Source organism: Dermochelys coriacea, chromosome 4 (assembly GCF_009764565.3).
Source record: "Dermochelys coriacea isolate rDerCor1 chromosome 4, rDerCor1.pri.v4, whole genome shotgun sequence".
NCBI classification, from domain to species: Eukaryota; Metazoa; Chordata; order Testudines; family Dermochelyidae; genus Dermochelys; species Dermochelys coriacea.
The window spans coordinates 65229699-65806414 of NC_050071.1; the positions used below are offsets into that span (position 1 = coordinate 65229699).

Consider the following 576716-nt stretch of genomic DNA (forward strand, 5'->3'; position numbering starts at 1 on the left):
ATCTCGTCGCCCGGAGTGGCCGCACGCACGCACGGCTCCCTCCTGGTGCGTGTGGCCTGTGGGAGGGAGGTGGTGTCCAGGTGTGACGGGTCAGGGCTCGGCGGAGAGCCGTGCCCAAGAGCGAGGGGGCTGAGCTGGGTGGGCCCAGCACGGGAGCTGGGGGTAGTCAGGTGCAGGGGGGCTGGACAGCTGTACGGTGAGCCGGGCCCCGAGACCCCCTAACAATAGCAGGCGGCGCCCGGCAGGGAGGTGTGGGCCGAGCGCTGAGCCCAGCCGGGCCGGGGGGCGGGAGCTGGGCGCGGCCCCTCCCCGAGCGCTGCTGCTGCTGCTGCTGCCGCCGCTGGCCGCTCCCCGCCGGTGTGGCTCGCTCCTCACCATGGTTGCAGCAGCACAAAGCCGCCAGCGCAGGAGGCCGCTCCCCCCCTGAGAGCCCGGCCCCGCCCGCGCCGAGCCGAGCCGAGCCGAGCCGAGCCAGCCACCTCCCCGCGCCCAGCCGGGAGCGCAGCCCCGCAGCCCCCGGCAGCCCGGATGGGAGGCGCCGGCGGGGATGCAGCAGCCGCGGAGCGGGACGGCGGAGCCCAGTAGAGCAGGAGTCGGGAGCCGCCGCCAGGCGCCAGGACAGTGGGAGCCCCCGGGCCGCTCTCCCCGCTGCCGGCCGGGCTTGGCCGGGCGGCGGCGCTGCTGAGTCCCGGCGTTTCACCCCCAGCGGCCGCGAGCCGGGCCGGAGCAGTGAGAGGCCGCGCCCGCCGCGCAGCGACAGGAGCCGGGACCCCGCCGGGACCGAGCCCGGCTTCTCACCGCCGCGCGCCTTAAGGGGCCGGGGCTGGCGCAGCTTCCGAGCCCGCTCCGCACCCAGCAGGAGCCGCGGCCGGAGCCCAGGCAGGAGGCGGCGGGGCCGGGGCCGGGGCGCTGCAGTCCGGGGCAGAGAAGGGGCGAGATGGCGTCGTACGTGGATAACAGCTTCCGCCAGGCGGTGATGAAGAACCCGGCGGAGAGGAGCCCCCAGGTACCCCCGGGCTGCTCCCACCCCCTTGTTCCTCCCTCCCAGCGGCCCGGAGAGGAGCCCCCGGTACCCCCCGTCCGCCCCTGCTCGCGCTCTCTCTCTCTTTCTCCCGCATACTGACCCGGAGGGGAGCCCCCAGGTATTTACTCACCGCTGCCCCGGAGAAGAGCCCCCCTCCATCCTTTGTTTATTCTCTCCCCTTTCAAGAGGAGCCGAATCTCCGGTACTACCCCCATTCCCCCCCCATAGGCGCCCCAAGGTACAACAGGTACGACCTGATCTGTGCCCCCTGGGTACTGCACACAGGGCAACAGGTACCTATTTCCCTATACGGGCTTCCAGGTACCAGGGTGCGGTTTTCCTTACTCACCCTCCGCTCACCCCGACCAGAGCCCCCAGATAACGAATCCTCCGTTCGCCAGCATTTCCCATAGCTACTTCTTGTTTGTGTCTCACCCACCGCACACACCTCTCGTCTGTTTCTAGTACTCCTTTCTCTGCACATACACACACTAGCTAATCTGTTTTCAGACATCTCTAATCCCCTTTCCCACTCACAGGATGGAGGAACAGCGCTAGTTTTAGGATTTCTCTCCTCCCCCCCCCCCCCCCCGCCGCCAGTAGGGTTGTTACTTTTTGGGGGCTCACATCCACTTAATCTGTCCTTCCATTCCCACCACCTCTATCTTTGCCTAAAATTGGGCAGAGAACCCATCTGTGTGGTCAGACAGCAGCAGAGGAGAAGGGAGAGGGCACCTCTTTGGCTGTGAGTTTCATAAATCCTGAAAGCTGACTCTGTGGGAAACTCTCAGATTTAGTAACTGCTGCTATGTTTTCCTCTTTTCCGTTTGAAAAGTGTTTGTTTTAAAAGAAAACATTATTGTGTTAACAGAAATTTTGAATACCATAGTGTGCATAGGAGTGCATGATACAACATATTTACTGTTATACAAACTTTACTCAGCCAAAATATTGATGTATAGGATTGCTAGCTCATGGAAAGAGAAGAAAATGTTCTGAATACATTTTTTTTTCATATTGCGCAACTGAGCGGCCTTTTATATTGTTGGCCATTGATTAACTGAGGTTATATATCTGTTCCCAATACAACATAAGCACAGTAGTTGAATGCTGGGAATTGAATTAACTTTGTACATCTATAGCTCATTACAGCATTACTGGCCCATACATGTATAAGAGAGGTGAGTGTGGTATTTTTGGCAAATCTCTGCCTCCCAAAAATAGGGTGAAATTCTTGCACAGTAGTATGGGAGAAAGATGTTTGAAATACTTGAATCAGGCTTTACACGCGGGTGTGTGTGTGTGTGTGTTTGGGATAAACAAAAATTGATGCAGTCATTTGCTCCTGCAGGATTGAAAGCACACAGAGCTTTATAAACATTAGAGATAGAAGGGGAAGAAAATGTGCAAAAATGTTTTGACTGTTAGTTGGATTTTTTTCAATCACGTTAAGGTGAGTGAGTTCTTCCTGCTTTGGAGTGGTGACTGGATGCTTTTGCTGCCAACCATCTAAATACAAATAAGCTTTATTCTGATCCCTATGTCAAGCTGTAGTTCAGTAGCTAATGATTCAAGGAGTTACTTTGCTCATTAGTTGCAGTGCCATCTGTCCTGTTTTCTAAAGATTTGTCCTGTTTCTCTAAGAACTCAGTGTATACTGATCTTAGTGAGGGGCTTTATTTTTAATTACCATGGTTACTTATGATTTTGCCACATTTTGTGCATATGTATGTATATCACGGTTAGAAAAGATGGTCCTGATTTTATGAAAAACATAATTTTCTCTATTTCATTCTAGAGCAAATAACTTTTATTATGGTGAAACTAAAGTTATGTTCCTGTGTCCTTGCTTGACCTTTCCAAATGTCTGTTACAATACTTGTCTTAAATGTTGGCACCAGTATGAAAGCCTCTAGGTATCAGAGTAGCACAGTTACTGAAAAGTTAGATTTGGAGACAGAGTGCTGTTTCAGAAGGATACTATTTGTTAACGTAGCAAGATCCCTTGTTCTGGGAGAAGCTTAAATTCCAGTAATGGGAGTCAGACAGAGATGTCAGAGATCTTGGGAGAAGATTATAAAAAGACTGTCAGTTGGTCAGCCCCAGGGATATTGGCAGTTGCTCAGAAATCAGTCAGGTAGTGGGCCTTCAAACCAGCCTGTGAGAGACAAAACTTCCACTGTGACAGTTGTATATCTGTGCCAAATAAAGTGAACTGTTAAACTTTCCTGTGTCCCTGCCAATCTGTTTTATAAAAAAAAAAAAAAAAAAAAAAAGAGAGAGGGAGAGAGAAAGAAATGACGCAGTGAAGACACTAGCATGAATGCAGGGGGTAGAGCCAGTGTGAAGAACACTGTGTAGAAAGCTAAATCCAGAACACCAGGATTATGTTAGCACTGCAAAACTTCACGTGTCAGTACACCAAAAGCCTACTGTAGCAGTCTACACAGAAAGAAACCCTAAATCCATTAGGCTCTGACTGGCCAAAATAGTCAACAAATAAAACCAGATCTATGGGAAACATGCTGTGTTGGCAGTGCTGGAAGTCTTTGAGGCTGGTGATCAAATGTGCTGCTCATTGCTTCTGGGGAGAAGGCTCAAAAGAGGAAAATTCCTTTATACTTTTTAGAATGTTTAATGTATTTTTTTTTTTTGAGATTTAGATGTTTAAACTCATTTTCTTTAACAGTAGTTGTGAGTCAGACTTGTATTTTGAAAATATACACCTTCATTTTCATCTGTGTTTTTTCTGAATTGAGTGTATTGAGGTTTTTTAATTTTTTTTTTTTCCTTTCTGAGAAGGATTTACTTCAGTTTAATCTTAGGGCAGACTATGTGGCAGTGAGTAAGCTTCTTTCTTGAATTCTGTACTTTGCAGTTAACAAGCAAAACTTTAAAAAGCAGTATTTTTACCAAGCCATAAAGGCCTTGGTCTTCCACTTTTTGTCTTCCCTAAATAACCCAGATTTTTCCAGAAACATAGTCATTTCATCTTGTTTTGAGGAATCTTCAGATATCCTTAAGTGGTATGTTTCTGACTGTTATGGAAAAAGGGTTGGGAGGAGAATGTATACTCTTTTATATTGACAGAAATGTGCATGTAAGGGAATGTGCATAGTCAAGGAAGCATCTATTGGTCATGTTTCTTTGTTCCCTTCACTGTGTATTGAATATACTTATGTTTTAACAAGCACTTTCTCTATATGTGACCAGCTTTTCCTCCTTATTCTCTGACATCTGTAATTCTGCATTTGACATTAGCGTTTTGCCCTCAATTATGATGACGTAAATTTACTGTAATGACTTCATTGTGAGTTGAAATGAGAACAGAAGACTGACTGCAGGATAGCAAGCCCTTGTTCAAACACACATCTTTGAGAACTATTAAATGTGATTAAATTATGAAGGGGAGAGAGTCAGTGAAATCTTAGAACTTTTTCCCAGTGCAGAAGTCCTTTTCTAATTTGGACAGATTTTAAAAGGTCCTCTCAGAGCATTGCATCAGAGGTTATTGCAGAAAAATCTTTGACTTAATATTGTGCAGGAGTGTCCTTGTTTACACAGTGGGTGTTCAAAGCCTATCTAAACTATTCTAGTCAATTGAGTGTTGTATCTTAGTTCACAAAGAATTTTAGGGCATGGCTACGCTTGCAGATGTAGAGCACTTTGAGTTAAACCTGCCTTCAGAGAGCGCAGTAGGGAAAGCGCTGCAGTCTGTCCACACTGACAGCTGCAAGCGCACTGGCGTGGCCACATTTGCAGCACTTGCAGCAGCATTGGGAGCAATGCATTATGGGCAGCTATCGCACAGAGAACCTCTTCCTATTATGGTGCTGTGGCTTGTGGGAAGGGGGAGGAGGAGCGGGGCATTCTGGGTCCTTTCCCAATGCCCTGTGATGCATTGGTTAGCATCCCAGCAATCCATGTGCTTCTGTCCACATTTGGCGCCATTTTTCAATGCTTTTTATACTGCGCAATCTGTCTTCCCTTTCAGTCTGCGGGAATGGAGCCTGAACTGCTGAGGAGTATGCTGACGAGTCTTGCCAGCACGTCACATTTGGTAGTTGAGTTATTCCTTATGATACAAAGTGACAGTGAGGGCTCAGACAATATCGACTTGAGTAATGCATATGACACAAGTTTGCTTGTGGCATTCATGGACATGCTCACCACCATGGAACGCCGCTTCTGGGCTCGGGAAACAAGCACTGAATGATGGGATCACATCGTCATGCAAGTCTGGGATGACGAGCAGTGGCTGCAGAACGTTCGGATGAGAGAAGCCACTTTTATGGGATTGGGGAGGAGCTTGCCCCCACCCTGTGGCGCAAGGACACGAGATTGAGAGCTGCCCTGATGGTGGAGAAGTGAGTGGCTATTGCAATCTGGAAGCTGGAAACTCCAGACAGCTACCGATTGGTCGCTAACCGGTTTGGAGTGGGAAAGTTGTCCGTTGGAATCGTGTTGATGCAAGTTTGCAGGGCCATTAATCACATCCTGCTCAGAAGAACCGTGACTCTGGATAACATGCATGATATTGTGGATGGCTTTTCACAAATGGGTTTCTCTAACTGCGGAGGGATGATAGATGGCACACACATTTCAATTCTGGCACCAGCCCACCTAGCCACAGAGTACGTTAATCGGAAGGGGTATTTCTCTGTGGCTCTCCAGGCACTTGTGGATCACTGTGGGCATTTCTTTGACATTAATGCAGGCTGGCTCAGAAAGGTGCATGATGCACGCATCTTTCGGACCACTGGCCTGTTCAGGAAGCTGCAAGACAGGACTCTTTTCCCAGACCAGAAGATCACCATAGGGGAAGTCGAAATGGCCATTGTGATCCTTGGAGACCCTGCTTATCCTTTAATGCCGGGGCACAGTTCAACAACAAGCTGAGCCGGTGCAGAATGACTGTGGAGTGTGCTTTTGGCTGTTTAAAGAGCTGCTGGCGCTCTCTGTATGGGAAGCTGGACCTGGCTGATGACAGCATCCTAGCGGTTATATCCACATGCTGTATCCTCCATAACATTTGTGAAGGGAAGGGTGAATGATTCACTTAGCCATGGAACTCGGCGGTTCAACACCTGGAGGCTGAATTTGAACAGCCAGAGAGCAGGGCTATTAGAGGGGCCTAGCATGCGGCTGCAAGGATTAGGGATGCCTCGAGGGAGCAATTTGAGGCTGAAAGCCACAAGTAATGTCTGGTGCCCTGCACAGGAGTGAAGTGCAGTGGTTCCAATGTTAGTAGGAATCTGTGTTTGCTACGCTGACTTGCAGTGCCTGTTTCTTTCCTGGGCTAAGGTATCTTTTACTTTATGCAATAATAAAGAGTGTTTTCAAAGCCACAAAATCCATCTATTGCAAAGAAAATCCATTTATTGAAAAGAAACACAACTGCTTTGAAAACAGAAAGGGCAAGGGTGGGGAAAGGTACAATCGCAGATTTGCGTATGTCCTGGCATCATACTCAGCCTTCTTGTCTGGAGTGCTGTGCAATGAGTGCTGCACTTCAGGATAGCTATACTCCATGGTGATGGGGGTTGAGTGCAGTGGGTAAGGGTCGTAGTTTTCAGGGCTGGGTGGTGAAGCTACAGGTGTTGGAGGCAGCTGGTAGCGGCAAGAACCTGGATGTTGGGGAAAGTGGGTTGAGGTGACATGAGGGCACAAGGGAAAGAGTTTTGGGACAAGGGCTGTGGGGACAGTAGTGCTCTGCCTGCATGGCTTCGAGCATCTGGATAGAGTTCGCTTGGTGCTCCATTATGCTTGTATGCCGATCTGTGCTTTACTGCCGGAGCACCACACTTTTGTGCCGGCGCTCCTCGTTCTGCTGGCGGATCCTCCTTTCACTGTCCTGCCACTCCTGCGCTTTTTGATTTTTCATTACTTGAATGCTGCATTACTTCATGCAACATGTCTTCCTTGCTTTTACGTGGCCTCTTTCTGATTCTTTGGAGTCTTTTGGCCGGTGATAACATAGATGTCTGAGATCTCAAGGTTGCATCTGTAAAGGCAAAATACAACACTTAACAGAGGCAGTATTGTTCACACCAGAGAGAGCAATGATTCTCCCGTACTTAAGGGCAAGCACACACATAATTTCCCATCCCCAAGCGAGTGCACATAATCCACGGGAGCCCCAAAATGGTGAGTAAGCACAGGGTCAAGCGTGACTGATGGATTTTTTCATGGCTGTACTGTCCTCTGGGTTTCTGTGCCTTGGGGAGAGTCCTAGGCAAGGCAAGGCAAGGCAAGCCTAGCCTAGCCTAGGCAAGCCTAGCCTAGCCTAGCCTAGGCAAGACAAGGCAAGGCAAGCCTAGGCAAGGCAAGGCAAGCCTAGCCTAGGCAAGCCTAGGCAAGGCAAGGCTAGCCTAGGCAAGGCTAGCCTAGCCTAGGCAAGGCAAGGCTAGCCTAGGCAAGGCTAGCCTAGGCTAGGCAAGGCTAGCCTAGCCTAGGCAAGGCTAGCCTAGGCAAGGCTAGCCTAGGCAAGGCTAGCCTAGCCTAGCCTAGCCTAGGCAGGCTAGCCTAGCCTAGCCTAGGCCAAGGCTAGCCTAGCCTAGGCAAGGCAAGGCTAGCCTAGCCTAGGCAAGGCAAGGCTAGCCTAGCCTAGGCAAGGCTAGCCTAGCCTAGGCAAGGCAAGGCTAGCTAGCCTAGGCAAGCAAGGCTAGCCTAGGGCAAGGCAAGGCTAGCCTAGCCTAGGCAAGGCAAGGGCTAGCCTAGGCAAGGCAAGGCTAGCCTAGCCTAGGCAAGGCAAGGCTAGCCTAGCCTAGGCAAGGCAAGGCTAGCCTAGCCTAGGCAAGGCAAGGCTAGCCTAGCCTAGGCAAGGCAAGGCTAGCCTAGCCTAGGCAAGGCAAGGCTAGCCTAGCCTAGGCAAGGCAAGGCTAGCCTAGCCTAGGCAGGCAAGGCTAGCCTAGCCTAGGCAAGGCAAGGCTAGCCTAGCCAAGGCAAGGCAAGGCAAGGCTAGCATAGGCAAGGCAAGGCAAGGCTAGCCTAGCAAGGCAAGGCAAGGCTAGCCTAGGCAAGGCAAGGCAACGGCTAGCCTAGGCAAGGCAAGGCAAGGCTAGCCTAGCCAAGGCAAGGCTAGCCTAGCCAAGGCAAGGCTAGCCTAGCCAAGCAAGGCTAGCCTAGCCAAGGCAAGGCTAGCCTAGCCAAGGCAAGGCTAGCCTAGCCAAGGCAAGGCTAGCCTAGCCAAGGCAAGGCTAGCCTAGCCAAGGCAAGGCTAGCCTAGCCAAGGCAAGGCTAGCCTAGCCAAGGCAAGGCTAGCCTAGCCAAGGCAAGGCTAGCCTAGCCAAGGCAAGGCTAGCCTAGCCTAGCCAAGGCAAGGCTAGCCTAGCCTAGCCTAGCCAAGGCAAGGCTAGCCTAGCCTAGCCAAGGCAAGGCTAGCCTAGCCAAGGCAAGGCAAGGCAAGGCTAGCCTAGCCAAGGCAAGGCAAGGCAAGGCTAGCTAGCCTAGCCAAGGCTAGCCTAGGCAAGGCAAGGCTAGCCTAGGCAAGGCAAGGCTAGCCTAGGCAAGGCAAGGCTAGCCTAGGCAAGGCAAGGCTAGCCTAGGCAAGGCAAGGCAAGGCTAGGCAGGCAAGGCAAGGCTAGCCTAGCCTAGGCAAGGCAAGGCAAGGCAAGGCAAGGCTAGCCTAGCCTAGGCAAGGCAAGGCAAGGCAAGGCTAGCCTAGCCTAGGCAAGGCAAGGCAAGGCTAGCCTAGCCTAGCCTAGGCAAGGCAAGGCAAGGCTAGCCTAGCCTAGGCAAGGCAAGGCAAGGCTAGCCTAGCCTAGGCAAGGCAAGGCAAGGCAAGGCTAGCCTAGCTAGGCAAGGCAAGGCAAGGCTAGCCTAGCCTAGGCAAGGCAAGGCAAGGCAAGGCTAGCCTAGGCAAGGCAAGGCAAGGCTAGCCTAGCCTAGGCAAGGCAAGGCAAGGCAAGGCAAGGCAAGGCTAGCCTAGGCAAGGCAAGGCAAGGCTAGCCTAGCCAAGGCAAGGCTAGCCTAGCAAGGCAAGGCAAGGCAAGGCAAGGCTAGCCTAGCCAAGGCAAGGCAAGGCTAGCCTAGCCAAGGCAAGGCAAGGCTAGCCTAGCCAAGGCAAGGCAAGGCTAGCCTAGCCAAGGCAAGGCAAGGCTAGCCTAGCCAAGGCAAGGCAAGGCTAGCCTAGCCAAGGCAAGGCAAGGCAAGGCTAGCCAAGCAAGGCAAGGCAAGGCAAGGCTAGCCTAGGCAAGGCAAGGCAAGGCTAGCCTAGGCAAGGCAAGGCTAGCCTAGGCAAGGCTAGCTAGGCAAGGCAAGGCTAGCCTAGGCAAGGCAAGGCAAGGCAAGGCTAGACCTAGGCAAGGCAAGGCAAGGCAAGGCTAGCCTAGCCAAGGCAAGGCAAGCTAGCCTAGCCAAGGCAAGGCAAGGCTAGCCTAGCCAAGGCAAGGCAAGGCTAGCCTAGCCAAGGCAAGGCAAGGCTAGCCTAGCCAAGGCAAGGCAAGGCTAGCCTAGCCAAGGCAAGGCAAGGCTAGCCTAGCCAAGGCAAGGCAAGGCTAGCCTAGCCAAGGCAAGGCAAGGCTAGCCTAGCCTAGCCAAGCAAGGCTAGCCTAGCCAAGGCAAGGCTAGCCTAGCCAAGGCAAGGCAAGGCTAGCCTAGCCAAGGCAAGGCAAGGCAAGGCAAGGCAAGGCTAGCCTAGCCAAGGCTAGCCTAGCCAAGGCAAGGCAAGGCAAGGCTAGCCTAGCCAAGGCAAGGCAAGGCTAGCCTAGCCAAGGCAAGGCAAGGCAAGCAAGGCAGGCTAGCCTAGCCTAGCCTAGCCAAGGCAAGGCTAGCCAAGGCTAGGCTAGCCTAGGCAAGGCAAGCCTAGCCTAGGCAAGCCTAGCCAAGGCTAGGCAAGGCTAGCCTAGGCAAGGCTAGCCTAGGCAAGGCTAGCCTAGGCAAGGCAAGGCTAGCTAGCCTAGGCAGGCTAGCCTAGCCTAGGCAAGGCTAGCCTAGCCTAGGCAAGGCTAGCCTAGCCTAGGCAAGGCTAGCCTAGCCTAGGCTAGGCTAGCCCTAGGCAAGGCTAGCCTAGGCAAGGCTAGCCTAGGCAAGGCAAGGCTAGCCTAGCCTAGCCTAGGCAAGGCAAGGCTAGCCTAGGCAAGGCTAGCCTAGCCTAGGCAAGGCAAGGCAAGGCAAGGCTAGCCTAGGCAAGGCAAGGCAAGGCAAGGCTAGCCTAGGCAAGGCAAGGCAAGGCAAGGCTAGCCTAGGCAAGGCAAGGCAAGGCAAGGCTAGCCTACGCAAGGCAAGGCTAGCCTAGCTAGCCTAGCCTAGCCTAGGCAAGGCAAGGCTAAGCCTAGCCTAGGCAAGGCAAGGCTAGCCTAGCCTAGGCTAGGCAAGGCAAGGCTAGCCTAGCCTAGCCTAGGCAAGGCTAGCCTAGCCTAGGCAAGGCAAGGCAAGCCTAGCCTAGCCTAGCCTAGGCAAGGCAAGGCTAGCCTAGCTAGGCAAGGCAAGGCTAGCCTAGCCTAGCCTAGCCTAGGCAAGGCAAGGCAAGGCTAGCCTAGCCTAGGCAAGGCAAGGCTAGCCTAGCCTAGGCAAGGCAAGGCTAGCCTAGCCTAGGCAAGGCAAGGCAAGGCTAGCCTAGCCTAGGCAAGGCAAGCCTAGCCTAGCCTAGGCAAGGCAAGCCTAGCCTAGCCTAGGCAAGGCAAGCTAGCCTAGGCAAGCAAGGCTAGCCTAGCCAAGGCAAGGCTAGCCTAGCCTAGGCAGGCAAGGCTAACCTAGGCAAGGCAAGGCTAGCCTAGCCTAGCTAGGCAAGGCAAGGGCTAGCCTAGCCTAGGCAAGGCAAGGCAAGGCTAGCCTAGGCAAGGCAAGGCAAGGCTAGCCTAGGCAAGGCAAGGCAAGGCTAGCCTAGCCTAGCCTAGGGCAAGGCAAGGCAAGGCAAGGCAAGGCTAGCCTAGGCAAGGCAAGGCTAGCCTAGCCTAGCCTAGGCAAGGCAAGGCAAGGCTAGCCTAGCCTAGCCTAGGCAAGGCAAGGCAAGGCTAGCCTAGCCTAGCCTAGGCAAGGCAAGGCAAGGCAAGGCAAGGCTAGCCTAGCCTAGGCCAAGGCAAGGCTAGCCTAGGCAAGGCAAGGCTAGCCTAGGCAAGGCAAGGCTAGCCTAGGCAAGGCAAGGCAAGGCTAGCCTAGCCTAGGCAAGGCTAGCCTAGCCTAGGCAAGGCTAGCCTAGCCTAGGCAAGGCTAGCCTAGCCTAGGCAAGCCTAGCCTAGCCTAGGCAAGGCAAGCCTAGGCAAGGCAAGGCTAGCCTAGCCTAGCCTAGCCTAGCCTAGCCTAGCAAGGCAAGGCAAGCCTAGCCTAGGCAAGGCTAGCCTAGCCTAGCCTAGCCTAGGCAAGGCTAGCCTAGCCTAGGCAAGGCTAGCCTAGCCTAGCCTAGCCTAGCCTAGGCAAGCAAGCCTAGCCTAGGCAAGGCAAGGCAAGCCTAGCCTAGCCTAGCCTAGCCTAGGCAAGGCAAGGCTAGCCTAGCCTAGGCAAGGCAAGGCAAGGCAAGCCTAGCCTAGCCTAGCCTAGGCAAGGCTAGCCTAGCCTAGCCTAGGCAAGGCAAGGCAAGGCTAGCCTAGGCTAGCCTAGGCAAGGCTAGCCTAGCCTAGCCTAGGCAAGGCAAGGCAAGGCTAGCCTAGGCTAGCCTAGGCAAGGCTAGCCTAGCCTAGCCTAGCCTAGGCAAGGCTAGCCTAGCCTAGGCAAGGCTAGCCTAGCCTAGGCAAGGCTAGCCTAGGCAAGGCAAGGCAAGGCTAGCCTAGGCAAGGCAAGGCAAGGCTAGCCTAGCCTAGCCTAGGCAAGGCTAGCCTAGCCTAGCCTAGCCTAGCCTAGCCTAGCCTAGGCAAGGCAAGGCAAGGCAAGGCAAGGCTAGCCTAGGCAAGGCAAGGCAAGGCAAGGCAAGGCTAGCCTAGCCTAGCCTAGGCAAGGCTAGCCTAGGCAAGGCAAGGCTAGCCTAGGCAAGGCAAGGCAAGGCAGGCTAGCCTAGCCTAGCCTAGGCAAGGCTAGCCTAGGCAAGGCAAGGCAAGGCAAGGCAAGGCAAGCCAAGGCAAGGCTAGCCTAGCCTAGCCTAGGCAAGGCAAGGCTAGCCTAGCCTAGCCTAGCCTAGCCTAGCCTAGGCAAGGCAAGGCAAGGCAAGGCTAGCCTAGCCTAGCCTAGGCAAGGCAAGGCAGGCAAGGCTAGCCTAGCCTAGGCAGGCAAGGCAAGGCTAGCCTAGGCAAGGCTAGCCTAGGCTAGGCAAGGCAAGGCAAGGCAAGGCAAGGCTAGCCTAGCCTAGGCAAGGCAAGGCTAGCCTAGCCTAGGCAAGGCAAGGCTAGCCTAGCCTAGGCAAGGCTAGCCTAGCCTAGGCAAGGCAGCTAGCTAGCCTAGGCAAGGCAAGGCTAGCCTAGCCTAGGCAAGGCAGGCTAGCCTAGCTAGCCTAGGCAAGGCTAGCCTAGCCTAGGCAAGGCAAGGCAAGGCTAGCTAGCCTAGCCTAGGCCTAGGCAAGGCAAGGCAAGGCTAGCCTAGCCTAGGCAAGGCAAGGCTAGCCTAGGCAAGGCAAGGCAAGCCTAGCCTAGCCTAGCCTAGCCTAGGCAAGGCTAGCCTAGCCTAGCAAGGCAAGGCAAGGCAAGGCTAGCCTAGGCAAGGCAAGGCAAGGCAAGGCAAGGCTAGCCTAGGCAAGGCAAGGCTAGCCTAGGCAAGGCAAGGCTAGCCTAGGCAAGGCAAGGCTAGCCTAGGCAAGGCAAAGCAAGCCTAGCCTAGCCTAGGCAAGGCAAAGCAAGCCTAGCCTAGCCTAGGCAAGGCAAGGCAAAGCAAGCCTAGCCTAGGCAAGGCAAGGCAAGGCAGGCAAAGCAAGCCTAGCCTAGGCAAGGCAAGGCAAAGCAAGCCTAGCCTAGGCAAGGCAAGGCAAGGCAAGGCTAGCCTAGCCTAGCCTAGGCAAGGCAAAGCAAGCCTAGCCTAGCCTAGGCAAGGCAAGGCAAAGCAAGCCTAGCCTAGGCAAGGCAAGGCAAGGCAAAGCAAGCCTAGCCTAGGCAAGGCAAGGCAAGGCAAAGCAAGCCTAGCCTAGGCAAGGCAAGGCAAGGCAAGGCAAAGCAAGCCTAGCCTAGGCAAGGCAAGGCAAAGCAATCCTAGGCAAGCCTAGCCTAGGCAAGGCAAGCCTAGCCTAGCCTAGGCAAGGCAAGCCTAGCCAAGGCAAGGCAAGGCAAGGCAAGGCTAGCCTAGGCAAGGCAAGCTAGCCTAGCCTAGCCTAGCCTAGCCTAGGCAAGGCAAGGTTGCAGTAGGGGGCTCCTATACTGAACACTGTCCCCACATTTTCCACAGGAGTTCGTCCTGGAAGATATCTTGCTGCTGAGGGTGACCTGGGAAGCAAGGGGAGGGTCTTCTACTGCAATGTGGCTTCCACCCTGGCCCGTATGCAGCTTGCCTGTGTGCTGCAATGGTCCCCCTGCCCCTCACGGCACAGTGGCATGGACAAGTTAGCCTTACTCGGACAAGGACCACAGTGGCTCCCCCGAGAAACCTGCGCAAGCGCATTGCCCAAGTTCTGGATGAGACCTTTGAAGAGATCGCTGAGGCCGATTATCGCGATTTGAGGGAGCACATCAACACCCTATTCCGTATCTAGGCATGCATGCAGCCCTAACCCTCCTCACCCCAAGAGCCCGCACCGAATAACTTTCTTCCCAAAATAAAAGCTGCTTACTGGGAACCTCCTCTGGTGTTTTGTCCTTCCCCAAGCACCGGCTGCTGCGACTGGCTACCTTCCTCCTGGCTTGAGAACAGCTCCTGGCTGCATGCATCTAGGGATTCCGGGGAATCTTCCTGCGCTCAGCACCCTCGCTCCTGCTTTGCTGGTCCTCCTCCTCCTCTTCCTTCTGCCTTGTTGAACTGGGCTCTGAAGTGTCCATGGTGGTACTCAGAGCGGAGGTGGGGTCGCCCCCAAGTATCGCTTCCAGCTCTTTGGAGAAACCGCAGGTCGCAGGGGCAGCACTGGAGCGGCTGTTTGCCTCATGGGCTTTGTGGTAGGCATTCCGCAGCTCCTTCATTTTAACCCTGCATTGTAGTGCGTCCCGTCATGGCCCCTTTCCGTTATGTCCCTTGATATCTGCCCGAAGGTATCGTAATTCCTATGGCTGGAGCGCAGTTGGGACTGGACAGCTTCCTCCCCGCAACACTGATGAGGTCCAGCACCTTGCCATTGCTCAATACTGGGGATGGCCTGGCATGTCGAGGCATGGTCACCTGGAAAGATTTGCTGAGAGCGCTCCACCCCTGGCTGAGCAAATAGGAAGGGGATTTTCAAAATTCCCAGAGAATTTAAAGGGCGGGTCTGATGGTTGGTCACTTGAGGGCAGGGCAGTAGAGTTCAAAGTGATGACTAGGGTGGCTAGAACAGGCATTAGGGGGAACGCTTCTGGAGGCCGATCAGAGCGCACTAACAGACCAGGGCATCCACATTGGCGCTGCAGCACTCCAGCGTGGGCGCACAAAACATTATTCCACTTGCCGAGGTGGAGTACCAGCCGTGTTCCAGCCGCGGAGTCAGAGCGCTCTACGTGCTTTACCAGTGTGGACGGGTAGTGAGCTAGTGCGCCCGGGGCTCCTTTAATGCACTCTAACTCGCAAGTGTAGCCAAGCCTTCAGAAAGTAATAAAACCCCAAATGCATATGGCCAGTTGTTTTACATGTGCATTATTCATTGTGTCTGTTGTATAACAGAACTCTTCTCTTATGTAATTGCTTTATTAAGCTATTCATGTTGTTTTCTTTGAAGGCTTAAATAGAAAGTTTGGTCACCAAATAAGTTAGTTAAACCTGAAAATGTTAATGAATTACAAACGGATCTTTCCCCCAAGCTTTATAGTAACAAAGTAATTTTTTTAACAAAACCCTTTTTTTTTATTTGTGGCTTCAAGCCTTTTGAAAACAATTTCTTAATGGTTTAATAGTTAATAAAAATATTATGCTGTCTGCAGCTTACTGTGAAGAATAAAAGTCCTCTTTAAAAAGAACTTAAAATCTAAACTACTTGCTTTTTACATTACCATTTCTATATGATGCGTGAACTGATGAGTAGAGTGGTCAGATGTATGTAAATTGTTAATTTTTGCATCATTTTACTTAAATCACCTACAGTAAGATTAGAGCTGTGGGAAGAACTTGATACAAATATTTCCTAGACCCATTGACAAGTTGCTAAAGCACTCTTCTGGAATTCGTCAGTCTGGTACATTCAACAAATTCAATACTAGAATAATTAATAGCAGAGGAGTGGCATTAGCAATATGTTTTATGTTGGAAGGATAGGGCTATCTAGTTACCCATAGCTCAATACCAGTGACATCTGTTAATGTCAGAGTACCTCAAGACAGGATGCCTCTGTTTGGGAGATAATTCCATTGCCAAGTATTTGAGAGAAACAATGGTTTAACTATAGGAGGTACCTATGTTTGTTCCAATTAAATTTTCAGCTTGTTCTCCAGTAGCATTGTTTATGGAATACAGCATTCTTTTATCTGGTAACCGATGAAGGAGTTTAATTGTGTGAGAACTCATTAATAGAGGACAGACGTGAACATTCACTTCTTGATCTAGCATTATGTTGCTGAATCATTCCAAATGAGTGTAAAGCTGTTTGTGGTACTACAAGGTCATAGAAAACAAGTGCTTTCAAATGGTACTGTATATGGTGCTTGGTTAAAAGGACCATGGTCAGATATATTTTTAAAATGCAGGTCTCCTGTCCATCTTACAAATGCATTTGAAGATTAAAACTAATTTTAAAAAAAAAAAATTATTTTGCTGTCTACTTTTTGCATTTGTCTTAGCTTGGACAACAACAATACGCAAGTACAACTATTGTTTAGTTAATTTCCAGTTAATTTTGCTTTCAGGTTCTTCTGCACTAGCAACATGCTGTGAGGTTTGGGTTGCAAATACCTCAGGAGAATGACAGGTTTCAGAGTAGTAGCCATGTTAGTCTGTATCTGCAAAAAGAACAGGAGGACTGGTGGCACCTGAGAGACTAACAAATTTATTAGAGCATAAGCTTTTGTGGGCTACAGCTCACTTCATCGGATGCACAGAATGGAACATACAGTAAGAAGATATATATGTATGTGTGTCTATATATATATATATATATATATATATATATATATATATATATATATATATATATATATATATATATATAAAAATAAAAAAGTTGGAAGTTGCCATACAAACTGAGAGGCTAATTAGTTAAGATGAACTATTATCAGCAGGAGAAAAAAAATCTTTTGTAGTGATGATCAAGATGGCCCATTTAGATAGTTGACAAGGTGTGAGCATACTTAATTTAGGGAAATAGATTCAATGTGTAATGACCCAGGCACTCCCAGTCTCTATTCAAACCCAAGTTAATGGTATCTAGTTTGCATATTAATTCAAGCTCAGCAGTTCCTCCTTGGAGTCTGTTTTTGAAGCTTTTCTGTTGTAAAATTGCCACCCTTAATCTTTTACTGAGTGGCCAGAGAGGTTGAAGTGTTCTCCTACCGGTTTTTGAATGTTATGATTCCTGATATCAGATTTGTGTCCATTTATTCTTTTGTGTAGAGACTGTCCGGGATTTGGCCAATGTATGTGGCAGAGGGGCATTGCTGGCACATGACGGCATATATCACATTGGTAGATGTGCAGGTGAACGAGGCGCTGATGGCGTGGCTAATGTGATTGGGTCCTATGATAGTGTCACTTGAATAAATAAACTGTCCACGTATAAATAAATTTGTTAGTATCTAAGGTGCTACAAGTACTCCTGTTCTTTTTTTTTCTCAGGAGAATGTTTACGTTAAAAGATATAATGTATTTTTAACAATCTTTTAATGCACTTGGACAGTTAGAAATGAAGAGAGCCAGCACAATGAGCAGCAATGTAACAGTTGCAATTTGGGTACCCCAATCTAAGACATTAAGTGTAGCACTTCTCTTTCAGAATAAAAATGCACAGTAATTTGTAAAAAGGAACAAAATAAAGGTTAACTATAATTTACATAAATATTTATAACATGAGTATGTTTAGTCCTCGAGTAATGAAACAATGATCCCATTGTTATTCAGTCTGGCCTGATGCACTTGCAAACTTCAATCTTGTCCAGTGGCAGAATGAGAAATGTAGTGGTTTCACTTACATGATATATACTTCAAAATCTCTGAACTGGATACAATAAAAGTAAAGCAAAAAAAAAAAAGCTTGTTTATAAAGATTTCTGGGCTTATACTTCATGCCACTCTGAAACTAGTAAAAAGTTAATATGGATCAAATAAAATATTCTTTCAATAAATGGCTTTTGTCAACTTTTAGAATAGTGGCAGTTGTAACTATAAAATTTGTGCGATTATTACCTCTTTTTGATATTTGGGCTTGGTTGGCAAGGCTTGAAAAACTTGTCATGCCCTTGCTTGCTGAAGGACTAAACCTCCTAGCCAAAGGTGGTGATTTTTATTATATTTTAGTGGAGCCCAGAGGAACAGGAAATGGCCCTGTTGTGCTAATTGGTATTCAAATTCATGGGAAGATGCAGTCCTTGTCCTGAAGTGCTTAGAATTAAATTACTTATACCTAGTAAGTGGGTGTAATAAATACGAGGAAGGGGAGGATAAGGAGAACAGTGATAAGGTTACATAGGTTAGCTATTTGCATAACTTGATGATTCCAAGACATTTCTTATAGGCAGAGCTGGTAGCAATGCCTGTAGTTAAGATTGTCTTCCACTTTCCATTAAAAGCAACAGAAAACAGGGGCTTACATGTTAACTGCTTAGAAAATTGTGTTGGGGAAAAATAGGTAGCTCTTGTCAATGTAATGTTCCCCCCCCAAGTTTTTTTTGAAAAGTCCTAGCATCTCATGGGTGTATGACAGATATTTGAAGTTTGGCAAGAGGGTGTTCCTGGGATAGGAGAAGTGGTTAGTGCTGCTTGTGATCCCTGAAAATCACTAGTTGCAAATGTTCAGAGCAAGTTAAAAGTTGGCTGCTAAATCACTGAACACCCCACCTGCTCTGAGCATGTGTCAGCCCCCAGTTCCTCCTTACAAGATGACCACAGTGTTCATGCTCCCAGGCACAGAACAAGACCTCTGGAAGAGTAGTGGGGGGTGGGGGCAAGGCAGGGGTTAAAGTAAATAGAATCTGAAGCAATGTCTGCACTCTACTACTTACGTTGGCAAAATTTAAGTCGTTCAGGGGTGTGAACCCCCCCCCCCCCACCAGCATAAGTGGTAGTTTGTATAGCAATATGTCGGCTTAAATGTGTTAAAGTTGCAAATACAACCACTCAAAAGTTAGGAAATCCTGCCCACTTGTGTATACAAGATGATGATCTTTAAGTACATGAAGGCATATTATGATTCATGCCTCATCGAGTGTATAGATAGGTAGTGCCCAGTAAATGAGGCAATGGTTTAGTATGTGTTTTTTATACCTAACATTCAATGTCTGACCCCATGTGTTACTTAGGGCACACTGTTCAAACCCTGCACTGAATATAGAATTTTTATTTGTGGGTTTTTGTGTTGTGATGGTAGCATCAGAGTGCCTATAAACACTAACAAATTTATTTTCACAAAATCTCAGTGAGGCAGTGACATATTGATTGTCACTATTTTACAGATAAACAACAGAGACAAATATTAAGGCCAAAACTTGCAAAAGTGTCCACTAATTTTATGTGCCTTAATGATTGGGTGCTGATCATCTGCAGCTCCATTTGATTTCGGAAGCAGTTGCCAGTGTTCAGCTCTTCAGAAAATTGGGCAGCAGGTATCTCAAATTGGGTTCCCAGAAAATGAGAATACAGTTAGTGGCCTCTTCAACATTTTTTAGCCAATATCATACAGAAGTCTGTGGCAGACCAATGATAAGTCAGTTTTCTTGAGATCCCAGTCCAGAGCCCTACCACAAAACAATCCCTTTTCCTGCAGTCCTCTGCCTCATGCTCTATGCACCCTTAAACTTTTCCATTAAATGGGAAATGGGTCCTGTTGAAAAAAGTTGCATGTGATCTTGAAATCAAAGATTGTCATACGTACACATGAGGGCAGAACCAAGGTTATATAACCTACCTTAGTCCTGGTATTTGCCAACCTCAGAATGTTTGATTTTGTAGCTTTAACAATGTCATTTTTAAGTGGTTTTTTCCCCCCCTATGGAATTTTGAGTTTTTAAAAAATAAATCTGAGAAACAGACATTCCACCCAGTGCAACCTCACATATTGGTTGTTAGTAGAGTTTGAATATGAGGCCTCATATACACATCACAAATTGCAGTTTGAGCTAAAGGAGAAACTCTATTAGCTAAGACAGTAGTAAGCTGTTGTCCTCTATTTGTCCCAGTCAATGGAGGACATTGTAGTGCACGCTTTAAGTATCCTACTAGAAACTGTTTGCTAGATAGCAGTAGAATGCTAGGAATCAGGATTATAGGGTTGTATTGAGGCAGTAGAGAACGATGTGTGGTCTAGTGATTAAAGCAAGGGACTAAGAGTAAAATCTTAGGTGCCTGTTGCTTAGTGATGCTTTGCGTTTTTATATAGTGTTTATTCATCTGTAAGACTCAAAGCACTTTGTGAACATGGGTACTCTGGAGCAGTTAGTTTTTCATACACAATAGTCATGCACATAGATTTAGCATACTCCTTCTGAGGCAGTATGTAACTGAATGGATGAGTCTTGGGTTTTATTTTCTGCCCTACCCAGCATGATCTTGTGAAAAATTTTCAGATTTAGTTAATTTACCTGTAAAATTGGGGGGGAATACCCAAGGATGTAGGAAAATATGGGTGAGGCCTTGCCCAAGATGTGTTGTGGTGTATCTACATTATTATTCGTTGTAACACTAGTCAGTGAAAGAGAAGGTTAGAACTCATGGTCCTCCTATCTCCTAGCTTGGTATATGAAAATTCCCTTAGGATACTCTGAAGGAATGTTGCCACAATCATTCCAGCTTAAACTGTAACTGCATTTGTTGTGGATGGAGCCTGTGTGGTCTGGGAGTATGCTCTGCATAGCTGGAATATTCAAAATTAAGAATTGGTGTGTAAATTCTATGGCATACATAAAATGGTTATTTTCGTCTGGTTTATAACTTGGCCAAATTTGAACATAATTTTATCGGAAACATCTCATCCCAGGGCTATCTGCCTGCCAGACTTCAGCTTCCTACTTTAAACCTCTCAGGAGACCAAAAGTGTTGTTTAAAAAAAAATAATTGTCAAAACTACCTATTTTTCACTACCATTGCTCTTGGAAATGGCTAAAGCACTCTTGCTCAAAGCATATTTCCTCTCCCTGCCCCCCCCCCCATCAACCTGAGACAGAGACCAAGCATGCAAAACTTTTTTTTTTTCTGAATGGTTAGTTTGTCAAAACTAGAAGTAAGTGAAAACCAAGTTTTCATGGAAAATGTTAGAACAACTTTAATTATAAATGTCTACTCTGCCTATAATGACTCTCGCTGGCCCTTTATTTCACTTGGTCATTTCCTGTAAGAATCATAGGAGGAAGTTTGTCTTAAAATCACTCCTCTACATCAAATACTTCATTAGACTAGTTCAAGGAGAGTGTTCAATGCATAATAGTCAGCATGGAAGAACAAATTATTGGGAACCTTTTTCAATATGAAAATTGGGGACTCTTTGTCTCTGTGATGTAAATAAAATTCTGAACCTACACCTTTAGAAATATGATAAAAAATCTACTATACAAATTCAGGTCAATAGTTGCATCTAAGAAGTTGGGTGTGTGTATTCTTGCCATTATAATGGAATTCTGGTTATGCCCTTTACTATGGATGGGTGATGGGTGCCTCGTTCGCATAATGTCTTGGCCTGATTCAGCTGTTCCTGCCCAGGCAAAATTCCAGTTGACTTTACAGGAAACTTCCTCACAAAAGAAGTGAAGGATCAGATGACTAGGTGGTAATGCAATTGTGGGGGTTTTTTTAAGAGTGAGGTTAAAATATATATTTTTACCATCTCTTCACAGAAAATATAAACAGTGGTCAATATAGTCCGAAGGTGCTGTACCCAAACATACCTTGAGCAGAGTGAAAGTGACTTGATGCATGTGACTTGATGCATGGCAATTTCACTGCTGCCCCAAGCTTTCTGAACAGCAGTAGTAATGATGAACAGTCTGTCTTTAATTTCACTTTTTCATTGGACAAATCATTAGAGAGGAGTGCACTCAAAGCAAGTTCATTTTTGTATTTTCAGGAGGATAAACTTATGTTTTTCTCAAGAATCATCTAGTCCATCAGTGTTTGAACCAACTGTCATCATGGTTGGAAAGCAAGGAAACTTGGTTTGCAATATATTTTTCAGTGAGAAGGCACCCATGTGCACTAATGATGGGCATCTAATAAGTACTTGTAGCAATTCTGTATGATTTTAATATAGTATAATCTATACTTAGAAGATCTATAATAGACCTGTATTGACACTGATTAAAATATGTAATGTGTAGGATATGGCATACTAGAGTCGCGTATATCTCATAGCCAAGTTCCTTGTTCATTTTAGTGTTTACAGGTATTTTTAAAAATAGAAAAGTAGTAGTAGTAAGTTGGAGGCATTCTGGAGTGCATCTTGAGGGAGACCGACTTGGAGTGTAATTTGATTTTTACTGGCATGCAAACAGAATTAACATGCAAATAACCACACGTTGATTAAGGGAAATCAGATCAGTATCCTTTAAGTCTAGAAAATACATCATATACCATGTTGTGTCTAACTTTGAAGTCTATTACAAGACACTGCTGCTAAAATCTTGCTTAAAGAATACTGTCTCTTAAGGCCAGAATTCCCTCTTCCAAACAATAACCTTACTAAAATGAGGATTAACAATACCTTGACAATGTAAGAGTAACAAACACCGGCTTGAATTGCTGGGTAGGTTTTGGCTACCTTTGTGAAAGGGGTTTCAGTTCAGAATATAGTGAAGAAATACTGGACGAAAGAAACACTTCAGAATAATCAGGACTGAATGTTAATTGCTCTGAAAGGCAGATATTAGTCTTTAAAAGTAAGCAGGTACAGAAAAATATATGACAGTCTTTGCATTTCATGTTGCCTGTACGCAAGGCACAATGTACTTCATAGCAAGTAAGGGATGTAGATCTTGCAGCAATGTACATTGTATGAGTGTGTAGGAAAAATCTCAATTCTGTGATATCTTCAGGTAAACTTAATATATAGGATTGAATTATTGACATGAATAATACAATTAGTTCAGTAGCACCTCTTTTGATAGTCAGTTTATTTTACACCAGCCACACATTCAGTATGTTGCAGGTTATCATCTTTAGGTTTCAGAGTTAACCTAAACAAATGACACGGCTCAGATTTGTCATGGCTGTTGCAGGTTGCTTGCACATTCTGAAAACATCACTGCATCAGTTTACGTTCTCTTCCTCTTTTCAGGGTTGTCTGCACAATCACTGGGGTAGAAACATGTTAAAAAAAATGAAAATTGAGACTCTGGAGCACTGTTTTGGAGCAAGAAATGATTTCAGTGGCAAATTCCACAGATGTGTAATACACAGGACCGTGCCTATGTGAAATAAATTGACCTTTGTTTAATTCCTAGTTGGCAGGTATATGTATTACACAAACCACAAACTGTCATCGTTTGCCATCTGTTCGGAGACAGCAAAGACTGAGTGGGTATGGCGATATGTGGTCCCCCCGTCGTGGCTGGAATACTGTGAAGAAACTGACACTATTGCTGCCCAACTATGGGAAAACACAAACCTCTAGTCTCCAGGGCTGTTGATCCAGCACCTTCACAAAGAAATTAATTTTTTTAAAAACAGCTTATTGGTTATGCCAATAAGAACATAAGCAAACAAGTTGAAGTTATTACATGAAGGAATTATGTAGAAGCCAGAAACACGAGTTTTCTATGGAGACTTGCTAGGGATATTGGTCAGGTTGTCTGATGTGCTCTGACTAAATCCCTGTTTACTGTTTGAGATGCTAAGCAGTTTACTGAATATACTTCCTGCTAAGGAGGAAATGAACAGTCATTAAACAGTACGAATGAACAAACTAGCCTAAACTTACTCTAAATTAGGAAGAGAGTAAACCTGTTCTACAAAGACCTCAGAGTGAGAGACATTTGACATTGTATTTGAGCTGTTGTATACATGCTTCTGGATAACCTGTTACTTACGGGAGCTCTGTTTTTAATAAACACAGTACAGATGTCAGCAAATTCAGTGTGTGTGAAATGTGCTGGGCTGACTGTCCTGAAGATGGAAATATTTTATTTTATAGACAACATCGGGATGTGTGAAATTCCTAAGGGATGCTTAAGTCTTCAGCCAGTCACCTGCAGGGTCAGAAAGAGATGAACCAAAAAAAATCTTTTTGAGTCTCGTTCTTCTGAAGCATCAGATATGATCACAGCTGGATATGGGACACTGGATGGGGTGAGCCAGTGGTCTGACATGGCACCAAGTATTCTCTCTCAGGTACTTGGCTGACTAGTTCTTGCTTACATGCTCAGAGTCTAACTGATGATCATATGTGGGACTGGGGTCAGATTGGCAGTAACCTTATTTTTTTTTGCCTTCCTCTGTGGTGTGTGGGTGAGGGTCACTTGCCTGGATTTCTGGGTATATCTTTATTTCCCTTCCATTGCAAGGATCTCAGGTATATCTAGTCTCCTTTGTGATGTAATGCTTTGCTCTAATTTCAGTTATTTGGTTTAGTGTGTGGGTGGTAAGTGGTGTTGATGGCCTGTGACACACAGGAGATCAGATTAGATGGTTGAGTTTCCTCTTTTGGCCTTAAACACTGAATTGGAATTGGCACCGGTTTCTTCACGCTGCCCTACAAACCTGATTTGGAGGGATTGCTTTCTGGAATGAGAGGATAGCTAAGTTTACATCCTCATTTCTTGGCTTCTCTGCAGAAATTTCCTGTAGTGGGCCTGTTAGTACAGGTGCTTTGTTTTTGTATGTGTGGGCATTTAAGAATTAGGCTGAGAAAATAGTCATTGGACGTAGGCCACTGCATAGCCATTATGTGGCAATAAATTTTAGTTACTACTGTGTTGGCTGGGTTTGACCTAACTAATTATGGAGACTGTTCTGTTCCCTGCACTTTTATTTAGGTAGGTCACTTGATCACTGCTGTCTTCTTTTTGTTTTTTGGAATGGGTAACTATGGAGTAGTCAGTATCCTAGGGTATGTCTACTCTGCAGTTAGACACCTGTGGCTGGCCCGTGCTAGCTGACCTGGGCTAAGGGGTGCAGGCTAAGGGGCTGTTTGACTGTGGTGTAGACATTCAGGCTCAGGCGAGATCCTGGCCCTAGGACCCTATGAGGTGAGACGCTCCCAGGACTCTGATACCAGCCTGAGCTGAAGCATCTACACTGCAGTTAAATAGTCCCTTAGCATGAGCCCCATGAGCTGGCATGGGCCAGCCAGGGGGGTTTTAATTGCAGCGTAGACATACCCTTACTTCCTCCAACTCCTCAAAATACCATTGAATTAGGATTGTGTAACTATTTTAAAGAAAGTTTCAGAGTGGTAGCCATGTTAGTCTGTACCAGGAAAAAAAAATGAGGAGTCCTTGTGGGAGTCACTTTAATTGAATTGTCTCGTTAGCACTGACCCCCCGCTTGGTAAGGCAGCTCCCATTTTTTTCATGTACTGTGTGTATATATACCTGCTACTAGGGTGACCAGATGTCCCGATTTTGTAGGGACAGTCTGATTTTTGGGTCTTTTTCTTATATAGGCTACTATTACCCCTGAAATCTGTCCTGATTTTTCACATTTGCTGTCTGGTCACCCTAGCTGCTACTGTATTTTCCACTCCATGCATCTTATGAAGTGGGTATTAGCCCACGAAAACTTATGCCCAAATAAATTTGTTAGTCTCTATGTGCCACAAGGATTCCTCATTGTTTTTATTTTAAAGAAGGTTACACAAAATCAGAATATGCAGTATCTCTGTTCTGTACTCAAGAAAAATCACCAGACCACTAAGTATTTTTGGGAACGATAACAAAATTGTTCTGAGATGGTATAATGGTTCCAAGGAGTCTTCATTTGGTGAGCTAAGGGAATTTTGTGTGGATTGAATTCCCGCTATTTAACAGTTCCCCCTCAAAAGTACTGAGAGAACTATGCATGCCAAACATACCACCTGAATCTGTAAATTGAATATGTAACAGAACTTTTTCTCATTGTTGTTTCCTCACTCTTGTATTGTATTTTCCTCACTCACTGTTCTATTAGTGTGGCCTCTTAGAGCTCCTCCTTCTCCTTTTAAATAACTTCCCCATTATGATTTTCTGACTTTAATATTTTTTTATCCTGTTTAATTTATACCTTTTTGGTTTCTGAGTGCAGCAGATGAAAACGGATAAATTGGTGATTTGGAAGAGGGTCTAGAAAGAAAAGTAGGAAAGTCTTCTTGGCTGACTGTTTTATTTTTGTACATAATACATATATATAAAAATGTTTTATGTCTGTGCTGAAAATAAATCTTTTATTTTTTCACAAATTCTTTCATAGTACATTCTTCATAAAGTGTTTACAATTTTTTCTTTAAACAACAAAAAAAAGTCCACAATATGCTGTGAATTTTTTGTGTATTTTAACTTCTCTTTTATGGCATTAAAGTAGTATGGAAAATAAACTAGCATCAGTATTCTGTTAAGGGAATTTAACAATTTTGCATGAGAACCTACTATAATGTGACTTGTGTATAGATTTTTATTGGTATATTGTTGTATTTTAACAAATGTTCTTCAATATTATGTCACATGAAGAGATGTGATTATAGTGCAGATGTATTTTTCTGTATTTAAAATTAAGACTAAAGTCTGGTAGAAACAAAACATAATGAGAGATGCTTTGACTCTCAATCTCAGTGTGCTATAATAATTACAATAACAATTACAGATATATATTTTGCTTTCTGCAAAATATGATGTGGTGTATCTTTGTTAGTAAGTGAGTTGAAAAATCTACGAGGAGTGTCTGCTCTTAAGAGATTTGGCAGTGCAGGTTAGGCACAATGTGTACTCAGGCATACATGCTCACACTGTAAAGAGTAATAGTTACTATTACTAAATCCTGAACTGAGATTAGTTTGTTTAAAATAGATATACTCCAATGATGTCCCTAAGGTAAAGAACTGTTTTTATGTTAAGTACCATTTCTGTTAAAACTGCAAAGTGATGTATGTTTTCATTTAAGGTGTTATATAATTTAATAAAATAATCTGTGTTTTGGGATAGATTCTTATCTTAAAAAAAATCTTAACAGCAGCTTCATGATGTTTACATTAGAACATTAGTTTATTTTTAGGTCTGGTACCTCAGTATTTGTCAGCCAAGTATTGGCTAGTCAACTTTTAAAGTTCTTCAGTTGTTATAATGCAGTCCAGAGTTGACTTGCCTGAATTGTGCATAATAATTAAGCCTGATGCATCAAGGAGAGTTTTAGGGTGTTGGGAAATGCACAGACGGAACTGTTCAGCCTTTGTAAAATGTACAAATAGGTAGAAATACAGATTAATGCAGTGTTTATTTAATTGTTTAACTCAAATAGTTACAGTACATCGAATTGAATTAATATGGTAAAATGTGTATGCGTGACTTATAGGAGGCTGCTGTAAGTTTCCTATGCATGTGATGGGACACAGAGGGATCGGGATATTGTTAGTCACGAGTACTGAAACATATTTCTAAACTAACTTGCTCCTGAACAGTTCAGCCTATATTGAGAAAATAGTGACCATTTTGTGCAAGTGTGTTTTGGCTGCAAAACTCATACTTTTTTTTTTTTCCTTGTGCATCTCTGCAATATAACTCAAATGGAATAAAGATAATATTGCAAGTTTTTCCTTACACAGCCTCCAAGATTTATAGTAGACTGATTTCTGGTCCTCACATATCATCTCTTTGTTTGTGAGCAGTTGTTTTCCTTCCCTAACCCCTTCTAGTTATAAATGTCTTGGATGTAGGACTTACCTGACAACTGGGATCAGGAAATTGCCTCCTCCAAAAATGGTACTTATGTTTGTCACAAAGGCCTGTCCATCTAGAAATCTTCTCATGTGGAAGTCCAAACCTTCAACTGCACAATAGCTGACCTGGGAAGTGAAAATGGTGTACAAAAGACATGGCTGGTTTTTCCTCTAGTTTTGCAATCCTAACTTGGATGTTGACATGGAGACAATAAGACAGCTGTCTGGTTAAATGCAGAGGCCACAATTTTATTTTAACTTGAACTGTAATTTAACTGATTGAAGAGTGTGCTCTCTTGAACCTCCACATGTTCCCCTCAGACAACCTACCCCTACCTCCCAGGGCTATTCCAGTCCAGTTTTCAGCTGGCGGCAGTGGCTTCAATGTATTTTAGTCTGGATGCCACAACCCTGCCTTTCTCCCATCTCCGTCCGTATAAGAAATAGGAGAATGAGTGCAACAATTTAGTTCTAGACTCAGAGGTGAAAGTAAGCCGGTACACCCCGGTACGGTGTACCGGTAAGAGCCAGTGCGCCGTACCTGGACCAGGTTTCTGAGAGGGCAATTTGAAGCCCTGGGGTAGCGGCGGTGGGGCTGCGACGGGGATTTAAAGAGCCCCAGAGCTCCAACTGCTGCTGCTCCCCCCCCCCCCGGGGCCCTTCAAATCGCTGCCTGAGCCCTGGGGTAGCAGCAGCAGGGATTTAAAGGGCCCCGGGGCAGTAGCGGCAGCTGGAGCTCCAGGGGCCTTTAAATCCTCGCCAGAGCCCCGCCGCCGCTACCCCAGGGCTCGGGCAGCAGGGCTCAGGCCGGGATTTAAAGGGCCCCGGTGATCCAGCCGCTGCTACTGCCCCGGGGCCCTTTAAATCCCGGCTTGAGCCCTGCTGCCGAAGCCTTGGGGTAGAGGCTGTGGGGCTCCGGTGTGCATTTAAAGGGCTGAGGCGCTAGCAGCAGCTGGAGCCCCGGGACTCTTTAAATCCCCGATGGAGCCCAGCCACCGCTACCCCAGGGCTTGGGCAGCAGGGCTCAGGCGGGGATTCAAAGGACTCGGGGCTCCGGCAGCTGCTACCACAGCCCTTTAAAGCTGTGCCAGAGCCCCGGGGTAGCGGTGGCAACCGGGAGCCCCCAGGGCTCCTCAGTGATTTAAAGGGCCCGGGGCTCCACTGCAGTAGCGGCAGCTGGAGCCCTGGGCCCTTTAAATCACCCCAGGCCTCGGGACTCCCAGCCTCCTCTGCAGCTGGTAGCTTGGGGGTGATTTAAAGGGCCCCGGGCTCCCAGCTGCCACTACCGCAGCTGGAACCCTGGCCCTTTAAATCAAGATTTAAAGGGCCCAGGGATTTAAGGCCCTTCCTCTTCCAGTTGAGGGCACGTCTCCTGTTCAGGACTCCAGCGTACTGGTAAGTCCTCTAACTTACTTTCACCCCGTGTAGACTTGAAACCAGACCTGGATGCCAAAATTAAAAAGGTGAAAATACCCATAGAGCTCATTGCGAATACTACCTGCAGGGAAAAATCCCTTTCAGGTCCTCAAAAGACAATTGGTTGAGCCCCTGGCATTTTGGAGATATAGAATGTCTCTATCTGAAGGCAACCAGCTTGTGTGAGTGATTATGGCTGCCTTTGGCCCAATGAAAACCCCAGTGAGCAGGGAGAATTGCGTGTTCTTTTTTTAATTAAATTATTGATTTGTACCCCCAAAGAACAAGCAAACCAATCCCACCATTGTCATCTAAGATTGTGCAGTCTCATTATGTTGTATAGCTACAGCTATTATTTTTGTGATACCGCCCGCTATGTGCTTGGAGCTTTCCAAACACTTAAGGAAGGCCCATGCTTTGAAGAGCTCATAACATGGAATATAATGGTCATTCCCATATAAATACCACAAGCCTCTTTCTATTTTCTAAACTAATTTAAACTTTTAAAGATTACATTCCACAATAAACCCTTAAAGAGAACCTGGTCTTTCTGATGTACTTGGGCCCAAAGGTAACGTGAATGAAAGCTAACTACTTTAAAATTGTATCATTGACCTGTGATTTTTAAGAAGTTGGTGAGTACTTCATTTAACCCTCTGGAGTACACAAATGAGATTGGATATCTTATTTTTTCACCTATTGCAATTCATTATTGATAAATTGTTTCATCCTGCTGTAGGTTTTGAACTATTTTTGTTTAAAAATAGAACTATCAACAAAATTCAAAATAAATGTCTTTATTTTAAATTTGAAATAATTTGCTGCCATATATATTGTTTAGAACTGACCTTTGTTTGTATTTTCTACTGTGGAAAGTTGCCTAAGTATGATAAAATCCGAATGAGTGCAATCTGTATATTTAGCTGTTTTCAGGAAAATTACTTGCTAGTTTAATTTATTTTCTAATATATATTTAAATTTTCAGAGTTGTGTAAGAAATGCTCATTGATCCTCATTGGAACATATAATTGAAAATTTTCTTAGCTATTAAGTTTGCAAGCATAGTCCTTTTTTTTTTTTTTTAACTTTAGTCAAAGTGGTAGTATAATATTCATTAGAGTTAGAAATGATGGCTGTTTTGTTCATAGTTGTTTCCTGAAGACTACATTTTCTAATGTTTCTCTCTGCAACCCTGACAGTGGGTATAAACTTTCTAGCAGGAGAAGGAACAGGAAAGAGGTAATCTCTTTTGACATCATTCTCCTTATGATAGGAGGCTGGCTGGCTGATCCTGTTCATTTTTTTTCCTGTATCAACAGCAGAAGGAGAGTAGACTCCTTGTTTTTTAACATTTTCTTTGGCAACTTGCCCTTCCCCTCCCCTGTTTAATATTTTCCGCTGTCAAGGTTAGATTACTGTTGAAGAAACCTTAAGTAAAGTTTTTTCTTTTTTTCTGTTTCTGTAGCTCTCAGTGTAAAGGCTGATCTCTTGTTTGTTGTGTATTTTGCCTTCTCTAGTTGGCAGGGATTGCACTGAGTAGCCCTTTGGTTTCAGAGTATTCTGATTTATTGTGTGGGAGACTGGAACCTCTGCTTAGTATAAACAGAGGCTTCCCTCACAGGGCTGGGACTAGGGGTTGCAGTCCCAGGGCGGCGAATACTTTGTGGGTGGTTGGTGCTCCCTGGGTAGGGTAAAGAAGGCAGTGGTGGCGGAGAAGGAGAAGGATTCTGACCTATGATTTGTGCCCTCCATGAATTTGGACCCTGGCTTTGTTGCTGGAAAAGACAGTGGGTTTCCATAGTAAAAAGTGTGGGAACCATTGCCATAGTTTAAGATTCTACTTTCTAGTGGCCCATCAGCACATCAGTCCTTCTGTAAGAGTAAAATAGGCTCTTGGAGGGTGCTGTTTTTATCTTTGTCAGGGGAGTAGTGGAAGTCTTGATTTCAGGGTGCAAAGTTTGAGGTCTAAGGGGGAAGGTGCTTGAGCCCTCTCACTTTGAGTAGGATACCATCTTTAATAAAGATGTTTTTGGAAGTCATTGAAATAAAATAGATGTTAACAAAAACAAATATAAAAAATGTTACAGCTGGACTAAAAATTTCCTCCTCCTCTCTTGATGCCACACTTCCACTAGTTCTCCAGTTATGACTGTGCTTGTTTGTGTTAGAAAATCTATCGGCTTATAGGTACAGATGAGCTAGTGCTGAACATGTTTCCCGTGCAATTTTAGGCACCGTTCAACACTGGTCAATACTGCTTCAGTAACTATGGCATTTTAAACTGAAGCAGTGTTTTGACTAAACATGGGTTGTTCTTATTTAAGCTTTCAGTTTACCTGTCCGCATTACTTGTTCAGCCAACCAGTAGCTCACAACAACACATAGTAATGATTTCATTTTGTAGCATAGACAATCTGTCACCCTGTGCAGAAAAGACCTGAATTGTCTTTTTTTAAAAAAAAAAAAAAGGTCTTTTCCTAACTGCTAGTTCTGTAAACTCCACCTGAGGTATGAAAGTCAAGCTATTTTCTTTCTGCATTACCTGAGGTCTGAAAGTCAAGCTATTTTCTTTCTGCATTATTCACCACCACTGGTAAGATAAATTCTGCTACCTTAATCCCTCCCTCCCCCCCATGCATATGCATTATGATACAGTCTTTAATTATATGATCATACTAGTTTATTTCATGGGACTCCTGCCTTATTCTTTGCATAGGATGGACTAAGCTTTGGGGATGAACAAGAGTTGTGTAGTGAGGGAGGCTGTTGTCTGTATGACCTTTGCTTCATTTGTCACAGAAATTGGAAGGTGTGTAGTGAATGAGATGCAATTACAAGAGGAGAAAGGATTTTTCTCATGGTAAAGACAGTTGAATGTCACGGAAGAACTGGATTCTATCCTTGCCTCTGCCACAGAGTTCCTATGTGATGCTGGCAAATCAAAATGTTCACAATTGGCCACATTAGTGTATTCCATGTTTTCTGGACACATCATGCCAGATTTGCAGAGGTGGTGAGCGCACTCAGTTGCAATTAAAGTTAATTAAAGCAGTACTTTGAACATATAAATGCTATACAAATAAATAGTCTGAAAAATCAGACCCTATATGTTTCTAAATTGAACACGTGCTTCTATTTCACGGCTGTAAAATGGAGATAATGCCACCTAATCTCACAGGAGTGTTAGGAAGATAATTAACTATGACCTGGTCCCACACATTGAATGTGGAAGAAAAAAAGAAATATTGAATAACTGCTGATTCAATGAATGAAGAAGGCTTCCTGTGGAAAAAATAGTACATGACCATGTAATTGAAAACTATCATGCATATGCACGAGGGAGCAAAATAAGGTTGCACAGGCAACCTTAAGTCTGGCATTTTCTAACTTTTGAGAGCTTGCCTGTGCAACCTTAATGTATTTTTTATGTAATTAAATATATTGTGAAATTTAAATGGTGATACTACCACTAAAATTGCAAGCAATTTTTTGAAGACTTAATGGCTGTGGAAAACGTTGCTCTGTAGGTGGGCCAGCAAGATCTGGGAACAACCTTGCTAGTGGGAAACACAACATCGACTTTCTCCTGACATCCAGAAAATTGGAGAGACAGGGCTATCCTTCTGGATGCTTCCTCTGTGAACCCCTTTTAAGGGCTTTCCTCTTTGGTAATGACATATGGCTAATACATTAGGTTTTCTAGGTAAGGCTAGTAGATTTTTGATAAACTTTTCAAGCCTTATCTGGCAAATCAATATTTATGTTTGTGGGTGTGTAGTTTTAGAGCAGACAATGTTAGGATAAAGAAAAGGAGTACTTGTGGCACCTTAGAGACTAACAAATTTATTTGAGCATAAGCTTTCGTGAGCTACAGCTTACTTCATCGGGTGCAGCTTATGCTCAAATAAATTTGTTAGTCTCTAAGGTGCCACAAGTACTCCGTTTCTTTTTGCGAATACAGACTAACACGGCTGCTACTCTGGAACCTGTCATAGTGTTAGGGTACTTCTTCATTGAGACTGTGTTCTAAGGAATGAACAGAAGTTATGTTGCGGGGGGAGAGAGTCGGGGGAGGAGGAGAAGAGAAGGTAATGCTATGAGTGAAAAGGGAAAATTATACTGTTATTATACTGATAGATTATACTATTCAGTTTTAAAGAACCACTTTATTTTAGAGAAAGCATTTGATTGTAATCACTCACATTGAAAGTTGCAGCATTTTCTGTTAGCTTTAGTGAATGTAAATAATGTAAGGTAAAAGGAAAACTTAGCTAAGCGTATATAACTATTTATTTATTTTGGTATGAAAATGTAGTTGTCTTATTTCAGATATTACTGCATCCAGTGATGGACCATAAAAATACCAACAAAAGAATGTTCACTGATGAATCATCAGTGTTGAGGAATTTGAATGAGCAGGCATTCAGTTGTGATGGCAGTATTGACATAAGGTATCTGCATTGAAGTTGGCTTGAATTTTATAGGGTTTGGGGAAAAAATGTCAATAGCCTGGATATTTTACATTTGCAAGACTTAAGATGCTGCAGTAATGAGTTGTAAAAAAGTTTTGGTAATGGACAGCCTGTTGTTAATAAACAGCCATGTACATACAGTAGCATTTCAAATAGATGCAGACCCCATTCATTCATGAAATGTAATGTTCTCAAAGCAAGAGAATGAAATGAATGTGTTTTATCGGAATTGTTTAACTTGCTTTTTCAGGTTACTTAACCTTATTTTTACTTTAGCTAGCTAAGAAAATTCATATATCACTTTCTTTAACTATAAGGTAGGACTCTTTAAAAAAGAAAACAAACAATTCCCCCACCAAAAGAAGAAAAAACTGTAGTAGACATGTGGTAACTAGAGGATTAAATCTGTTAGCCACCAGTAAATACAAAAGATGGGGGAACAGAGAAGGTTCCAATGAGAGATAAGGACAGTAACCCAAGTGAGAAGTCTATAGTCTTCTCATCACCTGGCTGGTGGGAAAAGGAAAGGTGCTGGGGATACCTAGCAGGGTGTAAAGCTGCAAAGAAGTGTCCAGGGACTATTTTTCCTATCAGCCTGTGGTTAGTAGTTGTTTTATACATAGATTCATATACATGCATAGATTTTATACATAGATATTAAGGTCAGAAGGGACCATTATGATCATCTAGTCTGACCTCCTGCACAACGCAGGCCACAGAATCTCACCGACCCACTCCTGCGAAAAACCTCTCACCTATGTCTAAGCTATTGAAGTCCTCAAATTGTGGTTTAAAGACTTCAAGGAGCAGAGAATCCTCCAGCAAGTGACCTGTGTCCCATGCTACAGAAGAAAGCTCTGTCTACCTGTTGGAAGAAAGAAGGATTTACTGGTTTCTTCACAGCAGCCAGGAGGTTCTGGAGTAGAGAGAACAGGCTGATTCATGATTCCACCCCTTCTGCAGCAATATTGTTTTAGGAGCTCGACTTTTTGAATGACTTCATAACCTCATGCATTGTGTGGAAGACATGATTCTTCAGTTTTACTGCTGCCCAGAAAGTTATCAATTGTAACGTTGAAAGCCGTCAGGCTCTTGTTAGTTTCACTCTGCTGTTATTTGTTGGGTACAATAGCAGGGGCAAAGAAGCTATTTGTCTGAACTCAAAACAACGCTTCACCACTTTACACCGTTCACTTTGTTTCCCTCCTGAAAACTTTTTTTTCTGTGATGGCCATAGGAAGGGAGTTAATAACTAACTCCTCCTCTAAGGCAGCTCCATCCCTAGGATATCTCAGTGTGTCCTGGCTTTTCTGTCTAGGGCAGGGTTTTTCAATCCATGGATCGGGACCCACAATAGGGTCTTCAGAATGTTTCATAGGGTTGCATGGCAGCTCCTGTGGCTTCAGTCCCATGGAGCTGGCTGGGCTTGCCTCTAGGGTCCCAATGCCACTCAGGTTTAACACCGCCATCATGATGACAGGAGTCTGGGTAGGCCAAATTTGAGCGAGTGACGCTACAACCCTATGAGCCAGGTACCACTCCACTCTCACAAATTTGGTCCAGTCATGGGAGCAGGGACAAACTTGAGCAGCACTGGAACTACAGAGGTTGCGACACCCGGAGCAGAGAGCTGAGCTAAGTCCAGCCAGCCATACGGTGCAGGAGCCGCCACTGTGAAGTGAGTGCCAGGCAGCATCTGACCGGAAATCATCCCAGGGCCTCTAGTCCCAGACTATTACTGGGTCACGACAAGCCATCAATATTTACAAATGAATCTTGAGTCCAGTGATAGCAAGGGTGGGAGCACTAGTATAGGAAGGGCTGCAGCTGGCTGTCTGCAATTTAAGCACCCTCTCATCTAGCCTTAGTTGGAGGATGCCTATGGGATGTAATGGTTATAACAAGGGTTCTCAAACTTTTTTTTACTGGTGACCCCTTTCTCGTAGCAAGCCTCTGAGTGCGACCCCCCCCCATACATTAAAAACACTTCTTAAAATATATTTAACACCGTTATAAATGCTGGAAGCAAAGCGGAGTTTGGGGTGGAGGCTGACAGCTCGCGATCCCCCTGTAATAACCTTGTGACCCCTTGAGGGGTCCCAACTCCTGGGTTAAAATGACAGAAGCAGCAAATGCATTGTGTATATTAACCATGGTGAGAAGTCTAGCCTTCCTACCATCCGGCTGGCGGGAAAAGGGAAGGTGATGTGTGGTATCTGCCAGGATGAGGTCACTGGACACTTTTGATTATAGTCATTCCTCTTGAATGTAGTAGCATTTTGTGATCTTTTTAGTGAATGTAAATAGTTGTAAAATTAAACTCTTAATTAACCTGCGTATAAAGGTTTATTTCGTTATGAAGTTCTGGTTGGCTTATTTGAGTTATTATGACATTCAGTGATGGGCTACATTGAAAAACATCCACAAAACATTGTTTCTTGATGAATTGTAAATGCTGAGGAAGTAATACTACCAATGTAGCTGAAGTGTTGGCAGCAGTAAAGGGAATCATTTGGCAAAAAAATCTAGCTGTAGAGAAGATTTTTAGATTGCAGGCTTCTCAGTGCAGGTGCACTTTATTTTTGTGTCTCTTCCAATGCTGAATACAGGGAACACAAGAAGTCCCAAATTCTTGTTGTAAAGATAGAAAAAAATTAATAAAGGCAAGAAACCTAACTTTACAACAAAATGGCTATTTAGTCCTCCACAGTCACCAGGTGTAAGTTAGTGCAGACAATTGAGTAGAAATTTCAAGTATAATTTTTTGTTAACGTGACAAAAATATTTTGGAAGACAAGGTATTGGTGCTACAGATGCATTTTTAAACTTGCGATAGCTAGTAATCCTTTTTTTTTTTTTTTTTGGTCTTCTGTTATTGCTATTATGTCAACATAATCTTTTATTAAAGAGCAAATTCAGTTTGCAAAACATCTGCCAGTTAACAGCAATATTATATTATCTATCTTCACAAAGAACAAAGCATAGTTTGTTCAGAACTAAGGAAGCATCCGTGTAAAACATGTGGTGTTTCTAGTCCATTAAAATGTTGTTCATATTTTCATCTCAGATGACTCTTCTTTGTAATTGAGGTCTGTATTGTCAAATGGTTCTACTTTAAATTATTTGTAGAGGACTTAACTACACTGTGCTCTTGTCTGTGTTGTTCACTTACTCCCTGTACTTAAAATATAAGGCATCCTCTATTTTCTTGTCACATGCATTGTAAGTAGTTTTCAGCTTCTAGTTATAAAATTTAACCCTTGCATATAAACTGACATTTTTTTCTTACTCAGATATAGCCTGTTTTATTTTGTGGGCATAACTATCCATAAATATACTTATTCCACTGTGAAAATCAGGATATTTTGAAAATAACATTTAATATGTTACTTCCAGCATACTGTTTTAGTTTGTCTACATTTAGAAATATTCTTATAGTTGGAACTTGAGGAAAACGGAAAAACAAGAATTTTAAAAATATTGAAGTGTAAGATCACAAATAGGTAGTAAAACAGAAGGGTATATAATGTAACTTTTAACTAAAACACTGTTCAAATGTATTAGAAACTGGTAGTATAATCATCCACAGTTTAGATGAATAGAGCACCTTTTGTTTATAAGAATGTAGCCTATCAGGAGTGTGAAATTCTATAATTGTATGGTGTTCCACTGTATTTGTAATAACTAGGGCATATTTTCCTAATTGGTAGCTCATATTTGAAGTTAATAGCATGGGGAAGGGAAAGAGGTTGCTTTTTCTGCCCCCCCCCCTTTTTTTTTTTTAAAGAGGACAGTTTAGTTACATATTTAGTGATTCAGTTGGGAAGCAAAATACCACACTTTTCAAAAGTCCAACATTTACCCAGATTTCTAAATTGTACTTACTACATCTAAAATTAGACTCCATTATCTAAATTTCTGCAGGAGCAGAGCCTTGTTTAGCTGTTTAATCTTGGATTATGAACCAAGTTTTCTGATAAACATATTTAGGAATTGCATACGCAATGGTTAATAGAATTATGGGCTAGCTTGAGCAAAATCAGGTAGCAATCTTTATTTTTGCTTTAATAGAAAGCATCTATGTATATTCATGAATTAATGCAGTCGATTGAGGCATTGTCTACACTACAGAGTTTTGTCGACAAAAGTTATGTTGACACTAATAAAAATCAGTACTGCATCCATCACTCCCTCTGTCGGCAAAGTGCGTCCGCAGTTGGGGCACTCTCATCGATAGTGTGAGCAATGCACTGTGTGTACCTATCCCGCAATCCAGCTCGACACCTTCTTTTGCTAGGTCTTGTGGGAAAGCAGAGCGGATTATGGTGCATCTTGGGACAGGGCTCAATGTACCATTATGCATTGCTTTCTGTCCCAGGATTCCATGGGCTTCCAACTTTTTCGTGGCATTTTTCAATGGCCCTTGTTTTCTATGCACCTTGGCATCTTTGAGAAGAGATGTATCTGCCCCCCCCCCCCCCCCGTTCTCCTATGCTCTGATAACTGTGATTAAGACATCAAAGATGGCAGTGCAGTTAATCATGAAGTTCCTAACTGAAGAAGACTCCCAGTTGCTATGATATGGATAGGAGCAACTTTAGATTTCTTTTGGCATTCACAGAACAGCCACAGATGATGGATGGTCGCTTTTGGGCTCGGGAAACAAGCACTAAATGGTGGGATTGTATCATCATGCAGGTCTGGGATGACGAGTAGTGGATACAGAACTTTTGGAGGCAGGCAGCCACCTTTCTGGAACTGTGTGTGGCGCTCACCCCAGCACTACGGCACAAGGACACCAGAATGAAAGCTGCTCTATCAGTAGAAAAGTGTGTGGCAATCGCTGGGTGGCAGCTGGTGATTCCAGGCTGCTACTGGTCGGTCGCGAATCAATTTGGAGTCGGGAAGTTGACCGTTGAGGCTGTGTTAATGCAAGGTGCAGGGCAATTAATTGCATCCTGCTATGAAGGACCGTGACTCTGGGAAATGTGTGTGAAATAGTGGACGGCTTTCCAGAAATGGGTTTCCCTAACTGTGGAGGGGCGATAGATGGCACTCGTATTCCAATTTTGACCAGACCACCTTGCAGTGGAGAACATCATTAGGAAGGGGTACTTCTCCATGGTGTTGCAGGTGCTTGTGGATCACCGTGAATGTTTCACTGACATCAACATGGGGTGATCCAGGAAGGTGCATGATGCATGCATCTTCGGGAACACCAGCCTAAACAGAAAGCTACAAGTGGGGACTTAATTTCCAGACCAGAAGATTACAGTAAGGGATGTTGAAATGCCCATAGTGATCCTGGGAGACCTGGCATGCCCCTTACAGCCATGGCTCATGAAAACTTGCACGGGGAACTTGGACAGCAGTAACGAGTGATTCAACATCAGGCTGAGTAGGTGCTGGATGACAGTGGAATGTGCCTGTGGCAGATTAAAGGCGTGCTGGTGATGTCTTAATGAGGATAATATTCCCATGGTCATAGCCGCGTGTTGTACATTGCATAATCTTTGTGAAGCTATGGGTGTAAGGTTTGCTTGGGGTGGAGTGTTGAGGTAGACTGCTTGGCTGCTGATTTTGAGCAGCCAGATACCAGGAATATCAGAGGAGGGCAATTTGAATCAGGGAGGCTTTGAGGCAAAACTTTGAAAATGCGAATCAGTAATGTATATCTCTGTGATTGGTGCTGCAATGTTGCATTACATACAGTTTTCCTAGGAAGTGAAATGTTGGGCTTTATATTCCAGTAAGCAAATGATTAAACTGCCTGTGTATGTATTGGTAGTGCCTGCTATCTCAATTTGTAGGAAACAAAGATGAGTTACCGTTCAAAAACTTTGCTTTTATGGCACAAGAAGCGCGCACATACACACACACACGGTTGGTAGGAAAGGAGGTACAGGGAAGGGCAGTCATTCAGAGCTGTGTGTAGGTCTAGCTATAATTTTGAAAGTTGTCCAAAGGGGTGGAATGAAGAGGAAATGGAGAATTCCTGGAAAGTAGAAAGGACTGTGCAGGTGGAGTGGAGGGGGCACAGCATTATTAAGGACTTAAGCATCTGCGTTTGCTTCTCCATTACTTTAATCATCCATTCAGTAGCATCCTTAATAAACTCGAATTTTCTTTTCTGCCCTGCCTTTCCGCTTCCCTCCGCTCCTTGTATTCCCTTTTCTCTGCATTGGAGAAATGCAGTATCTCCCGGAACATGTCGTCTTTGCTCCATCTTGAGCACTTTCTTATCTGGCAGAGACTGCGCAGCCAGTGTGTGTGGGGTGTTCCTCAAGGTCACATCTGCCGAAGCACAAGGAACAATGCAAAGAAGCATGATTTAAGTTCACGCATAGTATTGAAACATTTCAGTAAAATATACCTTTGGTAACATAACAATCGCTTTCTCACTGACCTTTGGCAAGCACATATCTTGGCGAACACCCAAAGCATGGTGAATGTGGTGTGGATGGGGAGGTGCTCTACATGGGGAAAAGAGCACTCAGCAAGGTTTGCAGTGCAGCTGACTACGGGGAAAATTCTAAAATTCTCCCACACTTTTCCACAGATGGGGGTCATTGTAGCAGATATCACACTGCTGAGGGTAAGCAGGGAAATGAGGTACATCTACTCCACGCTTGTGGCTTCCGCTTTGGTCCCTATGCTGTTCACCTGTGCCGCTTTGGTCCCTGCACAAGTGATTGCCGAACGGTGTGGGAAAATTTCCTACGATGGAGGAAAGAACAAAGGAGCTCTGCCAAGGAACCTTTGGCAGAGGATTGCCAAGAATCTCCATATCAAACTTTCCTAGAGATATCTCTGGAGGATTCCCTTGAGATCTTGGCATGCGTCAACAGTCTGTTCCACTGTACTGATGAGCTGCACAGGGGAATGTCCGGCATACAGAAACACAGCTAACCATTACATTTCTATACCCTGAATCCACCTCTGCACTATACAAACCACAGCCACTTATCAGGCGTCTCCTCTCCTGCTTCTTGCTTGCCAGAGAGTAACTGCTCAGACTAGCTAAACACCTCCAGAATGCTGAATAGTTCCTGGCTGCCTGCCCCACCGGGTGACCCCGCCGGGCGTGCTACATTGTCATCTAACTCCACCTCTTCATCAATACTTGAACCTCTGGGCTAGGTCTTCTTTCCACTACCTCCAGGCCCACTGAAGTATCGGCGAGGCTCTTGGCAGTGGAAGTGGAGTCGCCACTGAGGATAGCATCCAGCTCCTTATAGAACCAGCAGGTCTTAGGTGCAGCCCTGGAACGATGGTTTGCCTCCCTTGCCTTATGATATGCCTGCCTCAGCTCCTTTATCTTTGCCGTACACTGCAGTGTGTCCTGATCATAACCCTTTTTGCACAAGCCTCGAGAAATCTGCTAGTGGGTATCAAAATTCCTATGGCTCAAGTGCACCTGGGACTGCACAGCCTCCCCATATACTGAGCAGATCCAGCACCTCCGCAGTGGTCCAAGCGGGAGAGCATTTGCTGCGATAAGCCACCACGGTCTCCTGGGAAGATGCAATGAGACCTCTCCACGTGGAGCCAACGAGAAATGGAATTTCAAAAATTCCCGGGACTTCTAAGGGGGAGGGGCTTATGGTTGTTTACCTGGCTACAGGGCAGTGGAGTTCAAACTGCTGACCAGAGCGGTCAGGATGGGCATTGTGGGACACTCCTTTCGGCCAGTTAAAGTGATAAAATAAAGTGTGGTGTCTACACTGGCACTTTGTCGACAAAAAGTCTTAAGTCTCTGATCGGGGTTTTATTTTGTCCCCAAAACAGGGCACTTTTGCTGCCAAAAGTCACATTGCAGTGTTTAGGTGTTCACTGTTTTGTCGACAAAAGCTGCCTTGTGCTGAGAAACAGTCTTCAGATCAGTCAAGTTAGAAGAGCAGAGTAGTGGACCTGTTAAACAGAGTGTTTGTTTGTTTTTTTGAGTCTGTGAGACTTTCAGAGTTGACCCTTTAGGGATGTCTTTCGTAAATCCAATTCCTGTAGGCATCAGCTGGAGCAGTGTGTGCATATTGGAAGGGAGAATAAACCTGTTAGTGTTTTGTGCATTAAAACTAGATGGCTGTCCTGTGATTACTAGTAGGCAGACATTTGAAAGACAGTGCCTGTTTGTACGTAGGTTGCAGCCATCTCTTAAGGCTTGTCTGTTTCCCTTACCAGCCTGACATGCAAACTTATCTTTTCAGAAACTTAAGAATTCAGAATGAATTTTCAGTAAAGGTTTTCTTGAGTATTTCGCAACTTGTTTCATAGCCTTTCAAAGCAACTATTGTATTTTAAATTTTGTTCTAAATTAAAATGTACGGTTTGACTTTTTCTTGCCCTTCTCAAGAAAAGTGAAAAATTAACTCCGTTATAAACCTTCTCAGCTTTTGAAATTGCATGAAGAGGCGACAATTATTTTTCTCACGTGGAAGAGTGTAATTTTCTGTTTATATGGAGGGGTCAGATTAGTTACTTTAGAGTATTTCAGGAGGTGCACAGAAGAAACTTGGTGACCAATTTACATTATACAAAGCTTTAAACAGAAGATGATTTATTGTAGTTTCATTAACAGTTGAAAGTTGTTTTCTTTCTGAATTAGTTGTGAGGAGTGGTATATGAGTTAATGGAATTCAGTGAGCAAAGTTAGCAGCAACAGAAAAGGGAGCAGAGCTATAATGAGCAAAATTTTAATTGTTCTGGATTGCCTTCACAATGGCAACCTTTTATTTTAGGAAGAGAGTCTGATGTGGCCACTTTGGCTATATCGTCACTGGGAAAAATGTGTGTTACATCACGATCGCTATCTCAATGTAAAAGCCAAGGGGAGACAAGGTGCAGGTAGCTTTGACCTTGTAGTTAGTTAAAGTTAATTAGTCCCTTATCCTATCCTCCCACTTGGGGTTTACCTTGATTAGTTAAATCAATATAAAATCTGCAGTGTCTCATCGCCACTGGAATTTTACATGGAGAGAGCTGTTTCCTTGTAAAAAACAATATTTGCTGTGAAGACACAGCGTTTGTCTTAATTCCACGCAGTACTCTTTGAACTCTTTTCAGTTACGGATCTTTTTCTATGCCAAGACTGCCACCTGTGTTTAGCAGGGGAGGTGACTTTTGCCATAAAATTCTGTAATGTGGACAGCTCTGTAAACTAAAGGAATTTTTGCCATTATAAGATGTCTCCACTAAGGAGTTTGCTGGTATAGCTATTCCAGCATGCTGTCTCTAGTGTTAAATGAGGCTTTAGTTTCTTTGACAATATGTGTGCATGTATTTGTTTACATAGCTCTCCTGAGAGAATTCAGAAGCAGTCTTTCATTTTCATGGTATTCAGTGAAGCATTTATAGTCTCCTTGGTATTTCACAAAACTTATTTCAGAGTAGCAGCCGTGTTAGTCTGTATTCGCAAAAAAGAAAACGAGTACTTGTGGCACCTTAGAGACTAACCATTTTATTTGAGCATAAGCTTTCGTGAGCTACAGCTCACTTCATCGGATGCATCCAATGAAGTGAGCTGTAGCTCACGAAAGCTTATGCTCAAATAAATTTGTTAGTCTCTAAGGTGCCACAAGTACTCGTTTTCTTTTTCACAAAACTTAAGTACTTCATCAGCACTGAATTCACAGACTTGATTTCACTGTTTTGTAATGCCGTGACAATAAGGTTTTTACTTTGAGATGTTAAATGACTATTTATGTCTGTGTTTTCCCTTTCAGTTTAGCTGTTTTTCCTCTTCCCCTGTGGACGTCTTTCCATTATTTCCCTCTACAAACTTTGTATGACGGAGCACTATCATAATTGCCATGCCTCTCTCGCTAGACACAGGTTTGAGTAGATTATTGTGGTTCAGTGTTAGACAGCTTCTGAATGAAACTTCCATTCTCACTGGCAGGTGTGGGGAAGAACAGTTTTCTTTCAAGGTGACAGATATGACTTTAGTAACCACCATTGCTTGCTGACTCTCCAGTATGAGTTTTCTAAATGCTAAAGGCCATGCTTTGCTCCAATGATACTACTCTTTCTTAATTCAAGTGGGTACCACTGTGTTTATGGAATGAACTTTCATGTGACTAGGGCATGCAATTCTATAAAGCCTCTCAGATAAATACATAGAGAATTATCTAGTTTCTGTAAGTTTATTTTAGCTATATTACATCTTGGAATCCCAGTTAGAGAAAAACAGGCCTCCCCATGCCATAACATCTTTGGTTGTAAGTAAATGGGTTTAAAAAAATTAAGTGCTTAATATACATCTAAGGGCTACAAAACTTCTCTAATGTGGACTGAGGTCAGAATCTAGGAAGTGAAATCTCTTAGCTAATTTAGAGAGTGAAAACCATTTCTGTTAGTGGAAGCTTGGACTAGAGTAGAGTACTACCATCTGTTGGGGAAAAACTAGGTAAGGAAAAGCACCAACACAGTTACATAATTCCGTATTGTTTTGCTGGAGTGATGGCCACCAGGGTAGCTTCGTGGCAAAGAAGTTTACATTATAATCTAATCAAAGTATGCAAAAAGGGATATCACAAACACTTCATCATTCTGATCTCTGTTTTCCACATTGCCTTTTTTTTTTTTTCCTTTTCAAAATGGATGACTCAGACAGCGACTGTATCCAGCCATTCTGGTTTTAAGCCTGGTCTACATTGAAAAGTTATATTGGCATAACTGTGTCAGTCAGGGTGTGAAAATCAACACCCCGACCCAAATAGTTATGCCAAGACAGCAGCATATACGCCAGGGTGTGCTCCTATTTACATAACTTCCCTGAATGAAGTTATCTATGTTCCTGCACCAATAGAAAAATCCATAGTGTCGTGTAGGGTGTATTTAATGCTATTGGGCTGTGCTGACATAGCTATGCCAGTATAGTCTCCATAGTGTAGACATACCCCGAGGCTAGGACTTTTGAATGTCAGATCAGTGAATTAGTGAAAATTACAGTCTTCTCAGTTCTAAAGAAGGCATGACTGCATTGTTGAGTAGGATAGATGCAGATTATGCCAATCTTATTTAAAATAGAGTTTAATTATAAGAGATAATGACCATCCTGCTGCAAAATAGGAAAATAAGTAAAGTATTTTAAAATAAAAACACATGCATTTGTGTGTGTTGGACTTAATACCTTGCTATAACATTTTATATATCAGTGCCTATAGGTATCAAAATAAACCACGCGAATCAATCTTTCCCCAAGAAAGGATATCTATCCCACATTTCTGCTTCTTGTTTTGACCCAGTTCATGTAGAAGTTAGGGAATAACAGCACTAATTTCTAACTGGTTTCAGAGTAGCAGCCGTGTTAGTCTGTATTCGCAAAAAGAAAAGGAGTACTTGTGGCACCTTAGAGACTAACAAATTTATTAGAGCATAAGCTTTCGTGAGCTACAGCTCACTTCATCGGATGCATTTGGTGGAAAAAACAGAGGAGAGATTTATATACACACACACAGAGAACATGAAACAATGGTTTTATCATACACACTGTAAGGAGAGTGATCACTTAAGATAAGCCATCACCAGCAGCAGGGGGGGGAAAGGAGGAAAACCTTTCTTGGTGACAAGCAAGGTAGGCTAATTCCAGCAGTTTACAAAAATATCAGGAGGAACAGTGGGGGGTGGGGTGGGAGGGAGAAATACCATGGGGAAATAGTTTTACTTTGTGTAATGACTCATCCATTCCCAGTCTCTATTCAAGCCTAAGTTAATTGTATCCAGTTTGCAAATTAATTCCAATTCAGCAGTCTCTCGTTGGAGTCTGTTTTTGAAGCTTTTTTGTTGAAGGATAGCCACCCTCAGGTCTGTAATCGAGTGACCAGAGAGATTGAAGTGTTCTCCAACTGGTTTTTGAATGTTATAATTCTTGACGTCTGATTTGTGTCCCTTTATTCTTTTGCGTAGAGACTGTCCAGTTTGGCCAATGTACATGGCAGAGGGGCATTGCTGGCACATGATGGCACATATCACATTGGTAGATGCGCAGGTGAACGAGCCTCTGATTGTGTGGCTGATGTGATTAGGCCCTATGATGGTATCCCCTGAATAGATATGTGGACAGAGTTGGCAACGGGCTTTGTTGCAAGGATAGGTTCCTGGGTTAGTGGTTCTGTTGTGTGGTGTGTGGTTGCTGGTGAGTATTTGCTTCAGATTGGGGGGCTGTCTATAAGCACTGACTGGTCTGTTTCCCAAGATCTGTGAGAGTGATGGGTCGTCCTTCAGGATAGGTTGTAGATCCTTGATGATGCGTTGGAGAGGTTTTAGTTGGGGGCTGAAGGTGATGGCTAGTTGACTAACTTTATTTTTCTCTCCCAGTTGCACCAAAAGTCCCTTAAGCTTGATCTTGATTAGAATTTGACTTGAATTCTTCATATGCTAACCAGGCATCCTCATCAGAAGATAAATAAATTACTTTGCTGATAAGGTCAAGGAGCTTATGCCACCCCTTTTAGTATGAATGTTGGTTGATGGAACACCTGATGAGCAAAGCCTATGTAAGTTATGACAACTTTCCTAAGTTAGGGTAGCATCAGAAGGCTACTGTATGGACTGCAGGGCTATCCAGAATCTCCACCGCATGGGGTGCCCCCTGCTCCCAGATATGCCTCTGTGGCACGGCTTTTGCGAGGGGTTCTCGGAATGAGTAAGAAGGCACCATTATGGCTGTTGTCTGTAGTGTCTCTGCCAGAGGAATCCTCCTCCAGCCAGAACTGGGACTTTTAGGATCCCTTTATGCCTTTTTGGCCCTTTACCTAGCATAAAGATGCTGGAGCAAAGATGAGGCTGTTGCCACAGATCTCCAGGTCCTGTATGGCAGGGGTTCTCAACCTTTTTCTTTCTGAGGACTCCAACAGGTTATAAAAACTTCACGTCCCACTTGTGCCACAACAAATGTTTTTCTACATATAAAAGCCAGAGCCAGCGTTAAGGGCAATTGCCTGTGGCCCCATGCCACGGGCCCCCCCACAAAACTAAGTTCAGCTTCAGCCGAGTGGTGGGGCTCAGGGCCCTGGAATTCTGCTCCATGTGGTGAGGTTTCGGCTTTCTGCCCTGGGCCCCAGCAAGTTTAGTGCTGGCCCTACTTGGCGGCCCCCCTGAAACCTGCTCGTGGCCCCCTAGGAGGCCCCGGACCCCTGGCTGAGAACCACTGCTGTATGGTTAAGTGCACTGTTGACGCTCAACAAATAAGCTAAATGAATATGTTTGCACATACACAAAAGAACTTACTTAATCATCCCAAAATGAATGAAATTGATTTACCAGAGAGAGGGCTTGGAGGAGTAGACACTAGGGGTATATCTACACTACAGTAAAGACATGTGGCACAGCGGTGGCTGGGAGGCTAAATTTTTGGGCTTGTGAAGCTAAATTTTTGCTGTGTAGATATTCAGACACAGGCAGGAGGGAGGGAGGTTTCAGAGCCTGGGCTCCAGCCTAAGCCTGAATGTGTATGCTGTGATTTTTTTACCCTTCCAGCCAGAGCCCCGCAAACCTGAGTCAGTTGACCTGGGCTCTCAGACTTGAGGCCACAGGTTTTTTTATTGCAGTGTAGACATGCTGTTAAGCTACTGCAGTGGACTGCTTTTTAAATGTCACTATGAGATTGCCCACATGCTCAGTGAAAAAAGAAAAGGAGTACTTGTGGCACCTTAGAGACTAACAAATTTATTAGAGCATAAGCTTTCGTGAGCTACAGCTCTAATAAATTTTAGTCTCTAAGGTGCCACAAGTACTCCTTTTCTTTTTGCGAATACAGACTAACACGGCTGCTACTCTGAAACCTGTCGTCATGCTCAGTGAAGAATCTTGTGTTTTGTTATCTGGTTGGTTTGTTTGGTTTCCTGGGCATCTGCTGCATTACTGCCAATTTAATAGCCACAAATGCTTGTCACCTCTGCCAACTTAGTTGTCGTTATTGTTAATGTGTATAGCTTTCGGCCCAAACTGCCAAGTCTCACAATTTTAATCTGTTTTCACTTTAATTAAAAAGTTTCTTGTCCTCATTGTTGCAGAGAGAAGCTTGAAAATGTGATTCAAGTTCATCCTAAAAAATTAAACCAAAAAGGAAATAAAAAGGAACAAATGCTCCAATTATGAGATTTAAAAAAACCTCATGATTTTGGGGGCCTAACTCGTGTCTTTTGAGGGTTGGCTATACTAAAAGTGTTATTGTTAGATGCATATAATGCCAATGTTTTCATAGATTCACAGATACTAAGGTCAGAAGGGAGCATTCTGATCATCTAATCCGACCTCCTGCACAGCGCAGGCCACAGAATCTCACCCACCCACTCCTATGAAAAACCCCACCTATGTCTGAGCTATTGAAGTCCTTAAATCATGGTTTAAAGACTTCAAGGAACAGAGAAGCCTCCCTCAAGTCAACCATGCCCCATGCTACAGAGGAAGGCGAAAAACCTCCAGGGCCTCTCCAGTCTGCCCTGGAGGAAAATTCCTTCTCGATCCCAAATATGGCGATCAGCTAAACCCTGAGCATATGGGCAAGATTCACCAGCCAGATACTACAGAAAATTCTTTCCTGGGTAACTCAGATCCCATCCATCTAATATCCCATCTCAGGGGATTAGTCCTATTTACCCTGAATATTTAAAGGTGAATTACTTACCAAAATCCCATTATCCCATCAGACCATCTCCTCCATAAACTTATCAAGTAGAATCTTAAAACCAGATAGATCTTTTGCCCCCACTGCTTCCCTTGGAAGGCTATTAACTGATGGTTAAAAACCTTCGTCTGATTTCAAATCTAAACTTCCTGGTGGCCAGTTTATACCCATTTGTTCTTGTGTCCACATTGGTGCTGAGCTGAAATAATTCCTCTCCCTCTCCTGTATTTATCCCTCTGATATATTTATAGAGAGCAATCATATCTCCCCTCAACCTTCTTTTAGTTAGGCTAAACAAGCCAAGTTCCTTAAGTCTCCTTTCATAAGACAAGTTTTCCATTCCTCGGATCATCCTAGTAGCCCTTCTCTGTACCTGCTCCAGCTTGAATTCATCCTTTTTAAACATGGGAGACCAGAACTGCACACAGTATTCTAGGTGAGGTCTCACCAGTGCCTTGTATAACGGTACTAAAACCTCCTTATCCCTACTGGAAATGCCTCTCCTGATGCATCCCAAAGCCGCATTAGCTTTTTTTCACAGCCATATCACATTGGCAGCTCATAGTCATCCTATGATCAACCAATACTCCAAGGTCCTTCTCCTCTTCCGTTAGTTCTAATTGATGCGTCCCCAACTTTTAACTAAAATTCTTGTTGTTAATCCCTAAATGCATAACCTTACACTTCTCACTATTAAATTTCATCCTATTACTATTACTCCAGTTTACAAGGTCATCCAGATCCTCCTGTATAATATCCCGATCCTTCTCCGAATTGACAATACCTCCCAGCTTTGTATCATCTGCAAACTTTATTAGCACACTCCCACTTTTTGTGCCAAGGTCAGTAATAAAAAGATTAAATAAGATTGGTCCCAAAACCGATCCCTGAGGAACTCCACTGGTAACCTCCCTCCAACCTGACAGTTCGCCTTTCAGTAGGACCCGTTGCAGTCTCCCCTTTAACCAGTTCCTTATCCACCTTTTGATGTTCATATTGATCCCCATCTTCTCCAATTTAACTAATAATTCCCCATGTGGCACGGTATTAAATGCCTTACTGAAATCTAGGTAAATTAGATCCACTGCATTTCCTTTATCTAAAATATCTGTTACTTTTTCAAAAAAGGAGATTAGGTTGGTTTGGCACGATCTACCTTTTGTAAAACCATGTTGTATTTTGTCCCATTTACCATTGACTTCAATGTCCTTAACTAATTTCTCCTTCAACATTTTTTCCAGGACCTTGCATACTACAGATGTCAAACTAACAGGCCTGTAGTTACCCGGATCACTTTTTTTTTCCTTTCTTAAAAATAGGAACTATATTAGCAATTCTCCAATCATTCGGTACTACTCCTGAGTTTACAGATTCATTAAAAATTCTTGCTAATGGCCTTGCAATTTCGAGTGCCAATTCCTTTAATATTCTTGGATGAAGATTATCTGGGCCCCCCGATTTAGTCCCATTAAGCTGTTTCAGTTTCGCTTCTACCTCAGATATGGTAGTATCGACCTCCATATCCTCATTCCCATTTGTCATGCTACCATTATCCCCAAGATCCTCTTTAGCCTTATTAAAGACTGAGGCAAAGTATTTGTTTAGATATTGGGCCATGCCTAGATTATCTTTAACCTCCACTCCATCCTCAGTGTTAAGCGGCCCCACTTCTTCTTTCTTAGTTTTCTTCTTATTTATATGGCTATAGAACCTTTTACTATTGGTTTTAATTCCCTTTGCAAGGTCCAACTCTACTCGACTTTTAGCCTCTCTCACTTTATCCCTACCTGTTCTGAACTCAATTAGGTAGCTTTCCTTGCTGATCCCTCCCATCTTCCACTCCCTGTATGCTTTCTGCTTCTTCTTAATCACCTCTCTAAGATGCTTGCTCATCCAGCTTGGTCTACAACTCCTTCCTATGAATTTTTTCCCCTTTCTTGGGATACAGGCTTCCGATAGCTTCTGCAGCTTTGATTTAAAGTAATCCCAGGCCTCCTCTACCTTTAGATCCATAAATTCTTCAGTCCAATCCACTTCCCTAACTAATTTCATTAATTTTTGAAAGTCAGCCCTTTTGAAATCAAAAACCCTAGTTGCAGATTTATTTTTGTTAATCCTTCCGTTCAGTTTGAACTGAATTAGCTCATGATCACTTGAGCCAAGATTGTCCCCTACAACCATTTCTTCTATGAGGTCCTCGCTACTCGCCAAAATTAAATCTAAAATGGCGTCCCCTCTAGTCGGTTCAGCAACTACTTGATGAAGGAATCCATCAGCTATCGCATCTAGGAAAATCTGAGCCCTATTATTATTACTAGCACTGGTCCTCCAGTCTATATCTGGGAAGTTAGTCTCCCATGATCACGCAGTTTCCATTAGTATTTACTTTATTAAAGACATTAAAAAGGGCTCTATCCATATCCAAATTAGATCCCAGAGGTCTATAGCACATCCCAAGCACTATCGTAGGAGAGGCTTTACTAGCTTTCTTTCCCAATGTAATTTTTGCCCAGACGGACTCTGTCTTATCCATTGCATCGCTTCTTATTTCTTTACATTCTACCTCATCGTTGATATACAATGCTACTCCACCCCCTTTACCTTTGTTTCTGTCTTTCCTAAAGAGCACATACCCTTCAATACCTGTAATCCAGTCATGACTACTATTCCACCATGTTTCTGTTATCCCTATCATATCTGGTTTCACTTCCTGCACCAGTAGCTCTAGTTCCTCCATTTTGTTACCTAGGCTCCTTGCATTGGTGTACAAACATCTTAATTTTTGCTCTTTGGCCTCGCTCCCATTTTGTACCCTATTAGGCACAGTCATTCTACAGCCAGTATAACCTATTAGACTAGTATCCACACCGCCCTCGCTCCTTCTATACATTCTCCTACCCATGGCTGTATCCTTTCTTACTTTGTCTTCTTCCCTCTCAATGCTAAAATCTGGCGTGGAGATTTCCTGGACGTCTCCCAACCATCTCCCCCAAATTCCTAGTTTAAAGCTCTCTTTATCAGTTGTGCCAACCTCGATCCTAGAAGTCTATTTCCTTCCCTACTCAGATGAAGTCCATCCCGAGAGAACTGTCCTCTGTCCGTGAATGCCTCCCAGTGGCCATACATCCCAAAGCCCTCCTTATAGCACCACTGCCTAAGCCATCTGTTGACAGTCATAATCTTGTCACACCTTTGTTGCCCTTCTCTAGGAACAGGAAGGATCCCGCTAAAGATCACCTGAGCCTCAATTTCCTTAAGCATCTTCCCCAGCCTAGCATAGTCTCCCTTCATACTTTCCAACGAGAATCTAGTCGTATCATTTGTTCCCACATGAAGGATAATTAGGGGATTCTTTCCCGCTCCCTTTAGGATCCTTTTCAACCTCAGGTCTACATCCCGTATCTTAGCACCCGGAAGACAGCACACCCTTCTATTCTCTGGATCAGCTCTAGTTACAGGCCTGTCTATTCTTCTTAATAAAGAGTCCCCTATCACATAGACCTGCCTTTCCCTGGTGATGGTGCTATTCTCCAGTCTCTCCCCTGTTCCCTCTGGCTGCAAGTTCTTTCCATTCCTATTTTCCCTTATAATCCTCTTCAACCCATCCTGTATCCTCCTGGGGCTCATATTTGGTGTAGTCTCCCTTGACTCTTCCCCTTTTCCTATAGGACTAGCCTCTCTTCTCTTCTTCCTTACCCTTCCACCTTCAACAAGTACCTGCTGAGCCCCTTCTTCATTTTCTAACTCTGCAAACCTATTCCTAAGCTCTATTTCTCCTTCACTAGCCCGTCTTTTCCTCTGCCTGGTTCTTTTAGTCACATGCTTCCACTGACCTCACCCAGTCTCCCCTCAGAATTCCCCAGCCCTGCTTCCATCTGTGAGTCTGAGCTTTTCCCTTCAGATACCTCATATCTTTGCTCCATCATCTACTCAAACCCCTTTCTAAACTCAACGAGACTTTCCACCTGCATCTCCAAACCTCGGATCTTTTCCTCCATCAGCTCTATCAGACAGCATTTCATGCAGAAAAAACTCTACCAGGTCCCCCCTTCAAGATCATGTACATACCACAGCTTCCACATCCAGTCATCCTCAATGTGTCTTCCACTACAGGAGTCACTCCCACAGCTGTCTCCGTATCTGTCATCGCCTTCCCACCTAAATCCTGTTAATCTGGGAAACACAAGCCACAACAAAAAGACCACCCCCCCCCGCAAAAGCAAACCCCAAACAAGCACCACAATACAAACTCCCACTGAAACTCTCCTGTTTAGAGCTCAGTTTGCTAGCTCCTGTGCCGCTGCAGCTGTCTGTGCCACTGCTTGACTGGCTGGCTACCTTTATAGGATCTCTAGTCAGAAGCCCCACCCCTAAGCAGGGCCCAGCTGTTCTCCCAGCACAAAGCCCCACCCTCTAATCAGGGCTCAGCTGCTCTCCCAGCACAAAGCCCCTACACACACACATACTAAAAATACAAAACCAAGTACAACTACCTTCTCCTCCAACAGAACTCCCACTCAGACTCCCCTGTTTAGAGCTCTGTTTGCTAGCTCCTGTGCCGCTGCACATGTTGTTTTTGGTGAAGAGGTAAGGGGTTTCCCTTTCTAATAGAAGAGATGGTGCTTTGGATAATATTCAGCTTACCAGTCCTTGGCTGGCATCCATCTGTTACCCATCACCATGGCATATGAGTGCCTTGCTCCAATTAAATTGGCAAAACATTTGCTCTTGAAGAGTCAGTTAAGCAATCATTTGTATTTCAGTTGGAGCGTGTGCCTGGCTATGAATGATGTGAAGATTTACTGTCAGGCACCTGTAGCCTATAGTTAAAGGTTTGATGCTGCAGAGAACTGGATAAAGTTTAGAAAACTCAAAAGTAGCTTCCATGGCCTTATTTTATACAAGCAAAAATGTGTAGACTGTAGGAATGGAGTCACTAAAATGATAAAGTAAGCAACCTTACTTGAGTTCAAATGTACAAATCTAGTGTCTTTTCTGTAGTATTGCTTTTGTAATTTGGTGTTCACTAATTAAGTATGTAACATGCTGAACAGTACTGATAGCTTTACTTTTAAATATAGAGGTCACGAAAGCTTATGCTCTAATAAATTTGTTAGTCTCTAAGGTGCCACAAGTACTCCTAGATTTTGTGTGATTTTAAACAATGCATCCTCTGATTATGTAAAATTACCCAGTGGCTATCTCCTAAAATAAATGCTGCTTGTTGTTTTCTGTGGGACCGGAGGTGAGGGTTGTTGAACAGGAAGAGAGATGACATAGAAAGGAAGTCCATGATCTCGATAGGGAAATGAGGACCTGTGTCCCATTCTCAAAGGAGGAGGAAAAAAATTAACATGTTCTCTGATATTTATATTCAGTTAATGTAAGAATGTATGTTCTTAATACAACCAAATTTGGTGCACTAATATTGGAAGCAAGTTGTTTTGAGGTACTTTTTGCTGAAAACAAATGGGAGTTGTAGGTGCTGAGCATCTTTCAGGATCGAGCTTCAATTGTGTTCATGCTAAATATAGTTCATTGCTGTAGTGCAAATGTATTGGAAGCTGAGACTGACTTTAGGATACATTTACTGTGCTCCACTTTGCGTTTCAGTGAAGATGTATATTTATTTTCAATGAACTCTGCAACCCTTTAAGATTTTGTAAATTCCTCCTATTATATAACAAATTAAAGCTTTTAGGTATGGCTGTCGATTAATCACAGTTAACTCATGCAATTAAGTAAAAAAAAAAATGAATCGCAATTAATCGCAGTTATAATCTCACTGTTAAACAGTAGAATACCAATTGAAATTTATTAAATATTTTGGATGTTTTTCTACTTTTTCATATATATTGTATTCTGTGTTGTAATTGAAATCAAAGTGTGTATTTTTCATGAAAAATATTTCCATTGTAAAAATGATAAACAAAAGAAATAGTATTTTTCAGTTCACCTCATGCAAGTACTGTAGTGTAATCTTTGTCATGAAAGTACAATTTAGAAACAGTTTTTTTTACATAACTGCACTCAAAACCAAAACAATGTAAAACCTCAGAGCCTACGAGTCCACTGAGTCCTACTTCTTGTTCAGCCAATCGCTAAGACAAACAAGTTTCTTTACATTTAGCCAGCTCTAGCCAGCTTTTTATCCACCTTATCGTCTCTTCATCCAATCAATTTTTTTTAATTTGCTGGCAAGAATATTCTGGGAAATCGTATAAAAAGCTTTGCTAAAGTTAAGATATAGTACGTCCAATGCTTTCCCCATATCCACAGAGCCAGTTATCTCATCATAGAAGGCAGTCAGGTTGGTCAACATGATTTGCCTTTGATGAATCCATTTTGACTGCCCCTGATCACCTTTCTCTCCTCCGAGTGCTTCAAAATGGATTCCTTGAGGACCTGCACAATGATTTTTCCAGGGACTGAGGTGAGTCTGACCGGTCTGTAACTCTCCAGATTCTCCTTCTTCCCTTCTTAAAAGACGGGCACTATACATGCGTTGGTCCGCGCTGCTTTGGATTGTTATCCAGTAGAATCCATCATCAGCATCGATACATGTCCCTTGGAATGGTGGTTGAAGCATGAAGGGACATATGAATCTTTAGCACGTCTGGCACATAAACATCTTGTGATGCCGGCTACAACCGTGCCATGACAACATCTTTTTCTCACTTTCAGGTGACATTGTAAACAAGAAGTGGGCAGCATTATTGCCTGCAAATGTAAACAAACTTGCTTGACTGAGCGATTGGCTGAACAAGAAATTGGACTGAGGGGACTTGCAGGCTCTAAAATTTTACATTGTTTTATTTTTGAATGCAGTTTTTTTTCTACATAATTGTAAATTTGTAAGTTCAACTTCTATGATAAAGAGACTTCAGTACAGTTCTTGTATTAGGTGAATTGAAAAATAGTATTTTTGTGTTTTACAGTGCAAATACTTGTAATCAAAAATAAATATTAAATGAGCACTGTACACTTTGTATTCTGTTGTAATTGAAATCAATATATTTGAAAATGTAGAAAATATCCAAAATATTTAAATAAATGGTTTATTTATTTATGGTCTATTATTGTTTAACAGTGTAATTAATCACAGTGAATTTTTTTAATGGCTTGACAGTCCTACTTTTAGGTGCATCAGTTCTGTGATGTTTTTTTCCTAAGGGCCTGATATTAAAAATAAGGTTCACGGAGAAAAGTGTGCATGTATCATGTAATAGTTGTGTGTTGGGTAATTACAGATTTCACAAAGATCAGAAGATGGATTACTACACTAAAGAATTTAGCAATCCAAATAATGGACTTGACAAACAAGTTATTTTGTGATATACGTCCAGGAAGAGTCGAGGAGGACATGGATATTGGATGACTGCATGGCTAGTCACTTCAAGGATACATGTATCCTGATGATATGAAAGTGCTTTTTGTTTTTGAAGTTGAAGTGCAAGTCTACTCACTTTTGTATGTGAATATCTGGAAGTGATTTTTAGTCATTCCAATGAGTGCAGGGTAGAAACATGAAATGTAGACTTAGAACAGTACTCGAAGCATACGGAGCAGGATGAAAGAAGGCACAAACACAAGTAAGAGAGAGAAATAGTTACTGAAGTTGATGTGTGGTGCAGAGTAGTGGAGAGTCTTGTATGGACCATGAGAATGAAGGTTATGGTACCAGTTGCCTATAAAGCTGAAACAGGTAACTTCGGCTGCATACACAGCCACAAAACGAGGTATATCTATTTCCCCCTTATACGAAAAGGATTGTCAATGTTTCTGGTAGTAACCCCACTAATGCTGCAACTGTTTCAAGCAAACTTTTAGTCTTTCCACTGTTGGACAGCATTTAGAGGGACTCTTAATAAATTAAAAGAAAGAAACATATAACTTGCATACAAGGAAGCAAAAGCATTTCATATTGGTAAAAGCATCTACGGGGGTACTATAGAGGTTGGTGCAAGGGCTGGCTTAATATACTGTAATATAATATACTGCAATATAGGGGGACTTTGTCAGTACCACTGAGGACAGAATTAATGCAAAGAAACTGAAAGGTAAAAACATGGTCAAAACAGAAGTGAATTTAGACAAGTAATCCAAAACATGGATATTCAGTATGAGAGAGAGAGCCATGGTTGGCGTGCTGGATGCCTGTAGCCAGTAGTCTGCTCAGCAGACTGAAGGTAGAAGTGAAGAGGCACCAAGCAACCGCCACGTCATCTGGCAGATTAGCTAGAGCTGAGAATCTGTTGCTGATATCAATACAAAAGCTGTTGGCTAAACCTGGCACATGGAATGCACCAATGTGATAAGCACACTCGTAATCAGCTGAAGCGAAAATTTAACACCCTGGCACTCCGCGATTGCAAAGCATATTATAACCAAGTGGGTGAGATGTAGCTCACGAAAGCTTATGCTCAAATAAATTTGTTAGTCTCTAAGGTGCCACAAGTACTCCTTTTCTTTTTGCGAATACAGACTAACACGGCTGCTACTCTGAAACCTATAACCAAGTGGCGGATGATGTCAAATTTGGCTTAGCCAGGGGTGACTTGAAGCCAGCATTCTGCGCCATTCATAGCCTCAGCAGTCAAGAGGTAGTCACTACAAATGGCATCCTGAATGACAGCCAAGGCCATCCGTGTAAATTGGATGATCATATTCTCTCATGCTGCATGGAACATTATCAGAGTGTCTTGAACCATCCTCCAGCTGATGCTTGTTCAGGGCTGGATGATCGGGCAGTCACTGTGGTTCCGGATCCAGACATTTGTACTAGTGCACCAACATTGGATGAAGTGAAGTGTGCCATCTCTAAACTGAAAAATGAACACACAGGCAGTGCTGATGGCACCCCCTCAGAACTGCTAAAATGTGCTATTGATCCTGCAGCAGAATCACTTCTGGCCATCTTTTATCTGGTGTGAACTGGAACCCTGCCAACCACCTGGAAGGACCGTATTGTGATCTCAACTCTATAAAGGCAAGGGACTGCGCAGTGAATGTAAGAGCTATAGGCCGATCACCTTGCTCTCTGTTCCAGGGAAGGTGTTCACGCATATTTTGCTGGCATGTCTGAAGCCTTTGCTACATCGGAAGCGTCGTCCCCAACAGTCAGGCTTTACGAGGAACATGTCCACATTAGGTGCCATCTTGGCTCGTTTGTTGTTGGAGATATATTGAGTTCAAAAAGCCCTTGCATGTAGTGTGTGTGTTGATCTTAAAGCTGCATTTCATCCAATAGACTGTGTCATGTTATGGAAGGCCTTAAAGGGTGTAGGTGTCTGTACCACTCTGCTGGACTTGAGTAGAGAGCTGCATAATGGAACCACTGCCTGTGTTCGTCTGGGGAACCGGATGTCAGCGCCTTTTAAAACCGTATCTGGTGTTAGGCAGGGTTGTGTTCTGGCCCCTACACTCTTTTGTCGGGCAATGGATTTCATAATGCAGCATTCTGTCAGGTCCACAGGCATTGAGATCAGTGATCTCTTGCTTACAGATCTTGACTATGCTTGATGTTGTTTAGTACAGAACCCCCCACAGGTTTCGAGAGGCACTCCAGCATATGGAGGAGTCAGCTAAGATTTGTATCTGTGTTTCATGGTCAAAGACAAAACTGCAAAATCTAGGACCAGGTTCACCTGCAACTCCAATCTCTTTGAACAACAAGACCGCCAAATCAGTTTCCAGCTTTTGCTATCTGGGTTCTATTCTTCTCAGCTCCTCCAATTCTCACACGGAGGTTCTCCATTGAATTGGCATTGCAGCATCAGTCATGGGTTGTTTACAATGGATATAGAATCAACATCATCTTAGTATGATAACCAAGCTCAGGATTTATACAAACTGTATCCTTCCCATACTGTTGTATGGCTGCAAAACATGGACGCTATGCCGCTCAGACTGGACAGAGCTGAAGGCTTTTCACACAAAATGTCAATGTCGTATATTGGGCATAAAGTGGAATGACTTCATCTGTAATGCAGATGTTCATGGTCGTTCGGGTCTACAGACTACTGGGACCATTGTCCGCAGGCGGCGCCTTTCACTTTTTGGACATGGATGCCACAAGGTGTTCTAGTGAACGCTGTTCTTTGGGTGGCTTGTAACATCCAGGATGAAATTTCACCAACTGAGGGGTGGAGGCAGCCCAGAGACAGATCCCCTATTCCATGGGTTCATCAAGTCTATTCCGATGTTGGACTCTCAGGCAGTCAAGACTTTGCGGTTGTGCAAGAACGGACCAAATGGTGAATGATTCCTATGGCTGGCTGACTGGTGAAGTCTTGACAAAGAATAAGAAAAGAAACTTGAATTTAAGTAATGCTACAAAAACTTAGTGGACCGCAAACTTGAATTTCCATGCACAAAAGTGGCCAAAATAGTAGTGTGCTTTTGGGCTTGGTGTGCAAACTAGAGAGAAATATTTCCCCACTAAATTTCACTGGTAAAACTACGGCTAGTACACTGGATATGATTGTTTTCAGAGTAGCAGCCGTGTTAGTCTGTATTCGCAAAAAGAAAAGGAGTACTTGTGGCACCTTAGAGACTAACAATTTTATTAGAGCATAAGCTTTTGTGCGTAAGCTGTAGCTCACGAAAGCTTATGCTCTAATAAATTTGTTAGTCTCTAAGATGCCACAAGTACTCCTTTTCTTTTTGGATATGATTGTGGCATTCTGTCAGAATGGTGCAAACTAGGGATGTAAAATATTTCAATTATTAACGGGTTAACCGGTAAGTATTAGTCAAACTGTTAACCCCCAGACCTGGACCATCCAGAGTGGCCCCAGCCCCTCTCCCTTTAATTGGTTAACCATTTAACTGATATCATTTTAATCATTTAAACGGTTAACTTTTTAAACAATAGTGCCGAAAAACTGAAGTGAATTGCATGTAGAAAAACAAAAACTATTTGTCCCTGAAACCTATTGAGTCATTTTAGTGGCCATTGGAATAGAGTGCTGCTTCAAAGGATTTCATTTTTCTTGCTATGCTGTAACACTCTAATGAAAGATGGCTTTCTGGAATCTGTCAATAGCTCTCATCCCTCTGATTCACCTTGCTATTCTTATTTTATTTTTCTCTCACCGTGCCCACCATATATCTGTGCACTTAACTTCCTGCTTCTTTTCTCCTATTGAATCCCCATGTGGCCCAGCAACTCCTCCCAGCTGTCAGCACTCAGTTGACTTGCCTCACATGCTGCCCCTAAAACTGTTCCTATAAATCCTAAACTTGAGGGATTAATTTGTGGGAAGATCAAATAATAAATACATATAGCTTGGAAAAACATTTGATGGGAGAAGGTGGTTACAACAGTCTGTAAGTTTTTGAAGGCTATTAATATCAATGGGAAAGAGGAATTAGGGGATGGCACAAAGGAGTCAGGAAGGAAATAGTATCAGGAATGGAATGGAAATGAAAAGAAAATTTTAATTTTGAATATTGGGGGAACATTTTCCTAATAATGCAATCTTACACTTAGAAATGGTTTTCCGAGGGAAGTGGTAGAAACCACATTGCATGAGTCATATAATGCTTGACTGTGCAAATAAGTTGATATACAGAAGGGGAAAATCCTACATGTATACTGGAAGGAGGATGGTTCAAATGCCATAGAAGTTCTTCTGTCTCTCAATTTCTGTGATTACTGTCTTGGTGCTTATTGTCAGATTTGGTCTCTCCCATGGTTAATTGCAATGGGAGATTAACAGGGGTCGCAACATGAATGTCTGTCACATCCCCAAAGTCGTCTTCATGCCCTGCAGCAGTGTGGAATAGAAATGCATAACACATATGCAGTCATCACGTGTGTGCATTTCACATGAAATACTAAGCAAAAACTCCAGAAATTTTGGAATTCTACAATCCTTGAACACTATGAAAACATGCAGTGTACCTAGGGGGTCATATTAGACCGAATGCTGACATTCAAAGAGCACATCAAGAAGCTGAAAAGAAAAGTGAACTCCAGAAATTATATACTCCAGGTACTGGAGGAGTTGACTCCAAAACACTCTGAGCAGCCAGTCTCACTCTGTGTTACTCAGTTGTGGAGTACTCTGCCCCACATGGTTACACTTGAGCCATCCATGCAGAACTGGTATTGAACTCAATCTTGAAGGATCATCACAAGGATTTTGAAAGAGACTTGCATTATATCGCAATACTGCGTCATGGGGATTGCGCCACAAAGTGAGGCAGTAGGATCATGGAGTTGAACTGGAGAACTGATTTGAACTGATATTTTTACTTGAACTGGAACTGAATCCTAATTTTGTCATACCTACTGAACCTGAACAATAACTGAACTTAAATAAATAAGGTTGCTGGTTAAAATGAAGGTTCAGCATTTTTTACAATGCGATATTTTTAAAAAAATCTTATTTTCATTATTGAACAAGATAAAATAAAAAATAGGCATGTGATTGATACCAGAAAGGCCTGCCCCAGTACAATGAGACGACAATGAGAATAGAAGGAGGCCAACCCACAGGAGTAGGGAGGGAAAGGGGAAGCTTAGGGCACCACATTAGACAACAGGAGCTCTCAAAGATAGACAAACCATCTGAGACCTGGGGAGAAAAGAGATGGGATGCTCCCTAGTCTCAGAATTAAATAACTCTTCAAACCCAAGGGAAAAAGTAATGGCTCCCCAATTCTTCTCATCCTCAGGCCTCCTTTGACCCTCTCCTACCCCTGGGGCAACTCCTCCCACCACTTGTCGCAAACATAAATTTATCCTTTCACCACAGAGGTCCAAAATGACAAAACAAATATAAGATATTATTTCAGTTAGCTCAAACAAATTGTTTATTTGTCAGCACAAAAACACTAGGAAAGCTCATGGAGAGTTAAAAGTTAATAAATAAATAAATTTAAATTAAAAAAAACAACCAAAATAGTTTGTTTTAAATTTCAACTTTTTTTTAAAAATTTACTTCACTACAACTGAAACTTGATTTGAACGAGTGCAAACTGATAACTTTTTCTCGTGGCTTGAACTGGAACTGAACCCAAACCTGAACTGAATCAAAATAAATTCTGGTTGACTCCCTGGGCGGGATACCTTTAGTAAAAAAGGAGAGATGAAAAACAGGTGTGCATGATCCAAGATACCCACTATCTGGATGATCCACTACCTAGGAGCTTAAAGGCCAGAAAAATCTTTGCCCTTGAAAATCCCTTACCTCAAAATTCCACTGTGGAAGGCTAGAGAGTAACTAAATGCTGATCTTGGAGAACCTGGTTCTCCAAGAACAATTCCCTCCAGGCACTGACCTTGAATGAAAACACCTGTGTACTCTAAATCAAGCGAGAGCTAGGGAATCAAAAAAGTGGTGACAATGTGACCAAGCTGAGGAATGGCCCCATTGAGCAGAAAATTCATCCTAAATGCTAAATTTGACAGTTTTATGCTCTAAATAATTGGGAACAGCAGCATAGAAGATCCTGCTGAAGTCCAAAGGGCTGGTGACTTTGACAGATTGATGAAAATTTGCCTCAGTATTTTGGTCCTGAGACCTTTGTCCTTGCTTTTTTTCCCCTGAAACTGTCGCCTTCCATGCTTTAGTTTTCCCATGTCCGATCTCTGACCTACAGTGGATTTTAAAAATTAATACTGGCCACTCCAGGCTTGTATTAAACTCCCAAGGTTACAGCTTTTCCCTGATCTTGGGTGGGTAGATGCTGCCACCACCCGAGTGCAAAAACCCCTTTGAGAATCAGGAAGGCACTCTTGGGAATTTCTTCCTGTGGGGTTCCCTCAAGCCCTTTCACTCCCCCTCTGGGGAAGAGTTGAGAAAGAAAACAAAGGAAATTAGCTGTTGCCACCAACTAATTAAACAACATATGCACAAACCTCTTAGTAACACACAAATCCTGTTCTTAAAAAAGGTAAATTTTATTGAAAAAAAAAAAGAAAGAAAATACATCTGGAACTGAGGCTTTTTGCTATGTTTTTTAAAAAAACAAGTACAAGGATTAAGCATCAAGATAGCTTCTTGAGGTCCAGCTTAAAAGTTACAAGCAAAACAAAAGCACCTTGGGTTAGCACTGAGGAGTCCACAAGCCATAAAGAAATAAGAGAGAAACCTAATCATGTCTTCCTAGACATTTCCTTATCTATTTACGTATCTGGGGTTTCAAATTAGTAGTTTCTAGGTATGATCTGATGATTTTCATACCTGGCTCAAGCTTTTACAGCATAGCTTCAGCCCTGTCCCTGCTCTCCGGGAGAACACAGATAGGGGAAGTTTTTTCCCAATTTTAAAAAGTTCTAGGCTTCCCATTGGCTCTTTTGGTCAGGTGCCTACTCCCTTCCTTTTACCTATGGACGTTTTAACCCTTTACAGGTAAAGCAAGTAGAGAACAGCTACTAACAGGGATTTTATAGCTAAGTGGCTGGCTCGGTGTCCATGAAAGGGAGTTCCCTCCTTCATTTATCACAAGAGCCATGAGATTTGGGGAAATAGTGTAATTGCTCTACTAATTCTTAATGATGGGTTTATTCTATTTGTTCTATTGTTGTAGTGGGGGCACAACTAGTGCTTAATGGCAATATTTTTGAAGGCAGGCTCACTATAGACATGAGTTAGAAAAAAGGATATATTGTTAGGTGTCAGTGGGAAAGGAGGACAAAGTTGTAGTTGAGAACAGGGCACACTTCTCCCAGCCTGCCTGGCAAACTACAAGAAATCTTGCCTCTGTTGTTAGAAATGGTCATAGCAGCTCTAGCTCTCCTGCTTACTATATTGATTTTCTTTTTGTAACATGCTTGCTAGCTTCCATTACCTTTCTGCTCTCCTATCTGTTTTCTCCTTTTGTGTGCATGATTTTTAATCGGAGCAGTACTACTGACAGCAAGTTATACAAATTCTATTGCATCTTCCAGAAAAGAGTCCACTACACGTATATGTAAACCACTGGAATAGAGGAAGAGACAGAAGCACTGGATAGAATACTCCAGTTGAGGCTTAATCAGTGTGGAGTAGAGCAGAAGAATTACTTCTTGTGTCTTGCTTATAACACTCCTGCTAATACCTCCCAGAATGATGGTGGGTGTTGTGTTGTTGTGGGGTTTTTTTTGTCATCAGTGTTACACTGTTGACTCATATTTAGTTTGTGATCCACTATGACCCCTGAAATCCCATTCTGCAGTACTCCCTCCTAGGCAGTCATTTCCCATTTGGTATGTGTGCAACTCATTGTTCCTTCTTAAATGGAATACTTTGTATTTGTCCTTATTGAATTTCATCCTGTTTTCTTCAGACTGTTTCTCCAGTTTTTCCAGATCATTTTGAATTTTAATCCTGTCCTCCAAAGCACTTGCAATCCCTCCCAGCTTGGTATCTTCTGCAAACTTTAAGTGTACTCTCTATGCCATCATCTAAATCGTTGATGAAGATATTGAACAGAACTGGACCCAGAACTGATCCCTGCAGGACCTCACTCATTACACCCTTCCGGCATGACTGTGATCCACTGATAACTACTCTCTGGGAATGGTTTTCCAACCAGTTATGCGCGCACCTTATAGTAGCTCCATCTAGGTTATATTCCCCTTTTGTTTATGAGAAGGTCATGCGAGACCATATCAGAAGCCTTACCAAAGTCAAGATTTACCATATCTGCTGCTTCCGCAAGGCTTGTTACCCTGTCAAAGGAAGGTATTAGGTTGGTTTGACATGATTTGTTCTTGACAAATCCATGCTGACTATTACTTATCACCGTACTATCTCTAGGTGTTTTCAAATTGATTGCTTAATTATTTATTCCATCCTCTTTCCGGGTACTGAAGTTAAGCTGACCGGTCTGTAATTCCTTGTGTTGTCCTTATTTCCCTTTTAGGCTCCAGGTGAACCCCTCATTTCGGATCCATATTTGCTGTCGATCACTATTGGTCCTTAGTGTCAAAGGGCAATGTGTGAGATCACATCGATGGAAGATTTATACTGTAATATATGAGGATAGGTTACTTTTAGACTAGCTTCTGGCTTTTTTCCCTTAAAGTAAACACTCTATTCCATATTTTGCAATATAGTGTTCTGCCTTAGTTTGTCAAAAGGCATCCAATCCCAAACCCCAAAAATGGCACAAATTAGGTGCATGCAGTGAACAGAACTTCAAATAACTGACTTACATTGTGAGTACTTTGTGACAGGGACCATCTTGTTGCTACGTCCGTACAGTGCTTGTGTACAAACCGCAGTCCTGTTCCAGGACTGGGACTTGTAGGCGCCACTTCAATACAAATAATAATAATAGCATTGCCTCTATTCAGATCACTCCACCCACAATGTACAAGGAAGAAATCATTTAAGGCTTTTCTAAGTAAGGTGAGTAAGATGTTTTATTGAAGATGTATGTAAGTCCTTTGGGAACATAGTTCCCCAGGGGATCAAAGATTGTTTCCCAAAGCTGCAATTCCTGGACTGTGAGGGCAGCTGTTGGAGTGGAAGATGTATGTAAACAGTAATCTAATCTTTGATCCCCATATTCACCATGTGTTATAAACGAGATCAGCAAGCATCCAAAGAGATGCTTTGGCTCGGTATTCCATAAGATTCAGAAATAATTCTCTATCTGGCCTTGTCTTTGCCTCCCTTGTATCTTCACTGTTTCATATTTCCCCATTAATTGAGATTACTGGAGAGCTATATTAAAGAATGGAAAATTTACGCTCTTGCTCATTTATTTTCTTCTGGAAATCTTTCCACTAAGCCATCCTACCCAATGGAAACATTAATTGATACAAATGTTTTCTCATTTAATTCTAGAGCTTTAACAAATGGTGTGCATATGTAGTTAATGACTCACTATGTCAGTGTTAAGATGACATTAAGTACAACTTAACAGTTTTGGAAGGAATCTTCCGGTGGTTCACTAGGTGGATGGGGATGAGCATCTCCTCTCTCCCCCTTAAAGCTCTGGAGTTACTGTGATTTTTGTTGAGAAGAAAGGAAAAAAAAAAAAAAAAAACCTACCAGAGCAGATTAACAGGGAGAGAACTAGAATAGAGGAAGCTAGCAGTTCTCTTATCAGTATATACATTCTTGCAGACTTTTGAACAACTGTATTGCCAAACAGAGGGGAATAGAAAGTTGAAAACAAACAGGAAGATACTACTTGGAGGGGGCAGGAGCTATTGAGTTCAGAATTCATTCTGTATAATATTAGATGACTCAATACTCATTTGAACCTTATTATTTGGGTAACAAATAGATGGTTTAAAAATATCATTTCATGGGGTACGATAGTTCCCTTCTAAAGATGTTTTGTATGCCTGCTCTCTTGTATATAAGTATAGTGCTTCCAATTTTTTTCCTTCAAAAGTAACAGCTTGTAGTTCAACAGGTAGAAAATTTGCCAGTGTCTTTACTACTTTGTGCACTTTGTAATTGATGCCTCGGAATAATCAATAACAGCTAGAGTTGGATGAATATTGCAAAAAAATAAAAATTCTGCAGTTATTAATTCTAATTTAAGAAGAATTAGTTTTCTTTGTTCATGCCCCTATTTTATTGGCTTTTCGTGGGAAGTTGAGCAATATATTTTTTTATTTGTATTTTTAAATACTCTGTGGAAGTGAATCTTACAGTCACATGCTCAAATATGTACTCTAAATGATGTTTTATATGCGACTGGATGTTACCTGAAGCAGCAGAGACAAGCAATTAAACCAGACAAGAATGTGACCACATTTCACAACTAGATCGTGCATGCTTGTGCAATTACTTTGTGTGAATGTGAGAAGACAAAAATTAGTCTGCATCTAACCAAGGCTGGTTTGGCCCAGAAGAATAAATAAACATTTTTAAAAAATTTCTACATACCTTATACTGCCTCCCTAAACATCTGTCTCTTTCTGAGAGATTCAAATCTTTTTTGCTTTCTTTAAACTCTTACTGTGATAAACTACAATTGTTCAGTCAGGGGACAGAACTATACCAAGTGAGCTTTATGATCAGTCACAACTGACTGACTGCATTTCAAATATAGGTAAGGCCCTACTTGAATTGTGGGATGATTGTGAAATAATTGCAGCTGAGTTGCAGACAAACACATGGGAAATCGCGGAAAAGTGATTGCAGTAATTTGGAAAAGCCAGAGGAGACCTATTTGTTTAAGAAATATTTGCAGGAACAACATAAACACTCAAGTATTATGGTATGCCTACCAATTTTTTTGATAACCAGACATTTTGCTGCAGCTGTGTTACACACAATTGGAGCACCCTGCTCACCCCTGAGACTGACAGCCCCAGCTGTGAGCCCAGCCTGGGGCTCAGTTTCACAGCAGGGAGCTTACCAGCAGTGAAATTGACATTCTTGTCAGTTTCATGGCTGCTGCTATTTCACATTTTGTCTCAGGCTCTGGCTGTCAGACTTGGGGCTGGGGCAGGGTCATGGGGGCTCCAACTGTGAGCCCTACGCATCTGTCAGTGTCAGGGCTGGAGGAGCTGTCAGCCCCTTCCACATCTGCGGGGCTGGAGGAATTGTTCCCTTCCCTTCCCTGGCGGGGCTCTTTTGCTATAATGAACAAATGGCTTGGATCCCAACAGGTTCGTTTTAGTGAAGGTATACTGTAACTAAAATCAGAATTGTGATGGAAGTCTAATAGAGAGATCTGCAATTTCCTCAATATCTCAAGTGAAGTAGGGCCTTAAAGATAGGATATCAGATACTGTGTGGTGAACTCTTGGCTTTCACTCGGAAGAGTAATTGAGCCACCATTCCCACCAAAAATCAAAATACATTAGAATAAAAAATTTGGTAGTAGGGAATTGTTCAGAGCTTGGTCAAGTAAATTATTCATTACAAATGATTCACTCAGGGTATGTCTTCACTGCAGGATTAACTTTGGTGATTGGTGCATGGGTCTGAGCACTTGAGTTAGATGAGCCCAGGTGTGAGCCATAAATGAGTTACTGTTCTCATTGGTGCTGCATTCACTTGTGTGTGTCGCTAGGACTTCGGAGGGCATAACTTGTGGTACTTTGCATTGCTATAAGCTGAATTGCTCTGTTTCTTTCTCAGTGAATTTTGAGAGAACTTGTCTGTCCTCCAGTCCCTTCCCACAATTCCTCTTCTCCCCACTCTGGTGTGGGGAAAAGAGGAATTTTGGGAAGGGATTGGAGGACTACCAGTACTCAAATAATTTAACTTGTGTCCTCACTGTAAAGTGGACTGGTTTCCAGCTAGAGCAGGGGTAGTCAGCTATTTTTTTTGTCAAGGTCCAAATTTCTTGCTCAAGGTATAGTAAAGGTCCAGACTCCAGAGAAAATAATAGTAAAAAATAACAATAATGATGATACTAAATACGTAAATAAAAAGACTTCTGGGTCTGTTCAAAAGCATCTGGCAGTCCAGGTTTGGCCCACGGTCTTCCTATTGACTACCCCTGTGCTAGTATGAAAGCAGAATCTGGACAATAACCAGTACCTCCAGCTGGGCCAACTAGCCTGTTTTGAAAATACCACTAAACTCAGCTCAGAGGCTTTTTGTGTATGGATGAGAGGGGGTGACATTTGGGTAAGAGCCTGCACTAACTCTGCAGTGAAGACATACCCTCAGTTACTGTTTAGTGAAAGTGCTAGAAAATGATGACTGCATCTTCTTGATTTGGTTGGTGTTAGTCCTGCTATGTTGTCCACTTCACACTGTGAACTGCAGTGCCTAGAGAGATCTAGGGAGGGGTTGCTTACAGAAGGATGCCTGTTACCCTGATTGAAGGTAGAGAAGATTTGTGTGGTAGATTCGTAGAACATTCTTACTTTAAAGAACAAGTTATCTGAAGAAAAGTCTTACAATTCACACTGTGAAACTCTAGTACTTGCTTTTGCTGATGGCAGTGTAAACAATGTTTATGTGTACATGTTGTGCTAACACCTCTAAGCCCTGGAGACCCCATTATTCTAGGCACTGAACACAACTAAATGGCAGTCCTGTCCAAAAAGTTTCAATCTAATTACTTTTACCTTAAATAAAAGGACAGTGACAAGTATATCAAGTAACTGAATAATCTCTGTTGAAAGTCATCTACTTAAATATTAACTAGTATTATTCGTATTCAACATTCTTTCAAAAGAATGAAATCAAACGTGGCAGTACTGTGTGTACAATGGGCATAGGAAAACTGAAATTTACTATTTCCTTCCCCCGCCCCTCAAATGCCAGTGCTTCCTGTTAAAGCCAATTAATACCATTTCAATTTTGGTGTGTTTTAACTGCAGGCAGTTTCAAATTTTGAATCTTGATGGTACAGTTCTTAAATGCACTGTAAAATTAGGGGAAACAAAATATTTAGTTGGGTGTTGTCTGCATAGTAACAGTGGATTAAATCCACATCTCCCCAAATGCACAATAAAAACCTCTCAAAGTATCAAAGATAGACTGAGACATATGTGAGTCAAAATAGATGATCAAATTATTCCAGTGTATTTTTAGAGACCTTGCCAGTGTTGCTGATGAGGGATAATTCTTTTGAGCATGAGTGGAACCACTTCATGTTTCTAACCTTTTTTTCCCCTGAGTTTTTCAGCAGGGTGCTGTATCAGAATCTCCTGATAGATCCCGTACTGCCAATGGGTTTCTCCTTTCATTTAGTCTTATGCCAATAAAATAGTTCTACAGTGTTTTTTTAAAAAAAAAAAAAAAAGTGCAAAATCACAAGCGTCTTCCTACTTCAGAAATTTGTTAGGGGAATGATATTTGCAATGCGCTGCCATTTAAAACTCCTTGCTGTAGTGAACTTGGCCATGAATCGTTTTCCTTTTTCCAGGGGAAAGTGATATTGAGAGGTTCTGCACATGAACACAGCTTGTGTTTTCCTCTCTCTTTGTAGCTGTATGACTTTATAAAAGTATAATTCTTAAAATGTAATTTAGCTTTTCTACAGTCAGGTCACTTTTTCAGCTTTGATTTACTGTTCCAGAAAAAGGAAGCTGCTGGGGGGAGTTGAGGGGTGAGGGAGGATAACTAAACCTGGGTGTAGGTATAAAATCTGTATCTGGGTGGCCAAACCGCAGCTCGTGAGCAACATGTGGCTTTTTTTACAGTTAAAGTGCGGCTCACAGAGCTCCCCATACCCCCCTCCCCATTCTCTACCTATCAGACTCGAGGGGGTGGAGGGCACTTGGGGATTCTGCCCTTATGGCAGGTGGTGGGGCTATGTACTTCTGCCCAACAGGGAGAGGGAGTTAGGGGTTTCAGCCCCAAGCCCCACCACAGAGCGCGTGGCTCTCGGACTTTGAAAGATTATTGTATGCGGCTCGGAGGGTCAGTATGTTTGGCCACCCCTGAAATGCCAGCAGAAGTCTACAGTGAATTTTCAGCTTAAAAATTGTAAACAGTGATGGAGGAGAGTCGTTGGAACAAAATATAAAAATCAGATGAATGTCATGCAGAAAGTAAGTTGGTTAATTTTTTAGCAGTTTAAAAAACATGGAGAATTCTGCTTTCCTGTTGGTCATTGTGGGTAGATAGACATTGAAGACATTGAACCTCACCGCAAAGATATTATGAAGCAATCACATTCCAACTCGCATTATGGCTCGTGACCAATTAGAATGCCAGGGGTCTTGTTGCTATCAGATCAAATTATAATATAGCTATCTTTAGCATTTCTCCAGGCAACTGAAACTAGATAAAGTTTGAGCTGAAGTCTGATGAACAAAGTTATATTTTAAAACTTTGTTGTGTAGTTTTCCTGTATTCCCCCTCCCCCAATATCCTTCAGAAAACATCAGTAGTGTTACAGACCTCATTAGTGAGCTTGAGTGATTGGCATAGACTCAGAACTGAATTCAGTCTGAACCTCTGACTCCTACCATTGCTCCCTTACCCCCTCCCCCAAGTACTCCCCTGTTGCCATGGAAACTCAGTCTCTAACCTTATTCTTCCTTTTTGTACCAGAATGCCTTCAGCAGCAAGCAAGTGCATGGCATGGTTAGTTTGTTTCAGGCTGCAAAACAAGATCATAGCAGAAATGGAGCCATTTCTAAATGCTTCGGACTAAGCTATAATAAGCATTATTATACTGTTGGGGGAAAAATAACACTCCCTTCTGCTGCCTGAATTATGGCCCATAATATTTTGTTGCATATTATTTTCTAGTACACTTTCTTTCTCTGTCTCCTCTTCTAGTCCACAGACCATTCTTAGCCTTAAAGGTACCAGATTGTGGCAGTTTGCCCTCATTCCTCTTCGCTCAAAACTTTGTTCCCACTTTTCCATTCCAAGTGTTCTCTCTGGGTTTCTCCTGTTTTGGTGTACATTACTATGCTGTGCTTGAGTGGTAATGGTGCATGATAGTATAATAGTGCTTTCTCTAGTGAAACCTAGTAGAATAGAGAAGTGAAGAATTTCCATGGAGTAAGGATCCTGCTGCTGCTGCCACTAAATGGTGGTGTGTGGCATGGAAATGGCAATGCTGACTTTCTTTGATGTGTCTCAAGTGAGAAGATATGGCTAGAGAGAGAGTTGCAAAAGAAAAAAAAACAACCTAAATTGGATATGTGAATATTTGAACATGAGAATAGAGAACGTTTTTATTTTTAGATAATAATAAATTGGTGGATGTTCATCTTCTGAAAAACATGGCTTTACAAGTAAATTTACAAAAAACCCTGCATTTTGTTTTATAGTTGTTGTTTATAATGGGGTGTTGAAGTTCTCTGTTGTTTTTATTTGACAAAGGTATCATTAGCAAGAAAGCAATTTCAAACAAGTGATGTACCTACAACCTAGAACATTGGTTATAATGAAATCTTCATTGCCAAGCCTTTTATAGCTTGTTTAGATGTGCTTTGAATCTGATGTACTTACTGTATTTTCTTGAATAGTTTATTACTGGACAGCTTGGTGGCTGGAGGGTGGTGCTTTGTATTGTCACAGGGGAGATGAGTTTCTCTTTTCTTTGTGGGCTACTAGTGGATAGATTGGTTGTATTGACAGAGGTCAGCGCTTGGGAAGGAAATCCCTTGAATTTCAGCCCAGAAGAATTTCATCACTTGAATTTCAGCTCACATAACCTAAAGGGTAACTATAAAAGAAGGAGAAAGTGGAGAATCCTTGTACCTGAAAGTGATGGTGATGGTACCTTCAAAATAATATTAATAATAATAATAATGAATAATAAAACTTCCAAAAATATATGAACATGCCTTAGAATCATAGGGTAAGAAGGGACCACCAGGGTCATCTGGTCTAACCCCTGCCAATATGCACTTTTTGTTGTCTAACGATCCAAGATAGATGAATATCCCGCCTCCTTTGGAAAACCTCCAGTGAAGAAGCTTTTACAATCTCTCTAGGCAGTCTGTTGCATTGTCCTACTGTTCTTACAGGCAGGAAGCTTTTCCTGAGATTTAATCCAAATCTGCTATCCTGTAGTTTGAACCCATTGCTTCTTGTCCTGCCTTCTGTGGCAGAACAACTTTTCTCCATATTTTTTACGGCAACCTTTCAAGTATCTAAAGACTATTCTCATCCCCCCCATCCACCATTGCCTTTTTTCCAAACTAAACATACCTGGTTCCGTCAACCTTTGCTCATATGGCTTGTATTCCATCCCTTTGATCATCTTTGTCACTTGTGTCCAGATCCTTTACAGATCTCTTCATCCTTTCTGTATGTTGATAACCAAAATTGGACACAGTACTGCAGCTGAGCCTCAGCCAGTGCCACATAGAGCAGCACTGTCACCTCCTGTGACTCGCATTCTATGTCTCTGTTAATGCAACCTAAAATGGCGTTTGCTTTTTTTTTTTTGGCAACAGCATCACATTGCTGACTCGTGTTGAGGTTGTGATCTACCACAACTCCCAGATTCTTCTCAGGAGTGCTGCTGCCAAGCCAGATTCCCCCCATTCTTTATTTGTGCATTTGATTTTTCTTCCCTAAGCATAGCACCTTACATTTGTCTTTGTTGAATTTCACTTTTTTGTCTATAGCCCAGTTCGCCAGTTCATCAAGATCCCACTGAATTTTAGCTCTATCCTCCAAAGTGTTGGCAACCCCCTCTAGCTTTGTGTCATCTGCAAACTTGATCAGTATGCTCTCTGTATCTACAATTCAGGTTCTTAATAAAAATGTTAAACAACACAGACCCAGAACAGATTTCTATGGAACCCCACTTGAGATCTCTCTCCAATTTGATGACATTCTATTAATAGTTACTCTCTCTTCGTGGTTGTTTAACCAATTATGTATTCACTTAATGGTGGTTCTGTCAAACCCGTATTTCTCCCACTTACTTATCAGAATGTCATGTTGGGACTGTGTCAAAAGCCTTGCTGAATTCCAGGTATATTATGCCTACCACGTTCCCCCTAACGACCCAATCGGTTACCCTGTCAAGGAAGGAGCTGAGACTGGTTTGGCATGATGTGTTCTTCGTAAATCCATGCTGGCTGCTAGTCGTTGTCATAAACTCCATATTTTAATGTTTTTGTCTGCTTTTATTTTCCAAGAGGTTTTCATCTTTTTGTAAGTATCTGACAGATTATAAAGATGGATTTCTTTCAAGGTTTAATGGGCGGGGAGGGGGAGAAGCTGATAACAATTGTTGTGAATGTCCTGAAGGTAGAAAACAAACCCCACCACTCTAAATTTGTTTTTGGTATTTAGATTAGTGACATCAACTTGAGGCTCTTGAGCCCCAAGAGGCTCCTCATATCTGAGCACGTGTGGCTTAAGTATAACGTCATGTGGCAACCTGCCAGCAATGAAGTAGTTCACTTGGACTTATAGAGGGAAGATATAAATTAACATATACTAAGACTGATCAGTTCAATCAGTTTGCATTAACAGTCAACTAAAGTAAGAGAGAAATTGTTTCTCAGCTTTTTTAAAAAAAAAGTTTCCATAGTGCAGGATAATTGTCACATGTCATGTAGACAAGTTGAGGATGCCAATATCACACATCAAATTTTGTACTGAAACAGAAGAGGAATGGGGATAGAGCATATTTGTCATTTAAATTTAGACTCTATTGGAGCATTAATGATATTAACACATGGCACTTCCAGGAAAACTAATGGCCCTCAGCCAGTCACTCCTCGCTGATCTGTGATTCCAAGGAAAGCCCTTCATTATACTAGATATTGTTTAAAGTTTCTAATATTGTAGCTGAAAGTTCTTGAAAGTAATTGAGCTTTTATAATGTGTAGGCTGAAACCCTAAGTTTTTACTTGTTTAACATAATATAATCTAGAACAATGTTGCCTATGATGAGGAGTACATTGTTCATCTGCTTTAGGATATAAAACATTTGTATTCTGGGGTATTTAATGGCTTTCATATGATGCAAGTTTGGTGTAATTTTTCTTCTGGTCAATGAAAAATCCACATATGTAGATTTCCATTGGCTTTTGCATTCAGCGCCATAGCAATTTATAAAAGGAATGCCTCTTTAGATTGCCAACAGTTAATTATCACCCGTCTTGTAAGGCATACTCTTAACGTTTAGTTCAAGAAAAAATCTTGGTCACTGACATACCTTTTCTAGAGAGGAAGAGAGAGTTTTTAATTAACAGTTCTTTTTATGCAGGTCTAAAAACATGTAGGCTGCACCTGGATTTATTCTAAAACGCTTGAATTTTATTTGCACCACTTGAAAGAATGATCAATGTGTCAAAATAAAACTTGGAAGAAAATTTTATTTAGAATTTAAAAAATTGTGTGTGCTTTCGAGATTAGATGGTAGAAGAGGGGAAAAAAATTAGGATATTGACAACAATTATAGAAATAGACCCCTTGAATCCTAACTAAGTTTTGTGAAGATGTTTTGACTGCTTGCTGTGTCATGTCAGAATTTGGAAGCATTAACCATTTTACTGCTGGTCTGTTCAGGTGATATGTGATGTTCTTGGAGCACGGGAGAAAATACATCTGGCTCATCTTATCTGATGATTTTGGTCAGTGCCGGTGTTACTCCATTGGGGGCCCTAAGCAGGAATATTGTTGAGGGCCTTCCCACACACACAACATATACTAATAATTAGTAGAGGGGACCACTTGAGCTGCTTGGGGCCCTAAGCAATCGCTTATTCTGCTTATGCGTACCACTGGCTCCGATTTTGGTAAAACAGACATTTAGATTAGCGGTGTAGAGTATGCTGGAGGTGGTTAGCAACAGAAGAGTTGACTTTCAACGTACCAAGCAGATTGACCATGAAACTTAAGAAAAATGTTTTGGATAATATGAAAATCCTAGTGAACTGCAATATATAGTGCATTTCAGTTCTCTAAAATACATATTTTTGCACATTCTCTTTAGAACCATACCTCAAGTGTGTATTTCAAGAGTACCACACCTGTTTTGTTAGCAGTGCTGACTTATGTGCAAAGACTCTGCTAGTTTTATTATTTAAAACTTATTAAGCACTACAAAAATGTTTCGCAATATAAAAGTAAATATTATACTTTCTATAGAGTGTGTACGTACTTATGTTCTCTAAACTTCTCGTGGTGGCTGGCCTGCTACACTGTGATCTTTTTTCATTAGGAAGAGTAAAAAAAATCCTCCAATAGTTTTTATTCTTTATTTTTTTGACAAGTGGAGAAAAAAAGGTGAAGTGTTTCTTTTCTTTAGAAAAGAAGATCTGGTGGGTGATCTAAGGAGCACTGTTAGTACGTACCTACATTCTTGTAGAGAAGAAAAAAATAGTGGTCCAGTGTTTCTAGAGGGGGGGAAAAAGTTGCAGAGTGGCCACTGGTGATCCAGGTGATCTGTTTCTAAGTAGGCTAGCCTTGTTGGCACTTGATGTTGTTTGTGCAACATAAAACAAAATAATTTGTAAAAGTTAATCCGCCTAACCATAAAATGTACTTTCTTGACCTTCCCAACATGATATTGAAGAGAACAATACGTGACTTGCATGTCAAGAAAATTTTTTTTACCTCAGAGGTGGTGAGGAGAACGATGCAAGGTTTATGTTAAAAGAGAGGAGGGCATAATGAAATGTTCTGTAATAAATCCGGGACTTCATAGTACTAAACCTGAAACTAAATTTTCAGTTACTTGGGCAGGAAGAACGGGGTGGCATGAATTGAAAGGGATTCTTTATCCTTTCCATGTAGGGGTAAGGCACTTGCTCTTAATCTAAAAGAAAAAAGATTCCTGTTCTGTGACGTATACTTCATAGAATGTTTCATCATCTGCAATCCATATTGTAGAAGAGCTGAAGAGGAAGAGTGATGTCCCACAGGTGAACAAAAACCATTCAGAAGACACCTGTTTCTGTATGTTGTAACTAGATGTGAAATTCTTTGAATAGGAATGGTTTGAGTAGGAGCTGTGTTAGTCTGTATTCGCAAAAAGAAAAGGAGTACTTGTGGCACCTTAGAGACTAACAAATTTATTTGAGCATAAGCTTTCGTGAGCATCCGATGAAGTAAGCTGTAGCTCACGAAAGGTTATGCTCAAATAAATTTGTTAGTCTCTAAGGTGCCACAAGTACTCCTTTTCTTTTTGAATAGGAATGTTGTTTCAAGAGAAGCAATAGATGTTACAATCAGAATTACAACCTCAGCTCTAACTATTGGAGGAAATATATTTAGTTCTGGTTTATTTAAAGACTGAAAAATTAGTATAGTGGTATTTTTTTTTTTTTTAGAAAATAATTAATTTATACAAACAACTTAGATGGAATTTGCAAACATTTGTGATGCATCCCCCTTTGTGTGACTATACCAGAAGGAGGACAGGAGGCAATGGTTTTGGTTTAATTAGGACGCAGCTTAAACTATCTGGGAGTACTGAGCAAATTAGTGTACAGTACAAGTAAATCCATGATAATTTCAGTATTACCTGGGGGCTTCTGTCAGATCCTGGTCCCTAGCCAAACCCAGTGCTGGAACCTTACCTCCCCCCCTTGAATGAGGGTTAAGGTAAGCTATAAGGGGGCGGGGTTGGCTCCCTGCTGTGCCAGTCATGGGATCCCCAACCCCTCACCCCCATTTCTGATTCTTTAACAAACATTTCCTTTACATCTTTACCAATCCATTTATCTGAACACTGTATCCCTTTCCTGTGGAGTACCTGCACTGGACATCTGCCACACACTTACATAATGAGTTGTGACATCATAGCCTAACTCCTGTTCTATGCTTGCCTCAACTACACCCCCTAAAATCGCCATGAAGAAGTCAAAAACACCCCACTTTGCTTTGGCCAATCTAGCAGTGAAGGAAAAATTAATTCCCAGCCACCCGAGAAAGGAGCGGCTAGTGTAATGCTCACAGCAGATCCTGACCAAATCTGGTATTTCTCTATTTATGTGGATGGGAATGGGTGCTGCTCTGCTTGGTCTGGATGAGAGAGGGCTTTTCCTGCCTGGATTACATCTATATATTTTCCCCTTCCTTCTGGTCAGGCCACCTGGGGGGATGAGTCAGTATCCCCATGCTGACCCGCTCTGCAGGAGGCAGCAGTGTCCATGCTTCTCTGTCTCTTAGAGAGGTAATCCCTTTATCTCGGCAAGCCGGATAACAGCCCCCATACTTAAGGTGCGGTCATTTCTACCACGGATACAAATGAAGCATAGCAATAATGTTTGTGCATACTCTTGTGTATTGTTGAGTCATCCATATCCAGAACAAAATACAAATTTTGATTCTGTGACTAAACCCGACTACTGCATATTGTGCCTTGTTCAGGTGGAAAAAACCTACAAATAGCCATGAAACTTGAGATTCAGTATGAAGACTTTGCCTTCTAATTTTTGCGGATGGGGTTTGATGCCTCTGGAACAGACATGGGGGAATCGTAGGACTAGAAGGGACCTTGAAAGGTCATCTAGTCCAGTCCCCTGCACTCATGGTAGGACTCAGTATTACCTACACTCTCCTAATTTGCTGGCAGTAAGAGATATGTTAATCAGAGCTTGGGGTTGCTGTATGGAGACCGAGCCACCATCTTAATTCCTGATGCTCTGTTCCCCATGGCAGAATGGCTGCCATAGTCCATGCTCCCCCAAATCCCCTTGGGGAGATATCATTGTATAGTGGGGGAAGTGAGTCCCCCTGCTGTCTTCCCTGTCTTGGGTGCTATATTTGATGTTGTCCAAATCCTCATGTTTACATTTGTAGGTGTAGATTGGTGGCGCTGGCTGGTATGCAACAATTTTAAAACTGTTTTTGATACTAGATAGAGACTTTTGTAGAAGTCCCTATCAACAAAATGAGATGGAAAAAGTTGCCCAACACAGTTTTAAAATCTTTTTAGTAAAATTGCTAAGTTATGTCCTGCCTGATTCTATCAACTGTTAGGCAGAAGTTTTAAGAATAGCATCTAAAAATTGTCCTGTAATATGTGTATCTGTAATAGATATGCCTTTAGTTGCAGCAGGATAAATGATGACTCCTATTTCTTAACTTCCTTTACTTCAACATTGTGAGTTGAGATTATGCATCTGCTTAGTTTAGTTGTCATTTCTGTGAATAGGTGGGTGTTTATTTGTAAACCCTTGTTGCCTTTCTCTATGAAAATGACTGTCAAAGGGGAAGACCCCATTTTGCTATCAGCATTCTGTCTTGTTTCTATAAATAACTTAAGTGTTGTAGGGTTTTCTGCTTTCATCCTATGCAGGAGATCTCCGCTGTTCAGTATTAGTGGAGTAACTCAATACTGCTCGGTTTTATGAGATATGTATGAAAAAGGGCATCAATAGGTCTTCCTGGACTTTAGATTTGATTTACACTATGAAGCTGTTGTGTTCCAAGATCAGTTATTTTTTATGGATGGGGTCAAATTTGTATTTCATTTGGAACTTTTCATGCCTTCATTTTTAAACTGTTCTTAAGAGCCTGATTCCCTTTGAAAATGCGCAAAATGTATCTTTTTTTTTTTTTTTTTTTTTTTTGTGAAGATGAAAATCTGGGAAGTAGAGGAGAATTTTCTTGACTGCTAATGTGCAAAATATAATGTCTCAAATTACAAAGCAAGGTGAAGCAATTAGCGTGAAGGGAATAGGACCTTCATGTTTACCACTTGTATTCTTAGAAGGCAACTAAACATTATCCACACATTTATTCCTCTTAGTATCTCTATTCTCTCGCATGCAAATGTTAACTAAAAGTGGGGAGGAGACATTTGCACTACTGATGAAAGTAATGAAAAATCATGTTCACTTTTACCAGTGAGTTTAGCATTATTTTTTGGCATTGTGATAAATTATTTAATACTGCATCTGCAGAAACAGTAGGACTGCAAACCTCTGGTTAAGAATCAGATTGATATAACCAGCATTTGAGAGGTCAAAATACATTTGACAGCTGAAAATACAAAATTGATATGTTCTAGTATAATTAACATATGAAAATGAAAATATGAACAAAAAGTCCAGAAAGAAGTCTACATATTCTGTTCAATCAAGTGATGAAGAATACTACCAGAATTACCGTAATTGCCGCTAATGTAGCTTTTCAGATTTCTAATTTCTAATTTCAAATGACTATAAATTGTAATTATTCTGTTTTTTCTCATTGTTTTGAAAACATGTAATTTCTTTAACCTTTTTTTGTTGATCAGATAAAATTTTCTGGAAAGTAGCGAAAACACTGTTGCCTGCTGTTCTGAAGAGTAGGTGATAGAATTTTGTTGTTGTTTTTTTAATCAGGACCCTAGCCTGAACAAACTGATCAATCACTTTTAAAAATATTGAAGGCAGACATTAAGATCTGGCAGTTTTTCTCCTAGCATAGAGAGCAGCTCTTTCCAAAAGAAAACTGTAAAGAAAGTAACTGAGAAGTTGCAAAACTATCAGTAGTTTCTATTGTGTTTTGTAATGTCAGATTCTAATAGTAAGCGGATTTTTTTTCAAGAGACAAAATACAGATGTGTACAGGAGATAGGTAACTTGCATAATATGACAAGTATGGCCTATAATGGCCTATGTAATAAAATACTGGACTGTTACATGAAACGGTATAGCAGTAAAACAGATATTTGGCTCTGTATTACACTAGAGCATTTATCTGAGCTTTAGCTCTAAAATTAACCACTGTACACAAAGATTGATTTTAAACATGGCTGGAAATCATTTAAATGAATTGAATACTTGGTGGAAGCTCCGTCTGTCTATACATATTAGTATTGTATGTGTTCACGTCATTGAAATAGACTAGACCTTGTTTTTAAAGTTTTTCTCTGAAAAGATGACATGAAAACATGAATCACTCCATGTGCAGTATGTGTGTACATTTGTCTTGTTTGTGGCCTACTCTAAGCCAAACCATACATGCATTAACCAGCATTTTACCAGCTGCATATTGGAATTACTTTTACGTTTACATTCTTATTACATTTCTTTGTGTGTTTATAAACTTACTTATATGTGAAACATAGTGAGTTCCAAAGTGGTATGGCTACAGTTAAAAAAGGAATTATTCAGGCTGGCTTGATGAGCTAATTGATATGATTTGATGCTATCTGGAATGAATTGATGGTACAGGGAACTAGGTATGGAATGTGAGCTTGGTCCCTCATTCAGATAGTTGGCAGAGGGTGGGAGTGTTGTGGAAGCAACATACTTGTTCTTTAAAAGTACATACTCTTCCTGGCCCTCTTCTGTGAAAAATGTGAAAAGTAGCCAGTCAAAGAATATTGCAAAACACTCAATAAATATTGAGTTTAGTCTCAGCATTGAAGAAATTCAGAATGATGCAATGGCTGATTTAGGAAGTCCTCATAAGAATTAGGAATAGAACTCAAACCTCCCTTTTATTAACCACAAAAGCCTCTTTCATCCCCAGTGGGGCAGATTTGAATCATCATAACTTCCATAATTTAAAAAAGATCGGTTTTTCACAATCTTCTGTGTTGTTCCTGGAGAAATATGTAATCAGAAATGCTACTTCATTTCCACCTGGTAACTTTTAATAGCAAATTGAAGATTATTTTATAAAATGTATATCATTTTATTTCATAGTTCTATTCCATGCTCTGCTTAGAGCCTCTGAGGTAGGGTGGCCAGGTGTCTTTTTTTTTTTTTTTTTTTTTTTTTTTACACTGGAAAGTCCAGTCAAAAAGGGGAACTTACAGTGTCTGGTCAGATCTACTTACAGGACACCCAGATTCCGGTTACTGCAGGTGGGGAGATGCCGAGTCATCAGCCCCTACTCAGCCAGGGCCACCTCCTACCTGCATTGGGTGGCTGCAGCTCCCAGCCCTGGCTGGTCAAATCCCTCTGACCAGGGCAGGGACAGGGGGAGAGGGGAAGAGCAGTGAGCGACCATGAGGGTGGGGTAGAGGGAGGAGGGAGAATGGGGTATGGGGCCTCGGAGGAAGAGGGGGGGCAGGGGAGGTTCTGGCACTTCTGCTGGAGTGTCCTGTTTTTATATATTATAAAGTTGGCAACCCTAATCTGAGGATGTCTCTTTTGTGGAAAAACCTTTAAATTGTGCACATAGCCACACTACCCTATGTGATTGTAAATTTATTAGTGTTGCCTGTGTGTTCCCTTTCCTTTGATTGCCATTGTTTGTTGAACTAGTTTGTTGCCTTTAAATTGGATTGTGAGCTTTTTGGAACAGATAAATTTTCTTCAGAATTCATACAGCACCTAGCATAGATGGGGCAAACCTTGATTGGAGCCTCTGGGTGACACACAGCAAAGCTAAAATCGAAATAGTTCTCTGTAAAAAGACTGTGTGTTCCATTGTTGTAAACTGAGGATGCCTTTTGCTGGAAAACGTAATTATTTCTAGTGCAGCTTCACAGATGATAGTGCTAGTATAAACTGGGCATAGGCATGTATAAGACCTTTTCAAATCTACAGTATTGAAATGTCTGTGTCTGTTAGTGTTGCCACCAGTGGACTTTTACTTTTTACAGTGCAGAAACTTGTTTATAGGTTTTCAGCTGCAACAGTTTGGTCTTGAAAATATAAAACAAAGCAGTTTGTACTAGCAAAGGGTTAAAATGTTACTTTTTGGCTTTAAATAACTGAGATTTTCTATTTCATATTCTTTCACAATGGGGTGAGCACCCCAGGCTTCTAATTTTGAGGACTTCAAAGGTCAACTCAATAAAATATCAGGTCTCTCCTGATTTGCGTGGTATGGGGTGTGAGTTCAGTAGCCCTCAAGATGCTCCCTAATTTTGTCTCAATGTACATTGTTCAATAATATTAGACCTTATACTGTATTACTTTACTTTATCCTTCCGTTTCCTTATTAAAAGCTTTGGTCAAGTGTAAAACATAAATATAGTTTCTATATGTTGTACTTATTCATAATTGATATGGAGCCCACTTATGAAAGGTCCTGATTCATATTAAAAAGTGGGATTGTTTGGAATTGATGCATCTGGTGTCTTTAAAATGCTTTTGTACACGTTGAACCAGTGTGACTAATGTAATTTAGGCCATGTCTACACTACTCACCGGATCGGCGGGTAGTGATCGATCTATCGGGGATTGATTTATCGCGTCTAGTGTAGACATAAGTCGATCCCCGATTGCTCTGCCATCGACTCTGGAACTCCACCATGGCAAGAGGCGGAAGCGGAGTCGATGGGGGAGCAGCGGCCGTCGATCCCGTACTGCGAGGATGTGAAGTAAGTGATTCTAAGTCGATCTAAGATACGTTGACTTCAGCTACGCTATTCTTGTAGCTGAAGTTGCGTATCTTAGATCGATTTTTTCCCCCCTCCCCAGTGTAGGCTAGGACTTAGGTTTGTGTACACAATCTTCTGAAAGATGTTGCATTTTTGTTGTTGTAGGGTCAAGTCAGTCTTATGTAGTAAGCTTTGCTGGATGCTGGGAAATTTCCATAAAATTATTGCATCCATATTTTCTACTTTAGTCCTATTACCTTTTTAAAAAAAAAAAAAGCACTCAATTTTTATTTTTTAAAAATGCACCTTGACCTTTTACATGAGAAGATTGGAAGATGGACTGTAGAAACAATAGCAATCACATCTTATAAAACAACATCCTATTTATAGGTGGAAACAGCTGCATCCTTTGCCTCAACATGCAAGAAATCCTGTTGTTCTCAAATCATCAGGTTAGTGTTACTGTGGGAAAATGTAGGATTATTAGAGGTATTATTAAACAATTTTTTTAACACACAAAAGGGAAGGGGAGGGTGGCGAACTTTTTGATTGTGCTCTTAAAATTGAGTGTCAAAAATATTGTGTAACTTTTAGGCTATCTGTGCTACTGAACTTGATTATGATAAAATATGGTATTAGGTTTATTAGTGAATTATGTTCTTCACAATTGCTTTTGTGTGTTGCGTCACTCTTGGGGCTGCTTGAGCATATCATCTTCTGAAGAAATGCTCCATGTCATGGATGTCCAATCTTTTTATTCCTCAGAATAAATATATTACAAATAAATAAATACATAAATAAGGAGAGCTGTGATCAATACTTTGGGGGCAAATTCATTGCCCTGTTGTGCTCCCTTTGCACCAATCAGGTAGCACAAGAGAATGGAAACCACCTATAAATCCATTATCTGGAATTCCGGTGGTATAGGGGCGTCCCTAGCAGGCATACAGCCAGCATAGCCTTAACAATAGCTCAGCCTGTTTCCTGTGCCTTCCCACTACATCTGCTGGTGCAGGGAACATGTTTGGGTTGATGGAGGTGGAGTGGCTTGAGTTGTGTGGTGCTCCAGTTATCTCAACATGCATATGATCTGTTGGGCGCTATAGCTAGCTGGCCCAAGGTAGAACAGGGTCAGAGAATTAGTGAGCTGTAATTTGTTGGTGGTCCTTGGGTTGCCGTTATTTTTCCTCTATTTGTCTGCCCTGGGTGATGCTGTGGGAGAGTGAGGCTCTTTTGCAGGGAGAGCTATTTGAGCTTCCATACTATTCTGTCTGGGGCTCTGACAGCCCATTATTAAACCCTTATATCTCTTCTCAGTGATGACTGGGCTGATTCAGTAACTTCAGTTTAAAAATCAGTGCATGGCTTAGGCTACAGAGTTTTAATTCATAATTAAACACATTTTTTCTTGCTACATTTTATCTTGGGAACCACAAGTTGGATATCCCTCTTCACATTCATGCTGTACACATTGAGAAGAGTAAGAATTTACTACATTTAAAATACCGGGGAAGAGGAACTTTAAAAGAGTAAACACCTTCTTGAAAACAAACACCCCAAATGCTGCAAATTTTAAATTGAAGATGTGCTCGAGAAGTTGGAATTTATAAGTTTCACATGATACAAAGTGCTGTAAAAAAGATACTGAGTAAAAAGCAATATCTTAATATCAATACACAATTTTAACTCTGCCCTCATAGATGTGCCAGCCTTCCAGCACTCCCTTTCTCAAATTCCACCCATTAACCTGCATCACACAGACCTGACTTCCTTCCCTCTTCACACCAGTCCAATTGAGTCATTAAAGATGTATTAATATGTATTGTTTATTTGGATGCCTCAAATTTTAGGCCTGATTTTGCAGGAGTGGTGGATATGATAGGTGATCAAAACTTCAGAAACTTTGGCCTTGGATGTCTACTTTTCATAGATTAAAGCCAGAAGGGACCATTCAGATGATCTGATCTGACTGCCTACATAACACAGGCCACAGAACCTCACCTAGTAATTTCATTTGAGCATATCTTTTAAAAAAATATCTGATTTAAAGACTTAAAGTGATGGAGAATCCACCACATTCCTTAGCAAGTTATTTTAGTGACTATTTGCGCTCAGTTTTTAAAAAAAACAACCACCAAAAAACAAACCTTCATATCTAGTCTGAATTTGTTCAGCTCCAGCTTCCAGTCTTTGCATCTTGTTATGTTTTATACTACATTAGAAACCTTCAGAAATCTTTCTCCAAGCAGAGTGGATAAAAATCAATGATATTTTTTATTCAAATAGGTATTTTTTATTTTGATGTTTAAATTTTTTCTTTCAGTAAGTTGAAATGAAATCTGAATTTAATACAAAATACGTTAAGGCCAAAATTTAGGTCTTAATGTGAAACATGTTTTTGATAAGAGTATATGTATCTAATACATTTGAAGATTATTTAATAAAAATAAAATATATATGCTGTTTTCTGTGTTTAATTAAATTCCGGTTACCACCCTAATGCAGCTTGACACAAATCACGAGCAAAAAATTAACTATCTAGTAAATAAGCAATATATCAGTCACCATTTTCTAACCTACTTAAAATGTACAATTAATAAGAATCTGAAAATATTAAGCTATATAATTGCTTAAATGAATGTGTATAGTTATAGTGTACCCTTCTAGGTAGCAAAAAGATGACCAAATCTAGTGTAAAGACTCTTTTTTTAGTTGTAAATTAACATGCTTTAATGGTTATAGCAACCAGTGAGAATGCACCGTTCTTTAGAAAATAACTGAAGTACAAATGGAAAACTTGATCAAAATCCATGATTTAAATATAGGTTATGTGGTGATTTCAGTTACTGATTTACATCAATCCACCCTGTCTCCAAGTAAATACTTGTAAATGGTGACTAAATCACTTCTTAACTTTCTCTTGGATAACCTAAATAGACAGAGCTTCTTTAATTTCTCACTACAAAGCATGTTTTCTAGTTCTCAAATCATTGTTTTTCCTTTCTGGAAAATGGGCATAAAACATTCTTTAATAGTATATTTGAAATGTGGCAGAAATAAATTTTGCTCAAAACTCTGGGATTTCTTCTCTACAGTTGATTTCAATCATAATTTTGTTTTCATTTAGATTTTTTTTGTTGCCATTTTTATGGTATTTGAAAATTGTCTTGGGATAGAGGTTGCTTCTGCTGCTCTGAGATTGTGGACACTGTTATGAGTAATGCCCAGGTTTAAACTGGCATTCATTGTATAACATTTATTCTTGTCTTGGATCTGATCACAAACTGAACAGTTTTAAACTTTTACTAAACAGTGTGCTGTTGTCATTTCGCCTACAGAATGTGTCTACCTACAGTGCTTTTATCCTTTCATTCAAATAGGTATGCTGTATATTTTTTGAGCTGCTTTTTAAATTATAAACGGCTAGAGTGAAGCAAAAGATATTTTACTATTACTAGAAGCCCTCCTTATCTTAGATTTTTGCATCATCCTGTTCTCTTCCCCTCATTTATCGTGTTTGATGTTTATCTTGCTAGAAATCTAGTTTCAGTTCAATAATCTTGGTGTTAAACTGGTTTGTTTCACAGATTCTTTAGTAAATAGAGATTACCCTCTGAGTCTTGTGATTGTATTAAACTTGCTCTGTTCTTTGGCCTTATTGTAGGATTGGCTAATAATTAGGACATCTTTGTGCTTGTTCTTGAAAAGATTACTGTTTTTTCTCAGAATTCAGAGGGCAGAGAAGGAAACAGTGGAGCCAACCAGATGTCCTGTGAATGAGTGGGGGCTAGCCCTTTGGCAGCATTTATTTCACCTATGTAAATTGGTGTAAAAAGCTCTATAAACAAACTATTGACTATTGCAGAAGACTGCTGGCCTGCAGTATAGAGCCTTCTAAGATTGGAATAGTTGTGCTCTTGAACCGTAATAGTTGGCGTATATATAAAATGCAAGCAACTTATTTTTTATTTTCAAAATAAGGGTGTATTTTGTCTGTGTTGTATCTGTTATCTGGCTTTTTGAAGGTACATCCAGTGGAGGACTATTATGAGCTATTGCTTTCTTATGTTTACTGTCTCTTGTCAGATGCAAAATATTTATGGTTACATTATATTTGTGATCACTTCAAAAATATCACAAGAAAGTTTATTTAACTTGCTCTTCTTGGCCTTTCTTAAACACAACACTCTGGGTATGTCTACACTGCCCACATTACACCACTGTGACGTGGGCAGTGTAGACACGCTTTATCACCGGGCGAGAGCTCTCCCAGCAATTTTAAAAAAAAATACTACCCGAACGAGCATGGTAGCTTTATCCTGGCGATAAAGTGCTGTCTGTACTGGCGCTTTTCAGCCCTAAAGCTTTTGTCACTCGGGGATATTTTTTCACACCCCTGAATGACAAAAGTTTTAGCTCTGAAAGTGACAATGTAGACATAGTCTCTGTCTGAGGCCTGGTTTAAACTAGAAAGTTTTACTGATATCACTGAGCTGGGTAGAAATGTGAAAAAAATCACACCTTTAACTGACATAGCTGTGTTTGGCAAAATCCGTAGTGTAGATGGTGATACTGACTAAAATGGGCCTTTTGGTAGTATAGATTATTCCATTCTGGGAATGGGGAAGGCTATACTGCCAAAAGGACTTTTTAGCCATTATAAGCTGTCTCTACTAGGGGAATTGGCAGGTATAGCTATGATATATCTGTACTGCAAACCTTTCAAGTATAGACAAGGTCTGAGTCAAAGCTTAGTCTTCTAAATTATCATATGGGTTCAGATGGCAATGTAACACTCTTTAGTAAGTAAATAAACTAAAATTTAAGTAATCAGAAGAGGGCTACAGAGTGAAACAACTTAAAAATGATGTACAAAAGGATACATGTGAAAGTTTTTCTTACTGAAGTATGCTGTCTTGATTCTTTTTTCGTTGACCGCAAGAACAACTTATTTGCTAGCCTTTAATGTAAAGCGCTTTGCTCACCACATTGACTTTTTTTGACATTTTTGTATTTTTAAAAAAATTACCTTTTCAAAAGAATCATGTGCACACTTAAAAAGCAAAGCACGCTCTAGGAATTGGTACAGATAATGTGAACAGCCCAAGTATAAGAGCTTTCCAGGTCTGTTAAGCTTTCCTTTGTTGGATTGAATGGAGACCAGAAACAACTTATTCATGAGCACTCAATGTGACAGTGTCCATCTGGAGGCTGTACAAATGAATGGAATGCCTTTTAACAGTAAAGGCAGCAACAGTATTTCATTTTACCTGAGAATGGAATCACAACCAGCAATTTTTTTCTCAGACAACCAAATATTGACATTTTTATTGCCTATTGCCAAATTATCAGAATATTTTTCCCTTTGATCACAAGAGCCATGAGAGTGAAATCTGAGATATTCCTTTTATAGGAAAGGATTTCTATCAAAGATTCAACAAATGTGTCCTTTCAAATATAATCTGAGGGCACACAGTGCACATCTAGGAAATTCTCCATTAAAACTAGGCAAGACATTCCTCAGATTTATAAAATAAAAAAATCCATCCTTTAAAAAAATTTGCTACCTTTCAACTGGAGCTAATGTAAATCATATAACTAATTTAAGCAGGAAACTTTAGAGAATACTTTAGTTTGGAAGACACAACCTGAATGTTAGGAGTTAATATTCCACTGAAAAAATGCAACTAAATTTGGGAAGTATGAAAATGTAGAGCTTAGTCATTTTTGTTCAAAGTCATCTGTTTCGGTATAAAGTATTAATTTTTTTTAAAGTTTCGTAACGAATAGGAAGGGATAGATCCCTCCATCAGTTTACGTGAAATGCAGTTCTGAAGATGTACCCCACTTGTTACTTCATTTGTTACTGCCCTTTTCTAATTCCTCCTCTGTCTTCCTGTTGCTATCTGTATCAAGTTTAGAATTCTTTTCCTGAATTGTTTTTTTTAAGGCCCCCATTTCTGTTCTGCGTATGTCTTTGCTCTTGTTTCATCCTCTTTTTCCCTAACATAACCTATGTTCCTCTCAAGTTGCTAATGAAATAGTAATCCTTGTTCATCCTCCTACCACTTGTTTTCAAGCCTGCTTTTCTATTCCTTAGTTCTGAAGTCCCTTTTTCTATTGGTGGAATGAACCTTAATTGAAGTCTCTCCTTAACACATTTTTTTTCCTGTGGCCTTTCAGAGTTAAACCCATCCAAAAAGACAGTTTTAACTCAGAGCATGGCAGAATTTTTTAACAGTTAACACCATCAATTTGTCAGAGTGCATTTTGTTACTGAAAAAAGGTCTTTGTCTGAATTTGCATTTGTGATCCTTTGGGCAGGGACCATGCCTCCTCCTTTTTGAACAGCGCCATGCACAGGCATGTTGAGGCAACTACGTAGCAAGATACATTCCAGACCTTGAAATCTTAAAACCAAAAGGCCATATAGTATAGTTTGTAATTATCAAATATTTATTTTCCAGCTGTTTCACTGAAGTATAATTGGGGCTGTTATGTACTTCAGTGGCTAATACATTTGAATTGCACACAATGTAAATGTTCAGCATAAACTTGTAAATAGTTAACTGCTTATAGATCAAAACAGCGTGTTAAACAACTGTTGGTCTAGAGTCCAAGTTAATCGTTTCAATGAGCATTCCTGCATTTAATCTATAGTTAAGAGCTCTGTCATGAGCCATTCCAAAAATATCTTGGCTTTGTTTTGAGGAAGAAACCTTAAAGTTTCCAATTCATCTGAAATGCAATATTTGATTCAGAAGAGCTGCCAAAATGAAAATCCAGGGTAAACTTTTGTACATGAACAATAAACTCTCAGTATTGCATGTCAATGACTGTTCTTTTTCTAATGTTTTTAATGAATTTAGGCTATCTCTAAGCTGTGATCCCATTGGAAGTCAATGAGAGGTGAGGGACTAAGGCCTTATCTACATGAGAAAGGTGTATTGGTGTGATTTAAAATCAATGTAATTAAACCAATGAAAAAACCTGAGTAGATACTCTTATTTTGGTTCAAGCCAGGCTTTTTTTAGTTTAGCTCAAATCAGTGAGAAATCCATTTATGTTAATCAGATAAATTACTCTTAAACTGAAGTATGCTTCCATGCTGCAGTTTATGCTGGTTTAAATAAATTGATTATAGGAAACAATTTAAGTTTAAACAGATGCAACTTTCTCATGTAGATAACGCCTAGTTCCCATGTGCATCCTTGAAAATCTCCACTCTATTGTTCATGAAACATGTTATTTTGATGACCCTGAAGATTGAAGCAATGCATATTAGTCACATTGCTTAATGCACTACCGGAAGGCACTTGGTTACTCTGGTAATAAGTGCGGTTTAAGAACCTCTAAGGAATAGGTACAGTGTTCTGTGGGCTGCTCCAAAGCAGCAGAGAACCACATCCTGAGGGAATTCTGCTCCAAAAAAAAAAATATTATGACCACAATATTTTAAAATTCTGCAAAATTCTGCAGATTTTATTTGTCAATAAATAAATGTGGCTCCAGCATTGCAGTGGGGAGCACAGGCCATTGGCTGCATGGAGGTGGGACATCACCCTGAAGCTCCCACTTTCCCTGTGAGAGGAACTCAGCAGTGAGGCTGCACCCGACCATAACACAGTGCAAGGGCTGGGCCTGACACAGAAAAAACTTGGGGCCCTGCCCCTCTGTGCCAGGTGCACCAGGTGTGGTTGGGCAGCTCAGCCCAGCAGGATCCAAGTGTGGAGTGACTTAGTGTGGGGGATCCAGGTGTGAGGTGAGAGGTTTCTGTGTGGGGCAATCTGGGTGCGGTGGGCTAAGTGGGAGATCTGGATGCACAGGGGCTTGTTGGGTGGTTCCAGGTGCAGAGGTAATGGAACCCTGCAGGGAATCGAGATGAAGGTGGTTAGGGCTCAGCGGGGAGAGGGAGTGGGCGGGGGGCAGGGCTGTCCCTACCCATATGCAAATTCCCTGGTGCCCTATGTAGCTGCGTGCTGCTCCAGCCCCTGCCCCGCCTCTTCCCCGTGGTCCCAGCCCCGCCCCCACTCCACCACCGCCCTGCCTCTTCCCAGCCCTGTTCTGCCCCAGCCCTGCCCCCATTCCACCCCTTCCCCAAAGCCTCCACCCTGTCCCTTCCCATCTCTGCTCCACCCCAACTTCCCTGAGGACTGCAGCAAGGCTGGCCCTGCACTCACTGGCGGCAGGAAATACAGCAAGCCGGCCCTAGGTTTTCATGTACTATGTGTATATATACCTGCTACTGTATTTTCCACTCCATGCATCTGATGTAGCGGGTTCTAGCCCACGAAAGCTTATGCCCAAATAAATTTGTTAGTCTATAAGGTGCCACCAGGACTCCTCGTTGTTTTTGCTGATACAGACTAACATGGCTACCACTCTGGAACCTATCCACTACATAGTTGAACATTTAAGACATAAAGTAAAGACAACTTTCTGTCCTGTATATAGGCACTTCTTGCTACTGCAGTGTTGATTCTCTTGGCAAGGCTGATGCAGTGCCTAAAGAGGCTGTTGGAATTATTAATATTTGATGATAGGAATATTGATATAGGAAACCACCAAACACTAATTTAACCAGAAATTCCTTTATTAAATCCAAAGGTCAAATGGTGTTCAATTGACCATTGTCAATTGAAAGTTGCTCTAAAAACATGCCTAAATAATAAACAATTTACTACATCCAAACAGTAACAAAACATTTATAACCAATTGTCAAGATACTTACAAATGGGCTAACCCCAGGGGTGCTTAGACCCTTATTGGTGAGCTCCAAGTGGTCAGGCAGGTATTGGCAATGAACCCTTTAACAAACAGGTGATATCATTGCCAATTAATAACTTCAGCTAAGAACCAATTTGCACCAGTTCATCCTTATTTCCCATCTTAATCCAAATAAAATGTACAGTCTCCTTTCTTCCCAAGGCCTTGCCTTTCTTATCTTCCCCAGAGATTTTTATAGTGGGGGTGCTGATGGAGAGAAACCATGCATTTGGTATTTGGTATTACTACTACTTCAAGCTGTGGGTGCGGCAGCATTTCTAGCACCCCTAGTTCCAGCAACACTGTTCTCCTGCAATCCTTGCTTACCAGCAGAACAGTGGGAAAGAAGGTTCGGGCTTGTTTCTTTTAAGACGGTTTTTCTTTGTTTTATTACTGCAGCTCTTTATTTTATTAGTTACTTTTGGAACCATACATTCTTCCCACACTACAAGTAATAGTTCTTATTCTCACAGTCTTCTTTTACTTGCTGATTGGGGTCTTCTTTCTACTAGCCACAAACTATAAAGCAAATATAGCATTTTCTTAACCAAAATTAAGCTAACGCTAATTCTCTGTTTATATTTATGCAATTTATGGCTACATGAATTTTGTATTGCATGTTCTCTTTGACAACTTCTAGGTCTAATTTTTACCCCTTACCTTTTTTCTCATGGTTTTTCTCAGTTAGATAGGGGCAAGCAAACAAACACAATTGTGTTCTTGGTTGAGAATGGATTCCGCATGAGAGGAGTTGGCAAACTACATACCTGTTGACAGAACAGCATATCTGATAGGTCAGGAATTGCTTTCATGTGACTTGTGCCCACAGTAAGATGAGTGTTCTTTGGAAAGAAATACCTCAAAATATTATGTTGCTATAATAAATTTAAATATAAGAAAATCTCATGTCAAATGGCTCCTTGATGTTTAAAAATGAAAAGTATAACTGGCTGATAGCATATATGTAAGCTATGAAAAGGTGCATGTTCAAATGTGAACAAGTTTCATAGCCTGAAATAACATCTATTTAAATGTGCTTTGTGCCATGTTAATTAAAGTAATGACTGGGAACAAAAAAATGACAGCACAATTGTAGTGGACCAACCATACTACTTCCGTGTTTTGCAATATTTGGATTTTGGGGGATTTCTTTGTTACACGTAATGGAAAGAGAGCTAAATTGAGTTCCTGTTAATTTTACAGAACAAAAAACTAACATCTCTTTTACTACTTACATTCGTGTACTGACCTGCATGTCAGGAGCTGGAAGGGTGAAACTTTTGACTGTTTTTGTAGTCTAGCAGTATAAAATCATAATGTATTATAGGTCATATTTTTAAAGATATCTAGGTATCTTAGTGATGTTATGAGTGCCTAGTGGGATTTTCAGATGTCAATGGGAATTAGGTGGCGAGGTGCTTTTGAAAATTCCACTAGGTGCCTCATTAAAATCTGGCCTTCCATCTTTGGTAGTAATAAAACCACCACAATGGTGTTTTTGTGGCAACTGTGGTGGGTGACTGATATTTACCGTAGATGTTAATTTCTTTTGTTTCCGAGAGTTGTCATGGCAGCAAATCAGCCTGCTTGCTATTTTAGCAGCAAGTGCTCACACACCATTAAACTCATCAGTGCAGTGACCTCAGCTGCTTCTTCTTAACATAATTTATAGAAATGTTTCTCTTCCTTTTGGGCATCTTGTGCAGAACTTCAACTTATAAAGAAAAAAATATTTCTTGCACTGCCTGGTCACTAACACACTTGAAGTATGAAAACACCTGAAGTAATAAGTGCATGCTACTCCTAGGGACGATTGATTTTTCTAGACACTGATTAAAGTGTTTCCCTTAATCCACAGAAGAAAAATGTAGAAACGACAGGTAGTTAAGTTGCCTGTTGGAGTTTCAGCACTCAGGACAGTACTGAAAAAGAGGCAGTGACCCACAGCAGTTCTAGGAATTGTAGAAAGGATCCTGTTGAATCCGTTTTCAGAATGTTTTATCTTTAAAGTTGTAGAGTGGATGCTTTCATATCCTAGAGGAGAAGTTAGATAATGCTTAAACTATTAATTTACTTAAGTTGACTATGTAGCAACATTGCATTTGAATTCAGTGCACTGGTAAAATTAATAGTGAATTTAGCTCTGCTAATGTGCATAATGCAGTTTTACTCAAATACTTTCAGATGTCTCTTGTTGGGGAAAGATGACTTTGTAGCCAAATGTTCCTTAGTTAGAATGGAGGTATGGTAGCATGAAATATACCTTTAAAATATTATAATTTCAGCTCAGACTACATAACTATGTATTACATAAATTTATATTTATTTACATACTTACATTTGTAGAAAGCTCAGATCTCTGCCATCATAAATAATTTTTGTTTAAAAAACAAATGGTGGTTCGTAGTTCTAGAACATCTGATTTTAAATAAATGTTGGTTATTATCACTGATTTGACCTCCAGTCAGTATATTTGAGTTTTATTCCCTTGAATAATGGGCAGACAGCTGGCTTTATAAATGATATAGGGACATTAAACAGATATTAAACTAAAAGGGAGCAAATATTTGGCCTGCTGAGCTTGACAGTTTTGTTTTTCCCACATAGTCAGAACCTAGAAGTCAGTGCAACCCTAAAATAATATACCAGCATGAATATGCAGTGGATGGAAAAATAGGTAAAACATTTTTACTACAAGATTCCAGGGAATGGTTATTAACATATTTAAAGGAAGAAAGGCATACAATATTTTAAATTTGTGAGTAACTCATGAGAGCTCTTCATAATTATGGACTACGTGCAGTCAGGAGGAGACATCTTTTGTGGTAAACCATTTTGTCTATAGGTGGACACAATATCTAAGAACGGATCTCTAACTCCTGAATTTGTGCCTTTTTGTTAAGTCATTTGTCTGACTTTTGAGTGTCTCCAGATCAGACAAGAAATACACAACTGCACCCTATAATTTTCTTTGTTCACTAGTTTTTTGCTGAATGTAAGAGGTGGCAGGCTTTAATTTCCCATCTAGCCGTTTCACATTTATCCCTCATCTTACGGGATCATTATAATCATGAATGTCTTAATTTCGTCTTTATTCTGTTAAAAGCTTTAGCAGCAGCATGATATGGTGAATAAATTGTGTTGATTTGAATGTTTAAAATCTGCTTGTGTAGGTGGATCATTAAACCTTCCAGTAGCACACTCATATATTTGAGCAGGTTGTGCTGGTGAGATTGAAAAATGGTTTTGAGAAACTAGTAATGTCTGCAAAAAGAAAAGGAGTACCTGTGGCACCTTAGAGACTAACAAATTTATTTGAGCATAAGCTTTTGTGAGCTACAGCTCACTTCATCAGATGCATTCAGTGGAAAATACGATGAAGTGAGCTGTAGCTCACAAAAGCTTATGCTCAAATAAATTTGTTAGTCTCTAAGGTGCCCAAAGTACTCCTTTTCTTTTTGCGGATACAGACTAACACGACTGCTACTCTGAAACCTGTAGTAATGTCTGCTAATTTTTAGTGCTTGTACGTTACCCAGTGAGACTTAACACAAAACAGAAGTAATGGTTTTTCCTCTGGTTTGCATTAGAAAAACGTTGAGTAAATGTAATAAAATAAACATACAGTGGTATCTACTTTATTTTTGTCAAAAAAGCTAACTGTGAACAGAGTTTAATTATAGCACAAGAAGGTTTATTTGATGAAAGATTGCCTTTCTTCCTGTCCATCCCCAAGCCTCCTATAACTGCATCCAAGGATGTCTCTCTCTGATGCTAAAGGCACTGGTATTTGTGCAAAGTTAGGGTCTCTGGAAGGCCCCATTTTCATTTTCTGCTGGGAACAGCTGCAGCAAAACAAAGAACCAAGGATTGTTTGATACAACATCTCTAACAGGGTAATTGCAACTTTCCTATTTCCCTTCTAGTTTGCTTAACTGAAGCAGAGGCGGCGAATAATCATCTTGGAATGCAGCACTGTAACCTATCTGCTGGGTCATAAATTCTGATTTCCAAGTGGATTAGCACTGTGAAGCCTGCTTATAGTGGAGTCAAATTTCATCGTAAACTATATGAAACTTCATTCAAAGGTCCAATCTATAGGTTTGTCTTGATCGGGGTAAAATGAACATGTTGGTTAACACATTCTAAAACTCTCTGTTCATTGAGTGATGGTCCCTATTGCATTCCACAGAGGGGTTTATGCATGTGCACCACGCATCTGCTGCTGGAAAATTTGAAGGTAGTAATGTCTGTTGGTCTGTGTGTGCATCCTGACTCACCTCAGGGTTTCGTCCAAGGTGATAGAGGGGCGGACCAACCCTGTCTCCAGTTCCTTCTCACCACTGCATGGTCTGGGTCAGAACTATTAGTTTCCTCTTGAATGTGACACATCTTTAAAAGAGTATAATTTTTATAGTATTTTTGCTGTTTTTACTGCTTTAGGTAGTTTTTAGTCATTTTGGTAGAATTTAGAGTAGAACTAGGACTTTGGGGGCTTTATTTCCCATCCCACTCCTCCCTCCCCCCATCCCCTACCGGTACTGGACTATGTTGAAAACCCCTGACTTTAAAATCTGCACTTCCTGCCTGCGCTCCTTCCCCAGGGAAGTACAAAACGCAATTAAAGACCTCCCTTTTGATGAATCCTATCTTTTAAATCCAAAAACTGACTATTCCCACCACACCCTCAAGGATTCAAGAGCTACACTTTGTTCCTTGGGTATTTACACATCTGTTCCAAAGTGTAAATTCTACTGCCTGCCACCCACACAACGTTATAGGACTTCCTAGTTTTTCCATCAGAGGCCTTAACAACCACCATGCAAGCATCAACATTCCCAAAGATCTTGCCCTCTGGGTCTGCCTTCACAGCCTTCCTCCTTTCATATGCAACCTGCACAGAAAAGATGTTTCTGAGAAAACAGAGAGCCATCAACCACGTTGCCTACTGCCATACAGCTGCCCCACTCCCTTTGGAGGTCGTCTAGCACTTTTTCTACCAGCTTGGGTGCAATAACAATGAACAAATGGGTGCTAAACATCATCCACCATGGCTATACAATCAAGTTCATCACGCTACCTGATCCGCAACCACTCCCCGCTTTCCCATATCCCTCCTCAGGGAGCACTCTCACAACAGCATCATCACCCCAGAGGTAAACTTCTTACTACAAACAGGAGTGATAGAGTGGGTCCCTCTGAAATACCAAGGGCTGGGGTTCTACTCAGCTTACTTTCTGATACTGAAAAAGAAGGGTGGGTGAAGGCCAGTTCTGGATCTCTCTTCTCAGTCAATTCACTTGGAAGTACAATTTTTGTATGGTCAAACTAGGAGTGATCACTCTCAGGGAAATGCCCTCATGCTCCCCTGATCAGATCAACTATGCTTTCCTGCCTCTTCCACTCCTACAACGAGTACTCCACAAGATCAGATGTGACAGAGTGACAGTCATCCTGATCACCCCTTCTGTCCCAGACAGCTCTGGTTTCTCAAAGTCCTGTGTATGTCCACCCATCCCCCAATTGCCATTTCCGCCTTCTCCAATCTGCTGATGCAACACAACAGCAAGATAAGACACCCCAATCCACAAGTCTTTCACCTCAGAGCATGGTATTTGGATGGGCATCTTCTGTAGAACAGGAGTGTTTGCAGAAGTGCAAATATCCTTTCCAGCAGCAGGAGGAAATCCACTAGGGGTTGTTACCAGTCCACGTGGAAATGCTTTGCGTCCTGGGTACAACAAAAAGGGATGTTCCCCAGAAGTGGTGGGGATTCCCCTTATCCTGGACTACCTCCTGTCCTTGAAGGCATCAGGTCTTGCTCTCAATTCCTTCAAGGTCCACGTAGTGGCAATTAGTATGGTTTCCCGCCCCCTTTCCCCCTCTCCCCCCGTCCTGCCATGGGAGAACATTCTGTCTTTACTCATCTGTTGACTGCTAGGTTTTGGAAAGGCCTCACCAGTACCTTCACACCCATGCAACCCATCGCTCCACAGTAGGACTTCAACCTAGTTCTATCCGTACTTAAAAACCACCATTTGAATGTCTGGCATCATGTGTTATGTCCCTCTTTTCCATGAAAGTCGCTTTCCTTGTTGCTATTGCTTCAGCAAAGAAGGTAGGTGAGCTTGGGGCCATGAGAGCCTTTGTTAATCAACCCATTCACTTCCCCAAGCCGCACACCTGAGAAGAGGACCAGCTCCACTCCATCGATGTCCATCGAGCCTTGGCCTTCTATCTGCAGAGAATGAGACCGATCAGGAAATCCTCCAAGCTGTTTGTGGCAATAGCTGAAAGAGTTAAGCATCAGGCAATATCCACAGACAGAATCTCCATGTGGATTTTGGGGTACCATTACGCTATATCAGTTATCTGGCCTGCCTGTAGCCTCTGATGAGAGAGCTCATTCCATGAGAATCCAAGCTTCAACCATGGCCTCCCTGCAGAATGTCCAGGACACATGTAGAGTGGCCATATGAGTTCAGAACACACCTTTGATATGCATTGTCTTGGCACAAGATTAGGTGGTGGTTGCCTCCTTTGGTGCTGCTGTCCTCTGCTCCGCCCTCCCTTCTTCATCCTTGCACCCATCTCCGAATTAGGTACTACTTGCTTATCACCCTCAGTGGAATACAGTAAGGACCATCACTCAAAGAAAAGGAGGTTACTTGTAATTGGAGGTTCTTTGAGATGTGTGAGCCCTATCTGTATTCCACTTCCCATCCTCCTTCCCCTTTGTGGTGGAGAAGGAACTGGAGATGCATTCGGTTTGTCCCGTCCTTTATCGCTTCACATGAAACCATGAGGTGAGTCAGGATGCATGTGCGTACCAATGGCCACTACTACTTCTAAATTCTCCAGGTCTGGACACATGGTGCTTAGGCATAACTCCCTCAGAGAAAAACAGCTGGGGACCAGACATGTCAGTTATATGCAAGTAACCTCCACTTATAGACAGGCAAGTTGTTCTTAAGCACTTCTAACTGGCGTTGGGGTATGTCTATGCGGCAAAGGACTCCTCTGTGGCAGTGAGACTTAGAGGAAGGGACCAGGCTCCAAGACTCTTTCGCTCACCAGGTTTCAGAGCCTGGGCTCCAACCTGAGCCCCAGTACCGGCGCTGCTCTTTTTAGCTCTTTTTTGAGTCAGTTAACCAAGGCTCTGAGACTTATTACTGCAGGTCTTGGTTTTTTTGCGTTGTAAAAATATATCCTAATTGTGTTGGCTTAAAATATGTTTAAAAAAATGAAAACCCCCATTTTACCCTACTCAGACAAAACCCTGTGAAACGTTATCAGTTCTGAACATGGTTGTCATCAAATAGTTGTCTTTACTAGAAGATTACATTGAGTTAGAACATGGCTCCTCAAAGTTGCATTACCTAATTCAGTGGTTCTCAAACTTTTTATATTGGTGACCCCTTTAACACAGCAAGCCTCTGAGTGTGACCACCCCATTAGAAATTAAAAGCATATGTTTATAAATAAATGTGGGTGCCCCCTTCAAACGCTCCCTGCTCCTTCTTTGCCCCAACCCCTGTGCCTCCCCCCGCCCCATCCCCATGTGGGGAAACGGACCTGCATGCACGGAGGCGCTGGTATTGCTTCTCGCCCACGTGGCCTGTGTAAGGATAGAGTGCAATATCAGGGCTCCCTGCATCCAGATCCCTTTCCCCACCTGGGCTGTGTAAGGAGAGGGCAGAGAGAGGCAGCTCCTGATCAGACGTGCCAAACCCACAAAGAAAGCGCAGAAATTGGGCTTGTTTTTGGCTTAATTGGCTTGTGAGTTGCTTGTTGTCTAGTGTTTGGCTTGTAGCTTGTTGCTTTTTTGTGATCAGCTCCCAGCAAGCAGGGGCAAGGTGGGGAGAGAGTCAGGGTGCACAGTGGGCCCATCACAGTCCCAGACTGCACACTGTGAGGATCAGGTCAATAGTATTGGGGTTCTTAGGATTGGCTTATTTTGGCCTTGTTTTGAAATGGGATTAGCTTGATTTTTGACTTATTGTGAAAGTCGGGGTGCTTATTTACTGCGTGAAAGTTAGCAACTGTGCTCCTGATGCTTGCCTCACAGCTCAACCCGAGTGGGGGAAGTGACCTGGATGCAGGGAGCTCTGGTGTTCCTCGCCTCCTCCCTCACAGCCCTCTAGGGGAGCGAGCAGTATCTGTGTCATCACTTGCTCCCACTCACCATGCTCCTACACTGGGAGGTAGGCCTAATCCCCTGAGATGGGATATTAGATGGATGGGATCTGAGTTACTATAGAAAATTCTTTCCTGGGTATCTGGCTGGTGAATCTTGCCCATATGCTCAGGGTTTAGCTGATTGCCATATTTGGGGTCGGGAAGGAATTTTCCTCCAGGGCAGATTGGAGAGGCCCTGGAGGTTTTTCGCCTTCCTCTGTAGCATGGGGCATGGTTGACTTGAGGGAGGCTTCTCTGCTCCTTGAAGTCTTTGAACCATGATTTAAGGACTTCAATAGCTCAGACATGGGTGAGGTTTTTCGTAGGAGTGGGTGGGTGAGATTCTGTGGCCTGCGCTGTGCAGGAGGTCGGACTAGATGATCAGAATGGTCCCTTCTGACCTTAGTATCTATGAATCTATGAAGCAGAGAGGCTTGCAGCCCCAGGCCTTTGGCCGGGGTCAGAGCTCATAGCTCGTGACCCCTATGTAAGCATGTCATAAACCCCTGAGGGGTTGTGACTTCCAGTTTGATGTTGCATGATGTTGACCAGGGCCTTGCAGTCAATGAAGACAGGAACAACTCATATTCAACGTAGTATCATGTGGTTCCGTAGTATGTACGTTTTATGGCATTGGGCCCCAGCATTGTAAACGTCAAACTTACACGAGAAGTGTTGGATGAATGCTGCTACACAGAAGAGATACAACAAGGTTTACATCCTATGACTGAGTTAAATTCAGTATGAACAATTAACAGTTCCAGTTTACAAGTGGAATTTTGTTTCTCTACTAGTAGATTGTAATTATTGTATATATTTTATTTCAAGTTTGATTATAACTTTTATTTTGAAACATTTGTTACAAATAAGTGTTAAAAAATCTCTGGGGGGGGAATGTATACTCAATATCTTTTATATTTGATTTAAGAAACTGCATTTGCAAAATACTAGCTGTGCAGAATATTTGGCACATTTTCATACATGTGACCATTTTGGCCTCTGTTTTGTTTATACTTGACTTGTACTAAAATATTTGAGTGCTTTATTGCATAGCTTAGCTAAAACGTTTTTACTTGTATTTGTATGCTTCCTAATTTAGATTTTATCGTAGATGACTGTTCACAATTTTAGCAATTTGATTATTTTGTACCTACTGCAAATATATTTGGTTTTATTACTTTTACATGTTTTCATAGCTCTTTGTATTTACATAGTTAGTTGCAGGCTAAGAATAAGAAAAACTCTTGCTCTGAAGAGTTTATGATTTTACATGACTATTTCTAAGTGGTTCATTTTAAAGCATTAAATTTTTAAAAAAAGTTTTGGTGTATTTGATAAGTATTTTTTCTCTTAAATTTTAAGAGCCAAATTTCCAAGATGACTTACAACTTCTGCAATGCATTGAAGCCATTTGGATTGCAGTCAGTGTGAATTAATGCAGAATTTGGCTGTAAAGAAATCAATAAAATATTCTGAATTTGTGTAGTGTCGGGCCTTAAACGAAAGCTTGAATTCCTCAGGTATTGACTGTATTAACATGTTAATAGAATGTGACAAGTTAAGACATGGTTGGCTCAGACATGGCTAATATTCTGTTGCTGACAATGGCAGCTAATAGCCTGTTGGCAGGGGTGAAATACTAACAGATGGTTGTGTCCCTATAAACAGACTGAAGCACTGTTTTGTTGTGCAAATGAGTGCCCCTCCCCCACTTTATTTCCCTGTAACTGGGTTAGTCAGTCCTCCTTCCTCTGTGCTATCTGCAGAAGGATATTCTAGAGTACATTGCACTCGTATTGCTAAAAGAAAAGGAGTACTTGTGGCACCTTAGAGACTAACAAATTTATTTGAGCATAAGCTTTCGTGAGCAGCTACAGCTCACTTCATCGGATGCATCCAATGAAGCGAGCTGTAGCTCACGAAAGCTTATGCTCAAATAAATTTGTTAGTCTCTAAGGTGCCACAAGTACTCCTTTTCTTTTTGAGAATACAGACTAACACAGCTGCTACTCTGAAACTCGTATTGCTGTTACTACTCTGGATATGTATATCAGACATAAAACACTTTCTGGCTTATCCTTGGTGTCAGCCTAGGGTAGACTATAAATGATTGTTGGTTGGAACAAATATTTAGGGAGTGTTCATATTAGTCTTTATAAAGGTATTAGCCGACTTTATGGGCAATTGATTAATTCAAGGTAAAAAAAAAAATCTAGTGTAGACACACCATGCTGTTTAAAGGACATGGTGTGATAAATTGCCTGTTTACGTCATCCAATCCCTATGTTTAAATGTACTGTAAAATTTAAATATGTAAAAGTTCGATGGCTTTAGCACATATCTGAATTTAAAAGAGAAAATAGATAGGGAAACAACTGCATTAACTTCTTTATCCCAACAATTTAGTCTCTGACTGTGAAGAAAATTGCGTAGGAGAATGAGGCTATATATTTATACCATATCATTGATATACTAGAACATATTTAATCTTAATTTCTAAATCCTTAATGAAGTGGGCAAGATCTGTAGAAATTGGCAGTATTACATGGTCAGATCCTGCCCATTTGGAAGTAATATTCAGTAGTTGGCTTTGGGACTCAAAGATAATCTTTTTGAAGAATGAATTGTTTGCTTCTCTGGGATAAATATTTGATGGCAGCAACTTTAAATTATTCATTACATTAGAAAAAATGACAGACCATTTAAGAGGTTTCTGTGGAGGTGTAAAGCAATATGAAGGGGTCAGCTGAAAATTAAATTTGACATGAGCTCAAGAATTCAAAACAAACTCATAAAACTGCAGGCTCAAAAAAAAATCAGTTGGATAATACTGGGGAAGATGAATATGCTGCTAACAAGCGCTCCCAAAAAAGGACTTTTATAAAAACACACAATTATTTGTCTTGAAAGTTTAAAGGTAGTCAAGAACAATGATAACATATCCTGATGAAATATTCTGTAGTGATCTGTACACTTCAGAAACTCCAAGCTCTTGAGGTAATTGAAAAATATGTGAAAGTATAGGCTTGCCAGACACACAAGATTGGTAAAGGTACTTTAGATGAAGAAATGAGGGAGATTCTAGAGGCAATAGCAAACATGAAGAATGACAGAACTCCAGGGATGCCTGATGCCTTTCCAACTGAACCGTGAAAGATATTTAAGGAGTTCTTAGCAGGCTGTTTCTCTGATACCTCTAATGCTCTTCTATGGGGCAGGAATTGGCTCAGTTTATGAAAACTACTGTTGTATTTATCCCTGAGGCTAGGGAAGAAATATTGCCTCTTGTGGACCTTACAGGTGTATGTTATTGGTGAGTCCTAATCTACTGTTCCTAGCAAAAATATTAGCCACCTGTTTGCAGTCTATTCTGCCATTCTATCTACGTCTGGATCAAACTATGTTCAATAAAGACAGGAAAAGATTAAAAGTCCAGACGGTCCTAAAATAATTCATATCACCTTCTCAAAAGAGCATCCATTTTTCTCGTTACCTTTGATGTAGAAAAGTCTTTTACTAGGATTGAGTGGAATTTTTTGTTTTTTGTCCAGTCCATCTGCCTCTTAGTTCCTCAAATGGATTCTGCCCTAGCAGAAATAGGTTTGAGTAGCAGCCGTGTTAGTCTGTATTCGCAAAAAGAAAAGGAGTACTTGTGGCACCTTAGTCTCTAAGGTGCCACAAGTACTCCTTTTCTTCTAGCAGAAATAGTCACACTTGAAGTGAGAATTGGGGGGAGGGGGGAAGTTATTGTTATGGAAACATCCAATGTCTCAAATATATGTGGCATATGACAAATACGTTGTTACTATGCAATACTCAGAACATTTGGTCACAGAATCGATCACACTTGATCTTTTTAATATTAAAATGTTTGAGACTTACCTGGGTTCATAAATATGATTGAAGACAGAACTGCCATTCAGTTTAAGACAAATCACAGAAACATGCCCTGGGAAGTGTAAAGAAGTTTCATTCTGTAATGTGATGCCTTTCCAGATGAGTTTTGCAAGATATTTGCAGTGTTGTTTCAGCCATGTTGGTCCTAGGATATTAGAGAGGTAGGTGGGTGAGGGAAGTTACTATTTCAGGTGGCAAAGCTTTTCTCTTTCACCAACAGAAGTTGGTTCAATAAAAGATGTTACCTCACCCACCCTGCCTCTCTCATTTTTCAAGATATGTAAGGTTTTAGTAGGCCCTGCTCTAAATTTTGATGTCAATGATGTAATCTCCTGCCAAACAGAAACATTTGATGACTGTATCACTATACAATGTTTCTCTAAATAACATTTGTAATAGTTAATGTTTCTGGTACTTACTGGTAATTTTTAAACTTGTTCAGACTTCTTAGAGTTAATAAAAGAGTACTACATCTGATTCATGCTTTAATCTGCTGTCTATATTTACTAGTATACAAAATCTAAAATGTGCTGATCTGTCAAGTATGTGGGAACTTCATTGTATCTTTTTCTACTGCCTCCCTCACAGTCTTCCTCCCACACAAATATTTAAACAACCAGCTGCAAATTTTTTGCAAATTAGTGTCCCAGTTAATTAAAATGTTATGTTTGGAGAGACTTATAACCAGGATTTGGAGGAAAAGGAAACTACAATACAACAATAAAATGCATTTATAAAACATCTTTTAACACAGGTTGTTGGTCCATGTGAGCTGTAAAGAATCCACATGCTGCAGACAATTGACTAAATTGTGCATATGTATATACTTGAGTGACCTAGAACCCTGGGAATTCAGCTCCAAAAACAGACCATAACTCTTAACTGCCAGCAGTTGGTCCTCCGTGTGTCTGTGGGCTATAGTGTCACTCCTACATAAAGTCCAATACATTCAACCAGTTTAGAGTAACACTTCAGGATGGCCACCTGTGGAGTGGAGTACAACAGTAGGGGAGAGGCACCTCTTTTCTCCAAGAACCCCCAACATGAACAAAAAGCTACTGTGGAAGCTTTTAATGACTTGTCTGAAAAACCCAGTACTTTATTGAACTCCATAGATCTCAACCTTGACAGAAAGAGTTAGGAGAATCTAGGATTGAACCATAACATGTAAAAAACCAAAACATACTTGACAGACTCTTAGTCCTACTCTTTCCCCCCCCCCCCCCTTATATTTTGTTATGGCTCACTATTTAAGAACTGTTAATAGTGTCTGAGTACCAGCTGTGTGTGTGTGTACGTACACCATAGTTGTCATCCTAAGGCGACATTTGCAGCATACTGAGAAGGTGTTATGTGCATGACTAGGCCAGTTTAGGTGTAAAAGTTCTGTTTGCTGGAAAATTGAGAGTAGGCACTCTTCTACTTCCAGTATGCGTGTGTAGGGATGAGTGGGTTCTAGTAATCATAGTTGATTCACTCTAGGCTATTTTTTCACCTGTTTTAACTTGAGTTGATTGCATATTAAATCGAGTGAGTTAACCTACACCTTTGCAAATGCTAATCTAGATACTGCATAGACATTTGTTCCAAGACACACAAGCTATCTTCAGCAGAAGAAAGAAGTGTATTTTAAACCCATATTAAGCTACCACATGTTAAAATCAGAGTGAAAACAAAGCTGTTGAAGTTTTAACCTAAACTTCAACAGCCTTGTTTTCACTAGGATTTTAACGTGTCATCTAAATATAGGTTAAAATATTTTTTTTTCCTAGTGAAGACTAAGTAAGGATTAGCACTTACAAAGCTATTAGTTAACTCAAAGTAATGGGCAATCAGTTAACTAGGTTGAAAAATAGAAACTAATACCCCTAGTTTAGAAATAATGCATTTAGCTCAACATAAGGTGGTTTGGAGTTAGTGGTTCTTTACCTCCTCCAGATATTGATGGAAAAGAAAATAAGCTTGTACTCCATTTTTGTGCCTTAAATTGAAATAAAAAGAATAACTATCATTTGGGAAGCTTCATTCTTGCTCCTTTATGAATAGTTGACATTACCCTTGCAAAGAAAGGAGTATGTTTTTGTCTTAGCAATAGAGCATTGAATTTCTTAGAAGGAAGCATTTTGATTTACTATAGCAAGGACAAAACATTCAGCTAGGACAGCAGTTTCACATCCTGCTGCAGGCAGGAATGGAAACCAGTATTGCTTTGCAATTTTTGCACGTACAGTACAGAGGGTAGCTTTTTCTTTGGTGTGAGCTGTTGAGGTGGGGGGAGCACAGTTCAGCCCAATAATAGTATATTTACAGCATATCTTTGCCCAGTTCTCTAAGATGGCAACTCCTGCCCCTTACGCACTCTCTTCTGTCAGGACTCTTTAACACAGTTTAGTTAAACTGGTGCATGTTTGTCTGTGGACACTTCTATATTGATTTAAGCCCAAGTTTTTTTTGTTTAATGTGCAGCACTAAGCTGGTAGAAGCCAGATATAGGGCTTGTTCACACTGCAGATCCTTTGCCACTATAGCAGTGCCTGCAGACCCCCCTAGAGTAGACACAACATAAGCTGACAGAATTCTGATGCTGACACAGCTGTGTCACCTCCCTAAATGACATTAGCTAAGGTGACACTGTAAGCATTCTTACAACTACAATACCCACCTGCTGAAGTGAAGAAACAGATTGACAGAGCCAGAAGAGTATCCAGAAGTCACCTACTGTAGGACAGGCCCAACAAAGAAAATAACAGAACGCCACTAGCCATCACTTTCAGCCCCCAACTAAAACCTCTCCAACGCATCATCAAGGATCTACAACCTATCCTGAAGGATGACCCATCACTCTCACAGATCTTGTGAGACCGGCCAGTCCTTGCTTATAGACAGCCCCCCAACCTGAAGCAAATACTCACCAGCAACCACACAACAGAGCCACTAACCCAGGAACCTGTCCTTGCAACAAAGCCCATTACCAACTCTGTCCACATATCTATTCAGGGGACACCATCATAGGGCCTAATCACATCAGCCACACTATCAGAGGCTTGTTCACCTGCACATCTACCAATGTGATCTATGCCATCATGTGCCAGCAATGCCCCTCTGTCATGTACATTGGTCAAACTGGACAGTCTCTACGTAAAAGAATAAATGGACACAAATCAGATGTCAAGAATAATAACATTCAGAAACCAGTTGGAGAACACTTCAATCTCTTTGGTCACTCGATTACAGACCTAAAAGTTGCAATTCTTCAACAAAAAAAACTTCAAAAACAGACTTCAATGAGAGACTGCTGAATTGGAATTAATTTGCAAACTGGATACAATTAACTTAGTCTTGAATAAAGACTGGGAGTGGATGGGTCATTCCACAAAGTAAAATTATTTCCCCATGTTTATTTCCCCCTTTCCTGCCTCCCGCTGTTCCTCAGACGTTCTTGTCAACTGCTGGAAATGGCCAAGCTTGATTATCACTAGAAAAGGTTTTTCCCCCTGCTATCCTGCTGGTAATAGCTCATCTTACCTGATCACTCTCATCACAAGGTGTATGGTAACACCCATTGTTTCATGTTCTCTGTCCACTGTATTTTTCACTACATGAATCTGATGAAGTGAGCTGTAGCTCACGAAAGCTTATGCTCAAAAAACGTGTTAGTCTTTAAGGTGCCACAAATACTCCTTTTCTTTTTGCGGATACAGTCTAACACGGCTTCTACTCTGTGTAGTAAGTGACAGTTCTGGCAGAATATTTAAATAGCTATGTAAACTGTGATTTTATTCCCACTGGGAACAGAAGCAAAGCTTACTCTCCTTGCTAGTTATATACACGTAGTTCTAATTGGAAAAATGAGGGAGAACCGTCTAAAGGGTGGGGGAGGTGTATTTATCTCTGAACTTCTTGAAGGATATAGATGGCTCAGTCTGCCACCTTGTGGTAATTTGAGTTGTGTTTACATTATGGAAACTAAGAGAGCAAACCGACTGTTAACTGCACACTTTTTTTGTATAGGCTGTGGATTGATTTGTAGAACAATTTTCAGAAATATGACTTGTTCATTGGGAACAGCTGTCTAAAGCACAATGTAGCTGAGTTCAGTAGCTGTTTAACATCAGTAAGATAAGGATTTTGCCCAACTGTTCTGGTCAAATGTTCATAAATGTATGATGTATTTGCACAATATATTTTTGAAGGACAAAATAAAGCAGTTTTACTGAGAATTATAGTCCTTAATATTTTGGCAGTTATGTTTGGAATATCAAAATTAATAGGTTTTTATCACCATTGTTTTACCGTTGTTTTATAAAATGACTTCTGTAACTTCAGTATAATTCAAAGTTTGTGGAGCTCCTGTGCCTTTGTGAATACATAATGTTAAAAAGGCTGCTATACAAATATTTGAAAAGGAATTTTTAAACAAATATCTCATGGATAAAAAGATGAGTTAATGGACACTTACATGTAAGTATTTGAAGTGTGTACTTCCCTCTATCCTTTGGACCACAGAAATTGGAGCTCTAGCTTTTTCTGAGCTAAGTGGAAAACTTTCTGAGATAGCAGCTGGCTCTCTCAATGCTCTAAGCCTGTTGCCTCCTGGTGAAACAAGAAAACTGACTGAATTTCTACGACAAGTTGGGTGAGCTAATATCTTTTTCTTGGACCAGCTTCTGTTGGTGAAAGGGACAAACTTTTGAGCTTCACAGAGTTGTTCTTCAGGTCTGGGAACCAGAGTGTCTGAGTTACACACAAGTTGGACAGAGTGTTTGTTAAATGTAAAGTTGTTGCAGGTGAGGATGAAATGGATAAGTTGGTGATATGGTTAGGGTCGATTTCTGAGTGTTGTACGTTATCTTGTAGATTTTTTGAGGCAGGCAGTGATGCAGTAATGGTGAGAAATGTTGGTGTGTAGGGAGATGACCTCCATGGTGGCAAGCATGATGTTTTGGGGGAGGCTGTTGCAGAGTTTCTGGATGAAGCTGGTAGAGTTTTGGAGGAAACTGGCCTTTTGTGTGGTGAGTGGTTTGAGGATGGTTTCTGAGCTCTGGTATTCCTTCAGTAAGAGTGCTGTGTCAGTCATGATGGGTCTGCCTGGGCTTCCTTGTTTGGGTATCTTGGGAAGCATGTAGAAGTTGTGGGGGATGAGGTTGTAGTGTTTTTCTGAGAAGAGTTTGGAGAAGGATGTGATGGTATCCTTAAATTCCTGGGTGAACTGTGGTGTGGGGTTGTCTGAGTTCTTTATAGTAAGTGCAAAAATGAGGAGTCTGGTGGCACCTTGAAGACTAACAGATTTATTTGGGCATAAGCTTTCATGGATTAAAAACCCCACTTCTTCAGATGCATGGAGTCAGGGTGTTGTCTGCTGGCCTTCATGACACAGTCATCACACTTAAGGAATGCAATGGCACTCTTTGTCTGCTGATTTGATTGCTATCTGGTGATTGCATTTCTGGGACTGTATAGTTATCCTCTTGTTGGTGAGAGATTGTGGTGGATATAATGTTCAGTGACGATTTTACAGTTAACTTTTTCCTGAATTTTTAAAGTTATAACTGTGGTTTTTCTCCTGTTAGCACTGCAATGTTCCAAACCCCACACAAGTGTACACAGTATATATTGTAAAAGTGGCAAAGAGTCCTGTGGCACCTTATAGACGAACAGATGAGTATGAGCTTTCATGGGTGAATACCCACTTCGTCGGAACGTCTTTTCGTCTATAAGGTGCCACAGGACTCTTTGCCGCTTTTACAGATCCAGACTAACATGGCTACCCCTCTGAAGCTTGACAGTATATATTGGTAACAGATATAAATGAATTCAGGCTCATGTCTGGCTCTGCTGCATCATTCCATAAATTGTAGCATTCTATGGGTTTAACAGAGCTTGACAAGTTAAGGGAGAATATTGTGAAAAACTTTTGCTTTTTTACTTTTTCTTTGTGAATGCCAGGAGGAGCTCTTTCCTATTAGCAGCTTTGTTCTATTGAAGAACACTGCTTGTAAAATAGGTTACACCAGGGTTGCAAGGAATTGGTCATGCAATGGTGCTAAATCAAACATCAGCTGAAATTCGTGTTCAATAGTTCATTTTGTTTTCATAGGATTCTGCTGCTTGGATGTACTGGCTATTTCATTCCTGCTTGTTTTTCACATGCCAAAATATAGACAATTTTCAGACCCCTGATTGTGGGCTGTCTCCATATTTTTCTCGCCTTTTTGCCCTAGGCAGCAGCCATCATAATGCCATGTAAATATGGCTTCTGCACCATCAAGTACAAATTTGTGAAGCAGAAATCCACCCACCAAGCCCACAAATAAATGAGAAATTAGAAGGATCGAGCACTAAATCCATCCCTTTACTTGTAAAATGATCAAATTTACTGTTGAGATTGCAGAGACAAATATTTGGAACTTCCCCTTCGTGCTATATATTCCTCAAGTTTAGGTTTGCACTTAAGCGTCAGTGTTTTTCAGTTTATTCTTTCAATAAGCTATCAGCCTGCATTTTTTTCTTCAGCTTTGCAATGCTGACCTTTATAGCGTCTTTGAACCCTTGTTGTTTTTGTGTAAATCTGTTTAATCTCTTACTATGCACAAAGTACCTTCAGAATGTGGTAGGCTTTGGTGCTCTAAATATAAATTTACTCTTTAAAATCTCTGTCTCACTCCAGTTGTCTTTTCCTTTTTTGGAAAGGAACTACCATCCAGTAAGTATTAACAATTCTGATTTTGATTTGGTGAATACCTAAGTAAAATTCTGCTTTTTAAAAAGTCATCCACCTTTTAAAAAAAAATCTTAATTTTAATCTATTGTGATGGCTTTAATATGGGTCTTGACCTTTAGTTAAAATATGATTCTTTGAATATCTCTGAATTAAGAATTCAATCTTAATTTATTATGACACATCTTGTCAGCACATCATTTTAATGTTAGTTTCTGCTAGGAGCTTGTTGGGGTTGGGAGAGAAGATGAAGTTGGTGGGCAAACATCCATTCTCATGGACCTCTCAGAAGCATTTGACCATGAGGTACTGCTGATCCCAATTGAGAGAGGTGGCAGTGGTCCAGATGAATGTGCCAAACTGCTGAGTCCCACCCAAAAGGCAGTAAATGGAAACTGGACCTGTAGCACTAGATTCTTCACTTGTGGAGTTTCACAAGGTTAAGTAGCTCTTTAATCCTATTCAGCATCTGCATGCAGCCACTAGGTGAGCTGATAAGATGACATGGTCTCAAGCGCCAGCAGGATATAGATGAGAGATAGCTCTACTTATCTTTCAGCATATACGATCATACTGCTACCACAAAGATGGTCCATAGCTTAGATGAGATCCAGCTCATAGATGGAGAGCAGCTGGTGGAAGCTCAACCCAAGCAAGGCAGAGATTATGCTGGGGGCAGAAGAAAGCCCTCTGGTTGACCTGAGAATCTATCCCATCCTGATGGATAATGACCTGGCCTCAGTTGTACACTTTCATCAACTCCCATCTGGATTATAGCAATGCAGTACACCTAGCCATGAAGCTATCAGTCTGTAGAAAACTCCAGCTGCTACAGAATGCTGCAGCACATCTCCTCAGCAACATGGGCTATTGTTAGCACATCAATCCTATTCTGTCTCTGCAGTGGCTTTCTGTAGAATATTTAAGGTCCCAGCGTTTTATCTTAAAATTGGTCAGTGACCTGGGCACAGCATATCTAAAAGATGACCTAAAACTCTGGGATGAAGACTCTGGTAAACAGCTCTTCTCCTTAGGCACAATGGAACTGGTTACCATAAGGGCAAAAGCTAGTCTTTTGCAGGAGGAGTCTTTCCCAGGGCAGTCTAAGACAGGAACAAGCTCCCACAGGAACTAAAGACCATCAGAAACCTTGCATCTTTTACTTCAGGTGCAAGGCATATTTCTTCAACCTTGCATTCTCAAAAATATATAGCAGGATGTACATCAATTTAAAAAAAAAAAAAAAGAAACCCAAAACCAAACCAAACCAACAAGAACAAAAATGTCCCCATGCCCCCCCACATTAAATATTGATAGCTTATCACCTGTTTAATATAGTCTTTTGCAATGGGCTAGCTGGGTATGTGGTTTTGATGTTGACTGATTCTCAACTGTCTACTTTAGAGAAGAAATCTTACTTTTGCATTTCCTTTCTATAATTGAAGTCATGTCTGCCGCAGCCTCAGGTAGCAAGCTTCTGTTATGGTTTTCTTAAGAAGAGTAGACAGGTAATTGTCCCTTATGACTAAGTTCCATTTAAAAAGTGGACAGTTACAACAATATCAAACCCTCCACCATAGTTAAATAGTGCCAGCTGTGGCATGGAATGAGCCTGAATGAAGTGTCCTTGGGTGTACTGTTTTTTAGAGGATGACAATTAGGATATGATCCAAATTCTGTAACTTCAGGCTGGTATTCCTGTAATTAAATCTTGGCACGTTTAGTAGCTTTTTATCTTCTTAAACATTACTATTTTAGTGAACTGGATATCTGAGGGCTATGGTAATTCATTTGGTTGATCCTCTCATTGCCCTGGCTTTCAAGCTTTCTCATGTAATTAGGATTGTAACTATGCTTTCTCATATAGTAGTGTTTATTTTTAGAAACACTGAGAAGTGGGTTGGGATGGAAAGAAGAATATCGGGCATAAGGTTAACTTTTTTTTTAAGTGTTGATTTTTTCCCCTCAGTGAAAACACTCAGGATATGTCTACATTACAGCTTATGTCGGCAGAAATTATGTTGCTTGGGGTGTGAATAAATCACCCCCATGAGGGACATAAGTTACAGTGACATAAGTGGCGGTGTGAGCAGCTTCCCCTGTTGACATAGCTTCTGCTGTTCATGGAGGTGGTTTTATTATGCTGACAGGAGAGCTCTCTCCTATCGGCATAGAGTGTCTTCACCAGATATCTGGAGCTGCGCTGCAGTTTTGTACGTGCAGACATACCCTCTGTTGTAGATACTGAGTTTTCCTTGTAGATACTGAGTTTTCCTGAGCTTGTTTTCACAAAAGAAATGAAGTCCTAAAATATCTTAATAGAAGGAAGCAGAGGAATTGTGATGTTAATTGAATTGTTAAATAAAACAGCCAACTAAAATCACAGGCCAGACTTCTGTCTTTATAGTCAAATCAAACACAAGAAGAACCACAGCAAAAACCTAAGGATTTTCTTTTTGTTTATACTTTTAGTGATGCTGAAAGCATACTTGTGTATAACATTCCATTAGAAGTCTCTAGTATGAAAATGCAGAACACTAACAAAACTCTTATGCTCTGCCTAATGTAAACATTGACTATTTGGAACATGTATTTGTAATATTTCTAGCAAACTCAGTAGAAGACTGTTGGGAGTTCTGTGAAGATGGTAACAACTTTAATACCTTACGCCAATACAAGAAGCGTAATAAATGTTTTCTATCTGTTTGCAGGATTTGGAGATAGTGTATTCCTATTTACATGGAATGGAAGCCTTGTCTAATCTGAGGGAACACCAACTCAGGTATGGTATTTTAACACTAATATTATGCTACTTATGTGCTACTTGTCTATTAGTTGTGAATTAGAAAATATGTTTTTACCCAGATATCATAGTGATAAATATCTTAATACTTGTAATAATACTTGATTTCTTTTATCTTATAAACTTGGCAGTAACAAATAGTAAATTAAAAATCTGCATTATCAGCACAATCAGCTGTAAATGTAGATTTTTTAAAACCAGAGTAATAAACTTTTGTAGAAGATTGGTTGCTAGATTTTTTTCACCACTCATGTATTTTAGTTAAAAAAAAAATAAATTCAGTTTATATGAAATATTTCAGTGAATAATTTTAGATTAAATACTACCAGAAATTTTAACTTGTATTAGAGGCAGAGCTGGAAGTGCCAACTATAGCTAAGTTTGTCTAATGCTTTTCATTTTAAGACCCTATTCTCAGTTGGCTGTAACTTTACCAAACTTTAAACTGTTTAGGATGAAATTTTCCATGCTGAGTATCTGCCTCGGGTTGAATTTTTATGGACTGCTTCAGCCAAAATGGTTGAACTGCTTCTGAGAATAAAGTTGAGGAAAAAAATAAACTTTTTCCTAATGTTACACTCCTACAGCTATTTTAGGAACCTGAAGCACCTCCAGGTTTTTGAGAAGGGACTTGAAATTGCATGAGGGTTGCCCTGTTTTCAGAGAGGTACAATTTGCTATCCCCATGAAAATCTACCCAAATTTGGCTAACTTAAGTCTCTGAAAATAGTTATTTGTGTATGATGAGGACTGATTTGTTAGAAAATGTCAGCAAAGTTCTGTGAACACTGTCTCCTCTGAGTATGCTCCAACTGAATAGAGCTCTGTGCTAACCACACTGCGTGAGCTCCAACCTGTGTCTAGACAGAGTTTTTCATGCAGTTGGTTCTGGCTGCGGAGGACCTCTTCACTTCTGGGGCAATTCTATACCCAAAAAAAAATTTTTTTTCAGTGCAAAATATTTTAAAATTCTGCAAATTTTAGTTGTCAAAATAACACTCCATAATCAGGCCAGTTTCAATTATTTTGTTAATTTATTTCAAAATACCTGTCAGCAAGTATGTCTGTAACAATACAGACAAACACAAAAATACCCCTAGGAGTAGAGAGTTAAGAAACCCCTATGACAACCCAGTTCCTGTCCTGCAGCATGTAAGTCGCTGTCAGCTATATTTGTGTGTGCTGTAGCCAGCCAGCCACACCTTGGCTCTTACCACAAAGTGACTCCAACACACTCCCAGTCCCAGATTTTCCCCAGAAACGTATGTCCTATACAGCTCTTCCCTCTCCTGGTCAATACAAATATGTTGTCTGTTATTCCTTAAAGGCAATAATATGCACATACCTTGTTACCCCAAATGGAGTTATCCCCACACTTGAACTTGAACACACTGGTTAGATAAAATAATAAAAAAGAGATATTAAGTGAGTACAGGTTTCAGAGTAGCAGCTGTGTTAGTCTGTATTCGCAAAAAAGAAAAGGAGTACTTGTGGCACCTTAAAGACTAACAAGTACAGGTGATCAGACATGAAAGTCAGAAATGTTTACAAGAAAAATAAAGATTACTAGTATCTACTTAAGCAACGAAAACTTTCTCATCACAAGCTCTAGCAGCTGGCCAAACTCTCAGGTCAGGACCCCTCCCCTAGAGTCCAACAGCTGCTTCCTTTGTCTCTTCAGGTGCAGTGAATAAGATGGGCAGGAGGGGGCGGAGAGAGGAGTGTATTATGGTGTCTGCCCCTTCTTTTTATAGTCCTGTCCCACTTTGAGAAGCATTTCCAGCTGGGAGCAAGGTGACAAGCAATCTGTGTGGAAGGAAACTAGTTCTTTGCCAAAATGTAGAATTTTGCCCTTGACCCCTTTCCTGCCAAAGAATGGCCACTTAGCAGGCAATGCTCCATTGGCCTAATTGACACCTGGCTGAGGCGTCAGCTTGCCCTTTGTCTCTGAAGAACTGGTTTGGCCACTCCCCAGGTTTATCTGAGAAACATACAGTAGAACCTCAGGGTTCCGAACACACATGCCGCATTTGGAACTGGAAGTATGCAATCAGGCTGCAGCAGAGACGGAAAAAAAAAAAAAGAAGCAAATACTGTATAGTACTGTTAAATGTAAACTACTAAAAAAAAAAAAAGGGAAAGCAGTGTTTTCCTTCGTCAAAGTGAAGTTTGAAAGCTGTATTAACTCTTTTGAAAGAACAACCATAACATCTTGATCAGAGTTAAGCATCTCAGAGTTACAACCTGCATTCCTGAGGTGTTTGTAACTCTGAGGTTCTACTGTATTTTTAGTTACGATTTCAGCTTGTTTATAACTTCACATATAACGCTGCTGCATGCATTTTGCCATGATATCATTGATCAGCAAATTGAGTTTTCAAATGATACTTTACAAGGCATATTTCGTACAAACATCATAATAATGTATAGGGTGTGAACACAGGTATATTCTATCATATTCAGAAGTTAGAAAATGCTACAGCTGTATTTTCCCTTGCAACATTAATTTGGCCCCCTGCTCTGTATGTATAACGATAGTCTTTAATTACATGATCACAAACTGTTTTTCTATAGGACCCCTGCCTCATTCAGTTCCCACAAGGGACTGTGTGCTGGGAATGAATCAGTTGTGTAATCAGCGAGGTTATTGTCTATAGGACTCCTGCCTCATTTGTTTCTGAAGTTGTGAAGTGTGTGGTGAATGATTCAGGAGCATGCATGGGGGAAAAGGATGAGATGATCTCGTGGCTAAGGCAGTTGAATACTGCCTTGGAGAATGATTTTATCCCTACTTGTGCCACAAAGCTCCTGTGTGAGCAAGTCACTTAAAACAAACTTTTTGTAGGTGGTCACTAAGGGCATGGCTACACTGGAAACTTCAAAGCGCTGCTGCTGGAGCGCTCCCATGGCAACGCTTTGAAGTGCGAGTGTGGTTGCGCGTGAGCGCTGGGAGAGAGCTCTCCCAGCGCTTCTGGTAATCCACCTCCATGAGGGGATTAGCCTGTCCACACTAGCACTTTAAAGCACTCAGACTTGCTGCACTCAGAGGGGGTTATTTTTCACGCCCCTGAGCCAGCAAGTTAGAGCACTATAAAATGTAAGTGTAGACAAGCCCTAAGGGTATGTCTACACTGCCTCTTGGAAGACTCTTCAAGTCTGTGTGCTAAAAATAGCTGTTTGGATGTTGCAGCACCAGATTCTAAACTTAATTAAAACTGAATTACTGGCGACATGATTTTTTTATAATTGATGTGTACAGTTTGACATGAGTAGTGTTACTACTGCTATTCTGTAAAAATCACATTGTTTGAGTAGTGTTAGCAAAGCTAGGAGTCCTTGGCCACTATAGGAGCAGTTATAATACCACTTTCCATCATATTTTAATACCTGTTCATTTGCAAGTGCAATACATCGTCTTTAGTTTTAATTGAAAAAAGTGTCAAGAGAATTGAACACTTCTGAAAATAAATGTTTAATAAAAATAATTTACGTTAACATAAGTTATAAGTGAAAACAAGGCTGGATTTCCAGTTAGGCACATAACTAGAGGTGCTGGCGTTGTAGGGGTGCATAAAAGTTAAAAAGTATTTAAATTATTTTTTATATTTCTTGTTTAATTTTTTATGAAAAACTATGAAGGTCAGCTATAGGCGGAAGGGGGAAGAGGGGCGCTGAAGAAGCTGTGCCTATGGGCATGTAAAGTGTAAATCCTGCCCTGTGTGAAGAGGTGTTCGAGGATACAGCGGTACCATACTGTGAACGGTTAAGCTAGTGGCAATCTAGACATCGGTTAAATGCTTCTAAATTTTTTTAAACATTTCCTGATGTGTCCATAGAATAAAATGCCAACTAGGAAAAAATATTCAAGAATTTCTTTAAATCAGGTCAGTTACATGCATGTAACCTCAAATCTTCCCACTTTTTTACTAATTGTATAAAAGAGGCCACATTTTATTTATTTTTTCATAAAATAATTTATAAAATAGTGTATATCTCCTATTGCTTTCTCCCACTCTTGCTGAGGGTGCTTTTTGCCCACATTTTAAACATTTGGACTAGTTGCTACAGAAAAAGTGTTATGCATATAAATGTCTTTCACTATTACAGTAACTCCTCTCTTAACGTCGTAGTTATGTTCCTGAAAAATGCTACTTTAAGCGAAACGATGTTAAGCAAATCGAATTTCCCGATAAGAATTAATGTAAATGTGGTGGGGGTGGGGGGAATTTTTTCCGCCAGACAAACAAATACACACAGAGTATAAGTTTTAAACAAACAATTTAATACTGTACACAGCAATGATTATTGTGAAGCTTGGTTAAAATGGTGGAGTCAGAGGGTGGAGTCAGAGGGATATTTCCTAGGGAATACCTTACTGCTAAATGATGAACTAGCACTCAGCTGAGCCCTCAAGGGTTAACATATTTTTGTTAATGTAGCCTCATACTCTACAAGGAAGAATGAATGGAGGAAGGAGACACAGCATGGCAGAGAGAGACAGAGACACACCGTGTTTGTGTGTGAGAGCGAGAGACAGACATACACACCTTGCCTCTTTAAATACACTGACCCCATTCTAAGTACACTGCCTTTTAAAGTAGATCAGCAAGTTGAGACAGCAGCTGCTGTCAGCAAGTTCCCTCCGTCCTGAGCCCTGTTATGTGTCCCCTCCTGCTCTGTGGAGATAAAGTACAGGAGCGGGGGGCAGGGGACACCCTGACATTAGCACTCCTTTCCCCTCCACCTCTGCTCAGCAAGCATGAGGCTCGGGGAGCAGCTCCAAGGCAGGGCAGGAGGAGCACATGGCAGTGGCGGGAGGAACAGCTGAACTGCCTGGCAATTGATAGCCTGCTGAGCTCTGCCACACACGGAACTTAGGGGAGTGGGGAGCTGATAGGGGGCTGGCGGCCCACCTGGTTCCACGCCCCCACCAGCTAGCTCGAACTGGCTGGTCCTCTTGCAAGCAGTGGACAAAACAGGCAGCTGCCAAACAATGGTACAAGGGAGCATTGTGCAACTTTAAATGAGCATGTTCTCTAATTGATCAGCAACAAAACAACGTTAACCGGGACAACTTTAAGTGAGGAGTTACTGTACCTGATCCTGAGTAAAATTAGTGCACAATCTTAATTAGTCCTATACCATCATAATCACTGCAGTAGGTGATGCTGTTCTGGTTCTGATAGTCTTATGAATTTTAGAGAGAAGTAGGGTGGCCAACTTTCTCATTTATGAAAACGAGACACTGAGCACTGGTACCTGCTCCACCTCTTCCCCCGAGGCCCCATCCCTTGTTCCACTTCTTTCCCTTGAGGCCCTGCTCCCACTCCTCTTCTCTCCCCAACCTTTCCCTGGCTGTTCTCTCTATTACCCTCCCTCTGCCAGCTGAGGAAGGCTCTAGGGATGCGGGAGGGGGCGACTGGGGCAGGATGTTGGAGAGAGAGCCGGTCTCCAGGAGTGGGGTGACTGGGGGAGGGAGAGCTTTTATGTTTCAGTATTAATGCAGCCGTGGCACTATCAAGTAAATTTGCTTTATGTGATTGGTTTATTTGACATTCAATTTCCTTAAATTAATATTTCAACTTTGTAAAAACATTAGATTTTTAATAGAGAATAAATAATTACTATGTTACAGTGCATAAAGTAACATAGAGGGGCAAGCCAAATTACTTTTGTTACCTTATTTTAATGCATTGAATTAACTTTGACACAAATCAGATCTATGGTCTGGATGCTAATCTTCAGTCTATAGACTGTTACTTTATCCTTCACGTGTCATTTTATGCAGTTTTATCCACGTATTGATTTTTTTTTATCCAAGAGCAGTCGGAATATGTTTTGCAACTTGTATGTAGGTACAGAATTCACTTCATTTTGTTGGAAGATGAGCTTTGATCACTCTCAAACTGTTGCAGTATTAATTATTATGAAATTGTATGCAACATTTTTAGCACACTTATTCATGTTTGAGAATACTAGGCTTAAATTGACCTTATAACTTGTAAACAAAGATCATCGTGGCCTGATACATTGATGCATGGCTTTGGCTTGTAAATTGGAATTAAGTCAAGAGATTCTTTCTAAGGAATGTGTGGAACTTGTCCTGTTAACTTTACTAACTCAGAGAATTCCTAGTAGAGAGCTTCTGTTTACAATACCATACATAGAAAAGGCTGACATCATCCAGATTCAGGTTTATAGCGTTTTCCAGGATAGTAACACTTTTTGTGCCTGTTAGTTTGTAAACCACAGTTAGAGATGAATTGTTTTTGTGGTTTTTTTTTTTTTAAACAGCAAGCTTTTCTTCTAAAATAGCTTTGTTCACTACTGAAAAATACTATCTTAAAGTTTTGGGTTTTTTGAGGTTGGTTTTGGTTCTGAACTTGGTTGGCTAAATTATGTTGTGATGTAGGAGATAGATGTAACATTCAAATATCAGTACACCCACAGTAGTGGTCAGAAACTTCATATATAGGAAGGAAGTAATCAACTGCCTATTATGAAAGAGCTTTAATTATATTAATTATAACAAAACACATACATTTTGTTACTGGAAACACTGTGCCAGCTTTTGCAAGATGATTGTGTTTCTTGTTTATCTATAGAAAATTCAGCCATAGTGCTACTAAGGAAGGGTGAATTTGTCTGACTAAAGGAGGAATGGATTTCAACCTTTGCTCCACACTCAAGTCAAAGCTGAATTTACGTGCCAAGTAAAATTGCACTGTCACTGAGAATCCAGACTCTCCTATAATTCCTTAATCCCAGCCTGCGCATCACACAGAACTCTGCTAGCAGAGCAGAGGCTAGAGAGGAACTTATCAGTTTCCTTTATTAATATTTCATGGTTTTTTTAAACCTTAGCTCCAGAAGTAGTGATTTTCCTATTCTGTACCTTCTCTTCGCTTCTCTGTTCTGCAGATTGATTTATGACAAGTAAGACCAAGAGGCTCAATAACTGAAGTTTGAGATCCTAGAACTAAGGGCAGGCATCTGGCTTTTTTAAGGTTGCAGGATCTTCTCATGGAAAGCCATGTGATACAGTGGACAATATTTCAGCAGTAGGATGTATTAATAAGTAGTGAGGCCCAATAAGCTTCTTATTGCACAAGGAAGCAAAAGTGCCCTTCCAGTGAGTAGAAACTTTTTCTTGATGTAGGACATGCAGATCAGAGAGGTTCTCAACATCAAAGTGGACTGTTTGATACAAGAGTGGATAGTCTACTGTTAGGGGAAGGAATGGTCACAGCCCCCTCTGTTCATAAAAAAATTCAGGGAAAAATTTCACCTCTGTTCAGGGAAAAATTCAGGCCCTATCCCTATCCTATTCCCCTCACTAGCCAAGGTTGTTAAAAATCTATGGTGAGAGAGTGGGTATAGGGGTAATTTTAGTAGAACCAAATTGGCTAATGAGGCCCTGGAGCTAGGAGGGAATAGCAATGGCGGTGGGGAAACCTTGTCGCATTTTACAGAAAAATCTAACTGATCCAGGGGCCCAAACCAGTTTCTCCCTCCACTCCTTGAGAAGCCATGCTGTCAGACTTTTCCCCACTTGCCTGGGGTGCTGGGTGGATTGATTTAAATCATGATTTAAATTACCAAGTGGGAAACCTCAATTTAAATAATCAATTTTAATCAACTTTATTTGTACTTCATTTATTTTCTAAAGAAAGGTGCATTCTCATTGGTTGATATAACCATTAAAACATTTTAAGTAAATGGAGCCTGTACACTAGATTTGATACATCTTTTTACTACTACAAGGGTATACTATAATTGTATACATTTAATTAAGAAATTATGTAACATAGTATTTTCAAATTCTTATTAATGGTGAATTTTGAGTGTTAGAAAATGATGAATGATATATTGCTTGTTAGATAATTCACTTTTTGCTCATGAGTTTGTGTCAAGCTTCGTTAGCATGGCAACTGGAATTTAACTGAACACACACAACAACATACGCAATTTATTTTTATCAAGCACAACAACCTCAGTGTTTAGGATACATAAACTTCTCTTGTCAAAACATGTTTCACATTTTTCATCTAAATTAACCAGCCGGTTTAACTGTAGTCAGTGAATTAAATTGATTATTTCAGGTTAGCCTAGAAAAAATTTCAAATATGCCTAAATGCAAGTGTCTGCAGATTAAATTCCTAGTCTCATCTCTGTCTCTTGAAAATGAGACAGTCTCCTGAACTGTTGTCATATTTATAAATTTTGACCTCAAAAGTTGGTTGTTTTCCCCTTGATCCTGTCTTTACATAGAAAAACAAACTTTAACTCAGCTTTTGATAGAGGCTCCTCAATTCAGCATATTTATTTAAATACTCTAAGAGATTATAATAAATTTAGGCCTTAACATATTTTGAATTAAATTCATATTTCCTTTAAAATGTCTGTTTTTAAAGAGAAAAAGCTTATAACTTAAATTAAAATCCGGTTTTTAAAATTTTGTTTTGTTTTGTTTTTTAAATAAACTTTTAGCCATCCTGGTGGAATGAAGGTTATAGTGCTAGGAAACTTTATCTTGATGTATCATCAGAAGCTAGTGGGTTATCTTCACATAGCAAGATACCTCATTGCAACAGAAATGATCACATCCTTAGGGACTGAGAATTTCTGCCTGGAATTCAAATATAGTTCCTGCTGGTTTAATAAAATATTCACGTTAGCTTCTTAAGCAAATCTCCTTATACTTGTCCATCAAGTAGCCTTTCTATTTGCAGTTTGTTCTGTAAGTATAGCATATTTACAGGGGGAGAAATGGTGTAAGCCACTGAGCCACAATGCTGTGTATTTCATGAAGATAAAGTGGTTCTAAGAATCATCACTGATTTCATCACGAAGAGGAAGGTTACCGTTCTCAGGACTTAGGAAATTCCCTTACAATTGTTTTGTCTGAAATAAGTGCACCTGAAGGAAAAGTGGCATATATTGGATGTGAAAGGGGCAATTGAGGATTTTCCTGAAGTCTGGAGAGAGGATTTTCCTGCAGGAAAATCTCTTCACCTTTTGTAACTTACTGCCCTTTTGGAATTGGAAATGAGCAAAGGATTTTAATGCTAAAGCTTCAAAATTTCAGCCACAGGCAGAAGTGTCAACATGAGGTACTTTTTTGAGGTACATTTGGCTTGACCTGAAAAAGCAGGTACTGGAAATCTCACAAAAGACGTCTGATCAGTATTGCATATTGCTTTATTTTTCTTAAAATGTGCCTTGTATTCTGAACTATCTTACTCTGAAATGTGAAATAATACTTAACTCCTCTACAGTGCTTTTCATCAGCAGAACTCAAAGTATGTTATAAAGGAGCTCAATATCATTATCCCCATTTTACAGAGACTAAGCATTTCATGGGAGAGGTTACATCCCACTAATAGTCACATTAGGTAGACTGAATGAGGAATTATTTGTGCCACCGTAGAGACGAACACATTTATTTGGGCATAAGTTTTCATGGGCTAAAACCCACTTCATCGGATGCATACAGTGGAAAATACAGTGGGAAGATGTATATAGATCATGAAAAAATGGGTGTTGCCATACACACTATAAGGAAAGTGATCAGTTAAGGTGAGCTAGGTAAACTGGAAACTTCAGTACTATAAACTCACCAGTTGAAATACGTCCGTAAACAACTTAAACATATATTATTTTTCATTAAGGGCTGAGAATAAATGTGAAAATATTCATTAAATATTTTAATCAAACTTTTTCCAGACATTGAGGCCTTCTTTGAATGATAAACTATAAAGGTGGTAAAGGGGGAAAAAATGTCCTATTTTTTCTCTTGCAGACTGATGTGTGAGACTGTGAGATATGAAAGGCATGAAGCAAACGAAGTTCTGTACTAGTAAGTGTTTCCTCTTTTCTACTATGTGCAGTTCAGTGAACCAAATGTTTCCGAAAGTGCTAAAGGGTGTGTTTATTCCAACTTGCTGATTAAAAGTGTGTTCTGTAAACACAAATGAGCCATCTTAACTTCATCACGTAGCATAGAAATGTGCAGGTTCAAACTGGTGTCAGTGATAGAGAAGGGCAGAGAATTAGTGGATGTGGAATGTCATCTCCTCAGATTAAGCTGTCATCTGGATTTATATCAATCAAGATAAAGCAGTAGTGACCAGCTTTTCCTGCCATAGGTGGCAGATCAACAAATCTAGCATGGGTGATAATTAGCAGGGATGTGAATTGATATCATTTCAGATACAGTGGAGATCTCTTAACAACACACATCCTTAAGTGTTCCATTAATTCACCCACCTCCCCGCAATGGGCTAATTCTTTTTTCAGATTTTTAATGTAAAGCAGGTAACCTGCAATGTAGTATAGTGTTCATCAGTAGATGAGTTGAAAAGTGTATGAATAATGCAGCCTTGCAAATTCCTCTAATCCACTGGCCCAGAGCCTGTAATTTTGGTTTTGCACAGGCAAATAATTTTTTTGTATTTTCATTATTGATCATGACAAAGAATGGTGAACATACTTATGTGCTAAATTTTCAAGATTGCCAGGTAGGTATAATGTCTGAAACGGGAAAAACTAAACAATTTTATCTAAAGAAAGGTATATGGAAAATAAAGATCAGTGGAAACGAACATACTCTAATATCAGTATCTAGCTGGCGTAATCTTAAATGATTGATTGTACCATAACTATTTTATCAGGGAAACTTATGGTGGCAGTTTTTTTTACATTCTGGTTTGACTGCATTCCTTTTTTGTGTGTACTTATGTTTAATAATGATCATCTAGACTCTAAATCTTAGGAATAGGAGTTTTACCTGATCATTAGTTTAAACAAAGAATAGGTATCATAGACACCCCATCTTTGTTTTTTTGTGAACAAAATAAATGCTATTCACAAATTTATCCTTAAATAAGGATTCAGGGTATATATTCTGAGAAAATGTAACATGTAAGTGGAAAATCCTGAAGTCTGGGTTAAATTGAAGTGCCTTTCCCATTCCTTTGCATTGATTCCCTTTGTCAGACCTTTCATGTGACTTTATCTTCACTTTGATCTTCTGCCTGTCCTTTCTACTTACTTTCTGATCCTTTTTTTGCACTCCATTCAGTTAGTTTAATTGGCAATTTCTTCCTATACACACAAGTGCAAAATGTTTTTGGTTTTAGCATGATCAATCTGTGCACGCTTGGACTCTATGAAAACCTATACAGTACTGAGATTTTTTTTTTAAAATTGTTGGAATTTTGTCAAGTCAGACACACAAATTTGTCTGTCTAGGTTGTAGTTTAGCATTTTGATATGTTCATAGAATATCCGGGTTGGAAAGAACCTCGGGAGGTCATCTAGTCCAACCCACTGCTCAAAGCAGGACCAATCCCCAGTTTTTGCCCCAGATCCCTAAATGGTCCCCTCAAGGATTGAACTCACAATTCTTGGTTTAGCAGGCCAGAGCTCAAATCACTGAGTTATTCCTCCCCCCTGTTGTGAGATCAAAGATGGATCCATAAGGAAATCCAGGAAATTCTCCTTGACTACATATGTTCACTACATCCCTACTTGAGATACTTGAGAGTAGCTCTGAAATTCTGGTGTTTTCCGTACATTTGTACGTTTAGTTAATTTCTGTCTTCTTTTAGTATGGTAAACCTCATGGGGGGGGGACTTGTTCTTCATTTGTGTCCTTTTTAAGCTTAGCGTACGTATGTCAAGACACGTGTGTATTATTATTGAGGGTTGTAAAATTAAAATGTAAAAGAGATGCATTCACTAGCCCTTGTATCTGTATGTTTCAAGGGTTAGGTAATGGGATAGACACACTCTTATTTCTAGGTCAGTAGTGACCAAAAAAGTTATTTTTGACCTGCATGAAATGAGTTGGGCATCAATCCTGTTTTCTAGTGGACATTGCAAAACTTCACAACTGGTAGCCCTTGTTTTGTAGTCTCAAAGGCCAAGGATTTAAGTAGGAATGGAGATTGAACTCCTATCTGTTCAATACAGTGCTACGATGATTTCAGTGCTGTCAATATGACAGTTTGTCACAAGTTCTAAAATACACTTTAAAAAAAAGTCTCTATGGAAGTAGCTACAACTATGACGGAGCTATAAATGATTGATTGACCTCTTTTTTTTTTTTTTCATGTATACATGAATGACCTCCCCCAGGCACAACTTAATGTATCGATATTGGGAAGCTAAATCTTTATTTCTCTTCATTTGAAGATGAAAACCAATATACTTGCTGTCAGGTGGAACAAACTACCCACAGAAGCAACATATATTCACTGTAAATATGTGTTCACATGTTTCTAAGTAAAGGACTGAACCCTTGTTTTCTCACGTAGGGGGGAGAGAGCACTACATGGGCAGGGGGTTGAGGGGAGAGGCACCAATTTTCTCATCTAAAGTTATGAGGTACACATTTAAAAATATAACCTACAAAATCATCCGTGTTCATCAAAAACCATGCTATCCATTTTTATCTTTGTCCTAAAACAAATAAGCTGTAAGAATTCATAATACCTATATACATCTTTAATTTTTTTAAATGGCTAAAAGGAAAAAACAGAGCATGTTGTTAAAATTGACTTAGCTCATCTGCATTTACTTAACTATCAGCGAGTGTATGTGCCTGCAACAAATTCTCAAACCCTAGAGCTATCTTTTTGTTTAATATGGGAACTAGGTTATTAAAAGTGGCAGTTCAGCTCCAGTTATTCTTCATTTTCCAGACCTCTCTACTATTTTCATTTGATGTGAAGTTAATGATAGAAGGACTAAAATAGCCTTTGAAGCAAAAATTCAGGTTTGAGATTTTTCCATGCACCTACACCTGATTTTCTTACCTATTTGACAAGACACTCCTACCCCAAAGTCTGATTTAATTTTTTTTTTTTTTTTTTTTTTTTTTTTTTTTTTTGCTGCTTACTACATTCTGTCAAAGTACTTGTTAAAAAGATTCTCGTTTTTCACCTCTACATCATATTGACACTTGGCACTGCCATAGATGAGATTTGGTCAGCACTTTTATTTATAAACCTAATTTTTAATAGTTGTATAAGTTGCCATTTAATTTGTCAGGCTTAACCTTGGCAGCCAAAATACAATTTCTTTTTTATGATCAGGTTAGATTAAATCAGCTCAGCCATATTTGGCAAATGAAGGATCTTTGTGACTATAAAAACTTTTGGCAAATGAGGGATCTTTCAGACTTTTTAAACTTCTCTGAATTAAAAAAAATACAAATACAAAAAACCCCAACTTTAAGTAATTTTTTTCAGTGAACATGGTTGATAAGTGGTATATGGCTATGCAGTTCAACATTTATATATATGATTTTGGTTATGAGGAAGGGAGTGAGCCATGTACCATCGGTGTACCAAAATTTATTTTGGGGATCTATTCCTACAATTTTAATTTTGATTAGATTGGAAAGCTGAGTCTTTAAAATATAAAGTTTTAATAATAAGGTTCTGTTTTACTAGGAAGCAGTTTTTATTCTTATAAGAAAACTATATGGAGCCAATGTGTGTGTATTCAAATAAGTAAAATAACTTGCATGCTTCTCTTATCCCCTTTGAATACATTACGGAATAAGTTATGTTGACAGAAAACTTTTGAATTTTGATGGCATCTAAGGAGATTAAAATCAACGAAGTTCACATGAAATATTGTGCTGGGGAGGTGACAATGACTTCGGTACTTTGGGCCAAATTGATCTCTAGTGTTTGACTTCAGTGGAGTTAAACTATAGATGAATTTATTGCATTAAGTTTTTATGATTCATAAAAAAAAAAGCAGGTTGCTCTGATACTTTGTGACCTTTGAAAAGAGGATCCTCCTAGCCACTGCATGATTTAGTTCCTCCTTCCTTCTCCAACTTCTTTTCTGGGAATGTGTATCCAATACAAAATTTCCAAGACTGATCTGTTTGATAAATACTTCTTCTTAAATTCTTGCCAATGAGAAAATATTTCAGAGTTTGATAGTTAGTTATGGATTAGTGGTTTCAATAGGGTTGCCTCCTAAAACTGAAATGCCTTAGATAAGTGTTCTCCACCTTTTAAATGTTTTGAACTAATTTTAAATAAGAATAATCTTCTTCCATCAACACTTCCTTAATAGAATTAATAGAATAATTTGGAATTTTTCCTATTTTTTTCTAATACAATACTCCATTAGTTCTGCTACCAAGTGTATTTTTAATGTGAAAAACCCTTAATCTGTCTTCAGTGATGGACATCTTTTGACTAAAAAATTAAATACATACACTACTACACAAATGATGACTTGAGAAGACTTCTAAATGATAAGTGGAGTCGAATCAGTTGTTTTGCTAAACTGAAGATCCACTGAATGCATCCAGTGAAGTGAGCTGTAGCTCACGAAAGCTTATGCTCAAATAAATTTGTTAGCCTCTAAGGTGCCTCCTTTTCTTTTTGAAGATCCACAGTTTCAGGTACTCAAAAGAGAACTTACAATTTGTTGGCTGAATTTCTGATTAAGGTACACTGTATCTCTTATTGAAATGTTTAGGTGCAAAACTATACCTCAGTCTCCCATCTTTCATTTTCCCCTCTCATACACCTTCTTAAAAAATATAGTATAATTTGTAGTAAGAAATAACTATGGAATTGCTAATATTACAGTATGGTTGGTAGCTGTTGGTAAATTGTATTTCTGTGGTGAATGTAGTTTTAATTTTTAATAAGTTGAAAGCAATATAATATATATGGGGACAAAACGATTTTTACCTCTGCTCCGATTGGGCAGCTCTGTGTTCTAAGATTAGTTCCAAATGCTCTCGTTCTGTAGCTGTGATATCACAGAATGACATCATCTGGGGGGGGCTGCAACTCAGTGAAACCTGCTACTAGATCTTTACAGGACAGTGAAAGGTTTGTTTTTATTTATTTATTTATTTATTTAAGTAGGGCCAGGTCCCTAGCCCTTTTGCATTATGTGGCATAGTGTCTTTGCAGCCGCCAAAATCTTCCCTTTTCCTTCTGCATTCAGTCTCTGGGTCCACCGAAATGAAATTGTGGATGCCCTGCATATGTGTAGACCCTAATTAGCTGGAGAGAGGGATGGCAGAGAAGAAGGTATGAAGTAATTTAAAAGGCCCATGGAGTGCTACTAGCTGACAGCCTCAAAATGTAGCTGTTGACAAACAGTAAGAGAAGTGATCATTGGATGTTTCATATCTGCATGCGGACCCCAGCAACCCCTGGAGAAGAACGGTGTTTAGGAGAAGGAAGCATGCTTAAAGACCTATTCACAGATCTTGCTCCCTAACTGCTGTCTTCTCCAATTCTCATAAGCAAAATGTAATTGAAATAAAGATTTTACATAGAATCAAAATTAATATCATTTAATATATTTTGGAACTTGTGTATTAAAACATTTTGAAAAGTAGCTGAGGACAAGTAGCAGCTGTTGTTAAAAACAAAACCCTAGCTATTTCATTGTAGCTGTAGGTCTGTGTAATATCCATGAGTGCTGTGCAATGAGAGGTGAGGCACAGGGTTTAGAGGGTTCTTGGGAATGAGTGTGGGAAACTTATTTGTATGTGCTCCCCAGAGTGATTCTTTGGATCCTACAGTAAAGCAGCCAGTAGCTCTTCCATAGCCCCTCCTTGCCAGCCTGTGTCTTCAGGATTGGTCAATAGCATGGAGGCAGCATATGCAAGAGAGGGGGGCTAATGAAGGCAGGCATGCATGTGTGCATAGTCTGACATAGCTATAGAGTGGGAGGTGGGTGCATGCCAGACATAATGTGGCCCTTAGTGTTTGTGGTGACTCTTAGCCTGGACAGCGTACTCTAAATAGACATAACTCTTTTTAAATTTACTTTTAAATTTAATGCTTTTGTTAATTAACATTTAATGGTCCAGACTTATACTGTGCACCATTTACATACTGGTGAAAGGTCTGGGATGTTGAGAGAAGTCAAAATTTTCATGCTTGATATATTAGGTTCCCAGTATAATTATTTCCTCTTGTTTTCTTTGACACTTTGCTCTACTCTTACTTTAAACTTATTTTTTCCAAACATTGTGTGTTTCTTCATGGAGGCTTTGGAAATATTTCAGAATTTACTGTTCTTAATGCTCAGTGAAGATCCTTGATTTCAGAGTTAGTAACAGATTTCCTCTTAACCCCTGTATTTCCAAGGGCACAGAAGACACTTTGCAACTGTTTGATTAAAAACCCTCTAAATAAACATCATACTCAGGATTAAGTCTGTTCTGAAACTTTTGTCTGGATCAGCATACTGATTTTTAGATAGACCTCTTCGGGCAATATATAGTACTTCCATAGGTTCCTGTGAAAGTCATCCAACAGGATATTTAATAATGCAAAGAGTCATTGTTGAATGGCTGGTCTATTGCTTTTTCGCTCTCCTGAAGGTGTATTATACCTTCTGATAGCCAGACAGTTGGCAAAGTGGTACTGGGATCCTGCCAGCTCTGCACTGCAGTAAATCAGGATTTCTTGTTTATATATTTTATTGGGAGGGCATTTGCCATGGGGAGCTTCTTAGCCAACATCTGCCATTAGGACAAATACATTCAAGGGCTTGATAGTTGATTCTGCATAGATAATGTTATTGAATAAAGACTTAATAGTATAAACTATTCATTGTAGTACAGTGAGTTCTAGAATTTTTACATTATTGTTTTTGACATGCTTTGTGAGCCTTTTGTCAAATTGAAATTAAGGCTTTTAGAAGAATTATAGGTTGCACCCTCTTTTTTTACGATAAATGTTTGAGTAAAAACAGTCATATTTTTATTGTTGCAGCAGTGCTTGGGAGTAAGAGGTAGTTTAGAGAAATAATGCCAGGGCATAGGATTTACTAAATAGTAGACTGTGTCCACAAAATCTGTATGTAGGATTATGTAATCATATACCACTTCCATCACAGTTTTGCCACTAATTAGAATGGAATTTTGTTAAGAAAAGAGTCTACTGCTTTTTCTTCCTGAATTTCTATCCATAATCTCAAGTGCTATATAATTGCTGAAAATTTTAATATCAATCTTATGCAGTGTTAGGTTATTTATGCAGGGAAACGTGGCTGATCATTGTCTATAGACAGGTATGAAAAAGCTTGCTCACAGACTTATGGAAACTGTTTTTTACAAACACCCATCTCTGTAGAGGCTTACTTTTTATACTACAAAATTTCTTTTATGCTGTTCTTACAGTAACTGGTGCTATTTTTAGTGATTAGAAAAAGATAGAAGAATACTGTTGAGATCTTTCAGAGAAAGATGCATTGGTTGTGTGTGCAGAAATCTACAAATTATTTCCTGAAGTGTTGGCCTAGTGTTTTGTATGTCCTATGTTTACATTTTTAGATACCAAGAGCCAAATTTTGCCAACTTTCATCTCATTTCATCAGCGAGTCACAACTGTGGACATCAGTTTAAACAAAAATGCCACTTAAAAATTACAAGTTTAATGATAACTAGGAACACGATTTTTTTGTTGCCCTTCTGATATTTGTGATCTTTCTATTTTGTTAAATTTGGGATGAGGTTGACGGATAAGGAGAAATATACAATAGCAATATAATTATTTGGTTAATATACATCAAGTTAAAATGTTCAGGTATTTGGCGGTGGGGGAGGGCAGGTAGGGTTGTAGCTGACACATAGACCATCAGTTGTACCTTCAGTACATACTCTCATATTTCTTTGTTTGGGAGTATCTTATTCTTTAAACACTGCTTACATATAGCATCAGGAGCTCAAGCGTGGTGATGTGGCAGATGGCCAATTATTATTTATCAGTTAGTTGACAGACCAGTTAAAAATGTGAACAGCTAACCTTCTGATTGCAGATAATGTGCCAGTGATCAAACAACTCAGGTAAGGTGGTAGCTGACTACTTGGGAAAATATTGAAAAAGTGGAAGTTTTTTTTTTTGCAATGCAACATCACCAGTCACTTCAAGGGAAATGTCTAATACTATAGTAGTTGCTTACATAAACAAAGAGGGCCCGAAAACAGCTGTCTACACACAGATGTTGACTATGAGATGGGCAAGGAAAAAGCTGTTATCTTCAGAACTGCGTATGTGTGAGGAAAACTCAAACACACGAGAGATGAATCTGAAGAAACTAACACCCTCGGAGTATGGGTTTATAGAATAAGCTCTCTTTTAATTCCATCATGTAATGTCTAATACTTGACACTGGAAAGGTGTTTCTCATTTCCAAGATGTCCGCTTTTCTCCTATGGCTTGGATTAATTCTCTCCCATCTTTTCTGCTTATTCAAAATAGATGTTGGAACACAAGTAGTCTTTTCTCATTTTCCATACATCTCTCAAGAAGGAGGAGTCTGGGTATACATATCCCAGTCCATATAATTGAGGGGCAACTTCAGTTGCTGCCTTGAACCTGTGCTCAGGTGTTCTGAGACCTGGTTTATGCACGACATATTTATTGGTATCACTATTTTGGGTGTGTGTGTGTGGGGGGGGGCTTAAATCAACAAACCTCCCAATGAAAAGCACTGGGATAACAGCAGTCGCAGACTAGTGGAGTTGTACTGCTTTAACTATAACTCTATGGTTAAGAGGTACAATTTTGGTGTGTGGGCAAACATTTAGATTCTTGGAACCATAGTGATTTCCTGAGGGTTCCACTTTTCTTGCCAGAATCAAGGAAGATATGTTTCTCTAGGCTCTTGCCGCTCTTGTAATCTTTGCAAGTCGGAAATGGGTTAGGAAATACAAGACCACCTCTTAAAGTTTGGACTGATTCTCTCAGTGTCTTCTGGAAGTTATGGGTATGCTATTTAGTTGGTGGTCCTTATGGAGCCTGGGTTACAAAACTTGAAGGGAAAGTAAATCTCTTTAAACCTCCTCCATCCCCTTCAGGGTAGAGATTCTCAAGTTTATAATCCAGGGCGTGAATACATTAAAGCCCTCTTCTGATTTGATTTCCATCAGACTAATTCCCTGATCCTGCAGGCATTCATACATGTGCTTAACTTTACACACACATTATCCTAGTTAAACCAACGGGAAAACTCTCATGCATAAAGTTAAGCATGTGCTTAAGTGTTTGCAAAATTGGGTCAGAAATATCTTATCTCCAGTTCTATTACAGTACTGACCTAACCAATAATCCATTGTTGCAAAGGTTGTATTTATACTGGTGCCATTTGTGGCAGGAGTGGAGAATCAGATATTTAAGTGGGCCATTTAAATCTATGACACTATTTTAACAGAGAAAAAGAAATTTTAGGCCATGTTCAGGGAAGTCTTGCTAGAGATGACACAAGTAATTTGTTGGGTCCTGCAAGGGACTGAGCAGTACCTTAATTTCAAGTCACTTCCCAGGAATTGAGGGTATTTAGGAGTTTGTACGGTCCAGAACCTTGAAGGTCAAGGTTTGGTTATAATTTTGAATCACTCTGGCTCAGAAACTATAGCATTTAGCATCCTGGCTATCACCCAGGTGAGGCAACTATTTCTACTGAAGGAATGAATATCCAAATAATAAATCCAAATAATTTTACAGATGGTGCTAAAACTGTTTTATGTGAGCCATTGTCTGCAGTCCCTGGCCTTAATGTGAGCATGCCCAAGGAAAACATGCATGAGTGCTGTGTGTGTTGATTGGGTTTATAATAAGTTAAAATGTTGTATGGGTTCTCTTTCAGAAACCTGGAATTATGATGTACTCTGCTAAATAGAAAATGACCTCAAACCTTAACAGTTATGTTGAACATAGTCAATTGAAAAATGTTTAAAGTAGTTTCAGGTACCATATCTGTTCCAGAGATTGTGGGGATAAGGTGGAAGTTGTAGCTATTGCATCACTTGGGCAAGCAACTCATGATGTAAAGAAAATACGTATTTTTCAATTAAACACAGGACAATATAATAATAAAATCAGATACTCTCACAGCAGAATTTTTAACTTCCTTCAGCTTGATCAATTTGGCTGTCTGAATACTACAGGCTCAATGGGAGAGTCTACAACCTCCTTGAATCACAACAATGTGATAAGTGGAGCTTATGAACTCAGCCAGTACAGCCATATGTTGGCAGAGCTTTATAAACTCTACCAGACCTTTGAACTTTATGAATATCTCTGTATCTGGGAGCGCATACATATATTAGAAAATGTATTGTGAAGAAGTCCTGAAAAAAGCATCTGACCTTATCAGCAGTTAGAATTGTGCTTTTGATGTCATCAGGGACTGTTCAATAAAAAGAAACTTAGTTTTCAAACAGTTATTTGTGTGACAACATCACAAAGTCATGTCTCAAAGTTACACGTTTCAGAAATAACTTGTCTGATTTATCTCAAGTTTTGCAGGTGCAAAAAAAAAACAAAACCCAACAACTTCCCTCTAGCTACTGACCTCATATTCAAGTAAGAAGGACTTCTTTGAGAAAGTTAGAGAGGGAACCATAGTCGTGCATCTAATGGAACCCTGACTCTGGAGTTCCTATTATAAGTCCATAATTCCTGTAAATCAAGGACTTGCATACACTGAGGCAAGGTGAATCTAAATTTTTCAGCAAGTCCCCTGGTGTCTGCAGTGTTGTGTTACAATAGAATCGGAATTCCACAATAGCTTAATTTAAAATAAAATCTCACTTTATTGAATATAAAGCATGAATTAAATCAGCATAATAGCAGTTTTGTGTTTTTATGTTATACTCAATTTTACATTGTTTCAACACTGCATTCAGAATGCTGCAGATTTTTATCAATATGTAGTCTGCTTTGTAGAAGTTGTAACGGGAACCTGGTGCTTTTGGCAGCTTGCACCTTTTGCATTTGAGTATATAGGAGGCATTTTGCAATCATGGGATAAGCACATTAGCTGGATATTTCTGAGTTTGGGGGCTGTTTGCTTCCCAGGTCCATACCCATTCTTCTCCAACTGTTAGGGCTGCTCTATGCGCCAAAGTTTTGTTGGCAAAACTTGCCATATTTTGGCACATCCTTGCCTGCATCCACATTTGATTTTGACATTTATCAGTAAAACTCTGACTTCAAGTTGGTCTAATTAAACCTCCTCACAGAATGACAGACCCCCTTTATTGACACTGTTCCACCAGCAGAATGCCTCTGTGGACTTTTGATTACCCGTATTGATAAAAACTGTCCACTGTGGTAGCTGTTAGAAGTTCCACAAATACAGAAGAATCTGGAACCTTCTTATTAAAACAGACATGCAGTTGCCATTTCCATCTGGTGATGTATCAAACAATTCCACCACTTGGAATTCATGTAACATGGAGCAAGTGAGAAGTGTGTGTTTAGAAAAACAAAGACCAGCATATGTCAAACACTTGTTCCTTTCTGTAATATTAGTCTCATCTTTTGTCTTCAAGCAATGTCACAATCTGAAGGACTATATCTACTTGTTCCCATATATTAATTTAGGTCAATGGATTTTTTAACGTCAGATTGACTGAAAGGTTAACTTATTACTGTACTCCATATAATTTATGTCAAGAAGCTCCCTGTAGTGGATACTTTTGGAAAGGCCACCAGTGTTCCTTCTGCCTCAGCTAACTCCAGATTAATGGGTGCTCACAGAGACCCAGGCAAAAAGGGCCTGTGAATGTTCTGCCTTGTAATTTGCTCTGATCAACTGGCCAAAGTGGTTTTTTGGCAGAAACTGTAATGACTCCCCTAACTGTGGACTACTGGGCAAGCACTACACTTAACACCCCATATACTCAACCTGTGGCTGTGGAATTTTCCACTGAAGCTACCCATGCTCCAGAATTTTACATCTGCTTCTAAGCTCTTGTTTTTTTAAAAAATTAGCCATTGTGGTTGCAGAGAGAACCTACCAAATATGAACAGTGTAAACTGGTGGAGTACTATCTGCCTGAGTCTGCATGCATCATGGAACAATAGCTCTTAGAGATCTGAACTTTCCTATTCATCTCAGTGAGGTGCTAATTTAGTGATGCAGGTATCAGTGACACTGTTAACTATTTCAGTGCTGATAATTTAACCATTAGCTAATGTGTTTATTCTACAAACTCAAACTGCCTATTGGGTCACCAGAAGCTCGACATGTCTTACCCAACTGCCAAAATTTCCAGCTTCCTGCTAATAACTTCCAAAATGCAAATAAGCTTTTACAATATAAAATTCTATATTATGTTGAAAATTAAAAAGGAAGTAGTGGCGTAAAATAAACTGGTTTAGTATCACATTAAATAAGGATATACTATAGTGATTATATTCATTTTCATATTCATTAACCTAATTTTTAAAATTTATGTGAAGCTGCTGCAGAATCTCCAGTCTTATGCACAAAAGTGCTGCAGAATGCAAGGTGTTTTGCCGCAGAAGTAGGATCAAGCTTACTACAAAATACATGGGGCCTTGATTGTGCATCTGCATTAGAGGATAATAGTATTTGCAGAATGATTTCTTTTAGTAATTGCAGATTCTCATGGTCGTCCTTATCTAGATGACATAGTCTAATCAATCGTTTAATGCAAAGAACAATTACTGGGACATATTGTCTGTTTCAGGATTTGCTCATTGTTCTGTGCCTTACTACTGTACTTCAGCTGTGTAATTCAGAAATACCTCAGCTGAAGTCAGTGTAAAACTAGTGTGAATGAGATTGTCCACAAGAAAGAGTGCCTGGTTTAGTGTGTGGTTTTTTAAAAAAATAAAAATAAATATTTTGTTTTCACCTGGACCTTGGACTTGTGTAATCTAAGTAACATCTGATGAGAATTGGTTTGGGGAACTAGAGGATTCTTCACTGGTTTTGTGGTCTGAATAAGCTGCTTTTTTTCAGCGATAGGTGAATTACTGAAAAGCTTCATTTCCAAACAGCATCGTTAAAAGCTTTTCCTCACTTTGGGCCTGATGCTGCAAGGTGCTGAGCACCTCCTGTCAGATCAGTTGTGGGTGCTCAGTATATTGCAGGAGTCGGCTATTAATGCACACATCTCTGTGTCAGAGAGCTTAATTTACAAATGCATCGTCTTGTTGTGCCCATTTTAGTGCTGCTTCCAAACCTGTGTTTGCACAATACTGTACTTCTATCTAGAAGATAATACTGTAGTATTAGAGTTTCTGCAATAATGATCTGTTACTTCAAAGACTGTATCTAACCACAAACAATAGTTTTTAATATTCTCAAAAGCTTATTGTTCCCTAAATGCCTGGAAAACTTTCCTTGTAATATTATTGAATATACTTGTTGTGTAACTTATAATAGTGCAGCAATACCTTTTAAGGAAGAGATGCATGTTCTCCACATGCTATAGGACTGGTTTTGATACTCTTCTCCCATGCACTCCTTTTTGCCAAAAAGAAGCCAGTCTACAAGAGATTTTAGAAATAAGATTTTATGCCAGGTTAGAACTTTTTTTCCTGGAGATTAGAAGGTATCTTTGGGACAGGTGGTAGGCAAAATTTTGTTGTTAATCTGTTGTCTGGTCATAGCTCAAAAATGGCTTGGTCGAGATACTCCAGCTCTGTTTTAAACTGTTTGTCTTGCTTTGGCTATTTTCATAGATTTACAGGGTGCAATTATCTATTTTCATAGATTCATAGGGTGCATTTAAGTCTACTGTAGCCAGATGTGAGCTTCTTGCATCATGCATAACTGCCATGCGTGCCATAGGAAATTCAGAGGAGCTGTTGCACCATGCATAATTCCCAAGTTGTTTTTTTTAATTATTATTCTAGGAAGCCCACAATTTGTGGATGTGGATTTCCTAAGGCATGTGTGGAGGGCAGGGTAGGAGGGCGAGTATGGAGTGGGGAGGAAGGGGGACTGTGATTGCAGAGTTTCTAGAGAGCAGAACATCCAAACTCTGGAACATGACTCCAGAAGTGGGTAATGAGAAGGCTGCCCACTTGTTTGCACCTCACACGTTGAGAAATGATTCATGTTAAAATGTAGCAGGGAGCGAGAGTAAAGGAGGGATGGAGATGCACTGCTCCTTTCCCTGCCCTTCCTCCCTTCTGCTGCTTTCTGGCTGTCCAGACCCCATCACTTCTCCTCAAGTGCAGCTTCTCACCTACACAGTGCTATGCTCCAAGGGAAGCACAATTTCAAAAGGCTGTGGAGCTGGTTCTATAGCCTCTTGAACCAGGAACACAGTACTGTGCTGGAGGGGGTTTGGGGTGAAGGGGAGACACCCCACTGGCAATCCTATCCCACCTAACAGCCAAGAACTTCCCTCCATAACTCTTACCAGCAGCTTCCTTACCCAGCATCCCTACCCGCCATTTCTGCCATAATGTCTCACCCACATCCAAAATCAGCAATTGTAATTAAAGAAAAATCAGTTTAGATTCTGTTAAACCTCATAGAGGCAATGTTGGAAGGCAGGAAGGAGTGATGGGTGTAGGGGAAATGGGTGGGGAGGAGAGGAAGCAGAGAGAAAATCAGATGTCCAATTGTTGATTATATGTCAAAATTTGCCATGTCTCAAGGTGATTGTTCCTGAAACTTTGACCTATTTATGCATCAGTTCCTTTATGGCTTTCTTTTGCTTGATAATTCAATATTCTTAATTGATGCCACAAACCATCACAAAGAAGATAATCTTGAGCAGTACCAAAAATATAGCTGTGAAATAGAATCAAGTTCAGTGTATTCCAGCTTTAGATAAGTATAGGGTGCAGATTGCACAAGTCACTAATAACAGGTTCTTTACTCATTGGCTAGGTAACATTTATTATAGGAAGTGAGGTTGGTGGTCACAGAAAGGAGTGTCATGGAAGACTTGCCTTAAAATTCAAATATATATATATTTGTATATGTGTGTGTATGTGTGTATCAAAATACCCCTTGGATTGTGCATACTTGCAGCCTTAGGCTGGTACAAGATGAAAAACAGTCCAACCTTGTGCATACTGGTAACAGTAAAGATAGTTTTTCTTCTACGTGGAGATCACCATAAGAGAGCTTGTTAGTACTCTACAGTGAAGACCTACACAGAGACTTTTTAATTTGTGTTGCTTCTGGGCAGTTCAGGGCCCAAGATATTGGAAATATCCCTAACCTGATTTACGATCAAATAATTAAGTTTGACTTTCAGCTTTTCCTTTTCAGAAACTGTCATTTCAATGTGCAACGTGAACTCTTCCTTCCACTGCTTAAATTTTTGAGAAGTTCTTAATCTTAAAACAGTAATTCCAAGGCCTATTTTCATATTTTGCTGTGTCTGCCTTCACAGATTAATTTGTGTATTTGCAAACTTCCTCTACTGCACAATGCCAGCTTTTCTCAGTTCATGCTCATGTTTCTTTCCCTCAGTTCATGCTCATGCTTCTATATCCTCTACAGTCTGTCTCTAACTCAGCTTTTCAGTCAGATTAAAGCTTTCTTTATTTTTCCTAATTTGTTTTCCGTTTTATTTAAACTTCTGTTGTCACCATTTCTCAGTGCCTATTCGTATCAGTAAAAAAAGAAAATAGAGATCCTTGACAACATGCCTGGGGAAGAAAACAACAGTTTGTTCTTGGTATGCAAGGAAGAGTAAGCATGACATGTTGCCATTGACATATATCTTATTTTCTGTTATGTCCTGTGATGATGCTCTAATTTACCTCCATTGGAATTTGTCTTCCACGATAAGTTCTTGTAGCATGTAGTTTCCCATATCACAATAGTGTTGCCCATTTGGTGAGAATAAGAACTATTTTTGGCCACATGGCCATCTCAATCAATTGTTCTGTACTTGGTTATTGAAGGAAATGAGACTGTGATCTATTTGTTTATCATCCAGGTATCTGATGTCTCCTCATGGCAAACAGTTTCATTATTAAGTCTGCAAGAGTGACTTATTTCTATCATGGCTATATGTTCAGGGAAGAACTGAAAGAGAATTAACTTCCTAAGTATGATTGTTAATACTCTACCATGTATATGCTTTTCTAGTAATTTCTAGCCATTTTTCTGATTGTTGCTTTTTTTGTCTCACATCATCCTCTCTCTCTAAAAATTACTACATGCATTTCTACAGCGCTCACCACTGTGGTATCTTGGTGCTCTTTTGAGGACATTGTCATGTATGTACTTTCAGCTTTGCTTTTTAAAATGAGAAATGTGCAGCTAGTTTAAATAGCTTACTTAGCTTAAATATTGTATTTTAATAACTATGCTGTCACCTTTTGTTAAAAGATACGTGGGCTAGGCTTGCTTGAAGTTTGAACAAGCTAATTGTTGCTAAAAACTTGAAGCTTGTCATTTAAAGAATTAAGTAGGAAGTGCTATAGAATGATTAATTCTACATCCTTAAGAGTGTACCTCAGTAATTTTGATTTTTGATGAAAATGTTATGTACTTTTATTGACTGGATTCAAGCATCTGGGCAACAAGCTGTAGGAGTGGTGAAAACTGAAGAAGCAAAGAATGAATGGTCACAGCCTAGCCTACACCAATTAAGATGGCACAAACTACTTGCTGTTCTAATGTGGTTATTCCCTGTAAATCTTGAGAAACTAGTTTAATCCCCCATCTAGGTGTCACCTACAGACATGTTTCTTGCAGGTTTTGAGGGCAATGAAGGGGTGGTTGTGTTGTACAGGCGGGAAGGCCAGCTGAGATATAAGCTGGGTCAGGATCACTGAGAGAAGCAAGTTGCAATTTGTTCCTCCTTTCCTGCTAGTAACTAATCACTATCACTTGTCCTGATCTCGCGCAAAAAAAAAAAGCTGCTTTTCCCTGCTGCACCCTCTCTTATGCTAGGAAGAAGCATGGAACAGCAGTACAAAGTAGCACCAGATACACAGGCAGCCCAGAATAGTTTGGTGTGGGCAGGCTGACAAATGAGTGGAGGTGCTCTTGGAATGTGAGCCCTCTGTCTGCCCTATGGTTGGCAAGACAGAGCCATGAAGTGAGTAAATATTTTTTTTTGGACAAGGGGATGGGAAGGAGGGACCATCCAGAAATGGGGAAGGAGCTCATGTTGAAGGCTAGGGGCTCTGTCCTCCATCAAAGGGTAAGAGATTCTGCAGAATACAAAGCAATATTACTAAGCTTGACTTTGTTTTTGATCTTTTATAATCAGGTGCAGTTTTATTTTATTGGGCTGCTGTGGGCTACTGCTACCAAATATTGTAATTTTAAAAATACTATTAAGTAATTCAAGGTGTTCTGGTGATGTATGTGTTTTTAGGGGGAAATTAGAATTGTTTAAGGAATTTTGATGCAAATGATTAAACAGTAGCTTTCCTTCATAGTTTGTTATGCATTTTTGGCTCATGGTTTTGTGATGCTCTTCCTAACATATTTTTGCAATTTCTACCTACTATCTAAATTATGTTTCTCATCATTTTCTCTTCTTTATTCCAGCCCTGATGATATTGGCACCTGTTGGTATATCCTGCTGTCTGGTTCAGTATTCATCAAAGAGTCTATGTTTCTTCCAAGGAGCAGGTATGTCTATTTAAATATCTGTATATTTTAAAGGAACACCATGAAATGGAATTCTAGTCAGTATTTTAAAAAGTACTCAGGTTATACCTTTAGTATTTCTTGTCATTTTTTGCAGTTTTACAATCCTATCTTCTCATCTTTCTAAATATCTCTCTTCTGTTTTGAGTGAAAGACCCACACAGGGAGATATTGACTATACATGAAAGTACTGTTAGATGCACAAAAATAAACAAGTTGGAAAACAGAAAAAAATATGTTTTGTAGTGGTGTACTCAAAGGACACAACTGGAATTGGGAGACCTATTGTTCTAGGCATATGTCGAACAGATACAAAGATGCAGTCCTTGCCTTGAAGAGCTTACAGTCTAACAAGAAAAGTGGCATAGAAAGGATGTGTAACATTGTTTTAGATTGAATTTACACTTATTAAACATTTTTTGTCTATTTAAGTAACAGACTTAGAAACATTTTGAATCAATGATACGTAGCTGAAATCTGTATTTATTATTTCTGGTAGCATCATAGTCAACTATGCACTGTGCCAAACAGAAGGAAAGTCACAGTCCCTATCACTAAGAGTTTATGGCCTGAGAGTCAAAAATAGGAGAATAGGTACAACAAAAATGTAGTGGTTAAGGTTTTGATTAACATGTTTTGAGGATATGATGTTTTTAGTAATGCAATTTGTTTTGCATTACAAATATAAACTCTCTCCGTTGCCCTTCTATTTTACTCATATTACTTGATTAATTTCTTATAGTTGTCATAGATTTGGTTTGTCAGGAGAGGTTTGAATGTTATGCGGCTTTCACCAAGCTCTCGGAGGGTATTCAAATCCTAAGGTATGGTGTGGAAGAAAATATACAGATGGATTGCAAAAGTTGGCATCCCTGGGGGCGGGCAGCAAAGTTCTATAAGTAGCAAGAGGTGGTGTAACAGATCCTGAAGGGCAAGGTTAAACTTACACTTGATGTGGTTAGGATAAGAAGAACAGTCAAAATAACAGGCAAGATGATGATAGGTAGAGGATGTTTTGTTGGTGTCGGAGTGCACAGAAAGGAGAAAAAGTAATCCAGATGGTAGATGAGAGCTTCAGCAAGCGTCTTAGATAATAAGGAAAAAAAGAGAAAGTCAGGACTTTCATAACTTATGTATGAAGAAACAGCAAGATTTGGAAATGGGCTGACTCTGACAAGGGAGAGGGAGGAGTCAAAGATGATACCCAGGTTATGTGCCTGATAGAGAGTAGTAGTGAACAGTGATAGAGAATGGAGGAAAAATTAATTCACTTTCAGTTAACAGTGAGAAACTAACAAGGAGATATGAGATTGGCTAGATGGCCATTAGTTAGGAGAAGAAGATTTAAGAGTCATCAGTGTAGAGATCATAATTAAAGCAACATGAAAGATTAGAGCATCCAGAGAAAGAGAAGAGGAGTGGGCTAGGATAGAGCCCTGTAATTACCCACAATAAGTGTAGCAGAAATGGTAAGGACCTTCTGGAAGAGACTGAAGAAACAGCCAGAGATAGAACGAAGAGAGAGTGGTGTCGTGAAACCCAAAGCAGGACAAGTTATCAAGCAGGAGGGAGTGATTTTAAGTGTTCTTTATTTTCTCTGTGTTGGGGATGAGTTCCCTCCTTAACAAACAGTGTGTGTTCTTGCTATTGCTCTCTGACTGCAATTACAGAATGGTAGGGTTCTGCAAGTTCCCATCAGGACACAAATCTCAAAGGGAATTGGGCTCAAAATTAGGCAAAAAGTGTGTCTGTCTAGTTATTGACCTTGCATCCAGAGAAGTGGATAACAGCTCCTTCCAGAACCTATCAGATAAACAAATAATTTGGGAGTAATTTAGTGTATCCTAAAGTTATTACTATTCCTCTTCTCCACCCTCCCCCCCCCCGAAAGAACAATTTACTTAAAATTAATAGCAGCTCTTAAATGCAAAGACTCTTTGCTGAATGCTGGAAATGTAGACTGACAATCTGGGTTAACTTGCTGTATTTCAATTTGATACTGCAGCACATGCTGGCACAGTATTGAAATCAGGACCTTGCAAATTTCCTAAATTGTTGCCAGGTGAGCTAAGGTCAGACTTTCATCCTCTAACTTGGTTTTATGGGTTTAGCAGATTCTTCAAGTTACTTAAACATATTTTTGTGGTTTTAGATTCCTTCCCCCTTTTGTTTCCCCTTCCTAAAGACTCCTTAATCTTAAATGTTCAGAGATTAGTTTCTGGTGTGGTGGGTCACCATTGAAACCTGTTACGCTACATTTTCGTCAACCAAATCTTTGTTTCAGGTGATGGTTTGGCAGTGTTTGGTTACATACAATGGTTTCCCTGCTCCTCCTCTTCCTTTTCCTCACTTTAAATAGCTTTGGGAAAGGTTTTAACTGCAGTAGACTTCATGTTATCAGCACCCAAACCAACTGTACTTTGAGCCACTCTTAACTAAATTAATTGCATTCATTTCAAATCCAGGTGGATTTGATATAAATTAAATTGATTTAAATCACTAGTCAGGAAGACTCGATTTAATCATGGGTTTCTATATAAAAGTGCATTCTTGTTGGTTGTTATAACTTTAATATATATTCTTCACAACTCAGAGGTAGATGTAGGTTTCATTTTTAGAAGGTACACACTATACATTTTTAAAGTGATTTATTTTGAAAACTTTTCAGATTAGCTTTACAGCTATATCAGAAAATGAATGATTGTTTGGTTATTTCATTTACCAAAGTAATTAAAGCAGATATTTATGTAGTCCTCAGGAGGTGAACTATCTCTAATTCAACAGGTTAATCATTAATATTTGGAGGATATTCTTGCCATGCTGGATTAGGAGGAAAACATCACCAGACAGACATGTAAATTGTTTTATTTAACTAACACTACAACGTTATGTATTCTGTATTTTTTTCCTCAAAAGCAAACATATAATATTTTAACAAAACAAGCATATGAATTTACGCATCATCAAGGATCTACAACCTATCCTGAAGGACGACCCATCACTCTCACAGATCTTGGGAGACAGACCAGTCCTTGCTTACAGACAGCCCCCTAATCTGAAGCAAATACTCACCAGCAACCACACACCACACAACAGAACCACCAACCCAGGAACCTATCCTTGCAACAAAGCCCGTTGCCAACTGTGTCCACATATCTATTCAGGGGACACCATCATAGGGCCTAATCACATCAGCCACACTATCAGAGGCTCATTCACCTGCGCATCTACCAATGTGATATATGCCATCATGTGCCAGCAATGCCACTCTGCCATGTTCATTGGTCAAACTGGACAGTCTCTACGTAAAAGAATGAATGGACACAAATCAGACGTCAAGAATTATAACATTCAAAAACCAGTTGGAGAACACTTCAATCTCTCTGGTCACTCGATTACAGACCTAAGAATGGCTATCCTTCAAGAAAAAAGCTTCAAAAACAGACTCCAACGAGAGACTGCTGAATTGGAATTAATTTGCAAACTGGATACAATTAACTTAGGCTTGAATAGAGACTGGGAATGGATGAGTCATTACACAAAGTAAAACTCTTTCCCCATATTATTTCTCCACCCCACCGCGCCCCCCACTGTTCCTCAGATATTCTTGTTAACTGCTGGAAATAGCCTACCTTGCTTGTCACCATGAAAGGTTTTCCTCCTTTCCCCCCCCCCCCTGCTGCTGGTGATGGCTTATCTTAAGTGATCACTCTCCTTACAGTGTGTATGATAAACCCATTGTTTCATGTTCTCTGCATGTGTATATCAATTTCCCCTCTGTTTTTTCCACCAAATGCATCCGATGAAGTGAGCTGTAGCTCACGAAAGCTTATGCTCTAATAAATTTGTTAGTCTCTAAGGTGCCACAAGTACTCCTTTTCTTTTTGTGAATTTAGTTAAACATTTAAGTTTTTTTAAATCAGGTTTGTTTTCAGTAAAATTGTTTTTAACTAAACTAGTTAAATGAAATATTTAAAAAAAACCAATAAAAATTAAATCCACTATGTCAGCCAAGGTCAACATGAGAAACTTAAAATATTGGCTTCTGTTGCTAACTCAGTCGTCTTCACCTTCATTTTCCTGTTTGTTCATAATCTGGAAAAGAAAAACAAGCTTTCCTGCTTTTTCAGGTCCCGAACAATTTCTCAATTTGGAATGAATTAGTCCAAAGGAAAAAAATATTCTTTCTATACTGGCAGAAGAAACTACTGCTGTTAAAAGTGAGATTATCATTTTAACAGTCTCTGAATCCAGGTGCTTAAGTGCCTTCCACTAGTTCACTGGTGTGACTTTCTTTAAAACATCATCAGCAAACATATATTTTTTGAATGGTTCACCCTTAGCTCTAAAGTTTATTATAGTTGGCATTATGGAGGGATGATTGCTGGATGTCCAGGCCATAGTCACCAACTCTTCTTCAGTGGTTTAAGGTTTGACCCTGGTACCGAGTATTGAGAATATTTGCAAGAAAATGAGCTGGAGATAGTGCTTGTCCCATTAGTTTTTTTTTTAATGCTTGTAATTTAACTCTGTCGTTGCATATTTCTCTTTTTAAGATCTCACTCAGTGCCTTCCAAATTTCAACAGCGTCAGCAATAAAACAGTATTTCCCTGCATTTTGTTCAAGGCTACAGAAATAGGCTTCAGGGCACTCAGCATGTTTTCAACATTTCTCTTAAGCCCAATGTTGAGAACTTTGGCTGTGGCACTGCCATCTATTTTTTCATGATTTTGTTCACAAACTGTCATCAGATTAGGCCAGTTCTTGATATAATGTTCAAAGCAGTACACTACTAAGTTCCATCGCACATCTTGTGGGAGAGTTAGCTTGGTTCCTCCCACTTTTTTCAGAGCAGCTCCTGCAAAGTGGTTGTTAGGGAAATATTTTGCAATTTCAACAACATTAGCCGTTATTTCTGGAACACTGAAGTCTTTGACTAGGAGGTGCATCAAATGAGCACTGCAACCATATGTTGTTAGCTTGGGACTCTCTTCACTCTCTTCTAAATTTCTTCTCATCTTGGATACATTTGCAGCATTGTCTGTGACCAAGCTGTGTACTAGACATTTGAATTTTTTTTTCACCATTTGTTATAGCTTTTACTGCTACCGCTTGTAAGTATTCTGCTGTGTGTGCATTTCCTGATGTACCAATTGTTTCTGTAAGGAAGACATTCCCTTATTCTGTTGTCAGACAAGCACATACAACAGGATCATTGTGGACATTCGTCCACCCATCAAGACTCAGGTTAACAATTTCACCCTCTAGACCTTTTGCACACTGCTCAATTTCTCTTTCATACACTTTATCCAGCAATTTGTCTGCGACATCTGCTCCATTGAATGGACTATATCCTGGTCTTAACAACTGAACCATGTTAATGAAGGGTGGGTTCTTAATCCTACAGAAAGGAGAGTTTGTTGCTTAAACAAACTAGGCAAATTTTTCATCAGTTATCTCTTTTTGTAATCGGCTGGTTCTTATCACAAACTTATCTATGGTTGTTTCTGGATGATGGAGATTTTATTTTTCTTTTTGCTACAGGTGATATACAGGTGATATATTCGAGAATAAGGCAGACAGGCAGTCCTTAAGAAAGAAGTATGAAATAAAAAAGTTTACTAACCTGAAGATCCTGCATGTTCCTTTCAATGCAGCTTCCTCCTGAGAAAGAACACTTCTCATAATCTTGTTCTATTTGGGCAACCAGGCTTTGCATTTCTTTGTTGCACTGTTTGCATTTTGCATGCATGCCTGTCTTACCCATAGGTAGAGGAGCTTCATTAAAATATTCACAAACTGGATCTCTTTTACGGCCTGCTGCCATTATAGGTTTTCCCTTCTAGTGAGAGAATGGTATGGTAGATCTCACATCAATGAAGGCTACACTAAGAAAGACCTTAAGACATCTGGAATATGCTGCTCAACCAGTTTCACTTTTGTTTCTACTGCCTGTCCCTCCCGTCTCTCATTCATGTCCAGACGACTTCTCCTTGTCCAGATCTCTTCTGCCCCCAACAATCTTCTATTCATTGAACTTTTTGAGACTTTGCACTTTTAGAGAGAGGTAAGGGATTGACTCTGTGTACACAAATTTGCAGAGGGACAGTAGGGTTGAGGTCTGTTATTTCTCACATCTATATTTTTATTTTAAAACATTTTTGCTGTTAAGCACGTTATCTGTGGAGACACAAATTCACAGTTTGAGAACTGAAAAACTAAGCATCTCTGATGGTATCTTCTAGACCAGGGGCGGGCAAACTTTTTGGCCTGAAGGCCACATCAGGTTTCCGAAATTGTATGGAGGGCCTCCCCAAACAGCCAGGCATGGCCGAGCCCCTGCCCCCTATACAGCCCCTCCGCTTCTCGCCCCCTGACGGCCCCCCTGGGATCCCAGCACCATCTACCCCTCCCTGTCCCCTGACCGCCCCCGGAGCCTCTTCCCCTGACTGTCCCCTGCTGCCCCATCCAACCTCTCCTCTCATTCCTGACTGCCCTTCCAGGACTCCTGCCCAATCCAACCACCTTTTCTCCCTGACTACCCCCGGAACCCCTGCCCCCCGCCGCCCCATCCAACCCCTGCCTCCTGACTGCCCCCCCCCCGCGGGCCCCTGTCCCCATTCAACCCCCCTGTTTCCAGCTCTCTGACCGCCCAAACCTTTATCTGCATCCCTGCCATCTGACCACCACCCCGAACTCCCCTGCCCTCTATCCTACCCCTCCCCCCCGCCCCCTTACCGCACTGCCTGGAGCACCGGTGGCTGGCGGTGCTACAGTCACGCCATCCAGAGCACCAGGATAGGCAGCCGTGCTGCCCAGCTGGAGCCAGCCACACTACCATGCAGCACAGAGCACTGGATCAGGCCACAGCTCTGCAGCTGCACTGCTCCACCCCGCAAGAGCTCACAGCCCCGCTGCCCAGAGCATTGTAGTGGAGGGGAAACAGCAGGGGAGGAGCCGGGGGCTAGCCTCCCTTGCCAGGAGCTCAGGGGCAGGGCAGGAGGGTCCCACGGCTAGATGTGGCCCACGGGCCGTAGTTTGCCCACCTCTGTTCTAGCCTGAGCATTGAGTCTCATTGGGTAGATAGAAAGATTAACCTATACAGAAGCCCCTGTAACCCCATAAGATTGGGTCCCTAATCCATGAACTATTGGAACTCATTTACAAAACTTTTCTTAAACATTACATGAATACATTGTCTCATACTATAGAATTAGAATTTATAATCCCTAATCCATGATGAGATATCTTTGAGCTATAATGTACCTTAATTGAAACTGTCTTTAGATAGGTTTTTCCTCAAAAAGCATTTCATCAAAAAAATCTGATTTAAATTAAAAATAATTCGATTATTGATTTTTTTAAAAGAATCATTGATTTGTATTCATCCTGTTTCAAATACAGTATGATTAATGCTTCTACTTTTGAGCTTAAACACATACTTGCTGTTAAATGCCTGACAAGAGAACATTGCAGGGTAGTTGGTAATACAGATAGATGTAAGCCAAAGAATCCTGAAAGGATTTTTTTTCTTTCAACTCCCTGCATCTCATAGCATTTAAATCAGTTTTGCAACGAGAGGCCTTAGGCTTATATTCTAGTAATGCTCAAATGGGGAGGGAGAAGGGCCACTTGAAAACAGAATCATCTGGGCTTTTTCAACATGCCACGTTGCAAAAATGCCCTGTAACTTTGAAACAATCACCTTACACGTGATCAAATGAATTGCTGATTTAAGTAGCAGCTAATATGTAGGATAACTACCAACCTTTGCCAAAGTTATTAGACACTAGTTACTGGGAGACTTGTGAAGTCTGAATTGTAATTGGCCACTTGTCCAAGACATCTAGCCTCCAGACCTTGTGCTGTAGGTTATGACCTTTTTAGGCTGTAAAAAGAAATCCTTCATAAAGCAACATCGGACTATATACAATTTTAACTTGAGTGACTAATTTAGGAAACTATTTTTTAAACTGTGATAACTTTGCTGAAGTAGTTGTTGTGTTATATAGTTGTCTTAATTGTATCTTGGATTGCAACTCAAAAACACATAGTAGTTGTATAACAAGCCATCAGCAAGTGCCCTTATTTCATTAAACAAATGGAAGAATTCTTCACAAGACCAATACGTTTGGTACACCAAAATGATCCTAAATTAGTTCTGGAAGTTTGATTTACAACCAGTACATGATCTTCATGTCACTGCATGTTGTTTTCCAGCGTAATTTGAGTGGATTAAAGATATCCGTGTTAATTTATAAACATTAAAACTCCGATATCTATTGTCAAATAAGTAAAATCCTCAATGTTCTTTTTAATAATTTTGTGCTAATTGTAACAATGAGGTTTATTAGTCTGAATATTTAGTGCATGTCAGGATTATTTTCTAGATTTATTAGCCATAAGGATTTTCATTACTTTCACACCCTTTTGCTGCAGTCCATTATATACTTTGTTTTCGACAGATTACTTAAACATTGTAGAAGTGCTGCTTGAAAGTTCAAACTTAACCCCCCCCCCCCAAAAATTAACTTGTATTCTGGAGGGACTTAGATGGTAATTTAAGGGTTGTTCTTCTAGTGATGTCCTTATGGGCACTTCCCTGTAGGTGTGGCAGCACCCCCTGTGCCTGGGATCAGAGATGTTCATCAGCAATGCCCATCAGACTGCACATGCGCATTCCTCCCCTGGCCCCACGCTGCGTGTGGGACATATCTATAGAGCGGTACTGTCCAACCGCTCCCAGTTCCTTCTCTACTGCCTTTGGTCTGGGATGGAATCTGCAGCAAAGCCTACTTCTCCTACTCCCTCATTAGATAGTGCCTTATCTGTTAATATAGTGTAGTTAGTATTTTCTTCTTCTCCTTTCCTCTTCTATTCAACAAAAAAAATTTTTTTTTGTCTTTACATTTACAGTTCTTTCATAGCTTGGGTTTCTATTTTCCCTTCTTCCCGAACGGGAAGTCTTTTTCCTTCCACCCTTATGCCAGATCCCCTGGGTTTAAAAGGAGCGTTTCTTGTGGGGCTACTGTCCTGCTAACAAACAGCAACACGCAGCGGTTATGCTGTCTGGGAGAGGTACGTGTCCCACAAAAGTGTTTCCACTGCTTTGGCTTGACACCCAGGGCCAGAAAGGACTGGGACATTAGATTGAAACTCCTCCTTATAGAGAAGTTGCTTCAGCGGGCATTGGACCCATGCTTGGACTCCTCCCCAGAGAAGCCCTCGTTCTCTGCCAGGTTGTAGGCTGACCCCCACTCTCTGTGTCCCCTGTAGAGGAAGCATCCCTTGCTTATTCAAATGACAAGAAATGGGCTTCACTCTGAGGCACAGCCCACCAGAATGTTGTCCCTGGCGAAGTCAGTTACCTCAGCCTCATCTGATGGTGCACATAGCTCCAGCGTTCATTGGAGTACCTCCAGTAACAGCTCAAAGAAATGGTCTAAAGTTTCTAACTGAGAAGACCTACAGCCCTTGGCACCATTTCCCAGTTCTGGGGGCCAAGCTGGGCCGCCCTTAGGAGCTATGGCACTGATGCCATTTCTATCACCAAGTTTAAGACCTCAGTACGAGCCAAGCCAGCAACACCAGTGACACCTTTGGCACCATCTACTGACGTCTCAGGGACCTCCACAAGACTTCAGATACCCAACGGACCTGTTGGTCTCTGACACGCCGGAGTCTCCTCTTCTGCGACCTCACCTCCCCCGGCTTCCACCTTCCTCTGCAGACTCATGCCATTCCTCCCTCTCTCCACCAAGAACAGCACCTCCCTTCCCTTGTGGTGGTGATGATGAGGAAGACGAGGCCTATATTATTCCCTCGACTATGTGGCAGTTTGCATCTGTCCATCCTCACTATATGAAATCTCCTGCTGGTCCTCAACTCTGCCAGAGACCACCGTGGATGCATCCACATGTGCCACGGCCACCAGACTAACTGTACTGGGACCCTTAGGCCATGTACAGGGCACAGTTTGGGAAACCTACCAGATAGTATGGGTGGAGACCTACACCTCTCCGTTCTCTATCGAGCCATTTTGACTGCTGTGGTCAAGATGTGGAACCACAATGCACACCTCATGGGTTTTTTGCTAAGGATGTACAAACCACAGTAAGAGGACTTGCCATTTGAGGGCTAGAAACTATTCTCAGAGCACATGGATAGTTCCCTGCACTCCCTTAAAGTTTCCTGAGCTACACTGCGTTTGCCTGACATAATCATGCCGGCACCAAAGACACACTCAAACTACCCCTGCGATCCTGTATACAACTTACGCTTCTCAATGGCATTACGATACCCAGCAAGAGGACAAGTCCTCGTCCTAAGGTATACAGTTCACTCCTCCAGGATCTAACTGTCATGCACCACTACCAAAGCAACAATTTTGAAGATGTGATCAAGGCCCCGAGAAGCGTCACTTCCTTCCAAGCATGTCCACCATCTTTGAGGTTCCATCAGTTTGGTGACTGACTGGCTCCATTCCTATCATCTTGGAGTCTCATCACCTTGGACACGTGGGTTCTAGAGATAAGCATGGAAGTATACTCCATCCCCTTCCAATATATCCCACCCTGCCTGTCACGATTCCATTCTACAGGGGGAAATAAAACATTTTCTGCAATTGGGAGCCATAGAACAGGGCCCTTCCCACCATAAGGATTCTACTCCCACTATTTTCTGATTCAGAAGAAGTCCAGCAGCTTGTGTCCCATCTCGGACCTACACAATCTAGACAAATTAATCAAACTGCAGTGCTTCAAGATGGTTACCTTCTCCACTATTATTCCAGCAATGGAACAGGGGGACTGGTTCTCTGCCCTTGACCTCCAAGACTCATACTTTCATACTTCCATTCATCCTGCACACAGATGATTCCTCTAGTTCATCTTGGGCACCAACCACTACCAGTACAAAGTACTGCCTTTCGGACTATCCACGGCACCTCAGGTGTTCTCCAAGGTTCTCACAGTAGTTGTTGCCTCAGGAAACAAGGAGTCATAATTTTTTCCATACTTGGATGACTGTCTCCTCAAGGCCTCATTCAAACATGACGCGCTCAGAGCCGTACACAGAACAATAGACTTGTTCACGAAGCTGGGCCTCCTTCTGATCCTAAAAAAGTCCACTTTAACACCAGTACAACAGCTGGAATTCATCGGCGTGCAGTTAGATGTCATACAAGCCAGAGCCTTCCTACCACTTCACAGATTTTTGGTTATAATGGGTCTGGTGTCCACCACACAGGTCTGCCCCCAGATCTCAGCCCGAACGTGTCTACAGCTTCTAGGCCACATGGCAGCAGCCACATTCATGGTCAGGCACACAGGACTCCATATGTGATGCCTTTAGCATGGCTCTGTACAGTATATCTTCCTCACAAACACAGCCTCCACAAGTTTTCATCAATGCTGATGTGAGTCAAGGACTCGCTACTATAATGGACACAGCCCAACAATGTCTGTGTTGGAGTTCCTTTTCTACAACCAGCACCAACTATGATACTAACTACAGATTTCTCCCTAATCAGTTGGGGAGTGCATCTACATGAACACACAGTGCAGGGCAGATGGTCGTCCACTGCATCCTTCTTACACATCAACCTCCTAGAGCTACGAGCATTATACAATGCCTGCCAACATTTCCTACATCTTCTCAAACATCATACCATAAGAGTGATGATGGACAATCTCGCCTGCATGTATTGCATCAACAGGCAGGGCGAAGCGAGGTCCCACTCTTTATACTCTGAGGTGATCAAACTGTGTGGAACTGGTGTATCCAGGACAATGTCTCCGTTGCAACCGGCTACCTCCCGGGACACCAGAACACTTCCGCGGATGCATTGAGCAGGACATTCTTACATGATCATGACAGGGAGTTGGATATGCGAGCTCTTCAACTCGTATTCAACTGTTGGGGATGCCGCACCATAGATCTCTTTGCCACTCCACGCAACGCCCATTGCCCTCAATTCTGTTCGAGAGCGGGACTGGAATGCAGGTCGCTGGGAGACGCATTCCTCATAATATGGGGTGCACCTCTCCTGTATGACTTCTCTCCCTTTCCCCTCCTGAGTACTTCGTAAAATACATGAGGACTGAGCTCATGTCATACTAATAGATCCCACATGGCCTTGACTGGTCTTGTATACTTACCTCCTCCACATGATGATATGCTGACCGATCTCTCTGCACATAACACCATGGTTCCTCTCACAGGACAAAGTGACACATTCTTCATTCCTATCTCGGATGTGCCACCTCAGAGCCTGGCTTCTCCATGGTTCCAGGTTCAAAAATAACCTGTTCGGAGGCAGTCAAACAGATACTTTTAAACACCACCGGGCGCACTTTAGGTTCACAAATGGATTAGCTTTCGATGCTGGTGCACTTCCCACCAAGTTGATGAAACATGTGCTCCATTACCACTTATCCTTGACTACATACTACACCTTAAATAGTTCGGACTCACCACCAGCTCTATTAGGGTGCATTTGGTGGCAGTCACTACTTTTCACTCCTCCGTAGACAGCCATTCGATCTTCACACGCCCGCTCACAAAACATTGCTTGACAGATATCCAAAATCTTTATCCCTTAATCGAAGACCTGACCCCTGCTTGGGATCCCAGCCTCGTCCTACGTTCTCTAACTAGGCCCCCGTTTGAACTAATGGCAACCTGCTCTTGTGTACACCTATCCATGAAAATGTCTTTCCTTGTCGCCATCACCTCTGCTCGATGGGTTGGCAAAATTGTGTCCCTTATGGCCTATCCACCATACACGTTGTTTTATAAAGACAAAGTCACTTACTCCCACACCCAAGATTTTTTTACCTAATATCCCCATGTCTTTTCATCTCAATCAACCAATACACCTTTTGTGCTTCTTCACAAAGCCTCACATTAACCAACAGGAAGCAGCTCTCCACACCCTATATGTGAGGCGAGCATTAGGCTTTTACTTGGACAGGACTCTATACTCTTCCAGAAATCACCACGATTACTCCTCTCCACCATGAAAGATCCAGAGGCACTGCCATATTGAAACAACATCTCTCTAAGTGAATCTCGGAGTATATAGATTTATCTTACAAACTCCATGATAGACAGCCTCAATCAGAACACATTCCACACATGGGTGGTAGGTATAAGGCTTGGGGAGGCTAATCCTCCCCAGACGGGGCAAGAAATGCCAGATGCAGTGCTCCTCCCTTTGGAGACCCACTGCTGCCTTTGGAGTGCTGCTGCTGAAAGCTTCTGAGAAGTGGGAGAGCTGCCAGCACCTGGACCATGGACCTACCTGCAGTCCGCCATGAGGCCCCGCTCTGCCTCTTCCCCCCCAATAATAGTTGATGGAGTGCAAAAATATTAAAAACAAAATAAAACTATCAACATTGTCTGTATTTGGCTGGTAAGAAATGCACACCAAATAGATGATCAACAATTGCAGAAGGTGAATTTTCTAATATTTGACCCTTTCAAATTGCTTCTGGTTGCACAGGGCTAATATTTTGGGCCGAATGAATCAGACACAAATTGGAAAGTCCAATGAAGCAACTACCAAACTAAACAAATATTTTAATAAGCTGACTTCGCTGTTAAATAGTTTGGATACACCAAATCTGTAGAAGTTTGGGCCACAAAAGCCTTGAATGTATTCTAATTAAAAAAATCACTCCTTATCTATCCTATCTATAATTTTCAAATAAAAACATTTGAAGCAATGGATGGATCTCTTATCTTTGCTAGAGATACCTAGATTCTTACCTAGAATCGTCGTGTCGGCAGTTGTTCTGAAGATGTTTTTGAAGGGAATCTAAAATTAGAATGCTAATAGCACAACTTTGGCAGAGGAAATATCACTGTTTAAGGTGAGCAAAATTATTCTGTATAACCTCTATCAGTTTCAGAAATATTGTATAACTCTGTCCAGGACACTCACTTCTATTATTTTCAGGCACTTCATAGATTATGTGGATAACTCTTTAATCACAGCAAGTCAATTTTGTCATTGTTGCTTTTGTAAAATACAAAACATTGGTGCTATATTTGAATAAAAATGTATCATGAAATATTAAGACACTTAAATATATTCAATTTAGAGAAATGACAAAGTGGGATAGCTTTTCCTTACATTTTCTTTTTTAAGTACGAGGTTTAACAATTTAAAAGTTAAAGTAAAACTTGTTACACTTCAGGCAACTTTTCATACCTAGGCATGCAGTAGTTTGTACTGGATATTGTTCCTAGATGTAGATGTTACCTCCATTAGGATAAACTGATATTACAGGAAGGGAGAGTAGCTAGCTAATGAAATGAGTTACCGAAGACGTTGGTTAAAGTATAGGTTAGATTTAAATATAAGGATTTTAAATTTTAGTTTGGGACTGTAAAAATTAAAGTTTACTTGCAGCAACCAGCGTTGAGAGATTACTTGCTCAGTACTGAAGGGAGGACTTCAACTGTATTACTTATCATATATATTGTACTTTCCTGGGAACCCTGATAAGATCAGAATCAGAGTGAAACTGACATGCTACTAGTCAGCATTTGCCTGAAAGGAACAACAAAGTGAACTCCGTGTGTTTATAAAAAAAAAAAAAAAAAGCATCTGGACATGCCTTTGGGAAGGGAGAGAAACAGAAGGGAAGGTATACAGAAGAAAAATGTAGGTAGAAGGGAAATCCATACACATGGAGGGAAGATGTTGACTAAATGAGGAAATGGGAGAGCTGTGCCATATAGATAGTCCAACTATAGTGTCTAACAAGGTCATAGTAAGTTGTACCTTCACACCACTGCAGAAGAGTGTTTTCTATGTCAACCTATTATTGACTTCTGTCTGGAGATGCAACATCAGCTAGCAACCAAAAGCCACTTCTGACCCTAACGTTGTGGGAGATTAATCCTCATGTTGTGCTTTTGGGGTGGCTAGGGAAAGACCATAGGGATTCTGAAAACAAAGCCCCACCAATCTCTCCATTCTCGTTTAAAAATAAAATGAAGTGGAATATCAAGCAGTAAATTAGAAACTGCCTCTTATGCTTGGAATAAGACTACCTCTATTTTGCCCCTTGAAATTTTGCTCCATTTCACTTTTTTTATGAAACTCTTTTCTTCCCAGGAAGCTCTTAAAAATAATCCAATAAAGAGAAGTTTAAAAAGGTGCATTGTCACTGTTTAAAGATTTACCTTTATTTAGTCATCTGGTGTATTGGCTAAACTTCATTGTCTGTAAAACTGACTAATCTCCTTGGGGCAGAGATTACTCATGCTGTATAGACACAGACATTCTGATGGTACTGGGTAACTGAAATACAGATGAGAAGGAGGTGGCAATGAGGGAAAATGGCAGCAAGAAGGGCCTTAGGAACATAAACACACACAATCCAAATGGTGGTAGTTGAAAAAGTGCCAAAACAAGGTGAATAGGAGAGAGAAGGAAACTACAGTAACCCATTAAACACAACTCTCACTCAGAGTAGACCATTATGGCTATAGCTTCTTGAAAAGGGGAAGCATGGTAATTTAGGGGTCCCTCCTGTATTATGAGGGGTAAACACTGTCCCCGACGATGATATCTAAGAGAGAGTCCCATAAGTGGTCTTCATTGCATCTGCAAGTGGCAGAAGTCAGTCCTTCTGTTGAAAAGAAGCTTTTCAGACCAACAAATATGATGTAATTTTGGAGCTTATGTTTCCCTACAGTTGATAGGAACTGAGAGCCAAGATTAAGCACCTCTCACTACAAAATGCTGCAGTAATTAGGGGGCAGAGCAGGACAGCCACCATTGCTCAACCCCTCTGATTTTACCTTCAGAAAGGAATTTAGTTTACACTTGATACAACTGTTGATCTCTCAGACTTCTTACTACTCCTGTGTTAATTGAATATCGAACATTTATTTCAATGTGCAGTTGGATTTATTTGAGTGCATGTGTATCCAAATATAGAATAGAAATCTAGAGAACTACAGACTCTGGGTGAAATGCAGAGTCAGGGGCTATTTGAGATTTGTAATTTTAATATGTATGATTTTTAATCTAAATGAATTAGAATTGTCCCTAATGTGGTCAGTATGTGCACTTTCGCCTTCTCTTTGGAATGTCCTAATGCTGTTTTACTAGCAAAATCTTGGCTAGTCATTCTTAATCTTACTCAGTTTCTAGGTTTTGAAAAAGATTTGATCAATTTTTATTTCTATATTCTGAATTGTGACTTGTAGGCTGAGGAAAGGATTTTAAAAATAAGTGAATATTCAACTTTGAATTAAACATTTTCATGTGGCTGAGAACTTTCAAATGCATATCACAATGGGGGGGGATAAGAAGGATTTAATGTATATTAATTAGTTTAACTGTGTGTTCAGAGAAGGTCTTGCTTCTTCTCAGATAATACTTTTCCTACTACTATTTGTCCTTCAGTAAGTTCATAATGCTTATTTTTTGACATCACATTATTTCCATGGTAACACTGATGTCATGAAATAAGCACATGACTTCTCTGCAAGATCAGGCAGAAGCTGGGTTGTTTGAATCAATGACTTTATCAAAATAGAAATATCTCCATAATACTGGTCAAATTTTTTTTCTATAAATGTCTTCCATGTTTGCGATAGTGTAAAATTTCGCCCTTTTTATAAAGCTTAAATTATTTATTGCACCTTAAGAGCTTTCTTTCTCAACCTTATTCTGATGAGTGTCGCTGACTTCTAGTATGCTGTACTCTCAGCTGCAGTCTTTAGTTACTTGATCAAGTTGGGAATTTTGTTGTTGTTGCTATAACTACTACTTTCCAGATGTTTGTACAGATGATTAATGCATTTTTTAAAAATTCACTGAAGATTGCCATAAAATAAGTCTCTTAGTAGAATACTTGAAACAGCCATAAAAAGAACCCTGTTGTGCGACTGCAGCTTGAATAGTTTCCAAGGTCACCTGCTGGTTTTGAAGTCTGTAGACAAATGACCATCATCTGCAGTAGATTTGCAAAAACAAATACATAGGCTTTTATAGCACTTCATCTGTAGATTTCAGAGTTTTACAATGTTTCAGATTAACTACTATAGTAATTGCAAAACCAAAAGGACATTCAATGATGAATGAAAATGAAAGGCAGCTTGTATAAAATTGACACACACGAAAATAGTTTTTTTGTTTTTGTTTGTTTTTAAACACAATGTAGAATTAACCTGGGGAACTTATTTCCACACTATATTAAAGTCAAAAGCTTAGTAGGATTCAAAAACATTGTTTGGATAAAAATAGGCATTTTCGTTAGATAGGACTTTTTAAAAGAAAAGTAAATTCATATGTTTTAGGGCATCAGTCATTTTTTTGAGTATGTCTACACAGCAAAGCAGTGCAAGCCCACTCGAGCTATTTTGAATCCAGCTAGTGCGAGTAACAATAGCAGTGAAGACAGCACGGGCTAATGAGCAGAATACTTACCCAGGGTCCATCCTGAGCTTGTACCGTATATGCTGAAGCCCCTTCTATGCTCTTTTCACGGCTGTTGTTACTCATGCTAGCTGGATTCAAACTAGCATGGGTCGATATACGATAAAGGACATGGATTATGAAGAATCCCTAATCTGTTTATTTCAAATTGTCCACTTGGTTTTTCTAGGACCTTCCCTTGAAAAGTGCTGGCCACTATCAGAGATAATCTACCAGACTTGGTGTCCGCTGGTCTGATCTGATCTGGCAATTCAATCATGTTTTAAAGGTTATTGGAATGTGTAAATGTATGCAGTGGTGTCTTTCTGGGTCTGTAGGGCCTGAAATAATAGCTGAGTGGTGTGAACTGCCCTTTTCATCTTATGGGATGTTAACTGAACTTTGAAGATGAAAACTTAAATTTTAACACTATTCAACACACTGTTGATCATTTTATCCTGTAATCCTAAATTGCTTTACATGCCTCTTCAGAGGATCAAGGCCCCAAATGTCTCAGACCCAGTTGCTGAAATTCTCCTCCCCTTCCATCAACAATTTCTACAATGCAGGTATGTTGTCGGTCCTAACACCTGTGGCATATCAAATGCTGAAAATATGGTTGATTTTAAAATTTCAAAATTTATGTAAAAATACATAAGTGGTTATTGTACCGCTCTTACTATCAGTTTTCACATTTAATTCGTTAGAAATCCCAATTTTTAATTCAATGAAGTTATCACTGAATGAAATTGCATCTTCTACACTAAAGATTCCAGGGTAGGGTGACCAGGTGTCCAGTTTTCAACCATAACGCCCGTTCGAAAAGGGATCCTGGCTGCTCCGGTCAGCACCATTGACTGTCTGGCAGCACTGCACAGCAGGGCTGGCAGGCTCCCTGGTAGCCTCCGCATTATGCAGCTCCTGGGAAGCAGCCTGCATGTCCCACCCTCTAGCTTCTATGTGTAGGGGCAGTCAGGGGGCTCCACTCGCTGCCCGCACCCCAACCACTGCCCCGCAGCTGCCATTGACCGGGAACTGTGGCCAATGGGAGCTGTTGGGGTGGCGCCTGCGGACAGGACAGTGGTGTGCCTGTGCACAGAGTTGCTTGGCTGTGCCTCCATGTGGGAGCTGGAGTGGGGACATGCAGGCTGCTTCTGGGAGCTGCCTGAGGTAAGCGCTGCCCGGAGCCTGCATCCCTGATGTCGTCCCAACCCCAGCTCTGATCCCCCTCCTGCCCTCAGTCCCAGCCCAGAGCACCCTCCTACACTTCAAACCCCTCATCCCCAGCCCCACCCTAGAGCCCCCTCCAACTCCCCGACCCAGACCTGATCCTCCTCCTACCCTCCGGAGCTCCCTTCTACACTCCAAATCCCTCATCCCCAGCCCCACATCAGAGCCTGTACCTCCTCCCACACCCCAAGCCTCTGCCTCAACCCCAGAGCCTCCTCCCATATTCCGAACCCCTCAGCTTCACCCCCCAGGCCTCTCCTGCACCCCAAACCCGTCATCCTTGGCCCCACTCCAGAGCCTGCACCCCCAGCTGGAGCTCTCAGCCTCTCTCATATCCAAACCCACTACCTCAGCCTGGAGTCCCCTCCTGCATTCCAAACCTCTCATTTCTGGCCCCACCCCGGAGCCCGCACCCCCAGCCAGAGCCCTCACCACCTCCCAGCCCCCTGAGCCAGCCCGGTGAAAATGAGCGAGTGAGTGAGGGTGGGGAGAGCAAGTGATGGGGTAGGGGAAAATGAAGTGAACAGGGGGATGGTCCTTGGAGAAGGGGCAGGGCATGGGCAGGGCCTCAGAGATGGGGCAGGGGACGGGGCATGGGTGTTCGTTTTTGTGCAAGTAGAAAGTTGGCAACTCTATTCCAGGGAGTTAACCATAGAACTGATGTCCACTTTGGTGCTGACTGCATAGGGCTTGTTTCTCCCTTATTTTAGTAGTCCTGCATTGCTCATTGCGTGATTAACTGCTTTTCTTGAAGATATGTAGAGTTAAAACAGGTATTACTTTGGGGAAGTTCTATGGACTGTGTTACGCAGGATATCTACCTAAAAGATCATAATGATCCCTTATGGCTAAGGCCGTACCAAATTCATGGTCATGGGATTTTTAAAATCTTAAATTTCATGATTTCAGCTGTTAAAATCTGAAATTTCACTGTGGTGTAGATGTAGGGGTTCTGACCAAAGGAGTTGAGGGGGGTTGCAAGGCTATTGTAGGAGGCATTGTGGTACGGCTGTGCTTACTTCTGTGCTGCTGCTGGCGGCAGTGCTGCCTTCAGAGCTGGGCAGTTGGAGAGTGGCGGCTGCTGGCTGGGAGCCCATCTCTGAAGGCAGAGCTGCTGCCTGCAAAACTGAGCCCTCAGTCAGCAGTCGTCACTCTCTGGCCACCCAGCTCTGAAGGCAGCAGTGCAGAAGTAAGGATGGCATGGCATGGTATTGCTTCCCTTACTTCTGTGCTGCTGCCTGCAGAGCTGGGCCCTCACTCAGCAGCCGCCACTCTCTGGCCACCCAGCTCTGAAGGCAGCACAGAAGTAAGAGTGGCAATACCGTGACCCCCTAAAATAACCTTGTGACCATCCCTGCAACTCCCTTTTGCTTCAGGGCGCCCAATGTGAGAAATGCTGGTCTCTTCCCTCCCCTCCCCCCACAATGAAATCTATATAGTATAGGGTAAAAGCCCACAGGAGACCAGATTTCACGGTCCGTGACGCCTTTTTCATGGCCGTAAATTTGGTAGGACCCTATTTATGGCCTTATAATTTCTGAATGTATACTTTTGCTATATTTTTTTTCCAGGATTCAGCTCTATTGGCTATATGCAAGCCCAATGCCAGCTTCCTTAGCTGCTCCATTACAAGTCTAATGCTCTCCCTGCTAGATTTATAAGTGTGATTATTTTTTACAAGGGGCATAAGCTAACAATACCAAATCCATTTATCTACGCTCTTCATTGAGGGCTATCTCCCTGCTCAACTGCAGTTTTCTTCTTCCAGATTCACCTCAACCAGCTAATACATTAAAACACAATTTCTGCCTACAGTAGGGGTTTTAATTGTTAATTAAAATTTGTTAGTTAACAAGTTTTAAAAACACATCTTTTATTCTAATTTAGATCTATGCAAAGTGAAAAGTGTTCTTCTCTCAGGCCTTGTATTCACTGCTAAAAAAAGAAGTGTAACTAATGCGCATGAGCTGCCCCAAGGTAAAAACACATTGAAGACCAGGCACTTTAGATTTACTGTGAGGTAAACGCATCTGCATCTGGGGTTGACCTTGGTGGGTTTACTTCACGGTAAAACTAAAGGGCCTGGTCTTTGTTTTTTCACTCTGGATAGTGCTTGTGCATTAGGCTATGTCTACGCTGCACTTTCTTCAGTAAAACTTTTGTTGCTCAGGTGTGTGGAAAAAACCACACCCTTGACTGACAAAAGTTTTACCGACAAAAAGCACTGGTGCGGACAGCGCTTTGTCAGTGGGAGATGCTCTCCCGCCAAAAAAGCTAGCGCCCCTCATTGTGGGTGGTTTTATTTTGTTGTCGGAAGAGAGCTCTCCTGCCGATAGAGTGGCTACGCTGTGCCGCTGTAAAATGCGCAGTGTAGACGTAGCCTTAGTTACCCCCTGGTTAAAAACGCATCTTTTTTTAGCAGTGAAGAGAAGGATAGGTCTAACCTAGAGTAAAAAGATGTGTTGTGTGTGTCATTCCTCAGTTAAAAAAAGTACTGAGGATTCAAAAATCCTTCAAAAAGTACCTTTTTTTTTTTTTTTTTTTTTTTTTTTTTTTTTTTTTTTTTTTTTTTAAGCAGTGAAGATATGGCATCGGTCAAATAAAACAGCGGGGAAAGGGAAAGCTGCACTGAATCCATTCCACCCATGAATAGAACCTGAATGGCAGGTTAGCAACAGAGACCCTGGTTTCTCCATGAGGTCACTTAAATTGCTGGTCTAGAAAGGTTATTCTGGAAGTTAGCATGGCAGAAATCAGAATGCTTTGTTGTGGAATTTATGTCTATCTTGCTCTAGTGGTCTCTGGTTATAGCCTGGCATAAGTAAATTTGTTGTTGATCGTATGCCAGGATTTGACCTTGGGATTCCTAAGAGATCAGACACACCAAATCCCCATATTTACTACTTCATTATCAAAGAATAATAAATAAATTAATATACATTTATAAAAAGCAGTTGTCTGGGAGTGGTTGAGGTCATGAAGTTGGTATGTGGAATCACTGCCTATATGACACATGCAGCGCATATTTACAGGCAGAAGGGGTGGTTGGGTCATCCAAGCAGGAAATAAACCATCAAAAAGAATGTTGTTCCTCTGTGCATTCAGGTTTAGAAAGAAAAAAAAAACCCACAGGGAAAATGGGAAGAGAATGGGTTTGTGTAGATAGCAGTAGCAGCAGCATGGCTGCTTCTTGAAAACTAAAGACCACCAGTTCAGGTTAGACCACTTTAATTTCTAAAAGTCATAAACAAGGGATATCTGTATAATATTCTACTGAGAGAGACTCAGAAGTTACTGTCTGCTACAGCAGTGTAATGAGCAGTAAGGAGCCATATAACATTCAGGAAAAAAGGTTTGTAGATAATTATCTAGCTCTTTTGGATATGAAATGATGAGCGTGAAATGCTCAATATATACTTTAATCTTTTTTTGGCTTATTTTTTATTATGAATATGTGAATGGCCTGAGGAAGCTAAACAAGAAAGATACTAACTTACTCTTGGACTTGCTCTTAGAATACTTCAAAATGCAGAATAATAATAAAAAAAAAATGTAACTGGGCGGGAATGAGGGGGAGAATCTGGTTATCTTAATCCCCAGTATTGTATTTTGATACACACAACTCTTGGAAGTATGTATGGTAGATTTCATGTTTTGATCAGCAAGTGTTAAATATACTTAGTTTCACAGCACTAATTTTCAAGTTCACACTTCTTGTGAAAATCCAGTGTTAGGGCTTCAGAGAATGGTAGTTAAGCTTTTTACATCAAATTACTGGATTCTGGTTAATAGTTAATTGGAATAATTACAAATATCTGTTTATATTACATTTTTAGTTTGATATTTTAGAACAATTTTTAATAAACATCTACAACAAAAGTATACATGGAATGACTATAAATAAAATCAGTTAAAAAGACGTATATTTTCCTTCTCTACATCTTTTTAAAGTTAGTCTTTTCACTCTAAATAATAGGTATAATGAGGTGCGTTTACAATGTTTTTTAAGCCCTACTTACAAATATTCTCGAGAATGCTGTTTATGCACCTGTTGATACTGTGTTGCTGGTTTTTCTTTTTATGAACCATTGGAATGAAAGATAAAAAATTAAAAACAGATATGTTTAGGGGAAAAACCCTGTAAGCGTTTGGTGATATGTTCATCTTTTTATAGTTATCAGTAAAGTAAAAGTGGGCTTTTTGGAACAATTTAAGTAGTTAACCCTATTTTTTATAATGTGTATCTATTGGAATAATGTTAGTAGAATGTTTTTAGTATTTCTAGGTAGTGGAGCTTTTCTCAAGTTTGTGTTGCTTGTGATGAATATGTTTACATTCCAGTGCTGAGAAATAATGCTCCTTTGGGGAGTTAGTCTGATGTGAAAAATAGAATGTGGAGGCCCCTGGCAAGGGAACAGTATTGAATACAGGAGAGACTTCTGTGATCAGCCACTATCTTCTTTCCTGACAACCCTAAAAAGTGTATGTACCAACATATCTCAGAATTTGACTAAATGGACAGAGACCTCATTTGGAGAAACCTACTTTGTCCTGCCACATTCATGAAGCTTATAAATAGCATGGGCAGACAGGACAACTCGCCTTCATTGCTACAAGGTTTTGACTGTCTGGACATCTGAGTTTTCTAAAAAAATTTAGTTAGATGTGTCTGATAATTACAGGTCTTCTGGTTAACTAGGAAAGATGTGTGAAATTCTTTTTGTGGGATAACAGTCTTGAGGAGACAGAAATACAAAATTTTGTAGAAAACTATAATTTTGTCCTCCATTTCCAGTGTTTTGTTGGAAGATTTTAATAGCTAATATTTCATGTACTTGCATTAATATTTGTTATAATAAGAAATTTATCATGGAGGTTTGACCGAAGTTCCATAATATTTCCTAAAGACTTATTTAGAAAAAGTTTATGCGTACAGAAAGTTTGCTTTCAGTTTAAACATATAACTTGGGAAATAGCATGGCCAAAACTTGTTTAGAGAGCAATTAATATTGAGTCATTTTAATTTGTTTTTTATCCACTTTACACATCACAATATTTAACTGGTATTTGATTGTAAAGTAGGTGCCTGTAGCTAATACAGGTGAATCTTGCCCATATGCCCAGGGTTTAGCTGATCGCCATATTTGGGGTCGGGAAGGCATTTTCCTTCAGGGCAGATTGGAAGAGGCCCTGGAGGTTTTTTGCCTTCTTCTGTAGCATGGGGCACGGGTCACTTGAGGGAGGCTTCTCTGCTCCTTGAAGTCTTTAAACCACGATTTGAGGACTTCAATAGCTCAGACATAGGTGAGGTTTTTCGTAGGAGTGGGTGGGTGAGATTCTGTGGCCTGCATTGTGCAGGAGGTCGGACTAGATGATCAGAATGGTCCCTTCTGACCTTAGTATCTATGAATCTCTCTATGAATAATACAGGGTTTTGCTGATATGGACCTTTTTGGTTTCTAAAACTGTAACAAAATTTAAATAACTGGGGTCAAATTCTCACACCCATTGTAGTCTCTTCATGCTGGGTAAAAGAGCTTGAGCAGTATAAAGGGGCTGTCAGGAGGAGTTTTCCCAGCATAGGGCAGTGGTCCCCAAACTTTTTCTATCATGCTCCCCCTTACCCTTAATGGAATCTGACCCCCTCCTCCTGGGAGCCATGGTTGGGAGCCACAGCCAGGAACAGGGCCTATGGGTGGGAGTGGGGCTGGGGCTGAGGCAGAGCAGAGCTGAGTGGTGCTCCCTCCTCACCCCCCCGGGGGCTGGTCTGGACTCCACAACGCCCCCTAGGGAGGCGTGCCGCACAGTTTGGGGACCACTGACCTAGAGGAAGACAGCTGTAAGGCTTCCCCTCCACCCCCAAGCATCTACAAGCCCCTCTGTTGGCAGTATCACTGTGTTCATCAGCGGCATGTAGCATGCAGTGCACTAGATATTATAGGTGGGTCTGCCCTATGGTTGCTGTAATTTAGGCCCCCACAGTAGTTACAATGAGGATTTCCTCAGTCTCTGGGGCAGCCCAGGGTTGGAGAATGTAAAGGTGGCTTAATACTGTCTTAGATTTGCCTTTCCTTAGGCCATGAGCCTGTTCTATATTGAGCATATTTGAAAATAAGTTATTTTAGGAACGAAAAGTTTTTATACGTCGTGGGTAGGAAGAGATGCTTTTTAGCTTTTAATCACTTCAGTCCATGTTACATGTTGTCACATGTGCGTGAATGATATAGTATAACCAAATGCAAAGTAGTAGTATGCAAAAGTCTCTACAGCAGGAATTGAAAGAACTGTGTGTTTCAATCTGAAACAAAAGAATGCTGTTCGGGTATCTGGCTCCCTAGCAACAGCAGAGGATGAAACTCCATCTACTAGCAGCCTTATCATTCCATGTTGGGAGGTGGGAGGGAATAAATTAATGTTGCATCTCTAGTCTGTAAGAGCTAATATCTAATTTTCCCCTTAATTTTCTCCAGCTAACCAGCAAACCAAAGGACTGCAGAAGACAGGTATCTAGAGATAGATCCTCTGGTAAAGGGTTTAACCTGCTGGATACCTGTATTCTATCAAAATTAGACCTTCCTGGTGATTAGGGTCTCTTGTGGAGGGTTTTTTCCTAGTGTTTTTCATAAGGCTTCATTAGGTATTATAATCAGCTCAATGGAGCGCCGATTATGAGAGTTGCCTCTATTGTTTGATGATGTATATAAATAACTGTATCTTTTAGGCTGAATTTTTAAAATCTTATTCACTAATGTTCAATTAAGACAAGCTCGTTTAGGTCTTCTCCAATTTCTTTGATTTGTGATTACTTTTCCAAGGTGCAATATATCTGTCTTCCACCATTCCCTCCTCTGTGTGTTACTCCTTATTGGAGACTGCTGAATCAGGGGATGGGAGTCAGGAGATTTGAGTTCTGTTCTTGTCAATGTCACAGCAAATCAGTGGTTATAGTCAAGACACTTAATCTTCTTTTTGCCATCATTTCCTCATCTCTTGCATACAGTACTTCATGGAGATGATGTGAAGCATGTTTCGGGCCTAAGAAGTACTTTGAGGTCTTTGGATGAAAGATTGATTGCTCAGAGCTCCAGTATGAAACTGGAGAAAGCCTGTTGAGAGTCTTTGGGTTAAGTTAGGAGGCAAGAGCAACAAGGGTGATGTCGTGGTGGGTGTTTGCTATAGACCACCAGACCAGGAGGATGAGGTAGACGAGGCTTTCTTCAGACAACTAACAGAAGTTTCCAGATCACAGACCGTGGTTCTCATGGAGTACTTCAATCACCCCGACATCTGCTGGGAGAGCAATACAGCAGTGCACAGACAATCCAGGAAGATTTTGGAGAGTGTTGGGAACTTCCTGGTGCAAGTGCTGGAGGAACCAACTAGGGGCCATGCACCTCTTGACCTGCTGCTCACACAGGGAAGAATTGGTAGGGGAAGTAGAAGTGGGTGGCAACCTGGGCAGCAGTGACCATGAGATGGTCAAGTTCAGGATCCTCACAAAAGGAAGAAAGGAGAGCAGCAGAATACGGACCCTGTACTTCAGAAAAGCAGACTTTGACTTCCTCTGGGAACTGATGGGCAGGATCTCCTTGGAGGCTAATATGAGGGGGAAAGGAGTCGAGGAGAGCTGGCTGTATTTTAAAGAAGCCTTATTGTGGGCGCCATCCCAATGTGCAGAAAGAAGCCAAGGTGGTTGCCTGCCGTATTGGCTATCAACAGAGAAATCTTTGGTGAGCTTAATCACAAAAAGGAAGCTTACAAGAAGTGGAAATTTGGACAGATGACTAGAGAGGAGTATGAAAATATTGCTTGAGCAGGCAGGGGTGTAATCAGGAAGGCCAAATCACAACTGGAGTTGCAGCTAGTGAGGGATGTCAAGGGTAACAAGAAGGGTTTCTACGGGTATGTTACCAGAAGGTGGTGGTCAGGGAAAGTGTGGGACTCTTACTGAATGGGGGAGACAATGTAGTGACAGACGAAGTGGAAAAAGCTGAGGTACTCAATGCTTTTTTTTGCCTTGGTCTTCACAGACAAGGTCAGCCCCAAGACTGCTGCACAGGGCAGCACAGTATGGGGAGGAGGTGAGCAGCCCTCAGTGGTGAAAGAATAGGATAAGGACTATTTAGAAAAGCTGGACATGCACAAGTCTATGGGGCCGGCTGCAATACATCTGAGGGTGCTGAGGGAGTTGGCTGATGTGATTGCAAAGCCATTGGCATTGTCTTTGAAAACTTGTGGTGATTGTGGAAAGTCCCAGACGATTGGAAAAAGGCAAATATAGTGCCCATCTTTAAAAAAGGGAAGGAGGAGAATCTGGAGAACTACACACCGGTCAGCCTCACCTCAGTCCCTGGAAAAATCATGGAGCAGGTCCTCCAGGAATCCATTTTGAAGCACTTGGAGGAGAGGAAGGTGATCAGGAACTTTCAACATGGATTCACCAAGGGCAAGTCATGCATGACTAATCTAATTGCCTTCTATGATGAGATAACTGGCTCTGTGGGTATGAGGAAAGCAGTGCATGTGATGTACCTTGAGTTTTAGCAAAGCTTTTGATACTGTCTCCCACAGTATTCTTGCCAGCAAATTAAAGTATGGATTGGATGAGTGGACTGTAAGATGGATAGAAAGCTAGCTAGATCATCAGGCTCAATGGATATGGGTAAGTTGGCTTGATGTCTAGTTGGGGGTCGGTCCTGGGGCCAGTTTTCTTTAATGTTTTCATTAATGATCTGGATGGTGGGATGGATTGCACCCTCAGCAAGTTTGCAGATTACACTAAAATGGGGGGGGGAGAGGTATATATGCTGGAGGATAGGGTTAGGGTCCAGAGTGACCTAAAGAAATTGGAGGATTGGGCCAAAAGAAATCTGATGAGGTTCAACAGAAATAAGTGCAGATTCCTGCATTTAGGATGGAAGAATCTCAGGTACTGCTTGACATGCTGGGGACCAACTTGCTAAGTGGCAGTTCTCCTGAAAATGACATGGGGATTACAGTGGATGAGAAGCTGGATATGAGTCAACAGTGTGTCCTTGTTACCAAGAAGGCTAACGGCATATTGGTCTGCATTGCCAGCAGATTGAGGGAAGTGATTATTCACCTCTATTCGGCACTGGTGAGGTCACATCTGTAGTACTGTGTCTAGTTTTGGACCCCACACTACAGAAAGAATGTGGACAAATTGGAGAGAGTCCAGCAGAGGGCAACAAAAATGATTAGGGGGCTGGAGCACATGACTTATGAGGAGAGGCTGAGGGAATTGGGCTTATTCAGTCTTCAGAAGAGAAGCGTGAAGGGGGATTTGATAGCAGCCTTCAACTATCTGAAGGGGGGCGGTTCCAAAGAGGCTGGAGCTAGGCTATTCTCAGTGGTTGCAGATGACAGAACAAGGAGCGATGGTCTCAAATTGCAGTGGTGGAGGTCTAGGTTGGACATTAAGAAAAACTATTTCACTAGGAGGATGATGAAGCACTGGAATGCATTACCTAGGGAGGTGGTGGAATCTCCATCCTTAAAGGTTTTAAAGGCCCATCTTATCAAAGCCCTGGCTGGAATGATTTAGTTGTTTTGGTCCTGCTTTGGGCAGGGGGTTGGACTAGATGCCTTCCTGACAACTTTTCCAGCCCTAATCTTCTATGATTCTATGTAGGGCTGTCAAGCGATTACAAAAATTAATCGTGCTGTTAAACAATAGTAGAATACCAATTATTTAAATATTTTTGGAAGTTATCTACATTTTGAAATATATTGATTTCAGTTACAACACAATACAAAGTGTACAGTGCTCCCTTTATATTTATTTTTATTATGAATATTTGCACTGTAAAAAACAAAAGAAATAGTATTTTTCAATTCACTACAAGTACTATAGTGCAATCTCTTTATCATGAATGTTGAATTTACAAATGTAGAATTATGTACAAAAAATAACTGCATTCAAGAATAAAACAGTGTAAAACTTTAGAGCCTACAAGTCCACTCAGTCCTACTTCAGCCAATTGCTCAGACAAACAAGTCTGGTTACAATTTGTAGGAGATAATACTGCCCATTTCTTATTTACAATGTCACCTGAAAGTGAGAACAGGTGTAGCTGGGGTCGCAAGATATTTATATGCCAGATGTGCTAATGATTCATATGTCCGTTCCTCTTCAGCCACCATTCCATAGGACATGCGTCCATGCTGATTATGGGTTCTGCTCGATAACGATCAAAAGCAGAGCAGACCAAGGCATGTTCATTTTCATCATCTGAGTCAGATGCCATCAGCAGAAGTTGATTTTCTTTTTTGATGGTTTGGGTTCTGTAGTTTCAACATTGGAGTGTTGCTCTTTTGAGACTTCTGAAAGCATGCTCCACACCTCATCCCTCTCAGATTTTGGAAGACACTTCAGATTCTTAAACCTTGGGTCGAGTGCTGTAGCTATTTTTAGAAATCTCAAATTGGTATCTTCTTGCATTTTGTCAAATCTGCAGTGAAAGTATTTTTAAAATGAACATGTGCTGGGTCATCATCCGAGACTGCTATAACATAAAATATATGACAGATGTGGGTAAAACAGAACAGGAGACATACAGTCCTTCCCCAAGGAGTTCAGTCACAAATCTAATTAACTCATTATTTTTTTAACAAGCATCATCAGCATGGAAGCAGTCCTCTGGAATGGTGGCTGAAGCATGAAGGGGCATACGAATATTTAGCATATATGGTATGTAAATATGTTGCAATGATGGCTACAAAGGTGCCATGCGAATGCCTGTTCTCACTTCCAGGTGACATTGTAAAATAAGAAGCAGGCAGCATTATTTCCCATAAACAAACTTGTTTGTCTTAGCAATTGGCTGAACTACAAGTAGGACTGAGTGGACTTGTAGCCTCTAAAGTTTTACATTGTTTTGGTTTTGAGTGCAGCTACGAAAAAAAATCTACATTTCTAAATTACACTTTCATGATAGAAATTGCACTATAGTACTTATATGAGGTGAATTGAAAAATATTTATCATTTTTACAGTACAAATATTTGTAATAAAAATAATATAAAGTGAGCTCTATACTCTTTGTATTCTGTGTTGTAATAGAAATCAATATATTGGAAAATATAGAAAAACATCCAAAATATTTAATAAATTTCAATTGGTATTCAATTGTTTAACAGTACGATTAAGTGCGATTAATTTTTTTTAATCACGCTTAATTTTTTGAGTTAATCACGTGAGTTAACTGCGATTAATGGACAGCCCTAATACTATTATATTTACATGCATGCGGTATATCCCCTGTTGAAAGTGATTAATTCAGTATGTTTTAACTGTATACATATTAATGATAATTCCTAAGTGCAACAGTGAAACTTTGGCAAATATACGGGTGGTCAGTTCCTAACATCCTATCCTGTTAGAAACTGGACTTTTTTTCACAAGTGATGATTCAGTGCATGCTTTCTGCCTTAACGTATTGACTGTTTTCTCGTTTGTGCTGTGAGTTAAAGCCCTTTCAGGTAATTCAGACATGTAGTAAGTAAGCAGGAGTAAGTTTTGGAATGTGTTATCTTGTTGTATTTGGTTTCCTAAAACTTTGAAAATTAGGTAAGAGGGTGATGTCAGGCCAAATTTAGTGGTTGAGAGCTAAAAGCTCCTGTCCATAAGAGATAGCAAAAAATCTTCAGAAGAAGAGGGGCGAGAGTGGAGTGGAAAGGCAAGTATTTGTTTCACTTTCTGGAGTATTCAAAAATATTACTTCTAGGTTATATTTAAAAACCAAGTGACAGGAACAGATTTCTAACCTAGAGTAAAAACTGTACTGTTAGAAATCAGTCTTTTTGGGGTATGATAGGGAAACAGAGATCTTATTTTGATTTATTTTTCCAGTTAGGATACAAAGTTACATTCTTGCCACCACAATGTCTGTCTTGTTTACAAATAAATTGATTAGGTCATCTTTTTTCCCCTGATATTTTTTTATGTAGCTATTTTGGTTATTGGTGTGGGTGATGACAAAAAATGAAGTAGTTTAGATTCTAAAGCCATTTTTCAAAACATTAATGAAGTCATGATTTAATTTTCCCTTCTACCTTTAAAGGTAGCTGCAATTTGAATAAAATTCAAGAATGTGTTGATGAGTAAGGCAGGACACATTCTTTTAGTATTAGGTAATAGAAGAATGCTCATCTTTGCCTCTGGAAAAGTGTGCATCTTATTGAGCAGATTTTAGGGTTTATTACTGAATCTTTAAAAAGGCTTCGTATTTTGTAAAAGCATTGTCTATTGTAAAAGTCTCATGTACCATTAAATATGTACATTGTTATGGTGAAGGAGCACAGCTGGTATTGCTTTTCAATATTTGACTGCCTTCTTTGCAAGCTATTGAAATGCTGTTGTGCAGGAATCACCATTTGGGCAGCAAGTGAATTTTTTCATTCTTTACTAATCACCCTGCAGGGTAGGAGGGTAGTAATAGATTCACTAGAAATACCATTAAGAATGACATTAAGTTCCTAGTTGGCCTTATTATGAAATTGAGAAAAATTAAGAAAGCGTTATTTGGCATACATTTTTTTTAAATAAAACCGTAAATGATGCATAGCAGAATCATTGTGTAATAGATAAATAGGTGCAGTCTCAAAGGCTGGAGTTACATTAGTAACTCTGTTTTTAAGGTTGGGACAGTAAGCTTGATTTTTGACATCCTTCTCCCAAAATGTCTTTAATCCCCATTTTCCCACTCAAATTTATGATTCTCTTCTGACAAGAAGAATGTTTTTTGAAAATTTTGAGGTTTGTTGGATAAAACTGTTTTGATGAGAGAAGTACAAATTTTTTTTCAAGCTTTCTAACCCCATCCATTCAGCTATAAGAAGAATTTTTAATGTAGCACATTATATTTAACTATAAAGGAGATATAGGTGTTAGAAAGCCTCTTTGATATCGGTTTCAGAGTAGCAGCCGTGTTGGTCTGTATTCGCAAAAAGAAAAGGAGTACTTGTGGCACCTTAGCGTCTAACAAATTTATTTGAGCATAAGCTTTCGTGAGCTGTAACTTTTGTGCATTGTGACTTGGTTATTTGCATATATATCAATTTAACTGTTTAACACCTACAATTATTGCTACTGCTATAGCTATCAGAGCACCTAGGAGCCCTCATTGTATTAGGTGCTGTATAAACAATTCTCCCTAAATTCTACAAATCAAAAATGTATTGACATTGGCATTCTTTTTATCAGTTAATCAAAGGGGGAAAATCTGCACAACAATTTTGCTCTCGACATGTGTATTTTTTATGTCTTTTTAAGTGTCTGGGGAGTCTTTAAATACTTTCTTGATTTGTATTACAGTTTTGATTTTGTTCTGATTAGGTGTTTTTCTTCCTCAGTTTTGGCAAGCGTTCTGCAGGAAGCTTCAGGCGTGGCTGTGAATGCATTGTTTTAGAGCCATCTGAAATGATTGTGGTAAGATTGTGGTGCCAATTTCTTTCAAACAATATTTTTTCAAATTAAATTACACTTTCAAGTTGTCATTAAACATAGACAAAATTCAGTACCGTTTGAAATTACTTTGAATTGTCTACACTATAGTCAGTTTAAGGTAGTACTAAATTTAGTGTGTGATTTTTTTTTTTAATTTAATGCCCTAGTTTGCAATCATTATACATAGCACAAAAGTTGGAAATGCCATTTAATTAAATGAATGAAATAAACCTTTCAATAAAGATAAACTGCAAGTTAAAAAATGCCTGTAAGGATAAGACAATCATATTTAAAATAGAGATGGCAACTATGATTACCCACGGGTATTTATGATATAGTAATTAAGCATCTTTGCTTAAAATTGATAAACTGAGTTTATTTTAAAAGTTATTAACAGTTGATTAAATTCTGTTTTATTCGAGACACGTAAGGCTTGAGAATGCAGTTTAGGGATTTTTTTACTATTACAATTAAAAAAAATTTCAGCATTACTAGTATAAAGGCATATTTGTCATTTAGAACACCTGCTGTGGTCCAGTGCAGAAAAGCTTTATTCCCCAGAGGGTTCTCAAATTCAGCACTTTCATCAGTGTCATTGGGCATGTCATCCAAACAGATAAACCTCCATGACAGGAGAGATTAAATACTTTTGCTCTCTTTCTGAAGGATGTGGTATTCAGACCATAACACAGGCATAATCACCATATAGCCAAACACCAAATTATACAAACACCATATTATCCAAATTCAGGGCAAATCGTATTCAATTGCTGAAAATTAATGCCATCTATATTTACCGGAGATGTTTTAGAAATCAGGATTAGTGAATTAGGCAGTATTGTAGAAGACACAAGTTATTCATGCCTGCAGTATATCATTGAATCATAGAACTGGAAAGGACCTCAAGAGGTCTTCTAGTCCAGTTCCCTGCACTCAAGGCAGGACTAAATATTAGAGCATCGTTGACAGATTATTTTCTAACGTGCTCTTAAAAAGCTCCAAGGATGGAGATCCAAATGTCCTGACTTCTAGAAGCATTAAAGAATAACTTTCATACAGTAAGTGTAACTTTCTAACTTATTTAAAATTTATATCCATTAATCTTCAGGTTTTTAAAAATTCTTTGCCACTTTCACTCTAAATGAATACAACGTTGGTTGTGTAATAGCAGTTTACCTTGTCATCTGTCTCCTCCTCTGTCCCTGTCCTGCTAATAAAAGTCTGATGCATTCTGTTTAATGATTTCATAGCATTGAGGGAAGTAGAAACGAGAAATGCCCATTCCTCTGCCCACCCTCCAATTCAAATCCCATAATTCTGCTGTGGGGAAAGTGGCAGTCAGCTCTTTTCAAGGTGTGAATCCACCCACTTTGTCTCCCTGTTCCCATTGTACCTTGTGCATGATGCAGGCTCTGGGAGCAGCTTGCTTTCCCCAATTCCTGCTGCTATGATATCCATCCTTAGGTTTGGGTGGTACCAATGGATGTCCTTGGTACACAGCTCTTCGATGGGTGGGAGAAAAGTGAGGGACACAAAATGTGGGTGGGGGGAGGGTGGAGAGGACAGAGAAAATACGGGGCCTACCAGGGTGATAGGGAAGAGACCAGAAAAAAAAAAAGTTGCAGCTGGGCCAAGGCATGATGAGAGGGACCTGTGGTGGGTGCTGGATAAGGGCACTTAGCTGGCAATCCATCCAAAGTAGGTCATGAATACGAAGAGCTTTGGAACCTCTTAGTTAAACCTTTGACGTATACTTTGCCCCCACCTTTCAGAGGACTGACTGCACTTTGAGTGGAAAGAACTCAAGATTCAGAGGACAACATGTGGAGCAGCTACCAAGTCATCACCACACATTTGTTGCATACCATAAGTGTCTATGGGTATGTCTACACTGCAGTACACCTTTGGCTGGCCCATGCCAGCTGAGTCGGGCTTGGGCAAAGCTGTTTAATTACGGTGTAGACTTTTTGGGCTTGGGCTGGAGTCTGAGCTCTAGGATCCTGTGAGGTGGGAGGGTCCCAGAGCTTGGGCTACAGCCCAAACCTTAACATCCACACTGCAATTAACAGCCCCTTAGCCTGAGCCCCGTGAGCCTGAGTAACTGGCATGGGCCACCCACAGGTGTCTAATTGTGGTGTAGACATACCCTTAATAGTCATGTTTAGTCATACTTCATACAACTGATTAGGGAAGGATTAGTTCTTATAAAAACTTCTTGTCATGTCAGCAGAATGTAATGGTGTTTCATTTGTATAGATGGTGAAAAGAAACATGAGAAGGGAAAAATCACCTGCATGGTGGTAGTTTGTCGTCGTCATCTTTTCTTTAACCCACCTATCACTACTTACGTCCTGTTTCTTTTGGGGAACAGTCTTTTTGGCCTTGGGATACACACTGAGGAATGTGAATGGATTTAATCTGCACCTAAGGACAATACTGGACAGTTTTCGCCATTTTCTGCTTCCTTGTATCTAGCATGAAATGATGGCTTTTTAGTAGTAAGATAGACACAGGGGAGAGAGATACAGAAAGGCAAATTACTACAACTTTCTTATTTTGCATGAAAGTCAGAATTCTGAATTGTAAAAACATTTTCATAGCAATACATTATTGTGTAGTAACAGGCCTGCGACTTTGCTGCAGCCTCCAGAACAGAGAGAGGATATTGATATTGCTGAGTGGGAAATTCCTTATTCAGACACTCATCTACTAGAAATGTCTGGGGTTTTTTCCTTCGCTATTATTACAAAGTAAATTGCTTTTTATGTAAATTTAATCTTTTTCAGATTTCTCTGATGTGAAAATTCCTCTTTAAAAGTCTCAAAATATTTAAAATATGTAATTAAAACAGTGTTGCCCATTGAAGAGAGGCAGGATGGGATTGGAAGGTCCCAAGAGTGACCCGTTGAAATCTGTAGGAAAGCTATAAGTTCCTTCCCATGGGAGAGCTTCATTTGCCAGTGTATTGCATAGACAAAAACATCACTATGTGTAAGAATAAAAATTGAGGAAAAGGATGTTAACTTTTTTTTTAAATAGAGTAAGGCACTTATAAAATATGTGAAAGTGTCTGCTCAATAACTCTTTTCATAGTGATACTTGTTCTTTCTCATCCCTGCGGACATTTGATTTCTTGGTACTGAGTTCATGCTTTTCACTGTTAAAAATGCAGGAAATTCATAACCAACCACATTTTCTGAAATGGAGTTCAAAGTGCCCTTTCATAAACTAAATCTTAAACTAGCGTGGACTTGTTCAGTAGCAGTGGCACTTATAGTTAAGAATTGTCTAAAATAAAAGCTTCCACGTGGCTAAGAGCAGAAGAAAAGATAGGCTTCTGTTTTATTGCAGAATATGCGGTAACTTTCATTTGTAGGGAAATGACCCTTCATTGCATTTATTTTATTATAGGTGGACTATATGGATGAAAATGAAGAATATTTCCAGCGTCAAGCTTCCCATAGACAATCCAGAAGGAGATTTAGGAAAATCAATCAAAAAGGAGAAAGACAAACCATTATTGATACCGTGGATCCTTATCCTGTGGGGAAGCCACCTTTACCTAGAGGTTATCATACGGTAAGTTACCTACATTTGTTTTAAATACAAGACAAGGGAAAAACATTTTTACAAAAATAATCACCTGAAAGGTCAAATGCACTGGTTGCCTAAGCAGGTGGAATTCTGTGTGGGAGTTTCTCCTTAGGGCATCAGTGAATTTGGCCCAAAGTGTGTGCACACGTGTGCCCATGTAATTTGCTTCATAACTCAGATTGAGAGTTGAGAATACTTAAGTTGTTGCACATTTATTGTTAAACAGTGCTGGCAAGAGGACAGCACATATCTTTCCTTGCTATTCCAGTTATCTTTGGCAACTTTTGAAACAAATCAGTTACCTAATTTTTAATACATGTGATTCCAATTTCCTGTCAATAATTGAAAATGTAATATAAATATTTGGTGTACAGTGTTCCTGTGGCTAATCAGTAAAGCATTCATTTATATGTATAGCAGTTGTTTTCTCAAAAAACCTATATTGCATTGTGGTAGAAATAATCCATGATTTTGGCTTGTCATTTCTCTGTGCAAGACCCAGATCCTGAAATATTAAACTAACTTTTATTGCTGACTAATACGAGACCAGAAGTTTTGGTCTGAATCATAATATTTTTTCCCCAGAGTGAAATACTGCAGTCTGTCCTTTATCATCAGACAAAGCCTCATCAGAGTTTTCTTCAAAATAATTTTTGTGTAATTTTACAGATTGAAAGTTATAGGCTTCCTTCATAAAAGATGAAAGATCATAAGTATTAATATTTTAAATGTGTTCTACAAAATAATCTGTTAGATTATTTTATTTTTCTGTTGAGCAAGAGCCTACTAGGATAAGAGTAATTAGATTTGCTGTTAACTTCAACAGCATACAAAATACTCTGAAAAGTAAGTGGCCTTCAAATCCTGTACTCAGCTGTTTTTTTATGGCCCTGAACCTGCAAAAATATACTAGTACACACATAGATAACTTTATTAATGTGTTTGGTCATATTGAGTGTAAAGTGTTTGCAGAATCAGGGCTTTATCGTTTTAAAAATGTTGTCTCTGATTTGAAGTAGTGTTCCCCTCCCCCTCATTTTCTCCTTACCCATCCATATTCCTTTACTTGTTGTCAATTTCCTGTTGTAATCCATTGCATGACTGTAAATGTGTAGCTGTTTGATTACATCCACAGTTGGAGGTTTTTCCTCCCAAGTTAAATAAATATATCTTACATCAACACTTTATGTATTTTGTTTATACAACAGTCTCCTTTTAATGGTTTAATGTTCTGTGCAATTTTGCTTTTCTCCAAATTTATTATGAATTTCTTAGTTGAGTCATTTCATTTTGTTTATTCGTGTCTTAAGATAAGAGATTATACTGGTTTGTGTCAAACCACCTTTATGTGGCATGCATGTTTGGGTCAGTCATGCTTCAAGTGAAGGAAGGAATTGTTGATGGATTTTATTTAGATGTAATTTATACATCTAATCTGCTGTTTGAAAAATGGTAACTAGACTTGACAATGTCATTTGCTATAGGAGGGCCACACCTGTTGTATAAATTACTTTTTAAGAATACATAATGGGTTGGTGTAGATTTAAATCCAGTACGAAGAGCAAAAGCTCATCGTTAATCATTCTGTTTAAGTTCATAATGATTGTACAAGTCTATTGGGAAATACATTATGAGAATACCAGGTAGACTTGTCAGTAAAACCTGAAATAATTACTGACAATTACAAATTTTTTTTAAATCAACGTATAACTTAAATTATTATTTAATTACTTGAGATCCCTTTTTTAGGGAAAATATTAAACCCAGCAATTTCAAATTGGAATTATGGAAATTGAAGACTTCTTATTTTTATAGTGCTTGGTAATCTTCATTGTTTACATTTCTATCACATTGATATTATTTATATTCTATATACTTAAAAATATGCATTTTCCAGTCACTCACATCTGTGTAGGTTGTCTCTTCCTCACTGTCCTGCCTTGTGGCCATCCAAAAGGTTTTTTGTTTGTTTTAAAATCAAAATTGTTTGAAAATCTAAATGAGTCTTTAAAATGGTACTGAAATGTATTCTCTGAAACTGATAGGAATGCAAAGTGCATTATTATAGTACATCTCCTGAGGGGTTCTGACCATTCAAAATTCCCATTAGTCAGCATCTCTCAGGATCAGGCCTTCAGTTTTCTAAAATTTAGAAGTTGGTATGAATAAACACATTTAAAAAAAAAAAAAGTTTGAAAAACCACATATGAAATGAATGGTCAAGTATATTGGATTAGTCTTTAGTTGCATGATCTAATTGTGGGTATGTTTTGATTTGCGTGTCAAATACATTAAGATCAATAATAAAAAATTAAATAAAATAAAATAACTTCATCCAGAAAATAGATTGCATAGCTTTAGAGTAAACTAGGTTCTTGAATTTTATTTTATACAAGCTCCTTACTTACCATATCACTGAAATGTTTGCTGAAAAAGTATCAATATTTTACTTCACATTGGCCCAATTGATTGTGTACTTAGAAAGCCTGTGTTCAAAATAGTCAAAAAAAAGACATGCTAAAAAGCATCTCTGAAGAAAGTTGGCTATAGTGAAAATGTAGATGAAATTATATAAAGATAGTTCTAAAATGGAAAATGCATGACAATGCTTTGCAAATATTGTAAAGAAAGCTAAGTGCATTATGTTTAATTGTTGCATGGATGACAGAACATTTACACATACAGCCAATTTATCAGGGAACAGGACTCGCCTTAAAATAATTTTAACATTATCTCATGGTGGTATGTTACTATAGCATGTCTGATTATGTTCATCTTTTCCTTTCCTCCTATATGGCATTCATTTCATTTTGGCTCACAGGAATACACTAAACCTCAGGTATTGTAATTTATATGTGTGGTCCACTAACAATTTTACTTGCAAGTTTGCAGTGTGACTAATTGTATCATAATACCAATGCAGTGTTATGGCAAAATTTGTGTCCTATCAGTGTTTTCTTTATTGATGTTTTATATATTTCTTCTATAGTGAGAGTGCTTAAAATAAATGTGGGACATGGTGACAGTCTCCTTAATGTGATTACAGTAGAACCTCAGAGTTACAGACACCTCGGGAATGAAGGTTGTCCGTAACTGACATATTCTGTAACTGAACAAAATGCAGCTCTGGCTCCAGCAGTTCACACTTTGGGCCAGGTTCCATAGGCAGCTTCGTTGCAGGCAGCTTCTTTCCTGGTTGGGGCAAGCTTGTCCCCCGACTACAGTGAGGTGGGAGGGGTGTGGTGGTGGTGAAAACAGTGCATCTCTTTTCCGGCGGGGAGAGGGAGTAGTGAAAACAGCAACCCCGCTCTCGGCCGGGGGATGGGGATGGTGAAAACCGCACCCATGGCTTACAGGAAAGCAGCGCAGACCCCAATGCTGCTCTTGCTCCTGCTATCTTGAGCTGGCAGTGGGGGCTCACAGCTTTGCTTGTGAATTTGTCTCTTCAACTCCTAGCTGTAAGTTAGTGGGGGTGGGGACAGGCAGCCTAGATGTCCCTACGTTTAAGATGCAATACAGGCATAGTACAGTATTTGCTTTTTTTTTTTTTTTTTTTTTTTTTGTCCACTGCTGCCTGATTGGTTACTTCCAGTTTTAAATGGTATCTGGTTGACCAGTCAGTCTGTAACTCTGGTGTTCGTATCTTTGAGGATCTATTGTAATTTACCTTCTTCCTTTCCTTCATGACATCGCAAGATTGAGGCGATATAACTGGAAGATGATGTTCAAAGCACAGAAATAAGGAAAATACATAGTATATTTAACAGAATGTATTTATGTATTTTCTCAGTATAGACTACTTTTTAGACTTTTGTATTGGTTCCAGAAATAAAGTCCATATGTAGGTGTTCTGCACTTGCACTTTGTAAGGTCAGGAAAATAAGTTGGAGAAATGAAAAAGTGGGCAGTGAAAATTTTGTTAGCTGAAAATGTTTAGGTTTTGCTTTTGCCTTTTTGTTGCTGTTTGATTCATCCTGAGACAGTGAGATTAGACTTGATTACAACTCTGGATTCCTTCATCAAGTAGTTGCTGAACCGACTAGAGGGGATGCCATTTTAGATTTAATTTTGGTGAGCAGTGAGGACCTCATAGAAGAAATGGCGTAGGGGATAATCTTGGCTCAAGTGATCATGAGCTAATTCAGTTCAAACTGAACAGAAGGATTAACAAAAATAAATCTGCAACTAGTGTTTTTGATTTCAAAAGGGCTGACTTTCAAAAATTAAGGAAATTAGTTAGGGAAGTGGATTGGACTGAAGAACTTATGGATCTAAAGGTAGAGGAGGCCTGGGATTACTTTAAATCAAAGCTGCAGAAGATATCGGAAGCATGTATCCCAAGAAAGGGGAAAAAATTCATAGGAAGGAGTTGTAGACCAAGCTGGATGAGCAAGCATCTTAGAGAGGTGATTAAGAAGAAGTAGAAAGCATACAGGGAATGGAAGATGGGAGGGATCAGCAAGGAAAGCTACCTAATTGAGTTCAGAACAGGTAGGGATAAAGTGAGAGAGGCTAAAAGTCGAGTAGAGTTGGACCTTGCAAAGGGAATTAAAACCAATAGTAAAAGGTTCTATAGCCATATAAATAAGAAGAAAACTAAGAGAGAAGAAGTGGGGCCGCTAAACACTGAGGATGGAGTGGAGGTTAAAGATAATCTAGGCATGGCCCAATATCTAAACAAATACTTTGCCTCAGTCTTTAATAAGGCTAAAGAGGATCTTGGGGATAATGGTAGCATGACAAATGGGAATGAGGATATGGAGGTAGATATTACCATATCTGAAGTAGAAGCGAAACTGAAACAGCTTAATGGGACTAAATCGGGGGGCCCAGATAATCTTCATCCAAGAACATTAAAGGATTTGGCACCTGAAATTGCAAGCCCATTAGCAAGAATTTTTAATGAATCTGTAAACTCAGGAGTAGTACCGAATGATTGGAGAATTGCTAATATAGTTCCTATTTTTAAGAAAGGGAAAAAAAGTGATCCAGGTAACTACAGGCCAGTTAGTTTGACATCTGTAGTATGCAAGGTCCTGGAAAAAATGTTGAAGGAGAAATTAGTTAAGGACATTGAAGTCAATGGTAAATGGGACAAAATACAACATGGTTTTACAAAAGGTAGATCGTGCCAAACCAACCTAATCTCCTTTTTTGAAAAAGTAACAGATTTTTTAGATAAAGGAAATGCAGTGGATCTAATTTACCTAGATTTCAGTAAGGCATTTGATGCCGAGCCACATGGGGAATTATTAGTTAAATTGGAGAAGATGGGGATCAATATGAACATCAAAAGGTGGATAAGGAATTGGTTAAAGGGGAGACTGCAACGGGTCCTACTGAAAGGCGAACTGTCAGGCTGGAGGGAGGTTACCAATGGAGTTCCTCAGGGATCGGTTTTGGGACCAATCTTATTTAATCTCTTTATTACTGACCTTGGCACAAAAAGTGGGAGTGTGCTAATAAAGTTTGCAGATGATACAAAGCTGGGAGGTATTGCCAATTCGGAGCAGGATCGGGATATTATACAGGAGGATCTGGATGACCTTGTAAACTGGAGTAATAGTAATAGGATGAAATTAATAGTGAGAAGTGTCAGGTTATGCATTTAGGGATTAATAACAAGAATTTTAGTTATAAGTTGGGGACGCATCAATTAGAAGTAACGGAAGAGGAGAAGGACCTTGGAGTATTGGTTGATCATAGGATGTCTATGAGCTGCCAATGTGATATGGCTGTGAAAAAAGCTAATGTGGTTTTGGGATGCATCAGGAGAGGCATTTCCAGTAGGGATAAGGAGGTTTTAGTACCATTATACAAGGCACTGGCGAGACCTCACCTAGAATACTGTATGCAGTTCTGGTCTCCCATGTTTAAAAAGGATGAATTCAAACTGGAGCAGGTACAGAGAAGGGCTACTAGGATGATCCGAGGAATGGAAAACTTGTCTTATGAAAGGAGACTTAAGGAGCTTGGCTTGTTTAGCCTAACTAAAAGAAGGTTGAGGGGAGATATGATTGCTCTCTATAAATATATCAGAGGGATAAATACAGGAGAGGGAGAGGAATTATTTCAGCTCAGCACCAATGTGGATACAAGAACAAATGGGTATAAACTGGCCACCAGGAAGTTTAGACTTGAAATTAGATGAAGGTTTCTAACCATCAGAGGAGTGAAGTTTTGGAATAGCCTTCCAAGGGAAGCAGTCTGGGCAAAAGATCTATCTGGTTTTAAGATTCTACTCGATAAGTTTATGGAGGAGATGGTATGATGGGATAATGGGATTTTGGTAAGTAATTGATCTTTAAATATTCAGGGTAAATAGGCCAAATCCCCGAGATGGGATATTTGATGGATGGGATCTGAGTTACCCAGGGAAGAATTTTCTGTAGTATCTGGCTGGTGAATCTTGCCCATATGCTCAGGGTTTAGCTGATCGCCATATTTGAGATCGGGAAGGAATTTTCCTCCAGGGCAGATTGGAGAGGCCCTGGAGTTTTTTCGCCTTCCTCTGTAGCATGGGGCACGGGTCACTTGAGGGAGGCTTCTCTGCTCCTTGAAGTCTTTAAACCACGATTTGAGGACTTCAATAGCTCAGACATAGGTGAGGTTTTTCGTAGGAGTGGGTGGGTGAGATTCTGTGGCCTGCGCTGTGCAGGAGGTTGGACTAGATGATCAGAATGGTCCCTTCTGACCGTAGTATCTATGAATCTATAACACTCTTCAGTTGCTCTTGATTGAAATGAGAAAGGAGCTTGAATGGGCTTACCAGAACATGTTGAAGAATCGCTGTGGGGGAAGTCATGTCTGAGTGAATAAGCAAAGTTCTAGATTGGCGCCAGTCTCACTGGTACAAAAATTAAAAGATCGTAGGATTTTTGTCTCAGATCAGCTCTTAAATACCAACATACTTTGAAGACCTAGATGCCATGCTTTATGATTTTAAATTTTATTTTTAATTACATTGATGCAAATGAAAAAAACACTTATGCATGTACTATATGTGATGCTTTATAGGAATTTATTTGGTATATTTTGTGCTACAGAGTTAGTAATGTAAAACATAAAAAATTCCTTTAGTACTTAGAGCTTGGTTGACAAATTAAAAAGAATAAGTTTCTTTAAGATCCTCACTTTGAGCAAAATATTCTTTTTATTTTGTTTTATCCTGCTGATCTTATAGCAGGAAATTTGATTACTGTTTTTTAGCTAACACTACTAATGATCTATTGTACTGGCACTCAATTCATTTGTGTGTTTGAAGGTTTCTTGTTCTTTTGAAATTATCAAAAGGGCTTCAATGCTGTTTCTTACAAAGCTGTGAGTTGTGAAATAGCCTGTTGTGCTGAAATACCATCTTTTTGTAATGATAAAGATATATTTCTATCTTTCTAGGAGCCCAGTCCTCATCTCTTTGAAATCAATGGTAAAACTCCCTCTGACTTAGGTGGGGTAAAAATTGAGCCCTAAATGCACAGTAATAGTAGGGAAATTCATTCCAGTGTTAACTACGGTAGTTCAAATTCTTACTAGAATGTAAGGGGGCATACTTCATCAATATGTTGGTTTAATAATCTTAAACATGAATATGAATGATCATATGAAATAAGTCAGGATTCTGATCTTGAGTATAGCCCTTAAAAATTGATGTAGTTTTCTAGACAGTTTTTTTTTAAGAGGATGGGAAAAGAACAGTGTAGGAGAAGGATTCTAGGAATAGCTTCAGATAGATTAATATTAACTCTTGCTTACTTAACTAACCAGTGGAATGCTTAAGGTTGATCTTAAAATGTGGATTTTGGTGTCTTTGTATGCATTCTAGTCAGAGCTGGTTGCCTAAAGTTAGGGATGCTCAACAAAGCATTTTCCCTTTATAAGCCTTTATTTTTGGTAGCTTATAACTTTGCCAAACTTTAACCATTTGGGCTGAAATTTTTCATGCTTTGTATCTGCTTGAGATTTTTTAAAAACTTCCGCCAAAACAGCCATTTCCATTAATAAGATTAGGGAAAAATAGATTTAAAATAGGTTTACCAAAGCTAAATTTCTTTCTGATAATTTTTTTAGGTGTTCTACTTCCCCTGTGCCAGAATTGGGGCGGCTTTGTAATAATTTATGAAAACTCTGTTGGTGTTTGCTTAATGTCTGAATATGTTGGTTTTGATTAATGGGGTCTGTAAGAAAACACAAGCAGGCAGGAAAAAGAATGTCTCAAGATAAGCCACTTGTTCACAAACACTTGAGGATTCTTAGGAGACAATGCCTGGACAGGAAAGGGCCTGTGAATATGCAAGAGGAAAGAGAATTGTAGCAGCATTTAAAAAGAGACTCTCTGAGAGGGGGGATTGTTTGGGAGAATGGAGATGACAAAGGTAACTGCTGAGATGTCTGAAAATGTTGGGTGTTCCTAGGTTACCATCATGGAATAGTAAGCCTTTAGGTAAGGTAGATATGCATATAGACTGCTTTTGCTCTAAAATCTTTTTTTTCTACATTTTTTGTTCCCACTGCTAAAATAAACTGGTTTTAGAAGATTGTTCTGTAAAGTATGGTTTCAGTGTCTTGAAATGAAGAACCTCAAGTGACAAACCCCAAGTGCAAGTTAAACACAGCTGGTTCACAGAGCGCTGTAGTCTAGGGTTTGATCTAAGAGTGGGAGAATTCCAGAATTATATCCCGGAATAGGTAAAGGCATGAGGCCTGACACCTGAAGGGGTTGCACTCAGAGAGCAGAAAGGGACAGAGGTGCAGCTGGGCCAGTAACCATGACAGTCTCATGCAGGGGTTAGCAACCTGTCAGAAGTGATGTGCTGAGTCTTTATTTATTAACTCTAATTTAAGCTTTTGCATGCCAGTAATACATTTAAACATTTTTAGAAGGTCTCTTTGTATAAATCTATAATATATAACTAAACTATTGTTGTATGTAAAGTAAATAAGGTTTCTAAAACGTTCGAGAAGCTTCATTTAAAATTAAATGAAAATGCAGAGCCCCCCGGACTGGTGTCTAGGACCCGGGCAGTGTGAGTGCCACTGAAAATCAGCTCATGTGCTGCCTTTGGCACGAATGCCATAGGTTGCCTACCCATGGTATAGTGCATCTATGATTTGGAGCACAAACATAAGCAGGGGGATAGTGCTTGGGTCAGTCAGATATCTTTTGCTGTCCCCATGAAAATCTGTTCAGACTGGAACAAGTTATAAGACTGAAAATTGCCATTTGAACGTGATCAATAAAGCTTTTAGTAGCTAGCTGCTGACAATATTTGGAAGAATTCCTAGTGCACTGAGCATGCTCCTCAACCCACCGAGCTTGAGCTCCAGATGCGATGGCTGCAGTTGCCAATTCATTGGCCTATGAGAAGGAGTGGTGGGCAGGGAGTCATAAATTCTAGTCGTTGCTCTTTCACTTAAAGGTATTTAATATTTCTATAAACTTCACAGTCCTTATTAGTGAGCCAGCCCTCCTACCTCTTAGGCAGCAGACAAATATCATTCTCTCCCTCGGTTTTTCAAATGAGAGTTCACACAAGGTCACTTTAGCAGAGCTGGAAACACAACAGAGTTTCTAACATGGCAGATCCAAGTCTCATCCTCAGCAACACTTTCAGAATAAATAAATCAAATCTGTGTACTTTGCTGTACTCTATAACCAGAACCACTCCCCTCCAAAGCCAGAAATAGAGCCCAGGAATCCTGACATTCAACTGCTAGTTTAGCAAATGGTTTTGTAAACTGTTGGCTCTCAACCTTTCCAAACTACTGTACCCCTTTCAGGAGTCTTTGTCTTGCGTAGCCTCAAGTTTCACCTCACTTAAAAACTACTTGCTTACAAAATCAGACACAAAAACACAAAAGTGTCACAGCACACTAATACTGAAAAAATGCTTTCTGTGTTATTTTTACCATATAATTATAAAATAAATCTACTGGAATATAAATATTGTAGTTACATTTTAGTGTATACTATATATAGTAATATAAACAAGTCATTTGTCTGTATGAAAGTTTAGTTTATTCCGACTTTGCTAGTGCTTTTGTTATAGCCTCTTGTAAAACTAGGCAAATATCTAGATGAGTTGATGTACCCTGGAAAACCTCGGTGTACCCCTGGTTAAGAACTACGGGTGTAAACCACTGTCAAAACGTATGTTGCATCTAGCTCTGTTTGTTGTTCCACATAGAAGATAACAGCCTAGAGGTTAGCTTTGGGTCTAAAGGTCCTGGGTTTCAAGCATTTGTTAATGACCCCTATGGTGTCCGTAGGAGTCTGTATGATGGAATTTGGGTTTTTTTTCTTTTTCTAAAGCCTAGAAAATCAAATACAGAAAACTACATTTAAAAATGTTAAGGGTTGCAAATTCAAGCATCCAGTGATTAGGAACACCAGGTTTAAGGTTGCCCGGGCAACCTTAAATTATCTGCCTTGTGTGTATACATTATGATAGCCTTTAATTACATGATCATATACTATTTGTTCTGCAGGATTCCTGCTTCATTCAGCACACAGGATAGACTATGAATGATGCTCAGGACCAAGGATGTTCTCTTGTATTTAATAAACTGGAATAGAACCCAGGAGAGCTGTGTTCTATTCCAGACTCTCATAGGCTTCCTATAGGATATTAGGCAAGACATTTTAATATTAAAAGAATAAAAGTTACATGACTGGCTGATCCAACTACACTGTGAATATCTCAAGATTTAAAAAAAAATTGAACAGTCCAAATGCTTGTGATATTTGCTAATGTTTACTTAGCTCTCGAGCTTTTGGAGTAGCACATACATGTAAAGTTTAAACAGGAGGAAAAGATTTGATATATAATTGTATAGAAAAAAATGTTTAAAATGGACGTGTGAATATCAATGGATTAGATAGATATAGGGAATGAGGGTTATAGATGTATTGCTGCCAGTCTTAGGATGGATGGAGTTCCTGTGACATTCATGAGCACCCTCTAACACATTGAGTTTCGGAAGAGTTAAGGGAAGTGATGCCTGGTTAGATCAGTCCTGATTCCTGTCTTGAGGAGTCAAGGGCCTTTTCCTGCATTTTAGCTAGGACTATATGGGATGAGGGAAAGGTCCTGTTCAGATCCCAGGGAAATGCCACCATGACCACACACAAAAAGAATAAAGGATCAGAATAAAAGAATAGAGGGATTAGAAAAGGGATATTATAAAGGAACACTAAGCCCAATTACAAAGAAAGCAAACTTAAAGAAATTAAAAATGCATTCACTTCTAATAGGCAAGAATGCAAAGCATATTCCTCAACAATGCAGACTTTATGGCACTATAATATGCCTCACTAATGCAATTATCTTGCTTGTAAACTCAAATGTTCTGTCTGCTAATTTCAGTTCTCCTTATTCTGTACAGTAAATTGATGCCAATATAGTCATATATTTAAAGCTGACTTTCCAATTTGATTTTTAATGTAATACTTCAGCCATTATAGTTTGTATCAAAGTGAATCTAAGAACATGATTTGTCAGCCCACATGCACTTTATATCAATCACAAGAAATGAGTTTAGTATGAAAAAATCACTGTCGGTCTCTTCAAGACCCCAACAGCTTCAATTTCATATTGCTCACAATCTTAACAAACTTCTAATGCATTTTATTTATTTATTTGTTTTAATATAGATTCTTTTACTAAAAATCCTTATACCAGGTGGGAGTGTTCATTCCAGAATGCTGATTTCATATGTGGTTCTTCCATTCTCACTGAGTTTATTTGCAGAAGATGAGTAAATAAGTTGTCAGGGCTGTTCAGAGCCTCCTAGCATGCAAGCAGGACCAGGAAAATCACTGGGGAATTTAAAGTGATAGCTTACAATTTTAACACAGTTTTCAGTGGGTGTAATGCCCACACTTTTGTACATGAATACATATTTGTGTAAATGTCTATATAACATCTGAAACATAAAAATTTAAATTTATTTAAAGGTTAAGTCTATTGGCAAAGGAGTGAGGGTTGGTCCATAATGCGGTAGAACCTAGCAGGAAGAATATTTATGCCTAGTAATTTTTTTTAAAAAGAATCAATATTTAATTTTAAAACATTCTTCTGTTTTTTTCCTAGCTTTTTAAATGACATTTCATGGTGATGTCACCCCAAATTTGCAGAGATTGTCAAGATAAAATATATTCAACTTACTCTAACATAAATAATCAAATGCTAAATGTGTACAGATAATATTAAAGTACTCATTTCTGAAGTATATGTATGTACTGTATAAGTGAGTGTGTATCTTTAAGAGTGAGACATAAACTCACAAAAACGAGGAAATTCTGGATTGCGCTGCCATTCGCCCAGAAAGCAAAGGATTTCTGAGGCTAGTACAGCGGCTTTAACCTGCTTTGTCTAGAAATTGCAATACGATGGTCCTCTGTGGAGATGCCAAGGAACAATAGGTGAATACACACACACACACACACACTCTCTCTCTCTCTCTCTCTCTCTCTCTCTCTCTCCCCCTCCCTCCTGTTCCATGTGTGCTGCAGTTTCCAGGAAATCATGGCCTGCTAGCCTCAGAATTGGTTAACAGGATGTACTTCTGTCTTTTTACTATATTAAGGTATTTCTGTTTATTCCATAGAATATACTGGTGATGAATTAAACAGGTAGTGTAAATCAGAAGTGTTTGTGTTAGAACAGAGATTTGTTCTTTCTTCCTGTTAATGGTATGCAATTGCAAATTAATGCAAAGCAGTTCAGAATTGTATGCAGTGTGCTGTTTATCCAAGTTTCAGCTTCTGTGTGAGGATGTCTATTTTTATATATTGCATCATCTCTGCTGCAGAACTTGTGTATCCATTGGGATTTGCCGTTCTTTCATTCCCCTTGGAAAGAGAGCTTGTACTGCTGTCATAATTGGATGCATCTTTTGGTGGCATTTGGAAATTCAAAGTAGAGTGCTGTGTGTCATGTCATACAGTGTTTCAGGCAATTTAGGTGTCAGTAATAATACTGCCAGTTTGGGTTCTGTTTTCAATTTGTGAATATTGACAATGTTCTGTTTGTAAACATGTAAAAACTTTCTCAAGAAAAATGTATATTTACCACAATAAGGATGAGTTTTTATCATCCTCTTATGAGGTGGATTTTTTTTTTTTACTGTTGCAATATATAATTTTGTTTAGCTGACATAGGGATATTGATGTAGCATTAAATGCTAGTTTTATCTTTAAAACTAAAATGCATGCTCACCTTTTCAACAGAAAAATCAAGTTCTCATGCATAACTCTGGTTTCCTAAGCTGATCGTTCCCAATGAAAAAATAGCTAGAATTTTTGCTATTTATCTTTTGGTGCAAGGAATATTAAAATGTTTTAATTGCAATGTTTTCTTTTCTTGTTTTTAAACAGTTAGTATAGAATGTCTATCTTCAGGTTAAGGTTATACAGTATCAAACAATTAATACCTACATATCTGTTGGTATGTGGAGGTGGTCTATGTGTGGATAGATGTGGGGTTTTTTATATTGCTTGCACAGCTCTTTAAAATATGCAGACTTTGTTAGGATGTCAACACCATTTAGATAAATAGAAAGGTAATAAATGTTCTGGTCCTTTAATACTTGCTCTCTCTTTAAAAACTTTTAACAAGGGTGCCAATCCTAAGGTGGCTTTTGAGTTATTTTGAATCTTCTTAAATTACCATTTTACAGAAAATTTTTACTTAAAATGGTAAAGTTCAAAGCTCTTATAAAATATTTGTTTTAATTAAGCATTTAAACTGAGCATCACTAACAAAATATACAATTAAAAATGCACAAGCCATCACATTTCAGAAGAGTGTATTAGAGAACCTATTCCTCCTTCACCTACTACCAAGACTTAGGGCATATCCACATTGTGGGAGGGCATTGCTGGAGCTATGTTGCTGTTGTGCCATGACACAGGGGTTTTCCATTGCTGTAGTTAATCCAACTCCCCAAGCAACAGTAGCTAAGGGTATGTCTTCACTACCTGCCGGATCGGTAGGCAGCAATCGATCCAGCAGGGATCTATTTATCGCGTCTAGTCTAGGCGCGATAAATTGACCCCCCCCCCAAGCGCTCTCCCGTCAACTCCTGTACTCCAGCACCACAAGAGGCTCAGGTGGAGTCAACAGGGGAGTGGCAGCAGTCGACTCACTGCGGTGAAGACACCACGGTAAGTCGATATAAGTATGTCGACTTCAGCTACGTTATTCATGTAGCTGAAGTTGCATAATTGAGATCGATTCTCTCCCCCCCCCCCCCACGTAGACCAGGGCTAAGTTAATGGAAAATTATTTTGTCAACCTACTCATTTCCACACCCCTGACTGACATAGCTATGTCTGTCATAGCTAAGGGCTTGTGTTCGCTACCGGGGTAAGTCGACATAATAATGTAGCTGGAGTCGACATAGCTTACGTCAACTTACCCCCGGTGTCTTCGCTGCATTGATGGGAGATGCTCTCTGGTCAACTTCCCTTACTCTTCTCAGAGATCTGGAGTACTGAGGTCGACAAGAGAGCAATCTGCTGTCGATTTAGCGGCTCTTCACTAGACTTGCTAAATCAATCCCTGCTGCATCAATTGCAACAACAACAATCTCCCCATAGTGAAGACCCAGCCCTAAGTTTTAAGTGTAGATCTTGGCTCAAGCTCAGCGTATGATACTTGTCTTCCCAAGTTTCAAAGTTTTGACAGTGGTTGAGAACAGTGGCACTTTGCAGTTCTTGCAACTGTCAAATACAAATCTAACTCTGTTTTGCCTACTTAGTATTAGCCCTTAATGGCAATACCTAAAGGCACAACAATGATTGGGGTCCTGTTTTGTTAGGTGCTGTGCAAACACATAGTGAGATGGTCCCTGAAGAAATCACAGTCTGAACAGGTAAGACACACGCAAGGTAGAAGGTGAAACAGAAGCACAGAGAGGTGATGTGACTAGCCCAAAGTCAGGTAATAGATTAGTGGCTCAGCCACGATCAAAACTTAGAATTCCAGCTCCCAATCTAATGCCCTGTCCAATTCAGTGCACGGTCACAAGGATATTCCATGTATTTGCCCTGTATTTAAATGTATGTAAATATGTAAATTATGTAAATATGCCCTGTATTTCATGTGCTCCCTTGTATTTTTCAGGCTTCCTTGTTGTTGTTCTGAAGGAATTATTTTAAAAGTTTATAAAAAATTAAACATGGAAATTCTTACAATCAACTGCTTTGGTGTTTGGTCGTGCAGCGCATGTCTGACTTGAAGTAATATAAAAGAAGTTGCCTAAGGTTTAGTCAGGATGGATCCTTAAAGTTGTTGATAGCAGGATACTTTATCATTTGTGATGTACTACTGCACGGTGAGAGTCATTACAGAACATGAATAGGAATCGGATTAATTTTAGTGGGATATAGTTGCGTCTCTTTTATTTAGAAGCTGTATTTGATTAGAAATGGTATTTAAGGGTGAATCACAGGTGTACAAAAACACTTGTTTGTAAGATTCCAGAAGAGGAAATACAACTGCTTAAACATGTAATTAACATTGTATTTTAACCAAATTTTAAAATCCTTAGGATGTCTGCAACTCAGAGAGCTGCTTCCTCTGGTTGAGTGACGTCGCATCTACTTCTAAACATGGATACACATTCCTTTATAAACCTTTGTTTCCAAACAGTCTTAACTTGGTAAAATTTTGGGCAGAAATTCATGTCCACAAGTGCATATTTAGTGTAAATGGTGAACAAAAATCAGTTGAACCATCTGAGTTATTTATCCATGAAAAAAGATGTAAAGTAAAATTTTTGAGTGCCTAAGTCTGTTTTGTAAATAAGATTTAGGTATTTTCAAAAATTTTACTTAATGTCCCCTTTAGGAGGAAAAAAAATCTTCAATCCACATATAGCTTTTAATGAAGAAATTGCCCTAATATAAAGAAATTGTTACAAACAGAAATGCTGAGATTGAAAACAAAAATGAAAATGTAGTACTGCAATATGCATGGTCAGCACATATTCAATTGCTTAAAACTTTATTTGTAAATTAGACTTCTACAAATATATTGCAGGCACTTGTTATCAATGTGGATCAAGTGTATGACATGTATGAAGTTTGTAAACTTCACCCATATGTACTAGAGCACTAATAACTTCTAACTTTTAAAAAGTGTATATGTATATATAAAAAGTCTATATGTATCTTGTACTACCACAAAATTAAAAATAATTCTCATGAATTAGTTGAAACTTATTTTAATCCATATCTCTGAAGAGGGTTAAGATGACCACATAAAATGAATAAAATATGGATTTTAGTTGTCAGGTGTAACTAATTGTAGTAGTATATTTGAGTAACTTAGGTTCATAGATTTTTGTTTTGTTCATCTAGAAATTGTCTTTTTTCTGTCTAAACTTTCAGATAGATTCAGTACAATTTTAGTTCTGCTTGGCACAAAACAAGCACAACCAATTGTGCTGCCTATATCAATGAACATAGTTGAGATGTGAAAACTAGAGTATACTGGCTAAAAATAATTTGATAAAATGCCAATTTATATTTTTAATTTTTATTATATCTCACTAGTTTTTTCACCTCCCCCAAGTTACCTAGTGAGTCTTGAAAGATCTGGAAATATCCATGACAGTAGAGGAAAGATACTTTAAAGTTAGCATACCTGACAATAAATAACAGAAAACAAAATGGTGTAGAATTAAAACTAGACCATCACAATTTCTATGTTTGGTAGGACTAAGATTTTACTTGATTTTTTTTTCCTGGATAGATTATAGGTTTTGCAAAGTGTTTTAGTATTCTTTTAAATAAGTTAAAATGGTTAATGTAACGTAACTATATTTTGTTACTGATGTTCGAACTCATTGACCTTATTACTGGAGGGGGCAATCCAGTGAAGGGTTGTCACCATTAGCCCTGCAACCCTGGGTACCTTTATAATGTTTTGCTGCTGAAGCTCCCTGCCTGGTATGCTCATAACCAGCCTGTGAGCATCTAGGTCACACCGTGAAGTGTCTGTGTGCTGGACAGCTCTGCTTCAGCAGCTCTCACCCTAGCAGCCTGTCTATAGCCCCATTCTTGCTTCCATCAGACTTGGCTATGACCGGCAAGGTGATTCCAATGCACACTCAATCCTGAATTTTACCAAAACCGTGTACTTTGCAATGTCCAGCCCTCTCTTGGACAGTTCAGGAAAATAATAAGGTTAATTTGTTCCTCTAAAGACACAGAAGTGCATTACAACTTGGTATTAACTTAAGTGGGGTAACTACTCCCTTCCATTTAAATACAGCTCTGAGTTAGTTGGGGTATGTAATAAGAGTTTCAGATACATCTCTTCTTATCCAAAATCCAACTAGGCATACTCAAATGTTAGAAGCAATGTCCCATTTACTAAATTACTAAAATTTGGGGTAAGAGAAGGAAGGAACACCAGAGAGAACAACTCTCTTCTTTTTCCATCTAATTCTGAAAGAAAGTTTTGGTAGCCCACCAGGTCATTTCCTCTCTGTCTTGGTGGTCTCAAATGGAAAGGTTCAAGTCTGAACTTTCTCAAAACCATCAGGCTCACAGTAATAAAGGAAGCCACCTTGTCTGGGTGATGAGCCTAGGGTGCCCAGTGATTAACACACATACCCTGGTCTAAGGGAGCAGTGAAGAGCATAAATTGGCTAGAGTTCAGGGCAATCCACCTGGTCCTCAAAATATCCTACCACTGTATCCTCGTGACAACAGTCAACAGAACAGCTGTGATGTACAGGAACAAGCAAGGAGGTACACAACCATCCACTCTCAACAAGACAATTCTTATGCATGGGGTAGAGAAGAAGCTTAAATTCATTTGGGCACTTTCACATCTCTGGAGAACTCAGTTCCATAGCAGGTAGGTAGAACACCAGATGAGGACCCAGTGGAGTGGGTGTTTATCCCATCCTCTTTCAAGCTAACAACATGGAGATTTAGGTCTCCATTACTGAGCCTTCTCACTTATCCTTCTGCCCAAAGAGGAATGCCACATTTTTTTTCAAGACGCAAGAATTTATAACGTTCTCTATTAATCTTGGCATCAGAGGGTCATGTATGCTTTCCCTCCCCCACCCCACTCACCCCATACTGTTTTTCGCAGTTAGAAAGCAGGAGAAGGCACAGTAATTCTAGTGTTTTTATTCTGTCACTGAGATCCTTGTTTTTTAATCTGATTAATACATTCTTGTAGCTACTTTCCACTTACCAAGCTGAGAGAACTTGCTAAATAATGGGGTGACCTCATAGCCATCCAGACTCAATGAGACTCCAATTATCTGTTTGGATATGGAAAGGAGACAGTTAAAGCAACAAAGCTCTTCCTGCACAGTAATTACTGACATCCAGAAAATAGCCATCCACTTTAGAATGAACTAGTCAAGGACAGATTTCGTAATAGGTGCCCAGAGCCTGCTCCTCTAAAGTTAACAATTATACTAGAATTTCCTTAAGATGGACTAACCCTAGGGCTTAAGGACTATTGCTATTAAAAAAAAAAAAGTGCTAGTATAGAGAAGCAATCTACTTGTATGGTGGAAGAAAAAATATTGCGAAGAAAGTTTCTTTTTCAGAGAGGTTATTGTAAGGTAATGACTGAAGAGAAAATTATTTTTAAAACTCTAATTGTATCTTTATGGCCAGATACATGCATCTAAAATTATTATTAATTTTTTTAGTGTTTATCAGTAATCATAAAAACAGATCTATATTTCCTTTTAAACCAATAATGTTGTTAATACGCATTAAACTCCATCTAGATTTATGTAGATGGTAAAAATTTACTTTTATGGAAACCGAATGTAAAATTTAAAATCAGAATAGTTGAAATTTTTAAATGGATGGCATTGAGTATATATCAAATATTAATGGCATATGTTTTAGATAATCTTTTAGAATAAAATTTTAGACAGTGGAACCATGATATACGAGTTACAGGAGTGCCAAACAGTGAATGGAAAAAATGTCACTAGTGCAAAAACACATTTTGAATAAAGCATAATTTAAAAATAAAATACAAGTGTTTTTGCATGCTGAGTCTTTGTGGCAAGGTTTTATCTAAAGTAGGTTTTTCCAGCGAAATTATAAATCCTGAAAATGGGACACACACACACACACACACACTCATTACAAGAGTGCCACAAGAAGTTCCACAGTTGCTTCATATTTCTGTTCCAAAGCAATTGTCAACTGTCAGAAATGAAGACTTGATGATGGTTTTAGAATACTTTTTGTACATTTTGCACCGTGCTGATGTTTTGAGGAATATGACATACAAAGATAAGAATTTTCTAAAAACTGAGAGCTGAGTACACAAGGTGACAAATTGGTCTGTAATCAAAGGGAAGATTGACAGACCACAATGCATCAAGCCCAGCTGAGGCACCAGTCTGACTGTACTCTGGCCTTGTCTTTTATATTAATGATCCGGATTATAGATTCATCTGCAATAATAGCTCAACAGAAGGGCATTTGTTCAAATGTTCTTTAACATTAGTAAATGGGTTATCAAAATAGCAGACATTACAATGCAGAAACTGTAGCTTTGGTGTTGCCAGGATATTAATTGGTTGCAATGAGCTTCATTAATTTAACAATGCCGCTGCCTGTCTGTTTTAAAAGGTGAACTGGTGATATTTATCATGTTTAATCCTTTATGTTTTGGCTGAAGTAATAGAGTTTTTCTTGTTAAAATGTTATGTGGTGAATTTGATAAGTAATTTGTTTAAGAGCGGTTTAGACAAAAACCTGTCAGGAATAATAGATAATTAGTCCTGCCTTGAGTGCAGGGGACTGGACTAGATGACCTCGAGAGGTTCTTTCCAGTTCTATGATTCTATTTATTCTTCTTCGAGTGATTGCTCATGTCGATTCCAAGTAGGTGTGTGTGCGCCGCGTGCACAGTTGCCGGAAGGTTTCTCCCCTAGCAGTATCCGTCAGGTCGGCACCTCTCATGGCACCTTCATGGCGGTGTATTTAGGTTCCTGTCGACCCACTGCCTCTTCAGTTCCTTCTTATTGCCAGTGACTGTTGTTGGAACAGCCCTCTCTTGCTAACAGCAAATGATCCCCTAGTGGATTTTTCCCCTGCTCTGACTCAGCTGGCATTGTTGTCTCCGGCCTCACGGGGAGGTCCGTCGAGTCCGGTTCTAGTGGACTCCCTGGTGTGGGAGTGTTGGGAGGAGGACATAAACCTTCCATCTGTACCGGACGCCTTTGAGGCGGCTAGGGACCTCATAGCAATGACTGTGCAGTCCCCTGCACCTGCACTGGCACCAGCACTGCAAAGAGGCACCATGCCCTCTAGGGGCAAGCTGACGATGATGACACTGCTCGCCCTCGCTTTGGCACCACCCCCCAGCACTGTCTCACTACACACCGCTTTGGTTGCCAAGGTTGGAGTCCTTGTCGGACTCGGAGGTGGAGTCGTACGCTCTAGGTGAAGCTCACTGCTCCTGGCACCGCCCGAAGCAGGAGGAAGGGCAGCCACTACCCATGATGTCCTGGCCTCTGCAGTGGCAGGCACCGGCTCAGTGGCCCTTCTGAACCCCATGGGCATACCACCATGCCCAAGGGCCAGGGTCCAGATCCTTGTTGGGAGTTTCAGAGGCACAGGTCCCTCCATCATCATCAGCAGCAGCTCGGGATTCTCTGCTAGGGCAGGAGATGGGTACGCTGGTCGGCAGGGAGTCTGCTGCGGGACCCAGGGCCGGTACCAAGATGGGCACAGGCCCAGGACCGCTCAGCATAAGGGGATCCCTGCGAACCAGTGGCAGGAAGACCTGGGGCCCCTGGGGGCATCTTCCACATCTTCCCTGGATAAAGCAGTGGTAGGCACTTCCATGGACAGTAGGGCACACCAAGAGTTGCTCAGGAGGGTGGCTCAAAACTTAAGCATGCAGGTGGAGGAAGTCTCAGAGGAGACCGACCCTGTGGTTGACACTCTGGTCCCTGAAGGTCCTTTGAGGGTGGCTTTGCCCCTCATGAAGACTATCCATAACACCCATAAGGTGTTGTGGCAAACATTCTTCTCCCTTCTCCCCATGGCTAAAGAGGTAGCGAGTAAATATTTTGTGCCCTCTAAGGGGTACGAGCACCTGCTTACTCATCCTCAGCCGGGTACTCTGGTAGTGGAGGCGGCCAACTAGAAAGAAAGGGAGGGACAACTGGGTCCGATTCCTACATGCAAAAAGGCAAAGAAGCTAAATTTTTTCAGTAGGAAGGTATATTTTACCAGGGGACTCTGGTTTAATATTGCCAACCAGTAGGCAGTCCTTAGCAGCTATAGCTATAATTGCTGGAACATGCTGTCCAAGTTTCAGGAACTTCTGGCGGATTCCTGCTTGGAGTTTGTGGCTGTCCTGGAGGAGGGCAGAGTCATTGTGAGGACCTCCTTATGTGCCTCCCTGGACTCTGTGAACTCAGCAATCCGGATGATGGCAACTGTGATAGCTCCAGAGATGGAGCTAAAGGCTTTAAGTGGGACTCCCACTCAAAGTCCAACACACTATCCAGGACTTGGCTTTTGACTGTTCAGGACTTTTCTCGGAGCAAACAGACACTAGGCTCCACAGCCTGACAGACTTGCAGGCAACCCTGAAGTCCCCTGGGGCTTCATATGCCAGCCCCCCCAAAGAGAGCCTTTTAAGCCACAACCCACCCCACGCTTCTACTAAGCTCCTCCTAGACAGGACTATAGCAGGAAGCAGTGCTGGAGTAATAGGTGGAGGCCCTCTGTCCTTCTCTAATCGGGACCAAGGCACAGCAGAGCAGCCCTCAGCCTCCAAACCAAACTTTTGAAGGTGCACTTGGGGCGATGCACTAGTTCAGTTCCCAGATCCTTCCCCTCCCTTTGTGAATCATCTATCCCATTTCTACCATGCCTGGGCTCAAATACCTTAGACCAATGGGTCTTGAGCATGGTAGAATTGGGATTTCTTTCCAATTCTATTTCCTCCTGCCTTCCCACCCACCCTTCTTTTCCTTCTTCAGGGACCCTTCTCATGAACAACTTCTAGTGCAGGAGGTGCAAATGCTCCAATAACTCAGGGCAGTAGAGGAGGTCCCTCTGGAGTTCTACTCCCAGTATTTCCTAATCTCAAAGGCCAAGGGTGGGCTCAGGCCTATTTTATACCAGCGAAACCTAAACAGATTCACAAAGAAGTTGAAGTTCTGCATGGTCTCCCTGGCTTCCATTATTCCTTCCCTGGATCTGGGGGACTGGTACGCCACCCTCGACTTGACAGACACATATTTTCATGTGTCCATAATCCCGTCCCACGGATGGTTCCTAGGTTTCGTGGTCGTCAACACCCATGGTCAGTTTACTGTCCTCCCCTTAGGCTTCTCGGCAGCCCCTCGGGTGTTCGCTAAGTGCATGGCGGTTGAGGCAGCCTTCCTGCGGAAGCAGCAAAGGCAAGTATTTCCATACCTAATCAAGGGCCGCTCCCAGGCCCACGTGGAGGTCCACATGAGCCTGGCTTGGACAATGTTCCACCGGCTCGGCCTTATTTTGAACTTGACAGTGTCCACCATAACTCCCACTCAAAGGATAGAGTTCCCCAGAGCTCTCCTAGATGCACATCAGGCCAGGGAATTCCTCCTGGAATTTTTCTTCTTCGCCATGGGTGCCATCATAGAGGAACCCAAAAGGTTACCTACCTTTCATAACTGAGGTTCTTTGAGATGCATTGATCATGTCAATTCCAAGACCCACCTGCCTCCCTTCTGTTGGAGTATCTGGTAGGAAGGAACAGAAGAGGCGGCGGATAGGCAGGGACGTATATACACCATCATGAAGGCGCGACTCCAGGGGGCTCCACAGTGCACACACACCAACTGGGTTTGGACATGAGCAATACATCTTAAAGAACAACAGTTACAAAAGGTAGGTAACTCTTTTTTCAGTGAAGTTTTCTGAGTGTCTAGAGAAAAGTGGGTAAATTTGAAGTAGTCCCACAGGTGTTTGTGAATTCTAAATCCACTGCAGCATGTTAGAGGAAAAGGCCCTGTGTGTAGAGCCCTGCAAGGATACAAAATGTGTATCCACAGCCTCTCTGTGATCTGCAAATATGGTCCACAGATATAAAGCGAATAGCTGCTGATTTGCAGGGCTCCTAGATATAAAATTTTGATCCTCATCCATCCACAATCTGCAAACATGGTCCATGAATATGAATATCTGCAGATATAAAGTGGATTGCCGCAGATTTGCAGGGCTCTACTTGTGTGGTGTATGAGGCATTGAAACTTATTCCTTATTGCAGCATTCAGAGCAAATTTCTTTTTTCCCCCCTGCTCTTTTGACTCCTATCAGCCATATCCTAGGAGACAAATTATTGGGGAAGGCTAGGAGGGAGAGAGAAAAATGATATAGAAATAGTTTGATATTCCTGTGGGCACCAGGAAATTTGTGTCCAACAACACTGAGTTTTTTAAAAAATTAGTTTTTTAGACTTGTCCTTTGCCTTTCACTATATTAAAGAGGAAACATTTCCATGCATTCATTTAAGATGATGCACTACTATTGCTGCTGGTGTTCTGTAATTTTCAGAATGGGTGAAAAGGATAAAAAACAGGTATCTTGTTAAAGGGTTATTCTATTCTAGATTCAGAAAATTTAGTGTGTTGCTAATGTCTGCTCCTAACTAACAAGTCTCCTTTTCTTTCCACCCATACCCTCATTACATATTGTCCCTGACTTCATTTGCCATTCTTTCCACTCATCTCTTTCAAATTTCTCTGCAGAACACAATTTCTAGGAGGACTGTAAAACTCTAGTCCTCCTCACGGAAAACTTGTGCTGGATGACTAAAAGACTCATAACTACCTTATGACAAACTAAAATGCTAAGAACTAAACTTGGCTTGAATATTGCTTTTCGCTCCCTTTCATCTTTAGCCATCATTTGAATATTGTTATTAAAGCAAAGTTGCATTTTACTTAACTGTTCATAATTATATAAGATAGGATACTTTCCAGGGTATGTGAACTTTTTAGAGATCCTTAAATGAATTCCAATTATATTTGAAATAGGATTTAAAACGTATAAAATGTTCGTCGGATTTCTGCCTTAATCATTTTATATAAAGTGTAACAGGATTTTAATTACTTCGTTAAAAACAATTGTAGATAAAATTACTCCATATGAAGATGCTTTGATATTCAGGAGATGGGGTTTGGGGAGGGAGGGAAAGAAACAAGAGGCTTGATATCTTACGTTTTATACATGTTAAGCAACAGAGTAACTACCAAAGATAGTTAAATACCCTGCACATGAAACAGTAAACAACTGTTTTATTAGTTTAAGTTAGAGCGAGGGTGGTGGCACAGGTTTTGTCAAATTTAAGAGACAGTCTTATCGGGTTTGCGATTCATAAAAGTGTTAGCTACTGAAACTGCTCCAGTAACTAAGGGTCAGTTTGGCTAGGTGGTTATGTTTCCCATCCTTTTATAAAGTCAGCGCTTTATTTTCTCATGTGAGAGTGGAGATTTGCTGTTGGTGACAGGATAATTTTCAGTAATTAAGATGAAGGGGGGGTGGTATGGTTGTCTGAGAATTCCCTGCCTTTCTCCCACCCTTCTAACTTTTTTGTTCCGTTCATATTTTCCTGTTTGTCTCAAGGGTTTTACCACAGATGGCTAGGCTGGACTCCTTTTGAGGACCATCAGTTTTGCTGCTAAGTCAGATAATAAAGTACCATGTACATGTACAGTTTAATATATAACAAGCTGCAGTGATTGGTGCACTGTTTCCCCACCTAGGCATGAAATGTTTTGCCTTGGCAGAACTCCTGTCACCTACTAGCCAGGAGTTGAAACACCAAACTCATGTTAGTGCTTGGCACTAACCACAAGGACACCAAGCCAAACTAAAAGTGTTTAATTACTTTGATGAGAAGTAATATTTTTGCCTTACTTCATAATCTTGTTTTACTTTTTATAAGTTTCATAAATTGGCTAATTTACAGTATCAGTGGGCAGAACTTCATTTACAACTGCCCAGGCTCGGTATTTGCAAGAATGAAATTTAAATTTAACATTTTAAAATTCTTAGTCAATTATTGAAGAATGTTAGGGTCATTTACAAACTACTATAAATACCCACACTTTTTCCCTTTGCAGAAATTTGTTTATAAAATAGAGTTGTATCAAGAAGAACTTATATAATTCAGCTTTAAGAGAATTGCTTTTAGCATGTATTAGAAAATCAAGGAGATGTGTACTATATTAAATGGGCCCATAAAGGTAAATATATTCCCTTTAAAAATGGCCTGATATTAAATAAATTTTCCCTAAAATAATGTTATAAAAATAGACTGTGGCTCTTAGTTGCCTCAGAATCCTTCTTTATTAAACTTAATTTTCACCAAGTGTCTAGCCTAATTTTCTAGCAATCAGCGTCAGTACAGAAAACTATCACTATGTAGCAAGTTAGACGAATTAACATAGGGTGAAGTTATTTTGGTGGAGACAGCTGTAGAATACATGTTAATATTTTTCAGGATTCATCTTTCATGTGTGTTTATGCGTGTTTAATAGCTTTTAGCTTCATAGACTGCATATATATATATTTTTTTACAAGAGCAGCAGCAAAAAAGTTCTTTGTTTAGTTCATCAATGGTGGTCTCTGATTTAAGGAATCTGTTGTAAATGTGTAGCATAGATCAAATTCTAGCAACATGACAGCTTAATGGCCGAGTAGCAGGTTCTATTTGTTGGCAATGGCTCGGTCTCCACTGTCATCAGTTTGTGACCCTCCAAAAATTTGTATTGTACACAGATAACATTTATTTTATTGCTTGAGTATTTTCCCTGTTTCATTATAGCTTCTCTGTAGCACGATGCTGCAGATATAAAACTGGAAGTAATGTGTTTTCTATGGGAGTGTCTGGGTAAACTGCTCCATTTTAAAATGTAATTTTCATGCACCATGTATATGATTGAAACTGTCAAAGTTAGTCTTTTTATATCTCCTGGATTGTTCACTCCATTGTTTTAATGGAAATTACTCAATCTCCGTATATAATCTGTTTTCAAAAAAATGGTTGTTGGTATTTGTGAAAATTCAGAATCTTATCTATACCAGTCCAAAGATATTTGGAGTTGAAGTAGTGTTTAAACGGTTCAAAATCCATGAAAGCTTGTCAAGTGTGCTGTTTATAAATACTCAACAGAGATGTTTTACAGCTTTGCAGCAATTTTATGTTTGGGTGAGTGAAGGAGAAGGTGTTGTCTAACACATTTCTTTATCTTCACCTGGGTGAAAAATCATATTTAGTCTAGAGCTTGTGTTGAAGTAAGTCTTGCTCCTTATTCCCACCCTGTCTTCAGTTGTACTCTTTTGGAGCGAGCACTCAGTGGATTCCTTCCCTCTGGGACTTGCTTGACCTACAGAAGCTGATATAATACAGGCAAGAGCTTGTTACTTTATCTGACTTGTCCATCTCTACCTTAATGAGTGAAATGGTTTAAGTATTTGAGGGGGTGAGCCTCAAGGAATGTGTCTTCCATTTGAGTCGAAATTTCCGTGTATAGAGGGAGGGAGAGAGAGAGAGAGAGAAATCGACTTACATCACTAGAACTGCATTGAGAGTGCCTGTCTGTGCAGGTTAAGAGACAGACTACAGTGTCTTTGCTTTCTGGAGGAAGCAGCAATGCCGTTTGTATCCTAAGAGGAATTTTTTATTTAGAAAAGGAAGCATTCTTTCTACCCAGGAAATGGCTTTCCTTGTGCGTTGCTATGCCAACTGCCTGCAGCCATGGTCTTCCAAAGTAAGCACAATAACGTAATTATATTGGCATATTACATTCAGACTCATGATTCTGTAGGTTTTTGTGTGTGTAACTGTTGTATTTCTGTTACTGACTCTCGGTAGTAGACATGCTTGCCTTGAGTGTGAGGGTCAGACATTATGAAATTAAATGTCCATCAATGTCATGCTGCTAAGATTAATTGTGCAAACTTGGTTAGTTGAGTGGAACAGAGATCACTGGTCACCACTCTGTCAGCATCATTAGCAGCCAGGGAGGAGGTCCCTATGCACATGCTCTGTCCTGATTTTTTGGGGGTATGCTGCATGGGGGGGGTGTGATTGTAAATGAAACCGGTTTATTAACAATGCTTGACTGAATGCTGGAGGCTGGTTCTAACAACCTGACTAATATAATACTGTATTAAGCCTTTTTGAGGGAGTCTCTGTGCAGTCAGCCATTTTAGCTTTTTTTTTTTTCCTCCTTTTTCTTTTCCTCCCATTCTTCAGTCTCAGGGAATGATCTTGTTCGCTTGGAAGAATGCTGGATGTTTAGGGCTTCATCAGACTCCTTACATCCTGACATGCTTAGACTTTGTGTTACAAAAATGGAGACAAACGCTGTTGTTTGGATTGCTTTTCTGTATTACAAGTGTGAGAGGTTTTTTGAGCTTAGTGGTAGTGACACTTTAAGCTCCAGCTTGGTTCTTCCCCCTCTCCTTTTTGTAATTTAATGCTATAGAGGGTGACTTTCCATCCATGAAAAATTGGTACATGATGTGTAAATTCAGTTCAGCATATGTTTCTTCATTATGAAACCACTAGCGATCCCAGCTAACCATGGAGTTATGGGCCAGCAGGAGAAACATTCAGTAAGTATTGCAAATTCTGTTTGTTCTATCAATAACCTGTCACAGTTAACTGCTTTTAAATTGGAGCTGCTTCTTTTATTGCTGATCTGCTTTAATGATGGCATTTTTAATGGTGATATTCGGGGGGGGGAAGTTGCACCTGTGACAATATTAAAATTTTTATGAAATGGTTGTATTTCATACTGTTTAGAAAAGACATAAATCATTTGATTCTTTTAAATTGTTTAATTTTAAATGAAAAAATGTTAAGACAGCTATCTTAGTTGCAGCTTATAAGCATTCTGTTTCAACTTTTCACTTGTGTATTTCATAACTTTTCAAAAGCATACATCAGGTGTATACTGAGTGACCTGTATTTTAGGAGATTGTGAGGGTAAGCTTGATCGGTAATATGTGGTGCTAAAATGTGATTGCTTTCTAGCATCGGAGGATGCCTTAGTAACTAGTTTGGTAATATGTCTAATATGGTCATCCCACTAATTGCTTAAAAATGTAAAACCATTGGTGAAAATTCAGAATAATTTAGAGTGAACAAAAGCCATAAGTACTGATGCTTTATAATTGATCTCATGAGTCAGCTACACTTTTGCCATGCTGTAATCCCATAGGCAACCACTCTTTGTTGTTTGTGAGAACAGCAAATCTTATGAGTCTGAGTCTCAGGTGTCAAAAAATGTGAGTTGGTAGACTGTTCTTATAAAAGAAAAATCTTGGAAACTTTAATTCATTTTCTAACAGTTAATGCTGTTACTTAATAAACACAGCTTTATCAGTTTATGCAGTACAATTTTCAGTCTCTTCAGTAATTTAGAAAGGTTTTTACAGATAGTGTGAACATGTATAGACATGCATGTGTATGTAATGTAGTAGAATATACAATACAGAGAAGTGGTGTACTGTGTATGAGACCCATTTAGAGATGAAAAGTACGGGAAGGATGTGATGGGAGGAACTTTATATGGAAATACTTTATTCATACATTCAATGTAGGTAAGATGCAGTGACTTTTAATTTCTGCTTTTCTAAGCATTTCATCTAGAAATACCTCACAAAAAGTTGAATAGACTTCCATAAAGTATGTAGTAGACATAGCGTGGAAACTATTGAAAACTATATTGGTTCATGCTGTTAAGCGTGAGTGTAATTAATTTAATGGTCTTGTTTCATTCTCCTTATAAAGGAGTTCACATTACCAAACCCTTGGCTGTTCGTGGTGCGCTAAAGAGTTCGATACTAATGAAAAGATTGAAATATCATGGAGACTAAGCTACTTCTCCCTCTTAAATAAGTTCTACCAAGCCTGATTGAGGATGTTTGTAAGATTACAAATTGAATTGAAAATGATAAAGTTGTGTTTGGTGCTGGTGTTCGCTCAGTTTTCATCTTCATTAGTCTCCTTGTTCCTCCCACTTCTCCCTCTAAGAATGTTCTTTCAAGGCTCTAGATATGCTGTAGAAATAGAGTAAGAGTCTAAAGAAAATGCAGTCATTACTTGTGGGTGGCTGTGCCTCTCTTATACTCTAGTATTGTTATTTCAAATTAATGTAATCACATGGATTAAGAATTTCACTGTAAGGAATATATTCTCTAGATAATTTTTAAAATTGAAAATAGGAGTGAGAAATTAAACCCTCAAATGATACCTTGATGAATCAGATTCTAACAAGATCACCATATGCATGTAAAATTAGACGAATCATATTTCGTGACATAATCCTAGTACAAGGTTATACATATTTTGTATTAACAAAAGCATTAGTTAAAATGAAAGCCTTGATGTAAGCTGAAGTCTTTGTCACATGTTCATAACATGAACATTTCTTCTTTGGGTTGAAACTTTCCACGATTGTTCTCAGCTCAGAGGTGATTTCATTGGAAAACAGGAGGGAAAATCTCAAATCTGGCTAGTGAGTTATTGGTCGGGGAAGAACTTCAAAGTTTCAAGATGCACATTTTTTTCTTGGTATTATAAAAACAAATGCACATAATTTTTATTGGTAGGCGACAGGATCTGAGAGTAAAATAAATATGAAAATGTTCTGATTTGAAAAATCACTGCTGAGCAGGCCCTGTTAGCATATGCCAAAAATTTGTCATATTAAAGAAGCCCTATCCCCTTTGTGACATCCTAGGGTACTCTTTCCCAGCTTGACCTGCCCAAACAATTTTCAAATGGCAGAGTGCAAGTCTCATTGATTCACAGGATTTAGCTCTATGTGTAAAAATTTAAATTAGGGTATGTCTGTACTGCATTTTAAAAGCTGAGGCAGCAAGTCTCTGAGTCCAGATCTACAGACTCAGGCTCATGCTATGGTGCTAAAAGTAACAGTGTAGACATTTGGACTTTGGCTCCAACTTGCTGCTGCTGGTTTTAAAACAGTGTAGATATATACCCTTAGTTCCTACCATTATAGTTACTACTTTTCCAGATGTATTGTTGCTCTGTTAGCCCACTGCTGCAAAAAAAGTCTTAATACCGAAATTAATAGAAAACACAAAGCTTCAAATTTACCACTTCTGCCACAGTGAGTTATTAGAGAGGGTGATGTAATATTTTCTATTGGACCAACTTCTGTTGGTGAGAGAGACAAGCTTTTGAGCTATACAGAGCTGCTCTTCAAGTCTGGATGTCTACACAGCAATTAGACACCTGCAGCATGCCAGCTGACTCTGGCTAAGGGGCCTTTTAATTGCAGTGTAGACTTCTGGGTTCAGGCTGGAGCCCTGGCTCTAGGACCTGTGAGGTGGGGCTGCAGCCTGAGCCCGGTAGTCGTATACTGCAGTGAAATAGCCCCACAGTCTAAGCCCCAGGAGCTCGAGTCAGCTGTCACGGGCCAGCTGCAGTTTTTCTTTGCAGTGTAGATATATGCCAAGTGTTACAGTTAAATGCAAGGTGGAACAGATTGTTCAGCATACATAGTTAGCACAGGTTTCAGAGTAGCAGCCGTGTTAGTCTGTATTCGCAAAAAGAAAAGGAGTACTTGTGGCACCTTAGAGACTAACAAATTTATTTGAGCATAAGCTTTCGTGAGCTACAGCTCACTTCATCGGATGCATTAGTTAGCACATACTCTAAGGGACCATTCCAGGTAGGGTGGCCCAGTAGCACCTCTGCAATCATAGGACAAAAAAAGGGAGGTAGCGGGTGACAGAATGTGGCAAGAAGTCATAAATTCAGTGTGTCTATTCAGTCCATGATTTTTAGTGTCTATCAGAGATATGAATTCCATCTTGCCGGCTCACCTTTTGAAAGTGTTGTGCACGTTTTACATTTCTGAAGAGGAGCTCTATTTGGCTCAAAACCTTGTTCTCTCTCTTTTACCAACAGAAGTTGGGTCTCTTTAATATCCTGGGACTGACACTGCTACAACTACACTGCATACATCAGTGAGTTATGAAAATTAATCCCTAGGACTAATCAAAATTAGGTGTGTACTACAAAGTCTGGTTCAGGTCACTTAAATTCTAGAATCCATGAGCCTTTTATGTGTCTTGTTTTCTTTTTAAAAGTCAAGGAAATGTAAACCAATATTAATAATAATGCAATAATAATAATAATGCAGTGTTAAGTTTATGTATTTAAACAAAAAGTCAAGGGATGCAGATGTTAAGGTTCTCATATAATGCTAATTTATCCATACTGCCTCCATTTGTATTTTGGAAATTAGTTACACATCTGCTGTTAAACATAGTTTATGTAAATATATTCAGCATGTACAATGTGAGTGATTTAAATGTCACTTTGAGAACCTTATCTTTTCCCTGTCTTGTTTTTTGTTTACTATGGAATGTTAACACTTTATTAACTAAGTTCAAAAAGCCCATTCCTATCTTCCTCTGAAAACTAGGGTATGAAATAACCATTATATTTATACATTATTGTTCATGCATGATGACTAATTCGTGAATTGCAGGATATACTGGAATTATGTGTGCACAATAATGGCTAAAAGTTATTGCTTTGAAATACAATGTAGTAATGGAGGGCATGTTTCACTGGCAGATTAGCTAAATTGTTTTCTCCTTGTGTGATTGTGTAGCCATTGCAGTCATATGAGGTGCATGGTATAAACTGGTGGGGCTACTGGCAGAGCGTTGTGAGGTCCTCAACTCTGCATCTGACTCACCTCATTCTTTTGGTCTACCAGAGTGTGGATCTGATAATCCTAATATGGAGTATTACAGGTTATTTTTACAGGAATGAGAGTGAGCTGTTGAGTCAGGGGACGAGAAGAGTCGTTTAGTCGGCGTTGTGTCAACTGATGATTTTTATTTCCTATTCTAATTTTGTACATACTTTTCAGATTATTGATTAGTACATATATTAATCAGCTTTAAACACAAAACTGTACAGACTAAATGAAAACCTTTCTTTTTTAATGCTAGAGGAGAAATGGCTGATCATACATTCACTTTTCTGGAAACAAGATGTATTTAATACATGAGTGATGTAGTATGAGATGGAGGGGAGAGGACAAGAATTGCAGTATAATCATGTGGTCACATAGATTAGCTATTACCTGAACATTAAAAAAGTTCAGTAAAGTCCACTGTTGTTTTCTGCTGCACAGTGTAGCTATCGCTGTTGGTTGATATTTGCTCATCTCAATGAAATATGCATTGGGGTTTCCTGTGGATATTTTTGTGAATTTGACATCCCTTATTTACCACCAAAAACTGAACAATGCATCCAGATTGGATGGTCCCATCCACTTATTCTTATCCATCTCTTATATTCACTTTGAAATAGTCTCTCTCTTAAGGCCAATGAAATTAGTTTTGGATTTAGCTAGTGGGTGGTTTCTTCCTCTACATTCCTGGGAGGCAGCAGGGGGTTATTGAAAGCCCACTTTAGATTGTCTCCCTGCACTCAGTTCTGGTGTCTAGCTCTACCCTGGCCTGATGCAGCAATTAACAGGGAAGGTTTGGCTTTGCTGCTATAGCCCTGGACTGGAGCATGCTCATGTGCTCTGTCATGATGGCACACGTGCAGTCTGGTCAACATTAGGAGCTGTGGGAGTCTGAAGTATACTCGATGAGGATGGAATCTTGGAATTTTAGTTGCGAAAATCCACGTCTCTACTGAATGTATGCAAACTGCAATTTTTTTTGAAAAGCTTATACTTGTGATTTTACAAAGGTTTATAACTTGGCTAAATGTGGGTGGGTTTTTACAAGGACAACAATAGGCACATCTCTGACATAAAGGCCATCCCTTGCCAAGTTTCAGATTCCTGATTGAGAGCATTGGAGGTGTAAGAGCTTTCTAAGTACAAAGTCACCAGAATTTTTTAGTATGGCAAAACAATGTATTTTTCCCTAGCCTCTTTCTTGGAAATGGCTGAACTTTTTTGACTGAATTTCCAAAAAATTCAGTCTGAGGCAGATGTCACATTTCAGGCAAAATGGTTAAAAGTTTGGCAAAGATGTAAGCAACTAAAAATAGTCTTATAATGGGAAGCGCTGGGCTACCTTAATAATAAGCGGTGCTACAAGCCACTCTTATAATATCATAGATGGCCAATCCAGTGGTGGTAAGTGCTCCTAAGCAGTCAGGTTTATAAGAATGCACAGTGGATTGGATATTTTCACATCTTTCCCACACAGTGACTATTGTACATATATATTTCAGTATTCAGAATGTAGAAATGAGCCTACATGGGAAGTCCACCTAGTCTAGTATACTGTCTTGGAGGCTGACTCTGGGTGGTTAATCAGTTATAGAAACATTGGGCCTAATTTTACAGCACAACCTCAGAGTTACAAACATCAGAGTTACAAATTGACTGGCCAACCACACACCTCATTTGGAACTGGAAGTACACCATCGGGCAGCCACAGAGATGGGGAGAGCCAATAGAGTACAGTACTGTATTAAATGTAAACTACTAAAAAAAAATTTTTTTTGACAAGATAAGGGAAGTTTCTGGGCTTGTTTCATATAAATTAAGATGATTAAAAGCAGAATTTTTCTTCTGCATAGTCAAGTTTCAAAGCTGTATTAAGTCAATGTTCAGTTGTAAACTTTTGAAAGAACAGCCATAGCGTTTTATTCAGAGTCATGATCAATCACCATTCCTGAGGTGTTTGTAACTCTGAGGTTCTGTTCTTGCAAATACAGGTGAAGTTGATCTGAGCTGCAGGTGCTCATCCCCTCTGAAAATCATATCCCTCAGTATGTAATTGCCTCTCTTAATTTGCTTCTGTTGCACAGGTTAATAAGGACAAAAACAGATCACAAGCCCAAGTGCAAAAAATAAATGAAATGTTTTGTGCTTTAAAAAAAAAAAAAAGGTACAGGATAAATAAGTACCAGCAAATAAAACTGGTAGTTAAAGACTACGTACCTGAAGCAGCAGAATGTCTGTTAGAGATGAGAGCAGCCACTTGTCAGTTGAAATCTTGTGTTTCACTTTCTAATTATTCATTTTCCCTCATGTCAAAAGGTTTGTACTCTTAGTATACTGTATATCATGTTGCATCATTGTTACATCTGAAAAATCATAACTCTGGTCTTACTGGGCATGTGAATTGGTTGCAGAATCAGTGACGTGATTAACTATAGTATATCAAAATGTAGTATAGCTCATACTTTGACAAATTATCCATTGAGGAGCCATATTTATGAGTTTTATAAACTTGGATTGGTTAAATATCTATATTATATTAATCTCATCTCTGTCATTCCTGGATTATATATTGGAAATTTTTAAATCCAAATTTGTTAATGTTAGTCAAAGAGAAGTGATTATCAGGAAAGAAATCAGTATGTGTTCCACAATAAATATTTTCTTAACTAGCACTTTATAAGGCAATAAATTGTAACACGAGCTCCTTAGTATAAGGAATGTTTATTGTCAGCTTTTAATTTTACTGAAGGTGCTGGAACCTAGTGTCTCATAATAAGCACTTAATAGGCTGGTTATATCAAACTCGTATAACTAAGTTTCTCAGGGTATCAGAATTCTTTAATAAAGCCTATGAGGATTTTAAGTTTTTGATTCCCCAGGTAGTGCTGTAGAAAATAAGGTATAGGTAAAATGCTTACTCTGTAAAACATAATAAATGAAGCCTTTCTGTGAATTTCTCAGTAATCTGTTTTTCAATTTGGAGATGTTGCAGTTAGTGGGAGTAATGTTACACAATTTTTCTGGATTTTGTGTAGCTTAGAAGCTTATAATGCATTTAAGTGTGTTGAAACACAGATTGTTGCCAGAATTCAATATCTACAAGTATTTGATGACAAGTCTAAGATACTTTGTGTTGAATAGAGTCAATGCTAAGTGTTTTAGAAGAGAAAATTGGGAAACATGAATATTTCAGGATTTAGCCATGATGAAAATATCTTGCACCTGACACATTTCACTTTGTAGAATTAATGAAAGAATATTGGTCACTAGTGTGATAATACATTTTGTATTACAAAGATCTACACAGATGATCTCCAGCATATGAACCTGGTAATGCATCGTCTTGATCCTATCTTGAAACTAAAGCATCTTTTTGTAAACCGTCAATGTTTTCTTTCTTGCAACAAAAGTATTAAGTGATCCACAGCACCAGACTGTATTAGAACTCAGTGACCAGTTGTAACCTTTATTGTGCTGCTCATTGTGTCCAACAGTATATAATTGTGTAGATTTGGGCTGCACTGCTTTGGTTGCGGAGAAAACATTTGAGAGGACAAATGTCAGGGTTTTTTTTTTTAACTGAGTTTAGACCACTGACATTATTCAGTGCCTTCATTAAGGAGGGCTGGCTTCTCTTGAGGAAGCTGTTGGGTGTCTGGCTCAAGAAACCAATGCTTGATATTAACAATACAAGTACTATCTGCCGGTATCCTATGTTTGTGTTTGGTTAAAATCACACAGGAAATTATTCCGAAGTACCAAGTTGATCTCCTTGACTCTTGGTTTCAGAGTAGCAGCCGTGTTAGTCTGTATTTGCAAAAAGCAAAGGAGTACTTGTGGCACCTTAGAGACTAACCAATTTATTAGAGCATAAGCGTTCGTGAGCTACAGCTCACTTCATCCGATGAAGTGAGCTGTAGCTCACGAAAGCTTATGCTCTAATAAATTGGTTAGTCTCTAAGGTGCCACAAGTACTCCTTTTCTCCTTGACTCTTGTCAGTCTAATTACAGAAACTGCACTGTTGGCACTTGTAGACTATCCTTCTGGTAACAGATAATAAACAGACATACTCAGTCAAAGGTTTGGATATAAACTCTGCCATTTCTTGCACTCAATCTATATCCTCAATTTCATGTCTGAAGTCTCGCCCAGCTTGCTCTATTCCAAGCTCCAGTCTCTGTTGGGCACTACATAAGCCACTTGGACACACAACTGAGTTGAATTTACTAGTTTAAGGTCAACGCTAATATTGTGACCCTACAGCAGGGAAGAACAGTTGAAAGCGTGTTTCAATTCTGAAAAGTTGAGGATATATAAATTACATCATGCTGTTTTGCAGGTATGGTCCTTTTGTGTATGCAGTCATGTCTGCTTGCTTTAGAGTTAAAAATAGTTTATTGCTTTTTGCTTCTTTGAGCCCTGCAGAGCCAAGTGTGCGAGCTGGAATCTTTCTACCCCATGAATAGAATTGCTTACTAAATTCCAATCTGTCACATTTCTGCAAACCTGTTGAATGCTCTGGGAGTTACACACAGGTGTCAATGTAGCCAAATTTGACATGCAGAACATTTATTACAGGAGATGACACTTGGGAAGGAGAACACAGTTGGGGAGACTGATCCTACATTCAGAATGTAGGGGCTGGCAGTTAGAAAAAAAATGTATTTGTAAACTGAGCACATTTGATTAGTAAATTAATTATTGAAATACAATAAACATGAAAACCCACAGTGCTGTGTTTAGTGTGTTAGAGTGGAATTTGGTCTTTAAATTTCAGTTCCCAGATTTTCAAAGGCTGGCCTCCCCTGCACTGGGAACCCTCCTCAGACTCTTTTCCTCCTCACCCACCTGTATCAACTGTGCTCTTGAGTCCTTCATCTTTTTCTCAAGTAAACAGCCAAAAGTATTTCAACACCCATAAGGTGTGCTGCTCTGTTTCTGGTTATCCTCTGACCAGAGTGGGGCTAAAATTTCTACAGATAACTGGATGGAACTTTTTTTCAAAAAATTACCAGTTGGCAAATTTTAAGTTTTTTCATTCCAGACTGTTCAGTCAACACCGTTTTTTGCCACAGCTCTTATTATGGTGTGTCCCAAACATGGGTGTCTGTCCCTGCCTGTTGCACAGTCCATCTGAGCTCATTTGCTAAAGGAAGTGGGGCTGGACAAAAGAAATTTAAGTAGGGGGTTTTTTTGGTCTGCCTTTAAGTGTGGTTTTTTTTTTTTGGTCCTATTTTTATACCTTCTGAGAAATAAAGTTCAGGTTTCTGGTCAGAGAGGAATAGAAAAATAACTATATTTTGATTCTTCTTATGATGCTGTATAGTTTCTTTTAAAACTACTGTCATGGAATCTTGTAAGTCTTACATTTGAAATCTTCTTAAATGACAGTTAAGCGTGGTTATCCTCATTTTTATTTTTTACTCTCACTTTAAAAAAGAGAAATTGGGGCCCAGTAATAGCCCAATATATATCCGTTTAAAAAATTGGGAATGTTTTTAGGAACCTTTGTGGGTAATCCTGCCTACATAGGAGTAAGTCCAGATCACAGGCTCTTTCATGGTAGCAATAGGGGAAGAGACCCCAACTATTAAAAACTGAAGCTGTTCAGCACAGTGGGGACAGGGTAAGGGAGCAGCACTAGAAACCCTTTATGGACAGCAGGAATTGTGGTTTGTAAGAGGCAGTACTCTACCCCCTAAGACCTTCAGTTTTCCTCCTGACGTTCCGTGACAAGTTCACTTTGCTTTACCAAGAGGTGCACACAGAATCATAGCAGCAAGACTCTTCAGGAGATTGCTTGTCCACATGTAGGTCCTGATGACTGATTCTAGGGGCTTTTGTGCTTTTCTGTTTCACCCAGAGCTGCCAAAGAACTTGTTGATTAGTAGCTGGGCTGTTTTCTCCTACTTTCCTATTGCTTGCTACCACCATGAGCATGGAGATATGAAGCTCCCTCTTGCATATTTTGTTCCTGTGAATTGGGAATCTTTGAGGTCAAAGCCTTTCTCCCCCTCCCCACGCCTCACCCCCAAAGGATCAGGGGCCCAAGAAGTATTTCATGATAGCAGCATCAAGCCTCCCTCACTGAGCTGGGTGTGTAGATTGCTGTATGGATTTTTTTTGTAGACCTTTCACTTAAGGAAGGAAAATGGGGACTGACTCAGAATGTTGAAAATATTCTGGATACCATACCTCCGAAGAGTCATGTTACCTTAGACATAAAAATGCAATGTTGACACCGCAGTGCAAGCCCAGGGTTTGAACTCAGGCTCAACACACTAATTGTGTTATCCCAGGACCTCACAGAAGTGGAGAGTCTGAGCCTAAGTGAAGCTGGGACCCAGGGTTCAAGCCCTATTGCTTTGCAGTGTAGATACAGCATCACTGGAATTGTGCTCTGGGAGTCCGCGGAAAGGATTCTACAATCCCATGACTTCCTTTGTCCTCTGGATAGTCAAGTTTGGTGGACGGTCAAGTTTTCCCACACTGCATCATGAACAAAGGGCTAAAACAGCCTCATTTCGGGAGGGCACTAGGAAGTCTGGGATACGGATGGTTGGACTTAGGCTAGCTAGTGTAGATGCTGGAGCCCCAGGTTGGGACCCAGAGTTCAACAATTCCGAATCTGGGGTTACAAATTAGTGTAGATGCTCAAGCCTTCAGTAAACAAACCTGCTAACTTGAGTTTTACTAACCCTGGGCATACATTGCCATGTAGACATACCTTAATGATCTCTACCTTTTATAGATCTGATCCAAGATCCAGTGTATTCAATGTAAAGACAAGATTCTCAATTACTTCATTGGTCTTGGAAAGAATACTGAGAGACACCATCACCTCAAATTTGGTTCAAACTTTAGGTTTTGTTTTTTAAAAAGTTACAAAATATAACTGTAGAAATTTATAGGGTTTGCTTTTGGTGTTTTTAATATTCCCCAATAGTGTTTGCAGTCCAACTTTTATAACAGTGAAAACTTGAAAGTGAAACTAGTGTCACTGATTTTCTTTGTCTTCAATGAAATTAAGATACAAATCAACAGCAGAAAATTAATAAAAAAAAAACAAACAAAAATCCAAACCCATCTTAAATAATGAGAGGTGTATTGGAATTTTAAAACTTTCAATTCCAATACAGTAGAATCTGAGTTACAAACACCAGAATTACAAAGTGAGCAGTCAACCACACACTTCATTTGGAACTGGAAGTATGCAATCAGGCAGCAGTAGAGATAAAATAAAAAAGCAAATACAGTACAGTGCTTTGTTAAGCATAAACTACAAAAAAAAAGGGGGGGGAATTTGACAAGGAAAGGAAATTGTTTCTGTGCTTGTTTCTTTAAATTAGGATGGTTAAAAGCAGCATTTTTTTCTGCATAGTAAAGTTTCAAAGCTGTATTAAGTCAATGTTCAGTTGAAAACTTTTGAAAAATCACCATAACATTTTGTTCAGAGTTATGAACAACCTCCATTCCCAAGGTGTTCATAACTCTGAGGTTCTGCTGTAACCCGAAGTGTTAATAACATAGACAAGGGATACATTTGTGTTTCAATATTTAAGTTATGACTGGAGAGAGACAATTGCTTGACCAGCCTCCAGATTTAGACAGAGAAATAAAATGGAAGCGGAATCAACGCTTCCCTTGTTCTCATCCAGTTTAAAACCTTTAATAAGTACTGGTTTCAGAGTAGCAGCTGTGTTAGTCTGTATCCGTAAAAAGAAAAGGAGTACTTGTGACACCTTAGAGACTAACAAATTTATTAGAGCATGCTCTAATAAATTTGTTAGTCTCTAAGGTGTCACAAGTACTCCTTTTCTTAATAAATACTATACAGTGGACTTTCTGAAGAGAAGCTCTGATGAGTTCTGAAGTGGTAGTAATTGCTTAAGTACAGAGATGGTCACTGATTTTTCTTTTTTAAAGCAATCATAACACAATTGCTTGATTTATTAGCTTTTAAAGTTAACTTTTTACTGAGTTTCAGAGCTACTGATTTCTCTAAAGTGAGGTAGCTGGAACTTAATCAAAAAAGGACTCTTCTGGTGGTAGGTTGGGAGAAAATCACAGGTTGGTGGAGATCATATCTCATTATTATTGCCTCATTTTCCAACACCAGTGCCTCCTTTTTGACACTAGTGTTGCCCCTCTGCTGAGCAGAAGCACAATTACAGGACCTCACAGATTGGCTCCCAATGGAGGGGAAATCAGTGACATGGGTATATTCTAAGTGAAACGTGCTTTATTTTCACATGGTACATGAGTGTTGGAAGAGAGACATTTGCAAATGGCATGTGTACAATCCCTTCTTCCAGAAATCTCAGCCCACACACCAATGACAGGTTTCCAGGAAGCAACTTTGCACCAAGAGCTGGTCCTAGCAGAAAGCCAGTTTTCTTGCTGCTTGCAACAACTTCCTCTACATAGGACACTTGCATTAGCAAACTAAAATACATGTATTTTTCAAGGACTGAATATTCATTCACATGCTAAGAAAAAGAACTTGGAAGACTATTTATAACAGTGCCATCTGATGAGTCCTCCCATTATATCATTATTTGTGTTACAGAAATATCTAAGAATCCCAATCAAGGATCCAGTTGTGCTAGGTATTATGTGGACAAGAAACAGAGATGACAGTCCCTGCCCCAGAGAGCTCATCTGTATTTCAGATAGGACTCAACAGGTAGATGAAAGAGCAAAAGGAGTTGGGATGGGGGGGGGAGGGTGGAAGAAGTAAAAATAAAACTGAGTTTAGCAGAAAAAATCAGAAGTTACTGCCCGTAAGTTGATGGCAATCAGAGTTTATAACTTAGGTTCTGGCTAGACCAAGTGCTGTGTTCAAAGTAGTAGTTCCCAAACTTTTTCATGCTGCAACACCTTTCAGGCTCACCTCTGTTAATGGAACCCTCAGGTGTCTGAGAGGTCTGTCAACATTTTAAGTGGCTAAAGAAGGTTGGGTCTTGCCCCCAGGTGGAGAGGCCTGGGAGGGTCAGATGCAACCCCAGGGCATAGGACGCCATGCAGGAGTTGCAGAGTGAGCCTGCCCTGCACTGACCCCACAGTGGTGGCTCCTGTCCCCCGGGGCTGGCTCTGCTCTGGGTATTGCAGCCTGGCACCAGCATATGGATTCATGTCACAGTACTGCTCACATTTGTCCTGGCCTCCTTGATGGGGGAGGCAGGGCCAAATTTAAGTGAATGGTGTTGCAATCCCACGTACCAGGAACCAGGTTACAACGAGGTAGAGTGGGGAGCCAAGCCATGCCAGCCCTGTGGGATGGGAACCACAAGAGTCTTGCCACCCTCTTGTTACCTTCTGGGTCATGACCCACAGTTTTGGAAATGCTGGTTTAGAGAATTGGATATTAGCAGGGTTAAGAAGGTGTTTCACCATCTACGCCTGGCTAGAAAGAGGTTCAGCCTTATCTTTTGGATGTGGATCATACATGTGGTTAAATCTTGCATTGATTTGAAAACTGGAGCTGTTGCATGAGTTGACTGTCCACTTGGTAATCAGAGGTTTCAGAGTAGCAGCCGTGTTAGTCTGTATTCGCAAAAAGAAAAGGAGTACTTGTGGCACCTTAGAGACTAACAAATTTATTAGAGCATAAGCTTTCGTGAGCTACAGCTCACTTCATCGGATGCATTTGGTGGAAAAACTGATTTTTCCACCAAATGCATCCGATGAAGTGAGCTGTAGCTCACGAAAGCTTATGCTCTAATAAATTTGTTAGTCTCTAAGGTGCCACAAGTACTCCTTTTCTTTTTGGTAATCAGAGTGTCTTGTAAAGAACACAAGACATCTGTGCTGAAGGATTTACTCTGGTTACCTGTGAGATTCCAGGTAGATTTTAAGATGTTTGTTTGGACCTATAATGCCCTAAAAGACCAGTCACAAATCTACTTGAAGGTCTTCCTTTCTATCCCCATGATGTACTCCTACTGGTGCGGTCAGCAGTGACACTGATGCTAGTCTGCTCTGTGTTTCACCTCATGGGGATGCTGGCAAGATTTTCTCCAAAGGGCCATAGGCCTCTGGAATGCCTTCCTGTCTCTGGTCTCAAATAGCTGGGTTTGTTTATTGATTTTCAGGGCACACTACAAGCACTATTTGTTTTGCCTGGTATTTTGTGGAAACTTGAGGGAGAGTGAAGTACTGGCCTATGTGTTGGGTGTGTTCGTTTAGAGCTCCTGGTTGGTAGAAGGGGTGATTGAAATTTGTTTTTGATTTTGTGATTTATTTAATTTTAATAATTGGCAGGGCACTTGAGTCTAAGTGCGGGTGCTTCTTAATTTTCTAAATTGGAAGAAAATAAACTATAGACTAAGAATAAAGAATTGAAAACTTAACCTATACCACTCAGTACAAAGCAGTTTTAAAAATCCTGTTTGATACCTGCTGCTGTGCCATTTGGGGAAGAGCTTTCTAGCCTTGGAAAATTCTCCTTGCTATCTCACCTGAAGAGCATATACATGTTTTAAAGATTGGGTTAATTCTCATTCATTTTTTCTATAATCATGGTAAGGATTGGGAAGTAGATTTTGTCTAGACTGGTAGATGTTCACTGCAGTCTTGTAAGGCTGGCTTAGGGAATAGGACAGCTATTGTAGGTAGTAGTGATGCCTGTTACCATGCATATTTTTAAAGAATTTGTTGCAAAATGAAGGTTAGATGGTTTCGTGAATTTTCTTTTGCTGCTGTACTTGGACAAAAACCCAAAACAAGCGAATAATCATCTTGTCCTACAATAAAACTTCCGTTCTATTGCTCATAGTTACAGTACTATTACTCTTTTTAAATAGTTGCAACATTTTGTAAGCTTTTTAATTTTGTGAAGTTAAACCTAAAAAATTAGCCCGGGTGAATGCGTAAACAAGATAATATTTATTCTGATTATATATTCTTGATGTATAAAGGAAGCTGCTTTATGTTTTAAAAATGTGTTTGAACTGTTTCCTGGTTGGTATATTTAGATCATTTAACTGAACAGCAATCTGACATTTTTACAGGGCATGCTAGTTTCTTATATGAATACAAATAATTGTTTTCAGCTTTTGCATGCTATTTTTATATACATGTGTTTTTTCCTGTTGACTTTATAATGAAAAGTATCGTTCTTTCTAAGGCCAGGTTATTTAATCATGTTTAAAAGGTAGGGGAGGGGAGGATAGGTTATCTGCCCATTTCCCCTTTTAGCCCTTAAAATGTAACATAATTTATATAAACACAAGAATGTTGTGTCCATCAGCTTTATTTTGAAATGCCAGTATTATGCATTTAGGGATTCAGTACTCACTCCTACCCTCCCCTGTTAAGTTGCACTTGGTGATTCAGTATGGTGATTGTGCAGCAGCTGCATTTTTGCTTTATTTTAGATTGTGCTATTTTTGAAGCATTTTTTAAAAAGATTTTCATGGGTGTTTTGTTATCTACTTTTGTGTGTGACCGTGTAAATCTTGTAGTTTAATTCTGTAGAATCAGACTCATAGAATATCAGGACTGGAAGGGACCCACTAGAGGTCATCTCGTCCAACCCCTGCTCAAAGCAGGACCAATCCCCAACTAAATCATCCCAGCCAGGGCTTTGTCAAGCCTGACCTTAAAAACCTCTAAGGATGGAGATTCCACCACCTCCCTAGGTAACCCATTCCAGTGCTTCACCACCCTCCTAGTGAAAAAGTTTTTCCTAATATCCAACCTAAACCACCCCCCGTACACTTTCACTTGGTCAGACTGAATATTCTAACAATTCTAACACAAATTTATGCATTAGCAAGGATTATGTAGGGGTGGTATAAGAACGTAGATTAAACTGGTGGACCAAAATGAATACGTGGTTTAATGCAGACTTGGTATGTGCCTTCTCTTCAGCTAGAGACTGTCTTTAGAGAACCAAATAGTGATTTAACATGGAGGCACAGTGTAGTAAATTTCACCAAAGCATAAGTACATGGAATATAAATTGGGATGGTGCAGGCATTAATAAAGGAAATGGGAAATTCGGATTCCTAAAATCAGTGGATTGTTTTTCTTTCCTATTGAGTAAAATATTCCAAATTGCTTAATGATGCCCTGCTATCATAAAGCTAAGATTATGACATTGGAACTGATTCTTTGATGATGCCATTCATTCTGATTGCAGACTTATTGGAATTTAAACAGACTTAAAAAACATTGCTGTTGTGGAACTGTCCTTAACTGGTTATCTCATGTCTCCATTTAAATTTGAAACTAATATATTTTAGGGGTTTTTTTTAGGGGGGAATTAAAGTCTCAGTATTCAAATTAAAACCTCAAACTTTCTTTACTGCACAGGAAACTTCCTAATTTTTTTAATCATTCCTCTTAGAAATATAAACAAAATATGTATTTTGTATATAAAGAGATCATTTATCTTAGTAGTAAAACCTAAAATGAACATTTTGTTGGCTATTGTTTCTTACTCTTTGGGCCTCACTGGGTATGTCCGCACAGCATTTTGGAGTGAGCTTCCCAGCCTGGGTCAAAAGACTTGGGCTAGTGGGTTCGTCTAGCACTGTAAAAATAGCTGTGTAGACACAGTGCTTTGAAGTTGTGGCTCAGCCTGATGCTCCGGCTCCAAAGCCTAGGGAGCGGATGGCTTCAGAGCTCGAGTTCTAGCCCATGCCGCAACTTCAAAACACTGGCTGTGCCACTATTTTTAAAGTGCTAGCGTCAGCCCTGCTTGAGTCTTTTGACCTGGACTGGGATTCTGAGATGCTGTATAGTCATACCCTGTAGGTTTCTACACAGTCATTGGTACAGAAACATGTTGCATCATGAGATCTTTCTTATATGAATGACTTAACTTTGAGGGAAGACCACCTCTTTCCTGCTCACATGAATGTTTGTTGACTTCAAAATATATTTTGCCATTTTATGGTCAAAGGAAAGAGAGGATTTTGAGATCATCTTACTCTAATACAGCACTTTCACATGCGCTTTTAAAAGTTTTACTCATTGTGAACACTGCTTCATTGGACAGCCACATTTTGGCTTTTTGTCTTTACATTAGCATATGAAATTAAAGCTAATAGTAAAATAAATCAAAGTGAATTGAAAATATACAAGTGCATTCTGAAATATATATTAGTCCAATTAGTTTATGAAAGCATAAACCGTTGCAATTCAGAATGGAGGTGTCTCCCAACTCGTCCCACTATAGTGACTGGAAATTTGACAAGAATAAATTTGTCACTGTTCAAATAGTGACAGTTCCGGTGAAGAAGCCAAAAAAGACTGTGAGGGGAAGATCTACTACCTGCCATAAGGGAAAGGAGCGGGCTGGAGGCAAACCATGACCAGTGCCGGGCAGCTCAATGCCCCCATTGGGGCCCTACCTCAGGTCGAGCGGTGCAGCCCATCCCATACTTCGCCTGCGACCCTGGATAGTGGTGCGGACCCGGGCCAGCTTCAGGTGCCGTCAACACCTGAAGCCCTTCAAGCGACTCAGGAGATCTTAATCCTCCCAGTGCCACCCACACTGGTTCCAGCGGTACCCCTGGCTTAGAGAGAACCCGCGCTGGGACCTATATGTGCGTCCCCACCTCAGCGGCACCATTCCCCATTGAGAGGGACATCCCACCATCGCTTGCCTGCCCGAAGCCATCATGCCTCAGGGTTTAGAGAGGCAGGCTCAGCTGAGCCCTCTTTGGTCCCCACACCTGGGGCACCAATTGAAGGACTTGAGGCATACCTCGCCTGTGGATTGGCACAGATCCTCTGGGGCACGCACCACGTGGAAAGAACTCTGGGACTGGCCCCAACAGTCTCCAAGGGCCCAGTACCAATCCCGGGATCTATCTGACACCAGAGACAGCTGAGTGTGGGGCCATCATCGCCCATCTCCAAGAAGGAGATTGCCCTACTCCGGACGATCCTCCCAGCAACCAGCCTGTAGTAGCTCCTGGTCCCACTCAACGTCCCGGTATCGGTTGAGTAGTGTGAGGTGTGGATTGCCAGGTATCCGACGCAGATCCGCCGTATGCCGTCGGTGCCCGAGAGCCCAACCAAAGCAATCTCGCTTGGACAGGTCAGCTTTGGGATGTAGCGATAGGCCTTGGTCAGACAAGAGCCCCACCACTCAGCCTGATCCTGGTCGCCTGCCTTCCTTGTGGTGGTGATGTTGGCGAGACGGGTCTCGGAAATTAAAGCCTTGACCTCAGAACTGCTGTACACGGTCTTCTACAAAGATACAGTTCAGTTGCGGCCCCACCCAGCCTTCCTGCCAAAGGTGGTCTCCACCTTCAATATGAACCAGGACATCTTCCTTCCGGTATACTGTCCCAAACTGCACAAGACCAGTGAGGAGAGACGTTTTCACACCCTGGATGTCCGGACAGCCTGGACTTGTTACTTATATCATACCAAGCCTTTCTGTAAATCGACTCAACTCTTCATCACTACAGTGGATAGGATGAAGGGTCATTTGGTGCCCTCGCAGAGGGTTTCCAATTGGATCACCTCGTGCATAAGGATCTTCTATGATCTGGCGGGGGTTCACTCCACTAGAGCATAGGGATCTTCAGCAGCCTTCCTTGTGCACATCTCTATCTTGGACATCTGTAGAGCTGCAATGTGGTCCTCTGTCCACAAATTTACCGCTCATTATGCCATCGCTTAGCAGGCCAGGGACAACGCTGGGTTTGGCAGAGCTGTGTTGCAATCTACACATCCCGTGAACTCCTGCCCACATCCAGGGCTACTGGAGTCACCTAAAATGGAATGGACATGAGCAAGCACTTGAAGAAAAGACAGTTACTTTTCCGTAACTGGTGTTCTTTGAGATGTGTTGCTCTTGTGTCCATTCCACAACCCACCCTCCTTCCCCATTGTCAGAGTTTCCAGCAAGAAGGAACTGAGGGTGTGGGGAGCCGGTGCCACTCCAAAGGGAGCCAGAGCCTGTCCCCTAAGGATACTGCTAAGGGAAAAACTTCCAACACCAACCGGTGCATGTGGCAAGCACGCACACCTAACATAGAATGGACATGAGCAACACATCTCGAAGAACACCAGTTACGGAAAAGGTAACTATCTTTTCAAGGCCCCTAGTGCAGTTCATTCCACCTGATATTATTTGCATGATTACACTCTGCCTTCCTAGTATAAATACCCTATTGAATGAGATAATGAGTCTCCTTCTGCACCTAATGTGAAGTGTTAGGCCTTGAACAAATTAAGTGCTTGTGCACTTAATGAAGCTGGCACCGATTACAGTGTATTTTTCCAGGAGCATACAACACCAGTAGTCTGTGATCTATATTGGCTATCTACTGATTTCTGGGTAGAATTTTACATGTTGTTTTTTCCTATAAGGCCTTAAATGCTTTGAGGTCTGCCTATTTGAGACAATGCTTTTGTCCTCAGTAGTGAGCAAAGACACCTGGTTTGGTGCCTACTTGGAGTAACGGAATTGCCAACATGACGTTCTTCAGGAGAAAGGAATAGGCCCTTCATTACATGTAAAAAATAAATAAATCAGTGACTGGTATCAGAGCTACCTTTTGCTGTTTGAGACTCATCAAGAAATGATCTTAGTAGCTGAAACGTTTAGAGGATTGATTGTAAAGTATAGGAAAATATAGACTCATTTCAGCAAACTAATGACATGCACAGCATAGCTGTTGCTATGGTCTTACTGTAATACCTTTTGCAGGAAAATTCTCTTCCCCGAGTTTAGCCTAGATGTGTATTTCAAACAAACCCCAAACAAAAAAACTAAAGACAATCTTGTACACTGTACTAGCCTGCTCACGTATACAACTGTTCAGAAACAGTGGGATGAGTGCAGAGGAAAAAATTCTCAAAAGATGGGTAGTGTTAGTAGTGATGTTTTTAATGAAATACTGTCTAAAATACCACTTGAATAAAGAGATAAAACTTACTGTTTCCTTATCTGCTGACGGTATGTTGTCTGTCCAAAAACTTTAGTTATTTTCCGAAAAAAGAGGAAAACTGGTGTCCTCATTCCTTGTGTCTGCATTTATTATGAGAGACTGACATGTAAATATATAGCCAGATATATTTTCATTGCCTGGGCTTAATTATGAACATAAAACTTTCCCAGGGAATTTGGTAAACTAGGTTAATGTATTAATGATCACATATGTCCCAGTGATTAATAAAGTGTCATAAACTGAGATACGCTTTTAAAGGTAAGAGGAAAATTACATATTTATGATAAATTATAAGTGATAAAATAATAAGGCTGAACAGTTGAAAAGTCATATGTAGGAAAACCTTAAAAAATTACAAATTTTATGTCTATAGTTTTCCCATTGAACTGAATTTAAGGTTCCAATGCCCCCCTCCCACCCAACATATAACCCACGCAGCTTTGTTTATAAAGAAAAAATTGTTTATATTCGGAAGCAAAGTTCCTTTTTTCTGAAACTAGATGATTTTATCTGATATACAAGTTAAACAAAATGATTGTGCTAAGTTGTGTTAAGAGGGATTTACACACCGAACCATCACATGTTAAAAATGACTGCACATCTGCCATTCTACTTGAATTTCAGACAATTCAAAAAGGGCAATATAAGGTTCATAATGTATAATAACTACACAAACTTAACTTTTTAACTGACTAAATTTCAATATGCAAGTTAATTTCATATTTAAAATGTGAAACTCCTTCTGTAGAACAGTCATTAGTTGTATAGACACTGAGCCTTTCTGCCATATCTATGGCAGATGCACCCTTAACTTGAGGTTAAAGGCTGAGTATGATGATTCAGTGTCTTGTAGTCTATGCTAATCCGTGTAGCCACTCAGGTGATACTCAGCCAGGATCTGGTTAATCATGCTGCATAAATTGCAGCAGATTTTGTCACAAGAACTCTAAATTTCTTCTGTAAGTGGGTAGGGAGGGGTTTGGTGTATTAGTGCTACTGAAGCTAAACACAATCTGTTGTTCGCCTGCCAACCCAAAGGATAGATGCCTTTCACTCAATTATAATACATTTGAGTTGTATTAGTTTGTTCTAGAAAGGTTGTTCAGGGAAGAGGGCAAATGAGTGGAGACTATCTTAGTAGTACAATAGCAGAATTTTCTATTGTGTAGTTCTTATTTTAGCAGCATTATTTGCATTACTGTAATATTATTTATATGATTTCAAAGTAAACCCCCATTTTATGGTGTGTAGAATTTGATTAACATTTTGATCCATGCCAAAAGTGAAAATATACAGTTTTAGCCTGTTGATGCTTTGAGATACATTTATGTGCAGGTACATGAGAAAATCATGTGTGTTAAGCATATTTTATCTTGAGTGCAAAACTAAGTGGTATATTTAAAACATCTTGTTCCAAAATGGCTGAACAGAGCGTGTGCTCACAAGAAGGGACCGGCATTCTTGTGTTCTTTCCTTTTCCTCGCTTTTCCACCGTTATCATTGTAACAGTAGTGTTGTAGTCTTTTTTTAAGGACCGCTGAGAACAGCTACATGGGATTCCCTCTGGGGTTTATCATCTCTGCTCTTTAACTGATCAGAGCAGTTGCTATGCCAGGAACTTCCTCTCCCTCATGAGATTTAGCAAGCTGATTCTACAGCACTCTGAATCCCTGCTCACAAGTGAGAAACTGGGCATTGAATCTGGATCTCCCATATGACCATTCAGTGCACTGTTGTGAGGCTACTAATTAGTCTGGCTTTGTTTTTCACAATAAATGTTCAGGACAGTTATTTAAAACATAAATTAATTTGATAGCTTTTTTTAAAAAAAAGGAATAGGGCATACTTATTTCATTGCATTTTAGATTTTTTTACACCTGATTTGCAGCCATGTATTCTCCAGTGAGATATTTCTACCTTCTCTACAGAGTAGTATTGACAATAACTTCCAATGGGGACTATGTATTCCTCCATCACAATAGGAAGAAAGTTACCAGCCAAGAGTAGAAATGAGTAGGAAACTCATAAGTAAAATAAATACCCATGCTCTGTACTTTCTTCAAGAAGCTGCAGGAGTGAATGTCAACTCCTCGAAACGGTCTTTCTTTTCAGACTAAACCCAGTGGCTTGTTATGAATATCTGTTCCTCTACCTTTACAGCTCTCACCTGTGGAGTTTCACAAGGCTCAGTTTTTTCCCCATATTATCCAACATTTGTATGAAGTTGTTGGAAAGGTTAGTGAGACAACCTGGGCTGCACACAGCACAGTCCTTTTGTAGCCTCAGCTCTGAATGTTTGCCACAATGGGGTGCCTGTATGGCACCAACTGGCACTGTTTTGTAAGACTCTAAAGCTCATTGAGAAATGCTGGAGAGAATTGGGATGAGGGGAGGATCTGGTCCCCCACCTAAATTGAGGGTGTCCTGCAATTGATACATTATTGTTAAATGCCACCTAAAATCAAAATGGTTGGAAAACAGAAAACCGTCTGGGATTTTTAATGTGAGGATGAGAGTTGTTGCCGCTTTGAAACTTTAAATTCTCATGTACGAATACTAAATTGTTCATTGTGGTCATATCAGAGAAGAACCCAATCAATCTATCAGGTAATTTTAAATGTGAGTTAAAATGTGATATTTACTTAAAATGATTCTTAAAAACCATTTTTACAAAGATTTCTTTAACCTCCTTGCAATCTGCATTAAGAAAATTTCCAGAGGTTTAATCCAACCCTTTCACCTTTAATTTAAGCATTTTCTGATGCAACACTTTTTACAATATTCTTCTGCATTATACCTTAATTGTGAAAAAATATACAAACTTCTCTTCACTCGTTCCACCTTATGTACTATTCCAAATACAAAATTGTGCATATGAACACCATTGGAAAAACAGAAATGAAAAATATAAGAACAAGAAATTATCTATTGTTTTATTATATTTGATACAGTAATAAAAAGGCACCTATCCAACTGCCTGGTTGCGTTTGCTGCCAATACATATAGTTAAAACTTCTATTTTTGCTTTCCCTTGCCATATAAATGTAGGTGGAGACAAAGTGGCTTACATGTGCACTCATGGGAGACTAATTCATTTATTTATGGTGTAGTAGTAAATAACATTGTATGAAAGAATCATGACTCCACTCTGATATTTACAAGTCCTAGAAAATGCTGTGAAGGTTGGCCCAATTCTTCTGTTGGAGCATGAGTGTAATTTTCACTTAAGTGACTGGGAGTTGCATCCATGTATTGAGGACAATTGTGATCCTGTAACTTCGGGGGACGGAAACAAAACTAACAGCTGCATAAAAACCGACATTAAATGGTTTTGTCTTTTAATTGTAGCCATTCACTACAAGTACAATAGAAAGCTGTTTTTAGTTTTAAAAGATCTGTGTTCTGTTATCACTTTAACCTTAATTTGAGGTAATTGCACTCTTTCAACTTGTTTCCTCCCCCCCCCCTCCATCTCAGGTTTGATGCATTATTTGTGTCATCTCTTCACATTCAGTTTAATTGCTTGTGTGAGAAAACATCGGGAGGGTTTAACCCATTTATAAGGTGCTCTCCATCCATTGATTGATGTTTTGTGTATACTGAAAGGAACGTTTATGCTTGCTCTTCAAAAGAAGAAATTGTTGCGCTTCATGAACCGGCAAATGCTAATCGCTGTTTTGAAAGCAATGTCAGTAATGTTGGCAAGGGAAAAAACAAGTTAAAAAAGGGCAATGGTGGACTGAAAAATTGTATACAAAAAAAGAGCAGTTTACCTGTGATGATTAAGCACAGGGAAAATAGAAAAGGATTCACTTCCGATGAAGTGAGCTGTAGCTCACGAAAGCTTATGCTCTAATAAATTTGTTAGTCTCTGAGGTGCCACAAGTACTCCTTTTCTTTTTGCGAATACAGACTAACACGGCTGCTACTCCTGAAACCTGTCATTATGCAAGGGAAAAAAGAGGTAATCAAAGAGCTTTTTGTCTTAAATTTAGATTTCTACAATGAATGAACAATACTCAGTTCCAGTGATGCACTTCATAAATTGTGTCCCTTGAGGAAAGTTACCCCTTAGAGCTCATAAGAACTCTTTTCTTCTCTCCCTGAGAATTACTTTACCTTTTCGATTACTTTACCATTCCCCCCTCCACCCCACAAACACCAAAACCAGGTCAGTCCTTCAGGCTGAGGAAAATTGTACTTGGTGCATTAACTTCATGTAAAGGTTACTGCAGAGCACAGTATGTAGCAGTCCTCAGCCCTGGACAACCTGGGATGGAAAAAACTCAAGCTTTCCTCATCCTGTTTGCATATCTTCTAGATCAGTTGGCCATAAGCCATTGGTTTAATTTCAACATCTGTATTCCTTTTTTAGAGTATGCTTATAATATAGATGTTTATCAGTGCAGGAGAGAGATGAAAAACTTGCTTAAAAATAATCATGCGGTGTGTTGATCTTAATTTTGAGTGTTCCATTTTTGGATGATAGCAAATTCTATGCACAATATAGCTGTGTAATGAGTAAAGACTCACTAGGGAGTAGCATCCTTGTTGGACACCTTGTATAACTTAAATATTTATTTTAAATTTAACACTGCATTGCACATGTCAGTCTGCATCATGTCTGTAGACAAAAATCAATAGAAATTAGTTTATTATTCTGTAATTACTTATGTTGATTGCTGCCTTTAAAATCACTGAACCATAGAACTAATGTTTCCCTTGATGTCTCCCTTGGTTAGTGAAAGAATTATATTGAAGTAGTCAATGAGATGAATACCCATCATCTTTATTACAGTCACTTATTTCAGCAGTCTGGGTATTGTTCATTTCACTTCTGCTGGTTAAAGTAACAAACCAAATATTTATAAACGTTTTCTTATAGGTGACAAGCAAATGTATTAGCATTGTGGAAGAATCAAAGAATGAAATGTTTTATGTTACTGTCTCCATACAATGCCTAGGTGACCCTCATTTTGATTGGAGTCACAGTGCTATCTCAATACAAATAATAAACATAATACATATGCTGCAGCTTCTCCTTATCCTCTGTTTCTCCTTTAGTAGCAATGAGAGAGGAATATGGAATAACCATTAATACCCTCCCTATTTGACCAATTACATCTTGTAGAAAAAAATTTGTTCTTCAGTGAGACAGAAGACTGAGATGGCTTTGTTGCATTTCAGTTACTTTAGGGTTGGTCGTCCACAAAAAACATGTAGCCAGAGCCTAAATATCTTTCTGATATAATCTTAATTTGTGAAGTGGATACCTAGGATGGACCAAAGGAATAATTTATAAACAGTATCTGTGGTGGTACTTTATATTCTTTTTGCAGCATTTTAAATAGGTTTTGGATGCATTCACTATTAACTAAATATTCTTCATACAACTTCAAGGTGCAGTACTGAATAAACTTTAATCTACAAATATATTTGGGGCTGAAGAATCAATACTGAAGAGGATGGTACCTCCTTTGCTTAATACATTGGAATATCAAAACTGAAATAGTAGTCCATAAAAAGATGATAGTTTGGTTTATCTTCTCATGAAACCATGATGCACATGTCCTATTAAACTATGCCATAGGGCTATTCAGCAGTGATGAATAAGAGAATATTTTGTATTTGCTTTCATACTTTCTCAAGACCAGTAATGTACTTAAATTGCTTTGAAAGTTTTTAACTGTTTGTCTCAGTGAAGTGCTGATGAGCCTTAAACCAAAAACCATGTTTATGAACTATTGCCATTTGTGAATCTAAAAGTGAATGATGTGTAGGATCTCTCTAGTTTTTACTTTTCTGATCATCTGAAAAATGTATTTTAGATTTTTTTTATCTCTAGTATTCACTGTTTTCACTTACTACAGTAATTATCAATTAAAAAATGCAAATGACTGCAATTCATATGAAGTAATTTTATATTATTTTGTATTATTGTAGTTCCTAGGAATGGGATATTGAACTACAACTTGCACCCTGTCCTGTGTGTGTTAACTAAATACAAATTTTGACATGAAAAAAATCCATGTGAATTTTATATAAATATAGCACTGAAACTTTCAGTTTTAATGTAAAAAAGTGGCTATCTTTTGTTTATTGTACTTCACACAAAGTGTTTATATATAGTACAGTTACAACAAAGGGTAATCCACTTGTTTTACATTAAACCAGAACACTTTCAGTGCTTTATCAATAAATAAATAAATCTTTAGAAGCATCAACTCACTCTGATATCCTTGTAGGATAGGTTGATTATAAGTAGAAAGGAGTTGTTTGCTGAGTGTAGGGGAAGGAAGGTTACATAAATATACTGCCTTGTGTTATTTCTCTAAGTAAAAGAGCTCATTCTTTCTGAAAAGTGAGATACATTCCTTTAGAATACATTATAGGAGAGGGGAAATTTTCAGTTGACTAGCAACCAGTTATATATAATTTCAAAAGTTTAAGGGCAACTAGGATTTTTTTCCGGAGCTTGTTGAGAAGGGCTTGTCCTCATTAAGTCCTGAGTGAGGGCTCAATGGTGAAGCAAACTGCATCATTGATGCTGTTGGAAATCCTAGGAAAAATTTTTAATTTGAGCACAATACTCTAATACCACAGTGATGGAGTGTGTGTGTGTGTGTGTGTTTGTGTAAAATATATATATATTTCCACACATAAATTCATAGAATATGCCAGGGTGGCGAAATTTACTGACTCTCCAAGCCACATAGGACAATCTTCAGAAGTTGAAGAACCGGGGTGCGCCTGCTGGGACTCAGGGCTTCGGCCCCACTATAGGGTTAGGGGTTCCAGCCCTGCAGGGAAGGGGGTCTTGGTGCTTCAGCCCTGTGGAAGGCGCCTGCTCGGAGGGCTTCAGCCCTCGGAGCTTCAGCCCTGCTCCTGCTGAAGCCTCAAGCTCTGGCAGGTGCGCCCCACGGAGCTGAAGCTCTGAGACCCTCCTCCCCACTGAGCAGAAGCCAGAAGGTCCCCTCAGACTTTTGCCAGGGTTTGCTGGCCCCACTTGATCACATGGTGCAACCAGATCCCCTCTCTACACAGCAACTGGTGGAGCCAACAAGCTGGGAGCTGCAGCCATGGGGGTAGGCAGTGGCAAACAACGGGGAACTTTTGGGAGTCGCTGCTGTATCTCCAAAGGAGCTAAAACAGCAGCCCCTCCCTGCAGCTTCCACCTCTTTGTCACGGCCTCTCCATGCAGAGCTAACACCTGGAACCTGCCTGGAAGGGCTGCTGAGGGTGAGCTGGGGGCATGCCTGGGTGGGAGGGAGGGGAGAGATGGTGCATGACTCAAGCTGTTGGGAGGGACAAACCTTTAAATTGTGCTCTCCCCCGCAGTAGGCATCAGTCATCACTGGCAGAAGCCCCTAGCCCCTCTCCCTGCCGCAGGGCAGAAGTCCCGAGCTCCCCACCACCACAGTTTGGTAGGTGGAGAATGGAGGAGGAATGGGGGCAGCCGCATGTTAACTGCAAAAGAGCTGCATGTGGTTCGAGAGCTGCAGTTTGGCCACCCCTGGAATATGCTGTCATGATCATAAAAGTTAAAGATAAAAAAAATCCTTTCTTGTCATATTTCTCCCTCCATCCCCATTCATGCAGCATTGTTTTGTACATTTCTAATATTTTGTCCAGTTTAGTGTAGGATATCTGTTACAACACCAAATACTCAAAACCCTGAATCGAGTCCCAAACAATCATTATATTGACTTAAAAAAATCATGAGACTTTTTAAAAAAAAAATTTTTTTTCTTTGTTGGATTTTGAGCCTTTTTTCCTCCTCCTGTCTTCCTTTTAAACAAAAGCTGAGATTTTCACAAAATCAATTGACTCCAGGAACTGGAACTTGAAGAAAAGCAACAAATACCATGAGACTGTTATCTCAAGGAATGGGAGTTATTGTCATTTCTCTAAGGAGGGTATTCCACTTTGTAATTGGACATTTTTCTTGATACTCATTAAGCTAATAACATGTCTTTAGCACTCCCCCACCTCTTAGTTGTATATTAGTCAATATATATGGATTTAACTTTTTTTTTCTTATAAGTTAATTCCTCAAGTTATATTTTGTTCTTCATTGAACTTTTTTCCTGTTTGTCCCTGTTGTTTTATTTATTTGGTAATCTAGTTCTTAGAACTGAATGCAACATTATATGTGAGTTTTTACCAAAGACGTTTAGAGGACAATTTATGTAGTAGAAAATTACATTACCCTTTTCTGTTACCATACGCACTGCAAATGCATATTTGCTGTCTTCTTTCTTGTTCCACTGACTGTAAACCTTCAGATTTATCTGATATCCTACATTGTGTTTGTAATATTTTTGGAAGCATAGTATTAAAAAATATGAAGAAATATTCAGCAAGAGCCCAATCCTGAGCTCCTTACTTGGCCAAAGGAGATACTGAAGTTAATGAATAAGAAACGGAGGGTGAAGCCTCCTCTGTATGATCTAGAATACAGGATATATCGAGTCCTATCTTTTGTTGCATAGACAAGGCGTGTTCTAGAGGATGAGAAAGATCATGCTCTTCTTAAACTAGGAGGAACATCGATAGAGAGAAGTAACAGTAGGTTTTGCGCTCACATAAGAAGTAACTCACTTTGAGAGTGGTGGTGGTAAAATATTGCTTTAAGGGTAGGAAGATTATTGATGTTGTGATTATATGTTTAAAGGTATAATGCTTTTTATTTCATGTCTGAAATAGTTTTTGTCCCAAGGACAATAATTTCACATAATTGTTGGTAAAGAAAATGGAAAAAATACTATTTCATTTTACAGTTTTAACAAGGAATTGTGTTGATTCTCTTAAGGAGTTCTCCGAAATGGGATGCATGCTCCATTTGCTGGGTGGTTGTTTTATTCGAAAGAACAGTGTCTGTGCATGTGAAATGATATTTTGACTTTTATGTTAATCCCTAGTAGAAAATTAATAGACTTATTTTCACGGCTCATTTTTCCTTTAGTCAATAGGAATCTATTTTTCTCAAGTATTTTATAGGCTGTAGACGTTCCCCTGCACTTTGCCATAATCTTAATTTTTTAAAAATTAAAAGGTAACCAGTGTGGTTCTCTGACAGGTAGATTTGTTGTGAAAATGGATAACTTGTCAACAACTCTGTAAAAATTAATAACTGAATTTGTAATAAAGGTATGTCAGAGTTAGTTAGATATGTGTAAGAGTGGATACTATAATGATTTTCCTAAGTTACTTCTTGTGCAATTCTGTCAGCCATATATTCTTTCACATCCACTAATAATTCTGAACATTCAAGGGGAAAAAAGATGTGAGAAGCCTCTTCCCCAAAGTAGCAGTAGTACATAAGAAATTGCCTTTGCTTGTGTTTTCTTAGATTACATCACAGAAAATATTTTTTCCCAGATACAGTAACATGCTTGTTGTGTAAACATGGGACAAATTATGAATATTTTGATAGATGGCTGAGTTTAAAAAAACAATGTTGTTTTCACTGAAACTGACTCACCAACCTTGGCCCTGGGACTACACTGTAACTTTATATTCAAAAGCACATAGAATGCATGTAAAAATTGCAGTCCTCTTCATTTAAGTTATTTTAGATCTTGGAAAGTACACATTTAGTCTAAAGAAAATAAGAAATAAGGAATAAGAAAGGTCCTAATGTATAAGCATGTTGTGTTGAACTGCAAAAAAAGCACTAAGTGAATTTTACTATAATCAGTGCACTATTTTTCTACATAGACTAATTTTGTAGAATTGATATTTTAATAATAAATATAATTTTATTTGAATGCTCTTGAAAAGTTAGAATGAAGAGGTACGATATTCATTAGTTCAGATTGACTTTTTATTTGGAAATATTCTAATCCCTTAATACTACCTTACTTTAATGGTGTGGAGAACTTTCTTATATGCTCCTTTAGAACTGACTGCATGCTGGAGTATAGGCATAAATAGTAGCCTACATTAGTAAAGTATTAGGAATTCAGGAGGTCTGTTTTTATTTACACCATATTTTATCAGTTAGACTATCTGCCTATCTTTTTTGAGTCTCTTAAAAACTAAATACTTGCTGTTCGCGTAAAATATTTTGAGATTTAACCACTGTATCTTCCAGAATTGAATATTATTTAATAACAATTTTTGGTCAGAGTTTTTGGAATTAGTCCTTAGAGGGTTGCATTCATTAGGGTTATGACTTGTGGAGAATTGTACTAATGCTGATGAAAGGAATTCTGTAGCTAGTAGCAAAGCTATCTAAAAGGCATTATGAAAAAAGAAGGTGATTGGCTTACTCAGGTTCATACGGTGCTGGTTTGCATTATCTACTGGATTTTGGATATATTAGCAATTGTTGCATAAGCTGTTATTACTTTAAAAAAACTGTAAACTCTCGCAAAGGTGTATTACTTAAGATTTTCGAGAGCTTGGATTGGACTTGTGAGTGCTCTGTGTTTTCCTTCATGTCAAAGAAATCTAGACACATGGCTATAAGGTGTGAGGGATACAGCATCACCTCCTCCTCTAAGGGTGTTGTGAATGACATTTTCAAATGTATTTTACCTTAAATTAGGGCTATCAAGCCATTTTAAAAATTGCAATCACACAATTAAAAATTGATCAGAATTAATTGCATGATTAAAAAAATTAATCGCAATTAATCACACTGATGAACACTAATAGAATGCCATTTATTTATATATTTTGGATGTTTTCTACATTTTCAAATATGTTGATTTCAATTGCTACACAATACTAAGTGTACAGTGCTCACTTTATATTTATTTTTGATTACAAATATTTGCACTGTAAAAAAACAAAAGAAATAGTATTTTTCAGTTCATCAATACAAATACTGTAGTGCAGTTTCTGACCTTCTTCCCCTCCTTACTCCCTGCTACAGAAAGTGGAGTTGCCCTTCTTTGGGTAAGCCCAGACAAATTCTGCCCCCACCCTTAGTTGTGGTGCAGTCATTATCATGAAAGTTGAACTTACAAAAGTAGAATTATGTACAAAAAATAACTGCACTCAAAAATAAAACACTGTAAAACTTTATGGAGCATACAAGCCCACTCAATCCTACTTTGTGTTCAGCCAATCACCCAGACAAACAAGTTTGCTTACATTTACAGGAGATAATGCTTCCTGTTTCTTGTTTACATCACCTGAAAGTGAGAACAGGCATTCGCATGGCACTTTTGTAGCCGGTGTTGCAAGATATTGATGTGCTATATCAGCTAAAAATTCATATGTACCTTCATGTTTCAATCACCATTCCAAAGGATATTACTGATATTGGGTTCTACCCGATAATGATCCAAAGCAGAGCAGACCGACACATGTTCATTTTCATCATCTGAGTCAGATGCCGCCAGCAGAATGTTTTTTTTTTTTTTTTGGTGGTCCGGGTTTTGCAATTTCTGTATTGGTGTGTTGTTCTTTTAAGACTTTGGAAAGCATGCTCCACACCTCGTCCCTCTCAGGTGTTGGAAGACATTTCAGATTTTTAAACCTTGGGTCGAGTGCTGTAGCTATCTTTAGAAATCTGACACTTTCTATTGCATTTTGTCAAATCTGCAGTGAAAAGGTTCTTAAAATGAACACGTCCTGGGTCATCATCTGAGACTGCTGTAACATAAAATATATGGCAGTATGCAGGTAAAACAGAGCAGGAGACATAATTATTTCCCATAGAGTTGACTCACAAATATAATTAACGCATTATTTTTTTAACAAATGTCATCAGCATGGAAGCATGTCCTCTGGAATGGTGGCTGAAGCATGAAGGGGCATACAAATGTTTAGCATATCTGGCATGTAAATACCTTTCCATATTGGCTACAAAAGTGCTATGCGAATGCCTGCTCTCACTTTGAGGTGACATGGCAAATAATAATTTACCAGCATTATGTCTGGTAAATGTAAATAAGCTTGTTTGTCTTCGCGATTGGCTGAACAACAAGTAGGACCAAGTGGACTTGTAGGCGCTAAAGTTTTACATTGTTTTGTTTTTGAGTGCAGGTAAGTAAAAAAAAAAATCCTACTTTTGTAAGTTGTACTTTGACAATAGAGAGATTGCACTACGGTACTTGTATGAGGAATTGAAAAATGCGATTTTTTTATTATTTTACAGTGCAATTATTTGTAATAAAAATTATGTAAAGTGAGCACTGTACACTTTGTATTCTGTGTTATAATTGAAATCAATATATTTGAAAATGTAGAAAAACATTCAAAAATACATTATCAATTTTAATTGGTATTCTGTTTAACAGTGCGATTAAAACTGATTCATCGCGATTAATTTTTTTAGTTAATTGTATGAATTAATTGTGATTAATTAACAGCCTTACTTTTAATAGAACATAAGAATAGCCATACTGGGTCAGACCAAAGGTCCATCCAGCCCAGTATCCTGTCTGCTGACAGTGGCAAGTGCCCCAGAGGGAGTAAACCTAACAGGTAATGATCAAGTGATCTCTCTCCTGCCATCCGTCTCCACCCTCTGACAAACAGAGGCTAGGGATACCATTCCTTACCCATCCTGGCTAATAGCCATTAATGGACTTAACCTCCATGAATTTATCCAGTTCTCTTTTAAACTCTGTTATAGTCCTAGCCTTCACAACCTCCTCAGACAAGGAGTTCCACAGGTTGACTGTGTGCTGTATGAAGAAGAACTTCCTTTTATTTGTTTTAAACCTGCTACTCATTAATTTCATTTGGTGGCCCTTAGTTCTTACATTATGGGAACAAGTAAATAACTTTTCCTTATTCGCTTTCTCCACACCACTCATGATTGTATATACCTCTATCATATCCCCCCTTAGTCTCCTCTTTTCCAAGTTAAAAAGTCGTAGCCTCTTAATCTCTCCTTATATGGGACCCGTTCCAAACCCCTAATCATTTTAGTTGCCCTTCTCTGAACCTTTTCTAATGCCACTATATCTTTTTTTTGAGATGAGACCACCACATCTGTACGCAGTATTCAAGATGTGGGCATACCATGGATTTATATAAGGGCAATAAGATATTTTCCGTCTTATTCTCAATCCCTTTTTAAATGATTCCTAACATCCTGTTGGCTTTTTTGACTGCCGCTGCACACTGCATGGACCTCTTCATAGAACTATCCATGATGACTCCAAGATATCTTTCCTGATTAGTTGTAGCTAAATTAGCCCCTATCATATTGAATGTAGAGTTGGGGTTATTTTTCCAATGTGCATTACTTTACATTTATCCACATTAAATTTCATTTGTCATTTTGTTGCCCAATCACTTCGTTTTGTGAGATGTTTTTGAAGTTCTTCACAGTCTGCTTTGGTCTTAACTATCTTGAGCAGTTTAGTATCATCTGCAAACTTTGCCACCTCGCTGTTTATCCCTTTCTCCAGATCATTTATGAATAAGTTGAATAGTATTGGTCCTAGGACTGACCCTTGGGGGGGTCACCACTAGTTACCCCTCTCCATTCTGAAAATTTACCATTTATTCCTACCCTTTGTTCCCTGTCTTTTAACCAGTTCCTAATCCATGAAAGGATCTTTCCTCTTATCCCATGACAACTTACACCAACATTCCACACAAAGATGGACTACAAGCCGTCAGGAACAGTATCCCCGATACTGTCACGGCTAACCTGGTGGCAGAACTTTGTGACTTTGTCCTGACCCATAACTATTTCACATTTGGTGACAATGTATACCTTCAAATCAGCGGCACTGCGATGGGTACCCGCATGGCCCCACAGTATGCCAACATTTTTATGGCTGACTTAGAACAACGCTTCCTCAGCTCTCGTCCCCTAATGCCCCTACTCTACTTGCGCTACATTGATGACATCTTCATCATCTGGATCCATGGAAAAGAAGCTCTTGAGGAATTCCACCATGATTTCAACAATTTCCATCCCACCATCAACCTCAGCCTGGACCAGTCCACACAAGAGATCCACTTCCTGGACACTACAGTGCTAATAAGCGATGGTCACATAACCACCACCCTATATCGGAAACCTACTGACCACTATTCCTACCTACATGCCTCTAGCTTTCATCCAGATCATACCACTCGATCCATTGTCTACAGCCAAGCGCTACGATATAACCGCATTTGCTCCAACCCCTCAGACAGAGACAAACACCTACAAGATCTCTATCATGCATTCCTACAACTACAATACCCACCTGCTGAAGTGAAGAAACAGATTGACAGAGCCAGAAGAGTACCCAGAAGTCACCTACTACAGGACAGGCCCAACAAAGAAAACAACAGAACGCCACTAGCCATCACCTTCAGCCCCCAACTAAAACCTCTCCAACGCATCATCAAGGATCTACAACCTATCCTGAAGGACGAGCCATCGCTCTCTCAGATCTTGGGAGACAGACCAGTCCTTGCTTACAGACAGCCCCCCAATCTGAAGCAAATACTCACCAGCAACCACACACCACACAACAGAACCACTAACCCAGGAACCTATCCTTGCAACAAAGCCCGTTGCCAACTCTGTCCACATATCTATTCAGGGGATACCATCATAGGGCCTAATCACATCAGCCACACTATCAGAGGCTCGTTCACCTGCGCATCTACCAATGTGATATATGCCATCATGTGCCAGCAATGCCCCTCTGCCATGTACATTGGCCAAACTGGACAGTCTCTACGTAAAAGAATGAATGGACACAAATCAGACGTCAAGAATTATAACATTCAAAAACCAGTTGGAGAACACTTCTATCTCTCTGGTCACTCGATCACAGACCTAAGAGTGGCTATACTTCAACAAAAAAGCTTCAAAAACAGACTCCAACGAGAGACTGCTGTATTGGAATTAATTTGCAAACTGGATACAATTAACTTAGGCTTGAATAGAGACTGGGAATGGATGAGTCATTACACAAAGTAAAACTATTTCCCCATGGTATTTCTCCCTCCCACCCCACCCCCCACTGTTCCTCTGATATTCTTGTTAACTGCTGGAATTAGCCTACCTGCTTGTCACCATGAAAAGTTTTCCTCCTTCCCCCCCCCTGCTGCTGGTGATGGCTTATCTTAAGTGATCACTCTCCTTACAGTGTGTATGATAAACCCATTGTTTCATGTTCTCTGTGTGTGTGTATATAAATCTCTCCTCTGTTTTTTCCACCAAATGCATCCGATGAAGTGAGCTGTAGCTCACGAAAGCTTATGCTCAAATAAATTTGTTAGTCTCTAAGGTGCCACAAGTACTCCTTTTCTTTTTGCGAATACAGACTAACACGGCTGCTACTCTGAAACCTTAATTTACATGAGAGCCTTTAGTGAGGGACCTTGTTGAAGGCTTTCTGGAAATCTAAGCACACCATGTCCACTGGATCTCTCTTGTCCACATGTTTGTTGACCCCTTCAGAGAACTCTAATAGATTAGTAAGATTACTTTACAGAAACAGTGTTGACTTTTGCCCAACAATTTATGTTCTTCTATGTGTCTGACAATTTTATTCTTTACTATTGTTTCAACTAATTTGCCCAGTACTGACGTTAGACTTACTGGTCTGTAATTGCCGGTAACAATAGAAAGTTTTAAATGCCTCAAATGAAACACTTCATTTCAGATCAAACAGATGTTCAAACAAGTTTTGGTTTTGTTTTGGATTCATCTGAAACTTTTTCCTGAATATTCATTTCAGCCAGCAAACTGAAAAATCAGTTACTTACACAGCTCCAATCAGGATACTGTGTGAGACTTTGAGTTTGTGTAGATTGTGATTAGTTAGCTAGAGAGTCCCAAAGAATTGTGAGCAATACAAAGCAAATTTGAATACGGATCATTTTTGGTTTTTTAATTTTTTTGGCAGAAATGAGTAAATATTATTTAAAAGAATTATTGTAAATTGAGTTGCCTTCTGAAGAGTTAATATGCCAAATTTGGAGATTTAAATCAAACACTGACTTGTGAAACAGAAGTTTAGTCCTGTGTTTAAGGGAAAATCTCAGTGCAGCTTCAATTTTAGAGTTCATATCAATGCCCCCATAATAACATTGGTGCTAATTTGAAATATGTAATAGAGCAGTGTTTTTCAATTCGTGGGTCACGACTCAGTACTGGTTCATCTTGCTCTGGTCAGCACCGCCGACCGGGACGTTAAAAGTCCTGTTAATGGTGCTGCCTGGCTAAGGCAGGTTAGTGTCTACCTTTTCCAACACTGCGCTGTGCCCCGGAAGCAGCCAGAAGCAATCCAGCTTCCAGGCAGGGGGGCCACGGGGCTCCACGCGTGCTGCCCCCATCCTGAGCACCAACTCTGGCCAATAGGAACTGGGGGTGGGGGGGCTGCCTGTGGGTAAGAGTTGCACGGAGCCACTTGTGAGCCTTGGCTAGCAGCAGGTCTGGCTCCTAGGCAGCTTCCAGGGTGCGGTACGGTCTGCGGTGCACCCCAGGTATACCGCTGACCAGGAGCTGCCAGAGGTAAGTCTCCGCCTGTGCCCCAATCTGCTGCCCCAGCCCTGAGCCCCCCCCCAAACCTGGAACCCCTTTCTATACCCCAAACCCCCCAGCCCAGAGCCCTGACCCCCTCCTGCAGCCCAACCCTGTGCCCCAGCCCTGAGCCCTTCCTGCACCCCAAACTCCACATCCCCAGCCCAGAGCCCTGACCCGCTCCCACACCCCTGCCCCAGCCCAGAGCCCCCTGCCCCAGCCTGAACCCCCCATTCCTGGCACCACCTTGCAGCCCTCACCCTTGCACCCTAACCCTCTGCCCCAGCCCTGAGCCCCTTCGACACCCCAAACTTCTCATTCCCAGATCCGTTGGGTCAACAATTTTCTTCAACTGGGTCCCCAGGAAAAAAGCTTGAAAACCATTGTAACAGAGTTTGCTGGACACACAAAATGTTTTAAATATCCAATATCATTGTAATATTTACTGGCTGTATATATTTACAAAGAGTAAAGGAGTACTGGTGGCACCTTAGAGACTAACAAATTTATTAGAGCATAAGCTTTCGTGAGCTACAGCTCACTTCATCGGATGCATTTGCATCCGATGAAGTGAGCTGTAGCTCACGAAAGCTTATGCTCTAATAAATTTGTTAGTCTCTAAGGTGCCACCAGTACTCCTTTTCTTTTTGCGAATACAGACTAACACGGCTGCTACTCTGAAACCTTTACAAAGAGTGTAATATTTAAATTGCCTGCCTGCAATATGTAGTATGGTGTAAATGGGGAATAGACTTTTATGCTTTTGGGTAGTAGTGGGATATTAGATCTTCAGTAATATGACTGATCAACCATTCAAATATTTCTTCAGATTGTACTGTTATTAGGTTGGCTGTTGTCCTTTGTGAAGGTCTTTAGTCAACTATCAGTTTTGATACACAATTTACATTGATTTCTATGGGAGCTACACGTGGAACCACATAAAAATATGAACCATAAACTTAGGGAATGGAGGGTAGCTAGGGTTGAGTAAGGGCTTGTTTGGTGTATAACCAGTTTAAGTTGCTAGGGTTTTAATCAGTTCGGTAGTGGTGTTGAAGTGATTACAGCAGTGCATATTCCTTTATTGGAATGTGACCAAATAGATTTTGCAGTCACTTAAATTGTTCACTTACATTGGTTGCTGAATAATTTTTGTAGCTCTGCAAATTATTAGTTTTGCTTTATTTCCTATGTGTTTCTGAGTTTATGGCTTAAAGAGTGACTGATAGTTGACTCAATTAGGTTTTACTTGTGCTAAATCATTGATTTCAGTGACACAGAACTATAGAAAATCCATATTCAAAGTGCTTTACTACTGAAAAGTGTACAGTAACTCCTCACTTAAAGTCATCCCGGTTAAAGTTTTTTCGTTGTTACATCACTCTTCTATTAGACAACATGCTAGTTTAAAGTTGCACAATGTTCCAACGCCCTTCACCACTACCACCCCCACCTCCTGCCCACCGCAGTCAGCTGTTTTGCAGCATGTAGGGAGACTCGGAGGGATGGGGGAGGAATGAGGACATGGCATGCTGGGGGTAGAGGGCAGAACTGAGTGGGAAGAGGTGGGGTGGGGCTGGGAAGAGGCGGGGTGGATTCTTGGGGGAAGAAGTCGAGTGGGGGCGGGGCCTGGGGCAGAGCTGGGGATCGAGCACCCTGTGGATTACAGGCTCTCTCCCCTGCTGTCTAGGACAGCTTTACTCACCCGGTAGCACAGAGAGAGCTGTTGATCCGATGCCAGACTTCCTGCGCCTGGAGACACCCCCTGCACTAGCACCAAGCTGTCCTGGGACCCCATTGCTCATGGCTCTTTCCTCTGATCGGCTCCCAGGCGCTGCAGTGACCAAGGGTAGCCTGCCCCAGCTGAGCGGCTGCCTCCAAGCTGCTCTCTTCTCTTGTGAGATCGCTGCTGCTGCTCCGTCCACCTGCTCCTCTCATGTGATTAGCTGCCACTCTGATAGGAAGGTCTGCCAGAAGCCTATGCCTTTCTCCAGATCTGCAGAGGTCTAGAGGCCTAGTGCCTCTGCGTTGTGTGTTCCGAGAGAGCATACCATGCAACCTGGCAGATTGGTTCCCTTAGGAGACGACTAGTCTCCTCAGTGTGGGGGCGTTCAGTGACTTATCTGGAGCAAAAAAGAGTGAGCTGTAGCTCACGAAAGCTTATGCTCAAATAAATGTGTTAGTCTCTAAGGTTCCACAAGTACTCCTTTTCTTTTTGCGAATACAGACTAACACGGCTGCTACTCTGAAACCTGTTATCTGGAGCAGACGTGTGATCTGCTGCTCAGAGGCCAGCAGAGACATCCCCCTCGGGTGCTGGGGAAGGATGCAGCATAGTGTCCCTTCCTATGTGCTGCTGCTTGCCTGCTCTGCCTGGCTCCTGTATCGAGCCCAAACCCGCAGAGCTTGCATGGGGAGGACTCTGCTGGCCTGCGGGAGGGGGGTGTTGGCCCACACCCTCACCCTGGGGCCAGATGATATTCACTTACCCTAGTTACAGCTGTGAATCAAACAGTATATAATGTCTTTTGTTTGGCAAAACATTTTCCTCTGGAACCTAACCCCACCCCCCTGTTTACGTTAATTCTTATGGGGAAATTGGATTTGCTTAACATTGTTTCGCTTAAAGTCGCATTTTTCAGGAATGTAACTACAACATTAAGTGAGGAATTACTGTATAACATTGGTCATTCCTAATCCCATCCTTCAAGAAACCCTTACTGTTTAAACTGACAAAAGGCGTTCTCACGGAATTTAGTTATATCTAAACATAGCATTGGAATTGAAATGCATTTTGTTCATCGGTGTTTGTCTTTAGATACGGTCTTTGTCTCTCTTGTTAAATTTGAAGAAATTTTTTTTCTTTTTTTTTACTCCTGTGATACTTTGTTTAACTGTTAGCAAATTTAACAACAATAAATCTTAAAGTTGCAAGTTGCATCTTCAAACCCCAAGGGCCTTCTTAATACGGTTTCTACAGCTTTTGGTCCCGGCAGGGAGTAAAATGTGGCATGAACAATTTAAATGTGTTTTGGAGTGCATACCTGATCCATATTGTAATGCTGCTTTTTCTACCCCATCTGTAGCTTCCTGCAGATTTCACAAAACTGCATCTTACTGACAGTCTCCACCCACAGGTGACCCACGTTACCTCTAGTCACTCAGGATGTAGCATCACTAGTGATTCTGGAAGCAGCAGCCTTTCTGATATCTACCAGGTAAGACAGTATTTCATAATACCATCTCCTCAAACAGTTTTCTTAAGATAAATATTTTAATTCCAAAATGTCAACCTAGAAGTGATTACATGAACTGTAATGTAGGTATTTGATGCATCTAATGTTGAATGTACATTTCATTGCTTTTTATCAATATTCATCTAGTGAAACAAAAGAAAAACCAAATTATTTATAAGAAAGTATGTTTTCTTTTGAAAATGGAGCAATTTGAGATTTTGATCCATATACTAGTCTAACATTTAAAGGTAACTCATGGTTGATAACCTAATGAATCTGATGCACATTCTTCTATTTATTTGAAGGTAATACATAGGTCTAGTCTTCAGTACAAAGGCTGTGCCAGTATAGCTATACCAGCAAAGTTCTTTAGTGGAAATGCAGCATATATTGGCAAAATGAGTCCTTTTGCTGGTATAACTGTCCCTGTATTGGGTGGTGAGGTGGTGGACATAGTTTAGGAGTGGTGTTTTTGTTTTCCCCCTACATGCCTATCCCACATAACTGTGCTGATAAAACTTTGTAGCATAGACTTGGCTTTAATGTTTACTTGTAACTATCAGAGCCACTTGGCAGCATCTAGAGAAATGACCATAATACAAGCCAACGTGTTCTGTATGAACTTTGATTGACTCTATTTGTAATTTATAGTTTTGGAGATAAATGTTTTCATCCAATGTTAGATTGGAAGTTTTGAAATTTTAGAATTTAAGGTTTATGACCTAGTATGTGAGAGACTGCCTCTCTCCTGATGCCAGACTGCCACAGTTGAGATTAGTTGGTTTTCTTGAGCTGGAACACACTTACTGTAAAGAGGGATTTGCCAACAGTGTGCACTTTGAGGGTCTTTGACTTTGCTCTCAGTCTTCCTAGTCTATCAGAACTTGATTTTAAGACTTTGCATAGCTCATCTGTTCTTCTAGGTATTTGGGGAGGTGGCAGGCTAAGAGTTGGAGGGATTTTTAAAATTGTTGTTATGCCTCTTGTGGAGTGCTTTTTGTCATAAGTTCGCTGGGATATATTTGTATATCTTTGGAGTGATTTGAGTAGTCAACGATTTATTGTGAAAATTATCTAAAGGCTTTCAAAGCATTTGAATGCTTATTTTATATATCTAAATAACAAAAATATTTGAAATAAAAACAAAAATAAGTCATATTCCTAAATTCTGTCTTTCACACATGGTGCAACTCATAATGAAATCAAGGAATTGCAGGCAAGTATTGGAAGGAAGAATTTGTACCCATAAATAGGAAAATGTACAGTTTTAAATGTGTAGGTAGAGAAGCATAAATGAATTTGAAACAAATGAATTAACTTTAATTGGAATTATCTGTTAAAAGCATTTTGGAGTGCTGCTCACACTTTAATTTTTCATAAACCACTTTCTGCCTACTGTAGGAGCAATCAAGTTACTTACAAAATGATCAGAAGTTTACATAGGTAAGAAAGTAGTTGTGGGCAGATTAGAAAAAGTTAATAATTAGATTATTAGTTATTATTAGTTATTAGATTAAGGGAGAAAACCTATATATGCAGAAGTATAGATTTTTAGTTACCTTGGTATTTGATATTGTGTTCTCCAGGATGCATGTTGTTGTTGTTGACTGCCCTTAATAGGCAATTTTGAACTTGAACAATTGTTACATATAATTACTTTCGATTTTTAGCAATAGTCTGATTTGGTGGATAAACCTGGAATCTTCTTTGTAATTGAAGACTGGCTAAAGTCTTGGTCTCAGCTCAGTTTAGACAGTAATCACAGTATCATAAGGACTTATTTTAACAAAATTACTAAAGTAACTATACAGTTAGGAATGCGTGACAAGTACAGTGAATTTACCTTCAAAAATCAGAATTTTTGCCTCTCTAAGAGAATGGTGCCTCTGGGTCAGGATTTGGCGTTATACTGAGTGGAACTGAGGAATTAATTAATAGTCTCACTGTTTGTGTGCTTTTATTCTAAAGATTCCAAAGTGCCTTACAAATTCTATTCACATAACAGCAATGAAATGCATCTGTCTCTGGAAGCTAGTTGCTGGTTGAATTCAGGTATACAACAAGGACGTAGGTACTGCACTGAATAATGGCAGCGAAATTTTGACAGAGCGTTAAGCAAACCCGTATCAATGGCTCGCTAGAGGTCATGAAGAGGAGACAAGACCTTTGGATTTTTAAGGTTTATCCAAAAGATCTTTCCCACATTCAGCTTCATGGAATTCAAAATCCCATGTTCATAGAAGCTACAAAGGAATAGTTACAGTAAAAGCTCTGTTATCCGTCATGTTGGGGGAATAGGAGGTGCTGGTTAATCGAATATTCTGGTTAACTGAGAGTTAGTTATACTTTACCAATTCAATACCAATTTTCAAAGAATTAGAATACAATAAAATGAATAAAGTATCAAATGGTACACAGGTACTCACCAATCCAGTAATAGTACTGCACTGCAGAGTGATTGGTTTCTTGAAGCACTTAGGTGTATACAGGTAAAGTTTTCTATTTAGTAGGTTATCTTATGACACTGCATATCAGTATAGGCAGCACATGGCGTACACCCAGATCACTAAAAATACACTTAACACTAAAACTATACTGAACATAATTTAATCTTTCTTTGATGATTCAGAAGGCACTTCAGGATCTTGCAGTGCCTCAGGGTCATCTTATCAACATCAATTATCATTGATGTATAAGGTGTAGGAGATTGGGCTGAATCTGTAATGACCCTATTACACACCCTGGAAGCTGCTTTTTTGAATAAATCCCTGATTTCAGCTTGCTTACTTGTCTTCTGCCCCTTTTGCATAAAAGTAGAGTGCAGAATATGCAATTGCATAACGTGCTGGGCAGTATACTAGTCCTGGTTACTAGATTGAAGATTTGTATTGGGAGATATCAGAAATGCCAGTTAATCGAGCTTTCTGCTTAATTGAGTGCCAGATAACAGAGCATTTACTGTATTTTATTTTCCAGTGCGTGGAACTTATCTGCTGAAGGTAAGTTTGCAGTAATGGAATTACCTTTATGTAGCATATGGCTGTGATTTCAAATGAACCTTAGGGAGTTAGGGATGGCCTTTTGGCAACTAATTTCTTTAGGCTCCTTTTGAAAATCTGAGCCAGGACTCTTTAAATGCTCTGTTGTAAATGAGGCTGATTATTTTTATTTAGTTCTAGAACATGAAAAAACTCCATCTAAAAGTCCTTCACATACAAACTTAATATTATTCTGAATCCCGCACATGCCACTCTGTGTAAATGAAGTTGTTAAAAGGCATCACTTAAGAGGCTAGTTTAGTTATGCTAAGGGTGGTCCATATCCTGCACTTAAATAAGTTGTAATTTATGAAAGTGGTCACTGACATTAAAGCCATTTTGATTTTGTGGACACTTGTTACAAATAATGTATCTCTTCCTATCAAATTCATGTGTGTCAAATACTTTTCACCGGGAAAGAAAAATTAAAGCTCATGCAGTAGGAAATGAAATTTACCGTGGTGCAGAGGGGCCAGTGTAAGGCTTAAGCCCCATTGAAGTTGGCTTTTAAGTGAAGTGCCAGGCCTTCTGTGCAGGGGCGAATTTCAGTCTGTGAATAGCCAAAAATATCATTCATTTCTGGGATTCTGAGTTTTGAAATGATGATGTAGGAAATTGCTATAGTTAGTGCTGGGTCAGCACTTCTCTTGTAATTACCCTTTTTCAGCAATTTTTAACTCTTTGCTGATGGTTTTTATGTTCCAAATGATTTTATACCTATAAATCCATATGATTTTTTTCAAATACATTTTCTTAAATTAATGTTTAATCTGCTAGTTCCAGGTATATTATTCGTTATATTTTAAGAAATATATTGTCTCAATTGTTTAACCTGAAAGCTGCAATTATTCATGTGTGCCTGTTTTTAAGAGGGACTTAAAATTATGCATTTTTAAAAAGTGTCCAAATTTGTTCAGTCTACTGTGTAATAAGATAACTTTTCAAAACTGTTATTTTAATAACCCATAATCACTATATAATAAAGAATTCAGATAACTTGAAAATATAAAATTGAATATTACTCCATGATTTTTTATTTTTGTGCGAATACTCTTCAAGCTGTGCTTTTTCCAAATAAAAATCTATGTATGCACTCAGATACAGTGATGGGCATTCTTATGCATAGATCTTCAAGATAGATATTCTACACCAGTGTTTTTCAATCTTTTTCAAGTGCCATAACATTTTCAGATGGAAGGGCGGACCCCCTTTGGAAATCGTAGACATAGTCTGCGGATCTCCAAGGGTCCGTGGACCACAGGTTGAAAACCACCGTTCTACAACATTTACATACTTCATTTATTTTTTACAGGGTAGAAAAAGGGTATGCTTTATGACTATTCACAGGTGAGGGTAAATCATTAATCTCTGATCTCTGGTTTAGTCTATAAAGGAAATGAGCGTGGCATCTTGTTGTAGTGGATACATAGTCAGGTTAGAAGACTACTATTTTTTTTGCAGCTGCAATTCATTTGAATAAAGTCAAAGACTCAATAATCCATGAAAAATCCTGGTTAGAACTGAGACACTAGTACAATTAGTCTCTCATAAGTACGGACTATTACCTTCATTTTTATCCTCTCCCTCATTTTTATTTAAAAACAAAATATTGTAAAGTAAAACTTATATTTACATTAACTTTGTTACCGTATCTTGTTTTTGATCATATACTGGGCATTAGATTATCAGCATTGTTTGCTCTGGTTTGATCTGATATCATGGTGTTTTTTTTAAAATGGACATCTATACGTTTTCTAGAATAGATAATGCTGGAAAGAACTGCTTAGCAAGATTGTTGGCTTAAAGAGGTCTTCTGTTTCAAATGGGTAATACAAATCAATAAAATGTTTCCCTTTTGTTTAATTGTGAAGTATATTATTAACTAACCCTTCACGGCAAATCTGAGTGTATGGTGTCACACATTTTCTCAGTTAACTGTTGCTCTGTATTTGCTTTTTAGCAAATACAGAGGTGGTGGTGGTGAAACCTCAAGAGCTGCTCTTTGTAATGAAAATAGATTCATAGATCTTCTTAAATTTGAATAAATCATGAAGCTGATCATCAGATGCTTTCAGCAATGATCTTAGAATATTCCTGTTTCAATATTAATGTCATAACTAAATTTATATGTCAAGTGCTGCACATGAAAGATAAATTCATTTAGGACAAGTATTACTTGCCAGGATGATGTATATAATCTTTTCTCCTGCATCTTCTGAGATAGAGATCATTGAGGTGCTTTGAATAAGACTTCTTAATGTTGTTTTATACCTTAATTAAGGAAGCAGGTTTATAAAGTGCCATACTATTTAATGTTGCTTTTTGGGGAGGGAGGGGAGACTGGATGTTAAGAGATTGTTCTTGGTGCACACATGAGCCTATACATACTGTAATACCCACTTCTGTTGTGTGCTGACTTTGGAAAACGACCTTTCACTACTGCTTTTCACATGCAGTAACTGCTTCCTTTATGGACACCTGTGGTTTATACTGCCAGCTGACAAAACAAGTTTGGCAATCAAGAAACTTGAGCCTATGAGGATACTGTTGTTTTCTCCCCTCCCCCTGTTTTGAAAAGGTGGAAGCTGTTTTTAGATTGAACTTTGCACACCTTGATAATCTGTACCTTATTCCCTGATGACCAGAAACTTCTGCACTTAAACTCTGTACCATTTTTTTTATTTTAACATCATCTTAATAAAATTATTAATTCTTTCTCTTGGCAGCATTTCTTTCCCTTATCCTGCAATCAGATTGCACAGCTTCCTGTTAGCCTGACATGCCCTCTTGCGTCTGCTCCAAATTGTCTGGAACAGCAAAGGAAATTGCTAACATCCTTTTTGTGACCCTCCCAGGATACACGTATCCCTTAGTAGTTTTCAAGACGTGAGCTTGTTTCTCACTATTATGACTATTAGAGGAAAAAAACAAATGCACTCCACCCCCAAAAAATGCTCTTCAAAAAAAGGACCAAAAGTCTTAACCCATCTCTTTGCAAACCCTACTTCTGTAGTATACAAGTACAAAACACACACACTCACTTTGAGACCTTAATAAAACAGATCAGCCTTTGGCAGTCAAAGTTGTAGTGTGACATGCATCTGGTGTTAGTGAATAGTATGTTATGCTATCTCAAAAAAGCAAATTGTCAGGTAGCTGGAGTAAGACTAGTCTTCCTGGAGCATGTTCTTTTAGATTCTGAAGTAGAATACAGCTGAAAATAAATTCACTCCTATAACAGATATTAGTTGCTTAAATGATTACATAATTGTGTCAGTATGACTTACTGAGTGGACTGAAAATTTAGATTTCTGTCAGCTTCATGGTTGCATCGTCATTCACATTATCCTCAGCTATTCATGGAGAAAAAATTATTTGATAGCCATAATTCACATACTAGAAAGAGAAGGTGGGCGAGGTAATATCTTTTATTCAAGTTTACACAGAGAGCTTCTCTGAAGAAGCTCCGTGTAAGCTCAAAAACTTCTCTGTCTCACCAACAGAAGTTGGTCCAATAAAAGATATTACCTCCCCCACCCTGTCCCTGTAATATCCTGGGACCAGCACAGTTACAACTGCATAATCCACGTATGACATGTATTGTGTAGATGTGGAGTGAACTTCATAGTAATGCATTAGATATTGTAGTTTTCCAGCCAGGGGGTCCAGAAAAGAAACTCTTGGTGGTGGTCAAAAAGCACACCCTGAAAGGTCATCCCTTCAAGATCTTTTTGATTTTCATCTAACTATTGCCAGTCTCCTGGGATGGGGGCACATCTGAAGCAGGACTGTCTTGGGACAAGGGTCTTCCTTTGAACCAGGTATGTACAAAGCTATCTTGGAGCTGCAGGCAATCCTGCTAACCCTTCTGTTCCTTGAGAAGTTCTTAAAAGGCCACCTCACTTTTATGAGAGCAGAAAACCCAGTGATGGTTGTCTGTCTCAACAAACAAGACTAAACAGAGGTCAAAGTCCTGTAGCTGGAATCAGCTCTTCTTTTCCAAGGGTCCAAGAAGAATATCTCATCTGTGAAAGCTTTCTGTTCCCCAGGCTGACTGTTGAGCAAATCCATTCTTTATCCAGGGGAATAGTTGTTCAGTAGGGGGAAGTCTTTCATCATTTCAGTCTTGTTTCCTGCATCGACTTTCCCCTTTTGGACCTGCTTGCATCACAGTCCAATCACGTTCTCCAGAGCTATTGCAGGAGGTGCCCCAACCTAAATGCTTGGGTTTAGGATGGCTTCTCAGTTCCCTGGACAGGAGAGTTTACGTATATGTCGTCCTTGCTTCCCACTTATCTGATAAGTCCTCCAGATTTCCTCTGTTTCTAAAATTTGTCATGAATTATTGTATCAGAGCCAACACTTTTCTTTTTTTATTTAAGGTTCATTTGGCAGAGCTTCCTGAGATATGGAACTGTTTTGTGGTGGATGGGAAAGGACTTTTCACTTTTGGAAAAGTCTTCTACTCGTCTCTGGAAAGACGTATCTTTAAAATGGCTTGGTCTAGAAACCTCAGATTATGGAGAAGCACTGTTCGCTTCACAGTTTAGGTTGTAACCAGATTTCTGTTTTGGAACAAATTGTAGCCTGCTTTTAATGTATTTAGAAAGCTAATTTATTTTTCAAATTTCCCAGGTCTTTAGTCAGAGAGGACAACATGCTTAGAGAATGCATTTGCTTCTGTGAAGTTTGATCATGAACATCTTGGAAGTCTAACGTATATATATGATATCTTCATGGGGCCTTCTGGATTTTCTAGGCCCTGACGGAAACCAGTAAATTTTAGAAAGAAACTGCTGGGTATGTCTATACAGCAAAGAAAAACCTGCGGCTGGCCTGTGCCAACTGATGTGGGCTCGGGTGCGGGGCTGTTTCATTGCTGTGTAGACTTCTGGGCTCAGGCTGGAGCCCAGGCTCTGGGATCCTGCAGTATGGAAGGGTCCCAGTCTACACAGCAGTGAAACAGCCCTGCAGCCTGAGCCCTGAGAGCCCAAGTCGGCTGGCATAGGCCAGCTGTGGGTTTTTCTTTGCTGTATAGACATACTCATAGGGACCAGTCCAACTATTTCCCCTACAACACATGGGAAAACATGCTACTACCACTTCACATCTTCATGTCCGCACACAGGTACTCCCCTCACCTCATAACACATTCATGCAGACATAAATCTGGAAACAGACCAATTGAAATATTTGAATATGCCTGAAAGAGGATCCTGCAAACTTGTAATGTCAAACTGAATCCATTAAATTTGAAGGACTTTACACTGTCTGCAATGTATTTTGAAGAAATTCTGGAGTGGCTCTAGTAAGGAAGACAGTAAATTAATATGTATTGGCATGAGCAAACTTGTTAGGTGTGTTCTGAGGGGGAAATTAAAATTCCTTTCACTTTGAGTGCTTATTGTTTATGTGAAATTGTTTTAATTAGTCATATTTTTGACTTTTTACCATTTTTTGGAGAAATTATTTACACTTAATCAGTTGCTTTTAGCATTTTTCATTATTTTAAAAAAAATCTGATAAAGATATATACATTCTAGTATAAAATAGCACATTTTATTACTTCTACAAAATATAATTGGTTAAATTCCCTTTGTTCTTAGCTAGACCACAGTTGTCACTATGTCTGTGTCATCAAATCAGGATCATTATTATACCGTCACGCACACAGTAGAAGACAATCCCTGATATAAATAGCTTAGAATCATAGAAATGTAGAGCTGGAAGGGACCCTGAAAGTTCATCAATTCCAGCCCCGTGTTGTGGCAGGACCAAGTAAATCTAGACCATCCCTGAGAAGTGTTTATCCAGCCTGTTCTTATAAACCTCCAATGGTGGGGATTACATCAGCACCCTTGGAAGCCTATTCCAGAGTGTAACTCCCCTAGTTAGAAAGTTTTTCCTAATCTCTAACCTGAATCTTCTTTGCTACAGATTAAACCCATTACTGCTTGTCCTCCCTTCACTGGACATAGATAACAATTGATCATCATCCTCTTTATACCAGCCTTTACCATGTCTGAAGACTATTATCAGTTTCCCCCTTAGTCTAATTTTGTTTGTTTTCTAATTTACAGTGGGTTAGAAGATGGACATTTTAGCAGCGATGTTGCAGGGGAAGCTTATTTTACATAAAGAATATTGAACAGTAATCTGACCTTGCTTATAAGTGCAGCCTCTTTTATAGGATTCACATATAGTGTGCCATAGCTGAAAATAAACACTCCAGAGATTTCAGAATTGAGTTAAATAAATAAATTATAGATTTTTTTTATTTAGATCTTACTGTACTATGCTGCTGGGCCTGATTCTATCCATTGACTCAGGTGGAGCTACTTCTGTTGTACACAGGTGAGAGATCGGGTTAGTAATATCAGTTTATAAGGGCATTCAGCAGTTTCCATTACAGAAAACAGGTGACAATACTTACCCTACATATTACACATTTACTTTTTAAAACAAAGATAAGAGCTGCACTGATTTTAAAAATCAGTGTCAAGTTTCTCATTTATGGTGCTCGCAGCTAATAAATTAAGGCCTGCTGCTCTGTTCCTTATCTGTTTTCAGCTGTAGAAGAGATTAATTAACTTTGTAAACCTGCTTTCACAGATATATTTTATGTTGCATCTGGTTGCAGATTTTTTGATATCTAGAAGCACGCACTAATGAGGTATGTTGTGAAGTTGCATTTAAATTCAGTTGTGTGAAAAATTCTTTAGGCAATTCTTTAGTTTTAATTGGTATACCTCCGCAAAAGCAAGCATTTGGATGTGGCCAACCTGGTAATGTCTTGGACTGCTTGAGATGAGTAAATATTTACTTTTCTGTCAAACAGCTATTTTCAGATAAAAAGATGTCTGAAACTTTCTTTGAAGCTCCCTATTTGGAGCAGTTAATTTTAGGTACTTTTGTAGAGACTTAAAAAATAAAAATAAATGGTTGATCTTGAGTTTTTTCTTTTTGGTCACCAGAGTAGGATTCTTGCATTAGAGGTGGGCTGCGGGAAATTACTATTTCTCAAAGTGTTCAATGGTCAGCAAAAATATTTCTATCTCCGACCGGTAGAGTGATTTTTTTTTTTAAAGATCTGATTGCTCTTGTTTTTGATTCCCTTAGTGGGATATGAATTTGAGTGGAATCTCATGAACTGCTAATGTTAGAGATTAACGATCTGTATCTTATAAAGATGTATTATCAGATGGTATGAATGAGTGTTTTCTACGTCTAATTGATTTAATGAGAGCTAAAATGTCAGAATTGGTGTGTGTGTTTCTTCTTAGAGTGCTGGTCCCTATGTGTATTCCGCTATGGGGATATGCATGTGATCCATGCTCCTGAGATGGGGGAATTCTTGCAAGCAGTGTCTGTTGGTCCGTGCGAGTGCCCCTGCTCTCCTCATGCTCCACACCGAAGGTATAAGAGGCAGGGTGAACTAGCTTCATCTCCAGGTCCTTCTGACCGCTACATGTCCTGAGTTGGAATTCTCCAGTATCCAGAGCTGATCCTTTCTCTTGTAAATATTCAGTTTCGTATTCTTAGGGTTTTTTTGTTAGTGTTTTGATAGCTTCCCAGTTAGTCAGTGTTAGAATCCGTATTGTGGGAACCCTGCCTGTCTCCCAGCATGGTATTTAAATTACACTTAGGATACTGGCTTCCAAAACTGTCTCCTTCTCCTTTTCAGTCAGTGACGACCACCAACAGTGCCTCTATTACAGAGGTCCCCAAACTGTGGGGTGCGCCCTCTTAGGGGGGCGCAGAGGAACATTTTCAGAGTGGGGAGTGGCTGGGGCCTGGGCCAGCCCCCCACGGGGCAGGAAGGGAGTGCCTCCCAGCTCCGTTCCTGGCCCCAGATTTGGCTGCTGGCCCCAACGGCTGACCTGGGCCCCAAGTGGCCGATCTCAGTATCTGCTGTGGCCCCAGTCTTGGTCCCTGACCCCTGTCTGTGTCCCCCCCCACCTTCTGAAGCCACAGACCCACTCCCAGACCCAGCTCGGGGTGGTGGGTGTGGACACGGCTCAAGCGGGGGCACAAGGTAAAAAGTTTGGGGACCACTGCTCTGTTGCCTCAGAGAAGCTCCTATCTCAGCTAAAGTGCAAAATCTGCTGTTGTTTTCAGCAGGTGAAAGAATGTGGCAGGTGAAAGAATTTTGGCTTCAGAAGCACCTTAGTGAGCACACAGTTAGCTGTCAGTCAGACCCAGACTGGGGAGGCTGCCCCCATACCTCAGCCAGAAGAATTAAATCATGTGCCCCTAGTACTGTGTTTGACTCCAGAGTAGAAAGCTAGTAGAAGGAAAAGCTTTCATATGGGCCTTCTCATGAGAGTAAGGGGCATTCTCACAAACGAAAAAGCAGATTCTTTCCGAGACCACCTAAGATGAGAAATCTGTCCCCAATCTTGTCCAAGCTGCGTGAGCCTTCGTGCCCAAGAGAGGAGGACTTAGGAGGTGGTCCTAATCCTCACGGGCATGATCAGAAGGCACTTAGAAGCAAGGTTCCTTTGGCACTAGTGTGTGCATCACTTTCAACACCAATTGTAATGCTAACTAAAATTAAGCACTGGTTCCTGAAAAACTGGAAACTGCTTATGCTATCAAAAAACACCAGGTTGGAGACTCGTTCACTGATGGTACTGTCATGGCTCCATAAGGAACCAACATCTAAATCTACCTGACAGTATGGAGTGATAAGACACAATGTCCGAAAGGGCCAGTTACACCACTCCAGAGGATATCTTCATTCTCCTCTTGTTATTTGGAACAATACTCACCACGGAGATACTGATACCAGGGGAAATCAAGGAAATCTCTGGAAGAATTCTGTCTTCCTTTCTGGCCACTAGTCACAGTTTCCACTCATCAGGACCAACAGCACTGCTAATGTAACTTGATCCAACCTTTTAATTGTCAGGAGAATTGGACTTATCGGTGGAACCAGCTTCACCTCTACCTGGAGAGATTAGCCCAGACAGGAGACCATGGGTCTCCAGGAACCAGCCTCTGCCACACCAACAGGGACCGCCTCTTCAGGATTGATGGTACCCAATGCTTTGTGGACCACCAGAACCTACTTTTGACCTATCATACTGGCCTTATTGGGTCCCTTGCAACACTTAGGCATGCTGTCTGGAATCTGTGTGATCCAGCAAGGAGTCCTACCGTTGCTCTCCTCCAAAGCGTCAACCTAGGACTGCCTCTTGAGCTCATGGAAGAAGAGGAAAATGAGCTGAATCCTCCAGTACCAACCAGGGCATCATCCTCTTCATTTGATGAGGCAGTTGCTCCAGCCTCATCATCTCCCCTAGATGATTGTAGACAATTTCAGGAGCTGTTATGGAGAGTGGTAGAATAGTTCCAAATCTTCTTAGAAGAGGTCCTGGATATCCTACAGCCAAAGGGATCCAGTCAGGTTGTACGCTCGGTAAATGAAACCATATTACAACTGTCAATGGCAGTATGGCTCACACTGGCTACATATGCCCCTACTCTCAAGAGGGAAGAAAAGCAGTACTTTGTCCTGGTAAAGAGAGCAGAAGTCTTGTTCAGCTCAGCTGAGGTAGCTCCCCCATCTTCCCATTCTTTGATGACTGGCTTTTGACTGGCAGGTCTTGCCTGGAAGTCTTAGCATCAGTCTTGTTGCTGCTGCTCCACCATCTAACATCCCTAGGATCCTGGATAAACATAGAGACGTCTAACTTGACTGCTACTCAGACCGTAGAATTTATACGAACAACCTTAGATTTGATCAGGATGAAGGCCTATCTCCACAAGGACAGATTTCACACCACAGGCGCTCTGATAGATCTAGTTACACACAGCCCTCAAATCTCAGTCTGCCTCTCTTGGGGCATATGGTGTGATGTACTTGTATGACGCTATTCACCATTCGTTGCCTGCAGGCTTGGATCCAAACAGTATATACGCAGAGCAAGCACAGCATGAACACCATAGGAACAATCCCCTCACGGACAGGGGCTTACTGACGTGGTGGAGGGGCCTGGACTTCTGTATGCGGGAGTTCCATTTCTTTTCCCAGTGTTCGACAAGAAGATTAGATTCACTCTGATAGGCTGGGGAGCCCACGTAGATGATCATAAAGTGCAAGGTACTCTAACACCTCACAAAGTCAGAAAGCACATAGCTCTTCTGGAACTGAGAGCAGTTTGAGAAACCTTCAAAGTTTTCCTACCACTCATACACTCCCAGCATGTCCTGATAATATTGGACAACATAACAATCATTTTCTATATAATCAAGCAGGGAGGGGTGAGATCCCACCACTGTGTATAGAAGTGGTCTATTTATGGAACTGGTGTATCCAGAACCACATCACTCTGTCTGCAGTCTAACTTCTGGGTGCCCAAAACTCGCTGGCAGACAGCCTCAGCAGGCATTTTGCCACAAGTGGGAATTACACAGTTCAGTAGTGGATAGCATCTTCAGTCAGCGGGGAATCCCCGCTTGGGACCTGTTGCCTGCTAAGCAAACAGGTAGTGCAGCATATACTACTCAAGAGGAGTTCAATGACAATATTCCAGAGGGGATGTTCTCCTTGAACTATGTCTTTCCTCCCATCCTACAACTATCTCTGGTTCTATGGAGGATTGGACAGGAGAAAGTATGAGTTATCTTCATCACCTCCAAATGGCCTAGATTGTTCTGCTTTCCCAAGTCCCTGACAAATGTCAACCCATCTGACCATCAGTATTCATTCCTCCTGAATCTCTGACCAAGGAGAATGACAAGGCCAGGATCCCAACCCAGAGTCTCTTCATCTCATGGCTTGGTATTTGGATGGGCATCACACTGAAAATGTTTATGCTGTGCAAGCCATTCTTAATAGCAGAAAGGACTCCACCAGGAAATGTTAGTTAGCCAAATGGATATATTTCTTTGTCTGGGTCCAGCAAAACTTGGTCACCAAAAACAGTGAATAAGTCTGCTATTTTGGATTATCTCCTTGCACTCAAGGTAACAGGCCTTTCCCAAAGCCTGCTGTGGATTCACATCTGGCCAATCAGTGTTTGTCACCTGCTAACAGATGGTTACTTGATCTTCACTCATCCAGTAACAGCCAGGTTTTTGAGGGGTCTGATCAAAACCTTGCTGCTGGGGGCGGGGGACAACCCTCATGGAGATCTTAACTCGGTACTTTCAGCATTCAGTAGGCCACCTTTTGAACCATTAGGTATGTGTTTTCTGTCTCACTTGTCAGTGAAGGTCATGTTCATCATTGACATAACCTTGCCCAGAAGGGTAGGTGAACATGAGGACCTAATGGCCAATCCACCATACACAATATTCCACAAGGACAAAGTCTTGCTACACCTAAACCCGAAATTCACTCCTAAAATAGTTAGGAATTTCACAAAAATCAGTTAATTCACATACCTGTGTTTTTCCTGAAACCCCATGCCACTAAGCAACTAGAGATTTCATTCCCTCAACATGAGATAAGCATTGGCATTTTACCTGCAGAGAACGAAACAGATCAGGAAATCTCCTAGACTATTGGTTGCCAAAGCAGAATGAGTATGAGGATAAGCTATATCCTCTCAAAAAACCTCTAATTCTTACTCTATTAGTTGGCACAATTTCCTCCTCTTCTTGTGGTAAGGGCTCACTCTAGAAGGGTACATGCAGTCTCATTTAGCATCACTTCAAGAGTTGTCCCTGCTTGATATTTACAGGGCAGCTCTGTGGACTTTGAGCCACACGTTCATGAGACATTATGCCTTGGCCCAAGACTACTTGGCTGACACATCCTTTGGGCAGCAGTTCTAAAGCAGCTCTATAAACTTCATTATCATGCCCTCCTCCCCTGAGTGCTTGTTGTGAGTCACTCCCAGTGGACTATACATAGGAACCAGTACTCGTGGAAGAAAGGGAAGTTACTGGCCTTATTGTAACTGGAGTTCTTCCAGATGTATGGTCCCTGTCTGCATTCAACTGCCCGACCTTCTTCCTTCTGCTTTGGATCATGACAAGATTTGTTGTAGAGAAGGAACTGGAGAGGCTTTTAGTCAGCCCTGCCCCGATACCCTCGATGTGGAGCACAAGGATAACGAGTGCGCAGGTGTGGTCCAGCAGAAACAGCTTGTAATAACTTCTCCGTCTCAAGTGCTTAGAGTTCCTGTGTACCCCCACAGGGACAAAACATCTTGAAGAACTCCAGTTATAATAAGGTGAGTGAGTTTCCTTCAAAGGGGGTATTCATGGTGGTAATCCCAGTTACTTTCCTTGTAGGCCTCATACCTCTTGACCACCTGGGTTTGAAATGAATCCATTATGCCTCTTTGGAAAGCTAAAAATCCAGTTTTTCAATGTCTTCCTATATTATAATAGCTTTCAATTCCTTAATGATTGCTGCGATTTATTCCATGTACTGATGACACTTTTTTTTTCTTTTTTCTTAAAAGACCATTCCTGTTATCTAACTTTTTCACTTCTGCTAAATTGTAATATTCAGTAAGCATCTGCTTTTCGGAGAACAGAATCAAGCCTGTTGTCTAACCTAAGAAGACAAATATCAGTAGAATTAATAAGAGAAGAAATATAATTTTAAATAATCATTTTACAGCTCCTTTGTGGTTTATAAAAATGATGGCCTCACATTCCTGCTTGTTTTTATGTTAGAAATACCAGATCCTTATTTCCCTCTATTTGAGGGGTGGAATCATGACATAGCTGAAATCTGAGTTGCAAATCTTCCTGCTGCTAATTGAGCACAGTGTTACTGAGTCTTAAAAATTGAATTTGATCATCCTATCCCTCCCCAATAGGCTGTCAGCCTCAAACAGTGTTATAGTCACAATCCTCCAAAGGATGACAGAGTTCTCCAGGAAAAAGGGGATCTCATGGCCTGAGAGATTTATGTCCATCACAATAGTTTTAGCTAAGAAAAAAGCAGGAAAAACTGCAATTTTTTAAAAAAATGCATTCTTAAGACAGCAAAAGCATTAAATAATAAAAGACACAGTCCTCTATTATTCACTGTTTCCTTGGCTGGAGCACCATGTGATCCCTCAAAAATCAGTTGCTTTTTTATTATTACAGTGATATTAGGGGTTTTAAATAATCAATTTGTAACAAAATATTTCCTAAAAGAAAAGGAGTACTTGTGGCACCTTAGAGACTAACAAATTTATTAGAGCATAAGCTTTCGTGAGCTACAGCTCACTTCATCGGATGCATTTGGTGGAAAAAACAGAGGAGAGATTTATATACACACACACAGAGAACATGAAACAATGGGTTTATCATACACATTGTAAGGAGAGTGATCACTTAAGATAAGCCATCACCCCATTGTTTCATGTTCTCTGTGTGTGTGTATATAAATCTCTCCTCTGTTTTTTCCACCAAATGCATCCGATGAAGTGAGCTGTAGCTCACGAAAGCTTATGCTCTAATAAATTTGTTAGTCTCTAAGGTGCCACAAGTACTCCTTTTCTTTTTGCGAATACAGACTAACACGGCTGCTACTCTGAAACCTGAAAATATTTCCTGTTTCTCTGTTTTAGTATAATGGGGTTAACTGAAATTTAGCATCCATGTCAACCATGATGCTTTCTGAAAAACTTAACCTTGTCCTGACCAGTAGGAATGACAATTGCTAGCAATATCAATATTTGCAAGTCAGACCAATTAATTAGTTTGTGGCTCAGTAACCTGAACTGATACTTTCAGAATCAGAGGTTCTTACAGAGTTGTGTAACAAGCTGTTGAGCCACCTGGCTGCCATTTTAAAATGTACCGTTGGTTTAATCTCGGCAATCTCACTAAACCAAGACTGATGTTTATCAGAAGTGGGGGAAATAAAGTAAAAATGATTTTATTTTACTTTATATTTTATCAAAGAAGATACTGCTTGTATTAAATAGTAAAAAAAAAAAAAAAACAAAAAACAAAAAAACACAGACATAAAGGTGAGAAAGATGATGCTATAGAATACGAATATAAGCTTATGTCTTTGGCAGGCAAGTGCTGTCTTCCCTTTTGCTGTTTTTGGAGAAAGGCTTCAGTTCTTTTCAACTTAAAGCCCATTGTTCGCACAAAGGATGGTTTTTGAGAATCACAAAATCTACTATAAAGTCTACTATATCCAGATTCTTTTTTTTTTAATGCATTTGGCTGTGTTGTTGACCTCCAGAATCTCTGAAATTGATACTCCTTTGGGGCAGAAAGTGCTGATTTGGGAAGCAGTGGCTTAGAATATTCTCATTAGCAGCTTATGTTTCTTAAAAAAAAAAAATCACAGTAAGAGAGGTTTAGCAGCTGCTGTGGCATTAAATCAGGTTCTGAGAAAAAAGCAGCTCATCTGAAATGACAGGCAAATATGTTTATGGGATTTATTAAATGTTGGGTCTTAAAATTGAATAATTAAAATGTATTTTTACATTTAGGGGCCATTTAGGGATCTATAAGGTGGATAGAAAGCTGGCTAGATTGTTGGACTCAACGGGTAGTGATCAATGGCTCCATGTCTAGTTGGCAGCCGGTATCAAGTGGAGTGCCCCAAGGGTCAGTCCTCGGGCCGGTTTTGTTCAATATCTTCATTAATGATCTGGAGGATGGTATGGATTGCACCCTCAGCAAGTTTGCAGATGACACTAAACTGGGAGGAGAGGTAGATATGCTGGAGGATAGGGATAGGATACAGAGAGACCTAGACAAACTAGAGGATTGGGCCAAAAGAAATCTGATGAGGTTCAACAAGGACAAGTGCAGAGTCCTGCACTTAGGATGGAAGAATTCCATGCACCGCTACAGACTAGGGACCAAATGGTTAGGCAGCAGTTCTGCAGAAAAGGACCTAGGGGTTACAGTGGACGAGAAGCTGGATATGAGTCAACAGTGTGCCCTTGTTGCCAAGAAGGCCAATGGCATTTTGGGATGTATAAGTAGGGGCATTGCCAGCAGATCGAGGGACGTGATCATTCCCCTCTATTCGACATTGGTGAGGTCTCATCTGGAGTACTGTGTCCAGTTTTGGGCCCCACACTACAAGAAGGATGTGGAAAAATTGGAAAACGTCTAGTGGAAGGCAACAAAAATGATTAGGGGACTGGAACACATGACTTATGAGGAGAGGCTGAGGGAACTGGGATTGTTTAGTCTGAGGAAGAGAAGAATGAGGGGGGATTTGATAGCTGCTTTCAACTACCTAAAAGGGGATTCCAAAGAGGATGGATCTAGACTGTTCTCAGTGGTAGCAGATGACAGAACAAGGAGTAATGGTCTCAAGTTGCAGTGGGGGAGGTTTAGGTTGGATATTAGGAAATACTTTTTCACTAGGAGGGTGGTGAAACACTGGAATGCGTTACCCAGGGAGGTGGTGGAATCTCCTTCCTTAAAAGTTTTTAAGGTCAGGCTTGAGAAAGCCCTGGCTGGGATGATTTAGTTGGGGTTGGTCCTGCTTTGAGCAGGGGGTTGGACTAGATGACCTCCTGAGGTCCCTTCCAACCCTGATATTCTATGATTCTATGATTTATCTCTGGGTACTATACTAATGACCTTGAGCTGTGTGTTGGCTGGATTTTTGTTCATTTTCATAGGCGCTAAAGCAGATTAAGTTTGATAGATATTCTGGGCATTCCCTCTGTGGTGCTCCAGCACTGACTTCACATGTTTTCCGCATCTGTAAATTTTTATGCCTTTATACTTATAAATAAATAAAAATCTTAGCTTCACCACTTCATAGCTGAGCTTTTTTTATGCAGTTTCTATGTAGACAGACAGTAGCTATTTTAGTCTTTAGTGGTATTTTGATAGTACTGGTTGATACCAATATTCTCTGTGAACTAATGACAGTATTACATATACCACATTGATAGGTTCCTGCAAACACTAATTTTTGGAGATCTCTAATATTAAAGTTTTATTTAACAACTTAATTTTTTAGTCATTTTGTAAAGAAATGGCCTAGTGAATTTAAATTACCCTCTTCTTCTCCTTAGACCTGCTGCCTAAAAAGGCACTTAACATGCTTATATAAATGTCTACTTTATTCAGACCAATCTTAAATCTTGCCAAAGACATTCTGTTTCAAAAAATTACTGGCTTCTTTTTTTTTTTAGAAATATAGTTAAGGAAAAAATCAGAACAAAAAGTGGTATGTCAAATTGATTTGTTGATCTTCCACAAAGCAGAGTAAAATTCACTTCATTTAATATTTCAAGTAGAAAAGAATGACTTTTGAGGACACATCTAAATGTTTTAATTTGAATTATCTGTGTGTGTATTTAGGCCACAGAAAGTGAAGCTGGTGATATGGATCTGAGTGGGTTACCAGAGACTGCAGTGGATTCTGAGGATGATGATGATGAAGAAGATATTGAGAGGGCGTCAGACCCTCTGATGAGCAGGGATATTGTTAGAGACTGCCTGGAGAAAGACCCAATAGACAGGACAGATGATGACATTGGTAAGTTGGCATGAAAACTAGCAGGAGGAAGTGGGAAATTGAGCCTCAGGACACTTTAATAGTATTTAACATTTTCTAACTTGTTTCTTGGTCCCAAACTTAGTAGAGTGAATCTGTGTAGCAAATATCTAATTTCATGTGAAATAATTGTTTAAAATACCAAATGATTGATTTTCCAAGTTACATTTGGATAACTGGAATAAATAAGTATGTTAACAATAATAGATAAGCTGAAAACAAAATAAATGAAGCAACTCAATTTAATTTTAAACTAGAGACTCCACTGATATGATGCAGATTTTAGGTTGCAAATTAATGTCACAAAAATATACTATTAACCTAAAAGAGAAGAAAATATTCAGTTGTAGCACAAGTTTATGAAAATAGCAAGATATGATTTAAGATATTCTTCTTCCACAGTACAAATGGACTTCTTGAATTTGTTGTTAGATTTTTTTTTAAGCTATTGGTTCCCAAGTATAGGGTTGCCAACCTTCCAATGTCTGAAAACTGGAGACACATACCCGACTCTGCCTCTTCCCCCAAGGCCCCACCCCTGCTTTCTCCTCTCTCCCCATTCCCCCATTGCTCACTGCTCTCCTCCTTCTCCGCCCCCACCGAAATGGGCTCCTTCTGCTCCTGGGCAAGGATAGGAGCTGCAGCCTGAGACGGAACCTACCTGCCCATGAGATGCAGATAGGAGGTGGCCCTGGCTGAGCAGGGGCTGGCATGGCTTGATGACCCAGTGCCTCTCGCAATCCCCCATGGTAACCGGACTGTTGGTGTCCGATCAGTATTTCTGACCAGACACTGTATAGGTCCCTTTTCAACCAGACAGTCGGGTCTAAAACCGGACACCTGGCAGCCCTACGAGTTTAGTATATTACAGATGCTTGTTTAAGAAAAAAGTGGGTGGTACTAGGAAAAAAGGGGAAATAAATGTGCTATTGATGTATATTAATGCTTGGAGTCTGCTCGAGCTGAGAGACTGCCGATTATAATTTGACACCAGAGACTTGTGTGTCATGTAAGAATCTCTGTGACTGAAAAGGCTTTCACAGAGTTCTAGAGAATTTTGAAATTAACAAAAATTGTCACAATAATGGAAATACTAATTGCATATCAAGTCAATGAAAATTAATTCCTGTTGATCACAGTTAGGGCCCTACCAATTTCACAGCCATGAAAAACGCATCATGGACCGTGAAATTAAGCCCTTCCTTGTGAAATCCGATGTCCCCTTGTTCCTAGGAGTGCCCCAGCAAAGGGGGCTGCTAGCTCTGGCTGGGCTGGGGAGGAACAGGACTTGTGCATCCCCTGCACAGCCACTGGGGGAAGGAGAGGAAGACTAGACTCATCTCCGGGTACCTCTCCCTGCTGCAGGATGCTCTGGGATTGGGCAATAGCCCCAGAAGTTCCTGCAGCTGGAGGAGACTTGTAGAGTTTGGTCCAATCTTCCCTGTGCTGCTGGGAGTGCCCATGTGTTATCACAAGTATTTCAGACCAGATTCTTTACCCTTAGTTATACCTGTGCAAGACCATTTCCTTCAAATGTTGTCTCTTTATTGGGGTTGCTCAGGTGTGGCTAAAACTAGACTTTTATGCTACATTTGTGAATCCTCAGCAGAGTTGTTAGCTGAGATCAGACAGATTCCAACTCTCTTTCATGTCTGTGTTGATTCTGCAGTACTAACAGGAGTAAAAAAGAGTACAGGCTTACTTTTGTTACTAAAGGGATCAGATAGAACTTGATTACACATGAAGTATAAGACATTGAAAGAGTCACTTCAGATTACTGTAACCATGGTTTTAACTGATCCTTCTGAAAAGGGTTGTGTTTATATATTGTGTGATATTGTACAGCATATCATTGTAAAACCTAAACCCAAAAGGGCTGGCTAAGGTTAGGAATATGAATTTGCCTGCTTTTATGAAATTGTCTCTCATCTTATTACCTTAATACAGGGGTGGGCAAACTACAGCCCAGAGGCTGCATCTGGCCCCCCAGGTGTTTTAATTCAGCTCTCAAGCTCCCGCCAAGGAGTGGGGTCTGGGGCTTGCCTCCCTCTGCGTGGCTTCTGGAAGCAGCGGCATGTCCCCCCTTGGGCTCCTATGCATAGGGGCAGCCAGGGGTCTCCGTGCGCCACCCCTGCCCCAAGCGCCACCCCTGCAGCTCCCATTGGCCGCCCAGGCAGTGCACAGAGATGCCTGGCCACCCCTCCGCGCTGGAGCTGGAGGGGAGACATGCTGTTGCTTCTGGGAGCTGCTTGAGGTAAGCATTGCCCGGAACCTGCACCCTGACCCCGTCCCGCACCCCAACCTCCTGCCCCAGCCCTGATCTCGCTCCCTCCCTCCTAACTCCTCGGTCCCAACCTGAAGCACGCTACTACATCCCCAACCCCTTATCCCCATCCCCAGCCCCACCCCAGAGCCCTCAATCGCTCCCCCTCCCCGCACCCTAACCTCCAATTTTGTGAGCATTCATGGCCCGCCATACAATTTCCATACCCAGATGTGGCCCTTGGGCCAGAAAGTTTACCCACCCCGCCTTAATATGTCTTTAAATGTCCTTATTTGTATGGGTTTATATTAGTTATATATTATACTTTTTTGTTGTTTGGATCCAAATGTCCTGTAGACAGCTTAAGGGTAGGATACTGCCACAAAAATACTTTGTAAAACTTAATTTCTTCTGATTAAAAGGACCTGTCATGGTTTTAATAGAACTATTACAATGACTCTGTGGAGTCATTGTGATTTCATTGGATGTATTCAAGGCACATGGTTACATTACAATATTTTCATTATACTGGCTTTTACTTTATAGATCTTTCATTGATATTATAATAAGCTAGTCTGTCTCCAGAAAACCCAAGTAATTATAACAGCTCTCTATACATTATTTATCAGTATACAGACAGCATTGTACAGTAGTTTAACTTAGAGTACCCTAAAGCATTTTTCTGAAGAGCTGCCTTTACTTAGCTTTGTTGTTTTGACATGTATGACTCAGTGGGCTTTTTTTCTCTTTTAGAACAACTATTGGAATTCATGCATCAGTTGCCTGCTTTTGCCAACATGACAATGTCAGTGAGGAGAGAACTTTGTGCTGTGATGGTATTTGCAGTTGTGGAGAGGGCAGGAACCATAGTACTAAATGATGGGGAAGAGGTCAGTAGAATTTGCTTTGAATCGTCTTTTGTGCAGACGTCAAAAAATGTTGAAACTTTTTTTTTTGAAGTTTGGAGATTCATTTCTAGTTGCTGGAAAGTAGCACCAGGAAGTAAATTGTCTGTATGCTTGTTTTGTGTTGTGTTGATTGTGGTTTTATTCAGTTCAGTTTGCAAATGGTTTTTCAATTTAAACACCCAGATCAATTTACAAGATACATGCAATAGAACTTAGGAAAATATTCTCAATAAAGGCTATACAAGCACATGTATTGTTAATGATCAGAGCTGATTTCAAATGCTTTTTATTTTTGATCTTTCAGTATGATTTTAAATTCTACCAATTGTATAGGTTTTATAATTCCAAGATTTAATTAAAGGCTAAATATTAGATTCCTTAAGGAGATGAAAGGAATTATAATTTTTCAGGTAAACTAGTTCATCCTCCTCCTCTCTTGTTTTCATAAATAGTTGCTAAAAATAAACTTTTAAAAAATTTATAAGCAATTCTGGGAATAGTGTTTGTACAGTATTATGCTAAAATGCTAAGTGAGTAGGTGATTGTTCTTTTCACCTATCCTGCACTGTTCAATTTCTAGCTGGACTCCTGGTCAGTTATATTGAATGGTTCTGTGGAAGTGACATATCCTGATGGAAGAACAGAGATACTGTGTATGGGAAACAGTTTTGGTGTTTCCCCTACTATGGACAAGGAATACATGAAAGGAGTGATGAGAACCAAAGTGGATGACTGTCAGGTAGAGTATTTTACTCCATATATATTTGCAAAACACAATTATAAATTATATAATATAATATAAATATGTATACTGTCCTTACAAGTGTACCTGCATTTTAAAAAAATGTTTGTGGCAGAGTTCATGTTAAATTTACCTGGTAGGGTGCAGACACAGGCCTTGGAATTGTTCGATAGAGAATTTTAACAGGGATATTTTCTCTCCAATAAATTTTATTCAAAAATCAGTTTTCTTCTTTTCTTTCATTTTAAATGCAGGAATGGCTTTGTGCTTAGTTGGGGTAAGGTCTTTAAGCACTTTTCTAATAGGTTCATTGACAAAGGTGAAGTAGAATATTCTGTTTAGTACTGTGTGCTGGAAATTTGACATTAATTACAAAATGACCTGAAAAAAACTAAATTCATGTTGAACCATATTGGGGCAAAATATAAAGATAACACATGAGTTTATCAAAGCCATCAATCAGAAGTCTCAAATACACAATGTCAGAGGACCCATCAAAAAAAAGCAGCATAATTTATCACTGCCCTCATGTTTGGTTAATATGATTGCAAATGAAATGTCAGTTCAGTTTTTGGTAATTGTTCATAAAAAAATGAATCCAGTTCAAATTGGAGCTTGACATCCCCAGGTAATAAAATGAAATGCACAGCTACTGCATGAATGGATTTATGTGGCCAAAAGCCCAAGAGAAAAATACCTGGGTCGAAAAGGATTTATGGTTCCGTTTTGACCGTTTGTCAAATTATTTTACTTGTAGTGAATTTCTGGAGAAATGCCAATTGTCCAGTGGACACAGTCTGATATTTTGACTAGTGTAATGTAAAGTGTATTGTAAATATCTAAATTATCCAAGTGCATTACTAGTGGTGTTAATGTATTTATATAGCATTTTTGCTGCTGGCTTAAATATAAATTGAGATTCTTTTGATTTCTTTTATAAGTGGCAGTTTCCCTTAAAATGCTGCATATTAGATAGATAGATGTCTTATGTTGAAGGGGAATGGTCCATGTTGGAATGTAAATGTTTTCATCTAAAATTAATTGTCTTCTGTGTATCTATGCTACTCATAAATTAAAATGGTAGAGTTCTATTAATGGCTGGCTTAATATATTTGTGATTACTCAAAAAGCAAAAGTGAAAGTTTTTAAATGGCCCTGAAGAAGAGGAGGAGGAAGAGGTTTCCTTGAGGAAAAATTTGCAAGTGGGATTTACTTTCATTGGTGGAGAAAATGCAACTATATGAATAGTCTATGGAGATATTAAATCATCTTGAATTAATTAATCTTGCACTCTCCTAAGGCAAAAATTATTGTGGAATTTTTCACACTTACTTATTCAGCTGTTTACTATAGCAGAGCTCATGGAAAGACAATTTTGGCCATCCATGGGCTGAGAAGTTACTTTATCTTCAGTAATCATAGAATACTTGTGTTTTAAGTCCAGACAGTTTTTCTGAGGTCTCAGAACTCTGTACCTTTTAATATCTATGCTTGATGATTCTTTCCAGTTTGTCTGCATAGCCCAACAAGATTACTGCCGCATCCTCAATCAAGTGGAAAAAAACATGCAGAAGGTAGAAGAGGAGGGGGAGATTGTTATGGTGAAGGAGCACAGGGAGCTTGATCGCACTGGAACAAGAAAGGGTCACATTGTCATCAAGGTAAAAAAAACAAAAAACAAAAAACCAGATGCTTTGCAGTCTTGTATGAGATCTTCCTTGATGAGCAAAGTCCAGAATTAGTTTAGTCATATATTTGAAATATAAGCTTTCCAAAGATTCTGAAATAAGAGCTAAAAAACTATTCAAAATTAAACACACAAAATTGCTGCGGTTTGAGGGTTTTTTGATTTGTTTTAATTTAGTAAAGCTTATCAATCTCTTTATTACAATGGTCAGGCTATTTTTTTATTGTTTAACACATTGGTGACTAAACAGGTTTAATGATACTGTTATGTTTAGTGTACCATCAAGATGTTAGCTGAAAATAAAAAAACATTCATGCTAGTTAATAATTAAACTTTTATTTGTTATAGGGAACATCAGAAAGGTTAACAATGCATTTGGTAGAAGAGCACTCAGTGGTGGATCCAACGTTTATTGAGGATTTCCTTTTGACCTACAGGACCTTCCTTTCCAGCCCAATGGAAGTGGGCAAGAAATTGTTGGAGTGGTTCAATGACCCTAGCCTCAGGGATAAGGTTGAAAAAATGACTACTTAAAACTTACGATTGTGAACTCGCATGTATTAAAATATAAAATATTAAGATCTAAATAAAAATTACAAAAATATTTTTATCTTTAAACCAGCATAACTAGATTTGGTTGAACAATCAGCTAATAGTATATGGGAAATGTTGCTTGTAGAAAATGTATGTTAAATCAGGCAAATAGTTTATTAAAAAAAGTGTAAGGCACTACCTTTAAACACTAAAGGGGGAGCAGGGGATAATGGATACATTATCACTCATGTATCCATGCTTGTCAACTCTGTATATTAAATAATTGGTTGTAGAAGTATAAATCATCCTTTTAAAAAGTCATCAGCATTTCAAGAAAAAAGAAAAGGAGGACTTGTGGCACCTTAGAGACTAACTAATTTATTTGAGCATAAGCTTTCATGAGCTACAGCTCGCTTCATCGGATGCATTCAGTGGAAAATACAGTGGGGAGATTTATATACACAGAGAACATGAAACAATGGGTGTTACCATACACACTGTAACGAGAGTGATCAGGTAAGGTGAGCTATTACCAGCAGGAGAGCGGGGGGAAAAACCTTTTGTAATGATGATCAAGGTGGGCCATTTCCAGCAGTTGACAAGAACGTCTGAGGAACAGCTGTGTGGGGGAGGGGGAGGGATAAACATGGGGAAATAGTTTTACTTTGTGTAATGACCCATCCACTCCCAGTCTTTATTCAAGCCTAAGTTACTTGTGTCCAGGTTTGCAAATTAATTCCAATTCAGCAGCGTCTCATTGGAGTCTGTTTTTGAAGATTTTTTATTGAAGAATTGCCACTTTTAGTTCTGTAATCAAGTGACCAAAGAGATTGAAGTGTTCTCCAACTGGTTTTTGAATGTTATAATTCTTGACGTCTGATTTGTGTCCATTTATTCTTTTACGTAGAGACTGTACAGTTTGGCCAATGTACATGGCAGAGAGGCATTGCTGCAGCATTTCAGTAGACTGTAGTCATAGAATCATAGAAGATTAGGGTTGGAAGAGACCTCAGGAAGTCATCTAGTCCAACCCCCTGCTCAAAGCAGGACCAACCCCAACTAACTCATCCTAGCCAGGACTTTGTCATTCTGGGCCTTAAAAACCTCTAAGGATGGAGATTCCCCCACCTTCCTAGGTAACCCATTCCAGTGGTTCACCACCCTCCTAGTGAAATAGTGTTTCCTAATATCCAACCTAGACCATCCCCACTGCAACTTGATACCATTGTTCCTTTTTCTGTCATCTGCCACAACTGAGAACAGACAAGCTCCATCCTCTTTGGAACCCACCTTCAGGTAGTTGAAGGCTGCTATGAAATCCCCCCCTCACTCTTCTCTTCTGCAGACTAACTAAGCCCAGTTCCTCAGCCTCTCCTCGTAAGTCATGTGCTCCAGCCCCCTAATCATTTTTGTTGCCCTCCGCTGGATGCTTTCCAATTTTTCCACATCCTTCTTGTAGTGGGGGGCCCAAAACTGGACACAATATTCCAGATGTGGCCTCACCAGTGCTAGATAGAGGGGATTAATCACTTCCCTCGATCTGCTGTCAATGCTCCTACTAATGGAGCCCAATATGCCATTAGCCTTCTTGCAACAAGGGCACACTGCTGGAGTCGTATCCAGCTTCTCATCCACTGTAATCTCCAGGTCCTTTTCTGTAGAACTGCTGCTTAACCAGTCGGTCCCCAGCCTATAGCGGTGCATGGGATTCTTCTATCCTAAGTGCAGGACTCTGCACTTGTCCTTGTTGAGCCTCCTCAGATTTCTTTTGGACCAATCCTCCAATTTGTCTAGGTCACTCTGGGCCCTATCCCTACCCTCCAGCATATCTACCTCTCCCCCCAGCTTAGTGTTATCCGTGAACTTGCTGAGGGTGCAAGCTATCCCATTGTCCAGACCATTAAGAAAGATGCTGAACAAAACCAGCCCCAGGACCGACCCCTAAGGCAGTCCAATATAGTTCTGTGGTAACTTAAGACCTAAATTTATGGCAGAAAATATTTCCTTGTTTTCTGTGCACAATAATGGTTTAATGCAATTTGGCAAACACTTTCTCCTAACAGTTTTCTTAAATATAAATAAAAGCAGAAAGACACCAGGCTTGATTCTTCCTTCACTTCACATGGTGAAAATTGGGGTAGCTCCATTGAAATCAAGAGTATAAAATTGGAGTAAGAGAAGAATCAGGTCCACCATATCCAATTATGTATGGGGCAGATAACACTGCCTACAGTTAAATTTGGCTAGCACTTCACTTTATAAAATCCTGTTTTCAGTTGCTTATAATTTTGCCAAACTTTAATTGTTTGGGTGAAAATTGCATATGCCAGATATTTACCTCAGGCTGGTTTTTTTTTTAGGGGAAGTTGCAGGGGTAAGTCGGGGAAGAAGAATTTCAACTAAAACAGTTCAGTTGTTACTGTAAATGAGGTTAGAGAAAATACATTGTTTGCCCATGTTAAAAAATAAGGATGATCCTTTCCTTAAGAATGTCTAGTGCCCCCCACACTTCAGATCAGGGACTTGAAAATTTGCCATGAAATTTGTTTGGCCTTCATGTGAGGGATGTGTAGGGTGACCAGATATCCGGTTTTTAAAAGGACAGTCCCGTTTTTGGGGACTTTTTCTTATATAGGTACTTATTATCACCCACCCCCTGTCCCATTTTTTCACAGTTGCTATCTGGTAACCCTAGGGATGTGGCTTTTGCTGTCCCATGAAAATCCACCCCAGATTTTTAGTATGGATTTGCTTGAGCTCCAATGACACATTCCCAGAAGATTCCCTCTGTACTGAGTGAGCTCTAGACCAGGGCTGAGCAGGTGTTGGCACCAGAATTGAAAACAATGAATCTGTGTCCTCTGGGTGCTCAGTAATCACCACCTACTGAAGCCCAGACAGTGTGGAGGAGGAAGGTCCTCTATACAAATGCAGAGGAGGCAAGAGCCAGACTTGGAGAGAGAGGAGCAATGGCAAATAAATTAGAATAGTGACACCTGGGAGTTAGGGCAGACTGAGCCTGGACACATGAAGAGAGGAGATGGAAAATGGAACTGGGAATTGGGCTAAGGAGACTGGGACTGGGAGCCAGTTGGGTCAGAGAGGTACAAGGGGGCTGAATTAAGATTGCACAAAACGATCTTTGCTAACTTTTGGGTGCTTGACTTTGAAACCTTAACATTCTTTGACTCTAACGGTTAGAACTAGATAAATCCATGGAGCATAGGTCCATCAATGGCTATTAGCCAGGGTGGACAAGGATGGTGTCTCTTGCCTCTGTTTGCCAGAAGCTGGGAATGGGCGAAGGGATGGATCACTTGATGATTTCCTGTTCTGTTCATTCCCATTGGCCACCATAGGAAGATGGGATACTGGGCTAGACAGACCTTTGGTCTGACACAGTATGGCCATTCTTGTGTTATGTTCTTCAAACACAGAGATTTTTTAATGTGTAATATATGTATATACCCCTTCTGTCCATCAGTAGACACCTCTTTTGAGTGCAATGTCTATTTTGTTAGTAACTTACGACATCTACTGTGATGTCTAATAACCTTTACATAAAAAAATCAACTTTGATACTGGAAACTTGTCCATTCTTGTCTAATAATAGTTTAGCACACTACTGTTTAATATTATGAAAGCAATATACAATTTCTCCCCATCTAACCTCATTCAACACAGATCAAAAAATCCTTTAAATAACCATTTAAAATGTAAAATACATTTAATGAAATAAGTAGAGTATAACTCTTCTCCCCTCCCAAAATAAATTAAAGAAAATATAAATTAAAACATGAAGTTTATGATGACCTGGAGATGCCATATTAATCTCTTCAAATGCGAGATTCGACAATGGCTGACATTGCAGTAAGAGTAGCTCAAATTTTGAACAGGGAGGTGGGGAAGATTTTAAAAAAAAATTAATTCTAAGCCTTAGAATAGAACTAGGAATTTTGTGTAAAGGGCCCATTCAGCAGTGATTCTAGGATAGGAAAGTAATTCCATGAAATCATGGAGCATCACAGGCGCTGATTATACTTCATTGTCAGAAAGGAAAACGGTGAAATCTTCAGCTCAACAGATTCTGTCATCCTCCTCTCTCCGACCCTGCCACACCGAATAAAAAATAAAACCACTAAAATTTAGTTTAGTGTTCTAAAAGATTTTTGTAAAGTAGTTTCTTGTATGCTTTTGTACAATAGTTTTCAAATAAAAAAAATAAACCTTAGATTCTGTGGCTACTTGTATTTACAACATAGAAATGCCAAGTTTTGTTCAGTTAAAACAATGAATTATATATATCCATAAAATTTCAAAAAGATTTAACCCACATATAAGTGTGACTTGTTTTAAAAAATAAATCTGAAAAGCATGGCTGTGGATTGCTAAAGCTACTATACTGTCCTTATCCCACATCATTTGCTTAGGAACTGCAGCACACGTGCAATTATCTCATTGTTAGGAACCCCTAAAATAGTTAGAAAACCTAAAATAGTTAATTAGTCTCAGTGTTATCAATTTGAACAATTATGCTAAATTTGCTTGCTTTTGTAGATAAGTAGGAATCTACTTGAGGACTCTGAGAATCCTTAACATAGTAGACAACCGTACAGCTCCAAATCATGTCAAGGTCTATTTATGGATGCTTTAATCTCAGATCATTGACAAAAAAGTGGCTTTGGTATTGTGTAAGTGCATGCAGGTGGCAGTTATATTGTATTCATATGATTAAAATCTGCACAAGTTTTTATTAATGAAAAGCAGCTATTGGTAATGCTTAGTGTTGTTTTTTCCTCAGCAACTCACTTTGCCAACATAGCAGAAGTAATACAGTCATCATTTTGGGTTACTATTTTGCATTTTAAGAACATAAAATATGTTGATTGAACGAAATCTGGTTTTAAATCAATGGGGGGAAAATGCTGATGACTGAAACTTATAGGTAGCTGTATTGTGCTTCAAATGCTGACAGATGTTTAGCTATAGTGATGCTGCCATAAGGGAGTCTTTGCTGTAACATAGTCTTATATTGTAGTTTTAAAATATGGGAAGGAACAAAAGGATCTTTCCTAAACTGCTGATCAAAATGGATGTCAGAAGGATAATGTAAGAAAGCAACCCAACCCGTGTTGTAAAGCTGACAAGAATAAATTCATTCACTAGTAGAGCTATTTTATCTCTTCTGCCTTTTGTAAAGACCTATTTTACACACACTTAGAGAGGCACATGCCTTATGAAGTTAATGGCTTTTTTGTCTAAAGGCTAGAGAATAAAATACTGAAGGATTTAAAATAGAGTAGTGTAAATCCTGCCTCCTTATGGAAGTTGCCATTTTCTTAAAATGCAAGAAATTTATAGTGCATTGATAAACAACTACCACAACAACACATGCATAGAAGGGCTTTAGCACCAATTCTTGTTTGATTACATGTCAGGAATTGTAGTGAACTATGTAAATGCAGACTTAATTTTCTACTCTCTGACAAGTTTGATGTAACCAATGCTATCATTTTGAACAACTGTGAACTTTCCAAGCACAGTTTTAGATCTTTGCTCATTTTATGTCTTCTTGGTGACCTGCTGGTAAAATGTTGTTATATGTCAGTGGAGTTGGCCTTCAGCAAAATTTTCAGTTTTCACAACTAAAGTACATGGAAACTGGAAAATAACCTGTTTAAATCGTTAGAAATAGAACTGTTCTCTGAGTGTGTACCAGGATAAAGTTTTATATTATTTATTGACCTACAGGTTACACGGGTAGTATTGTTGTGGGTGAACAATCACTTCAATGATTTTGAAGGAGATCCTGCTATGACTCGATTTCTAGAGGAATTTGAGAACAATTTGGAAAGAGAGGTAAGAATAATGGGGTTTTGTAAGACGAAAAAATTGGGAGGGAGGAGTATTCAGGCTATTGGGTATAATGTATGTCATTATTATGCTACTTTTTTTCCCCTTGCAGAAAATGGGTGGACATCTGAGGCTATTAAATATTGCATGTGCTGCTAAAGCTAAACGAAGATTGATAACATTAACAAAGCCATCTCGAGAAGCCCCTTTGCCTTTTATCTTGCTGGGAGGGTCAGAAAAGGGATTTGGAATCTTTGTTGACAGTGTGGATTTAGGTAGCAAAGCCACAGAAGCAGGCTTGAAACGTGGTGACCAGGTACATAATTTTAAAGTGTATCGAGTGTATACTTGAAATTTCAATGTCTTTAGTTGAGCTATTTTATTCCCTTTTTTCCCTATGAGTGCTGTCATATGTCATATAGATCTACAGTGTAACTTGTTGCATACATCTTTGTACATTGAGACAGAGATTCTCACGTTTGTGTCTCATTAAATAAAAATAGTAAATTGTCATCTTTACATTTTTTAGATACTTGAGGTGAATGGTCAAAACTTTGAAAACATTCAGCTGTCAAAAGCCATGGAAATTCTTAGAAATAATACTCATTTATCTGTCACTGTGAAAACCAACTTATTTGGTAGGTTTGAGTGCACCTTTTACTTTTTGTCTTACTCTAGTAATTCTATATTCAATCTTTCAGATTAAGCCTTTAGTTTTGTTTGCGTGTTATGTTCGCATAATGTGGGAAAATAATTTATAATGCAGAAAGAAAAATTAATAATTAAAGCATTTGAGTTAGGGATGGGAAGACCACGAAAAGAATTTTAGGTTCCCAAAGCATTTTATAACACTTTATTTTTTAAAATTATCTTTCGTGGAAATTGCTGAGAGAAAATGCAACTAATTTTTTAATTAATTTACATTACATTTAATACATTTACATTTGTAAAAAATGCAAATTATCTCATATGAAGAGGTTATACTCTCATTTTCTGAGATTTTAAGGCCAATAGGAACCACTGTATAACCACTGTAACCCTCTAGTCTGACTTGCTAACACGTGTATATACACAAACATTCCTCTGAATACAGACTTCTCTTGGAATTTAGATGATTTGTCTTTGCCTTCTCTTTTTGTATTTTGCCTGGCTCACATTCTTTCAGTCCTCACCCAAAGTAAATGCCGTGAAGCCATATGAACCTCCCTGTGGAAAAAATTAACTGTAACTTACTCATTTCCCCCACTTGCAAATCCCAGTTGCAAACATCTAACGTCTAGTGGTACACAGACATCCTCTCTCACTTCCATCAGAAATTAATAATTTAGAGTCTGATCCTTAAGACTGAGTGCGTTGATTTCAATAGGACTATCCTTGGGACTCAGCACTATGCCCAGAAGTAAGCCCTTGTAAGATCAGGCTCCTTTACTTGTATGCCTCTATTTTATTATGACAGAGGATGGATATTCTTTTCAGATTTTTTAAAATGAGCATGTAAATATTTTTACATTAAAATTAAGGTTGTTTTTTAAATCACTGATAGAATTTGCTGAGCAGTCTTTTCTATAATGTTTAACAGTAGATTGGCATGGTGCTTTATACTTTCTTCGTACTCAGAGTTTTCACTGTTTATCCTTTTTCTTCCTATGCAGTTTTTAAAGAACTTCTAACAAGATTGTCAGAGGAGAAAAGAAATGGTGCTCCCCATCTACCTAAAATAGGTGATATTAAAAAGGCCAGTCGTTATTCCATCCCAGACCTTGCTGTTGATGTGGAGCAGGTGATAGGACTAGAAAAAGTAAATAAGAAAAGTAAAGCCAATACTGTTGGAGGGAGAAACAAACTAAAGAAGATACTTGACAAAACTCGAATCAGTATCCTGCCTCAGAAACCATACAAGTGAGCATTTCTTAATCTCCTCTCAAATGTTTTGTTTTAAAACTGTTGAATTGTTGGAACTTTTGATATAGAAGGATACAGATCTGTTAAAACAAAAATGTTAAATTTTCAAAATGTACATGGTTCTTTTCTCTATGAACTATGACTTGTTAACTAAGATATTTGGGTTGGTTACTCTTCCTTTTGGAAATGTGCCTGCCCACTTTGTGTATGTTTCCATCACCTTAGGTATCAGAGTGCTAGTAAACTATATGAGCATACAAGCTTTTCTGACTGTTTTCCATTCCCTCCTAAATACAGTTGTGGTGTGTGCTTGATATTTCTTCTGTGTGTCTTTCTTCTATGTACTCCTTTTCTTCTATCTCCCAGCCACATTCAGTTACTCCTGGAGTTACTCTGAGGAAAAGCAGTTGCAAAAATGTGGCCAACATCTTGCTTATAATGTAGCAGATTTGGTCTGAGGTCTGGTGGAATGGAGTTTCACAATTGTGGGCCAACCAGGGTTGAGAAGGTGCAATTCTCCTACCAATATTCACAGCTGTTAACATCACCATTCCTGATGCCAGCATGTGCAAATTTCTGTTCTCATCACTGCACTGCTGGTTTGAAAAATAGTTTTACAGCAATTAGAATTTTCTGCTAAGCTGAATATTAGCAAGGCAGTATCTTATGGAGCTAAGTTTGTTTTTAGAGAGAATAGGTGGGCAAACAAATGATTTGCAATTGACCATAGCAGCTGTAAAAGTTGTGGATTTCTCCAGCCTATTGGCCTAATGTGATCTGCACATTACTATGTGGGAGACCAAATTACCATCCCAAAACCAAATTTTCAACCCAGGTACTTCAGTGGAGTTGGACACGATTACACAAAGACTAAATTTGGTCCCCCAGTCTCTCTTGCCCTACACTGGCATGGGGCCTTTTAGAAATGGTGTGTTAAGACCCTAGATAGAAAGAATGTGTTGTGGTGGTAAACAACTGTGTTCCCGACCAATTGAGGAATGAGTTGGACATTGTTTTATGGGAGTCTCTTCCAGTCTTTCTCGGTAAAAGTCTGGGGAGCCTAATGGTGATCCTTGAAGAAAGGGAGTAGGAAGATGAAAACAATGAAACACCAACCCTCCACATCTCCAGCCAAGGAGCTTTTGTGGGGTCCCAGTGGAAGAAGTACTTGCTATTGCAGCATCACTTTTCTCTTCTGTATCCCATAAGAAGGCTGTCTTTCTGCCCACAGTAATGGAGAGGATAATTGGTGCTCAGATTTTTTACTTCAATAGTAATAACTGAGAACAGAACTGCTTCAATTAATGTTTAGGTATTAAAAACTAACAAACTGTAATTAGTGAAGATGCTATTGGCAGCAAGGGAAGAAAGAACAACATTTATTGCTTTATAAATGGTAAATTGAACATACATTATAAAATGCAAATAGTGTATAATTTTAAAATGAATTTCTCTTGAAAATGGAGGTAGGCCACTGAAATTAAGGTTTCAGATATTTTTAAAGCAATGTGTGTTGAAGTAATGCATGGTTTTAATCTTTTGTAATTTAGTTCATGGTCTTTTATTGTGTTCACCCTTCCAGTCCCTGAGTTAAAATAAGATTTACAATAGAAATTAGCATATCTGATTCGTGTGGATGAAATGGAATGTGTAAATCCTTATAAAAGGAGCCTCATTTAATATTATCTGACTCTTAACTACTTCTCATTCTCTATATAACCATTCTTGCATATTTGTGCCTCTTAGTTCTCTGATGAACTAGACACATCATTCGCTGGAGTTTGTACTGTTCTCTGTTAATCTTACTGATTGCATCAAATTCGTTTCTCTTAGTTTGTCACTTATTTTTTCTTTCTCCATTTTTTTCTTCCTCCTTGCACTTTGCTAATTCCTGTGTAGGGGACTGTTTGGGTAAGAGTCAGAAAAAAATACAGTTGAACTAAAATCCTTTCCCTTGCTAGCCTTAATCCCTATATTATGTACAACAACGTATGTTCCCAAAACCCACTGACATAAGTATGTTGTAGTGGCACCCAGGATCTTGCAATACTGCCATTTTAAAGTCCGATTTTCCTGGTTTTTACTTATTGTTTACAACAGTTCAAATCTCATAGAAGTTTGATGTAGTTAAAAAAAAATCAGGTTAGGCTCTTTATAAGAAAGAAAGTGAATACTTTTGCTCATGTATAACCTTTCATATGAGACTCTTAACGCACTTTAGAAATATTACCTGTTTAATCCTGACAAGACCATAGTTAAGAACAGCCACCAAAGTGAAGCCATATCTGGTATGGAATACAGCATCTGTTTAACAATATTCAGTAAAACTAAACAGTTTGACAGAAAGTAAAAATGAATGCAGTATCACATTGAAACTGCAAGAGGCATTTAGCTAGGCAAAGTGTCATTACCTCAGCATGAATGTAGCTAAAATGTTGTTAACGCCTCGAATCTTATGAAAAAGACTGCGGGAAGTTATCTTCGCCAGAAGTGATTGCGTTCTTGGGCTTTGCACTTGAAAGACAACACATCCCGCAGCATAAATGTGTGGTAACAACCTACCAAATATTGTTAAGTGGTAGCTTAGAGAAAAGAGTGTTATCTACTGAATTGCTATCACCACTTTTGTGTGGCGGTATCTCATCAAAATATTGATTTGTCCATAAGAAAGTGGGGCTTATGTGCACTGGGCAAAACACTTGTACTTAAGCATGGCTAAATGTGCAATGGCAACTCTAAATGAAAATGTAAGTAATAGATAAGAGTCAAATGCTTCCTATTTATTCCAGAGGAATAAATCCATGTAGATTTTCTGTTTGTTGACGAATTAGCCACGATTTTAAAAAAATGAGTGCCTCAGGTACTTTAATTTAGTGGCCTAATTTTCAAAGGTGTGTTAGGCATCCAGCAGTTCTGACTTATTTATTTAGCAACCTAATACTGATTTAGGAATCTTTTAGGCATTCACTGTTGAAAACCTTGGTGTTTGGTTGTTAAATTTTAAAAATATTTCCATCTGCTACAACGGTTATCATTAAACATTTAAAGTTTGCCCACCAAATGTTGTATTTGAAGTTCTCAGATACATCCATGTATGTAAAATCAACAGTTTGGCTGCTCATCAAGAGCATATTACCTTGGCTTCAACACCCTCCACTGCTTCCAATTTGTTTCCATTGCCAATTAAGATTTTCCTCCTGCACTCAAAGCCATCAATAGTACCCATCATTAGATGACATCTCTCCATCTATGACCCGCTAATACTGTTTTGTTCCTCTGAAATAATGCAATTCACCAAAAATAAAGTGCCTGAGAGCTGGAGAAATAATATTCTGGGATGAGGGGATCTTTTTTTGGAATGAGTTACAAGAGGCGATTAGACTGAGCCAAAGTCTGATTAGTTTTAAAGTGCACTGCATGTTACCCCTTTTTAATAAATCTTCCCCACCCTGAATAAAGTGCTGAGATAACAAAACTAGCCGTTTTTCCAGATGTAGAAAGGGCAAAGAGCAGAATCCTCAATGGTTATTGGTAAGCAGATCTAATTTTACTGTTATGTAGCACTTGGATACTGTGGCTAAATGCACCATAAAGAAACTATAAGATAGCTACTGCTTTTTGAGGACCATTAACATTTAAATGGCAAATACCGTAGCCATACCTAAAGCTTTGAAGATTTAAGTTCTGAAATTTCTTATTTTCTCATTACCCCTTGGCTCAGTGACATTGGAATTGGCCAGTCGCAGGATGATAGCATTGTAGGATTGAGGCAGACCAAACACATTCCTCCTGCTTTACCTGTCAGTGGAACCCTGTCATCCAGTAATCCAGATTTATTGCAGTCACATCACCGCATCTTAGACTTCAATAGTACTCCAGGTGAGCATCAATTTTTTTTTACTCTTACCTCTAATTTTCCTCTAGTCACACTTTACTTTTAGGTACTCATTGTTCTGGATCTACCCATCAATTTGTATTAACATATGTTTTAACCTATAGACTGATCATGTATTGTATTAATATACAGTTCTTTCTTGTGTCATTGCTCCAGTTTTATTTCAACTCCAGGCAAATATGAATATATTTTTGCTGTATGCAGAATGTATTGTCTGTAATTTAGGATATTTTTATTTTTATATATAATATAAATTTTTATAAATAAATAATATCCTGAATTACATATATATAATAAATAAAATATATATATATAACCAGTGTAAACTTCAGGTACGTGGTATATTCTAATTTGTCTTCTAGCTACACAGACATAGCTGATAGGCAGTAATTTGTACAAGGCTGCAGTAAGCTAAAATATCACACACAAACCGTATACTAAAGTAGACTATAATAAATTCATTAAAGAGAAAAGATGGTCTTGAAGTTAGCACTGGGACTCGAGAGATTTAGGGTTCAATTCCTGTTTCTGCCACAGACTTTCTTGGGCAAGTCATTTCATATGTCTCTGCCTCACCTCCTCATCTTTAAATTGGGACAATCTCCCAGTCTTGCTCTGCCTTGTCTCTTCAGATTATAAACTCTCTGGGACACGGTCTCTGTTTTACCATGTGTGTGTGTATCACCTAGCACAATGAATCTTTCATCTCCCAGCCTATAGGCATCACTGTAGTCATAGTAGTAATAGTATGTGGCCCATAGGTATCAAACAAATTTCATGCAGTGAAATGGAAGCTAGCACAATTTTTAAACTGCTTCAGAAGAGCTAAGGAAAGTTTAAAAAATAAAGTAAGTATTCATAGGCTTTTGTCTTAGATATGATAAGTGTGAGTTGAACAGTGGAATAATGCTTTAGCTTTAGCATTATAGCAGCACCTCAGTGACTTTTAGGAAAACAAAAAGTGTCACCATGCCTCAGTGGGTCACAGTTGAGGATACGAGATTCAGTGCAAACTGCTGAAAAACAGGACAGATTCATCCCAAAGTCGTGCTTATTCTTCCATTAGATATACCAATCCACTACAAAAGTAAACTTCTGTCTCTGACTTAACAAGAAGTCAGAAATGCAGTATCTATAGGCATTCCAGTACTAATTTCACCACCCAGACACTAGATTTTATGATGAGTGGTTATTTAAAACCAATTGAATCAAATAAAGGGTCCTTCTAATCCCAAGAGATCAGCCACATAGCCAGGTCAGTATTTAACTCAGATCTTACCTAATAATCATGCTGTTGCCAATCCTTTAGTATCTACTATTTAAAGGTTTATTTATAGAGAAAAGAAAGAGGAGAGAGTTAAAATGGTTAAGGAAGTCATATATACATATATACATTCATTGCAAATTTCTTAGATCTGATTTTTAGCAGTGATGTTACAGACTGCTGATTTGTAAAGTCTTAGATAACTTCCAAAAGGTTGGAAGGCCCTCAATTCATAGTCAATTTGCTTCTTTTCATGTAAATCCAGAGATCAGGGCAGGAAAGAGGCAAAATGGAGATGCTCCCAGGGTCGTTTATACCTTCTCCCATGTGGAGAGGATGCTCTGTCTTAGTTTGTGAAAAAATACAGGCACAAGATGGCATCCAGGGTCACATGAGCAAGTCATATGCTCTTGCATGCTTTGATGACTCATAGGAGCAGCCATTACTCACATTTTGGCTAAAGCATCCACAGGAAGCCTACTGGGTGGGGACAACCTTCTTCTATGGCCCATAATTAGATTTAAGTGTTCTTTAAAGGGCCATCAACTTGAATAGTTTATTCACAATGTGCTGGCCAGACTGGGTATAAATTACCCTGGGGGTGTTATCCCAGGAGCAAACACGTTTGAAATATAGGTCTATGTAGCCAATATTCATAACTTCAGATACAAAAATTATACATGCATATAAACAGGGTAATCGTACTCAGCAAGTCATGACTTTTCCATTGATACCTTACATGATGTACTTTGTTCAAGATTTGTTGCAATTGTCTGACAGCGGCAATATATTAATGATATAAATGGTCATGTTCCAATCATACAGCATCACAGGCTGCTACTTAGTAATTTATTGTATTATAATAAAACTTGTCCAAATATACTTCAAATAGTTTTTAGAAAATTCTTGGCTTTTTTCCTAACCAACCAAAAAAAAACAAAACAAAACCCTGCAAACAAAAAATAAAACCCCTCATACAAGATCAGATCTGTTAAGGGTTTTAGGAATATTTGGGATATAGACACAAGCCATTGAATGTTTTCAGTGTACCTGAAGACTTGAAAAAACTTTAAAGCTTACAGTTTTTAATTTGGATGTTACCTGGGACTAAATAAAAGATGGGGACGGGGCAGTTTTCAGAAAATTGAATGCATTGGAGTAGAAAGGGAATGCCTCATGGAGTTGCCATACTCTAAGGCCTTAGGGACTATGCTTCAGGATGGAACATAAAACTAATTGCTCAAGTAAGCTTTGAAAATCAACATTTTGGAAGAGTAGTCTTCAGGGAGATAAAACACCCATTCTTGAAGCCAGCAACAATCTGTTTTATATACTGCTTTGTGTAGGGTTTTTGTTTTTAAATAGCAGTTTATTTTTAAATGTTCAAATACTCCATAACACTTTTGCTCCCATGGCTGTATTCTATTGGGATTCATGAGTATACTATGATTTTTAACTGAGTGTCCATCACCTTTAATTTCCCCTTTACCTTCAGATAGAAACTCCATGTAGACTAGATTCTTATCTACAGGCAAGGCTTTTCCTAGTATTCCACTCCAATTTCTTTCTGGGAAGATGAAAAAAATTGTACAAGCTGTCAAGTAGTAAAATTAAGAAGTCATGCTTTAATTTATAAAAACAACAATACCTTATGAAACATTTCATTATCTGAATGCGACTATGTCCCTTGCGACCACGAATGCTAGTCCATTGACTTTACTCACATGCAACCCTCCTACGAGTGAATGAAGGAAAGGAAACTGGAATGTCATTTTTCACTTATGACAAAGCAATCTGACAGATCTTGAGCACAGTTTTCCAGAGACACTCTCCCTGTCCCTAACATTAATCTAAAACTACATTTTAGGGGAATAATCAATGTATGGAAAATTTACAGTTATTTTAGTTTTCAATGTGGTGTTAACTAGGGATGGGCTTGGCTCAAGCCACACAGTTTGGATCTGTCTTTGCCAAAGTTAGGGGATGGTAAGATATGAGGCATTGATAATTATCTGCATTGTTAAGTTCTGGATCTGAACTGCCTCGAAGTTTGGGATTGTTTGGATCTGAGGCTTCGGATCAAGATCAGCTCTAGATTGCATTTTTAATTTAAAAATCCTGTACGCTTTTTATATAAGGTGTGATACTACTTAGAAGATGTTCAGACCTGTATTGGACATGAAAAATTGTGGTAAGAGTAAGCCGTGGTGGTGGTTTTATTATCATAGAACCTAGGAACCCAAGTCATGAACTATTGTGCTAGGCATTGTACAAAGATAGAATAAAAGCAATCCCTGCCCCCAAAGAGTTTACAGTCTAAGTATTAAACAAGAGACAGCAGATAAATAGACAGGAGAATACGAGGAAACATTGAGACAGTATTGATCATAGTGACATGTAGTGGTCTCAGTTCACAAGCGGCCTAATCATTATGAAGATTTTTTTTAGGCATCATGGCAGAGGAGAGTTTTAAGGAGAGATTTGGAGGAGGATAATGAGGTAGCTTTGCTGATGTTTATGGGGAACTCCTCCAAGACAAAAAAGTCTGCTTGCTTGCAGATCTTAACAAGCTGGCAATGGAGGCTGGCATCATGGGCAGTTGAGGCGGGAGTTGATGTCTTGGTAGTAAATGAGAGATGACAGAAAGGTGGGGATAGGCCCTGAAAGGCCTTGAAAATGAAGACAAGCAGCTTATTTCATATGATGATGAAGTGGCGGCAAAGAGAAGATTGACATGGTCAAAACGATAGGCTGGGGAAATGACTTTGCAGCAACGTTCAGAATGTATATGAGTGGGGCATGATGGCATTTGTCAAGGCCAGAGAAAAGGGTGTTGCAGTAATCTAGTCACAAGGTGAAAAAAGCCTGCACAAGTATTTTAGCTGCATCTTAGAATCATAGGATGAGAGCAGACCTTAATTTTTCACTGATCAGGTATTTGTTTTTCATACTGACTCTTCTAATCCTAAGAAGAGGTGACCTTCCTCTTGAGAAAGATGAGGCTGTTAATGCAATCAGTGGGCTCTCGCTAGGAGTTGAGTTTGCAGTGGCACACATAAAATAGTTGAGAACTTCCATTTTGTGTTTAATGTTTATTTTATGTTTTTTTTCAAAGTAGTATATTGAGCACTTTTTCCTTTTCCTGCCTGTTTTTCTTTCTTAATGGGTAGGGCTTTATTTGGGACACAGTGCCTAATCTCAAACCTTCAGGGTTTGACAGCTTCTCCTCCCCAAGATGGCAGAACATCCCAGAAATTACGGAAACATGCTCTGTCCCTGAAAGCCTTCTTCTGAGGAACCTCTGTCCACAGAAGGAAGAGCTGTATTAGTAATGTGCAAAGCATATTGGACCCTCACTCTCCAGGGAAAGGCAGAGTGAGTTTGCAATTTGTCCAGCTCTAGGATATCTGAATATTTGGCATAGCAACAAAGCGCTCTGTTTTGATTCTCGTATATTAATAATTTTTAAAATAGGCTTAGAAATATGGTTACATAAAGGCATTACTGAATCATTGTAGCTGGGATATGAAATTCAAGGAAATTACTGAATTGGCCTAAATTTAGCCTAATGAATATGTAAATTATGAGGTAATCAGTCAGTTTTAATATTTTTTCATTCTATTCAAGTTGCAAAACAATGAATAAATGTGCATGTCCCAGTAGTGATCACGGTATATCACTATATAAAATAAGCCATATATGAGAGAGATGAAGTCTCATGTTCCCTAAATTGACTAGTTTGGTAACATTGTGTAATAATGGGAAAACATTCTGTAATATTTGTTTTTTATCTCGACACTTCTGTTGATGAATACACGTGTTTTTGAAGGGTTTTTTTTTGTTTTTGTTTGTTTTTTTACAAAATATACATGTAGTGCACATTCAGGTCTAATAGTAAATTCCCTTTTCTGTGAATTGCTGCCAAATAAGATTCTTTTTCTTCAAAGGAAATGTTTTTGTCTAGCAGTTGGTTTATCAGTATCAGTCTATTTAAGTATTAGTCTTGGCACTAGATCCAGGAGACTTCTCTTTTGCTTTCTGTTTTCATGTTGTTCATATGACCTTTGTGTCCTTCAGAATAAAAATACAAATTGCATCTTCTCTTGCTTTGATGAAAAACAGAGCAGGAATTTAGATCCATGACACGCACACAAATATCAAAGCTTATTTACCTCTGAAAAATATATTAACTTCCCCAGTCAGTTAAAAGATTAGCGTGGAAGTGCTTACCTTTATCATGAAAAATACCACGGGGGACAGGATTATTGTGCCCTTTTGTGGCAAAGAGCTGCAAGATAGTCTACAGGTTTGTTTTTTTATATTCTATTTCTACTGGAAGTTGCCAGAATGATAAAATGTGGGATCATCTCCATATCCAGATTCAATTGTCCAGTATCCTCAGAATGGCAGAGCTCCTCCTTTACACAAGGAGGAGTTCTCTTCAGCTGCCCAAATCTCAGTACTTACCAATATTACTCAGTATTCCTCTACTAACCAAAGGGACTTCCCTCCTGACTGTTTTGGGGAGAGAGAAGAGTTACCTTCAGGACGAACCCACACCCCTTTGCTCTGGTTCTGGCACCATTGGATGTCACCTATCATGCTTTATTGACCCCCTCAGTGGCGATACTGAAATTCTTGGGCTGCAAGTCGACAGCAATTCTTATGAGTCCCTAGTCTTTTGTGTGGGACCACAGAAAGAGACATTCTCCTACTTTATCTATCCCTGCTCCATTACCTCAGGTACAGGAATCCGTTGAAGAGCAGGAGGCCGGAGTAGATAAGGATGATTCTCTGCAAATGAATGTCTTTCAGACGAGGCAGTTATGCTACCTCCACTTTCTCTGGCTGATGATTTCAAACAATGAATGAAATGTATTGCAGACTTTTTACCAGTCCCCTTAGAGGATGTCAGAGAGTCACAGTCAAGCTCCTGGATATTCTTTAATGGTCACTTTCAGCTAATGTTAGCTTGCAAATTAATGAGTGCCTATTAGACCCTAGCAAAATTATTTTTATTTTCACATCCTGCACCTAACTCTCTGACTGTGGAAGCAGTGAATGAACAAGTAGCACATAAAATTCACACCTTACAATAAGGATCAGAAACACCTTGACAAAGGATGCTGCCTTCCATACCCTGGACATAAGGAGGATGAGGACTTTTTATTTGGACAGAAGCAGACCATTTAGAAAATTTCCAAGACTGTCGTATCAATTGGTGAGAGGTCCAAAGGGTCCAGAATCTCCCCCCAAGATTCTTCAGATAGATTTCTGGATGTATTCTTCCTTGTTATCGTAGGGTATTAGCCCATTCCACAGTCTCTCTCTCCATCATTGTGGTATTACTCAAAAACATTTCCATTCTTGAGATATGCAAAGCAGCAACTTTGTCTTCAATACATACATTTTCCATGCACCACACGATGGTTTATTCTTCTAGCTGTTGTCTTTGGAAAAACAGTCTTGTCTTCTGTATTGAACTTGACTCTGAAGCTTTCTCCTTTTGTTATGAAGTGGAACACCCAAAGGAACACTACTCGAAGAAGAAAGAGATTATACAGCTTGTGCAGTAATTTGAGTTCTTCGAGGTGTGAACCTATGGGTGTTCCTCTACCACCCTCCTTCCCCTCTGCTTCCAAGTGTTTTATATGGGACATAGCAATGGAAAAGGAACTGAGGGCAATTTACGAGTGCAGGCCTATATATATTTAGTGCAGAGCATGAGGATGTGTAGAGTGCATGTGCAGGCCGGATGGGCAGTATTATCAAAAATCTCCAGTCAAAGCACATCTGAACTGGAGTGCCCATAGGAACACACATCTGAAACTCCAGTTTCTGCATAAGGTGAGTAACATTTCCTTATCTATCCATCTTGCTGTCCATTTGTACACACCTGGATCTTCAGTATGTACATGGAATTGTGATTGAACACACAAGTTAAGTGCACAGTTGTATATACAGTTCTGCAATTAACTTTCTGAAAATCATTCTCAGCAAGGCCAATATTTTCAAACTTGACTGCCTGAACTTCATCAGCTAAATCCATATTTAGACACCTGAAAAAATTGCTTGATTTTCATATGTGCAGCGCACCTTTAGCTCCCTTTGTCTTGAGTGGAATTCATGGATACACCTTTTCAGGTGTCTAAATGTGAATTTAGATTCATTATTTTAGGTTCTCGCATTTAGAAATGTTCACCCAAGTATTTGTCTTTGCAGCATCATAATGCAAAGATCCCAAACCAGAGAGACTTAAATGTGGGTTGTGAGTCTCTTGCCCAGTTTGTTCCAGAACCAGTTTCCTAAGAAGCTATTTGAATCACACCTCCTTGCAGGTGCTGCTCGGCTGACCTGTAAAAGGTTCCATTTTTGGGGTAGTGGGGAGGAAAACTCAGCACTAACACGTTCACTTTTTGCAGAAATCCCAAACTTTCTAAGGCAACAAAACAAACGCACTCTTTGGGCTCTCAGTATACGAGTCAAGGACTTGGGATGGGGAGTTGTTTTTGCTGTCTTGATGCAGAGTCTGCTTAAAAGTGGCATATAATCCAGACTCAGAGCAGTTCCGTTTTATCAACCAGAGAAACCCAGACTTCCAAGCTGCATGATTTGCCCTCTGTAGTGGATCCAAATTAATCTACTACATTCACAAAATCTTATGCAGGTCTCACTCATCTAATATCTTAAAGGTTCCATATGTGAGTCCTTAGGCCTGTGACTTTCTGCCTTATTAGTAGGTTTGAGATGGTCTCTTGTAGATGAAGTTTCTGGGTCTAAATTCAGGTTAGACCCACCAGATGCATATCAGTTGGGAGCTATGTCCTGTAAAACAATTTCAGGGGAGGAAAGGGGAGAAGAATGAAAATACAGTGACCCTGATGTCAGAAGTAATTGTGCAGATATACTCCTGTGGTGTCTCATGTCATTGTTCTTTGACCTGCATTTGTTTTTTGTTTTGTTTTTTCTTCTTCAGACTTACCAGACCAAGTTCTGAGGGTTTTCAAGGCAGACCAGCAAAGTCGTTATATTATGATTAGTAAGGACACAACAGCAAAGGAAGTGGTCATTCAGGCAATTAGAGAGTTTGCTGTAACTGCTACTCCTGATGCATATTCTTTGTGTGAAGTCTCTGTCACTCCAGAGGGTGTAATCAAGCAAAGGAGGCTTCCAGATCAGCTATCCAAGCTTGCTGATAGGATACAGCTAAGTGGCAGGTGAGACTATGGTTTATATTATGTCAGTTTAATAAGAATTCTGATGCATATGGGTATCTTGTGACAGTCTGTTTGCTCCCCAAAAATATTTCAAATTCAAGGTTACTATTCAAAGCTAGTTAGAGCATATACACTAATTTCAGTCTGCAACTTTTCTTTAGTATATGATAATCTTAGCTATCAATTTTCTTCTGGTATTTTATTTTTACAGGTATTATCTGAAAAACAACATGGAGACAGAAACACTGTGTTCAGATGAAGATGCTCAGGAGTTACTGCGGGAAAGTCAAATTTCCCTACTGCAGCTTAGTACTGTTGAGATGGCTGCTCAGCTCTCCATGCGAAACTTTGAGCTGTTTCGTAACATTGAACCTACAGAGTACATAGACGACCTGTTTAAACTCAAATCTAAAACCAGTTGTACTAACTTGAAAAAGTTTGAAGAGGTGATAAACCAAGAAACATTTTGGGTAGCATCTGAGATTCTAAGAGAAACCAACCAGCTAAAAAGAATGAAGATCATTAAACATTTCATTAAGATAGCACTGCACTGCAGGGAATGCAAGAACTTCAACTCCATGTTTGCAATTATCAGGTAAATAGGGGAAGGTTTGTGTGGGATTTGTTTTTTTGTTTTTTTTTTAAACAGTGAATTCAGTTCAGGTTACTCAGGGGTAGTACGTCAAAATGAATAGAAATTTGCATTAAACAGAAAGGGAGTTGACTAATACTATCACCACCAGCTTCAGACACTCCTAAAACGATAGGAAAAGATTTTTTCCCCCAAATAATCTTGTATCCTGATATTAAAATGTTTATTGAAATAATCCTTGGAACTCTGCCACCTTTATAAAAACTGAAACTAGAGGAATTAGGGAATAAAGATTTGTGTAGCATGGGAGGAAAGAGAATTTTGAGAAGGATGGCAGAGTCAGATATAGTCAAACTTAGGAAAAAAAAATAAAAAATGTAAGAGGCTCCAGGAATGAGAATAAGTCCAGCAGCTGCATGGAGGAAGGATATCAAAAGGATTGTGTATACCCTTGTTCTACTCTTGTGGTTGTGCCTGTGGGAAAGGTAATAGGGGAGGGTGAATAGTAAAAAGAATTTGCAGTTATAAAAAAGCAGGTGGCTTGTGGTATTTTTTGTCTTGGTGCTTGATTCTTACAAGATACCGAGTTCATCTCATGAAGTGCTATTTGACCTCGCCCCGTTTTCTTGGGGGAGTTAGGATGTGCATTACCTCATAGAAGGTGCTCAGTATCCTGCATTTATTGAGTCTTGGTATATTATTGATTGTAGTTTTGTACTATCAGCTGTTTAGGCTCTTGACAAAAGAAAAATTGTTCCCAGTGGGAGAGTGTGCTATTATCAACCTTATGAAGAAAGTAATAGAAGCAATAAGAATGCAGTTCTTTGAATTTGGGTTACTGTATTACTGTTGTTTGTTCTCCAGGGGTTTGTATTTCATGTGCAGAAAATCCAGCTGGGGGAAATTTGGTATAAAATTCCTCAGATTAAGGTATTTTAATTTTAAAAAAAATCCCTACAGTAATCCATTATTCCTCTCTTCCTTGTTATCAAAAAGGACCTTGCATTCCTTCATGAAGGTAAATGCAAAATAGCGTGGTTCTTTATCTCCACAGAAAATAGATTTTGCAGCCTAGTAGATGATACCATTACTATATACTTGTCTTCTTTTTACTAAATATAGGAATAGAATATAAAAGTAAAAGTAGAAAATGTCTAGTACCTGTATTAAAGACATACTTAAACACTCTTGCACCCTTCAGAATACTTCAGGTTGCAGAAATAAAAGTATATAACACCACAGTAATAGAAATGTAAATATCACAGGCTACAAAAAAGGCTATTGGCATACATCGTTATCACCCTTTCATGCAAAAGTCTCTGTTTTAAAAAAAAAAATCAGCTCTACCACTTGTCCTAAAGGTCAGTGGATTTGAACCCCATCAGACCAGAAGGGGAAGAAAATTCTCCAAAATCAGAGACCCTGGCTAGGACTCTGTCAGCGCCGCTAAGGCTTTTAAATCTAGGGACTTAGTTCAGCCACTTCATCTCAGCTTAAGTCCTGCTTCAGAGTATGGGGTGAGAGGCAGCCTGTCAGTTAGCTAGAACTTGAACAAAAGCTGACATTATCAATTAATATGAATACCTCCTTTGCAGCCAGAAGTGAATAGTTAGGAACTCTGGTGTAAAGTACTCCCTTTACCAACAGCAGTAAGGGAGTGGATCACAGGTTTTTTCAGCCAGCTGCAGCTTCTGTATATCCTTAAGTATAGAGCAGGGATCGTCAACCTTTGGCACACGGCCCATCAGGGAAACCCGCTGGTGGACTGGCACTGTTGTTTACCTGCAGCATCTGCAGGTTCGGCTGATCGCAGTTCCCACTGGCTGTGGTTTGCCGTTCCTGGCCAATGGGGGCTGTGGGAAGTGGCAACCAGCACATCCCTCAGCCCGCACTGCTTCCCACATCACCCATTGGCCAGTGGGAGCTGCGATCGGCTGAACCTGCGGACGCTGCAGGTAAACACACCATCCCGGCCTGCCAGCGGATTTCCCTGATGGGCGACGTGCCAAAGGTTGCTGATCCCTGGTATAGTCTCTTTCAGCAAATCCATCTGGAGATGTCATGGCACATGGATTGTGGCAAAGGAAATGGTATTAGCACTATCACCAGGTATAGATTTGGAGAATAGCTTTCCTGGTCACTGACACAGTCTAGGAATCCAGGAGAGATCGTGAGTCCAGATATACCTATAGATTGTAAACTTACATGATAAAGGGCAGACAACTCCTCAATAGTGGAGGCAGGTGCCAATTCAGCCATAATCCCTAATTGCTTCCCTCAATTCACAGGCATTATCTGTTTTATCTGGGTATATTGCATTGTATAGATTCCATCAGTTGTCATAGTTAATATAAAAGTTCATAGCTTTAAGATGTACATTTTCATAACATGTATTGTATAGATTTTATAATGCACATTTTCAAAATGCAATTTTTATTTATCAATATTTGCACTTGATTGGTATATTGCTGCATGACAACACTTTGCCGGATATGGGAGATGATATTTCTGCTACACAAAATTGTATAGTGTTTTATATTTGGGTGTTGCAGTTTTCTTTCTGTTAAGTTTGCATAGTCTGTATTTAATTGAACAAACAAAACCAAACCCTAATGAACTGTTTTCAGTGGCCTGAATTTGGCACCGGTTGCAAGGCTCCGCACTACTTGGGAAAAACTTCCAAGCAAATATGAGAAGCTGTTTCAAGATCTTCAAGACTTGTTTGATCCATCTAGGAACATGGCAAAATATCGTAATGTCCTGAACAGCCAAAACCTACAGCCTCCCATTATTCCTCTCTTCCCTGTTATCAAAAAGGACCTTACATTCCTTCATGAAGGTAAATGCAAAATAGCATGGTTCTTTATCTCCACAGAAAATAGATTTTGCAGCCTAGTAGATGATACCATTACTATTTATTTGTCTTCTTTTTACTAAATATAGGAAATGACTCAAAAGTGGAAGGCTTGGTCAATTTTGAGAAGCTGAGAATGATTGCAAAAGAAATTCGTCATGTTGGTCGAATGGCTTCTGTTAACATGGATCCTGCTGTAATGTTCAGGACTAGGTAGGTTTGTCTTCAACAGAGCTTCAGTTGATTGAGACAAAAAATTGAATATCAATAATAAAATAAGTAATTCTCTAGCGCCCCTCCACAGCCCTTAACAAAAGAAACATTGCAAGTTAAATAATGAAAGATGAGACTTTATCTTCCCACCTGTGGGGCCTCTTGTTCTTTCCATGCCTGGAACACTCATAGAAGTCAATGGGAGTTTTCAGTTGCAAGATTGGACTGTATAACTTCTGTATCACTGGTTGTGTTGCAGCATTTTAGATGTACGATGTCTCATTCACTACCTTGTACCACTTTTGGGCAATCACAGTTATGTACTGTATCCACATTTTAAAACCAGCTTGAAAAAGGAAAGTGATTATAGATCTCACCATGGAGGGAACAGTGTTTTATGTTCTCCCACTGATAGCCAATTTGCCTGATTCTGTGATGAGATCCCACCAATTCATAGTCTAAATGAAGATATTCTATTTCACTGTTTACTGTAGTAGAGGAAAGTTTATTATATGAAATGTTGATGCATAGGACAATCTAAATTGCTCACAGTTTACTACAAATAGGAATATTTGAACTTCAGCATAAATCAATGGTGCAGGAGAATGTGGAGTGATTGTTGTTTGGTTTTGTGTAGAGACAGCATAATGCACTCTCGCTTAATCTGAACTAGAAGAGTTTTTAATATCCAACTGTGCGCCTGAGAAAAGTCTGTTTTAATGTTTGTGGGCTTCTAGTACTGCTTGTCCTGAGGTCTGGTCTTTTCTTTCTGAGCTTGTGATCTTTCTCTATCTCTTCCTAAACCCATGCTTCACTCTTCATGGCTCTCACTTGCAGGAAGAAGAAATGGAGGAGTTTGGGGTAAGTGGTTGGAGACAACGCACACAGACAAACATTCTTTTCTGACCATTTGCATTGTTTTTCTACTTGCTATCTTTAATTTTCTGATGCTTTGACATTTTTCTTTTAACCCTTTTGTACTTACAATAAGTTTAATCCAATGGTGCTTTTGCTTTTGAGGTCAAAAAACAAGAGCTGTGAAACTATTTACAGATATTTTTGAGTGTAATTTGGGGAAGGGTTGTTGATTTAACACACCAATAAAATTGACTTTAATATATCCAGTCTGGCTTGTAATAGAAAGGAAATTCCAAAATAGAATGGGGATGGCTGTACAACTAAAATTTACAAATAATTTACATATACCTGATAAATGAGTGAAGATGAAATCCACTGATATTAAAAATTGAAGTACCATGATTTTTACAGCTCAACTAACTATATTTTCACTCTAAATCCAGCCTCCATTTTTTACTCTTAACAAATCAGAAGCCACAAATAGCTTTCATATATACATTACACAAATTGAAATGCATGACGTTTATTTCCTCATTAACTAATTGATCATTTGTTTAACAAAAAGCTCATCATACTCAAGTTAGGGAATAGAAAAAGATTTTTTTTTCTTCATTACTATTGAAATTGAGGTTTTTATAAACCCAGATTAACACTGTGTTGAAGACACTTTCTAGATAATTTGTATTTAAATTGGAGACTCAGCTACAGTTGTCTATCAGTGTTGCCTTGCTGCATGAGCTTTTCTTAATGCTCCCACCTTCTCAGAAGCTGACTTACGTGAGGGAACTATCTTGAATGCTTTTCTAGATGTGAGAAGAGAGATTGCCTAGTTGGAGCAGAATAGGTTCCAGGAACTTATTTTATTTTAATTATACATAAATTATTATTTTTAACCAAGTAAATAGATTTCTTGATCCTCATCTTCTGTCTATTATAGCTGTTTGACTTACTGGAATGAGGCATGTAAGCTTTGACCATAGACTGACATTCATGCAACCTTTTGCATGTTTCCAGTTCATGAAATGATACTTTACTGGACTAAGTCTATATTTCCTCCTCTTTCCCACTTCACTCCAGGTCTCTCAGCCAGGGCAGTACAAATGCAGCAGTGCTAGATGTTGCACAAACAGGGGGACACAAAAAGCGGGTACGTCGCAGCTCCTTTCTCAATGCCAAAAAACTGTATGAAGATGCTCAGATGGCACGAAAAGTGAAGCAGTACCTCTCCAACTTGGACCTGGAAATGGATGAAGAGAGCCTCCAGACACTGTCTCTGCAGTGTGAGCCAGCCACCAACACATGTGAGCTTTTTCATTAAATAAGCATTATAAATAGCTGCTTATATCTGCATGTAACTTAACTTCTGGGCTATATCTTCCTGTCACTTGTATGTCTGTTTTCTGAGCTCTGTTATACGTAAAGGTCAGCAAAGATTTTAAAATTAAAAACAATATGTGTTTTAAAGGAATTAAAGCTTTCTTCCTTCCTTTGCCTCTCTAAATAAATATGCAGTCCTAATTGTTGTATCTGAGCTCCTTTTGATTAAAATCAGAAGTTTTGAACCTTCCACTTAGACTGCTGTTGTGTCTTCCATTTATTGCAAAGTACCGAAGAATCCAGCAGACAAACGGTCTGGGAAACAGGAAACGTCACCAGTGGCACCTAGGGCAGGAATTCAGCAGAAGGTGCAGCAGCAGCATAAAATAAACCAAGCATTGCAGGTCCCTGCTGTGTCCCTCTATCCCTCTCGCAAGAAAGTACCAGTCAAAGACCTCCCACCATTTGGTAAGTGAAATGAGATGGCGGGTGGGTTTCATTAAAAATGTTTAGATGTTTCTTTGTATAGTTCAAGCAGGTGTATTTTTGAACTGGTGAAATACTGTAACATTTAATTCAAGTTAGTGCTCTCAGTTATCCCTCTGTCAGTTTAGACAGCATATATAAATCCTCCTAATAGCAGATAAAAGGAGAAAACTTCTCCTAGTAAAGGATCTGGCTGACTTATCCTTTTCAGTTGTAGATTTGTTTCCATCCGGTGATGATTGCTCTTCTGGCTGGTGCACTAGAGCCTTGAGCTTAAATTTTCAAAAGTCACTAATGATTTCGCTTACCTCCATTTCTGAGTGATCAATCTGAGATACCATAAAGGGGCCTGATTTTCAAAAGTGTTTGAGCATCTGCCCTCCAAAAAATCAGGCCTGTCCAAGGTATGTCAAGTTGAGTACCCCCAATCACTAATCACTTCGAAAATGTGGGCTATAGTTTTTAACTTTTTTCATTTGACAATTGCCCTTCACCACCAAGATCCCCCAAATCTTTTTCTTTTGCAGTGCTAAAGTTCCACTGTTTGGGATGCCACAGATTGAAACAAGAGAATGGTAGTTTCTTATAAATAATTTGATTTCTCCAAATCTCTCTGGCAGCTAAAGTAAGGCATCCTGTTGCAGTGTTATAAACTTGTCTGAAATTTTCCATATTTAATTTGAATTAAAAACATGTTCTCAGGTTTGTTTCTAAGCAGGATACGTTAGTTATCCTCTTTATACAGGGAGTGATTTTCCACAAATGTTGCTCTATTCTGTCTCCATCTGCTATAAGGGTCTCTCACACCTATTGTTTAAGATACAAAAGAGGGATTTAGAAAAACCAAATGAACAAGAAATAATGTAGAATTAGTCTAGTTCTGTAGATTCTGCTGTCTAGAGGACCAAATAAACTGTGTTAATCAAATAATTCTGGATTATTGATTGCAACACTGCAGTCCTCTAGATCAAATGCAAATTCTGTAGAATGCTTGAAAAAATAACTCCACCCCTGAAATGTGCAAAGCTGTCACATGTAGATCAATCTGCACTTTTAATCAGCAAACTTGATGTTTGTTTCAAGAGAGCAATTCTTCAGTCTTTGCCCTCTAGGTCTTTTCTAGGAGCTGTTACTGCTAGTATCCCAAAGTCTAGAGACAGTGCAGAGACGGTTCTCAAAGGAGAAAGGAAGAAAGCCTATTCTAGGAATATATTGCCCCACCAGGTGTTCACTTGCCCAGACTCCCACATCACTTTCTTTGGTGATACTCTAAGCTATTTTGAATAACCGAAGCAACTGAAGAGCAGCTGAGGTCCTGTTATGTAACCTTTCAATAAACATTGGAATCTCTGAGGGATTTTGTACAGCTCGACCATTTTCTAGTTTTGATCTCCCAGTACTCCTCGTACTCATCTCCCAGGTGGTAGATCTGCAGAGAAGATATTCTGGAACATGAGTTACAGGAATCTTTTCAATGAACAGGTGGAAACCCAGACACAGCAATATTTTGCTAGTAGATGTGAATTGGAATCTGAAACAGAGTGGTCCAATTTCATTGTCCAAGCTGAGTAAAATACAGAAATAAGCAACATACTGTAAATAGAGAGGAGTAAGTTAATTTTTTATGTTAGATTATTAAAAATGGTATTAGAGAGATGAGGTGGGAGAGGTAATTTTTTTTTTTTTATTGAACCAACTTCTGTTGGTGAGAGAGACAAGCTTTTGTTTTACATAGAGCTCCTCTTCAGGTCTGGGAAACTTAGGCTATATCTACACTAGAGACCTTACAGCGGCGCAGTTGTACTGCTGTGAGGTCTCCTATGTATCCACTCTATGCCAATGGGAGAGAGCTTTCCCATGAGCATAATAAAGCCACTCCCAACGAGCGGTGGTAGCTACATCAGCGGGAGAGTGTCTTCCGCCAACATAGCGCTGTCCACACTGGTGCTTCTGTCATTGTAACTTACGTTGGTCAGGGGTGTGTTTTTGCACATCCCTGAGTGATGTAAGTTTTACCAGTAAAAGTGCTAGAATAGACACAGCCATAATCAGTGTCACAACTGAATACAAGATGGAACAGATCGTTTAGCATAAGTAGTTAACACGTTTCAAGGGAACATTCAAGGTGAAGTGGCCTGTTAACTCCCTTGAAGTGACGGGGAGGAAAGGAAAGCGGGGAGGGGCTAGAAGGGGAGCAGCTGGAAGGGTTGTTAGTTGTAATAAGCCATAAATCCAGAGTCTCTATTCAGTCTATGATTTTTAGTGTCTAGTGAAGTTATGAATTTAAGTTCCCAGGCTCATCTTTTGAAAGTGTTGTGCAGGTTTCCTGTGAGGATGAGAACTGATAGGTCAGATATAGAGTGATTGCTTTGGTAAAAGTGGTATTAGTAACTCAAGGAAGATAAATATTTTATCTTTACAGTGTCCGTATAATGCACTGTAAAATTAACAGGTGTATATATTTCCGGCTTAATAAATACATAAATTCATTCATTCTTCCTTAAAGGCATTAATTCCCCACAATCTTTAAAGAAAATTCTTTCATTGTCTGAAGAAGGAAGTTTGGACCGTCACAAGAAACAAGCTGAAGACACAATATCAAATGCATCTTCACAGTTGTCTTCTCCTCCCACATCACCACAGACCTCTCCAAGGAAAGGTATAAGATGTGCAACGCTATCCATTCCTTTTCCTGAAACCTGCAGGCTTTAGAAATAACTATGAGGGGATCTTGGAGACAAATTGCTTGTCTAGATGAACAATTAGTGCACAGCAAGCTGGGGTGTAAATCTACAGCACACTGACTGTTCATGTGGACTCTGCTACCAAACTAAAAGTTCACTAGTGCACACTGATCTACTTGCATCTCAAAGCAGAGTAAGTCAAAATGCCCTTTCAGTGTGTGGTAGCATGGTCCATACGGAAATTTAGTGTGCAGCAGACTAGCGCACTGTAGATTTACACCACAGTTTGCCACACGCTACCTGTGTGTCTAGATAAGCCCTAAGGGTGAAATATTTTCCTATTTATGCTGCCACATGAGGATTGGCAGGGGAGTGGAGTAGTAGTGCCCAAGTGGATGCTCAGGAGCCATCCTGTTAGCAAAACGCAAAAGGATGGGTTTAGAGTATCCTGGAGCCATCGCACTAATCAACTCTCCTTACTGCTACTTCAGACAAACATGTCTCCTTCAGTTGCCTTCTGCCAAAGGCAGTATATATGGGTAGTAGCTCAGAACTCATAGTGGCACCTTGGAGCATCACTGGATATAATAACCAAGCCCTCTGCTGATTTCTAAAGGAATTAAAGGTTAAAATCCTTCCTGCCTGCTGTGCAGTTGTGCTGGATGGACCCATGCAAGATGGCAAGATTTTCCCTAGAGTGTTCAAGGCTTAGATCACTGAAGCATTACATTTCCTTTATGCAAACACCTTAGTCATCCCAAGAATCAAGGTGGAAGTTTGACACATGGCTTTGCACGATGAAGCTTTCTTTGCTGAGTTATTTTTAAATAATTTCATAGAAACTGTCTTAAAATATACTGGTAGAGATTACTGTCCAGTGTGACTGGCCAAAACTGCAAATGAGTTTAAACAAGTTGATCTAAGACTTCTGATGAATTTCTGTCCTATTTCCTTTTTCATTGTACTGGCTCTGGTTGTTAATTAAGAGAAAAAAGATCAAGTGCAGGCACTTGCCTTTCTTGTATTTTTTAAAATAAATAAAAAAAAGATTGTCACTATAGAAATGGAACAGCATATTCCTATCGCAGGTAACCTTGAGGTCATTTTCTCCTCCTATCCTTTTCAGAATAACATAGAAATCAATTTTAATGGCTGCATGAGAGAAAGTTGTATTAAAAAATCTATGTCAGAGTTGAGCCCCACACAGTAAGAGCTCAGTCTTGTGATAGAGCTTGAACAGTTCTAGATTTCACTATAGTAATAACTCCCACCAAATTGCACTGTGATGCTGAGAAATTGAAACTTGTGTGCATTTCATCTGGGTATCACTCTCTCCTGTGTCTGTCAAATGGATATCTAAACTCTTTTCTCATCCTGTTGTTAGGTGGCAGTGGCAATCAGCTGAGATATTATGGCTCCAGACAGTCGGCTCTAACCAGTTCCTCCTCTTCTCTTGGAAGTGAGAACAGTAACAAGAATAACAATGCACCACGGACCTATAGGATAGGTGGGGTTTACAAAATCAAAAGGAAAAAGATCACAAGCACAATTGGCTAATGAGTGTTTTTAAAAGGGATGAGGGGTCTGTCCTTCAAAAGTACAAATACATATCCAAAAGCACTGCTGAAGTGAGCTTTTCTAAGGGTGAGATAGAGAAGGTTCTTATGCAGAAAATCCTTTGATAATCAGCTCGAGTCTTTGTAAGATCTCAGCATAATTTATCTCATAGACTTTAGCAAGGTGTGAATTTATATGAATTTGATCACATTGTATCAAGGCCAGTGCATTTATTGAAAAAGGAATCTGGATCAGATAAATGGAGAGTAAGTGTAGTACTGTATATTTGGTAAAACAATCCATGAAAATGATTCTAAACCTTAAAGCATTTCCAAGATTTAGTGGCACCATGAACTAATGTGTTTTCTTTCTTAACTTTAATCAGATTTGACTGTGTTAGGGACAAATCCTCAGCTAGTATGAACTGCGTAGCTCCACTGAAATCTCTTTGAAGCTTAATGGTGATTTTCAAACTAAAAATAAAAATTGCATGCTTACATACAAAAGTATGTTGTTGAATGGCCTCTAACCTACCTTTTTAATTCTTTTTGTACAGCACCTTGCACAATGACTAGGGTTCCTGGTCACTACAATAGTACAAATATTTTATGATAAAAATAATAGCTGATAGGGCATTCATCACAAAATTACATTTTAATAATTTACCTTCCTAAAGAACTGCTTTTAGGATAAGCTTTCTAAGGCTATGTATACGCTACCACTTATGTTGGCATAACTTAAGTCCCTCAGGGATGTGAGTAAGCCACCCTTTTGAGCAACATAAGTTATATTGACCTAAGCACTGGTGTGGACAGCACTATGTTGGTGGAGAGCTTCTCCCGCCAACATAACTACAGCCTCTTGTTGGGGGTGGATTAATTAAGTCAATGGGTGAGCTCTCTCCCATCAGAGCATCTGCATTAGAGAGCTTGCATTGGTGCAGCTGCACCGTTGTAAGATGTCTAGTGTAGCCGTAGCCTAGAAAATGTTAACTGCCTGAAAACAAAGGATTAGATGGCCAGCTCATGTTTAGCTGACAAATCTCACATGCTATAATCAAGGCCCATTATTGCAATGTGATCAATCATCTACATGCAAAGTGTGAATTGTCTGCTGTGTTCTATGCTATCATGCAAACGGCCCCAGTGCCGAAGTATTCTTGACTCTGTTGCTCAAAATGTGGGAGCATGCTAAAGTAAATGACTTTGTCTTGGAGCGACTGACTCTTGTAGCACCTCCCATAAGTGGAGCATACGTTGGAAACTTGTTTGGGTAAGATAGATAGTGAAGATCAGATGAATGATACATAGGAATGTAGGAATTGCCATGCTATCAGATCTAAGGTTCATGTGATCCAGTATTCTGTCTCGTCAGTGGCCATTACCAGAAGCATCAGAGGAACCTTTAAGAAACCAGCAGTACGTACATATGAAATAATCTGCTTCCCCACATAGATCTCATTCTGATCTCTGTTAGAGATTGGTTTAAACCCTGAAGTCTGAGACTTTAATATCCCATCCAAAATTTCTGTTAGCATTAATTATTGTAACTCTGTTACACTGTTGAATATTCTGTTATATAAGAAATGTCAAATCCCTTTTTAATTCTTGCCACTTTCCTGGCCTCAGTTACTTCCTGTGGCAATGAGTTCCACACGTGAGTTCCACACTGTGTGAAAAAGTATTTCCTATTATCAGTTTTGAATTTGCCACTGTTGAATTTTTCCAAATGTTGTCAAATGCTTAATTTCATTGTGATATGAGACAGAGAGCAGAAGTTGTTAGTTTGCCTTCTCTATACTGTACACATATACATTGGAATTAATTTTAAACAGCAGAATTAGGTGCTCAACAATTGTTTACCTTCTGTCATCAAACAGAAATCCGCAAGCACATTTTTAAATGGTGGTGTTTCCAAAACACTTGCTTTGTTTTTACTTCTTTTGTCCAAAGGAAATACAGGCAGTGGTGAAGAAAGTAAACCAAATGTTAGAATGGGACCAAGAGATGGGATTGAGAATAAGGAAAATACTTTAATGACATTATCTAACTCAGTGTAAAATTCTCATCTAAAATAGCGTGTTCAGTTCTGGTCACCCCACCTCCAAAAAGGTTATGAAAGAATTATGGAAGGGGGTTTAGCCGAGGGTGAGGGGAATGATTAAGAGAAAGCAAAAACTCTCCTATGAAGAGAGATCATAAAGATTAGGATTGGTTACCTGACAAAGGAGATGAATAAAAAGGGATAGGATAAAAAATAACTTTTATAAGAGAGGGTAGATTATGATCTTCTGTTCACCTTGTTTCATAATATGAACTTGAAAGCTGGTAAATTCAAAACTGGTAAAATGAAATAATTTTTCACAACTAGCTTGTGGAATGTGTTACAGATATAACTGAGGCCAAAAGCATAGCAGAATTCAAAGAAGGTAAGAGATTTTACAGATAACATGTATTTCCAGAGTTGTTATAGCAAATACTTAAAGGTTTGGAAGGAATATAATTTCTCATACTTCAGAACTAAAGGCAAACTTTAACTATTGGCAGTTAGAAGGAAACTTTCTCTAGGGACAGAGGGTAACACTGTAAGGTATTTTGCACCTTTCCCTGAGTGGCCCACTGTTGAAAACAGGATTCTGGACTACATGGGCCACTGGCCTCATCCAGCATGGCAGTTCCTATGTTCCAAGCCCCCTATAGTCTGTGTTAACATGCATAGACATAAACAATTCTTCAAGACTGGGTATTAAGTCCTACAAAGGGAAATGTTTTAATATAATTCTAGAGATCCAAAAATGCCAGGAAGTGATAAATTTGGCAGTAATTTTGTAAAGACTTCTAAATACAAATATTTCATGTTGCCACTGATCTTTAAACCTACATTCAGAAATAAAACAGCCGCATTTGAATGATGGTCTTGTTGCATATTTTTGTTGCATACAGTACTGCTCTTCTTGATGAAGTGTGTCCATAATTATATTTGCTCCAATAGTACTGATATTGAATATCTATGCTAATGCTTGAACTTATCTTTAAGTCTTTTGATTATAAATTTAGAATGTCTATTTAATGTTGTTCTGGTCCTTATGCAGGTTATACTTTGGCTCCTAGTGGCACGGTGGATAACTTTTCAGATTCTGGTCACAGTGAAATTTCTTCCAGATCTAGTATTGTCAGCAATTCTTCATTTGACTCCATGCCAGTCTCACTGCATGATGAGAGGAGACAGAGGCATTCTGTCAGCATTGTGGAGACTAATCTTGGTGTGGGGAGAATTGATAGAAGAGCCATGATTGAACCAGATCAATACAGCTTAGGGTAGGAATTGTATATATATTTTTTTAAAAAAACTCTCTTCTGCATTTGTTGTAGAAATTTCCTCCCTTTTGTGAGACAAAAATTCCCCTCTCTCTCCTTCTAGATCCTCACCTCTGTGGCAGGCTAGTGTTGTGACAAGAAGTGTCTTAAGTACAGTATTATCCTTATTTTACAGATGGAAACCTTTCAACTGAATCCCAAAATATGTCACATTTTCATCAATATCTTTTTTAGTAACTGCTGACATGCTTTGTTGTCAAGGATAGCCTTACAAAAAGAATCCCATGTTCTCAAAATTGACCAAGTCATTAGTTAGTTCTGATTACATTAAACTTTGGATATAGGATCTGTGCTGTAGATGATACTTGTATCAACTGTGTTTTTCATTAGCTATCAAATTCTCTTGGCTTGTAAAGCAATGAATGTTTCACAGTTCTGATTTGCTGATTATCACTTATGATATCATTGTAAAATTTATCTTCCTTTCTTTCTGTCTTTTACATCTAGTTCATATGCACCATTGTCGGAGAATAGAGGCTTGTATGCTGGAGCAACTGTGCTTGCTTCTCCCAGTACAGAAGAGCTATCACAGGATCAGGGGGATCGCGCTTCACTTGATGCTGCAGACAGTGGCCGTGGCAGCTGGACTTCTTGCTCAAGCGGTTCTCATGACAACATACAGACAATACAACACCAGAGAAGCTGGGAGACTCTTCCTTTTGGACATGTTCATTTCGATAGTTCAGGCGATGGGGCAGGATTATGGGCCTCAGGCAGTCTTATGGACCAGATGATGTTCCCCGATCATGGCACAAAATATGGCAGGCAGAGTCAAGGTAGGGAGGGCCTTGATCAAGCACAGTCCAGAGCAAGCTGGGCATCCTCAACAGGCTACTGGGGAGAGGACTCGGAAGGTGATACAGGTACCATAAAGCGGCGGGGTGGGAAGGATGTTTCAATTGAAGCTGAAACAAGTAGCATAACATCTGTAACAGCAGAGGAGTCAAAGCCAGCTCCCATGTCCTCTCATATAACTGTATCATCAAGTAGTGCAAAGGGGCTTATTGGTAAGTTATATTTTGTTTACCGCAAAGTATCCTGTTCATTTACATATAGATGTGAATTTACTATACAAGTATTTTACTTTAATCTGATTTGTTTTTAAAGCAAAAAGCACAGTCACTTTGTAGTTTCTCTCAAATTTTGCCCTTCAGTTGTGTGGTTGCTGCTGAGAAAAGCATCATTTTGTAATGTAGATACTCATTCCTGAGTTATATGGCCTCTTGTACTTCCTTCCCAAGTGCCATAAAATTGAGAATTCAACTAAACTGTTGGTAGTTTTTTGAGATGCTAGTGTATTTAGGTCACCATTTTCAAGCTTGGGTGACTGGAGTAAGGCACCAAAGTTTGTATGCAGGGATCTCATTAACTGTGACCTGACTTTCAATGTTGTACTCTACAAGTCTCTGTGACTTCAGTGGTAGTTGTGGATGTTCATCACCTCTGAAAATTGGAGTACTTGTGGCACCTTAGAGACTAACAAATTTATTAGAGCATAAGCTTTCGTGAGCTACAGCTCACTTCATCGGATGCATCCGATGAAGTGAGCTGTAGCTCACGAAAGCTTATGCTCTAATAAATTTGTTAGTCTCTAAGGTGCCACAAGTACTCCTTTTCTTTTTGCGAATACAGACTAACACGGCTGCTACTCTGAAATCTGAAAATTGGGTTACTCTTAGTGCCTAAATACAGATTCAGATGTCTAACTTCAGATACCCTCGTTTGAAGATGTTTGCTTTGGTGCCTAGGAAATCAAGGACCTGGAACACTAGGACAGACCTTTTGCTAAAGGAAGTGAGGTTACTTTTTAAAATATTTTTTGTTCTGTTGAATTTTTGTCCAGGTATCACCCTCTTTACCTACGCAAGATAGATTTGGCCAATCTGAGGCCGCTGGTTTCTGTAACCATTTTATTCCCTCAAATCTCTCCCCCATTTCAGTCTACCCTCATCCTGAAGGAACAGATGGCACTGCGTAAGAACTATCTGGTCTGCCAGCGTGACAATGTAGTTAGGGCATAATGGTAAACATCCTTTCCATTCAGAGACAAAATATATTACTTAGCAATGGGCCCAGCCCCCAAAGTTTGATCTGCAGATTTGAATTTCCTTGAAGGATGAAAGAGAACAGATGTTTTGGTTGAGGCCTATCTCTAATACTACTCACGTCATGTAGTTTTCTTTAGCATGTGGAATGACAGGCTTGACAAATGTGCTTCCAGGTCTTCTCTTGAGAAAGGGAGCAAACCTCCCACCATGCCACTCAGAGGTCTGTTTCTACAATAATCTAGGTTATAAAGATTTAAAAAATATAAGAGAAGCCTGAAAATTCCAGCCATTTCGTTTCCATCCAATTCAGCATCAGTAGAGACTTGCTTCTGCATTATTATTATCCTTGCACAGCTCTTCCCCACAGAAGCAGCATAATTAATCTTCCCATGGGCATATCAATTTAACTCTATACTGGTCCTATGTAGCTGATGAAGTACTGGGATCAGGAACAGGAGCACTGATATAATCCTGGGGACAAGATGTGAGTGGGGACAAAGTGAAAGAAAACAAGGAAACAAATGGGGGTAGGGTGAAGTGGGACCAACCTGCTAGTTTAGTGGCAGCACATCAGAGTTGATTCTGGGCACTAACAGGCAACTGAGGAAAGAGGTTAAGAGAAAACAAGATGGTTTATGTTTTCAAGAGTGAGAAAAAAGAAGAGTAGGAGGGAACGGAAGAGACAAACACATGAAATTGAAGGTAGGAAAAGGCACAGAAAATTGCTAACAGAAGCCAGATGAAAGAATAGTGAATAGTTTAATATTGGTGGAGAGAAAGTTATATTTGAGATGTTAAGATACCAGTCTGTTTCAGAAACTCTTAAAACCTTTTTAAAATTTCGTCCACACTCCCTCCGTCTAAATTGCATTTGGAAAAGAGCCACTGTTCAAACACAGTTATTCAATACCGTTGGCCTTATGTTAGAGATTAGTGCCTATTATTTTAACATGGTGAATTTCACATTAAATAATTCTGAGGGAGCTTTTTCCATGAGATTCACCATGCTCTGAACTACAAGAAAGAAAGAAAAATAGACTTTATGCATCCTCCTTTCAAATACTGTAAATAGAAAGGTTTAACAGATCTGTTCTGTCACACTAGATGAATGCATTGGCTACATGTTTATTAATATTTCTATGTTTAGTGTCAACACTGTAATTTAAAATCTCATAATTAAGAGTCAAAGTGACCACCTTGGTGCCCTTGTGAAGTCTTTCTAAATATAGACTCAAAAACACCATACTGTAGTAGTTCATACTCTACTGTTGGTCTTCTCTACCAGAGGTCTAAAAGTTCTTTTTCAGTATGTGCATTTTGTTTATCCTCTGTGTTGACAGTTTAACCACTCCTGTACAAACATACGCTGTCCTTTCCCTAAGGAGTTAAACTATCTACAGACATTAGGAAATTGACCAACGGTGAAACAACAACACTGCAAACAATAATTAGTCATCATTTTTTAAAAGTTTAATGGTACAGTAGAAGTGTGTTTTAGGGAGGAATTTGAAGGATAGAATTAATTCCGTAAATGACACAAAATCGGTGGAAGACCGTAAATGGGAAATGCAGATTTTTTCCCATTGTTGATTTTTCTTGTCCCATGTCATGACTGATTTTAGAAAGGATTTTCTTGAGATCTTAATTAATATGCACCTAACGAAAACAGTTACTCTAAAGAGATTTAGACTCCCTGACTAAAGCTTTCATGTCTGTGGGTTTTTAACCTCTGAAAATTTTTTCAATTTCTTAATTTCACAGTTTTTAAACTACTTGTCTCAGTATCTGATTTGTGTTTCTAACACCTGTGGGGCAGGTATAGCAACTTCTGCAGCCTGAAAGACATCTTAATAAGAAGCTAGCATAAAACTGAATAAGCAGAGGGAATTTTTTCAAACTCAAGGATTTTGGTTCACAACTGAATGTGTGCCATTGCTTCTTCATCTGGGCAGTCTACATATTTTTTTAAATGAGATGATGGGACTTGAGTTGTTTGAATTTTGGAGTGCTCCCTTTTTTTCTTGATTGGTAGTATTTAAAAGCGCCAGAGTATAGTATATCAGGTACGGACCTGCAAAGACCTATGTGCTTTATTTCATGTGCTGTGAGCAGTCCCATTGACTTCAGTGGGTGATTGTATTGACTTATATAAGTTCTTCCAGATTCAGGGTTTTAGTGGAGATGAAACTTAATTTGCGTAATTCTACTGCATGTACAGTTTAATGGACAGTAAGATATTTTGTCCTGTACTAAAAGTGAGAGGCTTAGCGAAGTATAACCATTGCCTGCATGATGGAAGCACAGTCATGCTGTATATACTTTGTTTTACCAAAAGTGTTTCTTGCATGACTTCTGTTTTAAGGTGATATCATGTTGATATGTGTATAGTATTTAAATCTTATCCTGTTTGTATTTGGATCAGGTCTCAATTTGGTTGATATATTTCTTTTTCTCATTGCTCAAATTTGGTTTTGAACATATTTTCCCTAGTTACTGTCTCTTATACTAGTGTGTTATTTTTTTGCAGCACGAAAAGAAGGTCGATATCGAGAACCACCTCCAACTCCCCCTGGTTATGTAGGAATACCTATTGCAGACTTTGCGGAAGGAGTTTCCCATCCAACTAGAAAACCTCCAGATTACAACGTAGCACTTCAGAGATCTAGGATGTTAGCACGGACATGCGAGACCCATGGGACTTCAACTTTACAGCAGCAATCACACGGTCACTCAGCTAGCAGGCCTGTGAACAAACCTCAGTGGAACAAACCAAACGAGTCAGACCCACGTCTTGCTCACTATCAGTCTCAAGGGTTTTCCACAGAGGAGGATGGTAAATTTCTAATGTTTTCAAAACATTAATTAAGGGCTAGATTTAAACAGTCCATGAGCACTTTCACATGCATTGGAAATTCTGGCCCTAAATATAATTGTTTTTCTACCTATGGATTTTTTTATGTTTTTTTTTAACCTTTTGTTTCTAACTTAACTGTTTTATGCCAGAGTCTAATTTATTTCAAAAACGTTGAGTTAGAAGTTTTGTGCAGTCTTTATTCAATTGACTTCTGCAGCTGAGCATACCAAGGAAATATTTCAAGCTTCATTAATTTTTTTTTCCCCAAATTTTCATGTGACTGAGAGAATTTATGGATTTGCCCACAGATGTTCTGACATTTCCACAAGTGAACACTGTTATAAACAACTTCGGCCTCAGAAGTTTAAATTTAAATAAAAGCATTTGAAAATGAAGTGGTTTGTGGACAACTACAACCAGGGCCAACCACAAGATACCTCACTAAGCTGTTAGAGATTTAGTAGTCTCTGGCTGAATGTTGTGTTTTCCAGGAGGAGGGAAAGCCAAGCCCACCCAGATACGGTGCTTCTATGTCTTATTTTCTTTGGAAATACATTTCCAAAGAAATACACTCTTGATGATGCTATAGTTAAAGCTGGCTTGTTTCATTTAAAATAACAAAGCATGCTCTGAATTTGATTTTGAGATTATTTTACCTTAAGGGAAAAGGGAGGGAAAAATAATTACCGGAAGCAAATAAATATATGCTTAATTTTTACAGAGGAATGGAATATGTGTGAACACAGCAAATTTATTTCATTCAATAGCAATCTAGTTTTAAACTGATTAAAATTTATTTTCCCCCCATCCTATTGTTTGCAGAAGATGAACAAGTCTCTGCCGTCTAAGAATTGGGGCTTTTCTGGATCCAGAGTGAGCCACCTTAAAGGAGAGCACAAGAAGACGTCCCTAGTATAGGAGCCTTGGAACTATAATTAAAGGATGGTAGACCTATTTGCCTCCTTCCCTGCCTTAAAGCAGCATGGGGCTTCTTCTCCCCTGTTCCTCCCCCCTTTCCCCTTGCATGTGAAATACTGTGAAGAAATCGCCCTGGCACTTTTCAAACTGTGTTGCTTGAAATGCACAGTGCAGCAATCTCCAAGCTACCACTGTCGCTGTCTGCCACATCACACAGTATCATTCCAAATTCCAAGATCATCACATCAAGATGATTAACTCTGGCTGTATTTCCCAATGCCTGGAAGGGTTTTGAAATCTTCCTTTTAGATTTTAATCACAATCCTAGCACTTCATCTCATTGGGATAATGAGATACGCTAGTTGTCGAATGACATTGAGCCTTTAACGTACAAAGAGAAAAACACATTGAAATCCTTCAAGTATACAATGCTTGTTTGCTTGTTTACAATGCCTTTGTTACAGTGCTGTATGTTGTGTTCAGAGAGCAAATGTTACACCTGCATAATAATTACAGTATTATTTCATACTTTTTAGTAGGGTTGCCAGTCTGGGCTCCTAAAAACAAAACTGATATGGCTGAGCAGAGCAGAACGGGTTATAGGATACAGCCTTTTGTTGACCACTCAGCTCCACTCTTAAAGTGCTCCACCCTGGAGTCTTAGGAAAGTTTGTAAATCATAGGATAGTATTTTGAAATGGGTCTAGCATCAATGCAGAAGTAAGTGCTTGCAACTATCTGATGGAGGAAAACAGGACAACTTGTATAGTTTGTACCATACAATTTGTATACCTGTGCCTTGTGGAATACAGGATGGCAGAGTTTAAAAAAAAAATGAGACAGATGGTAAACCCCACCTTTAAATTATATTTTTGTCTTACTATGGTTAGAAGGTTAGTTACTTTAAGAGAAAAATTAACTGGATAACATTGCAGTGAAGGCAATTTGGGATGTCACAGCTAATGTCAGCTGTTGTTACTGATCTAATAATCTCTCTCTATTGACTTGGCAGTAGGGAATAAACAAGCCTTTAAATTATGAAAAAACACATTTAGACACGCCAGCCTTTGCAATGCAGAAATAGTCACAACTGTTAATGGCTTTATGGAACACTGCATGTGTAGAGAAGGCCAATGTGTAGCAACCACCTGCTCACAGCTGCTATTAACCCTATAATGACTGAAATGATCCTTCCCTTCTATTTTTGTGTTGTTTTTGCACAGACTCCGGAAAAGTGAAGGCTGCCAATCCGAGTAGTACTCAAATGTGAGGAACTGCTGGTCTTGGATTTTTTTTTTCCATTGAACTCAGCTGATCATATTGATCAGTAGATAAACGTAAATAGCTTCAACTTTAAAGATCAAATTGCAGTGTTTTTTCACTGTATCAAACAATGTCAGTGCTTTATTTAATTATTCTCTCTCCTGCAATCATGGCTTTTGTCTACTTGCTTATATATCACATTGTCAATTATGAATTTGTAATTTTACATGTAATATGCATTATTTGCCAGTTTTATTATGTAGGCTATGGACCTCATGTGCATATAGAAAGACAGAAACCTAGCTCTATCACAAGTTGCACAAATATTATATAAGCATTAAGTAATTGTAGACCATAGGACTGCTAATCTCAGTTCACTCTGTGATGTCAAGTGCAGAATGTACAATTAACTGGTGATTTCCTCATACTTTTGATACTACTTGTACCTGTATGTCTTTTAGAAAGACATTGGTGGAGTCTGTATCCCTTTTGTATTTTTAATACAATAATTGTACATATTGGTTATATTTTTGTTGAAAATGGTAGAAATGTACTATGTTTATGCTTCTACATCCGATTTGTATGAAGCTGAAAAATAAATAAATATAACATTAATGCAGTCCATATTGATTCTTGCACATTTTACATGTTCATCATATTTGAGCAAATTCAATTTTGAAAATAATTCACTGTACATGAATATTAAAGGGATACTGTCAAGTAACAGGCACAAAATTTAAGTGGAGATTTTTTTAAACCCACTGTGGTGTTGTCCATAAATTAGTATGTCCATTACTAAACCAAAATGGCCAGCAGAGGCATTAGAGTGGCAAGGATTTTGCTGACATCATTGCTGTTGATACACAGACAAGCAAGCTAAATCAGGAGGGCCATGTTGGTTTGGGACTCCATAAGACTCATGGAGCAATGAATCCATATTTACAAAATTTGGGGTGGGGAGAAGATGGAAAGACGTATTACCTTCTTAGAAACTTGAAACTATTGCATGTAATGAAAAGTACCTGAGAGTGTCCCTTTTAACAAAAGCCAGTTGCTGTAATCTATATAATGTCACAAGTGTTTGTTCTTTTGTGGATGTTGTGAACTCTAAGCTACTTGTAATTGGGTACAAGAGACTGATTTAAAACATTTTTTCTTAGCCTATCCATTGGTTATATTTGGCTTGTATTTAAAAAAAAAAGTCAAGTATTACTTCCAAATGAAAGTTACTGCTTTGGAGAAAAGAGCAAAAAATGCTTTGTTTGGATTTTCACTATAACCCTTCATAATATGACCCTAAAACACCCCACTCAATCTCAAATAACGCGTATAACCAGTTTTACATGTCCAGTGTTCTTTTATGAAGAGTCAAGTGATCATTGCAGTTACTTTTCATCTCTGGAATATGTGCCCCTTCAACGCCCGGTAAATTTTAAGTAGGATTGGATTTTTAGGGGGAGGTGGTGTGTGTGTTGTTTTTGCAGTAACTAATCCATCTTAATCTGTGGCTCATGCCGCTGGTAAATTTCAACAAGCCAGATCAGGGCTATCACAGTAATAACTTTTCTTATGACATTAACATAAAGGGAATAAACATTTGCTTTACATTCAATACTTTATAAATATTTCTCCTGCAACCATTGGTTCTTAGGAAATACTAATCATGACAGATTTTTTTGATAGCGATTTTTCCCCAGTCGGTGTGGTGATGTGTGTGTTTCACTTGCAAGTAAGTCATTTTGCTCCATGTTTGTCAGAGTGCAATATTACACGGATCCACTGCTCTCTAATTTATGCCTTCCCTTTCTTCTATTCGGTGGCTCTAGAATAACCGTTCAGAAGAAACCATCACAAAAGAGTAATAGGTATGTAAATTTAACCCACAACTGTTGCTGACTTCTTTAGGGATGGCTTTTGGTTATAGCAATCAAGAAATCAATTAACTCCAACAGAATCAGAAGCTCTGATATACAGTGAGTTTTTATAAAGATGAGCTAATAATAAGCTGAATGTACTCTGTGGTATGTTTGTTTGCACAGAGCTTGGGTTGAAGTGGCAAGATAAATCATATTTCACTAGAGAGAAAAAATATTAGATTGTAAACTCTTTGAGGCAGGGATTATTTGTTATATGTTTGTACAGTGCCTAGCACAGTGGGGCCCCAATTTTGATTTGGGACCCCCAAGGGCTACTGCAATATAAATAATAAATATTCTTCTTCTTTGAGTGTTGGTCCCTGTGTGTATTCCTCATGTGGATATGCAAGTTCCTGAGTCTGGAGATGCTTAGCAAGCAACGTCCACTGGCCTCTCCCATGTACAGTTGCCCTTCTCATGCCGTCCTCGTGCTCCAGATCAGGGTACCAGGCTGACACCTCGCCAGTTCCTTCTTGCCGCCCCATGGTCTGAGTTAGAATCCTCTGGATCCAGCTTCTTTCTTACCAGCCTGTAAATCGTTTTTAATATTTAGCATAGTTAGTTTTATGTAGTATAGCTTAGTTTTTTCCCCAGCTGGGAGTCCCAGAGCCCTGGCATTCAAGAGTTGTCTTTCTTGCCCTTGCTCCTTCTCCATGAGCGATGATCCCCGACTGTCTGGGTCTGCGTGAGACACATTGATCAGCAAAGTGAAGCATTTGCCACTCATTTCCCCTGCAAACACATGAAGCTTGTGAGCTTTAGTTGAGGAAACACCTTATGGAGAAGCATCCTCTGAGCATGAGCTTGGAAGAGGAGCTAGAACTGCCAAGCCCAAAGAATTGTGTTCCAGAGCTTTGCATGAGAGTAGATACAAGGACAGATCTTTTGGCTGAAATGCTTCATTGCTTTGTCTATGATGGTCACTGTGGTAGCATCTGATGGTTCATTTAGTTCCTAGAAGTCTGAATAATGGTCTACAGTAATGAGGTAGTTTTGCATTGTTTGCTGCAGAAAGAACCATTTCTACTTTGCTGCAAGATCTGTTGGAGATGCTGTGCATTTTCATTGTCTCTTCTTGCTGCTTGGCCTGCATTTCCTGACATGTATCACAACTGCTCACGAGGTCTCAGATATCCCTGGCCAGTATGTGGCATCTCTGGGTTTCTGAAGGCATGCTTCCATTCCATAATGGCTCTGATGTATTCTGAGAGAATTTCTATTCTCTGTGATCTAGGTACTGTGATTCAACTTGCCTGTATATATTGATGCTATCTTGAATACTCAGCTCATCTCGATAGTTCCAATATTCGTGGAAGGCAAGAGGGGCTTCTCTGCTGGTGTTTGGCCATCCTGGCAAAATGATGGACATCCTCTGCCTTGAAACTGGAACATAATTGACTTGGCCCCTGCTTTTTATGTCTTCCTGTGTTGTTTGTATTTCTACCACATTGAGGCTCTTATATTTTTGTTCAGTTTCCATATTTTCATGCTGCAAGGCAGCTCTGAATAAGAAGTCAGCTATGTACATCTCAGTCCTTTTCTTGTAGTGTACATTTAAGTTGTTGTGTTGCAGTTTTGAAGCACGTGCTGAAGGTATTTCATAAAACCAAAAATGTTTTCTGTAGTTTGATTATTTCCTACTTGAATGGTCTTCCATCTTGAATGTACGCTTGGAATTTTTCACGAGAATACTGTTGGAAGACATTCCTGTTCAGTTTGGGCATATCTCTCTCCCGTTGGTGGTAGTGATTTTAATTGGAAAGCTGCCAGCAGTCTCTTTTGTACAAGTGATGCTCCAAGTCCCATCTCATTGACATCACATTATATGGTTGTCCCTTCATTTACATCATATTTCAGGATGGAATAGCTGGTTACCAGCTCTTTGATATGTAAGATGGGTGCATCATGTTGAGGTAACCAGCGTCCATGCGGTATCTTTGTTCAATAATCACCTTTGGCATTCGCGTAGATCTGAGAGCCTTGGGAGACATTTTCTCAAATAGTTTACAAATCCTAATAGTCTCTGAACTGATTTAATATCTTTAGGTGTAGCATCTGTTTTATTGCTTGATTATTCTTTTACTGCAGGTTGGATCCCAAACGGCATTCTCAACCATCTGTATCTACCTGGTGATGTCCAAAATGTGGTGGGTGAGGTAGTTGCTTTCCTTATCCAGTAGCACTCGCAATGTCTTTGGCTCAAGACTGAGAATTCTTCTTTTGCCAAGGCAAGAGGAAGACTTATTTGTGTTTAACAGTATGTCAGCTCCCTGAGTGGACCAGCCAGTTAGCCACCCAAACAATCTTTTCTGGGCTATGCCAGCCCCTTGTTTTGCCTTGCAGGTTAACAATAGGTGTTTCCCAGTCTCCAAGTCTCTTTGAAGCCTTCCAGCCCTTTATCCACTGAACATATAGAATAATACCAAGTCTGCTGTCTCCTAGGGAACAGTGTACACATCAGCTTTGATGATTCAACTCAGGATCAGTTCCTTGTATAATACCACAGCTTAGCCCAGATATAATAGAAAACAGTAAATTTATCATCAGAGGTTTGAGATTCAAGAGATCGTGTGTAAGGATAATGGAAACAGGATTACATATAAAATCAAAACATAATTTCTAGAGACTAGACTAAACTTAACAGGCTAACTTTCTGTCTAAAGAAGTTTGTCATCTCAAAAGTCCTTTGTAGCATTTCAGCTAAGATTGGTTATGCAGGTGCAGGAAAAGGGGGGTATCTTCCTTGCTGCCTTATATTCCCCAAAGTTGATTGTTTGTACCTTAGAGTCAGGATGATCCCCTGGAGCTCGTTCTCCGTTATGCTTCCTTCCCCACCCCTACATCCCCCTTACTGGCTGAATTGTTTTGTGTGTTTCCGGGTGTAGCATGCCTGAAAGTTATTCTCGTTCTTCAAAACATATGGGTAATATTTTAGCAGCTTTGCTTCAGGGATGCCACTGAACTGTCTGCGCTGCACGTTTTATGTTTTGTTTGTATGTCTATCGTATAATTGTTTGTCCCAGGTTTAGTGTCACTAGGTCATTAGTTGTTTTAAGTGGCTTCTGTGGTGTTTGTACTACCTGAAATTTTGAACTTTTTCTTAGTATTCTGCTTGTAATTTACATTTTCTTAATGGTATCATGATCATGTCGTCATATAATTTTAATTTGGCTTTGCTTGGTTGCAGGTTTGTTTTCTTCTCTTGAATAATGTTGAGGAAGTCTTTGGCCATGTCTATGCTACAGATTTATGTCAACGATCATAAACCACTGTAATTACATCGCTTTTGCATATTCACACAATGCTCCTTGTGTCCGTGGAGCGTGTCTATAGTCTGTGCTCTAACTGCAACAGAGAGAGTAGTGCACCATGGGTAGCTATACCATGGTGTAGTTTGCCACTTTCTCCTGCTAGGAGTTCTGGGAATGGATAGTAGTGCATCGTGGAGCGGGATCACTGCCTCACGATGCAGTTGTCTCCGTCCCATAATTTCAAGGGCTTTCAACTACGTTTTGTGCGGTTTTTCAACTGCCCTGTATGCTTTGCACCTGACATCTCTGCCTGAAAGTGTGTATCCTGCATTGGTCAGCAATCTTTTGATGAGCATTATGAACACAATGCGGCTGATCCTGCAGTATTTCATGAGCTGTGAATCTGAACAGGAATCCGTGCTGCCTGCCCTGCTGTGTGCGCTATGGAAAGAAACAATTCAAGGATGATGTTGGCATTCACGGAGCAGCTGCACATGATGGAATGTCACTATTGGGCTTGGGAAACAAGCACTGAGTGGTAGGGTCAGATTGTGATACAAGTATGGGATGACAAGCAGTGGCTGCAGAACTTTCATGTGCACAAAGCCACCTTCCTTGAACTATGTGTGGAGCTCGCCCCACGCCCTGCAACGTAAGGACACCAAAATGAGAGCTGCCCTAATGGTGGAAAAGCATGTGGCGATTGCTGTGTGGAAGCTGGCAACTCCAGCCACTGCTACCAGCCAATTGCCAATCAGTTTGGAGTTGACGGTTGTGGTGATACAGGTGTTTAGGGACATGAATCACTTCCTGCTATAAAGGACTGTGATGCTGGGCAATGTGCGGGAAATAGTGAATGGCTTTGCAGCAATGGGATTCTCTAACTGCAGCAGGGTGATAGATGGCACGCATATCTCAATTTTGGCCCCAGACCATTCTGCGACAGAGTAAATCAACAGAAAGGGCTACTTCTCTTTCATATTGCAGGCGCTGGTAGATTACTGGGGTCGTTTCACTGACATCAAGGCAGAGTGGTCAGAGAAGGTGCATGACGCATGCATCTTCAAGAACATTGGTGTGTATAGAAAGCTGCAAGCAGGGACTTCCATTCCAGACCAGAAGATTCCAACAGGGGATGTGGAAATTCCCATAGTGATCCTGGGAGACCCAACCTACCTCTTACTCCCGAGGCTCATGAAGCCATAGACTGGAAATCCTGACAGCAACAAGGAGCGCTTCAACAACAGGCACAGCAGGTGCAGGATGATGGTAGAATGTGCGTTTGGCAGATTAAAGGGTTACTGGCACTGACTTTATGGCAGGTTTGACCTCAATTAGGAAAATATTCCCATGGTCATGGCAGCCTGTGTGCTCTTCATAACATTTGTGAAGCCAAGGGGGGAAAGTTTCCCTGGGGTGGAGTGTTGAGGTTGATCACATGGCAGCTGATTTCGAGCAGCCTGACACCAGGGCTGTTAGAGGGGCTCAACAGGGGGCCTATTTGAATCAGGGAGGCTTTAAAACAGCATTTTGAAAATGAACCCCAGTAATGTGTGTCTCTGTAATGCATTCAGCCAGGCATTGTTTACTTGCCACCTTGAATGACCCCTGTAATGAGTCCCGCCTGAGCATTACTTGTAGACTGCAAATGTGCTGATTGCTACTGTGTATGAATTTGTGCAGCAACTAATCTGTGTAGGTCACAAATAAAGAATCGCTGTCTTTGTAAGACTAAATTTTTATTAAACAGCAATACACAAATTTACTTCTCTTACAAGGGACATGACAGTAAGCAGCACTCACTGAAGTGAGGATCTCACAGCTGTGTGTAAGTTCAGCTGACAGTTATGGAAAATGTCCCTCGTAGTGCAGTGCAAAGGGTAATGCCAAGTGCTGGAAGAATTCAAGGAATGTGTTGGGGGGAGTTTGGGGAGGGCATGAAAAGCAGTTCTGTATGGGCTGCAGAGGGAGAGGAGCATACATGAGTTCCGACTGCAGTGTAACCAGGGACCAAAGGATTTCTGATTGGTCCTCCTTGAGCTTTATTATCTGTTCCCTGACCCTCTACTATGTGCTCCTGACCCTGTGTCCTCTCCTGGCTGTCCATTTCTAGTTTTTTGTTTGTCTCTCTCCAGATTCATGGCCTGATCTGATTGCAGCACTTTGCAAAACGCCCTCCTTACACTTCCTCGTTCACCTCCTTATCTGATGGAGGTGCTCTGCCAGTGTGTAGGAGCAGGCCCTCAAGGGAACATCTGCAGAAGCAATACACATAGTCAGTATTGTGTGCACTCGCGGTCTTGAATCATAAAAGTTACATACACCTCTTTCTCACTTTCCCTTGGCAAGCACGCAGTATGGCCAGAGCACTAAACATGGTGAGTTTGGCCAGGGAGTAGGGAGGAGGTGCAATACGGGACAAAGGGTCTGGATGGTTTCAGAGGGGGATCAGTATTAGTGCCTAGGGACACTATTCTAAATACTGACACCGTTTTCCAGAGGTTGGGGTGCTTGAAGCTGAAATTGCACTACTGAGGGTAACAGAAGATGCAAGGGTGCATCTCCTGCATGCGTGTGGCTTCAGACTGGGTCCATATGCTGCTTGCCCATGTGCTGCTTTGGTTCCTGCAGAAGTAATTGCCAATTGGCGCAGCAAAGTTTCCTACAATGGGGGAAGAAACAAAGCCACTCTGCCAAGGAACCTGTGGCAGCAGATTGCAGCGTATCAGTAGGAAAGTTTTCTAGAGATCTGAATGGAGGATTCCTGGGAGATCTCGGTGTGCATTAACAAACTTTTCCACAGGGTTCCCACTGCATGGCTGCACAGGGGAATGAGAAGCAAATGCAAACAGTACCCAGCTGTATTCATTTCAATCTCTTCTACATGCACCATGTAAGAAATTAAAGGACACGTGTACCTCATGTAACTGTACAGTATCAAAGCAAAATGAGTATTTACCAGAGTTCCCCTCTCCTGCTTCAGGCATGCCAGACCTGGTCTGCTGGGACTGGCTAGACCTCTCCAGAGTGAAAAAGAGGTCCTGGCTCACCATGTCACTGAACGAGCCTGCCTCCTGTTCCACATCCTCCTCCAAATAAAGTGCCTTGTCCACCATTTGGTCCTTGGGCTTGACTTCACTGGCCACTGCCTCCAGTCCCCCCAAAGTATCCACGGGGCTCTTGGCAGTGGAGGTGGGTTTGCCGCTGAGGATGGTGTTCCGCTCCTTGTAGAAGCAGTGTTTTTCCGGTGTTGTACCAGAGTGATGGTTGGCCTCTCTTGCCTTCTGGTTTGCCTGCCTTTGCTCCTTGATCTTAGCACGGCACTGCTGCGTGTCCCTTTCGTGACCCTTCTCATCCATCCCATGAGCAATCTGTTCAAAAGTTTCAAAGTTCATACAACTGAATCAGGTTTCCCAACCCCCTTCCCTCCCCTTTGAGCAAGAACTGTTGTTTGAACTTCAACAGTGTGTGCATGGGCATGGACAAAGATGCGATGGCAGCACAACTAGCTCTGATGCATTCTTCATAGGAGCAGTGGACAATATTTGCAGCACAGGATGAATGGATTATCAACCTGAAAGCAAATGGCGTGTTTATTGATTTTTAAGTTGGATATAGGTACACAAGCCAATGTGGTGTCAGAAACTGAAACTGGCAGTGAAAGAAAAGCCAGAGCCAATAGAAGGTTAAATAGATAAAACTCAGGGAGAGCTTGTCCCCACTAAGGGAGGATGTGAACTAAATGTATGGGTAGATAAATTGGAAACTATACAATTTGTAATAATAGCAGGGAAAAGAGTATCTGTTCAGTTAAAAATGTGTCAAGCTCTTCATTTGGAGGGTCTGGCGCCCAAAAAAATTGAGGAAAAGATTAGACACCTTCCAGGGAGTAGGGAAGCTCTCATCAGAATAGAGCTAAAAGAGCCCAGCTGTCCAACAATTCATGATCCCAGAAAAGTTCCCCTCACACTAAAGCAGAGGCAAAAAGAGTAGCTGCATAGTCTCACTACTCTGGAGTCACACTGAGTAGAACTACTACTAAAGTGGGTACACTTGTTGGTCACTATAGAAAAGGAAAATGGAACCTTCACTTAGGTATTGGGTTCTCTTGGAGTCAATAAATATGTAAAAAGGGAACATTTTCCATTACTTGGAAGAGGAGAAATTCTGGGAGAGGTGGCTGCTGACACTTGATAAGTATTTTTCTATAGTCGATGCATTAGCAGTGTTCTAGCAGTGACCTTAATGAAACAGAGCACGTGCATATGCGCATTCAGTGCCATCTTTAGAAGAGACTGTTTCCATAAACTGTCATTTTGGTTGTATTCATCACCTGAGGAATGTCACAGGAAAATGCAACAAATTTTTGATGGCACAGAGATACTAAGGTTTACATAGATGACGGTTTTGATCTGGGGAAAAACAGTAGAAAAGCATGACCGGAGGCTCCAAGCAGTATTGGAAAGAGCCAGAGCTGCTGAACAAAGCTAAACAAACAAGTTCTGTGTAATGGAAATAACGTACCTGAGAGAGAAGTTGAATGCAGAAGGGTATACAGATAAAGCACTGTAAGGTTGAGGTTATCACCAACACGTCCACCCCAATAGATAAGGAAGAGGTACAAATTTCCCTATATTGGTCACTAATCTTGCTGCCTGAACCAGCAACATGAGAGCTCTATTTTGCAAAGATGTCCAGTGGACATGGGATGCAAGTCTTAATAAAGGGTTGGAGAAACTGAAGGAGTTAATTATAAAGGACCTTGATCTCAGGTACTATGACAGTAAATGCAAAATGAAATTGCCCACAGATGCCTCCAACAAGGGTATTGGTGCAATCCTTTTACAACAATATGGTCAAAACTGGAGACCAATGGCTTGTGCATCGTAGGCGCAAACCAAAACTTAAGTGTTGGCATGCTGAAATAGAGACACAATATAACACACAACTACAAACACCCTTAGTCCATGGGTGTTTATGGTTGTGTGTTATATTGATGTTGGCTTTTGAGTGTTAAGCTTTGGCTTGGAAGGGAAGATGTGGTATTGGGGACCTAGGTCTTTAAGGACTGAGCTTCACACAGATTCTGTGTTGAGACTCTGTGAAGCTGTTATGAACAGCCACTTGGAACCAGTGTAAAGTATATCTCTTACAAGAACCTTAAGGAGTGAGTAATCGCTGAACACCACAGACCAAATGTATGGAAAGCAAACGGTCATGTCTTACAGCAAAATAAATGAACAAGAAGTTCACCAACAACATTGACATTACTATAATGGATGTCAGAAAAATTCTTTCTTGTTTAGGCCCACATCCAAATTCAAACACCTCCCCTGTGTTTGGAATTGTGTGTATGCGGGGAGGATTTGATTAATCTTGGAGGAACGCAGGCCACCAACCTTATGGGCTGGGTAGAGGAGGAAGGAGATTGGAGCGTGTCCCTACTGGGTGCTCCAAGATAGGAGCTGGAAACAGTGCTGAAAGAGAAAGATCAGTTTAAATTGAAACAAAACAAGACGATGTCATGTATTTTTATGGTATGTCTCATGCCTTTTGTACTTGCAAAGATGCTGCAATCCAACTCTAAGGAACTGGCCAGTCCTTAACTCATTAATGCCTTAGTATTATTCAGTATCTTAAGGGTTAATTTTAAAATATTTTTGTATTGAAACAAAAAAGAAAACAATGGAAACATGTTTGTTCAATTCTTCTGCAGTTTTTGTCCAGATGCTAGTTATTGCTTGATCTCTACATATACAATGCATCTGCTGTCAGATACTTGATCTTCAAAAACACAATTGAACAAAAAATATCAAGTTCTCCTTCAAGTGATTGTCCACATCTATGTTCCACTGCAGGCCTTAGCGTGTTCAATGTACTTAAGTCAGACTTTTGGCAGCAGTATCACTAATGCTTTCAATATGCTCTCAGGAGAGACTATATAAAAGATGTAGCCACTGCCTCTTTCTCAGTGTCTTCTCACCATTTATGGCAAGAGTTGGAGCTCCCCATAACATTTTCTTCAGTTAGCCAGCTTTCAGAATGTTAGTAGGTATAGTTTAGTTTAGTAGTTCCTGGAGGATTTATTATGAAAAAATTCCCAAGTTTTACGCCGTGTGCTACATGCAGGGCTGTTATCCCTGGTACAGACAGTCCCAAGAGCTGTTTGATTTGCCTGGGTGAGGCCCAAGTGAGGGACAAATGTTCTATTTGTACCTTCTTTCCCACCAGGACTGAAAAACAGAGGAACTTTCATCTTAAGTTCCCCTTGTGAAAGAGGTAATGCATCCTGCATCTGAGTCAAGAACCCATCCTGAGGCAGGGCACTCAGAATTAACTGGCGGTGCCACTTCAGCAACTTCTGATATAATGCATAAGTCTGGTGATGGATGTCATGCTTTGTCTTGTCTGTCAGCCTCATCAAAGCCTTCCAGGCATTCCAATGATGACTAAAGCATGCAGCCTTACATTTAGCCCCAAAAATCTTCTGGTAAGTCCTCCACTACCAGTTTGAGGCTTCACAAACCCAAACACTCTCAGTCCTGTCAGAGATGGCACTGTTGACTCTGGCTCTTTCAGGGCTGATATCAGTGTTTTCACTGTGCCGGTGGTTTTTTATCTTCCTCCATTCAGTCTGCCTCATCTTTACCAGCACTGACAGCACATTTACTTGAGTTGCCCTCCATCCCACAGGCTTTCTTGTCCTCAAGGGATCTCCTTTCCCCCCCCCCCCCCCCGACTGGGCTTTCCTTTGTTGCAGTAAATGATCGAGTTTCTTGGCATTGTCAACACACCTGGCACCATTGGTTTAATCTTAGTCATCTCTCTAACCAGTTATGCCAGCACCACCTGAACTGATCACTTGATCGACTTTGCACCTACCCAAACCCTTGCTTTCTTTGGAACCTAATATATCCCCTCTAACAAGGCCACCTAGAACCCCATGGAAACTGCTCATCCCTATTCTGAGAGGGCTTTATTTTCTTCTTCCGACTCTGAGAGGGAGGAACCTGTCTCACCTATATGATCATTTAGGTCATCTTACAAGTCTTTGATCACTACAAGACCTAAAGGTCAGGACTGGTCTTCCTACAGAGAAGTCCCAGCATACTGTCCTCCACTGTGGCTGGCTCAGCTTATTCAGTACCCTCCATTGCCTTAACAGTCTTGAGCTGCTTCAAGAGACTCTAGATCTCCATCATGGTCACACTCTAGGAGAAAGTCTCCTTCCCGACTTCAGGAAACCTCTACTTAGTGTCTTGTTACCAACCCTCAACCCAGTGAGTTGGGCCCAATGGGGGAGGGAAAATTAGTGAGAGGGAACCCTTAGATCTCCCAGGGCTCCTGCCGACATACACATTCTTGCATCTTCACCAGATGACCTTGTCACTCCAGAGTCCTAGTCTTCCCTCATCTCCCTTCAAAGCGCTTTGAAGTTTTTCAGGACCTCATGAGGAGTGTGGCCACTTCTCTAGGGGTGAAAGCAGAACTTTTACAATAGAATCCACACAGTCTGAGATATTTTACATGCACCTGCGCCAGGAAGAGTTGAGAGTCCCATCAAAGAAGGCTTACAGGAGCCAACAAAAATACTCCGGCAGACTTCAGCCCCTCTATACCTCCTATGGCCAAATGATGGTACCAAATATTTTACTATTTTTTACCCATCTAGTTCCTGATTCTTTGCTGGTGACACCTGCTAATGAGCAGTCCTGTTGATCCCTTGCTATGGCCACTCCCAAGGATAAGTAGGTAAAAGACTGGATTTATATGGCCAAAATGTTTAGTCCAATACCACTGTTCAAATGTGTCAGGCACTCTTCAATTGTCTAATTGTGAGGCTCTCTTCAAAATATAATTTTATTAATTTCTCTGTAATTTCTAAATTTGCTAACAAGTTGCCAGAGGAATATAAGAAACAATTTTTAGGTTTGGTTTTCATGGTTCCTCTTACAGCTCATAATCCCTTCAGGCAGCAATGTTGTGGCCTTGTTTTGCATAACTACTGCAATCTCCATGCTGTGTTCTTTCTGGCTACAGGCTTCTGGTATTCCAGGAGCTGCACAACACAATAGAGGATTTACCTTTTGAAGGTATAAATTGTTGTCTCTGACAACTGTATGTTCATACTCAAGGAATCTCATGCTACGCTTCATTTGTTAGGAGTCCGTATTCCAGTTACAAAGAGAAAACAATTTAGGCTGCAGTCTGACCGCAGACAGTCTTTCCACCAGAGGTCACAGTATGCATCTAAGAGAAGATCAAGACCTCTGTGCCGTTGCCAGCAGTCTTCATCAGTGGGAGGCCCTTCTCACCAGACAGCTGCATCCTTCAAGTAATCATTTTGACTTATTGGTTGAGAACAGCACACCAACTATATCTCTTCCTTTCGGATCACACCTATTCCTTTTTCACTGTGCTCGGGAAAGCATCATGTCAGACAAGAGAAGTGTTCAGTACAGTAAAGGAGAATATATTATCAAATTTACCACCCTCCATTTTCCCAACCCATCTTCCCTGTCTCTCTTCAGGAACCCTTCTCAGGATACTGTGCTACTTGTAGAATCATAGAAGTGTAGGACTGGACGGGACTTTTAGAAGTCATCTAGTCCATCCCCTGCACTCATGGCAGGGCTAACGATTATCTAGACAATTCCTGACAGGTGTTTGTCTAACCTCTTAAAAATCTCCAGTGATGGAGATTCCACAGTCTCTGTAGGCAATTTATTCCAGTGCTTAACTACCCTGACAGGAAGTTTTTTCTAATGTTCAAGTTGGACCACCTTTGGTGCAATGTAAGCCCACTGCTTCTTGTCCCATCTTCAAAGGTTAAAGTGAACAATTTTTCTCCTTCCTCTTTGTAACCTTTTATGTACTTGAAAACTGTTCTCGTGACCTAAGTTTGCTGAAAGCTGTGTGGCTGGGCGGCCGCCCAGGAGGCTATCAAGTGCCATGCAGTTCAGGTGTCCCTCCCCACTCTTCCCTGTGCTGCTCCTGCTCTCTGTCTTAGAGCTGCTCCCGGGAACCTCCTGCTTGCTGTACAGAATGTGGGGGGGAGGGGGCTGATGTCAGGGAGAACCCTGCCCCTTAACCCCCTCTCCACATAGCTGGGGGGCGGGGGGAAGGAGGACATGACAGGATGGAGTGAGCTTGCTGGCAGCTGCTGCTGAGTCTGAACTTGCTGATGTACTTAAAAGGGCAGCGCACTTAAAGTAGGGTCAGCGTACTTAACGGAGCAACGAATGTCTCTGTCACACACATGCTAAAGGACTTGAATGATGTGTGTCTTTCTCACACACATGCACGGTATGTGTCTCTGTCACACACACTGTCTCACACTCACCTAACATATACTTGTGGTGGTGTTATTGTTGTTAATACTTCTTTCAAAGTGTTTTAGTTTTTTGATTGGTCTATGCATTTCATAATTTTTATTTTTCTCTTGTGCTTAAATTTAATTCTATTGAGTAATGAGTTCTAAAATGCCTAACCTGTCCAGGCTGGAGTAACTATCCCTGTGGTAACTTTTTAAAAATATATATTATATCTCAGTTTTTGGTTTCTCCTGGTGGCACACATCTGCACATTACCTCGATATAGTGCACATAACAAAATTCATTCCACACGTGGATGAAAAAAATTAGAGGGAATACTGATCATGACCCCCATCAGTCTTTTCTCCTTCAGACTAAACAAACCCAATTTTTTCACTCTTCCCTCATAGGTTATGTTTTCAAGTCCTTTAGTCAGTTTTGTTGCTCTTTTCTGGACTTTCTCTAATTTGTCCATATCTTTCCCAACACAATGCTCCAGTTGAGGCCTAATCAGGGTGGAGTAGAGCAGAAGAATTACTACTTGTGCCTTGCTTACAACACTCCTGCTAATACTTCATGGGTACTTGTACCAGAATCTATCAATGTATAGTCTTCCTTTCTGAAAGCCTCAAGTCCTACCCAGCAACAACAGTATGTGCTTGCCTTCAGATGGCCTTGTGTATGTACGTAGCTCCTCATACCAGACTTCACCTTTGCTGTTTGGGCTCCATTCAATATATTGTCCGTCCGAGCACCCTCTGGGTGTGTGGATTTGTGTACATCACAAGTGCTTCAGTCCCCACAATGTGTGTAAAGATGTTTCAGTCTTGTTCCCAGAACTGACTGACTCTGGTAACAGATACATCTACCAAGGGTTGGGGAGCCCATTTCTGTCAACTCCAGACACAAGCTCTTTGGTCATTCCAGGAAGTTTTGCTCCACATAAATGTTAGAGCTCTGAGCTATTTGTTGGGCCTACAGGATGTCTGTTCACCATTGGAGAACCAGGTGATACAAGTTCTTACAGACAGCACCACTGCCATGTTTTACCTGAACAAGCAGGGAGGTACAAGATTGCCCCAACTGTGCCAGGAGGCTATCCTCTTATGGATTTTATTCATTCATCACCAATTCACAATGTTTCCCTGAAGGCTGCTCTTCTGGGAGTGAGAAACACACTTGTAGATTCCATCAGCAGGGTTTTCATAGTCCACCATGAGTGCTCAGTTGTGAAGGATGTTCTCTGTGACATTTTGAAGATCATCCAGACCAATGAGGGGTTCTGTCATTAATCTGCCCTGTAACCTTGAGTGCTTTAATGCTCTCCTGCCTTGGCTCAGATCTTTAACACCAATAGCCTGCCCACAAGCATAAGGTCTCATCCTGGCTTCCATCAACCCATTTACACTTTGCAGGGTGACACCAACAACCCTTCAAGTCCCGAGTCTCCCCAGAGCAGTTCTCCCTGAGTTCTTAACTGTTGCAATGGGGCTTTGCAGGCACCTATAGTCTTTCTGTTCCTGGCACAAGTCACAGGGCTTACAGTATTTCTTTACTTCTAGGATTATACCTGGCCAATAAAAAAAAATTTGTGAAGACTTTCAAATGTCCTCTCCTTCTAGGTATCCAGCAAATGAGCTAAATGTAGTAATGCTGCCCTGTGCTTTTTAGGCACGAGGAGCTGTTTGTGGGGTTCCCAGCAGCCCTTGTTCTTACCTCTGGGGCTTCCCTAAATATCCTACCCTACACCTTTTCCCCTATTATCCCTTATAGGGTATTGCTACAAACTGCTTCTGTAATGCTCCCTAGGGAAGGGTCTGTGTCCTGGTCTTTAACAAAGTCTGCTTGCCTCTGGCTGATTGGGAGGGCTGATGTAGTAGGAGGTGATATCTGCTCCCCCGTCCTAGGAATGTGCCCAGGTCCTGCTACGCAGGCAAAATTGTCCTTCCCCATTCCCTCTGTCTCTTCATCCCCTGGGATAGGCAATGGAGTTTTTGGGATGCATGATTGCCCACTGTTAGTTACCACATTAATAACTTTGGACACATTATATAATTTCCAACCAAAAATACTGTCCCAAATTCCCACTTTGAAATCATATTTCACCCCTTCCAACTCCAGCTGTATGTGAGCTAAGGATGCTGTGATTTCAAAAGTTCCCAAAACAAAGAACTTTACATTTTTCCCCTGGGAGCATGTCAAGCTCTTTGACCATCTCCCTTTTAACCAGTGAATTCTGTGCAGCAGTATCTCACCATACCTGGCATATCCTGCCATTAACTTGGCATCTTTGATGAACATCTTGTCTGCCTCCAGGGGTTCAGACCATATGAAGTTTACTAACACCTCCTCAAATAACTGTGTGTGTCCTGAGCTCACCATAGCTGTGTTAACCTGGGCAGGACAGGGCTTGAGTTTATGGCAATGTCTCCTTTTGTGCTCAACACAGACACTATTTTCTTGAGGCCTTGTCCTGGGCTGGGGTGATGTAGAGTGTGCCTATTTGGGGTGTATTTGATCTCATCTTCCCCTCCTTCCTCTTGTGAACGAGTCTGGGAGCTCTTCCCCCTTTTACTCCAGGTCTTTGCCATTTCCTTCATGGCTTTCTTTCAATACCCATTTGGCCTGCACATGCAAATCAGCAGCCTGAGTGACCACCTTTACTGTTTCAGGAGACTTTTCCCATATGGGCTGCTCTGATTTCATTTGAACAAGCAATAAAGAAGTGTTCTTGGGCAAATAATCAATTTCCCATAATCCCCTTCTGCCATGTTACCTTTTACCCATTTTCTCATATAATCATGCATTTCATGCATAAACTCCTCATGACTGATATTGTCATGGTTTGGAAAGTCGCTAAACTTTAAGTAGTATGCTTCTGGAGTAATTTGAAACCTTAGCAACACGGCTTCTTTATATTATCACAGTTCATAGCTTCTCCCTTGTCCATGCCAATAAAGACTTGGAAAGCTTTCCCCAAGATTTTGGGAACCAGTATAGACATTCGTTTTGTCTTTCGCGATGCCATTGGCCTGGTATATTTTTTTTCAAAGCAGTTACATTTCTTCTGTACGGTCTGAGTCTTTAAAAGTTGGACAAAGTCTGCCCCAGTTGGTTGAGTTCTGGGCAGGATTACCTGTGAGCTGGGGGACACCTTTCTGTTGCTCCAGTAGTTTGAGCTCAAGTGCCTTCTCTCTTCCATTCATCACTGGTGGACCGGCTCCTCTGCCTGCTCATTCCCTGCCTTCTCAGCTCTGCCATCTGCACTTGGTGCTTGTGTGCCTCCTTGTCTCTGTGGCCAGCAGTACCTGAGCAGCCCTCTCCTGCAGGAGATTAAGATGTGGCTGGTGTCCCAACCCTGGTTACATCTCCTCCTGTACTCTCTTCCTGCTTATAATACTCAGATCCTTTGCTGATTTTTCCCTTTGGGGTAAACCATGTTTCTAATATAAGTTCTCAAGCTGTTTTTTAATCCGTTGTGTCCAAAGACTTTAATTGGCTCATTTTCCCCATTCCTTGCTCTATTTCCCTTAACCTAAAATAAACAAAAGAAAATAATAAACTGTAAGCTTGAACTTTGCTCCCTCACTTTTGAATTTGTTAGGGTCTGTTAGGCCATTGTGTGGAGTGCTTGAAGTGATATTGGGGTGCAACTCCCGTAATGACTACACAACTGTGACATTTGGGGATCACCCAGACCAGGGAGAGGTTCTGTTACCATTTGCCCTGTAACCTATGCCGCCTTAATGCTCTGCTGCTATGGCTGAGAGCTCTGACACCAATAACCTACACATAAGGATAATGTCTCACCATAGTTTCCAGCAGCCTAGTTACTTCTTGCAGGGTGATACCAACAGCCCTTCAAGTTCCGCGTCTCCCCAAATCCATCCTGTCCAAGTTCTTCACTATTAGACACTTGGACTGTTTCCCTCTGGTTTGTCTTCCCCAAAGTTGTAAACCCAGACCCCTAGCTATCAGTTCACTTTGGCGCCCGCATTCCCCACAGTCTGCAACCCAGAGACCCACTTGGGGTAAGAATAAATAAAACATTTATGTACTAGCAAAGCCACAGATGCAAAGATGAAATAGTAAAGGGAAAGCAAATATGCACAGATTACACAGAAAATAAACATAAAGATGTGTCCTCAGGGTTTATACTTCTATATTAAATAAAATTCCTTTTCTAATATAAGTTACCTGTTCCCTTCAAACAGTTTACCAAAATATGCCCTTAGCCATAGAGAGGATTCAATATTTCACAGACAGCTTAACATCTAAATGCTGTCCCTCAGTTTCTAGATTTAAAATATCATCAGACACAAGCCTGCTTGTAAAAGTCTTCCCCGCTCCCCCTTGTCTCTTTTCTCTTAGTCCATACTTAGGGTGTTGAAATGCCCTCTTAGCTTGAGAGCCAGCATGTCTCAATGTCTTTCCATTAACTCTAATGGTCCACCGTTGTTTCTTCCTGCTAGAAATGGGTCTTACTTGGAGCTGGCTTCCTCTAAACATCTGGTTTTGTAGGTACCCTCCCTGCTGTGAGGTGTAGATGTAGAGCACAGTTTTCCATATACGCAAGTACATAGATTCATAACTACAGGCTGTATACTTTTCTCATAATGACCATCAAGTTCATCAGCGGCAAACAGCAGAGAGGCTAACAGAGGAAGTTTGCCTGGGAGCTGTCCGAGAGGAGGTACGCTAAGTGCTGCATTGGGGGGCTGTGTTGGTGAGCATCTGAGTGTCTGTTGCGGGGACAGATTGTCAGTTTGACCATGTGCTTGATTGTTTGAAAAGTGTGAATTGGGATTGCTTTGTTCCAGGTGAGCCTTGAGTGGGCCTGACTGTTATAAAAATTCAGTCAGCTGTGAGGCAAACAGCGGAGAGACTAAGAGAGGGAGTTTGCCTGGGGAGAGTCCACTGAGGCTTTCATCTTGCAGGCTTCTCTGAGTAGTTACTACAGCATTCGAAGAAGCACTTAGAAGGAAGGTAATATGGATGGTGAGTGTTCAGCTGTTGTTAGCTGCACAGGATGTGCCATGTTTCTTTCTTCCACAGGACAGAAGCAACTTTGTCTGTACAAAGTGCAAGCTCATCTCCATATTGGAAGAGAAGGTTCACGGTCTGGAGAGACAAGTATCGACCCTGCGTTGCATGAGAGAAACTGAAGATTTCCTGGACAGACATCAGGATATGCTTCTATGGACACAACACTCAGAAGATTCAGAGTGGACTGCGCATGGGGACAGAAAGATGATGAAGAAATTTGGCAGCATGTGACCTCCAGAAGAAGAAAGGGGAGCGTCCATGTACCAGCAATGCAGGTACAGGTAAGCAACCCTTTCCATGTTCTCTCCAGAGGTACTAATGCGGAGAGTGGACTAGATCAGTGCTTCTCAAGCTATCTGATGTGGAGGACTGGCAATTTTTTTTTCCAATATGCGCGCAGACCGGCAGCCAATGGCTCACGGACCGGCACTGGTCCATGGATCGCCACTTTGAGTAGCACTGGAGTAGATGATACATCTGAGGAAAGGGAGCAGAAGGAGACTCCTCCGATTGGAAGACATGAGATGCACTGTCCTAGGGATGGGGGTTCCACGGCCACCACTCCCAAGAGAAGGAGGTGGGTGGTGGTGGTCAGGGACTCCCTTCTCAGGGGGACTGAGTCATGTATCTGCTGCCCCGACTGGGAAAACCGAGAAGTCTGCTGCTTGCCAGGAGCTAGGATTCACAATGAGACGGAGAGACTGCTGAGACTCATGAAGCCCTTGGATCGCTACCCCTTCCTGCTTCTCCATGTGGGCACCAATGATATGCCCAGAATGACCTTGAGTGGATCACTGCAGACTACGTGGCTCTGGGAAGAAGGATAAAGGAGTTTGAGGTGCAAGTGGTGTTCTCGTCCATCCTCCTTGTGGAAGGAAAAGGCCTGGGTAGAGACTGTCGAATCGTGGAAGTTAACAAATGGCTACACAGGTGGTGTCGGAGAGAAGGCTTTGGATTCTTTGACCATGGGATCTTGTTCCAAGAAGGAGGAGTGCTAGGCAGAGATGGGCTCCACCTAATGAAGAGAAGTAAGAACATCTTTGCAAGCAGGCTGGCTAACCTAGTGAGGAAGGCTTTAAACTAGGTTCACCAGGGGAAGGAGACCAAAACTCTGAGGTAAGTGGGGAATTGGGATACCAGGAGGAAGTACAAGCAGGAGAGTGCGAGAGGGGAGGGTTCCTGCCTCATACTGAGAAAGCGGGATGATCAGCGTGTTACCTTATATTCCTATAGACAAATGCAAGAAGCCTGGGAAACAAGCAGGGAGAACTGGAAGTCCTGGCACAGTCAAGGAATTATGATGTGATTGGAATAACGGAGACTTGGTGGGATAACTCACATGACTGGAGTACTGTCATGGATCGATATAAACTGTTCAGGAAGGACAGGTAGGGCAGAAAAGGTGTGGGACTTGCATTGTATGTAAGAGAGCAGTATGACTACTCAGAGCTCCAGTATGAAACTGCAGAAAAACTTGAGAGTCTCTCCATTAAGTTTAGAAGTGTGAACAACAAGGGTGATGTCATGGTGGGAGTCTGCTATAGATCACCAGACCAGGGGGGTGAAGTGGACGAGGCTTTCTTCTGGCAACTAATGGAAGTTGCTAGATCTCAGGCCCTGGTTCTCATGGGAGTCTTCAATCACCCTGATACCTGCTGGAAGAGCAATACAGCAGTGCACAGACAATCCAAGAAGTTTTTGGAAAGTGTATGGGACAATTTTCTGGTGTAAGTGCTGGAGGAACCAACTAGGGGCAGAGCGCTTCTTGACCTGCTGCTCACAAACTAGGAAGAATTAGTACGGGAAGGAAAAGTGGATGGGAACCTGGGAGGCAGTGACCATGGGATGGTTGAGTTCAGGATTCTGACACAAGGAAGAAAGGAGAGCAGCAGAATACAGACCCTGGACTTCAGAAAAGCAGACTTTGACTCCCTCAGGGAACTGATGGGCAGGATCCCCTGGGAGAATACCATGAGAAGGAAAGGAGTCCAGGAAAGTTGGCTGTATTTTAAAGACTCCTTATTGAGATTACAGGAACAAACCATTCTGATATGTAGAAAGAACAGTAAATATGCCAGGCGACAGCTTGGCTTAACAGTGAAATCCTTGCTGATCTTAAACACAAAAAAGAAGCTTACAAGAAGTGGAAGATCGGACAAATGACCAGGAAGGAGTATAAAAATATTGCTCAGGCATGCATGAGTGAAATCAGGAAGGCCAAATCACACTTGGAGTTGCAGCTAGCAAGAGATGTTAAGAGTAACAAGAAGGGTTTCTTCAGGTATGTTAGCAACAAAAAGAAAGTTAAGGCAAGTGTGGGCCCCTTATTGAATGAGGGAGGCAACCTAGTGACAGAGACTGTGGAAAAAGCTAACGTACTCAATGCTTTTTTTTGCCTCTGTCTTCACGAACAAGGTGACCAGCCCTCTGTGGAGAAAGAAGCGGTTCAGGACTATTTAGAAAAGCTGGACGAGCACAAGGCCATGGGGCCGGATGCGCTGCATCTGAGAGTGCTAAAGGAGTTGGCGGATGTGATTGTAGAGCCATTGGCCATTATCTTTGAGAACTCATGGCTATCGGGGGAGGTCCCGGATGATTGGAAAAAGGCTAATGTAGTGCCCATCTTTAAAAACGGGAAGGAGGAGGATCCGGGGAACTGCAGGCCAGTCAGCCTCACCTCAGTCCTTGGAAAAATCATGGAGCAGGTCCTCAAGGAATCAATTCTGAAGCACTTAGAGGAGAGGAAAGTGATCAGGAACAGTCAGCATGGATTCATCAAGGGCAAGTCATGCCTGACTAATCTAATTGCCTTTTATGATGAGATAACTGGCTCTGTGGATGAGGGGAAAGCATGTTTATTCCTTTCAGAGTAACAGCCGTGTTAGTCCGCAAAAAGAACAGGAGTATTTGTGGCACCTTAGAGACTAAGAAATTTATTTGAGCATAAGCTTTTGTGGGCTTACATTTGTTAGTCTCTAAGGTGCCAGAAGTACTCCTGTTCTTTTTGTGTTATTCCTTGACTTTAGCAAAGCTTTTGATACGGTCTCCCACAGTATTTTTGCCTGCAAGTTAAAGTGGTATGGGCTGGATGAATAGACTATAAGGCGGATACAAAGCTGACTAGATCATTGGGCTCAATGGGTAGTGATCAATGGTTCCATGACTAGTTGGGAGCTGGTATCAAGCGGAGTGCCCCAAGGGTCAGTCCTGGGGCCGGTTTTGTTCAATATCTTCATTAATGATCTGAGGATGGCATGGACTGCACCCGCAACAAGTTTGCAGATGACGCTAAACTGGGAGGAGTGGTGGATACGCTGGAGAGTAGGGATAGGATACAGAGGGACGTAGACAAATTAGAGGATGGTTAGGCAGCAGTTCTGCAGAAAAGGACCTAGGGGTTACAGTGGACGAGAAGCTAGATATGAGTCAACAGTGTGCCCTTCTTGCCAAGAAGGCTAACAGCATTTTGGGCTGTATAAGTAGGGGCATTGCCAGCAGATCAAGGGACGTGATCGTTCCCCTCTATTGGACATTGGTGAGGCCCCATCTGGAGTACTGTGTCCAGTTTTGGGCCCCACACTACAAGAAGGATGTGGAAAAATTGGAAAGCAGCCAGCGGAGGGCAACAAAAATAAGTAGGGGACTGGAACACATGACTTATGAGGAAAGGCTGAGGGAACTGCGATTGTTTAGTCTGCAGAAGAGAAGAGTAAAGGGGGATTTGATAGCTGCTTTCAACTACCTGAAAGGGGATTCCAGAGAGCATGGATCTAGACTGTTCTCAGTGGTAGCAGATGACAGAATGAGGAGTAATGGTCTCCAGTTGCAGTGTGGGAGGTTTAGGTTGGATATTAGGAAAAACTTTTTCACTAGGAGGCTGGTGAAGCACTGGAATGCGTTACCTAGGGAGGTGATAGAATCTCCTTCCTTTGAGGTTTTTAAGGTCAGGATTGAGAAAGCCCTGGCTGGGATGATTTAATTGGGGATTGGTCCTGCTTTGAGCAGGGGGTTGGACTAGATGACCTCCTGAGGTCCCTTCCAACCCTGATATTCTATGATTGCAAGCTTTTATAAAAAACACGTTCAACACACTTGTATTATATAATCAGTATTCAACAGTTGATTCAGCTGCTCATTTTTGAGGTTTAAACCTTCTGTTCTCCCCTTGGCTATCTGGATCCTGATTGTCACATTCTCCAGTTTTTCCACTGCTAGGAGTACCCAGTATCCTGAACAACAAATGCACAACATTTTGCTCCAGGGCAAGCCACAGGCCAGGTTCCATCAGAGATGCCTTTCTTCTTCCAAGGTCTAATCATCTCCCTCCACTTCCTCTCATTCTGAGAATACTCAGGAAATTGAAAAGAGACAAACGCTAATCCCGATTGCACCTGTGTGGCCAAGACAGTATTGGTTCACTGACCCTGAGCTATCTGTCTGACCTTTGATAACTTTGCCTCTAGACGAGGATCTCCTGGGGAAGTGCCATCTTATAGTACTTAATACGGTACAGGGTTAATCACTGTACCTCTTGCCCCAGCAATGAGGCGACTGTTGACCTATGACCTTTACCCTGTTTCTATTGTATTTGCTGTAAGTGCAATGAAGCTGTCAGGGTATACAATTAACAGCTATGTTTCGCTTATTAGTTTGAAATATGCATGGGGTCAAATAAGGACTGTACCTAACCTGGTTAAGAAGCTTGCTATAAGTAAGGGCAGGTTGTATTAATCTGAGGCCTTTTGTGGTAGTTATGCTAAGGGCAGAGGTTTGACTATAGTGTAATAGGTTAAGGAGATAACTCTGGGTCAAGGATTTTGCACATTCATTCTGAGAGATAAAGAAGTTATCACAAAGGGGACAGAACTCCACAAGATTCCGCACGAAGGGGAGTTCTGGCGATCTTTAACAATTAGGCTGCTAGGCCCTCTTTAGGCATTAATGCACATTGATGCATAGGAATTATTAAGAAACAATGAAGAAATGATTGACACAAATTATGAATATTAATGCTTGAAGTTAATTATAGATCCCAGAATTCCACAGATGGATAGGGAGCAGATGTTAATGTTGTAGTAATTGGTGTACTACAGGATAAATATGGATATACATTGGGACATCTACATAAAGTAGGGCAGGGGTAGTCAGTTTTTTTTGTCAGGGTCCAAATTTCTTGATCAAGTTATAGTCAAAGTCCAGACTCCAGAGAAGAAGAAAATAATAATAAAAAACTATAATGATAAGTAAATACAAAGATTTCAGGGTCCGTTCAAAAGTGTCTGCTGGTCTGGATTTGACCCAGTCTGCCTGTTGACTACCCATGAAGTACGGTATAAAACACCACACCCAGTCTCTGTTTCTCAGGTTTTCTTGGCTCCAGAACTGATGTCAGCTGGATCTGTGGCCTTTTAAAGTGTTCCATTGACTGATTCTTCATGCTTGTTTTTTTCTTATCTGTTAGACTTTAAGTATGAAATGCGCTTAATAGCTCACCTTTTTGGCCACATGGGTTGATAATTGGATGGGCCTAAGATGCTTGGTATTTATCAGTAGTCTAATTTTTTGGCTTCTTTGTATGGTTATAATTGAATCTACAGTTTTATCAGCAATCACTTCAATCCATAAAGAAAGATGGGAGTTTCTGTGTAACCTGCTTTGGAAAAAGAATGTGTGTTTTAATGTTACTGTAAGTGTGATCATCAACAAAATGCCATTTGAGTGAAATAAGAACATAAGAATGACCATACTGGGTCAGACCAAAGGTCCATCTAGCCCATTATCCTGTCTTCCAACAGTGGCCAATGCCAGGTGCCACAGAGGGAATGAACAAAACAGGTAATCATCAAGTGATCCATCCCCTGTCGCTAATTTCCAGCTTCTGGCAAACAGAGGCTAGGGACACCATCCCTGTCCTTCCTGGCTTATAGCCATTGATAGACCTATCCTCCATGAACTTATCTACTTCTTTTTTGAACCCTGTTATGGTCTTGGCCTTCACAACATCCTCTGGCAAGGAGTTCTACAAGTTGACTGTGCATTGTGTGAAGAAAAATACTTCCTTTTATTTGTTTTAAACTTGCTGCCTATTAATTTCATTTGGTGACCCCTAGTTCTTGTGTTATGAGAAGGAGTAAATAACACTTCTTTATTTACTTTCTCCACTCCAGTCATGATTTTATAGACCTCTATCATATTCCCCCTTAGTCATCTCTATTCCAAGCTGAAAAGTCTCAGTTTTATTAATCTCTCCTCAGATGAAACCTGTTCCGTACCCCTAATCATTTTTGTTGCTCTTTGCTGAGCCATTTCCAATTCCAATATATCTTTTTTGAGATGGGGCAACCACATCTGGACTCAATATTCAAGATGTGAGCATACCATGGATTTATACAGAGGCAATATGATATTTTCTGTCTTATTATCTATCCCTTTCTTAATGATTCCCAACATTGTGTTTACTTTCTTGACTGCTGCTGCACATTGAATGGATGTTTTCAGAGAACTATCCACAATGACTCCAAGATCTCTTTCTTGAGTGGTAACAGCTAATTTTGACCCCATCATTTTATATATAGTTGGGATTATGTTTGCCAGGGTGCATTACTTTGCATTTATCAACATTGAATTTCATCTGCCATTTTGTTGCCCAATCACCCAGTTTTGTGAGATCCTTTTGCAGTCTTCTTGGGAATTAACTATCTTGAGTAGCTTTGTATTATCTGCAAATTTTGCCACCTTACTGCTTACCCCTTTTTCCAGATCATTTATGATTACGTTTAATAGGACTTGTGCCAGTACAAACCCCTGGGGCACACCACTATTTTGAACACTCTCTTCATTCTGAAAACTGACCATTTATTCCTACCCTTTGTTTCCTATCTTTTAACTAGTTACCAATCCCTGAGAGGACCTTCCCTCTTATCCCATGACTGCTTATTTTGCTTAAAAGCCTTTGGTGTGGGAGCTTGTCAAAGGTTTCTGAAAATCTAAGTACACTATAGTCACTGGATCCCCCTTGTCCACATCCTTGTTGACCCTCTCAAAGAATTCTAGTAAATGGGTGAGGCATGATTTCCCTTTCCCAATGTTTATCTATGTGTTTGACAATTTTGTTCTTTACTATAAATTATGCAGTGCCATCATTTACTAGGGCAACACCTGAGAGTATGTGGAGACCAGGGGCACATATGCCACCTAGTGATACTGCTGGCAAAAGTCTCTTCCTTGAGTGCAGTGGGCGCACACACGCTCACAGTGGAATGTACATGTACACAACACATCTCAAAGAACAATAGCTAATGTACAGATAAGTAGCATTTTTTTCTCGCAATGTGAAGAACAAACTCCTCTACACAGAAAAATGGAGGTCCTGTCACTGAGCCCAACCTTCAGAAAGAACTTGGGTAGCTAGATGCTTCTTTGGCCATGGTCAGACATATGGGGTTCCTTGACTCTAGGCTCTCTGTTCACATCCCTAACACATGCCAGCTGGGATGGGGCAGTATATTTTTTCTACTGTTTTCTATTGCTGATCCTGACTCTGTGAGTGTTTGTTGATCTTAAGACCCCCTGGTGATAGCTCTTACTATTGAGAACCCTCTCCCCATATCCTGTCAGGCCATCCCTCTCTCTTTCTCCTGCCCCTTCTCCATTAGGATCTATCTAATCAGGAGCTGTGCAGGGCAGGGACTTCCCTCTACCCAGAACAGCAGCAGGCACTCCTCCCCCACATGAAGTGGCCTATTTTCCTAACTGGATGTCTGTCTTTTCACCTGTCTTCTCCACAAGGGGACTCTGATTCCTGCAGTTCAGAGATTCTGCTACAAGAGGGACCCTGTGAAGTGCCTCTGTCTCTGCTCCTTTCAGCCTGAAATATCCTTCATTTCCTGGGCTGCCCGCAGCAAAGTTTAGGACCATCTATCCTTCGCAGCATACAATAACACCACTGTGACCAAGCTGCTTGAGATAACTTATGGATGAAGAACAGTTGGTTGAAGAGACTAAACTTGAATAAGACAAAAGGCATACTTTGGCATAGGAAGGAGTTTGCAGCATCAGTGCAGTTTTCTCTGATAACTACCTTCAATTGATCAAGTCAGTCAGTGGTTTAGGAGTACTTGTGGATTTCTTGCTTACACTGAGCTCCCACTAGAACAGGTAAAAAAATTTGGAAAATTTGACAGTCTTTGTAATTACGCTTGTGAAAAATATTTGTTTTTCAGCCAGATTGCTAAAGTGGTCACACTTTTCAAAAAATTTGTATTTCAACAAAATATTTTTGCAAAATTTTCATTTCTTGGAGTGCTTGCTTATGTCAATTCCATATTGTGCGCACGGCTGCATGTGATCATGTCTCCCTTTCACACTGCGTGAGCATGCTTGACAATTGTATCCTGTCCTTGTGGTTTGATTGGGTGCCGGCTCTCTCCTGGGCTATGCCATTTTTAGTATGTTAGGAATCCCTGTCTACTCTGATCTTAAGACGAGGACATATAAAGGCTGACTAAGGCTAGCAATCAGTGTGGTTTTCTTATTATTCATCTGGGATTGTCAAAGAAATTGCTGTTGCTGTTTTTTTCCCCCTTTGGTTGATGGATTTATATTTTCCTTTATTTTTCGCTCTCTTCTCCTGTCAGTCCTGAATCTCTCAGTATCTTTGTATGTTTAACTTATACAACTATTTGTCTTCTGTACAAGCTCTGTATTCAGTTTCAGCACCATGTGACTTTCACTCCATTCCATTCCTATTGATTACCATCACCTGTTCCATCATGTACAATGCTTAATTTGTATTGCAAGCTGTTTGAGACAGGGACCATGTCTTTAAAAATATTAAAAGCATGAATAACTTTTACTCAATGAGCAAATGATTAAAACATACTTTTTTTTTTGCTTTCTGAAAATGTATTTTGCATAGTCAAGGTTAAAACATGACCTTTCCCCATAGATTTTCTTATTATGGATGGATGCATGCTCAAATGGGTATTAAAAATATTGTTTGCTTGGTGAAGGTCACTTGCTTTCCGCTGAAAAATGACTTTACAAATGAAATGTGCTGGGATTTTAAAAACATGGAGTTGGCCAGATGCACCCAATCAGTATATCTCACAAATCTCTCAAAAGGATGTACTTAATACAGAATTGTTTGTTGCCTGTGTAGCTCTTGTTCTAATTCCATGTGGTTCATTCTAAATCTTACACAGATATGAATTCAGTTAAAATTATTGACATTACTTAGCATTGTGTTCTTTATCTGTCTCTATTTAGGAAAAATATCTCTTAGATAATAATGAACTGATGAGGCCCCATGTTACTGTAATGATCTGAAGATATGGCAAACATACAGATAATACTAATATCAACCAATCTTATATGCTATCTGTGACACTGATGTTAAGGCTCACAACCTTACACACCAAAACATTTGCCTCAACTCATTGAACTAAATAATGGTAGTTAAGGTAGTATGCAAAATGGTTATATATAACTTCAACAGATGTGACATTCCATATAGGTGCATGCAAGCCAGTCCTTCCCACCAACACGTGAACGAATGCAGTGATGAACATAAAACGTAATAATCTTGAAGCAAAACTATCCTCCAGAAGGAACATGAAATTTCATATCCACAATTCATTCCTCTTTGTTCTTGGTCTTCAGTCATATGCATTAGACACTTTTAGTAATTTGAGATCAGACCTCTGAAATTAGAGATCCCATTTCCATTACTACTTTATTGCCACAAATAATAAAAGATAGAATAATTAACCTCATTGTTACAAACCAGTGTAAAAGAACAACCAAAACCAAGATAATTGGAAAGACTACCACCATGCTGAGAGAGAAACTTGTATGTTTCTTTCCCATGCCACCTTTTTAAAAAGTGCTAGGTGTCAGAAGCAGTAACAACTAAGGGCAATAGTTTTATAATTCTGTGCTTTTACTGTAAAGAAGTCTATATTCATTAACAAATGTAGAACTGAAATTATGCTTCGATTATAAATCAAGTTAGGAGAGGCAGGTTCTGCCATGTGATCTTTGATCTCATTAAAGGACTCCCTTTGATCTCATGGGTAGTAGGTAATGAAATATCTCCACCTACAGTTTGTTTAGAGATAAATAAGTTCATGGAACAAACTGAGCTTGAGGAAAGTACAGTACAATTTGAATGTGTAACATGTCCTCTGATCTTAATCTTCGTTGACAAAGGTATTAAAAGATCAGATTCTTACCCATTTCAAAGAATTATGTGTATAACTTTTTGGATAGATGGACTAACTGGAGAGAAAAAAACCTGGAAATTAGTGTGTGTTGGTGGTGGTTGATTCAGAAAAGGGCAAAGAGTTTCACACTAGCAAGATTCAGGAAGTCGGACGTGGATACTGTGGGATCCAAAGGAATAGAAATAATAGAGATTCTCTATGTGCACCTCTGCATAGTCTAAGGGCCTGTTCTTGTCCCAGTAGAAGTCAATGGCAAACCACTTACTCAGACCAAGCCTCATATACTTCAGTGGGAGTCTGACCAGAGTAAGGCTCATGCCCTAGGTCAGTAAACCTATGAGAAACCCTATTTCCTGATTTTGTTGATTTGCTTGTCAGTGAAGGTTAATTTTATAATAATTTGCTAAGTCACTTTTAAATGATTGCTGGTGATCTCTAACAAACTCAGAAAATTATTTTCTTAGAAGTTGTATCTATTTTACTGTGTTAATTTAAAGGCTTTTTTTCTCATAGAGCAGGATAGGGTGGAATATCATCATCTAGGGTATGACGACGACCAATTTTCAGAGCCGTCTCCTTGTAATGTTTGTTCACAGGATTATGCCACAAAAACAAGATCATCTTACTTTAAAAGACCCAGAACCAGAGAGGCAAAGTTGATTTTTCTCCATGGTGGGACATACAATACGTGGTGTAGAACATGTACGGATATGATATATTGTTTAAAATACAGTGGAATTCTTTATTAATATTGCTAGATTCAACCACGTGTTACAATGATTTAATCTGGCATAACTCAGGGCTGACAACATTCTTTTGGAATCTCAACAGCAATTTAAATTTCTCCCCAGGGAGAAGTTGGAACCCCAGTGAGAGAGAGGGAGCAACAATGCAACCTGCAAGGTTGTGAATAAAGACCATGTTCTTAAATTTCCGGCCACCTGTCTATACCTGAGCACCTGTAACCACCTAAACCAAAGTAAACTAAGAATGAAATTCATCATAAATGGGCAATACATGAGTAAATTCCAGAGCAGAAACCCAGTCTGAGGGAAAGGTGTGGCAGGGAGGGAAAAAGCTCAAGGTAGCAGTGCTAACTTTTCGACTCCGCCCTGCTCACATGCCTCCACCCTGACCTGGAGGGAGTCATACTTTGCATATTTTTAAAAACAACAATGTGTTGGCAGCTTTGCACTTCTGTCCTACCAAACTCATGACTGGAGGGTTTGATAGGTTACTTACGCAAGTCGAGATCTAGAGAGAACAGTTGAGAGAGCCTTAATCTCTCAATGCAGTGTTACTTTTATTACAGCCTGAAGGGAGTGTGGATATTACTGGAGAGAAATAGCCAACTTGTGTGTGATAGGAGACCTCGTGTGCTTATTCACAGGTACTGCAGTTTTAGTGTTAAAAAAACAAAAAACCCTAATATGACAGAATTTGGTAGTAATTTCCCAGTCTGTTCCTCAGAACACTGAGGGCTTTGTATAAATATTTGGTTGATCACCTGCAGCTGTTTGTAGGACTTGCTTTGATCTTGCAGCGGGAGGAAGTATCCAGAGTTAGCATGCCCGTGGAGTGCAGGAGAGTTGGGAATTTGGTGCTCTTGTCTGCATTATATTCCTACCCAACCTGTTACAAATAAATGGTCTGACCGTGTCACCTTTAGTGCTTGACTTTATAAGCAGTCTGATGAAGCTCTCAGAAAGCCCACATGAGACTCTAGTAGCCCAAATGTCCCACCCTAAAGATGGGAAGCGGGTGGAGTGCCTGTCAGGAAGGGCTTACAAAAATGTATCTAATTCACTTAAATAAGTGCTAAATCAGGAAATATAGAAGAAATCCATTTTTAAATCTAATTTAGCAGCTTTACTCTATCTAAATAGGGCAGTGAGAGCAGCTGGATGTTCTGCTCATTTCAAAATCAGGCAACTTATTTACGTATCTAAACATGGGCTTAGGCACCTGTTTTTTAAAGTCTTTGCCTTGGTGAATATGGACTACTGAGTTTTTCCGCACAGATTGGAAGCAGGCCTCACCAAGTGTTAAGAGAGAGAACTGGAGAAGCAGAGAAAAGTTAGCTTTTTGAGTTGAGGGAGGTTCTTTTAAAGCTTTGTGTTTGTTCATTCAACTTGGACCTTCAGTTAAATCTGCAGGGAAGATCTATCTCCAAATACTGTAGAGCAAACGGCAGCAGTCAGTTTCCAAATCCTTAGTCCCAGAGGAATAAGGCACACAAATAATACTGGCACAATGGGGCCTTATTCTCGGATGTTCTTGGGGACTACATAATATAAATGGTTGTGATAAAGCCACTTAAAAACTATTGCAAGTAGAATTCCCCCAAATGGTGGGGGAAAGGGAAGGGTGAGGGCAGGAATTTAAGCAAACTGCAAATTAAATCAATATGCCTCCACTATAGTCTGAAGGCACCAAATCTGGGCTCTGGCTGACTCCTAAAGAAAGAGTTCCACTGGCTAGCACCCTCCACTAAAAGTATTCTGCTGCCAGAGATGGACTCTGTTAGATCCATCCAACAAAGACATGGCAGGCAGAACCTGGACAATCTTAAGTGCAAGCAAGGTGCATCAAGAAAAAAACCCAACCTGGGATTATATCCAAAATAACCTTCACTATAACCAGACTAGGTGGCAGAGCCTTAGAATCTGGATCTGGTGTTGTGGCAAGAGATGATGGTAGTTCTCAGCTCTTGCCATGCTGCCAAGATGGTGAAGAGACAGCATTGTAGCTAGTGGTAGTGGCGCAGTGAGAGATGACTGGGTAGAAATGACATCATGGCTAGAGACAGTGGCCCTTCCCTTTAAGAAATGGAGATGGACCTGTTCAAGTGCATTCCCAGGCTCTCGGACCTCACTAATTACTGATGACAAGCAGTGAGTGGGCATATCAGAGGGGAAAAGATGGGGAGTGAAGTATCAAAGGGACGTTTATCCATAGGATATTCACATCGGAAATGGAGGCAAAGGACTATGACCAAAGTTTCAGTGAGGGATGGTGTTTTACTTGCTATCCATATAAATGTATAATTGATTTATTGCTGTTTTACCAAATTAATGCTGGGCTCCTTTTCCCCCTTTAAAAAGTTTACTTGGTTGTTTTATACACAAACTCTGTGTTCTGAGTCAGGTAAATATGCTGGTTAAGGTCCGTAGGGAAGGCGGGTGGTGGTTGTTATTAAGGTGTTTGAACCTTAGACATTTGAACCTGGTCTTTGTTGCAGCTGACAATACCTGGCAGAAGGGTTACATTAAAAAAGAAAGCTGAGATTCTCAGCTAACTACATTTCCAGGAGCTGGGGCTTTGGGAAAAACACAAAGTATCATGACGAGACGCAGGATAAAATTATAAGCTGTTAATAGAGGCAATAGGTGGTGGTGGATTTCAAATTGCTCTGCCAGCAACAAGTGCTCTGCAGGGCTCTTCCTGGCGGTCGTCAAGCCAGAGTGGAGGAGGACTGATGTGCAGACTTTTGACAAATTGGAATGTGCTCTCAGTAGCTTTGTTCCTAAGCTGGTGTCAACTCTGTTAGTCACTTCTTGTGGAAGCAAATCAAATTTACAAGATTAAGGTTTCTCGGTAGTGGAAGGCACATAGGAACAGTGAGCTGATGAATATTATTAATGTCAGTAAATACAAACTAAGAAATATATCAGTGAACCTCTTACGAGAACTGACAGCTGTGGCTAAAGAGTGGCATTGCATTCTGTCCAGAAAACTGAGAACAACAGCCTTACAGATCATAAATTCAGGTGTAACACTGCTCAGCAGAATGGCTACAATTCTTCAACACCTTCTAGAAAATAAAGCCATTCAGTACCTTTGGGATTTAAACACACAGGCTGTCCCTGTGGAACAACTGAAATTTATTACATTTAAGCCCATAGCTGAGTGATATCAGCGGATTAGTTGTTTCCTTGCATGCTGAATAGCTTTTTGCATACCTGCCTGCCAACTTCTTGTGCATACGATTTTTTATCTGTGTATACACACATGCGGTTTTACTTGCTGAAAGTATGCAATATTGGTAAATTGTATCTTGACTAATTGTGTGTGGATAATCAGGCTCCTAAAACTGTTTGTAGGCAATGTTTTCAGAAAAATTGAAAAAATTTCTTGCAATAGAGAAAGGGGCTTATTACAAGACCTGTGTACAAGTGAATCCAGCTCTTCTGTTTTACAATCTGTTATATTATCATCACACTGTTCACATCTTTATTGCTGTTGGGGAGGTAGCCAGCTTGCTCCTATTAACATAACAGATTCATTATATAGCATCGAAAGCTTCATGTACCGGTATATGGTGACTATTGAAAGATATCAAAAGATTCTTGTTTTAAAGCAAGAATATAAACTATAAACTAAAAAGAATATGAACTATTTTATTGGGGTAATAACTTTCTAAAAGACTAAATGAAATACAACACTAAGCAAATTAGTGTCACCCCAGTTTCTGCTGGGATTAGTATTATTTAATACTAAATTACTGACTTTAATTTAATGTATTAGGCTCTTTAGGTTGTGGACTGACGATGAATTCTGTAAGGACAGTTGGCTGGGCGAAAGTTTTTTATCTATGTGTGTGGCTCAAATTTTCAAGTGTCTGCAGTAAAACTTCTGTACCATTTCATGCTTGCAGCATCTGATGCACACGTGCAGCTCGGGGATGTTTGCATGGCCAAATCTTCAATTTGTACGCACACACAAGTCCTTTTAAACATTTGCTGTGGCTTTATTTTCAGACTATTTACAAAAAAGCAGATTCATTCTCAAACTCAACTAAAAAAAATTTACTTCTCTTCTACCTCTAAACAACATGAAAATCCCTTGACAGCTCACTTAACAGCAGATTCATCACTTACCAGTGTCAGGACACTTAATGGATTTTTTCTAATGTGCCACCAAAAATTCAACCCCTGAACACAGAAATACTTTAAAAAAATTTCTAATTAAAACATTCTACATTTCTTTCTTTAGAAGGACTATCCTTATTTCCTCCAATCATAAGTGTTTGCGTTATGGCTTTATTAAGTCTTCAATAAGCCCTTTTTGTACTGCATTGTCTTGGGTTGAGCTTAATTATTTAGATTTTATGTTCTGTTAACTAAATCATTTTTTCTAAAATTCTAGACAAAAACTGAATCAGACAGCTGTACAGATCATTCTTCTTCACAGACTTTGACTTTCTAGTCACTTCCTCTTCTTTTTCATTGTGCTCTACTCCTATGTTTTTGTTTTATCCCTTCCTCTTCTCTCTCACCTCTACACAATTCCTTTTCTATCCAACATCTGTTGTCATCTCTCACATGCTGGGTTGTTTCCTGACACTATGTGAAACTGAAGTGATTCATCCGATGAAGTGAGCTGTAGCTCACGAAAGCTTATGCTCAAATAAATTTGTTAGTCTGTAAGGTGCCACAAGTACTCCTTTTCTTTTTGCGAATACAGACTAACACGGCTGCTACTCTGAAACATGAAGTGATTCACCTGATCATCTGCTAGTGCAGTTTTCTGCCTTGTGCTCCCTTCCCTTATGGGCTTGTCCACACGGAGACGTAGGGTATGTCTACACTGTGGCTGGGAGGTGAATTCCCAGCAAGGGTAGACAGTCGTGCTAGCTCGGTTTGAAGTAGCCCACTAATAATTAGCCGTGTGAATGTTGTGACACTGGTTTACTGCCTGAGTCCAAGCCTGCCTGACCCCCTGGGGCTGAGCTTGGGTTACTAGACTGAGCTTCCACGAGCACAGCAACATCCGCACTGGTATTTTTAGCACTCCAACTCAGCGTGAGGTTGTGCAGGTATCTCTACCTGCGCTGGCAATTGCACTTCCCAGCTGCAGCGCAGACAAACCCTTAGTGCATGGCAAACCCGGGTTTAAATCTACAGTTCACTAATTTGAAAGATCAGTGTGTCGAAGTGCCCGATGGCACTTATAATATACCATAGCAGGGTCCACATAGCTTTCCACACACTTAGCAGCCAACATTCACACCCCAGCTTGCCATGCACTAGGTTTCTATGCAGACAAGCCCACGTATTTTAGATCAGAGGCTGCTAGCACTAATGGCATGAGGAAGGGTTGCAAGCCATTGAAGAACCAAGCTAGTCAGTGCATATAGTAGCCAGAATTTGAGGGGCTCAGAATATATAGATCTTGTCTACATTATAGAATCTGCCATTTAAAAAGAAAAGTTTTGGCTTGAGAATATTTTATTAACACCTTTTTAAAAAAGTTTTACCTTGTGCATACTGCAGCACAAGAAAACCCATTTGTTAACAGTCATTTCTGTAGATAATGTGACCATACAAGCAGGTCCCCACTAGGCCTACTAGGGGAAGTTGGTGGTGGAAGTTGACAGTACATCAGGAGGTCAAACAAAGGATGTTCTTTACTTTCTCCCTGCAGACACATTTAAAACAAAGGGAGATACAACACATCACCCAAATCTGTCTCTTCAACATGACTCATTTTACATAAAATTAATAAAAATGCAATTGTATGTTTTCTGTGTGTGTATATGGTGAAATATCTTTGGGGTGTGTGTTGAAATGGTGGGTTGTAGTGAAGAAGGTAATTGTTAAATACAAAAAACTTCACTGGATTTGAGATTCCATCCATCCATCTATACACTTTTAAAGTAAGTAAAAGTGTGCATAACTTTATTGGCTATCTGTGAAATGTATGGTATTTGGTAATGTACGATCTGTAAATTTTTATCTTTTCGTTTGTTTCTTGGTGAAAATTAATAGAAAATTCATGAAAAAGTAAGTAAAAGTAACACTGCAGATGACGCTGACATGGAGTCAAATAGTTCTTCTTCCTTTTGACAGACAGGAATTACCAGTGCCATCTATGTGACAATTTGAAGGGAAGAGGACATGGTTAATGTAAATAAATGATTTTCTTAATCTGTTTAAAATAGAATTATGCATAGCGAGTGTGGTTTATTTAGCCTTTTCTTTTTTCTTTTTCACTCTTTTTTTCTCCCCGGGACTTGAATCTGATTAGGATATATTTTTACTCTCTTTCATGATCCGCAATGCTTTAACCGCAAAAACTTTGCCTAAGTCAATCTACCCATGTATTTATTATTACCAAGCTTTGTTTTAGATGAGAGGATTTGTTTCAATCTCATTTCCCCCATGTTTTACTGATGTTAAGGGTACAGATTAGTAACTCTGAAGCTTGTTTTTCCAATTCTTCATTTTTTCTTTCAGCCCTCTAGTTCCATAATAGTTAGTTTCACCCTGTCATAAATATAAAGGGAAGGGTAAACACCTTTAAAATCCCTCCTGGCCCGAGGAAAAACCCTTTCACCTGTAAAGGGTTAAGAAGCTAGGATAACCTTGCTGGCACCTGACCACAATAACCAATGAGGAGAGAAGATGGTTTCAAAGCTGGAGCGGGGTGGGGGGGAGAAACAAAGGTTCTGTGTCTGTCTGGGTGATGCTTTTTCTGGGGACAGAACAGGAATGGAGTCTTAGAACTTAGTAAGTAATCTAGCTAGATATGTGTTAGATTATGATTTCTTTAAAGGGCTGAGAAAATATTCTGTGCTGAATAGAATGGATATTCCTGTTTTTGTGTCTTTGTAATTTAAGGTTTTGCCTAGAGGGATTCTCTATGTTTTGAATCTGATTACCCTGTAAGGTATTTACCATCCTGATTTTATAGAGGTGATTCTTTTTACCTTTTCTTCTATTAAAATTCTTCTTGTAAGAAAACTGAATGCTTTTTCATTGTTCTTAAGATCCAAGGGTTTGGGTCTGTGGTCACCTATGCAAATTGGTGAGGTTTTTTACCAAACCTTCCCCAGGCAGGGGGTTGCAAGGTTTTGGTGAGGATTTTTGGGGGAAAGACGTTTCCAAACGGCTATTTCCTAATTAAAAAATACCCGGTTAGACGTTTGGTGGTGGCAGCGGAAGTCCAAGGGCAAAAGGTAACATAGTTTGTACCTTGGGGAAGTTTTAACCTAAGCTGGTAAAAGTAAGCTTAGGAGGTTTTCATGCAGGTCCCCACATCTGTACCCTAGAGTTCAGAGTGGGGAAGGAACCTTGACACACCCATATAAAATAGAGAGCAAAATCCTGGATTTCAAGGAGGCAAAGGAGCATAGACCACCATAAAAACCCATACAAAGTAGCACTGCTCTCAGTTTTAGTCCGTAAAGCAGAATATAAATATTACCAGGAAATAAGGAAGTACCTTCAGTTAACATTATGGGACACTGTCGTCTGAGGGAGCAGGGATTTGTGAACAAAGGGCAACATGACTGGCTCCAAAAGGCCATCTTTAGTGCACAATCAACAGTATGTAAATAGGAAGTTGGCATTCAAACATCTTCATTATTCAAAATACATCTGTGGTAGTGCCCAGACGATCCCAGTCAGGACCCTGTTGTGCTTGGCGCTGTACAAACATATCAAGACACAGTGCCTGCCTCAAAAGGATTTTAATCTAATTAATATTTATTGAGAACTTCAAAGGGAGCTGAAAGAAGCCCGGTGCTTCTTAACAATCTGTGTAGTGTGTTTTGGAAGATTGCTCTGGTACTTTAACACTGTATAAGCAAGTTGAATAATATAGTGATCAAAGCAAACTAGACTGTTTATTTCCAAAACCCCAAATATTTCAATAATTTAGGGTGATGTTCACCTTGGGGTGTAGGGTCTATGTAATATCTCTGTGCACCTCTTTAAACCATGTGTTGAAAGTTACAGGTGGAGCAGCCGTCCAGGTAGCTTTAGTTCCTGATTTTGTGTGTGTGTGTGTGTGTGTGTGTGTGTGTGTGTGAGAGAGAGAGAGAGAGAGACTGACTCTGCTGGTCCAGAACAGGCTAATATGTAGAGCAATGTTGTGGGTTAGGGTTGCCAACCCTCCCGGATTGTCTAGGAGGCTCCCGGAATTGGCCTTAATCTCCTGGTTGGTACCGAAAGGAATCTGGGAGATTTTAATAGACCAAAGTTTGGTTGGTGGTGCAGCGGGACTAAGGCAGACTCCTTACCTTTTCTGGCTCTATGCGGCTCCCGGAAGCGACCGGCATGTCCCTGCAGCCCCTAGGTGCAAGGGCAATCAGGGAGGCTCCACTCGCTGCACCTGCCTCTAGCGCTGGCTTCACAGCTCCCATTGGTCAGGAACCTTGGCCAGTGGAAGCTGTGGGGGCAGTGCCTGCAGGCAGGGGCAGCACTCAGAGCTGCCTGGTTGCCCCTGAGTCTAGGAGCCGCAGGGACATGCTGGTTGCTTCCAGGAACTGCCTGAGGTAAGTACTGCCTGACCGGAACCCCCACCCCCAGTCCTGATCCTCCACCCTCACCCCCTCCGTCAGTCCAACCTCCTTTCCAACCCCTGAGCCCCTCCTGCACCCAAATTCTCTCCCAGATCCCACACCCCTTCCTGCACCCCAACCTCCTGCCCCAGCCCAGTGAAAGTGAGTGAGGTGGGGGAGAGCGAGCAACAGAGGGAGGGGGAATGGAGTGAGAAGGGGTGGGGTAGGGGCATGGTCTCAGTGAATGGGCGGGGAGGGGTGGGGCATTGGGTGTTTGGATTTTTGTGAGTAGACAGTTGGCAACCCTATTGTGGCTGCACTGGCAGGGCAGATCCAGCTGCCCCATCACCTTGCATGGTGTGAAGAAAACAGGCTGCTGGTTCAATGGGTGAGAGGCATAGCCACAAGGAGGAGGGGTACTGACCGTAAGCCAGGATTGGGGCAAAATTGGATTGCGCTCCTGTTCCAGGATTCCTATGTGCTATTGTACTAGAAATCAATAGCAATAATAATACAATTAACAGTGATATTTAAGAAGCAACTTTTTTAAGGTCAGAAAGTGTAGCTGTTAATATAGGGGTAGCATATTCTCTGGAGTATGAAGTATGGTGCAAACTCAGCAGCCAGGATTCAAGTCTGAAAACAATTACTCGGTGACAGTTCTGGCCCATTTATTGCCTCTTTAAAAGACTTTCTTTTGGCTGTCCTGCCTGCTTTCAGAATTTGAAACATAATGAAAAATGTTTTAGTAATGTGACAGTAATGTGAGAGAGTTTATATTTGCTTTGGCTTCTGTGAGGCTTTAGTAATTTTCCCTTCTAGTTGCCAGTTGCTCTTCTAAAAACAGCTGCTTTTCTGCCTCTTGCTGACGGTTAACAGTCACCACAAAGAGGTGGCTTGCAGACTGGCTGATCTGCAGGCAGAGACACTTAAGCTGGTATAGTGAATGAAATGAAGAATGAATGAAGTAACAGTGACCAAAACACACAGTTTTAGTGTAATTTACTTTGTAACTTGTGTGAACTACATAATAGATCCCTTACCATGGAAAGTTCAAATTACAGAAATTATTGATACAAGCTGCCAATTAAAAGTAGTTTAATAATGAAATATCTCATAGGGTTGGACATTTGACTAGTCCAAAAATAATTGGTCAGCTGACCGGTCAAATGTCAAAAATGGTCAAATATTTTAAAACATTGATTTATTAGAACAGTAACTAACAAAAAAGAGTAAGACTTCATGGTCTCCAATTCATTTTGCCTTAAAAAGATACTTATGGCTTATTATAAAAACCAAGTTACTTAACTGAGATATTTTAAACTCAGAAAAATGTGGAGCACAATGAAATGAAGCTGGAAAACCAGAGGTGAAAGTAAGCCGGTATTCCCCGGTATGATGTACCGGCAAGAGCCCGTGCACCGTATGGGGCGGATTGGCTTCCTCAGGCAGCAATTTAAAGGGCCTGGGGCTCCCAGCAGTGGCTGGAGCCCCGGACCCTTTAAATTGCTGCCCGAACCTGCTGCTGGAGCCCTGGGAGTCACGGCGGCAATTTAAAGGACCCGGGGCTCTGCTGTGGTAGCGGTGCCTGGGAGCCCCTGGCCCTTTAAATCGCTGCCGGAGCTCCCGGCTGCCACTGCTACCCCGGGGCTCCGGCAGTGGGGCTCTGGTGGTGATTTAAAGGGCCTGGAGTGCCCAGCTGCTGCTAGCACAGTCCCAGCCCCGGGCCCTTTAATCTTGATTTAAAGGGCCCGGGGATGTAAAGGCCTGCCTCTTCTGGTAGAGGCCTGGACCCCTCCTAAGGACTCCGGAGTACCGGTAAGTCTTTTAAGGCCACGTCTACACTACCCACCGGATCGATGGGTAGTGATTGATCTGTTGGGGATCGATTTATCGCATCTAGTGTAGATGCGATAAATTGATCAACGATTGCTCTGCCATCAACTCCGGAACTCCACCACGGCGAGAGGCGGAAGCGGAGTCGACGGGAGAGCGGCGGCCATCGATCCAGCTCTGTGAGGATGCGAAATAAGTGATTCTAAGTCAATCTAAGATACGTCGACTTCAGCTATGCTATTCTCGTAGCTGAAGTTGCATATCTTAGATCGATCCCCACCTCCAGTGTAGACCAGGCCTAAGTTACTTTCACCCCTGTGTAAAACTAAGAAAATAGTACCATGATACAGTAAAAAAGTTAGGCTGCCACCTACATCAGGGTATTCTTGCTGGAATATTTGACAACATTTGAGCGTTGTCAAGTAATAGGTAGTCAACAGATTGGCTTGCTAAGCCAAATCTCATAGACTATAAACTCTATGGGACAGGGACTATCCTACTCCGCTTCTAGATCACCGAATACAATTGGGCCTCAATCAATGCTCAAACCACCTTGTGCGTTTGGTTTAAAAGATGGTCTCTTTGCATCATTATGTATTATTTGGTTAATACAGTATATGAGGAAATTAGAATTTACATGATTTTACATGCAATATCAATCTTGTATGCATCAGACTGTACTACTGTGTAATGTATCAGAGGGGTAGCCATGTTAGTCTGGATCTGTAAAAGTGGCAAAGAGTCCTGTGGCACCTTATAGACTAATAGACGTACTGGAGCATAAGCTTTTGTGCATCCGACAAAGTGGGTATTCACCCACGAAACCTTATGCTCCAACACGACTGTTAGTCTACTGTGTAATTACTCTGCATATAAGCTCAAAATACAACAACTTCATAATGGGCCACTGAGAAATGGTTCAGTTCTCTTCCCCACCCCCAAGTTTTTCTGAAAAGTCCATATGTTTGGGTAATCAATATATATATGTGTGTGTGTATGCATGTGTTATTAGTATTAAGGTTGCTATAGTCCCTGAGAAGACTCCAGACTGGGATCAGGGATCTGTGATACTAGGCACAGTACAAATAAGTAATACAAAGACAACCTTTGCTCCAGAGGGCTCACAATTAAGGATTTTGATGCATGCAACAGGTGAAAAAACAGACAAATGGGAGGAAGAGGGGAGAATACGTAACAGTAAAGACAAGTGCATTTGCATACGCTAGTCTTGGGTGGTTGCCAGCCTCAATGGTTTGCAGTCTTGTAAGGTCTCTGATAGCTATTCAGAGTTTAAAAATACTTTGGAAAAGACAGCTAGCTACCTTCTGTTCCAATATCACCCAGAAACCTATCCAAATACCATAACATTTTTACAAAACATAGCTGCATCAAATGGGCTGGCCCTGAAGGTTGTTAAATTTTAGAATTTTAGGTTGATCTTCTATTGGCCTGCCTATGGGGAAGGGGGGAGTCCGCTTTCTCTGTGGCACTGTTCCTCTTCCTTGGGATTATGGGAAGGGCTCTCATTTGGGAGGAGAAGGGAAGAGCCAGGAGGACTTTGGGGGAATGTCAGATATATACTTTCCCCACCTGGAGAAATAGGCAGGGAAAGGGTAATTTTTCATTGACATTGTCTTAGGGGCATAGCACAAAATCTCACCTCTTAACTTTGGAATTTTCTCACCATTTTTCTTCAGTCTTGTCTAGTTCTTTCCTCCATATAGGACATAACTAAGTTAAAGGGTTAAAGATAATCACTTCCATACCTGCGCTCATCTGCAAAGCCCCTGCCCTGTCCACATTTAAGTTCTCCTTAAAGACTCACTTTTGTGATGATGCTCATAACGAATCAAATCAATGTATATAATTTGTTGAATGTTATTTCTTCCTGTAGACTCACCTATCTGTTTATCCTTAGATTGTGATCTCCTTTGAGCAGGGATTGTCCTAAGGTGTTTAGAAAGTGCCCAGTGTGTAGTAGAATCATAAGATATCAGGGTTGGAAGGTTGGAGGTCATCTAGTCCAACCCCCTGCTCAAAGCAGGACCAATCCCCACTTTCTGCCCCAGATCCCTAAATGGTCCCCTCAAGGATTGAACTCACAACCCTGGGTTTAGCAGGCCAATGCTCAAACCACTGAGCTATCCTTCCCCCCAAGAGTGGGGTACTACTTCAAATGAATAACATGTTTCTAGCTTTGACCTTTCTTCAATTGCACAAGCATAACATTCTAAATGCCCAGATTTTAGCAGAAGTTATAGGCAGGAGCATAGCTGCACTGGGGCTTGCAGAACCAAAAGTAACAACAGATAATGCAGCATTTATCCATAAAGTATCTGTTGTGCTGAGTGACCCACTGATGGTACAGAGAACTACTTATCCCATCAGGAACTAACTGCAGGGAGACGGACATAGTGGATGTAGGCTGCTCTGTGTATAGGGAGAGGACAGGCAAGCTTTTCCTTTCAAATTATTTATTTGTATTTGTATTTCAGTAAGGCCTACTGGCCTCAACCAAGATCATGGCCAATTTGTGCTAGGTGCTACATATACATAAAAAAGTCAGTCATTGCCTCAAGAGCTTGCATGTCTGCTGCAAACCTGATTATAAGCAACAGAAAGAAGGGTTTTAAAATATAAACTCTTCTCCACTCTAACTATGGCATAATAGCCCAAGGGAGAAAATATCTGTAATTAATCATTAGTCTCCATTGTTTCTACAGACAAATTGGACATTGATTTTTAGAAAGTCTAATATATACACTCAGTAACAAATTAGTAGTATTCCCTACTAAATGTGTTCCTATCACATTCGGACAAATTGGTTTGTGCATGAATGCTGTTATGTGGCACAAAGTTATAATGCATTAATGGCATTTTCTCTGCCATTTCTCTCAATGATAGTCATTAGTGTAATAGGAAACCATTGTTTTGACTGCAAGTATGTATGTCTGCTAAGGATTCAGTTGACATATTAAAAGACTAATTTCCATGAGGCATGAGTTGCTATTGTTTTATTAAAATCTAACTTTGCATTACAGGTGGCAGTTATGCCCTGAGAGACTTAGTAGCCCTGTTGTCTCATTGTGCTTTTAAATCTTGTGCTCACAAGACAGCTGATAATAGGCTGTTGACTATTCTCTTTGGGTTCCTGCAAGCCCAATGGACATTATTCACAGGATACTTGTAACAACACTGAGAACAAACTGGAAAGGCTGTGCCCCTAATGTATGATAAACAGCATTTTGCAGTGTCTCAGGTAAAAAATAGGCGGTAATGCCATTGGCAGTATGTATAAAACTATATTTTTTCTCTTTTAAGGATGTCCATGAGTGAATCTATTGCAGCCAGTAACCAAGAGTGTGTCTCCTCAAGCGTCCTATGATGCATCATGCTTGTTCTGGCTGGATACAATCTGTGCCCCATCATTAAGCTCCAAACCCCACTTCCTACTTTTTATATGTTCTCATGGTTTGAGTGAAGCCTGTCTTTATGGTGACAAACACACATCTGATTTAATTCAAATGGAGCATTTATCATCTTAGTTCCATAACACGATGGAAGCAGGATATCTTCTCTTAGCTTTTTTCCTTTTTCTCCAAGGCTGTCCCTCCCTCTGGCCTACTACAGAACCTCTTACGGAACTACTAGCATTCCATATGATAGCAAGATGATAAATTATACTCCACCTCATTTCAATGGGATTACTGCATATCTACAGTGTCTCTGCAAGACAATGTCACAGTCCCAAGTATGTCAGTATATATTAAAAGCCTTGAAAAACCAAAATCACAGATATTAGGCTTACTCACTTTTCCTTATTCTGTGCTATCCCTTGTCATTTGTGTTATCTATCCATCCTATATGAGCAGAACTTTTTGAAATAGGATCTTGGCAATCCCTCCCTCATGGCAAGCTACAATAGCTCCCCAAGGCTGGTGTGCTCCCATGCTGTGCAGGGATTGACTGATAGATCTGTGTAATGCAGATACCTTGGACACTCCCCTATCCTTCTGTCTGCCACATCCCCAGCTTCCCCTGCATCACAACACAGGACTTCCCAACCTCAAAGGTTAGTTCTGGGATATGGTATAGACAGATCCCCAAGTAGGCTTGTAGCATCTTGCTGACCCTTACTCCTAAATTAGGTAGATTCCTGCTCCCTACAGGGCCTTCTGTGTCCATAGACTTTAAGGCTGACATGTTCGCTCCAGACCAAAGTTTTGCTATGGAAAAATAACTTCACAATAAGAAGGTTCTATTACATTATGAAATAGCTACTGTCAGTTATGTGCAAGGTGGCACTTCCTCAGTTCACATAGTTCAAAAGGGCACAGCATGTTAGTTTGGAGACAGCTCAATATATAACTGAAGAAGCATCTGTAACTTGAAGATACCTTAATTCAGATTTTTAGCTTGATGTCACTCTTTTTAGAATGGTGTCTGAGACAGGCCAAAGAGGCTAGAATTTTAGATGAAGGATTTTTTAATGCATTTTTGAGAAGATACTGAAATAAATATTTCAAACCCAACTCTCTCTGTAAGTATATCATATCACTTGTTGAAATGTGTGGCTACGGAAAGCATTCTAGTAAGAATTGCAAGACAGATTATACTGTAAGGTGATTTCGTGCACAGCCCAGAAAACAATATCCATGTCAATTATAAGTGCCTTTCTTTGCAGGTTTGAACTTTTCCAAATGATAGCGCTGAATGTTGTTCACTTCTGTCTTGGAAGATGGTTGCTGGAATGTGTTAGCCTCAGTAAATGTGCATGCGCCTTGCTAACAGAGGGCGCTGTTCACTACAATAGCTGCACACATTCTCTACTTCTTCTCTATGAACTGTAGGGATAAATTACTGGGCCAGTACTTCCATGTGAATCATAGACAATTGGGGTTGGAAGAGACCTCAGGTCGTCATCTAGTCCAACCTCCTGCCCAAAGCAGGACCAACTCCAACTAAATCATCCCACCCAGGGCTTAGTGAAGCCGGGCATAAAAACCTCTAAGAATGGAGATTCCACCACCTCTCTAGGTAACCCATTCCAGTGCTTCACCACCCTCCTAGTGAAATAGTTTTTTTTCTAATATCCAACCTACACTTCCCCCACTGCAGCTTGAGACCATTGCTTATTGTTCTGTCATCTGCCACCACTGAGAACAGCCAAGCTCCATCCTCTTTGGAGCTCCCCTTCAGATAGTTGAAGGCTGCTATCAAATCCCCCCTCATTCTTCTCTTCTGCAGATTAAATAAGCCCAGTTCCCTCAGCCTCTCCTGATAAGTCATGTGTCCCAGCCCCCTAATCATTTTTGTTGCCCTCCGGTGGACTCTTTCCATTTGTTCACATGCCCAAAACTGGATGCAATATTCCAGATGTGGCCCCACCAGTGCCGAATAGAGGGGAATAATCACTTTCCTCGATCTGCTGGCAGTGCTCCTCCTAATGCAGCCAAATATGCCGTTAGCCTTTTTGGCAATAAGGGCGGGCAGGCTGTTGACTCATATCCAGCTTCTCATCCACTGTAATCCCCAGGTCCTTTTCTGCAGAACTGCTGCTTAGCCAGTTGGTCCCCAGCCTGTAGCAGTGCATGGGATTCTTCCATCCTAAATGCAGGACTCTGCCCTTTTCCTTGTTGAACCTCATCAGATTTCTTTTGGCCCAATCTTCCAATTTGTCTCGGTCACTCTGGACCTTATCCCTACCTCTCCCCATAGCTTAGTGCATTTACCTCTCCCCCCAGCTTAGTGTCATCCACAAACTTGCTGAGGGTGGATTCCATCCCATCATCCAGATAATTAATAAAGATGTTGAACAAAACCGGCTCCAGGAACAATCTCTGGGGCACTCTGCTTGATACCAGCTGTCAACTAAACATTGAGCAGTTGATCACTACCTATTGAGCCTGATGATCTAGCCAGCTTTCTATCTACCTACTAGTCCATTCATCCAATCCATACTTTAACTTGCTGGCAAGAATACTGTGGGAGACCATTTCAAAAGCTTTGCTAAAGTCAAGATATATCACATCCACTGCTTTCCCCATATCCACAGAGCCAGTTATCTCATCATAGAAGGCAATCAGGTTGGTGAAGCAGGACTTGCCTTTGGTGAATCCATGTTGACTATTTCTGATCACCTTCTTCTCCTCCAAGTGCTTCAAAATGGTTTCCTTGAGGACCTGTTCCATGATTTTTCCAGGGACTGAGGTGAGGCTGACCAGTCTGTAGTTCTCCAGATTCCCCTTCTTCCCTTTTTTAAAAGATGGGCACTATATTTGCCTTTTTCCAATCATCTGGGACCTCCCCAGATCGCCACGAGTTTTCAAAGATAGTAGTCAATGGCTCTGCAATCATATCAACCAACTCCCTCAGCACCCTCCAGTCAACCCTGAAATGCTATCTGAGGTGGTGGTCCTGATTTAGAGGATAACAATCTGTCCTGAGTCAGTACTGAACAAATGTCACAGGTTGGTCTTAGAGGGCACTCTGCTGCTAGTGATGCCATCTCTTGTATGAGATGTGAAAACAAACTCTTGGACAAATATGGTAATTAAAGATCCATCCTTTAGCACCTTTAGTAAGAATGAGGATGGTAAACTCTGGTGTCCTTATCTAATTCCAATTCTGGCAGTTCCGGTCTCTCTCTCTGTTTCTTATAGTTTTCAGATAAAATATTCCTGTATCCAGTTCCAAACAGTTAGGTGATGTTGATGTGCAGTTAAATAATTGCCAAATTTCACCCCATAATTGGCTACATTTGAGTGGCCACTGAAGTGATCCAGGTATGTAGCAATATACAATACGTTTGTAAATAACTGGGATGCTGTTGCCTTTTTTTCCCCAGTAGCACCCAATGCCCCAGTCATTTAGGGTGAAAGATACTTTAAATACAAGATGATGTTGTTACTTGTTGTTCCATATCTTTTGACTTAAGAAGCAGGACATTAAAAAAACTAAAAAATATGAAAATTGTATTTTTCCCCATCCTTGCTTTTCCAGAAAATAGTGCCCATGGGTTTCTAGACCAGTGTATGATCATGAGGTTTCTGGCACATGAGAAACAGAAAGTATAACTAAGGTGAGTCTGATATTCTGTTCTGCCCCAGCCCATGTGTGCCGCAGCAGCACAAAGCAGCCACAGGTCACGCAGAGATGGTTCCAGGGAATACTCAAAGCATATGTTAACTTCCTAGTTGCTAGACTGCAGGATTAATGTACTTATTGCAGATATTTCAGCTGGGTAATGTTGAGTCTTTTAATGACATCCGCATGGTATGCACAGAACATGGCAGCACCACCCTGTCCTGTCAGGAAGCTACAGCACCCAGAAGTGTGAAAATTTACTCTAATTTTCATGTCTTTGGTATCTCTTCTGGAACTGCCATGAAGGATACCAGTTGTGCTGGTAGAGCATCTGATATAGCCCACCAAACAGCCATTGGTTGCCACCACCACTTGGACTGGCCATCAGCCAGCTTCCAATAGGGGAAAGGCTTTCTTATCCCAGTAAGAATCCCATGAAATAACTGTGAAACTATATGAGAGCCGGATACAAAACAATACGTTTAAACTTCAGAAAAATGTGCAGTGCTGCCCATATTTCTTTTGATGTCTGTTTTCACAGCTCCTCTTCCTCCTCCTCCTCCTCAGACCCTCACCTTTTTTCATGTCTCTTTACCCACAGCTTTTATAGTCAGAATAGCACAGAAGTAATGACCTGTTATTCTTCAGAGTGGCAGGATGTTTTAAAGCCTTTGCTGACAGTGTCTCTGCTGTAGATTACATTATGCCTTTGCGAGGTGGCAATGTATCTTCAGCAGAGGTGCTGTAGGCTGTGGATTTATGCCAGTGCAATTCAGTGCTGCTGCCTTTGCTTTAGAATGCTGTGGTTTAAGTATTTGGTTTTGACTTTACTTCTTCTCAAGGGGACACAGAGGTCAGCGTTGATCCCCCACCCTTTCCCCCTCTCCTTAAGATATCTGAATGAAATAATAAATTCTCAAGAAATCCCTGAATTTCAAGACCATGATAAGTGATTTTCTAGAAAGTGAGCTGGTTTAAACTAACATGATATTTAGAGCATAATGGATGTAAATATAGAGGCTCACATGGATACTGAGATAATTTTCCTTTACAGGATTCTTTTTTTATTTTTTATTTTTTTTATTTTTTTAAATAACTGAAATGAAATCTGACTTTATTGTGTTGCAGAAAATGAGAAGAGACGGTAGTACCTACTGCTGGTCAGCAGAGAGCGCTCACTGATACTAAACCAAGCAATTGTTTCTTCCATCAGCACACCAAATGCTCTGGTAAACACTGATCATAAATAGATCACATAACACTGCATTAGTGTGAACTGAAATCATTGCAGCCTATTAGCGTGAATAGTGCCAGGGTGAAAAATCGACTTGTTTTCAGGGCTAGACAAAGTATGTGCAGGTTTTTTTTGCTATTAAAATGAATTTTGTGGAGCCGGTTTAGAGTTGCTGTAGCCAATATCCCTTGCTTCCAGCTGGAAAGCTCATGTTCTCTGGTGCAAGGCCAGCTGCATGCAGCACAGAGCTCTTTTTGTTCAGCTTCTGCTTGGCCGTCCTACAAAACAGGAGCTCGAGGGCCTCTTGTCTGTGTGGATGAGTATGTGATGACGGGTACTGCTTATGGAGGAGAGAGAGAGAGATTTCGGGACAAAGAGATGGGAAGGGGCTTGCTCCTAAATCTGCCCTTTGGGAATAGTTGCAAGAATCAGCTTCTTCTGGGGAGGCAGAATTAGTTAAGATACATACACAGCCTCCTTTCCCCAGTGATTTACTTTCTAGGGGAGTGCTGTCTTTTTTCAGGCTAAAGTGTTATGATTCAATAGTTTTCTTATGGGTTGCCATGAAGAGAGAGGCTGGTAAAGTGGCACTGCAAGCCAGAGGATTTTCTTAAATCTTTGCACAAACCTGGAGAGTTCCAATGGCTATGAATTATTTTATTAACCTCTAGTGTGCCATTCCCTTTGGCGTGCCTGAGGCTATGGCTTATGTGTCTGGCTTTCTTGATATGATAGATCCTGTAAGAAATATAAATGCTACTTGACTGGATGTAGATTAAATTTCCAAATGCTATTTTCTATTTTAGAAGCAGCGTTCACTATGGTGTTAGATCCATAATATGAAATGGTTCAGAGCACGTAGGTCTGTGAATAAATGTTCTTTGCCACGGGCAACTTAATATGATCCCTTCTTATTTGTTCTGAGCAAGGAGGAAACAAAGATTCATCAAATGTTTTGTACTAATGATTGGGTTTTTGTAGAGGGTCCTTTAGTTCATCTGATCCTAGTGTTACTGACTCAAAAACTACAATTATTTCAATTAGAATTAATTATGAGCCACGTCCAGTGCAGCTGGTTGGAAATGATTGATTCAAAAGCTGTAATTATTACAGGGTTGGAAAGAGAGTTGAAATGACCAGGTGGTTAGCTTGATTAAATTGATCCAAAACTCACTGAAAGAGGTGCCAATCCTATTTTTCCAGCATGCATGACTGTGTCTATTGCAGATAGGCACTGTGGTGTAATAGCAAGGGATAGGTGGTGACACATCAGATTGAGGGGCACAAGGCAGACCTGAGTGGAAAACTTATATAACACCTGCATACAATGTACCTGGTGCCAAGTCAGTGTTGTACATCATCTCTCGCTTTCATGAAGGATAAAATCCACCACAAAAAATGTCTTTTTAAAAAGGTTACATCTAAGTCTGGATCAGGCTCATCTAATTTTGTTTTATTCTTCACATTTTAAATAATATAAAATAGGATATTCTGTCTGGCCAGTAGGATTGATCCAACTCCTGCTCTCTGATTACACATATTGCTATGCATCTCAGAAAGTCAGCTAGTGCACTACTACTGCTATTATTAATTGTATTTGTTTTTATGTATTTCAGTGTATAAATATGCAAAAAGAGACACTGATCGGAAACCTCTAAGGCTCCCCCATGTGTGTTAACAGGATGTATCAACTAAACAAAACAGCTAAACGTACACCTCCTACTCAATATCCCCTGTGAAGCAAAAGTTGTTATAATATCTCATCCATAAGTGAACGTGGTAACTTTATATGTATATGTGAGGAAACAAGGTTCCTGCTCCAAGGAATATCAGTTAAACAGGTAGCAAACAAGTAGTGACATCAAACCAAAGTGGGTGAGTGGCAGAGCTGAAAGTAAGCTGGTACTGTACTGTACCAGCAGCTTCCCCAGGCCAGCAATTTAAAAGGGCCCTGGGCTCCCGGCAGCAATCAGAGCCTCTGGCCCTTTAAATCGCCGCTGGAGCCCCAGGACTCCCATCTGCTGCCACAGCTATCACTACCATGGGGCTCCAGTGGCGATTTAAAGGGCCCGCGGCTCCTGACTGCCACTGCTGGAGCACCAAGCCCTTTAAATTGTTGCCAGAGCTCCAGGGTAGCAGTGGCGATGTAAAGGACCCAGGGATTTAAAGGCCCCGTCCCTTCTGCCTGAGGCCCTGCCCCCTTGCTCAGGACCCTGGCCCTGCGTACCAGTAAGTCCCTTAAGTTACTTTCACCCCTGATGGGTGTATAGAGAGGGAAAGGGGTGTTTTTGTGTTAGTTACAGGAGATTTACACAAGATTTCAAGGAAAAGAGAGTGAGTCTGGTTAAAGAACAGATATGGATTTGTTTTGTGTACACAGCCTGATTCTCCATTTCCATGCAGCCTGTGTAGACATTTACCCCTGTGCAAAGCAGATGTAAAGTGCTATCAAATCAGTTCACCAGTGTTGTACATTCATTTTGCAGTGAGAATCTAGCCCAGGTTCTTTAATTTGAACTTGTTTCATATATTACTAATGTTTTTATGATGTGATTGCTATCTCATTGGAGAAAGGATGGTTCTGAGGTTAAGGCACTTGACTGAGTCTCTGAAGATCTGGATTCCATTCTATTCCCAGCCTTGCCACAATCTCCCTGTGTAAGGATTACTTCGAGCTTGTCTTCACTAGTGATTTCACTTGAATAACGACTTGATTGTTCCTGTTAAATCTCCCCCAGTCCAGATCACAAATCCCTTCTTTCGTATGTTGTTGATGGAATCACTTTGAGGCTGCTGACACAGTCAGAAATATAGGTACAATATATTTGGTACAAGGCCCACAAATTTAAAATGCAAAGCTCCACAAGGATGTATCTAATTGACTAGCCAAGATGGAATCCACTGTTTTGGGTCATAGTGCAGGGAGAAGATCAAGGGGTTTAAGGTGGCTTAACAAAATGCCATGGACCATACTGCAAGGTCTAGTGATGCCCTTTTTATGATGAGGTAAACTGCATCATCAACAGTGCCCTGAGTATGGAGCCTGAATTTAGAGTGGGTGTTCAAAGGCTCTAGACATTATTCTGAGCAGGAGGCAAAGGGAGTCAAAGATCAGCAAGTGTGAGAATCCTGTGTCTAGTGCAGGGGTGGGCAAACTTTTTGGCTTAAGGGCCACGTCGGGGTTGCGAAACGGTATGGAGGGCTGGGTAGGGAAGGCTGTGCCTCTGCAAACAGCCTGGCCTCTGCCCCTGCCACTTCCCACCCCCTGACTGCCCCCCTCAAACCTCTGACCCATCCAACCCCACTCCCACTCCTTGTCCCCTGACCACCTCCTCCCGGGACCCCCATCCCTAACTGGCCCCCCCAGGACCCCACCCCATCCAACCCCCCGCTCCCTGTCTCCCCCTCCTGGTACCTGCCAGGACCCCACCCCCTATCCGACCCCCATGGCTCCCTGCCACCTGACCGCCCACCCAAACCTCCGCACCATCCAACTGCCCCGACACCCACCCCGGGACCTCCTGCCCCTTATCCATGCATCACAGCCTGGTAAGATGCATGTTGCTCTTCTGTTATTTTTATGGAGGATGTTATGACATTGTGGGTACGTTTAACTAGTAATGGCACAACCAACTTCAAGAGCACTAGCATTAATTACTGTTTTGGAGGATAATATGAAATAGAGTGGGTTTTTGCCCTGTGTCATAGGATGTGCCCTGTGTCATAGGATGGCACTGGCCTTTTAAGAGGAGCAGGGCCAGTGCACTTGTGCCTTATTTGCTGCCTCCAACTTGGGCTTAAAAGGGGGCACCTGGGCCCTGGGGAGGGGAGACAGAGGGAGAGTCAGGGCTACTTGGGAGTAGGAGATTGAGTGGGAGATGAGAGTTAGGCTGTGAGAAGCTTCCTGGGAGAGGGATGAAGACAGGAGAACAGCAAGAGGGGTTTCCTGGCTGTTGTCCCCCAGGCCAGAGAGGCCCAGTCATAGGGCTGAAAGCCAGAGAGCAGCAAAGAGAGATGCCTGTAAGTCAGACAGATGGAGCAGAGGACCAGAGAGAGCTGAAGGCGGGAGAGCAGCAGAGGAGCTTACACGCTGACATCTCTAGGGCCAGAGAGCTGGACTGAGAGGAATGGGGAGTGAGGGATGTTCCCCTGGCTAGGATACTCCCAGGAGAGCGGCTGTGGGGGTTTATATGCCAGGAAGAGTGAGGTTATGCTTCAGTTGTAAGGGGCGTAGCTGTCCAGGACCAGAAGGAAAGAAGATGACTGACCGAATGTCTGGGCATGGCTGCAGGTGCTGGTGTGTGGGGCATTGAGCAATGATGTAGTTGGGTAATTTTTATGACTATTTGCCCTGGGGTGATGAAATGGATTTTATGTTGAGATTTATGTTTTGAACTACTTACACTCTATGTTCTAATAAGAAACTAGTCCCAATCAGGGAATCAGGAACTCTGGGGACCTGGCAGGCAGCCAGCCCAGAAGTACAAGGATGAGTCGGGAAGGAATGTGAGAGAAAAGTTTCAATGGCTGCTTTCCTCTGCACATTATTTTGCATTTTGTTTTGGTTTTTGTTGTGTTTGGCTTTCATTGTTTTTTGTTTTTGTTTTTAACTGTTTTTATTTGCACGTCAGGTTTCCTTTCCTTTGCACTTGTGTTTTTGGCCGTCTGTAGGGAATACCTTTAATAATTTTCTTACAATCCTATGTTTCTGTGTTCCAAAAACTACTGAGGGCAACCTTAATAGACAAAGATAATTAATACATTCATAGTGTAAAATTCATCCCAGTAGTACCTGCATATTTGTAAAATTCATGCAAAAGATAAATCTTGGGGTCACAATACCACATCACACTTCAGTGTAATTACACATCATCATTGTTCTCGCCTTTCAAACCAAGCATGGAAGTGCGGGGGGGGGGGGCACAAGGCATCCCTTATTTTCCTGGCTTTCTGGGACACTGTCATACTCCCCAGAGATATACGGAAGGTTATCTATAACCAGGAAGAAAAACATCACAATAGTTGATTCTCACCAATCCAGAATACTTCCACTGTGTAGGGCACAGCATGCCGCTTTAAGGTGTATGGCATCATATACGTTGCAGTCTATACAGTGCCATTTTGCCTTCAGTCATCCAAAAGCACGTTCCACCACCACCTTGCACTTGGTCAGTGTATAGTTAAACCGTCTGCCAGGTCACCACGCATAGGGTTAAGCCTTTATATGCCAGAGAAATAGAGGGTAGGTGGGTCAGAAACCCATTACTATTGATACAGTTGAGCGGTACAAAAGTACCTTCTTGCCTGCTCTTGAATAGGCCAAATCTCCAGAATACCTTGGCATTGTGCACTTTGCTGATGCATCCGTAATGAGTGTGTAACGTCCTTTGCTGTTTATATACTTGTATGTACTTTAAGGGTGAAAGATAATGGTCACGTCTGTTCCATCGCTGGCCCCAGAACAATGAAACATGTTTATTCAAAGTTTGCAATTGTTTCAAGGACATTGCCCACTTTCCCCCTTGTGGATGCAAACATCTGTCACCCCAGCATTAACAGTTGGCTTGCCAACTGCCACATATCTGTAACAATCTGCAGCAGCCGGCTCCCAGAGGACAACTGCAACACACTTCTAGACTGGCATTAGCTCCATCTTCATGTCCTGCTGCTTTTCCTTCCTCTTGTCCTTATATTCTTTTTGTAGGATAACCAGGCCACAGAAGGCAGGACGAGACCAGTGATGTACAAATTCACCACCAGTCTCGTAAGAAATTTAGTCAAGGTGCATATCACCTACATAGACCCTTTTGTTGAACAATTGCAAAGCATTTAACAAACAATGTTTATTCACGGTAGCACCCTGTATCTGCTACGTGTTTTCCAAAAGGATAGTTCATGCTCACAGTATAAGGGAGGCTTAATCAAGCCTCATAACAGACCTGTGTGGTAAAAATATTTTTAAATCCCTATTACCCATATGTAAATGAGAGCAGAGAGTGATTAAATGAATTGTCCAAGGTGTCAGTTAGGCATTGCAGAACCAGGATAAGAACTCAAGACGCCTGGTTCCCAAATGCCCTCTCTAACCTCTAGACAACCCTTTTTACACACATTCTTGAAATTAACACCTAATGGTTTCTGAAGGTAACTATGCTCTAGTTTGCATGCAATGTTTTTTGCATGCATTTATTGCTAAGATTTGTTCATTGTTTCCAAACATTGCAGTAATGTGACGCTCATCTCCATAATCATGTAAAAAACAGAGTAACAGATACGATCATTCTATTGTTTCCATTACAAATATTTGGTCTCAAATCCATCCTGTTGCTGAGAGTCCAGCCTTACTACCTGTCACTAGCAATCCATTAATAATAAACCTCTAATATACCAATTTTCTCCGTGTGTGTGTGCGCGCACGCATGCACGCATGTGTTTATATGGGGAGCTCTATTCAATACCTTGTACAAAGACATATATTTGTGCCTTTCATTCCCATTTTCAAGCAAACTGCAGAGACTTGCAGACATTTTCAGTTCCTAGTATACATTATTCCTGTTTGTATACAGCAGATCTTGTCAGAGCTTGTGTCCCTGCTGATCTGTAATCAGATTTCTCTGATTTTTCTGTGTTATTGTGACACACCATAACTGTATATTAGATTATAGTGGTGTAATGTCAGATATAACAACATTAATACATGGAAAGCCTGGTGCTTGCCTCGCTTTGATAACATACCCTCATTTTAAAAACCCAGACTTCATTTCTATTTGAAAGGAGGCTGTGTGACTCTTTAAAACATTTTGAATATTACAGTAAAAATGCAAATATAATTGTTAAAAGTAGGCTTTTCAAAACTCTGTCTCTCTAACATTTAAGAAGCAAGCAATCCACTCTGCCAATTAACTGAACTTCTCATTAGAAATAGGTTGACAAATTGAATTGGCAAATACCACTTGGATCTGGAGGCAATTCAGCAGCCCTTAGGTAAGTTAAGAATTTACCCTCTTAGGTCTATCTCTGGCCCCATATGTGATGTCTTCAGGTCACCCATCCCAAGAAGTACTGAAACCCAACTATACAGAATGTGTTTTTAACATAAAAATTGATGTAGTGGGTAAGGACTGTGACTGGATGATTTCTGGGTCTGTGATTTTGGGACTTCTTCTGTAACCTTGGGCAAGCTTCTTATGTTGTCCATGCCTCAATTTCTCTATCTCTAAATGAGGATGACATTCACTTGTATCTGCCTCACAGGAGAGATGTGAGAATTAATTAGTATTTGTAAAGCACCTTGGGATTCTCTGATAGAAATGGGAAGGGCAAATACACATTTAGCTCTATGTATATGTGTATGAAGGACGTGCGAGTTAGAATTCCATTGTTAAGGTTGAGAGTGGTCACTATATCATTTCAAATGTTATATACCACAAAAAGGCTCCCATCTGAACACTCTCTCTTCAGGGATAAATGATTTCATTCTTGGCAGTCTCTCTAGGGCTGGGCTAATGTGCAGAATTCTATTGCCAGCACTGTTATAGTTGTCTGTACTCCCTTGCCAGCATTGCAAACTCTACCCAATGGATGGCCTTCAGTGAGTGGTCCCTTGGTACCTGCACTCATTCCTGAAACTTTTATTTTGGATCTGTCATAACTACCAATTTTTACTGCCTTCGCCTAGACTTCTTCCATCCAGTGAAGGCTGGTGACATCTATAAGTGGTCAAACAAACATGGCAGACCCTTGTCTCAGTTATAGGGAGAGCTGCACTTTTGACCCCTTTGAGGTGCTCACAAGTGCACTCCTCAGGTGGCAGGTTTGCTTAGGTGTGTTCATGCTGTGAACATGAGCACACTACATCATCTCTCTGCCTTGCTTCCTCAAATTAAAATATTGTCAATATTTTATATTCACCTACCTACCTTAGGGTGAAGCTTAACTGGTCAGTGTTTTTTGCAGAGCTTTGTACGCATCAGGTGCTAATTATTTTTACAGGAGGAGGTGGAAAACTGAAATTTTCTGAGGTTTCCCCTTGCTGAGTATTCACAAAATAGGGTGACCAGACAGCAAGTGTGAAAACTTGGGGGTTTGTGTACGTAATAGGAGCCTATATAAGAGACAGCCTCAAATGTCGTGACTGTCCCTATAAAATTGGGACATCTGGTCACCCTATCACAAAATGATGTTTCAATTAAGTTGATGATGATATGTATATGCATATGTATCTTACATATGCTCATCCTGCAATGAGCTGCACATGAACAGATACATACACCCACAGGGAGCCCCCAGTTAAGTCAGTGGGGTCTGCATTAGGGACTAAGATACCACTGTGATTTTAATGGTGGCAAAATAGTGACCACTGTGTACAACCACAATGGTGGTAGACTACTGAATTCTGATCTCTCAATTGCCAAGGTCCAAATGTGAGACATTGTGTGTAACACAATCCAAAATGAGAGAGGCAAGAAAATGTATTCATGCATGAAACTTAAACTTAGAGCTGTGCTAATAACTGATTTGTCAATTTGCAGGCCATACAGAAAAAATAAAAACAAAATAAAATAATAATCATTTTTGGGTCAACCTGAAATGAAATTTTTTCAATTTATTTAGCAAACCAAAAAAGTAAAAAACGCAACATACCTTTGTTTTTGGTTGAATGAAATGTTTCATTTGAGTGTGTTTTAAAAATAAAATTGAGGTAAAATTCAAAATGAAAATAATTTTGAATAAAAAAGTTGAAACATTTCATGTCAAAACGAAACATTTCCATTTTTTCAATTTTCCCCCCCCAAAAATAATTCAGCACACTTGACACAAATTTGTGAAATTCTTTGGTCAATCTGAATCTGCATTTTTTGGCAAGAAAGTTTAATCTGAACATTTTTCCTCAGCTTTACTTAAAAAGCTGTGGTATTCCTTCCTTTAGTGTAAACAACTTTCTAGAACCTCAGTTTTATGATTCTTCATTTCTGATGTAAATAGTTTTCAGCAGTAAAAGGGAGGAGAGAGACCAAATCAGTGTGAAATGTAGGCAACTTTGGAACTAAAATGGAGGATAGTGGGGCAGTATGATTGAACGACAAAGATTTTAACTTTGTAACAATAGGACTAAAGGATTTTCTTTTTTTAAAGTACAAGCTATATTTTCATTAAGCAGCAAAACCAAGGTGAGCAAATGGTTAAAGCTGACCATGTGGTGGAAAACCTATTCATCTTCATGGAGGTCTGTATAAAATGGCTGCCTATAGCGTTAAGTATTAATTAGCTCCAGTGCTGGTTCAGAAACCACAGCCTTGTTTAGTGTGACCTCACTGGTGTGGCATCTGGGCAATTATCTTTGAGATAATGAGCCCTTTCATCCATAGCAGAACATCATCATCTCACTTGGATTGCAAAAGATCAGAGCCAATCTGCTGCTCATCGGGGTGCCTGCCATCCCCTTTGTATCAGACCTTATTTCAAAACTAACCTTTCACATCCTGAATTAAGTGTTTTTAGATTAAAAATTAATGAAATCATTTTAGCAGCATTTTTAGGGGGATAATAAGCACAAAGTATCATTCAAACAATCATTAGGATCTTAATATTCTTGCCTGTGCTTTGAAAAGAAAAACATTCTACCTCACTGAATATAATTATCATAATCTTTTAATTTATTAAGCATTACAATTAACACAGAGACTATCTCTCTGCCTCAACTATACAAAGTAAAATCAAAATTAATTCTTACCAACCATTCACGTAATATACTAAGAATTAGAGACAGGCCCACAGAAAGTCATTTGTGCTTCAAATTTATCTTCTGTCCCACGCTGCAGGGTGATGCTTATACATTTGAATCCTACATAGGGGTTCTTATTTCAGTTACATTCTTAAAGAAGTTTCAGAGTAGCAGCCATGTTGGTCTGTATTTGCAAAAAGAAAAGGAGTACTTGTGGCACCTTAGAGACTAACAAATTTATTTGAGCATAAGCTTTCGTGAGCTACAGCTCCCTTCATTGGATGCATCCAATGAAGGGAGCTGTAGCTCACGAAAGCTTATGCTCAAATAAATTTGTTATCCTTAAAGAGGAGCATGGGGTGTGGGTGTGGTGGGGGAGGGGTGGATAGTTGTGTGATTCTATGGAAGTAAGCGAATATGTCATAACTAAATTCTTGCAATGTTACTCTTTAATGTTTATTGGTGAAGTCTGAAGGCCTGCCCTTACTTTAAAAAGTTATGTCCCAGTTCTACAAGGTGTGGCAATCCAATGCTGCAACACCAGGTTAACCAATAACATTCTGGATCTCTTTGCTTCATTAAGCAGGAGTTTAGGAACACTGGTGGAAGTTGAGATTCTGTCTGAATGTCCTAAACTTCTAAGTTTGCAGGATTTCAGCTCCTCTCTCCCTCAGTACAGTACAGTTGGGCTCAGTTTGCAGACTCTGAATAAACTTGAAAGAGAGAGAATTCTTCATGGTCTGATGCAAGAGCACTTCTTCCAGCTGAGAGAAGTTACTGAGTTTCTTTGGAGTGGCAGTCAGAGAGGTACCCATTGACTGATATAAAACAGCAATATTAAAATGTGGTCTGTTGTTCTCCATTTTTATGTAACCTAATGCTGGTAAATCTTCCACATTGGAGGACCACAATGGAATATACGTTTTCCTCTTTCTTATTCACTGAGCTGTCTCTAATTTTCGTTCATGTTTATTCAGCTATAATTTGCTACTTCCTGTTTCCCATGTCTTTGGACAATTTGTTTCCTACTTCTTGTTTTTCCTTTGGATATAACTTATGAAATGCAAGTAATTAATTTGCATTACTTGCAACCTGCAGACATTTCACTACCACACTGAGAAGGTGAGAAAACAAGACATTCACATGCATAGGATCATTGTTTAAGAAAGATATATATTAAAAAGGATACATTTTTAAGTCTCCAAACCACCCCCCTTCTCCAGGGTTTAAAAATTTATATTGAATTCCAGTTGTTTAACCTTCATGAATGCAGTAACCTGGAAAGGTTGTTTTAAATGTTTAATGTAATTTACATTACATTAGCGGTAAGGTGTTTAACCTTAAAAGTTAATGATATCAGATCTAGTCCACAGTACATATTTCTGATGCTGCTTTGTACAGTATTTTGCACACTAATAGCAAGAATTTTTGGCAGTGGGAGGACGTGGGTGTCATTTAGGTCCATGCACATTGCTAGCTGGTATTTATACTAAAATCTTTTCCTGCAAGTGCTTGTCTAACTCTGTTTTGAATACCTTAGTGGATGCAGCTTCTGTTGCTGTCTGTACCATAGTAATTTACACACACTAATTATTATCTGTGTAATTCCTCTGTTGATCCATCCAGATATTCTGTTTGTCCTCTCAAAGCTGCCATGGCTTTGATTTTTTTTTTCCTGATCCACTGTTGCCTTCAAATCTTTTTCCTTGACATTTAGTATGTTGCAGTATGGGACCATTTAGTGCTCAATCCCTTTTGCCATTAAACAAATCCTAATATATCTTTATTAGATATCACAAATGTACACAGCACAAATATGATGAAGCACTGTTCTCTCAGAGAATGTTAATATAGGCAACCCTGTGACAGATATGGCCATTTCCTGCAATATCTTTTAGAGATCTTATTGAATTAAGTTTAAATAGCTTTAGAGTCCATTGTATTAAAAATTCAAAGTTTGCATATTGTGGGATTGTACGTAACTTCTCAGGAGGGCCGGGAGTGGAGATATGGCCAGTGTAAATCCTGGGAAGGGATACGAGTTTTGAAGGTGTCAGAAACCAAGAGGTGGAGGGTTGGGCCTAAAGGTTGGAGCAGTGGCAGTTGGCTCTAGTTATCAGTGCTATGGCAACCTAGCCAGGAACCAGAGCCACAGGTCGGAGCCAGAGTCAGGAATCAAGAGTTGGGGTCGGGAGCTAGACTGGAGCAAGGGCAAGGCTGGAGCAGGACTGGGAACAAGACTGAAGTAGGAGCAGGACTGGAGCAAGCTAATGCCTGTGGAGTCTCTCACCACTGTCAGACAGTGGGTAATTCCAAACCATGAAGTGACAATGAGCAAACTGCACTGCTGTCTCTCCTGTGAGGCTTATATACCTGCCCTGAGGGTCACCAGACCAGCTCCTGGCTTGTGGATTGGCTAGAGTCTAGCACAAGAATGACTATTCACCATGTGTGGCTTAATTAGGCTCTAGTTCTGGGATGACTTACCAACTCACAAAAGGACTATTTTAAACAACATGCCAGACAAGTGTGACCTTTTGGGACAAACCAAGTTAGGTGGATTTCTCAGGAAATCTGTAAAGGGAAGTTATGCAAATGTACCTCTCATAACAGGTGACGGTTGAGGAGCTGGAAGCCTAAGAGTGGGTGCCCTTGATGGGCCACCAGAGGGAAAATACAGGTGCAGCTGCTCTGAACGGTGACAAATTCTATACTAGTACATTAGTATCCTGTTGATTTATGGTGTACCTTGAGGCATGAACCTCATCAGGGCTTCTTTGTACTAGGCACTGTACATGCACACAGTAAGAGAGTTTACAATCTAAATAGACAAAGCAGACAAGTATTATCCCCATTTTGTAGATGGCAATTGAGGCACACAGAGATGAAATTCTATCCCTTCTGAAGTCAATGAGAGTAGGATTTCACCCTGTCACTTGGTCAAGGTCAGATAGAAAACTTGTGGTGATCAGGTAATGAGTCTTTGTCTCCTGAGTCCTACTCCAGAGTCTTAACCATAAGATCATCCTTCCTCTTGTATTGTGTGTCATATTAAACCCATTCAAAGAGGGGTAATGAAAATAGAAAAGAAACCCTTCACTAAGGCTGTTTACCACTTTTAATATCTCAAGACATTGTCCTTCTTTTATCAAAACTTTTCTCCTGTAAATTCAAGCTGGCTCTTGGGCATTCGGGGCCTGCTACAAAACCCACTGAAGTCATTAGGGTTCTCTGTAATGTTGCTGAGAGGCCTCTCTAACATTTCCTTCCTATTCTCCAATGGAAATGATTTTCTGGAATCATCCATCCTTTTTTCCTTTGACTCCTTATGTAAGCAGAATATTGCTGTGCATTTTCTTGCTTTGATTAAAAATATCCTTAAATTGATGTCTTTGTCCCTTTACCTGTTCATTTCCAGCTCAATTAAAACATCATTTTGCCATTTTTAATCAGCTAATTACATCACATGTGTTTGTATTAAACTGCATACAGCTCTCATTAGCTTTGTTTTTTTCCCCCAGATCTACTCTGATCCTGCTCCTTTAGTACTGATTAGCTCCCAGGAGAAGTGTTGTCTAATGGTTACAGCAGGAGACTTTGAAGGCTGACTCTTGGGGTCTGTTCCAAAGTCTGCCACTCGCTCACTGTGATATTGTGAAGTAATGTGTCATGCATTATGGCTGAATTTTTTTAAACTTGGATGCTGAAAGTTAAGCACTTGTATTCAGATGTCTGAATATAAATGAGTGATCTGATTTTCAGCTGTGCTGAATATTCAGCTTCCACTGACTTCAGGTATATGCGGTGGGTGCAATATAGGTGCACCTGAAATATAGGTGCTGGAACTAGGGTGCTGCTGCACCCCCTGACTTGAAGTGGTTTCCATCAGATTCAGGGTTTACAGTTTGGTTGAATGTCTTTCACCACCCCCACCATTAAATTGTTCCAGCACTCCTGCTCTGAAAATCAGGCCATCCTAGGTATTTAAATATGAATTGAGATGCTTAACTTTATGTATACAACTTTGAACTCCTAGACCAGGGGTGGGCAAACTTTTTGGCCTGAGGGCCACATTGGGGTTCTGAAGTTGTATGGAGGGCCGGGTAGGGAAGGCTGTGCCTCCCCAAACAGTCTGGCCACCGCCCCCGATCTGCCCCCCCCCACTTCCCATCCCCTGACTACCCCCCTCCGAACCCCCAACCCATCCAACCCCCCCGCTTCTTGTCCCCAACTGCCCCCTCCAAGGACCCCCCCCACCACTTGCTGCCCCCCTGGGACCCCACCCCCATCCAACCTCCCCTGCTCCCTGTCCCCTGACTGCCCCGAGACACCCTGCCCCATATCCAACCCCCTGCTCCCCGACCCCTTACCATGTTGCTCAGAGCAGCAGGACTGGCACCCACATGCAGAGGTGAAAGTAAGCCGGTCCGGTCCAGTGTACCATCAAGAGCCAGTACACTGTGCCAAACCGGACTGGCTGCCCCAGGCTGGCACTTTAAAGGGCCCCAGGCTCCCCGCAGTGGCCCGAGCCCCAGGCCCTTTAAAGCTCTGCCCAAGCCCTGCTGCCAGAGCCCTTGGGGTAGTAGCGGCAGGGCTCTGGTGGCACTTTAAAGGGCCAGGGGCCCCGGCCGCTGCGGGGAGCCCTGGGCCCTTTAAAGCACCACCCAAGCCCCGCTGCCGGAGCCCCTGGGGTAGCGGTGGCAGAGCTCCAGAGGGTGATTTAAAGGGCCTGGAGCTCTGCTGTGGTAGCGGAGGCCAGAGCCTGGGGCCCTTTAAATCGCCCGTGAGCTCTGGGGCTCCCAGCTGCCACCTCCAGGGGTGATTTAAAGGCCTAGGGATTCTCAGCTGCAGCTGGAGCCCTGGGGCCCTTACATCTTGATTTAAAGGGCCTGGGTAGTTAAAGGCCCCGCCTCTTCCGGTTGAGACCATGCCCCTCTGCTCAGGACTCTGGAGTACCGGTAAGTCTTTTGAGTTACTTTCACCCCTGCCCGCACGGTCTGGCCAAAGCCTGCTGCGGTGCCTGGCAGCAGCTTGCAGCCCTGCTGCCCAGAGCATGATGGCATGGCGAGCTGAGGCTGTGCGGGAGGGGCTGGGAGCTTGCCTCCCGGTCTGGGAGCTCAAGGGCCAGGCAGGACAGTCCCGCGAGCCGTAGTTTGTCCACCTCTGTCCTAGACTAATGTGCACTGACCATGTGATATAACTTAATTGATTTCCCTCAGTTTTATATTATCATATATATTGTTTGCTGAGAATTGGTGCACTTTGTTGCATGTTTCTTCAGATTTTTGTGTTACTGCCATTTGTGTTCCATATGCAGTCTGATTCTCTATCACTACTGTCTTAGTACTGTACCTTGCATATTAAGAGGACTAATTTCTGTAGCATGCTCTCAATTTTTTGTTTAGCAAATGTCACCAACAGTTTTGATTTTTTTGGTATTTTTTAAAGATTTTTTTCAGTGGAAAGAATTTGGTGGAATTAACGCATACTGACCAAATGTGGTGGTGGTATTGAATTTGTATTTTTCGCCAAAGATGTTTTGCTCAAAAAATTCCACCCAGCTCTATCAGGAGTAAAACTGTTAATGTGGAAGCTTCTAGTTCCTTAGTTTGGAGTCTTGGGGACACATCTGGCCTCCCTCTCTTTCTCAGGAGCTGAGAAACAGCTGACATTATTTTAAACAAGTCCTTCTCTACATGGAGTGCTAACATGTTAAATATTGATCAACATGGGTATAACACAATGAAGTATTGCCAGCCTGAGAGTTCAGAAATCATACTTTAGGCCTTAAATATCATGAGATATAAACAGAAATAAATGTTGGGTTCTTTTTTATTTCCCTTCTGTTGTTGAAGTATTAGCATGTTTTCAAGCTTTTCTCTACAGCCACGGGGGCTAGAAATTTTTTTTTTTAAAGAAACCTGAGATTCTAAAGTAACATCCCCAGCAGCTGGAATCAGATTAAAAAAACACCAAATATTGAGAGTCTTGGCAACGCTCTCAATGTCATATTCAAGTATAGATAAACTTTTTGAAGAAAATTTCCTTTTTGGTTGTGTCAGTATTCTGGATAGGAATCTGAAGATATTCCCATGACACTGCATTAATTATCTGCTAAGTCATGTAAACAGTGGGTAGTTACAATGCACCTACTGGTTTAACTGTGAGGGCATCACCAGATGTTGTAACAGAATGACTGACAGATGAAGAAATTCTTCCTCTCCCAAAAGGCATTTCTTGAAATAATATTTTAGGAAAAAGGAGCAACTAGAAAATGTGTGTGTATCATTATCTAAATGTATTTTTTGTATAGAATATAGTACCACGGCATTAGGGTTCATTCCATGGTGTAGCAGTGAACTACTGTAACTGCTTCAACATGAAGCAACACATTATTCTTTTGTTGCATGTACTAGCCATATCACAGCTTGCTTATAAAAGCATTTTAAAAACAACATAACCTCGTTGTGCAAGGTTGGTCAGCCGTGGGCAGTTTTTCTAAACTAATAATGAGTGCTGGCACTTGAGAGATGATAAATGCACTTGTAAAGAAACTGATGAAATCAATGACTTGGCAAGGATGTTATCATAAATTAAGTCCATCTACAGACCAATTCACAGGTGAAGATAGAGGAAGTCAAGAATGGTACAGTATTGCCAGTTACTGGATATTCTTTTCCCCACTGGTGCAAGTCCAGGTGGTACTCTGGGGTTAAGGAGGGAAGATTGGAGGCTTTGCTTCCCCATCTCCCCCACCACTGGGTTAATCAAAGCTAGAGACATGATGTGAAACACAACAGTTCTCATCTACAGGGACTGCTAACACATTTACTGTCATATTAGTTAACATGTTACAATAGCACAATATCATTTCCTAGTTAGACAAGCCCACAGAAGCCATTCAGGTTTTGCACTGAGCCCAGTGCATGTTGGGACCACACTTTGAATTTAGAGAGTACTTTGTGTAGACGCGCACAGTGCAGACTTGCTCAGTAAAGCTTGTAGTTAAGTATTGCATTACTGGCCCTCTGTTGTGTGACTTAATGTGCCCTAGTCAAGAAGTTCAAAATAATTATTTCCAGAACACTGTAACTTACCCACATGGCACATACATTTAACAGAACATAATACAAAATGATTGGTGTGCGCAAGGAGCGTGAGTTATGATGGCTGTGGGAACCATAACTTACTATTTCCTGACTTTTAAATGTTAAAGTGGATTTAAAGTCTCAGTCATAATATTGCACTGATGTAGGTTAGTGCATCAACTTGTATGGTACTATCCAGGTTGTTACCCATTTCACTTTTAATAACCCTCTCCACTACCACTATGTTTTTTTTTGTAAAATTCACGTTGTCAAAATCCTACCCCTGGTTACATCTGACTCCATGTATCAGCTGATCTTAATTTTGACAAAACTTAACAAACCCTGTTCACACTTTAGACCAACCTGCCCCACTCCCCAGTATTTTGCTTTAATTTACACAGCAGGAATGGAGAAGGAGATGAGAGCTGTGTAGCGGTGGGTGCTTGTTAAACAGTGGGAAGTGGAGAAACTTGTTAAATAAAACAAATCATGTTCTGAGGCTGAAAAGTTGAAGCAATATGTTTAACCCTAGCACTGCTGCTCCTATTTAACACAGAAGGGTTTTCACAATGCTGTAATAGCATCCCAAAGGTTAATGCAGACGTGTCAATGAGGGGGTTATTACAGATTGTTTGACGTAGGATTCTCTCAGTGAATATGTTAGTGAGAGTTCTGAACACTTGTCACCATGTCAGCAGTGTAAGGATCAGTTTATCTGGAGAGGAAAGAAAACCATCCCTATTTGAAACATATTTTAAATTAGACATTTAAAATATAAATAGGCCCAAAACAAAAAGCCAGATTTTAAGCAATCTTGAATTAGGGGGAATTTTGGGTTCTGAGCTTCACATGGTGACTTGGTCCTATCTTTGAATTAAACTGAATATTTGTTGGTATTTGCCATTATTTGGAAGAATGATGATGGTGGAGAAGAAAACCCATAATCTCTATGAGTAACCCTAATATTCTCTATCTTATTGGGGAGAGGAACTAGAGAGAAACTTGAAGAAGAAGGTTTATCGCAGGAGTGGGTGGGTGAGATTCTGTGGCTCGCATTGTGCAGGAGGTCAGACTAGATGATCATAATGGTCCCTTCTGACCTTAATATCTATGAATCTATAAGAATTACTACTACTGACCCATTTCCTTCCCCATATGCTGGGAAGTACAATTGTGAGGCTCTCCTTTAAGGTTATTACCTTATGTTGCATCAGAGCAAAAAGTATTCAGTATTCTCTAAGCAACTTTCAGAGCACCCATGTTCTATCTTGTTTCCTTCACAGCAAACTGTCTATTGATTGACCCAAAGCCTTGGGATCATTTAAAAAAAAAAAGGGGGGCAGGGAGAGAAACTCTGTTGGGGGGGGGGGAAATGTGCATTGAACTTGACCCTTAGTTTTCCTCCACTTTTCTGAATATCACTACAGACAATGTAGCCTGGGATGCTCGACATTTGTTTTGTTAAATAGAAACATTTATTGTATCTAGCAGTAGACTGTCAAGGTGAAAAATATAATCATTTTGGCCACACTTTAGTCATTTTTAGCATAAACGAGGAATTATAGCCACATAAAGATAATAGCAAGTCAGAGTTCCCTGTGATAGTGATATTTATTACATTGAATAATAAGTACAGCAATTCCAGTAAACTGTGTTTAGTACAGTTCATTTATTGCACCTTGACAATGTGGCTGCTTTTAACATTCATGCTTATTAGAGGTTTCAGAGTAGCAGCCGTGTTAGTCTGTATTCGCAAAAAGAAAAGGAGTACTTGTGGCACCGTAGAGACTAACAAATTTATTAGAGCATAAGCTTTCGTGAGCTACAGCTCACTTCATCGGATGCATTTGGTGGAAAAAAAAAAAGGTTTTTTTTTTTTTTTTTTTTTTCCACCAAATGCATCCGATGAAGTGAGCTGTAGCTCACGAAAGCTTATGCTCTAATAAATTTGTTAGTCTCTAAGGTGCCACAAGTTTTTTCCACCAAATGCATCCGATGAAGTGAGCTGTAGCTCATGAAAGCTTATGCTCTAATAAATTTGTTAGTCTCTAAGGTGCCACAAGTACTCCTTTTCTTTATGCTTATTAGACTTACAGAATTTGCAAAGGATGCTTCATTAAAATGCGTGATAGTCACATGTGAGGATCCTTTGTCATGCAAAGCAGATATGGCTAGACAAGATACTGCTTACATATTTTGGGTATATTATGGAAGTGTTGGTTGTAGTTCCATAGCAAAGGCTGCGTTCCGTTTTGCACTTTAAAGCAAAGATTCTCCTTCTTCATTATGTATGAAAAATACAGTGCATCCTCCTCAAACTTACAGCATTTACTCTTTGAGTATAGAACTAATTTTCTGCAAATGTACAAGCAAATCTATTAATTAGTTTGATCTAAAATGAGTTAAACAGTTCAAGAAGTTTAGCATCCACCAGTGTTTTCATACTGTGGGTTGGTATGGAGTGGGTGGGATGGGGTTATGACTTTAGCCCTCCTATCTCTTTTTTTGGTGTTCTGTTCCTGGAAGCACAAGCATTGCTCATTTCTGCTTTTGTGAGGGGTCATTTCATGATCACACAAGGTGGGGAGAGGCTCTTCTGCACCATTCTGCTGCTTCATGGCTAAGCAAAGGCTTCTCTCAATCTGGCCCAAAGCATTTAGATGTACAATTAAAAAAAATCCTGAATACTTTGAAACAGGTTTTCTAGATCTTATGTTAAAAAGGTTAGTTACTAGCTTTTGCTTTTAAAGTATAACAGAGAGACTCTGCCCTAAGTATTTGGGGTAATGTTCACCTACTGCAAATGTATTGATATTTGTCCCCTACTGTCACCAACAGAGTTCTTGTAAGCAGGTGGATTTCTCGCCTTGTTCTGAAGAGAATATTCATGCTATATTTACTCCAAATGTAACTGTTTCCTGGACTTTGGTAATTGAAATGAAAGAAAAGTTAACTCCAGCCTCAGTTCTCTCTCTTCTTCCCCCACCCCCAGCAAAGGCTGTTTTCTAGCAGTTCCATATAGAGATTTCTATATCCTAGACCCTGTTACCTCTGCTCAAACAGCCATGCCCTATCTTCCTTGCTTCCATGGTGGGGTTAATGAGCCACACTGTGTCAGCAGGAATCTGTCAGCACCTCCGTGTAACGTCCCAACAACTATTCATGGTTTGAGCCAACTGAAGAAGCCAGCCACCTTGTTAACAGTTCTATAGAAATATAATGAGGTTCTTTAGAAATTACTCAATTCTTATAGAATTGAACTGTGTGTGATATCCTCACTATAGGTTCTTTAAAACCATTTTATTGAACTCTATAACAGGTCTATCATTCTCTATTAAATTATATAGGATTTAAAAAAAATCTTTTAAAGATTATTTTCTGTTAAACTCTATTCTGTCAAGCACTTTTCCATAAAGTGTATTCTGTCTTTATGCTTCTTAAAATATTTTTCTCTCCTGAGCTAGGCTCATGTAAAGGTCATACTCCTATCTACATGATAATGAAGGACTTTGAAAAGTGATCTTTGGACTCATCAACAATACAAAGGAATAACTAATGAACTTGCATGTAAAACTGGTGGAGTGTGTGTGTGTATAGGTGTGAGAGTGAAACTGCGTGGTTATTTCCAATATCAACACTTATTTGAAGGGACCCATTATAAATAGGTAATGTGTAATATGCCAAATATCCAGAAGAAAAAATTGGGAAGTTGATGTAGACTGGAAGAAATGGATACTTTCAGAGTATTAATGCCCATTTATATCTGTAATAGTTTTCTCTGTATTTCTAATATAGCTCATCATTTCATATTAGGACTTCTGAGAGAGGCTGCAGCACAAATGTGCCCATTAAGATTAATGTGAGGTATCAAGGACTTCAAATTAGTTTTCTAAAAAGAGATGAATCTGGTTCTTCATGTGCTGTTCCATTTAGTTTAGAAAATAATTCTTGAAATGCCATCTTTTAGGGAAGGCTGTTCACTTAATCGCAGTGAATGTCAACAGTAATAGCGAATGCTTTAAAAGTGCAGACTTCAGCGATCTGGACTTTGGATGAACTTGACGAAGGATTGAAGAATAAATTTATCTGAGTTTAGTAGTCAGGAACTATAGCAAATATTCTTTGCCATTTGTGAGAATAGATGATATCCACACAACTAATTTTCTGCAACATGCAAACACAATTACATGACCCCCATCGTATATACATTTATTATTACTAATGTTAAAACATCCAGAGTGTAACAGGTGCCTCACAACAGAGTACTGTCCCCAACAAGTTTAGAGAGACAAGGTGGGTGAGGTAATATCTTTTATTGGACCATTTTCTGTTGGTGAAAGAGACTAGCTTTTGAGCTACACAGAGCTCTTCTTCACATCTGGCTCTGTGTAGTGTGAAAGCTTCTGTTTTACTAGCAGAAGTTGGTCCAGTAAAAGATACTACCTCCCCCATTTTTGTCTCTCTAATATCCTGGGACCAACATGGCTACCACAACACTGAAAACCCAAGGAGTTCGTAAACTAAATCCAGACCTGTGGTAAGTAGATGGCGGTAACATAATACAGAGAGGTTGGAGAGGAAAGGTAAGTGTAACATCAAGTGACAGTTAAAGTAAGAGGGAGTTACGGTAGAGCGCAGCTCCCAGTCTCCACCCTTCCTTTTGGCTTGGTGAAGCACAGCTTCCCTTTCCCTACCTCTTATTCCTTGGGCAAAGGAATCTGAAATCGGAGCAGCAAGAGGAACTGGTGCCTGGCTGGTGAGGGTCCTGGCCTTCCTACCAGTAAGTTGAACAGCCTTTATACAGCATGTCTTCTGTACACTTTTAACAACTATATACATTTAGTAATTGTTGACAGTCTGAAGAATCTGAGCCCAAAACAAATAGAGGGCAAGAGGAAAGGATCTAGAATAATTCAGTTGACTTCCCCTGATAGAAAATGAGATTTTTTTTCCCATTAATAATGGCGTTAATATTCAGCCAGGATAAAAATATCTTCAGGCAGTTCCAAAGTCAATCATCCTATGACCAAGAGGTAAGTAAAAATATTTGTATAGTGGCTACTGCCACCATCAGATCATGATGAAAATATGCTCCTGAGTCCAGGGAGAGCGGCAAGAAGACAGTGTCTCCGGGGAGGAAGCCCTGGGAGTACGGCTCCTTTCCAGGGCTTGGAGAAGTTATAGTCTCTATACCCTGGAAGGCGTTTGTTCCATTTCAAATGCAGACAGTGGGTGTAACTCAGCTGGAGGACTGAGAAACTGAAAAAAGGGTCTGAGAAACCACCACCAGGGGGTCACAGATCAAAATGCTCTCAGGATTTGGGGATGTTTAAAATCCAAGATGCAAATCTGAATTAGAATTTTGCAAATGGCTACTATCTTTTCAACTGCACAAACGAGAGTCCCAGATTTGAAGACCCTCAAACGTGGATTATTCTAGATTAGAATTTTTCATCCGGAGCCCATTCCAATTTTAAGAAAGGGTCACTTGAGGCAACTAAAAGGATTAAAAGGGCAGCTTCAAAAACAGTAAGTAAAAAGTAGTTTCAGGTAATGCTTCGAGTTTTCTTATCTGCTTTGCAATCACAATTTTTTGTATATGAAAATAGTTTTTCTTTACTATGATAATGACATACAAACCAAAGGGTAAACTTACTGACTATATTCAAAGGGGAATGTTGAAACTGATTATGGCCAAAGTGCTGTGAAATTCATAAAGTATGCAAACTAAAAATAATCTCTCTCCCAGTCATTCAGACCTGGCCTGTGATGAATAATTAACACATGGAGGGATACCTCATTTTTTGAAAGATAGAATTAGGAAAGTATAGAGATCATTGAGTTGAAGAAGACAGAATGTCTGAGCCAGCTAAGATAAGAGGGAGAACACTAAGGGAAACATTCACTAGGAACGTAGACATGAGGGAAGGAATAAGCGGAGCATGGACAGAGTTATATATAGTAGTATGTGTGTGTGTGTATATATATATATATATATATATATATATAGTAATATTTACTATATTTATATATATAGTAAATGCAATGAGATGTGTAAATGTATGTAAAGTGAAAAGTTTTCTGTGTAACTTTGGAGCTCTGATTTACCTTGTATGCACCCCTTGTGTTTGAATCTAATCAACTTAGTGTAATGTTGCTGTATGCCAAATAAAGGAACCCCAGTGATGTAATCTGGGGTTGAACTGAGTTTTTGGTTCCCAGAGAACTGGATGAAGTGTTCTCCCAGAATTGGAAAAGGTGTTTTGGATAAACTGTGTGGAAAAGGTCTCAGAGGGAATCCCAACGCTCCCTCATCCCTGGTCGTAGTAATTTCAGGTGCTACTTACAATAACAAAAAGAAAAGGAGTACTTGTGGCACCTTAGAGACTAATAAATTTATTAGAGCATAAGCTTTCGTGAGCTACAGCTCACTTCATCGGATGCATTTGGTGGAAAAAAACGTTTTTTTCCACCAAATGCATCCGATGAAGTGAGCTGTAGCTCACGAAAGCTTATGCTCTAATAAATTTGTTAGTCTCTAAGGTGCCACAAGTACTCCTTTTCTTTTTGCGAATACAGACTAACACGGCTGCTACTCTGAAACTTACAATAACAGTATGTTAAAAAAAACAAAACAAAAACAAAACAAACAGCCAAGCGAACTGTTCTGTCATATACCTTCTTACTCCATGCTTCTGATACCCTGTGATGTTTTAGTTTATGGTGTTCCTTTAAATAAAAAGGCAATTAGAAGGAACATACTGAAGCTGTAACTAAGAGTCAGACAAAGTTTGATCTTAGACCAATGTGTCTAGCTGCAAAATTTTAATCTAAGTGAGATAAACCTAAAATGGATAGATCACACCTGCTGCCTAATGTATAGTTGTCCAATAATGTTGCAAGAAACTTGGAAATATTTTAAACATAATTTTGAAATCTATTTAGCAGAAATAGGTGAAGATTAAAAGATGATAAAGTTAAGGTATCAGTCTTTCCTTGATGCATGTTTTAGGAGACGAATCATTTATAGTGTCTTTTAAATAGGATGAAGGAGAAATACCAAAATCAAATATCATGAAGAATTTTGTAGAAAGTATCATCTCAAGAAGATATGACATTTGGACATCAAAGATTCTTCACTCACATGCAGAACAATGGAGAATTAATAGCTCAATATGAAACAGAACTAGGGACACAGAACTATGGACACTCTGGTGAGCTGACAGGTTCACTAATAAAGGAGAGAAGAATCTCTGGAATTCTAGATGAGGTGTTGAGAGAAGCTGGTTTGTAAAGGAGAGCTGATACCAAATAAATCCTACCTATCAGCATAAATTATTCAAATGCAAACAAAAGAACCAGAGACAGATGAAAAGGGAAACATTCTCATGCTTAATAAGGAGTGGAAAGTTGTTAAAGCACAAAAATAAAAGTAAGTGCAAAGGAATAAAAAATTAATCAGGATATGTGGCTGCTGTGGAATGGAGTATGGACCTAAAGCTAGAATGGTCACTCATTCTGTGTAAAGAACTACATTCTATTGTTAATTATGGTCTATGGGCCTTTTAGGTCCACATGTTGTTTTCAGTCTAGAATGGATTTCTCACGAATATCAGTGGGATGTTTGTACATAGGTCAAGGTAGGATATGGCCTTGATTGACCATTGTTGTTGTTTGATTAGAATCTTATTGTCACAATGAGCCACGCTCAGATGACAAATATGTTCACCTTTAGAACCAGGACTGTTTTTGCCCTTTGTTTCTCTTCCTTTCTTTACTATTTCCTTTTATTTGAGTCTTCCCTCTACATTTCCTTCTCTGAAGTAACTCCTGGTTCCCATCCCAAATGACTTTGTTTCCAGCCCTGTTCCATTCCATTCCTGCTAAAAGATCATCAATGAAATAGTGACAAAATGTAAATGTGTAATCATTAGGTTTTAGAGTTAATAATTCAATAAGAATAATAGGGTGTGGGAAAGATCACATCACTGAGCCATTTTTTCAGGCTTTCTTTTCAAATCCACAAACACCCCAAAACCCTGCAATGATTTACACCTAGTTTACATTTGAAATGCTATTTTTGCTGCTGTGAGCTTTAAACATTTTCTGAATGAAAGGTTATATTATGCAGAATCTGTCATGCAAGTCACATAAATTCATCAGGCAGAATAGATGTATGACACCAATGACCTAAAAATGGTCCTTCTTTCAATAAATTTTGCAAGAATATTAGTTTAAATATATCTTCAAAGTTGTGCAGGTCAAAGATTCAGTGAAGTAAGATACACTACAAGCAACTAAAAGAAGTGCATTTGAAGAACTCCATGCCAATATAATAGAAAATAGAACAACTATTGAAAAGCCTGTCTACCACTGAATGAGAAATGTTCTCATTTCAACTTGACTTCAGGCAAATATCATATCTGAACAAGCTCTGGCACTCACAGGAAGAAAACTAGAGATGTCAAAGATAAAAGTAATAGGTTATATGGAAACTCCTCCACCAGTAATGGAAAAACGTATTGTTAAAAGGCCACATTATTATTCATTCTTAGAATGAGGTCCATAGCAAAATTTGTTTTAACAACCCCATACATTGGAAAAGTTGTGATATTGAGCTAAACTTGGTCATTTGGGCCCCATATTACTCTTTATGGTATCAAAAATATTCTCATGTTGCTACTTTGAGAGAAATATACCAGACTCATACAGAACACTAGAAACACAAAATGCCTCTGATGCTGACTTCAAACATCTCCAAGATCAAACACCAGGATTTATTTTAATGATCTGCCTGCTTACAGCAAATTCCTAATACAAGCAGATTCCTTCAGAGTCCATCTTTGCGGAAATATATTTGGCCTGATTCTCCTCTAACTTACACCAGTGTAAATCATTAATAACTCTGACACAGTTTATACCATGATGTTCATCACTTTTACAGAATTATGACAAATTTTGAACCAAGTATATCTTGTGAGGTATCACTTGAAAATTCATAATCTGCTGAACATTATTGCCCTGGTAAAATGTGTGTACCGACTTTGTATGTAAAGTTATTAGATTTTACTGTATAACATTGCTGTCACATATTCCAAGTTTAGAAAAGTAGGCCCAAAGCAGTGGCAGAGACATATACACATGCCACCACAGCCAGATGTTAATGCACTATCACCTGCTTAAGTGGCCATTCTCTGGCTGGTGGGGGTAGAAAGGTGTGAACAAGTAATTTACATTTTATCACAAGGACAGTTCAAATCTCAAATAAAACAAACATTTTATGTATTTGAATATTAGAGTTAAGATGCCATTTCTGGTAAAGGCATTAAATGTGGTGGAAGAGAAGTATGAATAGTTTTAACTAAGGCCACAGTACAATTTCTAAGAACAGTGAATAACTTCAGAAAATTGCCTAGTTTTTTATAAGAATCTTAATTTTGGGTTAAAGTTTTTGGTAAGCAGCAGAGCTGGGTGACTGTTCATTCCAATATTAAAATGTTATTTGGCCGTGCTTGTGTCCTTTTTGTGTTTACTTTCTAGGCTCATTCATGTGACTTTTACTTTCATCTTTTACTGGTGTAACTGTTCATAGAAAGGTGAATTTCAAAGCTGCGTGTGTATTCAAAGAAAATGTATGATACAATTGTATGTCTAAGTAATAACTTCAACTCCTACGCAGGGGAGGCTAATTTGTTTAAAAAAAAATTAACACTGCCACTGATATATGAGCCTCAGAACCCCCTTAAAATTGGGTATAATTAATAAATCAGAAGACATTGGCAAACATTTTGAAGGAGTATTACCTGTGAAATCCTTTTATACCCAAATCATTGTTTTTCAGTAAAAACCATATCCCATACAATGCTGTCATCAGACATTGAGCTGTTAAAATATGGAAACTGTCTGTGTACAGAAAATATTTTGTACATTAATCTAGTTACGGTTCCATCTGTGCCCTTGAAATTCAAAGTTAAACGAATAAATAATCTGTTCTTAAAATTTAAAATATGCACCCTCCTCTTGCTCAGCATGCAGTAATAAGCAGCCTGCAGTCACCCAGGCTATGTTTCTTTTCCTTAATTATCCCCAATATTGAATAAAAAGGCTTCCCAAGTCACCTCTGCTGTTCAATGAAAGCAGGATAAAATACAGCAATTTTTAATGAGCCAGCACATACAGAGCTTTTCTTTTCAGACTTTAACACTGGATTTACATTCTCCTTCAAGACTGGTCTAACTTCTCCCTCTTTATTTCCATAGAAAGCAAACACTATTGCTCAAATTCATGTTGTAGAGAAAATTTTGTACTATTAGAGGGAGATTGTCTTGCATTTTGCATGGAGTTTTGTTTTATTTCCCTAATGCAGGAGTTGGGTGCTGAATTACAGAGAACTATTTAAACCATTATACTGAATTTGAAACTTTGTACTTTATAGTCTATTCACTTAGCTGCTGTTTGTCTCCTTTTCAACCATGAATTGATCTCACAGTGCTTAAATTAATAAAAGGTCTTAAACTCAAAGCATTTCCCATGTTTGAGGTTTGGAAATTTGAAACACAAATATCTTTTTTTAAGGCCCTGTCAACACAATGTTTAAAATCATGACACAGCTGTGGCCTACACGGTTCTAGCATAGTCTCCCTGAACACTGTTTAGTGGACTGTGTTTTATTGTACAACTATGTTATAGAATACTGCAGGGAATTCAGAGCTAGGTAGTTCATAGCATGGTTTGTAGAAAAAAAAATTCCTGTTTGTACTGTTTAGTGAAACTGTGAGAGAACCTTGATAGTCACTTCTGTGTATAAACTTAGCTGTGGTTAGTTAATGCGGGCAGAGCCTTTAGTAAAGATCATATAAGTATAGAAGATTAGGATTGGAAGAGACCTCAGGAGGTCATCTAGTCCAACCCTCTGCTCAATGCAGGGCCAACCCCAACTAAATCACCCCAACCAGGGCTTTGTCAAGCTGGACCTTAAAAACCTCTATGGATGGAGATTCCACAACCTCCCTAGATAACCTATTCCAGTGCTTCACCACCCTCCTAGTGATGTTGTTTTTCCTAATATCCAACCTAGAATTCCCTGCCTGCAACTTGAGACCATTGCTCCTTGTTCTGTCATCTGCCACCACTGAGAACAGACAAGCTCCATCCTCTTTGGAACCCACCTTCAGGTAGTTGAAGGCTGCTATCAAATCCCCCCCTCACTCTTCTCTTCTGCAGACTAACTAAGCCCAGTTCCTCAGCCTCTCCTCGTAAGTCATGTGCTCCAGCCCCCTAATCATTTTTGTTGCTCTCTGCTGGACGCTTTCCAATTTTTCCACATCCTTCTTGTAGTGGGGGGCCCAAAACTGGACACAATATTCCGGATGTGGCCTCACCAGTGCTAGATAGAGGGGATTAATCACTTCCCTCGATCTGCTGGCAATGCTCCTACAGCCCAATATGCACTTAACCTTCTTGGCAAAAAGGGTACACTGCTGACTCATATCCAGCTTTTCATCCACTGTAATCCCCAGGTCCTTTTCTGCAGAACTGCCGCTTAGCCAGTTTGTCCCCAGCCTGTAGCGATGCATGGGATTCTTCTGTCCTAAGTGCAGGACTCTGCACTTGTCCTTGTTGAGCCTCCTCAGATTTCTTTTGGCCCAATCCTCTAATTTGTCTAGGTCACTCTGGACCCTATCCCTACCTTCCAGTGTATCTACCTCTCCCCGCATCTTAGTTTCATCTGCAAACTTGCTGAGGGTGCAATCCATCCCATCATCCAGATCATTAATGAAGATGTTGAAGAAAACCGGCCCCAGGACTCAGCCCTGTGGCATTCTGCTTGATACCGGCTGCCAACTAGACATCGAGCCATTGATCACTACCCATTGAACCTGACGATCTAGCCAGCTTTTTATCCACTTTATAGTCAATCCATCCAATCCCTACTTCTTTAACTTTCTGGCAAGAATACTGTGGGAGACTGTATCAAAAGCTTTGCTAAAGTCCGGGTATATTATGTCTACAGTTTTCCCCCTATCCACGGAGCCAGTTATCTCATCATAGAAGGCAGTCAGTTTGGTCAGGCATGACTTGCCCTTGGTGAATCCATGTTGACTGTTCCTGATCACCTTCCTCTCTTCCAAGTGCTTCAAAATGGATTCCTTGAGGACCTACTCCATGATTTTTCAGGGACAGAGGTGAGGTGGCTGTTCCCTGGGTTCTCCTTCTTCCCTTTTTGAAAACATGGGCACTACGTTTGTCTTTTTCCAATTGTCCAGAACCTCCCCTGATCATCACGAGTTGTTTTCAAAGATAATCATCATTGGCTCCTCAATCACATGAGCCAACTCCCTCAGCACCCTCATATGCATTGCATCTGGCCCCATGGACTTGTACACAGGGCCAGCTCCAGGCACCAGAGAACCAAGCAGGTGTCTGGGGCAGCAAATGTAAAGGGGTGGCAGGACGTCGGGCTCCGGGGTGGCAATCTGCCCTTAGCGGCAGCGGGAATTCAGCGGCCGCTCTATCACAGTGCGTTTTGCGCTCGGTGGCAATTCAGTGGCGGGGACGCAACTCTTCTTTGGTCGCCGGCGGCAATTCGGCGGCCACACCATCACTCCATCTCCGTGTTCAGGTAAATGAATCTGTGTTTCCCATGGTCTACTCCAGGAGTGCCCAGGCAGGTCTCTGGTCGTCACCTGTTTCGGGGTGGGACCCTTGTCCCACTTCCTTCTGACTGGGATTTAAGGACTGCACAGCCTCCTGCCATATACTATGAGATCACCAGCAAGCCAGTCCACTTAAAAACCAGAGTCTGTACTTTGCTTTCTCTCTGAGGACAGTAACAGTGTTTTTACCAGTAACAACCCAGTTCTCCCAAAGTAAGCATGTTTATTCTTAGTACAAAAGCATTACAAAGACAACATATAAAAATAATAAAAGTTTCATTTAAAAAAATACACTTACCAAGAAACAAAGAAATCATCCGTTTTCCACATGGGGAAATCTGGTAGCCAACGTTTACCAAGGGGTAGATATGCTAGACTAACCTGATTTCCTTCTTTGAGAATAATTGGTTTTTTTTAGATAAGGGAAGTGCCATAGATGTAATATACTGGGACTTTGGTAAAGCATATAACATGGTACCTCATGGGAAATTATTAGTTAAATTAGGGAATATGAGGAGATCATATTGTAAAGTGGATAAGGAACTGGCTAAAGGTGGAAAAGCAATAGGTTGTGCTGAAAGGAGAATTATAGGACTGGAGAGAGGTTACTAGTGGAGCTCTTTGAGCATCTGTCCTGAGACCAATCTTAGGAGAGTGCTAATGAAATTTTCTGATGATACGAAGTTGAGAGGCATCATCAACACACAAGAGGATCTGAATATTATATAGGAAGCTCTACAATGATGACCTTGAATCCTGGAGTGATAGAAAAGGGATGAAGTTCAATAGTACAAAGTGCAAGATCATGCACAAAAGATCTAATAATAAGAAACTCTGCTACAAACTTAGGGACTCATCAGTTGGAAGCAACAGAGGAGGAGAGAGACCTAAGTGTGTGGATTGATCAGAGGAATACTGTGAGCCTCAAGTGCGATCTGGTTGTGGAAAAAAAGCAAATGGGATCCTAGGATGAGGATCCTAGGTGAGGCATTTCCAGTAGGGATACAGACGTATTTATAAAAAGAACAAGGAGTACTTGTGGCACCTTAGAGACTAACACATTTATTTGAGCATAAGCTTTCGTGGGCTAAAACCCACTTCATCGGATGCATGCAGTGGAAAATACAGTAAGAAGATAAGTATTAATGACATTGTACAAGGTACTGAAGAGTCTTCTAGGAGCAAAAAACCCTGCTGTAACGATTTCCTACTCACCAGAGCTGTGTTCCTCTGACCACTTCAGCACAGTGTCAACTCTTAAAGTAAGAGGGGGCTGGAAATCACAGCCCTGACATTTCATCCAGTTCTTACATCAAAAATAGTTTCTCTGTCTACTTAGAAGTGCTAACGGAGGCAGATACACAATAGACTTCATTTGCTACAGCCAGGGGAAACTGTGCAAAGCTTTTCACTGGTGAAAGGCACCTTAAATACATCAGGGGTTTTTTTTTTGCTTTATTTTGTAATTAAAGGAATGCAAAATGCAATATACTCTTTGCCTGCATATTTATACAGAAGGCCACAGGCAACATTTTATAACATTAAGACGACTACTGAGCCAATGCTACAAAATTCTGTTAATGTTTGTTTGGGAATGGGGCAGAAGACCACTTCAGGGTCTTCTGATTTCCATAGAAATTAACTTTTGTTGCTGATTTACAAATCTGCTTGCAAGATGCATGCAACCTTTAAATTATGTATTCAGAGCCACTTCCTGATAAAGTTATGTTGGGACTCGAATAGCTACCTTTTATACTGCAGGCTGGCAAAATAGATCAGTATCTAAGCACTTGCATTCACTCAGATGAATAAAACTAATTTAACTTTAACAAGACACAACTGCCTTAACTGCAAACATTACTGACAGATGAAAAGGGTATAAACTGGCTTCTATCCCTCCTTCCTCTAGATCAGATTTCATTCACATCCAATAGTTTGTCTGTGACATCTTAAACAAAAACAAGCATTGAATGATATTGAAGTTTTGCAGAGTATGATGCAGCTGAACATCGGCTTCAGTTATAGAAATTAGATACAGCAATAAATTGAGTTGCACCCTGCTTTACTCCAGGACTGAATTTGCCCACTCTGACTTTGCTACAGAGCTGGTACATATACTCTACAATAAATTGTAAACTATATGCAGGGCTAACTTTTTAAAATTTACAATTATAGTAAGATAGTGTCAACTCCATGGGCCATCGCAGAATGTAGCAAGTGCCAGATCTAGCTGAATGGTACATATTTTGACTAAAATTCCTATCTGTTCAAATATATTTGATCTCCACTGGCACAGCATGATACAGCTGGGATGAGAAATTTGCTAGAGCCACTGCATAAAACTGATGCCAGATTCACTAAAACAAAAATCACAATAATCAGTGTAATCAATTCAGATTTCAAAAAACCTTCTGCTCATAAATACAATTGTAAAACATATGAGTTTAATCTTTAATTATGAGAATATATGAAAAAGATGGAGGAGCTCACTTCCAGATTCATATATATGTATATATTCCTTAAGGGCCGGATTTTGCCACTCGAGTAAATACCTTCTTCCAGGAGTAGCCCCATTGATTTTCATGGGACAACCTGCAAAGTTAGTTACTACTCAAACTCTGGCTGAATATAGCACTTACTGTCTTTCCATCCCAAAAATATTTTAAATTTAAAGGGGAGTTTGTAGTTCAAAGATTCACCTCTTTAACCAAATGCATGATATACTGTATAACCTATGTAAGCTTCATCCAAACCAAAATAGATTTGCGAGCTGATTCATATTTACAAGATCTGCAAGTAAATGAATCCATTCCAAAATTATGTGAGTTTAGTTTGAGTACTCCTCTGATAAACTGTCCAATTCTGTAAACATCTATTATCTCTATGTGGATGATCTGAGCAACAACAAGAATCATGGCTATAAAAGTGAGACTGAAAACAGTTTGAGAAAGCTCTGTGTTTGATTTTTCTCTGATCACAGACTGAGAAGTTACCTATGTTAGCTCAGTGGATTCTGGCGGGAATTAAAGGAAACCTTTAGATGATTTTAAGATATATTTCCTGCAATGTATTATGCAGTAAAATGTTATGTAATAGGAACAGAAAAGCAGACTTTTGTCTTTGGGATTTTTACAACTTTCCTTGGGAAGTTTTACAAAAGTCACTGCCAGCCTGCATAACGGAAGAGCCAAATTCCACTCCCATTGAAATCTACGGGAGTTCTGCCATCATTTTAATGGAAGCAATATTCTTTTCCACCAACAAATTACATTTGAAGAAAATTTAAATAACTGACAGAAATTAACCTACTTTGGGATTATAATCCTTACAAAATCTTTACTACACATAAACAACATATAAAATTTACAACACACATTCAACAGCATATTTTGATCATACAACAAAACAAAGAGGCAAAGTTATGTTGTAGGTATGGTTTAAGTTGAATGAAAGTCTACCTGGAACTGGCTGGTTTCAAAGATGTTCATTTCCAGACTTTCTATCATTTGAGATTTTTTTCAGAGGTGTACGTTTTTGTAAAGGAAGTATAATATTGTATTTGGGTGTGAGTAGGACTCCTCTGAAACACAGTTGCAATCTTAAGGATATTTGTTTGTGAATGTATTACTACTTGAGAATTCATATCTTTCCCATGAGATGTCTGACTGGTTTAGGTCTTGTTTCCTCTGATGGTTCATCCACAAAAGGGCAGAAAACAAGCATTTTAAAGATTTTTCTTTGAAGGTATTAATTTTTTTTTACCAAACCATTTAAAAAAATCTTTCTGCAGGTTTGATTGGCTAATTGCTGTTCTTCACTTCTAGGCTTAAACTGTTGTGTAATTCACCTCATTGCAAGGTCCCTCTATTCCACTTAAATTGTTTACCCACAATCCTGGGTACAATTGCTGAATCCTTCCAGAATGCTTTGGAGCTGCTATGGAGACGGTTATGCAATCCTGATGCTGCAGAAGCTTTCAGGGCTGTAATATGTCATGGAGGAAGGACAGGGTGATCCAAATAGCAGATTTTTTCCTCCCAACAGGAAACATTAAGACTGTTACAGATTTTTGGGGCCCAGTTTCACAGCAAGCTTCCCTAACATTGAGGAAGTAAGTCAGCCATTAGAGAATGCCCCTAAAATCAGTTATTGTTGCAGCTCTTGTGATACAGTCTTACAATGTAAGGAGCTGTGTTTGGGGGAAAGGAGGCATGGTCAGCATGTCTCTAGGTCGAGGCAATTTTGGAAAAGTTCTTTGGAGATGATGACAACAGTATAGTATACAGCAGCCTCGAGGCCCTCTCCTCAGCTGCACTTATTACTCTGGGCACAGCTGAGAATCTGTGAAATAAATGATCAGCTTGAACATAGTAGGTGAAATCCTGATCTAACTGAAGTCAGTGGCAAAACTCCTCTCGACATTAATGGAGCCAGGATTTCACGCACTATGGATACAGTACTTTGTTTTGTGTCTGAGCAAGATGTCCTGGAAAAACACAGCTAAAGACTGCATGTAAAATGTGAGCATGTTTACCACTTGTGTGAATGACTTTCATAAGAATGTAGCAAAACTAGTGGACAGCATTTCAAAAATCAAAGTGAATTCAATTTGGGCTCATTTTATTTGTTTGTTTTAAATCTTAGATATGAAATGCAGTTTGAGAACAAATTGATATTGTGTCATTTTTGCTTAATAAAACTGAATTCAAACAAATGGCTCTCCAGCTGAGTCAATATTGGCATGTTGATTAATCCAATTCCAAAAGAAATTAGGATCCAAATTTGTTTGAGGAAATTGTTATCTAGACCATGAAGCTTCTTCACACTCTTCTTCAGCTGAACACTAAAACAGGCAGTGTTTCTTTAAAAGAACCTATCAGAGCACTGAAGTGTAAATTAGTTTATTTTCCAGTCCCTCAGGAGGAAAATGTATCTACTTTTGGCATTGATTCAACCCTAAAAAATAATTTGATCATACTTGTAAATGACATTCTGACAAAAAAGCATATTAACTCTGACAGGGCCACATCAACTTGGGTATTAAGAGAGCTGTACTGGAGAAGTTTAACAAACTACAACCTGTCCTAGAGGATTCAGACATTGACATACAAGGTCAAGTGCCTTTTGCTAATCCTGGCAATGTAAAGAACACAACAGCTACACCTATGGCTGGTTCCAGATATCCAAACATCTATGAGCAATCAATCATTCTTCTGCTTCACAGCTGATATCCTCCTGTTGGCCACAGCCTGCTCTAATTCCATCAGAGGAAAAGGGTAAAAGACACATCTAGCAGTATCTAGGGAAGTGCATGCAAGACTGTGCTTTCCTTTGTGGATAAGGATTGTATGTGGGTAACTAAGAGGTTAGGATTTCAATAAAAATACATTTACTAATGATTTGGAGGAGGAAGCGAAAATTGGTGAATCTTGCCGATGACTCAAAATTATTTTGGTTATCAAAAACTATGAAGAAATGAATAGCAGGTTAACATATAAACATGGGACAATGGGCACAATTAAAAGTTTTCTTTTACCTTTTAACTTGTATATAAGATGTTACTGGTTTTAGTGAATATCCTGTTATATTCAGAGGGAATACCCATTCAAACTGATAATATTGCACCAAAATGCAAAAGGAAATATTTTAAATTGCACCCACTCCAGTGCACCTTGGCAAAAATAATTGAAACTTGCCTCTGGCCTGAAGGGATTTTGACTTAAAGGATTCTGTGAGGGGGGAAAAAATGTAGAGGTAAGCATGGATTCAATCCTGGAGTTCAGTAATGAGGTCTGCACAGTGTGAAACAGCAATTAAAGGAAATACAATTCTTGGAAGTAGTAAAAATAACATAGAACTATGGAAAATGTTATTCTCTGAGACAATGGCACATGCTCGGTAGTTCTTTGCCCAATACTGATTGCATCGTGTCACCTATAGAATGATCAAAGGGAAATGGGAAAGGCCTACAGAAGATTGAACAATCATTAGGTATGAGCCATATGAGGAGAGAGTGCAGAAACTAGGATTCTTTAGCCTGAATAAAAAAAGTTAGATTAGAGAGGACAAGAGTAAGGTACTGGAAGTTAAGGACATATTAAAAAATTATCAGTCCCTACTGATGAGGACATAGAAGGAATGATGCACAGATGCTGCAAATTTCAGAGTAGCAGCCGTGTTAGTCTGTATCCACAAAAAGAAAAGGAGGACTTTTGGCACCTTTGAGACTAACTAATTTATTTGAGCATAAGATTTCATGAGCTACAGCTCACTTCATTGGATGCTGCAGAGTAGCTAAATGCAGAAGCTGGAAATTTATTTAACATAAACCGTTTATGTTATGGAGTGAACAGTGCCCCACAAGATTGTTTTCATCTGGAAACAGTGGCCTCAATGTGGAAAAGGGATGTGGGACTCAACTGTCCCTCCATCTTCTTACAGCCAGTTAAGAGACTTAGCCTGGATGTGCAAGTCCCAATCTCCATCACAGGCCATAGGAGGAGAATTGAGATGAATGGAGCTGCAAATTGTACCAGGCACGGACCTTGCCGTGCCATGCCATTTTTTGTTTGTTTTTGACAGTTATTACAATGCAGAGATTTTTTTTTGTCCTGTTCTTCTGGTGACATCTCAAATGATGCCATGTTTTCGGGTGCCCTACATATCAACAAGGACAGAGTCAAGGTTTATCTATATCAGATACGTCCTTTTAAAAAAATTCTTTTTTCTCCCCCTCTCCTTTTCACAAATAATCATTCTAGCTGGTTGAATAGCATCTGTTGTTAAATACATTATTCAACTGATTACTATTATTCATCAGATAATTTATTCAGTGAATATTTTTGTTGTATTTGTGCGGGCTTATAGCTGATCTCTAATGTTGCTTGCTGATTTAGTCTACCAAAGATGGCACTGAAAGTCAGATTGTCACCCTTATTGACATTGTGTAGTACCTTACTCTTTCACATTCATAGAAATCAAAGAACGTGAGCTGTGACTAAGGAAGGCAGAATAGGGCACTGAATAATTTGCTCAGTTATTATTTCTTGCTGCTAGTACACCAGCTGTACCAGCCATTGGCCTTGAGATTGCTACTGGCTTCAAACGTGTGCACAAATCTTATTTATTACACAGTGCAGTTACATCCAGCGGGGATTTAATCTTTCAGCGTATGGAGTAATCTGAATTGCCAGAGAGGGCTAGAAAGGCAGTAGCCAGATTGAGGTGAGAAGGGAGCAGGTGGGCTGCCACCTATAATGACCTTGCCGTGTTTCTAATTCCCCCTCTGTAAAATAGGGCTAGTTATACTTGCCTTCCTTAGTTAAAGCCCTTTGAGATCCTCTGATGAAACATGCTATATGATAGGATATACATCTTCTGATGTCTACTTCTTTCAATTTGACACCATTTTCTATCAAACTTACTAAATTTCCAAAATGCTCAAAAGATTAAAATAAAGAGAAACAATTTTAATTACAATTATGCAGATTTTGTGCCTCTCTAACTTATGTGACAAATTTTCACATTTCAAACGTCATCCTCTGGAGTTGACCAAAATAAGTCTGCGTAGAATATTTTACATTTGGAAAAGTGAGTATGCATGGAGGTTGACTCTTTCCACACCCCATAGTTAGCTAGATGTCTTTTCTTAAACTTTCCAAAGTTTTGTGTTGAGGACAAGAATGGAAAATTTCAGACCTATAAATTATTCTTATAGAAAATGAAGCAAATGAAAACAAAATGGAGGAGAGGAAGGAATTATAATGGAAAAGGTTTTGCAAGCTTGATTACAGTAGTGCTTATTCAGACTACTACATAATAACATATGTATGTCTCTGAGATATCAGATTTTCTCCATATAGACATATACCCTAAATGTAGAATGCCTTAAGACATAAAATGACTGGTAGGAATTTTAGTCTTTTTCTGTGTATTTAGAGGTCGCTGCTACACTTCAGGTGTTTGAGGTTAAGAATAGTGATCAATTTTTAAAATGAAAAATGAAATGCACTGATATTAAATATTACTAATGATATGAAGCTAATGAATTGTGACCTATGTTATTACAGTGAAATATTTACAACAGTTGGAAATCTCAATTAGATTACAGGTTTTTTACCTGATGGATTATGTGGAAAAATGAAATCAGGATGGGAATGAGGAAATCTTAATTTGTTGGAATACTGCCAAAGATACTCAGGAAGGCAGTCATAAGTCAGCTGAGTTTATGATCTGACTTCTAGGGAATACTCTGCCGATAGCTTAGCTAGAACTGTCATTGAGAAATGTCTGTGCTTTTACAGATCAGTTCTGCAGAGCTGAAAGAGATTTACAGGAAATGATTTCCCAGCTAAATAGGGACCAACAGAGAGTTTATAATAAGAAATGTTGTAGTATCATGCATGATCTGCAACATGACAATAGCAATTGTTCTTGTTATGATTACAATCCGTTCATGCAGCATGTGAGTGGCCCAGTAGGAATAGGGAGAAGGGTTTTCTGAATTTTGATTCTCTGGGATTTGAGCAGGTTGTTCAATTTCTTTCTTTTCTTCCTGCCCTGACTGGCATGCAGGTCCCTAACAAAGAATATGTCAATGTGAATGCTGCTAGTTGAATACGGGAAGACAAAAAGTTCAATGCAGTCAAAGCAGTTCTTAATGTGAGGCATGTCCTTAATATACTGGTAGTTACAGATAATTAGGGTGTCCAGATAGCAAGTGTAAAAAATTGGGACAGGGGGTGGTGGGTAATAAGTGCCTATATCAGAAAAAGCCCACAAAATTGGGATTGTTCCTTTAAAATTGGACATCTGGTCACCCTACAGATAATGTCATTATAATAACTCACCTACAGTACATTTTCAGAAGATTTTCAGCAGCACTGGGCAAATGGTTCACAAAACTTACAGGGAGGAGGGGAAGATGAATGAAAATAGTGAATTAAGACTTTGAGTCAGATAATATGAAGAAATTTGGATTTGGATTGATGGGAAAACCTGAAGAGTTGGTCTCAGTTTAGACTTCCCTGTCTCCCATCCTCAGCTTCTGGCAAACTGAGGCTAGGGATACCATCCCAGCCCATCCTGGCTAGTAGCCATTGATGGTCCTATCATCCATGAATTTATCTAGTTCTTTTTTGAACCCTCTTCTTCTTGTAGGTGGCTAGTTTTCAGATAGCTTCTTCCTTGCAGGTGTCTTGCAGCTTCTGCTCTCCTCCAGATCCCAAACCCACTAGAAGTTTAGCCTATTGGCTGTCGGCCTTATATACTTTGTGCTTGTTCAAGGTCAGCTCATTAACATAGTTTATTAGTCTGACTCAGCCAAACAGCTTCCAGATATTCTCATGTGTCAATCTTAGGAGTGCTTAGTCCCATTCAGTCATGTGTACCTACATGTGCCTGGTAGCTCCTCCCAGTCACATACACCTCTATGTGACTGCCAGCTGTCAACCAATGTTAGGGCTTTTTTGCTCAGTCATTTCCTACTATGTCAAAGGAAATGGAATCTTCCACTACCCTCTCCCTATATCCACCATTTTGGTCAGCCATGCTGGATTTTCTAAACTTCAGCTATCATTAATTTCTACTTAATTAAATCCTTTATCTTAAAACTAATTACTATTTTATGCAGCCCAAAGGGTCCTCATACTGTTACCACTCTAATTATTTCAATTGGGGAAAGTGAATTTTATGCCAATTTTAAATTCCTGCCGAGGTTTTTCTGCAAACCTTCATTTAAGGTGCTATAAAGTATTTCAGAGTTATTTAAGGCAAAATCTCTCACAGGATGAGTCAAAGATTCTGCTGAAACTCATTGATAGTCTGAATAGTGAAGATGCATGAGCAAAACACATACAGAAACTTTATATATTTTGATCTTACAGATGCCCACCAGGTCAAAATGTCACTTTCAACATGAAACACACATCAGTTATGGATTCCTTGGTACGTTCCACAAGTGCAGAATATAAATTCAAAAGAGGTTGTCAGTATAAGTCATTCCTATGAAGTCTTCCTCTTCAAGTGAGTTTCTCATGTTGGAATGCGTTTTTCACAAGCATAAATTCTGCCGTCAGCCTAATCCTCCTGCTGATGCTGCTGGGCAATGGTACAAGCTAGATCCCTTGGCATTACTCCCTTCCAGTATATCAAGTTTGGCATGCTGGCATGTAATCAGTTAAGCAATGACACCCCAAGTAGACTGACATTGGAGCACAAAGCATTCCACCATCAATCAGTTTACACACTCTGGACTGGAAAATTTAGGGCCTGATTCAGCAAAACACTTAAAATGTGCTCAGCTTTAAACATATGCTTAAGTTTCATTGACCTCAATGGGATTCAAGCAAGCATTTAAGTGTGTTGCTGAATCAGGGCCTTAGAGAGGAGTAGGCCGGAATTATAGAGCTTTCTTCAGCCTTGTACATAACTCTTTCTGATCACCATTTCTGAAGACCGATGACCAATATGTCATTATCAAGCAGCACATCCCTTGAATTTTAAATGGTATTCCAAATATAGGGCCTAATTCTGCTCTCATTTATGCTCACAACCTGGAAACCTCTTACTTATTTTAAAAATCAGATATGCAGTGATGGAAATGTAATTCTTCATTGGATTTTCTATTGTTCTCCACAAAGGAGAAAAATAACATGTTCAATGATTGTTAATCATTGTTGTGTTTGTTGTAAGATAAAGGTGATATAGTGTAAATTATATAGTTGTTATATAAAATATAGTCTAATTTAGATTAACTAAAAATGTGAATGCTACATATTTAAAAGATTTTCATTGGGTACTTCCTTAGGGGAAAAGAATTCCCCAAAATCTGCACAAAAGGAGACTCAGCTAAAATTAATCTGAACCTCCTTTGTCTTCAAGCAATTACAGAGAGAAGGTGAATAAGTTGGTGGAACAGGAAGATGGGACTGTGGCTGGGGCATGATCTGTTTAAGGCTTGGGAAAGGGAGATAGGGTGTCAGAGATGTGTTGGAAGGAAAGTCATGGAAAAGGAAAATGGAAGGACAGGGTTAAGAAACAGGAGTCTGGTCTATTTATTTTGCAGGGGAAAAAAGTCTGGAAAGTGTGGCATAAATTAGGAAGTAAAACTTCCAAAGATTTTTATATATTTGGATAAGCATTTATGCCTTTTGAAATTTAAGTGACCCAAACCTCTGAATCTTTTGAGGCTCACTTACCAGTAGTATTTTGAAGTAGTTGAAAGCATGTCAGTATGGGTGAGTAATGAGGAACACTTCTGTACCTTACAAATATACCAAGCAACTAGCTAATTAGTAGGTATATTCTTCAATTCCCATCTATCAGCTCAGCAGTAACAATTCGGCCAAATGAAGTCTTCACTTTACTTTCTGTCTTGTACCTTCACCACTTGGTTCGGTTTTTAACCTTTTTGTTGTACATCATTCTTCACCATGTCTATCCAACAGGCATTCTCAGTCTTCTTCCATGTCTGGTTCCTTTGCATTCTGGTATGTATCGCATACTTTCTGTGTTCATTCTTGATATATGTCCAAGCCACTGCAGTCAAATTTCTTGAATCCTGTGTAACAGAGTTGGAGTACTTGTGGCACCTTAGAGACTAACAAATTTATTTGAGCATAAGCTTTCGTGAGCTACAGCTCACTTCATCGGATGCATTTGGTGGAAAATACACAGGGGAGATTGATATACACACACAGAGAACATGAAACAATGGGTATTATTATACACACTGTAAGGAGAGTGATCACTTAAAATAAGCCATCACCAGCAATGGGGGGGGGGAGGGGAGGAGGAGGAAATCCTTTCATGGTGACAAGCAAGGTAGGCTATTTCCAGCAGTTAACAAGAACATCTGAGGAACAGTGGGGGGTGGGGTGGGGGGGGAATAACATGGGAAAATAGTTTTACTTTGTGTAATGACTCGTCCATTCCCAGTCTCTATTCAAGCCTAAGTTAATTGTATCCAGTTTGCAAATTAATTCCAATTCAGCAGTCTCTCATTGGAGTCTGTTTTTGAAGTTTTTTTGTTGAAGGATAGCCACCCTCAGGTCTGTAATCGAATGACTGGAGAGATTGAAGTGTTCTCCAACTAGTTTTTGAATGTTATAATTCTTGATGTCTGATTTGTGTCCATTTATTCTTTTACTTAGAGACTGTACAGTTTGACCAATGCACATGGCAGAGGGGCATTGCTGGCACATGATGGCATATATCACATTGGTAGATGCGCAGGTGAACGAGCCTCTGATAGTGTGGCTGATGTGATTAGGCCCTATGATGGTGTCCCCTGAATAGATATGTGGACAGAGTTGGCAATGGGCTTTGTTGCAAGGATAGGTTCCTGGGTTAGTGGTTCTGTTGTGTGGGGTGTGGTTGCTGGTGAGTATTTGTTTCAGATTGGGGGGCTGTCTGTAAGCAAGGACTGGCCTGTTTCCCAAGATCTGTGAGAGTGATGGGTCGTCCTTCAGGATAGGTTGTAGATCCTTGATGATGCGTTGGAGAGGTTTTAGTTGGGGGCTGAAGGTGATGGCTAGTGGCGTTCTGTTATTTTCTTTGTTGGGCCTGTCCTGTAGTAGGTGACTTCTGGGTACTCTTCTGGCTCTGTCAATCTGTTTCTTCACTTCAGCAGGTGGGTATTGTAGTTGTAGGAATGCATGATAGAGATCTTGTAGGTGTTTGTCTCTGTCTGAGGGGTTGGAGCAAATGCGGTTATATCGTAGAGCTTGGCTGTAGACAATGGATCGTGTGGTATGATCTGGATGAAAGCTAGAGGCATGTAGGTAGGAATAGTGGTCAGTAGGTTTCCGATATAGGGTGGTGTTTATGTGACCATCGCTTATTAGCACCGTAGTGTCCAGGAAGTGGATCTCATGTGTGGACTGGTCCAGGCTGAGGTTGATGGTGGGATGGAAATTGTTGAAATCATGGTGGAATTCCTCAAGGGCTTCTTTTCCATGGGTCCAGATGATGAAGATGTCATCAATGTAGCGCAAGTAGAGTAGGGGCATTAGGAGATGAGAGCTGAGGAAGCGTTGTTCTAAGTCAGCCATAAAAATGTTGGCATACTGTGGGGCCATGTGGGTACCCATCGCAGTGCCGCTGATTTGAAGGTATACATTGTCCCCAAATGTGAAATAGTTATGGGTGAGGACAAAGTCACAAAGTTCAGCCACCAGGTTAGCCGTGACATTATTGGGGATACTGTTCCTGACATCACATCAGCCACACTATCAGAGGCTCATTCACCTGTGCATCTACCAATGTGATATATGCCATCATGTGCCAGCAATGCCCCTCTGCCATGTACATTGGTCAAACTGGACAGTCTCTACGTAAAAGAATAAATGGACCCAAATCAGATGTCAAGAATTATAACATTCAAAAACCAGTTGGAGAACACTTCAATCTCTCCGGTCACTCGATTACAGACCTGAGGGTGGCTATCCTTCAACAAAAAAGCTTCAAAAACAGACTCCAACGAGAGACTGCTGAATTGGAATTAATTTGCAAACCGGATGCAATTAACTTAGGCTTGAATAGAGACTGGGAATGGATGAGTCATTACACAAAGTAAAACTATTTTCCCATGTTATTTCTCCCCCCCACCCCGCCCCCACTGTTCCTCAGATGTTTTTGTTAACTGCTGGAAATAGCCTACCTTGATTGTCACCATGAAAGGTTTTCCTCCTTCCCCCCCACCCACTGCTGGTGATGGCTTATTTTAAGTGATCACTCTCCTTACAGTGTGTATGATAAAACCCATTGTTTCATGTTCTCTGTGTGTGTATATCAATTTCCCCTCTGTATTTTCCACCACATGCATTCGATGAAGTGAGCTGTAGCTCACGAAAGCTTATGCTCAAATAAATTTGTTAGTCTCTAAGGTGCCATAAGTACTCCTTTTCTTTTTGCGAATACAGACTAACACAGCTGCTACTCTGAAACCTGTAACAGAGTTATTTCTTATCCTAGCTGTTTTCTTATCACTTCATTTTTTTATTTTCTGCAGTCCTGAAACCCTCAGTATTCCCCTCAGCCTGGTCATTTCTTCAGTCTATATCTTTCATTTGTTGGCTTTCCTCATGCTCCAACAATCCAACCTGTTCAGCAGTATTGGCATGACAATTGTCTCATATACACTGATATACATTTTTATTAGCCGATATATAGGATATATTAATCTTCTAAATGGTATAGAAAAAACAGTGAAATGGATCACTCAATGTAGAACAAATAAAGAAAAGTCAGTTTACTGACTCTAATTGACCAGTATCAATAGTCAGTGGCACTATCTGCACAGAAAGATACTACGAAGAGTAATACTATGAAGGAAATTAATTCTGTATGCAAGGAGATGGATTTAATTAATAATCTTTTCCAGTCCATTACCAGTGATTCTATAATCAAAATTGAATGAGTTATTGTGTTTGATAGTTATTTTACAGTTAAAAAAATACATTCCTGTAGTCTCTTGGCATCCTATTCATGGCCCCAGCCTCTTTTATGCTAGATGCTGTACCCACCCAGAACAAAAAAAAAAACAGCCCCTGCCCTGCAGAGCTGACCTAAGACCAGGTTAATACAGGTGATTGATTGTTTCCTTGTACTACTCCATCAGACAATATCAGTCAGCATGTTAGGCAGTGGTCTTGATACACCAATGGCCTAACTGTTGTCATGTTTTTCTGTAGTCAACTTGGAAAAGGGGAATTTTGAAAGAGGGTAATGAGGTAGCTTTATGATCTTTATGAGGAGAGACTGTGTGAGGGGCAGGGAAAATGGGGAAAAATACAAAGAAGCTTGTTTGAAAATTTAACAAGTGGGTGATGGAGGCTGTCCTCATGGGCATCGGTGGTGGTGGTGGGGGTCAACATCTTGATAGTAAATGAGAGATGATAGGTTGTGAAGAGCTTTGAAAGTGACGACAAGTAGCCTTGTTTGATGCAACAGAAAAAGGGGACCAGGAGAAGAGATGGAAAGAGAAAGGTTACGTGGTCAAAGTATCAGGCTAGAAAATGATCTTCGCAGCAACAGTCTGAATGGATATGAATTGGACAAGTCTGCACTTATTAAGGCTGGGGAAAAGGATGTTGCAGTAACTGAGATATGAGATGAGAGCCTGGATAAGATTTTTAGCTGTAAGGGTGGGTCGGAAAGGCCATATCTTAGAGATGTCATGGAGAAAGAATTTGTAAGATTTACGCATAGCCCTGCATATGAGGACCTAGACAGAAGTCTGAGGTGAATATGACACTCAGGTTATATGGCCTGAATGAGAAGTAGGATGCTGCTGTTGTCCACAGTAATCGAGCAAGGAGGTAGCAGGAAGGAGATAGTGCTATTTTATTCATGCTGATCTTGAACTGATAGTTAGACATCCACAAAAAGAGACACTTTGAGATTTTAGTTTGGGCAAAAGGAGACAGGTGTGGAGTAGCAAGGTAGGTCTGAGACTCCTTAGCATAGAGATGGTAGGTGAATTTGTGTTTATGGAGAAGATTACTCATATATAAGGTATAGAGGAAGACAAGAAGGGAACAGGGACAGATCCCTGTGAAGACCCCACAGAAAGTTAAAGGGAGGATCAGGAGGATCCTCCAAAGGACAAGATAGAACCAGGGGAGAACAGAGTTACAGAAGTCAAGAGAGGATAAGTGTTCAAGGAGAAGAGCATGGTTGATGTTATTGAAGGCACTCGCAGGTTAAGGATGAAAAGGAAGAAGTATTGGTTCCGAGGTTGAGCTAAGAAGAGGTCATTAGAGACTTTGACAAGTATTTCCATAGAATTCAAGGGGTGGAAGCTGGATTGGAGAGGGTGTAGGATGGAACTGGAGGAGAGGAACTCCAGACAGAGATTATGAACAGTGCCTTCAATGAGTTTAGAGATAAAAGGGAGAAGAAAGATGGGGTGGCACTTGGAGAGGAAGTGGAGTCAAGGATGTATTTTTGTTTTTTGAGATGGAAGAGACTAAAGCATGCTTGTATTGTGAGGGGAGAGAGCCAGAGGAGAGTGAGAGGTTAAGAAGAATGGAGAGAATGAGAGTGAGTGTGAAGGAGATCAGGAGAGGAGATGGAATGGGGTCACTGGGGAAAGTGGAAGGATTTGTGAAGGAGAGCAGATGAGAAACTTGTTTGTGACGGGGGGAAGGAAGAAAGAGTCATGGGAGGGGAAAGGGGTAAGGAAGGTGAGCTGAGAGGAAGTGGAAGTTAACAGTATTTTGTCAATTTTCTCTTGGAAGAAATTAGCAAGATTCTGTATAGAGAGAGTAGTGGAGGCGGGAGGACAGGGTTTGAGGAGTGTGGGAGTGTGCTTTTTCATTGCTTTTGACAGTTGCATCAGGGATGCTGGAACATTTTTTATAGTGGGGGTACTGATGATAGAAACCATGTATTTGCTGTTTGTTGTTACTACTTCAAGCCAGGGGTTGCAGCAGCACCCCCAGCACCCCTAGTTCCAGCACCTCTAGTTGGATTGCAGGTGTGAGGCTCAATTGACTTGGAGAAGTTAAACTAGGAAGATGGCAGAACTGAAGGAGGAGAGAATGAATTTGTAGTGCAGGAAATCATCCTGGTCATGGGATTTCTGCCAGACATGCTCTGCAGCATGAGAACAGGAGTAGAGGAAGCAAATGTTGGGGGTGAGCCCGGATGGGGGTTGGCAGGGTGGGTCTTGCAATGGGACAGGGGGGCAAAAGAATCCAGGGTCGAAGAGAGTGAAACATGAAGAGAGTCAACAATTGTCTTTCCTAATGTGAACACAATGCATACTTCACCTTAATAAATTCTGCAATTTTCAATGTGTATTTCTGATGCAATTTAAGTGTTAAATAAACTTGGTCAAGTAAACATTCAGTTTCTTTTTAATGAATTTTTTTTATTATTTAAAATGTAGATTAAATGTTTCCAAACAATGTGCATCTTGAATTATTTTTCCATCTGTGCTGAAAACAATAAAAAGAAGATCTGAATAAGAACCTGAAGAAGAGCTCTGTGTAGCTCAACAGCTTCTCTCGCACCAACACAAGTTGCTCCAATAAAAGATAATACCATGCCCATTTTATCTCTCAGGAGCCAATAAAGGCAATTGATCATAAAATCATAGAACTGGAAGGGACCTCGAGAGGTCATCTAGTTCAGTCCCCACTCAATACAGGACTAAGTATGATCTAGACCATTCCTGACAGGTGTTTGTCCAACCTGCTCTTAAAAAGCCCCAATGATGGAGATTCCACAACCTCCCTAGGCAATTTATTTCAGTGCTTAACCATTCTGACAGTTAGGAAGTTTTTCCTCATGTCCAACCTAAACCTCCCTTGCTGCAATTTAAGCACATTGCTTCTTGTTCTATCCTCAGAGGTTAAGAAGAACAATTTTCCTCCCTCCTCCTTGTAATAACCTTTTATGTACTTGAAGCCTATGTCCCCTCTCAGTCTTCTCTTCTACAGACTAAATAAACCCATTTTTTTCAATCTTTCCTCATAGATGATGTTTTCTAGACCTTTAATCATTTTTGTTGCTCTTCTCTGGACTTCCTCCAATTTGTCCACATTTTTCCTGAAATGTGGTGCCCAGAACTGGACACAATACTCCAGCTGAGGCCTAGTCAGCACGGAGTAGAGCAGAAGAATTCATTCTCATGTCTTGCTTACAACACTCCTGCTAATACATCACAGAATGATGTTTGCTTTTTTTTGCAACAGCGTTACACTGTTGACTCAACACTTGGTTTTTGTTTGCATCAACTGTCAAACTCGTACTTTAATGATTTGAAATAATTATCCAAGATAATGGTCTGCAATTTTAGCTTGGGGCCCAATTCTCCAAATCCTTACTCATACTAAAGTTCTTAGAGACTAACAAATTTATTAGAGCATAAGCTTTCGTGAGCTACAGCTCACTTCATCGGATGCATCCGATGAAGTGAGCTGTAGCTCACGAAAGCTTATGCTCTAATAAATTTGTTAGTCTCTAAGGTGCCACAAGTACTCCTTTTCTTTTTGCGAATACAGACTAACACGGCTGCTACTCTGAAACTAAAGTTCTTATTCATGCGCGTAGTTGTGGTGATTTCACTGGAACTTCTCAACTGAGTAGGGGGTTTGTAGGATCAAGTCCCCTCACAGTACTGTGCATGCTCAGAATAAAATGTCATTGAAATATTCTGGTTTACAAACTCAGATGAACAAATAAAATTCTATACACAAATATTAGAGTGATTCTGAGATAGCAACTAGCTTTATCTGAAGATTGAGTTTAGAAAATTGGAAGGTTGGGTATAGAATAGGTATTAGCTTAGACATTAACATTTAATGTTGCTTTAATGAAATACCTTTCTCATTTTATCTTTTTTCTTTTCTTAGTTTCTGAAGGCGCTCAAAAATGGGAGAGCCTTCGAGGATGTCTTGTAATGGTTGTAGAAATTAATATGGAAGTGTTCTGAACAGCACCTTGAGTTTCTGCTTGTTTAAGCAGACTCCCTAATATCCCTTTACAGTCCTGTTTTTAACAAATTTTTAGGTTGATCTCTATTTGTATGCATGCAACTTTGCACACTGTCACTTGCTGGCAAACAACAGAAGTAACATTAGTAGAATCCATTTGTGCTCATGTGAAAATGAGTTTTGGGTGCAAATTTTATTTGCATGAATCAGTGATAGTCGGGGAAAAATAAAATAATAATTGTCCACCCCAATAACTGGAAAGTGAATGTTTTACCTGGACTAGTGGTTCTTGTCCTGGCACTCCCAGAGATTTATGTGGCCTTAGGAAAGTCACTTCACCTCTGTAAGCACTAGTTCCCCATCTATAAAATGGAAATAATTCTCCGTAAGGATTGTTGAGAATAAAGTCAGTAAAGTGTGTGAGGTGATCCGATACTATGGTGTTGGGAGCCATAAGGACTCAGACAGAAGAGGTAATCCTAAAATCAGCTAGGTTTCATTCCTGTCTTCCAGAGAGAAGAAAAGGACAATTGGGGACATATAGTTCCTGAATGATTTTGTCCTCTTCCATTAAGAACTGGTTTTCCACCCTGAGTTTCTTAGTGAACACCAAAATCATTGGTGAAGTCAGCAGAGCTCCTGGAATAAAGTTAATTTCTTAATTTGCACAATGTAGTATAGGTCCTACATAAACAGATTTTAATTTTTTCAGTAACCAATTGTCACTATGAAGAAGCAATTTTAGGATCTACAGGACATTTCCTCCTAGGCTATCAAAATTTGAATTTAATTTCAAACAGGGGGATCAAAAGACTTGTGTTACTTTAAATGTATTGCTAAAATCTTCTGACTTGACTTTTGTTTCAGTTTAGTTTAAAGAAAACTCAAGATATTCTTATTTTTTTCTACTTTGTCACTGGACTTTTACTTAAAGAAGAGGAAGTATTTTTGTTATCCAAAGGTGGTAATTTGACAGCCTAACTGCAATTTTAAAGATACTATGAGTCACCACCCTCCATGTTTCCTTGCTTAGAGTCTGCAGATAGGTAGCTGGCTTATCTCTCATTCAAAGATAAGAAGCAGGATAAGATTCACCTTAATCAAATAAAGTACAAGGGCTATTTCTTTAGGAAAAAATGCTTTCTTCGTTGTCATCTTAGTCACTTTAATCAAAAGACACCCTCTTTTCCCATAATGATTGATATTGAACATCATGTAGTATTCTGGCAAGGAACTGAGATAACATTTAATTGACCATCTGGTAAATGTAGATAGCATTTGTTAAAACACTTCTTTCAATAATTGTCCCATCAAAGCATCTATATCGGAAATACTTATGCCTTATATCCAAGCCTTCATGTACTATGTGGCATTTTAGATGTTAAGTTATTCACACAGATCCCATGGTATCCTACATAGCTGAAGTAAAATATATGGCAAAGTGGGAATTATGCAGCAAAATAGAATAATTTAAGAACCTTAAATTTCACTTGAATAGTATTAAAAATGTACCACAAACAGTAAATATAGATCATGCATATGTAGTTCTTTTGTAGTAAAGGAGTCACATTCTGGTTGAACTCCAGTGGAAGGGGGAATCTTTTGGGCCAACATGGTGAGCCAGGGAGCAGGAACATGAGAAGCAAAAGAGGCTAAAATGTCTTGGGAAAGAAAGGTAGACAGTGATTGATTCTCATTGAATGAATCCCACTGAAATTCTTCCAAATGGGGATGCCAGGCATGTAAAGGCAAAATGACAGGAGGACAAGTTGAGAATGTAGAAGATGGCAGGAAAGTGGTGATTTATGTGGTGTAAACAGATTTATTCTGTATCTTTGGAAAAAGGCAACTATACTGCAATATTTGAATTATAAACAGAGTCCCAATTATAAGAGAGTATACATTTAGGAAGATCTTGTATATCTGTCACATATTTTTCTGATAGTTTAAGCAAATTACTGTTGGACACTGAACATTTGTGTGTGTGGGGATGTGTGTGTGAAAGTACATATACTAAATAAAGAGAGAATGAATTTCACATTGTGTTTTTATTAGTCCATTGCACCATTTTTAAAATGTATATTTTTATTGAGACTGAGTTATATGTTCTCATGTATCAATATAAGCAGCAAGAACAGCAGAGAAGTACTAGTAAGAGAAGCAAAAATTGCATCATGGGTCCCCGAAGAGGGTAATTTCCCACTACTAAATTAAAGGTTAAAGATGGGGGAAAACAGTTTCACAACCCTACGTATATGTCACTGTGAATACACATGACAAATGGCAGTGCACATTTCAATTTTCCCCCATCTCTCAGATGATAGGAACTTCTACAAAGTCTTGATTTATTTCTCCAATAATCCACCCAGACTGCTGTCCTGTATCTGACAGTAATAATCAGTACTAGATGCTTTAGGGAAAGGCGAGCCTCATAATGGACAACTATTGAAGAATTTTGCAATATGTCTAGTAATTTTTGTCCCCCATCTTTGGCTGCCTCCTATTTCTGCTAAATCTTTTTTGAGGTGGGATGACCAGAACTGAAAAAAATCACTGTGAAGGGAATACTCAATTTGCAAAATGGCATTGTTATATTTTTCAGCTTTCTTTTGTATCCCACGCTTAATACAATCTAACATCTTGTTTGCTTTTTTGACACAACCCTTCATGGAGCAGAGGTTTTAATTGAGCTGTTGTCAATGACAACCAGGTCTTTTCTTATATAGCTACAGTTATTTAGGAATCCAGCAAAGTATTCAAATTATTCCTTCCTTAACAAGCATTTATAACTAAAGAATTTCAATGTTCAATCAAATTCAAAGGAGATGCTAACAAAACTTCCTAAGTAAGGTACTTAACTCTCAAAACTTAAAATAATTTGGCAAAGATGCTTTTACAAAAGACTAATTTTTTCCCCTTTAAAGCTCTGTGGGTTAATTCAGAATTCCCAGGGTCTAAAACATTGGGAAGGGCACAAGTATAATGTGTGCAGGCTCCTGAAATGCAGTACAAATTCCCTTCTGCCTCATACTTCTGCTAGCAAGTGCTAGTGCACTTGAATTATGATCTGCAGTGATTGTGCTATTTCAGACCAGACACATTTTAGCTATTTTGAGTGATTTCATATGCATGAAAGGAAAGGTAGAACTATATGAAAGATTCTCTGACATAACGTATATCAAATATTGTATTTGGTGAATAGTGATAATATTGCAAGGGTCCTGCAAACTTTGACAAAAGGCACTGATTAATGAATATTATCATTTAGTCTATAGGAAATCACTTAACTGACAATGAAGGGATAATAGTTAAGTTTAGATATATTTTCTCTGGTTGTCTTTACTATCCAGTCATAAGCTTAGTAACAAACAATGGTGGACATCACACATCATCCAAAAGTGCCATCGGAAAAAGCCATAGCAACAAACTGTTTCCAGTGCTTGATGGCTTGACAGTAATAAGAAAAAGATGTGGTTTCTTTAGCCAGTGAAGCACACATGGGTTCATGTTGCTGTGGCATTTCTTTGCCTTTTGATTCCTTGCTGGGTTTATTACAATCCCTAATGAAGTCATGACATAAGGCTCAATCCTGAAAATTCTTATTACCAGACACAGTCCTTTATTACAGTGAGTAGCCCCAATTAAGTCAATAGAATTTCTCAGAGTAGTAAACTCTGTGGGCAGTAGTGTTTGTGGGATTGGGTCCTGAGATTGCAAGATTTTCAGAGCAGGAACTTTTGTTTAAGTGCAATGCACATTTATGGTGCTAGAAATACAGATAAATACACTTATCTGAGTATTTACCATTTAAGGGCAAGATTGTTGCTATTCCTCTGTACTCCCAGGATGCTGCAGGGGAAAAAGCAACCTGTACCTTCTGCCCAGGTAGGCGGGAGGGAGTGTGTGGGAAGGATTGGGGAAATCTAATCCTGAGTGTTTTGTAAAATAAATCTGCAAACTACAGCATGAAATAGTGAAACATATAATGATGCTATCTCAATATCTGTCTGTGTTTTTCTGTAGCCCTTCCTTGAAGCACTGGTAGAAATAAACAAGACAGGTTTTGACTTGTAGATGTGAGAGACTTTGTAAATAATTCAAATGCCCAGGAGGTGGCACTGGTGTTTGTATAGCATGTAAAATTACTCTGTCTTCTTTTAGTTTGCAATCATGTTGCTGTATGAAGTGGTACTATTTTCTTTTGCAGCTAAAATTAAGGTTAGTGTGTGAAAAATGTTAATTTTAATTATGACCAAATGGTTATAGAAATTATTAAAGAAAAATAAAAAAAATCCTGGATTATAGTACGTATGCAATTTTCAAATTTATTGCAAATTACCTCCATCCTTAAGAGATGCCTTAAACTATGAGTGCTACATCTTTCCTCCCCTCAGATAATTCATTTTGGAGCTGTCATTCTATTCTACTATATATAGGTTTCTTACCAGATCCATCAACGTACACTCCAAGCACCAGACAAAAGAGAAGAATAAATCAGGATGAATCATCACTGGTGGTATTCTTACCCCCTGTCTTCCCCCTCATTCCTCATATTGGTGCTAGCTTTGGATTACAGCATCACTGTGTGATAGTTCATCAGTTACAAACCTGAGTCCATCCTGCTACCCTATTTGATTTCCACTATTCAAAATGCTTTCCCTTTAAAATAAAACAAAACCGAAGTTGGATGTAACTAGATTAAATTTGCTGACTCATGATATCTTCAGCTTGATTTGAAAGCTTTTAAAAAGTGACTTTCTTTGTTGTTTGCAGTGTTGTTGTAGCCTTATTAGTCCCAGGATATGAGGCAAGATGGGTGGGTAATATGTTCTCTTGGATCAACTTCTGCTGGGGAGACAAGCTTTCAAGCTCCATGGAGCTCCTCTTCCGTTCTGGAAAAGGTAATTGGAGTGTTGTTTCTGTTTAAAAATAAAAGGTATAATCCAGTGCTGCACCTCTAAGACTCACAGAACTTGCAGCCCAGGGGAGTTGGGGCTAAACTATGGTTTAAGCCAACTTTGTGGCCTTCTGATCCTGGGCCGCTCTGGGGCGGAAGCAGCCCCTAAACACTTTTCAAGGGTATCTAAGTTACAGCCGTCTCCCCACTGGCCAGTGGGTAGAAGTGCTTCCCAGAATCTTCACAACCCCACTCCAGAACACCTCTCCAACTCCCAGTCCATCCCTTACACCGGGACTTATGAGGGGGCTGTCCTGCTCCATGCCTGCGACAGGTGAATATTCCCCCAGTTCTACAATAGGGTCTTCTTGAACCCCTTCGGACTGCTCCAGCCCTTTTATTTGGGGTGAAGGGGATGGAACAGGATTGGGAGAATCATCCTTGGAATTTAAAACGTTTTCTCTTGAGCTCTACATTCTCTTTCAGCTACTGGCCAGACATAACCTATGGTTGCTGTACGAGCATTTTAGAATATGTCTGCACTGGAGCTGAATGGAATAATTTTGAGGTTGAGTAGATCTACTCACTCTAGCTCTGATCAAGCTATCCACTAAATTTAGAAATGGTGTGGGCAGCAGGAGGGACTAGCTCAGAGTACGATCCTGTCTGAAACTCTAGGTATGCACTTGGGGTGACTACTCTATCCCGCCGCTTGGGCTCTGACAGCAACACTTCTATTTTTAGTGTGCTAGCTTCATCAAAGGTACCATGGGTAAATCTACTCAAGCTGGAATTTACACCTTCCAGCTCCAGAGCAGACATAATATTACTGAAGTTGGGATTAGAACCAGAAACCTCATACTTTGTGAACTAAAAAGAAATATGCCTTATACTGTGCCACTAGATGCTGTGTTAACTAAAGTGGATTGAACATTTTCTGTTAGCCATTTTCCACTGAAAAATATTTTTTTTTGCTGAAACAAAAATTTCCCTGGGAATGTTAGTTTTCAGTTATTTTTTTCAGATTTTTGTTAAAACAAACAACCTCCTTCTACCTCATCCCCCCCCGCCTACATATCTCATAATCTGTTTTTCAGCAACCTAAAACTGAAAAAATGTGGTTAAAATTGAACATTTTGTGGTTTGAGTTTTTTGTCCCACAAAACCCTAAAACTTTTTGATAGAAATGAAAACAAAACTATGCTTTCATCTATGTTTTCTGTGGTTGAGTGTGGGGGGGGGGGAGGGGAAGTTTCCCAACTGTCTCTCGTGCAAACTTTTCATTTGGAGTTACTCTTTGTATCTTTCCATTATTATTTCCATCTTCATTATTTAAAGACTAAGAAATGAACTGACATTGAATGTTTCTTTCATAGGGTTTTTTTTGAGAAAAGAAGCAAGAACTCAAAAACTATTTCAACTTTTCAAGTCATCTCTGTGACAGCTGTACTTTCAGAGTTCAGAAAACAATAACAAAGTTAGATGAGATTAGTATATTATAATTAAAAAAAAACCCATTCAAGCAGCCAAAACTAATTGGTGCAAACTTTAAAAAAAATCAAACTATTAATGAAGGGTCTGGATTTAGAATAAATCTCTCTGCTCTTCCCCAGAAGTAAGAAAGAAAATTTCATTCACTTTACTGTGTTAGGATTATCAGGAGTACATTGCTGCTGCACCATCAACCAGCACAGCAATGAATCTCAGTGCAATGGTCAGCAATTATTGCCAGCATCCAAGTATAAATAGCTGAGCAGGCAGAACTGCCTACTTCACTGGTTATTTTCTTTGCATGTGCTTTGTTAGTTCAGTGCTGTAAAGCACCTTTACTCCTGTTCACAAAAAGTTTCTGTGTTGTACCCAATTTACATGAGAATCCCATCCATAACAACTCCTCATCACATACCAAAACAAAACAGTGATCAGAATCGGGTGGAAAAGGCAGCCTTACTTCATGACAGGCACAAAACATATATAGATTCCTAGGCACACAAATGGTCTTACTAATATCTGTTGGGGAAAAAAAAAGTCAGAAATTCAAAATTGTTCCGGAACTAAATATGCATTTTCATCAAATCTCTAGTGCCTTGACTAATTCTGTTGTTTTAAATATGTTTACAAAGTTATGCCCCAATCAAGTGATTGATTTCAATAGTACACTTGTGTGCTTGAAATTAAGCACATGTGTTTTTTCAGGTTTAAGGCGTTAGACCAACTCTTTACGATTAGTAATTACTGTCTGTTGTATAATCCAAATATAAGCGGAAATTTCCTTTTCAAATTTGCTTGATAGATTATAGTTTGCTACTTAATTTATTTTACCTAAATGTCTGGGATCTGTACTTTATTTAGACCTCAGGAAATATTTAAGACTGTTTTATAAAGTGCATTTTGTGAGAAGGTTTGCTCATGGAAGCAAGAGATGCATGACACTAGGTAGCACGCAAGTAAGCTACCCCACAGATCTTAGTTCTACCCCACACTACTCCTTGCAACTTCAGTCTTGGGCCTCACTGAGCAGAGATGCTAATATATAGGAATTTCACTTTGCATTTTATATAGACCTTTCCATTCAAGAATGTCAAAGCTTTAAAGAGATTAATGAAATTAGGTTTACAGCACCTCTGTGAGGCAGAGTAGTATCATGCCTCATTTATTGTTGGGGAAACTGAAGCACTGAGACACCAAATTACTTGCTGAAGATCAAACAGGAAGTTCATATTAGAGCTAAGATTAGAATCTGGATCACCTGACTCAAGTGTTACTCTGAAGAGAGCATGCTTCTCGATCTGTGACTGGCAACAAGGGTTGTCATTCATGTAAAATCTCATGGTAGATTTGTGATGTGACAAAATGATTCACAAGTCCCTTATGAATAATGTCAAGACTTGACTCTAAGAGGAAAAGTCCACACCCAAAAGACTATTTTAAAATAATGACAAAACATTTGGTTTAACCAATAGAAGCCAGGAGATTCAAAGTTTAAATCCATTGAGTGGGATTTTCAAAAGTTCCTAAGTGATTTAGGAGCTCAAGTCCCATTTAAAGAAAAATTAGTTCTGGAGCAAAGGGACCTGAGCTCTTAAATTACTTTAGCACTTTTTGAAAATCCCACCTGCTGTGACTGGGTAGCTGAAATGTTCTTCTATAAAAGAGGACCTTAAACCAGTGTTTGATCTTGCGCACCATGGATATAGTAAATCAGAAAATACTTGTTTTTTTGTGAGAGGGAAAGACTTGAATCTTGGCTCTGTTGCAGGTTACATAATTTCACAGATGGGCAGGCTGACTCACTTGAAGCTGCCATTTTGCTTCCCAAATTCACAGATATAGGTTGGTTTACTCTAGAGGAGGAAGAGAGCTCATGTTAATAAGATCTTTGCTTGAGGTAGTGAGGTTTCACTGTGACATCCAAAGTCGTGCACCAAATGCTGTAGCTCAAAGCAAAAGTAACTTCTCTGTGTGATCACAGATACAGCTCAATAGTCTTTCTTCTAATCTAAAGGAACCACATTTTTTAAATCTGGCAATCTTATAAATGTTTAAATCTAGCACCAATAGTGACCAAAATTATTATAATTTGATAGGTTTCAGAGTAGCAGCCGTGTTAGTCTGTATCCGCAAAAAGAACAGGAGGACTTGTGGCACCTTAGAGACTAACAAATTTATTAGAGCATAATCTTACGTGGGCTACATCCCACTTCATTGGATGCATAAATGGAACATATAGTAAGAAGAAATATATATACATACAGATAAATTGGAAGTTGCCATACAAACTGTGAGAGGCTAATTAGTTAAGATGAGCTATTATCAGTAGGAAAAAAAAAACTTTTGTAGTGCTAATCAGGATGGCCCATTTAGACAGTTGACAAGGAGGTGTGAGGATACTTAACTTTAGGGAAATAGATTCAATATGTGTAATGACCCAGCCACTCCCAGTCTCTATTCAAACCCAAGTTAATGGTATCTAGTTTGCATATTAATTCAAGCTCAGCAGTTCCTCGTTGGGGTCTGTTTTTGAAGCTTTTCTGTTGCAAAATTGCTACCCTTAAATCTTTTACTGAGTGGCCAGAGAGGTTGAAGTGTTCGCCTACCGGTTTTTGAATGTTATGATTCCTGATGTCAGATTTGTGTCCATTTATTCTTTTGTGTAGAGACTGTCCGGTTTGGCCAATGTACATGGCAGAGGGGCATTGCTGGCACATGATGGCATATATCGCATTGGTAAATGTGCAGGTGAACGAGCCCCTGATTGTGTGACTAATGTGATTAGGTCCTATGATGGGTTTCAGAGTAGCAGCCGTGTTAGTCTGTATCTGCAAAAAGAAAAGGAGTACTTGTGGCACCTTAGAGACTAACAAATTTATTTGAGCATAAGCTTTCGTGAACTACAGCTCACTTCATCGGATGCATTCGGTGGAAAATCCTATGATGGTGTCACTTGAATAAATATGTGGACAGAGTTGGCATCGGGCTTTGTTGCAAGGATAGGTTCCTGGGTTAGTGTTTTTGTTGTGTGGTGCGTGGTTGCTGGAGACTATTTGCTTCAGATTGGGGGGCTGTCTGTAAGCAAGGACTGGTCCGTCTCCCAAGATCTGTGAGAGTGAGGGATCATTTTTCAGGATAGGTTGTAAATCTTTGATGATTTGCTGGCAGCATGGGTTAAATGAGATGGTTCTTTGTTCCAGTTCTTAATGAGCTATCTTCAAATCATTATAGCAATTTGGTTTGTAGTCTCAGCAGAGGCACTGCATGGATGTGGAATGTGAACTCCAATTTTGCCCCTTATGGTGATTTTTAGATCAGGTTAAGTTCCACATTAGTGTGGAAGCTTGCATTTTCCTTGTATTTGTTTTATGGGAAAAAATAGTTGCCCATCTGGCACCTTTCACCAGCTCTAATTTTCACTTTTAACAACACCTTACTCTCCCAAAACATACATCACTTTGAAATCTTTGGCTGTAGCATGTTACAACAGAAATATAATCTTTTCTATTCACTTGTGTACAATAACAATGTCTTTTGGTGTTATAGTTAAAACTGGACAAATGCGTTTTGAATTATGAAATGAATTTGCTACAAACGGGTTTGTACCTCACTTGTTTGTTTTTCCAACATTTCAATGATCAAAAATGTTCCCAGAAAGCAAAATTCAAGGCTGCACATGAGAGTATTAGAGGAATTGGAATTTTAAATTCAGACACTCAAATATTCAAGCTGGAAATGCTTATGGGCTCATCTAAGTCAGAGAAGAGGAAAAACATCCTGTGATTTATCTGACCAATCACAACTAAAAATAATTTGAATTTTGAATATATGAAATAATAGAAATACAACATTTTAAAAAAAATTGTTGAATAAATCTGAGTAATGAATTTAAAGGAATTGCGATCTGCTTGCTGTTATGCCATGGGCACAAAGATGCTAAATCAATAAATTTGGAATAAACTATTCCTTGTGAATTATTCGCTTAGCTCCAGTTACAACATATAGTGGTGCCCAGAGTTTCCAGAATTTAAATTCCTCACAAAGTAGCCTGCCATTCTGATCTAGCATTCCTCTGAATCGGTCCAGAAACATGTGTTTGTGAGACCAATGCAGGTGTCAGCGGATCCCAGAGAATCATTGCTATGAAGGTGTCATATCCCTGTTTTCCAGTTCTTGCCATGTATTTTGGAGGCTTCAGAGGAGCTCCACAGAAGGGTTTGTGAAACCCCTGAAGCAGCATTTCTGTAATTCATTGTGGGATTCTAATGGAGCATTTGACAGCCTCAGAATAACTTTTGCAACTTTGAGAGCTCCTTGCTTCCTGGTTCAGTCAGAGCTCCTCCAGTATGTCTACTACCTTTGCGGCAATTAGGAACTGCAGTTGGAAAGGATTCAACAAACTGCAGATTGTGACTGGGTTCTGTGCCAAACAAGCCAAGTTCTGTTGAAGCTTTGACAGCTGTGCCTTGTCACAGAGGAAATCCTCCAAAGAAAATGACAGATTATCTCAATAATATGTTACTGTCAAATTACTAGTTATATTTGTACCTCAATTTAAACAGGATGGGCATTATTTCCTCAATTCCACCAAACAACTGCCTTGGAGAAGTTTATTTTTCTTTACAAAGCTATTATGGTGCCTGATCTTGCATTTCTGTTTTTTAGACAAAAACTCCCATTGAAGCAAACAGGAGATTTGTCTGAGTAAGGAATGCAGGATCAGGCACATTTTGAAGATAAGTTTTACAGGGGTATGGTGAAAAGCATGCTCCAATGAGTACCAGTCACATTTCAACGTTAGCTTTAGTTTACATCACTCAAATGCTGTATGGGAACTACATATTTTGATAACTGCCTGAGACAGTGGGTCTTTGGAGCTAGCACTGTGGTCAAGTTAAATAGCAAAAAGAAAAGGAAATAGCATTCACCACTGTAAAATGTCCCAGGTAGTTTTTGCTTGAGTGGGTAGTGTCATAAGCTTTAGGTCAAGACTAGCTGGAGTGATTTTTCAAGAGCCTTAGAAATTAGGTCAATATGAATAATCAAATTTAATTCATGTTATCTTCCTTTTGCCCTGCAGTGTATCGGGTGCTGTAGGAGATATTGCTCTATGAAATACTATCACATTTTCCACGTGAATGCCAGAAATGTTGGTAAAACTGCCATGTCAGATAACTTCACTGGATAGTCAGAGCTGCAAGGATGAGTTGAGGATATACAGTTATCATGGCTGCTGGATCAGGGAAGGCCATTGTGAGGGAGAGGAATCATGGGAACTGCTATAAGCAGTAGACTCTAGAGTCTTGATCCAGCAAAGAATTTAAGTAATATGCTTGGCTTTAGACATGTGTAGTCCTGAAGTATTTTGTTGGATTGGGACTTGAAGCATTCAAATGGTTTTCTTTGATTGAACCTGAAATGGTCTTGTTCTAGTTTGGGAGTAGAGGAGAGGCAATTTCAGCTGAATTCAGTCTCCTTTAAAAATATTATGTACAGAGGCGTGTGAAGGGGTTCACTCGCCGCAGGCACCACCCAGTGGTCTGGAAGGGCTCGGCGGGTCCTCTTCTCTCCAGGAGCTCCTGTTGACAGCCACTCTGCTCCTTGCAGACATTCAGCCCTTGTATAACTCAGACTGCTGGCCAGGTCACGTGTTTCAAGTCTGCCCCTCTAAGGGCATAAAAAGAGTCCAACAACGGGGTAACCCTCTGGTTTAATTGTGGGTCTTTCCAGAGTCAAAGGGGGGGGTCTTACTCTTCAGGGCCTTCTCTTTCCTAGATTCCATGTATCAGCGGTCTGCTTCGGCCTTGGGTACCACTTAGGGATTGTGAGGGGAACTCAGGCTCCCCCTCTCCCTTGGGTCCAATGTAAGAAGTTACATCCTGCCCCACCAAAGTACTATATTGCTGCCTCCCTGCATCACTTCCTACCACTCCCCTCTTTCCCAGTAGGTAAAGACAAGACAACAAATAAGTGGAAATGAAAGCTAAAGTCTCAGACCTCCTACAAATCCCAAGTCTCTTCCCTTTGGGTTTGGCCACACTGCTGGAAGGCATCAGGCACTCAGACTGTAGGTCAGCTCATCTTCACTGGCTGCTGCCTCACTGACCTGGCCTGCTCCCCTTTTGAGCTCCTCCTTCAAGCCATGCATGGTTTGCAGGTGGGGCTGCCTGGGCCCAGAGCAGCTGCCTAACCCATCCCTTACTAGTGTGAAGTTTGTATACCCTATCGCAAGATGACATACGTTTAGCTACATCCTTAAAAGGAGATATTGGGTGATTCCTAGCAGAAAGTGTGTTGTAATTGTAACTAGCATTAACGTGCATTCATAGCTAGGTAATGCTACAGCTGCGATGCATCATCACTGTAAAATTGTCAAGTGGTCTGTGTATTAGCATTACTCCTTGTGATCTAAGCAATTAGCCTATTTTTTGGGTCTTGTGGGTTGTTTTGATTAGGAGGAGAAATCGATGATGGAGTTGGGTATTTCTGTTGCAACTCTATTTACGTACAAAGAATGTACCCAAAGGCTTGTTCCCCTGAATATAGTAGGACTCAAGTAGCAGGAGACAGTTTCTTTGCTCACGGTTCCAAGCCTTTTTTCAGCCAGCACTTAACCCAAAAGCTGTCTCTTAGCTTTTGTCAGGGTCACACTGGTGTTTCTTTGGATGCCTTGGCTTCCTTGCTGCCTTCACTGGTATTTTTGCTGCTTCTCTCCCACTTACACAGACATGCAACTCACAACTGCAGCTGAAGTCAAGGGAAAATCTGGTCTGAACGTATAAACCTACAATCAAATCAATCCCCTGCCCCTGTGTGTGTGTTAAGAGACCCTTGGGAAACCCTTTGGACTGCATGGCCCAGCCACTGCCCAAGCTTGCATGTGGTCTAGTCCTTTGGTGGTGGTTTTTCATTGTTTCAGCTATCCCTAAATATAGGAGCATTTCATTGTTCCCTCATTTAGTCAGGGTGGAAGGCAGCTGTCATATCCAGCAGCTTTAATGAGGTAGTGTGGTTGCCCAGTTCCCAGCTTAATAATGACATTTAACTCTTCTATCGCTTTGTTTTTGTTTTGTTTTTTTGATGTAATAAATATGCAAAAAACCACAAAAATTGTTACAAGAACATTGAGATTGCAAAGAATATTAAGTTTATAAAAGTTAAGCACAGAAAATGCCAGAATTAAGGTTGTCCATACTGCCTTAATTCGGTCCCCTTGTATGTATGGATTATAATAATCTTAACTGCATGATCACATTCAATTTTTTGCCAGAGGACTCCTGCCTCATTTAGTATATGCAATGGGTGTTGCTCCCTAAATGGGTAACTATTAAATATGCCTTTTTATCCTCCTCATTAAATGTGTGGCCCCATTCAATATTTACTACATATCATCCAGACCTTGCACTGAGTTCAGCATTATTAATTTCTTTATGGGCTTTTCTATGGGGCTCCCATACTAGTATATTACTGCTTTACAAACATTAATGAGTTGGTCTTCCAACAACCTGGAGGCGGGGTGATGGTATTCTCCCATTTTACACGTGGCAACTGAGGCATGAGATTAAGGCCAAAAGTGTCAGCTCATTTTGGTGCCTAACTGAGATGCCGCAGGGCCTACTTTTTCAGAATACTTGGCATTGTGTAGCACTTTATATGTTCAGACACATCATCATCATTAACATCAATAAAATAGATTCTGTGGGTTCAAATTAGGTCTTCCCTTGCTACAATAACCACTGTCATCAAATTATTTCTGTTACATGGTCTTGTTCTAATATGGTTGTGCAATCGTAACTAATTGCTTTCAGTGGGGTTGCATAGGTGTTGCTGTAGGGGGGTAGAAGTTGGCCTTGCAGTTTGAATATAGGCCTTGATAGCAAAGCACTTAAGCACACAAGTTTAAGCATGTGCTTAAGTTCATCCTAATGTAGCAAAGCACTCCAGCTCTTTGATCTACTAAAAAAAAAGGTAGTTCAAATGCAGTTTACCGTTTGGTATTTTAAAAAAAGAAAAGAGATTTTAAAGTATGGGAAACTTTTAAATTGTTTGTTGTATGTGAACAGGAATCCACAAATGTCCCCAATAACTCCTCATAAGGAATGAGCCCATTGTGATCACAGTAGGACCAAATGGACCAAGGACTGGGTATATCAATCAAGGTGTCTTAACCATGTATTAAAGTTTTGTATGAATAATAACTGTTCAGCTGACAGACAGAAAAGTGGTGTAGTCAGTGGAAGTTTCCTGTACAATATATTTGCATTAAAGATTAAAATTACTCTGAGTACATCTCTTAGAAAACACTAGTGTGATGAAAGATTTATTAAGACTGAAGGATGTGAATGCATATGTCTCATAAATTGATGCACCAGAACTGGAGCTGTTGCATTAATGAAAGTGAGATTATCATAGATATAAATCATACAACCATACATTTCAAAGTAGACATTGGGAACAAATGCATATTGTCTAATATTTCTCTTGTGATATTACATTATATTTTGAAATTTGAAACATCGGTACATTTTGATGTTGGCTAATACAAGAAGCAGTTTTCAAAGGTAGAAACTGTCAAATGATTTTAATTGCCATTATGAGAAAACTATCATGATTCTCTTGAAGACATCAGTGAAAAAAAATATAACTGACATAAATATTTGTCACCAAAACTGACGTGTAAAATACTATGTCTGAGCCCTCTTTGACAGAGAAAACATTCTCTGTCATTTTCACATGGAAACTTTATTATTAAAAATATTATTTTCTTCACAGTTAAAGTGGTCATTGTACTGTTGATTTTTCAATTCACCTCTAAGTGGTGTCTCATTCAAATTTTTTAAGGGTTGACTTTTCTGTAAAGCAGATTTAATAGTTTTTGAGAGACACCCAAAATGCCACCTTAAAATATTGCCAAGTATATAAACTAAGCCCTATACATTATAGAATTATCTGATAGCAACATGCACCGGATTATTGTAATCATTATAATCAAAGAGGCTGATAAAGGAGGTGCTATTGTCATCATGAACAGGTCTGACTACCAAAAGGAGGCTGCCAGACAACTCTACAATACCAAATTCTACAGGCCACTTTCCTCCGATCCCACTGAGGAATATACTAAGAAACTGCACCATCTACTCAGGACACTCCCTACACTAACACAGGAACAAATCAATATACCCTTAGAGCCCCGACCAGGGTTATTCTATCTACTACCCCAGATCCAGAAACCCTGGATGCCCCATCATCTCGGGCATTGGCACTCTCACTGAAGGACTGTCTGGGTATGTGGACTCTCTACTCAGACCCTACGCTACCAGCACTCCCAGCTATCTCCATCTGACACCACTGATTACCTGAGAAAACTACAATGCATTGGTGATCTTCCAGAAAACACTATACTAGCCACCATGGATGTAGAGGCTCTCTACACAAACATCCCACACAGATGGAATACAAGCTGTCAGGAACAGTAACCCTGATGATGCCACAGCACAACCGGTTGCTGAGCTCTGTAACTTTATCCTTACATGCAATTATTTCAAATTTGGTGACAATATATACCTCCAGACCAGTGGAACCGCTATGGGCACCCTCATGGCCCCACAATATGCCAACATTTTTATGGCTGACCTGGAACAACGCTTCCTCACCTCTCCTCCACTCATGCCCCTTCTCTACCTATGCTACATTGATGACATCATCATCTGGACCCATGGGAAGGAAACCCTGGAAGAATTCCACCATGATTTCAGCAGCTTCCACCCCACCCTCAGCCTCAGCCTGGACCAATCCACACGGGAGGTCTACCTCCTAGACACCACGGTGCAAATCAGTGACTGTCACATTGACACCACCCTACACCGAAAACCCACCGACTGCTACGCCTACCTTCATGCCTCCAGCTTCCATTCTGGACACACCACATGATCCATTGTCTACAGTCAAGCGCTGAGGTACAACCACATTTGCTCCAACCCCTCAGACAGAGAGCAACACCCACAAGATCTTCACCAAGCATTCTCAAAACTATGATACTCGCATGAGGAAATAAGGAAACAGATCAACAGAGCCAGACTTATACCCAGAAGCCTCCTACTGCAAGACAAGCCCAAGAAAGAAACCAACAGAACTCCACTGGCCATCACATACAGTCCTCAGCTAAAACCTCTCCAATGCCTCATCAGTGATCTACAACCTACCCTGGACAATGATCCCTCCCTTTCACAGGCCTTGGGAGGCAGGCCAGTCCTCGCCCACAGACAACCCGCCAACCTGAAGCATATTCTCACCAGCAACGACACACCGCACCATAGTAACTGTAACTCGGGACCAATCCATTCAACAAACCTCGATGCCAACTCTGCCTACGTATCTACACCAGTGACACCATCGCAGGACCTAACCAGATCAGCCACGTCATCACCGGCTCATCACCTGCACGTCCACCAATGTAATATACGCCAGCAATGCCCGTCTGCAATGTACATCGGCCAAACTGGACAGTCCCTACGTAAAAGGATAAATGGACACAAATCAGATATTAGGAATGGCAATATACAAAAACCTGTAGGAAAACACTTCAATCTCCCTTGACACAGAATAGCAGATTTAAAGGTAGCCATTCTATAGCATAAAAACTTCAGGACCGGACTTCAAAGAGAAACTGCTGAGTTTCAGTTAATTTGCAAATTTGACACCATCAGCTCAGGATTAAACAAAGACTGTGAATGGCTAGCCAACTACAAAATTAGTTTCTCCTCCCTTGGTGTTCACACCTCAACTGCTAGAAGAGGGCCTCATCCTCCCTGATTGAACTAACCTCATTATCCCTAGCCTGATTCTTGCTTGCATATTTAGACCTGCCTCTGGAAATTTTCACTACATGCATCTGAAGAAGTGGGTATTCACCCACGAAAGCTTATGCTCCAATACATCTGTTAGTCTATAAGGTGCCACAGGACTCTTTGCCGCTATTACAGGGTGATTGTAGGCAGTCATGGTAGTATTTAGGGATAGAACATTAGTATCTGGATGGTTAAGGCTGCAATCAGGTCCTGCTATAAATCCTCCGTGCTTAAAAAGTCACAGATTTAATTTTAAAAGCCACCCTATAGAATTCTATAATAGGATATATAATTTTGTATTCAATTCTATAGGTTCTTAGAAAAATTTCCATAGAACCCTATAATATTTCTATATAACCCTATTGGTCTCATCACTATTAAATTCTCTAGGGCTTTTCTGTCAGGGCTAAACTTCTCTCTCAAAAGTTATGGGCCAGAGCACCCCCATTCTGCAGGTTTAGCCATGGAGAGAGTGTTCTGAGGGAGAAAAATCTGTGTCAGGATCACTTCACACAGATTTCCCCACATTGCTCCACTGATAAGGTGGCATTTTTCATTTTGAGGAAGAGGCTGTGAGACACACCCCAAACTTTAGAGACCCAAGGGAAGGCCAGGGCCATCTGTGCTGGCTCCCTGGCAGCACCGGCCTATTGAATCAGCACTAGTAGGGACTCCACCTGACTATCATTATTCCTGTACTTCTGAAGGGGAGCTCTGCAGATAACAATGTAACCCTAGGCTATATTATTTTTCCAAGGAGCTGGAGAGGAGATTTTGATTTCCCTCTCCTTAATCCTCATATCCAACCCCACCCCATCTCCTCAGCAGGGATATGGAGACGGGAGTGCTCATCGGGGAGTCTATAGGAGGAGTCATGTAAGCGGTACATAGTTGGCTGGGCCATCTGCCATGTGGAGTGAATAAGATCCATGCTTGGAGAATCTAGTATAGAGGAGGGCAAACTACGGCCTGCAGGCCACATCCAGCCCACGGGACCATCCTTCCTGGCCGGGGAGGATAGCCCCCAGCCCCTCCCCTGCTGTCCTACCTCCCCCGCAGCCATGCTGCCACACGGGCAGTGCCCTGGGCAGCGGGGCTGTGCGCTCATGCAGGGCAGCTTGTCTGGCTCCATCTGGGCAGTGAGGCTCCAGATATGCTGCTCTGAGTGGCATGGTAAGGGGGCCAGGGGGTTGGATATGGGGCAGGAGGTCCCGGGGGGCAGTCAGGGGGCAGGGAGCATGGGGCAGTTGGATAGGACAGAGGTTTGGGGGGGCAGGGGCTGAGGAACAGGGGGGATTAGATGGGGGTGGGGTCCCGGGGGGTCTGTCGGGGGGCGGGGGTATCGGGGCAGTTAGGGGACAGGGAGCAGGGGGTTGGATAGGGGGTGGGGCCCTGGGAGGGGGTGGTCAGGGGCCGAGGAGCAGGGGGGTTGGATGGGTGGGAGGGGAGCAATCAGGGGGCGGGAAGTGGGAGGGGTCAGATGGGGCCAGGGGCCAAGCTGTTTCGTAGGCACAGCCTTCCCTACCCGGTTCTCCATACAGTTTCGCACCCCGATGTGGCCCTCGGGTCAAAAAGTTTGCCCACCCCGATCTAGTATAAAAGAAAAGGAGTACTTGTGGCACCTTAGAGACTAACAAATTTATCTGAGCATAAGCTTTCATGAGCTATAGCTCACGAAAGCTTATGCTCAAATAAATTTGGTAGTCTCTAAGGTGCCACAAGTACTCCTTTTCTTTTTTGCCAATACAGACTAACATGGCTGCTACGCTGAAACCTGATCTAGTACATGGATCTCAGGAGCACAATTTTGGCCAAAGTTATTGGTTTACTTAGTGGAATGCAAATGAAAAGAATCTGATACCACCAAATACTATGATTTGCTTTTCTATTTTTAAAATAAAGCCAAACTGATTTATATGAAATTAAAAAACAAAAACAAAAGAACCCAGCACATTTAAGCTGAGATATGTTAAGCTGTAAGTGAAAATGACATGCCTTTCAGAAATATGTTTATGATGGAATTTGTCACTGGATCCACAAAAAAAGTGCTGTCAGATGCTGCTTTAATTTAGGAAGTCACTAGTTTCTTTCATTTTTTTGTTCTTTCCTTGTCATACAAGCGGTACCTAGTGAAAAATTAAGACATCATTGATGGGAACATTTTTAGCTAAATGCATTTTAGTTGAAATGTGCTGTTTTATTGAACCCCAAACCCTTTGTGGAACTGTGTCAATTTTCAACAAAGTGTTTGATGGGAAGGTTTCTGAGGTCCAGGGCTCTCTGTTCACATCTGACCAGAAAGAGACAGCCAAACTGAAAACCTGACACAGTTCTATTTTATGAAAATATTCAAAGGTTTAGTTTTCATTTCAACACGGAATGAGAACAAATGCTGAAACCTTTAAAATTGTTCCAAAATGGAATTATCCTCCAGCCAGCTATAGATATCACTTTAAAACATGACAGGATTATGCATTCTGACATTGTTATTGACCCAGTATATAATAAGTGGGCCATTGTTTTCTTCTCCTCTCGGCTGAGATATCAGCAACAGTTGATAAGGGGTGACTGATCCAGTTTCACTCTTTTGCTATTCTTATATTTATCTGTGGGGTAGCTGCTTTGTTGTTTTCTTTTCTCTTTTACATGAGAAACACATCCACTGAGGGTATGTTCTTTTGTGTATGAACTGAAGTAACTATCTGGTCTTGGGTTTTCTTTTCTCTCTAGCATTTCCAAGGATACCAAATGTAAATAGCAAGTTGTAACAAATTTTGTTACTGATTAGAGATGGCTCAAGACTAGATCAAAAGAAAATCCGTTTGTATTTCAGGGTGAATGTAGGTATGTTAGCATTAGAATCCTTTGACCATAACCTGCTTCTATGATTTTCTTTCCAATCTAAAATTTCATTCAATGTTCAGTTAAGGTGTGACTGAAAGGCATGACTGTTCTTGCAAGCTTTCAGACCAAGATGGTAGAAATCTTATGAGTTGAACTCACAAGATTTTAGCACCATTAGGATTAGGGTTCTAATTTAGCCTCAAACCCAAAATGTAAAGTCTAGCCTAAATCACATCTTGATCCAAACATTCTTTTCAGTCCATCACTGGGTATTGCATATTAAACTGACTGTACTACTAATGAATTAACATTGTAGTATTTTTTTGTCAACTATCATTTTATTCTCTTTCGTCCTTTTTCTTTACTAGTACTGAGAGAAATAAATAATACATACTAAATGTTAAATTATGGTAACATTCCAAAATTATTTGTACTATATTGGATCTGTGCTCTGTCTGACAACTGGTGGCCAGACACTGGTACAGACATAACCAATTAGCAGTCTTCCATCTGGTGACCATCTTTGCTGTGTATGCATCCTGCATTGTATTACAGCTGAGACATAAACGGGTACCTCCTGGCTTGTGGAAGGAAATGGTTTTACCAGTTAAGGCCAAAAAAGAGTCTTTCATTGGTTATGAAAGCAGAAGTTCTGTGAAGATTGTCTCAGCTGGAGGATGCACTTTTATTTGAACACTGTTGAACTGATTAGAGATTTTCACTCAAAACTCTCACTCTTTGTTAATTTCTTAACTGAAGTCCTGTGCGTTTGGCTATCCTACAGCTTCACTGCAGTGAGAATACCTACATGGGCCTTTCCAATGTTACAGATAATTTGGAAAAAATAGTGAATAGCCATATTTGGGTTTCCTTCAAGGAATATTCTTGCTGTGATACCCTGATAGATTCACTGAATTTACCACAAGCAAGAAGTGATGCAGCTGAAGGCCTTTGATGATTTGACAGGAGATCCTGGCAAAAACAAAAAATCCTTATATTCTCCTTTAATATTTACATTATGTTTGTATTTTAAAATTTGTGTATTTTTAACATTTTAATATGAGGGAATAAGATAAGTTAATATGAGATACTTTTCTCTCATAGTTATAATGGCGGCAGTTGACGTACAAAAAAAATGTGCATGTACAACAACCAGCTGAAGAGTTTAGGAGACTGGCTTAAAGGTTGCAATGTTTTATACCCGTAATGACTTGAAAATCAAACAAAAGAAATCAGTATGAGGTTAAAGATTTCCCCCACACTATACTTTTCATTATAACTGGCGTGTGGTAGCAGAGCTCTAGGATTCTGACCAGTGCAGATATGCTCTCAGAATAATATGTTTGAAATTCCCATTAGCCACTTTATCTTACTCCCTGAATCTGAAACATATAACATTTCATGCGCGACAAAAATATATATGTTAAATTGAGGTTTTGACACATTTAGTTTTTCTTGCATTGTATATGGTTTCTATTTTGTTATCTCTTATAATTAAGGTTAAGATTTTGTCATGGTTATTTTTAGTAAAAATCACAGACAGGAGCAATAAACGAAAATTCATGGAAGCTGTGACCGGTCAGTGACTTTTACTAAAAAAAAATGGAGGGAGAGAGGGCTGGGGGAAGGGAAGGGGAATGACAGCTGGAGCCCCATGGAGGGATATCCCCAGCCCCACTTCCATGGGGGGGCACAGCCCTGGCTCCAGCACTTGCCACAGGGTGCATGGCCCTGGAGAAGCTGCAGGGTGGAAGCGCACAACCCTGGCACCGGCTGAAGCTGTTGGGGGTCGATGGACGCACAGCCCTGGGGCAGGGGCACACAGTTCCAATTCTGGCCCCAGCTGAAGTCATGGGGAGGGTGGGTGCACAGCTCCTGCTGCAGTTGCAAGGGGGGTGCACAGCCTTGGTTCGGTCAAAGTCACAGGTCTGGGATGCACAGCCCTGGCTCTGCCCCACCACTGACAGCTGAAGCTGAAGTCACGGAGGTCCAGTAAAGTCACGGAATCTGTGACTTTTGTGACCTCCATGACTAAATTTTATCCTTACTTATAATATATAGAGAGTACAGTATGGATAGAATTTTAAGGTATCTGCATAAATTTGTAGCATTCTCACTGTTCAGTGAAGCTGGGATTTTCAAACAAGCCTATGCAAGTTATGGGCCCAGTTTCAATGGAAGTTGTCCACCCTACTTCCTTAGGCTCCTTTGAAATTCCCAGTTTGATTTTGATACGTTTTCTCAGTAATGTATTTTACTCAACAAATAGCCTGGGTCAAGTCATTGGGACTCCTCAAGGAGTAAAACGGTGCCGAGTGTAAGGATGTTGGAGTCTGCTCTGTATAATGTGAACAGAGTGAGAAATAGTTAAAATGCTCCACTCACCTTTCATTCTCCACTCAAACAAGTAAATTTAAATCTAGATTTCAGGAAAAATTTGGATTTCTATGAATTATGTCATAGTACCCAGGTCATTTTTATTAATATATTTTTGTATTTTGGCAATTAAGTCAGATGAGTTAAGATTTGCTTGTAAAATAGATCTGGATAGAATGATGATGATACAGCCATTGTGCAAATAACACATTGATGATGACATAATATACCTTAAAAATGATGTATTGTTTTCACAAATCAAAAGACAGGCAATATTTTATCAGCAGATTTTAGTACTTTCCACCAGGGTATAAATTATACTGTTTTACAGAATGCAAGTGGAGATGATACCATTGATGACAACACTTTAGGGAAAGAACACATACAGGAAATTAAATTATGAGAACTCCAAGCTGTCTACATTTTGTAATGTTGATATAGTGGAAAATTTTCTAAACAGGACACAGTAATGAGCTGGCATAAACATTAGTAGTATGTATAACTGAATGTCAGGAGTAAGCTTGCTCCTAAATTTACCTTAAGAACTATGTTAGGATTGATGACCTTAAGGCCTATAAATACAGAATATCTGACAAAGGCCCAGCAAAGAAGAAATTTATCTGAAAGCAAGCAATAAAAGAGCACACATAAAATTCCGCACTGGCCTTTGTTATATAATATTTTCTGCTGAGTAGAGATAAGACTGATTGGTACAACCAATGTTTCTGTTCCCTCTGGCAAAAGGGGGATGATGGCAGTTGTAGGAAAGGTACAGTTGGGGAGCTTCTGAGGAAAATGAGAAAAGATGAGTAAAGAAACTCTGGGGAAGGGAAAGAGCAGATGATGCATAAGGTAAATCAGTAACTGCTGTTACTATATCACATCACCTCTGATTAACTCATTGACTTGACTACCATAATCAGAGACTGAAGATGTCTTTGTTCAAGCAAGAGTTTCATTTTTATCCTAATAGGATACATCAAGAAGTTAGAGGTTACAGTTACTTGCTGCAACCCATAAATAACTCCTGAACGTGAATTCCCCTTTCTTTACTTCTACCCGAGAAGCTTCAGTGTGGTGACATTTATGAAATGATTATTCAGTGTAAAACAATAAGGAATCCTTTTAGCCATTAAATGTGAGAGATTGGTGCACTGTGATTTTCTGATTGAGTGATGACAAGTAATGTTAGGAAGACAGGTTTGAAAACAACCTGGTAAATGGAAAGGTATCTGTTATTACTAGTCATTGTTCCATTACTCCAAATATTTAACTATAAACTCAAGTTTTCTATTATTTTAAACGTTTTGATAAATTTAACCAAATATATTTTTCCTGTTATAGTTATTGTATTAAGCAGAGAATAAGATATGCTTTTAAATTGCAGTTTTGTCAGTAAACCAAGATGAACATAAAGATGCATGTTTTTAATCCATAATTTCATTTTCAAAGACCTTAAAGAGGTCTGTGAAATACATGCTCAGACCTCTTCTGCAATGTGACTTATATTTTAGGTGAGGTTAGAAACAAAAAGATCATATATTCTCTAAGGTGAACTAGCATATGGAGATCTGGCATTTCTGAAGGATGACTGCTTTTGAGGCTGTGGAATCAAAATTTTGTTTATCTTTATATTTATTTACTGGAGGTGTTTTTTCCAGTATTACTTCATTAAGTTTGCAATCAACCCCTTGGAGGAAACTATTACACTGTATTTGTTTGAAGTTGCACATGCTGGGTTAAAATTGTACTCCAGTTTAAATCCAGAGTAACCTCATTTCCATTGCTGGTAGTCTGTGGAGCACTGGCGGGTCACCTGGTGCTGGCTTTCCTACTTGTTTCTACCTGCTAAATTGCATTAATAGGCAACTTAAATATACATAATTTCCTAAAAGTTTTCCATCTTAGCAATTGATGTAGTTGCCACAGACTGTCATGTGATTTCTATGGAAGGGAAAGTTGGTCTGCAGAATTGAGAGTGAGAGCGGAGATGGTTCATGAAACATCCTGTTAAGGATGTAGTCAGTGGAAAAGCTTGGATGATAATGTATAGATAGTTCATAAGAGCCAGTGAGTTATATGGGAAGTTTCAACCTAGCCAGGTGAGCAATATTATCCTGGGATGACCTGGGTTTTGTGGACTACAATAAAAGATGGCCCATAAAAGAAAGATCAAAACCAAGAGAATAACAGAGATCATTAAAAGCATCATTCAAATTTAAAAGGATTTTTTGCAAAAATCATAATGTTCTGTTCCACACATGGTTTTAATTGAAATATTGGAGTATTAGTGTATTCCAGATATCTTTTAATTTGCTCTAAAGAAATAAAATGTTCTACTGTAACCTAAGAAATGTATTTGGCCTATAGCCACTGGTAAACTAACTGAATAAAAATGAAAATCCTGTGGTGCCCTGCATACATACTATCCTAATTTCACTGCTAGATATTGCCCAGAAGAAACCAACATTAATTGAAAGAATCTCTGATAGATAACTGGATTTCTGTGAATGTGTGTATCTAATTCTGTTAATGTAATTACTTGCTATGTCTGATTTTTAGTATTATTATTGTGCTTTCTTGTATGTGGGCCAGGTTCTATCATCTTTCCAGGGCTGAGAGAAGTGCAAGGGGCCTTTGGGCTAGGTGAACTGCTTTGTGTACTTTCATGAGTTTTTGTGTGTTTTGAGTAATAAACTGTACCCCGAGGAAAGAGCCTGAAGCAGACTCTGTCATGGCACTGATTCTTTCTTGGGTTGGTGAGGGAGCCCATCAGCTTGCGTGTGGTGCCGAATGCATGCTGGTGACACAGCCTGAAACATAGAAATGAATCTAAAAGTGCAATTGAAAAGTCTGGGAGAGCAACAGTAACAGCAGACACAACAACAAAGCCAGCAGCAATTTCTGCTCCAGGATGATGTGATGTGGGATGTACCCCACACAGGCAGTGAAAGTTAACAGGAGCCTGAGTGAACTAGGCCACTGGCACCTGGAGGAGTGTTAGGCATAACTGGTGATCAAACACAGCTAGGGAGGTCTTCATAAAGGATGGAGCAGAGGGTATTGGAAAGAATGCCAGTGAGGAGACCCAGGTGAGAGGTACCTGGGACTTCTGGTTGTTGAGCCCCTAAGGTTCACATTTACCAGCTTTTCTTGTGACAAGGAGGGCTAGAAATAATTTTAAAAATGAAAGTTGAGAATCTCATGTAATTACAAATTCTAGAAGCTGGGGCTTCAAAAAAACATCAAATATTGTGAGATTCACAATGAGAACTGGCAACACTGAGTATGTATGGGAGTCATAACACCTCCCACTCTTGGTGTGCAGGGGTGGGACTTCGGGAAAGCTTTTGGAATGGGGAAAAGAGGAACTTACAAATTATAGCGGAGCCAGGCTTTGAGATGGGCTCTATGATTCCTGCTCTTGGAGAGCTGGGTTGGTAAGGGTATGTCTCAAGGGCCTCTCCCAAAGGCAGAGAGTGAGTTCCTTTGAAATAACCAGGAGCATTAGGGCTTGTCCTGCCTGGGGGTCCTGTGGGAGGTGCAACATTCATAACATTAATGTGGCTTTGTTCATTGCACCCCTCTCCCCTGCCTGATGTTTAAGCTTCTCATTCCACTTCCTTTAGCAGCTGCTGGAATTTGAGATTGTTGGACCCATCAGATTATCAGCAAATAATATTTTGAATATCGTACACCAAAACATTTAGCTTCAGTTTGTACTTATAATTCAGTTTTGCTTGTTAGACCGATAAAGGTACCAAAGGAATAGTAGTATTGATGTTTTAATGATTTTTATATAGCACAGCAGGACATGTGCTCATTGGACAATATATGCTCACCTACCAAAAGTTTCTTAAAGGAATGCTGTCTAATTACAAACAAAAAAAACACCCGGACCACTTTTTTCTGTTTTTTCTTTACCTATTGTTGCCACAGATAACACCTAAGATTCTTGCAACTGAAAGAAAAAAATCCATTTTTTTTCTAGTTTGTGCTATTGATGGCACAAAATAGTTTCATAGTCAGTGGATCTTTCATACAGCAACAGGAGAGAGAAATTGTTTTAAAAATGTGATTATAAAATCAGAAAAAATTACAGGAGAAAGGAATACCACCTGAAACTATTTATTTAAACTAATTTTTAAAAAAAGATTCATTATTTCAAGTTGGCAGTGTCCCTTTAAATGGGTTGCTGAGAGTATGTTGGCTGATGAATGCATACCCTGTAGTGTGTTACTGAGCATATAAAATGGTTTATTGAACAAAATAAACAATTCTCTGCAGTCTCTGGCTGACAATTCTATGTTTCTCTGCAGTCTCATAACTGACAGCTGTGTCCATAGCCTTTATGTGTGAGGTCTGCTTGTGCTAGTATGGTAACTTCCTTTCTGTTTCATCTAATTTAACCCCTACGCACCTATCCCACACAGCATCCTCTAGAAATTGTTTAAAGTAGCAATATTGAGCCATCTTTTTTAGTTCTGCTAAAAGCTGTACTACTGACTCACTGTATTTTTGTATCTTCTTATGAAATTTGAGCAACTAAAAGCGACTATGGGTAGAGATGCACTTTACTAATGTACAAATTTTAATAATTTTTTGTTGGTTGAAATATTCTGAAATATTTATTTTTTAATCAGACTATGTTTTCCCTCCTCAGAGTCTTTCACTATAATGTTTTCTTGTCATTTGGGTAAAAACAAATATGGATTAGCTTTTCCCGAATCCAGTTCTCATAAAAGATAAGCTGTTATCTTTTATGATATCATTTTCACTTCCTGGTATCACAAGTATCAAACTCGTATCTCACTGGCTTTTTTTCCCTTTACTTTTCTGCTGCACAGTAGAAAATCGGCCATAATGTGCATTTGGATTATTCCTTTTCAAAGAGCTGGAACTGAGGCAAATCCTGACTAGTAAACACACACAAGTTGTGCACATCTACTCCTATGCAGTCAGCTTGCTGTTTTTCCAAGTGAACAGGAAGCAGTCTCAGCACTACAAATTCTCAGCCTTCCTTGAAGTTTTAATCCTTTTTTAAAAAATTATCATCATCATGATAGCATGGTGTGCTCTATTGCTATTCCATCCCTGTCATAATTTTTTGTGGTTTTGCCTTATGCCAAAAGGCAGAGAGGGAGACAGAGTGAGGTAGTTCAATAGTTATAGCTTTGTTCAATATGGCCAATGTATTTTTAAAATTTAAAAAAGTCTTGTGTCTCAGTATAATATCTATCGTAGGACAGTACACTGCATTGTTAGAGATTCATGGTAGAATAAGATTAAAACGCATTTGGAATTTGAACAAAATAAATAGATAATAATAGATTGATCAAACACAAATGAGTGTTATAAAGTTAAAATTTCTAAATAAGATTTGTTAATACTTGTATGGAAAATTCATGTTAATAATGATAAAATAAAAAGTTAAACATAATTAACAATTGGGGCTCAATCTTGCAAAGTGCCGAGCAGCTACCGAAAGCACCGAGTACATTCAACTTCTCCCAAATTCACAGAAGATATTCACAAAAAGCAAAGGAGTACTTGTGGCACCTTAGAGACTACCAAATTTATTTGAGCATAAGCTTTCGTGAGCTACAGCTCACTTCATTGGATGCATTCATCTGATGAAGTGAGCTGTAGCTCACGAAAACTTATGCTCAAATAAATTTGTTAGTCTCTAAGGTGCCACAAGTACTCCTTTTCTTTTTGTGAATACAGACTAACATGGCTGCTACTCAGTATCTCCAGGATATTCAGTATCTCCAGGAGTCACTCAGCATCTTGAAAATTCATGCCCTTATAATGTTTGTTTTTTTTAATCTCTAGATCTCAAACACTTGCCAAAAGGGAGAAATTCTATTATCTCAATTATCTCAATTTTACAGAGGCGAATTCATGAAGATTAAATTTTCCTGTTGGGGGATATAACGTCTGCTGGGAGACTCCTGAAAAGGTCACTAAAGAAAAACTAAAACCAAATGCATATTCTGAAGAGGAGCCTCATGTGGAAGTTGAGACCAAGTGATATGTATTCTGTCTTATCTTTTGAGTGGCTGTGTAATAATTCCTTTGGTAAGTATTAAATCTAATAAGAGAAAAGTGCCAGTCTACCAGTCAGCTGTTCTATTTATTTTTTCAAATTATATTAGGAAAAGAAAAGGCTTCCTTCTACAAATATTAAGAAACCGGGAAAGAGACATGTTTTCTGCATTGTGTGCTTTTCTACTTTTGAGATAGTCAATGTTCTTAATTTACATTCCACAGCACCCCTCCCCCCCAAGCACATTTGTGTGTCAAGGTACAAGTCTGCTTCTATCATAAAACTATTAATTTATAACTGTTATGAACTGCTAAAGCCTGGATCAATATAATTTTTCTAAACCCACATCTCAATAGACTTGTTAAAATAAACAACCTGATTTTAAAAAAATCTTTATATTTAAATTCAGTAGTAAGATGCCTCAGTCTAGTGCTATATTTTGAGGATTTGAAGGCTCCTGTGAAAGACTTAAACTGACTCGAGCTTGCCTAAGGCAACATTTTATGGCTTTCAATCAAAAAATTCAGTATGGGGAATGAGAGCATTTTCTTTTACACTAGTCTGTAGGAGAAAGATTATTCACACTTTTGAGTGCCACACAATTCTGGCATTCCACGGTCAGATCATTTAGAGCCAGGTTAGGCCACCACTGATTTCACTGGGGTTACTCACAGAGAAAGGTAGTCCCCTACTCGTGAGAGTCAGGGTGGCAGAGTCAGGCCTTCTATGGAGAAGAGTATGATGATGAATGACTTGATGTTCTCATTGCATCATTTCACTGTGTGGAGAATAATGTCTAAAAATGTTTATAAAGATATTGATTCTCCTTTTGAGCCTCAAGCTCTTAAATATGTATTGAGTTGATTCTCAGTACATTTAGTATTTTTGTTTTGCAGACTTAAAGGCACAGTTTGCATCTTGTGCACAGTACTTTAGATAATACACTTCACTTCTTAAATTCTCTAGAGAATAAATTTAACGGGTTTGTGTTTTTTTTTAAACAGGATCCCTTCCCACTTAGCTGGGTGGTTCTCCTTCCTTCTCCTGTGTGTAACTTGAATGCAGCTCAAGATTTGTAAGTTAAATAGGAGATCTCTTTGACAGGGCTCTCTCATTTAACTGCAATTAACTGACCAGATGTACAGGATCTAAATGAGATGAGAGAGAGGTGCTTAAATATTCAAGGACAATCCAGTGCGTATCTTTCCTTTATCTAATTATTTCTGATCATGATATATTCATAGAATCATAGAATCATAGAATATCAGGGTTGGAAGGGACCCCAGAAGGTCATCTAGTCCAACCCCCTGCTCAAAGCAGGACCAAGTCCCAGTTAAATCATCCCAGCTAGGGCTTTGTCAAGCCTGACCTTAAAAACCTCTAAGGAAGGAGATTCTACCACCTCCCTAGGTAACGCATTCCAGTGTTTACCCACCCTCTTAGTGAAAAAGTTTTTCCTAATATCCAATCTAAACCTCCCCCATTGCAACTTGAGACCATTACTCCTCGTTCTGTCATCTGCTATTGTTTGCATATGCATTCATATGCAAAGTATTTGTTTAGATATTGGGCCATGCCTAGATTAACCTTAACCTCCACTCCATCCTCAATGTTTAGCAGTTCCACTTCTTTCTTCTTTGTTTTCTTCTTATTTATATGGCTATAGAACCTTTTACTGTTGGTTTTAATTCCCTTTGCAAGGTCCAACTCTATTTGACTTTTAGCCTGTCTCACTTTATCCCTACATGTTCTGACCTCAATATGGTAGCTTTCCTTGGTGATCCCTCCCGTCTTCCAAACCCTGTATGCTTTCTGCTTTTTCTTAATCACCTTTCTGAGATGCTTGCTCATCCAACTTTGTCTACAACTCCTGCCTATGAATTTTTTCCCCTTTCTTGGGATACAGGCTTCCGATAGCTTCTGCAGCTTTGATTTAAAGTAATCCCAGGCCTCCTCTACCTTTAAATCCATAAATTCTTCAGTCCAATCCACTTCCCTAACTAATTTCCTTAATTTTTGAAAGTCAGCCCTTTTGAAATCAAAAACCCTAGTTGCACATTTATTTTTGTTAATCTTCCGTTCAGTTTGAACTGAATTAGCTCATGATCACTTGAACCAAGATTATCCCTTACAACCATTTCTTCTATGAGGTCCTCACTACTCACCAAAACCAAACTAAAATGGCATCCCCTCTAGTCGGTTCAGCAACTACTTGATGAAGGAATCCATCAGCTATCACATCTAGGAAAATCTGAGCCCTATCATTATTACTAGCACTGGTCCGCCAGTCTATATCTGGGAAGTTAAAGTCTCAATGGGAGTGTAGTCAAACTGCTCTCAGGAAAGGAGATGGCACACTATGGTTGCCAGGATGCAGAGAGAAAAGGGAAAACAAAAGGAGTGGCTATCTTTGCTAAGCGCAGCCTGTGGCCTCAGCCCCTCTGAGTAAAAATAGATGGCAGCCATCTTGAAACAGGCAATTTTTGGTGGGATGCTCTGAAGTAGAACATTAAACTTTCAGTTTGGAATACTCACAGAAAAAGATGATTAGTATAAACAAAAATGTGTAGTCATGGTATGATGGAAGCGAGTTGCGTGATTGTTATTTTTAGTTACTGTGTTGAGTAGCACAAATGACGTTTGGACTTACTATATTTGTACAGTGCCTAAAACAATGAAGAGACAATCTTTGAATAAGAATGGTGTGCAAGTACATTAGGCTTGTGTTGGCAGGGTTCTGAAAATCTGTCTGTATGTCTTTTTACCTGTCTTAGCTGATAATGTTCGAGAGTTAATGAATGAACTATTTCTATGAATGCATGTAGTTAGCCATTTTTTGTCGAATAAAATTTTGCCATATAGTACAGAATGTAACCAAACAGTATTTTGTGCTCTTCTGCTTACTATCTGAGTGCCAAGTGGGAAGTTCTGATCTGGAACTGAACATTCCTGAAGTTCCAGTGGTAGTAGGATCTGTCTTTTTTATTTTTTTTATTGTTTTTTTTTTTAAAAAAAGGCTCTTTCTATGTTAGACTTTTTAGAATATACATACTGTGTGCTATATATGAAACAAGTTACCGAGTCAAAGTATTTATATGAACAGTTTTTTGTTCTTTCTTAAAGGAAAAAGAACAAAGCCTTTGGCACAAGAATCTTTTATATTGATGCTTAATAGATTGTGCTGGATGAGACAGAAATAATGACACTACTTCTCAGATTGAGGCATTAGAAAGGAACCACAGCTGCTGTTGGGTTTTCCATGTGCATTTGTTTATATAGTACTTTTGGTGATGACCTTTTTAAAATTCATCTTCAATTCTGTTTCTCCCAGTGAAACTTTGCTAGGGGCTGCAAACTAAGGGTCGGAATTACCCATGTTTTCCTTTGCTTCTCCTCTGATCAGCTCCTACCAGGAAAAAGAACTATACAGTAGGATGATAAAAAACATCTAGTAGCCAGTCTGGGTTTTGATCACTTATTACAACACTTTTTATTATTTTATTTTTCCTGGTATAATTTTAGCATTTCACATTTCATTTCAATTTTTTCAATTTGCCTGCCCCTTGGATTTAAAGTAGATTTGTGCAACATATAGGTGTGTTGTTACATCTTTTGGTATATAATTGAACTAAGCCAAAACCAAATTTTGATTATGCTGCCTTGGAATACAGCACAAACTGAATGTCAAATCATGTAATTTTGGACACTGATCTCATTTAAACTAGTATAAGTTGGAGTAATTTCACTGAAGTCAGTGGAGTTATTTACATTGATCTAAATCTGGAGTGAGACCAGTATCTGGTTCTCTTTTGCTCCCTCCCTTGAGATTCACACTACTTATTTTCTGTACTGAACAGCTTGCCCTGATTTTGTTCTTAACAGATATTTTCATGATAAACTACTAGATATTTGTATTCCTTTATCTGAGCATATTCCATTGTATATCATGCTGTACAATGACATGGCCTATCGTATATTTTAAATTTTTTCAAGCTACTATAAAATATCAGCAAATGACTCCAGGATTAAGATATTTATTTCTCAGGGAGATGAATAAAGGTTTTAATTACTATTGCTATTTTTCCATATTAAAAAAAAATTAAGAACTGCAAGTCTTCACAAAGCATCTTGTGTGTGAAGAGATTTTTAATTTTTAATATGATATGACCATTATTATAGTGGGGCAGCAGCACCACTATAGTTAAGGTTGTGTCATGACATCTCTTTAAAGTCTAAGTATTTTAAGTCCTCTAAAATTGACTTGCTTAGTCCAATTACTTTGAAATTTGGTGTGTCTCAGCCAGGTCCTGGGTAGGGTGAGGAATCCATATATCAGGTCATTTGAGCTTGGGGTTGTGGAAATATAAGTGCTGAAAAAAATAACTATTTTCAAAAAATTTCTACCTGAGTTTTTTGTGCAGAGCTAGAGATCAAACTATTGGTATGATGTGGGTCAAAATGGTCTCAATCTGCTGAGTTTTACTAAAGGTAGTGCATGGCATCCACTAAATGTTTGGGGAACCCAAACTGATGATGGTATTTAAGAACGTGTAATTTTTTTTATAATGCACATGTGCCAATACAGGAAATTGGCTAGAGGGTTTCCATTCCTGCCATTCTATATGCTTTAAAGCTACATTCTTATAAGTGTTCCAAAATCCAAATGGTTAATTGGATTGCTTTGAAATTTGCTGTGCCTCATGGAGCAGTTAGTCATATGACCCCAAATTTGGATCACAGAGGGTTTCCCAAGTTAAAACTGCACCTCCCAACTAAAACAGTTTTCTTCTGCTGCCTTATATTGTTAAATTGAGAGGTATTAATGACTGGATGAATCCCAGACTTCATTGAGATTGACGACTGTGAACGAATCTTTCAATTAAGGGAATTAAGAATAAATTAATCACAAGTCTCCACCTAAGAAAAAGGAATTTTGGACTGAGGCTGGAGGTTTCTACAATTTGTAATTCATAGGTGGCAATAATATTTTTGGGGGAATGTAATCTAAGCATTTGTGGGGGAAAAAAAGTAGACATGTGAATACTTCCAGGGAGACTTAAGATTAGAATTTCCTGTGCTTTGTGGATGCATCAGTGCCAAATATAGAAGCAAAATAACCTCTCTATTTCTACTTGAGAGTCTGCTGTTTATGCATCCAAGGATCACATTAGCCTTTTTTGGCCACAGTGTCACACTGGTAGCTCATAGTCAGCTGATTATCCAACATGACCTCCGAATCTTTTTCAATCAAATATACATTTACGTTTAGCCATATTAAAATACACATCTCAGCTTCCACAGAGATTTACCAAGTGATTCATATTGTTCTGTGTCAGTGACCAGTCCTCTTCATTATATACCATTCCCTCAATTTTTGTGTTATCTGCAAATATTACCAGTAATGATGTTATGTTTTCTTCCAGGTCATTAATAAAAATGTTACATAGCATATGGTCAAGAACTAATCCCAGTAGGACCCCACTACAAACACACCTATATAATCCTGCATTGGTATGATGCATACTGGATCCTGAAGTGCACATGCAGCTCTTCCCTTTGCTCTCACAAATCAGAGGGTGCCTATCACAGATCTCCTGCTATCATAATCACAGGTCTGTCACACACTTCCAAGTAGTCCACACATGTTCTCATATCACAAATACACCTTTATGAAGCACACCCAACTACCGCCTCCACCGTTTCGGGTAGGTACAACTAACAGAATGACTGTACCTGATGTGTATGTGGATAATTCCCATTGGCTATTGCCAGCTTCAAGAGACCAGAGGCAAGGTGGAATTGGCAATCTTTTGTTCCTTTTTGTCCTTTGATAGTGTTAGATCAAATACGGTGGGTGAGAATGCATAGGCTGTAAAAGGAGGTGAAGAGAGGATATTTCAGCTACTGTAGGGTTGGCAGAGTAAAGATATGTATATTAACTGGGCATATTGGGGCCCTGCTGAAAGAGGGTAGAGTTAAGATTGTGTAGGCAACCATCTACTGCTTTTGAAACATTTGAGTTGTGCCCAGCTCAACGTTTTGCAAGGGGATGACGTACCACCGCCTTCTCTCTGAGTTAACTTTTTTTGCCATTGAATTTATTTTTGTGTCCTTGGGCAAGTGTGATTGAGTGTTCACCTCATGCTAGCCCTGAAGGGGTTAAGGGGATGTTGATAGGGCCAATTAATCTAATAAACTGCATCTGGTCGAGAGTCTGGCTTGACTGAAAATGACTAATGGCAGCTAAAGCCAAGCTGGGGGAGAAGCTGGCTAAGGTATAAAGCCAGGAAGTCTACAGTAGGAAAGGGGTGCAGTGTGGAAGCCAGTAGTCATCCTTCGAGCTTATAAAAGGAGAAGGAGAAAACTGAGGGAAAGAGAGAAGTCCTGGGATCCTGCCTCTGAGGGAAGGCTTTACCCAGAATGGTGGAGGAGAAAGCCTGTGGGAGGCAGAATAGGAAGCAGCTTGGGGAAGGAGCAGTGGAGTTAGAGATTGTGCAGATTTTGGTTGCTGAACCCAAAGTAGTGGGTAGGCAGGGGTACTCTTACCAGCCACTGGGAAGTGGCACAGGATTATAGGACATACCAACCAGACAGCTGGTCCAGAGGGATTTTGGTAACCCTGGAAGGGGACTATATAGTGACTGAGTCATGGAGAGAAAGCACCCCAAGTTGCAGAGACACAGGAAGACTATGGGATGAGCGAATGGTATAAGGTGGCAACAGACCAGAGGAGCACTTGTGTCCCCTGATGCAGCTATGAGGGAGCATCCCAGTGGTAAGTAGAGAACCTCAAGACAGCAAGTCATTTACTTTCTGTGTTTTAGTTCTCTATCTGTACAATGAGGATAATAGTACTTTGCTACTTCACAGAGGTTTTGTAAGGGTAAGTGCATTAAAGATTGTGAAGTGTTGAGGTAATGGAGGCCATATAAATTACCATCTAAAATAGATAATCTAAAAAGTGCATCATAATACATACTTTCCTACCTTAACAGAATGTTGCAGATTAATGTTTTGTAAAGTGTTTAAAGATGTACGTTATATAAAGGCTACATTCTATTACATTATTATTATTTTTTATGGGTGAGAGAGTGAATTAGGATTCTTTCCCATAATGTGAAATGTGAAATAAATAAAGGTTTCTGGCACTGTGATTTTGCTTTGTGATTAAAGAAGTGCCAAACAGTTCAGCAGTTCTAGGTGAGCATGTCTTGCACTGCTGTTATGCTCACTTCTATGTGAAATATTCTGGAAATTGAGTGTGGAAGCAGCATTAGGTAGTCAGAACCACACTATTAGAATAAAATAAGTTGTTTGAAGTTAATTACTTGGGAAGTGCTTTCCAAAGCAAAACTGCTAAAAAAGGTAAATTTTTCCACTGACCCCATTAAAATATGAGAGTTCTATATTCATTAATGAATAAGTGATTAATGCTCCATTTCATTTTCATGTGAGAATAGAACATGAAACAACTGTGTAATTGCAGATGATACAAAATTCCTCAAGTTAAGTCCAAAGCAGACTGCAAAGAGTTACAAAGGAAACTCACTAAACTGGCTGATGGGGCAAGAAAATGGCAGATGAAATTCAGTGTTGATAAATGCAAAGTAATGCACATTAGAAAATGTAATCCCAACTACACATACAAAATGATGGGGTCTAAATTAGTTATCATCACTCAAGAAAGCGAGTTTGAAGTCAGCATAGATAGTTCTCTGAAAACATCTATTCAATGTGCTGCAGTGGCAGTCAAAAAAGCTAACAGAAGGTTAGGAACCCTTAGGAAAGGGATAAATAATAAGAGAGAAAATATAATACCATGATATGCCCACACCTTGAATATTTGGTGCAGTTCTAGTGCAATGCAATGGTGTTGTACCAATTTTCACCAGAGGAAATCATTTTTACTTGTGGTTGAAGTCAGATGTCAAATTTAGTCTCTACAAGTGAAGCTGTAAACTTGATGAATTACCCAGCTGCTCTGCCTGATTCCTTAGTGGTGGTGATCAATTCTTTGTTGTGTCACCAAATACTCTCTGTTCCAAAATTAAGTACCACTGAATTGAAGCATGGTGTTGGTTCCTCAGGTTGCAAGGGTCAGAACCTCCTGGGCTTCTCTCATTCTTGATACTGAATTCAGACATCTCAGTCTTAATGTTTTGGCTTCTGAAGTAGGGATGTCATATCATTTTATAGGAGTATTTCTTCCCACTTGCAGCACTGTGGAAATCGCCACAGGGACCAAAATTGCTGCAGTGGTCAGCAAGAAAAGCTATATCCCTGTCATAAGTCTCTAAATCAAGTCTGAAATAAATGTCATACAGCAAACCAGAAAATGAACTTTATTTTAAATCAAAGCAGAGATCAGCAGATATAGCCTGGGATCTGGGGATGATTAAGTGTAAAATTCAGTTAGAGTTTTACCTTTCAAAAATATACAAGGCAAACATTCCTATGCCTGACCTATAGGTCTTTACCACATTCAGCATAATAAAACGGTTGATTGGATCAAGTATTGATGCCATGGATGACAGATAGTTTTTGTATAGACATGAATCCATAGATCCTGTTGTTTGGGTTTTTCTTTTTTTGTTTAAGCTGTGGTTTAGCTTAATCCCCCCTCAAATTCTAAGTGACAACGTGAGCTGCCAAAAACAGTAAATGTAAAATATAAAGGGCTCTATTCCTTTCTCTCTGTTTTTCCTTATGTTTGCTAGTGTTAATGGGAGTTTTACATGTGCATTCAGGTCAGAGTACCCCCAAAAGTCCGGGAGTTATCCAGATATTTATTTCCTGTCAGGTAAAATCGCATTCATGTGAGAAATTGACAGAAGCAAATTTACTGTTTAGAATATGTAAATCCAAACTCCTAATGGATACAATTAGAAAAATAGAGTATCTAATCTACGTCTATGTATATGCTGACAGTTTTAGTCCTCTCAGAGATATCTGGAATGCCTAAATGCTTCTTTCCCATCCCTCCTATATCCTTTCTCCCAATGACACCTCCCCTGACGGATCATTAGGCCAGGTATTAATCAATGTTTCCTTTCATTCTTCCTGACTCCTCGGTGCTTTGGATTGTGTCTTCCTCCTCCTCTTATTGGTTCTGAATCTTATTGTTCACATTGCTTCTCCAAATGTCAAAACATACTGGGATGCATGGAATATTACTGTCCCTCCACGAGTTGCATAAATACCACTTGCAAGCCTTAAAACTGTAGCTGGTTTCCCCCGTTACATTAAGGTAACAATTGACATGAAGTGCTTTAATATAGCTTTTCAGCCACAGCCTGCACTGTGCTCAGACCCTGTGCTGATGACTGCCATCAGAAAGCCACAAAATAGGTTGGTAGAAGCTATCGATGGGTCATGCAGCAGCATGAATCTCCAAAGGTATTCTGGTAAAATCTAAGTGAGTATATTCTGGAATGGGACCACTGTCACCTGTTTCTGGGGTGCAGGATGTATGTGCTACTTCCTGTACTTTGAAAGGTCCTACTCTTTCTTTCTAATCTGTCCCATGTGGGAGTCTGGCAGTTCATGTAGTCCTTGTTCAGACTAGTGGGTTTGTGGCCAGCCCCTGCACAGACACAAAGCAGTGAGGAGACAAAGTTAGGTTCCCTGCACCCTTTCTCACCAGCCTTGGGCATAAGATACTAGACTGAAAAACCAGGATGCTTGCGCCATGAATGGAGAAAAAAGGGCACGTCATAGTGTATGGTTATGAAGGGGTATCAGAGTGAATGGGAATATTTTGACAGGTAGGGAGATGGGGGACATAAGTGCAATCCTCCATTTTATACTATGATTTTATATTCTCTCTATGCATTTCTACACTTCCTCCTCTCTCTCCATCCTTCAGTCTCTTGCACCTATTTTTCCTCTTGTGATGAATTCCTGTGAGTGGGACATTTTTATCAGATTATTCATCATTCTTTGCCACCCTAGGCATACTGAAGGGAAAGATCTTGGCTCCAGCATCACCTGGAATTTTGGCAGTAAAATCTTCCCAGTTTTGGCATCTTATTGTGAATCAGAGCAGGGAATATTGCTTTGATCTGGCATTATCTCCACTAAACTTTGCCTAATTTTAATAGAACCACTGAAGCAGTGATCTGACTCTGCAACAAACCTGCTAAAACCAGAATGCTCCCTGAAAGCACAGTGCATGAATTGGCAGCTCTGTCAAAACTGGCTTTAATTCATCACTAGTCTTCTTATAAATCTCTTGCGGGGTATTCACCTTTCTGTGGCCTATTACTAATGCACCAACACTGACCAATTATGTCAGAATCTAAAACACAGAGATATAAAGAAGCAAAATTGGTCTGTTGAAACATTTCTCTGATATATGTGAGGCTGTATGGTCCCCATCACACAATGGCTAGTGCCATCGCTAATAAGAGTGAATAATGCTGTTACTATTTCTGTCAGAGGTATTCAGAGCTATTCTGCAGAAATAATTTGTTCAACAGACCAAAATGGTTTGTACTGTTTAAAAAAAAAAAAAGAGAGAGAGAGTTGAGGGCCATTCAATACAACTAATATGGTAAATCAGAAGAAAGGTGAACCAAAACATTCATGTTTATTCAGGAATTATTTTGAAAAGTACTGTTAATAAAGCTGAAAGGGGTCAGTTATGCAATCCCTATATGAAAGCAACTGCCACTGAAGTTAATAGAAGTTGCTGATATGCATATGTAGTAGAATCAGAATCATAGGGTTAGGAGGAAATATTAAGAAATATCAGTAGGGCTAAACATGAGTAGCTTGGATAAGACATGACTGAAGGCAGGAAAGTACATGATAGTGCCTTTCAGAGGTTGAAGGGATAAATCTGGAAGGTCCCAATGCTGCTAATACTTGTACACAAGTTGCAGCCCATGAAGAAAAAAAGAATTATTTCAGGTGGTGCAAAAGGGTAAAATTTAGAGATGAGCTGTAGTTTGGGTTTTAGAAATTCTGATAATTTGGCAATTCCTATATTCATAAGCATTTGTGAAATAAAAAAAGAAATTGAGATGTATTACATGTATTATCATATCAGTTAGACATAAGCCTTTCTCTCCTTTCATTCACACTTGTATAGATTGAGTAACTCCACTGACATCAATGGAATTGCACCAGTATAGCACAAGTGAGAGATCAGAATCAGGCCCAGATAGTTTGGGTATATTTGAAATAAAGACTTACTGAAAATGCGGTGAGGTGACATATGCATAAGAGAAAAAGGCAAAAGGAAAATTGTAAAGTTTTGCAAAATTGGACCTCAAATGAAATTGTCCCTTTTTGAAAACTAATAAAAGTTGGAATAATAGATTGAACTTGAGAAAGGGAAAAGTTAGTCTGAACCTTGGGGGGAAAAGCTGACAATCGATACTTTAAACTGTGGAATAAGAAGTGCTCTGCGTAGTTCAAAAGCTTGTCTCTTTCATCAACAGAACAAAGTTCAATAAAAGGTATTAACTCACCCATCTTGTCTCTCTAATTTCCTGGGAGCAATATGACTAAAACTACACTGCAAACATAGTTTCTCAAAGGGAGTCATGAAAGCTCCATCTCTTGAGATTTTATTCTGGACTGGACTAGGCACTAGAAAATGTACCATAAGGAATATGGCTGCATTGACCAGAGGATGGCACTGATAAGGTGTTTTCTGTAGATAGTTTCAATTATTCTACGAACAACAATCTACACCTCAGCTGTCAAAATGTGTTCTCATTACTAGGAGTAGAATTGTTCTCGATAGAAGGCAGGTAAGTTTCATCTCTGGTTTCACCTCTAAACTCCCCCTTCCCTATTTTTTTTGGGGGGGCCTAGTATTACTGCCATCATTTTTTAAAAGGTAATTCTGGGATTTTCTTTTCTCAGTCTCACTGACTCAATCCTTGGTTGCTAGCCATAAGCACCTGTGTTTTGTGCAGTGAACTGAATGACCTTTTCTACCTAGTTGGGACAAATCTATTTTTTCTGACTGAGACAGGCACTTTCTTCATCAAGAATGAAAGTGTCAATTTAAAACTAAGTGGGAAAACTCTGAACTCTTGCATGCTAGTTCCTGGAGGCAGTCTTAATTTATGTGCCACCAAGTCGCACAGATGTATAACACACTTTTATTCAGTACAAAAATGAGTAGTTACCATAGTTACTGCAAATCACAAGATACAATACAACCTCAGTGACAAAAAGCATTATCTTTAAATTAAACATTTGCCAATGAATAAAGAACATTTCCTGCCTCCCCTCCTCCTCCCCCAGGGAACGTTATAATCAATAGAGTGATGTGACATGCCAGTTCAGTCAGGGACCAGTTCCTGTAGTACAGCATGGTAAATTTAAAAGAACAGTAAACCATACAAGGAGAAGCTATGCAGCCATTTAGCTAGACTATACAGACTAACACGGCAGCTACTCTGAAACCTGTCATTTAGCTAGTGATTCTCTGGACCTACTTCAGCCATATATAAGGTCTGAAATGGTTATACAAAGAAATAAACTGTAGTAAATAATGCATTTACCTTTTAACACATTTCTAAATAAGCTCCCTCTTTTCCTTTTTTTCTTATTTTTTAAAGTAATTAAAATAGAGGTCAACATTTTTAGACTTGTTTTGGGTACCTAAGATCTGGCATCTAAATCCATATTCACACCAAAAAGAAGTGGTCTGATTTTTCAGAGATCCTGAGCACTGAAATCAATGAAACTCGCAAGTGCACAGTTCCTTTGGTAACCTGAGTGTTTCTGATAGCTTTTGCTGCCAGGGAGCTCAAGTTCCATCCATTCTGCGCCTGTATATACCAGAGGGCACTACATGCCCCAAGGCATGTGAGATATTGATTTAAGTAGCTGGGACCAAGCAGAGAGACTTCCATGTTGCTTGCAAGGTTGGGGATGGGCGGGACCGTGGTGCTGGTGGGGCTCAAGGAATGAATTGGCAAGATTATTTTGGAAGGTTAATAGGAGAGGAGACACTAGTAGACCCATTGGACAGTGACAGGGAAGAGGCAGGAGGTTTTGTTGAATAAAAATGGTCAACCCAAACAAGGAACAATTGAAGGGTCACCTAACTGCAGTGATGGCTTTAGTGTGGATTCATAGGTTCAATTTCAGAAACAGAAATCATGAAACCAGGGGTACCAAACCTGAGTGGCACAGTGACCCTCACTAAAATTTGGCCTAACCACCCCTCTGTCATGATGGCCAAGCCTGAGTGGTGCTGTGACCCTGTGCACCAGGTGACAACTTCTGGAGTGCGGAGCTGGGCCCAGCCCTGTGGGATAGGAGCTGCTGCTATGGGGTGAATGTGGGGCAGGCTCGCACTCTAGTGCCTCCCCTTCACCCCAGTCTTCCCCTCTACACTGGGCCAGAATTAGGATTGCAGTGCCGGGGCCAAGGGTACTGATGCAGGTGGTCAGGGCTTCCCCTGACTATTGAATAGTGCTCCCATTGAATTAGGAGGCTACCTCTGCCCTAACTGATTCCCTTCTGGGGGCTCAAACCCACTTGCGAGAGCTCTGCATTAGGGCGTGGAAAGACTGAGTGTTTAAATAGCTAATGTTTTTTTCCTCCCTTTGAAATGACTTTCTTTGTATTCATTTTAATAGAAATCAGCTCTTCTCATACAATCCAGCTATATCTATGCTCCTGATAGGGTCATAAGAGGTCAGTCGTCTTTTGAAATACACCATTGTAAAACAAAGGCCATGACACTACGTTAGAAAAAAATACTGAAGATAATCAATATAGCAGAGAAAAAAGGGGTAGGGAACACCCTTTCTTGGACCAAAATAAAAGCACCAAGGAACAATGATGGTTGTTAAAATGGAAAATGTTTGTGTGTTTTGGAATCATAGAATACAGTTTATTAGTGAAAAAATAAAGTGCACTCTGAGCCCTGGTCTACACTATGAGTTTAGGTCGAATTTTAGCAGCATTAGATCGATTTAACCCTGCATCCGTCCACACCATTTTTGTTGATTTAAAGGGCTCTTAAAATTGATTTCTGTACTCCTCCCCGACGAGGGGATTAGTGCTGAAATCGACATTGCCGGGTCGAATTTGGGGTACTGTGGATGCAATTCGATGGTATTGACCTCCCGGGAGCTATCCCAGAGTGCTCCATTGTGACTGCTCTGGATAGCACTTTCAACTCAGATGCACCTAGTCAGGTACACAAGAAAAATACTGGGAACTTTTTGAATTTCATTTCCTGTTTGGCCAGCATGGCAAGCTCATCAGTAGAGGTGACCATGCAGTCCCAGAATCGCAAAAGAGCTCCAGCATGGACCAAATGGGAGGTACTGGATCTGATCGCTGTATGGGAAGACGAATCCGTGTTATCAGAACTCGGTTCCAAAAGACGAAATGCCAAAATATTTAAAAAAATCTCCAAGGGCATGATGGACAGAGGCAAAAACAGGGACCCACAGCAGTGCTGCATGAAAATTAAGGAGCTCAGGCAAGCCTACCAAAGAGGCAAATGGCTGCTCCAGGTCAGAGCCCCAGACGTGCCGCTTCTATGATGAGCTGCATGCAATTCTAGGGGGTGCCCCTACCACTACCCCACCTCTGTCCATCTGAGGGGGGAGTCTCATGCAACAGGGATGAGGATTTTGTGGACAAGGAAGATGAGGAGGAGGAGGAGGAGGATAGCACACAACAGGCAAGTGGAGAAACCGTTCCCCCTGACAGCCAGGAAGTGTTTATCACCCTGGAGCCAATACCCTCCCAACCCTCCCAAGGTGGGCTCCCAGACCATAAAGGCGGAGAAGGCATCTCTGATGAGTGTACTTTTGTAAATATAATACATGATTTAAAAGAAAGTGTGTTTAATGATTAATTTGCCCTGAAGACTTGGGATGCATTCGCGGCCAGTACAACTACTGGAAAAGTCTATTAACGTGTCTGGGGATGGAGCGTAAATTCTCCAGGGACATTATTAAAGGGACATTCAGAGGTGGCCGTTCTGGCTGGGCTGTTTCCCTGTGGCCAAAAAGAAATCGTCCCCGCTTTTAGCAACGCGGTGGGGGGTGGGGGGAAGCAGGCCTGTTCACACTGAGCTGTTCGCGTTTGGCTGCAGGGATCTTCCCTGATACTAGTCACACAGCGGGAGGAGGGGTGAAGCGATCATCCCAGAGAATTGGGTGGGTGGGGGAGAGGGTTAGTTGGGTTTGTCCTGCACGTTAACCCGAAAACCGCAGCCCCTCCTTTTAAATGGCCAACCCAATGGGTGCTTGGTATGGGAAAGGAGGGCACTGGTGTTTGAAACCATTCCCACATGTTATGAAGGTTGAAGAAGCTGAAAGACTGTGGCTTACCATGGCTGCCTGTAAGCTGAATTCTGTTGCCCGATCCTGTGTGTGTGATCTCTCACACCAAACCAGCAGGCCCTCGATATAAGAGTCAAAATGCAACCTTGTACTGAAAGCACATGTGCTATGTAATGTTAACAGCTTGGTTCACTGTGAAACAGTCTACCCTTTGTTCTCTAAAATGTGCCTCTTTAAATACTACTCTCCCTTTTTTTCCTCCTGTAGCTGAAAATGTTTCAATGCTCCCCCTATCATCTCCGTTCCAGAGGCTAGTGCAGATAAGAAGGCAAAAAAAATGCACTCGTGATGAAATGTTCTCTGAGCTCATGCAGTTCTCCCACACTGAAAGAGCTTAGCAGAAGTGTGGAGCAAAACAATGGCAGAGTCCAGGAAAGCATAAAATGAATGCAAGGACAGGAGGGACGAGCAAGATGAGAGGTTGCGGGAGCAAGAGGAGGGGTGGCGGTAGCGTGACGAGAGGAGGCAGGATGCAATGCTGAGGCTACTGGGGGATCAAACTGATATGCTCTGAAGTCTGGTGGAGCAGCAGGAAAGGCAGCAGGAGCACAGACCGCTGCTGCAGCCCCTGTGTAACAGCACACCCTCCTCCCCAAGTTCCACAGCCTCCTCACCCAGATGCCCAGGAATTTGGGAGTGGGGGTAGGGGAGCATGCTCCAGGCACCCAACCGCTCCACCCCAGAGGACTGCCCAAGCAACGGAAGGCTGGCATTCAATAACTTTTGAAGTGCAGTGTGGCCTTGTCCTTCCCTTCTCCTCTCATCAACCACCCCACCCGGTGCTTCCCTCCTCCTCCACCCCTCCCAGGCTACCTTGGCAATTATCCCCCTATTTGTGTGATGAATTAATAAAGAATGCATGATTTTGAAACAAAAATGACTTTATTGTCTCTGCAAGTGGTGATCGAAGGTGGGAGGGCGGTTGGCTTAATGGGAAATAGAGTGAACCAAGGGCGTGGGTTTTCATCAAGGAGAAACCAACAGAACTGTCACACCATAGCCTGGCCAGTCATGAAACTGGTTTTCAAAGCTTCTCTGATGCACAGCGCTCCCTGCTGTGCTCTTCTAATTTCCCTGGTGTCCGGCTGCACGTAATCAGCGGCCAGGCGATTTGTCTCAACCTCCCACTCCGCCATAAACGTCTCCTCCTTACTCTCACAGATATTGTGGAGCACACAGCAAGCAGCAATAACAATGGGAATATTGGTTTTGCTGAGGTCTAACCAAGTCAGTAAACTGCACCAGCGTGCTTTTAAACATCCAAATGCACATTCTACCACCATTCTGCACTTGCTCAGCCTATAGTTGAACAGCTCCTTACTACTGTCCAGTGTGGCTGTGTATAGCTTCATGAGCCATGGCATTAAGGTATAAGCTGGGTCCCCAACGATAACTATAGGCATTTCAACATCCCCAACAGAGTTCCTGAAGATGTGAGCGTCACATACCTTTCCTGGCCATCCCATGTTGATGTTGATGAAACATCCCTTGTGATCCACCAGTGCTTGCTGCACCATTGAAAAGTACCACTGGCGGTTTACGTACTGGCTGCCAAGGTGGTCCAGTCCCAAGATAGGGATATGAGTTCCGTCTATTGCCCCACCACAGTTAGGGATCCTATTTTTGCAGCAAAGCCATCCACTATGACCGGCACATTTCCCAGAGTCACTACCCTTGATAGCAGTAGCTCAGTGACTGCATTGGCTACTTGGATCATAGCCGCCCCCACAGTAGATTTATCCACTCCAAATTGATTCCTGACTGACCGGTAACTGTTTGGCCTTGCAAACTTCCAGAAGGCTATCGCCACTCACTTGTGAACTGTGAGGCCTGCTCTCATCTTGGTATTCTTGTGCTTCAGGGCAGGGGAAAGCAAGTCACAAAGTTCCATGAAAGTGCCCTTACTCATGCTAAAGTTTCGCAGCCACTGGGAATCATCCCAGACCTGCAACACTATGCGGTCCCACCAGTCTGTGCTTGTTTCCAAGAATGGGCCCAGAATCGGCGTTCCATGGCATGAGCCTGCCCCATTGCCACCAGGATATCCAAATTTCTGGGTCCCATTGTGCCCGCAAGGTGTGCACTGGTTTGGGGGTTGCTAGTTGGGCCACGAGGGTGGAGGAGCAATTCACGCAGCATTGAAGAATGACAAACACACATTCAAAGCCCAGTAGTCCAATCAATAGCAGGAGCCCAATGCGTCTCCCCTAGGCACCGAGATCCGGAAGCCAGGAGGTTAGCCACCTCCAAGGATCATCCCATACAGAAGTCTCAGAGCCCACGTCTTCTAACACCTTCAAGTGGTTCATCATATTATGAACATCAGTCTCGATGCGCTTATCCTGATTTGAGTAAAAACAACAACTTTAATTAATCAAGGCTCAAATGCCACCTTGAGCAGCTAATAACTAGTCCAACGCCGTATGATTCTGTAATACAACTTGCGACAAAGAAGCTACTTCTAATTGCAGGGCTTGGCGTGCATCTACGCTATTATTCTCTATAACCTCTAATGTGGCTGAAATATTTATAGATTCATAGATTCATAGATACTAAGGTCAGAAGGGACCATTCTGATCATCTAGTCTGACCTCCTGCACAACGCAGGCCACAGAATCTCACCCACCCACTCCTACAAAAAACCTCACCTATGTCTGAGCTATTGAAGTCCTCAAATCATGGTTTAAAGACTTCAAGGAGCAGAGAAGCCTCCCTCAAGTCACCCATGCTACAGAGGAAGGTGAAAAACCTCCAGGGCCTCTCCAATCTGCCCTGGAGGAAAATTCCTTCCCGACCTCAAATATGGCGATCAGCTAAACCCTGAGCATATGGGCAAGATTCACCAGCCAGATACTACAGAAAATTCTTTCCTGGGTAACTCAGATCCCATCCATCTAATATCCCATCTCAGGGGATTAGTCCTATTTACCCTGAATATTTAAAGATCAATTACTTACCAAAATCCCATTATCCCATCATACCATCTCCTCCATAAACTTATCGAGTAGAATCTTAAAACCAGATAGATCTTTTGCCCCCACTGCTTCCCTTGGAAGGTTATTCCAAAACTTCCACCACCGATGGCAGAAGGTGGTGCCATTGGTATAAGTCAAATCGGTATCGGAGGAACCGGAGCAATTGTCACTCGAGACTCATGCCTCTCTTGCCATCCACTCACTGTGCATTTCCAGTGGGCCAGCAGTAACGTTAAATTGTCCGGTGTCTGCTATCACTACGCATGAGGAAAGGGAAAGTTTTCCAACGGGACGAGCGGTGTCCGTCGCCGAAGGCCGCTGACACTGCGGCCAATGAAATGCCAGCGATTGCCAATTGGGGGACATGTGCACAGTACCAACAGTCTGATTTGTTATCTGCTAGTGCCACCGATTGCATCCACTGGACGGCCGAGTTGTGGTGCCATGTGGCTTGGGCACCTATTGCAGCTAATATCAGTTCGAGGATTATTCCATAGAGAACATGCCGTAGGGCCATCGCAGGTGTCAGCCTTTGGGTGGCATGACCAGGACGCTCCACGGACCCACTCAAACTGCACTGTGGTGGTTATGGTTGCCTGGAAGAAAGACACTTAGAGGGCATATAAATTGGGGCATCTTCCCCTTTTAGCAGTATGAGGTGAGTGTCCCCTGGACCATCAGCTAGGATTTCCCCTTCGAGCGGGTTATGTTTGGGTCATGGACCCAAACTGCACATCCAGTCGAGCCAAACCCTCCTGCTTGAGTGGTGAGTGCAAGCACATCCACTTCCTGTACATCAGGCAACCCAATGCGCTCGCAAATAAACTGCACAATATGTTCGTCTTGGGGGAGGGTTACTGCCTGCGGGGCATTGTGAACCAAAAGCACCTTAACCTCCCCAGTATAGTCAGCGTTGATTACTCCCGCCACAACATCTATGCCCTTAAGGGCCAGACTGCTGCATGGGGCAATGTGCCCATAATAGTCTTGTGGGAGTCCTATGGCTAAGCCAGTACTTACAAGGTTTCGGCTATTGGGCTGTGGAGTGAGGCCCTCTTGAGGGACCTGCAGAACGAGGCCAGCACTTCCCAGGGTGGCCCGAATGAGGAGGTGGGCTTGCGGGTGCAGGCGCTGCACTCAGAACACACGGGGCAGCTTGATGACCTCCCGCTCGAATCTAGCATACGGGGTGGAGCCGAACGGAGGGTGGTCATTGAGCACAGCCATGGCCTGGCAAAGCTTATGGCTCCCCCCGACCAGGGACTCAATGGGAGATAGGTTTGCGTAACTGTTCTATAAGCAAGCCGTTCATGCGTTCAATGAGCCTGGCGCCCTGCGGGTGGTATGCGATGTAGAACACCACGCAATCCCCCATCCCCTAGCCGATTCTCTTACTTCCATTCCCATAAAATGGGTTCCCTGGTCACTTTGCACCTCGAGAGGGGATCCATAATAGTGGATGAGTTCTTCCAACCCCTTTATAGTCTGCTCCTGTGTGGCGCTTGCGCATGGGTATACAAAGAACAGACTTGAATACGTGTCTACTGCAGTTAGTGCGTATTTATGTCGCTGACTTTTAGGCAGCGGGCCGATGTAGTCCACCTGCCATACTTCCCCAGGTTTCTGACCTCGCTTCAGGTACCCTCTGCTTTTAAGCACTGGAGGGAGAGCCTGGTATGCTGTGGGCAGTGCTGACCGGCATCTCACTGCGCACCAATTGTGGTCTGCAAGCCACGATCGGTTGCCCATTGCATTGCTTTTTCTCCTCCCAGATGATGTATCCACTCTGCCAGGCCGGGGGTAGCTACTACAGACTGTGACTATGTCATCTACCTCTCTGTTGAAGCGGGCCTCCTCTGATTCCCCTGTCAGGTGGGTGTCTACATGACAAACAGCCACGGGCCTCTGGCTACAGGCAACCCAAATGGCAGGCCACATGTCCTAACCCCAAAGGGGTTTGTCATGCACCTTCCAGCCAGCCTCATGCCAGACTGCCATCCATTGTGTCATGCCTTTGTGGACTGCCCAGCTATCTCTATACAGATAAAGGGGCCCGGGGTTCTCTGTGATGGTCATGAACGCTGCCTGTAGCTCAGCCCACTGGCTAGACAGGCCAGCGCTTGTGTCAAACAGAATTTCCTCAAGGCAGGGATTATATGCAGCAACTCGCCACCATCGTTCTGCCCCCTTGTACGAGGGCGATCCAACAGTGAACCACGTGGCCTCTCATTGTTCGGTTAAGGAAGTGTAGGGAGGGGCCTCCGTACAGGGGGGTTGAGGCACTTTGACCCAGGGGGCATAAGTGTGCTGGCCTCTGGAGGGCAGTTCCTCGAAGGGCGCCCAGAAGCCGTCATGCGCATTGGTAATGCTTGCCTGGGTCATTTGCATACGCAGCGGCAGGTAGTGTTTCCACTTCCATAGGGTCTGGGTCTGGGAATGCGGCATGCTGCTTGCCCCCCCCCCCCAACTAAATGTGGCTTTCTTCCGGACTACTGCAAGATGTACAGGGGAATAAATATGCGCCAATACCCAAGGAGGCCCAGGAAAGTTTGGGCTTGGCTTACGCTAGTAGGCTCTGGGAAATGGGTAATTGTTTCGATGGCCTTTTGTGGGATCTTATGTTGAGGCCCTGATCAAAGTATACCCAAGAAGATCACCTCCTGGCTGGGCCCCTAGATTTTACTAGGGTTGACAGCCCATCCCCTGGCCGCCAGAGCCTGCAAAACACTGTTCTTGGCCTCAGAGAGTGCCGCCTCATGGAACCCGCTCAGCAGGACATCATCAATGTAGTGCTCTAAGACCACTCCCTCTGGAAGAGTCACTTGCTCCAGGTCTTGACTAACCAACTGGTGGCAGATGGTAGGGCTATGCTTATAGCCCTGAGGCAGCATAGTGAACGTTCCTCCCACATAAAGGCAAATTGATCCGGCTTTGCGGGGCAATGGCGATGAAGAAGAAGGCATTTGCCAAATCCACCACTACATGCCACTGCCCTACTCACATTGCAAGGCGCTCCATGATGGAGACCATATCGGGAACTGCTGCCAGCAGGGTTGGGATGGCCCTGTTCAGGTTGCGGTAGTCTACTGTCATGCACCAGGTTCCATCCTTTTTACGGGCTGGCCAAATTGGGCTGTTAGATGTGCTCATGGTGGGGCAAATGATGTCCGCCTGGAGCAGATCTTTAATGGTAGCAGTTATTTCCTTGTGCCCACCAGGTTTGGTGTTGACCACTGTGGTGGGGGTTGGAAGCACCACGTGGTCCCACCGCAGATGCTCCCGCAGCATGGTTACAACTGCTCAGACACACAGCGGGCACCCAAAGGAAAAGGATCCCCATTGAGTATCTATGGTCTGCCCTCGGAGGAGGTCTATACCCAATATGTAGTCATAAACAGGGGTGATTAAAACGGTGACTCGTATGTGGGGGGCCTTCCCGATGGCCACCCGTAACTGCATTGGTGCGGCCCAAACATCTGCCCCTCCGAGGCCGCTCACCGTTACCGACTGGCCCTGAGGGGGCAGGGTGCCATGCAATATAGTCATCTCTGCTCCTGTGTCCTCAAGGGCCATTACTCATTGTTGCCCCCGGCTAGGCCAGTAGATCTCTACTGGGACGTAAGGGCGGAGGTCCTGTTGGGTTGCCCTCAAAGTTATATAAGTACGATAGAATTACAATTATGTAGTAGTAGAAATAAAGATAGACAAAAGAGTATATAGGTATTGTAAAAAGGTATGAACATCAGTTCCATGCTGTTGAATTTCACTCTGTAACAAATGCAAGGCCAAAGTGCTAATTATTTCAGGCCGGTACAGGACAAAGAGTCTATGCTGGAAAGTGATAAGAACTTTGAAGAAACAATGCTGTTCTTTAAAACAACACCCTAAGGCTTTTCTCCCGCGAGGGCCCCTTGTCATGCCTATGTAAATCTTGGTATCCAAAGAGGGAAAAATAGATAGTGGGATAAAACTTGTTAAATGAATCAAGAGTCATAAATTGTGTTGTTAAATAAAAGAATGAATGATGAGTGCATGGAATTGAGAGCCTGAAGCAGGGAAATAATTGGTTAGTAAATGGTGCCAGCCTAATCCTAAGAATTTCAACCTTGATATTGATGGGCCGAAGAATATGCAAAGTGGAAATAACCGGATGACCCCCAGAGGGCGAACCGGAATCCACCCAAAACGCATCAAGGAAGAACAAGAAGATAACACCTAGCCATAATGGAGCCGTCATGGATGTACCAACTGCTGATTGAGCTGATTGATGGTCATCTCAATTGTAAATTCAGCATGATGAAGCAACCTCCACAGACTTGTATTGAACCAGAAACCTATAAAAATTGGGTCCAGGGACTGTGTTCTTTGAATCTGGTTCTATGACCACCCTCCAGGAGCATCGGATGCGCATCTGACAACGACTCGGCTCCACTCTCGTGTCCAGGCCACCTGGCCAGTGACTTGGCACGAACAACATCTAGGCTGGTAACTATAACAACCTTTACGTAGAACCTGTGTGTGAATGTCTGTGTATGTGACTGGATCTATATAGAAATTGCATATAGTAATATTTTGTTGTATTTACAATAAACATGGCAATTTGCCTTGTCCCTCTAACAAGATCCTGTTGGTATCATTTTTATTAGTGTAACAGTCCCCCACTACATAGCACCTTACTTCCAGGGCGGGGAACGAGGGGGACCCACCACCCTGTCAATACTGGGGAGGCAGCTGTTGGATCATATTAAAGAAGTTCTGTATTAAAACCACAAATGAGTTTGATTCCCCATAGTTTAAATTCCAGGGTATTACTAATTAAGAGGTCTCTTGTTTTTTGGTACTGTTTCTCTCCCTCTCTGTGTGAAACTTGCAAGCTGCTAATTGTGTTAGTACATTCTAAGACATAGTCTGTTCTCAAAGCAATTCTTTGTAACAACAACTACTCACACAGAGAGAGACTCAAACAATACTCTGTAATAACAGAAACAGGACACAGAGACTCCCCGCCCTTTTGTTGTATTCATCTCGCTTTGTTAACAATTGTGATTAAAATAGAGATAGAGGATGTATGTGGATGGATGCTTGGTGTGGATAATAACTGAACGATCAGGGAGATGCCAGCCTAATAATCCAGTGTCCATCGGCTGAAGAAGGCATCAAGTGGAAATAACCAGAGGACCCCCAGAGGGCAGACTGGAATCCACCCAACAGCCTCAAGAATGGGAGAACCAAAGAACAAGGTAATATCTGGCAGCACGGAGCAGTCAGGAATGTGCCATCTGCTGATTGATTCAGCAACAGCATGATGAAGCAATTTCCATAGGCTGGCATCGGAAGAAATTCCTATAAAAATGGACTCTAGAAAGTGAGTACTTTGGAGTCTGATTCTGCAAACCAACTTCCAGGAGCATCGATATGCATCTGACAAGGCCCTGCTCTCTCCTCATGTCCTGGCTACCTGGCCAGTGGCTTGGCATGAGCAACTCTAAGGCTGGTAACTATGATAACCACCTTGCAGAACCTGTGTGTGTGTGTGTGTGTATGAATGAATGTGTGAATAAATATGAAATTGAATTGAATGTTATAGCTATAACTAACTGCTTATTATGATTCTTTCTGTATTCACAATAAATGTGGCATTTTGCCTTTTCCTTTTCCTTGCCTTTAATAAGATCCTGCTGGTTTTTATTTTATTGGTATAACACAGCTTCCATTCAATATAGTCTGCCAGAGGGGCAGATGGTTGGGGCAGCTGGGGGTGCCATCTACCTCATTTTGAGGCCCCCCTTTCGTCGGAGCCCCCACCCTCTCATTGGTACGCTGCTCCGGCTTGAGCTGTAACCGGTGTTTTAATAGCTCAGCATTGGTTTTCCCATCCACTTCCCCCAGGGGAATCCCTTCTTTCAGTAGGTCTTTGAACATAATATTGTGGCTAATCCTCTCCTTTTGCTTCATATTCATCTGCCGCGGCTTTGTGGTTTTTGTCATACCATCAATTTCCATTAATTACATCATGAGCTGTGCCGCATCTCCCACTGAACCTACGGCCTCCCCAACCATTGGCAGAATCATCACCTTCATTGACGGTGGGAGGGGTGTTCTGCAGAAGCTGGGTGTGGATGGTACGGGTCAGCTCTACGACATCAGCCCCTTCAAAATGCTCAGCAAATATGCCGGTGAGCATGCCCAGCTGCCAGAGCTGGCTAACCCCCTTTGGGATGGAGGCCCACTGTTTCAACCTGTCATCCATGTCTGCAGGTGAGCTGCAGATGGTTTTGACAGTCATAGTCAACCATGCCATGAGGGAGGGATATGGATAATTCACCTCCTAGTTGGCCCCTATCTTGAGACTCGTACGAAGGAGGGGGTCTGTGGTGAGTGAGCCCATCCTGCCTAGCTCAGTGGGGGTAAGGTTAATTGCATCTGCTCCATCTTCTCACAACTGTAGCAGCCAGGCCAGCAGCGGTTCCTTGGGACGCTGCTTGAAACGCTGCATGAAATCCTGTATCTCAGAGGATTTATATTCCCGGATAAAATCCCTTCTTACCATTTGATTGTTTTCCCAGTGCAGTCACTCGTATTGTGTCTCGACAATGGGCAGCAGTTGTGGGTACAGCCCCGCCTTCCCGCTGTCCCCCTCCCTGGGAGACTCATCCTCGCTTGTCTCCCAAATATCGCTTTTGCACACGAATGCACGTATGGCAAGGGGACGCACTTCTTGCCGTCCTCCCTTTCACCGCCAGCGGTTCGCAATGCAAGCTGCCATAACTGAGCATCGGTGCTCTCGCCGCTCGGCCCGTTCGGCCATACTAGTGAAGACTTCTTGGGTTAGTGAACGGGCCTCATTTGCTTGCTGCAAATCGGCCTCTAACCTTCCTATCCTCCGGCGCTGAACCAGCAGTGTTTTGTCCGCGGAGTGCGGTCGGGAAGACCCATCCCAGGTCCCCTGCCGCTTTTCACTCTGTGGGTCCTACTTTGTCCAGCTGGAGCTTGGATATCAGTTCCTCCAGCCTAACTGGGATAACCCCCGGCCATGCGGCGGGGGCAACCAACCCCACCAGCTTGCGAGACACCGGTGCCCACCGTCCCGTGGAGGGCCACCCGGGGATGCGGCTCTCTCCCTCCCCCTTATCCTTCCTTCCCTAGAGAGGCATCCGTCCGCTGGTATCCTGTTCGTGATGCCAATTGTGCTTGCAAAGGCAGGAGGGGGAGATACCAGCAAAAGGAGGACACTCAAGCGTAAGAACAGGAAACTACACTTTATTGAAGGAAGGAAGGAAGGAAGGAAGGAAGAACTTATGCTCCAATCTGCGCGAGGAGCCCCTAGGATGTGCAGAGGGGCTGCAGGGGACTCTGGCCGTTCGGAACAGCTGACCAGGCAGGACTCCGCTGGTGGGGAATCCTCTGCGGTGCTATATTCTCCGCGCTTATCTCGGGTTACCTTGGGTCAACAGCTGGTTATACTCTTATATGTATGATTTATGCTTCTTACATAAACTAACTTGTTTACAGGCAAAAATATGCTGAGCTATGTTACAATATCTTTTGGCAGGGTCTGTCGGACAAAGTTCAATGAAACTGCCTGTATCCTCTGCTTACATCCAGTCATGTACTCAGTCCACCACTTAGCTCCTCGCCAATCTTCCCCATCCTTGCCCCTACACCTGTGCTTTGAGAGAAGTCTGTGTCCATGTCTTCATCACTCTCGTCACCGTGTTGCCATCACCTTCTTGCCTGCTTTTGGAGGTCCTGGTTCTGCACAAACTGCAGGATAATGTGCAAGGTGTTTACAATGCTCATAACTGCCGCGGTGATCTGAGTGGGCTCCATGCTTCCCATGGTATGACATCTGCAGGAGAGCAGAGTTGCAGCGGAAGCGGTGGCTGACAACGGATGCCACGAGAATAGATATTTATAGAGAATGATGAGAGGACCTGCGAGGTGGATTAATGAGAGCAGGAGAGCAGAGTCACCGCAGAAGCAGTGGATGACGACGGTTAGTACTGCGCACGTTTCCTGAGGAAGAACACGTGTACCTGGAAGCCCATGACAGACAAGATGGAGAAATTCGCTATTGAGACAATAGCAGCAGAGCAGAGTTGCAGCGGAAGTGGTGGATGATGACGGTTAGCAGTCCTACTGCACCGTCTGCTGAAAGAAGTATGGCATCTGCGCAAATAATTATCTGTCGTTGCTTTCACGGAGGGAGGGGTGACTGATGACATGTACCTAAAACCACCCATGACAATGTTTTTGCCCCATCAGACATTGGGAGCTTAACCCAGAATTCCAATCGGTGGCGGAGACTGTGGGAACTGTCAGATAGCTACCCACAATGCACCGCTCCATAAGTCGATGCTAGCCACGAAAGTGAGGACGCACTCTGCTGCTTAATGTGCTTAGTGTGGACATATGCAATCGACTGTATAAAATTGATTTCTAAAAATCAACTTCTATAATATCGACCTAATTTCATAGTGTAGACATACCCTGAGTAGAACTGTCTCATTAACATTTCATAAAACTAAAGAAAATATCTAAACCAGAAGCTATTGTTGTTTCAAAAATACAAAATTAATTCTAACACAAGTTAAAACTTAATACCAATTTGGAGGGGAGCAGTTTGCAGTAAATCCTAAACACAAACTCTACAGTAAAACATAGACTGGAAAAAAAAAAGAGTAACCCAGCAGCATTATTATTTCTTGTTTCTATGCAGAGATACATTATTATAGTTGATTCATTCCTTTAAAAGGAAAAAAAAAAAGAAAAGGCTACCTGGCAAAATATCATATAAGAGGAAAAAAATCAGAGGAACATTATAAAGACATGAAATTCTCTGGAAGTTTATTTAAAGTGTAATTATTCATATTTATCCTCTAAAACCCTCTATTTTTAAAGCGATTGAGGCAATTAATATTTTTTTAATTTCCCTTATTGTGATAAAAATTATGTGCACAAAAAGCTGCACTTTTTCAAAGCAATTTTTCATAACTAAATATGCATAGGTCAAAAATCACGTGAATTTTGATATAGATCAATGCCAACTATTATTAAAAGTTGGCAGAGGTGAGAACAGAACTCAGGACTTTGCTTCATCCCCCAGTCTATGTTAAGTCAGTTAGACCATGTGATCCTTTCAGGAAGTTGGGGGAAAGAAGACAGAAGCAGCACCTCCTCTTCTTCAAAAGCTTGAACAGAAGGTGCTTTTTGGGGACTTTGCATCCTTCACTACAAAAATTAAAAAATAAGGCTCTTGAAATTTTGCTAAAAACTTAAATAACTGTGGTGGAGAAATCAAATGAAACAATTAGCAAGATTTGTAGCCTAATTATAAGTATCACCAAATTAATCCAGCCTTAACTGAACCCCTTTTGGTCGAAGAGGATGCTATTGTTTGTAGAATTGGACAGATAGTTAATCACTTGTGGGTTAATTACTCATTATTTTGTATTTCTATTATGGTAGTTCCTATGAATCCCAATAAAGAAGGTAAGCACTGTACGAGTAATAAAGAAGACATACTCTGCCCTAAATAGTTTGATTTAGTGATTACTTCTGCTGATGCTATCTCAATCACAGTTTTGTGGTTTTGACATCTTGTGTCATCTACAGTAGAAATCATGAAGATGTACAGATATCCTTAATTTCTAATTGTACATTTTAAAAATTCTTATCTTTAGATATTTAACTTGTCTCATGGTGAAGGCTTGTGTATCTTCATTATCACGTAATTCATTTAGGTCTTTGAAATTAGATTTATAGGCATTCTTTGGCAGAAAGATACTCCAGACTGTGGAGTCTGCATGATAGTTTTATTTATCACATGTTCATTTTGGATTTGCTCCTTTAAAAAGAAGGAAAAATAGCTCTCTTTAACAGCTACATTTTCTCTGTACATGATAGAAACACAAATACCATCTGGTATTCCACATCTGGAAAACTGAAAGACTAATGAAACTAAGCAACTCTACACACAATTCCATAAAGGTTACTGGAGATTCTAATGTCACAGAGGCCTCTTCAATCCTCTCTTTTCACCGAGGGTGGAATCCTGGCTCCACTAAAGTCCATGGTAAAACTTCCATGGACTTCAGAGCAGTCAGCTCATCACTATCTAGCCACCTCTTGCCAACCACACACCTTTATGGTATCACTGCCCTATCTGCTAATCATCACAATTATAGAAATAGTAGTCTGTGATGGCATGGATGGAAACAATCCCTTCTTGCTAGTCCTCTTGGGGGGAAAGGGGGAAGTGAACTGCCTCTTCCCTCTTATTACTATCATTGTCTCAGATTCTCACAGAGCTCCTGTCGTATCTAGGTGCTGCAATCCTCAAAGAGAATTTTCAGAGTGCATCCAGGGATATTCAAGTTGCAGCCCTTTCCATTTATTCCCCGCAAATAACATCAGTCAGTGAATGGGAAAGAACGTGCTACTTTATACATCATGTTAGGGTAGTTAGGTTAGGGGGGTGGGAAGCCCAGAAAGCTACATCAAGTAATTTCCTTACATCATTCCAAATGTCATATATGCAAAAAAAGAAAGAATTTAAGAATATTTACTTAAAATACTTTATTTTGAAGTCACTGATAATACTCATCTGCTCGAAATTATGCACGTGTGCATAAATCTTGGCAAAGTTGAGGCCGCATATTCTTTGGGGTAGGCACTGTCTTTATTTTCTTATACTTGTCTACAGGGCCTAGCACAGTAGTGTCATGATCCCAGCTTTCTCCTTCTAGCTGCTATTGCAGTACAAATATAATAATGAAATAATAGTAATAATGCAGTTGGAAAGGACCCCATACAACTAAGAGCAGTCATATAAAAAAGAAAAGGAGTACTTGTGGAACCTTAGAGACTAACAAATTTATTTGAGCATAAGCTTTCGTGAGCTACAGCTCACTTCATTGGATGCATTCGGTGGAAAATACAGTGTGGAGATTTATATACACACACAGAGAACATGAAACAATGGGTTTTATCATACACACTGTAAGGAGAATGATCACTTTAAGATGAGCTATTACCAGCAGGAAGGAGGGGGGGAAGGAGGAAAACCTTTTGTGGTGATAATCAAGCTTATGCTCAAATAAATTTGTTAGTCTCTAAGGTGCCACAAGTACTCCTTTTCTTTTTTGCGAATACAGTGTAACACGGCTGCTACTCTGAAACCAGTCATATAGGTGTACTTGGATTCACCAACCTCATAATGTGGGACATAAGTTATATAAGAAAAAGACAATGCGGTGTGGTTTAGTGGTGTGATTTATTCATGAATGGAGGGCTCTGGCACACTAATAGCCCCAATTGCTGCAGAATTGGGCAACGGAGATCCAGATAAGGCTTGCATATTTAAATTCAATTGACCTGAACACAGGTTGCCATAGGCATACTTGGATCAGTTTAAATCTCTTACAGCAGCCTTCAGATCCTCATAATAGAAGAACTCCAGGCTGTGATATTTTCTTTAAGCTGACCTCCTTATATTGGAGTTACATTAATGCAGTCAGACAAAGAGAAACAATGCCATGTCACTTATCTGACCATTGAATTTTGAATATGGACTATTCACAGTAAAATGTTCAGGACCAATCTTGCAAAAAAATACTTGTAGAAAAAGACTGTTGAATAAATGTGAAGAACTGATGATCTGTGAGCTGATATTCTGGAAGCAGAAAAGGAACCTAAATTTGTCAAATTATTCATTGTGAATTATTTGCTCAACTATATAAATTTATTAGTAAAAATGTTCAAGCCAAATATTTCACCCATCTTTACCTGCACCATCAAAAGAAAGGATTTGCATAATGGCTAGATATCCTTCTAGTTACTACTTTGTACACACCAAAATTATGTTGTGAACTGAAACTTAATATCCTGAAAGGCGCCATACTAATCTTCTGTTAACTGTGTTCTCGGTAAAAATAATCTTTTTGAAAAAGTAATTGCTACAAGAAGGCTATTTTAGTAGAGTCAGGCCACCAATCTCAGTTGGGGTTTGTAGATGCTATTGTAATACAATAATAATAATAATTCTAAACCCTTGACATTTCAGGGGCCTGAAGAAAACCACTCCCAGCTATTCCCACAGATGGAGCAGCATAGAGGCAGCAGCTAGAAAAATTAAATGGAAAAGCTGCCTGTACGTGTGCTTGAGACTAGTATAGGGTTCAGTAATCCCTCAGAGACAAAATGCTTGATAGAGATCTGCTTCATTTAGCATCTCTCTTCCAGCTGCATCTGAGTTACATAACATGAGTCTCTGCATTACCCAACATAAGTCTCTTAAAGATACAGTTCCTCATAAATGGAACAACCAGTGGTGGTTGAGGCAGAGAAGAGGACATATGAGTGAACAAGGCACCTGACTGACGTGCCTGGACAACCAAACCCATGCCCAGAATAGTCTGCTTAGGTCCTCCCCAAAATCTGCGTTCAGCACCAAGTGCATTGTCTGGGGGAAAGTAAGGCAGTCAGCTTCCAGCAACACCAGGAAGTTTAGACTTGAAATTAGACGAAGATTTCTACCCATCAGAGGAGTGAAGTTTTGGAATAGCCTTCCAAGGGAAGCAGTGGGGGCAAAAGATCTATCTGGTTTTAAGATTCTACTCGATAAGTTTATGGAGGAGATGGTATGATGGGATAATGTGATTTTGGTAAGTAATTGATCTTTAAATATTCAGGGTAAATAGGACTAATCCCCTGAGATGGGATATTAGATGGATGGGATCTGAGTTACCCAGGAAAGAATTTTCTGTAGTATCTGGCTGGTGAATCTTGCCCATATGCTCAGGGTTTAGCTGATGGCCCTATTTGGGGTCGGGAAGGAATTTTCCTCCAGGGCAGATTGGAGAGGCCCTGGAGGTTTTTCGCCTTCCTCTGTAGCATGGGGCATGGGTGACTTGAGGGAGGCTTCTCTGCTCCTTGAAGTCTTTAAACCATGATTTAAGGACTTCAATAGCTCAGACATAGGTGAGGTTTTTCGTAGGAGAGGGTGGGTGAGATTCTGTGTCCTGCGCTGTGCAGGAGGTCGGACTAGATGATCAGAATGGTCCCTTCTGACCTTAGTCTCTATGACTCTATGACTCTATAACAGTAGGAGATGCAATAACTCTGCAGCAGAGATGAAAGAGACATATACCATTTTGCTTCCCGAAAAGCATTTAGTTTTATCTTGCATCTGAACAATCATAAGTCCTGTGTAAGGAGAGAGGTGAGCTAGTCTGTCCAGCTCTAAACAAAGGGGAAAGGAGAGAAGGAGTCTCAGACTCTACGGTCCAGGACAGGGATGATTGCCAAACTCACTCTGTGATAAAAAGCTCCCTTTTATGGACACCTAACCTGCCAGCTAGCTGTAAAATCCCTCTTGGTAGCTGTTTGCTTTACCTGTAAAGGGTTAAAAGTTCCCCAGGCAAAGAAAAGGAAGTAGACACCTGACCAAAAGAGCCAATGGGAACTTTTTAAAATTGGGAAAGAAACTTTCCCTTTGTCTGTTGTTCTGCAGGGCTGCAGGGACATGGAGCAGCAATGCTATAAGCAGGAATGCCATGTAAGGTTTGAACCAGGTATGAAAAATTATCTTCCATTCCTGGAAGGAATCATTGGGACAGGGAATGTTTAGATAGATGCGATCAGGTTTATTTCTTTATTTTGGCTTGTGGATCTCCTCTGTGCTAACCCCAGATGCTTTTGTTTGCTTGTAACCTTTAAGCTGAACCCCCAAGAAAGCTAGTTTGGGTGCTTAATTTTTGGAATTGCTCTTTTAAAATCTAGCAAAAGCCTGAGTTCCAGATGTATGTTCTTCCTTTTTGTTTTTAATCAAATTTACCTTTTTTTAAGTACAGGATTGGATTTTTGGTGTCCTAAGAGATTTGTGCATATGTTGTTTAATTAACTGGTGACAACAGCTAATTTCCTTTGTTTTCTTTCTCAGCTCTTCCCCAGCGCGGGGGTGAAAGGGCTTGAGGGTACCCCATGGGGAAGAATTCCCAAGTGCTCCTTCCTGGGTTCAATGGGTTTTTTTGCATTTGGATGGTGGCAGCGTTTACCAAGCCAAGGTTAGAGAAAAGAGGAAACCTTGGGAGTTTAATACAAGCCTGGAGTGGCTGGCAAATATTAATTTTTAAAATTCTTGCGGGCCCACACCTTCTGCACTCGAAGTGCCAGAGTGGGGAATCAGCCTTGACACACTCATTAGGCTTCCATTGCATGAGAAGCCATCCAAGGACCAGTTCCATTCCAGAAAATAATCTCCTGCCTTGCTGTGTAACAACACCTCAACAGTAAGTGCTATGTATATTATGCTTTGGTAGCTGGGAAAGGGCTTTGAGGTGAATAAGACTTGGTCAGTGTGAAAGCAGAGAGCTGAAAGTGGCATGAGCATTGCGACTGCATGCAACTGATAGCCAGATATTGGCAACCAAGATTTATTTGACTTTTCATTGTAAACATAAAAAGAAAAGGAGTACCGGTGGCACCTTAGAGACTAACAAATTTATTAGAGCATAAGCTTTCGTGAGCTACAGCTCACTTCATCGGATGCATTTGGTGGAAAAAACAGAGGAGAGATTTATATACACACACACACACACAGAACATGAAACATACTTTTCTTCTGTATAAGCTCGGTAGAGCTCCATCACAAAGAGCAGTATACACATACTGGCCACCTGAGACCTACAGGGCAACTGAGGTGGGGCATCTGTTTTGCTTTTATTTGTGGTGGTCTATTTATAATTAGCTGTCAGAGTGGTGTGATTATCTGAGGTAAAGAGCATCTGATTATTGTTGTGGTATTAATTTATTCATTTATACAGCTATTTCCCTTGATTCTGCTGCCTTTTCCTTTACCTGGTTCCCACTCTCACCTGTACTTGCAAATTAAGCTTATTCTTTTCCCTAGTAAAGTGTTTGTTCCTTCTTGTGACTGGTTTGTCCTTGCTTCCTTTTAAGTATAGAAGATCAACTGCTGGAAATGGCCGACCTTGATTGTTCACATTCTTTTCCAGGTGCAAGGCACACTCCATTGCTTGATTATCACTACAAAAGGTTTTACACCTCCTTCCCCCCTGCTGGTAATAGCTCACCTTAAGTGATCACTCTGTTTACAGTGTGTATGGTAATACCCATTGTTTCATGTTCTCTGTGTATATAAATCTCCCTACTGTATTTTCCACTGAATGCATCCGATGAAGTGAGCTGTAGGTCACGAAAGCTTATGCTCAAATAAATTTGTTAGTCTTTAAGGTGCCACAAGTACTCCTTTTCTTTTTGCGAATACAGACTTACACGGCTGCTACCCTGAAATCTTTCCTTGCTTTATCAACCTCTTCATTTCCAGCTGTTATGCTGATTGGGGCATGCTGCTTTCTAAGAGTCATCAGATGTTCCCTTGCTTTCTCCGTACAGGAGCAATCTGAATTAGTGACATACTAATAACTTTTATATGGGAACTACTATCCTGAGAAATACTCTGTTATAAAACAGTCATTCTTGTCATGCAAATATGTACTGGATAATATCAAGCATCACAAAATGGCTTTTAAAAATGTATCTTCTTTTTTTTTGTCTCAACACAACTATATGTATATTTTTGCATATCACATCTTAGGCACTTACTGTAGTATTACATACATGACTTTTGTGAATATCTATTCCAGACTCTCAGAGTTATGTTAACTAGTAGACTACTTTGATAACGCTCTTATCTTGGCATGCAGATTCTCTCATTTGTGTAGACAAGCCTAATGATTTACATGCATTGAACCAGTTTGTCATTTTTAAGACATTTGTCAAAATGTTGAATTGCACAAATTTTTGGAAGCTTTTTTCTTTTCTCATTTATAGTTTCTCCCAGAGTAAGATACCTAATCAAGTCTTTCCCCCCAAAATCTGCTTAAGAAACCACTTCATCATCCAAAGAAGCATATTTTCATTGTTTGACTGTATGAATAACCAAATGCACAAAGTCTTTGTTTTCTGTACTTGGACCAATTGTAATTTGTAGTACACAAATGCAGAAAGTCACACTTCTATGATGTTTGACAGGACTGCTATCACTGTGTGTCAGCAAATTTCAATGAAAATTTGAAAGGATTTTTAAAGATCTTAAAGAGCCAGATTTTCAAAATTAAGATTACTTGAATATTTCTGCATGGCCAACGAATGTGTGCAAATGTCTAACTTGAGCATGTTTGAAAATATGGTCCTATGTATCTGATAAATTGGAAGTTAGACTGTAACTCTAATTCACACAACAATTCATTGATGTGCTGTGGTTGCATAGGTTGCAAAGGTTCCATCTTGTCAAACACATCGTGTACTACAAAGTTTTGCCAGCGATGTCTCATTGGTGACATTTTGTCCTTGTGTTTATATAAGGGATATTAGATCCTCATTACTACATGTGGTTTCAGGAAACAGAAGCTATAAATGTTAACCCTAGTTACATATAACAATGGAAATTAAATGTTATGCTATCAGAGTCATGCAGTGAGATGTAACTTGGCCAGATGTCACCTATAAAATGTTGAGCAGTGGCAAGTAATCAGTAAAATGATGTGGACTCCTGTTTGGCTCATCTCTTATATGGAGTTTTATGAGGCAAAATAAATGGGCCTGATTTTTGTATGCCTTGGGACAGCTTTGCAAGTCTAAAGCTGGCAGAGCAAAGCTGCCGTAGAGCTAACTTAGCTGGTCATTGGAGACTTTTCCTACTGTAGAGGTGGCAAAAAAAGCCACTTTAGTAGCTTCTATGCCACCCCCTCCTGGCTAGTGGTATAGGGGGCATGGCTGGGGAAAAAGCCAGGGAACTTCTTTATGTCCAACTTATTTCCAGTTGCTGAAATGGCCCCTTTGAGCTGATGGCAACTGGTGTACATTAGATCAGCCTTTAGCCTCTGTACACCAGAGCCTGGCCAGTATAGAGTGACTCTGAGATCAGGGGAATGTAAAGGTGGCCTTTCAAGTCAACTTTTGCAATTCTTCTCTTGATCTGTGCTGATTGCTCCTTGGCTGCAGGTCAGGTTCTGACCCAGTAAGTCTAATCTAAGTGATTATTGATTTTACAGATAGATAAAGCCAGGAAATCCACCAATATGCAAGTGTTCATCTTCAAAGGTCTTATGTTTGTGTTTGTTGTGTTTAGAATATAATCAAGCTGGTCCCCCAATTCAGTGGCTTCAATTCCACCAACCAACTGACTATGGGCTTAATTATTTGCCACCATACAATACTGAAATAATTATTTTTATTATATCTTATATTTAAACCTCTTATTCTGCCAGCAAGAATTCTTATAGCAACACATCCTTTTTAAAAACAAACAAGAAGTGAAGGCTTCATTGAGCCGAAAACCTACACAAGTTTCCTTTATTGTGAGGGTCAGAGAAGCAGAAAAAATGTCAATGATATTTCAGAAGCTTATGGCTGAAAGCACCTACCAAATTTTGCACATGTGATTTAAACATTTGAATTTCAGTGGTGTGCAGGATTACAATGTAATTCAGTCCATTAAGTATGATCACGATTGTATGGCATGGTGAAGGGTGCATGAAATTCCCTTCTTAAATATGTAATATAAAATGATTCATTCGGAAGTGCAAGACATGCATGAGCAAGCTAGTATTCTGACTCCATTTGTTGAACTATGCTTCTCCCAGATTCTTGCCACTGGCTTTAGCTGCTTCAATACCCAGCTGTCTAGGTCCCCCCCCCCGCCCATAAGAGGAATCCCCAGCTGGCCCCAAATCCACAGAGAAAAACTTACCTGAGATGGGATGTGAACTATGAAGAGCACTCTATGCCATTCTTACAACTAGTGCAGAGTATGCACCCCATATACTCATGGAGCAGCACCCGCCTAACCCCACAGCCTCTTCAGTACTCCTCTGAGAAGTGTGTGGCTGTGAATTGCCACCTTCCCAGAACTGTAACACATAAGCAACATTCTAGTCCTAAAAATAAACAAAACAAGGAAGATATCAAATGGAGGAAGGAGAGGGCAAGGGGATACAAGAGTATGTGGTAAGTTGTCTTGGCTGTGCATATCTCTTAAAGGAGTGTGTGTGTTAATAGGTAGACCTATAGTTGACATACTAGTGTGTGGGTGTAACGAGGTGGTGTGGTCCCCTGTAGCCCCAGAGAAGGACGAGTCCCTCTGGACACCGGAGTATGCAGGACAGAGAGCTCTAAGCCTGCCCCCCAGAGGGTCAGGAGCAGGACAGGAAGTAGAAAACCTGGGCCCAGACCTCACTCGGTGCACAGCGGCTGGAGAGGCCAGATGCCTCCAGCCTAGCTCCTAGTTGGCAGACCCCAGCAACTGGTGACGGACCCGAAGACTGGCCCACCCGACCAATGCCTGATGCTGACCAGAGCACTGAGGAGCTGTCAAGCCTGCCCCTCACTCAGAGAAGCTGCCAAGCAGAACAGTGCTGGGGAAGGGCAAAGGGAGCTGGGGAATTCCAGCCTAGTAAACCCCCAGGCTGCTGGTCCTGTTGAAGGCCGACAAAAGGTACTGGGGCTGCAGAGGAGCAGCCCAAGGATAGGCAAAGGCAGCAGGTCCTAACCGCTTGCCATTGATGAGTGGTCATTACAGACTACAGTCTGCTCCAGTGAGTGGGGGCTAGATGATGACTGGCAGTAGCCACTGAGGCAAGGTGGGTTTAGAGCAGGGGTGGGCAAACTTTTTGGCCTGAGGGCCAGATTCGGTTCCCAAAATTGTATTGAGGGCCAGTTAGGGGAGGCTGTGCCTCCCCAAACAGCAAGGCTTGGTCCGACCCCTATCCGGACCCCCCCCACTTCTCGCCCCCTGACCGCCCCCCTGGACCCCTTCCCTGTCCAACCATCCCTTCTCCCTGTCCCCTGACCCCCCTGGAACTCCTGTCCCTGACTGCCCCCTGCCACCCCATCCAACCCCCCCCGACTGCCCTCCCAGGACTCCTGCCCCCCTTCAACCCCCCTGTTTTCCACCCTCTGAGTGCCCCAACCCCTATCCACACCCCCGGCCCCTGACAACCCCATCAAACTCCCCTGCCCTCTATCCAACCCCCCCCTCCCCCTTATCATGCTGCCTGGAGCACCGGTGGCTGGCAGCACGACATCCGTGCTGCCGCGTAGCACAGAGCACCGGGTCAGGCCAGGCTTTGCAGCTGTGCTGCCCTAGGACCTCACAGCCCAGCCACCCAGAGCATTGCACTGACAGTACAGTGAGCTGAGGCTGCAGGGGAGGGGGAACAGCAGGGAAGGGGCCGGGCAGGAGGATCCTGCGGGCCGTAGTTTGCCCACCTCAGGTTTAGAGGGTTGAGGGTTCCTCTGGGAGGGGAGATCGAGAGCCTTGTGGGGTGCTGCCCAAGGTAAAGGGCACTGGGATCTGGAAGGGACATGAGGACCAATGGCAGGTGAGACATTGGCCAGCAGAGGGCATGCTGTGTGCTGGAAAAGAGCTAATTCCCGAGATGACCATCAGGAGGCGCCGCACTGGTGAGTCATTGCATCGCTACAGGACCCCATAGTGCTTGACCCCCCTGTGATGTTATTGACATGAACTGTGACCGTATAGATCATTGTTGCAACCAAGGTCCTGTAGTTGCACCAAATCTTGTACAAAAGAGGTCAAGTGAGGTGTCTCTGAAAAGGTTGTAATTTGCTGGTTATGATTATGCTGTCTGTATGTGTGTATTATTTTTTATTTGAAGTTATGAATATTGGCTATGTACTTGTATCTCAATGTGTTTGATTCTAAGTAGCATCAGAGAAGCATTTGGCCAGCTTCTTGAGAAAGGACTATTCTGAGTAAGTGACCAATCAAGAAACACTTAACTGACAATGGGGCCGTGGGAGACTCCAATCCACATATGAGGAGACTTCCTGGGAATCTTCAAGGTAACATGTGAGCAATAGCTGCCACCTGCAAACTGAGTCATGCATGGACATGTGACTTGCCCATGTGACTCCAAACTCCATTTTGCTGCTGTGATTTTCCATAGTAAGAACAAAGGGGTCCTTCCACATGACAGAGGAGATAAAAAGCCCTGGACACCCCTCAATTTTGTCTCCAATCCTGCTTCTGACCTCTGGAGGAACTATGCTTGAAACTGAAGCTCTGAACAAAGGACTGAACTACCCATCCAAGCTGGGATGTTTGTACTCCAGAGACTTGATGGGATTACTGCTGATTTAAACCAATCAAGCCTGAACTAAAAGTTTGCAATTGTCTACAGCCAAGCACTGAGGTACAACTGCATTTGCTCCAACCCCTCAGACAGAGATCAACACCAACAAGATCTTCACCAAGCATTCTCAAAACTATGATACCCTCACGAGGAAATAAGGAAACAGATCAACAGAGCCAGACGTGTACCCAGAAGCCTCCTGCTGCAAGACAAGCCCAAGAAGGAAACCAACAGAACTCCACTTGCCATCACATACAGTTCTCAGCTAAAACTTCTCCAATGCATCATCAGTGATCTACAACCTACCCTGGACAAGGATCCCTCACTTTCACAGGCCTTGGGAGGCAGGTCAGTCTTCGCCCACAGACAACCCGCCAACCTGAAGCATATTCTCATCAGCAACGACACACTGCACCATAGTAACTCTAACTCAGGAACCAGTCCATGCAACAAACCTCGATGCAACTCTGCCCACATATTTACACCAGTGACACTGTGACAGGATCTAACCACATCAGCCACTCCATCACTGGTTCATTCACCTGCACGTCCACCAATGTAATATACGCCATCATGTGCCAGCAATGCCCCTCTGCTATGTACATCAGCCAAACTGGACAGTCCCTACGTAAAAGGATAAATGGACACAAATCAGATGTTAGGAATGGCAATATATAAAAACCTGTAGGAGAACACTTCAGTCTCCTTGGACACACAATAGCAGATTTAAAGGTAGCCATCCTGCAGCAAAAAAACTTCAGGACCAGACTTCAAAGAGAAACTGCTGAGTTTCAGTTCATTTGGAAATTTGACACCATCAACTCAGGATTAAACAAAGACTGTGAATGGCTAGCCAACTACAAAAGCAGTTTCTCCTCCCTTAGTGTTCACACCTCAACTCTAGGAGAGAGCCTCATCCTCCCTGATTGAACTAACCTAGTTATCCCTAGCCTGATTCTTGCTTGCATATTTAGACCTGCCTCTGGAAATTTTCACTACATGCATCTGAAGAAGTGGGTATTCACCCACGAAAGCTTATGCTCCAATATGTCTGTTAGTCTATAAAGTGCCACAGGACTCTTTGCCGTTTTTTACTTGAGAAATAAAGTGTTATTCACTGTGAATGAGGAGAATATTAGAGTCTGGCTCTTTTGTAGTAAGTAGAATGCTCTGCATGGTGTGTGTATACTGTAAAGAAGGATTTGTGCCTATAAAAACACACTTTTTATGATTCACCATGGGATTTTCAAGTAGAAAAGCACTAGAGACACTGTCTTTCATATACTTACTTTATTATTAGCCACTATTCAGCAAACATCAGGTGGCCTGTGATGAACTCTGTTGAGTTTACAGTCTATCTGCCAGAAGCTACACCAAAGCTTTCAAAACATGCAATTTTATTTTTATGAAGTAGATCTCAAAGGAACTCATGTACTATTCTGAACTCAACTCATGTAGTATCAGACATTACTAGACAAAGATAACAAAAATCTTTTAAATGTACAGTATTTTTTTCTAATTCATTCATATGGTAATATTCTGTCAAGCTTCAATGTGTATCCCAGTGCTTTAGTAGGTATTTTATCTGCTGATGCTTTATTCACTCACATCAAAACATGCTTAAATAAGAGGAACCTAGTTCCAATTCATGCTATTTCTGTAAGTGGTTTTTTAAAAAAACTAGTTATAACTGATGTACCATGGTTGTTTAGTAAATATTTTATTTATTCTCTTTCTGTGGTGGTTATGAAGTACATCAGTTAGATATAATATATATCAGCTTACAGTGTATAAATATTAAATGTTAAATAATATGTGCTCAGCTTTTAGTCACACTTTTGGCATTTAATGGACCTCCCCAGACAGGAATAGCATATGTCTGTGTGTATTTGAATGCTGATTTTTTTTTAAGTAAAAATTTTGTTCAGCCTTGCTTGAAGTGATGCATGTTAATTAGAGATGTATGATAAGTAAAGTTTTCTTTGTCGGTATTTTTGTTGATTAGTGGAATGTTTAAAATTCTTTTATTATTGTAAATGACTAGAAGAGAAGAGGAGCCTTTAAATACCTTTCCAATTGCAAACTAAGATTCCACTTCTGCAAGTTGCTCCAGACAGGTAAAATCCTCTGTCCATGTCGAGCCCCATTGACCTCAGTGGGATTCTGGGCAGGCTCAGGGGTCTGTCTGCATATAGCAGATTCCAAAAGAGACTTTCTGGATGAATACTGCAGGTAAGTGTGTCTTGTTCTGAAGTCACTCTCTGGCATACTATATATCTGCTTCAGTGAGTCAATTACTGCCCAAATTATAGTTCCACAAATTCATCATGTTAACAAGTTACTCTGTAATCTTTCTGTTTTCCTAGTTGTGGTAAATATGTATCATCTGTACAGTGGAGGTTATTATCTTGCTTACTTACATTTTCTCCTTTTTGAAGAGTTGGGTGCAGATGATGAACCTCAGTTTATTATGTCCACAAACAGTGGCTATGCAGTAGAGTCTATTGGTCAATTACCAGAGTCTTCTCCTGTAGCCGGTAGCTGGACAGAGTGCATCTTAGTACAAATTATTGAGTCACCATGAGTGTCCAATGCATTAATACAACTGAGATGTAATCAGTGGCCTTCAGAAATTGAAGGAAGCAGTTTATCAAATGAGTTTTAAGAAGAGCCTCTTTCTAGATTAGCCAGTAGAATCTATGCTAAATTTATCCCAGCTGGCATCGCTCTCTTGTGTACCTTATCTATCTGTCTAACTAGGTACTTGTATGGGCCCTTATCACTGTGCTACAGTATCTGAGAAACCTCACAAGCATTTTATCACTATAGCATCCTTTGAGATAAGGAAGTATTATCCCATCATTTCCAAAGCAAGGGCCTGATCCAATGCCCATTACAGTCAATTGGAATCTTCCCATTGACCTTAATAGGCTTTGGACCAGACCTAAGTGATTAGCTCAAGGTCACATGGGAATTCTGTTCCAGAGCTGTGAATTTAACATAGGTCTACTGTGTCTTAGTCTAGTTCCTAGACCCATAACTATTTGTCTTCCCACATTCTGCCCAAAGTATTATTCAAAATAAAGGTGTTACATCTCTAATTGCTAACTATAAAGATACCGTAGGTAATTACTGTTAAGCCTCTTTTGCTTCCAGAACCAGGCCATTCTCTCTTTCCTCCTGTATCCCACTTTCTATATTTGCCTGACTGCAGCACCAACCATTGAAATTAGGAGGCAACCATGTGAAATCTACCATATTTTGTTGAAAAACAATAATCTTGAACTTTACAGTTGCTGATTGAAGGAAACACATCATGAGAAGATGGTCACACAGCATGACCTTGAATTACTTTCTATATTTGTTGATCTGCTAGCAGTCTCAACTAGCATTTTCTCTGTCTTTTCCTGTTGGTTGAGAGGGACTGTGAAAGAATCTTAGGAAAGCATATGTAGAACTTAATGACACTGTTATATTTTGCAAAGTCCATTTCCTTACCCATGTTCTTAATCACTCCTCAGATTAGTCAAACTGAAACATTAAATTTGCTCATCTCCACCAGTGCTGTTTGTTTTTTTCACCATTTTTTACACTACATTTATCTTGGACAATGAATAACATTCCAGCCAATTTCACTTTGCTTCTAATAATCTTCTAGTCTGTGTCACTTTCTGGGTCTCAAGCTAGTCCAAGGCTGCAGTGTCTGCAGTGTGAACAATGCAGGAGAATGTTTACATCCAATAAAAGACTATTTTCATTGGAATTAAAAAAAAACAAACCATGAAAACACTTCTATCTTGTTTTAGAAAAAAAAATTTAGGGATAAAACTGAGCAGACAGTGTCAATTTAATAGAGTAGCAAATTATCCAAACTGATTATACAGATAATAGCTAAACCATCATCATTCTAATTATGGTATTCCTGGACAAGTATCTTGAGACTACGGTAGTGTGTGTTAGAATTATTTGTTTATTGTTTTGTTATGTACTAGTAATTTGCAGGGTCATCTAGTATATATACTGCACCCTACTCAAGACCAAAATTGTAGCCTTCCAGAAAGAAACAACTGGGAACAAATACTCAGTATAACTACCAACACTAGCGCCTAGTTTTTGACCTAGTAGGCAGAGGTCCAGGACACCCACCCACGCCCAACTCTGATCATATTTGCCACCACAGCCCTAATACACAGGGGGTTTTGCTTTTCAAAAGAGTCAACTCATCTTATTCTTTATAGTTTGTAAGCTCTTTGGACAGAAGCCAGGTCTTTTTGTGCCTAGCACAATGGGGGCTGATCCAGATTGAGGCCTTTGGGTGTTGTTGCCATGCAAATAATACATAATATTAATAATTTCTGCAGGCCTAACTAAGAGCAATATACATTTGCCTGATTGTGCCTGCAAATTAGGTAGATATGCAAGTACTATGATTTACACCTGCCCATAATTGCACCTGTAAAGACAGAAGCTGTTTCTTAATATCAGACCCAATGAGCCAAATTCATCTCCAATATACTATAACACTATGACTATAATGGCATAGCATCAGGGATAAATTTGGGTTGGTATTATGAGATAAAAAAGAATGACTGATATTTTGGAATGAAACACCTTGATGAAGTATTATTGTTTCTAATTGTTATTTATTGTTTTATTATGGTGATGCAACTTGCTTCTAAGTAATCATTGACTTGTCTACTATTCTCATGAATTGTCCAGGTAAAATCAGTTACATTTAGAGGGATAAATTATATGCTCACTAAATTCTACTGTTGTGACATGAGGAAGTTTAGTCATGAAATCTAGGGTAAAATTTTCAAAAGCACCTAAGTCCCACTTTCAAAAGTGATTTAGATCTTAAGTCCCATTGACTTTCAGTGAGATTAGGCTCGTAAGGGACAGATTTTTGACGGTATTTAGGTGTCTAACTCGCATCAAATCAGTGGGAGTTAGGTGCTTTCATATCTGTAAAAATCTAGCACTTAATAGAATTTTCAAAATGTGCCTAAACATATTAGAAGCCTACCTCCAATACATAAGTCACTTTTGAAAATGGGACTTAGGATCTCTAATGGTCTTAAGTTGCAGTGGGGGAGGTTTAGGTTGGATATTAGGAAAAACTTTTTCACAAGGAGGGTGGTGAAGCATTGGAATGGGTTACTTAGGGAGGTGGTGGAATCTCCTTCCTTTGAGGTTTTTAAAGCCAGGCTTGACAAAGCCCTGGCTGAGATGATTTAGTTGGCGATTGGTCCTGCTTTGAGCAGGGGGTTGGACTAGATGACCTCCTGAGGTCCCTTCCAACCCTGATATTCTATGATTCTATGATCCCAAGTTATTTAGACACTTCTGAAAATTCTTCTTTGAATGAAAAAAAATTGAGGGTATCTTGAGCCATTATTCTCATCGGGGATGAGATGACAGCTACTGAATATATTCTTTTAGATTTGATAATTACATAATGTAGACTTAATCTTGCCACTAACGTATGTTAAGTGCTACATTATATACCTTTCAAATGTCTTTCTTACTCAGACAAATATCTCCTAGATTTCCAATTGTATCTGCTTCATTTCTGCTAATAGGAGAAATAGTTTCCACAGAAAACTGGAAACACAGAATTCTTTACAGTATTCTTAGACAACATTTTTTGTGACTAGAAGCAAGAAAAATATGTTCACCATGCTATCTATGAGGTTCATGGACTTAGTGCATAGAGGGAACATAGGGACAGTGAAAATATGCAATCAAAAGAATATGTAAACAATAGCGTGGTTCACTTTTCTAGGTGAAATAGAATGGTTTTCCTATTGGTTTGTTTTAAAAACAACATATGTTGGGGTATGAAATGTATTTTACATGTGAGGATGGGTTGCATTTTTCATTTCTATAAATTACACTATAAATCTAAGGAATACAGATATGTGTATGAGGGAGAATAATACACTGCATTATTTGTGGGTATTATACAGATTTCATAGAGATTTTGCTGGCCTACATTTGACAATTAGGCTTACTTTTTAAAACAGATAAAGTCTATTCATTCAGGTTTAATTGATATTGTGTGTCTGTCTCCTTTTAGGGTTGGGATTCAAGGCCAAAATCATCATGCTCTGCTGCAGTGTCTTCTAGCAAGCTATGTGAAGATTGTAGGATGTGAAGATAAGATCTGTTTTTCCTGGAACTTTCATAATAGGTATGATGCTATGTAAGGGAAAATTCTAACTTGGCATAAAGTTTGATAATATCGGAAACTGATTGTTTTGTAAACTGTTCTAGAAGTCCTATATTCCAGGAGTCCTGAATATGATTCTATATAATCTATAATATCTCAAGAAAATGGTAAGCCTGTGTCTTGTAATACACATGTGATGGGTTTTTTTAAAAGCTTCCAGCAAATAGTTGTGATTGTAATTCTGATAAATCTCTCGGGGAAAGGGAAAGAATATTTTTTAGAACTTTTTTTATTGCATTCTTCTTCTAAAGCTTAGCTGTGTCGTTAGAACGTTATTTACACTAAATCAAAGAAGTGGGAGAAAAATCTTGATGGGATTATAAACTCTCATATAAGATTGTAAAAACAATTAAAGTCAATATTATTCATATTTGAATTTTGTTTGCTCTGTAAAGGAAAATTGCAAAACATACTACAGTGTATATCATGATATATTATTTATATTTACAATTGCTTTTCACCCACTTTGCAAACTATAAATATTTGGGTCCCAGTAAAATTCAGCCTTTTCTGGAGTGGAGAGTGACAGTTGCAGAACAAAGGGCACTATAGTGTATTGAGCGAACTTTGGGGCAAAGTCTTTCTCTTAAGAAAAATGCTCTAGGATCATGAAAGTATATGTACAGCAGAAAAAAATCTCAGCTGCACAATATATTCTATGGTACCCAATTTATCTGTCTTGAAAGGAGGCACTGATCCAGCCTTATTCTCAACTTCTGGCTACAACCAGTCTAGGTGCTTGTAACCAAATTCTAAGCCACTCCTCCGTTTTTGAGAGGATTAATTTTAAATGGCAAAGATGGAATATACAGAATTCAACACACAATCTAGCAGTCATTCTATATTCACTGCCTGCAAATTTCTCTCCTTCAATTCAAACCTTGTCAGTATAGGGTCAATCTAAAAATATCCAGATCATGTATCCTGATTTCTTGGGCATATCCATGCCATCCTGTTAGTAAAATATTGATCTTGTCATGGAAATAGACACCACCTAACTTAAAACTGTTTTGTGGCTGAAAGATATTTTTGTGACTGGTCTGCGTTCATGGTCCACAATGCTACAATCCCCCTTTATGCATTGTACAGGAGTCTCCCTGCTTGACTTCTCTGCATGCCAGCCAGTGAGTGCAGTGAAACCACAGAGCAAATGAGATCAGAATTTTGCCCAGGTATTCTTTTGCATTTTTTAAGTAAGTAGTATTGGGTAGATTTACAAAGATGCTAGGTATGAATTGTGTGAAATCGTGGTACCTAATTGTGGTGGGGTCTTCACCCCGACAGCAGCCCTGAAAGAGTAAGGAAGCTCAAAAAGGGCCAAGTAGCGTAATGGGCCATGCATGAGCAGCTTAGGCTAGAGAAGCAGCCCCTGACTGGAAGATGAAGCTCAGCTAAAGCAGGTGTGGGTTAGGCTAGTATAAAGCCAGGAAGCTGGTAACAGAAATGGGCAGTGAGGAAGTCTGCAGCTACCTTCTGTGTATTAGAGAGGAATGAGGGGAACTCAGGGAAAGAGTGGGAGCCTGGGAGTCTGGGCCTGAGGGAAATCTGTACCCTAAAGAGAACAGGGTGGAGTAGAGAGCCTGTGGGAGGCTAATAGGAAGCCGAGTTGGGAAGAAAAAGTTACAGCTCCTGAAGTGAGAGAGGGGCTGCAGAGTGAAATGGAGGACAACAGGTGGAGCATCTGCAAGGGGAAGCGTTAGACCTGGAAAAGAGCTAGTCTCCAGAACAGCCGGGAGGAGTTGCCACCTGCAGTAAATGAGCACCCCATGACACTAACGTGTGTGAAACGTTTGCAACTGCACCTGTGAGTTGGGTGGCCATGTGTGTGCTCATAACTTCACACATTTTGTGTGTTCAGTTGTTTTCTTTGTGTTCAGTTGTTTGTTTTATTTACTTGAAAGCAAATATATTGTCTGAGTACCCTGAAAGTCATAGCAGACTGACCTATTCAGAGGACAGGTTGGCTTGATACAGAAGTAGACTTACTAAACAACAAGAGAAAAGCAGCTCTCTGGCCAAAACGTATAGAGCAAAATGGGAAGTTATACTAGCTCATTTATACAAGCTTACTAAGTATATTGCTTAATAGATCAGCTGCCTAGTAACATTCACTCTCCATTGTAGGTGCTGCAACAAGCTCCTGGCTCAGGTAACTACTCTTAGCCAGGTTCCATGCTGTGCCATGTTTCCATATGCAATGTGAGTGACTTTTTAAATGATGACAGGTTTCAGAGTAGCAGCCGTGTTAGTCTGTATTCGCAAAAAGAAAAGGAGTACTTGTGGCACCTTAGAGACTAACAAATTTATTAGAGCATAAGCTTTCGTGAGCTACAGCTCACTTCATCGGATGCTGTAGCTCACGAAAGCTTATGCTCTAATAAATTTGTTAGTCTCTAAGGTGCCACAAGTACTCCTTTTCTTTTTGCGAATACAGACTAACACGGCTGCTACTCTGAAACCTGTCATTATGCAAGGCACTGAATTTAGCCGTATAGAGTGGAAATCTGTCAACTTTAAATGATGACAATTGCAGTTCTGCAGGTCTGTTGCAATGCAACATTTGGCTTTGTCTGTAACTTTCCATTTGATGTTTGGATTGTCATCTTTCCAAAAACTAAATTAGACTCCTGTGAAGCTCTTTCTTCTGGTAAACAATACATCATTTGAGATGAACCCAAGATGTTTTACATAGCTCATTATTTGGATTCACCATCTAGTGTATCCTGTTGGTCTGGTGGCTGTCCAGTCAGTGGAGCTAAATTTGCAGGCACATTGGGAATTGACATGATCCTTTGTCTTGAGTGGATATGGGTCTTAAGACCGGGAGGGCCCTAACAGAAATATTAGTTATAATATTAGAGGTAAAAATGCCTTCATTTGCATTGTCAGGAGCATCAGAGATGTACTGCATTTTAAATGACAGTTCGGCATTTTATAGCTGTTCATTGCTGCCAGGCTGAATTGCAAATGCTTTGCAACTATGGGCAGGTTTTGAAATAGTTGTTGACTCTGTCTAGAAGTCAGTCCAATTTGTCTGTAGCACTGAATAAATTCATTATTTACTGTTAAAAATCATCCAGACTGAAGGTTATTCCTATCCAAGAAGATTAAATCCAAGAAAGTGAATATTACCCTCACCATCTGGCTTTTAGAATATTGAAGAGGAAGAAAAGTTAGCAATAAGATAAGTACCCTGGAGACATAGCCCTGGAGCTATTTAATGGCTCAGAGGATGGGTAGGTATATAGTACAAGAGAGGAATTAAGGCCTGAAGGCTTACAATGTACATGACAGTGCCTGTGTGACAGAAGCCTCAGGGGAAAGAGAAAGGGTCATCTATCAAAAGGTCCACATAGAAATTATGGTGTATTCCTTCCATTTATGCATGTGGGATTTCAAAGTTTAGTCCTTCAATAAATGTCTTCCTGATACAGCCTTATAGAATCATTCTAGTTAAAACAGAGTATTTTCCTGATTTTATGTGTGGGTGTAAACACACACGCAAATAACATATAAATATGATTTGGTTTATTCTTTACTTTGCCCAAATTAATTAGGAGAGGATGGAATTTGCCACATATTTCCCTTTGAAAATGAGGAATCTGTTACGCTTCATTGTGGCTGCGCTCATGTTTGTGTGATGAGACATGGGTTACAGTGTTCAGATTTAAATCTTTATCTCTACTGACCCGCCTGTAGTCACTGATTGTGTTACTCAGTAACTGGGAGAAATTGGGGCAAGGCTGAGTTTAAGTCCATGTAAAACTGAGGTGGTGGTGGTGGTGGTTGGCTGAGAGAAGTAGTCAGAAGAGACGGTGGGGAAGCAATTTCTTCCCCTTTGACTGAGGGTGTATGCGTCTGCCTTTTGTTCAGGTTTGCAACTGGTGAGACTCTTACATGCTGTTAGAGGAATACGTACCAGTTACAACCAAGTCAGTTTTTTTTCCCATCTGGGGATAGCTAGGAGGCTGTTACCACTTCCTCTTAGACCTTGCAGCTATCATCTGTGCCTTTGTCACCTCAAGACTCAATGTACTGTACATTAAATAATTAAAAATCATCTGGAAACTGCAGCTGATGCAGAATTTGGTCTGTTAAGTGATTTATTTTTGTGTTCAAATTAAATCTGTGCTCTGTGATCTATGCAGATTTTCAGATTGATTTTATGATTTTTCTTTGCTTATGGCAGGCTGGAAAATTGGAATTTTTCCATGGGAATTTTCATAGGAAAAATCCTGATTCAAAGTTGTCCAGTCAATAAATGATGATTTTCTCTCAGGAAAATTTGAAAACGAAGGAAGTGTGGAAAAACCTACTTTCCCCCATTTTCTTACTGTTTTCTAACTTTTTGTCAGATGTTGCCCAGCAACTCTATTAAGTGGCCTTAATATTATAAAAATAGGCTCATATTTGATGTAGAGAAATGGTCACTTCATACATCCTGTAATAAGCTCTATTTAAACTCTCTCACTGCATTACCATCCTCTTTCTTTATTAGATACATTGGACGTTATGGAATTTAAAATCTTGTTACTTGCATATATTTGAATATCAGCCTCCTAAATGTGAGTATGAATATCAAAAGGACCCAGATACCTGTCCTCTATCTTCTTGTCATTTCTTTCATCCACCTTCACCACTGAGTGGCAGTATTGCAACACACTTCATGTTATATATTTGTTGCAAGGCTTTAAGCTACCAATATTTTGGGTGAGGGAATTTTGGCAGGCCATATCGGCGCCTTTGGAGGATTTGGAGTGAGTTAAATATAGATTTTCAACTATCTAGCTCACCAGGATTTGCAAGAGTGAGGTTTAGTTTTTCTTGAGGATGAACAAAAATTATGGACATTAAAAGCTTTTCCCCAAAACATTTTTTTGCCAAAAGCACATCTAGCTATTCGAATTGTTAAATCAAATTAGTAGATTTCTTTATTTCATCAGAACATCTTTTAAATAAGCCCTCAAAAGATGTATTAGAAACTATTAATGTAGATTGCAAGAAGATTTATGGACTAGCTTAAAACGTTCTTTCATGATAAGAAGCTATTAAGTATCTTCTTAAGAACCGAAGGAGAGTGATTATTTAGCTGGAAATAATCTGTGTAAATGGTAAAGAGAAGTGCACCTGAATAATGGTGAAGGAGAAAGTAGGTCATGCTGTAAAATCCAGTCCTTTTCCTAACAGGAGTGTTCTGTGCCTCATTAAATGTGAGTGAATTTGGCTGTCTGCTGCTATTTCTAATTACAGTTGATGACTAACAACCTGCTATATGCTTATAAAACTTTGAACTAGAGAGACATATGAAGGAAAACTGGTAATGCCTGAAGGAAAATGCAAAGAGATGATAGAAGAAGAAAATAAACAAAAGAAACTGAAAGAGAAATGGAAAAACAAAATGCAGATGCAATTACTAGAAGCAAATACCTTAGATAATTTGGCTACAGTGTCCTAGATCATCTGACAACTATATGGAAATAAATTAATTAGGTTAGTAACCACATTCTATAACCTTTCACGGCATAGCCCTCTTGAAGGCACTCAGTCTAAGCTTGTTACTTATTTTTATATCTTGCAACATATTGAATTATGAATCTGTATTCCAAGTTTGTGTTATAAATATGTAAAAGTTCACCCTATTTTTACTCCATGCCAAATATTCACAATGCAGGGTCAGCAGGTTTTTGGATAAAAAATCAACCAATAACCAGAAAAAAATGAACCGTGGCCTAAAATATATTGGGAATTAGTATCATTGAAATATCTACATACAGTCAGTTGATTCTCATGGTTAATTTCAATAGGCCAAGTTCTGAGGTCCTTATTCAAGTAAAACTTCCATTGAAGACAATGGGCTGGATCCCAATACTGAAAGCATTAATACAAATAGTATTTAATCATCGTTACCTGAATGTCCTACTCCCCTGAAGTGAGTATGTGCTATTTTTGCAGGAACTCAAATCCCTCTGCTGTACAATAATCACGCTACATGGTAGTGAGTTGTGACGCAATCGGGTGACAAAGACTGCTGGTGCAAGAGCAGAAGAAAGAAAGAATGAGAGTCAGATGAGAGGAGATCACTTAACTCCCAAGGAGTGTCAGGTTCTGCCCCAGGTTGGGATGTAAAGCAATGGCTGCTGTGAAATTTTACATTTTAACTGAAAACCATTTTGTTTTGTCATTTTTTGTTCTGAGTTTGAGAAAAGGAAGGAATGAGAAAGTGTCATATGAATATCGGATGTGTGTATGCCTCAATTCTTAGGGTTTCAGCTGTATTCAGGCCAATTTCAGAACAGAGAACAGAAATTGCATCTGTAAAGTCGACGATTATTGTCATGATTTGTAGTATTCATTGGGCACCATCTGTGTGCTCAGCACTGTTCAGAATATACCAGAAAATGTAGTCCCTGAGACAATGTATATAAAATGCACAGCCTGGCTCAGATTATTACTTATGAAATATATAGTTATTGAACACGTTAATATCTATGAGTGGAGGTGCTGATGGTAATAGAAGTTTTACTAGATTCAGGACTAGAATATTTGACCCTCCAATTTTTTTTAAGAGGAAGAGATCCCCAGAGCTCTTGTGCCTGTTTGTTTTCCTTTTCTGCCTGCAGTGGCCCTGATATACCACAAAGTGTCAATTTTGTTTTCAACTTTAAAATTTTGAATTTTCTTGGTGTTTAGTTTTAAATATTCTCCTGTGAGAACTACATCTGAATCACTGTAGTGCTGTGTTTAAGACTTTTGTGTTTACCTCTGTAAAGTAATTACCTGTTAAACAGAAGTGAAAGCAGTGTTGCCAGCTCTTATATTTTGTCATGAGTCTCATGATAATTGTTTTCTTTAAAGCCCCAGCTCCTGGAGTCAAGTAGATATGTGATGATTTCAGCCTTCATTCTTAAAGAAAAATGAAGTTTCTAGCCCTCATGGCTGTCGAGAAAGCTTCAAAATGTGATCCGAGTGCACCCTAACGGCTCAAAAAGCAGACAGCAAATAAAAAGAACATAAAATATATTATTTTTACATAATCTCATGATTTTTAAAGCCAGCCTCATGATTTGTTGTGAGCCTGATTCATGATTTTTCAACATTTGGGGTTGGCAATACTCTGAAAGTGACTTAAGTGTCACTTTCCCACCTGTTTAAAGTCAGTTTCTAGTCTATGATATGTAGTGGGGTAAAACCTATAGAGCCCCAAGCAGGTGCAGTATAAACTCATGGGGCCTTGCCCTAGTAGGATGTTTCCAAAAGTTAAATGAGCTATTCCAAGCTTGGTGAGCTTAAAAAAATGATAGAAAGTAATCTAAAATTTTTCTACAATTGTTTTAATTGTTGTATTCAAGAGTTAGTAACAAAGTAGGAATATACATTAAAATTTTAAACTTAACTAGTGTGTCCCTTAAGTGACTTGACACAAGATGTCAGAGCATGTTAGTATTAGAGCTGAGTGGGACTAATATTTATTTAATTTTCTTTCTTCATATAGGAATTAGATACAGTGCTCCTCTCAGCTAATTTCTAAGTTATTATCTAAAAAAACCCAAAAACCCTAGAGTTTTCAAATGCCAAAGTAGCCCCTAGAATTACGGTTAAAGTTGCCCCCCAGCACCAAAATCTGAAATAGCGCCAATGCGTCTTCTCTGCTTCTCTTTCTGTCTGAGGCAGCCTTTTCTTTTCGTTTCATTTCGTTTTGTTTCGTTTCGTTTCTTGTCTGTAACAGCAGCCTCTTAAATCAATGGATTCTGACCTCTGCCATGGGACGAGGTATTATTAAACTTTTGTAACTTGACCCGTGTCATGGGACAGGGGCCAGGAAATAAATAAATAAAATTATGCAGGAGCAAGACTTCAAAATGTGAAGCTAATCAGTAATACATGTATATCAAGATGATTCTACCATTTAACAAAACATACAGCCTCTCTCTTGTCTTGAATGAGGAATGGTTTCTTGGTGATAGTGCCAGTGACAAAACAGGATGGGGGGGATCTCTGAGTCACAGGTGGGACCTTTGACATCGTAAAACCATCCCTGATATTGTCGAGCATACATTTCAAAATGCTATAGGCCAGCTTTAGCATACGGATGTAATGTCCGTCTGCTGTATTGAAGAGTAAATATCTGTAATATCCCGCCTTGGTAGGTTGTTTGAAAATCTTACAACCTTTGGGGAGTCAGGAATTGACCCAAGAATCACACAGATTTATCCCAATTCCTTTATTAGTACAGGCAAACCGCAAAGTCATTGGGAGAGAACAACAAAATGTCAATGGTGATATGACATTAATGCCTAAATGATGCCTAAAAGGAACTCTTCCACCATCAGTTACAGTCTCATCTGACCCTTCAGCCATGGCTCCTTTTCCCCTTAACTAAGGCAATTCCTTTCCTTTGGGTAGTGCCAATTCTTAATTGCAGGGTCAGAGGCACCACACAAACTTGGGCTGCTCCTTAGGCAGGCCCCAGCCCTGAACTCAGGCTCTGTTTGGGCTTGCTGTATCTCTGCAGCAGCAGCACATACCCTCTCCTCGTAATGGTAGAGAGCTGGCAGCAGAAAATAGGGTTGAGATTTCCTGCCCTCTCTCAGGGCTCTGGGAAATGGAGAGGGTAGCATTTCCTCTTTGCTTATGCCCAGCCAGACAGGGCTGTGGGTGCAGAGAAAGCCTTCAGAGCATTGCTGCTGATCTGAGTAGTGGAGGCTTCACACCTCAAATTGTTCAGCAGGTCAAAGAAGCTACTTGGATGCTGACCTGAGGATTATTCCTTCTTAGCTGAACTTTTTGAATTCTTTCTCCTTTCCTCTCCTTTGTGACACATGCTGCTTTCTTTCTTCTTCTCTGTCAAACAAATCTGTCTCTCTTCCTTGAAAGCCATTCTTTATAAGTTCTGACTTCATCATTTTCCTCTTAGTCCAGTCCAGTTGTTGTCTTCTTCTCGTCTTTTCCTCCTGCAATGTTCTGTCCCTGACCCCAACATCATTATTTCCATCGGGGTCAAGATGAAAGCCAGGCTTTCAGCAGTAGGGCTGCATGGCTGTCAGGTCTGAATCATTTGCTTTAATACCATCTTGCATGATCTCTGGCTTCCCTGGCTCGTGAAAGCCCCACCATTCATTGCATGCCTCCGAGCTGGGAAGCTCAGGAACTCTCAAGATTTGAATACTACAAGCCCAGAAAAGTCTAACAAATCAACTAAGAAAGTAACAATAAATCCAAGATGGACAAGTGGAGACTTTGAATCATTTAAATAGTTTTGGTTTAGTTTAGGAAGAAGGGTTGAGGATTTGGTCCAATGTTAGGCTATTACTATTAACTTTTATTACAGTATCACACAGAAGCCCCAAATGAGAGCAGAGCCCCATTGTGCTGGGCACTGTTTGCTCATATTGAACAAGACAGTCCCTGCTCTGAAGGACTAACCATTTAAATAGACAAAACTGACAGAGTGGCAGAGGAACTGGAAGCTTGGAGAGATGAAGTGGAAGTCACTCCAGGTCACATAGAAGGTCAGTAGTAGAGCAGGAAAAGAACCTAGGTACCCTGAGTTTCCATCTAATGCCCTATCTGCTGGACTACAATGCCTGTCTTTATGGTAACTGAGAATAGTATTTTATATCACTATTATAACTAATTATTACTTCTAGTGGAAAGCACCAGCATTACCATGTGCTGTGGTATGGTCCTGTGATAGATCTCCCACTTTTTCTTGCACTAAATATAACTGTCCCAATACAAGCTGGCCTGCTTTGTATCTTTGCTTCAGTATCTGAACTATGTGATTGGATGTGAGTGCTTCTCAATACTATTTTTCCACTCTCTCAGCACTGCCGTCTTAACTCATAAATGATCTTGGGACACTTTTCACAACCTGATTTTGTTTTCTCACGCCGTCCCCATTTCTTTCAATAGATGTTTCAGCTGCCTCTAATTTTTTGTTTGTATTAGGGGTTCTTGAACTTTTTCACGATTAGAACTTAAGAATTAGGTTTGACTTCTAATGACTCATTGCAAATCAAGGCATGCTGCAGATTTAAGTGATAAAAGATCATATAGAGTGCTTTTTACAAGGAGATTTGGGGAAAAAAATGTTCCTTTTCACTTGTTTGAAAAAGGCCATCCTCATCTCATCTCAACTACCAAAATGTAGTTTGGTTTATTTAGGAAAATTCTTAAGTATGGTCATCAAGCTTAGATTTTTTTTTCTGATTTCGAAAGTAAATGAGAGAAGCTTTAGAATTTTGCCAAAGAAATCTCACGAACATGATGTTAAAAAGTAGGCACTCAGGCTTAGAAAAGAAAATATTTCTGCTTTAAAAAGAATTTGTTAATGAGATGGAAAAGACTTCCTCCAAACAGTGCAATTTGTTGATTAGTGATAAAGGGCAGAGAGTTACTTCAAGAAAACTGGTGACCCTGTGAAGCTTTGTACAGGTTTAACTATTTTGGTAATCCCCTCCCCAAATCTAACTGAAATAGCTTACATAGGTACAATTATGTGTGTCCACCAGGCCTGAAGGTGCTCATACACCCACTGTAGCCTCTCTTTGTGTGGGATTCACAAGGGGGACTTAGGTGTTTATTTTCCACTTTAGTTGTCAAAGTCCAAAATTAGATCCTCCAAACCCCTGCTTAGCTGCTGCCTTAAATTCCCTAGGCGACTAAATTTCCACTGCTAAAGTTCCGTGGGTGCCTAAATTTCTGCTGGTGGACATGCACAAAGCTGCGTCTAAGCAGCTCGGCTCCTGAGCAAGCTCCAGTAGGATTCACCACTAGGTATTTTCTTGCTTATCTTGCCTGCAGGGCCCAAAGTGTACACATGCTCAGAGGCCATTTTAGAGCATGTCTTCTGGATTGGCCACATGTACAACACAGTTGGAATGGTTGGTTCTGGTATCTCCCCTTATATTCACAGGGGATATAGGAGGCTGAAGTTCAAATCTCCAGTCTGCCTGATGCAAAGCAGGGATTTGAACCCAGGTCTCCCACGTGAGTGCCCTAACCATGGGCTATGAGGGTTGGTCTCTCTTAATCTGTCCTGTTGAAGCTGTTTCACTTTGTATAAAATACTTAAATAGTCATTGTAGTTGAATTTGGTCTCTCACATGGTAGATGAGTGTCCTAACCACTACACTATAGCATTGATATTTTGTTCTTTATGGTCCACAGACAGCAATCCCTGGTACGGATATCCTTTATTAGTGAAAGCCTGGTTTAATTGAAGTCTCTGAGTTTTGCCATTGGCTTCAGTGGGGTCAGGATTTCACCTACATCTCCAGGATAACCCTTGGGAAGCTCATTTTATTGACCTGTTATGTTTCTTAACTCTTCCATATACTATGTTCCTTCCTATCCGATTTCCAAATATCATTCAACTTTTTCATTTCATAGATTCATAGATTCATAGAACGGAGGTTTTTCGCCTTCCTCTGTAGCATGGGGCATGGTTGACTGGAGGGAGGCTTCTCTGCTCCTTGAAGTTTTGAACCATGATTTGAGGACTTCAATAGCTCAGACATGGGTGAGGTTTTTCATAGGAGTGGTGGGTGACATTCTGTGGCCTGCGCTGTGCAGGAGGTCGGACTAGATGATCAGAGTGGTCCCTTCTGACCTTAGTATCTATGAATCTATCCGATTTCCAAATATCATTCAACTTTTTCATTTCATCATTCACAAAGCAGCAATTTTTTTCCATTTCCAGTACAGCCATTATATTCTTTAGCTATATTTTGAGCCTTTAGTGGTCCATTTTTACAGCACCATTGTTCATTTAACCATGGGAGTTAGTTTCATTGTACAACCATTTAAGGAAATTACTGTAGATAATACTAGTGAGGATTCAAGGATGCATGTCTCTTGTATTATATAGTTATTGTAAACTCAGTAATACCTCTGATGTATAACTTTATCTCCTCTCAGGAAAGAGTTAGAGTTGCTCAAATTCAAGACTTCAGAAAAGCACCTCTGTGTTCTCAATTCTCCCAAAAAATACCCCATCCCTTTGGTGTGAATATTTCAGTTTTATCTGCTGTTAGGTGTAGTTGAAATTGGATTTTGTATTGGATCTCTTATAAGATTACAAGAAGTGCACATTTTTGTATATCAGTAAGATTTTTGTTACATAGCATCATTAATTGGATAGCCAATATTATTTTCTCATTTGCCGTAGAGAGTGATTGCTTAGTAACATTCACAGTAATGCTTTGTACTTTTTTCCAGATACATTTTTAAACACATTTCCATCAAGCAAGGATATTTTGATTGGGAAGAATTTTCTTTTACTAGCCTTCAGATTAGTTTTCCTCCCTATGTAACATAGTTCTTTATGTGTAGATATGTAAAGTGCTATTTCAGGAATGAAACATTTCCTCTTGAAAAATTCAAATGTAATGAAAGAAGATGTGAGGGAGATTCCCAAACCTGAGCCATTCTTTTTAGGTGATAAATCTGAGGAACTGTCCCAGATTCAGGTGTCATTAGAGGAGGTTTTGGAACAAAATTGATAAATTAAACAGTAGTAAGTCACCAGGACCAGCTGGTATTCACCCAAGAGTTCTGAATGAACTCAAATGTGAAATTGAAGTTTGTAATGTATCATTTAAATCAGCTTTTGTACCAAATGACTAGAGGGTAGCTAATGTGATGCCAATTTTTAAAAAGGACTCCAGAGGTGATCCTGGCAATTAAAGGCCAGTAAGCCTGACTTCAATACTGGGCAAACTGATTGAAACTATAGTAAAGAACAAAATTGTCAGACACATAGATGAATGTAATTTGTTGGGGAAGAGTCAACATGGTTTTTGTAAAGAGAAATCATGCCTCACCAATCTACTACAATTCTTTGAGGGGGTCAACAAGGATGTGGACAAGGGGGATCCAGTGGCTATAGTGTACTTAGATTTTCAGAAACCTTTAACAAGCTCCCACACCAAAGGCTTTTAAGCAAAGTAAGCAGTCATGGGATAAGAGGGAAGGTCCTCTCATGGATTGGTAATTGGTTAAAAGATAGGATACAAAGGAATAAATGAGGAGTTTTCAGAATAGAGAGAGATAAATAGTGGTGTACCCTAGGGGTCTGCACTGGGACCAGTCCTATTCAATATATTCATAAATGATCTGGAAAAAGAGGTAAACAGCGAGATGGCAACATTTGAAGATTATACAAAACTACTCAAGATATTAAGACCCAGGCAGACTGCAAAGAGCACAAAAGGATCTCAAAAAATTGGGTGACTGGGCAACAAAATGTTAGATGAAATTCGATGTTGATAAATGCAAAGTAATGCACATTGGAAAACATAATCCCAACTATACATATAAAATTATGGGATCTAAATTAGTTGTTACCACTCAAGAAAGAGATGTTGGAGTCATTTGGATAGTTCTCTGAAAACATCCATTCAATGTGCAACTGCAGTCAAAAAAGTTAACAGAATGTTGGGAATCATTAAGAAAGTGATAGATAAGACAGAAAATATCATATTGCCTCCATATAAATCCATAGTATGACTACATCTTGAAAACATATGCAGATGTGGTCGCCCCATCTCAAAAAAGATAATTTGGAATTGGAAAAGGTTCAGAAAGGACAACAAAAATTATTAGGGATATGGAACAGCTGCAATATCAGGAGAACTTAATAAGACTGGGACTTTTCAGCTTGGAAAAGAGATGACTAAGGGGGGATATGATAGAGGTCTATAAAATCATGACGGGTATGGAGAAAGTACATAAGGAAGTGTTATTTACTACTTCTCATAACACAAGAACTAGGGATCACCAAATGAAATTAATAGGCAGCAGGTTTAAAACAAACAAAAGGAAGTATTTTTTCACACAACGCACAGTCAACCTTGGAACTCCTTGCCAGAGGAGGTTGTGAAGGCCAAGACTATACCAGAGTTAAAAAAAGAATTAGATAAGTTCAGGGAGGATAGGTCCATCAAAGGCTATTAGCCAGAATGGGCAGGCATGGTGTCCCTAGCATCTGTTTGCCAGAAGCTGGGAATGGACAACAGGGAATGGATCACTTGATGATTACCTGTTCTGTTCATTCCTTCTTGGGCGCCTGGCATTGGCCACTGTTGGAAGACAGGATACCGGGCTAGATGGACCTTTGTCTGACCCAGTATGGCTGTTTTTATGTAAGAATTAGATAAACTGAGAAAAGAATAATGAATCATTCATTTTTAACTTGTAGACCAAATTTTTATCAGTTGTACTGTAAAACTGATATCCTACAGAGGGGTAAATGAGATTATTTTATCTTTAATACCAGCTCTGAACTGGACAGATCTCCAAATCCTCAGAGTACTTTTTAACTTAATTGTGTCTGCACTTTATAGAATAATTTCTGAAGCTATGAGGCTACATCATGAAGAAAACAGAAGTCTTTCCATTGACTTTAAAGGGAGTTCTTTTGGGACACACATTTGTGGACTAAATGCACCTAGATGGCCCCCCTGTATATACCCTGAGACAATGGATTTGGGATTTGCCATCTCATAAACTTAGGCATGAGGTTGGGTAGCTTGATAATGCAACTAAAAGTTAAGGAATCTCAAATCAGGAGTATTTAAAGCATATTCCCGAGTTTGTCTTTCCAAACACACACAAAATAAATAATGTAGCATTTAAAAAATGGAAATAATTATGGATAGCATAAAAATAGGTTATGTAGTCTGGGGAGGGTTAGCTAATTTTAATTGTGTTAATATGGCCTAGCATTGTGAAGAACATCTGTGTCAGTGCTTAAACTTTTTACAAGGATCCAGGGAAAGTTTTGTGTGAAGAGATATATGTTAGGAATTTCCAAGTATTTGTATCCCAAAAGGTTACATCAAAATGGAAAACAGAAATTTTGTCTTTTAGTTGTTTGGGGAATACTAATAGCATAGCTTCAGATTTGCTGCAATTAATTTTATAACCATAGAATTATCCAAATCTGTCTGGAGAATTAATTAATACAGGGAATACAGGAGCTACGAGATAAGAGAAATAATATTTCATTGGTATATATACAGCAATTTTTTGGTGCTGTCAATAATCCCATCACTCTTTATTCTCAGTTACTGTGTTATACCCACTGCTAGAGGTTCAATAACCATTGCAAAAAGCAAGAGAACAAACTTGCCATATCTCTAATATAAAAGGACAAACTGTCAATGAATGTACCTTGTTTATGGTCTAGTGGATACTGTTTTTCAGCTTCTGATCCTACAGCCAAGCAAAACTCCCTTTGACTTCTATGGTACAGGGTCAGGAGGCCCTTTGTTCTCTGTATTTTAGGCACCAAAGCCAAACTTTGCCATATCTGAAAATAAAAAGCTGTGCTTTAAAAAGCTGTGCTTTATTTTGGATAATAAAATCCAAGCATCTCTGCTGGTATGCAGGGTTTTGAGAGCTTTACCTGTAGCTGTATCCTACTGAGATGGAGACAATTAATGATGGAGAGAGACATCTGGTCCAGCTAATTAGTAGTGTAAGAGATGTTGTGTTATGGTATTGTTCCTGGCCCCATTTGTCTGTGTACTTTTATTTGGAGGCAGCTGCTTAGAATCTGAGTGATGGTAGCATGAGCTGATTCTACTTGGGTCAAGTTATAGGGCCAATTTAAATTCTGGTGAAATTCCAGTTGAAGTCAGTTGTGTTACTCAGGTTGGCCCATAATATGTATTTCCAGCTGGGTTTTTTCCAAATTCTAAGGGAATTAGGCACACAAATCTTATAGAAATTCAGTGGAAAATCCCAACCTAAATTGTCTGTAAATAGTCCTCAAAAGTTAATTGAGCAGGTGTGGAATCCACAGAATATAACTGTGAATAAAATTCTAAGAAAGCAGTCCTAAAATATGAAGGATGAATTTGCAGCTTATTTCTCTATTTAAGTTCAGTAATTAGTTCTATCATGCTCCTTAATTTTGTAAGATAAAAGCTAAAATCATATTGATTATATTATGTATACTGTAGCTGTGCTGGCCCCAAGATATTAGGGAGACAAGGTGGGTGAGGTAATGTCTTGTATTGGACCAAGTTCTGTTGGTGGGGAAAAAAAAAGCTTCCAAGCTTACACATAGCTCTTCTTGATTTTCTTGTAAACTAATACATTTAATTATGTTGAATGTGTTAAATTTCAACAAGAGAAAAATAACTTTACCCCTGAATCAGTTAAGCTAGTCATATGGAAGGGTCAGAGTTTATTGTTGTTCAATAGAAGTCTATCCTATCTCCTAGTTAGGTCATTTTTAGTGCTTTTCTGTTGTTTTGTCCTCCCAGAGCTGAAAATCTGGTTTCATCTGAGAATTATTTAATTATTTCCTATATTGTCAAGATGACATTTGTAACATTTAAAGCATATATGCATTAAACGATTCTTCATTCTTTACTCATATAGTGATTAACACTTTCTCACACAAGTATTTCCATGGACTTGAATGAGGCCACTCACATGAGTAACTGCTATTTAATATGAGTCAGTGTTGAAGAATTGAATGCTAAATAACTCCTCAAACTCAGTACAATTTAATTATCAATGTCAATGAAAAACTAATTGGAGCATGGGATAAGTTACATCTGAGACATCACCATAGTCAAATATAGTAATGCTATATAGCATTTATCACAATTACTTTCATTTTCAGTCTGAGAAATATCAGTTTAAAGAAAAAGCAAGTCTGGAGTATGAAGAATGCCTGAGGGAATAAAATCTAAAATCAGATCCAAGGGTATATAATATCTTCCAAATATCAATTAATTTGAATGTCAATATCAGTTAATTTAAGTGTTTTATTTCTCTGTGTTAAAAGGAGTACTGACACAATGTAGGGCAGATAATGATTTATACTGGGTTGACCAGTGAAGTTACTCTTGATTTACACTTGTGTAAGTGAGTTCAGAATCAGGCCTTACATCTTTAGTAGGAAAGGGCAGTTAAAGACCCAGTCATCATGATTTTTAGAAACTTAGTTAATTTTTTTTGGAAGATTTGTGGTTTGAAGCATAGTATTTATACTGAAAACAGTTATAAGAGTTTCATAATAGAGCTTTATATTAGAACAAAGCACCATTCTTTTAGTGTCTTACCATGCTAAAACCTTTATTTTTTAATAAAAAGTAACTGGTCCCCTCCTTTTTTCCTCCAGAAGAAAAAGATGAGTGCACCAGCTTGCATATTTTTTTCACTAGCTTAAGAGAAACACAGGTAGCATTAAGGAAAAGGGAGAAAATGCAGCAATCAATCAATGTAACAATCTAATAATAAATACTAATGAAGTAAAGCACTGAGATGTGCAGGAAATAGTTTTCCAAGGTGTGAAACATTTTGAGATTTCATTTTTTCCCTTTTTTCTATTGGGATGAAATCCAGACTTTTTGAAATTTTCTGTGAAAAATTAGAGAGCCATCCAGCCCGCGTCAGCCCCCCCCCTCCCCGCCAATAGCCTCACATGTAGATCATTTACCTGGGATCTGAGATATCTTTGGTATTGACTAGAAATGCCATCCTGGACCTGAGAAACCTCTCCCAAGAAAAGTTTAATCAATACTAATATGTTCATGAGAAATTTTCAGTTTTCTATGAATCAACATTTTCTGTTGAAACACTGTTAAAAAATTTGAGACCAGCCCGAATAGACACTCTTAAATGTAGATTATTTATAATTTTTAAATGCTCAAAAATATGTGAGATCTTGTAGAGGATAGAATAAAGTGTCATGGCCCACACCTAACCTGTTTGTGTAGGTGGTGGGTTGTAATATGATATTAGGGCCCTTGTTGAAACCACTGAATCTTTGGAGATGGACTTGGATTTGATTATATCTAGGTATTTCTTAATAATCTCTGAAGAAATAATTTGTGTTTAAATGCAAGGAGGTAATGTCAGAGAAGAGTTGACTAAAATATGGAAAATATGTTTTGTGAAAAATTTTGAATTTCAAAATTTTATGATTTTCTGTCCAAAATAATTGAAAACTGAATTTGCTTCAGATTTCAAAACCAAACCCTCAACTTTTTTTAATTTTTGAAAACCACAAAAAACTTTAATTTTAGTTTTTGTTTTTCCCCCTCTCCATCCCCTACTTTTAAAAAATGTTTTCCATTTTTATGCAAAGGGGGATGGGAAATGGGGAAAAAGCAAGAGAGGGAGAAATCCAATAGCTAAAAAAACCAAAACAAAAAAGGTTTTGAAAATTAAAACATTTTTAGTTAGTTCAGTTTTTATTTTTTTTATTAAAAATTGGGAATCCTTAAAAAGAAAAGGGAAATTCTTCATACACACACAGCATTTTTTTCTAAAAAGGATTTATTTTTCAGTTTTCAGTTTCAAAAGTTTGGAACAAAAAATATTAACTAGCTTTATTTAGAACAAATTTGAAGCTTATTTCTATGAAGATAAACTTTTACCACAGATAATTCTATTATTGTAGATACATAAAGTTTGAGGCAGAAGCTCTAGTCAGACTTCCTGTTTATCACAGCCAATTAAATTTCACCAATTACCCCTCTATTGAGCCAATAACTTGATGGAGTAAAGCATAACTTGTTTGGCTAAAACATACCTTCCAGAAAGGCATCCGGTCTTGATCTGAAGACATCAAGATTTGGAGAAGCTATCACTTCCATTGATATTTTGTTCCAGTTAGCCACTCTCACTATTAAAAACTTATGCATAATTTCTCATTTAAATTTGTCTGACTTTATCTTCTAGTCATTGGTTCTTGTTATGCCCTTCAGTGCCCAGTCTTTTCTTTCCATGAAGATACTTATACATTGTAAGAAAGTCTTCCTTTCGATAAGGTAAATAGACTGAGCCTTTAAAATTTCTCACTTTAAGGCATTTTCTCTAGCCTTTCAATAATATTTGTGGATCTGTCTGGATCATGTCCAATCATTGAAACATCCTTTTTAAAATATGGACACCAGAACTGTACACAATTGTAGACAACATGGGGATATCTGTTTGATGGTCTGTCAACCCTGGGGTGCAGTTTGGGACCCATGGTAACCACTGCACCGTTTTAACCTTCCAGCTGGGCTGGCCTTTCCTTCACTGCTCTGCTGGTGACTCACAGCCTCTTCAGGCCCTGTGGTCACCCAACATGACAGCAGGTGGCGCCACACAGCCAAACTGAGCTACCCGAGAGCTTTATTCAAAGACTGGCAGGAGACAACTGCCAATTTCCTAGCTCCTCCACCCTGCACCCTTGCTGGAGTATATACCCAAAATTGTAATGTCTTGCACCGCACAAGGACCTATACAATGGAAGCTCATAAAGTTTGCCCTCCCCTTGATGTGGGAAGGATATGCACAACACACTTATGTTAACCAAGCTGAGATTTTTTTCCCAGATACTTCACTCAAAGGTACACTGGTTTAGATAAAGCAAAAACAAGTTTATTAACTACAAAAGATAGCTTTTAAGTGATTATAAGTAATAGCAAACAGATCAAAGCAGATTACCTGGTAAATAAACAAAACTGAAAACTAAGTCTAAAATATTAGAAAAGATTGAATATGAATTAGCAATTCTCATCCTGATTGATGATACAAGCAGGCTTGCAAATTCTCAAGGCACAAGCTGCATTTGCTTTGCAGCCTGGGTTCCCTACTCCCATTCCAAGTCCATTTATTTCAGAGCTTCTCTCAGGTGTTGAGTTGTGGGGGAGTGAAGAACAACAGATGAGGTCACTCCCTGCCTTATATAGCTTTTCCATGTGGCAGGAATGCTTTGTTTCTAACTTAGTTCCCAGATCAGTTTGTGGAAAAATACAGGTACTCAAACTGGAGTTCAGAGTCATGTGGTCTGGTCACATGCCCTTGCAGACTCGTAGCAGCCATTACTTACAGGCTGGCCAAAACATTTACAGGAAGGCTAAGCTATTCCACAGCCCATTGTCTTTGTTGATGAGCCATTAGCCACTGTCTGGCTTCTTCCTTGTTGTACCTGAAAACTAGTTGTGGGTGTTTTTCAGAATAAGCCCATTTGAAATACAGATCCATAGTCAATATCTATAACTTCAGATACAATAATGATACATGCATACAAATATAATTTGCTGAAAATGATTATCCTAACTTTTCCAATGACACCTTACATGACCCATCTTGTACAAAATGCATCATAATTATGCCATAATCATATAATAATAATATTACTCTGATGAATATGGGGTGTAGTGTCCCAATCTGAATTATTTTTATGACTATTATCTGTGCCTCAGTTTACCATATTGATATTGTTCTGTCTTACTACCTAAAGGGGATGTTAAGAACAGCAAACAGGAAACAAAAGAATGGTCAAAGACATCTGTGCAAAAATAGTTTCATGGCATTTGAGGGAACAATAACTGGCCACTACAAGGGAAGATGTTACTTCCAGGCAAAGTTGCACACCTGGTTTGCAAAGATTGGGGGCCTGAGATCAAAAGGGCACTCTCAGGTTTAAAAACTTTTTTTTTAAAAGAGAGGAAAGGGTGTTCAGCTGTCAGATGCTATTCATGGATGATGGTCAAGCAGAGACGGGGGCCTGACGGAATGGGTCTGTGGTAACTAGGCTTGCTCAAACTTTGAGAGAAATATAAGCTGTAGCTAAGACCCAGATGTGCAGATCTTTTGTGGCTTTAAGCCTTTCCTCTGCTTGTTAAATGCTCTTGGGTGAATAGAGAATATGTTTGGAAGGAGCTGTTTTGAGTCACTTTAATCAGCTGCTGATCACAGGCTTCTGACGAGAAGTTTCTCGTAGATGCCAAATTCAGTTGCGCCTGCCATGTTAATTGAAAATTGGGGCTGCCACCCTGGCATCCAGTCAAAGATTGGTAGAACTGCAGGGTTCCACCCGAGGGGTGGTCCCATTAGGAACTGCAAAAGGGTCTAAGGTACAGCTTCCCTGTAATTATGATAGAATGGTTGGTGAAACAGGGAATTTTGTAGCCTGGTGATCCAGTCTAAATGAGGGTGAAGTCCAGGTAGAGGTCTGTCACTTGGAGAGGGTATCCATGGGATATTGGAGGAGAAATCACAGGTGGAACTTGGCCCTGAACTGTGACAGCATTCTACTATTCATCTCACCAGTGCTGGATATGTAGGTAAAATCACCTCCTTACTCCTGCTCATTCCTCCCCTGTTTATGGACCCAAAGATTGCATTAGCTTTTTTCACCACAGAATCACACTGGGAGCTCATGTTGAGTTGCTTGTCTGCCCGGACCTCTAAATCCTTTTCAGAGTCACTGCTTTCCAGGATACAATTTTGTAGGGATGGTCTGAGTTCCTTGTTCCTAGATGTATAACTTGGAATTTGGTTTTTATTAAAACATGTTTTGTTTCAGTGGGCCCAGGTTACCAAGTAATCCAGATTGCTCTGTTTGACTGTCCTGTCCTCCTCACTGTTTACCAGTCTGCCAATCCTTGTGACATTTGCAAATTTTATCAGCAGTAGTTTTATATTTTCTTCCAGATCATTGATGAAAATGTTGGATAATGTTGAACCTAACCTTGATCCCTGCAGAACCCCACTGGAATCACCTGTCTTTGATGAGGATTCCCTATTGAAACGACTTTGAGATCTGTCACTAAGCCAGCTCTTAATTCATTTGGCATGTGTTTTACTGATATTGTTTAGTGCCAATTTTTTTAATCAGAATGTTATGTACTACTAAGTCAAATGCTTTACAAAAGTCTAAGTATATTATATCTGTGCAGTTACCTTTATCAATCAAAGTTATAATTTCATCAAATAATGAAATTCATTTTTTTGCTGTGTCTGAGCACACAAAAATATTGGCGTTTTCATGGAGCTGTGGGAATTTACACCAGCTGATGATCTGCCTCCCAGTATTGTCTCAGTACGTCTACTCATTTATCTAAATCTGGTTCTTTTTCTGCCTTGTAGTTAGAGCAGGGGACCTAGACACGAGGGGCAGATGCCCAGCTGGTGGAAGTTCTCATAGCTCCATAGATGCACCAATGCTTTCCAGATTTTAGTATTCAGACAAAGCCAGCAGCAATTGAATTCTCAGTGGTAAAAGGCTGCTTTTGTGGTATGTCCTCAGATTTGTTCTAAATAAAGCTAATCAATTTTTTTGTTCAAAACTCTTTTTAATTGAAAAATAATAAGGTGCTATGAGAAGTCACACCATCTGAGAATCTGTCCACTGTGTTCTAATTACAGACTTTATCCTTATTTTTCTCCTATATAAATTTCAGGTAATTATACATGACCATCTTTATTAAATCTGTTTAAGTGTCTTAAGTAGTGTTACATTAAGTGCAAAGTGCAATAATATTATTGATTTTGAGACACTGACAAAATACAAATGACAGGTGAGTGTGGCAAAGATGAGCTAGTACATACATCACCTCACCTAGCCAATCAATTTTCTGTGTAAGCCCCTCTCTCTCTAAAAATTAATAAAATCAAGTGTCATCTCTGCTTCTCAAACAATTTAGTATCTCAAAATATTGGTTCTTAGTTTCCAAAATATTGCTTTATTTATTTTTTGCTTTGATTTTCTTCCAAGACATATCTGCCAGAATGGCCTATCCATTTCCTCTATTCAGTCAGCTTCTGTTCATTCAACTCATAAATCTTTTGAAAGAGTGACATCTTGGCCTTCATTGCTCATGAATGGTTGGAGAACAAAACTCTGTCTAGAATACAAAGCTGCACTAAAATAATTTAAGGGAAAGAAAGAATGCAGACTGACTTTGGAATTTTGGTCTGCTGCTTTTCTGGCACAGAATGGGAAAGACTCAATATTTTGAGAGACTAAATCATTTGGGAAGGATGGATGATGCTTGATTTTTTAAATTTTAATATATACAGAGAATTGCTGTTTATCAAGATACCCTAGGAAGGGGAAGCTCAATAGATTAATTGGCTGGGTATATAATCAATATGACATTATAGGCAGGCTGTCTCTGACAGAAAGCCAAACTGTGCAATAATGAAAACATAGTATTCCTGTTACCTACTATGGTATGTTATGACCAATTACTGTTATATACATGGCACAAGGGTCCAGCTCATGCTCCAATTGATTTCAGTGGGAGAAGATACATGCCAAAAATAGTCAGAGAGAGCATGTTTATTTCCTAGGATATGAATTCTTGCTGTAAAGAATAAGGTTGTTTTCTTTATGCCTTATGTCCTTCGTTGAGGGATAATGGGAAACACTCCATGACAGATAATCTAGAGTAGGGCTGGTGGAAAAATGCACCCCACCCTCCACTTAATCAAGTTCTGTTGAAGTCAATGGAGTTAAAGGGATTATTTTGGCCCATTGTATTTAGCTTATAGTTATTAAAGGATCAAAATTGCAATCTAAATTAGAGGAATCTCTTACTATTTACATACTACCTTTCTAGTCCTAATCTTGAAATCCTTAGTCCTGGGTACTTGACTACATTTTGCCATTCTATCCTCTTCCTTGTTGCCAGTACCATCTTTGAACTGGATTTATATAATATTACTATGTAGCTAATTTTCAAATTACTAAATTATTGTGGATTAGTTTTACTTGTATGTGATTTGTTTTGTGTTCTGCTTAAGTGAGACTGTGAAACAGGGCAGAGAGGGGTACAGAAATTCTAATGATAAAATAAATATAATTATATGTGACAAAGTTCAAAAGGTTATTTGAGTCAAAATGTTATCCTTCAGTAAATGGAAATCCAAAACTAGTGAAACTAGGGGCAGGTCTACACTACTGCTTAAATTGATATAACTTATGTCATTCAGGGGTGTGAAAAAGCCACTCTCCTGACTGATGCAAGTTACAGCAACCTAAGCACTGTCCACACCCAGCACTATGTCGGCAGGAAATGCTCTCCCGTTGACAAAGCTTCTGCCTCTCACAGAGATGGAGAATTATGCCAATAGGAGAGAGTTCTCGGCATAGAGATGGCATAGAGCATCTTCACCAGATGTAGCGCTTCTAGTGTAGACTAATCCTTAATTTAAAGAAGCATAAACTATGGCAGGCAAAGAAGTGGAATAAAAATGGTTAGAAGCATGGAGAGAGACTAAACTAACAAGGAATGATTTGGACTGTTTAGACAAGAAACAAATAAAAGGGGACATGATAGTTAAATAAAATAATGATACAGAGAAGATCAGTTTGGGACTCCTCTTTGTCCTTTATCATATTAAAAGAACAAATTCAAATAAATTGAAAGGCAATAAATGTAAAACTCAGAGATAGATTTTTCCCCACAACACATAATTAACCTGTGGAACTTACTGCCACAGAATATAGTTGAAGCCATGAGCTCAGTGGGGTTCAAAAAGGATTAGACATTTATATGAATAAAGAGGACATCTACAGTTACATTAGATGGATAATTAAAAAGAATATAATCCCTCTTGTTTCAGTTTAATAAATAAAATCCTAAATGATGGGGGTAGAAAGAAGTTTTCTGTATTAACAGGATATTCCATAATTATCCGTTATAGTATCTTTTTCATCTTAATTTGAAGCATCTAGTACTGTCCACTGTCAGAGACAATATTAACTAGAACTATTGATCTGATCAGACTGGCACATGCTATGCTGATAGTCATATTATATTGAAACTTTTTCACAAAAAGTATTCCACACAAATTTTCATAGTTATCCAGCAGCTAAATTTGAAAACACTCTAGAAAACATTTTTTTAATCTTTGAAAAGAAATGTAAGAGCAATTACTCTAGTACGATGGGTGATTTACCTATAATGATTCTGGCAAGGTCCGTTAGATACTGGAAGAAAATCAGCCTTAAGCATTAGATCAGGCTTCTACAAATGTAATTAAATCTTGTCCTGGCTTTGTTCATGTATCAAGAAACTAATTGCATTTAGTCAAACACTTGCTTCAAGACGGGACAAGATTAAATTAATTTCCCCAGCACTGAACTGTAGGAGGGCAACATAGAGTAAATTGCTCAACCATACAGACTCTTGGCTTGAAAAGTAGATTTACACAAGAAGTGTTTGTGTTTTCTGTAAAAGGAACCATTAGACCAAGTATCTTGAAGGTACACAGACTATTAGCTGGTTTCAGAGTAGCAGCCATGTAAGTCTGTATCCGCAAAAAGAAAAGGAGTACTTGTGGCACCTTAGAGACTAACAAATTTATTTGAGCATAAGCTTTCATGAGTTAAAGCTCACTTCATCGGATGCATGCAGTGGAAAATACAGTAGGGGGATTTTATATACACAGAGAACATGAAACAATGGGTGTTACCATACACACTGTAATGAGAGTGATCAGGTAAGGTGAGCTATTATCAGCAGGAGAGAAAAAAACCCTTTTGGAGTGATAATCAAGGTGGGCCATTTTCAGCAGTTGACAAGAATGTGTGAGGAACAGTAGGGGGGAAAATAAACATGGGGAAATAATTGTACTTTGTGTAATGACACATCCACTCCCAGTCTTTATCCAAGCCTAATTTAATGGTGTCCAGTTTGCAAATTCATTCCAATTCAGCAGTCTCTGACTGGAGTCTGTTTTTGAAGTTTTTCTGTTGTAATATTGTGACTTCTAGGTCTGTAATCAAGCGACCAGAGAGATTGAAGTGTTCTTCGACTGGTTTTTGAATATTATCATTCTTGATGTCTGATTTGTGTCCATTTATTCTTTTACGTAGAGACTGTCTGGTTTGGCCAATGTACATGGCAGAGGGACATTACTGGCACATGATGGCATATATCACATTGGTAGATGTGCAGGTGAACGAGCCTCTGATGGTGTGGCTGATGTGATTAGGCCCTATGATGGTGTCCTCTGAGTAAATATGTGGACACAGTTGGCAACGGGCTTTGTTGCAAGGAAAGGTTCCTGGGTTAGTGGTTTTGTTGGGTGGTGTGTGGCTGCTGGTGAGTATTTGCTTCAGGTTGGGGGGCTGTCTATAATCAAGGACTGGCCTATCTCTCAAGATCTCTGAGAGTGATGGGTCGTCCTTCAGGATAGGTTGTAGATCCTTGATGATGCGTTGGAGAGGTTTTAGTTGGGGGCTGAAGGTGATGGCTAGTGGCGTTCTGTTATTTTCTTTGTTGGGCCTGTCCTGTAGTAGGTGACTTCTGGGTACTCTTCTGGCTCTGTCAATCTGTTTCTTCACTTCAGCAGGTGGGTATTGTAGTTGTAAGAATGCTTGATAGAGATCTTGTAGGTATTTCTCTCTGTCTATTAGCTGTACATCTCTTGGTTAGAACAATACTGAAGTTAACATACTGTATCATTGAGTTCCTGGAAATGAATAAGGAAGAGTTGGTAGGAATGGTTTAGAATTACTGAATTCTAAAAAGAGATGGCATGTCACAAAAATTACTTTTTATGGTTGTCAGAGATAAGAGAGTAAGTTGAACAAGAATTAGGTGGGAAGTGATGGAGCAGCTGCCAGAAAGAAGGTCTACTTTGGAAAGGAAAGAATGGGAAGGCTTAAGGTGGACTGATTGTGAGGAAACAGGGACTGAACAGTAGGAGAAAGGGTTCGAAAGGCTATCATTTGTATACAAGAGTACAACTGGAGAAATAATGGGGAGTCCCAGGTGAGTTGAGTGGAGTCAATGTTTGGAGGTGGGAGGACTAGTTAGCGCAGCTAGTGATTGACATTTAGATAGAAGCAGTCTGGAGGTGTGGTGAGAGGGTCAGATGGATAAGTAATACAGGGGTGAGTGCCACAGGAAAGAAGTTGCCCCATTTCTGGAAGATGAGAGGCCACTAAGTGCAGGATATAAAACTCACCAGTGGGAGATGGAATATGTGACAGTCAGATATACTGATCTGTTGATATAATGGATATAAAACATCTGAAGTCACTGTTAAGGCTTTTTGTTAGAGAGAAAATTTGGTGAAGCTGTGGTATATATTGCTTGTGGGTATCTGTTGGAGATGGGGGTGACAGCCCTATGGAGCACTGGAGTGTGTTATCAACTGTGTTATGGGCAATATGAAAGTGGAAAAAAATGCATATGTTTTTCCCCTTCATTTCTTATTACCATGCTTTTAAGGTTTGGGATGGATGGGGTGTGCCCTACTGTTACCTGGGGTTCTTTCAACCCCAAGCTCTTGGTAACTTTTACTCTGTGTGAGGTGGTGTCAGGAAATAAATCAAGGGAGACATGGCCGTCTGACCGATAGATGGCTGGCACAAATAGGACAACACAAGAGTGCTTTCACTTAAAGATAAACTTTACTTAGTCTCAAGCACTTACACACATCCACAACAGGTTAGTAAAACACCCCCCACAACCCTCAATAATTACTGAAGCTGGGCCTGGCTCTCAAGTGGCACAGTGACAGCCTTCTAGTAGCCAAATCTTCTGTCTGCTGGTGGGGACCACAAGATGCATCCAGAGGGATAGTCCCTGAAGAAACCCTCCTGAAGAGTCCAACTACCTCAAACTTTCCCCCCTTATTTATACATTAGAAATACAATGGCACATTACTGAAAGAAAACTTATTAAGTCAGCAGTTTCAAAGGTCAAGCAAGAGGTTTCCTTCTGATCCTCAATTAACCAGAGGTGGGATTTTTGTGTTTGATTTTTTTCTTCCAGAGTTCGCACGTCTTGAGGCCCTGACAGACACATTCCTGAGGGCACATATAGACAAGCTTCCTGTTTTTCTAAAATACATATATCAGCAATTTCAACATAATTCTTAGCAGGAAGGATGCGGGGTCAAGTTGCTCTTTCTTTGGCACCCAAAACCCCTTCCCCTCCTGCCTTGACTAAGCTAAGGCCACTGCATGGCCAATTTACAGACTGCTGACTTGGCTACTTTTAGCAATAACCAGTAGTGGTTCAGGCACTTTACTGGTTTGCCAAAATCTCCCCATATCGTTCCCCTCCTTAAAGGTCACCTTTCATACAAGGAGGCCTTTACATGATCGCTGTCACACCTTTTCTGGATGCCCCTGTATTGAGCTCCAATGAAAGCTCAAGGCTCTCAGCCAAGACCGAGCAAATCATCTTCTTGTTGGCATCCCATACTTAGCACACCAGCATAGCACAATTGACAAGCAATCGTTTTAGCCTACTTTCCCACTTAAGGGAGGGGCGACAAGTTTGATATGTTCCTTTCCCCGGGGGTATGAGTGCCAGTGGCAGTAACCACTGACTCATCTGTCGGGGGACTTGCAATCACTGGATTTTGCACCAGGTCCAGCATGTCATTAGGCTGGTAACAAATCCCACTACTACTTGGCACCTATGATGGGGTGTAGGGCCAAATTCAGGATGCCTGTGCCAGTGGGGGACCATCCCAATAACACTTCCCACCAGTGGTGTGACAGGTCCTGGCTAATCCTTGCAAATACCTGTTTAATTTCATTGGCATTATGAGGCACAGTAACCATGACTCTGCACCCTTCCTGTTTTGCGGTATATAGCTGGTTCTGTAAATCAGGGTGTACAAGCAATGTTTGTAAAGCAGTTAAATTCATTCCAAGGGGTACCAGTTTTACAATAGAATACAAAGTATAAGACACATTTCACTGACTATATTTAAATTCGAGTACATGCAATTCAAATTCACAGCCCCGATTGCTACAGTATGACAGAAACATTTATTCTCATAAGGATTATGATTTACTTTATGCACAAAATTAACAAGAACCGTAGGACAGCAACTTCTAAGACATACACAATGGTTTCCTGGATACACAAGCACAGAGTTATTACTGACAAATGGGTTAATAGCATAATCGCATTTTCCTTCAGTTATTTCCAAACGTACAGCCTGAGGTTGGAGGATATTCTTGTTACATTCATATCCAATTTCAGATTCCTCTAAACAGGCTCCCAATTCTATTGTTTTCCATTTTTGATCATCTTTCATCACCCACAACACCTTGTCAATTTTATTTTATTATTAACTTGCTCTGTTGGGAAGTCCAAGTGAAGGGCAGGACTTAAAGGGCAGGGTTGTAAACCGTGGTGAGGGTAGACTGTGGTGGGGCAGAGCCCCACACGCTGAGAAAAAGGGCTGAACCAGGCCAGAGAGGTTGCGCCAATCAGTAAAGGCCTAGGGAGAGCCAATCAGGGCAGGAGAAGGGGCAGCCAATCAGGACTGGACTAGGTCCTATATAAAGGCTGCCCAGGTAGAGAGAAGGACTGGCTCCTGATGAAAGGAGCAGCCCCTTGGACAGAGCAGTGCTGGGCAGGCTCCAGCCCCATTACCTGCCAGCTGCGGCCCTGCTGCAAAGGGCCAGGAAGGTCCAAAGGGGAAGTGGCCCAGGGAAATTGAGCAGGCAAGAGGGGAAGGAAGAAGGGCAGAGAGAGGTTGCAGCTAGAGGGTCCCTGGGTCAGGGCCCAGAGTAGCGGGCGGGCCTGGGTCCCACCCTTTCTCCCTTTGCACTGCACCTGGCCATTGAGGAGAGGGGCAGAGACAGACCGCAACTAGCACCTGAGATAAGGGGCTGGACTACAGGGTTGTGGTTGGCCACCGAGGCAGGTGCAGACAGAAGGACTGCTGTTAACAACACTCCCTGGAAGGGGGTGAGACTGAAGTGGAGGCTGTGTCTTGAAGCAGACAAGGACTATCCTGAAGAGGACGCCGCCAAACAGGGAGCAACACAGGTCCCAGGGCAGCAGAGCAAATGATGCGCCTGACACCACATGTCGAGAGCTAATTCCCAGAGTGATCAGCAGGAGGTGCCAGTGGTGGTGAGTCAAACCCCGTCACATAGACCAACAGTTGCAATTTGACTCTTTACTGGACGCTTGAGAAAGGGGCTAGATTTAAAGGGCCCAGAGACTGGGATGATTGCTGAAGATCCTATTAAGGGCAGACTGTGCGTTGAACTTTTGTTACCTCGGAAGGTGTTTGTTCATATTGACTGTGCAACTTGGCTGGAGATCTGAGCCACTGAAGACCCACCTAAAGAGACTGACAACCTAGAGGGGGTGCCAGGAGTGAATATGAAGATTGCAGCACCACATCCAGATAACAGGAGGCACTAATGAGAGGTGAGTGTCATGTCACCCTACTGAGAAATAACTCTAGGAGTCTCTTGAACTTGATTATACTTTTTTTCCCTTGTGAAATCATATGATTAAAGCTGGTGAAATAAGGATTAATGTGGCTTTAACTGTTAGTTAAAATTAATTTGTCCCTGGACTTGTTAGGGGATAAAGAGAGACTGTTCATACAAGAGTGAGAGTATTCTGAGCAGAAAATTCCTTTGAAGGCAAAAGAAGACTCCTATAAGAATCTTTATCATTTACGTATTGTTATGTTGGCTAAAATATTCTTCTATTTGTATGTACCAACTATTCTTGTTCAGAAAAAAGAAAGTCTTGCAAAGAGGTTCATAGAAAGCAATCCAGAAATACCACTGGACTCTATCAGATAGAAAAAGAAAGTCAGAAGAAGGGAAGTGGAATGTGTGAGTGAGGTTGTGAGGTGAAGTAAGCAGCAGTGGTCAAGAATGCTGCTAAACTAGGCTGCAAATAACTTAAAAGAAAAATACCGGGTGAAAAAGCTTAGGCAAAAGAGAGGTCCTCCCATAATCTATTTAGGAAAGGCTGAAAACTTGTAACTGTAGGGGGAAGCAGAACTATACCTGGGTTGGAGAAAGAAACATAGGAATTGCAATACTGGATAAGACAAATGTTCCATTTAACTCAGTATTTTGTCTTCAACAGTGATTAGTACCGGATGCTTCAAAGAAAGCTGCAAGAAGACTGCCAGTAAGCAATCCCAGACCTACAGTTCTTTGACTTTATGATTAAAGACTTTGGTGAGAGCAGTTTCAGTGGGGTGCAAAGTGGGGAGCTCAGAATGGAGCGCCCAGAGAAGCAGGTGGTGCTGAAGAGGGGTGAGGGCAGCAAGGATAGTGAAATGGAGCCACTGAGTGGCAGGGAGTGGGGAGGAAGAGGACAGCTGCTGTGATGCAGAAGAGAGATATGGTGAAAGCCATGGATGTGTGGCAGATGGGCAAGAGTATTAAAAAAAAAAATTGAAAAATGTTGTGGCAGAATGGGCAGCTAGAGTACATTGCTCCACCACGTGTGAGGGACTCGGGGAGAAGAAGGCTGGCTCCGGCACTGGCACTGGGGAGTTTGCTGTGTACAGGACAACACAAAACAATGACAGCTTTGCCAACCCCAAGAGCTCAGAAATCATGAGACTGGCTTTAAAACCCTGATATTTAAAATAAATTATAAATGTGGTGGTGTTCTTATTTGTGTTCTGTTTGACTCCTTATGATTTACTTGGATCCCATTTTCAAACTTTTCTGCACAACCATGAGATCTAGAAACTTATTTTGTTTTTAAATAAAAGCCCAGATCTTTAGGTAATTAGATGACTCTAGGAGCTAGGGCCTTGAGATAAATATTAAACCTCATGAAACTTGCAATGAAATCACGAGACCTGGCAACACTGCAATGACCCTTGCTTATACAGGATATGCGGCAATCATTTTGGTGAGATAACTGAGTCCAGTCTCAAATGTTTCACGTGTACAAAAGGCCAGGCTAGAGATAGAACACTTCATCTATACAGTCATATGATAAAGTGGGAAAATGGCTGCAAACAAATGTCTAGATTGTGACCTTTACTACAGTCCTGCGTTGGAATTGTGCTGTTTCCCTGGGAACTCAGGGAAGGAATGTGCCTTAGAGACAATCCCTTCCCAACTCACTGATACACCATGAACTTTGCTGCCTTCATCAATCATTTAGATGGTCTGTCAGGCTCACTCTCCAGGGTGGTGCAGTAAGAGGGTGGCATGGCCCAGCCTTATGTCCACCCCTTTATGATGATGATGAGCCCCTGGCAATGCAGAGAAGTCCCTCCCCTTCCCTGAGCACAGTGACAGTGATTTGCCTAGCCATTCTGCAGGATACTCAAAAGGGGAGTCTCCTTGCACTCTGACACCCATACTAGGGACAGGGACATTCTGTCTCAAGGTATTTACTACCATACTATTCATCTATTTCAATTTTTCCACCTACAAATAGCATGGTTTGACAGATCCCAGAGCTCAGGTCATTGTGTTTGAGCTACCAAAGCAAGGGTTGGAACCTAATGGCCCAATTCTGACCTTTTATACTGGTGTTAATTCCATTTACTTCAGTGGAGTTGCTTCTGATTTACACTGGTGTGAGATCAGAATTAGATTGCTAGAATGTGAACTGTTCAGTTCCTTAATGATTTCTGGAGACATTTGCTGCTCATTACACCACTGCCAAATTTATACTCAGGATGGGGGAGCTTGCCTGGGTGTGTGTGTGTGATTTCAAAGAACATCGATAAATTAATATTTTTTTATTTATTTAATCCTGGTATTCATTTAATCCTAGTTATGTTAACAGTTTCAATTATAATTGCATTAAATAAAAGGATTAGACCCTTAGAGAACTGATGGTTTTATTGTTTTATCATTAATTTTTATACAGCGTATGGGCTTAACTTTTCCTATATAAACTGCCACGTTAGAAAAAGTTTAGCAATTTAAATGGACAAATTGAACAACAGGATAGATGCGTCAGCATTTATATTATTATTTTTTATTTGTATTATAGTAGTACTAAGAGGCCCCAAACAAGATCAGGTCCCCCTTATGTATATATATAGTAAGAGACTGTCCTTGCCTCAAGAGCTTACAATCTAAATAAATAAGACAGGCATGGCATAAGAAAGGAAATTAGTATTCCCATTTTACAGATAGTCCCTCTGCACCTCATTTTCCTAAGTGGCTTGCCCAAGGTCACACAAGATGTTTATAGCAGAATCAAGAATGGATCTCACAATGCTAGAGTCCTCATACAAGGCCTTAATCACAAGTCTGTCTGTCTTTGCTTGATAGTTCCAGTATCAATCCCAGTTACCCATGGTTTACAACTTGGTAAAAAAGAACAATAAAAAACTAGTTCCAAAAGAACATAGCATATGAGGGTTTAGCTCCAAAAATATTTTATTTATAAAGGCTACTTTATTTTGATTTCTGAGATCATAAATAACAATTTGTAGTGCATAGAATGTGTGTGTTAAACCCAATAGACAGATTAGCACTATAAACCACAGTGATTTTGATGGAGCTATTACACTGAGTTCAAAAACATGTGCACTTAGAATGATTTACATAGTAGCTTATAAACAACTGCTCAAGAATCCTCATTTAGGTCAAAAATTCATATTTAAAAATTGCCAAAAGACAGATTTACAGTGTATGATGGAATGTAACAGCTGGGAAGGAGCCATTAAAGTCTATTGGGTAATTACTATGAATTCTCAAGATTAGTATGCAAATTGAAGATGTACTTACTCAACGAACCACAATTGCTCCAAAGGAGCTGTTTTTGGTTATCAGGTAAATTATACCTTAATTAGAACTGGGCTGCATGAACATGAAACAGTATGATGCAGGTGCCTTTTTTCCCCCTCTATCATTTCATCCACCTCTCTGTTAGCTATGTGAGGATGTCAACATTTTTTTAGAGAGCAATAATCTTGTAAGGTATTTTTTCCTCTTTACCACAGAGGTACCAGAGCAGTTGAAGTTTGGGTGGAAAATGGCAGCAGGGAAGGGAGACACAAACTAGTAAGTGAATTGGAAAAATAGGGAGGAATTAGTGGATTAAGAATAGGAAGGGCCTGGGACAAATAAGTAGGGGGAGAGAACGACACTGGTGGGAAGGAGGAGGTAGAAAACAGAAAACGGCATGGGAGATGTACGGAGAGGTAGAGAAGAGGAGAATCAAAGAAATATAGCAGGGAGGATTAGTATAATAGACACACAGAGGATATGTTTACCTTTGAGGGGTTAGCGTTGATTCAGCTAAATCAGCCCACCTCCAGGTTAAAGAGGACCAAAACTGAAATAGTCAGGTTAGCCGTGGAGGTTCATGGGTCATAAATTAACACTGTGGCTAAAAGAAAAGGAGTACTTGTGGCACCTTAGAGACTAACAAATTTATTTGAGCATAAGCTTTCGTGAAAGCTTATGCTCAAATAAATTTGTTAGTCTCTAAGGTGCCACAAGTACTCCTTTTCTTTTTGTGAATACAGACTAACACAGCTGCTACTCTGAAAACTGTGGCTAAAGTATAGGGTGAAACAGATAGACTTCTTATAAAAAACTTCCATTGGAAGTGGTCAGAAAAAATCCATTTGAAAGGGTTAACATCCACTACAGACCATTCCAGCCCAGTAGAGTGTGCTGAAGTGAGGGATTTGGGTAATCAGTGCTGTGATTCATCTGATGGAACGCTTTCATCACTTTTTGTCTCAAGGGAAGAATTTCCTTCAAATCCTAAGGAATTGCTACTATTTGCTGAGCATATGGGTGATAAAACACAATCCCTGTCTACACCAGAAAAGCTTTTTGAACACGTTCCCATTGTTAACGACACTGGTTCAGCAGATAGCAAACTTAGGAATCCGAACATAATTGGGGTTCAGGCTGCTGACACTGTTGTTGGCATCAATGACAATTAGATTTTTTCCAGCAAGGTTAGATGGTTTGGTTCTGAAAAACCTAGCCATGTTAACTGAGGCTTAGAATGAGTACTTTTTTTGAGCTGCACGCTGTCGGCAGACTGAAGGCAAGACAATATTATCAGCTTACAGGGTGGTTTTCATTGATGCCTATAACTAACTTTGATAGACATATGGTGATAACACACAAGATTTTCCAGTGGATGGGATAAAAACAATGATGTGCTAAAATAGTACAGAAAAAAAAATGACTTGATAATGAGACACAGCTGCGTTCTAAAGCTCAGAGGGCTGTAAACCATGCTTTGCTGTTTTTATTTGATATTCCTGTTCAAGATTATATTCCTTGTACAAACTGTAAATAAAAGCAGAAGAATAATAATTATCCCATGTGTGTATTCACTCACTTTCACTCCCAGCAAGGATTACTGTAATCATAACTTTCTTGGTCACATGGAACTCATGACAGTATTTTACTCAATGAGAACTGTTTCCGCAAAACTGTTCTTGACTACTCCAAGGAATTTTATAGAAAAATTCCAACCAGTTTTCAATCTGTGGTGCAACAAGAATGTACCCAAGGCTCCTGTGGACAGATCTATGTTTACCACCATGTCAATCAAGCCTGTTTTCTAGTAGGTATAACTAACTAACTGGTAACAATGCTGGAAGCCATCAGTGCGATGTGTACACAATGGGTCTTACCAGTGCTAACATTGGTTAATATTCATCCAGTGTTAGTGCTGCTGGAAATATTTTTGGTAGAATTCCGTAGTGTAAACACAGCTATCGAGTGCTATTGCATGAGCTGTTCCGTTAAGACCATAAGGAGTGTGTGTTTGGGAAAATCTGTGCTCATGGGCTTTGCAGAGCCAAGGTGCTGGTTCTATCAACAATAGCAATAGACCAATCTACTATTGCTGGTGCATGTGTCACTGATAACATATCTTTACGGAAAAAAGAAGAGAAGAATCCAGGAGTGCACCTACTGATATATTCAATCACTATATTAATTGTCAAAGCACAGGGAAGGTAAAGCAGTGGCCTTTAAAAATAATGCATCCAGCATCAGAGATGTTAAACCACACTTCCAAAGAAGCCATACTGCTACTTTACAGACATGATTTATTCACAAGAAGGTGAAAAATACATCCCACTCCAACATGTAACCCCAAAAGCCTTAATCAGCTAAATACATCTCGTTAATATGTCCATCTTATAGGGAAACTATGATCACTAGTTGGGTTCAATACAGATAGAAAAGGAGTACTTGTGGCACCTTAGAGACTAACAAATTTATTAGAGCATAAGCTTTCGTGAGCTACAGCTCACTTCATCGGATGCATTTGGTGGAAAAAACAGAGGAGAGATTTATATACACACACACAGAGAACATGAAACAATGGGTTTATCATACACACTGTAAGGAGAGTGATCACTTAAGATAAGTCATCACCAACAGCAGGGGGGGGAAGGAGGAAAACCTTTCATGGTGACAAGCAGGTAGGCTAATTCCAGCAGTTAACAAGAATATCAGAGGAACAGTGGGGGGTGGGGTGGGAGGGAGAAATACCATGGGGAAATAGTTTTACTTTGTGTAATGACTCATCCATTCCCAGTCTCTATTCAAGCCTAAGTTAATTGTATCCAGTTTGCAAATTAATTCCAATTCAGCAGTCTCTCGTTGGAGTCTGTTTTTGAAGCTTTTTTGTTGAAGTATAGCCACTCTTAGGTCTGTGATCGAGTGACCAGAGAGATTGAAGTGTTCTCCAACTGGTTTTTGAATGTTATAATTCTTGACGTCTGATTTGTGTCCATTCATTCTTTTACGTAGAGACTGTCCAGTTTGGCCAATGTACATGGCAGAGGGGCATTGCTGGCACATGATGGCATATATCACATTGGTAGATGCGCAGGTGAACGAGCCTCTGATAGTGTGGCTGATGTGATTAGGCCCTATGATGGTATCCCCTGAATAGATGTGTGGACAGAGTTGGCAACGGGCTTTGTTGCAAGGATAGGTTCCTGGGTTAGTGGTTCTGTTGTGTGGTGTGTGGTTGCTGGTGAGTATTTGCTTCAGATTGGGGGGCTGTCTGTAAGCAAGGACTGGTCTGTCTCCCAAGATCTGAGAGAGCGATGGCTCGTCCTTCAGGATAGGTTGTAGATCCTTGATGATGCGTTGGAGAGGTTTTAGTTGGGGGCTGAAGGTGATGGCTAGTGGCGTTCTGTTGTTTTCTTTGTTGGGCCTGTCCTGTAGTAGGTGACTTCTGGGTACTCTTCTGGCTCTGTCAATCTGTTTCTTCACTTCATCAGGTGGGTATTGTAGTTGTAGGAATGCATGATAGAGATCTTGTAGGTGTTTGTCTCTGTCTGAGGGGTTGGAGCAAATGCGGTTATATCGTAGCGCTTGGCTGTAGACAATGGATGGAGTGGTATGATCTGGATGAAAGCTAGAGGCATGTAGGTAGGAATAGCGGTCAGTAGGTTTCCGATATAGGGTGGTGTTTATGTGACCATCGCTTATTAGCACTGTAGTGTCCAGGAAGTGGATCTCTTGTGTGGACTGGTCCAGGCTGAGGTTGATGGTGGGATGGAAATTGTTGAAATCATGGTGGAATTCCTCAAGAGCTTCTTTTCCATGGGTCCAGATGATGAAGATGTCATCAATGTAGCGCAAGTAGAGTAGGGGCATTAGGGGACGAGAGCTGAGGAAGCGTTGTTCTAAGTCAGCCATAAAAATGTTGGCATACTGTGGGGCCATGCGGGTACCCATCGCAGTGCCGCTGATTTGAAGGTATACATTGTCACCAAATGTGAAATAGTTATGGGTCAGGACAAAGTCACAAAGTTCTGCCACCAGGTTAGCTGTGACAGTATCGGGGATACTGTTCCTGACGGCTTGTAGTCCATCTTTGTGTGGAATGTTGGTGTAGAGGGCTTCTACATCCATAGTGACTAGGATGGTGTTTTTAGGAAGATCACCAATGGACTGTAGTTTCCTCAGGAAATCGGTGGTGTCTCGAAGATAGCTGGGAGTGCTGGTAACGAAGGGCCTGAGGAGGGAGTCTACATAGCCAGACAATCCTGCTGTCAGGGTGCCAATGCCTGAGATGATGGGGCGTCCAGGATTTCCAGGTTTATGGATCTTGGGTAGCAGATAGAATACCCCAGGTCAGGGCTCCAGGGGTGTGTCTGTGCGGATTTGTTCTTGTGCTTTTTCAGGGAGTTTCTTGAGCAAATGCTGTAGTTTCTTTTGGTAACTCTCAGTGGGATCAGAGGGTAATGGCTTGTAGAAAGTGGTGTTGGAGAGCTGCCTAGTAGCCTCTTGTTCATACTCCGACCTATTCATGATGACGACAGCACCTCCTTTGTCAGCCTTTTTGATTATGATGTCAGAGTTGTTTCTGAGGCTGTGGATGGCACTGTGTTCTGCATGGCTGAGGTTATGGGGTAAGCGATGCTGCTTTTCCACAATTTCAGCTCGTGCACGTCGGCGGAAGCAGTCTATGTAGAAATCCAGGCTGCTGTTTCGACCTTCAGGAGGAGTCCACCCAGAATCCTTCTTTTTGTAGTGTTGGCAGGAAGGTCTCTGTGGGTTAATATGTTGGTCAGAGGTGTGTTGGAAATATTCCTTGAGTCTGAGACGTCGAAAATAGGATTCTAGGTCACCACAGAACTGTATCATGTTCGTGGGGGTGGAGGGGCAAAAGGAGAGGCCCCGAGATAGGACAGATTCTTCCGCTGGGCTAAGAGTATAGTTGGATAGATTAACAATATTGCTGGGTGGTTTACGGGAACCATTGTTGTGGCCCCTTGTGGCATATAGTAGTTTAGATAGCTTAGTGTCCTTTTTCTTTTGTAGAGAATCAAAGTGTGTTTTGTAAATGTAAATGTAAATGGGTACCCGCATGGCCCCACAGTATGCCAACATTTTTATGGCTGACTTAGAACAACGCTTCCTCAGCTCTCGTCCCCTAATGCCCCTACTCTACTTGCGCTACATTGATGACATCTTCATCATCTGGACCCATGGAAAAGAAGCTCTTGAGGAATTCCACCATGATTTCAACAATTTCCATCCCACCATCAACCTCAGCCTGGACCAGTCCACACAAGAGATCCACTTCCTGGACACTACAGTGCTAATAAGCGATGGTCACATAAACACCACCCTATATCGGAAACCTACTGACCGCTATTCCTACCTACATGCCTCTAGCTTTCATCCAGATCATACCACTCCATCCATTGTCTACAGCCAAGCGCTACGATATAACCGCATTTGCTCCAACCCCTCAGACAGAGACAAACACCTACAAGATCTCTATCATGCATTCCTACAACTACAATACCCACCTGCTGAAGTGAAGAAACAGATTGACAGAGCCAGAAGAGTACCCAGAAGTCACCTACTACAGGACAGGCCCAACAAAGAAAACAACAGAACGCCACTAGCCATCACCTTCAGCCCCCAACTAAAACCTCTCCAACGCATCATCAAGGATCTACAACCTATCCTGAAGGACGAGCCATCGCTCTCTCAGATCTTGGGAGACAGACCAGTCCTTGCTTACAGACAGCCCCCCAATCTGAAGCAAATACTCACCAGCAACCACACACCACACAACAGAACCACTAACCCAGGAACCTATCCTTGCAACAAAGCCCGTTGCCAACTCTGTCCACACATCTATTCAGGGGATACCATCATAGGGCCTAATCACATCAGCCACACTATCAGAGGCTCGTTCACCTGCGCATCTACCAATGTGATATATGCCATCATGTGCCAGCAATGCCCCTCTGCCATGTACATTGGCCAAACTGGACAGTCTCTACGTAAAAGAATGAATGGACACAAATCAGACGTCAAGAATTATAACATTCAAAAACCAGTTGGAGAACACTTCAATCTCTCTGGTCATTCGATCACAGACCTAAGAGTGGCTATACTTCAACAAAAAAGCTTCAAAAACAGACTCCAACGAGAGACTGCTGAATTGGAATTAATTTGCAAACTGGATACAATTAACTTAGGCTTGAATAGAGACTGGGAATGGATGAGTCATTACACAAAGTAAAACTATTTCCCCATGGTATTTCTCCCTCCCACCCCACCCCCCACTGTTCCTCTGATATTCTTGTTAACTGCTGGAATTAGCCTACCTGCTTGTCACCATGAAAGGTTTTCCTCCTTCCCCCCCTGCTGTTGGTGATGACTTATCTTAAGTGATCACTCTCCTTACAGTGTGTATGATAAACCCATTGTTTCATGTTCTCTGTGTGTGTGTATATAAATCTCTCCTCTGTTTTTTCCACCAAATGCATCCGATGAAGTGAGCTGTAGCTCACGAAAGCTTATGCTCTAATAAATTTGTTAGTCTCTAAGGTGCCACAAGTACTCCTTTTCTTTTTGCAAATACAGACTAACACGGCTGCTACTCTGAAACCTGTCAATACAGATAGAGTCCTTGACTCAACTCTTGACATGTATGTCAGCTTTTAAATGTTCTGTAAAATACATTCCAGCATTTGTCTGCAACTAATATAGGTCATTACCAGTATCTTTTTAGCAGCAGACATTCTGGGTTTCTTTATTGTGCGCAATGCACCAGAGTATTTTTTCCTAGGCAGATTATCTTTCTTTTTAAAAAATTACATTTGTATTCTGAATACAGCTGAATAAATATTTCAATCAAGTTTGCTTGATATGAGGAAGCTAAATAAATGAGAAAGTTGTGGAATAAATTTTTGCTTCTTGTGTAATGTAACTTCAGACACTAGTCTCTCTCTAACTCGATACAATTTGGCTAGCCAATATAATAATACAGTAATCTCCCTGACCTAAATGTAATTTCAGTTATGCCTGTCAGTTCTAAGTCTTTGATGAACCTAGAGTGTATTAAAGCTTAACGTGCATTCTGCAGCTTTTATTCATATCTTCTACAACTTTAATTTTTCAATTAAGTTTTGATGCTGAATATCTAAATAAGAGACACATTTTAAAAAAGCTATTTCCTAATGAGTAATGTATTTCCAAAAACTAAGCATTCCAGTCTGTAAGGGTATGTCTATGCAGCAGTTAAACACAAATGGCTGGCCTGGGTCAGCTGACTTGGGCTTGTGGGGCTCAGGCTGTGGAGTTGTAAAATTGCTTTGTAGATGTTCGGTCTCAGCTCTGGGACCCAGTGAAGGGGGAGAGTCCCAGACTCAAGGCTCCAGCCTGAGCCCAAATGTCTACACAGCAGTTTTTAGCCCCACAGCCTGAGCCCTGCAAGCCCAAGTCAGCTGACCTGGGCCGGTTGCGACTGTACTGTGGGTCTTTTATTCCATTTAGGACTTACTGTAACTGGAAACATAGACATCGCATAGGGGATGTTGTGAAGGCCAGAAACATAACTGGGTTCAAAAAAGAATTAGGTAAGTTAATGGAGGATAGGTCCATCAGTGGCTTTTAGCCACGATGGTCAGGGATGCAACACATGCTCTGGGTGTCCCTAAACCTCTGACTGCCAGAAACTGGACTGGACAATATGGGATGGATGACTTGATGGTTGCCTTGTTCTGGTCATTCCCTCTGAAGCATCTGGCACTGGCCACTGTCAGAAGACAGGATATTGGGCTAGACGGACAATTGGTCTGACTCCGTTTGCCCATTCTTATGTTCTTATGTTAAAGAGCATCTGCATGTTGTCAGTGCATGAAATATTTGCATTCAGTTTTGACTGGAATAGAGAACAGGCTTGTCTCCTGGGCAGAACCTTCAAGCCAGATGCCTCGAGTGTGAGATCAAGATGAGCTGGCACTTAGGAAGGTGGTAGAGGTCTCTGAGGTAGAATATACCACTCTTTTTTATTTTGCAGTGTATGTTATACATTCCACGTTTCCCTGTTCTCTTAGTCACTGAGCAAATCTGTAGTGTAATATGAAATAAATATAATTTTCAAAAGAACTGATGTTCATGCTGCATTCTCATGGTTCAAAGACACACCTTGTGCTGAAAGGTGTGAAGGAAACAGTTACATTACAAAAATAATTGAATTAGACTTTTAACAACTGGTTAGATTGTGACTTGGACCATACACCCACACAAAGTGAGTAAGTGGGAGTGGATTACTAGGACCTCGGGTTTGGGCATGCAGGAGCAAGTGAGCACTCTGTCCTCAGAAGAGGCAAGCAGAAAACAACCATGAATAGGCAGGGAATGGGTGCAGCCTTAGCTGTACTCTCTATTTACTGGCCAGTGCAGTTGAGCTGGTGCAGAGCACATTGTAATTTGCTGCTAGCATAGGTAACTGAGTAACTGTGACTCAGAAGTGTGTTGCTGAATCACAGCCACCTAGTAGTCTTACTTCTGAGGTGATGCAGTTTATGCACCATCCCCTGCTTTTAGCGCTGTGCGGAAAGTAAAAATCTAGCCTAAAATGATTAAAATGAATGTTCTTGTTTCCCACGGGGAAGCCGTGCTATGGCATGGCAGCCAATCACTGTGTGTACATGCTGTTAGGAAGTAATATGTAACATTAGCTTATTAAAATGAAGTTTCTGAGAATTATTTTTCCACGTTAATAATGTGTTAACATTTTCCTGGTTATGTTTTTAGCAAATTTTGAATGTTGAAACATTGAATGTCTTAAATAATTTTAAATACTATTTATCTTGGCAATAAAAGGACATACTCGTTCTAACAGCAGGAATCAACCTGTCTCAGAACTCTATGCAGTGGAGTCAGATACAGATGTTGCTTTAGGAGAGGAAAATAGAATTATCTTTTTGTTTGGTTTTGGGACTATATCAATCTTAATATGTCCCCACAATATCTGTAAAGTTCTGTTTATGCTGCTACTTTCACCTGGCACTTTACAGAATACCATTACAGAATGGTATTTACTATAAGAAAATATTCTCAAGAAGCAAAGTCAGCTACAAAATAAAAATCAATAATAGTGTTCCTTAGCTGAGTCCAGTGTTGAAAAGGAATGCATCAGTGTCTATAGAGTTACTACTGGGAACAGGCATCCCCGGCATATGACTGATGCTTAACATAGAATGTTTAGGTTGATGTTTGCCAAGATCCTAGTGGGCCTTGAGCTAGCATTGGAAATAATGATATGACCGTTGTGTTTAAATAGATAATAAATCTGCCATTCTGTTGGGACTATTGCGGATGTACTGTATATGTCTTCTCCATGCAGTGGTGTTATTTTCTGACCACTAGATGGGACTATGAAACCTCATGCAATATTAACAGCTATTTGTCAGAGGTTAAAACTTTTTCTGAACCTTTTCAGAAATAGATATTCCCCCCACCAATGTTTTCTCAAAAGATGAATAAACCAGACTCTCTGTATAAAGGAGAGAGCTATATTTTGGAACTAACAAGGAAAAGATAGTAAACATCATGCTATACAGCCCAACAGGGGAACTCTCACGAATATAATCCAATTTTATAGTTATAGTAAAATAGATTAGTCTATATCTAGAATAGCATGCCAATCATTGTGACATATACTTGATAATGCAGTCATATTTTCTGCTGCTTATTTTGTATGTAATTATCTACACCATTAACAATTAAATCTAACTTTGTGGTCTGTGTGTACACACTCTACTTCCAATTCTTAGACTAACACCAAGATTCTATTGTATTTTATTCAGATTTACATGCCACTAGAGAGAGAAAAAATGAGCAAACAGTTGTCTCTTTTACTATAATTCATTAAATCATTCTTTCGCTTCCCTGCTGTGATTAGATTCACAGTGATCTGGAGGTCCACGTAGCAGTGAAGTACTTCTCTCTTTGATGAACTCAGCAGATTTTGTTTAATTGTTCAACAATGGTTAACAGATGGAAAGCTGAGCTTGGTTGGCTATTGTGATACTAACACTTATTTTTCCTTTAAAACAGCTTTGTTTCACTTTGCCTGTTCCTGATCCTGGGGTAATAATTGCACTATGGTTCTTTTCATCGATTGTCTAAGGAAGCTGATGATAATCAGCACTGGAGAACATATTTAAATCTCAAGGCTGTTTTAATTTGGAGTGTGCAGGAAAGGTCTTGTTGATAGCATGATAGGATTGTTGCTGAATTTATATTTTCTCTTGATTGTGCTGCACATTGCAACTTCCTTGACTGTTTAAAAACTAATCAAAAGGAACCACAGCAAAACTTGATTGTTTTGAATTGTCAATATTGAATTCTGAAGCACATTACAGCTTTAAGGCCAGTTGTCACTTGGTGAGATTATGATTTGGTGCACTCAGATTCGATTGGACAAAATTTCACTGGGACATAAAGGCCAGCTCAGTTCTGTTTTCAGGTTGTTGGGAGTGGGCAGAAGGAGTAAGCTGTGGCAGGAGAAAGGGGAATCACAGTGAGCCTACATGATGTGGAGGTTGTGAATTCATTATCATTATTATTTATGATTTGTTTTACAGTAATATTTGTAGGCCCCAACCAAGCTCAGGACCCTGTTGTACTAAGTGCTGTAAATACACCTAATAATAGAATGTTCGTGCTCAAAAGAGTTTATAATTTAAAACCAACAAAATAAATGAAGGATGGTTACAAGAGAATATTATTATTATTATTATTTAATTTATTATTATTCTCATTTTAAAAATTGAGTCAGACATAATGGTTATGCAGAGCTGGGTTTCATTAGCATATTTAACACATCACAGCCTTCCTAACAACCTCACATACACAGTAAAGAATAGTGACAAAGAGACCCCATTAGTATCTCAGACGAGAGAGTGTTCAGCAGATGGGCAATTGTTCACCACTATTCTTGGGGTTCTCTCAGTAAGATCAGAACAGAGCCACTCAGGAGCCACTTCTTCTGTGTTTCATGGACACCTCAGCAAAGCCTTGTGGTCCATGGTATCAACAGCTGTTGAGAGTTCTTGTAGAATCAGCATGGTTACTTTATCCTTATCCATTGCCAGGAGGAGATATCAACTAATATAACCAGTGTCTTTCCCCCTCCACATTCAGGTGTGTGTGTGTGTTCTGGGTCACAGATATCTGAGGCCTCAAGAAACTGACAGAGCTACAACCTTGTCAATCAACTTCTCCAGAAAGTGTAGATGAGATACGAATCATGAATTAGTAAAATGATCAGCTTCAAGTGTTGGTTTCCAAGCAGAGCCCAAGGAATGGCTGGAACAGGTAGCATAAAGGAGGCATAATCTAGTTGCAAATGCCCAACAGAGAATTTCCCTAGTGTATGGTATCAACATCCAGGCACTGCATTTCTGTCACTCACTTTCCTGATATAGAAAGCATGCTGGGGACAGAAGGAGGTGAATGGGAGAGGGGCTATTTTGCCCTGGCAATACTTCACTGGCATGGAGACCATTAACAGCCCTGCTTCAGTGACAAAAGTTAGAACTGCCTGGAAACCGCTCTAATTCATGTCTGAGCTGAGACTGGCCCTGAGATTCAGGAAGCCAGAACCATCTTAGTGATACCTGGAGAAACTTATCCCTTTCCTACAGCAATGCTACAGTTCTTAATTTGGCCTCAAACAATATCTAAGACACTTCAATTCTCTGTGTATAGTTGGCTTCTAATATGGGGCCTTCATCCCTTTCCTACACTTCCATCCCATTGGGGACATTACTAAGACTGCACACCAGATGGTATTCTAATTACTAAATTGGAGTAGACCTGCTGCCTGTATGAATGAAGGATTCCTGTACCCCCTTTAACCATTGAGTTCCCCAGTACTTAGCCATTTTACTTAGCCTGGATGCCAGGTAGAAGATTTTGTCCTAAAAGGAGTCCTGCTTCACTCTTACAGTTCTTTGTATTCTCAAAGGGTATTTCTTTGTGTGTTGTACGTAAACTGCAAGGGTTTTGAGGTTGCATGAGATTTTGCAGGTAGTAGTTCTTGAGTGGCTCCACTGCTTTATTTTGGAGAAATCCCAGATAGTGGGGGGGGGGCTCTCTCTTGTAGGGTACAACTATTCTCCTTTGTGCTCATTGCATTTTGAAGCTGTTAAGAGGCTAAGTCAGGATGTATGCATTACAGTGCCTTCATCATACTGATGAGTAGAGATAGGCAAGAAATGGCTTTTTTGGGTTTGTTGGCAATTTAAAAAAAAAGAGGGTTTTCTGAGTTGAATTGAAAATAATTGGTTTTTCAAAATTTTCAGCAAATCAAAAAGTCAGAAAACATTTAAAGTTGCGTTGAGTAAAGTGTTTAGTGTGACTCTACTCAAAATATTTTCTTTGGATTTCAGGCATTTTAACTATAGGAAAGAGTAAGGAGGAGGATGTGGTGGTGGTAGTGATGTCACCCTCCTTATAACTTTTAGCCCAATGGTTAGGGCACTCACCTAGGATGTGGAAAACCTCGTTTCAATCTCCCTTCTCCCTGATGTGGAGAAGGGATTTGAACTAGCTATTGTGAATGGCTATGGATTGCCACAATGAATGGGAATGAATAGTCCTTGGTCCAGGGAAAGACTGGGAGAATGATTCTGTGTAGCCTGGTGGTTTGGACCCTTGCATAGCATGTGGGAGACCCAAGTTCAAGTCCTGTTCCAATGACTGTTTATTTATACAGAGTGGATCAGCTTCAACTCGAGAGATTGGAAAAGACCCTCACGAGAATATTCATAGCCCAATGGCTAGGGCACCCTCCTGCCACAGGGGACACCCAAATTCAAATCCCTTCTCCTCATCAAGCAAAGAGGGGGAATTGAACCTGACTTTCATATCCCAGATTAAAGCCTAATTACTAGACTAAACGGTATAAGGTGAGCCATAATGCTGACATGAATGGTTTGTTTTGACACAACTGAAAAATCAAAGTGGTTCAGTAATGTGAAAAGTATTTGGCAAGTTGGACACAAATAGTTTTGGATCAACAAAAACTGCATTTTTCTGCCAAAAAAAATCACCCAGCTGTACGGATGACATCCAGATCTATTGCTACTGAAACAGCTAGTGAAGTTCAACAGTTTATTCAGTGTTCAAATGAGGTTGGGACTTGGGTCAGGGATAGCTGTCTGAGGCTCAATCCAAACAAGACTAACGCAATGTTAGTATGATTGAGGAGTCAACCAGAAGTCGTAGAGATTATATCAGTTTCCAGTTTGAGAGAGTGTACTCACTGCTTGTTACTTAGGGCTGGTCTTCTCTACAAAGTTTGGTTGACTTAACTACATCTCTCAGGGCTGTGAAAATTGCCATGCCCTATGCAATGTAATTAAGCCAACCTAAGCTCCAGGGTAGATTCTGCTAGGTTGATGGAAGACGTTTTCCATCAACCTAGGTACTGCCTCTCAGAGAGGTGGATTTTGTACAAGAATGGAAGAACCCCTTCCATCGGTATAATAAGTATCTACTCTAGGGTGGCACAGCTGCAGCTGTGCTGCTGTAGCGTTTTTAGTGTAGACATACCCTTAGGGCTTGTCTACATGGGAACACTCAGGAAAAGTAATCTGAATTAACTTTTAAAGTGGATTAGCTAAACTGCCATTAAACCCCTGTGTGGACACTAAATCACATTAAATGTACTTTAATTCTGAATGAGGGCTTGTCTTTAAGTACAGTGCTACTGCGATGCAGCTGCACAAATGCAGCTGTGCCCCTGTAGTCCTTTAGTGAAGATGCTACTATGCTGACGGGAGAGCTTCTCCAGTCAGCGTAGTTAATCCACTTCCCTGAGAGGCAGCAGCTATGTTAATGAGAGACATAGCACTCTACACACGTGGGTGGGGGGGGCAGGTTGTTATAATGTATGTTGCTCTGGGTGTGAATTTTTCACACCACTGAGTGATGTATAGGTCTGTAATGTAGATCTGGCTTTAGGATGATGCTTATTGGAAGAAGTTGAGAATCTGCGTCAACCAAATACCTTTGCATTGATATCTGATCTTATATGGGCAGCAAAGTATATACAGGCTTCTACAAGGGTCCTCAGTCCCCTTTAAGGGCAGTGGGAGCCTGGTTCCAGCCAACAGTGTTCTAAGGCTTGGTCCTATTATAAACGGGTAGTTTGAAGGGTGTGTCCTGTCTTCTTTTTTGTTTATGCTAGTCATTGACTATGGATTAAAACAATGTGACAGTGACACGTATGGCCTAAAATGGAACAATTCAAGGCTATATGATCTGGACTTTGCTGATGACATCGCTCTTATCAATGAAGATGCCAATGGACTACAATAAATGCACAAACCAAGTAAAAAAAAGTAATGGAGAAGATAGGTTTGAGATACAATGCAAAGAAATATAAAGTAACATTAATTGGGACTATAGGGACAGAAATAAAAATTGAAGAAGGAAACCGGAGAAGGTGGACAATTTTACATATCTTGGAAGTACAATCAGCTAAGATGGTACTAGTTCTGAAGAAATAATAATAAGAATTGGGAAGGCAAACGTTGCATTTAGAAGACTCAGAAACCTCTGGCAACTCAAAAGCATCTCCCTCAAGACAAAACTAATTGTGTACAAAGCAATTGTTATCGCCATCACAACATATAGCAGAGAGACTTGGCAACTTACCAAGAAAGATACGCAAAAACTGGATACATTTCACCACACATGTCTGAGAAGAATATTGGGAATAACATAGAAATAGGAAGAGAAGTGAAGAAGTCAGAAAAATTACTGGACAAGGCATCCTCTCACAAGTAATCTACAAAAGAAGACATCAGTGGTTGGGATGTACTGAGAATGGAAAAAGAATGATTACCAAATATCGCCCTTGAATGGAAGCCAGAAAATGCAAGAAGAAAGAGAGGAAGACTGCGAATAACATGGAAACAAACAATTCTGAATGACATCAAGCACCTCAACATGAAATGAGAAGATTTGGAGAGAAGGGCAGTTGACAGGCAAGGATGGCAAATGTTGGTCACCCAACGTGCAGCAAAGCATGGGATGGTCTAAGTTTGAGGAAGGATGAACAAATTACATTGGGAATGGGGGCCATGTGCCTGAGTCACATGACTACCTGTAAGTGACACTTAGTTAAGTTGAGCCTAGAGTTGGGAAAGTCCTGTATGAAGGCTCTACTAAGGTAAAATCAGGATTATGGTGAGCTAGGGAAGCTTGCCTGGATTCATGCACAACCCCAAGAAGAAGGCCTGTGGACTCCCTGTTCAATGGCAGAAGGAGTTTGAGCCTAGAGACTGGTGTTAAGGAGAAATCTGGGGGAAAGTTATCTCAGAGAAGCCAAGTATTCAGAGTGGAACTGGCAGAAGTTTCCTGAACTTAGGGAGCTGAGAGAGAGAGAGAGAGAGAGAGAGTCAGAGCCTGAGAACCTGAAACAAGGATAAATTTGAAGACCCGAGGAATTAAGGGTCTGAGTTTGAAAGGTACAAAGGAACTCGGTTTTCTGAGGGCTTACTAAATTAACCCCAAGTGCGGGAACATTAATTATGTTAAATCTCCTGGGGATGTGTGAATTGATTTGAGAACCAAGAGGGGAACCAAGACAGGGGGCATTGCTTTGGGACTTCAGACTACAACAAAGCTAAAGATGATGAAAAGATGGACAGCTTCTGTGTATACCCTTTGGAAATCTGAACTTCTGATTACTGAGGAATGGCTCCATCTATTCTGCTGTGATCCAAAGCAATTTCATTTTTAATCAGCACTGAGGAAAGAACACGTGACACTTGTGAGGACAGGCATCATGTGGCAGCACAGATGCCACTCCCAGCAGGTTTGCTGTAAGTGGAATTTTACTTTTCTATTCAGGAATAAGCTTCATCAAATTTGCTACTCACAGTGTAGCTCTTACAGCTCCTTGCATATCAAAATGGTGACTGAGATGTTCAAGAAATGTGTAAACAATAAATTCTCACTGTTAGGAAGGGTTACTTTTTTGAATAATCTTACTAATTTTCCAGTGAATATTGGAACTGTAATATCAATCTTTATTGACCTTAATTCCTCATTAAAAATTATATTCAGTTATATTTTTGTCTGATTTTAATAAAAGTACAGCTCTAACATTTGATGAAAAACTTTCTGAAATAGGAGTCTTTGGTTAGTATTGAAGATAAATAACGCACAAGAATGATTTTTTTGAATTCTTACAATGCAGCTTCTGAAATCAAGATTTTTCCTTTTTTGGTTTGATTATAACCTACTAAACCTCCTGAGATAGACTTTTAACATAACCAGGTTTGTCCTTAATTTACCCCAAACTTGTCAATTTTGCTTAAATGATATTCAAGCATGAATGTTATCTACTAGAGGTATATGCTCCTGATTATTCAAATTGTAATCACTATGGAATAAGGAATATGAGATTCTTTTATAGCTGTTACTATACTGTACTGTACATCAGGGACATCCTACAAATTATCTGATTTAATACAGACTGATTCTGAAATGAGGAAAATACCCCAACCTATTCAACATGAAGGTTAAGGGAAATCATTCATTTACTTGTTACCATGTCTCTCTTGTTCTACTGATTTTTGATTAACAATTGGTTGTTTTTTTGCTCCCTTGCTCAGAACCCCGCCTTCAGTCAATGAACAGAGGGCCAGATCCTCAGCTAGAGTAAAATAGCTGTTTTGATGTCAATCAGAGGTCAATAGAACTATGTTGATTTACATAAACTGAGGATCTAGCCCAGAATCTGTGCAGTAGATCTTTATGTCCAGTACACAGTGGCCATTTTCCAAATAGGACACAAATTGTGATATGTAGTGTTTCTGTAGTCATTTCGGTTCCAGGATATTAGAGAGACAAGGTGGATGAGGTAATATCGTTTATTGGGCTAATTTTTGTTGGTGAGGAGACAAGCTTTTGAGCTTACACAGAGCTCTTCTTCAAGGTTTGAGTCTGAAAGGGGCAAAGGAACTCTGATTGCTCTCTAAGGGCTTACTAAATTAGCCTCAAGTGGGGAAACATTATACTAAATCTCCTGTGGATGTGTGAACTGATTTGGGAACCAAGACAGGGTGCCTGCATTGCCACACCATGGGATTTGGAAGAAGAGCATTTGTCTCTGTCACCAACAGAAGATGATTCAAAAAAGATATTACCTCACCCACCTTGTCTCTCTAATAATCTGTGATAGATTTTTATTTCATGCTATTAGAAGATCTAAAATAAAAATATGCATGCTTTTGTTATTTATTCTTGGAAAAAACCCACAGAATTCTGTTTTGTGCAAAAAATAATTTTTGTGAGATTTGTTTTTATTCCTCATCAGCAGAGCAAGGACTCGAAACTGGATCTCCCACATCTCAGGTGCCCTAACCTCCAGATTATTCTGGTATGGGGTCTCTCTTGCCAGAAATTTCATCCCAGACCTAAGAAATACGTCTGACAAAAGTTATGTAGAAGCTGAAATTTTCTGTCAAAAAATTCCCAACTGGCTCTACATAGAACCCAGGACTGAAGCTCTAGGACCATGTGTACATATTGTCATGTTATAAACACAAGGAGGGAAGTTCTGTGAAGCATACATGATATGATCTATCAGTAGTACTGTAAACTCATAGAGTAGTGCTGAGCTTCTGACACACCCAAGTCTTGACATACTGTACTCTTTGGGTCAGTTTGACATTTTGATTTGGTTTTTGTCATGGTTGGTAAGCTATTCTTGTTGCAGTAAAACTTATCAGACTTTTTTTTTCTTTTTCGACAGCCTGACCTTGTACAGACTTTAGTTCTAGACACTTTTACAACAGCTGAACTCAAACAGTGCTACTCAGTATTCCAGGAGCCCTCCTATGAGACACACTTAGTTCATGAGTCAGTCTACAGCTTCACTTCCTTTTATGCTGCCTTATGTGGGGTGCCAATTTCAAGGAGTTTTTTTGGTTCAGATGTTACCTCTTGATAAAATAAGTATATGCAACCAAAATAATTTCTCAGCTGTTTTTTTCCACTTGAGTTTCAATTGTATAATCCCAGGGTAGGCCACTGTTTTTTTGACACCTTAGAGACTAACAAATTTATTAGAGCATAAGCTTTCGTGAGCTAAAGCTCACTTATGAAGTGAGCTGTAGCTCACGAAAGCTTATGCTCTAATAAATTTGTTAGTCTCTAAGGTGCCACAAGTACTCCTTTTCTTTTTGCGAATACAGACTAACACGGCTGCTACTCTGAAACCTGTTTTTTTGAGTTATCAGCTGGATATTAGGATTTGCCATTCCAGACATTACAATCAGAGCTGGTCAAGAAGTGTTTACCGACCACAACTATTCTGACAACACTGCCTTGCTTGTGGGGAAGCCAGAGAATTTCAGCCTGATCCTTCAAGGTTTCCATGATGCTGCCCACACAATGGGGTTGAATGTCTCATGGCAGAAGACCAAGGTCCAGAATCTCAGACATGGGGTACCAGAATCCCTGGTGCAGATGGAGTTGAACACCATGGAGAGTGTTGATGAATTGATATACCTAGGCTCAAAGCAGAGTTCAAATGGTCACAGCAAACCAGATGTCCTCTGATGAATGGATCTTGCTGCCTCCTGCATGAAGCCCATGTCTTGCTTATGGATGCAAAAACATCTCTGTGTAGAAACAAAGTTCAAGATCTATCAAATCTCTGTAATACCTTTATTGTTATATAGGTCTGAAGTCTGGACCCTCTATGTGCTGTCAATGCCAAATCCTGAGCATAAAGTGCTTTGACTTTGTGTAAAATGTCATAATCTCACAGAGATCTGGCCTTCTTCCAAGCATTCATTACATTCAATAGCATTGTTATGTTCTCTTTGGCCATGTTGCAAAGAAGGAAAAAAACATCCCAGCACACTGTGCTTTCAAAGTCTCCATCACAACACTCAAAAGGGTGCCTTGACTCTAGCTGGTATCGTCCACAGTGCCACCATGGAGATTTGTGTATCTGCAGGATTGAGCCACATCTGGGAACTTCACTCTAAGATGCTTGATGCAATGTCATTAAGCATAGTCACTCTGGCTGGCGCAACAATCTTTCATAGAAAATGTGCATTTGATGATGTTGATGTAGGCCAGCTGAAAACCTTCATAGGATAGAGTTTGTTCATTTTCCCTACAATAGTTTTTCATCTTGAACCAAATCTTTAATAACTCATGGCATGTTCCTATTATTTAGCAACTAGGTGATAAAGCACTTTGTGCCTCCCTCTTTCTTCCCAGCATTCTGGTACAAATAGTCCAAATCTGCTGATCTGCAAAACATGCTACAAATCCAATTCTTGTCTGAGCATGGGAGGGGGAGCTCAGGCAGTTGGAGGTGGGATTTCTTTTTGGGGGAATATGACCAGTAAGGACTTTGTAACTTTGGGTGCCTTAACACTGTGCTGCTGTGGCTCAGAGCCCTGATGCCAGTAGCTGTCCACAAGCATAACATCTCACCGTAGCTTCTACTAGCTTAGTTACTTTTTGGAGAGTGACACCAAGAGCCCTTCCAGCCCCGAGTCTCCCCAAATCCCTTGATCCAAAATTCTTAACTGCTAGACATTCAGACTTCTCCCCTCTGGTTCATCATCCCCACTGCTCATTGTGGGTGGTTTAATTATGCCGAAGAGAAAGATCTCTCCTGACAACATAGAGCAGCTACATAGGAGATCTTACAGCTGTCAGTACAGCTGTCTAGTGTAAGGTCTCTAGTGTAGACATGGCCTCCCAGTGAGTAGAGACTCTATGAATAGTCCTTTTGATGTCAGAAGGGCTACTTGTGGAGTTAACAAGTAACAACTTAACATGAGTTAAGGTGACAAAATCAGGTACCATGTTATAATGTTAGACAACCTTAATACATAATAACATTAGTAGATTGTTGTTGGTATATTAAATATAATTCTACATACTGGATTCAGGATTGGCAAAAGCTTCATAAACACTAATTGATTAATGCTAGATTATCCCTTGCCCCCCATGCTCCTATATGTGCTAACCAAATCTTGACTAGGTGAGCGAGGAGTAGGTGGGGCGTGGCGGGAGCCTGCCACTCTACAATCTACTGACTAGTAAAACTGAGCTAACAAGGGAGGAGACTAATTTCCTGCTGATATAAACTTCTCCCCACAGAGCAAGGAGGGAAGCATTTAGGAAACTGAGCATCTTCAATGTGCAGTTCCCTCCCTGCAGTGCTCCTAGGGTGGTGCATCTACCTGCTGCCCAATACAGAGCTTCTGGCAAAGCCACAATCTAGCACTAAACCCACAATATTTGTCCTTGAGTTAGGATTTTTTTTTTATCTGATTGACCATTCATATATACTGCTGAATTTGAGTTTTCAGTTGTGGTCTTGAGACTCTCTTTCATAACAAAAACAAAGTATCTTCTGAGTAGTTTAAATTGATCTGAGATCTGAAAAAGAGAAACTTATAAAAGAAAAGGAAAATCCATACCTGGCCACGTTTCTAGAATGACAATAAATTGCTGTGGGGAACACAATGGTAAAAGCAGAGCCATGTTTAAAGTGAACATGTGGAAGTCACGTCTCCTGTGAAAGAAGAAGGAAGAACAAAAGAAGGTAAGGGAAAGGAACAGAAATCTCAGTATAAGAGACAGTTTGCAGAACAGACTTGTTAAGTTTCCAGGACAGGGAAACCATAATGAAGTCAGGAGTGTCTTGTTAATTGGCATTTACCAGAAAGAGTTCAGAATTTCTGGATGTGTAATGGTTTGAAATTCATGAAAGCAGGATTCACTGAAGCACATCTGAAAGGTACAATACCATCAAGTTAATCTGTGCTTGGAAATAACTTCAAACCTTTATGTTCCCATAGAATGCCAGCGGCCAAGTTCTGCTCTGTTACTTTGGTGTAAATCCAGAAAAAGCACTTGAATTCAATGGATTTGTGCCTGGTGCTAGTGAGAACAATTTGGTCCTCTGGCTTGAGATCAAAGAAAACAAAAGTTAAAAATAATAAAAAAAAAAGCAGTAATAAAAAACCTGATAGTTTAAAATGAAGGGAGGCACGACATTTAAATGTTAAGTCCATTGAAGTCAGTGGCAAACTCCATTGACTTCAGTGAGTAAAGATTTCACCCTGAGTCTTTAGTCACTTCACAGGAGCAAGGAGTCCTTTTCTGAAGGTCATTGACAGAGATAAATAAGAATCCACTGGAGAAAATATTTCTCCTCTTGGATACATATCCCTGTTGTTCACAAGTCCATTCTTGGCCTTGTCGTATTATTCAGTCTTTGGAGTTCAAGGACTCTATTAAGTATTAGATTTTATGTAGGCTAGTCTTGTAAGTCATATCATCTTTGAATTTTTTATCACCACCTTTCTGCCAATGTTATTTAAAAGTCAGGTCAGTTAACACGACTATTTGTTACTAATGAACGGAAACATTGCTATTTAATATTTTGACTGTTGTTAATGATGTCCTAGGATCATTGTTGTTTACTGTGTGTTGCTAAATTTTTTGTTTTCTTTTTGTTAGAACTAATTTTCTTTCTGGAAAACTGAGAAGAACAATCTGTTTAAAAGTAATTCTTAGTAATAAAGGATGAGAGAAAAATACAGAAAATATTATATAAAACCTGATTGTGAGGAAAATTAGCTGCTAGGGATGCAACTGTGACATCACAGCATAGGCTATGTCATCCGTGAAGAGTAAAGAGTAGGAGCAGACATGTTCCCAAGGAAATTGGGCCTGATTTGTCTCTTTCAGCAGTAAATCAGGAGTAACTTTGTTGCAGGCTACAGTCGCATGAGGCAGAACTGGTGTGAAAACAGAATTAGACTAAGATATCCTGTCTTAATATCTTTAGCAATAGAAATAAGTAAATAAATAGAATTATTACTTTTTTGAGCTGTGCAAGTCAACCCTTTGCTCAGTATTGGAAAATAAAATGGAAACCTTTGTAAACTAGTCCAAAAAAGGGGAAATGATTGGATAGCATTTATTAACAAACTATTTATTAATGTTAAAACAACAGGGAAATTTATAATCAGAATTATATTAAAAATTGCATCATAGTTCCCCTGTGCTTTCACTATTAGCTAAATTAGTTTGGGATTGGTTTCAGACTTTTAACATAAAATAATCAAGGGATTTTTGAAAAACTGAACAGCATTTATCATGTTTCAGAGTAGCAGCCGTGTTAGTCTGTATTCGCAAAAAGAAAAGGAGTACTTGTGGCACCTTAGAGACTAACAAATTTATTAGAGCATAAGCTTTCGTGAGCTACAGCTCATTTCATCGGATGCATTTGGTGGAAAAAACAGAAGGGAGATTTGAGCTGTAGCTCACGAAAGCTTATGCTCTAATAAATTTGTTAGTCTCTAAGGTGCCACAAGTACTCCCTTTTTTTTAGCATTTATCATATCATCCTTTAAGAAAACTCTGATGTTAAATTGAGAATATTAAATTTTGCAAATAAGCCAAAGTTGTTTTTTTGAGGTGAAAATCTGTTTGCAGCTTTAATTAGCTGTGAAATTACTGTGACTATCTGCTGCTCTCTCCTGTCTTTGAGAGCAGGCACATGAAGGTGGAGAGAAACTAGTACCAGCAGAGGAAACTAGCAATTGACAGAAACAGTGTGCAATAGTTGTCCTTACAATACAAAACTCAGGGCTCATCATACAGGTGCTGAGCACTTTCAATTGTCACTGAGTTCAGTGACAACTGAGGTTCTCTCAGTGTCTTCCAGAGGAACTCAGCACTTTATAGATTTTGGAAAAAGAAAAGGAGTACTTGTGGCACCTTAGAGACTAACAAATTTATTTGAGCATAAGCTTTCGTGAGTTACAGCTCACTTCATCACATCTGATGAAGTGAGCTATAGCTCATGAAAGCTTATGCTCAAATAAATGTATTAGTCTCTAAGGTGCCACAAGTACTCCTTTTCTTTTTGCGGATACAAACTAACACGGGTGCTATTCTGAAACCTGTCTTTATAGTTTTTGGGCTCTAATGGGATTTTTTCACACCTGTCTTATTAATTAAATGTAATTTAGTTTTCAAATTTAATGAATGTTAATTATGCAGATGACCAGAAGATGGCTCTTAGCTCAGCTAACACATCTGGGGCACAGATATTTTTGTTTATATACATTTTTGAGATTTGGGATTCCTACATGGATTTGGATTACACAAAGGCACTTTATTCACTTCTATCAGTAATGGCAAACTTCTCTTAGTCCTTTGAAGTTTAAAGGAGTTGATCATTCTTAGACTAGTTAACTCCATAATATAGATTTCAGAGTAGCAGCCGTGTTAGTCTGTATTCGCAAAAAGAAAAGGAGTACTTGTGGCACCTTAGAGACTAATAAATTTATTAGAGCATAAGCTTTCGTGAGCTACAGCTCACTTCATCGGATGCATTTGGTGGAAAAAACAGAGGAGAGATTTATATACACACACAAACCCATAAACCCATTGTTTCATGTTCTCTGTGTGTGTATATAAATCTCTCCTCTGTTTTTTCCACCAAATGCATCTGATGAAGTGAGCTGTAGCTCACAAAAGCTTATGCTCTAATAAATTTGTTAGTCTCTAAGGTGCCACAAGTACTCCTTTTCTTTTTTCATAATATAGGATTTCCTTTAGCCCCCGTGTCATTTGAAATATAAATAAGTACTTCAAAATAGACACTAAGAGTAGCATGTGTACATTGATGGGGAGAATTTGGCCCATAATAAAAAGCTAGTAGTATGTTAAATAGCACATTTTTTCTTTAATTTGGCTTTTTTTTTTGCCTCCTTACTTCCTTAAATTGAAAAGACCAAATTTCTATCCCTCAGTCCTGCAACCATTCAAGTTAATGTGAATGTTGTCATTGATTTCAGTGGTCACAGGGTCAGACCTTAATTGCATCTGCAGTACCTGACTAGGTCAATCCATAAATTTTATCTAATGGCGTATGGAATTTACTAATTTTTTTTTCAGAATTATCTAGTTTTGAGCTGAAGCAGAGATCATAGGGTTAGACGGGACCATAAGAATCATCTAGTCTAACCCCATGCAGAATTTGTTGTGTCTAAACCATTCAAGACGTATGGCTATCCAGCCTCCATTTGAAGAAGATTCAAAACCTCCCTGGGCAGTCTGTTTTATTGTCCTACTGTTCTTACAGTTAGGAAATTTTTCCTGAGGTTTAAACTAAATCTGCTATGCTGTAGTTTGAATCCATTGCCTCTTGTCCTGCCCTCTGTGGCAAAAGAGAACACCTTTTCTCCATCTTTTTTATGGCAGCCTTTCAAGTATTTGAAGACAGCTATCGCATCCCCCTTTAATCTCTTCTTTTCCAAACTAAACATACCCAGTTCCTTCAGCCTTTGCTCATATGGCTTGCGTTTCATCTCTTTGATCAGTTTTGTCATTCGCCTCTGGATCCTTTCCAGTTTCTCTACATCCTTTCTATACATTTGTGACCAAAATTGGACACACTACTTCAGCTGAGGCCTAACCAGCACTGAGTAGAGGGATACTGTCACTTCCTGTGACTTGCATGCTGTTCCTCTGTTAATGCAACCTAAAATTGCATTTGCTTTTTTTTGCAACAGTAACACACTGCTGACTTGTGATCCACCACAACTCCCAGACCCTTCTCAGCAATGCTGCTGTCAAGCCAGTTTTCCCCATTCTGTATTTGTGCATTTTTTTCCTTCCGTAAGTGCAGCACCTTATGTTTGTTGAATTTCATTTTGTTGTCTATAGCCCAGTTCTCCAGTTTATCAAGATCCCGCTGAATTTTAGCTCTATCCTCCAAAGTATTGGCACCTCCCGCCCCTTGCCTTACATCATCTGCAAACTTGATCAGTATGCTGTCTATACCTACATTTAGGTCACTAATAAAGATGTTAAACAACACTGGACCCAGAGAAGATCCATGGGGAAGCCCATGTGAGACCTCCATCATTCTATTAATAGTCTTTTTTTTGTGGTTGTTTAACCAATTATGTATTCACTTAATGGTAGTTCTGTTGAGCCTACATTTCACTAGCTTATTCATCAGTATGTCTTGCTGAAGTTCAGGTATATTATGTCCACCGCATTCCCCCTATCTACCAAATCAGTTACCCTGTCAAAGAAGGAAATCAAGCTGGTTTGCCGTGATTTGTTCTTTGTAAAGCCATGCTGGCACTCGTGATTAGCCATTCATCCTTCAGGTATTTGCAAATTGAATGCTTTCTACATTGCTCTAGTAGCTTCCTGGGTATCGAAGTCAGGCTCCTCCTTTCCCCACATTTTAAAGATGGGCACTACATTAGCCCTTCTCCAGTCTTCCGGTACACCTCCTGTCATCCATGAGTTTGTAAATATTATTGCCAGTGGCTCCAAGATTTCTTCAGCTAATATCTGAAATGGCATACATTTATTTTTATTTTAACACTTTATTTTTAATTTAATTTTACTGTGCCAAGCAAAACAGGTCCCTCATCTTGACTGGGTCATCTAGGTGCTCCATGCTACTGTGAACAATATTAATAGCCCATCCAAGTTGCCTTGAGTGCTTTTACCGTAATTAAAACCACAAAGTCAATAACAAGTTCCACAGTATAACAAATTACCCATATGCTTCATACATGTAATTAAACATTGATTCATTTTATTTATGTGCTGATAGTGTACTTGGATATGTACAAAATACAGTTAAAGACTTAGGGCTAAATTCTGCTCTCGGTTAAATCACATTCAAATCAGTATATATTCTGGGATTTACAGAAATGTAAGTTATAGAATTTAGCCCATGATCTATAACTTATGGAGTCTGGAATCTAAAAAGTTTCAAGGTGAATTGCCATCTTGGTACTGAAGCTTGAGAACCTATGATAGGCCATTCTTCACCATAATTAGTACTCATAAATAGCTTTTTTGCCTATAATTGCTCTTTTATTTCTCTTTCTCTTTACTGGCTGCCTGATTTTTCTTTTCCAAGGCCAGTTCTCTAAGTATTGCATAGCTGTGAACCTCAAGCAGGAGCTGATACAACCCCCGCACAAGTCAGTAAGAGATAGATTGGGCTCCTAATGAACATTATTAGAATATTTTTTGGTCCTTGGTTGAAAGGCTCTCTTTAAAAGGAAAATATGTCTTACTTTTTTATTATTACACCAAATGAAATATTGTTGCGTAATATCTTCATATGCTCTCTGGGTATGCAATACGAGCCTGGGTGCTTCAAATCCATTCATTTATTTTACTCCTGTTCCAAGTTTTCTCTATTTTCTTCATCTTCTTTCAGATTACTTGACCCATGTCTTGATCTCTTCAGTTTTTCAATGGAATTTTTTAAGGACATTGCATCCATTGCTGAGAACTTGGTTTGTTATATTAATGGTTCCTGTGGATGCTGCTAGTATGGCAATTGTCACTATTCCCTATGGAGTGGTGATTTTTAATTCGTATCGGTACTACAAGGAATATGTCCCTATGAGGCAGGAAGGAAATAAAGCCTTTCATCCTGCAGAAAGCAGTTCTTAGAGACCACCTCAGCTGCCTTACTTGTAGAGAAGAGATGGCAACTGTGGCTTATTAGGTGGTTGGGAGATAGAGCTAAGATCTGTGCTGCCTAAACAGGGGAAGCCATAGAAAGACAGCAGATTCTTGGAAAGAGAGCATATTGTCCTCTTCCAGAGAAGGGAGAGGAGCTTGTCTTTCTCATCAGAGAGTCTCTTGAAGTAGACTTTGGCTAGGGGAATGGAGGAACTGGGGAATGTTTTCTCCTCAAGAGAGCCATTTCCCCTCTGTATTTTCCACCAAATGCATCTGATGAAGTGAGCTGTAGCTCACAAAAGCTTATGCTCAAATAAATTTGTTAGTCTCTAAGGTGCCACAAGTACTCCTTTTCTTTTTATGTGTAGCACTGTATTCCTTCCTTTATCCATAAAAAGGCTTTGTGCCAGATCCTCATTTGACCTAAATCTGCTTATCTCCTATGGAGCTGTGCCAATTTTTACCTGCTGAGGATCTTGTCCTTTACGAGCTAATTTCTCCCAGTGAGAAGACATGCTTATTTGTATCATTGCCTCCATGATTCAGTATGCTAAGGAATGCAAATTCTCATATTATACGGTATAGAATATGTTTACATCTTTGTGTTATGACAGATATCTTTATTTTGGTTTTCTTCCTGTGTGAATTGGGTGGAGAAAAGGCTATGGGTTTACTCTTGTTTTTTGTGCTTACTGTTTCTGTTATGTAATAGCTGTTTTCCTGATTGTAGAGTTTGACATATGTATACTCAAGATGACTGTTTAGACATTAATTATCTCCACAGTGATGGCAGAAACTGTAAACTGAATAAAAGCAAAATAAGAAAAGCAAACAATGAAATGATTATTATATTCGATAGAATCAAAATTAGCTTCCATAGTTGAAGATTGAATGTTTTTTCCCAATAAAATATTCTACTAAATATTTGAATACCTTAAGAAACTCTGAGCAGATTTAAAGCAAGAAAGTTTCAAGGCATGAGAGACTTCAGCTTGGCAAGCAGTTATGAATTACTAAAATATTCCAGTAAGTGACAGGTGCTTAGCCTTGGATTGCATTGAGGTTTTTACTCATCTAAATACTTACTCATTTAACACGCACATTTTTTTCTGAAATTTTCCACTCATGTAGCTCCCCTGGTGGAAGCTCTAGTGCAGAAAGGGCAATGGTGCTGCTGGCATTTTTATCATCATGGCATATGGAGTGGTTATGAGCAGCATTAAAAGACATGATAGTAAAAATGCTGGCTCTTTGTCTATGTCAGAATTTCTAACACTGCTATTTCCAGGGCAGCTGCACCAGCAGTAGTAGACGAGTTGGAGTAGTTAAGACAAAACTCTTTCTAATAACCTCACTTCTCTTCATGTCACTTTGGTAGCAGGAGGGATTTTTAAAAAATTGCAAACAACTGAGTGTGTGGCTAAACTGGTGAAAACTGTTTTTAAACTACAGCAACCTAATATGTAAAACTCAGTGGAAAAAATGGATTACCCCCTTCTTTCACTAAACTGAAAAAATCCTTTTTTGTGGCCAATTTTACTGATGCTACAAGATCTTTTATAAAGTATATGTAGATCAGTGCATCAATGGCTCTGAGTATGTTGGGAAATTCTAATATGGTGCAGGGCAGACTACCCTTTGGTCTGTCACTTGGTATATTCTTTCTTCTGTTGTTGAGCAGCAAGTAGAATCTAATCACAATTCTGACTGAACAGGATGATCTCTAGATAGTAGGCAAGATACCTAACTAATTATAGTAACATCAATTCTCGCTCTCAAAACCTAGACCATTTCTAAGAATGGTAGATAATTCTTAAATGTGGAAATAAAGCAGAATCACTAAACCTATGCTGTAATCTCTGTAGTTCACCCACAAGCCATTCAGATGAGTACACCGACCTCATTTTTCATGGCCAGGAAATTTGTCTGATTGCCAATGCAGATCTTTTATGTTGTTTTTTTTTTTTGAGGCATTGTGAGAATTGTCCGAGGAGCTGGCATTTCTTCATTTTTGCCTCCTGCGGCTTCCAACCCTTCTTGCCATCTTAAACAAATAAAATATCCTAGATTGCTGTCACATCTGTCTACAGCATTTGAACCATCAAGAATTTTTCTAAATTACAAAGGTGAGTCAAGCTTAGGTTGGGGGTGTGGTAGTTAACCTTGACCTTTTTCCTAGAGTGAATGTAAATAAGTTTTTGCAAAAAGTTCTATAATAAATAATGTTCTTAATATATTTCCAAGTCAGGAAATAATCTCTCATTTTTATTTACATTTGGAAATGTTAATTTTTGCTTCTCTGTGGCTGTGATAAAATGTTATTCCATTCATTCACCCATTTCCCTCTGACAATGCTAGCCATAAATTTCAAAAAAGTTTATACAGTATATCTAAGTGATACTTTTCAGCACCATTCATTCTGCTATTCACATAAGCATCTATAAAAATTTCTGTTAGGGTCCTCTCTCTTTTTACTGATTGATAATTTAACTGTCAGAACCTGCTTACTCCTGGACAAAAGCTGACACACAATATTCAGGCCTAGTTAAGACTATTTTTAACTATTTGAAAAAAAAGTCTGGAAATTTGTTATAGGAAAGAAGAGGAAATAATATGTAAGCTACTTTTTTTTGCAGCTCAGAGTTATAGCTCTAGCTCTCTTTCTGTATAAATACTCACTGAAAAAAAATCTTTGTTAATGCAGAGCTAAGGTTGCCTGATCATCTCATGCCCTTCCAGAATGTTGTTTTAGCAAAACTCAAACAGATGAACATGAGAGAGGATGAATCTCTAGCCTGGTAATTAAGGCAGTCACTTAGGATGTTGGACATCAAGTCCTTAATCCAGTGACTATTAATTATTTATACACAGTGGAACAGCTTCAAGAGGAGAGTTTGAGAAAGACTACATGAGAATAGCCCAGTGTCTAGGACACTCTCCTGAATTGTGGGAAGCCCAAGTGCAAATCCCTTCTCCATACTAGAGAGGAGGAAATCAAACCTGGTTCTCCCATGTCCTGTGTGAGTGTCCTAACCATAGGGTTAATGCTTGCAAGGGAGACACCTCCTCCTCCAGATGTTTTGGGAATCCTTTGCTTGCTGTGGCAAAATGCCTGAAAGTGAAAATATTTCATTTCAATATTACCAAAATGTTTTTACTTGAATTTTTTTGTCTCAGTAATGTCCAAACATTTTGTTTTTACTCAGTTTATTTATACCCTTGAATCTTCTGAAATATTTTGAAACAATGTTTTCAGTTTGACTTGGAACCATTTTTTTTTTAAATTGCTAGTGAACCAAAAAATCCATTATTGACCCAGATCTAATCAGGATCCCCTTGGCCATAAGCACACTCAGGTCCATTGCTCAATTATCTTAACTTTGTTTTCTTCCCTCTAGTTAATCAATGCTGAAGCTCTGCTATAATAATGCCCAAGGTGGAAAAGTAGCAACAGGGCCAGCAATCATTCTTTCATATCTACAAAGCTTTCAGAAAGCATTTAGAGCATCCTTTAAATTAGCTGTAAAAATTAGCAAGGTACATTTCCCAAAAGTAAATTGGTGGGAACCCAAAACAATCCATAACAGAGGCAGATGATAGCAACCTGGCCACAGATCAATCTCAGATTTCTACCAAAGATAGGGTTCAAACTTACAGTACATGTGTATAGCTCAGGTTTAAATATCACAGTGTGTCCCCTTGAAACATCTAAGTAATGAGATAAAGGATTGCCTTCAAATCCTTGTCTTGCTGCACATGAGCATATCCATCTCATTGGCAATGTTAGATAAGGAAGTTCTCTAGAAAAGCACATGCCAAATACTCACAAGCCAATGTTGCTTCCCCAAAGGGGCAGAGAGTGCTATGCACTACCTAAGAAAAATGAGAGCATGTGGGGGATGATTAGATCAAGATATAAAGACCTAGAGATTTTGTAAAATGCTGTCTCTTTTTCCCCCCAGGGTGGAAAATTTTATCTTGATGAAATGACTCCAGATTTGGACCACTAAACTATCCAGCAGCCTCATGGAGCACAGCAAATTTCAAGACAATCTCAGCAAGCATGAGAATTTTAGAACACTTAGATAAATTGCCCTTTAAATAGAAAGTGCTGCTTAACCTGAACTGAACTGGAGCTGGTGCTTCCATATGACACTCAGTATTTCACCAAAACACTTTATTAAGCATATTACAGTTTGTACAGTTAAGCTAAATTAGGAAAAGCCAAAGTTAAAGCTGAATGCATAGTTTTAACTCCATCCTCTTGTGTGCACGCATTAAATGTGAGTGTATGCTCTGCCACACTTACTATGTATCTTCCTGAACAAGGCAAGGGCACTCATGAAGTCGGTCTGCATAGGTTATCCACTTCCCAGCTCACTTTTGTGGGAGGATGAAGAATTTGGCTATATATTTTGGCTCATGAAACGACCGGCCAGCTCCCCCGCCATACAGTAAAGCCCTCAGGAGGAAGCTCCAAAGAAGACCTCTTCATGAGGATCCTATTACAGGGGTCTTTCTTGATCAGCCTATTGGGGGTGTATTGTTTTCTCCTTGTGGAATGAGCGATATAATTTGCCTCCAAATTAGCATAACGCCCACTGCACCATTTACGTCCCAGATAAGGGCTGTGTAGGGGGACTACAAGCAAAAAGGCTGTGGAAGGGTGACTGATTACTCTTAGCATACTGTAGAAAGTGTCTCTGCACTGGGCCCATATAGAGTAGTACAGAAGGCTGTGATTGGGGAAAAGGGCTATGGGATCCACATTTATGTGAACCCAGTGATCCTAAATGCAACTGCTACAGAGGCACTGCAGTTGCTAATCCAGCCCAAAGGCAAGAGTAGCAGGAAGAAGGGCCACACAGCAATCCTGCACCGTCTTTACCTCAGGCTAGGAAGTAGATTTTATCTCCCCAATAGCTTCATATTCCTCCTGTCAAAACACATAAACTGTGTGTGGATGGGGTGGATATAATGCTTAGTGGACATTATTGTATAATAACTGGGAGTGGTGATGGATGGCAGGATGGTGCTGTTGATCTTTACATTTTCTCTGGTCCTGTTCTTGGGATAAACTAAAATATTTTGTTCTACTTCTGTGAAGTGTTTTATTTACATTTTGTTAATATGCCCAGGAGACTTTGAGCCTAGATGATGATAAAGATTACCATAGGCATGCTTCAGATCAATTACACTATTAGAAATTGGAAGTAACTCAGTCTAAATCAGTGGAATTAGGGTGGTGTATGTGAGATCTGAATCAGGCACTGTAAATCAAGTGGACCGACAAGAATGTAGTCCAGCTCTCTTGTTGGTTAATGCATTGAACTTTAACTGCAAGATACATATCAGTATTCTGTATAGAACACCATACCCATGGCAATTGCATTGAAAACATTTAAATTTTCTATACAAAAAAGGGCAGTTTTTCACAATCTCTTTATATTCTTATAATTTCACAGTCTGCAATAGCAATAGAATGATGTATGGGTTGGGTATTTCCTGGAAGTTAATGAGTGATCAGGTTAAGGCCCTGAGTGTCCTTAATTGCCAGGAAATGCCTGACCTAGAAGTCATTATTCATTAATTGCTATTATTTTTGCACTACTATAATTTTTTACAAGAGCTATTTAGCACTTTTTAAAAACTGCTATTAAAAATGTGCTGTAGATCTGCAGCTTCCAGTGCAGTTTCAGCCTTATGACTGAATTTGAAACCTCTCAAACCAGGGATTTGTAATGGAAATGCTGATGCAACATTAACCATAACAGTTCATAGAGTTGTAATGACAGGTTTGATAATGGTTCTGATAATGACTCACTAACTTTTTTTTCCCAGTAGGAATGGTGGTATGACTCATTTATTTAACTTCTCTAACCATAGATTAGCACATACATTTATTCAGCTGTTAAGATTCGCTTACAATTGTTTTAGGTTTCTAAAATAAAGTATGTTTCTATTCCAAGCTTATAATGGACTTGCTAATGGGGTATTGACTACTGTTTCTTATCATCCATCTTCAGATGGCAAAGTGTTCATTACTCTTCACTTAATAATTTCCATTTTCTCCACATCCACATAAAATTACTTTTATTATGAATTCATTCAACTTTCACTCTCAAGTAGCCACAACAGCAGTCAATGTTTAATGGCTTGGCTTAGCTGTATAGTGAAAACTAGCAATTTTAGAGACTTCTTGGAGATCCAAAGCTGTTTTCTTAACTCAAGATTTAGCGAGTATGTGCACGTCTTCACTCCTTAAAAACATGGGGAAATCTGGGCAGTGGCATCTCAATTAATAGGGAAGTTAAACATAACATTTATTTTAAAAAAGTTTGATGTGTTAGTATTTCCCATTTAAATGAATTATTGCTGAATGAGTCTCCAGAGAAAAAGTAATTTTGGTAGTATAATTCTGCATTTAAATCCTTATGCATTTAAAATAGAAACCAAAGAGCATATAATGGCTCCAAAGATAATAACTTGCTAAGTGCTTTATTGTATTTGGCCCTATCATCCATTTATTGTTGTGTTATTTAGTGTTATGGTCAACTAATTGATTATATATGAAATAGCATATGTATGCTAAATAGATTTAAGTTGTAGGATTATAGACGTATAAACCTGACAGGTATTTAGGAGTGATGAGTGTGTATTTGGTATATACGTAAAGCCTGGCTGTAATGCAAGGACTACAGGCTGAGGCCTATAAATTTTATCTTAGCCATACTAGGCTGTAGGCTTTAGAACGCTTGACATGAGTGGGTGACCTAGGTATAACTCCATACCAGTAAGGTTAGCAGATTACTGTAAAAGATGTGCCAATAGGTGATGTTCTGGAAAAATAGACTGTAATAGACCTCAAAGTACTGTCCAAAACCACAAAACACCTGATTGTAATATCATGGAATGTCCTGCTTTGAGCGCAGGTTACCATGGACACATGTTGTGCATAGCTGCTAATGAGAATAAGGGGAAGTAAGAAACCAACCTATAAAAATGGGGAACCTCGATGTTCATGGGATATGGAAGTACAGATAAGGAAAAGAGGGTTGAAATCTTCATGCAGATGCATAAGGTGTTAGGTGTGGGCAGAGCAACAATATAAAAGAGGTTCCATGGTTGGGTAAAAGTAGGAAGATCCCAAGGGAGGAATGCCCATGAAAGACCTCATTGGGACCACTCCAGCAGGAACCACCCCTCTCTTGATGGCCACCTGGTAAGAGATCCACCCGACTCTATGAAATCTTTGGGTATGTGAGTATGGATATGGCATTGGCCAGTGCATGTATTATCTCAGGATGTGTAATTGGGTATGAGAGTGTAAACTTTTAGCTTATAATACAAACAAGCTTTTTTACTTGTAATTGTGTTTGGGGTTACTGTCCTCATTCTTTGTAAAAAGAAAAGGAGTACTTGTGGCACCTTAGAGACTAACAAATTTATTAGAGCATAAGCTTTCGTGAGCTACAGCTCACTTCATCGGATGCATTTTAATGCATCCGATGAAGTGAGCTGTAGCTCACGAAAGCTTATGCTCTAATAAATTTGTTAGTCTCTAAGGTGCCACAAGTACTCCTTTTCTTTTTGCGAATACAGACTAACACGGCTGCTACTCTGAAACCTCTCATTCTTTGTGTGATCCTAGAGCCTCTAAATCTCCATCCTTTAAACAAGAGCCGGACTCACTGTAATTTGCCAATTCATTCAATTTAAAATAATGGCTACATCCCACTCACCTGATACCTATGCAAAGTCTGGGCACAATGGCAGCTCTTATTAATATTTATACAGCATCCTTAGTCCTGAAGGATCTTAAACAGCTTGAAAAACTTTCTAACTACATGCAATAGGCATGTAGGTATTACATCACTTATGACTGAAGTGAAGCAACCTCTTTGAAAGGAGCTGCAGTTAAAGTCCAGCAATTCCATTCTCGTGGTGCCACCTCCAGTCTTAGTCTTAGTTAAAGCGGGTGAAATATGATAAGATGTCAGTCTAAAACATTACAGTTTTGTGTACAGTGCTAGCAGGGAACTCAAATACTGAATAGATAAGAAGAATTCATTCCCTGCTTATGGAAAATTGGACTCTCCTGAGCAGTTTTGAGGTACTTTGGCAGAGCAGTGTAGGGAAGTTTACATTGCTGCAAACCAGAGTGAATTTGCAGCATGGATAAACAAAAGGCCATAGATTTTGGGGATGTCATTAACATCTTTACACAGCACTTCAAAAGAAGGGACAAGGTTAAAAAGAGAGGATAGAAAGTTTAAGAGTGTGGTTGTAGTAGTTATCTATTGCAAATGGAGAAAATTCTAGCTTTCTAGCTACAATATTGAAATAGTAACCAAACTAAAAGGAAACTCTTGGTCAAATAGCAAGCACAAGTTAAAGTAAGCTTTAGTTTTGATTCCCTCTAAAAAGTTATGACATCGCAGTTCCCTTTAGGATCCATGGATTCACAAAGATCATGGTTTAAAGATGTAAGGACACCATTTAAACATGATCAGTCAACTAAAAGGCCTGCTTTGGAATAATTAAGACAAATTTTCTTCCTACGTAACCTGAGGCAGTCTCCACTGAGTGTTTTGATACAACTTAGGCCTGGTCTACACTACAAACTTAGGTCGATATAAGCAGCATTAAGTCGATCTAATGTATGTGTCTACACTATTGAGTCCCTTCCGTCCTAAGTGGCCTGTAAAGTCGACTTCTGTACTCCACCTCTGCAAGAGGCATAGTGCTTGATTTGACATCCATGGGTCGACAAGGGGATAGTTTAGACATTGCATTGCGGAATTCAAATGAATTGGCCTCCAGGAGGTGTCCCACAGTGCTCCACTGTGACTGCTCTGGAGAGCACTTTCAACTGCACTGCATGTCAGCTAGGTGCACAGGAATAAAGTCGCTTCCCTGTTAAAGCCCCAGGGACATTTGAATTTTCATTTCCTATTTGATCATCTGGAGAGCTCACCAGCACAGCTGATCATGGAGACTGAAGACTGCAAATGCACTCCAGCATGGAGTGCACAGGAGGTGGTGGATCTAACTGCTGTGTAGGGAGAAAAGTCTGTGCAGGCAGAACTCCAATCCAGCAGAAGAAATGCTGATATCTAGGCCAAGATTGCATGGGACATGGGGGAGAAGGGCTACATCCAGGACATGTAACAGTGCTGCATGAAAATAAAGGAGTTTTGGCAAGAGTACCGGAAGACAAGGGAGGTGACCAGTCATTTGCACCACAGACATGCTGCCTTTATGATGAGCTGCACGCAATTCTTGGCGGCAATGCCACCACTACCCCAAAACCCTCCATGGATACCTCCCAAGAGCCCCGGGCGACCTTGAGCAACAACGAAGAGGACATTGTTAATGAGGAAGAGGAGAATGTGAGGCAGGCAAGAGGAGGATCCATTCTCCCTGACAGTGAAGAACTGTTTTTTAACCCGGGAGCCCGTCCCTTCACAGGACCAGTTGGCAGTGGAGCAAGATGCCGAAGAAGGCACCCCTGGCAAGTATACATTTCCAATCAAACTGTAGGGGTGTTATTCTATTATTTTTTATGTTTAATCTGAACAAAAAAGTCGGTGTAGTGGGTATCGGTGGCCACTCCAGCTATGCAGAGGTGCTCTCTGAAAAAGACTGTTTATGTGCACCAGGATGGCCCAGAAATCCTCCAGTGAGATCTCTAGGAAGCTTTCATGTATAGAGCCCTGCACATATACAAATTTATATTCATGGATAGAAATTGGTATCTGCTGAACCACAGGGCTCTCCTGGGAACTGCAGCAGTGAAAGGAGCAGAACATGGGGCCACCGAGCCAGTGTCCCATGCTGGTAGCTCCTCCAGTGCAGCTCTAAGCCCCAGCTCTGCCCCCAGCCCTGTCCTCTGGCCCCAAACAGGAGATGCAGACAGCTGCATGGGGGGCGCGGGGCTGGGAGTAGTACAGTCACGCCAGAGGAGCTGCCAGCGTAAGGTGCTGGCTCCTGGGAACGGTGGCCCCCTGTTCTGCTCCTTTCACTGCTGCGGTTCCTGAGAGAGCCCTGCGGTTCCGCGGATACCCATTTATATCTGCATCCATGGATATACATTTGTATCCAGGCAGGACTCTATTCAGACAGCTACAGCGGCATAGGAGCTAGCAAACAGAGCTGTAAACAGGGGAGTTTGAAAGGGGAGTTTGTATTGTGTTGCTTGTTTGGGGTTTGCTTTTGCTGGGCGGGGTAGTCTTTTTGGTGTGGCTTGTGTTTCCTAGATTAACAGGATTTAGGTGGGAAGGTGATGACAGATACGGAGGCAGCTGTGGGAGTGACTCCTGTAGTGGAAGACACATTGAGGATGACTGGATGTGGAAGCTGTGGTATGTACATGATCCTGGAGGGGGGACCTGGTAAGAGTTTTTTCTGCATGAAATGCTGTCTGATAGAGCTGATGGAGGAAAAGATCCGAGATTTGGAGATCCAGGTGGAAAGTCTCGTTGAGTTTAGGAAGGGGTTTGAGCAGATGATGGAGCAAAGATATGAGGTATCTGAAGGGAAAAGCTCAGACTTACAGATGGAAGCAGGGCTGGGGAATTTTGAGGGGAGACTGGGTGAGGTCAGTGGTCAGTGGAAGCATGTGACTAAAAGAACCAGGCAGAGGAAAAGACAGGCTAGTGAAGGAGAAATAGAGCTTAGGAACAGGTTTGCAGAGTTGGAAAATGAAGAAGGGACTCAGCAGGTACTTGTTGAAGGTGGAAGGGTAAGGAAGAAGAGAAGAGAGGCTAGTCCTATAGGAAAAGCGGAAGAGTCAAGGGAGACTACACCAAATATGAGCCCCAGGAGGATACAGGATGGGTTGAAGAGGATTATAAGGGAAAATAGGAATGGAAAGAACTTGCAGCCAAAGGGAACAGGAGAGAGCCTGGAGAATAGCACTGTCACCAGGAAAAGGCAGGTCTATGTGATAGGGGACTCTTTATTGAGAAGAATAGACAGGCCTGTAACTAGAGCTGATCCAGAGAATAGAAGGGTGTGCTGTCTTCCGGGTGCTAAGATACGGGATGTAGACCTGAGGTTGAAAAGGATCCTAAAAGGAGCGGGAAAGAATCCCCTAATTATCCTTCATGTGGGAACAAATGATACAGCTAGATTTTCGCTGGAAAGTATTAAGGGAGACTATGCTAGGCTGGGGAAGACGCTTAAAGAAATTGAGGCTCAGGTGATCTTTAGTGGGATCCTTCCTGTTCCTAGAGAAGGGCAACAAAAGTGTGACAAGATTATGACTGTCAACAGATGGCTTAGGCAGTGGTGCTATAAGGAGGGCTTTGGCATGTATGGCCACTGGGAGGCATTCACGGACAGAGGACAGTTCTCTCGGGATGGACTTCATCTGAGTAGGGAAGGAAATAGACTTCTAGGATCAAGGCTGGCACAACTGATAAAGAGAGCTTTAAACTAGGAATTTGGGGGAGATGGTTGGGAGATGTCCAGGTAATCTCCACGCCAGATTTTAGCATTGAGAGGGAAGAAGACAAAGTAAGAAAGGATACAGCTGTGGGTAGGAGAATGTATATAAGGAGCGAGGGCGGTGTGGATACTAGTCTAATAGGTTATACTGGCTGTAGAATGACTGTGCCTAATAGGGTACGAAATGTGAACGAGGCCAAACAGCAAAAATTAAGATGTTTGTACGCCAATGAGAGGAGCCTAGATAACAAAATGGAGGAACTAGAGCTACTGGTGCAGGAAGTGAAACCAGATATAATAGGTATAACAGAAACATGGTGGAATAGTAGTCATGACTGGACTACAGGTATTGAAGGGTTTGTGCTGTTTAGGAAAGACAGAAACAAAGGTAAAGGTGGTGGAGTAACATTGTATATCAATGATGAGGCAGAATGTAAAGAAATAAGAAGCGATGCAATGGATAAGACAGAGTCCATCTGGGCAAAAATTACATTGGGGAAGATAACTAGTAAAGCCTCTCCTACGATAGTGCTTGGGGTGTGCTATAGACCTCCGGGATCTAATTTGGATATGGATAGAGCCCTTTTTAATGTTTTTAATAAAGTAAATACTAATGGAAACTGCGTGATCATGGGAGACTTTAACTTCCCAGATATAGACTGGAGGACCAGTGCTAGTAATAATAATAGGGCTCAGATTTTCCTAGATGCGATAGCTAATGGATTCCTTCATCAAGTAGTTGTTGAACTGGACTAGAGGGGATGCCATTTTAGATTTAATTTTGGTGAGTAGCGAGGACCTCATAGAAGAAATGGTTGTAGGGGACAATCTTGGCTCAAGTGATTATGAGCTAATTCAGTTCAAACTGAACGGAAGGATTAACAAAAATAAATCTGCAACTAGGGTTTTTGATTTCAAAAGGGCTGACTTTGAAAAATTAAGGAAATTAGTTAGGAAGTGGATTGGACTGAAGAACTTATGGATCTAAAGGTAGAGGAGGCCTGGGATTACTTTAAATCAAAGTTGCAGAAGCTATCGGAAGCCTGTATCCCAAGAAAGGAGAAAAAATTCATAGGAAGGAGTTGTAGACCAAGCTGGATGAGCAAGCATCTTAGAGAGGTGATTAAGAAGAAGCAGAAAGCATACAGGGTTTGGAAGACGGGAGGGATCACCAAGGAAAGCTACCATATTGAGGTCAGAACATGTAGGGATAAAGTGAGACAGGCTAAAAGTCAAATAGAGTTGGACCTTGCAAAGGGAATTAAAACCAACAGTAAAAGGTTCTATAGCCATATAAATAAGAAGAAAACAAAGAAGAAAGAAGTGGGACTGCTAAACACTGAGGATGGAGTGGAGGTTAAGGTTAATCTAGGCATGGCCCAATATCTAAACAAATACTTTGCCTCAGTCTTTAATAAGGCTAAAGAGGATCTTAGGGATAATGGTAGCATGACAAATGGGAATGAGGATATGGAGGTAGATATTACCATATCTGAGGTAGAAGCGAAACTGAAACAGCTTAATGGGACTAAATCTGGGGGCCCAGATAATCTTCATCCAAGAATATTAAAGGAATTGGCACCTGAAATTGCCCATTAACAAGAATTTTTAATGAATCTGTAAACTCAGGAGTTGTACCGAATGATTGGAGAATTGCTAATATAGTTCCTATTTTTAAGAAAGGAAAAAAAAGTGATCCAGGTAACTACAGGCCTGTTAGTTTGACATCTGTAGTATGCAAGGTCCTGGAAAAAATTTTGAAGGAGAAATTAGTTAAGGACATTGAAGTCAATGGTAAATGGGACAAAATACAACATGGTTTTACAAAAGGTAGATCGTGCCAACCAACCTAATCTCCTTTTTTGAAAAAGTAACAGATTTTTTAGATAAAGGAAATGCAGCGGATCTAATTTACCTAGATTTTAGTAAGGCATTTGATACTGTGCCACATGGGGAATTATTAGTTAAATTGGAGAAGATGGGGATCAATATGAACATCAAAAGGTGGATAAGGAATTGGTTAAAGGGGAGACTGCAACGGGTCCTACTGAAAGGCGAACTGTCAGGCTGGAGGGAGGTTACCAGTGGAGTTCCTCAGGGATCAGTTTTTGGACCAATCTTATTTAATCTTTTTATTACTGACCTTGGCACAAAAAGTGGGAGTGTGCTAATAAAGTTTGTAGATGATACAAAGCTGGGAGATATTACCAATTCAGAGAAGGATCGGGATATTATACAGGAGGATCTGGATGACCTTGTAAACTGGAGTAATAGTAATAGGATGAAATTTAATAGTGAGAAGTGTCAGGTTATGCATTTAGGGATTAATAACAAGAATTTTAGTTATAAGTTGGGGACGCATCAATTAGAACTAACGGAAGAGGAGAAGGACCTTGGAGTATTGGTTGATCATAGGATGACTAGGAGCTGCCAATGTGATATGGCTGTGAAAAAAGCTAATGCGGTTTTGGGATGCATCAGGAGAGGCATTTCCAGTAGGGATAAGGAGGTTTTAGTACCATTATACAAGGCACTGGTGAGACCTCACCTAGAATACTGTGTGCAGTTCTGGTCTCCCATGTTTAAAAAGGATGAATTCAAACTGGAGCAGGTACAGAGAAGGGCTACTAGGATGATCCGAGGAATGGAAAACTTGTCTTATGAAAGGAGACTTAAGGAGCTTGGTTTGTTTAGCCTGACTAAAAGAAGGTTGAGGGGAGATATGATTGCTCTCTATAAATATATCAGAGGGATAAATACCGGAGAGGGAGAGGAATTATTTAAGCTCAGTACCAATGTGGACACAAGAACAAATGGATATAAACTGGCCGCCAGGAAGTTTAGACTTGAAATTAGATGAAGGTTTCTAACCATCAGAGAAGTGAAGTTTTGGAATAGCCTTCCAAAGGAAGCAGTGGGGGCAAAAGATCTATCTGGCTTTAACTTATCTCGACAAGTTTATGGAGGAGATGGTATGATGGGATAATGTGATTTTGGTAAGTAATTGATCTTTAAATATTCAGGGTAAATAGGCCTAATCCCCTGAGATGGGATATTAGATGGATGGGATCTGAGTTACCCAGGAAAGAATTTTTTGTAGTATCTGGCTGGTGAATCTTGCCCATAAGCTCAGGGTTTAGCTAATTGCCATATTTGGGGTCAGGAAGGAATTTTCGTCCAGGGCAGATTGGAGAGGCCCTGGAGGTTTTTCACCTTCCTCTGTAGCATGGGGCATGGGTCACTTGAGGGAGGCTTCTCTGCTCCTTGAAGTCTTTAAACCACGATTTGAGGACTTCAATAGCTCAGACATAGGTGAGGTTTTTCGTAGGAGTAGGTGGGTGAGATTCTGTGGCCTGCGCTGTGCAGGAGGTCGGACTGGATGATCAGAATGGTCCCTTCTGACCTTGGTATCTATGAATCTACTCTGCAATTCTTTGAAGGTTTCTGAGAAGGGCTGCCTTATTTCATGCACCATGGTAGGATACTGTCCTGCGCCACTACAGTGGCATCATTGCAGCACACAGCATTGCAGCATATGTACCCAGACACTTGCATCATCTGCTCCCTTGCTGCCTCTGATACCTCCAGGAGAGTGATATTGCATAGGATCACTTAGAGGAAATGGGGGAAGTTTTTAATATTGGCCTTTAAACCTCAAACAATTCAACAAGTAATCCTCCCCCTGTTTGGTGAAATCTGGGTCACACAACCATGCCCTCCCAAACATAGTGTGATTGTGGTTGGAAGGGATCCCCATGTATTGCAAGCAGCACTGAAAAAAAAAGGGGGGGATGGCTGCTTCTTGTTTGTCTCCTTTCCCCTGCTCCCACACAGAGTCACTTTTGTAAAAAACAAACTATTTAGGGGGGCTCAAGCACCATCCAGGTTGCTAGGGGAAAGGGGGTTTTCTCAAGTTCTAATCTGTGATCCCAAGGATGTCTTCATAAAAACAGCAGCAGACGACCTCTCACCCATGCCTTATGGCCTTATTTACCATGGTTGGAGCAGCAAACCGACTTTTGCAGTAGCCAGCGGTTGTGATTACATTGTGGCTTGCAGGGAAGTGTATTGAGGGGTGTTTTTTTATTAAAAAAAAAAAAACCTTTCACCAGAAACAATGTATGCACTGTCAGTCTATCCTTGTGCTTTGCATTCCTTGCAGCTGAAACCTTGTCTGTCGGTGTATCCTCCACACTGGGATAAAGACTTTCCTAGATTAGAAGGTGGAAAAAGAAGACTCGGGAGGACATGTTCAGTGAGCTAATGTGCCTCTGAGAGTGACAAGACAGAGCTCAGATCATGAAGGACTACATTGTCTGAGAACCTGGACATGGACAGGGAGGACATGAGAGAATGCAGGAAGAGATGCTGTCGATTATGAAGGAGCAATCAGATATGTTGAGGCATCTAGTTGAGATTAAAGAGAGGCAGCTGGATGCTAGAATCCCTCTGCAGCCTATGCTGAACTTACTGCTATCATCACCCAGGTCTACATCTCCACCTGCAATTATCCTATGAGGTGGTGGGAAGCGAGGGTAAATTCAGTGTCCCCGCACTCAACACCAGGGGAGGCCACAAGGACCAGAAGGCACCCATTCCCACACCTTTGATTGTTGTTGCAGTGCATCTGTAAGCAAGCTTTCCTTGTTTCTCCCCCCACAGTGTTATCAGCCCTTTTGCCCCAGGTTATCATACTTTTCTTTGCTATCTCTGTGTGTTTGTGTGCATAATAAAACTTAACAGATTGAGGAGAAAAGGTTCTTTATTCTTTCAGCATAGGGTGGTTGGTTGGGGTGGAGTTTACAGGGGAGAACATACACTGGAGGGAACAGCTTGGTAACGAACAACACAGATAAGAGTCATGTTACTCTGGCTCATTACTGAAACTGGTTTTCAAAGCCTCACGAAGAGGTACAGCCCTTCACTGTGCTCTTCTTCTTGCTCTGGTGTCTGACTGCTCAAAATTGGCTGCTAGGCAAACTGCGTAATCCCCCCATCCCAGAGAAAACCTGGGAGCACACAGCAGGCAGCAATAACAATGGGGATATTGCTTTCACTGAGGTCTAATCTAGTAAGCAAACAATGCCAGCAACCTATTAATATCCAAAGGCACATTCCACCACCATTCTGCAGTTGCTCAGCCTATGGCTGAACTGGTCCTTACTTCTGTCCAGGCTGCCTGTGTACAGCTTCATGAGCCATGGGAGCAAGGGGTAGGCTGGGTCTCCTAGGATCATAATTGGCATTTCAATATTACCGATGGTTATTTTGCAGTCTGGAAAGAAGGTCTCTTCTTGCAGCTTTCTGAGCAGACCTGTGTTCCTAAAGATGCACGCGTCATGCACATTTCCCAACCATTCCACACTAATGTCAGTGAAATGGCCCTGTGATCCACCAGCGCTTGCAACACCATTGAGAAGTACCCCTTTCAGTTTATGTACTCCTTGGCAAGGGGATCTGGTGCCAAGATAGGGATATGCATTCCATCTATCGCCCCAATGCAGTTAGGGAACCCCATCACGGCAAAAACATCCACTATGTCTTGTATGTTGTCCAGAGTCATTCCCTTTCTTAGCAGAAGTCTGATGATGGCTCTGCAAACTTGGATCACAACAGATCCCACGGTAGATTTACCCACTCCAAACTGATGCCCCACTGACCCATAGCAGTCTGGCATTGCAAGCTTCCACTTGCTTCTCCATTGTCAGAGAAGCTTTCATTTTAGTAAGGCTCCACGTAAGCCTGGGGAAAGCTCTTCACACAGTTCCTGGAAAGTGGCCTTATGCATTTGAAAGTTCTGCAGCCACTGCTCATCATCCCATAGCTGCATAATGATGTGGTCCCACCAGTCAGTGCTTGTTTCCCGGGCCCAGAAATGTGCTCAACCGTGTCAAGGTGATGCGTGACTGTTGTAAGCAACTGCGAATTGCTCCGCTCTGTGTCTTCAAGCAGGGCTGCTTGCGTGTCATCACATTGTTTCATGTGGCAGCTCCTGTATTGGCTGTGTAAATACTGCAGGATAAGGCGCAAGGTGTTTGTAATGCTCACAACAGTGTACAGCTGAGCGGGGTCCATGCTTATTGTGCTATGGCATCCATGCCGGTAACCCAGGATTATGAAAAAAGGCTTGGTTTGTTTGCTGTTGATTTCAGGGAGGGAGGTAAGTGCATCATGGGAGGCTAATGTCAAGGTCCCATAAGGCATTGCAAGCCAAACCCAAAATTCCACTCGGCTATATGCACTACCCACAGTACAATGCTCTGTGCATCGATGCAAGCCCTGCTAATGAGGATGCACTCTGCTGACACAGTGAGTGTAGTGTGGACACGCAAGATCGACTTGCTTAAATTGGAGGCTCCAATGTCAACTTACATTAAGTCGACGTATCTTTGTAGTGTAGACATGGCCTTAGATGATAATTTGACCTATTATGACAATAACATGTTAACTTAATAATTTGGTGCCATGTTTTTTGTCTTTGGGGGCTTCTCTTACACCCTGCAGTACTATGCTAACCTGCATGATCTGTGATGAACCATTACAACTCTACATCTGCTTAAAGGAAATCTTTAAGACAAGGATATTTTTGATATTACTGTGATTTTGTGCAAAATAAAATCCTTGAGGTTTGCAGTCTGGCAGCCTATAATTAAGGAATTCCAAGCAGTACCAAATAGACTCAAAACTGTAATCCACAGAAGTGAAAAAAATAGAGAGCTACAGAGGGGAAAATTGTATATCAATACATGCTGAAAGATGAAACATTCTGCAGATCTGCATTAGAATTAGATGACTGTTGATCTCCCAGGATTAGATGCCAGCATGAGGTCATATTGCAATCACATATACAGTATGTATGAAGATAAAAGTTACAGAACAAACAAAAGTCAATAGCCTTGCAAATGCTACAGACAACAGATAATTTTTCAAAGACTTTGAGGGATGGGTACTTGATAGAACCTATTGTGCCATCAGATTTGTGTGACAAATTGAAAGACAAAATAGGAAGCACTGAAGGAACTAAGCCCAGATTTAGACACTTTTCTAAAAAGTATAGTACTTCCAAAATATGTCATTTTACCTGAATTGCATAGATCAAAACTATTGACACATTTTTGATCATTTATTCCCCCAAGAGTAAAAACACATTAGGATGCCACTTTGAAATGCATAGTTTACTACATACTCTACAAAGAGATTTTTATCTCAGAATTCTAATGGTTTTTATCCACATAAAATGAGTTTCATAACTGAGGACAACAATATCATTTCACTTCCTAAGATTAATTAAACAGCAAGGTAGTTTATTTCTAGGTGACCATGTAGTTTTAAAGATTTTCCTAGTGCTGGAAACAGCTACTTTTTGACTCCCAAGCTTTAATTTCAGATTCTCTGGACTCCATTCATATGAATCATAGAAGATTAGGGTTGGAAGAGATCTCAGGAGGTCATGTAGTGCTACCCCTGCTCAAAGTAGGATATGCTATATTTACACTTCAGAAAATGCCAAATTTTGTTAGTCTACTTGTTTAGGTCTCACTAAAAATAGCAATGTGATAAAATAATATAATCCATAATAATTATAGAATATTTTACATTGTGAAAGCACTGTACACATTTTAGTTAAGTAAAATTCAAGTCACTGTATTGTATGATGTGTTGATTGAACAGTTGGTATGTAAAAACATAACTGTAGCCCAATGTAGAAGGAGTCTGGGATTATAGAAAGAAACAAGTTTATGGGTCAGCATCTTTGAGCTAGTTTACAACACAGCTCTTGCATTATAGTTGTACAGAAGGAATCTAAAAACTCAATTTTAAAAAATTATCTCCTGAATTTTGTGGTCAAATTGGATAATTGTGCATGAGCTTACCCAATCTGCATCTATGGCTCTGGGTTTTTCCGGGTGTAATTTACAGTAGCACCAAAGACCAACATTTTCAAACCTGGATGGCTAAAGTTAGGCTCCAAATTCCATATGTAGTCTCCTAACTGAAAGTGGCCTGACATTCACAATTCTGAGCACCTGCAATCTCATTGAGTTCAATTAATTTACAAAATGTGGCCCTAAATGAACAAAATCAAGAGCTTGTAATTTGGAGAGTGTTGTAGGCGTTGGCACCAGCATAGAGAGGACTGGGGGGAGGGGGAGACGGGCAGGGAGGTGCGCTGAGGGTTATAAAGACTATAGAGGTGGAAGGTTTTATTGTCAGCATTTCTGAAAGTTTTTAATTTTTAACTACACATTTTAACTGGAAAAATAGCTCTTAAGGATTTCCTGAGCAGAAGGGAGCTGAAAGGGCCAATGTTTTATAGAAGTGTCAGGGGATGACTGCATAAAAGAGAGAGACAGCTATGCAATATTTTCCCATACTATAAAAGCCAAATAGCTATGGAACGAGAGCAGTGGAAAGGGAGCCCTGCACTGCATGAATTAGGAAAGCATATCCAGAGGTACTAGTCGGTTCTTCTATGCTGCACGTTTTTCTTGAACTCTGTTAGGGTTTACCATGGTTATAGCATTGTAAGTTACTGGTGCCAGAAATTGCAGTAACTGCACCACTATGGCTTTTCTGTACTGTGAGTGGTGTATGCATATAGGTGATGGAGTACAACTTACAGCAAAGCCTTCGAGCTAGGTTACATTCATGGAGATGACCGGGATGTTCTTGGTTTTGGCATTTTTTGGCCTCTTAAATTCCCCTTGTGTCTGGATTCACTTACAAGAGAAAATGATGCAGTGGAGCAGCAATGGGTCAGGAGCCATAATGGTAGATCTGTCTTCCCATACACGCTTAACAAGACATAAAAGAAAATATCTGACTCTATGAAAAAAAATTCAAAATGCCTTTGATACAAAAGGTGCTCAATAAAGATTTGGGCTATATTATATCACTCTATTACCTTAGTGCTTCTACAATATAAAGAGATTTTAAACCTATGCTACTATATTTTTTTCTGAAAATACGCCTGAATGCCCAACTGAGAGACCCAGATGAATCAAAAATGTCGTCCTCTTCACCATCCAATGGAGGAAAAAGCACTTGTCTTCCCATGTAGCTTTCAGCAACAAGGAAAACAAAAGCAGAAACAATTGTGACATTCATTAGACTCCCATAAAACTTTCTGTAGCTGTGTTCTTGGAAAACGAGAAAATATAACACTTTCCAGCTTCTATTATTGCTTTCAATGGAAACAATTGCATCCGAGTTCTGAATCATAACCTGGCATAGAAAAGCTGGTTACCTGTTGGAGTTAGAAAAATAAATAATTCATGTCTCATTATAACATCATAGTCCTGCACAAATAAATGATTTCAAGTGCTGTACCATTCCTCTGCTTAAATGCTTACACTTCACATTGTCATGCCCCTTATTTTGCCAATAGTAATTTCTCCTGTGTTGGTAGTCCTTCCTCTGAAGTTGTTACTAAGGGGACTTGAACCTTATTTTAATTGGTGGTTTAGATTTGTTCTTCTCTAGGTCAGCCTGCTTTTCAATCAGCAAAAAGATAAGGTTTGATCCTGCTCCCATTGGATTCAGTGAGAGTTTATTAGAGTATGATCAAACCTTTAATTATCATTAAGATGTATCTATATCTAGCTCATTGAATTACCTTTGATAAAGATAGTATAGTATTTATTCATTGTTATTTCTTGTACCATATTTAACAGAAGTTAAAAACTCGTTCTTTAACAATAGATATGTGTGGCATACTTATTGTTCAAGGAAGATAACTGCAAGATTACCCTGTCACCTTGTCATGCATCAGTACAAGGATTGGAATCAGATCAGAAGTTGCGATGGTTGAAGATGGCGTAGACCTTGGCAAAGACCCCGATAGGCAGAAAGTCTGTGACTTGGGATGTTGTATTTGAGCCCTGGCAGTTCTGTCAGAAGACTTGCAGGAGACCAGAGAATCCTAAAAAATAGGAAGCTTTGCTAAATAGCTTGACATGGCAAGGGCATCTTGTGATACCCTGCTCCACTGGATCCCCATCAGCAGCCTAAACTGGCAAGGTTCCTATTCCTATAGCTGCTTCCTACACAAGTGCCATTACTGACTACCATCTGATTCTCAAGGGGTGAATTTCTCCCCCTTCCTTTGAGTCCAGAGGCCCAGGCTGGTACATGTAATTGATATCTTCCTGCACTAACCAGAGTGAATCTGGCCACAGTCCCCAAGTATTTGGAGAAGAAGAACTATTAATTTCCATTAAAGGTAGCTGGGAGAGGTTGAGACAGCTTTTATGGTAAGCTGTATGCTAAGCATTGCTAAGTAAAGTTTTATTAATGACTATCTCTTACAGGTTATTGCACAAACTGTGGGAGAGGCTGGCCACTGTAACCTGGAAAGGGAGATATAATCAAGACCTTAAAACCAGGCTGATCTTTTCTTCTTAAATCGTATGCCAATAACAGAACTAATTCAATGCCCCTGGTCACTCCCCCAGGATCCATGTGAGGAGAGGGCCCTTACATGAGGCTCTCTGTGACTGAGTGATGTACAGAGCCTCCATTCCCCTGATTCTTGTGGAAGTCCCCTCTGCTGTGGCTTTGCATAGAATATGCTCTGCATGCTTTTGGCTCCTAAAGGGAGGAACCAATTGGCACCATCTCTTGCAAACCTTCTGGATTTCTACTGCATTTCCAGTGGCAGCACTGTTCCAGAAGGAGTGTGCTACGAAGTGAGAGAGGAAGCAGCAGAGGATGTGGCTCTGGAAGTCCTTTCCCCTTCTTCTTCCACATGATGTCCCTTCACATACACCCTTTCGAGGAAATTATTTGTAGAGCACTGTCTCCACTAGTTTCATCTTGCAGAATTTTTCTCCGCAGGCGGCTCCCTCTCACTCAATTTTTCTGGGGAGAAGCTAATCTGCCCCCCCTTTCTTTGTTTTACCATAATCAGTTATATTTACTTATATAAATGATGAAAAAGAATCTACTTCCTGTTTGTGGAGTCAGAACGGAGCTCTGAAGTCAAAGAATGTTATGGCTATTGTGTTGTTCTTTCAGGGAGGATGTAATGAAAGGAGATTGAGTGATTTCAAAATTCATATCAAAACATTGAAGCCAGTATTGCTACTTCAGTGCAAAGTCAGTTCAGTCAGATGAAAGTAAATCAGTATCAGAATTCGGTACTTATTACAAGCGGGGAATGTAGGTAAGGTGTGCAGTGACCTACATGGCATACAGATCAGCGACTGACACGTCACTGAAATGAAAGGTGCCAGAGGCACGCTTTTTGCTGCTGTAGCAAGAGATGCATGCTTTTGTATCTGAACTGTCGATCATTAGCCACCAGTGTGGGGAATGAAAGAAACACACACAGGACCACCGTATGTATGTCACTCACATGTCAGCTTATGTGGCTGAGCTGGGCATCCAAATACTCAAACACTTGCATAGGCTTTAGGCTACTAATGGAAACATATACCACATAAGCTGCCATGTAGAGACTACAGTCAACCATAAAATCATATGTGATCTCAATTGTCCTAATGTATATGAGCCATCCACAGGAAATATTGATCACTCAGTGGAAGGAAACCAGTATCCCAGAAAAGGCAGGATGTTAGTTACTTTGTCTCCAAGAAAAACAAAGTGGGGATTCCAAGATGAAAACAAATAGGGAAATATAGAAGGCAGAACACAAGTATATCAGCAAACTGTAGCACATAAAATAAACTCACAACAATCCTGAAATAGTAACTTGTTCAGAGCACTGCTGCACCCATTTCAGACTAGTTTAGAGGCTGACTTATCTTAGAAAGGGCTACTTTTTCTTAGTATACGCAGCCACAACATATCATTGTGGGCTGAATTCTGAATAGAACAGCACCACTGTGGCTTTGTCTCACCTATTTTTACTTTTGCTCCCTCGCACTCACATTCACTAGCCAAAGTCTGACCTCATTGTATCAAATCTCTGTAGATCCTTTCCATGGCTACCACTAAGTAGCCACTGGCTGACCCAACCAGTAGCAGAATGACATCTTCAGGAGCCAGAGTAGCAGCCGTGTTAGTCTGTATTCTCAAAACAAAAAGGAGTACATATGGCACCTTAGACTAACAAATTTATTTGAGCATAAGCTTTCGTGAGCTACAGCTCACTTCATCGGATGCATTTGGTGGAAAATACAGAGGGGAGATTTATATACACACACAGAGAACATGAAACAATGGGTTTTATCATACACACTGTAAGGAGAGTGATCACTTAAGATGAGCCATCACCAGCAGCAGGGGGGGAAAGGAGGAAAACCTTTCATGGTGACAAGCAAGGTAGGCTATTTCCAGCAGTTAACAAGAACATCTGAGGAACAGTGGGGGGTGGGGTGCGGGGGGGGGGGAGAAATAACATGGGGAAATAGTTTTACTTTGTGTAATGACTCATCCATTCCCAGTCTCTATTCAAGCCTAAGTTAATTGTACCCAGTTTGCAAATTAATTCCAATTCAGCAGTCTCTCATTGGAGTCTGTTTCAGGAGCCATACTGTCATGGCAGAGGAAGACTAGGAGAAAGCATCTTCTTTCTCTGTGGATCTGAGAGTCTCTTAAATCGGGGATGAACGTAACTTCCGTCAGCTTCAATGGGAGTTACTGATATCCTGCAGACAGGGAATAGAGCCCCATAATTTGGCTATCAGTGGTCAACTACATTTAGATGCTCTATACACTATTGCAGAATTACTACCTGTTAAGAAGCTGGTGCAAAGGATTTTATCATTGTACTACTACCCTTCTTTGCCTCTTGTAAGTCCTTGCATACCCTCTCTCATAACTTCAGAATTGAGCCCATTATTTCCAAATGTCTTTTGGGTAGCAGTCAACTAAATTTGTAATGTTGAGTAATAACTTATTTTGATTCATATAGGACATTTATTACATGCTGCAGAAAGCTAGAAGGAACAATTCTATTTTTCAGTTTACATGACATTATGACATTTCCCCTCTCTCATTGTCTCAGTAAAATTCATATCAAGGTTATATAAGTTACTCTAGAGCTGCAAAAAGTACAGCATAAATGGAATCAAAATTAATGAAATCATGATTTGGACAGAGGTAATGTATGTCCTTTATTTAAAATAGCTCTGTAAGGCATTGTGACAAGTAATGGATCAAGCATAGATAAAAGAATTAGTCAGAGGCACATAAGTACAGATTCAATGTGGACCCTCTTTTAGATGCCCAGGGCAGTATTTGCTGTATATGATGTTGGAGGACATCCAAAATTAATCAAATATAATACTTAATACATTATTATGCATTTGCAATTATGACAGTGCATGAGACTTTAAAAGATAAATGAATATCCAGGTCTCGGTGTTGAAGCTTATATAATCTAAATTTGAGCTGAACTTAAATAATAGAATTAAATGTTGTTTCTAATCCTGTGATGTTAGTTGGAGGCCTTTGAAAAACTAGAATACAGGTCTGATGGCCAAGAGATCATTAGTTTGGGGATGAGATTACTCAATGGCTGAAGGGTATTAATTATGTTTGTAATTGATTAGAGAAAAAAATTGAGCCAATGAAAAATTGAGATGTTTCAGTTTTATAGTGTAAGGTGGAGATCTGTCTGATGGCTTTGAGCTCAACAAAATCTTCAGCTTTAATACATAAAATTGCTACTGTCAGGGACTAAATGAGTTAATGTGGATGAGTTTTGTTGTTTGTATTTCTATTACTATAGGGAGATGTAGTTCAGAATCTCAGAATAGGAGTAGATTTTTAATACTGTGTTTTATTGGTGCTTCATGCAGTAAGGAAGATTCTGAAAAATAAACCAAATTTATAGAAACAGAAAGGTACTAGTATTTCCTCACTCCAGCTTTATTTGTGCTCTGTACATGCAAGACTAAAAGAATTCATGCCACCACAATGTATTACTTACTGAAGAATTTTGGCAATAAATAAATTTAATAAATACATGGACAGTCCTATATATATTTATGTTCCCAAATACAGCATGCACCAGAGATGACATATTACATAGATGTATAAAAAGAGTTGTACTGATTAACAATAATTGACTGCTACCAGTAGGCCAGCTGAAAATCAAATGAGAATTATTTTGAATGCAGATACAGAAAAGCAGAACTTCTCAGATATAGCATTAGAAGTTTGCTTCCTTTCAAAGGAATAAATGAAAAAAAATATCTCCAAACAATGCCTACTATGGTTGTCCTTGCAGGCAATAAATAATCTGAATGTCTACAAAAGTTTCTCTGCAGAAAGGTATGCAGTTCAACCTGATTTGTTTAAATTAATTTTCTTTACTGGAAATGCTATCCGTTAGTTTGATATGTTTTATGGTGAGTGAAAATTCTTGATGCTGCATACGAAAAGAAAGGTTTTGCTACTTTTCACCAAAAAAATAAAATAAAATAAAATTATCCTCAAAAATGTCAAGAGGCCATTTAAATTTCATTACTTGAGAAAGTACTTTGAGAATGCCAAAAAAAAATAATTTGGGGCAATGTCAATTCTTGAAAAAATAATAATCATAATAAAAATGTATCTGTCTAGACACATTCAAATAATTTTTTGCACAGGCTCTCTTGTCTGCATATACAACTAAGGGCTTCTCTAGCCAGGGGTTTATTTGCACTAACTGTCATTTTTTTCAAATTAAAATGGTCTGTGGACACATGACACAATTCTTCAAACTCCAAGCCTTGTAGCTGCTTCTTCGTGGGCTTTCCAAAATGACAAGGGGAATCAAACCATCTTCCCCAGACCTGAGGAAGAGCTCTGTGAAGCTCGAAAGCTTGTCCCTTCCACCAACAAAAATTGGTATAATAAAATATATTACTTCACTTACCTTGTTTCTCTCAGATTCTAGGACCAACACAGCAACAACACTGCAAACACCATTCATGTCCATACTGCTCCTGGGATCAAGAAAACAGGCCAGTGTTTTGACAGATACTAGCATTATGGACCTTTCCAGCACTACCAGCATTAACAGATTTATAGATTCCTAGTCCAGAAGGGAGAATTGTGATCATCTAGTCTGACCTCTGGTATAATACAGGCCATAGAATTTCCCCAAAATAATTTATAGAGCAGATATTTTAGAAAAACATCCAATCTTGATTTAACAATAGTTAATGAGGGAGAATCCACCATGTCATGTGGTAAGTTGTTCCAATGGTTAATTACTATTGCTGTTAAACATTTATATCTTCTTTCCAGTCTGAATTTGTCTATCTTCAACTTCCAGCCATTAGATTGCTTTACACCTTTCTTTGCTAGATTGAAAAGCCCATTATTAAATATTTGTTCCCCACATAGGTATTTGTACACTATAATCAAGTCACTCCTTAACCTTCTGTTTGTTAAGCTAAATCAACTGAGCTCCTTAAGTCTATCATAATGTCATGTTTTTTAAAATCCTTTAATCATTCTTGTGACTCTTCTCTGAACCCTCTCCAATTTATCAACATCCTTCTTGAATTGTGCACACCATAACCGGACACAGTATTCCAGCAGCTGTCACATTAGTGCCAAATTCGGAGGTAAAAGAATTTCTTTATTCCTACTTGAGATCTCCCTATTTATGCAACCAAGGAGTGCAAGGACTCCCTATTTATGCAACCTTTTGGCCACAGTGTCAAGCTGGAAGCACATGTTCAGCTGATTATCCACCATGACCCCCAAGTCTTTTTTCAGAGTCACTGCTTCCCATGATAGAGTCCCCCATCATGTAAGTATGGCCTACATTCTTTGTTCATAGGTGTATGCGTATACATTTACATTTAACCATATTGAAATGCATATTGTTTGCTTGTTCCCAATTTACCAAGCAATCTAGAGTGCTCTGTATCTGTGACCTGTTTTCTTAGTTATTTACCATATTTACAATATTGGTGAATCTGTCAATGTGATCAGCCAGGCCATGGGGCACCATCGAGAAGTACCTCTTTCTGTTTATGAATTCTGATGCCTGGTGTGTGTGTGTGTGTGGGGGAGGGGCTTGGAAAAGAATAGGCACCTGGATCCCATCAATGGTCCCCATACCATTCAGGGACCCCAACTGTGCAAATCCACCAGTAACCGCCTGTGCATTGCCAAGCTTTCTGACCATGCCATCAGCATCTTTTTTGTAGCAGTGCACATCTTCCATGACAACAGCCCTGACAGGTGATCTACCAATACCAAATTTGTTAGCTTCTCAATGATAGCAATCAAGGGTGGTAAACTTCCAGACAGCAATGGCCACACAGTTCTTTGTGATGAGGAGTGCTCTTATGTGATGTAATGCTGGTGCAGCTCTAGGATGAGCTCCACACAGATCTCTAGGAAAACATCCTTTGTCATCCTGAAATTCTGCCCCCTTGGCTGGTCATCCCAGGACCACCCACATCACTGTCCTTTCTTGCCAGTCACTGCTGGTTTCCAGAGCCCATAAACAGTGTTCAGTGTCATGAAGGTTCTCTAGAAAAGGTGCAACAGTAGTTGCTCATTTTCCTGCTTTCCCTGCTCCACCAAAAATCAGCAGCATGGCATCTGGCTGCCAAAGCAATCCAGATGTGTGATTGGAAATATATATGAGGTAGCATCTGTGTATTAATGAAAACTGTGGTGTGCAGCAATGTTCCCTCCATGCTAGCGGAGAACAGTTGGAAAATGGTTTGGGCTTGCAAAAGACAGATGACTCATGCAGTACGAGGAGAGGTGGCATGGGAATTTGCTATTATGACTTTCCAAGTCCCAGAATTCCAGTGGCTTCTGGTACGTACCTAACAATGCACCATGAGAAAAATCCCAGAATGTGTAGAGCGCAGTGGCAGGACACAGAACCCTCAGCTACTTGGTGGAATTGCACTTTATTTTTTTGTGTACAGAGGATTTGGATGCTCTGGAGAGAACTGTGAAATGGATCTACAGTCATCCATGCCTTTGTCACCTCCATGGTGGACTCTATGTGGAACTCTTTTGAAGACCAGAAGCTACAAAAATAGTCTCCTAATAATAAATAAATAAAATTATGGTGAGTTTATATTTATGTATTATTATTATTATTTGGATTAGTAGATTTTAAGGCCAGACAGAACAATTGTGATCATCTTGTGTGATCTTCTGCATAACAGAGGCCATAGAATTTCTATGAGTTAATTCCTGTTGCATGCAAGTCCAACTGCTGTGATTGAACTACAGCATATAGTCAAGAAAAACATCCAACCTTGATTTAAAAATTTCCAGTGATTGAGAATCCACTACAACACTTGGTAAGTTATTTCAATGGTTAATTAACTTCATTGTTAAATATCTATACCTTATTTCTAGTCTGAATTTGTCTAGATTCACCCTCCAGTCATTGGATCCTGTTATACTTTTCTCTGATAGATTCAAGAGCCCATCATCAATATTTGTTCCCCATGAAGATACTTAGACAGTTAGTAAGTCACCTCTTAACCTTTTCTTTGATAAACTAAACAGATTGAGTGCCTGAAGTCTATCATTGTAAAATAGATTTTCTAATCTTTTAATCCCTTTTCTGACTCTTCTTGGAACCCTCTCCGATTTATCAGCATCCTTCTTGAAATGTGGACACCAGAACTAGACACAGTATTCCAGCAGTGATCGCTCCAGTGTCAAAAATAGAGGTAAAATAACCTCTCTACTTCTATCATTGTTTGTATTGTGGTAGTGCCCGGCAGCCCCAGTCATAGACCAGGACCCCACTGTGTTAGGTGCTCTACAAACACAATACAAAGAGAAAAGGAAGTACTTGTGGCACCTTAGAGACTAACAAATTTATTTGAGCATAAGCTTTCATGAGCCACAAGAGCCTACAATTAAAATATACAAGAAGACATAAGTTAATACAGACAGGCAGGGGAGCACAAGGAAACAGTGCTGCAATATATAAATTAAATGCTAATTTATAATCCAAAACATGTTGGATTTGACAGCCTTTGAGTCTGTTGGATCCTATTTATTCACAGAACAGATGCAACACTGGCAACTGCACTGCAAGCTTTTCCTGGAGGCCCATCAATATGTTTCAATCCTGATATGGGCTATCCACAGGGATGAAAGGAGTATTCATTTGCTTTGGCCAATCAGTCCTTAGCTTAATATGCTGAGAGTGTAAACAAAGATGGGCATTGTAATAATAGGCTTCATTATGTGGGAGAAAACTGTACTTAACTCCCTTACTGATTTCATAGAGGTCACCACCAGATGGTAAAGAGTCTTAGTTCATACTAACTATTACTGGATTTAGCTGATAACTTTCATTTTTTAAAGTGGGTTACAATGTTGCCTCTTCTCTGACTTGATATAGAGAACTCCAGTAGCTGCTCTGGTAAGTAGCAGATAAGTGTTGTGAAGGAACATCAGATGTGGAAAGTGTTCAGTTATATGATAATTAAACCTTACCATAAATGCCTCTTCAGCATGCTCCATTTTCTTCACTACACCATTCTCAGGAAAGCTTCTCCATAGGCTTTCTGCTTCAGGGGTAGTGGGGGGATGAGATGTGGGTACTGGCAATTGTCCCCAAGAATCTCCCACTGGGTAAGGACTGGAGGACATCATGACTAATACATCAAATGACAGAGAATATATATTTTCTCTGACATGAGTTAATTGGTTTTGTCCTCTTTGTCTTTCCTCTATGTGATGTCTAGTTTGTTTCCTTTTCTCTTTAGTGGGTAGCTGTACCTGCTAAGAGGAAAGAATCTGGTAACACAGTCCTGGTTAGAACTCTATAGTAGTAAATTACTTGCTGGTTGTCAGCTTGTTACACATCTGGTATTAGCAGCTTGGTTTGTTGTACACTGTATCAGGGTCCCTTTGTATTAATCCTATGAGTTCTCCATCTCCTTAGGTTTTTTTTTAATTAGGAAATAGAGGAAGTCAATAACAAAGTACCTAAATCCTACACCGAAGTCTATTTCCTAATAGGTCCCAGGGCAGGGCAGTAATACTTCTCCCTGGTTATGTTTAGTTCAGGCAAACAGGAGACTAATTGTTAATTATTGCAATAACTGGCACTCTGATGTTGGTGTGTGAAGGAGGAGGTAACTCATGAGTGAGACAAAAGTGTTAACAAAACTGTTCTTAACAAAACAGATTAATGGTAGACATCCTGAATACAGATTAGCCAATAAAGACCTTTACTCACACACGCTATGGGAGTTTCCTATATAGATCCAATGAAAGACTTTCTATTTCTTATTATTATTTACAGAATACTCAAGTGTTCTAATTTTTTAACAAATATATAAGAAGATAGGTCCTTGCCTAAAAGAGACAGGATGAGAGCCTAAGTAGACAACATATAAAAATAAGAGAGAAAGAATGAAACACAGAACTTTTTCTTTTCCAATTTTTAATTAAAAAACGTTAATCCTTAAGTAACGTAAGAATGGCCATATGGGGTCAGACCAATGGTTCAGCTAAGCCCAGTGGCCTGTCTTCTAACAGTGGCCAGTGCCAGATGCTTCAGAAGGAATTAATAGAATTGGGTAATTTATCGAGTGATCCATCCCCTAGCTTTTACCAGGAAGAGGTTTAGGGGACATCCAGAGCATGGGGTTGCATTCCTGCCCATGTTGGCTAATAGCCACTGATGGACCTAGCCTCTATGAACTCACCTAATTCTTTTTTGAACCCAGTTATACTTTTGATCTTCACAACATCTCTTGGCAATGAATTGCATAGGTTGACTCTGCATTGTAAGAATTACTTCCTTTTGTTTGTTTTAAACCTGCTTCCTATTAATTTCACTGGGTGACCCCCCCCCCCGATTCGTGTGTTATGTAAAGGGTAAATAATACTTCTTTACTTAGTTTTTTCACATCATTCCTGATTTTATAGACCTCGATAATATCTCCCCTCAGTTGTTTCTTTTCCAAAATGAACAGTCCCAGTCTTTTTAATCTCACCTCAAATGAAAGCTGTTCCTCACCCCTAATCATTTTTGTTGTCCTTCTTAGTACTTTTCCCAGTTCTAATATAGCTTTTTTGAGAGGGGGTGGCCAGAACTGTACATAATATTCTAAAGAATGTATGATAGAAAAGAAACCCAGAAAACCTTCTCTAAAGTAGAAACTAGTTTCTACTTTATATATATATATATTCACATGCCTACATGTATCGTTTTCAATTTTCTAGACAGAATAAATGAGACCATTAGTAATTCAATTTGTTCTGTTACAGACAATTTAACATTTTTAACATTGAGTTTGTATACTGAATTACTGTAAAACTGGGCCAGTAAATAGGGCAGATTGCTTCTTTATGGCTTGTTTGTTGCAGGTTTTATTGATCCTTATTTTTGACGTCCATGCATACAAGTGAAAATATTAATAAAGAGAAATGAAAGTTAGAAAAGTGAAGTATCAGATCTCTTAGCTTTCAGAGTAACAGCCGTGTTAGTCTGTATTCGCAAAAAGAAAAGGAGTACTTGTGGCACCTTAGAGACTAACAAATTTATTTGAGCATAACCTTTCGTGAGCTACAGCTCACTTCATCGGATGCATTTGGTGGAAAATACAGTGGGGAGATTTATATACACACACAGAGAACATGAAACAATGGGTTTTATCATACACACTGGTGCTTCAAACCATGTTTGTGTGGGAGTCAAAGGAGTAGTAGTTTTGTGGGAATGGAAGGTTTCCAACTGCAATGAAAATTAGAGACAGCAGAATGGGTAGAAAATAATTTGATTCCCTGGAAATAAGAAGTAATTGCTCACCTGGCCTACATGTCCATGGAGTAGATGCATTGTGTAGAATAACTGCTGCCACATACAGCATATGATCCAATTTACACCTATCAATATCAGCAAGAAGAAAGAGCAGTGGAAATGAGGAGAAAATACTTTAGTTCCTCCTGCTCCACTTTATTTTTGTAATGTTTTGCTAACTGACATTTTGCAGGATGTAAGCATTTTAGCAGATGTGATACAGAATAGAACATAGGAACTGCAAATATTCATAAAAAATTAATGACAAACAGAAAACAAAAGGCACAGTTATGTGCTCCCTGCACGTGAGTGTCAAAATATACTTAAAACTTGGGATGAAATCTTAGCCTTATTGAAGATAATATCAAACTTCCCATTAATTTCAATGGGGCCAGGATATCATTTGGCACTCTGATTCAACTGATGTATAGTCCTGAAAGTATCTTTATAAACTCAGGGTAAAACAGAAACAGCATTAGGATCTTTTAGAGATATGAGTATAATACACAATCATGAAATTAAATCCCATTGTATTCTGGTGACATAATTTGTCTCAGCAATCAATAAGTGAACTGTCCATTACAAGATGTATATTTCTGAGGAATTGCAATTTTTTTTTCTCTATGTGATTTTCTGTCTTGTCTTTTAGAGTGCAAGCATTGAGGAGCAGTACTGTCCTCTGTTCTGCGTGTATAAAACAGCTAATAGAATAGGGCCCCAACTAGGGGCACTTAGGTTCTACCAGAATAGAAATAATTAATAATAATAAATAATAATTTTAAACACTTTAAATCTCAGGATTAGAAAGCTGATTGGATCAACCTCATAATTCTGATACAAAAAGAACTTTGCTTGAAGACAATACAAAGTATAAGAGCTTAGATAATCATAATGATCCTTTCTGGCCTTAAAATCTATGAATCTCAATACATGTAATGCAAGAAAATTATTGTAAATAACCTTGTGAGAGTCATCTTTGTTAACCACCTCTAAAAAATCAGGTCACATCTATGTAGCTACTTGAAAATTTATCTAGCTGCTAAACGTAGGCAGCCAAATTTGAAATATTTGGCGTTACTTTATATATAGTTGAACATTTATTCATTATCTCACAAATCAGCAAAAGGAGTCTTCATTTTCAGATGCAGGACTATATATTTTCTTAGCTTTATTTTGTTCCAGGAAATGATTAACTAATATAATAACTCCCAACATGTACAAACATATGGGTAGTTAACAGTTTGGGAGGCCAAGGGCTTTCAGTGCCATTCCTCCGTTCAAAATAGTTTAAGATCGTGATCATGGTCTTGTTCAATATACAACAATTCTGATAGGAATTTTTTTTACTGTTTTCTTTTGGGATGATTGGATTCTCTAGTGTCCAGTCTCCTGCAGCTGGAAATATAGAAAGCAATGGTTGCGGCAAGTCTTTGTCCATCAAAATAGCCAATTCAGGGCTAGTCTTGCCATATCTGTATATCACACAGAAAAAAACCCAACAACCTATGTTAAAAGAACATTAAGGTTGCAAAGCCAAACCTTCAGATATTACAAAACTGGCAGAATTAAGGTTTCCCCCTTGTAGATATGGGTTACGATAGTTTTAAACTACACGCTTATATTCTACTTTGTTCACAGGACCCCTGATACATTCATTGTATATGATGAACGGTGCTCACGTCACCATGGGCTATTCAATAGCTGGTTTTCCCCTTCATGTTCAATGTGTGACCCTAGGTACACCATTCAAACATTTCTCTGAAGACAGAATTAGTAATTTCTGCATGGGCTATTCTATCGTAATCCTCACTATAGTGCCTGAGAGCATCACAAACTAATTAATTAATCTTTATACCATCCTTGTGAGGTGAGGGGTTGTATTATCTCCATTTTGTAGCCAGGGAGCAGAGACACAAAGAGATTCATTTTGAAAGATCAATTTGAGATGCCTAGGACTTGATTCTTCAGCGTATACAACATTATGAAGGATTTTATAATAATTAATAATTGTAAAACACTTTAAACCCTAGAACTGGAAAGTTAATTGTGTCAACTTTGCATTAGTGATACAAAAAGAAGTTTGCTCACTGTTAGTTATCCAAAAACTTCCTAGAAGAAAATATGAAATATAACAGACAAGGTGATCATAATGATCCCATCTGGCTTAAAGGACAAACCTTAAAACTGGCATAACTTTTGAGTCCTTAAAATATTATTTTAATTTGTGTGTGTGAGAGAAAGAGAGTGAGTGAGCGCGAGAGATATATTACATATAGCTCCGGTAAAGTGACAATATTTGATGTTTTGGCCTCCCCTTTTTTAAGCCATGTCAGTCTGCCACTTCCTCGTTATCATGGATTAGCTCATGCAAAAGCCAAAGTAAGATGTATAGGGGAAGCACAAGGAGGCAGTTTGCACTTCAGGTGGTACAATGCTTCCTAGAAATCCTTACTTGCACTTGGAGTGGAACTCACTTTTTCCCTTTATCATACGTCTCTCTGAACAGCTTGGCAAAATGATCTGTTTTTTGCCAATTCCGGCGTGACCACTTGGAGGGAGATGGGGGTGGAGGTGGAGCTGTGGCTCTTTCCATATTTTTCACCACTCCCCATCCACTTTTTGGCCCACTTCTAATTATGGGGGAAAGCAACACATTCGCAGATCTTGTGCTCTCCTGAGCATGGTGGCTTCATTTGTGGCGGGAAATCAGATGGGCCATTTAGAAGCAAGACATCCTTACTCCCTTCCCTAGAGAGAGTGGAAAGGCAGGGCATAATTGTTCAAAAGAGACAGTTAATTTGGTGTGTTCTATGTGATCATGGATTACTGACCTTTTTTATATTCTTCATATTTTATACATTAAGTTATAGTATATATTCTTGAGATCAGATTTCTTCTTTATGGCTTGTTTGTTGGCAGTTTTATTGATCCATATTTTTTGATCTACATGCATTCGGGTGATAGAAAGAAATTAAGAAGGTAGCTCCAGCTAGTGAGTCCAAACTACCAGGATGTATTGGGTGCATAGAAGCGGATCCATTTCTCAGTAACTACTTCATCTTTGATCAAAATGCACCATCAGATCTTTTCTCCATATATGGGTCAGGCATAGAAAAGTTGGACTGAGTCCCAAATTGTCACCTTCTCTGTAGAAAGTTAGTTAGTTCTTCAGATTGCACTGGAATTTGATTAATAGTTTTATTTGTTTATTTTCACTCTTTCTTGCTTTACTTTCCCTGCTCCCAGAAATAGATACCATCCTCTTAGATGCACTTTCACAGTATTTAACAGAAGGGAAGTATCTTCTATGTATTGTGTACAAATTCTTAACTTTTTCCCCAGATTGAGTGGGGGTATTTCTAATTTCTCTTAAATTCTAAGTTCATTATGTCCTTAGTTTGAAACAGAAAGAAATGAAAGGTAAGTCTTATTTAAAGGAGTGTGCGTCCAAGCTCTTTCTCTCCAACAGCAGCTCTGAGTAATTAAAGCTGCCAGATTACAAGATCAAAGTAATAACTCACCTGTGAAAATACAATGTCTTTATTTCCCTCAGACAAACAATATTGACTAATATTAAAAATCAAAGGTAATCTGGTTTTGGTTCTCTTCTAATAGTTACAGTGTATTAAAACATGTTATTTGGAATTAGTTTCCTGATATCTTATTTGAGGTTTCCCTGATTCAATATTTCACTTTCCCACATAATCACTTGTGATAACAGGGAATTTGATAGTTTTGTTAAGATACGCTGTGAAAAGGTTCTGTCCATTTAGGTACTTATGTGGCACTCATATCTGACTACCTCACAAACATTAATTTACCAACTCCTCTGTAATAAATGAAGGGGGAGGAGATAGCTCCCTTTTTTTGGACAGCCAGCCAGCCAGCTATAAAGCCCTCTTGGTGGCTGTTCTCTGCTTGCATTATCTGTAAAGGGTAAAAAAGATCCCCCAGGTGAAGGAAAGGGAGAGGCCACCTGGCCAAAAGAGCCAATAGGAAGGCTAGAATTTTTTCAAATGGGGGAAAAAACCTTCCCCTTTGTTCTGTTGTGTTCTCTCTGGGAAAGAAGGGAGCAATTATGCTATGAGAAGTTTTAAGCCAGGTATGATCATAAATCGTCAGATCATATCTAGAACTACTTATCTGGAACTCCCAAATGTGTAAGTAGATCAGGATTGTTTAGAAAGACGAAATTAGGTTTATTTCTGTTTATTTCTTATGGCTAAGTGGACTCGTCTGTGCTAACGCAAGATGCTTTTGTTTGCTTGTAACCTTTAAGATGAACCCCCAAGAAAGCTATTTTGGGTGCTTAATTTTTGGAATTGCTCTTTTAAAATCTAGCAAAAGTCTAAGTTCCAGATGTATTTTCTTTCTTTGTGTTTTTAATAAAATTTATGTTTTTTTAAGAACAGGATTGGATTTTTGGTGTCCTAAGAGGTTTGGGCATATGTTGTTTTATTAGTTGGTGGCTCAAAGTGCCTGAGTAGGGAATCAGCCTTGACAACCTCCATGAGGCATGGCCATAACATTATCCTTATTTTTCTGATGAGGGAACTGACCATATACAAAGTCACAGAGGAAGCCAGGAACTGAACCTAAATCTTTTGAGGCCCAAGTCATTGCCTTAGCATCTGACCATCCTTTCTTCCTTCTTCAGGTCTACTGAAAGTTTATACTTTATCTGACACTAAATGGATAAAGATGGATTTCCTTGTAGTTTGCAGCCAAAAAGTAAACAAACACAGATTGATATGGATAGCAGAATAATAGTAAAATCTGTTGATGTCTTTATTCATTGTTACCTGACCATGTCACAAAAGGATTCTTAAATTCTGTTGGGTTGATGGTAGATGTCTTACTGATGATTGACAAATGGGTTGATGATGCTGTTAATAAAATATTAATTTATTATATTTGTTTTTGAAAGTTCAGCATAGCTTGTTTTGATCTGTCCTTCTGCCTTATGACCATGTCAGCTCTGATATTGGTCTTCATTCTCATGTCACTTTCAATTCTCTTCTTCAGCCCTGACTTGATTTATAATTAAAACAAGTCATTAAGATCCACTGACTTATTGATTTGTTCACCAAATAGTTAAAATGAGGTCATTTTTCCATTGATTTCTTTGTGGTTATTTTTAATTTGTTTTGCTTCCATGTTATCTGGATCTTGATGCTGCTAGGTTTTGCTTTGAGGAAATGACTTGGAATTTTAAAGTGTATGCACTTTGTGATTCTTTGCACACCTCAAAAGAAAACATATTTGAGGATTTATACATATATAGCACATCCTTATTTAAAGGATATCAAATCATTATTTTATTTTTGTTATGATCTCTGATGTTCTAGGAAGGGCAGCAGCTTTATCATGGCAGCCTATACTTGTTCTCTGCGAACAGGACCGCGTTCTCCAATTGCTCCATGTCTTTCACCCAATTTTGCAGGGATAAAAGTGAAGAGTGATGTGATCAGGAAGTGCCATAGGCAAATGTGTGAAGGCAGGGTACAGTGCCAATAACAAACCACAAAGTCGTTGCTAGAGTATCTCCCTGTGACAAAAAGAACCATGGGATACAACCCCTGAAATGGTAGCGCTAATCTTGTGTACTTAGAGAAGCAGTGTGGAGAGAGGTATATGCACACAGTGTTCTATGCATGTCCAGCACAATGGATGTGGACTCACTGTGTGGGATGGGCTGGCATGAGCCAGGATGAAGATGAGTACTAGGATATGTACCCCAGTCTAGTCATAGTCTCAGA

General features: G+C 40.3%; 1 protein-coding gene across 19 annotated transcripts; it reads left to right on the forward strand.

Moving 5' to 3' along the window:
- The first annotated feature begins 542 nt into the window (after window positions 1–542).
- On the forward strand, window positions 543–310902 carry RAPGEF2 (Rap guanine nucleotide exchange factor 2). 19 transcript variants are annotated; one of them, XM_038399045.2, is made up of 31 exons: window positions 543–1006; window positions 111327–111397; window positions 121221–121277; window positions 138719–138802; window positions 170865–170940; window positions 174370–174537; window positions 177374–177391; window positions 241759–241890; window positions 261195–261372; window positions 264407–264543; window positions 265142–265300; window positions 266812–266964; window positions 267339–267503; window positions 273276–273383; window positions 273490–273693; window positions 273907–274015; window positions 275030–275276; window positions 279001–279158; window positions 287415–287655; window positions 287867–288250; window positions 290875–291086; window positions 291191–291314; window positions 292152–292175; window positions 293250–293473; window positions 293778–293957; window positions 296482–296634; window positions 298044–298166; window positions 301308–301533; window positions 302041–302600; window positions 306169–306474; window positions 307318–310902. In XM_038399045.2, exons 1-31 carry the CDS (start codon window positions 938–940, stop codon window positions 307341–307343), a joined length of 5076 nt encoding a protein of 1691 aa, XP_038254973.1. In that variant the 5' UTR covers window positions 543–937; the 3' UTR covers window positions 307344–310902. The 19 variants fall into 19 exon arrangements, with proteins under 19 accessions (XP_038254973.1, XP_038254981.1, XP_038254976.1 ...); XM_038399053.2 differs by having other exon boundaries at window positions 302041–302369; XM_038399048.2 differs by having other exon boundaries at window positions 298044–298118.
- Window positions 310903–576716: the final 265814 nt, after the last annotated feature.

Bases quoted from the DNA above. Each gene is read 5' to 3' on its own strand.
- RAPGEF2 (XM_038399045.2), top strand. From the start codon at position 938: ATGGCGTCGTACGTGGATAACAGCTTCCGCCAGGCGGTGATGAAGAAC. The intron at 273,694-273,906 runs GTACATAATTTT...TACATTTTTTAG, and splicing joins GCTTGAAACGTGGTGACCAG to ATACTTGAGGTGAATGGTCA. The intron at 291,315-292,151 runs GTAGGTTTGTCT...TCTCACTTGCAG, and splicing joins GCTGTAATGTTCAGGACTAG to GAAGAAGAAATGGAGGAGTT.